Here is a 415972-nt window from a genome sequence, read left to right on the forward strand (position 1 = left end):
GATCCCTCTGTCCATGTGCACCTGTAGTCACAGTCTCATCTCTGCCTTTAACAGCTTTGACATTTTGACTTGTCAGTCATGGTATTTTAAAGCAACCATTAAATCTTGGCCCCTGGGGGTGCTTTAGAAAGTCTCTGACCCCCAAGCAGGGGCACTTCTGCTGAACTAACACTCCCATAAATGAGAGAAAATGCATCGCCTATTAAATAACGTGCCCAATCTCCAAATGTGCAACTCTGATAATAATAAAAATAACCCAGTTTTCTCGGGAGACCTTGCTAATGCAGCCTCACTTTTTGCACATTTTGCTGGAGATCTTTTGTTCTTATACATCTCTATTCGCCCCCCTTTTTAATTTGTTGCAGGTGCTGTTGCTAATGAGCTCTCTCTCCTCCCCTCTTGCAATGAAAGACAAGCCAGCCCCAGGTACCTGGATGGATTGAGAGCTGAAAGCTCAGAAACTTCATAATAAGTTGCCAATGGCTACCGGCCAGGGTCAGCTGGCCCCCATTAGTACCTGTCCCCACCAGAGCAGACCAAATAACCTTCTCCACAGTTAACACCTCAGTAGCTTTATTTTCCAGTCCAGTCGTACAATTGTTGTCACTTTAAGGCCGTATGAAAAGAAATCTCTTTTATTGGTCTGAGATGCCAAGTCCAGTCCCAGAGAGGAAACACATTTCCAGCTAACATGTCCACCTCCTGATGTTATTTTATCTTTACAACACAGGCTGGAGGGTTGTTTTCAGTCGTGTTGAGCGCACTACACATTAAGGGGCCTTTAAAGACCTGGATTGATTGGAAGGACAAAAATTAAAGGCAATCTGACCCAGCCTCATGCTGGGTCCCTGCGGATTTTCTCCTTATCCCATTTCCACCCACTGTCACAATTTGAGAATCTGCCTGATTTGATCAGGTTCACCTCCGGGGGAGGTGTGATGCCAAGGTTAGGAGGACGCAAAGTTATGGGCAACTTTTTGACCCGCCCATCAGCAGTCTGAGAAACGCTGGCTCTGAATTTTCTGTATCAGCCTTTTGGAAAAACAAGTTTCTTGCTGTTTGCAAACCTTCAGCGCTTGAGATCCTGGGACATCCCAGCCACCATCGTCTGGTAGATGTGGCATTTCCATGCTGAGGCCGAGAGTCCCTCCTGACCGGGTTGCTGCCTCTCCAGGGCCTCTCTGGGCTGCGCCCCCGCGGCCTGCGCAGCCATGCTGCACCTGCTGGCTCTCTTCCTGCACTGCCTCCCGCTGGCCTCTGGGGACTACGACATCTGCAAATCCTGGGTGACCACGGATGAGGGCCCCACCTGGGAGTTCTACGCCTGCCAGCCCAAGGTGATGCGCCTGAAGGACTACGTCAAGGTGAAGGTGGAGCCCTCAGGCATCACATGTGGAGACCCCCCAGAGAGGTTCTGCTCCCACGTAAGTCTGCCCACTGCTGTTCTGTCTGCTCAGGCCAGGCTGGGGCAGCGGAGGGGCAGGGTGGGCTGTGGTCTGCGATAGACCCTTGGGCTGGGCAAGCAGAGCGGGAGGACCAAGATGCAGGGCTGACCTCCCTGCATCTTGAATTGGGACCAGGTCTTGGAAATGTGTCAAGGCAAAGGCCACCCAGAGGACTCTGGGGTCATGTGACATGGTTCTCTGGGGTGGGGGCATCTTGGCCAGCTGACCACTAGATCGTTTCCTCTGAGGAAGGCCGTAGTATTCAGCTCCCCAGCCTTGAGGGTGAGCTCCGCCCCCTGGAGGAAGTCCGAATTCTGGGCGAGCGGGCGAGATGCTGTCTGCAAGAGGGCACTCTCACCTCCCTCTGCTCATTGCTTCTGCGACACAACCTGCTGCCCACCAGTCCAATCCAGCAGGCCATGTGGTGAGGCCAGAGTGTGCCAAGCCCTGAGCTGGCACTTTATAGAGGCAGGTTTAATGGCAGCTCAGAGGGGGTTCGTGAAAGAGGTAGGTGGGGGTCAGGCCGGGGTAGACCGTGCAGCGAGACCTCTCCAGTTCCATTGCTACATGCCAGGCCACACGCACAGGCTAAGGCGGGGAAAGGCCGACGTCAGGCATTGTCAGTTGAGTCCCTAGGTAGAGAAGGAGGGGTCCCAGAGCCACGGAGTACTTCAGTACTAGAGTAATGTTAACAACAACAAAACAATAGCCGCCATCACTGAATGCAAGCTGTTCGAGGGTGGGTGAGTGTGCTATGTGTCGTCCCGTGAGTCTGCGTTGTGTAAAGTAGGAGTGCTAGGATGTGGGCTCCGGACCAGCGACATCACTGAGTTTCTCTTGTCATCTGTAAAATGGGCACTCTGATAGCACACACTCGTTGGAAGGAGTTTGTGGTTTAGTTAATACAGGTAAAGTGTCCAAAATAGGATCTGCACAGAGCAAGTGCCCTGTCGATGTTAGCTGTTATCATTCTAGTCATATAGATGGGGAAACTGAGGCAGTGGGGTGAAGGCCTTTGGCCAAGGTCCATATACCAGGAAGTGGTGAAGCTGTGATTCAAGCTTAGAGTGTCTGGCTCCAAAGTCACTGCGCTACACTGACCTGCTGCAGCGCTTTGGAGGCCCGTCCCTGGCAGGGCCGGGCAGAGCAGGACAGCCGGGCTTCGGGAGTGGACAGGAGGAGTCAGGGTCATCCTTGGGGCAGCTGGTGCCTCTGAGTGTCCCTGGGGGAGCCTTCAGGTCCCTGGGTTTATGGTGGGGCTGGCTGGCGTCCGCTCCCCGGGCTCCTGAGGGCTCGATCCCATGGGGCGGCTTCGGTCACATCACAGAGCAGTCAGCCCTAGAGGGGAGGTTCCCACTGTCAGTGGTGACAGGGCCGTCGCTGAGGGTGGTGGCTGGGCTGGGTCCACTGGGGAGGGAAGGAGGGGGCAGCACGGAGCCAGGAGTCGGGGCTGTGTCGTCTCTGGGCCTCCCTGCGCTGGGGACCGCAGGGCCTCACTGGCTGGGGTGGGGGCCAGGGGGCTGGGCCCTGAAAGTCAGGGGTAAGGCCGGGGGCTGGGGGGCCCAGTGCTAAGTCCGCACCGCAGCTCTTGGGAGGGCTTTTCCATACACTCCCCTCGAGGAGTCAGCCTTGCCTCTCACGTTGTGGTCCCGACGGTATCTTTTTCCCTTAAATATTCATCATTGCCTTAATGTGCTGGGGGAGAGTTAAATCATAATTCACAGGACCAGCTTCAGGTCAAGGGCTTGAGGGATGGAGATGCCCATATATGTAAGTCCAAGGCCCTCTCTTGGCCAAAGCTGGCTCAGGATGTCCTTGGCCCTGGACCTCTGCCCTGCCCCCACCCTCAGACAGAGAGCCCAGTGCACCTGGCAGCCACTGGGGGATGTGGTCACCCCTTCCAGTCCTGATGCCAGTGAGCCTAAGCCCTGGTGGCTGTCCTTGAGCCCTGGGGTCTGGATGGAGCTCTGTTCCCCACCCCATCCCCTCTCCTCTTCACGCAGAAGGCAGAGGAGGGAGAACAGCATCTCCGAGATCTGCCACACGGGTGAGTCCTCAGCGTCTCGCCACCTGTTTGATGGACTTAAATATTTCATCATAGGCTGCCACCAGGCTCTGCCTTTGATTACAAATGTGCGGCCAGTGAGGGTGGGGACACTGCCTCGGCAGGCAGAGGGCAGCCTTTGGAGAGACTGGCTTTTGAGGGGGGATCACTTTCAGAAAGATCTGGATTCCAACCCTGCTGCCCCCGTTTATTGCCACTGCCCCTGGGCGTGTCCTGGGTGTGTCTAATTTGATCACCTCTAGGATGCTCTGAGGTGGGTCCTATTCTAATCCCATTTGAGGGATTAGAAAGGGCTGTCTAAATCCTGCCAAGGTCACCCTGTTAAAGGCAGGCAAGGAACTCAACTGTGGCCAGGGCCCGTGCTTTTCCACCGGGCGGCCCGGCCTCCCCCCTCCCAGCTGCGGACCTCCCCGAGCTTCAGTGTCTTCCTCTGTCAAGCAGAGAAAATACTGTGGGAGTGTCATGGTGCTGGCGGGACGATGCGGCCCAGCCGTGCGTGCCCTGGGTACACGCTGGCGCGTAGTAGGTGCTCAGCGTGCAGTGACTGGCTTGTGACTGTTGTTACTCCCTGGCTTCTCTTCTTCCCCGGAGTTCTTTGCCTCTCTCCAGCCTTGAGGAGCCACGCCCGGTGTTTCGAGTGTCCGGGCAGCAGGTGGAGGCTGCTCTGGGAGCTCCAATCCTCCTGCTGCAGCAGGTGGTGCTGACCGGCCACCAGGGGGCGCCAATGGCGGCCAGAAGGCCCGCTGCCCCTTTAGCCACGCAGAGCCCAGTGGGTCCCTGGTCCCTTGTGTCCCTCCTGCAGCAGATGCTGCGCCTGTCCCAACATCCCACCAGCCGCCAACCGGAACATGAGCCCTGCAGTACTCTTAGGGTACGAGAGGCGCTTTCCAGATTCAGGGGGCAGACCCTCTCCCAGGCTTCCTGTCCTTCGGCAAGGCCGCCTGAGAACTGAATTGTAAATTCCAGCCTGGCGAGGAAGGGGAGGAGGATGAAAGGCAAGATAAATGAATAAATAAAAACCTATTGGCTCTAAATGCACAATGAGAATTAATAGGGATGAGCTCTCAGCCGAGGATTCTTGGGCAAGGGCAAAATTTCAATGAGGGCTGCAGGAGGAGAGAGGCCGCCCCCGACTCCCAGCTCCCAGGACCGTCCCTGGAGGCCAGCCTGGGGAGGCTGCAGGGCAAGGACAGGAGGGAAGGGCAATGGGCAGAGGCTTCCCAGCTCCTCGCAGGGCAACTGCAGCCCCCAGGTCCCCTTCTGGATGGGGAGGAGTCCCACGGTGCTCTGCAAGACAGGGCTCCTGCCAGCTGCCTGTGCCACCTGTGAAAGAAAGGGGACTCCTTTCTTTGTGCCTTGGAGACAAAAGCTGACCAGCTGCGACTCCGGAGCGAGATGGGGAAGCAGCAGAACGGCTGAGAGAGCCGCCGCCCAGGCAGGGTGGTGTTTAGAGCAGTCCCCCTGCCTTGCTACCCGAATCGTGGTCCTTGGAGCGGCAGGTCGGCCCACTTTGTCAGGATGCACAATCCCAGGCCCGCCCCAGACCAGCTGGGCCAGAATCTGCGTTTGAACGAGAAACCCAGGTGACTGGGATGCACGCAGGTCTGGTCCCTGGTGGTAGATGAGGCCCGTTGATGGAGGGGCAGGAGGCCTGCGGTTCCCACGGGACCGTGCAGGTTAAGGGTGGGGGGAGAAAGAAGAAGAGAGCAGGAGGGGAACAGGGGGTCCTGGGAATGAGGGAATAGAGCTGGGAGCTGAGATTCCTAAATGCTGGCCTCCCTTGCTAAGGTGGAGGCCCGTACTCCACTCGCACGACCTGGCGGAAGGCTCCAGAGAGAGGCCGCACCACATCCTGGCAAGAGCTACAGGCCTGGGGTCTGAAGCCCTGGGCTCACATCCCAGCAGCATTGTTTCTCGTGGGCCTGGTGATCTGGGGCAAGTCATTCAAATTCTCTAAGCCTCAGTTTGTCCATCTGTAAAAAGGGACATGATCATGACTGCCTTGCCCACCTTGCCAACTTCCTGGGAAAAGGAAATGCCCCTCTCAAAATATCTGGGCATGCATAGCTAAGAGTGTAAATTCTGTTCTAGTGCAAGGCTTGAATATTAAAGTTTATCCAATCTTGATGGGCTTGTTCTTCCACCGAGAGTCTGTCCCTTCAGTCTTGTGATGTGTGTTTTAACAGCACGGAGTCTCTAACTTCAGACGTTTGCTTCCCCTTGGACTGTGAGCTCCTCTAAGACAGGGGGGTGGCACTCGTGTTTGCAGCCCCACACCTCACCCTTGGCTCAGTGGGTGCCCAGTGAGCAGTTACTGAACAAAGAGGTGGATGGGAGGAAGGATGGTGAGATCCTGGAAGGCTTCCTGGAGGAGAAGGGATTGGGGCCGAGTCTTGAAGGGAGAGCTGGTGTTTTGAGCACAGAGGGGGCACCGGAAGTCAGTGCTGCTCTCCCCTGCAGTCCCTGCTCTGTGGGATTTGCAATCACATCAAGGCCGGGAGGTTTGCACAGTGACTTTGGCACCTGAGCTGCACCCAGCCCTTGGTTAAAGCCGTTCAATCTCTTGAAACGCCCGAGGCAGGGCAGCCTAGGACGAGAATAGTTCCATGAGATGACATCTTGTTGCACAGTGAAGTCTCCTTCCTGGGGAGTAGACAGTGAGAAGATGGGACAGTGCTGCCGCCCAGGGCCAGGCCCGCGGGTGAGATCCTTCCTCTGACTGTCATTAAGGGGCTGGGGTTGGGTGCAGACCCCCCACCGAGGGCAGGAGGCAGTGCCATGGGACACAGCGGGGAGTGAAGGGGCCTGGAGGGGACGTCTTTCCAGGGAGTGTCAGAGACTTAGAGAGTCGAGACTTTTCTGGTTTACACATCCCCACCTTTTCCCGCGTCATCTTCCTCTCCATTTGCAGCCCAGATCTCTAGTACAGTTCCCCTTCTCTCCTTTAATGCGTGTCTCATCACAAGCCGCCGCGAGTCCCCTGTGCGATAAGGCAGGCAGTGCACGGACGGATGGACAGGCAGGCCGCACTGGCTGGGATGGGAACTTGGGCTCTGGGATGGGTCAGATGGGGACGGGGGCGCCGAGCTTATCTCCGCCTCTCTGGGCTGTGGGACTTCGGATAAGACCCTCCTAGCTCTGAGCCTTGGTCTTCTCATCTGAAAGCTAGGACGATGCTAGACACGCCTCAAAGGAAGTTTATACAAATAGGACGAGGCAGACACATAAAGCCCTCAGCTGGGTGCCTGGCACAAAGTGAATGCTCAAAAAATGGGTTTTTTGTTTTGTTTTGTTTTGTTTGTTTTCATTCTAGAATTTAGCTTGGGGGATGAAAGGAATGAAAATAAAAAATAACAGACAGAAGATGACCCTGTAGGCCACGTGTGCGGCCAGGGGTACGGGCAGGGCGCTCGGAGGTAGGGCCTTGAGGGATGGGAGGGTGCAGGAGGAATGGCACGTGCAGACACGGAGGAGGCTGCAGGTGACATGCGGGGAGAGTGTGTGGACAACAGGGAGGGGACGGGCCGCTCCACCTGCTCACCTCCTGGAAGCCCCTGTGGCCTGTGAGCAGGGTGGTTGGTCACTGCCTGTCACTGGGCCATTTGACAGGGGACTGTTCTGAAGCCTCCCAGGGTCTGCTGAATGGTGGGGCTGGGATCCGGCCTCCCTTTTGCTCCTGAGCACGCTCTAGGGCTAGAGGGGATCAGGCCTCGGGCTCTGGAGGAGGGAGAGGGGCAAGAGGGCAGATGAGGGGCACAGGTGGGAGCCCACGTGGAAGTCCTGGGCCGGGGGCTGTGCCAGAGCTCACCAGGCTGGGCACACCAGGCCGCACCTACCTCCCCCTGCACAGCCTGTGACCAAGGCCTGCCTGCCTTGGACCTGGCCGGGGCCCCGGGACCCACTCGGCTGCCACTCTCCTTCCTGGAGGCAGCAGGGTAAAGAGTGAGAAACGGCAGATGATGCAGAAACGGGTTCTGTTCGGCTTTGGTTTGCAGGATCTGATTTGTTTTTCATCAGCAGCAGATTTGCTTAAATATATGAAAATGTGTTTCTAATTCCCGGAGCACACACCAACTGCTGGAGCTGGCGGGGAGGGGCAGTATGTAAGAGCAGAATGAATGCTGGGGGCAGCCGGGGAGTGCTAGGCCCCTCGGCTGCTGGGAGACCAAGACATGCCTCTTGGCCTCAGTTTCCCCAACTGTATAACAGTGCGGTTTGGCTAGATTAACCAGTTCATTAGATGTTCCTGGGTGATTGCCAGGTACGTTCTGGGAGTCTGGGGGAAATCTAGATTGGTTACAGACAAAATGGGAGACTCCAGTGCAGACAGAGGGGTTCCAAATGTGTGTCCTGGGCCTGGCACAGCACTAAGCATTTTTAAAAAAGATTTTTAAAAATATTTTTAATTGAGGTGAAATTCACATAACATAAAATTAACCACTTAAGAAAATGTTTTAGGCCAGGTGCAGTGGCTCACACCTGTAATCCCAGCATTCTGGGAGGCTGGTGGGGAGAGGATTGCTTGAAGCCAAGAGTTTGAGATTAGTCTGGGCAATATAGCAAGACCCCTTCTCTACAAAAAATTTAAAAATTATCGGGGTGTGGTGTTGCATGCCTGTAGTCCCAGCTACTCGGGAGGCTGAGACAGGAGGCTCACTTGAGCCTAGGAGTTCGAGGCTGCAGTGAGCTATGATCATGCCACTGCACTCCAGGCTAAGTAACAAAGTGAGACCCGTCTCAAAAAAAAAAAAAAAAAAAAAGTTTTATTGTGGTAAAAGATATCTAACATAAAATTTGCCCTTTTAACTATGTTAAAGTGTACAATTTGGTGGCATTTAGTACATGCACAGTGTTGTGCAGCCACCACCTCCGTCTAGTTCCAAGACATTTTCAGCACCCCGTGAGGAAACCCCGTACCCATTAAGCAGTCACCTCCCCTCCCTGCCCCCCAGCCCCTGCCGACCACTGGTCTACTTTGTGTCTCTGTGCATTGACCTATTCTAGACGTTTCACACAAAGGGAGTCATAGAATTTGGGGGCTTTGCGACTGCCCCCTCTCATCAGCATCACGTTGTCAAGGTTGTCCGTGTGTGGCATGTGTCGGCACTTTGTGCCTTTCGTGGCTGAGTCGTGCTCCATCGCGTGGCTAGACCACGTTTTGTTATCCAGCCGTCAGTGGCTGAACCCTGGGCTGTTTTCACTGTCTGGCTACTAGGAGAGCTGCATGAACACCTGGGCGCCGGGTTTTGCATGGGCGCGTGCTCCCGTTTCTCTCGGTGTCGCCTAGGAGTGGGGCTTCCGGGTCGCACGGTAATTCTACGTTCAATTTTGGGGAACTGCCACTGTGTTCCGCAGAGGCTGCGCCGTGTCACGTTCCCACCAGCAACGGGCAGGTCCCAGCGTCTCCACGGCCTGCCCCACACTGGTGTTGTCCGTTTCTGGCTTTTGTGGTGGCCGACCTGGTGGTGTGAAGTGTATCTCACTGTGGTCTTGAGCTGCCTGGTGGCCAGGGACGCTGAGCGGCTCACCTGTGCCGGCTGGCCACCTGTGTGCTGTCTCTGGAGAGATGTAGGCTCACGTCCTTTGCCCGTTATTCAATTAGGTTGTCTTTTTGTCGTTGAGCTGTACGTGTTCTTCAGGTATTTTGGATACTAGACCCTTATCAGGTACATATTTGAAAATATTTCCCCCCATCCCGTGGGTTTCTTTTCACTCTCTTGATTATGTCCTTTGAAGCACAAGCCTTTTTAATTTTAATAAAGTCTAATTTATGTATTTTCCCTTTTGTTCCCTTGTGCTTTTGGTGTCATACCTAAGAAACTGCTGCAAAATCCAAGGTCATGAGTGTTTACCCCTATGTTTTCTTTTAAGACTTTTGTAGTTTTTGCTCTTATATTTAGGTCTTTGATCCACTTGAGTTGACTTTTGTACGCATGGTGTGAGGGAAGGGTCCACCTCGTTCTTCTGTGTGTGGGCATCCAGTTCGAGCATTATCTGTCCCCCACTAAGTGTTCTTAGCAAACTAGTCAAAAATCAGTTCACCACAGATATATGTGTTTATTTCTGGGCTTTAAAATCTACTCCTTTGAAGCACTGAGCACTCTATGTGCAGTAGTTCACCAAACCCTCCTAAATATCCTGCGTGGTAAAAACTACTATTATCCTTTTGTGCCCATTTTATAGATGAGGAAACTGAGACTCCAATAGTGAGTGGTGAAGTCCAGGCTCAAACTCAGATCCCAGTCATTTAATGACTATGCCACGGTGAGGCCTGAGGAGGGGGAAAGCCCCAACCCCTGTCATTTCCTCCTGGGGAAACTGAGGCCCAGACGGTGGAGTGACCCTGGAGCCTCCACTGTAGGCCATGGCTCTCCCAAAAGAGGGGACTGGAGGCCTGGGGCCAGGAGCCTTCCACACCAGGTCTCCATCTACCCACTCACACCCTGGATTTGACCTCACATGGTGGCATCTGGTGGGGGACGTAGGATGCCTGCCTGGAAGCCGCCTGCCGCCAGTGGGTGCTGGAGCTGCTCCTCCGGGGTCGCTGAGGTTACCGCATTCACTTTCCAGCCTGCTTGGGTGAGCTCTCACCTGTGTGTCACCATTGGTGACTTAGGCACAGCGGGCTTCCTGGGCCCTGAGGGGACCAGACCACGCCCCCCAGCCCACCTACAAGCCGTGGTCTCCCTGTGGTGGCAGCGCCACCCACAGAAGGTGGACAGAAAGGATGTCCTGCGAGAGCGGGGCAAGGCCCGGGTGAGGCGGGACGGGAGGGTGGCGGGAACGCTGGCGTGCACGGTTACCCAGTGGCATCAGGGGTCGTGCGCTGGTCGGCCAGGAGCTGCATGAGGTGAGGCCCGGGGAAAACACTCTGCCACGTGCTGGTGCTTCCACAGGCCCCATGTCGCGGGATTCGGCGCAAGGCCCTGTGCAAAGCACTCAATGTGCACAGCTTTTCACGTGCTCTCGGCAAGACGGAGCCACGTAACAGTGCGGATGAGGAAGGAGAGGCTCAGAGAGGTGGAGAGACTTACCCACGTTGGCACAGCCAAAGCCAGGGTCTGTCTCCAGGGCCCTTCCCGCTGTCCTGCCTCTCCTTGTTCTGTGACACTGGAGTCTGAGCGGCCATCCTGAAATGGGGAGCTCGAGGGGGCTGGAATCTCACTGAATCCCACTGGGTGGCCACAGAGGGGTCCCCTCACCTCTCCGGGTCTCGTCGCTAGGAGGGAATTGGAATTGAATAGCCCTGTGTATAGATCCCCAGATCTAAACAACCCGGGGGATTCTAGAACCGCCCCTGCTGTGTGAAGGGACTAGGGCCATCTCCAGGGATCTGGCATTCTTCTCCCCAGCAGTTTGTCTTGGGTCCCTCGGGGACCGTTTGGCCTCCTCGGCCCTTCATTCCACCTCCCTCCTGCTGCCCAAGTCGTTTGTCCACTTGACTCCAAGAGTCGGCCAGGGAAATAAAAGGAAATGAAGCATGGCTGGGCTGGTCCCCTCATAGCGGAAGTCTGCTGCGGGTAAAAGGCGAGAGGAGACCAGTGAGGGCCGAGCCGCGGGTGGTCCCAGCCCCTTCCCCCGCCATGCAGGGCCCCCTCTGCTGTCCCCTGCAGAGCCGGACAGCGTCCTTTAGGGGATGGCAGGTTCTTGGAGCATCCCCTCCCTCCGGGGGTCAAGAGAAGGCCGAAAGCAGGTGGCAGCAGGAGGAGAAGAGTGCTGTTCAGATGGCACCTTGTCTCTGCCCGTCTCCACCCCGGGCGCCCTCTGAAACCTACGCCAACAGTTTGGGGCTGGCACTGCCCTGGGGACTGGGCTCCCCGTGGTATTGGCTGCCAGGCGCTGGGTGACCTTGGGCAAGCCTCTTCCCGCTTTGGGGAGTAGATTTCCTGCCTGCACGAGGAGGGGGTCTGCACGCCAACCTCAGAGCCCCACTGCGTCCCCAGAGTCTGCCTCTGGAGAGGGACAGTGAGACAGCCAGAGAAGAGCAGTGACCAGTGACCTCCCTGGCACCCAGGAAGACTCGGAGGGGAGAGAGAAAGGCAGGAGACCAGCCCACAAGCCCCGAGCGGGAGCATCTAACTTTCCGGGCTCACAGCCCCCTTGGGAATCCACGGTGCTCCTCCGAGAACGATGCACATGCACATGCGTGTGCAAACGCTGGTGAACACGTGCACACACACACACACACACACACACACGGTTGCAAACACTTGCAGGGACCTCCTGGATCGCCCTGAGGCCACCCGTGGACCCCTTTGGTCAGCCTCCGGCCTGGGGGCTCCTAACTCTGGACAACCAGGGTTTGTTATCGCATAACTGACAGGTCCTGCTGAGGATTTTCTTGATTCTACATCCTCCCCCTGGTCAGAGCAGCAGCAGCGGGCATGTATTGAGTGTCTAATGTATACCAAGCACTTAACCTGAACCAGCTCACTGAAGCCTCACAGAAGATTTACGGGAGAGCTTATCTTTATACCTGTTTTGAATATGAGGAATCTGAGATTCAGAGAAGTTAAGGCACTTGCCCAAGGTCACACAGCTTCTAAGTAGAGGAGCCTGGCACCTCTGGCCTGGGCTGTGAAGACCCAGTCTAACCAGGCTGCTCGGCTGACAGGAGTCGCTCTGAGCGTCTCAGAGGCGCCTGATAGATGGAGGCGGCTGTCATCTGTGTGTGTGCATGCGTGCGGCCCTGTGTGCTGGGGAGCATACTGTCGCTGTCAGCCGCTCCTCCCCCAGCACCCTGGCAGCCTGGGGGGGGAGGGCTGGGGAGGCTGCCGCAGCGTTTCCCGCCCCCCTGCCCTTTGAGACATGGTGGAGTCTGCTAATCCACTTACTTGATAATTCACTTACCGCGTGTCTGTTTGGCAGCGTGAGCTCCCACGCACCAGCTCCGGGGAAGGCGGATGGCTCTGCCTGGGGGAACCCGATCTGTGTTTCTGGGGAAGGAGTGGGGAAAAAATACACCCAAGAATGGACAATAATGGACCTAAAAATAGAGGATGGAGGGCGCAGCGGGACGGGGGGAGCGTGGCATCTGCCCAGGGCTCCAGCCCTCCCTGCCCGCCTGGTTCCCCTGGGGCTGGCTGCCGCTCAGCCTGGGAGGGAGGGTGGGAATGGGAGCGGCGGGGGTGGGGGAGCCTGGAAGCCGGGTTGTCCTCTTGGCTGCTGCCCACTCCGAGAGGGCAGACTGTCGCATTGGGGGTCCCCAAGGCAGCAGCTCTTGGGGAGCCACTCTGGCCTGCCCGGTGCCTGGGACCTGCCCCAGTCTGCTGTGGCCATGTGGTGTGTCCCCAGGTGAGGCTACCGTGAGGACTGCCGCCTTGGTCAGGGGTGTCTCCACGGCGGGAAAGGGGGCTTCAGATTCTGTGGTTCTCTCCTCCACCTCCTGCCTCGCAGGGTGGTCTTCTCGAAGGCCCCAAGCCCAAGTGGGTGGCTTTGACCCCAGAAAGACCGGAGAAGGCTGGATGCGGCTGCCCCCCTGCACTTGAGCAGTTCTCAGCCAGGCCCCATCGGGCTCACCTGGGAGTGTTCCATGCCCCCCACCCAGGCTGCACCCCATGCCCGCCACCCAGGCTGCACCCCAGATGTGACAGCAGACTCTGGGGTGAGCCTGGCTTCAGGATTTATTAAAACTCCCCAGGTGGCCTCGGCGCCAAGCCAAGTTTGAGAACCGCTGATGGAAGTCTTTCCCGGGACGCCCTAGATCCCTTCCAGCCTTAAAGCATCTGGTTTTTGAACTCAAAGACCAGAGGGAAGAAGATTCCCTGGTCCGGCTTCGCTCTCAGAGGCCCCCCCTGTCCCTGAGCTGCGGGTGCTCCATCCTCGTGCTGGCTTCCTGGGTGCGAGGGGTGCCGGCTCCCCAGTCTTGGGGGAGGCCATCCAGAGTCGCTCACCCTTTGTCCCTGGTTCTCACCCTGTCTTCCTGCAAGGAGGCTGGCCAGCCAGAGCCGGCCTTCCCTGGAGCTGCTAAATGTCAAGCTGCCCATCTGGCTCCCCACCCCCAGCCTCCCCTCTGGCCTCTGTCCTGTGCTCCCCACCAAGCTCCTGGCTCAGCCACATGCATTAACCCCTCGCTCCCTGCAGCGGTCTGGCCTGGCCCTTTGCTCAGTGTGTCTACCTGGGGCACCGTCCTCCCAGCCTGGACGACTCCCCACCCGTCCTTACCCGCCTCCCCATCTTTCTGAGCCCAGCTGAAATCCCGCCTCCCCTGGGGAGCCTTCCCAGATCCTATCCAGGGCTCATTACCTGTGCCACTCATAGTGACCAAGCCACAGGTGACTTTTCCCATGGTCACAGCAGAGCCATCAATGTTCTGTAAGATTCCTGTAAGGGGTCGAAGTGCCTGGGTTCCCAGGAGTGTGACCTTGAGCAAGTGTCTGACCTCTGGGGGCCTCAGCCCTCTCACCTGTAGAGTGGGGACAACGGTAATAGCAGGACTGATGTCACTGTGTGGGTGCCCTTCTTGAATCACCATACCAGCCTCTCAAGCTGGCCACGCCTCTGAGTCGCCTGTAGGGGGTTTGCGACGGTTGGTTGGCTGGCTGGTTGATTTGCTTTCCATGTCTGGAGTAGCATTTCTGGCCTTGGAGCCCAGGATGGTCGTCACACCCCTCCCCGCCCCAAGTATTTGTATGGGTGGCCGAGCTGCTTCTCTGGGGTTACTTTGAACACAAAGGATATTCAGAAGCAGTTGATGCATAAGTGAATGAATGAGTCGGTGAAACCTGCCCAGCCCAGCCTCACCACCCCTACCCCACCCAGGGCTTCATCCGCAGAGCGGGGCACCCGTCAGGGGTGCCCAAGTGGGACCAGGGTGGGGCAGACTGGGCGCTTCTTTGCTCTTCCCTGTGCCCTGCTGCCTCTTGACTCCGCAGAGCCCAGCAAGGGGAAACCCTGGACGGTCTCGGCGTGGCCTGCGCATGGGCGGGCTCTGCCTGTCTGGGCACCACTCCGCAGACCTCCTTCTGGGGACCCAGAGAGGTGACCCGCTGAGGAGGGCAAGTCACTCTGCAAACCTTCATCAGGCACATTGCAGGTGCACCTGCCCCTGCCTTCCCGGAGCACACAGTGGGGAGGGGACACACAGGTAAATACCCAGAGGAGTCACTGAGGAAAATTGTGATTGAGTGCTCACCAGGGGTGTGCGTGCCGTGGCCAGAGACGTCTTCCCTGGGGAAGAGGTGTTGAAGCAGACACCCACGAAAGGCTGGAGGGGGAGCCTCCCGACAGGGTGCCCACCTGAAAGCTCAAGCTGGCGTGGGAGTGGGTGTGAGGAAGGAGGAGAGATCAGACGGTAGAAAACAAGGTGGGAGAGACACAGGAGGGGTGCAGGAGCCACACGGGAGGGCAGAGCCGGGGTTTGGGCTCGTCTGCAGAGGGGGACTGAGGCTGTGCTGTGGTTGGCAGAGGGCATCTGGCAGCAGGCGGGTGGGACTGCGGGGAGGGCAGCCAGAGGGGTGGGTGGGCCCCAACCCAGGACGGGCAGAGTGACCGTTAGGGGACAGCACTGCTGGGGAAGAAGCTTCCCCCTCACCCCCTTGAGACCCTCTCCTTGCAGCTGGCGTCTCCCCTGCCGGTCCCGGGGCCCCTGATAGGACCTGGCTGAGGCCCTGTTGATCTGCTCTTGAGCAAGAAAGCCCAGGGCAGCGCTCCGAGAGGGGGACAGGGACAGGAAGAGGCCCCAGGGAGCAGGAGCCGGCCCCTCACCCCACCCGGCCTGAATCCTCCCAGCCACTTTTTTCCTCTGTGATAAAATATTCATGTCAGCAGAGTGGGCCCTCTTTGGGAAGGCTGCCTGTGTCTAGCTTATGCTTTGCACAAGCTTTTAAAGAGCAGGACGCTTTTCCTACTCTCTAAGCATTTTCTAAGTCCTGAATCAATAATGCACTTTACCGGGCTGCGAGCAGCTTTCTGCCTCCATACCCTCCCCCTACCTGCCCCACTCTCCCAGCTCGCTTGTCCTCTCTCCCTCTCTCTCCTCTCTTTTGTCCTGCCATCCCTCCTTTCCTTTTATTTGCTTTTTTAAAAAGTATTAAATGAAAGTGTTGAGCTGTTTGGTCGAGGGTGGGCAGGAAGGGGAGGTCTGAGAGGCTGGGGCACCAGCGCCCGTGAACAGGTTGAGCCTGTGTGTGCGGGCAGGAGGGGGAGGGGGAGGAGGGAGGAGGGGGAGGGGAAGAGCTGGCTGAGCGCTCCAGCTGGCCCTGGTGCAAAGCGTTTGAGGTTCGCTGAGCTCCCGGGGTGGGGGAGGAGGACGGCTTGGCCTAACCCAGCCTCCCTCTCTCCTTTTTCTAATCAATTAGAAAATGTTTACCGGAGAAAACAGGGAAGGGGGCAGGGAACAAAGGAATGTGTGAGGCGAGCCCCCAAATACATCCCGAACTCTCTAAGGAGGGCGCAGTCCAGGTTGGCCCGTCTGCCCTGCGTGGTGATGACACCCGTCACCGCCACCGGGGTGCGCAGACAGGCGAGCGTCCGGGGGCTGTGTGGCCGGGAGGGCTGGGGCGCGCCAGTCAGCCGCGCCAGGCGCTCTTCGGCTGGGGTAGAATTCCCCGCTCCGAACATTCCTGGAAATCTGGCTGTGGGAAGAATCCACATATGTCCAGGACGAAGCAGAAGGTTTCTTCTCCTTCTTTTAAATAATACAATTTTAAGTTCCTGGCAAGATTAACCCGTGTGTAGCCAGAGCTGTGGCAGGCCCACCCCCACCCCTGCGGCTGCCGGCTGGAGGAGGACGGTCCCTGGCAAGCCGCGGGGCCCACGCAGCGCCTGGCGTTTCCTTCCTGTCCCTCTGGCCGCGGCTTCCCAGCAGACCCTCTCTGGGCAGCGCAGCCAGCGGGCAGCCGGATGCCACAGGTCCTTTGTGGGGCTTTCTGGCTGCTCTAGGGGGGAGTCCAAGTGGGGCCCAAGTGGGGACGAGGAAGACTGAGGAGCCAGAACAGCATCCCCAGGGCAGACCGAGACCACCGCTGCCCACCACCTCCACACCATCCTGCCTGGGCGGGACGACCCTCAGAGCCATCGCTGAGGTCCTCGCTCAGTTTGGAAATGTGTGTCAGATAGCGCCACGTCCAAACAACCGCCAGGGAGTGTAGTGCAAAGGTGGGCAGGACCCCTGCTCTCCCAGAGTCACAGAAGATTCTGGAGGGAGCAACACCGTGGGCAGGGTTGAAATGAAAGGCCCGAGTGCTCCCTTTCCTCCCAAACAATGTGGGGCACCGGGGCAGAGGGTGGGGCTGCTCTGTGTGACTCAGGAACTGAAAGGCCTGTTCTTGAGTTTCACTCCAGCCAGGTCAGGTTCCAGAGGTGGCCTGAGGCTCTGGGTCCAAGGTGGACCTTTGCCGGGGAGACGCCCGCTGTGGCTGGCCTGCAGGAGGAGTGGGGGGCAGTCTCACTGCTGGGACGAACGAGCCCTGAGTCCCCCGGTCCCCGGGAAGGCATGCTTGGGGCAGGAATGAAAATTGCTCCAACAAAACAGAAAAGCCTCCCTGGCCAGCTGCAGCTCCAGCCCTGAAGAGCCGGGTCAGTTTCCGCTGATTCATGAGCAGGGAGGGTGACCTTGCTGTCGTCCAGGCCTTTTGCTGGGACTGAAAAGAGAAGAAGCCTGTGGGTGGGGAAGGAGTTGATGTGGAGAGAGCCAGAGGGACAGGGATCAATGAAACCGCAGAAGGAGAGAGAGAGAGAGGGAGAGAGAAAGGGGTGGGGGGAGCAAGCGCGAGCACTAAAGGAGGGAGGAGAAGAGTTAGAGACTGTCAGGGCAGCTAGAATTAGAATCAGCTCCGAAGAGAATCTCCGTTTCCGCTTTGTTAATAATTTATCCCCACTGCAACTTTTCTTACCAATAAATAGGAAATAATTTGTTAGGGAGAATTCCCTGGGCACCCCGGCTTTCTCCCTGGAGTCGGGGGAGCAGGATGTGTCTCTGTGCCCTTCCTCCTGGGCAGCCTGGGGACTGAGGGACACACAGGACTCAAGACTTTATGACGTCAGGGTCAGGGTGGCCCACTCCCGCTGTCATTTCAAGAATGGGGAAACTGAGGCACATACAGAGCAAGGCCTGGACCGAGGTCACACGTGGTGTTAGAGGAAGTCCCTCAGTCCCAGTTCCGTGACCCCATGGGTCAGGGCACTTATTATTGATTCACCTGCCTACTCAGGCTAGAAGAGTCCCCCAAAGTTCCAGAAGCCACGTCCACGGTGGAGGGTGCGGCTGGCTCTCTGCCTCTCCCGGCCTCCCCACCTCTGCTCCTGTTCTGTGAGGACGGAGCCGGTGCTGCCCTGGCCCTGGCTCCCGCACCCCCAGCCTGGGCCCTCCTGGGCAGCCTCCCCCTCCCCCCTTGGACGGCAGCTGCCTCCAGCCCCAGTGAGGGTGACGGGCTGAGATGAGACAGGTTCAGTTGGCAACTCAGCAGACAGGTTCAAAAAAATCTGTCAGCTGCTAAACTGTGCCTGCCCACACACCCGGGTGGCAGAGAGATGTGCTGTCTGCCTCCCAGTGGAGCCCGAGTCTGCGGAGAGCCGCGCAGGCTGGGGGCGGCGGCGTCCTTTCCCGTTTGGGTGAAGGGCACAGTTTCCCGACTTGTCTCGGAGCCCGTGCTCAGGGGGCCGCCCCCCGGCGTCTTGTCCCACCTCGGCTATTGAGGACCCTGGTGACCTTGGGGAGCTGTAAATAAAAGGGTCTCATCCTCCAGGATCTCTGTGAGCATCCAATGGGATGGTGCCCGCGGGATGCCCTGCGCAGGCCTGGCGTGGAAGGCGTGCCCCACAAAGGGCGGGTCTTGCTGTTTGCTGAAGCCGCCACTCGGGTGACAGTCCTGGATGTTGTCCCTACACCCATCATCTGCCAGCCGGAGCTACCCAAGGTGCTTGCCAGGTGGCACCTGGTGTCATTCTTACAACCACCCTGTGAAGTCGCTGTTATCAAGCTCATTGAACTTTCTTTCATTCCACAAAGAGTTCTCGCATTCCCGGGCAGTGCTGGGGGCTGTGGGGACAGAGGAGGACGAGGTGGTGGCCCTCGTGAAGCCTCCCCTCCTTGAGACACCGAGGCTTGCAGGGGTGGGGGAGAAATAGCTTTTCCTCATCCATCCTATGTTCGTGGCTGAGACGCCTAAACGAAAGACAGATTAACAAGAGAAAAGCATACAGATGGATTTACTGTAAGTTTTCTGGGACACAGGAGCCTTCATGAGGAACGAAGACCCAAAGCAACGGGTAAACGTCCGTATTCTCTGTGCTGGCTGATGTGGAAGTAGACAGTCACGGGGAACATGAGTGGCTAAGAAAAGCGTGATCTCGCGGCAACGAACAGGGAACACACAAGGCCTGCCTGTCAGACTCCCCTCTGTGATCCTGCGTCCTCGGAGATGCGGGTCCTTTACCCCAGGCACAGGGAGGGCCCCTCTCAAATGAGGGTCTTCTGACTGCTTCGGAGAGAAGGGCACAGGGTGACCTTCCTGCTTCTGCAGTTTTCTCAAATTTCTTCAGCTTAAAATATTTTGGGGGTAGCTTGTCCTGAGCCCCGTCAGGCTGCAGAAGCTGAGTGACTCGCCCAAGCGCATGGGGCTAGCAGGTGGCTGAGCGAGGACTGCACCCCCTTATCTGGCTGAGAGCCGCAGAGCCCAGCCTGCCGCGCCCTGTGTGCTGCTGTGCAGGTCACCAAAGCCACCGACAGTGATGCGGCCACTGGGAGATTTTGTCCCAGCTGGGGTCTGGGATTCGAGGCCAGTCCGTAACTGTCCCCCATTGTCTCGTCCTCTTCCTCAGACTCCTTCAAGTCCAGTGATGGCCCCTCCACGGGCTCCCTGCTCAGGGGCCTGGAGGTTCACATGGCTGGGCTTCCCACGGGCACGGTCACCACTGTCCCCACTAGCAGTTCACTGTCCCATTCAATTATGTGTTCGCCTGCAGCTTGTCTACGGTGTTCACAACCTGGCCTCTGACTCCCACTGTACCCTTTGCACAGAAAATAACATAAAAGCAAAAGCATTTAAGAGCCCCTCACAAGGTTTGAAAAGCGTGGCATAAAACGGTTTTCTCCGCAGACCTTTTCGTGTCCGGCGTCTCCTGCTCCGTGTCCATGTAGGAGACTCGTGTCCTCCTGCTTCTCTGGTGCTGTTGGTCCAGGCTGGCTGCCTTCGCCCGCCCCACACCCCTGCCTTCGCCCTCCAGCCACACCCCCCTACCTTCAGACGACTTGCCTGTGTGTGTCTAGAGAGATAGGAGAGCCACAGACATCGTGGCCTCGGTTTCCCCAAGATTCCCCCCAGGTGGGGTCCCACAGAGGCCGGGGCAAGCGGTGTGGGGACAGTACACACTCTGCTTCTCACCTGTGAAATGGAGCCAGCGGCAGCCCCCACCGCCCTGGGGATGTGACGCGACCAGCCCGGCCTAGGCACGTGGCTGGTGCTCGGTGAGTGTCGTGATCGTTGCTCCCCTCTGAGTCAGCAGTCCCCAAGGGGGTCCGTGCCATGCACTTCCCGGCTTTCCCAAGAACCAGCCTGGTGGTCTCAGCCTCACTTCTTCCTCCCTCGGAAGGTCGCAGGGAGTGTCGCTGTGCAGCTGGTGCTTAATGATAAATAATCGCCACCGTTTGGAGACATTTTCTAGGCGTTCTAGGTACTGCGAGACGTACACTGTATCACATGACACTGGCTGAGAAAACAGAGGCTCAGAGAAGTAAGGTGACTTTGTCAATCAAGGTCACAAAGCCTCAGAGCATAGAGCCGAGATGGAACTCAGGGCTTTCAGACACAAGCCAGCTTCCTTCACTGCCCAGACTCATACGGGGTTTCTAACTAGGGATATGGGGCTCCATGAACCCCTTGAAATTGCACGGAAAATGTAATGTGTTACTGCACTTTTCTGGAGAAAATTCCAAGGCTTTTAATCAGGGGTATGATTTTTTTTTTTGTAATATTCATGAAATATTTAAAGAAACAATTCCTGCTCTCAGTAATATCAAAGGTGGGCTTTGGTGCCATCCTAAGAAGTCAGAAGTGTGCCTTAATTGTTCCCGACTGGGCGCGGGGGCTCACGACTCTAATCCTAGCACTCTGGGAGGCTGAGGCAGAAGGATCGCTTGAGCCCAGGAGTTTGAGGTTGCTGTGAGCTGTAACGACGCCACTGCACTCTAGCCTGGACAACAGAACGAGACTCTCTCTCAAAAAAAAAAAAAAAGAAAAGAAAAAATTCCCAACTTTTCTCCCTGTATTAGACCACTTTGCTTTGACTGTTGTTTTCATTACTAATCTGCTCTCCTGGAGGTGGGTAGGAATGTGCAGACCCTGAAAGTGGCAAACGCTCGCCCTCAGAGGAGCGAATCCGGCCTCTCCCCTCCTTCACACGGCTGTCATCAGCTGTCATCAGCTGTCGGAGCAGCGCTCGGGAGCGGGGAGTGGGGTGAACTGGGCCTCCAACCCCCAGCTCGCTCCTGGAACTCCCCCCAGTGCGAAGAGAAGGAAGGCAAGGCCGTGAGCAAGTGCTGCCTTTGGGAAGGAAACTGAGGGTCGGTTCCCCTCGGACGGCGCCTTCAGCAGGGCAGCGCTCTGCGTGTGACCCGTGAAACGCACCTCTGCGGTCTCGGGTGGGAGGGCAGTGGAAGGAGCAGAATGGGGTTGGGGGAGAGAGAGGGAGAGATTGCGCTGGCGACGGCTCGGGACTTATTTATTGTGCTCGCTGTTGATTAAGCCGCTCCGCAGCAGGCGCGGCTGGTAAATACACAGGCTGATTCATTAGTTTCTGACCATCTGCTTCCCGGGCCTGGGGCGGGGGGCGGCGGGCCCTGCGGGTCAGGGCAGCACGGCAGCGCCGTGGCAGCGTGGTGCCCCCGTCGCCTGGCAGAGCCGGCTGTGTCAGTCTTCCCCGTGACAGGCCGAGCGCAGCTGGGGGCTTTGGGGGATACTATGTGGCCCCCCTGCCCCGTGGAGACCACCAGGAGGCTGGGAAGGGTGGGGCACGAAAGGCGGGGGGACGGAGAGGGACCCGGGAAAGGGTGAGGTGTGGGTGATGTGCAGCAGTTGGGGGTGGACAGGAATAATATCAACACTCAGTATGAGATATATTATTGATATAATTGTCGTTATATTAATAGCTATTAATACTTAATATGATAATAACTGTAATTTAGTGAGCAGTTATCGAGGCCCGGGCCCTCTGTGGAGGCCTCACTGCGCTGTCCAGATAAGCTGGGCATTAGCTCTGCTGGGAGGCCGAGTCGGGGAAGGAGGGCTTCCTGGAGGGAGCCCAGGGAGGACTTCAAAAGCCAGGGGGAGGGAGAGTGGCTGAAGGAGCACAAGCTCCGAGCGATGGGGACGGCAGCCTGGGCAAGGTGGGTGGGAGCTTCCCAGGTGGGCCTTGCAGCCGATGCCACCTGCTGCCCTGTGCTGAGAGACTGGCTCCTGGGGGCAGGGAGGGTCCAGAGAGAGCCTCTGGGGAAGTCATCAAACACGCACAATTCGGTGCCTCCCCTCTGGGCTCTTCCTCCCACCCTGTCGCCCCCTGCTCCCCTGGGACGCCGTGTGTCTTAGTTGCTGCCGTGAAGATGCCACAGACGGGGCTGACGCGGCAGATGCTCATTTTCTTGCAGTCCCGGAGGCCGAGGTCCAGAGCATCTTGCTGGCAGGTTGGTTTCTCCTGAGGCCTCTCCCTGACTTGCAGACCTCGCCTGCCCGGTGCCTTCCAGCGGCCTGTTCTCCGTGCGCGCGTGCCCTGGCGTCCTCCACCTGTCCTGATCTCCTCTTCTCGGGACGCCAGGCAGATTGGCTCAGGGCCCACCCTGAGGGCCTCATTTAACCTTAATCACCTCTTTAAAGACCCTGTACCCAAATACCGTCACATTTTGAGGTACTGGGGTTAGGGCTTCAACATAGGAATTTGGGGGGGATGCAATTTAGCCCCTAACGAGGCCCAGGACTGAGGGGAGGGGGGATTGCTAGGCTGTGGGGGGCACAAGCTTGGATGCCGACGGTCCTCCTGCCCCGGTGCGAGCCCTTAGGGCATGTGCCCACCGCACTCCTCCCCGGGGGCACGGCTGAGCCCTGGACTCAGAGCGCCCTTCCCTGCAGCCTGCTACCCTCTCAAGCCGCTGAGCCACCCCCACAGGTCTCTCAGCCCCTGCCCGTTCAGGCGACAGCACAGGACAGGGTGTGACTTGCCCAGAGTCACCCAGCCAGAGCGTGAGAAAGCTCAGACCCCCACGAGGCGAACCAGGTCCCCCTACCTGCCATCACGCGTGTGAACTCACCAGCGGGCAGGAGCAGGCTTGTCCTCAGAAGTACCCCCGGAGCCAGCCCCGCCCTGCCCTGGGCCTCGGTTTCCCCCTCTGCTTAATAAGGCCTTGGGCTCTGTAGTGAGCTCCTTCCACCCTGGGTCCCGTGAAGCAGCAGGGCCAGGCCAGGTGGAGGGGACAGTGGCACCCCAGCAGACGGAGCTATTTTGGTCAGGGAGGGCTCTGTGAACCCCAGGGCCAGCCCTGCCCACTGAGGAGCCCTGGGCAGTCTGGGGACCTGTGCTCCACCACAGAGGATCAAAGCCCGGGGCCCAGGGCCAGCTGCAGTGACGCCTGGCGGGGGCAGCGCGCCCACTCCCCCGTGGGGGCCGAACAGCTCATTTGGGAGTGAGAGGTTTTAACTCAGATCCAAGCCATTTTGTCTCTGAGCAAACCAGACACCTGAAATATTCATCAAAAAGGGCTGTGAGTGGTCTGGGCTGCTGTGAGGTTGTTAGTGACAGTGGGTTTTGGTGTTTTTTTTTTTTTTAATTGATAGACTTTATATTTCAGAGCAGGTTTAGATTTACAGAAAATGGAGCAGATAGTGCTGAATGCCACCGCTCCCCGCCCCTTTGCAAGCCTCTGCTGTTATCAACATCTTGCATTAGTTGGGACATTTGTTACGTTTGATGAACCAATACTGCTGCGTTGTCATTAACTAAAGTCTGTAGTTTACGGGAGGGTTCCTTTGCTCTTGGGGTCGCGTGCGTCTGCGGGTTTTGGCGTGTGCGTGAAATCGTGCCTCCGCCATTGCGGTGTCACACAGAGTAGCTTCACTGTCCCCACAGGCTCTGCCCCGAGCAGCCACCATGTTAGTGACATTTCCAGGTCTCTGGGGTGAGTTCACACAGCGGACCAGACGGGGGTGGGGTAGGGGGGGAGGCATGTGATCTGCCACAGCGGGGAAGCCACAGCTGGAACCCGCCCAGTGGGGCCAGCTTCCCTGAGGACTCCGGACTAGTGAGGCCTCTGCAGCCAGACGCACCTGACAGGTGGGCTGGGTGGGGTTTGGGCCAGCGAGGGGCGGTGCCCTGCGGGTCCCAGCCAGCGCCCCTTTGGCCCGGTTCTGTGAACAATACTTCTCCCACCGATGTGTGGGCTTTCCCAGCCAGTTCTCCAACTCTCTGGACACCAACGCGGTGTCCAGCAATTCAGTCCGGTTCTGCCACTAACTGCCCAGAGGCGGCGTCAGACCTCTCAGGGGAAGGGCTCAGTCCTGGGGGGCTGCCCCCTCCTCCGACAGCACGTCCGGAGCCTCCCGTACTTCTGGCCAACGGGCTATAAATAGGGGGTTTCCTCAGCACCCCTCAGGTTTGAGAATTTGCTGGAACAGCTCACAGCACTCAGGAAGGCACTTGACTTAGGTTTACCAGCTCAGCTAACCAGAAGCGATGCACAGGGCAAGGTATGGGGGAGGGGCTCGGAGCTTCCAGCCGCCCTTTGAGCCCTCGATGTGTTCACCACGCCTAACGGTACTTTGTAAAGGGTCGGGAAGGCATCTTGGTGTAGGACACGTTTAAAGAGTCAAGAACATGAGTGGGAATTTTTGAGGCAGACAGAGAGTGGAAGGGCACATCCAGGAGAGGGAATGTCATCTGCAAAGGCTCAGAGGCACAGACAAGCGGGGCTTGAAGGACAGGAGTGCTTGGCCGGGAGGCCCAGGAATGGTGTTACCAGGTGTGGTGTCAGTGTTGATGTGTTAAAGGGTTAGGACTTCATCCTCCAGGCAGTGGGGAGCCATGGAGGACTCTGAGCAGGGGACTAACACCCACCCTTCTTGGTTGTCTGTATTTAGAGTAGGAACAAGTGTGTGTTTTCTTGGGGAGCCATGGAGTTGCATGGCTTTGTGCACTTTGGGGAAATGGGTACAAATGACCCACCTGGTGCCGGACACAGGAGCACAGGCTCCGTGACCACTGAGCAGATGTCTGGCGCTCGGGCAGGGGCCAGGCTGGGCGGAGGCTTCCCAGGCCGTCCCGAGCCGGCACCCACCCTTCCCTTCTCCCCTCCCTGCTGCAGGAAAATCCCTACCTGTGCAGCAACGAGTGCGACGCCTCCAACCCGGACCTGGCCCACCCGCCCCGGCTCATGTTTGACAAGGAGGACGAGGGACTGGCCACCTACTGGCAGAGCATCACGTGGAGCCGCTACCCCAGCCCGCTGGAAGCCAACATCACCCTGTCGTGGAACAAGAGCGTGGAGCTGACGGACGACGTGGTGATGACCTTCGAGTATGGCCGGCCCACGGTCATGGTCCTCGAGAAGTCCCTGGACAACGGGCGCACGTGGCAGCCCTACCAGTTCTACGCCGAGGACTGCATGGAGGCCTTCGGCATGTCCGCCCGCCGGGCCCGCGACATGTCATCCTCCAGCGCCCACCGGGTGCTCTGCACCGAGGAGTACTCGCGCTGGGCGGGCTCCAAGAAGGAGAAGCACGTGCGCTTCGAGGTGCGGGACCGCTTCGCCATCTTCGCCGGCCCGGATCTGCGCAACATGGACAACCTGTACACGCGGCTGGAGAGCGCCAAGGGCCTCAAGGAGTTCTTCACCCTCACCGACCTGCGCATGCGACTGCTGCGCCCGGCCCTGGGCGGCACCTACGTGCAGCGGGAGAACCTCTACAAGTACTTCTACGCCATTTCCAACATCGAGGTCATTGGCAGGTAAGGCCGGGTGAGGGCCCTGGGGATGTCACCTGGTGCCGGGAATGTCACCTAGTCCCTGGGACGTTACGTGGTACCTATCTGGGACGGTGCCCACTTCCTGGGATGTTACCTGGTGTTCCATCAGAGGGACTGTTACGATGTCTGGGGCTGCACAGACAGATGCTTGGGCTTTTCCATGGAGGGAGGTGCATGTGTGGATGACCAACGTCCTCCCTAGGGTCCGGGGGGTCTGGACGGCAGGAGTGGGGCCCCTCAGTGTGGGCAGGGCTGGGATAGCGCCTGGCACCGTCATGCGGGAGCTGCTGGAGCTGTTTACTGACTCGGTGGATGTCAGGGCTCCCAAGACCACCTCAGGCTCAATGATGGACCAGAAAAACTCGCAGACTGAGCAAAGCTGTTGCGCTCGTGGTTACAGTTTGTTACAATGAAAGGACACAGACTGAAGTCAGCAGCAGGAGGAGGTGCACGGGGCAGGCCCAGGAGAACCAGGTGCAGCCCTGGTTGTCCTCTCCCGGTGGGGCCACGCGAGCTGCATTTGGTTCTCCCAGCATCAGTGTCGACGGCACACGTGGAGAACCAGCAGCCGGGGCACTTGCCTGAGCCTTGGCATCCGGGTTTTTACAGGAGTTGACGGCTGGGCGTGGTGGCCCACTCTGGCCGGCCTCGTCTCCAGTCTCCAGAGGCTGAGCTGGTGCTGCGTGGCCAAGGCCCCCCACAAGTCACATCATTAGCATAGACTCTGGTGTGGCCCAAGACCCCCAGGCAAACAGGGACACTTATCAGATGGGACAGTCCCAGGGCTCATGGGGTTAGAGGTCACGTGCCGGGCGCTGGGTCAGGTCAGCCCTTCCTTTGGAGTGTGCAGGGTGCAGACAAGGTAACCTGTCCAGACTGCCAAGGTAACCCCCAGTTCTGGAGAAGGACAAGGTTAGAAGACATCAGAGGAGGTAAAAGCAGCCCTTGATTCCCAGGAGCTGTGTAGACTGGGGACGGTTAAGTGGTTCCGCGCGTCATTTGTCTGTCTGGCAGATAAGGTGCTGGTCTGTGGGGCGAGGCCTCTGTGGAGGGGGTTGATGACAGTCATGCCTCTCTCGTTCCATCGGGCTGAGGGTCGAATGAGTGAAGTTGACGAAGCCCTCAGAACAGTGCCCAGCACATAATATGTGCAAAACAACGGAGTGAGAGGGCTGGGGCTGGCTGAGGGAGGACGGAGTGGAGAGCGAGGGTGTGGGGCTTGATCGAGGCCGGGAGCACAGCTGAGGCAGGCGCAAGCAGGGGCCACACTGGGGGCCCCACTGGGACGACCCCCTGTGGGCATGTCCACTGCAGGCTCCAAGCACTGCCTGAGTGTGTAATTCTTGACATGTGGAAAAAGCAACGTGCTGCATGGTGTGTATGGCATCATCTTGTTTCTGTAAAGTACATGATACGCCTGTGTGTACAAGTTCTGTGTCTTAAAGAGACGTTGGAGAGAAGTTTGGGCAGGCACAGGAGAAATGTCACGGGTGCCTGCCAAGCGGCGTTGGGAGGGGCAGTGTGGTGCTTTGTTTTCAGCTTGTGTTTGCATTTTATTTTACTTTGACAATGTGCAAAGGCAAGGGGTTTGTGAAGTGGGAGTCAGGTTCAAGGCTGGCAGATGGGCGTGAAGCAGGTGCGTACACAGGGGCCTGTGGTTCTGACACCCGTGGTCGCCGGCCCTCCCCTAATTGAGACAGGATATTTAAACTCAGGAATGCTCTGGAAACCACCCCCTTTATGGGCACTGTTACGGAAGTTGAGAGTCCAGGCTTTTGTCCTCTGTTTGTCTCTCTGACCTCCGCCCTCTGGAGACAGTTGGTACAAGACACCCCCGAGCCCCACGGTTCCACCGGGCTTAGCAGCTCCTGGGTGGGAACCAGGTCCCCAGGCCTTCCCCTGGTCCCGGCCTGTGTTCTGACCTGCACTGGGCTGTGGCAGGGGGACCCCCATCTTCAGGAGTCTGGTCAAGGGCGGCCTTAGGCTTCATTAGGCGACCAGTGTGGGGTCCTGACGTCTGGGCTGGCTGCAGGGTGGAGGCCAGGATGGTGATAGTCGGGGCCTTGTGGTGCCCCTACAGCCCCGGCAAGGTGACCTGGCATTCAAGCCCCACCCCTCTGGACCCCTCTCCGGGCCTCAGTTTCTCATCTGTGACAAGAGGACTGGGACTGCCTGGAGCCCATGTCTCGCTGGCAAAGTGGCAGGGCAGACCCTGCCTGGTGGCTCACGGCTCCTGCTGGCACCCAGCCTCTGTGGGCAGCGGGGATTAGCCGTGGTGGTGGCAAAAGTGCAGCACTCAATTCATAGATGGAGTAAGTACTCGTCAGGCGGCTGGTTGGCAGGAAAGTGGCAGCTTGGCTCATCGATTACTTAGGTCTGGTTAGATGGTTCAGCAGAGGGCTGTAATTTCCTCCTCTTTCCCCTCTTAACTTCCCCTTGGGAAGGCCCAGCTGTGCCAAGAAGCCAGCGAGGCCCAAAGAGGCAGGACCAAGTGGCAAGGGGGCATGTGGGCCCCAAACAGAGGATGCCCCCAGAGTTCCTGAGTGGGCGCCTGGGGACCCCGAGGGTTCTGGGATTTCACGCTGAACCTGTTCTGCGGCTTCCCTCAGAACCTCACGATCCTGTTCCCCCGCCTCTCCCTGTGGCTGCCAGCGATAATCGCAAATATTTGTTGGGTGTTTGCTACGGGCCCCTTTGCTACTGAGTGCTGTATAAAGGGCTTCGTGTGCGATTTCTTGTTTAATCAACAGCCATCCGATTCCCCCGTGGTTACAAAGGTCTGAGCTGCCGCGCGCCGCGCACTGAGCCAGCCAGACCTGATCCCCGGCCTCTGAGCCTTCCCTGCGGGAACGGGGCTCCCCGCAGCCTGTGTCCTCAGATGAGGAGGCGGAGGCTTGTGGGGTCCGGAGTATAAGGAGATCACACAGCTCCGCTAAATGCTGGACAGCCAAGATCCAGCCCCGAGCGCGTCCAAGCTCAAGTCCGTCTCAACCGCTGAGCTGTGGGCGAGGTGCTGGCCCCACGGCTTCCCTGCCCCTGGTCCCAGCTCTGGCTCAGGCCTTCTTGAGCTCAGGTGGCCTGTGTTACGGGGCCTCCCAGCAGCCTCTGCTCCCAAAGCCCAGGTTCTTTGATTCAGTGGCTGTTCACTGTTTTATCCCTCAATCAGCTATTCACAGCTCCAAGGCCCCCCATGGGGGAGGCAGGAGTGGGAAATAGAGGTGCCTGGCTGGGGCAGGGCCACAGCAGCTGGGGAGAGCCCAGGGCCCTGGGGAATGAGAGTTTGGTACGAATCAGGGGTAAGAGGAGGCGGCAGACCGAGCTGCAGCCCCACGGGGTGGGAGGGGAGGCCAGGCGCTGGTGGCACAAAGAGGAACACAGCCACCTGCACCCCTGGGTGGCCCCTCCTGCCTCCCGCGGGCCCTGCCCCACGTGCTGGTTCCTGGAAGGCAGGAGGGGGGCGGGAGCTATTTTCTCCTTCCACACATGGGGGAACTCAGGTGAAGAGCTGAGAGCGGCTGGCTTAAACTGTGCAGGAAATCTGGGGCGAAATCTGGACTGACAAGGAATGAGATCATTGCTTTACGGGGCTTGGAGAGGGGCCGGAGCCCCCACCTCACCCCTAACACAAGGGGCCCAAACCTGACCCAGCACCTTCCAGGAGAGCTTTTAAGGACAAGAGTCCCAACCCTGCCACCAACAGCTTTGGGCCTAGGAGGTTTGGGGTGAGATCCAGAAAGCTGTCTCTGCGAAGCCCGCCAAGTGAGCTGGAGGGGGAGCTGCCAGGTGGATTAGCTGGATGACTCCAAACTGGCGGAACCTCGGTTTTCTCATTATCACAGTGTTGCGTTCCCTGGTTAGACGGCAGGAGAGATGAATCCCAGGTGTGGGGACCAGGCTGCCTGGATGTGAGGCCATCACTGCACCCACCCCAGGTGCTGGAGCTTACGAGCTTTTTGAGTTTGTAGGGATTACAAACCCAAATGTCCACAGGGACTGGGAAGACAGCGTATGTGGGTAACACAGACCAGCGGGAGCAATAGGGAGGGGTGTGGTCTGTGGAGAAACGGAGAGGGCAGGCCCCTCACAGTGGACGGCGTATTGCCAGATCGGATGCTGCAAGGGCAGGCACACAACACGTATCCATGTGAATTCTCTTGATCTTTAAAATATTAACACCTACTTCAAACATTTTTTAAAACTCTGAACAGGTTAAAAAAAATGCCCCTGCAGCCCAGGGTACCTCACGAGCTGCCAGTGTACCCCCTCGGCTCTGAGATTGTCAGTGTCTGCTTGTAGCTGTGATACAGCCGTGTTCAGCAGGCCCATGGCAGGGCTGTCATGCCAGGAGCTGAGTGTGGGCAAAACGGCCTGGCCAGCCCTGCCCACTCTGGGTCTGGGAGTTGGAGGGAAGAGGGGAGTCATCCTATCCTCACCCCCAGGCCAGGCCTGGGGACAAATTCCTCTGCCCAGAAAACTCTTGGAAGCTCCAGGAAAGCAGCCCAGCTGGTCCCTTGCCAGCTGGGAGCAGGAATGGAAGAGTGAGCTTCCTGTTCGTGGAGGCATTCAAGCTGGGTGGGATGGTGTTTGTGGGAGATGATGGAGAGAGGTCCTGTGCACCAGATTGAAGTCTTGTGCACCTGTTTTAGTCAACAATAATAAACGTGGATTTAGTGAACAGGGACAGTAGGTACCATTTACTCACAACGAGCCAAGTGTTGTGTCCTCACTCCATTTCTGCCTGGGAGAAAACCTGCTGGATCCCAGAGGCCGAGCTGGGCCTGGACGGGCCATGCGTGGGTCCCCTAGATTCAGCTGGGGTCCCTGGGCTGCCCCAGCTTGTTTTCTCTTCCCTGACCTTCTCATCTTCTTGCACAGCGTCCTGTCCTTATCGATGACGATGGCGATGGTGGGGTAACTGGAGAGGGACAAGAATAGCAGCGGCAGAGGGAGGAAAGCCTCTGAGGGGGGTGGGCGGTGGGGTGGGGAGGGGCGTGCAGAGAGAGGTCCTCCCGCACTCCCCATGCCTGTGCCCACCCCTCCCTTCCTCAGCTGTTCTACAGGAAAAACCGGGGCGGGAAGAGAATTCTGTGATATTATTCTGCCTGTGCCGACTCCTTACAATTCTGTGAGGGCAGAGCTTCCTCCTTCAGCAATGTCAGCTGTCACTCACTGAGAATTCTTACCATCCGGGTGGTGTCCTAAGTCCTGCATGTGCGTTTCCTGATTGAGTTCTACCCAGAGAGGATTATTGTCCCCATTGCACAGAGGTGGAAACTGAGGCCAGGAGGTTAAGGAATGGATGGAGGTGCCCATTTGGATGGCTATTATCAGAAAAACGGAAAATAGCAAATGCGAGAATGTGGAAGGTTAGAACCCGTGTGCGTGGCTGGTGGGAGTGCGAGACGGGGCAGTGCGTGGGGCGTAGTGCGGTGGCTCCCGAGGAGGTTAAACACAGGATCACCACACAGCCCAGCAGTTCCACGCCTGGGCGTAGACCCCGACGCAGTGAAAGCAGAGACTTGAACTGATATTTGTACATTCATTTTAATAAAAGCATTATTCCAAGTAGCCAAAAGGTGGAAACAACCCAAATGTCCACCAGCGAGTGGACGGAAAGACGAAACGTGGTGCACGCGTGCACAGAACATCGTTCGGTCTTACAAAGTGGGGAAGTCCTCACGCGTGCAACATGGATGAACCTTGAGGACTTTATGCTAAATGAAGCAGGGTAGTTACAAAAGGACAAAACCCGTAGGATTCCACACATGCGAGGTCCCCAGAGTAGTCAGATCCATGGAGACAGAAATAGCATGGCGGCTGCCGCGGCTGGGGGCGGGAGTGGGGAGTTAGTGTTTAACGGGGACAGAGTTTCCGTTTGGGAAGATGTAAAAGTTCTGGAAATGGATGGTGATGAGGTTTGCACCACATTGTGAATGTACTTGATGCCACCGAACTATAAATTTAAAAATAGTAAGTTGGTGAGTTTTTACTACCTAAAAAATAAAAGATGGGCGGATGGATGGATGGATGGATGGACGGCCTTCACGTCAGACTGTCCAGGTGCAAATCCTGGATGAGATGTGGCCCTGGGCAAGTCCCCTAACCTGTCTGTGCCTTCTTCCTGCCTCCGGAAGACAGAGACAGTAACCCCGAGGGTGAAATGAGGTCGTCAGTGTTACACAGCGAGAACTGCAGATCGAGGGGCTCCTGGGGCTTCTTCTCCCTGGGCCTGTGGGCTCTTAGAAGGGCAAAGCGTGGGCTTCAAGGGTCCACAGACTCACTGAAACATGTGCTAAGTGTCATGTGTCCTGTCAGTAGGAGAGCAGGCCCAGTTTTCATTCCATTCTCAAAGAGGGTCCGTGATCCCGAAACGTTTGGAGAGCCCCTGGAAAGGCAGTTTCGTGTTTTGCTTCCCATATTTTAAACCCAACATATATTTTCCCAGCTCTTTGGGGACAGAGGTTTTGTTAGGCGCAGCTCACCTTTAACTGCCACCACCAAGCCTCCTGAGCTATTGCTTCCCACCAGAGAGTGGGCACGCGCGATGAAAGATAAAGTTGGCCATCGCGGAGAGTTGGAGGCGCTGGCGGGGGGCAGATGTGTGGAGGAGCCAGGGGGCGGGGGGGTGCTGGCCTCTGGGCCCAAGAGGCTCCTCTGGCACCTGGGCTCTGCTCTCCTACCACTGTGGCCCCACCCTCAGCAGACGGGGCAGAAGAGGGGTCTCCAGGGTCACAGGAGGTGCAGGAAGCCCTGCAGGTGCTCAGGGGTGGAGTCACTCACAGTAACGCCCTCCCAAGGGTGCTGGGAAGATTCAACCCTTAACAGGCACCTACCACATGCTGGACACAGCCAAGTGCTTGGGATCCGCCGGCTGCGTGGGGCTGACACTCTAGTGGGGCGATGTGGGAGTAAACACACTAAGTACCCTCCAGTGACAACAGGTGCTCAGCAGGAAATAAACCAAGGTGAGCTGGGGACTCTAAGACCTAGAGCAGGGGGTCGGGGAGGGGCCCCTGGGGCTGCGGCTTTGAGGAAGAAACCTGGAGGGCATGTGGGGGCGGGAGACCAGGACGGTCCTTCCATGCTGACAACAGCATGGCCAGGTTCTGGTGGGGGCCGGGGGTGACATGGGCCGCCTGGAGGTGGCCTTTGGCGGCAGAGTTGGCAGAGTAGCTGGTGGTGGCAGGGCACAGGAGGCACCAAGGACACCCCCAGGTGCCTCACTCGAGACACTGGCTGGATGGAGACTTTACCTTGTCAAATGTGGACAACTGTCAAATGGGGAAGAGGTTTCTGGAGGAAATTTTTAAAAATATTTTTCATTTTATTTTTTTTATATTGTCCTACAGTAAAATTGGCCTTTTTGGGATACAGTTCTGTGAATTTTAACACGAGTGTAGATTCCTACAACTACCACCACCGTCAGGGCCAGAACTGTCCAGTCACCAAAGAACTCCCCGTGCCACCCTTAGTAGCCACACCCTGCCCCACCCTTGTCCCCTGGAAGTCACTGATCTGCTGCCTGTCACGACAGTTTTGTCTTTTCTGGAAAAGTCCTACAGATGGACAAGCTTACGCAGCATGTCACTTTTTAGACTGGCTTCTTTTGCTCAACGCCACGCCTGTGAGGCTGCTGCCCAGCGCCGCCCGCGGGCTCCCGCGCCGCTGCTGAGTAGGGTCCGCCGTGGGGACGGGCGCTTCCCGTCCCCGTGGTGGAAGGACATTTCGGTTGCTTCCAGTTTGGGGCGATTATGAATAGAGCTGCTATAAACATTCGTGTAAAGGTTTTTGGGTGAACATAAGTTTTGCTTTCCCTTGGGTAAACACCCAGGTGTGATGGCTGGGTCGTGTGCTACGTGTAGGTTTAACTTCAGGAGAAACTGCCAGACCGTCTCCGAGAGGCTGTGTGCGGGAGGAGGACCGAGTTCTATTTTGGCCCTGCTGGTTGTGAGACGCCTTTGAGGCATCCGGAGCGTGTGGACCTCGGAGTGTGAAGCGCAGGCGAGACGGCGCGGGGAGGCCTGGGCTCGGGATGACGCCTGGCGCCGCCATGGGGGCGTGCGAGACTTCCGAGGACGAGGGGGCCCAGGAGCACCCGCCTGCGACGTGGCTGGAGAAGGCAGATGGAGGGGCATCCGGAAGGGCAGAAGAAGGGTACCAGCAGGGCGGCCCCCGTGTCCCCCGCGCGGAGGGGTCCAGGAGCGTCCGTGGCCTCGGCAACGCGGAGGCCAAAGGAGACCTTGCGGGGACAGATGCAGAGGGGTCGTGGTGAAGGTTGCTTGGGGTGGGCTCAAGAGAGAATAGGGGTGACAGAGCGGGGCGTAGATGAGGCTTTTAACACATTTGGCTCTGCGGGGAGCGGGAGGTGGGGCGGAGAGGGGCTCCTTCCTGAGAAGGTGGAGGCAGCACAGCCTCCCCGACATCCAGGTGCGCTGGTGACAGGCAGGGCAGGAGCTGGGGAAGCCACTGGTGGCGAGAGCTGAGAGGACAGAGGGCCCTGTGGCACACGAGGAGAAAAGGCTGCCTGATTTTGTGTTTAGGTCAGAGACCCCGCTTCTAGCACCGTCTAGGACCCCGTGTCCGTCCCGGTGGCCGAGGGTGGCCCATCCCCCTTACCCGCAGAGGTCCCTCCGCCCCGAGTCAGGAGCGGCACATCGTGGTGCCACACAGCAGCCCGCACGGGAACTCAACACTCCTCCGGTTTGCTGTTTGGTGGCCCAGGGCAAGTGTCCCCACCTGTAATGTGGGACCCATCGTTGTGACGCTTGTCCGAGAACTTGCAGGTTCCATGAGGCCCGACACGCAGTCGGTGCTGGAGAAAGGGGAGCTGTCGTCACCTGTAGGAATCGGTGTTTAGTCACCTGAACACAAACCCCATTTCCCTGCGTCCCCCGCTTGGTGGCCGGATCCTGGATCTCATCTCCAGTCCGGCTCCGTCCCGCGCCCCCTTCGTTAGTCAGCCCGTGCGTAGGAAAGAGAAGCTGGCGTCCATATCACAGGGAGCCCGGCGGTCGGCGGGGAGGGCCAGCTGGCGCAGACTCATCCCCAGGCCCGGCTCTGCCCCCTGCCCGGGGCGGCTTCCCCCCAACCCCGGCAGGGGAGCCTGGGGTGTCGTTTGAAGCCTGGCTGGCACTTCATGCCCGCCGAGCATGTTTCAGATTCACAGATGCTCCTCCGCGTGGCCCGCGAGTCACACACGCACGGGCACGCATTCACTCATCTGTAACACGCCCCGCACGCACACCTGCCCCGCCCACACACGTGAACCCAGTCCCGTACACATGGCGCCCTCCACTGCCACCGGGCGCCTGCGCACAGGTGCTGACACACAGGGTGAGCAGGAGCCCGGGGCTCGCGGGGCCTTGGGGACTGTCCGCGCTTCTCCCCCATTGGCGCCGCCCATTTCGGGCTGCGTTCCGGAGGCCTCTTTCCACTCGGTGCGGAAACGCCCCCTTGCGCTGTCCTGCGTCCACACTCTCAGCCTTAACGGGTCCCAAGATGGATCCCCCATCGGCACCCCTGCCCCCAGAAGGAGGCCAGGCGGTGTCGGAATGCTGTCTGGGGAGACGACTGGCCTCCCCTTCCCTGCGGTCTTGCCCTCTCTGTGCAGTTTCTCCCCCAAACACGACCCCATCACTTCTCTGCACAAACCCTCGAGTGGCTCTGCGATGACCTGAGGATCACGGCCACCCTCTGTGACTGTGCTTATGTGCACCGTGGACTGACCCTCCCGCCTCCCTCTGCAGCCTGGGCTCTGAGTCCCCAGAGGTCAGCCACCCTGGATGCCCGGCAGGGACAGGACCTGGCTTGTCCACCAGCACCCAGGCCAGGGAGGCACGCTCTATGTGTGGAATTCATTCATTCATTCACGAACAAATGAACTTTCTTACATGAACAAATGGGTCTTACGATCTGTAACTCCTTCCAGAGAAGAAAGGGGCCGCGCATGGGAGCCGGGAGGCGGAGCGGCAGAGCCAGCTGGGCTTGCTCACACCCACCCCTGCCGCCACCCCCTTCCACCATCACACCCAGCTCCTTCTCGTGCTTCCCCTGTGTGAGAAACGGGCCTCTTTGGGCTTGCACCTGGGCCTGGGCCTTCCCTCGGGGGTGTTGGGAGTTTCCGCAGGAAGTGAAGCAATCCTGCCTCAGTCAGGCACCTGGGCAGGCCCTGGCCACACCCCCCGTGTCACCCCTAAGCCACACGCCCAAGCCCACCAGCACCCTCCCGTCAGCCTCTCTTGTGCCCGGGAAGCTGCCTGTGGCCTTGTGTTGGGTAATGGGGTTTATCAAGAGACCGGACGGGATGATGTGTGTTCAGGCACTTAATACCGAAGGACTTCGCACAGAAGCCCAGATTTGATTTAGCCGATGAACTCAATTGCCGGCCTGATTGTGTTCCAGGAGGAGCAGCCGCCAGCATCTATCCACATTACCCCGGGAAAGCCAGGCTGTGGCAGGCGAGGCCGCCCGGACCGCCCCTCCGTCCCTGAAGCTCTGCTCTGAGTCCCCCAACTTGGGGGTCGCAAGCCTTGATTGGCCGCGGCCTTTTGATGCGGACAGTCTCACGTTCCCTGACATCCGGTTGCCTTCCTCCCTCCCGTGCCTGAGGCTGGCCCGCCCCACTGATTAGCTGGAGATCCGGTTTGTTACCGGGCTCCTCTCACCACGACCCCCAAATACATTGTGTCCTCTGGTCACCTGTGACCTCTCGGTCCAGCCGGCCTCCGTGGGCTGCTCTCCCGGCCATTCCTTGCTTCTTCGGCTCCTGCCAGTCCCACCACTCTGCTTTGGATGCGGTCTCGCCCTCAGTCCCCCAGGGGACACCTAAGACCCCAGGAAATGGGCTTCTTTGGGCTTCCGCCTGGCCTGGGCTGTCCCCAGGGGTGTTGGGAGTTCACACAGGGAGAGGCCACGGTGTCTCATCACAGCGCAACGCGGGCTGGGGACAGGAGAAAGGGATTGCCACGAGGAACAGGAAGACATCCAAAGCCGGCCACTAGCATCACTGGCCTGGAGGCCCGTCCAATGGCCACGCCGCCCACTGGCCAGGGAGGGGAGCCCCTGGCCTCCACCCATGGCCATATCCTTCCTCACCACCTCCAGGTCCCCAACCCCAGATGTGTGGGCCCCTCAAGAAGGAAGTGCCCTTGGCGACGTCGGCCTCCCCCATCACCCTGCAGAGCGCGACACCCTCACGTGCTAACGTCTCCAGGCCAGTGTGAGATTTGGGATTTGCTTTGGGTTACTTTGCCCATAACTCAAAGGCCCATGAAAATGTTTTTCCCAAAAGAACAGTCTGTACCCAAAGCTAAATGCTCTTCTGGCAAGAGAAATAGGAAAACTGCCGGGTGCGTGCGAACAGTGGTCTGTGTCTAACTTCAGCCCCCAGGGATCAGGACGGTGCAGGCCCAGGCACCGGTGCCCCACGTGTAACAACACATGGACGCGTGTGGTTTGTCCCCGAGAACCCCCGTGGTCCCACAAGGAGGTACTTTGTGGCTCTCCCCGTGCCCCACCTGTGCACCCCATTTCAGGGGGATCACTGGGACTGCTCTGCGTCCCTGTGGGGCCTGGCCTTCGAGGGCAGCTGGCCCTGGGGCCCCTCCCTCCGCCCAGCTCCGCCACCATCTCCCGCTCACCCAAACTCACCGCTTCCTCAGCTTCCCCCAAGGAGAGGATGACATCACTCTTTCCGGCAGCCAGGCATTGACCTACATTCCACCCGCCCTCCTGTCTGGGAGACTCTCCAAACACCCCGCTCCTCTCCCCCTGGGAGGAGGGAAGGGCCCAGCTCACGATTTTTGTGGAGCGACGGTGCCAGGCCCGGGTCCAGATGGTGCCCCTGCTGGCAGCTCTTGGGCACTGCCTGCCCCTCCCTGCGGGGCAGGGCACGCTCCGGCCTGGCACTGGCTGGGGCCCTGCCATCCTACGTGCGGCTGTGGGTCCCCAGCTGGGCTGGCCACGTTTCCCCGAGAACTTGGGTTGTCTGGGACCAGCCTTCTCCTGGAGGCGAGGCCCAGCGCTGCCTCCTAACAGCTGTGGTCTCTGGGGTTCATTAGGGGTTCGCCAAGGTGAAGGGACAACTTGGCTGAGCAGGCGCTGCAGCCCTCCTCTGTCCTCCGTGTTCTCACAGGCAGCAGGGCCAGCCTCCAGCAGGGCAGTGAGTGTGCCCGACGCCAGGCCAGGGCGGGGCAGAGGGCTGGGGCTCGGCCACACGGGTGAGCAGGGTGGCAGGGGGGCTGCCAGATGAAATACAGGGGCCCTGTTAAATTTGAACTTCAGATAAACAAGGAATTTTTTTTAGTACAGGTATGTCCCATGAAATATTTGGGACCTACTTATACAACAGAAAAATTTGGTGTTTATCTAAAATTCACATTTACCAAGTGTCCTGTGTTTTTATTTGGTAAATCTGGCAACTGTAGTGGCAGGGGCCTCTGTGGGGATGCAACTGCAGGAGGCCACTGGGTATGTCCCCCCTTGTCGGGGACCTCAGGGCCCTGGAGAACAGTCATGTCTGCTTTGGGGAGCAGCCAGCTGCTGAGAAAGGCCCTGGGCAGGTGTGGCAGGACAGCCGGGCCTGCCCTCGGGGCTGGGCACCTGGGGGCTGCAGGCAAGGCCAGTATTTGCTCCTAGGAACCCCCTCACTCTCACCTCCGTCCCTCCTGTTGTCACTTCTTGGGCATTAACAGTGGCGACAGTGGTAATGGCCGGTGCTGGCAGAGGGCTTACTCTGCGCCAGACCCTGTGCTGAGCACGGGTGGTGCCAGCTCTCGACAGCCCTGTCGTGTGGCAACAGCCGCTTCCCGGCTTTACAGCCCACTGGCCGAGTCCCTGGGGCTGGTCACCTGCCCAGGTTGCCGGGCACCTGCACGGCATTAGGTGGCAGAGGTCTGAGCCCAACTGTCTGGCCACTGCATGACACGATGCTCCAGCCCCGCCCTGACGCTAACTGGCCTTTAATTGAGCAGGTGCATGATCCCCTCCCTTTCCTTCCGTAGGTGCTGAGAGCCTACTGTGTGCCAGGCGCTGTGTTAGGCATTTAGGAAAAGTTAAGAAGGCTGGAAATCTAAGTATAATTCAGCTTTGCCAACTGGTAACTAAGAGGTCTGAAACCCAGAGAAGTGACTTGCTCAAGGTCACCTTGCAAATCAGCAGCAGGGCCTGGGCCAGACGCTGGCTGCTGACTCAGCATCTCCCTCTCCCTCTCTCCCCGCTCAGTGTGTTTCCTACGGAGCCATCATTCCTGCCACCTCCTCCGTGGGGGTTGTGTGCAGGGTGGGGCTGGGGAGGGAGCAGCGGTCCTGGAGGATGAAGCTGTCCGCTGGCCGGCGGCAGGCCTTGGGGGCCGGCCAGCTTGGCCTTGTCGCTATGTTCATTATTAAATAACGCTTTCTGATGGCTGGGCTGGAGAGCGCTGTGTAGCGGGCTCAGGTGGCTCAGGTGATGGTTTCCCGGTGAGACTGATGGTTCTCGAAGGTCAAATTCAGAAAGTGATTCCTTGGGAAAATTGATCCCATGGATGAAGAGGGGCCGTGTGGGCTGGAGCCTGGACCACCCACCCAGGTGTGGACAGGAGGAACCGGTGTTGGGGGGCACAGTCGGGGCTCTTTCTCCTGTGGCTGCTTTCCCTGGCCGAGGCCTCAGCATTGGTTAGCACAGCTGTGGGCTGCAGGCAGAAGGATCCGGCTCCGTGGCCCTTTTCCTGGCCTTCCTCCTCCCGGGGTGGCTGGACACGAAGCCAGCACTGAGGGAGACCCCATCTCGTGCCAGACGGCCCTGGGTGTAAGCCCGCTTCCTCCACCCGGAGATCTGGGGCCGTCGCTGGCACTTGACCCCCCTGAGTCCTGCATTCTCCCACCCAAGTACAACCCAGGCCAGCCCCGAGTAGCCCCCCAGATCAGACGGGATCGGGCACATTCCGCGTGGTGCAGGGTGGTACAGCCAAGAACGAGTTCTGCAGTCTCACCTGTCCAGTGGGACGAGCGGTGGCTTGCGGGTTTTCACGAGGATTTGGTTAACAATGTGCACACATTTTTACACGCTTGCTTATTTATTTTATTTACTTCATCTGCCAAGGGCCTTCTAGAATAGGAAGGAGAAATCACAGGACAGAGGCCTGAGGGAGGGAGGGGAAGCCCGTGCCTGTGTTTGGGGGATCGTGGCTGGTTCCAGGAGCCTACGTCTATCTGACCACCAGCACACGGAGACTCCCGGGCCTCCGCCCAGCTGCCTGCTCGAGACCCTCCTAAAGTGGGGCTCACCAGCTGTGTGGCCTTGGGCAACTTGCTTAACTTCTCTGTGCCTCATTTCCTTGTCTGTGCAATGCAGGTGGTCGTAATATACTCTTCATAAGGTCCTGGTGAGGAGTCGATACCTTGATTCGGGAAAAGCTCTCAAGGTCCCTGGCTCTGGGAGCTCACAGGATGAGAAGGAAAATTAACTTTTATTGGGCACCGACACGCCTTAGGCGAGTGCTTTACAGACAGTCTCTCAGTCTTTCCAACAACTGTCTGCGGCAGGCGTTACTGCTGTGCCTGTCCTACAGATTGGGAAATTGAGGCCAAGGGATATTCAGCAACTTTCCTAAGGTCACGCAGTAAGTGACAGAACATCCCAGGCAAGTGGGATGAGGCGGACAGGGCTACCCCGCACAGTCACTGGGAAAGGCCAGGGGAGGGCGGCAGAGCCCGGGGCACCTGCTGTGGCAGAGGCTTCTGTTTCACCCCAACCCCGGATGAGCTGTGTGGGTGACGTGGCAGGGGCAGTCCCTGTGCCCATTCATTCCTGCTCTCCTTCACTCATTCACAAATGACCAGTGTCACTGGGTTCATGCCAGCCGCAGTGGATTGTTGCTGCCCTCTCTTCAGGGGAGAAAACCGACGCTCACAAGGGTTAAGAACCCAGGCAGGGCCACGCAGCCGTGCGCACCCTGCGCGGGGCAGAACCCCGCAGCCGCTGCTCAGCTCCCAGGCTCCTGCCGCCTGGACCCAGGGAGCCCAGACACTGAACGCAGCTCTGGCATCAGGCTGCCTGGATTTAAGTCCTGGCTCTGCCCCTGACCAGCTGCGGGACCTGGGGCAGCTCCCTTCACTGCCCCAGGCCTCAGTTTCCCCATCTGCAAACGGAGACAGTACGGATACATCACTGGCAGGACGGCTGTGCAGGGCCGGTCCGCTAACTTGCCAGGAGCTCTCAGAGCTGCACCTCGGGCAAAGCGAGTGCCCAGGTGTCGCTGGCTTCACCCAGCAGCCTTTCTCTGAGGTACAACGCGATAGGTTTATGCAAACGGTACAACAAAACTCCGAGGGTTTGTAGGAGAGATGTGACAATAAAACCCCGCTTCCTGGCCGCAGTCAGGCGGGTGAGCCCTTCACCGGTCCCCACCTCCCGCTCGTTCATCCACTCGCGGCTTCACCGAGCGCGACTCACGTCCGGCATCCTCCACCCATGTAACATGTGTAGCTCAGGGGCTCGTGGGACGTTCACAGAGTTGGGCAGCCGTCACCACAGTCAAGTTTAGGGCATTTTCATCACCCTAGAAAGACACCCTGTGCCCTTAGCCATCAGCCTCACTCCCCTCCCCGTCAGCCCCGCCTGGCAACCCCCTATCTGCTCTGTCTGTGGATCCACCTGTCCTGGACGTTTGGTACAAACGGGATATACGGTATGTGACTTTTTGTGACTGACTCCTTTCAGTTAGCATAATGTTTCCAAGATTCACCCACGTTGTAGCGTGTGTCGGTTTTTTCTTTCTTTTTATAGCTAAGTAGTATTCCATTGTCCGTATAGGCCACATTTTGTTTATCTGTTGATAGACATTTGGGTTGTTTCTTCCTTTTGACTAGTCATAGTGCTGCTATGAACATTTGTGTACCAGTTTTTGTGCAGATATGTGCTTTCGTTTCTCTTGGGGATAGACCCAGGGATAGAATTACTGGGTAACTCTACGTTTCACCCTTTGCAGGACTGCCAGACCACTCTCCAAAGCAGGTGGGCCATTTCCATTCCCATGCAGTGTACCAGGGCTCCAATTTCTCCACGTCCTCGCCAACACTCGCCATCATCTGTCTTTTTCACTGCAGCCGTCCCAGTGGGAGTGAAGTGGTGTCTCGCTGTGGTTTGATTTGCATTTCCCTGGTGGCTAATGAGGTCGCACATCTTTTCATGTGCTGGTTGGTCCTGTGCGTGTCTTCTTTGGAGAAATGTCTATGCAGGTCCTTTCCGCATCTTAAAACCTGGGTTGTCTTTTTATTATTGAGTTGTAAGAGCTTATTGCATATTCTAGATGAAAGTCCCCTCTCAGGCTGATGACGTGCAACATTTTCTCCCGTTCTGTGGGCTGTCTTTTCACTTTCTTGGTAAATGTCCTCTGAAGCACAAAAGTATTTCATTGTTATGAAGTCCACTTTATCTATTTTATTCTTCTGTTGCTTTTGCTTTTAGTGTCATGGTCTAAGAAATTCAAAGCCATAAGGATTCACCCGTGTGTTTCTTTCTAAGAGTTTTCTAGTTTTTAGCTCTTGCATTTAGGTCTTTGATCCACTTTGAGTTAATTTTTGTATACGGTGTGAGGTAAAGGTCTAACCTCATTGTTCGCCTAATAATTTATTGAAATGAATATACTTTTAGAACTTGGCCTCACCTAGGCAATACTATTTTTGAGATCCCAGGCCTTAGGAGTTTGTCATTTTTCTAAAAATGCTGGTATTCAAAAATAAACAATACCCTCTTAGGCTGTCTCACAGGTCACGTACCCATCTGCCCTGCCCCCGCATCTCATATCCCTCACTTTGGGGGATGTTGCAGGTTATGCTGAGTTTTATGGTGAGGGAGGTCCAGCAGGGGCCGACGGGAGGCAGGGGTCATGAAAGGTGTCCCCAAGGAAGCTACGTTCGGCCTGGCGTCCAACGCTGCCTCTCAGTGTCAGCTTTAGGAGAAGGGGCCGTCCTAAAGACGGGCCCTTGCAGCACCGTCCAAGCAGAGGGGACAGCATATGCAAAGGCCCAGAGGAGAGCGAGGACAGAGCACATGCTGGGCAGAGACACGGAGAGACAGAGAGACAGGGAAAGACACAGACATAAAGGAGGGGACACCAAGAGAAAGCCAGAGAGCTCGAGAGGTCACGTGTAAACACATGTGTGCAGGTACACGTGCACACACACACAAGCAACCTCAGCCATGCTCATCCCGGAGCTCAGCTGGGAGTTGGAGAGGCCAGAGCATCTTCTCCTGCTCCCGAGGAAGCCAGACTGGTGTGAGGGGCTGGCCAGGAGGGGGCCTGGCAGGGCCAGGGCCAGGGAAGGACGCCTGGAATTGGGCCGGGAGGAAGCGACTGCCCGACCTTGGGCAAGCTTCTCGCCACCTGCACCGCCCAGGCCTGTCCAGCTCTGACAGCCCGTGACTCTCTGTTATAGTCGTTACAATATGCTTCTCGGATTCCGCTAGTCTTTTATGCATTTTTAATAAGCTAAGGTCAGTGTTATCACCCAAAGTTGATGGCAATCTTTTCTTTATGTAGCTGATATCTAAAAATATCTCTTCCTCAGGCCAGCGGTGTGGAGTACATTCCTGGTTCCATACAGCTGGGGTGTTCCTCTCCAGCTAGCTCAGTGGGATGTCAAATTGGAATTCAGAAGAAGAAAATTAAAATCTTCCAAGGTCAAATACATTTTGCAGACAAACTTGTTAGACAAAGTCAAATAGGTTTCTTTCCTGCAGGACTTGTCAGAGCCTTTAATATGCTAATATGCACTGTGGCCCTGGGCGGGAGGGTCCAGGGAGCAGGCTGTGGGGGGATTTGGAGAGCATCATATGCTTGACCAAAAAGGTTTAAGCACCCAACAGGAACTTTTCTTGCCAAGGACCATCTCCGGTGTTAGTGTCCCCGGGAGGAAGAGCCCCCAGTGCCAGCAGGTGCCTGCCATCCCGCTCTGCCTTTCCCAGAGCCGAGCACACAGTAGGCCCACAGCACACATAGTGGAGGGTTAGAACTCTGGGGAAGGAGTGAGCAGGCTTTTTCACGCTCCGTTTATTTCAGCGCGGTGTGGCAGTAACCCTCGGTGGGGGCAGTGTCCGGCGGGGGGAGGTCCCCCGCTGTGCGTTGCAGTCACCGTCCAGGGATCCCAGAGGGTCCTTCGTCCTGGGAAATGAGCTTGCCCGGTGGGCGGTGTGGAGTGTGAGCGGCCCCCACCCCTGGCCCTTCGCCGTCCTCCTGCCTTCCCCGCCCTGGCCTGACTTCATGGTTTTAGATAACATTTTTGAAAAATAGACCTTAATGTTTTAGAGCTGTTTTAGGTTGACAGCAAAATAAAAGGAAGGCAGAGATTTCCCATGTGCTCCCTGTCCTCATACAGCACAGCCTGTCCCACTGTCACACCCCCCGGAGTGGCCCTTTTGCTACCGTGGACGAGCCCACGCTGACACGTCATCCTCACCCAAGTCCACAGTTGACAGTAGGGTTCGCTCCTGGTGCCGGACATTCTGGGGTCGGATGTGTGGCACGTATCCACCGTGACAGCGTCGTGCAGAGCAGTGTCGCCGCCCTGAAACGCCCCTGTGCTCTGCCAGACACTGATAACGTTGTTATCTGCTTATAAAACTAGTGCCTGCTCACTGCAGAGAATATAGAAAACATGGAAAGTAACAAGAAAATAAAAATCATTTCTGATCCCATCCCCTCCCCTAAGACGACCACCATGGATACCTGAATGCGTTTCTTTTGGTGCTTGTGGTACAGACATGTATATTTTAAACATAACACTTTGGTACCCTAAATTTTTGCAATCCAAGCTCTATCCCTGTTAACCTTTTGGACTCTGAGGTCAGATATCTCTGAGTTCCAGTCCCAATCATGTGTCGGGGCAGCCCTGTGACTCCGGGCAAGAGGCCCAACCTCTCTGAGCCTCCACTCCCTCGTCTGTAGCATGAAGGTGACGATGGCACTACCGCTTGTGGCGTTAGAGGACTGAACGAGATCCCTGCCCGGCGCACTGCGAGCCCTCAGTAACCGTGGTCTTTTTCGTTTCTGCTAGGAGCATCCGTGGCTTGCAACAGCCTCGGACAACATGGTACTTAGCAGCTCTGTGATATGCCGTCTCCGGACGCTGTTCTGCAGGGTAATCCCAGGGCAGGGAGGAGACCGCAGGGAGGAGGGCGGCCGGCCCGGGCGGCGGGAAGCTGGCAGGGGGAGGGGACTCGGTGGCTGGTGTGGGTGGTGTGGGGCTGGTGGACCCAAGGGCCACCGGTTTTCCTGCCAAGATCCTTGCTCTGGAAGGCGGCCCCTCACAGAGCCCGGTTCACAGTCTGGTGGAGACCGAGGCAGGGCAGGGGGAGGTGGTGAGGGCGCAGATGAAGGGCCCAGCAGCGCGTCTGTCCGTCTGTCCGGGAGGGTTTGAGGAGCGTGATGTGGGAGACAGAAAGCCTCACCTAGCCAGGTGGGGGGGCGGGAGGGGAGGGGAAGGAAGAGCCAGAGGGTGCCGGCGACTAAACGTCTGGAAAGCCAGGGAGGGAAGATGCTGCACACCCAGGCGTGACTGGTGGCCCGGGGGCCCCCACCGAGGTTTCCCTGGTCCCCCAGACAAGCCGTTCTCCGTGGAGTGGCCACAGCGGTGTAAAACAGGAACCAACGCAGGGCACGTCAAACCTGCCGAAGGCTGGCAGTGGCTCGGCCGGGCCTCATCCCACCCCTGCGCCTCTGCTCAGACCTCAGGAGTTGAGCTCTTCTCAAGGTCCCGTCAGCCCCAGGGTCTTCCCTCACCCCCTGGCCTCCTTCTAGAAGGTTCTCTCCGTCTGGCCTGGCAACTTCTGATTCTCTTTCAGGTCTTAGTTTAAAACTGTTCTTCCTAGAAACCTGTCCTGCTCCCCACAGGCCAGGTTAGGACCCCCGGCCCCAGTGCCTTCTCCTTTGTGCCACACTGGAGCACTTAGAACAAATGAAGCTTTGTGTGATGATTATTTTTTAATGAATAGATTTTATTTTCGGAAAAGTTTTGGGTTTACAGAAAATTGAGCAGATAGTCCAGAAAGTGAGCCCCTTCTCCCCTGCACAGGTTTCCTTGCGAACATCTTGCATGTGACATCCGTTCTAATTATGAGCCAACTTTGATACACTATTGTTAACCGAAGCCCATAGTTTACACCGAGGTTCACTCTGTGTCGCTCAGTCCTACGGGCTCTGACATACGCGTGGTGTTACTTTACGATGCAGACAGCAACATCAGTTCCACTGCCCTGGACACCCCTGTGCTCTGCCTGGCTGTCCTCCCTCCCTCTCCCTGAGGTCACTGACGTTTCCTCTGTCTCCCTGCGAGACCCTGTGCCCCGTCAGGGCAGGGACCCGCCTGCTTTGTTGACCGTTACACTCACTGTTCCCAGCTCAGAGCCTGCCACACAACAGGTGCCCTGTAAATATTTTTCTTTGCATATTTTAATAAAAAGAAGATTCTACTAAATCCGTTGTTCTGCAATTTGCTTTTTCCAAATAGTGACAATATACCTTGGAAATCTTCCGGTGTCAGAATATAGAGCACTCTCTCTCTCTTTAACCTTTTATTATGGGGAATTTCCAACACACAAAAGAAGAGAGAATCTGCTGTGATGAGCCGCCATGTACCTGTCATCCAACTTCAGTTGTCAACTGGTGGCCCTTCCTGTTTCATCTGTTCCTTTGGCCTATGTTCCCCCTCTCGGTGTTACTCTGAAGCAAATCCCAGTTATCAGATAATTTTTCATCTGTAAGTATTTCTGTGTATATCTCTAAATGAAAAGAACTTTCAAGCCCAGGTGCAGTGGCTCAGGCCTGTAATACCAGCACTTTGGGAGGCTGAGGCAGGAGGATCACTTGAGGCCAGGAGTTTAAGACCAACCTGGGCAACATAGCAAGACCCCCATCTCTAAAAAAAAAAAAAAGAAAAGAAAAGAGAATTAGCCAGGCACCGTGGTGGCACACACTGTAGTCCCAGCTACTCGGGAGGCCAAGACAGGAGGATCACTTGAGCCCAGAAGTTGGAGGTTGCAGTGAGCTGTGATGATTCCACTGCACTCTAGCCCAGGAGACAGAGCTAGACCCTGTCTCAGGAAAAATAAAAACAACAACAAAACTTACAAACATGACCACAATACCATCTTTACTTCTCATAAAGATTAATTTAATATCATCAAATATATGCAGTGTCCAAATTTCCAAGTGTCTCGTAAATGTACCTTCCGTTTGTTTATCTGATTTTGCAGGTTGTTTGAACCAAGACGCAGAGGCGGTCCACGCCCCACCGCCTGATGATAGGCCTTTGAGGTTTCTCTTAATCTAGGTCCCTTCTCCCTCCGTCTCAGTTTTTGTCCCGTGCAGTTCATCTGTTGACAAAACTGGGTCATCACTTCTGGAGTTTCCTCCAGCTGGATTGCGTCCCCTGGTGTTTGGTGTGTGGCTCTGTATTTCCTGCGAATTCGTGGCCGGGCCAGAGACTTGATCTGATTCAGGTGCGATTCATTTTGGCGAGACGGCTGCGGGTGGGGGTGTGGGGCGCTCTCTCTGCTCGTCTCGCTGTGATGTTCTGTCCTGTGGCTGCTCGGCGCCTGCAGCCAGGCCTTCGTTAGGGACCACTGATTCCATCATGAAATGCTTCTATAAAAAGAAACTTCCCCTCGTCAACTTCTGGTTACCCTGCGGTACCGTCTATGTAGGACAAGCGAGATAAATGCTTGCTGCTTTCCTTTATTTACCAGTTTTCAGAATAATGAGTTGCCTATAAATATTTGAATGAACGGATGAATAATGCATGTGTGGATGAACTGACAGGGGCTTGGGAGTTGGGGGTTCTTTCTGTCACCCTCAAGGGCACGGGCGTGGGCCACTGCTGACAGCAGAGGTGCAGCCTGTGGCCAGGTCCCTGTCTACACAGTGAGGGGCTGGTGGCAGCCCTCGCTACCTGTCCGCCCACCTCAGCAAGAGGTAGGGTGGTCAGAAGCTGCGTTGCTAAATGCTGCATCGGGGACAAAGGAGTCTCGTCACCCGCCCCGGCTGAGAAGCGGGAAATCCTTGGAACCCCCATCAAAGAGGGGAGTGAACCAGCGGCGGTGAGTCCAGGGGCAGGCTTCAGAAGACGGAGTTGATCCCTCCATGGGAGGGCGGATCTGGGCGTTTCTGTCCCGAAGGAGGAGTGCAGGTTGATCTGGTGGCCTCCAGGGTCCCTTCAGGCCAGCCCCTTCCTGGGCCCCTCCGGTGGGGCTCTCCTTGCCCACAGCAAGCCTGCCCGGGAGCTCTCTGACATCTCTGCCCGTCGGTGTCTCCCCAGGTGCAAGTGCAACCTGCACGCCAACCTGTGCTCCGTGCGCGAGGGCAGCCTGCAGTGCGAGTGTGAGCACAACACCACCGGCCCCGACTGCGGCAAGTGCAAGAAGAACTTCCGCACCCGCTCCTGGCGGGCCGGCTCCTACCTGCCGCTGCCCCACGGCTCTCCCAATGCCTGTATGTGCCACGCCCACCCTGGGGCTGCGAGACAGGGTGGCTGCGGTCTCCCCTGCCTGTCAACCCCAGGAGTTCTGGATCCCACACGCGACACACGCACACATACATGTGCGTGCACATGTGTGCACAGGCACACACAGGCACATGCATACAGAAATATACAAGCGTGCATGCACAAATGCACATGCACAGGCATGTGCGCACATATGCACGCACAAACACGTGCACACGCACAAACACACTTCCCAAGACCCTCTAGCACACCTGCCTCCTGCTGAACTCTAAGTCAGCCTTCTGGCCCTGGCCCACAGGAGGCCCCCTGGGGAGGGCAGGGGTGAGGGGTGGGGAGCCCTGCTGCAGCGATCAGGATAGCCAGCACCATCCCTGATAGCGAGCGTTGCTGGGCTGCTCACGGCCTGCTGCGTGTCGCACCCCCTCCATCCTCAGAGTGCCCGGGAAGCTGGCCACCTGTTGTCCCTTTTCACGGAGGGTCCTTGAGGCCCTCACGGGAGCCCCCAGGCCCGCGCTCTCTGCCCAGTCCTCTCCTCTCCTCGCTCAGCCGTGCCAGGGAAGCCACCTCAAGGTCTGCCCACACACCTGTGTGGCGAGCACCCCGTGGAGGACCCCCAGTCATCAGGGACCCCCAGCTTAGCCACGGGTGTCTCCGTGAAACCATGAATCCCAGCGGGCTCCTGGGCCGCAAGTGTTGGAGAGCCCAGACCCGCCCGCTCGGGGTTTCACTGTCTGACCCTCGTCAAGGACTTCGGGCCCAAGGCTGCACCAGGCACTTTAGACGCATCACCTCACTCCATCCTCACCACAACACCATGAGATGGGAGTGTCGCTGTCACCCACTCTCCAGGGGAGCAAACCGAGGCCCAGCAAGCCTCAGGGCCCTCCCCGGGTTCACCGTGAGCTACTGGATCTGGTGCCGATGCCAGGGCTGGGCAGCAGCCTGCTGCACCCTCCCCCGATGGGTGAAAGATTTATGTGACTTTAGGCTGATCAGAGCTGAAAGCTGCTCCCAGGCCGTGACAGGCATGTCGTGCATGTGGCAGGGCAGGCGGCACAACAGGCCTTTGAAGGGACGACTTGCCGGGCACCAAATGGCTCTCAGGCACTCTCAGGTCTTCAAAGGCACAGAGAGCCTCTGGGCGCCGCCCCAGCCTGGCTCCCTCCTCCCAGGTCCCTGTCTCTGTCTCTTTGAGGCCCAGACCCTTTCTTGAACCCTTCCTTTAGTGGCTGTCACTCCCTCTCTGCCTCACAGATTCACCTCCCCTTCATCTGTCCTGTGGGCCCCCCCCTCCTCCTCCCCCGCTTCTCTCTGGCACTTCTGGCTCTGGTCTTCCACTTGCCCCTTGCTCCTGGGAGGATTCTGCGAGGGCTTGTGTCTGTCACCTTCTGGGCACCCACAGACGGAGACTCTTACCTGCCGGACACATGGGAGGCCCACTGTCACTGCTCCCCCCCAGGCTGGACGTCACCTCCTGTCTAAGCAGGGCCATTGCCTTAGGAACCTCTCCTCCCCTCCCCCCTGCAGGGGCAAGGAGGGAGCTGGCCACCCCACCCCTGCCTCCCCAGGAAGGAGGGGTTTCTCCCGGAGCATTCGGGGCGGGGGTGAGGCTGGGGGCTCCATGGCCTCAGCCTGAAGCTCTCTCACCCGAGTCTCCCGCCTTCTCTTGGGCTACCAGGAGAAAAGAGCCCAAGTGGCACCCACACCCAGGGGGCCAAGCTTGGGGGTCACCTCGACTGGAGCCCTGTCCCACCCCCAACATCTCTCCACTTCCCTCCCGTCCCCTCTCACCTGCTCCCTGTCCCATCTTCCTGGGACCCACCCGCCCCCACCTGGCTGGCTCCTTCACCCTCCAGGGCCCAGCTCAGAGCTCCCCTGGTCTCTCGGTGTCCCACCCCCAGCACCCTGCGTGGCCCCCAGGGAGCTTCCCTTGGTAACTGCCTGTCCTTGCTTCGTTCCTGAGGCCACACCTCCCCAGGTGTCCCCAGGGTCTGATGTGGTGCCTCCCCAGACACGTGGGTGAAGGAAGGGGTGAGTGTGGCCGGGCTCCTCCTCCCAGGCCTCCCTGGACTGTCCTGCTGGCCACAGCCACGGTGTCTTCCTTTTGAGACTGTGGAGGCTCCGCCTGGGATGCTTCGTCCCTGAGGCACAGCCACACAGACAGGGGACCTGAGCCGTGTCTTGGCCACTCCCAGCTACTGTTGTCTGCAGGGGCAGGACCGTGAGAAAACTCCCTCATGGGTTGTTGTGAGGACCGGGTGGCTCACGCAGGGGCAGGCGTGCACCGCGCCGGGCGCAGCCACTGCGATGGCGTTTCAGGAGGTTATTCGGCCGTCCCTAGTTTCTCGGATGGGAACACGCAGCACATAATTCCTTATCCTGCACTGGAGGGCCAAAAAGTCCAAAATCTTAAAAGAGGGGTGTGTGTGAAGCTCCCAGTGGGGTGCTTGGTGCCTATCAGCATGTCCCCAAGGGTAAGTCAGGGCTCTGAGACTCAGTTTCTCCATCTGCAAAGGGGGCTAATAGCGGCTCTTCCCTCTCAGGGCTGTGGTGAGCATGAAATGGGGTAACCACCCAAGCCCAGGTTTCCTTCCCTTTTGCCCCCTGCCACCGCCCCCCCTCAGGAAGGACACAGCCAGGCCCCTTCCTCCTGGGCAGCCAGCTCTGTGACCCTCTCTCTCCCCGCAGGTGCCGCTGCAGGCTCCTTTGGCAGTAAGTACACGCCTGGGTCCCTGAGGGAGGGTGACTGGCCCCCACTGCACGAGACTCTTTGCATGTCCTGGAAAGAGCCGGAGAGAAAAGAAGGGACTTTGGTGTCCCTCTGCTCCCTCCTCTAATTCCGCCCCATCTGCTTCTCCGCCTCTCGCTCCTCCCTGAGTCCCACCACGTTGTCATTGTGCCGTGGCCTTGGGCCGCAACTCCCTTCCCCCCAGGAGCTTCATCGGTGCTGCTTTGGAAAGTGGGTCGGGGCTTTTTGCAGGTCCCCTCGAGCCCTGGGTGGACACCTGCTCCTCTGTCACCCAGAGCTGGGAGGGGAGTCTCCTGCCAGGCAAGAGTGGGGTGACCTTTGTCACCGACCAGGGCAGAATCCACCCCCAGCCTGAACGTGGGGCGCAGCCTCCCTCTGGCAGCCCCTGCAGTGGCTTGGCCCGTGGGGAGGCTGGGGAGGCTGCCAGCCCTGCCCTGGTCATCCGGGCCAGCTCAAGGCCCAGGGCATGGCAGACTGAGGAGGGGGCATCTGCAGGAGGCCCTGAGAGCTCTCGAGGAGGGGGAGGGCAGGCGTGGGTGCCCACGGTGGTCCGCAGGCATCATCCAGACAGCCCGTGGAGCACTCACGGAGCCCAGGCTCAGCTCTCAGCTGATCCCTGCAGGCCCCGCCACCCATCCACACTGAGTCGGCAGGAAACCACTGGCCGACCTCAAATCTCAGAAATGCTTCTGGGTGTGCCATCACCCTCCACCCTCTGTGGGGCTCCACGTCATGCAGGTGGTCCCTCCCGACCCGGACTGTCCCCGCTGGGGCGCAGAAGGAAGCTGGTCGTAAGTTACGTCTCTGTGGTGATCCCACCCCTGCTGACTTCCACACCCTCTCGCTTTTCCGATCTCTCACCAGGCATCGACAGGTCCCAGAAAGACCCTGTCCCCAAAGGCCCTGTGGCCACCATGGCCACCGTGGCCATGAGGGGGGGACCCACCACTCCTGCCCCCTCCACATCCACTGCCGGGGCCCCCACGGCCCCCAGCACCCCACAGCCCACAGGTGGGTGCCAGAGTACAGCCAGTGGCCCCTGCTGTCCTGCCTGCTCCTGCTTCTAGCCTGAGTCCCTGCCTCCCTTTGGGGGGGGGGTAGCCCTGGGGAGAGCAGGGCCTTGGGTCTTAGCAGATGCTAGAACCCTAGAGCCACAAGGGCAGGGACCAAAGGGGCCCCCAGGCCGTCTGGGCCAACCTGTCACCAGGCCCCAACCCGGGGATCCAGAGCCCAGTTCAAGCTCCAGAAAGCTTCCTCCTGCCTCCTCTCGCCCTGCTCGGAAGGGCCCCACACCAGTATGGTCAAATGGACAGGGGACTTGGCAGCGAGGCCACCCTGACATTCAGCCAAAGATGGGGTCTTGTCTCCTGATGGGGCTTCTGCCTTCGTGTTCCCTGGAGCTGGCCCAGGCCCTGCCCCCAGACCCCGCCCCCAGACCCCAGGGGCCTGTCTGTCCCCAGGCTCTCCGCAGCCCAGCCGACCATGGGGCTGGACGGAGCAGGGTTAGCCCAGAAGGCAAACCTGTCCACTCGCAAGGCAGAAGGAGCCTCTGGAGCTGGGTTGCACACCTGGACTGCTGGGCCCCGGGGGCTGTGCACAGGGCTGGGAAGGGGCTGCGGCTGCAGACAGGTGTGGCAACTGGGTGGTTCTTGAGGCTGGGGGTGGGCCCTGGGTGCATCTGGACAGTCTCGCCAGACTCTGCCCACAGCAGGTGCCCAGAATTGGAATGAACTTGTCCTTCCCAAGGTGCAAGGAAGATGGTGGCTGAGGGGACTTCCTCCTGGTCCCAGCCAGGGAGGGGGCGGGAGGGGCGCCCTGATGTTGTGCCCCCACCCTGCAGGGTGGACCGGAGGGGGCTTCTTACCCCTGGGGCAGTGTCCTTCCTCTCTGATTCGAGGAGACCTGCCTCGACACTCCCTCCCCGTGGAGGGGTGGCATTTCTCAAGGGCAGAGACCCCTCCCCCTCCATCAGCCGTGGGACCCAGCGCCGGTGGCCGCCTAGAGAGAGTGCTGTCCTCCCTGGCATCTCACGGCACACCACACCCGCTTTCCCCATCCCTCCTCCTCCTCCACGGGAGGCATCTGCAGGAAGCAGAGCCTGGCCAGGAGATTGGAGGATTCTGGGGAGCCTCCCGGCCCAGAAATCCTCCTTGGGGTGGAGGGCAAGGGTCACTCTGAGAGTTCTGGGCCTCTGACATAGGGTGGCCGAGCTGTGTGAGCCTGCGGTGGGCAGAGGGAGCAAAAATGGCCATGGCAGGCCCTGTGTCTGCCTCCACACGGTGTGTCCGGGTGGAGCCCAGGTACCATCGCACGTGTGTGAGCGCACACGCACGCATGCACGCACATACAGTTGGGGAAGCTCGCATCCATTTTCAGAGCTGCTTCCGGTTTGGTGCAAGGGCAGCCACAGGCAGACTGAGCGAAGTTGGGAGTGAAAGAGGAAAAGTCAGAGGCCAGAGTGGTGAATCCGGAAGAGGTGAAGCTTAAATTGCGAGGCTCCCCAGGACATGGTCATCTCCACCTGTGCCAGCAGAGGGGCACTAGGGAAGGAGGTGGCTCCAATGTGACAGTCTGTGGCCGGAGCAGCCACCGCCCGGAGCCCCCAGTAGTAGCCATGATCATTCCAGTTGCTCAGAGCCGACCTCAAATGGTTATATTCCTTGTGGCTCCGGGAGGTGGAGGCTGCTATTGTCCTGGTCCCAAAGGGAGGAAACTGAGGCTCAGGAAGCAGCAGCTGAATTTTATGGTATGTAAACTATACCTCAATAAAGCTGTTCTAACAGAAGAAAAGAGAAAGCAAAGCAGCAGCTGCCCAGGGTGCAGGACTGTGAAGGTGCTCGGGCAGGACTCGAGCTCAGCGGGCTGCCCCAGCCCTGCCACCCAGTGCCCCTGCCCCAAGGCCTGGGGCTGTGAGGTGGTGCCACCTTTAAGGCCTGGCTTGCACGGCTCCCAAATTCAGAAGGAACAGACGGGGCTGCCATCTGGTCTTGGCACAGGACACAGGACACTGCCAGAACTTGCTTCCCGAATGCCTGAGCGTGTCCCTGGGGGCCCAGCAGGCAGCCCCCAGTCCCCAAGCCCTCAAAGGTCCTGAGTTTCTCCTGGCACTTCCCAACCGTCCAGCAGGCCGGAGCCCATGGCCCACATGTTTCTCCCCCTGCCAGTGTCAAGCTGTCGGGAGAACAGCGGCTGCTGGGCAGAAAACGCCCCTCAACACCACTAATCCCACCCCAGGCCCGGCCGTGAGGGCGGGAGACAGACTCCAAAGCAAAACGCCTCAGGGCGGGTTCTGTGCGGCTCTAATTAAGCCCTTGCCAATTTGGGTCTGGCGGCCTCGTTCCTCGCTGAACAGCACATTAGTGTCAATTTGATGTCCAAAGGCTCCCAGCTCCGGGCTGGAAAGTCTCCTGAACTTCTTAGCCGGTAGATTTCCGTTTTCTTCCCCCACCAACCATCACCAGGTGTAATCCCTTTAAGAAGCAGGAAGCGGCAGACCTCTCCCCTGTCCCTCTGGGTTGGTCCTTTGAAATGCGGCCAGGCAGCTCCCAGCCTCCCTCCCTGGCTGTGTGTGCAGTTAGTCCAGGGCGGAGCACTGTGGCATCTGGGGGCTGCGATTCCTGGTGGAAATGGGCCCAAACCAGGGCTGGGGAGGTGGAAGGGCGGCGGCCAGGCAGGCGAGCGGGATAATGGAGGAAGCACCGTCCCTGGCCGGGGGCGGGAGGGGAGGCCTTCCAGGACCTCTGCACACGCCTGAGATCTTGGCCAGAACACACACTCTGCTCTGCAGCCGTTAGCCAGAGACGGGACCTGGTCTAATTCTGCCCCTCAGTTGGAACGGGGGCCACACAGGGAGGATAGAAGAGTCCCCCAAGCCAGGTGTCCCGCTGAACCGAAAACCGCCTAAAGTATGCAGATTCTCAGGCATGGCGGCCCCTCCCCTCTGCTTCAAGCCTGCGTGCGCCCTCCACGGGCTGCTGTAGTGTAGGTGCTGCCTGTACTGTAGATTTAGACTAGTTCTTTTGGCCAGTGTAGACAGAGCCTCTCCTACAGCTGCTTCTTATAAAGGGCCTGAGGGGGTGCCTGTGATGCCTCGGTGTGTCCCCAGGCCCCTCCGCCCATAACTTGGTTTCTTCTCTTCTCGCTGCAAGAGTGGACCAGGCCGTCCACGGCTGCCCCCCTCGGGGAGAGCAGCCCCCGGCCCCAGGTGTCCTCCAGCGCAGAAGGTATGGGGGGCAAGGCCTGCCATGGGCCTGAGACCCCAGGGAGCCCCTTCTTAGACCCTTAGCACTCCCCCCCCCCCCCGTAGTGGAAGTAGCAGGTGCGTGTGGTGGGGACCGGGGCGGGAGGGGACCGCAGGAACTGCGAGCAGACGGTGCCCGGTGCACGGGGAGCTCGGGGCACGGCGTTGCGGGGAGGGGCCTCTGCGCACCGCGAGGTCTCCCCTCCTTAGAGAGGTCCGGTGTGACATCCCCGAACTCCGGCTCTTCTCACCCCCCCCCCCCCAGGGCTTCAGAGTCCAGTGGAGACTCTGCCCCTCACCGCGGGACCCTCCCTCTCCGGCCACTCTTGCTCCCAGGGCGCCCGGGCGGCCGACGGAGCCCGGACAGAGTCGGGCGGACGTCCCGCGCGGTAGCCGGGGCAGCCGGGCCTGCGGGAGGGCGACGTGGTAGATGGAGGCGAGGCGGGGGCAGCGGTGGGCCCGACGGGGAAGCCGCGGTTGAACGAGGGCGGGGGGGGGGGGGTCGGCGGGAGGCACTGACCACCGAGCCGAGAGCCGCGCTGTCCCACTGCTTGGGCGGAGACACACACTGGGGCCTGCCTGACTCTCCAAGGAGGGCCGTTGTCCCAGCCCAGCTCACCTGCTGCCGGACATCAGGCCCTAAGTCCGCCCCCCCAGCACCCCACGTTCCCCTCCCTGCCCGACTACGAGCAGTGAGCGGGGCTTTGGGCGCCCTCTGCTGGCAGGCGGCTCTGGAGCGGGGACCACAATTGGTGAGGGCCCACGGTTCGGTGCCTAGCAACCTGGAGGACCCGGAGTCGGGCGTCCTCTGGTGATGGAGACAGGTAGAGCCGCTGGAGCCATCACTTCCTTGCCCTGGACCAACCGAGGCACCACAGACTCCTAAAGGGAAGCCAAGGCAGTGACACTCCGGGACAGTGGCATGCTTGCCCGCAATGTGGGGCTGGGGCCCCGGGGTCCCTGGGCAGGGGAAGACAGGCGTCATCTGTGTTCATGGCTTGACACCACTTGCCAGTGGGAATTCAGAGACGGCAAAGGGCTCACTCTGGCTGGAGCAGGGAGTTTGCTCCAGAAAGGAAGGGAGATGCCAAAGTCTTAAACGCCAGGTTTGGACTTTCCGGGGAGTTTGGAGGGGCGAGGGGGAGGGCAAGGGAAGGGCCTGCAGAGCGATGCTGTCAGTCTGTCAGAAAACTGCTCAACATCCGAGGAGGTCCTAGCACCGTGTGGGGTGTTGGAGGACACAGAAGTCATTGGCGGGTTACTCCAGGCGGATGTGCAGGTGGTCCTAGGGAGGGGACCCAGGGCAAGGCTGGTGCAGGCTCGTGGGTGTGCTGTGTCACATTCCAGCAAGTGGAAAACGTGTCCACCCCACTGGGCTCTAAGAGGGGCCTGGCTCCCAACCCGAGGGCTCTGTGCTTTGAGGCCAGAGTGGCCTCTCCCTGCTTCAAATCCGGGCAGGGGATGAGGCTGCCCCAGAGCTGGCCCGGGGTGCCTTGGAAGCCTTTTCCAGGCAGCTGGACCATGGCAGATGAAAGAGCCTGTTTCTCATCTCTCCAAGCCGTGGGCACGTCTGCCGCTGCCCCTGCCCCTGCTAAGGGCTCCAGACTTTTCCAGCTCAAGCCCAAATCTCCTCAAGTGATGCCTATTGAAGAATTCCAAGGTAAGAGGGCCCCGGAGCCAGAACAGCCCTCCCTGCCTCCTCTTCCCCCACCTCCACTGCGGATGAAGGGCTGGCGCCCAGCTCAGAAAACCCTCCCGGAGTAGCTAGGTCAAGGTCAGATGGAGTCTCTCCTCCCTCCCCAAGGGAGCTGGGAGCAGGTATGAGTCAGAAGCCAACTCGGGCACAGGGGGCAGGCACACAGCAGGCAGAGCAGCTGCCAGAAATAACCTGTCCTGGCTCCCCTGGGAGGTGGGCCCAGGGGCTCGTCTTGGTTGGAGCAGAATCTGGGCCACACGGGTCACCAGCACTGCTCTCTGGGACCCTTGGAGGGTGCCTGGCCTCCTCTTTGCCTCTGGAGGGGCAAGGCAAAGGGGCGGGGCCGGGGGGCCCACGAGTGGGAATGCCACTCCTCTCCTGGCACACCTCACAGGCCGTTTCTCCAGGACCTGAAATGCACCTGGCCACCGAGGCCTGGGTCAGCGCCCCCATCACAAGGGAGGTTGGGTGCTCTAGAGAGACATGGTGTTTCAGGAGGGTGGTGGGTGCCCTTCCTTGCATGGGGGCAGCCACATCAGCTCTCTTGCTTGGGGTCAGGAGGTGTTGAGTCCCTTAGGAGGGACACCAAAGGATGGCCTCCCTTCCGCGGCAGGGAAGGCAACCCTCCTCACCGAACCCCACCCCTCCATGATGTTGGGGGACCCACCTCCAAGCACTGAGAGCCCTGCCCAGGCGGTCACGGCGCTGGCCCTGGCCGGGTCCATGCAGCAGAGCCAGCTGTGCAGGGCTGGCCTGAGGACCGTGTGGGGAGGGGGAGGAGGCAGCGGGACAGTGGAGATGGACATGGAGACTGGTCCTGGGTGTGGAGCCGCGTGCCTCCAGGAGCAGCAAGTCAGAAGCCAGGCCAGGGCCCGGGGGAGGCAGGCAGATGCCCAGGTCCTGCAAAACAGACAAACTGTGGGCGGCTCAGGCTAATGAGAAAGGGCGGGCATTTTCCTCCCAACCGTCTTCCAAAGCAGCATGGGAGGAAGCTCCTGGCCCACTGCGCCTTGTGCAGCTTTCACGCACGCACTCGCTCGTCTGTGGGGTTGCTGAGGACACAATGGTGGTGCTGTGAACCCAGCCACCACCTGCCCCAAGCACACAGTCTGGCGGCATGGCCCCGTCCTTGCATAAACCGCTTTCTAATGACTTTGACACGTGGGCATCCTTCAGAGAGCGCTTGGCCCTGGCGCCTGGCCAGGCGTCAGCAGGTGCCCACTGGCCCCCGTCCCCTGCCCGCAGAGCCAGGCGGGAACTCCTGGGCCTACTCAGCCTCTCCTTCAGGCAGGCCTGTGTCTTCCCAAACGCCATGGAGGGGTCAGAGACCCAGGGCATCTTCCAGGTCCTTCTCCAAAACGCCTCCCTCCCGCCCTGCATGTCCTGGGGGAGTCCTTAATATGCCCGTGCCTCAGTTTCCCTGAATGCTCACTGACCATCAGTGTTTCTCCCATCTGGCTGGCCTAGACTGTGAGTGCTACGGCCACTCCAACCGCTGCAGCTACATCGACTTCCTGAACGTGGTGACCTGCGTCAGCTGCAAGCACAACACGAGAGGCCAGCACTGCCAGCACTGCCGTCTGGGCTACTACCGGAACGGCTCGGCCGAGCTGGACGACGAGAACGTCTGCATCGGTGAGAGGGCGCGGACGCGGAAAGCCCATGGGGCACATGGCACTGTTAGGTCTGGAGACCCCTGGGTCAGAACCAGCTGGGTAGGCTACAGGAATTCCAGTTCCAGGGCCCATGCCAGCTGGGCATCTCTAGGACAGAAGCCCCCAGAATCTGCTCTGTTAATGGCCTCCCCGTGCAGTTGTCCCCCAGGCACTGGGGTTGCAGAGCCACAAGTCGAAGTCAAAGGCTGGGTTCTAGAGATTGCCTTGCTGCGTGCCTTTGGGCACATCCCTTCCCTTCTCTGGGCCTCGGCTCTTCCACACATAAAGTCAGCAGGTGGATCAGATCAAAGGTTTTCCACCCTTTTTGCTGCTGAAACGTTTCCCCAAATGCTTTCCAGCTGCGCTTGGCCCTGGTCGGCATCGCCCAGGCTCTGCCCCAGAACTGGCTTTGAGCTAAGGAAGGAATCCATCAGGCCCTGTGCAGGGGACAGACCGTCCCAAAGGCCAAACACATGACCCCCCCACCACAGAGCCTGGAGGGGCTGCCCACCACTCCCTACCCCTGTCTCCAGTACAGCCCCCTGGGACCCTGGCGGCTACCACCACCAGGCCAGCTCCTGCAGCAGAGAAGAGGCTCTTGCAAGGCTGGAGCTGTCAGCCTGAATTATGGTGGTCGCCTCCAGATAATTCCATCAACTTTAAAGTGATCAAGATGAAATTGTGCTGCGACATTACGCGGGGCCAGCTGCAGGGACAGGGCAGGAGCTCTGGATCCAATTAGAGGTGCCCCCACCCAGGCTCCCTCCTCTCCCTCTCTCTGCCTCACCCCCAGGCCTAGCACTGGGCTTCAAGGACTTCCAGAGCAGGGGACATTAGCCCCTCCCACGGAGCAGAGGCCCAGGGAAACCAACTGGGGCCGGGTGGGAGGAGGGGTAGGCCTCGGGCTGCTCCTCCAGCGCCCTGGAAAGGAGCTACAGATGGGGGCCATCCACCCCCCACAGCCCCATGGACACATACGTGCCCCGTGGCCTCTGCTGAGGCGCCTGCCACCTGTCAGGGTCATAGCTCTTTGGGTCTGGGAAAGATCCAGCCCCTTCCGCTCCAGTTGCCCAGAGAGGGGAGGGGCTGGCCCAGGCCATACCGGCTCCAGGGCCAGGGGAGGGAGAGGGGTTGTTGGGTGCCAGGGAAGGAAGGCAGGACTCCTGGAGGTCTGGACACCCCAGGCAGACCCCGCCCGCCATCCAGCGGAAGCATCTCCCAGAGGATGCCAAGGAGACCTGGCTGCGAGGGACGCGGGGCCAGGCGAGGTGCGGGGACGGCGCTCAGAGGTTGCGTGACCGTAGTGCATGTGTCCTGCAGAATGTAACTGCAACCAGATCGGCTCTGTGCACGACCGGTGCAACGAGACCGGCTTCTGCGAGTGCCGCGAGGGCGCGGCGGGGCCCAAGTGCGACGACTGCCTCCCCACGCACTACTGGCGCCAAGGCTGCTACCGTGAGTGGGCTCTGCCGGGGGCGGCGGGGGTGGGGAGGGCGCCCCGGGGTGGTGGGCGGGGCCAGGCCCGGGCTTGGCGCTGCCGGGGGCGGGGGGTGCCCGGGGGCGGGGCCGGGGCGGGGCCAGGGCGGGGCCGGCGCGGGCGGGGCCCGGCGGGACCTGCGGGAAGGCCAGAGCCCTGGTCCGCTGGGGTTTGCGGGGAGCTTTGTCCGAGCGGGCGCTGGTCGCGGGCAGAGCGTGGAAGGGCGCTCCAGGCGCACGGAACAGCATGTGCAAAGCCCCGGAGACAGCGGATTAGTGCCAAGAAGCGCGTCGCGGCCGCGGGGCGGGAGCGGGCAGGGCGGGGCTCGCGCCCCTGGTACCATCCACGCGGGACGCTGCGCACCGTGTGCGCCCGAGCCTCCTATCCCCGCCGGGTCCGGCCGCGCCCCCGGGGGTTCCCTGTCCCGTCGCAGAAGCTCCAAGCCGGGGGACCAGGCCGCCGCCCGCGCTCACTGCCCGCTCTGCCCGCAGCCAACGTGTGCGACGACGACCAGCTGCTGTGCCAGAACGGCGGCACCTGCGTGCAGAACCAGCGCTGCGCCTGCCCGCGCGGCTACACCGGCGTGCGCTGCGAGCAGCCCCGCTGCGACCGCGACGACGACGGCGGCGGCGGCCCGGACTGCGACCGCGCGCCCGGGGCTGCCGCGCGCCCCGCCTCCCTGCTCGGCTGCCTGCTGCTGCTGGGGCTGGCCGCGCGCCTCGGCCGCTGAGCCCTGCGGGGCGGGGGTCCCGGGACCCGGCAAGCGTCCCAGGCCGGCGGCGAGAAGGGTGCGGCCCGGCTGCTCCCAGGTGCTACTCGGCAGTCCTCCCGCCACGCAGCGGCGGCGATCTCGGGTTTAGTTTTTCTTTTGTATTACCCGCCGCCCTTCCTTTTTTTTTTTTTTTTTTTTTTTTTTGCTGGCGGTGAGACGGGGTCGGGAGAAACGCTGCTCGCCCAGCACCCCCAAGTCCTGCCTCCCCACACTTGCGCACAGGACTGTTGCAGACACCCCTGCGCCTGTCCCGGGCTCGCCATCAGCTGCGGACCCGGAACCCCAGTTGCCTACAACTCTAGTCGCTGACTTGATTCTCTTTTATATTATTTTCCTTGCAACCCACCAGAACCCAGGCCCCACTGAGGCCTGGTGACCGAGGACCTCACCGTCTGGGGGAGGGGTGGAAACTTCGTTTTGTAGAGAACTATTTTTGTTTGTATTAACTGCCCCCTGTAAGGAGGGACATGGGTGGGAATGCCGGTCACCAGGGGGTTGATGGTGTATAATCCGACAGAGTAAAGAGTCGCTCACTGCTGCCTCCAGGGCCTGTTTTCTTTCTGTGTTGGTGGACCCTGGGCAGGTTTGGGGTTTAAAGAGGCACCCACAAAATAGCCTTGACACGGTTGTGCCCTCAGGGCCGCCACTTCCCCAGGCCTTTCTGAGAGCAGGTGGCCCTCCTCTTGCAGGTTCGGCTGGCAGAGCTCTCCCACCCCTCGGCCAGTCTGAGAAGTTATCTCCTTCCTTTCCCTAAAAAAACAAAACCAAAACCAGAGTTCATTGGCACTTTTCTGCAGGAGTCCAAGGGAGGTGACTCGGGGAGGGTCCCAGTACAGATGGAAGTCAGGGCTCTGCTGTGTAACGCCAGGGCTGCCCAGGACGGATGTGTCCTCTCAGCCCTGTTGGACCTGGAGCCTCACGTCCAGCATCAGGTTATGCATAACCCACAGCTGCAGTGGCGGCCACTGCCTCCTTCCTGAGGCCGTTGCTGGCCAGAGAGTCCCTGGTGGCCCAGACAGGCGGAGGAGGGCAGTGCAGAGATGCAAGGCAGGTCACCCTGTCTTTGCCTTCGGAAGATCTGGGCGGGTGGCAGAGGGGACCTGGGCAACCTGAGAGTCGTGAGAGGAAGCCCCTAAGAATCCAGGGCTCATCAGATCAGGCACTTGCTACTCGAGGACTGGGCGTGTTTCTCCAGCCCCACTCCATGTCTCCAGCCCTGGGGTCACATGTCCTCCTGAGAAGGTCCAGCTTCCCTCTGCACCAGTGACCACACGTACCTCTGAGCAGCCCTACAGAGCCTGTCCTGGCTCCTAAGTGCTCCCACTGCCCCCACCCACAGTTACCCTCTGGCACTGGCTTCACCAGCTGCAGCTGCTCTTTCCAAGCTGTGGGGTTTAGACCCGAGTCCTTCCTGCAAGTCCCCAAAGCAAAGCTAAAACCGAGTTGAACAAAACTTGGCCGTGGGGAGAACAAGAGATTACAGTGCAGAAAAGGAGGGGGAGTTACAACTGGATACTAAATGGGACTTACAGCACCCCAAGGCCAAATGCCACGCCCCCACCCTGCTGGGGAACTCCTGTCCCCAGCACCAGGTTGCAGGGGCAGCTCCCAGCCCCCAAAGGAAGTGCCTTGTTGTCCTTGGCTTCCCCTGCTCCATCCTCATCTTCCTCCTTATTAATAGAAGCCCACTTAGAGGGACCCAAAGTGCTGATAAAATGAAACACATCTCTGGGGCTGTTGTGGGTAGGAGCAGCCATGTGATGTAGCAGGAGTGATGGCCGGGCTTCCAGAAAGTTCCTTAAAAGCCACTTCTCCATCCCACTCTCCACAAAGCCTCAGTTGGCCAAGTTTGGGGCTCTGGCCTTTCTCCGGTGGCCCTCCCCCTGGTCTTGAGTCAGCGGGGTGGGGAAGGAGCCACCCTGTGACCCCCAGTAGGAGAGCAGTGGTCACCTCAGTGGCAGGGTCGGGGGCGGGACACGGCCAGGGGAGAACAAGCTGCCTTTCTAAGGACCCAGCAGAGCCTGGGGACACCAGCCCTGGTGCCGGCCTCTGCACTTCTTAATGTGTGAGAAAAAATAAACCTTAATGTGATTAAAACACTGGAATTTGGGTTTTCTGTTTCATGCAGACTTACCAGTTCCTACGTTCTTGGTCCCCCCATTTGGTGTCCAGGCGCCCTGAGTCTGCTGTGGCCAGAGAGAGGCTAACGCCTCCCGTTCCTTGCCACAGCCCCTGCTACGGCATTGGGGCCAAGGCAGGCACCTCTTTCCAGAAGAGGACCTGCCTCTGCCTGCAGGTGAGCAGAGGCCAGGCTGACCGAAACCCACCTCCAGAGCCACGCCAGTGCTGGCCGCAGTGTGGCAACAACAGACGCTTCCTTCTTGTCATCATTAAAATATCAGTTAGAGCCACACACAGTCGTAGAGACGGGGACAGGGAGGTCCCGGCACGATGGCCAGCACTGGCTTGACCCGCAGGGCTGAGGGGCTCTGGAGCGTCCATGACCTCACAGCATTGCTGGGTCTGGGGCAGGGTGTCCACCTCAAGTCAGTCAGTCGCAGGCTCCAGGCTGGCGTGGGGGCTGCGGGGGAAGCCCCTGTGCAGAAGGTGGGCAGCTGGGAGCGGAGAGCTGGCTGATTCGGTGGCAGGGGTGCTGGACCCTCCTGGGAAGGAGCTATGGGCCGGGCACCAACAGCTCCTACCACACACACACCCCTTACGTCACCCTGGGTGTGGCCCTGGAACACTCCTGAGGGGTCTGGGAGGAGGGGGTCTCGGTGGGTGCCCGCTCTGTGCTCCCTGACCTCCCTTGGCTGGGCCCGAGCTGTGTCAGCTTCCCTGGGACAATCTGTCCCAGCAGGCCGGGGAGAGGAGCTCATTATAAATCCGAGTGGCAGCCCCAGTCCCCGAGGACTCTTGAGGACGTGGCTAAGGCCCTGATCTCGCTGGAGGGTGGAGGGAGACTTGCCAGTGGCCATTTGGAAAACTCCGACATCTTCCAGGCAGTGGGGAGGAGAGCAAGGTCAGCAGAGCCAAAGTCAGAGACCAGCCCCCTTTCAGGGGTGCTCCTCGGCCCAGGGCTCCTGTTCTGACATCTGATTCCCAAAGGCAGAGAGAAGGCTCCCGCCTCACAGCTTGGATCATAATAGCTGCGTCCTCGCGCTATGCACGCAGCATTGCCTGAACCCTCACCTTCACCCTAGGACAAGGTTTTCACCCTGGGGACCATGCACACTGGGGATGGGATGATTCTTCCTGGCAGGGGGCCTAGGGGCTGTCCTGTGCCCTAGGATATTAGGGCATCTCCGGCTTCAATGTAGTACCCTCTTCCTAAAGGCTTTGCTGAACTGGGGGCAAAACTGCCCCAGGCTGAGCATCAGTGCCTTAGGAGGAAGGGGTTGTCCCACTCATTTTACAGAAGGGTGGGTGGAGTCTGGGAGAGGGAAAGTCACTTGCCTGAAGTCACAGCTGCTAAGAAGCAGGGGCAGGAGTTGAACCCAGGGCTGCCTGACTCCAGGGCCCAGAGTCTCACCCCCAGGCAGGCAGGCAGGCAGCCACCCAGGCGGACCTGCAACTGCAAACCCAACCCTGCTGCCCCCCACGCCCAGCCCCTGCCGCCTCCCTCCTTTAGCCCCCACAGACCGGGAAGGCTGAGCAAGGAGCCCTGGGGAGCCTGTCTTCATCCAAATGGCTCTGCTGTGAGATGGCTCCCCTGTGCACCAGCCTCGCCTCACGCCTGTCCCCCCCACCCCCCATCCCCTGAATAAGCAGGACTGCTGTGTCAGCGGTTCCTGCCTTGCTGTGCCCTACAGCTCCGAGGCATTCATGGGCGCCTGGGGAGCACCCCAGCATCTCCGGGCAGACCTGGGCGGAGGGAGCCCACCCTGGCGCCCGCACCCAAGCCTGGGCTGGCCTCCCCTCTCCCAGTGGGACCCCCAGCCCATCCCAGCTCTCCTCGAGCCAGAAAAGTTAAGGGAGAAGACCCCACAGAGGAAAAAAACCCCACACTTATCTTTTATCTTTTTAAAACACAAATCATGACTTGTAGGGAAATAAGTAGTGAAAAAAAATACAGAAAAGCAAAATCATAATAATTTTTCAATTAAAATCACCCACAACTCTCCATCTAGAGCTAATAACTATTAATATTTTCTGATAGATATTTCTAGTGTTTACCATGAAATAAAACCCACAGGCAGATATCACCCCCTAGCCGGCCATTTGCTAAGCTGGTGTGCCAAGGCATGACATTTCTTACCGCAAGGATGTTCCCCGAGATGCTGACAGTTATGTAGCCATTTTACAGCTGAGCACACTGAGGCCCCAGGAGGGGTCTGGCCAGGGGCCTTAGCTACAAGCACCAAAAAGGAAATCCATGTGAAGCAGCAAAGATTATTCAAAGGATCACGGGACCCATGGTCACATGGCAGGACAGCCAGGTATGAGGAGGGGGCCACCAAGCCAGGAACGCTGCCCAGCATCCCTCCCACGGGGGCACTGCCCTCGCCCCCAGGCCTGCCTCCTGCTGGCCTCGCCCCCGGCCCCCCACCGTGTGCCCACACCCTCACGTCCAGCAGTTGCCACTCCATGGAGGGCGGTGGGCTCTCTACCCCAACCAGAGGAAGAGGTCAAAGAAGAATGACTGTCCCCCACAGAGAAGGTGTGCAAAGTTGCCCAGGGTCACACACCAGGAAGAGGCAGAGTCCAGGACGCAAATGCCCTCTGGGCACAGAGCCCAGGCTTATCACACTGAGCTGCACAGCCGTCTGCCTTTTCTTTCTCTTTTCCCTTTACTTATTTTTTTAACAACAGCCGCATCTTATACACACCCTTCTTTAGCCTGCTCTGTGAAATTTAGCACTGTATCCAGAATATCAAAGGAGGCCTTTTAAAATAAAAGAGAAATGCAAACGTCCATCGTTTTATTTTTTGCCTGGCCTCTCGCCCTCTGCCCCACCCAGCCCAGGCTCTGCTGGCAGTAGGACTCCAACTCTGATGGGCCCCCTGACACGACAGGGTCTGGCCAGGCCCCCAGCCCCCAGTGGCTGTGTTCCTGGTGGCACAGGAGACCTTGCTGTCCTGCAAGGGCGGGCCCAAGGCTGGAAGCCTGCAGCTAGCCAGGTGGGTGCACCCGAGACGGGACTGCTCCAGCTGGCTTCTGGCCAGAGGACAGCTCCTTGCCTGACTGAGCAGGTGGCCTTCGGGACCAGCCGTGAGCAGCTGGAGTCCCAGCAGCTTGTACCTTTTATAGCTGACCCAGTGCTTGTATATCTGCCCCCAGAGGGGATGGCAGTTCCAAAGGCAGAAGGACAGTGGTTCAGGAGACAGGCTCTGGAATCTGACCACCTGGGTGTGAAGCCATCCTCCACCGTCTACCAGCTGTATAACCTTGGGCAGGTTACTCAGTCTTTCTGTGCCTCGGTCTCCTTTTCTGTGAAATGGGGTGTTAGAAATAGTCCCTGCATCATCGGGCTGCGGTGGAGTGAGTTAAGACTGTCGTGCTTAGAACAGGGCCTGGCACACAGCGATCGGTAGAGTGCTGGCAGTTATTATTCCGTTTCCTCCCTCTCCCCCATCCCCAAACCTGCCAAGCAGGTGCTCTACCACCCACACTCTCCTCCCTGCTTCCCTCATTCATCATACACTGGAGCACCTCCATGTGCCAGGCCTGGGCACAATGAACACAGGATGGACACAGGCCCTGCCCTCCCCAAGCTCCAGGCGGGCTGGGCAGGCCCGGCTCCCCACCCCCACCTGCCTTATACCCCAGGCAGGATTCAAATCTGCTGAGGAGCTGCTCATACTCGTGCCAACAAAGAAGGACCACGAAGACTCCTGCAGGCCCTGCCCACCCCGCCCACCTCACCTGGCCAAACCCCAGTCCCCTGACCCATCAGGCCATGGAAACCCTCTCTGCCTGCTCCTCCGGCAGCCTGGCTATGTCCTTTTCCCTCCTGCCCATAAGGGGTTTAGGTTGGGGAAGTGCGGCCCAGGGCAGAGGGAGACTCACAGGACTGGAGGGGTGGGTGTGATCAAGATAATTGGGGACCAGGGAATGGAGGTCCTGGGAAAGGAGGTCCTAATGCCCTTCTCACAGGCGCAGATGACTACAGAGGTGTCCCATTCCCAGCAAAGGCCCCCCAGGCCCGCTGTGATCTGGCCAGGCTTGTTGCTGGGGGGCACAGACCTGGGCAGCAAATACCCACCTGGCAGGAACTGGAGAAGCTGAAGAGGAAGGGAAGGAGACCTGGCTGCAGGTGGGGCTGCTGCCCCATACAACAGGCCAGTAGATAAGTGTCAAAAGGTGTGAGTTACAACAGCATCTGCCACCCCTGCGGCAGCCTGCTGAGACTAAGAACGATAGGGCTGCTGCTTCATGTCTGGCTCCAAATCTCACAGAGTTAAAGGGAAACACACAAGGGATCCTGGGAATTCAGCCTGCCCCGGTCGACAAATTTCAAACCCACCACTCGTCTCACCGCTTCCTCTCCAGAACTCAGAGATCCAGGCCTGGAATTTTAGAACTTACCGGTAAAAAGCATCAGAAGAGAACTCAAATCCCAACTATTGTCTTCAGGCAAAGTAAGTGAAACCCACGGAGGCTGCAAATCCCACACGGCGACACCAACGGCAGAGCAACGACAACCTCTGGATCCTTTCCAGGCGACGCAACTCCTTCCCCAGGCCTGTTTCTGCAGCGGTTTGGCCAGCGTGGCATTCAGTCCTGCTCGGGTGCCTACTGTAGTGGTTGTAAGCAAGGGTTTTGGGTCACAGGAACTGAGTTGGAACTGTAGACTTGCTACTTCTTAGCTCTATCACCCCAGGAAAGCCATTGCACCCATGTGACTGTTTTAAAATCTGTGCAATGAGAATAATGACAGTCTGTACACCATGAACTGGGGGGAGAACTCAGAGATAACGTACAGGAGTACAGATGCCCAGGGGACCCCAAGCACTCGGCACACGTACCCTGTATTCCTTAGAATAAACTCAGAGCCCTGGCACTGTATTCCCTGTGCTGGGGGCCACAGCACACCCCTCGGTCGGACCTGTTGCCTTTTGGAGGCCTTGGCCACACTGATTCATGCCAGATGTTCCTAGACTTGGGGAGCCTTCCATCTCCTCCCTTCTGATGGCATCAGGAGTCAACCAAGCTGTTTCCAGTTTTCCTTCTCCTGTCCACTGTGCTGAAGGCCTCGTCCACGGCACCAGAGAGGCGTACTGAGGAAGGTACACACGGCCCGTGGGCTCCCAGGGCTCCTCCTCTTTCCTCCTGAGCCCGCAGGAGCCAGGCCCCAGTGCTGCTGCTCAATGGAATCACCTGGGAGTATTTTTTTTTTTTTTTTTAAACTTAAGAGTTTTAGAAAGGGCAAAGATTGCACCCCAAAATGATTAAATCAGAAGTCACGGGGTGGAGCCCAGGTATCAGAATTTTTTAAAAGCTCTCTAGGTGATTCCAAAGTCCATCCCTAAAGCTGAAAGCTAACAACTCCACTTGCAGCAATGCTGCCGGAACACCCAGGCGACTGTCTACCCGCACAGCAGAGCTTGAGCTGTGAGGAACAGCAGCAGCACAAGGGAGGTCTCTGCCTGTGATTTCAGACATCCCGTCTATGGGTGCCATTTACACCATCTGACTAGGCAAATGCCTTCTGTACGGCAGGGTGGGGTGACAGTAACTCAGGTCTTTCGAGAGTTACGGAGGGATCCCTTGTGTATAGAAACTGCCTTTGTGGTGCCGCACAACACTATAAATTCTATTTAATCTGAAGCTAAATTTTAGTTTCCTCCCTGAATTATTTATTCCTCAAACAATGAATAGCGAAACCCAGGAGGTGGGGGTGATTGTGGGGGTGGATCGCTCAGGAGAGAGAGAGTCTGGTGACTTTAAAAATCATTTGCTACATCTGCTGCAGAAACAAATTCCACAAATGACCATCACACCACTCACCTCTCGTCAGGCCATTTGGCAAATTACTCCCCATGACTCCCAAACACGCCATTTTACCCTCCCTGGTAATCTGTGCACGCGTACCAAATGCGGAAAGCGGTCCAAGAGGGCTGTGTGCACACACACCGGGTGCAGAATTAGACACCGAGGCTGAGTGAGGTTCAAGTGCCTTTTAACAGGCACGAGTGTGGTAAAGTCTGACTACATCTCCTGAAATTACTGCTTTTATAAAACGTGTTCCACTTCTGTAACCATCAGCAATTACCCCTGACTTGAACATTTATACCCTGCCCCTCCACCAGTGCCTCCGGGAGCTCCTTTCATGGCTTACCGTCCGATTGCTCCTCCCATCTCTCCCGCTCCTCATGCCCAGCCTGATGGTGAGCGCGTCTTCCCGCAGGCCCACACTTCCGTACAGAACCGAATACCACCACGCACCTTGACACCTCATGGAGAAGATTCTAAAAGGAGCTGGGGAGCAAGGAGAGCCGGCTCGGGTGAGGGCTGGATAATCCACTTTTTTTTCTTTTAGAGATGGGGTCCCACTCTGTCACCCAGGCTGGAGTGCAGCAGCACGATCACAGCTCACTCAACCTCAAACTCCTGGGCTCAAGCTATCTTCCCACCTCAGCCTCCTGGGTAGCTGGGACTATAAACTTTTTACATCTGAATTACACAAATCCCTACCAAATAATTTCAGCATAATGCAAATCAATGGCAGACTAAATGGATTACCTGTTAGTGCCTTGTACCTTAATTCAATAATATGTAACTTCTAACCCATGTTGATTTTCTTGTTTCTGCTTTTAATTCTGCCATTTACTCTTAAAATTTAGGTTTTAACAAAAACAGGGCTATTGTTTGCCAAATCCCAGCTATGAATTCACAGCACAGAGTCAAAGCTACAGCAATAAATTGTTAATCTGTACAACTAATTTTAGAAAACAGTTTAGTACATTTTTGTTATAAAATTCTTTACAGGAGGTTATTCACATGTACTTATCAAATTTGCTCCTGATAACTCACGAAAACATATAACTAAACAAACTGTACAATAAATTCAAGGCAGGTTATACACAAAGAAGCAAAACAAGCTTTTAAGTAGTATATATTCATGTTGAAATAACTAATAGTGAAAGAAGAGAGGGCACACTTTCTTTTAATGCCATGGCAAGGACAAAGCAAGAGCCGTACTTTTCACCTTGCATAAAGATTAACCACCATTCAACAACGTGGCTATGACAGCCACATCAAGAAAGGCCACAGTATACACATGAAATGCTTCTTGCAAATACTTTTACCAACCACAGTAACAAAGTTTCAAAGTTTACATTCTGCTGGGAGACCGTCACAGGACACAGGCTGGTCTGTTGGGAAGGATGATGTGGTTCTCCTATCCTTGCGTATTCCCATCTAGTGAGTGGTGAGCCAACAGGTGGACACAATGTGCAACAGGCACCAGACTTAACCGGAAATAATACTGTTCAGTGTGTGTGGCAGCAAAATACGCATTTCTGGGAAAACTGATTTCTTAATTCATGTGTTAATATGAGCAGAGTGGGAGAAGTCCTGACCCCAGCTGTTTTTGTCATGCCTTCTTTAGAAGCTTAAGAGTTTTAGATTCCTTAAGTGGTCACCACAAGTCTCTACTAAACTGAGCACTTTACCAAGATAATAATAGGGAAGTAAACTTAAAGTAACAACAAGATTTTTTGCCAAAGGCACATGGAAGAGGCTTACAGAGCCCTTGACCCAGACAGAGTGGGGGTTCACCCTCGACCCCCACCCTGCACTTTCTTACACTGCATGGCCAAGGACAAACTCTCTCCACCCACAGTAGGAAGCAGAGTCTGACTCTGTGGGGACAAAGCACTCTAAGAAGGCACCTGCTCCCTGAGTTTCAGGAGTGTTCAGTCGACATTAGTCAGATGTCTGGACACCAGTGGGAGAGGCACAGGTAGGCAATGAATACAATGTTTAAACTTCTGGCAACCAAAAGTTGTTTTGTTAAAGCTCTTTATGACCTGCTTCAGTAGAATTTCTAACACAAAACTTTTTGCTTAAAAAGCAGAAGACACAGAACATACCAAAATAGTGCATATTAATCTTCAGGGATTTTCCTGCCCCAACTAGCTAATAGGCTGCACAGCATGCATTATAAACCACTAGTTACTATAGCTGTCAACTGTACATTCACATGTTTAGGATACTCCAAATCCACTCTGTGGATGTTTGGAAAACCAGACAAAATCAGGCAGCCCCTTCCTTGTCCCATGGCCACTTTTCTTGCACATAAGTATAATCACCTCTAACAGCAGCTGAAAACACCCACTGATATTCTACAACACCAGTGTATCTGCATCAGTCAGATGATTTCTGAAGATCACAGGAAATCTACCCACCACTCTACTCTGTTCTTAGTTCCAAACTCCTCTTCGCTACCAACCATTTTGAAAATGGGTGTTTCTTTCCTGCTTGAAATACTCTATTTGGCCTGCCCCAGTGGTTCCCAAGCTGCCTGGTGATCAGAATCCCTTAGGAAATAAGTGTTTAACATACAACTTCCCAAGCTCTCCTGAAAACTAGTTTTTCTGGCAATCTGTGAACTGAGGTGAGTCTTCTGAAGCCAACCTCGCACTCATCTAGCACCTGGCAACTACATGTCTGTAACTCACCAGTCACACGAAGCTCACAATATGCCGGGGACATCTGAATGATAGTTCAAGCATTACTCTTTCATTTCATATTCTTCTATTTCAAGAAGAGTAAGAATTTTAGCTAGGGAACCATGTGTATACTAAAATAGGTAAATATACTCATCACAAAAATATGATATTCTATGCCAAAGTGCATCATCTAAAAATGTACATCAGCAGAACTTCATTAACTGTTCTTCCCAAAGTTTCCCCCGGGTGACTGGCAACTCCAGTTTTTTTTTCTTTCTTAAGACATCTGACCCACTAGCACTAACTCAGCTAGGCTGTAAAAGAAATCTGTCTTGCCATACAATGGTTGAAAGGACCTCCCCTCCTCCTGCCTTTTTAAAATATGTTTTTTTTTCTGTTGAAAATGATTAACATTTTAAGCATGGGAAAGAAAAGTGGCCTACTAGATTAAATTTTAAAAGGATTTTGTTATTTGCTATACAAATATACATTTCAACTTTTACAACATTCACTCCAGTCTAACCTCCTTTTCTATAGAAGAACAAGAAATCAACATTTTGCCTCTCCAACTTCAAGGACGTTATTATTGATACACAAATGTTCTCTGAAAGCTTTTGCATCTGACAAAAAAGTACTGAAGGTGACCAGAGGCTCAGGTGTTAGGATGCATTTTCCATGTTTTCCAACAGCACACAAACTCCTTAAAGGAAAAAATAATCTTATCAGGATGGTCCTATTAGCAGGTCATTGTAAGTTTACAAAGATTTGGCTTTACTATGAAAGTTTTCTTTTCTTAGAACTGCCGTCCTCCTCCCTCTCTAGTCTCTTCTTGTCCCAGCCAGAGTTCCTGTCGGCGTGATGGGGCACAGAACCATGCTTCTCCTGCTCCCCTTCACTGAGAGTCCTGGTCTCTCTCCTGTGACTGAGCCCCTCTTCCAGGTCACTACACTTTCTCTTACTACTGGAAGCATCAACACTGGCAGCTGGAGGTTCACACGGCACGTGAGGCTTGTGGGTGCTCGGAGCAGTCACCGCGGACTGCTGCACAACACTACCCAGATCCTGCTGAGGGACAGGAAAGCTTGGCTCCCCCGCAGGAGGTGTTGCTCCAGAATGCTGGGGGCTCAAGGATTGTGGATCCCTTAGGAATTTTCCATTGGCATCAGCACCCATCCTCCTGAGCAGTCGTGGGTCCCGAAGTAAGTCCTGAACAGGCGACCTTTCAGGGTCCTTTGAAGTAACAGCAGCTTCACTGCAGTCAGGAGGTGTGTGGTATAGAGGAGAAACAAAAGATGTTTTTGCAAATCCACTGTCTAGCTTGTTGCTGGGCAAGCCACCCTGGGGTCTGGACACCTCTGGGGCTATGGTAGGGGGGTGAGTCAGACTTCTCTGTAGTACAGGCTTGAGTTTCAGAATTTTCATTGCATCATGTCTATAGTTTTTGTCGCAGGTCTTAATAATGGCACCACGCTTCTGAGCGTCCTGAATCAGGTGATTCCAATGCTGATTTTCCTTGAAACAATAAGGAAGAGAGAGTTATATCCCAAAAAACAATGCCTGGGAAGCACAGGGTTCCAACTTTCATTTCTGAACAAATAATATGTATACATGCATGGATAGATTCTCAAGAATCCATTACTCATCAGACAAGGCTGAAAGGAAAAAATAAGTTCGAATACAGAATGATAGAGCCACATTAATAAAAAATAGCACCGGTCATCACCTATAAGAAAGAACTTCAACCATTTTTATCATTGTTACTCATGCTACACGCTATTAAGCTGTCATACAGATATGTACCAGTTCCCAGAAGCTTCACGTAGCTATTTAAATTAATTAAAATGAAATAAAATCAACAATTCAGGTCCTCCACTGCATCAGCCCCATTGCAAGTGCACAATGGCCACACACGACTAATGGTTACTGTATTGAACAGGGCAGACACAGAACATTCCATCATCACAGAAAGTTCCTCTGGACAGTTCTCATCTAGAGTACTGCTTGCCTCTTGGCAGGGCTAACATTCTGACATAGGAAGGCCTGGTTTCAGAAAGCAAACTTTTGTGATTGTTCTAGAACAAGGCCTATGGCTTTCACTGTATTCCCACGGGCCTCCCAAACCCCAGAGGGGATAAATGTCTTAATCCACTGTGATTCCAAATGCATCATCCCACTTTCGGCCTCTTTTCTAGAGCTCTGAGTTTAGATACAAAAAGGACATCTAAGGGAGGAAAAAAATACCCAGCTGCATGCATCTCTCCTCTCTTCCCTCTAGAGTTTCTTCAGCAGTAATTTGCTGCTTTACAACCATGAGAACTTGGGTCTTTAGAAAGAAGAGTGAGCAAAAAAGAAAGAAAGAAAAAGATTGAAGGAAAAAGAAGAAAAAGGATAGCTACCCTCATGTAGGCTCCTGCACTATTCACAAAGGTGGGTTAGGGGAGCAGTGAGGCTGCACAGACAGTATTTACTTGTTGCATGACTTGGGTCAAGTTACTTGACCTCTCTGAGCCTGTCTCATCTGTAAAATAGGAATAATATTTTATTTACTTGATACTAAAATGCACATTGTTTTCACATTTTACCATTTCTGACTTTGGGATGCCTCTTGGCCAGGTAACAGTTTCCATGTTCTTATTCTGGGGTAATTCATGACTAGGCAACTATAACCCCTGACTCTGAATCAATAAACCATTTAAAGATCATGCCCGAAAACCTTCCACAGATACGTTCTGATAAGACAAGAAAGTATCAGCATTAAAACTTATGGAGATCAGGGGCTCTGAGAAAATCCTGGAGACAATGGTGGAGCACTCTTAGGAAATGCTGAATTGTCAACTTTTTGATTGTACTGGGGATGAATGAGGACTCTGATGACTGTAAATTCGGAAATGATTAATTAGTGCTATTTTCTGAAAGTGAAATACTTTTTGGACTATCTTAACCTATTCATTTTATTTGTATTTTCTCCTAGGTATGCAGAAGAATAGGATAAAAATCTATCTAGAGTCCTAAAATAGTCCTTTCTATTCATTTTATTTGTATTTTCTCTTATGTATGCAGAAGAATATGATAAAAATCTATCTAAAGTCCTAAAATAGTCCTTTCAACAAATATAAAATAAAATTCTAAGTGAAAATAAAGCACTATGGCATAGTTTAATAGTAATACAAAAAACAGTGATGCATATTACAATTAATGGCTTCTTGGGTTTGATAAACTATGGTAATAATGCTGATTTTACACGGTTTTTGCAAAGTTCAGAGGAAGTCATGTGAAAAGAATAAGATGCTAGGCACAGTAACTGGCATATTCCAGATAGGCCCACGTAGGCAGGATCAGGCTCTGTGTTCAGTTCTCTTTGTCACTCAGGAGACCTCTAAAGATTCTTTAGCCTGTGGCTGAAACATATATGTGAAGCAGATGGCCCTGCTATTTTTGCTAAGCTATTACACCTAAACTCAGCATTTAATACAATCCTAAGATCACAAAAACAGCCGAGAAGTGACTATTAGTTTTGGTTTCTCAGAAGAAACCAAGTGCTTTAATGATTGATTCCATTTCTATAAGAGAAAGTGGGCTAAAGAATTACAAGGAAAAAAAAAAAAAAGAAAAAGAAAAAGAAAAGCCCAAGGACAAAAAAAGTGAGTTCAGAAGCCCAGAAGATAAATTGGGAATTTTTATATTCTAGTCTGTCTCTTTTTGTAGCACGGCCTTTCTAGAGTGAAGACAATGTCTGTGCCTTCAGCTAGTGGTCAGTGGTCTGCAAGTGTGACCATGGTCCAAAGACTAAGGAGGATGTGAAAAAGTTTTATGGTAATCGATTTCCAAACCCCAGCTTCCCACGTCCTCCTTGGGCTGTCCTGCCTCCTTTACCCCTCCCCTTCAAATCATGGTAACCCTCAGCTACCCCAAATTACCATAGGGTGAACTGCCAGGACACATCAACACTCCCAGATGCCAAATTTTTAAGGGCGGAGGGGTGGGGGGGGGCCGGTTAAAAACAGAAGTGCCCATGAAGGCTCCTTTAATCAAGGCATCACTTGATTAGCAGTATCTCTAACAACATTTTATTTTTAAGGTTTAAACACTACCAAAATTTGTAACGTACTTGTTTTGCTCATCTGTACAAATAATTGTAATAGGTTATTCAATGGACAAGAAACCATTTCTTTCTGTTGAAACAGGGTCTTGCTCTGTTGCCCAGGCTGGAGTGCAGTGGTATCATCATAGCTCACTGCAACCTCAAACTCCTGGGCTCAAGAAGCGATCTTCCTGCCTCAGCTTCCTGAAGTAGCTGGGACTACAGGCACATGCCACGATGCCCAGCTAATACTTTCACTTTTATTTTCTTATAGAGAAAGGGTCCCAGGCTGGTCTTAAACTCCTGGCCTCAAGCGATCTTTCTGTCTTGGACTCCCAAAGTGCTGGATTCTGCATGAGCCACTATGCTCGGCTAAGGATTCATTTCTTAACAGTATTTCATTTCTCTAATAAAACAACAACAACAACAAAAAAAAACCTTTATTTTGAGATAACTATAGACTCACTGGAAGTTGCAAAAAAAGTACTGATGGGCTGCATGCACCCTTCAAAGAGTTATGAAAAACAACTTTTTAAACTTTCAATTTATATGTAAGTTTTTTTGTGGCAGAGAAGTATTAACAGTGAGATTAATAGAAAGGCCTTTAATTATAAAAATAGATTACTCCACTGAATTTTATCCTAAACCAAGTAGGACTGGAAATATAATCTCAAAGAGAGGAAGGAATAATATTGCTATCTTTCTACACCACTGGATACATTTAAGAGTGATGGAATGGTTTTGTTTTTAATCATTTTATTTTAAAATGTCAACATTTATAATACATTAAAAACACAATCTTTAGCAGTATTTATACTTAGGATAAAAATTTTTTAGTATCAACTTAAAAATAGAGGGTACATAAAATGAAAAATTTTTAAAAATCCTTCAAGGGGGTACACAAACAACAAAAGTTCAAGACCACAGATCTAGGTAAGAGAAGAGTTAAATGAGAAAGAATGTGTACCTGAATGCCCTCTGGTGGGACTAACCAAAATGAGGGGAAAAAATTCTACCAAGTTAGTGCCTCGAGAAATGAGAAAAACTGAAGTTATTACCCCTGCGACAAACAGCAAATATGTACTATATGTAGCTGTGATATCACTAAATTAAGTTGTACCATTTATCCACTCAAGATGTAAACCCACACACTTCTTCTAGAGGAGCACCTGTCCTGGCGGAGGAGCTCAGGAGGCGCTAACAACCAAAGTGAAACGGAGGAAGCAGTATTGCTCCTGGTGCCAACAGAAAAGCAGATCAGAGCAGATCAGTTTGCAGATTCCTGCAAACTCTCTCCGGCATTAAGCTGGGCCAGTAACAGCCACATCTACTGTTTACTAAGTGCCAAGCACTGTTCTAGCACCTTACATTTGTGGGTTTAATGTAAATTCTCAAGATCCTATGATGTAGTTAATTTTTTTTTTAAAGGTCACCTTGAGAGCCTATAGATGATTGGGCTGAAAAAGGGTGAATGGTTTATGGGTACACAAAAGCACTAAGGAAGAAGTTGCTGGAAGACATAATAACCATTACTTTGTAACCCAGAAATAATTTCCACTTTGATGGAAAATAAAAACAAAAACTCCATCTAATAATGGTAACAACGGGCAAACTTTTGAGCTGTCTGGTCCTTACAAGTGCTCTCTGGTACCTACCATCAGGGTCCTTAAATGTCCAAGGATGAAGAGGCTGTACTTGGCTCGAGTAATGGTGACATTCAACCTCTGCAAACTTGCCAGGAATCTAAGTAATAAAAAAAGTTACTTCTTTCTATAGAATAACGTAACATATCCGTGTGAGACACAGGCAGCAAGTACATCAGACAGCTTTTCTAGTGCTCCTTCCACTAGGAGTGTAAAAAGTCACAGTGCTTTCATACTCTGTCCCAACACAGAATACTGACTACAGATGCAATTTCCATTAAAGACAGTCAACAAGCCAGATCCCCATTGCTTTCCTTCAAAGTTTACCAATTTCCTATTTTGACTTGGATAAGATACTGGAAATTTTAACAGCATAATCTTTAAGCCTTAAAAATTTCCTAAAAACATACTAGCTCAATTACTTATTCTTAAATTGAAATTATTTAGATTGTTAAAATATTGTAGAACTAGTGCAGAAATATACAAACATCAGATAAATACTTCAATAAATCAGAAAAGGTGAAATTTCAGATTAGTCGGGAAAGAATGAACTATTTATAAAACGGCCCTGAGATAACTGCCTTCTATTTGTATATGTAGCTCATCCTAGGGAGGGGCAGAGATCACTTAAATTACTATTTTCTTTAAGAACAATTATATAAATTTACCCTTGTAAATATCATGGCAGGAACAAATAATCATATTAGAGTCCTGGGCCAGAGACTCAGGGGCGTATTCTGTCACAAAGTTTCATTAGCACCTTATGTAAGCAGACAGTAGTTATGGTTAACAAACTCAGAGCAGGAAAACGGAAGAGGAAAAACCACACTCTATGACACATACCATGTGACAGTAACATGCCCCTGAAAAGTATACTTAATCCATTTATTTCACTCTTATTAAATAAAAGAACAGTTTCACACTATGGAACAGGTTAATACACAAGACACCAAGAAAAGCAGACCTAACAGTGGATCTATTTCACAACTTAGAAAGAAACAATTACAGTTCCTCACCCAATTGAGCCTTGCATGGCATTTGCTCTAACGCAGGTAACAATAACACAATCCTTCTGACGACCCTGGAAAGCATCCACAGTATCTACTTCCGCTGGTCTATTTTAAAAAGAGAAACATGTTTACTGGAAAAAGGTAAATGCTAAATGTATATATTTATATAGTATCTTAAAGAGATTTTTAAAATGGTATCTTAGCAGTTAGCATCAATTTTCCCCTCTCCCCACGCCCTGGCAACCACTAATTTACTTCTTGTCTCTACAGACTTTCCTATACTACAAATTTCATATAAATGGAATCATAAAATACAGCTCTTCATGACTGGCTCCTTTCCCTTAGCATAACATTTCCAAGATTCATCTATGCTGTAGCATCTAACAGTATTTCATTCCTTTTTTGACTTAGTATTTCAATGTACAGACATACCATACTTTATCCATTCACAACTGATGAATATTCATTTGGATCACTTCCACTTTATGGCTCTTATGACTAATACTGCTATGACCACGTGTTTAAGTTTTTGTGTGGACATTCTTTTGGGTGTATATCTAGCAGTGGCACTGCTGGGTCATACGGTAATTCTATATTTAACTTTCTGAGGAATCATCAAACTGTCTTCTACAGTGATTCACCATTTTACATTTTTACCAGCATTGTGAGAAAATGGAAATTGTGTTTCAATTTCTCAACATTTTCCCCAACATTTGTTATTGTCTGTTCTTCTTAATAAAAGTTGAGCATCCCAAATGTGAAAACTGAAATCCAAAATGCTCCAAAATCCAAAGCTTTTTGAGTGCCAACATGATGCACAGAAGAAACAGAATGCTCAACTGGTTACATGTATAATGCAAATATTGCAAAATCTGAAAAAAATCCAAAATCCAAAACACTTCTGGTCCCAAGCATTTCAGATAAGGGATACTCAACCTATATAACCATCTTTTCTTTTCTCCACCTCACCCTCCACTCACACTGTGTAGCCATCTTTGTGGGTGTGAAGTGGAGTCCCATGGTTTTTATTTCCATTTTCCAAATGACAAATGAGGATGAACATTTTTTCATGTGCTTATCAGCACACCTGTATGAGGAACATTTATTAAGAGCCTTTGCTCATTTACAAAGTTATTTATCTTTTTATTATTGAGTTGTAAGAGTTCCTTGTATTTTCTGGATAGGAGACTCAGATAGTAATATATGATTTGCAGGTATTTTCTCCCATTCTGTGGGTGGTCTTTTCATTCTTTTGACAAACAAAAGCTTTTAATTTTTACGAAGTCCAATTTATCTATTTTTTCCTTTGGTTACCTGCACTTTGATGTTGTCTATGAAACTGCTGCCTAATCTGAGTCCAGGAAGATTTACATCTGTGCTTGACTATTTCTGTAAAAAAGGCAGCTGGAATTTTTGATAGAGACTGCACTGAATCTGCACATCAATTAGGGGAGTACTGCCACCTTAACAATACTGAGTCTTCCAATCCATGAACACAGGATTTCTTTCCATTTATTTAGGTGTTAATTTCTTTCAACAATGTTTTGCAGTTTTTAGTGTACAAGTCTTAAACTGCTTTGGTTATATTTATTTCCAAGCATTTGATTCTTTCTGATGCTATTGTAAATGGAATTGTTTTAACTTCCTCTTCAGATTATTCACTGCTAGTGTATAAAAATGTTAATAGATCTTTATACACTGATCTTGTATCATGCAACTTTGCTGTACCTGTTTATTAGCTCTAAGAGTTTCTTTGTATAAATTTGTTAGGGTTTCTATAAGATCATGTCATCTACGAAAACAGTTTTACTTCTTTCTTTTACAATGAGCATGCCTTTTATTTCTTTCTTTACTTTATGGCTTTGGCTAGAACCTCTAGGATCATGCTCAATAGAAGTAGCAAGAATTTCAAACATCTTTCCTGAAATTAGTGGTTTTTTTGTGATGTCTTTCTCTAGCTTTGGTATAATACTGGCCTCATAAAATCAGTTTGAAAGTATACTTCTATTTTTTGGAAGAGTGAAAGAAGGACTGGTGTTAATTCTTGTTTTAATATTTGGTAGAGTTCACCAATGAAGCCTAGTCCTAGGCTTTTCATTCTTGGGAGATGTTTCATCACTAATTATATCTCTTTACTTGTAATACAGGTCTGATTTTCAATTTTTTTTCTAGAGTGAATTTTGGTAGTCTGTGTGTTTCCAAATTAAGAAACTTTTGAAGTAATGGATTTCCAATATTTATTCATTAATTTTATTGTTAAGGAGACAAAAACATGATCTTCACTCTGTATAAAAAGGCAATAAAACGGTTAAATAATTTATTCAAAGTGAAATGTGACTTCTAGTCTGGCTAAAATTAGAATTTAGAAGGCTGGGCACAGTGTCTCGCGCCTGTAATCCTAGCACTCTGGGAGGCTGAGGCAGGAGGAACCCTTGAGCTCAGGAGTTTGAGACCAGCCTGAGCAAGAGCGAGACTCCATCTCTATCAAAAACAGAAAAATTTAGCCAGGCATTGTGGCGTGCGCCTATAATCCCAGGAGGCTGAGGCAGGAGAATTGTTGAGCCCGGGAGTTTGAGGTTGCCGTGAGCTAGGCTGAGGCCACTCCATTCTAGCCCAGGTGACAGAGTGAGACTCCGTCAACAAAAAAAAAAAAAAAAAAAAGAAAGAAAGAAAAAAAAAGAATTTAGAATAACAAGTCATAGAGCTACAGGGAAAAAGACCTGGAAAGTTTCTCAGTTAATTCCAATGTTGACAAATACAACGTTGACATTCCAACTGCCAGTAGGTACCCTGTCTACAGGGACCACAAGTGTACCTACACAGCACGAGTCTATGAAAGCCAGCATCCCTGTCTCCTTGTGGTCTATCACCACTTTCCATGGTGTGAGATCACTCCCTGGAGTTAAGTTTCCTTTTCTTTTTTTCCTTCTATCCCCTCTCTAATAATTTAATAGGAAAATTGGAAATATTTATAAAAATACCTCACCCTTTTCTATCAAACTCTTTGTCCAAATCCTTCTGAATCATTGTCTTCTGGGCCTTGTAATGGGTTATTATGCCAATGTTTCGAAAAGTAACATCCTTTCTTTTGTCTTTAATAAGCTTAATTATTTCCATCACCAGTTTTATTTCTTGAACATTTACATATGAGCTAAATAAGATGGAAAAAGAAAACACAACACATCAAAACTAACAGCAGTGCAAGTGCTAACTTAAGTTCTATTTCATTTGTTTCCCATTACAGTAAAGAGCAGGCAGAGAGCTTTCATCTTTTATTCAGCCAACAGTGACTCAAAGAGGCTGTTATGAACATTAATATTGTACATATGAATAACTATAAAAATAACTGCCCAGTGAAACATAAAGTTGTAGAGAAAGAAGAATTTTGAATCAACTGAAGTTTAGGAACCAATTTCTTCATCTGTTAAAACAGCGATAGATAGCCAACAGTAAGGAACACTTTAAGAATGAAGATTTGAACAATAAATAGATAACATGAATTAAAGATTTACTATCTTAGAAAATGCTTACTTAGATTTACTGAGAAAATGCTTTAGATATATTTCTTCCTTAATTCCCCACCACTGGCCATGCAGGCTGCACACCACACGGCGGAGATGTCATATCCACACAGACTGAGTGTGAATGATGTGGCCCCCAGCGTTGAACAACATGGGGCCCCGCAGCAGGCTCACGTTCTCACTGTTGTCCTCACTGGCCTCATATCCTGCACTCCCAACCTATCCCTGAACCATGTATTCCTTCATTTCCAAACCAGATCCAACATGTACCAACACCAGGGGACGGACTGCACCTACACCTTTATTCCTGAGGCTGCCTTGCCCATCTCACTTTAGGAGCCTTAAATACCCAGTATCCTAACTTGGAGACTTAGTATATAGACAGCGAGTTATCTCTTCATTTTCCTTGGTTGCTGCTCAGGTCAGCATTCGCCTCTGTGGTCAGCATTTCTCTCATGACTTTCCATCCTCGTAATGCTCTGGGGCTCAACTCTCAATGCTTTGCTCTCCTCCAATAGACCCCATTAAAACCTTTACACTGCAATCCTTTCAGCACTGCAATCCCATGGCCAACTCCGCCTCTGTATTTTTAACATCTGCAATGAATGTTACTTCCCCCAACCTGTATATCTTAAATAATATCTGATTCTCACCTGAGGACACCACTTGCTCTGCAACCCTCTCGTGACAAGGACATGGAATTTGTATGTCCTCACACTTTACGAGAGAGAGGCAGGGTTTGTACTGGTGCTAACAAATGCTGCCTCCAGACTATCACTCCTCTACTCTCACAAGAATCCCTGCTTCTTCTGACATTGCTGCTATCCAGCAACACAATTCCTTCTTGCTGTCATTTATAGACCACCTGAACACACTCCCTTATTCACAACTCTGATACTGTCCAACCTCTGTCTCTACTTCCTTACTCCCATTCACACCTTAATTCAACTGAATCCATACTTATCCTTAACCCAACTGGTGCAACTGCTTACCTAGGGAATTACCTAGTTAAGGTCTGCCTCCCCATTAGACCACAATAATCTTGCAATGGGGCCACATCTGTTGTTTCACTTGCTGCTGTGATCTCAACATGAACCTACTCAAGTGCTTATTTACCTCATGTTAAGTAATATTATCCCCAATATACAGAAAAAAGGAGAAGCTATCAACATAGCTGAGTGAAAATGACTGGACCCTGGCACTGGGCAGAGAGATGTGTGTGGAAAATGTTTTAATATAAATCTGGACAAAAATAATGCAACAAGTTGGGGATCATCAGTGGGGACCAAAGCAAGAAGAGAACATACTCATTATCCCGTCTTTCTGAACCATCTCCGACATCAAACACAAGGTAAGGTTGAAACGGCCAGTCTGATGAACATCGATAGGTTTCTGTCTGTCTATAAAAAAGCAGCCACCATTCAGAATGTAAGCTGTGTTATAAGAAAATCTTTTATTATTATTACTACCATTTTTCCATGTGAGGGAGGGAACTTCTTTTATAGATGTGTATCTGTGAGAGGTACAAGATGGATTTTATTTCTATTCTACTGCTAGGGAGAAATATGTCATTAAAATATAACAATTATGGCAGGGTGCGGTGGCTCATGCCTGTAATCCTAGCACTCTGGGAGGCCAAGGCTGGAGGATTGCTTGAGCTCAGGAGTTTGAGACAAGCCTGAGGAAGAGCGAGATCCTGTCTCACAAAAAAAAAAAAAACCAAAACAAACAGAAAAAACTTAGCCAGACATGGTGGCACGCGCCTGCAGTCCCAGCTAACTCGAGAGGCTGAGGCAGGATCATGTGAGCCCAGGAGTTGGAGGCTGCTGTGAGCTACGATGACACTACTGTACTCTAGCCAAGGCAACAAGATTAAAACTCAGTCTCAAAAAACAAAGCAATTATGATTGGAAAGTTACTCATAATAATTGAAAAAAAGCATACCATAAAACATTATTGTAGAATATGGTCCAACTTTTTTCCAAACATTTTACAAAGAAAAAAAGTAAAAAAAAAAAAAAGGGGTGGGGGATATGCATAATAAAAAGGACTGGAAGTAGATATACCAAAATGTTACCAGTGATTATTTCTGGGTAGTATAAATATGGGTGATTTTTTTCCCTTTTTTAATCTGTATTGGCTGTAATCAGCACGATGGCTTTCATTAAAAAAACTAAAGTATCTATTCTTCCTAAATAGCTACAAATAAAATAAGCTCACAAGCAATCGAAGGGAACCCACCTATTTGTTTTCAAGCTTCTGTTATAAATATAATTAGAAGGGAAGAGACATATGTCTGGATGCATCCTGTACTGAATAGTAAGCTGTACAATAGGTAGTCTGCCGATTGTGTTGTGTTCTACGTTCTCTTCCAGCAGTTTGTAGAAGCGAGCCATCATTGATTGGTCGTAGCCATATTCCTGTGCTTTCTGAGAGGGGAAAAATAAGACAATAATTTCCAAAAATTCATTTATACTTTTCCCATTGTTAGAAATACAATTACTGAGCTTAACATGTACATGGCCAAGGTTCAGGTGGCATAAGATTACCAACAACCACAGATTCAGAGAAAGGACAGGTTTGTGACCCTGATTCTCAAAAAGCCATGATTATTGAATATAGTAAGTTGAGGTATTTTCTTTTTATTTAGAATACCCACACACTGCTTATGAAAGATGTAATCTTTGGAATGGCTACAACCAATGCTATTCTGATGCTAACAGATGCCAACCAAAGGAATCACTAATATAGGAAGCAAAGAAACATAACAAAGATTTTAACAATTGTTTCTGGGGTATGCCCTCACAAAAAGAAGTATTGACTGCCATTGTAAACTGCCTTTTGAAGACCAAGTTCTTCATCCATTCATCTCGTAAGTACTGAGCACCTACAATGTGGAATGCTGAGATTGCTACAGTGAGTAAGATCAAATCTCACAGAACTCAGATTCCAGTGGAGGAGACACACTCCAGACTTAGAGTATGAGCATCCCTAATCTGAAAATCTGAAACCTGAAATGCTCCAATGAGCATTTCCTTTGAATATCACGTTGGCACTCAAGAAGTTTTGGATTTTGGAGTATTTCAAATTTTCAGATTAGGGATGCTCAAATCCATACTAAATTGAGTTCACAAACCAAGTAATAGGTTATAAGCTGCCATCTGAAAAACAGTGACCTTAATGAAGAATGAAAACTGTTTTAATGTTATCACAGTTGTGCCATAGGATATACTTTTGGATGATAGCATCATTCAAAGATTCAGAAAGGATTATGTCTTAAATAATCCAGAAGTAAAAATGTGCTCTGGAAAGTGTGCTAAGATGATGGAATCTTCCCGAGTGATGCTGAAGACACCGGCATTGAAGATGTATATGCAAAGCTTGAACATACCTGTTTTTATAAACTGTGAGAGTGGGAAAAAGGGCAATTTTCTTAATTAGCATATTATTTGTAAGTGTGATTTTAAATAGGTTTGTATAACTAAATAATTACTAATAGATATTTGACAATTTCATCCACTTCCCTAAAAGTTGATCTATTCGAGTTAGACCAAAACCTCATCTTGAATCTTCTGTTTCAGGAAATAGAAAAAGGGCTTATACAAAATAATACATCTACTTCCAGACAAAAACTTAGTCGATCCTACAAAATGATGTGGATTTATATCTTCTGACATGGAAGGATGGCCCTGATCTAAGAAAAGCCAATTCTGCACAGAACGATTCTGTCACCGTTCAACAAAACCAAATCCACATATATATACATGCATACAAACCTTATAATCACTACATAGCATATTTCACTAACTTATTTACTGTCTGCTATCCCCAAGAATGCAAGCTCCACTAAGGTAGTGATTTTGTTTATTTTCTTCACTGTCATAACTCCAAAACATGAAATAGTGCCTGAATTATGTTGGCACTCAATAAATATATACTGAAAAACCGGAATAAATATATACACATATGCCCAGTAAAATCTGTTAAAATACTCATCAAACTGTTCACAGTAATTATCCCTAGAAATAGGTGGTTAGAAAGGCGTGTTGTAGAAGTGACCTTTGTAATTATTTTCTGAATTTTCCTCAATAAGCCTGTTTTATTTGTATAATAAAAAAGCAAAAATGGATAGAGTTTTCTCATTTGCTGTTTTTATCAATCAGTAAAGTTGAGGCCCATTCACAATCCCTTTTCACTACATGCTGAGGCCCTTCAAGAAGTTAAATCAGTAGATTTTTGAAATATTGCATTATTTGAAGAAATATGGTATAGAGTTCGCTCTTCATTATTCTCCAAGAACAAAAGTCACCTGCAGCAGTTCTTCCCTACAGACACAGGTTTTCACTCAGCGATGAGTGTGCTTCTGGGCTATATCCTAGCATGATCAGGCACCTGTGCTCAGATGTCATACAAAGAACTGCACTATCATTTTGAATAATTCCCAAGTCAAAAACCACTAACAATAAAAATCACACGCATGCATTTCGCACTTCAACAGAAATATTTTGAAAACGATCTGTTCTCTGGAATTGTTTATGAGCCACTATTCTATATTTGTATAAATAATCTATGTGATTAGTAAAAAATTTTATTAAATTTCAAAACCATGGTCTACACCTATTCAGATTATCTCAAACATCTACTAAGTCCTGATTCTGATGTGCATTTCTAGGAGACATCTTTAGTGAGATTTAAAAAGAAAACAAAGTAGAGTGAACCACAATCTGGAGGTGCTTATCTTCCCACAGGCAGAGTTCACAATTAATCATTTTTTCCCGCCATCTTTGCTTTCAAATCATGCAAGAGGTACACACACTTTCTTGTAGGATAGAATGCTCTATTCTAAAATTGGAAATGTACTCCCAAAATAATTTCTTTTTATAGTGTTTTCCTCAAATTTGCACATATTTAAACAAAAATCAGGAGGTTGGGAGTCTTTTCCTTATTTTTAAAGTTCTTTTATTATTGTTTTGGTATTTGTGTTATTCAAATAAATCCAATTCAGCCTTTAAAATATCTGCACCCCCCTTTCCTGATGGGAAAGAGCCTGACCGTCCACAGGCTTCCGGTCCTGATGTTTACACGCTCCTGCCACACGCAGACACAGAAACACAACATTGAGCAAAGGGATATTTTTAGAGATTTTTTTTTTTTTAAAACATATTAAGACATAAAAAGTGGTTTTCTTTTCTGTCATTCCCTACCTTTCCCTCCAAATAAGAGATATCAATCCAAGAAAGACACCCGCCTCCTGAAAACAAACAAAAAAAGCCCCTTCCACCTTAAAGCAACCTGAACATGAAAAAACTTACCATAGAAATGACAGTGGGAGGGAGCTGTTTAGGATCTCCTACCAGAACAAGCTTGTTGCAGCGATGGATGAGTGGAGTAAGAGTCTCAACTTCACAAGACTGCCCAGCCTTGGTCAGAAAGTACAGAGGGACAAATTGTCTTGATTATCTTTGCTATTAATTTATCCATACATACTTTAATTAAAGTTCTAAGCATTCATAAAAGTACTACATTCTCCTTCTGTACCAAATATCAAAAATGAGCATTTTCTTTCATTAGGAAAAAAAAAAAACCCTTAAACACATACAAAAAAATCAAACATATTTGGAAGTCAACCACCATGGAAGCCACTACCACTTGGGAACCAGCCATAAGTTAGAAGGACAAGTAAGCTCTAGGTTTGCGTTCTCTGTTCCTGGGCATGAGCCTGAGAAAATTTTTTTCTCTTCTAACGTTCTTTTAGAATTTTCTGAAGTTCAAATATCTCATTAGGTGTGCCTGTCTGTTTTCCCCAATCTTTCTTCCTTGCTCCCCAGCAGGCCTCTTCAATCACAAGACTCAAGTTTCTTTTCAATTCAATGACATTTTCTTCAATTATCTAATCATTTCCACTTTGTTCTGTCCTTTCATTCTGGTAAATATTGGATCTTGGGTCTCCTGGATCAACTCTCTGTATCTCATGCTCCTTCTGTCTTCTGACTCTATATTCTAGCAAATGGTAGGTACCCAATAAATGTTTACTCAAAGAATAAGCTAGCAATAAAGGATGTAAATTGAAAACACTGTGGCTCAAAGCTGTATTAAACCACTTCAAAAGGCATTCCTACTTCAAGAGATATTCCAAGCAGGAGCTAGCACCCAGCACAGATTTTGTTACAAACAGTCATCCTTAAGACTATAATCCCAATACTGGAAAAGCAATTTTAACTATGGTGGGTAATTAACAGCATATTACACCATAAGGGAATACACATGTAATGGGAGGTAAAAATCAGATGCAAAAAAACCATTTTATCAACATCTTAGCTGCCACAATTCATGTAAGGCTTACTCCTCATGGTACTAGTCAAAAGTTGTATGGCCCCTTGCTCACTGACCTCATCAACAATGACACAACTGAAGGGAACACCCCCTTGCCCACGAAAAGCAGACTCTAATAGTAAACCACCACTTGTGCTCAATGTGCAGCAGATGACATGGGACTCTAAGATGATGATACTCTGTGTTTTCTGTGGGCGTCCTTGAACCTAAGAGAACAAATAAAGGTTAATCTATATGCAGTTGCACATAAACCCTTGATTATGACAGGCCTATTTTTACTACAAAACACCCACCATTTATTATGTGACAGAAAAATATTTAGTAAAAGTTAGGGGGAAACCTGAAATCTAGAAAATAACAGAAACATTCAAGATAATCAGAAACAAACCAGAAAAAATATTATGCTCTGCAGTCGAAGCACAGAAAATGATTTAAGCACCATTGGAAAAAAATTTATTCAAGGTTTGATTTGGTCAAAGCAGATTACAATCCTTCTTGTAGCCAGATGTATATAGCCAGGTTTCAGAATAAGTAGAGATTGAAGAATTCTACTGAGTTGTGAAACAATTATCTGAGTAAAACCAGAGTTAGAACTAAGGTTGAACATGTATTTTTCTGTTAGACAATGTAAATGGCCCCTCACAGCGTGTACCATGGAATGCTCACATTAGTACACCGGTACTCTTATCAGAGATTCAGGTGGCCTACTTCTGCTACTGAGAGGCAGCAGTGATTCATCTCTGCTATATATTGGACCATGGAGCTCAAGAGGGTGGCACTGCGGCCCTCCACAACTTACAGGGCAAAGCACTGTCAGCTCTCTCCTCGGCCATCTAGTGAGTAAAAATGCCAAGCATGACTGAGTCAATGGTCCACAGAACGCGTGTAATGAGCAGCAAAACCCACAACACCTGTGAACATGGACTTCATCATTCTATGTGGGAAGATTTTGCACTCAGTTTAAAATTTTAATAAAGAGCTTTCACATAATTTTTAGTTTAAATAAAAATAAACTGCTAATAGAAATATGCATTAAATTCAGTTGTATTTATTTAGCCACACAGAGAAGGCTAATAATACATTCAAGAGAAAAACCTCAGCTCAAAAATACTTGTAACATCTCTGGTTACAATTACCCTCCCTCTCCGACCTTGCTTGGTCTGATTAGGGCTGCATTCTGACGATCATGACATACATTTGACTCCGTCTAGCTTCACTTCATCTAAACCTTATCTGCTATTTTTACATACCAAGAATACTGGGGAAAACCTATACACGTTACAGGATTATGATGATCAAAGACAAATACAGAGTTAAGGCTCTAAGCCAAGAATTGCAAAAACAAACAAAAAAAGCGCTGTACTTTTTTATGCCACATCCTACCCATCATCACTCTATCCAGGCCGGAGCACTGGAAAGCCCACAGTGACCTCCTTCGTCCTAAAGCTCACACAGGTGATTTTCTTTCTTTTTTAATAGGGAAAATACCCATAAACCTACTTTCACTAACTATTTATCTGATTATTATAACTGGTTTCTGCAATGGGTGGAAAGCAGAAATAGAGCACTTTATAAGAGAGATTTTAAATATTTATCCTGACCTAAAACAGAAAAAAGGTAATTTATAATCACACTTCTTTTTTTGAAATCTCAGATGGTAGTAAGAATTCATTCTTAGGTTAAAGAAACAAAATGTGGCCGGGCGCGGTGGCTCACGCCTGTAATCCTAGCACTCTGGGAGGCCGAGGTGGGCGGATCGTTTGAGCTCAGCAGTTCGAGACCAGCCTGAGCAAGAGCGAGACCCCGTCTCTGCTAAAAATAGAAAGAAATTATATGGACAGCTAAAAATATATATAGAAAAAAATTAGCCGGGCATGGTGGTGCATGCCTGTAGTCCCAACTACTCGGGAGGCTGAGACAGGAGGATCCCTTGAGCTCAGGAGTTTGAGGTTGCTGTGAGCTAGGCTGACGCCATGGCACTCACTCTAGCCTGGGCAACAAAGTGAGACTCTGTCTCAAAAAAAAAAAAAGAAAGAAACTAATGTAATGTAAATAAATGTAATTACACCATTTTCTCCACTTCCATAGTTATTTGCAATTTTTCATAATAAACATTTTAAAGTGTAATTGAGAAAAGCCCATAGGTAGTCTGAACCATTTCATAATTAAATTAAAAAAGAGACATCAACACAATGCTACAGGTGAACTACTTACCTCCTTAATTTTAGAAGCAAGTTCCTGCCTTTCTTTAGAAACTTCGGCAATTTTTTCATCTAATTCTTGCCTCTAGAAAGAATTGGAATGCCATCGTTAAAACTAAACCAAGCCTTTTGTTTATTTTTAAGTTAAGCCTAGGGATACAAAACCAAGCCTTTTAAAAAGCTTTCCAACAGACTGCTTCATATTTTGAAAGAGTGAGCCTATATTTTACCAATGAAACACTTATTACCAGCTTGTCTTCTCTTTACCAGTAAAGTCCTGACATACTTTCTGTATTGCTGTGTAAGATTCAGTTATGTCGTATGTATTGCATGTATGCTATCTGTCTGCTTAGCATTCTAACCCTTAGAACATCATTCCTTCACTAACTTCTAGATGGTTCAAATAAGGTTGTCAATCATACCCCGACCATTCCTCTGGCCACAGTGATGGGCCTATAATACAGGTCTGGTAAATCATGACACCTACTCCCTTAAAAACAGGGATTAGAACCGCTTGTCCACCCAAGGACTAATCAAAGTCCTTCCTTGGAACTGACGCATGGATGCTGGGAGAGAGACCTTCTCTCCCTATGGGGTTTTTAAGCTGGGATGGTAGAGCCCAGAGATGTTGATACTTATTTTCTTCTGGAGAAGAAATGGCTAACACAGAGAAAAAACAATCAAGGAGTGGAGAAATGATATCATTTGAACCTCTGGATCCACCCATGCTGAAGCTAATATACTCTTGAATTTCTCAGGTATATGAGTCAGTAAATTCCCTTTTTGTCTAACCTAATTTGAACTGGGTTTCTTTAACTTACACCTTAAAGATACCTAATAAATTTAGTATAGCTTTAATATAGAACAGTCCAGCTTACAAGCCAAATGCAATGCAGCATCTGTTTGTTTAAATAAAGTTTTTTGGAACATAGCCACATCCAGTTTTTTATGTGTTATCTATGGCAGCTTTCATGCCACAAAAACAGAGTTCAGTAGCTACAACAGAGACCAACTACATAGCCCACAAAGCCTAGGATATTTATTAACTTGCCCTTTATAAAGAAGTTTGCTAACACTTGATATAAAGACATACCACTTTAGTACATAGTTTTATACATGAATTACACCATTCCCTAATAAAAGAAGGGCATCAAATACTCATCAGCTAGTTTTTATACCTATGAGTTATTATCTAAAGATATTAAGAAATGTTTAGATACCTGTATTTCCCGCCCAACTCTGCATAAAGCTCGCTGACGGGAAAGCTCATCTAGTTGATGATCTAGAGAATCCTTTTTTCTATGCATATCCTGAACATGAGAAGGTAAGTCTTTTTCTAATAAAAATAAAAATAAAAATTATATGTTAATTTGAACAAACTCACACACATACACAAACACAATGAGAAGGAAAACTAGTTTCCAAAGCTAGGATTATTTCTGGGGTCTCCAAATTACCTTTAGTACCCAAGTAATTTTCTATCATATGAAAGGAAATCTAGAAAACACTAGTTTGTACTTACTCATTCTGTGGTTAACTTGGCTGTCCAAACTGAATTTTAGAACCTCATTATTAATAGACTTTTCTGGACCCAGTCGTACTAAATTTATATCTCCACAGTTTCCTGTTGATAAAAAAATCACACTTAAAAATTAGTAAGGACACTGCCGATATATGCTGTCTCTATACATAGTATCTATTTCTAAGAAAATATGAAAACATTAGTATAACAGAATCTCAACTCTGCAATGTACTATTTATGTGACCTTGCTAGCTTTTATTAAGTAAAAGTGCTAAGTACTTGGCTTTCAGGGTTGTGAAGAATATCTGAAATAATGTATGAGAAGTCACCTGGGCAGTTGCTGGCATCTAATTGATTGACAGTTCATGTTAGCTCCCTTTCTCTGATTGTTAATAAAGTATGTTCTATAGAACATCCCATAGCAAAATAGATTTGGGAAATGGTGAATTTAAATAAATAAAGGAGTTCTCTTAACCACAGAATATTTCAAGGACTTATATATTAATGTGGTTTAATTTCCAAAACAGAATCTTATTTGACCATCAAATCCTTTTTTGCAGAATATTCAGTATAAAATCTTTGAAACTATGCTTCACATCACATTGCTACTCCAGAATCCGAGGGACACAGGTGACAGAAATGCTTGAATATAATAATTCCAGTGACTACAAACACCATTTAACCTGCCTATTAACCACATTTTTATTTCAGATCACGTTATTATTTAATCTAAAAATTTCCCACTGCCTCACTGTGCTAAATTATAGCAATCCTGCAGAGTTTATTAGTATTTATCCCAATCTGACACATCATACAGTAATTTGTTTACAATCTCCTTCCACTGTTAAGTCCCAAAAGAATAATTTTGTTTTGGTCCCTGCCTAGAACATGCCAGTGCACATAAGTACAATAAACATATGTTGAATGAATGGCTTATTTTTACAGTTATCTACCGCATATTTTTGATCCTGGTTCAGCTCATTCTCCTAAATTTGAGGCCAACCTCTCTGGTCATGATTTACTTGAGGGTTTTGAAAATTGCTTATCTTGGACAGATACGGTAGCTCACCCCAGTAATTCCAGCAACTTGGGAGACTGAGGTAGGAGGATCACTTGAGGCCAGGAGTTCAAGACTAGCCTGGGCAATATAGCCAGACCCTGTCTATATAAAAAAAAAATTAGCCAGCCGTGATGGCACACACCTGTATTCCTGTAGTCCCAGCTACTCAGGAGGCTGAGGTGGGAGGACTGACTGAGCCCAGGAGTTCCAGGCTGCAGTGAGCTTTGATCAAACCACTGCACTCCAGCCTCAGTGACAGAGCGAGACCCTATCTCTAAAAAAATAAAATAAACAAAAAACTGCTTAACTCACTGTGTTTCCGAAACCAGAAAGGTGGATGAGATTACCTGGAAACTCACTCACTATAAATATTAAGAAATGTTTCGTAAATTATAACAGACATCCTTTACATTGCAGGGTGAGCTCAGAAGAATGTAAGAAATTCCTTGAGGCCAAAGAGAGAGAGTGAGAGAGAGCGCGCGCGCATGTGCTAAAAACTGGACTTGAAGGCCCCTGAGCTGCTGTGGCAACTCTGAGGGAGCAGGGTGTGAGGTGAGGGTTGACCAGTGTCTATGTGCTAGGTGTACGGTTGACCAGTGTCTATGTGCTAGGTGTACGTTTTGCTCTTTAAACCAGCTTTACTGAGGTATAATTTACATCCAGTAAGATGAAGAGATTTAAAAATCTTTAATTCTATGAGTCTGACAAATGTCTACATTGCCAAAACTATTAATACCATTCCAATAAAAATACAGACATTTCTATAATGGGGGCTTGGATTTTAATGTCCACCAGAAAGTAAAGGTACCTGCAAGAGGCAGATGAGAAATAAGTGTATCTATCTTGGCCTGGACTCAGCCGAGTTAGAAATAAATTCTCTCCTCATATTTTCCAAACACAGGCCTGTGCCACATGTAAATTTAGGGAATAAATATATAACACAGAAAGTGACAAAGGGGATCCAACCACAAATACATTTGAAATTTTTTAAAAAATAAGGATGCAATGAACAATTTTATGCCTATATATACAAAAACCTTAGTCGAAGTAGAAATTTTTCTTAAAAAATTATTAGTGAAACTCATTCAAAACTAGAAAACTTGCATAGACAGATGTAACTACTAATGATGTTAAAACAGTAGATAAATATGTACCAATTCTGTCAAAAAACAGACAAAAAATATAAAACAATACTAGTAACAAATTAACCTTCAAGGAACAGATAATCTGTCTTACACAAAACATTCCAACAAATAAAAAAATTCTCAACTCATTTTTTAAAGTCTACGTAACTTCAATTCTAAAACTAGACAAAGCTATTAGGACAAAGGAAAATTATAGACTGGCCTCACTTATGAACACTAATTTCAAAGTCCTAAATAAAACATTAGCACTTTAGCAATGTGTTAAAAATAATATAAGATCAAGTTGACCTTATTCTAGGAATTAAAGCTATTTTAACATCAGAGAAATACTGTAATTTACCATAGTAACAGATTAAAGAAAAACTTCATTACTATTTCAATGGAAGAAAAAAAAGCATGCAATAAAATTCAACACCCATTTATGATAAGAACTCTTGGCCAGGCGCGGTGGCTCACGCCTGTAATCCTAGCACTCTGGGAAGCCGAGGGGGGTGGATCGCTCAAGGTCAGGAGTTCAAGACCAGCCTGAGCAAGAGTGAGACCCCGTCTCTACTAAAAATAGAAAGAAATTATCTGGCCAACTAAAATATATATAGAAAAAATTAGCCGGGCATGGTGGCGCGTGCATGTAGTCCCAGCTACTCGGGAGGCTGAGGCAGTAGGATCGCTTAAGCCCAGGAGTTTGAGGTTGCTGTGAGCTAGGCTGACGCCACGGCACTCACTCTAGCCCGGGCAACAAAGCGAGACTCTGTCTCAAAAAAAAAAAAAAAAAAAAAAAAAGAACTCTTAATGAGAAAGGAACTCTTCAACTTGATAAAGGAGATATACATATATATGTATACTTATATATAAAAATATATAAAAATACAAAACCCAGAAACATCATATATAATAATGGGGAGATGTCAGAGGCATTTCCTTAAGGACACTCAGGACCACTAGAAGTAGTAAAACGAAGTGAAAATGAAAGTGGTGAAGAAGAAGAAAAAGCTCTCTTCACTCACAGAAGGTATCACTGCTCTCTAATTTAAAAATCCAACCTAGACACTCACTTGCTTCATCCTAGTCCTGACCCTGCTGTGGAGTCAACACACCTACAAAGGTGGTTAACCTCATGCTGCCAGGGACAGGTAAGCAAAACCACACCAACGCATGAAAGGAACAAGGAGGAAGCAAAAACAAAACAAACAAACAAAAACAAAACTGCACCAGCTGCGCACCACACGGGGACTGCTCTTAGGAGTACAAAATGGTGCGACCACTTTCAAGAACAATTTGGCACTACCTAGAAAACTAAAGATGTACAAAACCTTCAACCCCACATTTTCACTTCTGGACATATGCTAGAAACCAGTGTTTTTACAAACACTTTCTAACTTTGACCTATATTATAAACTACACTTTACACTGAAACCCAGCACAAGTATGTGCGCGTACGCACGCACAACTGAAAGAAATTTCACAGAACAATAAAGGTTGAGTATCCCTAATCTCTGAAATGCTTGGGACCAGAAGTGTTTCCAACTTTGGATATTTTGGATTTTCTAATATTTGTATTATATCTGTCAGTTGATCATCCCTAATCCAAATATCTGAAATCTGAACTGTTCCAATAAACCAATGAGCACTTTCTTTAAGCATCATATTAGCACTCAAAAAGTTTTGGATTTTTGAACATTTCAGATTAAGAATACTCAACCTGTATTTACCCTCACTGCTCATACTCTGTTCTTTTCTATTTTCTTCTGTTGTATTTTAACTTTTTAAAGTATGCTGATCCTGGTATCCCTAAACTGATTTTACAATCCATTGGTACTGTGGTCCCCAACCCCCTGGCCATGGACCAGCACCAGTCTGGTCTGTGTCCTGTTAGGGACTGAGCCACAGACTATAGCCCCCCGCCCGATCCCCTGGAAAAACTGTCTTCTATGAAACTTAGGAAATGGGTGTGCGGGGGTGGGGGGGGCAGGGGGCGGGGCGCACAGCAGGAGATGAGCAGCAGGCAAGCCAGAAAGCTTCATCTGTTATTTACAGCCACTTCCCATTGCTTGCATCACCGCCTGAGCTCTGCACTGCCCCTCCCCCATCCATGGAAAAATTGTCTTCCATGAAACCGGTCCCTGGTGCAAAAAAGGATGGGACCACTGCATTAGTAGTCACAATCCACAATTTGAGAAGCATTGCCCTAGAAAGCTGCATGTATATGGAAGAGACATGACTAAGAACGTTGTGCTTTAGGGTATTCCTTTTAACTGTTACATAGTATTACACAGTTCAATTCACTTATCTATCACAGTAAACATTTTTATACCTGATTGGAGAAATATGCACAATTACAAGAATGTTCACTATAATAAAATCTGAAATAAAAAATTGAAAAGAATCTAAATCATGAATGGATCATGAATAAACTGCACACTCATACAATGAAACACCCTCTAGTAGTTAATAATACATAAAATCATCAATTTCTCAAACGTAACGAACAGTAAGTGGAAAGAGCTGCAGACAGACGATGTACTGTTGGCGTTAAAAAACAAATGGATTCTACAAGTAGGTAATGCATATGTAGTTAAAAGGAAAAATGTGTTGATCCCTCAGAATAAAGATAACATGTCTCAGCCTCTTTTGTAGCTGAGTGTCCGCCAAGAGGACGGACATAAGCAGAGGTGCTACTGGCAGCATCTAGGAATCTTCCTTAAAATATGGCTAGTATGCTCCCTTTGCCCCTCCTTCATCTTTTTCTCCCCCTTGCTGAAGCTGGAGGAGCTATCCCTGACCAGGAGGCACACTAAGAAATGGAGGCCACACATGGGGGAGCAATAGATAGGAGGGGCCTGGGTATCCAAAGACTCTGAAGCAGAGTCACCAAACCAGTAACTCTAGTCCTAGTCCCAAAATGTCCACCTCTGTGCTCTTGAATAAAAAAGAAGGAAACTTCTATCATTTAACCCGCTGTATTTGGAGTATCTATTATTTGCAACCAAATCTAATCCTAATTGATAAAAGGCACTGTCAGGTATCCTTACAGAAAATAAAATTTGGCAGGGAAGACAAGACACATGAGCTTTAGGAAAGCAGTCTAATACAAAGTCATAACCCAAAATGAGCTGTATGAAGTGTGTTAAGGTTAAGTAAATAGAAATAATTTTCCATCTTCCCTGAAGTGTCCTGAATCATCTCTGGTAATGCTCTTCACTAGTTCTACTGGAAAAAGTTATTCCTATAGTGCATTTAACATCTCTAAGCTTCAGTTTCCCCACCTATAAAACACAGATAGGAGGATCAATACCTCGTTCACAGGATTACTTCAAGGGTTGCTGACACATGGTAAGACGCACTCAGTGACTACAAACGATATAAGCTGATATAAGCCCGTGCTTACTGAGAGCCTCCACGTTCACCACCTCCTACTGTGCTAGGACTTTTCAGTCACCCAAGCTTTGCTGAGCCTCAACTAACTGCCAGGCATTGTTCTAGGCACTAGAGACACTTCAATGAACCAATCCAAACCCCTGCCTTTGTGGAGCTTACTATATTCTAGTTATACTGAACCACTCAATGTTCTCTGGCCCTGGTCCTTTTTACTTCTAGTAATCCCTGCTCAAGTCCCCCTCCCTCACCCCCCAACTTCCTGTGGCTAACTCCTACTTGCTCTTCAGGTTTCATCTTCAACATCATTTCCTCCACAAGCCTTCCCTAGTTCTCACAAGACTGAATCAAGAGCCCCCCTGAGGTATCTGAAAACACCTCCCATTTTAACCCTATTATGGAACTTACCACACTATGCTGTAATTGTCCCCCTGACCTGCCCTCTTCCTCATTAGATTGTATGTCTCCTTGAAGGCTGCACTGTTAAAAAATCAGTACTTGGTACAGTGCCTGGCATCAGGTAAATGCTCAATAAAATATGTCCTAAATGAATCAACAAGTACATATGGGCCACAGCCCCAAGTAGAAGTTATTACCAGGATTGGTTTGCTCTTTGTCATTTAAAGCTGCTCACACTAAACACGGAAAAGAAAAACAAATTAGAAACCCATGTAAGTATCATACCCAAAGGATTCTTCTTGTCTTTACACTTTTCTTTGAATCCGAGGATAATTTTTTTCATAAGTTCATCCACAGCTGCATTGGAAGGTGCACACACAAGGACACGGTTTTGTTTGATTTTGGCATTGAAGTTTTCATCTGAATGCCCCTTCCTCTGGTTCTACAATTTGCCAAACACATACCAAACAAATAAACACACAAAAAAAAACTGATGAACTCTATTACATAGTTTTACAGTTTTTCTTCACTTCCATGTATGTTTGAAAGTTCCCATAATGAAGTTAAGAATAAATAAAAGAATTTATATCTTACATTGATATTAAAATTACTCTGGCATAAAATTTTGTCATAACTGCTTTGAGTCTTACTTTACCAACCACTCACTTTAATCAATACTCAATCCAACCAAAACATAGCCCAGGAATACATTCAAGACAGTTTCCTGGCATTAGATGTGACCTATAATGAAGCCTAAAGACCACCATTCTCGTCCTTAGGATTTTTTTCACGCAAGATAGTATTTTCTACTCTTTGTACTTAGAACCTTCCGTCTCTCTGCTATTCTTCTCTCTCATACAGTTCTACAGGGTATCAAAAATATACACAAAAGGGGAAAAGGCACTTCAATACCTATTTATATGTCAGTTAACTCAAGTGAAGTACAATGACGTCCCCAGTCCACAGCACCAGTGCCTTGATCACTCACACCTACCTCTGTCAGCAAGCGGTACAGGAGGCCAACAATAGTTTTTGATTTTCCTGTTCCAGGTGGTCCATGAATTAGGCAGATTTTGGCAACTGCCGGTGACTGTTTCACCATGGCATATGCAGTTTCTATCGCTTTCTTTTGGTCTTCATTGAAATCTTTTAAGTAGGCAATCTATATAAAAAGACATTTATGAGAATGAGTTGTTCTTTCTGTAGTGGCACACGAGAGGAAGATAATGAAAAACATCCATTCAAATTTCTTCCAATCTGTGTCAGGCAAAAGCTTTGGTTATGGTCAGGTAAGACCTCAAAGTGACTTTTGATCTAAAAACCACTTTCACTGTTAGAAGGAATGCTAATTACTTACTAATTACTAATCAGTGCCTGTCGGCTTCAAATACTTACAAGTACCACATCTACATTTTTGTTTGTGAGTCTTACAAAGATGACCACAACAAACTGCATTTAATAATCTATATTTTTCTTCTATTTACTCTTTGTTTCTTTCCATTTCAGTTAATTCTCTTCTTGGACAGCAAAAACATTCCAAGACTATTTCTTTCCTAACACACTGTGATATAGTGGAAAAAGCACGGATTTCAAGGTCATATCTAAGCCTAAATAAACTTCAGTTTTTTTGTTTTTTGTTTTTTTTCCCCAGAGACAGGATCTGGCTCTGTCCCCTGGGCTGGAGAACAGAGGCCCAATCATAGCTCATCGTAACCTTGAACTCCTGGGCTCAAGTGATCCTCCTGCCTCAGCCTCCCAAAGTGTTAGGATTATAGGTGTGAGCCTGTAATCCCATGCCTAGCCTAAACTTCAGGTTAAATTACAAACTAGGTTAATAAACTCCTGACACCTCTCTAAGTCTTAGTCTCTGCTATTCATTAAATCTAGGATTCCTTTAAAAAGGTGAGAACTGACTGAGATAAAGCACAGGAATGCCTAGCACACCACAGGGGTTTGAAAAATATTAGTTTTCTTCTGCCTTTCTCTCTGTTCATTTCCTGGAATTTATACACTGCTCCTACAGTGAAAAAAACATGTTCACACAAGATAACAACTTCATCTTTGTCTTTGCAACAATACCAGTCAATTCTCCATCAATCATTCAAATACAAATTTAACATTACTAGCAAGATCCCTACTGCTGAACTTTATCACCTAATGAACATTTAAGTAGGGTGCTGATCTAACATTTTAACATTGCTCTTCCAGTATACCTTCAACTCTACTGTATTGTACCTTTTCCTGAGGTAAGCTGACCAACCTAATTACATACTCTGCAATATTAAAGAAAACCTAGCACTAAACTGTGCATTCACAGTGAATGTGTCCTTGTTGTATGCAGTAGCTAACAATATGATGCTTAAACATCCTGACATAAAATTTTCTTTTTATCACTCACAATTCGCTCTGACGTTGTAGTCAGTAAATCTTTTGTACAGAAGTCCATGGGGTTTGGATTTAGAACAGCTCTAGCCAGTTGGTTCCGACCATTCAAGAGAGACATGGCTTTCAACTTCCTTTGTGTAGTTACCAGAGAACTGATTACAATACACTTCACAAGCTCATTTAAATTGGCTGGCAAGTTATCTTGAGTTTGGATGGAAAGGGAACACTCAGACTTCCCATTACGCACTATTATCAAGAAGGAGAAAAAGCAATTTCAGTTACCAGTGAATAATGCTGTCCAGTTAAAAAGATAATTCAGAGCTAGGTATTTCATAACTTACATTTTTTTGTATGATATATTATTTTAAAAATTCATTCAAAAACTATTTACTGAATGCCTCCTAAGAACCAGGGAATGTTCTGTCCTCTAGAGGCTTATTTTCTAGAAGAGGGAGACAGCGAAATAAACATGTCAGATGGCACTAATGTTATGAGGAAGCAGAGAAAGTGGACAAGGAAGTAACTGAGGATGGAGGCAGACAGGCTGGTCAGGGAAGGGCAGCCTGACGACATGATACTGGAGCAGAGATTTGAAGTAAGGGAGTTCGTTATGTCCTCAGCAAGGGGGAAAGAGTGCCACAGGCAGAGAATTAGCAACCACAAAGATCCTAAGGCACAGATGTGTCAGAAGTACTTTATGAACAGGGAGAAGGTCAATATGGCTGGAAGGAAAAATAGGGAGAAGAATGCTAAGCAACACAGAGAGTTAAATTGGGCCTGTACTTTATAGGGCTCTGCAGACCACAGTAACGATTCTGGACACTGTTCGGAGGCAGGCAGAAAGCCATGGGGCAGCTGTGTGTAGGGAAGTAACAAGCTCCACGTTACATATTAAAAGAATCATTCTTACTGCAGAACAAAGAAAAAACTGCAATGGGAAAAGTACAGAAGCAAAAAGGCCACTTACAAGGCTACTGCAATAATCTAGGTAAAAGTGAATGGTAGTTTGGGCTAGGATACAGAGGTGGGGACTGGAGTTTGGATTTACTGCAAAGGATGAGTTAAGAGGATGTGCTCATCAATTAGATGTAGGGTGTGAGAGAAAGTAAGGAACACGGATGATCCCAAGGTTTTTGGCCTGAGCAACTGAAAAAATGGAGGCCCCACTTAACAAGATGGGAAAGACTAAAGAAAGAGCATATGTCAGGCACAAAATCAAGTGTTTACTTTTGGACTAGTAGGTTTGAGATATCCAACAGGTCTCCAAATGGAGATATCAGATAGACAGTTTTGATCCAGGAGTAGTTCAGGGAAGGAGACTGTCTCAGAACTATAAATTTGATAAATGTTATTGTTTGCAAGAGCCAAAAGCAAAGAATAATCCATATATCCCTGTTGGAACTCTTCTAAATGCATTCTACACAAAGAATTAAGCTGTTTATGCTAACAAACACAGCACACCTGTTATAATGCAGCATAATGTTGCCCTAAGGAGCTTTATTGCTATTTTTTTAAGGTCTCACTCTGTTGCTCAGGCTAGAGTGCAGTGGTGTCATCATAGCTCACTGCAACCTCAAAACTCCTGGGCTCAAGCAATCCTCCTGCCTCAGCCTCCCAAGGAGCTGGGACTACAGGCACACTAATTTTTCTTTTTTTTTTTTTTAGACAGAGTCTCACTCTGTTGCCCGGGCTAGAGTGAGTGCCGTGGCTTCAGCCTAGCTCACAGCAACCTCAAACTCCTGGGCTCAAGTGATCCTCCTGCCTCAGCCTCCCGAGTAGCTGGGACTACAGGCATGCACCACCATGCCCGGCTGATTTTTTGTATATATATATTTTAGTTGTCCATATAATTTCTTTCTATTTTTAGTAGAGACGGGGTCTCACTCTTGCTCAGGCTGGTCTCGAACTCCTGACCTCGAGCGATCCACCCGCCTCGGCCTCCCAGAGTGCTAGAATTACAGGCGTGAGCCACCGCGCCCGGCTAATTTTTCTATTTTTTTGTAGAGATGAGGTCTCACTATGTTGCTCAGGCTGGTCTCCAACTGCTGGCCTCAAGTGATCCTTGCACCATGGCCTCCCAAAGTGCTGGGATTACAGGCCTGAGCTACTACACCTATAACATTTTTGTTATTACATTACCTTAGGGAGAGAAGTCCCTACAATCTAGTGAATGGGAGTGATGTAAACAGCAGATTCCTTCCAGAGTTGTCCAAGTTAAAACAAACAAATAAATAAATAAAATAGTAGATTCCTTAAGCTAACTTACAATGAGTTTTATGTTTCATGTTCTCATTAGTAATTAGCCACAAAACCAAGGTTAGGATGTGATTTAAGATATCACAGATGGCTTGCAAGTTGTTAACAGATGGTTATAGCAAACACAATGACAGACGGAGGAATGTACCAGAAGAGGAGGACATTACAAAAGAAAGCTTTTAAATCATAAGGCTATAGCAATAAATACGAGGTCTTTTCCAGATGAGTCTAGAAAAACTAGGAAAGGGACTCTGAATGGCAAGTTGTCAACACACAGCAAAAACATGTTTCATAAATGTTTATCAAATACATGGCTGGTAAACCACAATTTTGAGGGAAATTAGAAGATGAGTTTGTATCTGATAGATTTCTTGTTAATGTCTCATTATTTACTTACTGACTGAAGTGCGGCGAAACTTGTGAACATAACCACAATGATATTCATGGAGATCTTGCATGCAATTTCTCTCTATATCTTTCTTCTCTCCATTCTGTCTCTCAGTAACCAAAAACACCAAATCATTTTCCTTTGGATGTAGCTGTTTAGCCAGTTCACATTCCTCCAAATAAACTATGAAACAACAAGAAGTCAAAATTTATACAACTCTAACAGAATTATTTTAAGTAAGAGTAACTCAAAAGAAATTAAATCCTTGCACTTAAGTTCAAAGGTATACAGCACTAGTAGACTTTGTATGTACTTTAAAACGGCAATATAATCCAATGAAAAATTTAAAATATCAATTACAGATTTATGAAACTTTTCTTAAAAACTGCTACAAAGGCAAAATAGAGAAAATCATAATATTGAAAACTAGCTAATGTACTTTCTTTCCTAGACATATATTCTGGTTTTCAATCAAGAGACTTTCTTGTCTGCTCCCTACTTGCAAAATCCCAGGAGAAAATACAAAAACAGATCCAAGTACAGTCATGCAATACATAATGACATTTCAGTCAATGATAGACCGCATATACAATGGTGGTCCCATGAGACTGTAATATTACATGTATTTTTATTGTACTTTTCTATGTTTAGATATCAAAATAGTTCCGATTGTGTTACAGCTGCCTATAGTATGCTGCACAGGTTTGTAGCCTGGGAACAACACCCCATACTGCATAGCCTAGGGGTATAGTAGGCTATAGCATCTAGGTTTGCATAAGTAAACTCTATGATATTCCCACAATGACAAAATCGTCTAACAACATATTTCTCAGAATGTAAGTAATGCATGACTGTACATATAAGAATTTTGAAACTTTGATGGCATTTCAAACAAGAGGGAAAAGATAGTCATAAACTAAATGGGACTGAGAAAATACAGCAAGCAATGGCATAAAACAAAGTTCAGTACCAATCACCAAATCCAGCACTATAGCCTGAAAAATACAAAACACTGATCAGAGAAATTAAAGACAGCCTAAATAAATGGAGAAATATACTAAGTTCAAGGACTAAGACTCAATACTGTTAAAATGTCAGCTTTCCCCAAATTAATCTTTAAATTCAAAGCAATGCTAGTTAAAATACTAGTAGCCATTTTTATAAATATTGACAAGTTGATCCTAAAATTTATATGACAATATGAAGAAACTTTTTTAAAAAGAACAGAACTAGAAGGCTTAAAACTACAGGATTTCAATGCTTCTTATAAAGTTACAATAATCAAGAGAGTGTGGTATTGGTGTAAAATAGATACACAGATAAAAAGAACAGAATGCAGAGTCCAAAATACACCGGCAATCAAGGTCAATTGATATTCTGACACAGGTGCTAAGGTTATTCAATGGGGAAAGGAAAGTTTTTTTTCAACAAATGTCACTAAAACTGGATATCTATTTTTTTAAAAAAGCAAAAAGCCCCTTAATTCTTACATTAAATCATACACAAAAATTAACTAAAAAATTGTCATCAAGGCCGGGCATGGTAGCTAACACCTGTAATCCTAGTGCTCTGGGAGGCCAAGGTGGGAGGATTGCTTGAGCTCAGGAGTTCGAGACCAGTCTGAGCAAGAATGAGACCCCTTCTCTACTAAAAAATAGACAGAAATTTGGCTGGCCAACTAAAAATATAAAAATGAAAAAATTAGCTGGGCGGAGTGGCACAAGGCCTATAGTCCCAGCTACTTGGGAGGCTGAGGCAGGAGGATTGCTTGAGCCCAGGAGTTTTGAGGCCAGCCTGGGCAATATGGTGAGATGCTGTCCCTGACATGAAAAAAAAAAAAGGAACAGCAAATAATGAAACTGAAAAAAGACTTCAAACTTGCAATAATGCATACAAATTAAGAAGAAAACAATATTCCTAATGGGGAAAAAAAAGAAGAAATAACATTAAGAGGCAATTAAAACCACATCCCCAAGAATACAAAGAACCAGTAAACATTGGGGGACAAAAACTACAACTTTAAATGAGATACATTTTTTCATACATAAAATTGGTCTCACTTAGCAAATGAGGGAAATGCACATCCTTACATGATGTTAGAAGTGAAAATGGTATTCCTTTTGGTAGTCACAGACAATATGAATCAGAAGTCTTAAGATGTACATATAGTTTGAGAGCAAAGGGACCTATTCAGAGTGTTTATAATAGTGAAAAACTATAAATAAAGTACATGTCTAACTAGAAATATTGGTTAAATGAACTACAGAATATGGTTACAATGGAATAATTACAACTGTTAAATATGATATACTGTTATTATTTAATAACACTGAAAACATTTACAATATATTAAATGATAGTAAGTCAAATGTATGCTTCATGAAGGCAGGAACTTTGTGTTTTCTTCACAGCTACACACTCTGCATTGGGAATCATATACTATCAAGTATAAAATAAATATACTCGATGACTGAATGAGAAATGTCACAAAATAACTAAAATGATCCCATCTCTCACACACACAGACACACATACTTCATACAGGTGAGTAGAAAGTCTGGCAGTAAGATACACACTAATATGTTAATGGAATTATCTCTAGATAATGGGAACTGTGAGTGATGTTTATTTTATTTCTGGCTGTTATTATCTAAATGACCTACAATGAACACGTAGTACATTTCCTAAAAACATACACACATGTTCATTTTTTTCTTAAGCGGATATACAGAGTAGGATGGATGGGGTGGGGGTAAAAGAGGACTTATGCATTTCATTTTTAAGAGTTCTGAATGTCTCGTGTATTTAACTAGTACATAATAGTGATACGTGGCTCAGACCAACCATGAAACAAGAAGACAGATGCCAAGACTATTACTGCGATACTCCTGCCAAGCCCCTCCACTCACCCTCTCTCTCATTCCTAGCTTCCACTGACACTTCAGCTTGTGGAATTCTAATTACAGAATGGGGGAAAAACCAGGAATTTTATTTTCATAATTATCCCGGTAATCATCCTCATTAAGATTTTAAACATATTCTTGTAAGAGGTTGCAAATTCAGCTTAGAAAACCTATGTCCCCCAAAATTTAAATAATGATCATCTCTTAACTGGAAATCTCCAATTATTGTATCATATATTCCAAGTTGCATAAGAAAGACCTTACCCACAAACTCGCAGTATTTTTTATAATCAGCAGGAAATTTTCGTAAATGCAACTGATAGAAATTCTCTTTATTTGGAGAGCTGAGCCATTCCTGAGCCACCTATATAAAGCAAAAACACAAATTAAGAAAGCAAAAACATTCTGGAAAGCCACAATAAATAGCAAAATTTTCCAAAGCAAGCAACTGTAAAACCAGAGAACTTAGAATCTGAGGTGACAGAAACTAAAATTTAATTTGTGGCGGTTTAATAAAACTGGCTAGAATTCTCCTACCAATTCAGTAGCCAATAACTACATTTGGTTACGTAAATTTAACTAAAATCTTAAAAATTAAAAATTCCTCAAACTGGCCACCCTTCCAGTGCTCAATAGCCACCTGTGGTTACTATACTCCTTGCTGCAGATGTAGAGCATTTCCAGCAGTGCATGAATACTGCTGGAATGTACTGGTAGAATGCTACTTCCCAACCGGACCATCTCACAAGTCCAAAAGGACCTAGATTTGTTGCAAACTTTGGGATTTTTCGCCAATATGTCATCCTGCCAGTTTTTAGAACACTCTGTACCCACCTTCCAATTTGCCAAAGCCTCAAATCAGAAATACCTGTGAGGATCTTCTGAGAAGTAAAGAGGACTACCCCCAACCCCAAATTTAGAAAGGAGACTACTAATGTAAACAAGTCATATTACGTTTCTATTTTTAAAAAAACTAACAAATTACTTTTTGGGCCCTAAAAAGGGTTTTATCTAAATGTAACAGTTTACTCATTTTTTTTTTTTTTTTTTTTTTTTTTTGAGAAAGAGTCTCACTCTGTTGCCCAGGCTAGAGTGAGTGCCGTGGCATCAGCCCAGCTCACAGCAACCTCAAACTCCTGAGCTCAAGGGATCCTCCTGTCTCAGCCTCCCGAGTAGCTGGGACTACAGGCATGAGCCACCATGCCCGGCTAATTTTTTCTATATATATTTTTAGCTGTCCATATAATTTCTTTCTATTTTTTAGTAGAGATGGGGTCTCGCTCTTGCTCAGGCTGGTCTCGAACTCCTGAGCTCAAACGATCCGCCCACCTCGGCCTTCCAGAGTGCTAGGATTACAGGCGTGAGCCACCACGCCCGGCCACTCATTAAGTATTTAAATCAACGATTGGCCTTCAGTTCCTCTGATGAAATTTATCATCAAAGACTACTGGTGCTGAGCTGCTTCCGCACTACAGTTAACCAATCAAGACTCCACAACGGTTATGCTATGGAAAAGGGGGGGAGGGGAAGAACACTGAATTTGTGTTATTTGCTAATGAGGTCAGATTCTGGTCCACAACAGTTATGATCAGTTTTTATTATCCAATTTTATGTCCAGAATATTCTACAATATGGCACGTCCCTAAAATTATCTTCAAAAATACATTCCCTATTCACAGCATTATTTACAATCACCCAAAACCTGGAAACAACCCCAAATGTCCATCAACTGATGAATGGATAAACAAATGTGGTACATCCATACAATGGAATCTCTCATTTAGCAATACTAATACATGGACAAACCTCTAAAATATTATTATGATGATGTGAAAGGAGGCAGATGCAAAAGACCACATATTGTGTAGTTCTGTATATATGACATTTCCAGAAAAGGCAAATTTATAGAGATAGAAGGTCAATTAGTGTTTGCCAAGGGCTGGTGGTAGGAATGGGGATTGGCTGCAAATGGGCACAAGGGATTGGTTTAGGTCTACAGAAATATTGTCAAACTGGGTTGTGGTGATGGCTGTACAACTCTGTAAATTTACTAAAATATCATTCATTTGTATACTTTAAAAGGGTAAGTTTTATGTTATGGTATATTATACCACAATAAAGCTCTTAAATGCATCCCAATGTATAAACAAAGAGCAAAAGAAAAAAGGATTACATTCTACCTGCAATAATACATATTAACAGAATAATCAAACATTACATTTCAGGTTCAAAACAGGATACCAACCAAAATTTTGTGAACAGAGTCTATACCCACTACAGCATTCCATTAACAAAGTGAAAGTTAAATTGCATCAAATTACAATAACCCTTGGTCCAGGGCTGTTGTTGATGCCACAGCACAGAGCTTATTAGAAAGACTAAAAATTAAAATTAAACAAGGTATCTTAATACCACTAATCATTACTGGCCTGTATAAACTAGAAATATTAAACCAATATTGTTTAAATTCTATGCTTAAAAAAAGAAAAAGGTAAAACATCAAGGCAACTTCAAGGTAGACTGATTTAACACATGCACTTCCTTTAACTCTTCCTGAAACCCCACTAAAACACCAAAGGGATCTTTAAAACCAGGATTAACTCATTAGGAAAAAGAGAACACAAGAGAGGGGAGTATCAAAATTTTGGAAGGCGGAAAGCAGATGAATGAATGGTAACTATCTTAGCAAGCCCAAGAAGTTGAACTTCAACTGGGAAACAATATATTTTTAGAAGGACGGCTGAAGGGACACTGATCTCAGCAAAAAACTATAGAGATTCAGTCTCTAGAGACAATACAGTCTCTGACCTTGGGGACAGCAGGAAAGATGGAGATACCAGACTGAAAAGAAAGGAATTACGTAAATGTTTATAAGTGGAGCACCAAGACACCACTCCTGTTTCATACCCTCATCCCAGTCCTCTCCCCACACTCAGCTCACAGCCAGGCCTATACTTTCTAGGGAAAATATTTGAAGATTCTTCTTTGGGAACTCTAACCTAAAAGGTAAAAAAAAAAAAAAAAAAAAGACTAAAGCTATTGACAAAAGGCTTCCTAATGAAGCCCCAATGGTCAACAAGCCTACCCTTTTTTCACTCAGAGTGTCTGGTGTTTTTTTAATCTTTTATATATAGCAAAATATAGACAACTGCACCTAAGCACAAAATATCAATAATAAGAGTAATGTTGGGTTTTACCACGCTATGGCACCTTCAGATCACATTTGACTTCCACAGTGCAATCATAAAGGGGAGCATTTTCGTAAAACTATTTGAAGGTTTCATCTGTTTTCCTAAGTATCTCTTTTAACCTGTTGCTATTCAAATTTATCCTTTTTATATAAAATTTTTAAAAACAGACATATTTTACACAACATAAAATTCACCATTTTAAAGTGTTCACTTCAGTGATTTCTAGTATTATGGTTTTATTCACTATGTTGTGTATGCATCACCACTAATTCCAAAACATTTCCATTATTCCAAAAGAAACCCTATATTTACTAGCAGTTAGTCCTAATTTTCCCCTCCACCCATCTCCTGACACCTATTAATCTGCTTCCTGTCGCTATACATTTGCCTATTCTGGACAATACATATGAATGGAATCATGTAATACATGACCTTCTGCACCTCACTTCTTTCACTTAGCATAGTTATCTTCCAAAATGTTTTCAAGGTTTATCAATGAACATGTATTAGAATGTCACTCCTTTTTATGGCTGAGTAGTAAGTATTCCATCATATGGATAGACCATATTTTGTTTATCCATTCATCAGCTGATGGACATTTGGGTCATTTTCACTTTTTGGCTACTAAGAATTATGCTCAAAATCTACTTTCTAATCTTCTTTTCTTAAATGTGAGTAGGCCACCAGAAATCAGCCATATGAAAAAGGAACTAACAAAAAGGACTACAGACACTAAAATTAACAGGGAACTTTTGGCTGACTTTAAAATTATCATTAATAAACTTCAGCTAATAAAAAATACCATGTCCATGAAATAAGAATAGGGCTCCATAAAAAGGAATATTCAGAACACAAGAGTTCTAGGAAACTAAAGATATACTAAACAAAATTAATTACATTTGGGAGAAAAGTTGAGAAGACCTCCAAGAAAATAGAGCAAAGTCTGGGCCTGGTGGCTCATGCCTATAACCCTAGCATTCCAGGAGGTGAGGTGGGAGGATCACTTGAGGTCAGGAGTTTAAGACCAGCCTGAGCAAGAGTGAGACCCTCTTTCTATTAAAGATAGAAAAAAATTAATCGGGCATGGTGGGGGGTGCACCTATAGTAACAGCTACTTGGCAGGCTGAGGCAAGATCGCTTGAGCCCAGGAGTTCAAGGTTGAGGTCAGCTATGATCACACCACTGCAGTGTAGCTGGGGTGACAGAGCAAGACCCTGTTTCAAAAAAAAAAAAAAAAAGACTAAAGCAAAAGGAAAATAAAAGATAGAAAAAATAAAAGAAAATAAGAAAACTCAAGAAATTTTTAAGACATATAAGGTTTCAAAAATTTAACTCTCACATACCCTTTTTCTCAGGAAGCTTGAAGGACGTACCTCACTAAAGTGAGTGACCAAGAAGATGACATGGAGTATAGGAGACAGAGACCCAACCCAGGGAAGAAGAAAATGCAAGCCTGAGAATAAGGATGGCAGCTATTTTCAGAAAATTGTCATATACCACACAAAGAAGAAATTTATAGAATAAATGATATGCCTGATCATGAAACATTTAAACATTCAAAATAGAGTCTGAATTTAGTGATAAGTGTATAGAAAATTAAGTAAATACACAAAATAACAAATCCAGGGAAAACAGAGTTGGGAAAGAAAGGAAAAGTAGTTATGGCACACTACATGACATAGCTGAGGATACCTTTCATGCAATCAAAACAATAGAAACTCCCACAGTGAGGATGGGGGAACAGGAATGGTGTGCGTGAAGGCTGGACTGGGAAGAGCAAGTACCTTCTAAAGCAGGAAGCTAATAGAAAATGCCTAAAACTGGAAAATCAAGAAGTCATAATACAGGCATGTTATTTGGAATATAAAGAAGGAAGGAAATTTCAAAAGAATCAATTAAGAACCAAATTAATGGTTACTGGGGAAGTGAGAGATGCATGATGTTTTTTATAATGGGTCTTGTAGAAGTATTTGACTATTTTTAAACTTAGTGTACATACATACAGAACTTGTGCTCATTCTGTTAAAAAAAAAAAAAGGCTGGGGCTATAAATATGTCCGGAAAATAAAAAATGTGAAAAATGAATATATAAATATTAATACCTTTTAATTCAAAGAAAAATAAAATCAGAAATGTGTCCCCCCTTAAAAGGGCTCTGAACTTCTAACGGATTTAAGTGCTTTCCAGGCAAGAAGGAAGCAACTCTAAAACACTGGCTAAAACTGGGGGCATAAGTTGATACAAAAGATTCAACATGAAGTACTTTTAAAGATGCACTGACTCAGGCTTTATAGAAGCCATTTCTCCCGCCAAGTGCGGTATTAGTAATTCACCTGCTTATCTTCTTTTACAGCAGACTTGTCCCTTTGTGCAATACACTTCCTTCTCTTCGACACATCAAGCTATGCTGTTATCATAGTGTCTATACACTCCACTCTGCCTGGAACATACTTCCCAAAGCTATTCTTTCTCTTCAGTTGCGTGTCAGCGTGAACACCATCTACTCACAGAAGCACTCTGATCTTTCCATCTAAAAGTGCCCTGTTGCCTTTGTTATAGGTCACACTTGGAGCCTTTATACCAATCTGAAATGGGCACTTCCAGAGGGCAGACACCTCATCTGTCTTGTTCACCACTTTACCTCCCAGGCCTGTAAGAGCACTGAGCACCCAAATATTTATTAAGTGAATTAATTTATGAATATTTACCTCAACACCATTGGTTTTAAGAGTCTTACTGCATGCGGGGAATTTTTAAGGAATTTGAAAAAGTAAAAATTTGTTCCTAATCCCTTACCTGCCTTGAAAACACCTTTCAAAATGCACTAAATACTTACACTAAAGAATTATTTGCTGTCTTATTTTTTTCTTTTTGAGACAGAGTCTCACTCTGTCACCCCAGGTAGAGTGCAGTGGCATCATCATAGCTCACTGCAACCTCAAACTCCTGGGCTCAAGTGATCCTCCCGCCTCAGCCTTTTGAGTAGCTGGGACTACAGGTGCTCACCACCACATCCGGCTAAATTTTCTGTGAATATTTTTAGTAGAGACAGGGTCTCACTCTTGCTCAGGCTGGTCTCCAACTCCTGAGCTCAAGCAATCTTCCCACCTCAGCCTCCCAGAGTGCTAGGATTGCACGCTATGAGCCACTGCGCCCAACCCTATTTGCTGTTTTTGACATTCAAATTCAACCAGGAATCCTGTATTATGTGTCAACCCTAGTCAAAGGGAGCAAGGAGAGAAAAACCAGACTAGGATGTACTGAGGCTGGGGAGGCAGTTACAGTAAGACGGCAACCGCTCTGATGAGTAGGAAACTGGGAAGTCAGATGTGTAAAGAGAAATTTAGGATTTATTAATTTGTGTTCAGTGTAACTTACCTTTGTCACCTCCTCAAGAAAACTACACTAAAGGTCTATTTTACTTAAAAACAAAGCAAATGTAGACGGGAGACTATCTCCTCTGAGAAGTCTTCCCTTACCTATGCATTGATAAACAATTCTTCCTGTGCTACCTCTGGACTTGGTACATTAGCACCCTGAGTTGTACCTATAAAGCTTCAGGGGACAGAAGTTCCAAGTGTTTCCTCTGTATCGCCAGCATCTAGAACAGTGGCTGGTACAAATGTCTGTTCAACGCTAAAAGCAGTATCTAAATCAAAAAGGTCAATTATTTTAACTGTACTCTATTACTTAGCATGGTAAAGAAAACCACCGTGAACAATGTGGAAAGGCATACAACTGAAACATATACTTACTGTTTCAAAAGTATTCAATATCATCAAAGGGAAAAAGACATTAAAATAATCTCCACAATCTTGAAATCTGACAGGCACAGGTCTTGAGATGGACTGACAAAGACTTGCAGGGGGCCCACACTGATCAAAGTTCAAAAACATTTCATACTTCCATTTTAAGACCTCTTTAACAAAGGTGTCAGAGATAGACTGAGATGATAACAGAATGTTTACTGGAGAGGAAGGTGAAAAGCATTTGTTCTCACCAAACAGAAGTTTGTAACCTTGCCTGTTAGAATTATTTGGAGTCTGAGGATGAAGAATATTGCACAAACTCTTCATTTCCTCCACTGGCTTCTGAGATACTATGGGAGCTGCCTGTGGTACTTTCAAAATAGATTGTATCCCATTTGGCTTATTTTTTAGAGCTGGTGAAAGTGCTGCAGCATTTTCCAAAGACTTGGAAAGATTAGCAATTCGTGAAGTACTTTTTGAGCTAAAAATCTTAGTAGTGAAAGGTCTTGAAGGTTTAGATGCAGAAAGAGGCAGGCCAGGTTTACGAAATACATCTTCATCTGCTGCTTTGGCTTCAGAATGCTTTGAGCAGTATTCACTCTGGTTTTTCATGGTTTCAACACAATCTTTGTACTTACACTTTGTGCCACCCAAAGATTCCAACTGAGGCCAACTTACAGAAACTTCTACCTGAACTGTATCTTTTCCATGAACTACTTCAATGAGTTTAACATTATTTTCCACTTGTGAACACAAATCCATATCTTCAGGATCATTTTGTGTTAAAAATAAATTATCATCCTCTATATCACTGTTGGATTCAGATTCTCCCTCTTTCAAAGTTGCCAGGTCTATAGGATGTACTATTGGATCCCCTCCAGCTAAAGGGTCCTCTGAAGTAGAGACTACTATTTCATTTGTTGGTGTTCCATTTAACACTACAGAATCACACTGGTTCAAAAGACAAGCATCATCAGTTGCCTGAGAAACATATTTTGCTTTTACGGTTTCTGGTTCAGCAGACATGCATTTTGTTAACTGTTTTCCATGACTGTTAGCAAGTGCCTTAGTTCTTCCTGTATAATTATAATCTGACCTATCAGATTCTGGCACAAATGTGTCAGAATTCTGTGCTGTACGTGGCCCTGCTCTTGTAGCATCTGTACTTCCATAATCAAAGAGCCCCTGTCTATTTTGTTGTGATTTGTGTCTTATCTGCCTTTGAAACTGAAGATCTTGACTGGTTAGGAGTTTCTTATTATTTTTGACAGAAAGAGCCTGAGGAGGAATTAATTTAGTCTTTTTTCCAGTATCAACTACTCCAACAGTTTTGCCATAATCACGCAATTGAACTAAAGACTCTAATGATCGCTGGGACAAGTCAAATGCCTTACGAGGAGCCTTTTTCAGACCAAGTTTCTCAGCTGTTGAGGTTGGCTCAGGACACTGGCGAAATTTCTTTGGTGGCACTATCGCAGGAGATGTCCTACAACGTATGTAATTTGAATTTTTAGTCTGCCCTTTTTTGGTATCTGAATGTGCTTTCTTAGGAGTTTTAGAAAGTGGGACTCTCCTAACGGGTTCTGGACAAGTACGAAGCTTTGGAGAAGATTTCCTTGGGGAAACCATAGTGGCTCTCTGAATACTTGAGTTGGGAGTTACAGTCTTTGTGTCTCTACTTTTTTTTAAATCATTTTCAGGAATCTCTCTCTTATTAAGAATATGAGACTGGTCCTCACTTCTGACAGATGAAGGGCTTACAGGATCTTCAATCGTTGGCTTTTTTGTAAATCGTTTTCTCTTAGGTTTTTTCCCTTCAGTTTCACGAAATTCCTCAACAGAAATACTACTACTCTGTGCTTCTGAGTGTCCTTCAATGCCTTCTGCTACTTTTTTAATAACCTCTTCAGATACATAATCTGTATCATCATCCCAAATATTTGTGGTATCTGTCATGTGAGTCAAACATGAATTTTTCTCATCCTGTTGAACTGAACTGTTTAGTTTATGATCTTGCCATACTGAAAATACTTCAGATGGACTTTCAAACTCAAAAAACTGAGAATCAGAATCCTCAAACTGCGGAGGAGACTTTGTTTGTTCTTTCTTTACTGGCTTCTTTTCCACATTACTAGTAACTGCTGAAACATGCTGCTCTGGACATTCTTTCTCCATGCATGCTTTGTCCTGTTTCGTGTTTTTTTTACCACCCAGAATTCCTTCATCTTCATCATCAGAATCTGAAATAATAATAACCTGTCCACAGCCAGTGTCTCCAACATTATTTTGGTTAGCTGTAAAACACCTTTTTCCATCTTTCACTTTTCTTTGGAGCTGGGATGAGCTTTTTTGAGTTGAATCTGATGGAAACTTAGTAACACTAGCTTGAGCCATTAATGATAACTTGTGGAGATCTCTGTCTATCTGAGAATCTGTTAAGGTTTCAGACTTAGGACTGATGCCAGGGGTCTGTTCTATTGTCAAGTTAGAAGAAATCAGGGTACTCTTACTCATTTCCTTTTCTCTCGATTGAACTACAGTCACCGGAGCTTTAAAGGGAGACATTTTCTTCACTAAAATATCAGTCATTTCTGTAAATGAGACCAAATCTTGATCAGGATGACGTTCTTGTATTTTATAATTGTTTTCATAGGAACAGAAAATATCTAACTCTTCATTTTTTACTTGTTTCTTTTTCAGTAATAAGCTATTTTGAGATTTTTGTTCTCCATTTTTATCACCTGGAATACCATCAGGATCTGAAGACAGATTGTGTATAAAGCCATCCCCTTTCTGAACTTCTGTATCTTTCCCTGAATAGAAACTCTCAGTGTCACATGCAGTCAGGTTTTCCTCTAAATTGATAGCATTATGGACCAAAGTTCTTTTCCTATGTTGCTTCTTTATTACATGTGATAACTTTGTACAGATGTCATCTTTCTTCTGTGTCTTGGTTTTCGGTTTTGAGGTTTTACCAAGAGCATCATCCTTGAAAGATAAATCTGCATTTGATGCAGACACTTTTTCCAGAGATTCAGTTGATATTATTTTTCTGTCACTTCCCCTTCCTGGACCATTTCTTGAAGTACAATTCTGTGGGGTATATGAGGAGTTCTCTTTTACAGACTTCTGCTTCCTTGTACTTATTTTAATTTGATCCTGAGCTTTTTCAATAAAAAGGCTTTTATTACCCTGCTTTAAGCATGACTCAACTGACCGATGGTCTTCTAATTTCAAATCCTTCATATAATTTTGCTCATTATCCTCTTCTTCTACAGTGTTACTTGCTTTGATCGATATACTTTCTGGTACTTGAAATATGTCACCTTTCATCAATTCTTTAGAAAATGTTGGGCTGGAGTTTTCTAGACAATGCATGTCTTTTATAGATTTCTTCCCTATTTGTTCACTTTCTTCTTTATTACAAGATGCAGGAGGGGTTTTACACGCAGGAGTCAGATCTGCTAAAGTGCTACATGGAGGTACTTTTGATTTTAAGTTTCTAATAATTTGCTTTAAACAAGTTTGTAACTCATGGGTTTCCTGACTAGTCAACTGCCAACCTAGAGATAAATTTCCCCGAAGGAATAAGTTAAGCTTATCCCAAAATCTCTTGCAAATAGTTTGCTGCCCAAGCTGATAACCTTCTTTAAGGAGACTTCTAATCAGCTGCACACAAGCAAGCTGTACAGAGTTAGATGGCATTGAATGCAATGACAGCGATGATATCATTGCTGTTCCTTTGGAGCAATTACCAGATGACTTCTCAGAACTCCGTGCAAATGCTGAGGTAGGAAGCTTGGCACATTTTACGACGACTTCCACCCATTGTTGGGAACTAATCCATAGCAAATGCAAACATTTTTTACTTCTATGAAGTTCAATCACTGATACCAAAATCAGAAGAAAAAATTCAGTGACTTTGTCACACACAGCATCTGTTTGGTTGAGGACATCTTTGACTTCGGAGTGCAGATGATGAATAACCTCTGCTATGTAAGCCACACCCAAATCCTTAAGATCCATGAGAGACTGAACAAAAGGTATGAACCATAAAAATGTGCTGTTGTGAACACGCATGTCTTGACCAATATCTGACTGAAGTACACTGGCTAATGTTTCCATTTCTTCATACATGTTAGGACAATAATCTGGGCAAATGGCTGATCTCCATCCAGAATCCTAAAATGAAAGAAATATTGACATTCAGATAAACAAGCACCATTCATGACAGCTTTAATATTTAAGTTGTAAAAAAGAAAATACATCTTCCCAACACACCTATTTTGGTTTACTACGTATTATTTTTAATATACATACCACCCAAGAAATTGAAAACATAAGTTGAATTCCGAGGTCAAAGTTTCATGAAAAGGCAAATTCATACCACCTTCATGTAATCTGGCCTTCCATTAGCTGGTTCTGATTTCTAGTCATGCCACTTATCTGCCCATTAACTTTTCGTCTTCCCTAAATACACTTAAAAATTAATTTTCCAAACTGTACACACTGTAGAGTCCATTTTTCCCCCGTGCCCAATATATCTGTGAAATCAGAAGTCCTTTATGTAGCAGGTGATTTAAGACAGCTACATACCATATTAATAAAATCAGCAATTCAACTAATCATGTAAACACTGTTTATACAATATACAGGCAATAAAATATCACCTGAATTTTCAAAGTGTTTTATACCTTTTTGGTCTTTTCAGGATTATAATTGTATACAATCTGGCTGCAAGTCACCATATCATCCAAATATGATTCTGGTTCTAACTTGGTCCTTAAATAGTAAGAATAAACAGAAGTTACCGAAATGAAGGAAAAGAAAGAAAAAAATCCCTCTTGTTAAGTCAGTTACAACACACTTCCTTACAGAGATTATTTTTAAATCCTGACATGAATTGAACTGACCTCACAGAACTGTTTCGTATGTGTTGGATCTCTCGATTGTAGCTCACATTGTTGATAATGGTTTGCAATGCCTCAATGGGGTCAATAAGTTGACCCCAGACCTTGGATCCCAGGCGATCCAGAATCACCATGAAACAATGTAATGCTGGCCAGAAAGGATCCACACTATCATCTGAAATACAACAGAGTAATGGCAGAATTATAAAACAATTAGAAAAATGCACTAACATATATTGAGAATTAAGCATTCTTTATCTGGTTAGCAACAAAATTAAAAGCAAAGCAGCAAGTCATTTAAAATAAAGCACTGCCAATCCTTAGAGACAAAGGTTTTTAAAAAGCTGGCAAATTCTCAAAATATTTTTCTGGTTTTTTTTGAGACAGATTGTTCTAGCTCTGTTGCCTGGGCTAGAGCCGCGTGGCGTCAGCCTAGCTCACAGGAACCTCAAACTCCTGGGCTCAAGGGATCCTACTGCCTCAGCCTCCTAAGTAACTGGGACTCCAGGTGCGCATCACCACGCCCGGCTAATTTTTTCTATTTTTAGTAGAGACAGGGTCTCGCTCTTGCTCAGGCTGGTCTCCAACTCCTGATCTCAAGCCATCCTCCCACCTCAGCCTCTTGGAGTGCTAGGATTACAGGCATGAGCCACTGCGCCCAGCCTCTCAAAATATTTTCAAGCAATACTTTGATGCCCCTGTAAAAAACTTTTTAAGAGGGAAAAACTGTTAAATGGGCAACAAAACAGTCTGGTAAACACAACCTCTTTGCACTGCTTGCCATACCTGAAACAATCTTTTTTACTCAGTTCCTCAACCCCTCCCAGAACTTTATACTCCTATCCTCCAATAAACAACAGAAAAGAAGTACAGAGGAAAACGAAAGAGAAAGAGACACTTGTTATTTACACATTTAAATGAGGCCCATAACACAACAAATTCTTCTTCAGCACAATTCTGAATTTTGTGTGTCATGCAGCTCGTGTAAAGGACTAAATCCCTTAGCTAACACATAAGCCAAGATACACACCCTTCGTCCAATCTATCTCAACATGGCTTTGTTATTATCAACTTTCATCCAATTTAACCTTCAAGAGAGCCTTAATGTTTTCCAAGAAAATCTAAAGTCTCAGTCAAAAGCTTAACAAAGGCTGGATGTGGTGGCTCATGCCTGTAATCCTAGCTCTGGGAGGCTAAGCCGGGAGTATACTTGAGGCCAGAAGTTCAAGACCAGCCTGAGCAAGAGCAAGACCCCATCTCTACTAAAAATAGAAAAAGTTAGCTAGGTGTGGTAGTGCATGCTGTAGTGCCAGTTACTCCAGAAGCCAAGGCAGGAGGATTGCTCGAGCCCAGGCGTTTGAGGTTACAGCAAGCTATCATGACGCCACTGTACTCTAGCCAGAAAAAAAGAGTGATACTCTGTCTCAAAAAAGGAAAAACAAAAAAAAAAATAAACTTAAATCTTGCTGTATTATTTCTTTCTGGCTTTATTTTTCATACTCCCATAATCATCCACTGTCTTTAGCAAAAACAGATCGCCAGCTTTTTCCCAAATAAGCAATAGGATGCCTTCGCGATTTGCACCACTTACCAAAATCCCATCCATCCTTAAAAGCTTAAATGCCTCCTCTGTTAAACAATCCCCATTTAATCACCTATGGTACTCGTCTGAGGCAAGTGCTCGAACTCTTCTTCCAGTTAATGATAATTTTGTTTAGTCACCCTAGAACCTGTGACTTGACTTCCCTCAGACCTCTCAGACTCTGCCTTCTAATCATGGTCATTTGTGCAGACTTTCTCACATATTTTTGTATCCTCCACTGCAGCTGATACAATGCCTTATGTCTAGTAAGCTCTCAAATAAGGAAGAAAGTAGTCAGGGGAAGATGATTATGAAAGGTTTCTTAAGAGGTGATTCACATTTTGAAAAAGGTAAGGGAGCTAGATTAACAGAAGGGATAGAATTATACATGATATGTACAGTTAGGCACAGGGAAAGAAATGAAAAATTTATGCATTAAATACTAGCGAATAAGTGAGTAATAATCTTAATCAGGAATAATCTAGCAAGGAAATACATGCCATCAAAAAAAGAATAACATTAATGTAAGTTTTTTAGAATCGCCCATAAATGAGTTTATATCCACAGTCAAGTTGCTTGAAGAAAAAAATGAATGAAGGGGAAAAAATATTCATTATGTTTTCACAGGATCTGACATTTTTGGTCTTTATTAACTCACTCCTTTATAAAGAAGGTAAGATTAGAAATACTTATTTTAAGTAAAGATCCTTCATGATTAGCTTGATACAACCATAAGCAAAAGGAGGTCAGGATCTAATAATAAACATGACTGTAAGATTTAGGTCTCATTTTCTAGACTATCTAGAACAGTACTGTCCAGGAGAATTTTCTATGATAATGAAAATATTCTGTATGTGCACTGTTTATATAGTAGCCACCAGGCACATGTGGCTACTGGGCCTTGAAATATGGCTAGTGGGACTAAAAAGTGATTTTTAAATTTTAGTTAATTTAAATTTAAATAATCACATGTGGCTGGCAGTTGCCGCACTGGACAATGAGAACCACAAAGAAATGAAGCAGCAGACAAAGGGAGACCGTGGGACAGAGGAGGTTTTCCTCACAATGTTAACCAACCATGTCATTACAAACAGGTCTCCCACAGGTTCTAGTTTTCATTCTACCACTAATTTTTTTCACTACGAAAAAGTAGGTTAACTTCCGTGGGCTTCATTTAGTCCCTTCCTCTATGAATGGAAGGTGTTGAATTAAACTCTGAAGGTTCTTTCTGATTTGAAAGTCTGAATTTCTTACCTAAACCGTAAAAGTTAGCTCTTCTTTACTTCATACCATACACCAATTCTTGCAGTGACACTAGCATTTTAAAAGAGCATCATGAACCCAGTACTCAAAAACATTTAGCAAGTAAAGTTTATTACCATCTGATTGCCTCTCCATGGTGTGAAGTATTGACTGCATAAAATCATTTTGCTTGTCTGAGCCCAACAACAGAGAATCCATGGCTTGCTCCTCAAGAATGGTCAGCAACATGCAAATACCTGTAAGATCATTTAAAATTTTCTTGAATTAATGAAATAACACCATTATAATGGCTTGTCTGGCTCAGCTGGCAAACGAAATATAAGGCAGGAAGATGAAGCAAAACAATATCCGGTTCCTCAAACATTTAAGTCTGAGATATTCATATACAACTGCTCCCATGTAACAGAATTTTAGACTGACTCAAGTGTAAAAGGGGAAAATGGTACTAGCTTGGTTAGAAAACAATTTCTAAGATAACTACCACATAACTTGTATTTGAACAATCTAAGATGCCTTCAATTTTAAGATTTATCGTACCTCATATACCACTAAAATAGGGGGGAAAAAACCACTGCCAATTATGACACATGACTTTAAGACTTGGAATCAATGAAATAGGGTATAACTATTTTGAGTCAGCACAGAATTTGTACACAGTTTTAGCAGGTCTTTCTCCACTCGTGGAGACTGACCTGTTCCTCTCTCTTTGGAATGTATTTTCACTTTGTATAGCTTCCTTCTTCACTTTCACTCTGTACAGTTTCTTCCTTTTCTGTAATAAAAGCTATTTGTGTGTGTGTTGGGGGTGGGGGGACCCCAAAACAATGCTAGCAACTCTACCAGGAAATATCTTACACAATGGAAAAGAAGTATTAACAATCAGACCCCTATTAAAGTCAACTACTATGCTAATATTTTGTTAATCTCATGTTGCTTTAAACAAAAGATTCATTTGCCAGTGCTTGAAAATGTACCTCTTATAGGAACAATACTCACCTAACCAATAGTTTTTGTAGTTGGTAGTATCATACATGTGTGAGGGCAGAAGAATCAGTTTACCCTTCTCAAGGACAGAAGACGTATAAATGTCTGGACTTTCCAAAAGCCCCAACTCGATGACTTTAAAAAGGCAAGTTAAAACATCTTGTAAGTCATAATAATCATCTCTGTCCACTTTTCCCAAGTTTCTTGCAGTCAGGATAGCCCAGCGTCGAACCTAAATGTGTAACACGTGATTACTTCATTCAATAACTAATGGTCTACATAAAAAACATAAATAAGAAAATAGAATTCTGTATAGATTTGAAAAAACATGTAAAGAATACATGAAAAAGATACTACTTAAGCAACGTATGGACCTCACTGGATCCTGATTTGAACAAACCAACCCAATAAACAATTTATGAGACAATCATTTTCATTCAAACACTGACCAGAAACATGATGCTAAGAAATTATTATTTTAGGTGGAATAATGGAATTTTTTAAAAAGTCCTTATCTTTTAGAAACACATACTGAAATATTTTATGGATGAAATACACCGATGTCTGAGATATGCTTTAAACTAATCCAAAGGGGAGTAGAAGGTGGACCATGTAATAATTGATAAAGCTAACTGATGGATTCGTGGGAAGGGGGGTTTCATTATACATTCTCTCTACTTTGATATATTTATAATTTTCCATAACAGAATGTTTAAAAAAGGAATGAAAATATGAAAGAAGAATCACAAAAGAAATGAAAGGTCATTCTAAATGGCAGAATAGCATAGGGAAGAGATTTTGAATTTCTTGTGGGCTATAAATTAAGTTTAGTGATCACAACCAGTCTTAATAAAACTAAATAAAATAGATCAGAAAAATATCAGAGTACATCCTTCATACTAAAAGTTAAGTTTTATGAAATGCTTTATATGTTATAAATACATATTTACATGTGTACTCAATGAAAACATTTTTTACTATAGGTTAATAGTTGGCTGCCTGTGTACAAAAATGCAACTGATTTTTATAAAAACATCTTACATCTAGTCATGTTAAGCTCCTACTTCTTATAACTTGGAGATGCTTCAAGGTTTTTTATGTAAATGACCTTAATACTGCAAATAATGGCCTTTCTTCATTTCAAATCCTTATGCCTCTAATCCTTATGCCTTATGCCTCATTTTCTAATTTCTTTACTGGATTGACCAGAACCCCCAATTCAAACTTTACAGAAGTGGTGATACTGAGCACCTTTGTCTTACTCTGAATTTTAAAGGGAACACTCCATTAAAAGTCATTTTAGATAATGTTTTCTCTAGGTTTTTTACAGATGCTATTCATTAGATTGTGGAATTGCCTTCTATTTCTAATTCACTAAGAATTTTTTAGTCATGAATATGGTTTGTTTTTTTTTTTTGCATCTATTCAATCATTGGTTTTTTGCTTCGATCTGTTAATGTGATGAAATCATATTTCTGAATTTTCTAATATTTTGTTTAGGATTTCTATGTTTACGATTTTCTATATTCGTGACTATAATTTACTTTTCTTTTAATGTGCTAGTCATTTTGTTACAGTGTAACACTGGCTTCACAGAATATATTTCTAAGTACTCTTTTTCTGGAAGGAGATGCATAAAATTAGGATAATATATTCCTGGAAAGTATAACTCCCATAAAACCATGTAAGCCTGATGTTTTTGTAGTGGGAAGACTTACCAATGGTTCCTCAATGTCCTTAATAGTTATAATATGCATGCAGTTATATTTTTCTAGGAATTTTTCTATTTAATCTAAATTTCCAAAACTCCTGGCATATACTTGTTTGTAACATTCTATTATCCAGATAATCTCCACTTAATTTATAGTATCTCCTCCTTTTCATTCATATACTTCTGCTTCCCTTGATCACTCTTATCTGAACTATACATTTTGTTCATTTTTTCCAAGAACCAACTTTTAGGTTTGTGTATTATCTCTGTTTTGTGCAAATTTTGCTCCAATGAGTTCCACTCACTTTTTATCTCCTTACTTCCACTTTCTTTGGTTTTACTCCATTGCTCTCTAGCTTCTTAAGAGGAATAATCAGCTCATTAATTTTCAGGCTTTCCTCTTTTCCAATAATCACTTAAAGACATAAATTTCCCTCAAAGCACCTCTTTTGCTATAGCCTACAAGTTTTTCTAAGTAGCATTTTCATTATAATTTCACTGTATTTTTTAATTTTATGATTTCTTTCTTTTTAAAGGATGTATTAATTTCCACATATGGAAACTTAACTTTTTATTATTAACGTCTATCTACATTGTGTTATGCTTAAAGATCATAGTATGTATGATACCAAGTCCTTGAAATGCACTGAAGCTTTTCATTTATGGTCTAGTATATTTTCATTTTTGTAATGTTTACTGTATATTTGAAAAACTGGTTAGATGCACAGCTCATACGTGATCCATCAGATTAAGCTTACAAACTGTCTCATACAGATAATCTGATATCCTTCCTGGATTTTGCCTACTGACTCATCAATAATGAAGACGGTATCTTGAGATTCCATAACTGCAACATCTTTTTTGAAGTGATTTTAACTAGCCTATTTCTAATCTTATCCATCCCTGTCCTAATGGCTATTTTACTTGATAATACTATAACTTCAACAATGCTTTGTTAGGTATTTGCCTATTAGTTCTTTTTCCATCCCTTACCTATCAACTATTACCGTGCCCTTATGTTTTAGATGTATCTCACAGAATCTATCTAGATTTTATTTCTTTTGTAATCTAATCTGATCTTTACCTGACAAATTCAGCCAATTTACATTAAATATTGATATCCTTAAGTCTCTTTATTATATATGAACCTTTTTATTTCTTTTAAAGCATTTCTTTTTTTTTTTTTTTTTGAGACAGAGTCTCACTCTGTTGCCCAGGCTAGAGTGAGTGCCGTGGCGTCAGCCTAGCTCACAGCAACCTCAAACTCCTGAGCTCAAGGGATCCTCCTGTCTCAGCCTCCCGAGTAGCTGGGACTACAGGCATGCGCCACCATGCCCGGCTAATTTTTTCTATATATATTTTTAGCTGTCCATATAATTTCTTTCTATTTTTTAGTAGAGATGGGGTCTCGCTCTTGCTCAGGCTGGTCTTGAACTCCTGAGCTCAAACGATCCGCCCACCTCGGCCTCCCAGAGTGCTAGGATTACAGGCGTGAGCCACCGCGCCCGGCCTAAAGCATTTCTTGCTTTTTAAAATAATTCATATCTATCTCTGTCCTTAATAGGATGAAAATTTAGCATGCATGCTCTCACATCTTTGGTCTCCTTGCCTGGCAACCCCACCATGTTGATACTGCCTATTCCAAGTTATTATTGATATTGGGACCAGAAGTGTTTCAAATTTTGAATTTTTCCAGATTTTTGAATATTTGCATTATACTTACTGGTTGAGCATCCCCTAATCCAAAAATCTGAAATCTGAAATCCTCCAATGAGCATATCCTTCAAGCATGACCTTTTGAGCATCACATCAGCATTTAAAAAGTTTCAGATTCTGGACCATTTAGGATTTTGAGATTAGGGATGCTCAAAGTATATTCACTTTCTTTGAACTTAGACTTTTTTAAAATAATAAACTTTACCACAGTATTCAGTCAACTTTATACATCACTTGCAACACCTTGTAGATTCTTCTAAGTACTTCATTCAGTGTGGGTCTTTGTGTGGCAAACCTTCTAAGACCTTATAGGAATAAGATATTTTTATTATGCTCTCAGATTCAAATGAGTTTGGTTGGAGATGTAATTTTAGGTTTTAAACTCTTTTCTTTCCACTCTACTGTCTTCTTGCATTCAATGTGACTGCTATAAATCTGGTGTCAATCTGATTATGTCTTTGCATGTGATCTTTTCTTTGGAGAACCTTTTGAATTTGTCTTTGATGTTCTCAAATATCACTAATTCTACCTAGGTGTTGGTTTTCCTTCTCTCCTCTTTGATACTCGATATAGGCCATTAGGCCATTACAATCAGCAGTCTGCTGGGTTTTTTTTTAATTTCAAAAAATTTACCTGCATTATTTCTCCAATATCTCCTCATCTTGATTTTTATTTTTCTCTTTCTGGGACTTCTTACATCTATGTTATCACTACTACTTCTATCCTCCATATCTCTAAGCTTTTTTTACATTTTCTACTTCTGTCTTTTTCTTCTTCCTTAGAGATTTGCTCAACCTGGCCTTCTAATTCAGTAATTTGTTTTCTCAGCTGTACTCATTACATTATTTATCCCATCTCCTGAAACCTTTATTTTAAATCATATTTTTCAAATCTTACAATTGTTCAGTTCTTGTTTTCTGTTCCCATTTCATATTAACATCTTCCCTTATTTCTTTTAGCATGTTTATTATAATAATTTAAAATTACTGAACAAATGTTCTAATATTTCTGATTCTACTGAAATCTTTATGTTTCTCCTATGTCTGTTATTTTTAGCTTGTGAATTCATTTTCACTCTGGGGTATTGGCTCCTATCAGGCAGTGCTTATAGAAGGTGGCCAGACCCCAGTCTGGCTTACTCCCAATGAATTCAGCGGTGAGAATGGTGGATAAAACCCAAGCCAGACAAACAGTAATCACTCATTGCCGCACATTTTAATTTTCAAGCTCAGGTAATCACCCTTACCCCCACGGTGAAGCAACATTAGAAGACACTACTGGGCTGTAACTCCCCAGTCCTGGGGGTTGAGAAGAGATGGTGCTGAAGTCTATCAGTGGTTAATTAATGGTCTCCAGCTGCTTGTCTCAGCATCTCAAAGACACTAGGGTTATGCACAATCCTGATTTATTCTTACCTTCACCTGGATCAGATTTTTGAGTTGCCACAGGTGTGAGTGCAAACACTGCTTATCCAAGGCAATGGTAAAGAGAACTGAAAGTAGAACCTTTCCTATTTTATCCTCCCACAGCCAGACAACAGGAATGTCTCCTCCCTGACTCCCACATTCACCATTCAAAACAGCCCTCGTCCAACCAGTTTCTCCCAGTTTTCTCCATTTTCTTTCAAGTTCTTCTTTAAAGAAACGACCAGTAGTGCTGGTCTTGACTATCTATCTTAGCAATTGTTTTCTTCATGTGTTTTTCAGGGATTTGGTCTGCCAGATCATCCTACAAGGAGGGATTCTGTGTCCCTCCCCAACTACGCCTCCTTCCACAACCCTTCCTAAACATAAATTTGGGATTATCTATATTCATCCCTCAGAATCTGACTCCAGAACTAGGTCTGATATCAGTAGCTCAGGATTCCCAACCTTTGGTCACATAAGGGATACTGTAGACTCAGTCATCAAGCCTGCAAATGCTTGGTCCAGGTCTTGGTTACAAGACTAAATCTGCTTCCTCTATATGTACACTGCTTTAAATAGCCAGTTAAGCTTTTCGTACTTTGTCAACCTTCTTTCATAGACAGAAGCCCCACCCTTGTTTAAAGCACAGAGCTTGGTTCTGATTCTTTGTCTTGCCTGGAGTATACTTCTAATTCCTATTAACCTGCACAAGCTGAATCCCCAGCTACCTACAGCGACTCAGGCCTACAGGTTTTCACCCATTTATTACTTTATGTTTCTGTTCATGGCCACTGGCTTAAGGAGGCAACTCAGTTCTAGGTACCCATGTGCATGAGACCCGCAGCAAAGACCGCCTCCCTACGTGGTGATGAGCCATAAGCACAACGTCAGGTTTCCATGCTCTGACGTGCTCTCTGCTTCTGTTCCTTACCACTGTTCTGACTTGTATGTCCCCCTTCATTTCTAACACCTAGGAATTTTCCAGGAACTTCTCCTTTCATCTTGTTTTAAATCCCATCTATTACTGAAATAATTTTTCAAATATTTTAACTGATATTTCCACACATTTAGAGTGAGGCAGGAAGGCAAGAAAAGCCAGAGAGAAGAGTCCCTCTTCATCAATTCAACATACTGAAAGAAAATCATATTATTCTTCTATTTGTATTTTAAGCTCAAGCATCACCCACTACGAATTATTCCCCTACCCCCTTGGGTCCCTTCTTCTTTGACCCTCTACTTAACTGTAGTAATTTTAAAATAAGAAAAATTTCAGCAAACATTTTAAGCAAAATTCACACCAAAAACAGAATCCTATTATACTACCTATAGGTACAAAAATAAAATATATCCTTCCATTGCCTAACACTCATACTCACCATTTCATTGGGATGGACCAAGAACAAATAGATCCCTGGATGTTTGTCAAACACCTGAAAGGAGCAATTGGCTTGTTCCATCCGACAAAGTGCTTCAACACATAATTCATCTAAACAGAAAAAATAAGGCAGTAAATAAAAGATATAAATCTTATCAACTTATCAAGATTTCCTAAATCTGGCTCCTTCAGTTGCTCTGTAAAGAAATGAAAATTTGTTCTTTTTTTTCATACTGAGGCATAAAAATGCTTATTATGTAAATGCAGGAACAATATTCACCTATCTGACAGACTTATCAGTTTATTACAGTGTATTCTTAGGAATTATTCTGACTTTACTAGAATATAGCTCTTTTTTTACACTTGGCAATTATCTTCATAGGTTATCTTCTTAGAAATATAGTCATAGTTCCAATTCCATTTGGATTTTACCTTTTGACCCACCTGGACTTTATTTGGTACAGGAGTGAAGAATGAAGTCAGCTTCCCCCCCGCCCCAATTGTCCCACTCCTATTTATTGAATAATCTACTTACCCTAACAGATCTATCAATTTTAATGTGTCAAGGTGCAAAAATATTACGCTAGTGATAGTGGCTGGCTTTGGGACTGACGGAGATAATGACGTGACAAACATGAGGGGAGCTTCTGGGATGCTGATGTTTCTTGATCTGGATATTGGCTATACACGTTGTGTTTAATTTGTAAAAATTCATCAAGTTTATATGCTTTTCTGGATATATTATTCTTTAATAAAATTTGAAAAATGCCTTCTTAGAATCTTAAAAATCTAACTACTTTTGATTTAGAGATATTTGCTTTATCTAATCAAATCTTTGGATCTACTTTTCAGTTCACTAAAAATACAGAAAATAGAGAAGTTAAATAACATCATAAGAAGGAAATCAGAAAAGTCCATAAAGAACATTACTCTGTAGGACAACTCTATGTTGTCCTACAGAGTAGGACAAGTCAAATTCATGACAAGGAAAAAAAACATCACATGTGCGTGTGTGTACAAATACAGTTGTCCCTTGGTACGTACACACAAGAGATTGGTTCCAGGACACCTCCCACATACCAAAATCCATATATATTCAAAACCTGCATCACCCTGAGGAACCTGCATATACAAAAAGTTGGCTCTTTGTATATGCAGGGTCTTGCATCCCACAAATACTACATTTTTGATCCAGATTTGGTTGAAAAAAAGATCCCAGTATAATTGGACCTACATAGTTTAAACCCATGTTGTTCAAGGGTCAACTGTAGATTGTTTTGAATTAAAAGAGATGAAAACTATGAACCAAATGCAATGTGTGATCCCTGACTAGACTCTAATTTAAACAAACCAGCCAAAAATACATTTTGCAACTACTAGGAAAATGTGAATAATTTCTAATTTCTTCTATGCCTTCCCTTCTGTGTTCTAGCCATAGGTCTTACCTCAGAACAGCAGCTTTAGCATAAAACCACTGGATAGCTTCATAATTAGAAAACTTTATAAAATGCAAGCTTCTCAACACAGATTCATAACTAATTTCTTCCTCCTCTACATGTCGTGCATGTCTCTATGGTCTGTGTTCTGTTTTTCATCAGATAAATGTAATAAACCAAATATTCCAAGACATATGTAGAATTATATCTTTCACTTTGGTTACCATGACTAGATTTTAGATGCCATAAAGGTACTGTTATTTTATTAGATTTGACAGAGTAGGAAAATCCCTTTACTTTTGAGAGATCCATACTATTAAGAAACAGTATCTTAATAATATGTGTAGCACACAAATTTTCAATATAAACCTAAATTCTTACAATCTTAAAATAACAAAACTGATATAACTTGAGGAACACCAAAGATACTCACTAACACGTTCATGTAGAAGCAGGTAAGGATATTTGAGTATTTCAAGAAGAGGAACTCGAAGCTTATTTTCAAAGTCTTGGCCAGTAAAGTCAAACAGTTGTGCCTCTCCATTGTTGTCCACTATATATAATTCATCGTCATCTCCAATTTCTGCCTTCATGGATTTTTCAAAGTGATTTATGAGACGTGAGGTTTCTAATTCCCATAAAACCTAAGAAGAAAAGAAAAATGGGCAGTATGCTTTATATCAACATAATACACTGGATGTGATGGTCATTCTAGAAAGCCTTTTCCTAAGTATAAAAATTCAGAAATTTAAACTACTGTACATCATATATTAGATTTATTTAAAGAAAAATTATCTAACCAGGGCCACTTTTACGAGATAAGAGTTTGAATACACAGAGTATGAGATGTTTAAACACTTTTCTTGCAGAGTTTTGCTATAACTATGTCAACATTCCTATCAACTATACTATTCAAAAGGAAATGAGAATCTGGACCTTTTTTGTCAAAGTCGTGAGGTAAGCCTTCTGTGCCTTCCCTTCTGTGTTCTAGCCATAGTTCTTACCTTAGAACAGCAGCTTTAGCATAAAGCCACTGGATAGCTTCATAATTAGAAAACTTTATAAAATGCAAGTTTCTCAACACAGATTCATAACTAATTTCCTCCTCCTCTACATATCGTACATGTCTCTATGGTTTGTGTTCTGTTTTTCATCAGATAAATGTAATAAACCAAATATTCCAAGCCCCATATTTAGAATTATACCTTTCACTTTGGTTACTATGACTAGAAAATGTGCATGCCCTTTGGTTTATACCATTTACCCATTAAAAAAAACAAAAAAGAAAGAAAGTTATTAACCAATTAAAAAAAACTCATGTCATTCAGATTCAAGAATGTAGCACTGACAAATACATTGTCATAAAAGAGTAAAATAACCACCCCATGACTCCATTTGATAAAATTATTTTATACCAAAATGACTAAATGTGACAGATCATAAAATTCTGCTTTAGGTTTTAATTCAATTCCATCAGTGATAAGCATTTACTCAGCACCTAGTATATACCAGGTAATGAGTTAGGTACTTGAGGTATATTAGCCTTCAAAGTTTAAATCATATCATCGTTTCTGTAAATGCTTCCACAGAGCTCAAACTTATTCTCTTCCTATTTATCAAGCTCTGAAAAATACTGCCCATCTACTATAAATTACCTCATGCAAGAATGGTAATTCATCTCTTGCTTTGTGGTACTCAGTCACACACTCTAAGCAGTAGCAGAGGTCTTCATCAGCTGTTTGAAATTCACTGGATTGGGTCTTAGACACATAGCACTTTAAGAAGTCAATGGTGGAACCACCACCTGGCGTACACCAACAACATGTGGTCATTCTGCACCTACAGCCAGAAAAGATGACACCTAAGGACTCAAGAAAAAATTAACATTTCAGGCCTATTCTGAGTGATGAAGAGGTATACTTCCTACTTCTGACCCTGGTCTTCAACTTAAAATGTTTCTTCACAGCCAGAACATTCTGCTGGCTAGCTTATCACTGACTAAACTCAAATCTGTGCCCACTCTTAAAAAACTTTTATCTTTGACACGTAAAAAATATTGAGAAATGAAAGCACTGTATTTGTAATAAACATCATAAGTGACAGGATGGCCTTGCTAATAAGCTAACAGGGAAAAATAAATTATCTAACCCACAGTCTCTAAGTAATGGCATGTACCTTAACTCCTGTCTTTAAGATTAATCACACGAGCTGTCTCACAAATTGATCACCTGTGGTGATCACTACACAGCATCTGAAAAGACCTGAGCAGACAAAAAGTGTAAATTCTCCAAAGAAATCCAGACCCAGTGGTGCAAATGGTGGTTGCTGGTTGTCTGACAACAGAAGAGGCTCTATTACCAGCCGAGCAGCAACCATCATTTTTTTCCTCTTTCTCTGTCTCCATTAAACCCTTCAGCTCCTTCTACTCCTGGCCAGCACTTCCCCTTCTTCCTTTCATGTGCCGCACCTCTTTCTCCTCCCTCTCAGAGAAAGTAAAATAAACTTTTTAACTTCTTTATATCCTAATCTTTTTGTTGAGAATTCTTTCGCAAGCCTGAGTACGAATTCCCACCCCACCCCTAACAATAAGGCAATATATAGCTGTGCGATAGAAAAGGCTCAAAACTATGTAGTACTTATGGAAAATACACAGAGAAATAGCCTTAATCAACATATTCAAAGTACAGATTTTGAAGTGTTGTGTTATAGTAATGTATTAGAGTCAAAGGAAAAAGCTCAGGAATCCTTTTGCATTCCCAGAAGCCACGTTCCAGAAATCTCTGGAAACATAAAAATCCATAAATAATAACTTGTGCAAATAACAAAAACACATATAAATGTGAAAGAAAAATGGATAGTCTATTGAGAGCTTCTGAAAGTTGTCAGTGGTTGGGCACAGTGGCTCACACTTAAGCTCAGGAGTTCAAAACCAGCCAACATAACAAGATCCCATCCCTACCAAAAAAAAAAAAAATTGCTGGGCATGGTGGCACATGCCTGTAGTCCCAGTTAGTCCCAGTGGCCGATGAAGGAGAATCACTTGACCCCAGCAGTTCAGGGTTACAATGAGCTACGATCAAGCCACTGTACTTCAGCCTGGGCAAAATAGGGCGAGACCCTGTCTCAAAATAAATAAATAAAAGTTGTTAGGTCCTAAGGAAGACTGACCTTTGGAGACAGTTATGGAGCTTGACCTCTTAATTACTGACCTTTTGCTATAGGTTAAATTCCTTATTTTCTTGTGACTGGTTCAGACCAGATGACACCTGAGATAAAAGACTCCATGACTGGGATAAAAGATCCAAGACTACTACGCACATAACGTGGAATGTTAAACATACCCTTCCCAAAAGGAACACTGCCTATAACCAAATTGCTGTAACTACACATTAACCTTGTACAGAAAATGCTGAAATCTTATTAAGCTTCCCCAGACACTGCCTACATAAATGGCCCTCAAACCTCTTTCCATTTTGGAGCACTAACTCCATCTTTTACAGTCTGTGTTCTCCCAAGTGGCCATCCTCAAATTTTGCACTCAAATAAACTCAGTATTTAATTATATTGCCTGAATCTGGTTATTAAGGTTGACACAAAGAAGGATTTTCTCTTGTTTATAAAGCACTTATATGAACTTGTATATACTTAAGTATGAACTGCTGCCCATAACTCACTGTTTTTCAATGCACTGTAAACTCTATATAGGTGCAAATGTTAACTTATTGCTACCAAGTTTAACACTTATAGTTCTGACCTTCTTCAACTTTGTTTTTTTTTTTTTTTTTTTTTTTTTTGAGACAGAGTCTCACTCTGTTGCCCAGGCTAGAGTGAGTGCTGTGGCGTCAGCCTAGCTCACAGCAACCTCAAACTCCTGAGCTCAAGCGATCCCCTATCTCAGCCTCCCGAGTAGCTGGGACTACAGGCATGCGCCACCATGCCCGGCTAATTTTTTCTATATATATTTTTAGCTGTCCATATAATTTCTTTCTATTTTTAGTAGAGGTGGGGTCTCGCTCTTGCTCAGGCTGGTCTCGAACTCCTGAGCTCAAACGATCCGCCCACCTCGGCCTCCCAGAGTGCTAGGATTACAGGCGTGAGCCACTGCGCCCGGCCCAACTTTGTTTTTATAACACCATCAGAACCTCTACAGTATAAACTCAAAAGTTAAAAGGGTTAAAATGAAATAATCTTCCAAATCCTAGCAATCTCAAAAACAGAGAGGTAGCAATACAGTAACAAGAAGAAAGAGGAAATCCCAAGAACGAAATTGTTCAAAAGTTTGAATGAAAACTTATAAGGCGGGTTTATTAGAAATGCAGATGACATGAAACTGAAAGGATTAGCAAATAGGATGGAAGCCAGAATCCAAAGACGTCTCCAGCTTTAAAAAGGTATAACAAAAATAAGCTAAAATCCTACATTCTTATTCCGATAACTAAATACATCTAAAAGCTAACAGACCCTGTTCTCTACAAAGAAATAGAAAAATTAGCTGGGTGTGGTGGTGCACACCTGTAGTCCCAGCTACTTGGAAGGCTGAGCCAGGAGGATCACTTGAGCCCAGGAGTTTGAGGTTGCAGTGAGCTGTGATGACACCACTGTACTCCAGCCAGGGCAACAGAGCAATATCCTGCCAAAAAAAAAAAGAAAAGAAAAGAAAAGAAAGAAAGGAAAGAAAGAAAAGAGAAGAAAGAAAGAAACAAAAAAGCTAACAGAAAGCTGTTAGCAAACAGTATATTGTGGCTAAATAAAAAGCAAATGTCTTCACTGATACTGCATCAAATAGATAAATAGGCTGGGGCAGGGAAAATGCAAAGTAGGTCTACAGGATCTTCTAGCGCCATAGAGTCAACTAGAATAGCTCCCTGTGGCTAAGGCTGAAACAATTTGAACAAAATAAATAATGTAATATTGGATTATAACCCAAAGTACAAAATAAACATATTAATCTATACTGATATAAATGACTGAAAGATGGGAGAGGAGGGACAAATCTTCCTTTAAAGTATTCATTTTATTTGCACTTCGGTCTCTTAAGTTTTTAAAGTTTAAATTGACTGCAATCTGTTACCTGCCAAAATCATGCTTAAAAGAACTGATGTTTGAGAAATCTCCGTGGAGTTTCACTTTCTATTCTTATAGCTTCTTAAGTTCACTTTCCACACTGAATCAGATCACCGGAAAAACAAACAGCTTCCTCAAATTGTTAACTTCCTAGTATTATGGTATTGGCTACATAGGGAATTCCAAATAATATATATAGATACTCTCTGTTTCAGGAGGTGAAGCTTAACCACAAACCCCAAGCCCAGTGCAGGCTGAACTTAGTGAAGCACCTCTGAAGAAGAGTTTGGAAAAGGAAGAAGCACGGAGATACTGGCAAACACATCCTTACCAGTGATAAGCCATGTTGACACACCCCTGACATAATGTGATAAGGAGGTAACCTGAACTCTGGTTTGAAAAAAACCCTTCCTAAAAACCCATGACCCCAGACCATTCATGGGGGGGGGGGGAACCAGACAAACCCACATTGTGTATTATCTAAATAATTATCTGCCAGTCTGCAACAAAAGAAAGAAAACCACACCCAAGGAGAATTTAGTGTTGTTTCATATGAAAATAATGGTTTACTGGGAATTGGCCAGAAAACTATCCAACAGACCTATCTTGAGAAACTTGACTTTAACTATCCAAGAGAGGTAAGTATCAACCTAAGGGGGGAGGAGATTACAAAACCAACTACAAACTTAACAAAGTTCATTTCATAAACTGAATGGATCTAACCCATGCATTCTCATCAGGGGTGATATTACCCTAAAGGGGATGAAAATTGGTTAGTGGGACATGAAAAATTCCTACTCTTTTCATGTGTAAAGCCCAGACACACAGTAAAGAGATACATAATATATTGGTGCTATTAAAATTCATGGGAGGGACAATTAGAAAAGCTGTCAAAAAAGTCTCCTTTCAAGGAAAAAAAGGGACAATAAAAGGTTAAGAAACCTAAGCAAAGTCACTGAATATCGGGGTATGGAAATTTGACAGTGTGAGATTTTTCAATGAGTCTCACCCTAAAATTCAGAGTACATAATCTTTGCTAATGTGAAATCAATAACATCTCAACAGAAATTATGCTTTACTGCTAAGGCTTTTGTGGCACAATATCAGTTTCTAAAATAAACTTTTTAAAAAATTCTCTAATTTCTTCTTATACCCATGATTAAGTAATTATATACATAAATGCCTAAGTATAATCACATACATGTATTTGTCTTGTGAATTAATTTTTTTAATTTAATATTATTTTTACTTATGCTTCTGAAGCATACTTTCTTCTTGTTGCGAAAAACAATTTGGGTAGCTTTCAACATTAAAATACACAAAAGGACATTTAAAAATGAGATTTCAAAAATTTTTGAGAAATCAAAACTTAAATTTAAAAGAAGTTTAATTTCACTAAGTTCTACACTAGGAGCTTCTTGCAAAGCAGAGTAAAAGACATTATGAGTTTACCAGTTCCCATCCAGACCAAAAAAAAAAAAAAGTGTGCAAGTTCAGCTGCAGAGTCCTGCCCTTTCCTGACTTCCTGACACTAACTCTAATTTAATTACATTTCATTAATGCCTACTTTGCACAAGGGCACTGCAGACGAAGGAATGCCAAATAACATAATGCATAAATTCTTTGCTATGTTTCTGCAGAATATAAAATTATTTTATTCACAGAAGAATTACTTATACCTAAATGGTCAATACCATAATACTAAGACGTTAACAATTTGAGGAAGCTGTTTTTTTTCCGGTGATCTGATTCAATGTGGAAAGTGAACTTAAGAATAGAAAGTGAAACTCCACGGAGATTTCTCAAACATCAATTTTTTTTTTTTTTTCCTGAGACAGAGTCTCACTCTGTTGCCCAGGCTAGAGTGCCGTGGCATCAGCCTAGCTCACAGCAACCTCGAACTCCTGAGCTCAAGCGATCTTCCTGCCCAGTCTTCCAAGTAGCTGGTACTACAGGCATAGGCCACCAAACCCAGATAATTTTTCTCTATTTTTAGTAGAGATGGGGTCTTGCTCTTGATCAGGCTAGTCTTGAACTCGTGAGCTCAAGCAATTGTCCAGCCAGGGCCTTCCTGAGTGCTAGGATTACAGGCGTGAGCCATCACACCTGGCCAACATCAATTGTTTTCAGCATGGATTTTGACAGGTAACAGACTGCAGTCAATTTAAACTTCAAAAACTTAAGGGACTGAAGTGCAAATAAAATGTTGTATACTTTAAAAGAATTAACAAAACAGGAAAAAAAAACCCTCTATTAAGAAAATTACACAGTTTGTTTTTTATTTGACTCAGAGAGCTAGCCTACTTCCACAGCCCAAAAAGCAAGAGTAATTTTCTCAAACTAGATGAGAGTTACTGCCACGAACAGCTAAGTGCCATGGAATCCAGAGTAAGTCAACGACAGAAACATATGCTTCCATGATCCTTTTTTTTTTTTTTTTTGAGACAGAGTCTCACTCTGTTGCCTGGGCTAGAGTGCCGTGGCGTCAGCCTAGCTCACAGCAACATCAAACCCCTGGGCTCAAGCAATCCTCCTGTCTCAGCCTCCCAAGTAGCTGGGACTACAGGCATGCGCCATCATGCCTGGCTAATTTTTTCTATATATTTTTAGTTAGCTAGGATTACAGGTGTGAGCCACCGCGCCTGGCCTCCATGATCCTTCTTCAAAAAGCTATGATGTGTGTGGTTATGTCCCCAAATTTAAAATCATCATTGGCCTGATGGCTAAGCACAGGAAATCTCAATAGGGTCTATTTAAATTTTTCTTTTAGGGAAAAATTATTACTTCTAAATGACTGTGAATCCTGTTAAGTTTTTGTACAACTGGGATCGTCCTGAGGTCTATTTTGTAAACTCCATTGGACTATAACTGCTTGGAATCATTACTGAACCACAAATGGGGGTGTCCAGACAATACCCAAGCTTCAGGACAGAAATAAGAACACTGCTCTGAGCACCAACCAAAAAGAGAGCTGATTTGTCAAAAATAGAGGATGCTTTACCCCAGGTATAGCTGTAACCTTCACACACTTATCTTCAGGATATCACTTCCCAATACTAGCTAGACAGAAACTTCAAATAGCAATCCCTTTCCTCTATGCTTCCCAGCAAAACATCTTAAAAAAGTGATTTAGATTTACTACCTCCCACTTCTTCAGCACCTTTGCACTTGGCTTCTACCCTTACAGTCCACTGAATGCTTTCACAAAAGTCCCTAATAATCTCTGTATTACCAAATCCAATAGGCTCTTCATTTGACTCCTCTAAGAGAAAATGTTGACAATGCTTCCCTTAGCTACAACACACCCTTTCCCTGACACTTCCTCTACCCAAGTCTCCTTCACAATCACCTCTTCCTTTGTTCCCCGTCTAAATATCAAAGTTTCCAAAGGCTTGTCTTGAGAATTCTAACCTCTTCATCAATACTCTCTTTCTGGGGGACCTAATTCAAACCACTGCTTCTACTACTGCCTATATTGAAGCTTCCCAAAGACCAAGACTATACATAAAACTCTTAATGCAATGCACCATGTTCCAACTACTCAAGAAATGGCAGCCTAGCCTAGAACCCCACATAGATACATTTAATATCCAACTGCATACAGCATATCTCTACTCACATGTCTGACAGGAACCTCAAAGTAAACATGACCAGAACAGAACAAAGTTCTTCCCTTAAATCTGTTACTCATCACCTATTCCCTTCTCTGATGGCATTGCTATCCATTCACTTTTCAAAACAATAACCTGGGAATTATCCCATAGACTCCTTCTCCTCCAGCCTCCATCTCTGAGTTAAACAGATTCTACCTCCTTAATTACACCTGTACTTCTTCTCAGTGCAACTGCCACTACCTTAGTTTAATACACTTTCATTATTTGCCCAGATTACTGAAGCAGCCTAAATGATCTCTCTGCCTCTTGTTTGATCACCACCAATTCTTCCTCCAAAATGCTGCCGGAAGCTAAAGCACAAACTGGACTTCACAAGCACAAATGATGACGCCTCCACAGTTTTGGGATAAAATTCAAATTGTTGAGTTCAATATACAAGCCCTCCATGATCTGGCTTCAGCATCATCTCTTGCTATTCCCCCACACTTACCTCCCTTCATCTGCTCTTCCTAAAATAACTCAAGATGTCTGGCATTCCCTGCCTCTATGAAAGTTCTTCCACCTACCTTGAACATCCACCTCTCTGCCTGGTTCTTAACTCTGAATACACATCAGACTCACCTCCGCCATTATTTAAAAAAATGTAGATGATTAGATCCTGTTGATAAAATTTAGTTTCACTTTTAAAGAACTCCACTAAGTGATTCTGACAGAAAGTTAGATTTGAGAACAACCAGTGTGCAACCCACCAGAGCGTCATCACGTCTGGGAGGCTCGTCTGACCCATCCTCTCTTCCAGCCTGTCTTTGATGATCTTCTCTATCCCCTTAGAACCGGTTACATGTTTCTATCATTGCACTTACCTTGGTGGTCTGAACTTCTGTTCACAAAAATAATTACCTGGGCAAATGGCCTACAGAAAAGTGATCCTCTCAGTCGAGACTGCTGGGCTTATTTGTGAATGAGTGAGGATTTGCATTCACATATACCCAGACCTTGGCCTCAAAAGAACATTTCTGAAATTAAAAAGAAACAAAAGTGGCTTTTATACTCTTTACCTCATCGGAGCCCTGTATCAATCCTATAAAGTATAGACAGATATTGCCACCTGATGAGGAAGCTCAGAAAAGTTAAGGTTACACAACTTGTCTGTGGACACACAAGTAACAAATGAAGGGCAGAAGTGCAATTCTGACTCCCAGTTCCACACGAGACTGTCTCCACTCAGGGCACTTAGTCAAAAGTTTCCCAAATTACCAAGCGCAAATAACGCCAGTCCTAGGATAATCAATAACAATTCTATCACTTATCAAATAGCAAACTCGTCCTCTTAGTAGGGGGATGCTCTTCCCCTACAGCAGTCGAGCCCGTTTCACTCGGGGTTGTGCGAATCTTGGGCACGTCCACCGCTCCCGAAGGGTGGGCAGGGCAGACAAAGCCCAAGCGGCCGGCTGGAAGCGCCCCAGTCCCTTCAGGCAGGGGAGGGAAGGCCCAGGCGGCCAATGGGAGAACCAGACTCATATGCTGGGGCCAGAGGTAGGAAGGGCGGGAGGTAGGAGCGTGCGTCAAGGGGACGGACACTTTCCACAGCTAGACCTCCCTCCCACTCATCCCCAAGGAAACTACGCAGTGCCCACGGCAAAAACAGCTCACACGAGACCGCAGCGTAGACAGCGGGACGGGAAGGGGGTCCCAGCGCCCAGGCCCCCAGCGTGCAGGAAGGACAACAGTGCGGCCCGCCAGCCGACGAAGGGTGCTCCTGCCCCCTGTGCCGCGACCTCAGCCCTCCCGAGAGAAGCGGCCCAGCACGCCGCCCCTCCCCCACCCGCCCGGCCTCTCGCGCAGCGACGGTTACTCGACGCGATCCCGCGCGCACAAGCTGCGCGCGCGCGCGCCCACGCCCGCCTGGCCTGCAGTCTCGAGCCCGCCGCTCTCCTTACCCCGCTCAGCCTCGCGACAGCCGCTAGCCCACCTCCATGCCTCGGCCCAACAGCCAGCAGCAGGCGGAAGCGCGAGCCAGCCGCCCGGTCGCCCAACCCACAGCCGCGGTGAGGGCAGGCCCCGCCCCCCGCGCGGCGTCCGCCGTCCGCAGGCCCCGCCCCGGCCGCTGCTTTCTTGTTTTGGTGCGCCGAGGGGCGGGGCGTGGGAAGAGGGGCCGCGGGGCGCCGCGGGCCAGCCCAGGCGCCGGACGCTGGCGTCACTTCCGGGCCTCCGGGGCCCGTCCAATCAGGAGTGCCCGTCAAGTGGCAGGGGAAAAGTTTGCCGCTGAGCTGTGACTTCCCCTGGGCCGGGGGGCCCGGGATGCGGTTAGGCTAGGGAGAGGTCCAGGGCTACCCTCCCTCCGTTTCCGTTCCGTCTTTTTTCTTCTCTTTTCAACGGCTCAGGTGTTTCAACGGTTGTGTTAAAGGAAATCTGATTTCCTTTAAAGACCACCTAAAATATACCGTAACTTACGTAAACACGGAATTTCAGGAGAATATATATATTACAGAAAAGGGATACATTAAGTATTGTAAAGAATACATGCGATACAGAATACTACGAGTAAAATCCACTGGAAAGCCTACCCACTTTTTTTAACGCCTACTACTGACCCAGATAATGAAGCATCACCACTGTCTTATATTCTAATAGCGGAGAAAGGAAAACAAAATAATTACTAGCAGTGATTCATGCTATAAAGAAAAGAAGAGACTTAGGTGGACCCGACTCAGGTTAGTCAGGGACAATATTACCCAGGAGAACCTCAACTCGAGAATGAGAGGGAGCAAGCCAAGGAAGGACGGGGGGAGACACCTCTGGGGAAGGAACATTCCAGTAAGGGGGCGTGGCTTGTTGGAAGGGCGTGTTGTCCGTTACGGGAATTTAACAATATGAGGATTCCTAGTGAAGGAAGGGAAGACCGTTATTTTCCTGTTTTGTTTTTCTCCATCCTGTCAACTATTTTGGCCACATTCAAAGAAAGCGTTTTTATACTTTTTTAAAAGGACGTGAGTGGCTATTAAAAATTTTGAAAAAACAGAGAAACAGGATGGTAAAAACCACCTGAATTGCTATGTCCCCAATAAACTGTGGTTAACATTGTGATGTATGTCCTTGGAGAATTTATGACATAGATTTAGCTGTATATTCCTTAAACTGGCTTTATTAAAGTATTAATATATATGAAAAAATATAAATGTCAGGCTACTGACCACAGTGTATAAAACAGAACATTACCCTGAATTCTGAACAGGGAGATTTAACTAGTAAACATGATAACTCAGGCCTAGGCACCCAGATACTTTTATGGGCACACAAAATGTTTTGACTGCTTATAAAATCAGGAAAAAAAGTGAAAGTTTACGTTGAAGAAAATGTATTACTATATAACATTAATATATTTGTCTTTATACCAACAATCATAAAATATCATTTTTATTTTTTATGGAGAAAAGTGTCATGAAGGTGTAAGTGCCTAGGGTAAACAAAAGTCATATAGTTTCATCTTGCCTCTGAAGTTCCCTATGGGCCTTACCTTATAATGTTCTCACATTTGTTTTTATCTGTAAACATATTAATAAGTTTTGCATACTTTTAAATTTTTGATATGGAATTATACTGAATGCATTTTTGTGCAAATTGCTTTTTACACTCAACATTATGTCCTGAGACTCATTGATCCAAGGTACATTCAGAGATTGTAAAGCCCAAGCTTACACAATTTGTAGGATGTTCTTAAACAGAAGCACTGCAATAAGATTTGTGAAGGCAAAATTAGAAATGAAAATTAATATTCATTTGGAATGAATAAGTACAAATCACAGATCTATAAAACTGACAAAACTGGCATGGTATCTCATGCCTGTAATCCCAGCACTTTGGGAGGCTGAGGCAGGAAGATTGCTTGAGGCAGGGAGTTCAGACCAGCCTGGGCAAAAGGGAGACACTGTCTTTAAAAAAATTTTTAAATTAGCAGGGCATGGTAGCACACCTGTGTAGTCCCAGCTACTTGGGAGGCTGAGGTGGGAGGATTGCTTGAGCCCAGGAGTTCCAGGCTGCAATGAGCTACAATAGCACCACTGCACTCCAGCTTGGGCAACAGAGCAAGACCCTGTCTCTATTAAAAAAAAAAAAAAAAAAAACCTGACAAAACCCACAAAGAAACAGAAAAAAAATAGCATAACATTTAAACTGCCAACACAATTTGATAAAAGTTAACATATTTTGGCTGCATACACTTTACCTCAATTGACAGTAAGACATAAGATAATTTTCTTAGAAAGATAATTGTCTTTTCTCTGGCAAGATTGAATATATTTTATTAAGAGTTTAGGAAAGTTTCCTTCAAATCCCTGTAATCCCAGCACTTTGGGAGGCTGAGGCAGGAGGACGACTTGGGGCCAGGGTTCAAGATCAGCCCGGGCAACACAGTGAGATCCCTGTCTCTACTTAGATAATAATAACAATAATTTAAAAATTAGGCGTGGTGGTGTGTGCCTGTAGCCCCAGGTACTCTGGAGGCTGAGACAAGAGGATTGCTCGAGCCCACGAGTTCAAGGCTATAGTGAGCTATGACCTTGCCACTGTACTCCAGCCTGAGTGATAGAGCAAGAGTCTCAAAAAACAAAACAAAAAAGAAAGAAAAAGAAATTTCCTCCAAATTAATGGTCTAGTTTGTTAATGCTGTGTAAGTTTTCTTTCGCACATGAGCTGTAAGATTCAGAGCACTTAAAGTTTCCTGGTGAAATAATTGAACCTGAGTACTCTGAATTAGTGACACTCAGTTACCAGGTCATTACAGAGGTTCTCATTTTCAGATACATCTTGTGATTTTATTTGTCAGTATTTTATGTAAAAAAAATGAAATTTCAGCAATTTCCCCAGTTTAGTCAAGTGACTCACTTCTCTATGTTATTTGGATTATCAGCAATTCAAGAGCTTATTGCTCATTATTTCTATTTGAAAGGATCATTTCTTGATGAATTAGTGAATTTTTTTTTTTTTTTTATGAGACAGAGTCTCACTCTGTTGCCCAGGCTAGAGTGAGTGCCATGGCGTCAGCCTAGCTCACAGCAACCTCAAACTCCTGAGCTCAAGCGATCCTCCTGTCTCAGCCTCCCAAGTAGCTGGGACTACAGGCATGCACCACCATGCCCGGCTAATTTTTTCTATATATATTTTTAGCTGTCCATATGATTTCTTTCTATTTTTAGTAGAGATGGGGTCTCGCTCTTGCTCAGGCTGGTCTTGAATTCCTGAGCTCAAACGATCCACCCACCTCGGCCTCCCAGAGTGCTAGGATTACAGGCGTGAGCCACCGCGCCCGGCCTGAATTAGTGAATTTTTGTTACAATAATTTTCATTGATTTTGTCATTCATCTTCACTCTTACCTCATCTTCCATTAATTGTCATCATGTTTATATAATTTATATACAGCTGGGCACGATGGTGGGTGTCTGTAGTCCCAGCTACTTGGGAGGCTGATGCAGGAGGATCACTTGAGCCCAGGCGTTCAATTCCAGCCTGGGCAATATAGCAAGATCTTATCTCAAATATATATATATATGTACACACATAAATATATTAATAATTTATATACATTTACATATAATTATACACAAAATACATGCATTTTATGGTTTGATGAGTTTTAATAACTTTACACTTTAGCATAGCCATCTCCAATCAAGATAGTTGGATAAACATGAAGCACTGAAACATAGTCCTAAACTGAATATTCATCAAAAAAAGCTAACGGTGTGTGTTTGGTGGTGCAGCGCTGGTATTATCCACTACAGCTTCATGGAATCTGGTCAGTTGATTACAGCAGATGTCTACTGCAACCAATTGGATGACATGATGAGGATGCTTGCGATTAAGCAGCCGAAATTGGCTACTAGAGACAGGCCAATCCTCTTACAAGACAAAACTTGACCACATGTCGCACAAACAACGCTGCTCCAACTACAGAGGCTGGACTTGGAAACTCTGTCACCCATTGTATTCACCAGACTTTGCACCAGCTGACTACCACTTCTTCCAGGCTTTGGACCACCTTTTACAAGGAAAAATATTTAATTCTCAACAAGCCATGGAAAACACCTTTCACGATTTCATGGCCACTCATTCTCCAGGCTTCCTCGTTGCTGACATAAACAAGCTACCGTTAAGATGGCCGAACTGTGTTCATAGTTTAGGTGCATACTTTGATTAATTGTACTGCTTCTTGTTTGAGATATAATAAACTACACTTTTAATTCAAAAGCAGACATTTCATATTTAATGACCTAATAATTTGCTGGCAATTGAGGAGGTTGGGAGACTCCTATCTCAAAGTACCAATGTCCTCGGGGGCCTTTGTTTATAAGGGCACTAGTCCCATTCCTGAGGACTCTGCCCTTATCACCTAATCACCCACCAAGTCCCCCCCTCCTAATACCATTATATTGGGAGTTAGGATTTCAACATATGAATTTTGTGGGGACACAGTTTATAGCAGTGCCTTTGCAAGTGATAGCCCCTCAAGTTTCAGTGGCAGTAGCTTTATGGTAAAGTCATCTCTCTGCACTCATCAATCCGTTCATTTTTTCAACAATTTTTTTTTTTTTTTTTTTGAGACAGGGTCTCAAGCCTGGGCTAGAGTGCAGTGGTGTCATCACAGTTCACTGCAACCTCCAACTCCTGGGCCCAAGCAATCCTCCTGACTCAACCTCCTAAATAGCTGGGACTTGGGCACATGCCACCACACCCAGCTAATTTTTCTATTTTGTGTAGAGATGGGGTCTCGCTCTTGCTTAGCTGGCCAACAAATATTTTTTGATCATCTGCTATTTGCTGCTTAGGGGATAGCAATGAAAATATCATTGTCTACAATTCTGATGTGCCATCATTGTTGTTAAGTGAAGAGTCTTTAATACATTTCTGTTTCATTTGTCTATCTTTGCACCAGTGCTACACTGTCGTAATCACTGTAGATTTATAATGACTCCTAGTGTTTTGCACATAGATATTTTCACCTTTTTTTTTTTTTTTTTTTTGAGGCAGAGTCCCACTCTGTCACCCTGGCTAGAGTACCATGGCATCAGCCTAGCTAACAGCAACCTCAAACTCCTGGGCTCAAGCGATCCTTCTGCCTCAGCCTCCCGAGTAGCTGGGACTACAGGCATGTGCCATCATTCCTGGCTAATTTTTTCTATATATTTTTAGTTGTCCAGCTAATTTCTTTCTATTTTTTAATAGAAACGGAGTCTCACTCTTGCTCAGGCTGGTTTCAAACTCCTGAGCTCAAATGATCTGCCCGCCTCGGCCTCCCAGAGTGCTAGGATTACAGGCATGAGCCACCACGCCCAGCCTCACCTTGTTTTTATTCAAGATTGTATTGGCTACTTTTGGCCGTTTGCTTTCCCATATAAATCCTAGAATTAATGTATTGGTTTTCCTAACAAATCCTATTGATACCTTAATTTTATTATATAGAGTCTATAGATCAATTTTTGAAGAATTAACATCTTTATAATTATCTTCCTATCTATGAATATAGTATATTCTCCCATTTATTTGTCTTTTAAAACTTCTGTCAATAATGATATCTTCTGTTTAGAAATATTTTATCATTGGGGTATTATACCTTTTTTATAGCAAGTATTATTTAAAGAAATTATACAAGGCAGCAGCAGCTTTTTTAAAAATCAAGTACTAATACTTACCCATGTTTTTGTGTACTTGAAATGTTATTTCAGTTATAAAACCATCTCCTGTTACCAAAAAAAAAAACCAGAAAACTGACTGAATTTAATACTTAAAAAAAGTCCCAAATCTTAAGGTAAATAATATTTTAAGTAGAAAATATACAAATTTTAAAATACTTTGGTATATTGTTTTTATGGTTTATGTACATATATTATCTGGACTCTTTTATAGGAAACCCACCTAGAAGTTTGTCACTTTCATTAAGCATTATAAAATAAAGGCAGGAGCAAAATGCCCTTAATAAAAATATTGTATGCAACAATTACAAATATCAGAGATATTTTTTGGTGATTGACAGTTATCTGCTACAAAATAGAAAACAAAATACATTTGTTGGGTCTTTCAGATTCCAGCTGCCCTCTGGCATCCAAAATACGATTTCTCATAAATATAAACTGCGGTAAAATCCGCTTAATAATTAGTTTACATCCATCCTTTTTTTCCCTTTTATTCCTTTTCTCTTCTGGCTCCATCTCACAGTGGCACTATGTTATTAAAAGCATTAAGTAGCAGGCATTTATGCCTCAAATGAAGACATCATTTGAGTACTTTAACATGCTGTATAGCTCTCATATTAAAATGATGCTTTGTGGTCACAATGACCTCAAACAGTAATTATATTCAAATGCTCTGACAGATCATGGTTTTTTAAGTTAGGCAAGTGTGAAATGCTCAAAGACAGGAACAGCCACTCCCCTGTGTTTAAGTTTACAGTACAGCAAAACTCAGATGATGGCTTTCCTTTTCCGTTAACATAGCCAGCGCACAGGATGCATGCTGAATCAAAGACCTTTGGGAATACAAATCCAAAGAAGGTAATACCTTTGCCAAATTACAAAAGTTTGCCAAATCAATATAGGGGTGGGTTCAACGGATTGTCTCAGTGAGGCCAAAGGTTGCCAGTGGCATGCATTGCAGAAAATAAACAGGAAACTGTTCGGATTGTGTAGCCTCCAGGAAAACAGGTCCCAAGTCAGCTCTCATATCTTTAGCTCCTAACAATACCTGGCTCACTGCAGGTGGCCAGCAGTGTCTGCTGAACTGAAGGTAATGCTGTGGGCTGAGTGGTTGTCTTGGTCTGGTTAAAACACTCATTTTCTACCTACTCTACATGCTGCAGTCTTGGGCATCTTTGTTGGGGAATGAAGTCAGTGAAGATGAATAGCTGAAATGCACTGTGACCAACAAGGACAAAATGACCAAGTACTGGGCCAAGAACACCAATAATGCGCAGTTAAGGGTGTTTAGACACAATTTTATTTGTTCCTCAGGCGTCTTTCTTGGAGGCAGGTATTGTTTCTCCTCTTTGCCTTTGTTCGCTCTCTGACTCACTTTGTGTCCTCCTCCACTTCCTGCCAAGTACAGACATTGCCCTTCTCTCACCATAAATTGGGGTGGCTCCTCCCTACAACCTACCCTGCTCCTGGGCCCGCACTTATCACATACTCAGTCTACTTGCATGTTTTTTCTTCCAAATTTCTGGATTCCTATGTGTAAAAAGGGTGGTTGGCAAAGGTAAGATTTGTATCCTATGCTGCCTTTTTCTTTATTTGAGGTGAGAGGCATGGGAGATATGAGTGAGAAAGTTATATAAATAAAACTTCTACGAACTACACAAGTTTATTGGGTAAAATTTATAGCACAGGTAACTACCCCCGGGCATGCACATTTGTGGGTTGCTTCCTCAGAGTCCATTCACCCCTTCTGCTAATGGGATCCTGATTTTCCACTGGAGTATTTTCCCTCTCAGCCCTTTGAGGAATGCTGAGCTAAATTCCAGCTCCAGAGCCGAAATCGTGGTCGAAGCCAATCCTACCCTCCTGGCTACAGTGATGATTGAGAGTTGGGTGTGAGCTCTCTTTTGGGTACTGGAAACAAAACCCGAGACTCAAGCAGGAACTATTGGAAGAGACCCTCTTTCTTCTTCTGAAAGGGCGACAAACTGCTGAGATGTGGCTATATGAAGACATGCCCTGGTGGCCAAGGGACCACCTTGTGTGGACTCAGGATAAAGTGGACTCTGCAAAGGGAGGGAAACCACATCTTTGGTGACTCCAAGTGGCTGGACCGACACTTAAAACTAGCAATACCTCTGGACTCTCAGTTTTGAGAGCTCACAGATTCCTTAGATGTATTTGAGTCTGCTTTTCTGATACTTGCAATCCAGAGTTCTAGCCCATAAACTCACAACCCCACTGCCCAGAAAGAACCAGTCGACATTTTTAGTTTATTTCTTCCCACACATTTTAATGCATCTATATACACAATAAACTTCCTTTAAATTTTTACTTCTATAAAATTGAGAAAATATATATTCTTGAAAAATATTTCAGTTATTAATATTGTTAACAATATTATCATCAAATCTATCATAATCATTTTTAATTACTGCCCACTATTCCATTCTAAGAATATACCATAATTTGACAAATTTCCTATTAAGGAACATTTACACGTTTTCTATTTTTCTATTATGAATATTAATTTTATATACTAGTTTTATTATTTCTTTAGGATAAATTCCTAGAAGTGAAATTGCTGGGTCACAGGATATAGACACTCTTCTGGCTTTGATGTATCTTACCAAATTGTCCTCTAAAGGAACATAAAATTTATATTAAGTTCTTCTCTGCTTGAAATACCTACAGTGGTTTTGCTCTCCTGATTGACAGAATAGCCAACCATTAAAATTATCCTTGAAAATCTGATAGGAGTGAGTTGCTCTTGAGGCTGACGCAGCACCTTTTAATAAGTCTAACGGAGCCAGTTTTTCTACAAGAAATGAAGAGACTGCTATCTTTTTGTTTTTCCAGTTGAACACCAGATAAATTCAGTAACTTGATTTGAGAGGACATCTTATATAAAAAATACCTATCTTTGAACACAAGAATCACACTCAGGAAGATGAAATGCACAAACTATAATAACTACAAGGGAACAGAGACCAGTTTGAGGGAAGAGCAGATCCAAACTTCCACAGAACACTTGTCTAACACTTACATACACTGGGGACACCCGAACGAGTGGAGCAACAGAATGGCATCCGGGATGAGAACTGTTAACTTTCTCATTTTTGCTCAGCATACATACAGTTGAACCCACAAAATGAAATGTTCATAGAATGTGACTGTACCCTCTGCAGCAATTAGAGGGACTCGGGATACTTTGTTTTCTAAAACCATTAGCTGTAATTATTTTCAATATAATGGTACAAAAATATCAAATCAATTCAGCTCCTCTTTCTTTTCACATTCAAACAAAATTTAACATAAATAAGTTCTTAATGCTCCACAATGGAAGTTATGATTTCATACTCCTTCCTCTGGCCACTGTGCATGCTTTATTAAACATCAATATTAAGAATAGCTTTACTGACACATGTATATAAGTACAACCAAACTGATATAAAAAGAACAAGAAATAGTAACCTCTGCTTAACGTTTTTCTGAGTCTTCTGCCTCTGTTATGTCTCCCTCACTGTCACTGTCACTATAAAAGATGTCTTTAAACAGGAAAACTTGCTTGGGTGCTGCAGGAGTCTGGATTTTGCTGCATGTTTTCTCCATCTTCTTTTTTAACTTTTCTTTAAATAAAGGTAGACTAATCTCATAAAGGTAGTCGATGATCTCTATAGAAAAGAAATGTAATTTTCAATTTACTTGTCTGTACAAAGCCTCTTAACAATGACAAAGGATACAGGATAATGACAATGCACCACTCTTGTTATTACTACGTGTGAGGTCCTGTTCCAGTTGGTTCGTTCATATTCACTTATTCCATCCTCACAAAAATCCTATGAGATAGGCACCATTTTTAACCCATTTTTTCAAATGAGGAAACAAAGGCATAAAGACATTAAGAAACTTGCCCAGGGTCGTAGAGTTAATAAGGATTCAAACCTAGGCAGTGACGCCTGGCTGAACGCAAAGAAGGAACGCAAACCGGTGGTGCTGGGCTGACCCCGAGAGACCTGTCGCCAATAAGCTTTTAGAGAAAGTCCAGGCTCTGGACTCAGTCCAGAGATTAGGATTCAGGAGGTCTAGGATGAGGCCCAGGAATCTGCATTTTTAACGAGTTGCTCACATGGCTATGAGGATCTGAGCTTGGGACTTACGTATCTAAACTACCCACAAATGGCTACAAAGAAGGAATCAGGCATCTTATACTCTTTCTGGAACAGTGTGTGTGTACCTTACATGGTGTGTGCATGTACCTTACATGGTATGTGTGTGCACCCATGTGTCACATGTGTGTGCATGCATGTGGTATGTGTCACGTGTGTGTGTGTGCTAGTATCCATGATGGCAATACCAGCAGCACTCAGTCATCTACTAAGTCACTAAGTGCCAAGCCCTGTGCTGAACATGTCTTATTTCATTTAGCACTTTTGAAAGTCCTGTCAGGTAGGGGTTATAATTTGCCAGTTGTCACCATTTTACAGTTGAGAAAGCTGAGACTCCAAGAAGTTAAAGTCACTTGCCCAGGTGACTCACACCACCCGCATATGGCACCAAAAGTCGTGTTAACTATACAAATCTTAAGAATACTGACCTGGAAAAGTCTTTTTCTGCCAAAAGGGAACACAGGTAGCTTTCAGCTTATAAAATTTAGTTTGAACATAAGATGGGGGAACATCACTTTAGAAAGGAAAAGATTAAAAAAAAGTTAGTTTAATCAGTAGTACAAGATGGATTCTGTTTAAATTTAAATTACTGGTTAAGAAGACAAAGTATAACACAAGCTGACGTGTGCTGACACTTGGCGCTACCCTCAGTGTTTTACAGAATTAATTGTCACGACACCTCCACGACGGAGCTGCTACTCTTCTCCCTCATTCTGGAGATGAGGAAACTGAGGCACAGAAGTTGCCCAAGACCACACAGCTATTAATATTAAGGGCTGGAGCTGGGACTTCAAGTGGGTCATCTGGCCCAGACCCTGCAGCTCCGCACTGTGGGTACACAGGACTTGTCAGAATTCAACGGCAGGTGCTCCCTGATTTTTTATTTTGCAAAGCTAAAACAAGCAGACGCTTAGGATGTTTTGCTACATTCTCAATTACATTTCAATTAATAGTAAGTGGGACAGAAACATTTTCAGTTTACAATTAGAGATGGAAACAACTAAATCTTGAATTATGTTTTAAAGTAAAAATCACTAACAACTTTCTGGACACATTTTCTTAATAAAAGCATGCCTTTTTTCAATAATTAATCTAGTTATTAAAATGATTAGCATGAATAATTTGTCTAGTAAGTATGCAGAGGAAAGATGATCAGATTCTTCCAACCTGATTCATTACGGCAACCCCTGACTCAGCACGCGTGACGTGCCGGGCACCAGGCGGAGACTGCCGTGCGTTATCTCCCTTAGTCCTCGTAATGGCCTCCTAAACCATTCTGCAGAGGAGGAAACCAAGGCTCAGAGACAAGTTAGGGATAACCTGTCTAAGGCAGGGTAACTAAGTGCAGGGTCCATCTGACTCTGCAGCCCAAGCTCTGAGGCGCCCCCCGCCTGTCCTCTCCCCATGCCACGCGTTCCACGTGGGGCTCCACAGACCCAGCCCCACGCTTTGAGAAATACTGATGATTGATTTGGACATTTTAAAACTAAGTAGGTGTTCAGCTCATCAGGTGGAGATGCTACCCTTAAATCCTGCCTATGTATGTCACAAAAGGGGCTCTAAGAATATGAACAGATTGAACCTTTGGTAATTAACTTTTACTGTTTTGTTATTAAAACTTTGAGAGTGTATAGTATTTCAAATAGTATTTGACTAGATGCCATAATCTCTACTATAGACCTTTGAGATTTATAAATCTTAAGTAGAATAATCAGTTTTTAAACATATAATTTTACCTAAAATCATTAAAAATCCATTTCAATAAAAAACTGTGATCTAAAGCAATGTTACAAGGTACACAAAAATACAGTAGAAAAGTCAAATTTTTAAAAAGTAGTTTGAGTTACAAAGGGAGGGCTTTGTTGGCGTGAGCACTTCTCAGGACGGGAGCTGGTGGGCGCACATCAGGGTCACCTCCTTCAAAGCACCTGACACTCTCACCCCTTGGGGACCCATGGTACTGAAGCGTGGGTGCCCCACCATTCAAGCAAGCTGAAAAGAAAAGGCTTTGGAACCATGGCATGTGTCTGCGATTCCTAGCAGAGCCTCTTAGAAGTCACTGAAAGATTCTGATTCTCTAAATTCAAGAAGGAAAATGATGAATTGTTCTTTGTTCTTTGGTCATAATCCCAAATTGTAACTAACCCCCAGAACGAGTCTAAACCCTTCCTGATGGGCCAACAGCAGTGTCACACCAGCAGCCACACTTCTGACAGCCAGGCTGCAGGAGCCTCACTCCACCATCCGCCTTTCAAAACTAAAGGCCAAACAATCCCTCCACATGCCCACTTCTGAGAGTCTACCAACCCCTGAACCTCACGATGCTCAACAATCTGCTTCGTGCAGAAGAGGGACTGTGTTTTGCAGTCTGGCTCTCCCTTGCTTAGCAAGCAATAAATTCCAATATTGAGAGTGCTGGCCTCTTTGTTCAATAGCCAAAACTGATTCAAAATGCAAGAACTATATGCAGCGAAGGCCAGCGAAGGTAAACAGCTTAGAAACATATGAAAGCCATGGTCAATCTGACTTCTCGGATGAGAAATGTGAATGGAAACCACTCTGAAACTACTGACAGAAGCTTGAAGAGGAAAAGGACCTTTATAGGGTCCCAAAATGTTTCCCTGCAGCCATTTCTTATCACCAAGGGAAAAGCTGGTACAGTGGGGAAATGAGGCAGATGCCACCTTAGCCGAAAGATCAAAATTAGAATCATGGGCCTTGTGATGTGACGCGGCGATGAAGCCGTAACATCCCGTGCTGTATTCCCGCCTATAACATACAACCCGAACCTAACCAAGAGGAAACATGAGACAAACTCCAACTGACGGTCTACAAAACAGCTAGCCTGCATTTTTCCAAACTGTCAACATCGTCAAAGGTGAAGGCAGAAGAACTTCACAGATTAGAAGACACTCAGGAGACATAACAATGAAATGCAACGTGTGATCCAGGGCTGGATCTTAAATCAGGAGGGAAACACTATAAAGGACATTCTTAGGACAACTGGTGAAATTTGAATGTGAACTATGTTTTAGAGTATTGTACTATATTAATGTTAAATTTCCCGATTCTTAATTGTGCTGTGGTTAGGTAAAATAACATTCTTGTTTAGGGAGTGTTGTCTGCTACTAACTCTCAAATCGTTATGGGAAAAAATTTTATTCCCTTGGAGGAGGGAAGGAGGAATGACACAGCCAATGTGGCAAAATGTTAAGAACAGGTGATTATGAAAGAAGGCTAGCTATACGGGGCTTCTTTCCACTATTCTTACAACTTGTTAGCTTTTTGAAGCTGTTAAGAGACTTTGCACACATTTCATTTACCCTTCTTGAGTGTCTTCAGCGGGGGGTGAGGTGGAGGGAGGGCTGGTCTGATTTACTTGGTCCACAGTACACGGCGTGGCGGTCCCAGATGCACACACACATATCAAATCCTTCTGTTTATGTGACACAGGTACACCACCCACTGTTCTGCACAGCGTTCTCCCACCTAAGAATGTATTTTGGAGCTCTCTGTGTGCCGTCACTTAAGGGCTTTCTCATTCTTTTTTGCAGCTATAAAGTATTTCGTCATTCAGGGAGACCATCTGCATACCCAGGCCTCTGTCAATGGGCATTTAGGCTGTTCTAGTAAACACACTACTGCAGTAAATTATTCTGGACACAAGTCATTTCATGTATGTGTGAATTTATTCTGTAGAAGGTACTTCTAGAAATGGAATCACTCAATTCCAAATGGATTTACCAAAAAGGAACATTTGAATTTTGAAATGTACCAAGGCTGTAAAATATGTAAAATTTACAAAAAAAATAACAATCATCGGAGGGGGTGGATGCAGAAGTTTGGTAAGGCTGGCGGATGCTGATGCTTGCTGGAGTAGGGTGATGGGTGCATGGGGTTCATTTATTCTGCCTTTAAAACTTTCCGAAAAAAATGGGTACTGCTGATAAAGCAGTCCTTAGAAGAAAACGTGTGGCCTTAACTGTATATTAGAAAGGAAGAAAACCTGAAAAGGAGCTGCGAGCCCATCTCGAGAAGTTGAAGAACAGCAGAATTAACTCGAGGTGAGCTGGAGAACACAACAAAGAGCACGGCAGACACAAGAACGGTCACACAAGAGGGGCAGTGCCATCGCCACCGGGGCTCTGAAAGGACAATCTCTGGTCACTCTTGTTCAAAAGAAGGTTTAAAGAACCAACGTTAGGGCCGGGCGCGGTGGCTCACGCCTGTAATCCTAGCACTCTGGGAGGCCGAGGCGGGTGGATCGCTCAAGGTCAGGAGTTCGAGACCAGACTGAGCAAGAGCGAGACCCCATCTCTACTAAAAATAGAAAGAAATTATATGGACAACTAAAATATATATAGAAAAAAATTAGCCAGGCATGGTGGCGCGTGCCTGTAGTCCCAGCTACTCGGGAGGCTGAGGCAGTAGGATCGCTTGAGCCCAGGAGTTTGAGGTTGCTGTGAGCTAGGCTGACGCCACGGCACTCACTCTAGCCCGGGCAACAGAGTGAGACTCTGTCTCAAAAAAAAAAAAAAAAAAAAAAGAACCAACGTTAGCCAAGAAAACCAGAACATCATTCGGATCCGGCAGAGGTTCAGCATAATATATCTCTGGAAGATACATGGCAGTGGTTTCCCGTGGGGCCAGGGAGCTGGCGGGCCGGTGGTGAGGGATGCTTTTCACCGTTTCCCTTCAGGTTTCGTTAATTCTAGACCAGATGATCTATCACCTACTCAAAAAACTAAATGATAAAATCAAACCTACAAAGTCCTTTTTCCTTCTGGATGAGGCATGGCATTCGATTCCGTATTTGCATTCTTACATACAATGCAAACATTCTAATCAGTAACTGACCAAGTCAGTTACCCATAGCCAGAGCACTGGGTCTCGCAATGGCGCATATCAGCATTGCCCGGGAGCTCTGGAGAATCCTAACACCCAGGCTCCACACCAGACCAATTCCATTATCCTCTCTGGGTGTGGCACTGGTATTTTTAAAAAGTTCCCCAGATGATATCAGTGTGCGGGCTGGGCTGAGAATCACTGAGCTAGAGAACTGGTAGAGTTTCAGAGCTCGAAATCGGGTACACAAAGATAAGTGCAAATCCTGCCATCTTTGGAGAATGTGCAATGTCGTCAACACGTCATGTGAACTACCTCGTATGTGCTGGTCTGGCCCTGCATGCCTGCTCCACCCATCTGCCACCATCACCTTCTTACTCACAGCCCTGCAGCCACCTGGACACTGTTTAGTCCCTCGGATGTGGCCAGCCGGTGCCTATCTCAAGGCTTTTGTGTTCACTACCCTCTGCCCAGAACACTCTTGGATCTTATCCAAGCATGGCTACCTTGTCCCCACTTAGGCAGTCCTCCCTTAAGCACCCTATCTGACTACCCCAACCCTCAGGCTCTTCTACCCTATTTTTATTTTCTTTTTAATAGCCATGTCGTCGGAAATTAGCTTATTTGTTTACAGTCTCTTCCCATCATGACAAAAGTGAGCTCCCAGAATTCTTCACCACTGTCTTTTGTGCCTGCTATACAGACGGTGGTCAAGAAGCAAACTGCTGCTAGTTTGCCATCGTTGTTGGCAATATAGTTTGTTGTGAGTTTTAGGCTAATTCTATAGTATACAAAAATCTGTATTTGTGTCAACAGAATGAAAGCTCCACTGGGCAGGGAATTTGTTTTTTCAATGTGGTACCCCTAGAGCCGAGAGAAACTCCTGGCACACAGGTACTTGTGTTTGGTAGATGAAGAATAGTTCTGGTCCTTTGATTTTCCGACGATGAGACTTAACAGAAAGCATGTGCTGGGATCCTGCATCCCTCGTCACTGAAGCGGAGCATCTACCACCGCACCTCGGTGGCCCGCCGATGCCAATTTGACTGTGTGGCAATACTTCCCTGTCACAGTTATTTTTCCACTAGAAAACCGACACAGGTGGGATAGGGGGGCGGGCCGCAGGTATCACGCTCTATCTAAAATGGGTGAGGTGAACGTGGTAACTGCTACACCACAGAAACCGCCTTTACCTAAGATTTGTAATCACAAAACACCTTAGGTGCAATGATCCACTTGACACACTCAAAAAAGAAGAAAAAGGGAAACCATATCCAATTAATGATCTATTTAATGCCATGAAAACCTTATCTATTTAGCAGCTCAAAACCTTTAAGCAGCTTGCTTCTTAATCTTGGTTTTTACTCTGCACTATATCAAATTGGTTTCCTAGCCAACAGGAGGAATCTTAACCACCACTTACACAAAATTCCATAGGCAGCATCAATTTCAGTCCTGTCTTTAAAATCTGATAAGCAATCATTTGTAAAAAGTCATCTTTAAAATAAAAAAAAAAAAAAAAAGAGTGAAGAAAAAAGATTAAAAGAAAATACCACAAAATGTCAACAGTGTTTCTCCCAAAAGAACTGCCAGTGATTTTTATTTTCTTTTTTATACTTCTCTCTGTATTTCACAATTTTAAGATGAGCATGTATTATTTTTTTTAAATCAACAAAAGCTATTTTTAAATAAATATTGTTTTATGAAAAAAAAAAGTCATCTTTATCTTTTAATTAGCTTAATATTAAACAAATGGTCTTACCCTATAGCCTTAGCAAGATCTTCCCAGTCTATTTCATTAGCATCTTCTATATTTACTTTATACAATCTACGAGAAAAAATAAAAATTAAATTTTCAAGCAAAAATCAGCACAATGAACATCTTCATGGACTCTTGGAATATCAAGAGCTGGAAGGTGCCAGCACTTTCACCCCTGTGCCAGCTCCCTCATTATACCCACACAGTGAGGTCACGCATCCTAGCCTAAGGGTATTCCAAGGTCACTGAGTTAATGAGCTACAGAGATAGGCTGAGAAGACATCGCTCCTCCTCCTGAGCCCTTTGTGTCTCCCATCAAATCACGCTGCTCTCTCACAGTAAAAACACAACTTTGCCCTTCAACACAGACACATAGTAATAGTGTATCTGTACCCATCACTTACTATGTGACAGACACTGTGTTAAGACCTTTATGTGCACAAATTCACTTACAGAAACCCTCACCACCAACTGATGAGGTCAGAGGGATTAGCCCCATTCTGTAGACAAAGATATGGTGCTGGCTGGGTGTGGTGGCTCACACCTGTAATCCTAACACTCTGGGAGGCTGAGGTGGGAGGATCACTTGAGGTCAGGAGTTCGAGACCAGCCTGAGCAAAAGTGAGACCTCATCTCTACTAAAAATAGAAAAATTAGCTGGGTGTTGTGGCGTGCGCCTATAGTCCCAGTTACTCAGGAGGCTGAGGCAGGAGGATCGCTTGAGCCCAGAAGTTTGAGGTTACAGTGAGCTACGATGATGCCGCTGACTATAGCTGGGGTGACAGAGCGAGACCCTGTCTTAAAAATATAAAAAACAAACAAATAAATAAATAGGCCTGTATCTCTCTTTCTCTTACAACACTCCAAACACTTCAGGGAGGACTCTGTATGGACTAGGTACTCAAAGACAAAACCAAAGACCAAGCAACAGTTGATACCAACAAACTTGTACTGGAGAGCAGGAGGGCTTTGTCTGAACTATTCACCTCTACTTTCCAACGGATATAAATAACTCTTATCCATATGGAAAGCTTGAAAGACTAAAATAACTACATTTATTGAGTACATAGTACGTTTTACACACATTATTTCATTTTATCCATCTGACAACACTAAGAGGTAGGCACCATTACGATCCTCATTTAAGATTAATAAAATAGGCCGGGCTCGGTGGCTCACGCCTGTAATCCTAGCACTCTGGGAGGCCGAGGTGGGCGGATCGTTTGAGCTCAGCAGTTCGAGACCAGCCTGAGCAAGAGCGAGACCCCATCTCTACTAAAAATAGAAAGAAATTATATAGACAGCTAAATATATATATAGAAAAAATTAGCCGGGCATGGTGGCACATGCCTGTAGTCCCAGCTACTCGGGAGGCTGAGGCAGGAGGATTGCTTGAGCCCAGGAGTTTGAGGTTGCTGTGAGCTAGGCTGACGCCACGGCACTCACTCTAGCCTGGGCAACAGAGTGAGACTCTGTCTCAAAAAAAAAAAAAAAAAAAAAAGATTAATAAACTAAGACGTACAAAGGTAGGTCGCATGCCCACAGTAATACACGTAGAAAGTGCTGGAATAGGGATTTGAACCTTGGCAATCTCACTGCAGACTCTGCAGCATTAGTAACTACTCTTTGGCCAGAGAGCAGAACAGTTAAAACAGCATCCATTTCTATTCCCGCACCTTTCAATAATGTTGATTTTGGCCTGCAGGGCATTAACTCCACGGTATATGTTCTCTTTGTTAGTCATCCTCTTGGTTAGAATTTCCATCCTACATTAAAAGAAAGAAAAATATAGTTTATGTTCGGGGGTATAGTTTCTGTTAAAATTTTGTATATTTTTATCATCTAAACTGCTCTCACCCAGAACTAATTTCTAACTTTTTAATTCATCATTGCTAACATTTAATGCTATCAAGAATATACCTATTTAAAAAAAAAAGTGCAGGCCGGGCGCGGTGGCTCACGCCTGTAATCCTAGCACTCTGGGAGGCCGAGGTGGGCGGATCGTTTGAGCTCAGGAGTTTGAGACCAGCCTGAGCAAGAGCGAGACCCCATCTCTACTAAAAATAGAAAGAAATTATATGGACAGCTAAAAATATATATATAAAAAAATTAGCCGGGCATGGTGGCGCATGCCTGTAGTCCCAGCTACTCGGGAGGCTGAGACAGGAGGATAACTTGAGTTCAGGAGTTTGAGGTTGCTGTGAGCTAGGCTGACGCCACGGCACTCACTCTAGCCTGGGCAACAGAGTGAGACTCTGTCTCAAAAAAAAAAAAAAAAAAAAAGTGCAAAGAGATAAACAGAATGACAGAAAATTGATGATGATTGAAACTGCATGATGAATACAAAGAGTTCTGTTTGTGTGTGTTATAAACTTTTCATAATAGAAAGTTTAAGAACGAGAGAAAAAAGAATCAGCCTATTGGCCGGTGCTAGAGGACACTATGAAAACTCCATTTATTCTGACTGTTTATATGACAGACAGATATTGTTCTTATTACCATCACTGGCTTTTGGAACACTAAATAAGCCAAAATTTAGCAAGCAAATCATTCGATGACTCCTGTCATGCCCAAGGCTAATGGCTGAAAATTGACTAGAGTTCCCAGTGACAGCATCAACCCAATGACAAATATTAAAAAAGCACTTATCTTGAATAGCAAAATTTGTCACAATCTGATTGACAGATCGTTAGCTGTTATATTTACATTCCTGATTATGGAGATACATGACGTGCACATAATCAACACTGTTGTTCTTACTAACAGCCACCCACGTTTACAGTTTTGAAATGTGTCATTTGAGGTCATTTTGATGTTATACAAGGTAAATATATGTTCAGGGTCAAGTTTCCTATTTTTCTCTTCAAAATTAAAATAGAAATCTTGCATGTTGTCTTAATTATGTTGATTCTGAAGCAGGCCCACCCTTAATCATAATCATTTCCCTTTTTTAACACTGATGTATCATCCTCCAGTTGAGGCTTATAACCCCCTCTCCCTTCTTTTAGCTTAAAATATAGGGGTAGAAAGAGCTCTGGTTGCTCCATATTAAACCCTCCTCAAATCTGTTCTTTGGGATTTATTTCTCTGAATGTAGTCTCACGTACCTACAACAGAACTGTAAGGCACATCCACAGTGTGGCCCAGGAGTCTGCTCTTAACATAAAACATGCCTACTCTGGATTGCATTTCTATTTGGTACTGAAAGAGCGCTGGGTGTGCTTTGTGCTCAAGGTATGGGTCGTGAGCCTGCAGAACCACCGGTTCAAGGGGTCACGCTGCAGCTGCACATCCGGCTCAGTGACCCTCCAGGGCTTGGAAAAGCTACATCTAGCAAAGAAAGTGCAGCAAGATCAGGGCTGAAACGATCACTTTGTGACAGATGCAGCTAGGAGCACGACAGCCTCATTTCAGATGAAGACAGAGGTACTGCTGAATTCCAATAAAAAGCAAAATAGAGAGGCAGAGCTGTTACTGATCACCATGCTCCTGAGCTGTCTTCTGAACATTTGTTTCACATTTTTTTTAACACTGCAAACAGATAACTATCTGCTTTCACTAAAAACTTAGAAAAAGACACAGTAAAGAAATCAGAAATCAATATTCAGTATTTAAAAAGTTCAAGTTCTTTACGAGGAAGCCATACTCTTCAATGAACCAGGGTTAGTTGTTAAATACTAATTTAGATCAGAGAGGGACACCAGAGCAGCTGGGGCAGGGGGCTCGAGATGATCACTCGTGATGTGCACACTGTTCACACTGCAGTTACACAGGTGTTCTCAGTAACTCATCCCTCCACCCATTCTACAGAAATTGGAGGGAGGGAGGGAGGGAGAGAGAGAGAATATAACTTACCACTTACTTTTACACTGCATCCAGTTTCTGGTTTCCACTTTAGCTTCTACTTCTATCCAAGATATACGCTTGTAAAGTTTTTCCCGAACAATTGACAGGTGACCTTCAGGAGTTTCTTGGAGTCTGGAATCCATCTCATTTAACTCCTCGAGAGACATATTCTTTAGAATCACTTCTTCAACAGCCTTGATTAGTTTCTGGGTTTCCGTCTTTCTCCAAACACCATGATTTCCTTCTATAGATATAAAAGGATGGTCTTGTAATTGCTAATCTATTTGCTTTCAAACACAATATTAAAAAAAAAAGCAAAATGCTAAATCAGGCACTTTCCCCAAGACAATGGCGGCATCTCAATTACACAAATGTAAAACAATCAAACACAAGTACATGCATATTAAAATGAAACTACTAAAATGGTCATGGATTCCTTTTAAGAACCAAAGCCAGAAATTATTAAATAATAAATTCTTTCTTTTTTTTTAATTTTTTTTTTTTTTTTTTTTGGTACAGACAAGGTCTGGCTATGTTGCCCAGGCTCGGTTTGAACTCCTGGCCTCAAGTGATCCTCCTGCCTTGGCTTCCCAAAGTGCTGGGATTACAGGCATGAGCTACTATGCCTGGCTAGTAAGTCCTTTCTTAAAGCAATGGTTTTCCTAGCACTCTGGGAGGCCAAGGCGGGCGGAATATTTGAGCTCAGGAGTTCAAGACCAGCCTGAGCAAGAGCGAGACCCCCATCTCTACTAACAATAGAAAGAAATTATGTATACAAAAATTAATCAGGCATGGTGGTGCATGCCTGTAGTCCCAGCTATTCGGGAGGCTGAGGCAGGAGGATTGCTTGAGTCCAGGAGTTTAAAGTTGCTGTGAGCGAGGCTGACGCCACAGCATGCTAGCCCAGGCAACAGAATGAGACTTTGTCTCAAAAAAAAAAAAAAAAAAAAAAAAAAAAAGCAGCAATTTTTTTTTAAACTTCAAAAATGTCATTCTTCCTGCTTTCGAGAGCAACATCTTCTGCATAAAATTGTGAGGTTTCCAAACACTTTTCCTAAATATTTAATGGGAAAAAAATAATGACATGGTTTTTATGTTATATACATGTCTTCCCACCAAGAGTTCCTAGTGTGAAATTCGCAGCTACAATGACACCAATGCAGTAGTGGATGATGTAAGACACCTGAGAATTTCTGAAGCCAATCATCTGCACAAGGTGTCAAAAGCACCTAAGTTCACCCTTCCTCACCAGACACATGCACAGCCATGCTAAGTAAGGAGAAGGCCTCAAATGTCTTTGGTTCGGCCCACAGAGTCTTATATTTTTCCCTCAATAACAATTTGGATGAATATTTAAAAATTAAGAGATTTCCAAGAAAGAAAAAGGTATTGAGAGTTCAAAAATTTAAAAACAAATTCCAGATTTTTTTTACTTTTGGAAACTTTGAAGAACTGGATGCAAGGCACTACCTGTGTGGCCGGAGTATGTGAGCCCCTGTGGTAAACAGTAACCCCAAGAACTGTCTTTTTTTTTTTTTTTTTTTTTTGAGATAGAGTCTCAGTCTGTCATCCAAGCTGGAGTGCAGTGGCATGATAAAAACTCACAGCAGCCTGGAACGCCTGGGCTCAAGCAGTCCTTCTGTTTCAGCCTCCCCAGGAGCTGGGACTACAGGTGCACACCACCACACCCAGCTCTTTTTCTATTTTTTGTAGAGATGAGGTCTTGCTATGTTGCTCAGGCTGGTCTTGAACTTCTGGCTTTAAGTGATCCTCCCACCTTGGCCTCCCAAAGTGCTAGAATTATAGGTGTGAGCCACCATGCCTGGCCAGGACTGTCATCCTAAAGTAATTTCAGATGCTCTGATGTGAAGAATAAAATCACAGAAATTTTTTGGGAAACAGGGACAGGAGGTCACCAACACAGGTTTTGGGTAAAGCTGCCACCTAACAGGCCAGCTGAGCTGCACGCCTCCCTCCCAGAGCCTCCCTTGCCCCTGTGGAAAAGTGATCACCCCCACCCAGGCTATACTACACCCAGCTTCCTGGGGCACTGGTCCACTTGGAGGTTACATTCACACTGCAAGTTACTGAAGTTTGCAAGTTACTGAACTGTGGTAAAAATCGGCCGGGTGGATAAAGGTTGCACAATTTCACTGAATACACGAGGAAACAAAATGGATTAGTATAGAGAATGGCTTCAAAAAATGATGATGTTCTCTGAAGACAGGCCTGCAGTGATTTCTAGCTCAGTCGTGGGCTAAACAAGGCCTGGCGGCTTGTCCTTCACTGAGGGGCACGCTTGGGACCACCACTTACCAGTACTGATCTGAGAGAACTTCACGGCCACAGAGATTCTACTTCGCGCCACCATCTCACCAATCTTTCTCCAGTCATTCCCGTGGAGGGAATGGTATCTCTTTAACTTCTCAGTATCTTCTTTGCTATACCTACGAGACAGGAAGAACGTTTTCCGAGTCTGAACTACGAGATTAGAAGCGACGTTCTATAGCAGTGCGGCAGTCGTGGGAAGAGCCGCCTGGGACAGGCCGTCAGGAACCCTGGTTCCAGCCACAGGCCTGCCAGTGCCTGGAGCTCTCGGCGCTTCCTGTCTGCATCTCAGCGGGGTCATCCTGTTAGCCAGTCACCTGAGTCCCAGGCCAGAGGTCTGGCTCATCACACGGCAGCCGGAGCAAACAATCCCTTAGCCTCTGCTCGCCCCAGAGCCTCTGTACCTGGGGGAAATGGCCTTCCTCCCCCCGCCCCCAGATGCAGTTTAAACAGCACAGCTTCAGGGAGCGCCTCCCTGACGGCCTGAGCCTACGGTCCCCGCTGTTCACTCCATGAGAATACTGTGCTTCTCCTTCATAGCACTGTCCCGACCTGCAGTGACACGCGCACGGACCCTTCCTCTAGACTAGCACTCTCAAAGAAACACCATGTGAGCCACACATGGATTTTAGATTTTCCAGTAGTCACAGGTAAATTCATTTTAATTTAGTTTTAATGAAAGTAATTTTAAGAATATATTTCATTTAGGCCGGGCGTGGTGGCTCACGCCTGTAATCCTAGCACTCTGGGAGGCCGAGGTGGGCGGATCGTTTGAGCTCAGGAGTTCGAGACCAGCCTGAGCAAGAGCGAGACCCCATCTCTACTAAGAATAGAAAGAAATTATATGGACAGCTAAAAATATATATAGAAAAAATTAGCCGGGCATGGTGGTGCATGCCTGTAGTCCCAGCTACTCGGGAGGCTGAGACAGGAGGATCCCTTGAGCTCAGGAGTTTGAGGTTGCTGTGAGCTAGGCTGACGCCACGGCACTCACTCTAGCCTGGGCAACAGAGTGAGACTCTGTCTCAAAAACAAAAAAAAAAAAAAAAAAAAAAGAATATATTTCATTTAATCCAATGTGTTAAAAAACGATCTCATTACAATACATCATTCACATCAAAAAGTATTAAAGATACTTTACATTCTGTTCTTCATACCCAGCCTTCAAAATCCAGTGTGTGTTTTACTTTCACAACACATCTCAGTTTGGACTAACCACATTTCAAGTGCACAACAGCCACTGGCGGCTCGTGGTCACCCTACCGGATGGCACAGCTCTAGAAGGGAAATCTGAGAAGGGCAGAGACCTAGTGGGCTCCGTACCCCATGGCGTCGATAATGCTCGGCAGGCAACAGGCATTCAATACATGTGCAACAAATGGCTTAATATAAATGTGTAACTATTTAAGGAATTGAAAGTGCATTAATCTCATATAAAAACAAATACATTACAGTACTATTTCCTGACAAATTAATAAACTTCTCTTTCCTTCTCAAGAAAAAAGGACTAAAAAAGTACTACTATATTTTAAATCAATTTTGAGATTAAACACCTTAAATATTTAAGTAAAGAAACACCAATCTTTATAACATCCTAAGATTCCTAAACCTTAATGCAGGGGTGGGGAATGGTGGTTCACCAAGGCAACAACAAAAAAACTTCTAGTAAAATACTAACAATTTTTGATGATAGCGATCTATAACTACTTCAGGACAATAACATCCTCTCTTTCTCAGAAATTTATCTGTAAACGCAGAGTGTGCTAAATGAAGACTTGTTATTCCTCACTAAGAATCATGAGGATCAAAAGGGAATACTTCCGAGTAGTTTTCCTCTCAAGGCAACCAGTCTTTCTGAGATTAAAAAAAAAAAAAACCCTAGACACCCTTGAAGCAACAGAAAAGAGGAAGTAAGAGAGAAATCAAGCATACCCCAATAGGGAAACAGGTGCGCTGAGTTCCAAAGCCTCTCAGAGCCTTAAAATTCTTTTATTTTTGACTTTCTACTTTTTTTCAGTCAAGAATTCCTAAGTTGGAAAAATATTCTAAGGGTAAATGATCACCACATAAGTAATGCAGCACAAATGAATGAACTTTTTATGAGCAGAATGACGTTTATTATTCTAAAAATGTCATGCCCCTATGTGTGTCACAGGTAGAAAAGTATGTTATCTCAGCTGCCACCCTTAATTTGCCAAAAGCAAATGTCATTTAAAATGTCACCTTTAGTGGATTTTCTTAAAGTTCTGTGCACAACAGTCTAACCGTGGGGTTTGGGAAAAAGGGATAGGGCAGGCCTCAGTCTGTGTGTGTGAACTTTCCTCATTTAGGGTTGATTTCTTTCTTTTAACTAATTGAATCTGCCTTGATCTTAGAAGTTGATTTCTTTCTATAAAATTTTAAAAAAGAAATAAGGTCGATTCAATGTCAGAAGTTTAGGTAACATGTATGTCTTGGTTTAAAATCATATAGCTAAGCAGAACTCAGCTGATGCTGCCAGAAGATTTACTAAACTTGCCTCCCAGAGTGAGATCAAGTTGTTGAGCTGATGAGCTGTTTATTAGGCAGGTAGAGATGACAACTTCCTGCCGACACTTCTGTCCCTGAGCAGGGTGCTAACCCACAGCCAACACTTCCTCTGTGTTTGGGTTGTTTTTTTTTTTTAACTTGCAATGTTGGAAACAAATTCTAATTGGGTATTTTATTTGGACAAAAGGGAGGAGAGAATGCCAACCACCACATGAGGCACTGTGGATGGACACTGCCGAACTGCACTTCCATGAGGGAACACTAGGGCTCACCTCCACCTGCAAACATTTACTGAAAACCCAAAGAATTGTGCTAAGTGCTGAAGGGAACATCATGTCCAGGAGAAATGCCTGGATTCACCAGGAGCTTACAACAGAGTAGGGAGCAGAGAAAACATGAGTAATAGCAAGAGAGCCAGAATGTGCGGGGTGCTAAAACAGAAGTAGAAAGAAAAAGCTGGGGATGTAGGGGAGAGAAGATCACAAAAGGTTTACGAAAGACATGCAAATTGAAATGCGCCTGGAAGACAGACATCTGACAACAAATACACAATCTAACTTTACACATAAAAATCTTCATTTTTACTTCCAATCCATTGCTGTGGATATTTTGATTTACAGTGTCAGCAAAGACAAGAGAAATGTTCTGTCCCAAGCTGCTAAGGCTTTTTTCTTACCTGCCTTTGTAATTATTGACATCGAACATCTTCTTTGCTCGACAGTATATTAGCTTCCAGGGTCGGGCAATGCCTTTACCTAAAGTCCGAAGAAAGGTAATCAGAGGGGCTCGCAGAGCCTGGCACGAAATGAAGTCACAATTGTAAAAGAACCCAGAACAGCCCTTCTAAGCAACACTAACTATCCTAAACCCCAGGCTGTGGTCGGGAGTTCACGTGTCCTGTAGAAAGCTGTCTTGGAGAGCAGAGGTCGACCATCACCAGCTTCCCTGGAATCTTCAAAAACTTGTGTTTACTACCTGAGGCTCCAGCTTCTGGACTACTCAATTCATGTGCAAGACCCTTAAGAGGCAAAGGAATTTTAACCTAATTTGAATTAAGAGGAAGGAAGTGCTAAGGTGGAGAACACACGCTAAGAGTTCTTCACATGATGAACAAAAATCTTTCCAAACAGCTTTTCTCACTTTCCCACTCTAAAGATGAGATAATCCCTCCACAGGGGCTCACTACCCTGTTTTTCTTTGTACGTTCCAGCGAACACCTAAGGAATGATCGATCCTCCTTAAATTCAAGAGATTTCCTTTCTCTCTGATCCCACATTACTTCACACCCTTCTGACTCCCAAGCAGGAGGGCTCCAGCTACAAAGCACACATATGGCTACACCTAAAAAATGTAGGAGACCATGGTGCGTATAAAGACGTGCTCTGTGTAGCATACACAAAAAATAAAGGAAGAGAGACCAAAACTGTAATCATTGCCAAGTAGGAAAGATAGAAGTTGATCACTTAATTTTTCACAAAGCCTGTGAAAGCACGGTACTTGGGAGACATGGGCCACATTCCAGATCCCCAAAAGCACAGCCTGGCAATCCGAGGCTGCGAGCACGCGATGCACGCACGGGACGGGACGGGCACTGTGCGGGACGCTGGCCACGGTTCTCGTGTTTAAGGCTGGAAGGCTCTGGATGGTCAAAGGGGGAGTATTTCTAAACTTACCAAGGTGCCATCTAAACGAGTATTTCCTTTTTAAGTTGGTGATGGTAGATCTTTCCTCCGGATATCTGTACGTGTTCAGCAGCTTGTCTGCAGTCTCAATCCCCGTCAGGGACAGGAATTCTTGCATGTTTTTCTCTAACTGCTTATTTTCCTTGACAGAAAACCTGCCAAATTTAATAGCGACACCTAGCATTGGGGGTGGGGAGAAAAAATATGTAACGTCAACGACAAATAAAAGCAAACACACTGCTTGATTTTCCACCAGTGACCGCAGCCCGAGGGCACAGTGCGCCTGTTCATGCACCTGCCGTCGTCACTCTCCTGGTCCCCACTGATGGACTCAGCCTTTCCTTCGGGGAAAGGGTTCAGCCCAAGCTCCACCTCTTCTCCCAATGTCTGCCCTGCTCACCCTATTCCAAAGTGACTCTTCCTGCTTCATCAGTCTCTTTTTAAAATAGTTCTTTAATATTAATAAGTAACATTTATTCATTAAAAATTCAAACAGCATTGAAATGACAGTTTAAAAGAAGCCCCTGCTTTACTCCCTTCTGCCACACGCCTCCCCCGAGGCAGGACTCTGACCGGGGTGGCAGGAACAGGGGTACGTTAAGTACATTTCCTGTGCATGTGTGTTGCGGGGAGGGTGACAAATGTCAGTGCAGGTTACATTCTCTTCCTCTTCATCACGTTTCATCGTGCAGTGACTGTGTCATGTGGTACATTTTTCTGCTCTTAGGCTTATTTTAAAACTATCTTTTATAAAACACACTCATAAAAATTTCAACACAATATACCAAAAAATAGGATCATTATATACTGCTCTATAATTGTGTGTGGGGTGTTTTTTTGCTCAATTTGTCTATTTTCTGAACTAATCTCTTCAACCTGATTAATTCCGTGAAGCTAAGACACCTCTTTTCACTTTTTTAAATGGCCGGCAGTACCGGGCCTCACGCAGGAGACAGGCGTAAACAGCGCTCACCGGCAGCACACAGCCTTAAATGTGTAGCTCATTCTTAAGTCCAGTGAGCTTTCTGGGAGGTTCTTGTAACACTGAAGCCAAGGCCACTACAACCAGCTCACCCTCAAACTAACGTGGTGGGGAAGGAAACTACACCTCATTAAAGATGATGATTTTGACAGCATTTTAATTTTATTTAACTTCTATATCTTTCTTGGTGTCTCAACCAACTAACCTCCTATTCCTTCTATTCTTCCAGGACTGATTTTCTAGTCTGGGGCTTCTCTGGTCCCTTCGGCCCCATTCCTCCTTGCTGCCTCTACTGGCAGTGGGCAAGAAGAGGAAAAATGGTGCACTTCATTTTGCTAATTTTACAACTTGTACAGCAATTCTGGTAAGAGAGGAAGCTGAAAGTAGCTGAAGGATGCTTCTTGTGAATCTATAAATCCCAATCATTCACAAAAGAAAGTCAGGTGCTTGCTCTGCATACAGGAAAGCTCAACAAATGTTAAGATTCCACAAGCTCACCTTGTGCTTTAAATTCTCTAAATCGCCCCAAGTCATCCCGATACATCCGTTTAATCGTAGTGGCAGCCCTTTTCTGGATGTTAGGAATGAATTCTTGGAGCTGCTTCACGGCAGAATCCAAATCCACATCTGAAGCACCTGAATTTCTCGAATCTTCACGTAAATAGTTTGTTTCCGAATCTTCAGCTGATTCTAAATTGCTTTCTTCTTCATTTGTAGGTTCTAACCTAAGGGGGGAAATTGGGTTGACTAACATTAACATATCATTTGATCTAATAATTTTTAAACTTTTAAAAAAATGACTCATTTAGCCTACTGGAGTGTTAAAGCTTGATGGGATCTTGGAGTTGATTCAGTCCCTGATTTTCAAACCCTTTATTAAATGTAACTTGATTTATTTGGATATCCTTCAGAGGCAGCCTAGAAGGTAAATGTGCAGCCCTAATTCCTATTTCTACCAGTTATTATTTGCTTATATTACTATTTCTCTATTTTTCTTGTTTTAGATATTGACTTCCTAATAAGCTAAGCCCTCTTTTATCACCACCAGGACTCAAACACTTCTCCCCCCAGCCCTTCGGACAAGTTAAGTTTTATTGTATAATGGCCACAATTAATTAAATCAACATTCAGAGTTTACGAAGTTACAGCTGTTTTGCTACAGCTAATGGTCTCATTTTCTCCTATGCTTAGTTTTCTATCTATCACTAATTCATCCCCAAACTCGAAATCTCCTTAGTGTGTTCAAACCTATCAGTTAACCTCTCAGACTGGCAACTGGAAAAATTGCATGCATTTTTCTAAGAAAAGGACCAACAGCTTTCAGAGGGGTTCAGAGGGCCCATAGCCCAATGGAAGTTAAGAACCACAGTCTTAGAATATTCCTGCCCCAGGATCAGTGTTCCAAAAATGTCCTCAGTAAGATGGCACAGAAGATGAGTGGGCCCACAGCTACTATCCGTACCACGTGACATGGGGCCTGCTCACATTTAACTTTCATATGAAACCATTTTAAGCAAAGACAACCTAACAAATGTATGAAAGCTACTGAGTAAAATCAGGGAGAAAATCCGTCCCAAGTCCCAGGAACTATGAGATAAAGTGATTAAAAAAAAAAAAAAAAAATCCAAGTTGGTCCGAGTGCAGTGGTGTTTACAACTAATTGATCCTTTTTTCCTTCTCCACTCCCACTGTTTCATTTGACCAGCCTTAAAAAAAAAATTAAAATAAAAAATAAAAATAAAATAAAATCTGGCCAGGCATGCCTGTAATCCCAGCACTTTGGGAGGCCGAGGCAGGAAGATCACCTGAAGCCAGGAGTTTGAGACCAGCCTGGACAATATCATGAGACCCTGTTTGTACAAAATAAATAAATAAACAAACAAACAAATTAGCCAAGTGTGGTGGCATGCACCTGTAATCCTAGCTATTCGAGAGGATCACTTGAGCCCAGCAGTTTGAGGTTACAGTGAGTTATGATCTTGCCACTACACTCCAGCCTGGGCAACAGAGCAAGACCCTGTCTCTTAAAAAAAAAACAAACCTGTGTTTATTCATCAGTTATACTTAAATGATATTTATACAAATAACGTTATCTAAATTTCTTATGTTGGTGAGAACCCTAACTCAAGTTTTTTGCTGTTCTGTGGAATTCCAAGTGTCATATATCTGATACTTCCTTCTATCTATATGCATACAGACCAACAAAGGCAATTTGGGGGGTCTTAAAATGGCTTTTAAACTCAGATAAATTTCAGGGCTAGGACAGTCTTAGTGAAAAGCTAATCGAACTGCCTTATTTTATATATGAAGAAATGAGGTCACTTGCCAAGTTTACTCAATTGAGTATGCACCTTATTCTGTATGCATCACAGCCTACCTCTTTATGACTTTTGCCATTTACTAAATAAAGAGTCCGTGCGCGGAACCCACAGAGAAAACACAGGCCACCGAGGGCACAGCGTCCCCGCCTTACCCGGACGCCCCTTCCCCAGGCTCGGACGCCCCTTCCCCGGGCTCGGCTCCGGAGCCGGCGCGGCTTTTCCGCTTTCGCCGCCGGGGTTTCACTGCTCCTCCGAGCAAGGGGCCACCACCGTCCGGGGACTCTAAGAGCGCGTCCTCAGGGTTCTGACTGAGCGCGGAAGACTCGTCAGCGGACGCCACACCGCTCGGGACAGAATCGCGCTTCCGTTTCCTCGCCTTTCTCCCGGTGTCGTCGGACGCCCCGGGCCCCGCAGGGGCCGCGCCCGCCTCGCCGCCCGCCTGCGGTCCTTCCCAGCGCGCGGGCACGCCCAGCGCCTCGAGGTCCTGGGTACTGGACTTCTTTTTCTTTTTCTTTTTCGACTTGTTTTTCTTAGCGGACACTGGTGGTTCTGGAATGTTGCCTTCTGGGCCCACGGAAGGCCAGGATTCCGGCTCGTGCGGTTCCGACTGGGGCGGGGGCGTGCTCGCGTGCGGGCTTTCCCGACGGTGTTTATTCTTTTTCTTCCTAACTTTATGGTGCAGTTCCTCTGATTCATTTTCATGTGACTTAGCAACGACGTGCAGTTTGTCCGCTTCAGGCTCTTCTGTTGTCTCTTGCTCTATGCTCGCATCAACATGAACGGCATCAACACCCTTTTCAGAATTCTTTAGCGTGTTCTCAATATTTTCATTATCCACGAAGACATATGCAACGCCTGTCTCGTTGTCTACCCCTAAAGCACTATGTCTTCTCTTTTTCTTCTTTCTGTGTGTACAAGTGGCCTTTTCAGTCTCATCACAAATTTCTGATTTTTTCAAAGGAGAAGAAGTGAGATGTTGGAAATCCTTTCTCTTCTTTTTACCCTTAGATATGTGAGGCTGTTCACTTTCCAGGGAGAAGTCTCTGAAACTTTCATGGGAATGTTTCTGATGTCTTTCCTTATGTACAGAATGCTTTTTCTTTTTCTTTTTCCTTTTCTTGTCAAAAATTGGAGTGTGGATTTCAAATCTGCTCGATTCTCCTTCCATTTTATTCCTGTAAGGAAAGGTGACAACAATGGTTTATTTTTACATTTTAAATATACCCTCAGGGGAAAAACATCACAGCAAAATGAAACTGTATGACAAATACAAGCCTGTGGTCATGATTATAAATTTTCTATTACATTATTTTAAATATACAGAAGGCTCACTGTAATTCTCTGGTCCCACTGCCTTTATGACACAGAAAAGAGTATGAACAGAGAACGCCAGTGTCCTATGCCATCAGGCCTCTGCCCCCTCACAGCCTCATCTGTGACCTCACCTTTCCAACTCTGCAGCTTAGTCACACACAGCTTGTTTTGGGTCCTCAAATATGCCACAGTCCCTCCCTTGGCTCTCCCTGCTTCCTGTCTCCTGCCTCCTGCCATCCTGCAGAGCTTGGCTTGAAGATCACTTCTTCAGGCAAACTTTCCATGATCCCTTGGGCTTAGCCCATTCCCCAAATGATATGCTTTCATATTTAAAAAATAAATAATTATTTAGTTAGTCATCTAATGTCTATCTCCTCGGCAAAAAAAAAAAAAGGAGGAGGAAGGTGGTTTGTCTGTCTTGTTCCCCTCCGTGTTTACACCATCTAGAAGCCACGTTCCAGGACACCATTTAAGTGCAGGCTCCACAAGTGGGCTTCACAGTGGGAACATCAGGTACCCACAGACCTCAAACCAGAAGACTGGCTCTTTGGTTGGATATGCCTTGTTAGTGTCCATTGAAGAGTGAAAATTCTGCAATACACTGGAATAAATTTTCATAAGGCTGCAATGTTAATACTTATACATAGGGCACACGCATTTGGGATTAAAACACAGTAACAGAGACGCACTTTACAAAAGAGATGGTTAAAAATATAATTTTGCAAACAAGTCCTGTTCCTCTCCTTGCTCTGTATTGCTGCTGGGTTTCAATTTTTTAGATTTTATTTATCTTTGACTAAGTAATACATTAATATGATAAAAAAGCAAAATAATCTATTCATATTTCCTCTTCTTTCTTACACAGAAGGTAGCATCTATATATTATGAATCTGCACTTGCAATTTGACAGTAGATCCTGGAGATCTCTCTGTATCAGTGGTCTTTCAAGCCTGAATGCTAAGCACATTTTCCATAGAAGGCACCTAATTTACCCTGGGTAGTAAACAGCAGCTGTAAGAATGGTGTTACCTCAACCACATACTCTCACACACATTAGATAAGAGATGTTAACTCCCAAAGCTAAGACACCTGCCTGCATCTGCCGTATCCTCTCTCTCCCTCTTGCTGCAACAAAGGAAGTGTCCCTCCTCCTGTCAAAAGCCATTTCCTTAAATGTGTGTGTTGGATCCCAACCCCCTCCTGCCTTCTCAGAGAGACCGCGATCAGGTACCCCATCTCTCTTCCAGCCTCTCCCTCTGTACTGGCTCCTTTCTAGCAACACTTCCAACAGCCTTTAATCTTTTCTTCTTCTGTTAAGAAACAGGGTCTTACCAGGCACGGTGGCTCGGTTTGAGCTCAGGAGTTTGAGATCAGCCTGAGCAAGAGCGAGACCCTGTCTCTACTAAAAATAGAAAGAAATTAGCTGGACAAATAAAAATATATAGAAAAGTGTAGCCAGGTATGGTGGCGCATGCCTGTAGTCCCAGCTACTCGGGACTGTGAGCTAGGCTGACTCCACAGCACTCTAGCTCGGGCAACAGAGTGAGACTCTGTCTCAGACAAAAAAAAAAAAAAAAAAATTAAAAAAAAAAAGAAAGAAAAAAGAAACAGGGTCTTGCTCTGTCATCCAGGCTGGAGTGCAGTGGCATGCACAGCTCACTGCAGCCTCAAACTCCTGGACTCAAGCAATCCTCCAGCCTCCTCCTTAGTAAGCTAGGACTACAGGTATGAGCCACGATGCCTAGCTAATTTTTTTTGGTAGAGACAAGATCTTGGGGTCTTGCTATGTTGTCCAGGCTGGCCTGGAACTCTAGCCTCAAGTAATCCCTTGGCCTCCCAAAGTGCTGGGGTTACAGGTGTGAGCCACTATGCCCACTCTTTAATCTCTTCTAATTAAAAAAAAAAAGCAAACACCCTCTAACCCCAACGTTGCATCCAGCTATTCTCTTTCCTCCCTTCACAGCAACGTTTCTTGGTAGAGAAATTGCTCTTTCCGTTTCTTCCCCTTCCATCTACTTCTTAACCCACATCCTTGTAGCTTCCACCCTACTATTCCACTGAGACTGCTCCAGTAAGAGTGTCTATGACCTTCAAGCCACTAAACTCAATATACTCTTGTCATGCCCACCTTTCAGGACCTGCTAATAACAAACAGAGCAGGCGATTCCTATAAACAATCTTTTACAATATATCAGTTCCTTCCTTTCTTTTCTGTAAATCACCTCTTTTTTTTTTTTTTTTTTGAGACAGAGCCTCGCTTTGTTGCCTGGGCTAGAGTGAGTGCCGTGGCGTTAGCCTAGCTCACAGCAACCTCAAACTCCTGGGCTTAAACGATCCTCCTGCCTCAGCCTCCCGAGTAGCTGGGACTACAGGCATGCGCCATCATGCCCGGCTAATTTTTCCTATATATATATTTTAGTTGGCCAGATAATTTCTTTCTATTTTTAGTAGAGACGGGGTCTCGCTCTTGCTCAGTCTGGTCTCGAACTCCTGAGCTCAAACAATCCACCCACCTCGGCCTCCCAGAGTGCTAGGATTACAGGTGTGAGCCACCACGCCCGGCCTGTAAATCACCTCTTAAGCTCCTCCGTCTGGTCTCCTACAACCTTCTAAAGATGTAGTCACACCGTGCTAAAAACTTTTTATGGTTTCCCCCTTATTCTTAAGATAAAGTCAAAATCCTTACAGACGTACAAGGCTGTTCATTTCTTCATAGTCTAGTCTGGTCCATGCCTACCTCTCATTTCTCTCTGGGGTTCAGACACCCTGCCTTCTTTCAGTTCCCAGAATACACTATGTTCCTTTTCATCCCAGGGACTTTGCAAAAGCAGCTCCTTGGGCCAAGAACACTCTTCCCCCGCATTAGCTTTCTGCCCTTTAGCTGATCTAAGTATGAAAGTCACTTTCTCAAGAGGGCCTCTCAAATTTCTTAACTGGGTCCCATCTTCCTGTTAAACAGTGTTTCCCAACAACCCAGCTACTTCCCTGTTGCACTTTTCGCTGTTGTGGTATCATAGTCCTCTTAGTTTGGATCTTACCCGCCTTGCTCCTAAATGGTTCCCCAACGAATGGACATGCATTCAACCACACTGACTGGGAACACACACTTCCCGCCTGCAGGGTACGTGCCCAACCCTGGTGCCGATTCTCTCGCTGCCTTCGGGGTGCGACAGAGACCCTGCTCTGCTCTGGGGTGGTTGCGCCGGAGCTGACGGGGAGAGGACTAACCAGATCCTCTTATTCCCAAAGACCTCAGGCTCAGTCCCCTGACATACGGCCTGGAGCGGCAGCGAAGACAGAAGCCAAAGGCAGAGCTCCCGGAAGAATATGACAACCATAACCCACCGCTCGATTTTTATATGCGGATTTAAAAAAAAAAAAAAAATCAGGAACAGCCAGCAAATGCGCTTTCAACCTACCTTCCGAAATCGCCGCCGCCTTTCTTTCAACCCGGAAGTGCTACCCTTATGGAAGCGGAAGTAGTCATGCGTCGCTTCCGGCCCCCTCGGCTTCACGCTGCCATAGCAACACGGCTGCCTCCCGACCTTATCGCAGGCATAATTGCCTGCGCATTTTGTTCCTGTGGTCTTTGGGGGTGGAGTAGGGTAGAACGTGTGACGTACTAATTCGTACATGCATTCAATTTATTCACGTTTTTCTGAGCTCCATCTATGGTCCAGGAGTGAACAACCTAGGAAGACAGAGAAACAAATAATCCAAGATAATTTAGACTATCCTATAAGGAAAATAAAATAGGGTAATGTGATGGAGAGTGACTGGGGACAGTGGGTGTTACTTTAGATGGAAGGGGAGGCTCTTTGAGGAGTGACCTTTGAGCTGAGGTCTAAATGAAAAGGGCAGGCAAAAATGTAGGCGCAAGAGTATTCCAGGCTGGAAGCAAGTGCAGGAGCCCTGAACTTGGTTGCTGGGGGAACTGAAAGAAGGCCAGACCTGGAGCACACTAAATGAAGGGAGAGTGGTGGGAGATGAAGACGGAGGTAGGCAGGGGCTAACTGGTGCAGAGTCTGATGGACATGAAGCTTGGATGAAGTCTTGAAAGGTTAGAGCTAGAAGGAGCCTCGGAGGTCTATCCCGATCCTCCCATTTCAACGGTCCTGAAGAGATTTAGCTTATGATTAAAAGTGAAGTTTTAACAAGATCATCAAGTTGAGGCCATTATATCTACTGCCCAGACTTTTAGACTTTTTGGATAATAAACATAATCATGCAGGCAACAAGTTTTCTCATTTAATACTATAATAACCCACCTTATATTTTAGGTATCTTTATGAGATATTATTAGCCCCACCTGTGGATTAAAAAACTGGGGTCTGTGGTAACTTGTCCAAGGTGTCTTAAATGGTCCAGTCAGAATTCAAACCTGTGCTCTTTCCACTACTCTGATATCCTGCCCCTCACTACACAACTCTGACTTCCTCTGTGTGAGCTGCCAAGTGGCTTTTATGTATTTGTTTGTTTGTTTATTTATTTATTTCCAGAGATAGGGTCTTGCTTTGTCACCCAGGCTGGAGTGCAGTGGCATGGTCATAGCTCACTGCAGCCTAAAACTCCTGGGCTCAAGTGATCCTCCTGCCTCAGCCTCCCAAGTAGCTGGGACTACAGGCACACGCTACCATGATGAGGTCTTACTATATTGCTCAGGCTGGTCTGGAACTCCTGGCCTCAAGCATCCTCTTGTCTTGGCCTCCCAAAGTGCTGGGATTACAAGCATGAGCCACCACACCCAGCCCTCAAGTGGCTTTGTTTTAAAAGTGTTCAACCTATACTTCTGTGAAAGTCTGGAAGGGAAATAGACTGGAGACAATGAGTGCACATATGCACAAGCTTTGCCATCCAAGGGCTGTTCTAGGCCTTGGATGAGCAGTTGGAACTCTGGTTTGCTCTGTAAAGGTGGTGTTGGTATTGTCCACTGTTGATATGTAAGGCCTTGAGGTCCAGGTTTGTCATCAGTATAACTTGTTCTATAGTGAACTCCCTTACCTAGAGCCTTGTGCAAGAGGATATTTTCATGTTTAATGAAGATGATAGGGATGCATGAATGAACCCACAGAAGGCCGGAACTAGATAAGAGATTAGAGATCATCATTTCGAAAACACTGCACCAGTCAGTCACCTGGGAAGATTTTTTTAAAATACAGATTTTCAACTTTGCATATGGATTGCATATTAGATATTATTGTTGTATCACATTAAAATCACCCAGCATGATAATGACATTGGAGTCATGCATGACAATGAGTTATGTGTGAGAATGTCCTTGATACATAATGAAGTACTAGGGTTAAATATGTTATGTTTACAGATATTTTCAAATGATTCTGTTGTGTGTGTGTGTGTCTGTGTGTATGCGCGCACGTACATGCTCATAAACTCACAGAAAGCAAATACAGCAAGTGCTAAGGACTGGTGAATCTAGGTGAATGAGTTTTCATGGTACCCTTCTTTCAACTTTTAACTTTTCTGTGGGTTTGAACTTTTTAAAAATAAAAAAAATTGGTGATGGAGAGGGTGGTAAGCAGACTGAAAAAAATGCAGAATCCCAGGTGCCATTTCCAGATATTCTGATTCAGTGAGTCTAGGTCCTGTGAATATGTGTTTTTCAATTTCCTTCCATTCCGTTGCACAAACTTGAGTACCATTGATCTAATCCAACTCTAGACTTTCCTCCCCACCCATCTCACAGAAAAATATACCGAGGATCCAGGAGGGTGACTAGCTCAGAGACCACCCAGTGGACTAGCAGCAATATCAGGCTTGGAATGCGGATTTCTATTTCACCGTGAAGAATTTAGCGCTATATCTCGGGAATGCATAGTAAGTGCAGGGAACAGAGGCGGGGAGGGGCTACGAGTGGAGTAGGGTGGGTGGAAGGATGGTATCTTTGACTTGGAAGTCAATTATCAATGGCCCTCTTAAAGCCCCGTCACTTTTAACACAACTCAGTGGCAATTCCCTACGTCGATTCAAGAAAACTCTAAACAGGTCCAACATTGGTGGCCACCAATAGCTTCCTGAAAGAAAAGGACAAGCATAGCCTGGCTCTGTTGGCGTCCCGTCGCCAAGGAGACGGACCGTTCCATTCTTCCTCAAGGGGTGGTCTTCATTTTTTCCTCTCCCAATCCGCAGCGCGGTGCCCAGAAGACGCTCTGAAGAACTAGCCGGGCTAATCTAGAATAGTCCGGGGCTCCTCGCAGCGAGAGAGCGTGGCGAGGCGATGCGCCCTGCTCCGGAGGGGGCCCGGCACCCGGGGCTCGCCCCTGGTTCCCGGTGGTGCGGCCCGGGGCGAGCGGCGGGTGCCTCGGAACTCCTCGCCTGCCGGACGCGGGGAGGCGCGGGCGCCGCAGTAGCCGTCAGGCTCCCCGGCCACCCCCAGGATGCCAGAGGCCAGGAGCTCCGGCCAGGACCTCATGCGATGGAAGAAGAAGCAGCCGGTGCGCCGCACGGTCAGCCAGATCTGCCCGCCCCCGCGGCGGCCCCTGACCCTGGCCGACATCCGTCCGGGCATGGAGAACGAGAGGCTGGGGGTCGTGCGGGACTCCATGTTTCAGAACCCGCTCATCGTCAAGGTGAGCGGCCCGCGCGCCCGCTGGGGCTCCCCCCGCCCCGCCCGGCCTCCCCGCCCAGCCGCCTTGGAAGCGCCGGACCCCGGTGCAGTCCGGGGCAGGTCGCGTCGCCTCTCTGAGCCTCAGTTTCCTCATACTCGAAGTGGATATGATAATGGCACCTATTAAAGGGACAGGTTGGGAGAATCGAATAGGCTTATTTCTGCGGGACCCTGGCCGCTGTGGGTTCCCACAGGGTGAACGCGCGGGGGTACAGGTCGCACGCACCCGCGTGTGTCCTTACTGCCAGCCCTCGCGGGGCGAAGGCCGCCGCTTCCCTTTCCCCTGCGCGCCCGAGCCACTTGTATGCAGCAAGTGCTCTGCGTCTCTCCTGGAAGTTTATTTCCGCCCGATCATACTCTATTTATGCTACTTATTCAAATCACAACCCTAAGACAAAAAAAAAGTGCATGTCTCTGACCTGGGAGGCCTCGCCCTTATGAGCGAGGGATCGGCGGTTTCTAGCTAGATCACCTTCCCTTTTACTGCACACGCGCTCCCTCACCTGGGTCTCGATCCCCGCGAGGTGGGAAACCCAAGGCTGGCTGGCACCGCCACACCTTGCCCGGGGCCGCAGGAGAGTCAAGCTGACGCTGGGCGGTCAGAGAGCGAGCCCTGCAGCAAGTTTACCTGGCGCCGCTGGAGGGCAGTGCGCTTCTAAAAATGCGCTCGTTCCCAGGTGCGGGAGGTGGGCGGCGCAGGTGGCCACCTGGGATTCAGCAACAGTTACTTCTTTGACCGCCAGCCGCTGGTTGGAGCCCAGAGCGGGGGATGGTGGTTTGTTTTTGTTTTTTGGTAAAGAGCACCTGGACTTTCTTAAGGCTGTGCTAGAATCAGCTCAGTTCAGTGGTTCCTGGACAAACATTGAGTCCCTCCTCTTGCCTTCCCCAAACTGTGTTCCTGTAGAGGAGGGAGGTACTGCCAGGCAGGGGGCTGCACCTGGGCGAAGTTGGCTGTTCACCGTTGGCACCGTCGACCTAATATGCCTCTTCTTGGGCCCCACAAAGTGGAACAAGGTCTTTGACTGACTTCTAGGTGAGAAGAGCCACTCTCAGCCGACAGAGGGGACAGACAGTTGGGGTTCGCTATTCTGGGATGGAGAAGAGAGTTACGTCCACCCCCTCTGACTAGCTGCATTAACGTTAGGTCATTGCTTTTGCTCAAGTAGTTACTAGTGGGCCAGCTTCTCCCTAGTTAAATGGAAAGTGAGGGCGTTGTGGAGTTATTCACTGTAGTAAATTAGCGTGTGATGCCCATCCTGAACGATATGTGTATATATGGAATATATATGGATATATACACACCTACATGTATGTGCATGTAGTGCATACATTATACATACACATAAATTTTACATCTCTCATGTGTATGTGTATATGCATAATATATGTACATACATGTGTCAAATGAAATACACGTACATATATATGTATATTTTCCCCCTTTTTCTTTTTCCTTTTGCTCCCCGCCCCATATCAAGAAGGACAAGATTTGGCCTCTGGGTGGCACTAGCTGAACAGCTTCCAGTATGAATTCAATCCCTGATTCCTGAACCCAAGTTTAGGGTTGGAAAACATACAGGAGATGACTGACACACGACCGGGGTTCTGTCTTCAGCCAGTGAGATGCAGAGCAGGCCTGCCCTGGCCCCAGGTGAGCACGCCGGAGCGTCAGGACCTGCCTCCGGGCATCGGAGGGAGCCCGGGGTTCTCTTCTGTCAGGGGCAGCCAGGGGGCAGCCTTTCCCTCTGACTTGCCTTCTTGGGTTCTTCAAGGGCCATAAGGTACTTTCTGTAGCAGTTAAGATTATGTCCACATTTCAATATTTACTACCTCCTACAAGATTAGAAAATCTTATAATTTTATAGGTCAAAACCTGACCTAAATAAAAGTTGGCAGAGAAATGGAGCATGGAAAGGAACTGTGGCTGGTCCCTTTTCCAGACCCCCCTTTGCAAATGAGTACACTGAGGCCGTTTTTGCTCAAGGTCCTGGCCGAGCCTGTGTTGGCAGCTACATTCACTGACTCCCAGCCCAGCATCATTTTCACCACTCCAAACAGCTTTCAATATTTTAAAGAAAATTTAAATTATGAAAAAACTTAGGGGGTTTTGGTTTTAAAGAAAAGGAGAAAATTGAAATTATTTAAAATTAGGGAGCCTTACAAATGTTTTTAATGTTACAGAAATTTCTATTGAGCTTGGTTTGTGGATTTCTTCCTTGCGGCATGTCAGATTTTCAGATCCTGGGTTAGTGTGTGCCTCCTCATTGTGTGTGGCAGGGGACTGCCCTCTGCCTGGGGTGTCTTTAGGAGGATGATTGGAACCGAAGCGTATTTTGGTTTTGTCTAAGCCTGAACTTAAAGGTGTGCCTCTATACTGGAAGAATATGGCACCTTAGAAATAGTTATTTATTCCACCCTGTTGGGGGTTTTTGCTCAGATTGTTTTCTCGAGTGAATATCATCAGCATTTTTTCATTTAAAATGCAGAGACACTGACTGAACAAACCCGACACTGGTATTTCACACCTATGGAATTTACCAGGACGTAGACACATCAGTTATTCAAGAACATGTCTGCAAGATGCCACAGTAACCGAGTGAAAAGGGAAAAACACAGACATCCAAGCAGGTATTTTATCTACAAATGCGCAACAACTATTTGCCTCATTTAAAACCAAACCAACTGCTTATTTAATGGGAATGATTGAATCAAGTTGGTGTTTCACGAGGCCACAAAAAGATGTAAATATTTTCCAATAGAAAGAGCTTCTACTCTTGTATAAAGTGATGTGTAGGTAGCCAGTTTTCCTTCAGATGTGACTCTCTGGAAGGAATAAAATTAAATAGAGAAGAACCAGGCTCCTTCCCCAGAATTCTGTGACTCAACACAGAATCCTGCTACAATAGCCTTCAAGGCTCCTTCACAAAACCTGTCAGGGGCGCACCTTCCTGCCATCGGAACTCAGCTGATAACCTGTCAATACAATTATAGGGAGAGACTGCTTGGCTTGCTCCTCTGACAGCCTGGAGTCTTCTGTCGCCCTGGAGAGGCAGCCTGTGTACAGGGGTGGAATTTATGCAATTGAGCACCCTTACAAAGTGCAAATGATCACGGCACCCGATTTTTTTCATAATTTATTACTGACTTTGTTTTTCTGTGGGGCTTTATGTCACAAATAAGAAATGCATGCCTTTGTAAAATAGAGTCATAGAATCACAGCATTTGGGACTGGAAGGAAGCTTACAGACATCTAGTCCAACTCCTTTTTTGAGGGTATTAAGGCCCAATGAGTGGAAGAGACCCGCCCGAGGTGCTACCCTGAGCTGGTGGCAGAAGAGGGATGAGACTCAGGTCTCCTGACTTCCAGCTCCATGCTCTTCTGGCCACAACACACAATTAATTAACCAATGATAGCCCAGACTGGTTATATCCTGTATAGCAGGCAGACAAAAAGGGTTCAAAAATGAATCTGATTCCAATATTATTTCACACAATGTTCTTTCCAAAATGAGCTCTATTGATTTCTCAGGTCTTGTCAATAGCCAAGACATATTTATTGAATGTTTACTAAATGCCTAACACCATCCTAAGCTTTCTCGGGGACATAGAAACAAGTTTAGAATGCAGCACTTTCTGAGTTTCCCAAGGAGTTAACTATTTAATATTTAGCTGTGGAGATGGGAGATATATACATAGCTAAGAACAGCTCCTCCTTAAAGAAAGCTCTCAGGGAATTAGCTCTTTTTTTTACACACACACATACACACACACACTCACAAATAATAAGGCAGGCATTGTCATGGGTCACCCCATAAGTTCTTAAGTGAGCTGCTCTGCCCAGAAGGGTTCAGATTTGCCCTCCCTGGGCAGGACTCAGGGAGACCTAGAACTGGACCTTGAAGGGTGTAAAAGCTGATTCAGATCAGGAGATCAGGGGTGAGGAGAATGGGGGGGGAAACCAGCTTTTTGGGGCTGCATGATTCCACCTTCCTCAGATCCTAAGTGTTTGTAGGTTTCCACTCCAACTTGAGTCCTAGTTTATGAGACTCAGTGCCACTGCTGGGATCATTATCATTATCATCACGAGGAAGCATTTATTTAGAGCCAGCGTGTTCGAACTGGATGCTCTACAAAATTTGGCAACCACACCATGCCCACTAATAGCTTAACATTGCTAATAAATACTGATGCCGTGAACATCAGTGCGCAGACAGAGACAAACGCAAGAAAGGCAGGCAGACAGAAACACAGTTGTACAAATATCCCCACGTGGGTCAGTATTTTTATTATGTTTGAGTACCGTGCGAAAATGGTACATGCAGCTTTATTGTTGAAAGGAATATACCCCTGATTGCTCAAATCCTTTTACATTCAATTACAACGTAATAGGAGAAAATAAAACATTAGGCTGGGATTAAAAAACGAGCCTCCCATCCTAATGGCCCAGTCTTGGCTGCCCAGTGGGTAGGTTTCATTTTTTCTAGGGAGCGCCCAGGGTTTATCTATCCTTGCAACTCTCTCTCGGTCCTTTTTTCTTTTCTCTTCTCTTTAAATCAAAGCTTCCCCCTTCCAGGCGCCCAGTCACATCCTTCAGTGATCTGGGCTGAAGCAGCGAACTAATCCCCTCCCAGCCCCGCGGCTATTCCTGCCACCGGCTTCTCGCCACCCTGGGACAGCCGCTTGCTCGCTGCTCCGGAGCAGCCCGCCTTCCTCTTTGTGCCCCTGAAGAAGGTGTGCTCAGGCTGTGAAGTATTAATGCAGATCAGATGTCAGAATTTGGGTTCCCTCTATTGAATTCAGCCACCGCAGATTACGTGGTTCTCAGGATACTGCGGTGGCGGTGGGTGGCGCGTTGGGAAGGCCATTCCTCCAGGAAGAATTCTAAGGCTGGGGGAGTCGAGTCAGTGTCCCTTCCGCACCTTCCAGAGCGTTCCAGGCTCAAGGGTTGCTCACTGTATAGTTCCAACTGCTTTTTCCTTATTTGCAAGACAAAGTTTTCTTGATTTGCAACTGGCCCTACAGACGAAATTTCAAAATCCTATTTTCTATTGCAGTTTTTGTGGTTTTCAAACTGTTCTGTGAAGCATTGGAGTCTGATTCAAAGGAGCTTTTAAGAAGACACATCTGCATTTAAAAAGTTTAATGAAAACATAAATACAGTTAAATGTATTTTGCGTGAAAAGCTAATATGAGAGCACCGACATGTTAGCTGTGCATTGAGTTTGCCAGTTTTGGAGTGTTAGTTCTCTGCTTGTGCTTGGAATGCTTATATGTGTGTCACAGTCAACAAAGATTGTAACCAGGCATAGGACCTTGGGGCTGTGCAAATCCATTTGAATAGGACAGTGTGGCGTGCTCTGCCAGTTCGCTGGGCACTGGGCTCTGTTAAACCTTAGACCCGTCTGCTGGGCTCTTGCTCCCGTGTCAGGGCTCACGGGTTGGCTGGGCGCAAAGAGGGGAAGGCACAACAGTCACGATCATCCTGTGTTTGGTTGGTTTTAGTGTTTATTATACCTGTTGAGTACTTCTCGTCTGATTTTTATATTTTTTAAAAAAAACAAAAAACAAAAAACTGAGCATTTGTAGGTCATTGGTAACAATTCAGTTTTAAAGGAAATTGTCCCTTGCCTCTTCCAAAGTCCTGGATCAGTGAAATGAGGACCCACAGTGTAAATGAGGAGGACAGTTAAAACAATTCCAGGCTAGGAAAAAAAAAAAAAATAAAGAAAGAAAAAAAACAGAACAAATAAAGGAAAGAAAAAGAAAAGGAAAACAAAACACCAAAACACGATTCCAGGCTGCAGATTTTGTTTTCATACAACCACAGGAAATACAGACATAAGTTGGTTGCTCCTGTAGATATAAAACTGCAGCTACCCGGCAGGAAGGAAAGGCCAGCGTGGTGGTTTGGATGTGAGACATTGGGCCAGGCGGGTCCCAGACCCAGTTCTGTCTCAGCAGCTTGCCTGCTGTGCCACCTATGAGGTGACTTACCCTTTGAGCCTCAGTTTCCCCCACTTTAAAATGGGACAGTAATAGTTAGCACTCGGCCCTGGGAGAGTTTTAAGATTCAGTGAGACGACACAGGCAGTGCCTGGCCCCAGAGGGCCCAGGAGGGCACTGGGTAAGCGAGCACTTTGTTACTTCCCGATATCCCGACTCCAGATATTTCTGTTCCTCAGAGGGACCTTACTGTTCTCACGAACTGATTTCAAGTATGCAAAGTCTGAACTTACAGAGAACGAGACAAATCCACCTCAGTGCTTACTTTTCCCCTTTGTGCTCTCTTTGGAAAACACTGTCACCCACATGCTGTCTCATGTTTCCTGCGACCTGTCTCTGGAGCCCCTGGGGGTGCCTTAGTCCAAGGTGAAGCCGTCCGGTTTCTGGCACTCGTGCCGGGCTTATCCTTAAGGGTTCTGGGGCAAGTAGCTCAGTGTCTGAGCCCGGGTTTCCCTGTCCGTAGAGCACGGGAACTAAGACCTCCTTGCCGACGTCTCAAGGTTGTCGTCCAGACTCATTCAAATGAGATACTGTATCATGGAAGAGATTATGACATTCTGAAATTAGACCAATTCTTCTTTTTTTTTTTTTAACATCCATCTTTTTATTTACTTTCTTCCTTTTTATTTATTCTTTGGTCGAGTGAGCTTGTGGTCAAAAGCAAGAGGGCCCCTTCCCTGAAGGCATATAGTGTCTAGTGCAGGTAAGACATTAAACCAATAACCACTAAAAATCTTATTCATCATAGCTCCCTTCATAATCAATTCATTCAACATCTAGTTATAAAATTAAACTTTTAGAGATTTCGGTCCTGGTTTCTCCAAGCCTGGAGACCAACGGTTGTTTTTTCTTAGGCAGGGTCTTACACTGTTGCCCAGCTGGGGTGCAGTAGCAAGTGCACTGCAGTCTTGAGCTCTGGGGCTCAAGCGATCCTCCTGCCTCAGCCTCTCAAGTAGCTGGGACTCCAAGTGTATGACACTATGCCTGGCTAATTTTTACATGTTTATTGTAGAGATAGGGTCTAGCTATGTTGTCCAGGCTGGTCTGGAACTCGTAGCCTTGAGCATTCCTCCTACCTTGGCCTCCCAAAGTGCTGGGATTGCAGGCGTAATCCACCGCACCTGGCGGAGACCAGTGGCTCTTAATCGAGGAAGGCGGTTTTGCTCTCCCAGAAACATTCGGCCATGTCTGGAGACATCTGTGGTTGTTGCAACTGGGGACAGGGCACTACTGGTGCGCAGAGGCCAGGGGTGCTGCTCAACACCTTCCCATGCACAGGACAGTGCCCCCCACCCCAAAACAAGAATCATCTGTCCCCAAATACCAGTAGTGCCGAGGCTGAGAAATCCTGAACTAGAAGACTTAAACCTGTGGGAAATTTATTATTACTCACGGACGGTCCATGGTCTTTTGAAAACCTAAGGCAAAGATTCTAGAAAGGAGATGGTTTTGTTTTAATTGCTATTCTAGCCTTTGTTTGCTGCTGAATCCTCCTCCCACACATTTAAGGGGCTATTTTAAATTCCCCCTTTGAATCCATTTCCTTTCCCTGGGTGATACAGCTTACGTAAGTTTGCAGCTTTTGTCTGTGGCTTGTCTATCTCCAGCCTCACCCACGATGTAGTTGCAAAAACTAAAAAGCATTCCCAGCAATCCACGCAGTGTGGCTCAATAACTCATTAGACGAACTACTTAGCAAGTGGGCTGATGTGTTGAGTAATCACTGACTGGTGTACAAACTCAGTTTCCTTGGTGCACCAACTTCCGAGGGTTTTGTTTGGTTTGGTTTGTTTTCCTCAGTGTGAACTAACCTAAGATTTAAACCAGAGTTGGCTTAGTACACCAGAAATTAAACTCACAGTGGGCCAGAGGCCCACGGCAGACTTTATGCTCATTGTGGCACTAACCACAGCGTTTCAGGGAAGCAGATAAATGCACTTTATAAAGAAAACAGTTGTATTTTTCCACCCAATAATTTAAAGGCACATCAGGGTTCAGTCAAGAAACCGACAGACATGGGTCAATGAACAGAAAGGTCAACACGAGTAGCGCACAGGAGGGAGACTGGCCCACCCAAAGGATTGTGGAAAACACATAATAAGCCCAAAAGAGGGATTTTTGATCTTTTATATGAACCAAACAATGCATATTTGGGAGACCAAATGCACTCAGAAGCGTACAAGATAAATTTCTTTGTGTGGATCAAAATCTTTTGTGTTTGTCCAGAAGAATGAATGTGGAGGCCCAGAAGCTCTTTGATTTCGAGGTATGTGTGGCATTAGTGAGAGGCCACACCGCTGCCAGGTGGCTGGCCATTTGTAACCAAGAGCACGGCGTCTAAGCCGTGTCACAGCGTCAGGGCCCCGTGAGCCAAAGCTCAAATGCCACAGCCCCCCACCAGGATGGGGCCCGCGGAAGGACATCGAGAGAGGTGATCTCTTGGCCACAGCATTTCTGTTGCGGGAATTAGAAAACTTGCTGGCAGCTTCGTTAGTCAGTTTTACCAGACGGTAGTGAATTTGGCCATGTCGCCACATTAAGATGCCACCATAATGTTCCCATCATGTAGAGCTGCATTCGTACTTTCCCTCTGCCTCCCAGAAGATCTTTGAGAACAGAGAAGTTAGCTTTTTTTTTTTTGGTATGCATTTGAGACTGCTAATGAACCCATCAGTCAATGAGCAAATATTTATTGAACACCTACAGTGTGCAAGGTACCGGTAGAAACACAAGAGGTTTAAGATTTCATTTCCAAGGAGTTGGTGGTCTGGTCAGGGGAGAACGAGACTTTGCGCATTAAATCCAATAACATAATTTATTAGAAGTGCAAGGAGAGGTGATGAGAGGCCAGAGTGCTGCATTCAGGAGTTGAGGCGGGAGAAGAGTCGGGCATTTCAGGCAGCGCAGAGGGCTTGTGGGGCTGGGCTGGGGCTGCAGCGTGGGTTGGATTCTAGTGGGGGGCGGGGGCAAGCAAGATAGGGGGCACCTGGAGAGGGGCTGACCTGAGCAAAGGCTCAGCATCTGGAATGTGCAAGGTGTTTTTGGCAAGAATGGACAGAACAGCAACTGTATGATTCTGTGAGTGTTGTGAAGAAAGGAGGAGGAGGTGCATTCATTCACTCTCTGCTTTAATTAGCAGACGCTTCTGAGCACACGCTGTGTACTGGGCACAGTGCCAGGTGCCAAGGATACAGACGTTAATCAGCATGGATTTAGGATTTGCCCTCAAAGAGCTTACAATCTAATAGGCAGAAAGAGACGTAGAAAAAATCAACAGCAAAGTGCTGCAGGTGCGGCTGCAGCCATCCAGATGGGAACCGTGCCCCGTGCTGGCGGCAGCTCCACCTGCGGGAAGGGCGCTGCGGGAAGGTCCCATAGGCTGGTGGCTCTGAGTCTCGACAGGAAGGTTAGTAAGCGTGTCGGGGGAGCTGGAGAGTGGGGGGGGGGGCGGGCAGAGGTGGATCCAGGTTTGTCAGGCTTGAAGCTTATGCAATTTTGGGACCGCCTTTTAAGAAACAGAATACAAAATTACAAATAATTTTGGAAATTAAGTCTAAGGCCTTGGAAGGGGCCCTGTGCTAGTGAGTGATCCTAAAGCTAAACTTCATCAGTTTTATGTAAGTCAGCTTTTGGCTGGGGAGGAAGAGCTTTCCAGGAAAGGGGGTAGTGTGCTCAGCGGGGCTGGTGGGGGGGACGCAGAGGATCGCTGCACTTGAGAGCCCTTGGTTCTTCTCCAGGCTACATGTCCTTCATTCGTTCACTAAGCATCGCACAGTTCCCCTGGACAGGCACGCCGGGCCCTAGGGTGCAGTGACGAGCTCACAGTCTGCTACGCACTCTCATTGGCTCTGAGACCTTGGGTGAGTCGGTAGATGTCTCTAAGCCTTGATGCCTCCACACCTGAATGGCTTCTTCCTGAGAACCACGCTCAGCCGATCCCTTCATTTGCTCATTTGGCCATGTGCACAATGTTTATTGAGGGGCTGTTATGTGCCAGGCTGTGTGCTGTGTCTTGGGGGCACCTCAGTGGACAAGATAGCCTTAGTCCCTATTAGCAGTGGCCTACAAGACCCTGGAGAAGACAGATAATAAGCCAACCGTTCCTCACTCAGGAGTCCAGGGTGCTCAGAGGAGGCACACAACCAGGAGGCTTGGCAAGTCCCACCCAGAGGATGGGACATTTTAGCCCAAGCCCCTGAGATGAGTGGCGTTGGTCCATGAAGAGGAGCGGGGAGGAGGGTGGGTGTGTGTCTATGCTTGGGTAGGCGGTGGCAAGAGATTGTTCCAGGCAAAATAAGAGGTTTTTCAAGAAGACCAAGGCAAGGAGGGACGTGGAGCTTTGGAGAAAGAGGGCTGGTGGCTGCAGTGGAGCATCAGGTGGGGCCCAGATGAGCCTGGGCAGGAAGTGACCTGCAGGGCCACAGCAAGGGCAATGATGTGACAGAGAACAGAGGGCTGAGAGGCAGGTCTTCTGCGACATGCTACAGTGGACAACTGCGGCTCCCTTGCTGCCCTGAGGGCAAGGACAGGCTGACAGAGGGACACATGCCTGACTGCAGGGGGCTGGGGTTTGACTGCTGGAGTGGACACGTTAGCTGCATCTTGGTCCCCTGCCAGGCGACTGGTGGCGGGACGCGCACCACGCTGGTTTAGGGTTAGCAACTGCAATTTGTTTACTTTTTACGAATTAAACAAACCCAAGTTGGCCACGCTCAGTCTATTCACCAAGTCATTTGAGGGAAACTGCTGGAGCGATTCCAAGGGGTCCCTTAGGGCTGAGTGCTGGGCTTCAACGCTGCCTCCAAAACCTTTATAAACTGTCACTGAAGATTTTGCTCTCTCTGTAGGCACCCAGTGGGCATAAATTCGCAGGTTTAAGCAAGTCCTTTATTTTTTTATTTTTTTTATTTTTTATTTTTTTTGAGACAGAGTCTCACTCTGTTGCCCAGGCTAGAGTGAGTGCCGTGGCGTCAGCCTAGCTCACAGCAACCTCAAACTCCTGAGCTCAAGGGATCCTCCTGTCTCAGCCTCCCGAGTAGCTGGGACTACAGGCATGCGCCACCATGCCCGGCTAATTTTTTATATATATATTTTTAGCTGTCCATATAATTTCTTTCTATTTTTTTTTTAGTAGAGGTGGGGTCCCGCTCTTGCTCAGGCTGGTCTCGAACTCCTGAGCTCAAACGATCCGCCCACCTCGGCCTCCCAGAGTGCTAGGATTACAGGCGTGAGCCACCGCGCCCGGCCTAAGCAAGTCCTTTAAACACTTCCCTTCTAAAGGAAAGCGCCTGCCTGGTGTACCGAGAGCTCCGTCTTCTCTCAGGCAGCAGCTGGCACCTCGTGGCGGATCCTCCCAGAATCGCCTCGCAGGGTGTTCACGGGCCTCACTTCTCCCCGAGAGGGTGCATGGGGAGGGGCTGAGCCCGGAGTCTGGTTTCCAGGAGGCTCCCGGCCGTGGACCACTTGAGCAGCCGACAGCCCCACTGTGCCAGCTAATGTGCCCACCTGTGCCAGGCACTGTGCCAGCCTTCTTAGGCTCCTTCTCCCTTACATCTCTGCACCTATCTTGAGAGGCGAGATGACTATCATTCCCATTTTACAGATGGGGAAGCTGAGGCTTACAGAGGTTACACGAATTGCCCACAGTCATCCAGCTAATGTGTGGAGGAGCCAGCCTGAGGTCGAAACACTGTGCAGATCCACCACGTGTTGGGTACCTCCTGCGTGCCAGATCCTTCATGTATGTTCTCTGCAAGGTTCGTGTCTTCACCTTGGAAAAACCCAGTAACATGCCTAGGGTCCCACAGAGGGTAAATGGCAGGGTTGGGGCTTGCACTGTGGCCTGAGTGAGTCCACAGCTTGTCATGCTCCTTACGTGTTGGGCCACACTGCCCGTTACGCCAGGGGCTTCTTTGTCCTGATGGGAGAGAAGAATCTAGCTAATCTACATCTTTGTCATCTACGTCTATATCCTCTGCATCTGTATCCCCTACATCCATGTCATCTCCATCTGTATCTGTCCAAAGGGTCATCTTCATCTGGACTGTACTTTCTGTTCTCAAAGGACCTTCCGGTCCAGTTGGGCAGATGAGTCACACTACACACATGCACGTACACCTAGAAGTTGACTGCACAAGGCTGAAACCAGTGGGGCCCAGGGTATGGCTCCCACGTCCAAGTCTGTTAAAAAGGAAGAAGAGGGAGTGGTGGGTGGGGTGGTCCAGAAAAGCCTGTGGAGTTGCTGGAAGGTGAAGAGGAGGGAGGAAGGTCTTTCAGATGCAGACAGTGGCCAAAGTGAGAAATCGGGTGCCAAGAGCGTGGGTGTGTTTGCAGGGGAAGTCTGGAGGGAGCATGCCCGGAAGAGGGCAGCGGAGGGAGGTGCCGGGAAAGGGACACTGGGATCAGGTGGGGACTGCATAAGGAGTCTGCACCTGTGGTGTCACCACTTGAAATTTTAAGAAGAGACACGGTATACGGAAGAAAGGAGCATGGAGCATGGATATGAGCTTTGCCGTGGAAACCTGGATTTCAGGTTATTCAAATGTGAGCGTCCCTCCCCGGGAGCTGGGGTGGCTGGGGCAAAGCCAACATCCAGGCCGAGGCCGAGCAGAGTGGCCTCACCCTTTCAAAGGGAGGGTGTCCCCTCCTCTCCCAGCCATCGCCCCTTTCTTCTCCCCACCTCCCTAATCAGAGAGAGCAAATTGTTATCAGATTAGCACCAGCAATGAAAAGCACAGTCCCCTCACCACGCAGTTAGTTAGCATTTAGATAGCCCAGGACCGCGGCCCACACAATAGGCATCAAAGCCCAGCTCAGGGCGCGGGAGGGATTAATTTCTTTAACTAACAGGACTGATCTGGCCTAACTCATTACCCTGCCTTGTCAGTGTGGATGTTAGATGCGATTGAAGATTATACCATTTAGGCCGTTCCCTTGTTTTCTGCCAAAACCGGGGCTATTGAATTGCACATTCTCGCGTAGCCCCGTCAATACTCAGCGGCCTGAGGTTCTAATTCTGCTTCATTTAAACTTCATCAACTTTTCCAATCAAGTGGAAGGATCCGAAATAGGCTCTGTGAGCAGAAAGGCCTGATTCCCTTTGTCAGATAATTTATTCTGCCCCCCCTTGCTCTCTTTCTCTCTCCAACCTCGTCCCCAATCCCCTCTCTCCAGGCTGCCCTCCCTTATCCCCCTGCTGAAAATGAGATTACAGTATTTAAATGACTATGATAATCAGTCTAGGGACCCCGAGCTGAGATTGAGGTTAATTTTTCTTAGCAGAACAAAGAAGCGTGATGCCTTTGGGGATATGAAGGTGCAATCTGGGTTTCTTGCTTGTGTTTTTCAACCCCCCCAAATTGCAGTTTTAGGAGTCTTTTCTTGTTACTAACTAGGCGCCGAGTGTGATTTTTAAAGGCGGCAGCCCCTAAGAGGGCAGAAATGTAATTTTGAGCTGATAAACAGCTAACGGCCTTCAATCAACAATTTTAATAGGAAAAAAAAGTCACTTACATGATATGAGTACAGATCTAATGAAAGGATGATCATTTACCTTATTTATTTTTAAACACACACGGAATAATTTCCCAGCGTTAGAACTAGTAATTACAGCCACACGGTGCGCCAGTAAACTTTTGAATGAAGAGCGTTGTCACTCAGACGGCCTTCTCCCTGGCAGCTTTTGCTGCTATAAAAGTTGAGATTTTGTCATGTTTTGGCTAATTGGAAACCGGGTCATTATACCATTGAAAAGCTACATGAAAGTGACTTGTTCAATTGTTACCTGAAGCATTCACAAGCTGGCCAGTCATTCTGCTGGGAACCCCCTCCCCCCTTCCCCAGCTTCTAAAACAGAATCAAAATATGTATATTTCTTTGTCTTCCTTTGCTATCTTGTCAGAGCTGTTTTACATGCTGCCACCCAATGTTATCTTTTATTTGTGTCAGGAGAAAGGATTTGACAAGTTCAGTATACAATGTTCATTTGGCAAGGCAAATTTTTCATACCAATTTTGAGTTGGGAAATGAAACTATCTTTCAACAGAATGAGCAACATCATTTTTGGACAGACTTATTATGAGAGGGAAGATTGCAGAACTTTATTTCCTTGCATGATCCTGAAAAGTCTTATACATTTTTTAGAAAGTAGGATCTGGTTTCCGCATGCAACCCTAGTTGGGGGAAATAAGAAACCACCGTAATGTCTTCAAACAGGGAGGCCTAATATCCTATTCCCCCTCCCTAAGCCCCGCAAGTTATTAAAAGGCTGGAATAAATTGTCCTTCTTCTATATTATAATGACTTTGTTTCAGACCCTTTAAACTGTGGGTGAGTTTCTGACAGTCATCCGCATTTGCAAAGCAAAATATTTAATAACCATCATCGTCTAAAGCAGCAGCAAAACCTTAGGCAACCCTGTTTGTGCAGAGTGAAATCCTCCCACCCCTGTATCCACTTTCCATCACTGTTTGCCTAAAAAAGACGACTATCTCACCCTCTGTGCTACCAAATTCATTTGGGGCAGTGGTTTATGGTGACATTTTTCTTTCTTAAAGCAAATATTGACTCACCATGGGGAAATTAAAACTCCATTAGGCATTGCTACATTGTAGAGCAGGCTGCATTTCAGCAGTCAAGCTACTATTAATTGGTTTCTTCCTCAGGAATAATGCAGGGAGGACAGAGGGAAAGGAGAAAGGGAAGATGGATCGAAACTGTAATTCCTTAAAATGACACCACCTAAATCAGCAAAGGTGATCATTACACGGTTATTAATCTAAATATACAGAAGACGCTGCCTAATAATAGGGTGAATTTATCAATATAAAAAGCCTGCAGTTGAGTTATTTCTAGGCTGGGGAGAGTATATTTTAAGACACAGGTAGACCAGCCTCTGCCAGGTTCGAGCAACTCAGAACTGGCTTCCCTGGAGCACAAGAAGCCCCGATTTCTCTATCTGGGTGGGGAAGTTTTTCTCTCCTGCGATAAGGTATTTCCCTGCGGCTGTTCTCGGCACCAGCTGGGCTCCTGCCCTGGCGGCTCTCTCCCTTGTGCCCAGCAGGTCCTGCCCCCACCCAGCCTGAGCCCCACTGGCCCCTGCAAGGCTTCTCAGACCATTCTCAGGTCTAGTGTGTTAGTCTCTGTATTAGTGTCACAGGGCTGCCCTCGCAAATGACCACAAACCGAGTGGCTTAAAAACAGATATTGACTTATTTTTATTTATTTTTCATTTTATTTTTGTAGAGACAGGGTCTCACTGTGTCGCTTAGGCTGGTTTTGAACTCCTGGCCTCAGGCGATCCTCCTGCCTTGGCCTCCCAAAGTTCTGGGATTACAGGTGTGAACCATCGTGCCTGGCCCAAACCAGATATTTATTGTCTCACAGTTCTGGAGGCCAGAAGTCCAAAATCGAGACATCGGCATGGCTGGTTCCTTCCAAGGGCTGTCATGAGAGGATCTGTGCCAGGCCTCCCTCCTTGGCTTGTAGGTGGCCGTCTTTACATTCACATGACATTCTCTCTGTCAGTGTGTCTATGTCCTGGTTTCCCCTTTTCATAAGGACACCCGTCATATTGGATTAGGGGCTCATGCTGCTCACTTATGACCTCATATTAATGACTTACCTTGGCAATGACCTTATTTCCAAATAAGGTCACATTCTGAGGCAGTGGAAGCGAGGACTTCAACATAAGAACTTTGAGGGGACAGAGTTCAACCCCTAACATTCCCCGTCAACCCCACAGCCCATATTTGTTGAGCATTAGATTCTTTATAACTGCAAGGAGAAGTCACCTGTGGATGCCCCGGCAATGGCTTTCTTCCCAACAGGGTCCTGAGGCCTTGAGGGCACAGCCAGGGCTCCAGGGCCTCCCCTCCTCTGTGCACGTTTGCATTTCCCGGTGAAGAGGCTGGGATGGCGTTGGTTTGTCAGCATCTAACACAGAACCCCTTCCGCACACACAAATCAGTCAGCGTCACGCCAGCGTCATTTCCTTCATGTCCCATTCCCATGTGACTGCTTTGAGCTTGGGTCCTGGTCCCTGGGCCATGCGTGGTGGTAGGAATAACAAGGTGATCGCTAGGGCGGCACCTTCCTGTTGAGCCTGGGCCTCTGTCTTTCACCATGGTCATTTGCCTCAAATGCGCGGCTACTCTTGGCGGTGCCTCTTAGTTTTCCTTGCCATTCCCTAAACATCTGACTGCGGGTGTCTTTTTCTTTCACTGTGGCTCACGGCTAGTGATTGCAGGGAGCTGTGGATTGACGGGAAAGTGGGATGAACTAGTGGTTTTACTTTGGGGTAAGGGCCTACTTCAGGCAATAAATAGCTACGCAAGGTTATTATTTCTGTCTCTCCTTTCCATGCTCCTTGCTTTAGTCTGGCTGCAGAAGCCACTGTTGCTCTCTGCTTAGTGGAACCTTGGAAGGGGGGAGGCTCAGTCAACTGACTGCCCCAAAAGCAGCTCGCAGACAGTCCGGCCCCATTGCCGAGAGCCCCTCTGTCCCCCCAAACGTGCTGAGCAGCCCTGGCTCCACGCGGTCACCTGCACAGACTCCTGGTGGTACTTTCCCTGCTTTGGCCTTTCTGTATGTCTGGTTCTGTCTGATTTCTGTCATTCAGAAATGTGTCAAAATTTTAGGTTCACTCTAATGGAGCCCGTTTTCTTGTTTTCGAACATGATTTCGGACTTTTTTTCCTTTTGAAAAATACTTTCTCTGTCCTTTCAAGGGAGGGGGAGAAAGTAGACATATGTACCCAGTCCTCTGTTTTGATCCAATCTCCTCATTCCTCCTTTCTAAGATCTTGCAAGCATCACCTCTCCTGATAAACTGGGTAAGGAACACTCCAAATCACAGCCTAGAGATAGTTATGTTTATCTCTTAAAAAAAAAAAAAAAGAGTTTTAAAAACCTTGGCATCTACTCATAAGTTAAAATGCAGCAAAGAACATTTCCATTTTTCCCATGACCGGAACTGGAGAGCCACTTCTTTCTTGTGAGCTGCAGAAAAGCCCTTCTTAGCAATCCTTCCTCCCAGACTGGCAGGTACTAGAACACCTCCACGGGTCTCTTATCTTATCTGAGGCATTCGAGGTCTCAGTCACTATGTCTGAAGGAAGAAGCGGCACATCAAACCGATTTTATTCAGTAACAGAAAACTTGTTTCTCTCTGGTCATGGCCAAGTAAGCTCCTATCAGACCAGCCCTCCCAGAGCTCGCATTTGCGCACTCTGGCTAAAACATTAAAAAAAAACCATGATACTGCAAAGTGGACCAATGCGGGCAGATGCAGCAGGCAGACGAGGGTCTCTTCACCCAGGAGAAGAGACAGCAGGCGTTGCTTGTCCTGTTTTAGAAATGACTTTTATCTGAAGGTCAGGCTACAGTCAGTGCTGCACAATATTTCTAGAATTTGGATAGAAACCTGCGATTCTATTCAACCTGTGGTTGAAGAACTGGAAGACAGAGTTTGGGGAACCACAGTCACTGGGAAATGAGGGAAGAATCCGGGAAGGGAGAGAGCCTGAGAAGGGAAGTCCAGATCCAGTGTTTCTGGATGATCCTGAACTGCATATGCGTGGGGCAGACTCCAAAAGGCCCAGCTAAGGCTAAAATACCAGCACTTGGATTTGAGCTGCTGTCCATTGCAGAGAAGACAAAGTTTGCAAATTGATTTCAACCAAGTTAACCTCTTACAAACAAAATGAAAGAAGTTTCATAAGGAATGTAACAGAATCCAGACTTTCTACAATGTATCAGTCACAAAATTGCTTGACACAAAAAGAAGTAGGAAAACCTGACTCATTGTCAAATGAAAAGACATTTGGGACTAACTTCATAGATTATCCAGATTTGGAATTAGCAATCAAGACTCTAAAGTGGCTATGATAACCGTGCTCAAGATGTAAGGGAAAATGTGTTCATAAGAAATGGAAAGATAGAAAACAGACTAATAAAAATCAAATGGAAATTCTATTAATAGAAGTGAAAATACAATATCAAATAAAAAATTCACTTAATGGGCTCAACAACAGAGTCTAGATAACAGAAGACTCAGTGAACTTGAAGATGTATCAATAGAAATTGTCCAGTTGAGGAACTGAGAAAAAAGATTGAAAAAAAGTGGGCAGATCCCAGATTCTCAGGGACCTGTGAGACAATTCCAAAAGGTCTAACATATGTGTACCTGAGGACATAGTAGCCAGCATTTCCTCAAAGACATACATTTCTGTGAATCCCAAGCAAGACTTCTGAAAAATAACAAAATCACACCCATGCACATCATAGTCAAATTGTTAACCACCAGAAATAAAGAGAAAACTCTTGAGAAAAACAAGACATTGCACACAAGGGAACAGCAATTCAGGCGATCACTGACTTCTTATCAGGAATGAGGAGCCCAGTCACAGAGACCTTGGCATTTCTAGAATTTCTAGTGCTTTAAAAAAAAAAATCAGGGAGCAGGACACAACACAAGTGAGTCTGCATTTGGGGTGGGGGGGAGGAAGGGTGGCATACAGAAGAAAAGTGTGGTTCGAGGGACAAAATTGGGTGTGACCCCCTAGCAGTAAGTGGATAGTCAGGGCTCTAGGTGTGAGGAGCGGGTGGCTGTGACCCCACATTCGAGACTGTCAGCTTCACAGTCTTGCTGGAGCCCAACCCACCTGGACCAGGCATCGGCTTTGGACTTGGACGGATCTGCACCCTCATCCGCCTTCTGCCACTTGCTGTCTGCGTAAACTTGGGCAACTTGCTTTAGCTCCTCAGCTGTTAGTCCCCTGTCTGCAAAAGGGGGGTGATGATAGTACCTTTCTCCTGGGGTTGTCGCAAGGATTACCGAGACAGGTGTGTGTGAACAGCTAAGCGCAGAGCTTGGTCGGTGCTAAGGACCTGAGCAATGGCCTTGGCCCTGCTGGTCACCAGGATTCTCTCTGTCTGCGGCCCCATTTGCGAGCTCTTCAAGCCCTCATAGCCTTTCTTTGCCCACCGCTCTCTGCAAGGTGCCACCCTGCTGTTCCGTACTCACCCTCCCACCGCTATGAGGAGGGACACCCAGATGGCCTGCAGTGGTCACCGCCTGTGGGCAGGCCGTGCCCCGGGCCTGAGATGCCTCGTCTCTGCCCTCCCCACTCTTCCCTGTCCTCACGTGGCCATTCCTCATTCATCTTTTAAATCCCAGCTGACAGTCCCCTCCTGCCCCCATCCCCACTCTAAGATGTTTGTGTGCCCCCCTCTTGGCTGCCACAACATGCTCCGTGTGTTTCTGTCATTGCTGTCACCATGGATATTAAGATGTCTGTTCTCGTGGGTTCCTTGTGGGCAGGAACTGGCCGTCTTTATTTTTCTATCCCCAGTGCCTGCAGTGCTTGGCATAAAGTAGGTGCTCAGTAAATGTTTGTCGAATGAGCAAATAAATAAACAGTTTAATGAGTACCTGGGAGACTGCTTCCTAGTAAACAGTCACCTTGGCATTTCTGTGAACATCTAGATTTATCTTCAATTCAAACTTAAGATACTTTCATTTTAAGATTCAAAGACAGGGTTTTCTTTCATGAAGGAAGGCACGGCTGTGTGCACAGGGGGTGGAAGCTATGAATTTGCAATTTGGCCTTCACTGAGAGGTAAAATATCTGTGCGTACAACTTTGTGTAACTGAAACACGACTCATATCAATAGCACAGAGGTTACCGAGTCCCCAGGTGCCTCCAGCGGTGAGAATGGCTAGAGGAACCTGTAGGGGGTTGGCGATCTTTCAGGTTGGCTTTTGATTTGCTCATTTAACCAGTAACTCTAAGCGGGGACTTTGAAACCGCGATCCCATCCATCTAGCGTGGCCATTCTTTTTTGTTTTTCACCCCAGAATTTGTAGAGGACAGAGTGAGACCATTCTGTCAGACGCACGCTCTGCTTGGGCAGCCTGGAGCACAAAAGGGAAAAAGAGGGAACACATGGCCGGTCCCAAACTAGAAAGGGCTTTTCTGTGACAGGATATTGAGCTGTTTGATAAAGCCAATATTACGCTCCAATTATACTTGAATGCTTAGAGAAACAACGTTGTTCAAAGACGCTTAACACGGATTCAAGTGGATCCCCTTTCTTCTGTCCCCTCGGAGGTGGTGTGGTGGCTGTAATGATTCGGTATTGTATTTATAAGCTGACAGGGTAATCCCAGGAACAGCGGGAGGGGAGGCAACCCAAGAAAGACTTTTCAACCCTGCTAATTAAAACAATCCTTCCTCTCCCCATGAAGGATAATGAGACAGAAAGAGAGTGGGCTAATGAAAACGTCACCGCAAGATTGCCCACTTATTTTATTTATTTACTGAATGCCGTAACTTCCATTTTGGGGTTCTGAAGGAGAGAGGGATTTTCAGCAACTCGCTAGACAACCCTTTCTTCGCCATCACCAAGCATGTTTTTAGTGATCTGAAATCTTATCTCCAGTTGTCAATAATAGCAATATTCTGGGACGAGCCTGTGTTCACTTTGTTTTTTTTTTTTTGTTTGTTTTGTTTTTGAGACAGAGTCTTACTTTGTTGCCTGGGCTAGAGTGCCGTGGCGTCAGCCTAGCTCACAGCAACCTCAAACTCCTGGGCTCAAGCGATCCTACTGCCTCAGCCTCCCGAGTAGCTGGGACTATAGGCATGTGCCACCGTGCCCAGCTAACTTTTCTATATATATTTTTAGTTGTCCATATAATTTCTTTCTATTTTTGATAGAGATGGGGTCTTGCTCTTGCTCAGGCTGGTCTTGAACTCCTGAGCTCAAACGATACACCCTTCTCAGCCTCCCAGAGTGCTAGGATTACAGGCGTGAGCCACTGTGCCCGGCCTGTGTTCACCTTGAACCAAATAAAAGTAAAAGGCATCTGAGTCCCTTTTCAGAGTGTTTCCCCCTGAATCCAAGAGGCTGGTTTGTTTGTGAAGGCCTTGGTCCCCAGGATGGGCGGCCCGTCGGGTTGGAGAAGCCTCACTGACACTGAACGCCGTGTGGTGGACGGCAGCGCTGTGCTCAGGTTTAGCGTCTATCTCGTCAGCATTTGGTTCCACCAAGATGGCAAGACTCTGATTAATATGGTATTTAATGGAGCCCAGTATGACCTCACCCCTCAGTGCCGTGAGGTCACCCCAGGGTCCTTTTCCTAGAGTGCTTGGGGATTTTAGCTAAAGACTTTATCAGCACCCACTGCACACCAGCCTGGGGAAAGAAACACAGGGTTCAACTTTGTGCAGATTGTGCTCAGTGGGATTTTTATGCTGGTGAGTCTGAGTCTTTGTTACCGGAAGGTTATTTGCTCAGCTGTGGTCTGGGACCGTCGGCAGGTGCTCAGTCCTGGGGGAGCCCTGGGAGTGCAGAGCGGATGGTCTGGCTATGGACTTGGTAGGTGTACTCATTTTCCGTGGCTGTCACAACAAATCACCACAAACTTGGCAGTGTGAAACAGCAGACACGTATTTCATCACAGTCTGGGAGGCCAGAAGTCTGAGATCAAGGTGTTGCCAGGTCTGAGCTCCCTTGAAGGCTTGAGGGGAGGATATTTCCTTGCCCCTTGCGGCTTCTGGCTCCAGGTGTTCCTTGGCTTGTGACCACATCACTCTAGTCTCTGGCTCTGTGGTCACATGGCCTTCTCCTCTGTGTCTGTCTTCTCCCACTCTCTCTCTCTCTTTTTCTCTTTTAAAGATGGGATCTTGCTCTGTCACCCAGGCTGGAGTACAGTGGCATGATCATAGCTCACTGCAGCCTTGAACTCCAGCAAGTAGCTGGGACTACAGGTGTGTGCCACGACAACCAGCTAATTTTTTTAAAAAGTTTTTTTGTAGAGACGGGGTATCACTGTGTTGCCCAGGCTGGTCTAAAACTCCTGGGTTCAAGCTATCCGCCTGCCTCAGCTTCCCAAAGTGCAGGGATTACACATGTGAGGCACCACACTCAGCGCTATTCCCTTATAAGGACCCTTCTCATTGAATTTAGGACCCATGTGGATAATCCAGAATGATTTCATCTCAGGATTCGTAGCTTAGTTACATTTCATCCACAGGTCCTGGGGACATATCTTTTAGGGGCCACTATTCAACCCACTGTAGCAGGGCTGGGCCAAATAAAGTTGAGTTGTTCACTGGATCCAAGTTGATTAAATGAGCATTTCCCACTCTTGCTTCATAAAAAGAATCCCCCCACCCTTTTTCATGGCATGAAGATATATGCAGAGTGATCTTTACAAAAAGAACATTCCAACTAGGCATAGTGGCTCACGCCTGTATTTCCAGCACTTTGGGAGGTCCAGGTAGGAGGATCACTTGAGGCCAGGAGTTCAAGAGCAGCCTGAGCAAGACCTTGTCTCTATAAAAAAATAGAAAAATTAGCCAGACATTGTGATGCATGCCTACAGTCTCAGCAACTTGGGAGGCTGAGGCAGGAGGATCGCTGGAGCCCAGGAGTTGGAGGTTGCAGTGAGCTGTAATGATACCATTGCACTCTAGCCAGGGTAACAGAGTAAGACCCTGTCTCAAAAAAAAAATAAATAAATAAATTCCGAGAAGAATACAATTTTTTAAAGATGTCATCTATGAACCATTCCATCCTTCCACATTTAAAGTTAGAGACCTTAATGCTATGGGAATTAAAAGTGATAATTATGACCACTTCTAGCAACGGGGGAGATGCTCATGACATGTTGACAAGTGGGGGAAGGGGAGGCAGAACAAAAAATTCTATTTCTACCACGGCTACAGTTTTGCAAAAATTATCTTTGTTCATGAACAGGGCCTGGAAGGGAACTCAGAAGAATGAAAAGTGCTAATGGTTCTATGTAGCGGGTGGATATTCCACATGGTTTCCCCTACTCCTATTTAAAAATTCCTGTTATGAGAATGATAAAAAAAGTTATGATAGGCCCTGCCTCTGTGGGGAGGGGGGACTCTTGGGAGACAGGAGCAAGAAGGAGACTTACTCTTCATTTTACGCCCTGTGTATCATCTGAATTTTGTACCATGTGCAGGTAATACCTACTGAAAAAACCAAATGCATAAAGAGAGATAAAAATGCCTGTTATCATGAAGCCTTCCCTGGTCACCCTGTCCCGAGAGCTGGGTCTGCTGTCCAGGGCTCCTTTAGCTGTTGATACCCTATTAGAGCGTTTGCCACGTTGCTCTCCAATCGTTGGTTCACTCCTCGCTTCCTGAGCGTAGGTGTCAGCGTGAGCTAAGGCCTGGAGGTGAGGTGTGCGCCCAGAACAGGACGGTCTGCATTTGCAGGTTCACACTCAAGGCAGGACGTGGCGAGAGATGGGGCTGAAGGAGGGAGTCTTGGGTGTCATGGTAGGAGTCAGGACTTTGTGCGAGGGCGGTGGGACGCCATGGAGAGGGGCACGATCACTTTTGCATCTTAAAGAGATCACTCTGAGTGTGGAAAATGGGTACATAGTATTTTCACCATGTAGATATAATAAATGTAAATGAATCTCGAGAGTACAGGTAATAGTAAAAGGTAGTAAAATAATTAGGAAGTGATGAGATTCGAGTATTTATTGTGTTGTTTTTAATATAACTTAGTTAATTGTAAGCTTATATAATTTAATTTTTAATAGTGTTTGTGTTTAACAATTGGTTGCAAAATTCCTGAGTGCTTAATGATTGGTTCTGGTAAGCTGATACTGACTTTGGTTTCTATTGAGTATATGTATAAATATATACATAGGAGAATGTAATCGCTACCACACATCACAGTCTCAGGGATAAGAGGATCCCCGGCTTCCCTTTATCCTGGGTGGGGACAGGGGGCAGATATGGCCAATATTCTTAAATAAAGGACACTTAGGAAGGAGTTGAACATGTACTTCATCTGCCCTGCACCCTGCCCCGGGGCGGGGCCCGCAGGCGGTCACCCGGGACAGCGCAGGCTCTCCAGTAGCAGCGCAGGGCCAGGGTTTGCTACTCCTTCACCTGCTTAAGTCGCTGGCGGTGGCTCCCTCTTCCTGGAAGCCCCAGGATTAAGCCAGTCCAGGAAGCTGAGGCATCTTCCTCCTCCCTCCACCTCTGAGCTCTGGGCCGAGAGACCAGCTCTTTGCGGTCTGATTAGTCTCCTTGACTCATCTTCAGGTAAATCAGCTACTGTTACAGTTTTGACTCTTACTCTGGGTAAGACGCTCAAACGCTCATGTCCAGAGCGTTATTCCTCTCTTATTCCTTGGTCCTGTGGTGCAGCGACCTAGATCACCACACAAGGAGGAAGGGGGATATCACTATCATTATCATCCTCCTCCTCCTCATCATCTTCATTATAAACTCCAGTATCATCAACATGCACACCCTAACATCATCATCAGTGTCAACATCATCATCATCATCATCAACATGTCATCATGTTCATTATCAACGTGGCTGTCATTGGCAGCATCCTCACCGGCATCCGCTTCATCCTGACGGCCGCAGCAACGGTAGCACTACTGCGGCTCACAGTGACCGAGCCCTTCCTCTGGGCCGGGCACTGGTTTTAAGGTGCGTTCTCTTGTCAAATCCTCCCAACAACCTGACAAGAATAGGGACTATTGTTATCTCCATTTTACAGATGAGGAAACTGAGGCTCAGAGAAGTGTAGAAACTTGCCTGAAGTCACACTGCTAGTGGGTGGTGGAGCCAAGATCTGAACCTCTGTGGGGCGGACTCCAAAGCCCATCCTCTTGTTAATAACCCTGCTACGATGCCATTGACTAGCTATCGACAAATAATGATGAACATCGAGATCAGCTTGAGGGTCCCCACGGTGCCCTTGTATCCATCATCTCGTTACTGCTGTCGTCCTTTGACAGTCCAGGAAGCCAAGGCTCAGAGAGGTGAAGGGATGTTAAGATCTAGGTCTTGAACCCGCAGGCTGTGGTGGCTGCCCTATTTTGTGTAAACACCTCCTGGGGTCTGGGCCATTCTTCAGTAAGTGTCTCCCATCCACAGCACTTTCTGATGCAACCTGTGTGTGTTCCCAGAATAGCTGCTGAGTGACAGACAGTCCAGCTTTCTTGATTTGAAGCTTGCAAAGACCACTGTTTTCAACCCCCTCACCCTTCTTTCCTCACCCCTCACCCCGTCCCTCCTCTCTGCATCCTAAATACAGTTTACCAGGGTAGGTGCGACTGCCTGCCTTTGTTTTCAAAGTGCAGCGTTGAGAAGCTCATCCCACAAATCTGTCATTTGCATAGTGTTTCTTCAGGAGTAGGGGGGAAAAGGAGGCTGTGGGCCAGATATTTTCATGCAATTCTACTCATTATTTACGCAGACAAGGAGATATTTCAGTAAAACTGCACTCAACTCTGAGTGACAAGGTATCTTTCTGCAGTGCAAGGTTCAGGGAAATTGTAGTGAAGTTGACAGCTTTTTAATGTACTGTTGCTATTCCACTGAAATACGGCATGTTTTTATTTTGAAAGTACAAGATGACCTATTTATTAGCTGTGATTCAAGCTGAGTTTACATGCTCGGAAACACAAAGGGAGAAGAACAGCATATTTCTTTTGGGGGCCACAGACTCCCTCTCCTCCTCCCCCCACCACACATAAGAAAACATCGAAAACCGAGTGTTCCGAATTGGAGTGGACGTATTTTCCTTGAAATGACAGCTTACCTTGGAATCACGGGAAAAAGTTGCCAATTACCTTAATCATCCTCCTCAGGGTAACAACAAGGAAGTGCTTAGGCTGCCTCAGCGCAAGGAGGCAGAGTGAGCAATGAGTTGCCGGGAGACAAACAACTGGGTTCAAGTGTTGGAAACCTCTTTTTCTTCCGTGGCAAGGCCGGGGTCTGGCATGCCTGGGCCCTCGCTCCTGCAAGTGTAGCTGGTGAGCCAGCTGCGTCCCTGGGTGCTTGTTGGAAATGCAAAACCTCAGCCCCCACCCCAGACCTGGCAAATCATCGTCATCTGCATTTCAGCAAGGTCCCAGGTAAACTGTGTGCACGGTCCAGTTTGAGACGTACAGGGTGGGCCGAAGTACCTTCACCCTCTGTTCGGTTGCTGGTAGTCACTCACCTATTTGGCACTTACTCTGTGCCAGGAGCCAATCTAGGTACAGGGAATACAGGGCATAAGATAGACAAAGCCCCCATGCCCATGTCCCCCTTGGGGAGTTTGCAAGCCAGCAGGGCAGCCAGAGGTGGAACAAGGAAGCACAAGGGGAGAGACCATTTTCACCTGGACAGAATGGCATTGGCATCGGATGGGAGTGTAACTGGCAAAATTATTCAATAAGAAAAAACATCTCTGTGTTATAATTCATGCTGCATCATTTTACACAATCTAATAAACCTTTTCTTATAGGTTGTTTTGCGCTTCAGAGAGAATCATGCCCTTTTCTTTTCACTGAGGCTAAATTCACATAATATTCAATTAACCATTTCTGAGTGTGCAGTTCAGTGGCATTTCCTGCATTCACAATGTCGTGCAACCAGCACCTCTATTATGAAGCAGTGTGCAAAGGACAGATTTGTGGGGTGAGCTTCTCAGCACTGCACTTTGGAAACAAAGGCAAGTGGTTGCACCAACCCTGGTGTCGTGTATTTAGGATGCAGAGAGGAGGGACAGGGGCGGGGGGTGAGGAGAGAAGGATGATGCGGATGGAAACAGCGGTTTTCGCAAGCTTCAAATCGAGGAGTCTGGGCTGTCCCTCAGCAGCTGTTTTGTGAACACAATTGCACTGTGTGTACAATTTAGTGGCATTTCATGCCTTCACCATGTTGTGTAACCAGCGCCTCTGTTTTGAGTCTTTTTCACGACCCCAGAGAATGCTCTCTACCCTTTAAGTAATCGCTTTCCCTTCCCCTCTCCCCCATCCCCTGGTAACCACTAATCTGCTTTTTCTCTCTGTGGATTTGCCTATTCTGGATATTTTATATAAAAGGAATCATATAATATGTGACCTTTTGTGTCGAGCTGCTTCTCCTAGCGTGTTTTCGAGGTTCATCCACATTGTAGCAAGTATCAATACTTCACTCCTTTTAATAGCTAAATAATATTCCATGGCATAGATGTACCACAATTTATCCATTCATTCATTGATGGACATTCATGCTCATTAAAAAAAAATTATTTTGATAGGCCTGTGTCTATCTTATGTGAAATAGACCATCTTGGTAAACTGGCCCTTTGTGAAGCAACAATGTTCAGTTTGGATTAGCACATTTTCAAAATGTCAGTTGTCGTCACATACACATATAGTAGAAGTTTTCCAGTAAGTTAACCCGAGACATAATAAGCATTCTTTCTGAGAAGGATAACAGTATGGTCTGTAATTTTCCCATCAGACCATGACCTTGAAAACAGGATCCCAGGCTACATGCACAGGGCTTCTAGACACACCTGAATAGTAGATACTGGCACGTGAAAATCACGTGTTTAGGTCTGCAAAGCACGCATTTTGTACCCACAACACCATGAAATCAGTGGCAGTTCTGGGCCATTTTCCCATTTTATTCAGTCGACCACTGAATTCATTCAATGCCATTTCTTGAGTGTCAACTCTGTGCTGGGCCCTGGGGCTATAGGTCAGGCATGTGGACACTCTCTGGGCAACCACCAGGGTGAAATGCTCCCCCTGGTCCCTTACGGGGTTGTGAAAGCACCCCTTCCTCGTCCCTTCCCATTTCCTGCAGAGGTGGCCTTGCAGCTCTGAGGGAATCAGCTTGCAAATGGAAGCCCTGGGCATTAGCAGAGGCAACGGAGGAAGGTGTTTGTGAGGATAAGGCACTCAGATAGAGCTTTCCAGCCAAGCAAACCTAGAGCCACCTGCAGCATTGCCAGGGAGACAAATGCCACATCTGGAAAGATATCTGCATAATCCACAGCTTGTCATTTGGGCAGGAAGTATTCTCTCTCCTTTGAGAATCTGCCTTATTATGGGTTGGATACATGCCAGGAAAGAGGAATGAGCAAGAAATGAAGCAGCGCCGCACACACTCAACACATCTAAGCCACGGTTTGTCTCTGGGATCGTTGTCCACCCGCAGGGTCCCACAGGTTTGGGAGGTGCCTGTGGTCAGATTCAAGAGAGATGGCCAAGGCAAGGCAGGAAGGCTGATCTGAGTCCTGCGTGCTGGCTGACAGGGTCTTGGCTACGGTCTCCCGAAATCCTGCAGTGTCTGGACCCATCGTGAGGTGTGTTGCAAATCATTTGTCACTACTGGTAAAATACCAACTTTTGCAGGTTACTGACCTTTTTTTTCTTCTTTTTAAATTTTAAAAAACTGCAGTGAAATACACACAACATAAAATTTACCATGGTAGCCATTTTTAGCGTACAGTTTAGTGGCATTAAATGCTAAAGCGCATTAGATACTGCATTGTTGTGCACCCACCACGACTCTCCACCTGAGAACCCTTCTCAACTTGCAAAACTGAAACTCTGTGCCCATTAAATAAAAACTCCCCATTCTCCCCTTCTCCAAGCCCCAGCCACCATTCTATTTTCTGTCTCTATGAATCTGATGACTCCAGGGGCCTCATATAAGTGGAATTCTACAGCACTTGTCTTCCTGTGTCTGGCTTATTTCACCTAGCATAATGTCCTCACAGTTCATTCACGCTGTAGCATGTGGCGCAACTGCATTCCTTTTTAAGGCTGAATAATATTCCATCGTATGGCTAGACCGTATGTTGTTTGTCCATTCCTCTGTCAGTGGACACTTGGGTTGCTTCCACCCTTTGGCTATTACAAATCATGCTGCTGTGAAGACGCACAGGTTATTGGCTTTTGAAAAACAAAGAAGAGCATTCCTCTAGTCTTGTTTCTCTCACGCTTATGTTTTCCGAAGTGCTCTTTTATGGGAGGAGGGGGTTCCAACCGGGCTGGGGGCGTCGGGCTCCGCTCTCTGCAAGTCGGATCACAGCCTGTGGGGAGTGTTTACTGTCAGCACTACATGCTTGTGCCGATTAGGAACGCCCACTCTAATTTGATTGTCCTGTATGTGATTGATCATGGTGGGGACTTTCCTCAGGATCTCATGCACTGTGAGCACGTGAGAACTTGACCTGTCAGATATTTCACCATGGGAGAAAGGTTGAGAAGAGCTTCCTTAAAATCTAGGCTCCAGCGGCCCCAGAGAGTAGGGCTAAACTCTGATCCTGGAGCCCAAGGCTGCACCCTCGGGCCTGGGTCTCTGAGCCCGCGGGGCATCAGTGGCCCTGGTTTCCCTCTTCACCATGTGACACCAGCTCTAATGAAGCCAGGACAGACAGCTTACAGTGTTTCTCGCTCTCAGAGCCTGTCAAAAACATGGCTCGCTGGGCCCCAAATCCAGACAGCCCGACTCATAAGGGGGCCCAGGTGGTTCCCATGCAGCTGCCTCTGGGCCACATGGATGGGAGCCAATCCGTGCAGCCGTGCAGTGGCGGGAAGGAGGAGCCCCCCATGCTGGCTCTCCTTCTCCCAGTTGTGGGACGACTCATGCCAGGGTGACGGCAAAAGACATGTCATGAGTGATCACTTCCTTATCGGCAAGTTTGGGGGTGGAGGAGGCACTCACCTTAATTTCAGAATTTTTTCCCCAGCTTTATTGAGGTATAATTGACAAATAAAAACTGTATATACAGGTTGGACATGGTGGCCCATGCCTGTAATCCTAGCACTCTGGGAGGCTGAGGGAGGAGGATCGCTGGAGGTCAGGAGTTCGAGACCAACCTCAGCAAGAGCAAGACCCCCGTCTGTACTAAAAACAGAAAGAAATCAGCCAGTCAATTAAAAACAGAAAAAATTAGCCGGGTGTGGTGGCACCCGCCTATAGTCCCAGATACTCAGGAGGCTGAGGCAGAAGGATCGCTTGAGCCCAGGAGTTTGAGGTTGCTGTGAGCTAGGCTGATGCCATGGCAACAGAGCAAGACTGTCTCAAAAAAAAAAAAAAAAAAAGAAACAAAAAAACCCCTGTATATACGTTTGGTGTACAATGTGATGTTTTGATATATGTATATGTTGTGAAATGATTTGCCACAATCAAGCTAATTAACATACCCATTACATCAGATAGTTTTTTAAATTGTGAGAACATTTAAGATCTACTCTTTTAGCAAATTTCGAGTATACAATACAGTATTATTAACTATAGTCACCATGCTGTGCATTAGGTCTCCAGAACGTATTCATCATGTCTAACTGAAACTTTGTCTCCTTTGACCAACATCTCCCATTTCCAGCCCCTGCAGCCCCTGCCAACCACTTTGACTTCTTTAGATTCCATATATGTGTGATATCATGTGGCATTTATCTTTCTGTGCCTGTTTTATTTCACTTAGCATAATGTCTCCTGGGTTCATCCATGTTGTTGCAAATGCCAGGATTTCCTTCTTTTTTTATGGCTGAATAGTATTGCACTGTGTGTGTGAGAATATATATATGTGTGTGTGTGTGTGTGTGTGTATGTACATACATATCATATCTTCTTTATCCATTCATTCATTGGTGGACATTCAGGTTGCTTCCATACTATGGCTATTGTGAATAATCTTGCAGTGAACATGAGAGTGCACATATCACTTCGAGATACTGATTTCGTTTCCCTTGGATATACACCCAGAAGTAGGATTGCTGGATCATATGGTACTTCTTTAATTTTTTGAGGAACCTCCATGTTCTTTTCCATAGTGGCTGAACCATGATTTCAGAATTAATAAACCTTTCCTTTCTATGGTACCATTTGCATCAGAGGCTTGAATTCTAAGTAGGAGATTTGGTCAGAAAAACCCACTAAGAATTGGGCCTCTTGTCCCCCACATTGTCACATATAGGCTCAGCCTCGTAGACTTGCTTGGCGGCGACTCCGTGTCAGTACAGATGCAGAAGCCATGTGAGCTCGGTGATTTATTTTCTTCTCAACTGCAGTGTGGCTGACGAGAGCTTTCCCGGGTCAGAGGCATGCTCAGGGGTTTATCAGCATCATCTCCTTCCAGTTAGTCCTCCCGGCAGCCCTGCGAGACGGGAGTTCATCCTCCCATTTTACAAAGGAGAAGACTAAGGCCAAGGAGGTCGGCTCGCTCGCCCCAAAGTCTCCGAGTTGGAGAAGCAGGGGGGCCAGGACCCCAGCTCCAGCCTGACTCTCTCAGATTCCCATCCACCACTGCTTCTGCATTTTGTGTGCCCCCCAATCAGCTAAGGAGTGAAACCTGGTTCGGCACGCAGCTGGAAGGGACACGCTTCCATCTGTCAGTTAGCACCTGCCTCTTTTTGGGGATGCAGAGAGTCAGTTAGGTCAAATTAATCGATCATTTTTTATTTTAGGGGGCCCCTCCCAAGAAAAGAAAAGCTATATTGTTCTAATTCCAGTTCCATTTCAAGCCCAGCAAATAAGGGAAAGCAGGCCCTGGAGAAGCGTAAAGTGGCCACCCTGGCAAGGCTGTGTGATCCTTTGCTCCTGCCACCCGGAGCGTGCGGCCTTTCCCTGGCCGTCCCTCCCACGGAGCAGAGTGCAGACATGGCTCTGGTCCTTGCAGACCAGCGCGCCGGTCACACCCAGGGTGCCCTGCATGTGTTCTGACCTGACACTCCTCTGCACACGAGCTGCCGGCAGCAGCGAGCACAGGGACTTCACCCAGCTCAACATGTATGTTGAGAGAGTGGGTTTCTAGAATGCTAAAAGGTAGAACACACTGGAAAACTGGGCTGATTAAAGAATCAACCTGCTCCTTCCTCTCTGTACCCAGCCCTACAGTATTTCTTAATGAAACCACCCAACGTTCAAAGGATACCCGCTGAAGGAAAAGACCTCCTTGGGAGTACAGTTTGCACGGCAGCAGGATTATTTGTTTTACAGCGAGCCACTGTGCTATGCAGTTCGGGGCTGCCAGGGGAGGTAGCCATTGTTAACGTGGTGACACTGTTATGTGCTTTGTTTGGGAGTGTGGTTTAATTAGATGGCAACTCGGAAGTGCGAGCTGTTCGCGAGGTAATACTGGTCTCCTGGGCTGAGGACTAATTTAGCTTTTTGGTTTAATTCAGAAATGGGGAGAGAGGAAAAGCGCTCAGGTTGTAGAGGATCACGCACACACACACACACACACACACACACACACATGGATGTTAGACGTACGTCACAAAACTTTGGCTGCGTGACCCTGGGAAGGATTGTGGGCTGCGGCAGAGTCGGCGGAGCAGGAGGCAATGGCTCCCGTGCCCAGTAAAATAAATGGGTGCGGAGGGCCTGTCCTCTCCCTCACGCACTGCGGTGGGCAGGACATTGTCGTGACAGCACCCAGGGCCTCCCCTAGAGGAAAGTCAAGCTTGCTCAGAAGAACAATCCTACAGCAGCCAAGTGGTGTCGGCTGGGCTCTGACGTTATGAATAGGCAACACCCGCTTCCCACGCCCCTGCTCTGCGAAGAGCGCCTGGGCTCAGTTCTGGCCTCCGGGGTACTGTGGGCCCGGAGGGGGGGGGCAGGTTGCGGAGCAGTCCGGAAACCACAGGAGGACTAGTCGAAGGACAAGAGGAGGGCAAGGTTGAATTTGATAATGGCTTTCAAGTCTCTGAAGACAATGGCTTTTCTGTTTTGCTCTAGAGAGAACTATTTAACTGACACCATCGGATCCCCACCAGGTGTCAGGCCCAGGCCAGGCAGCTAGGAGTTGGGACCGGGACCCTGGGGAAGCTCAGGGAGGAAGACACCGAGACTCCAGCTGGATAGAACGAAGAGGGGCCCAAGAGTGTGTCGTACCGTCAGTGGGGGCCAGCGCAGCAGGAGTGCTGGCCCAGAAGGAGCTACACGCCTGGAGAACCATTGACGTCTCCAGCAAAACCTACTGAACCTGAGCGGGGGGGTAGACCAGATGCCCTCACGGCCCTTGGCAGCTCTCCAGTTCTTTGACTCTAAGAAGCAGTTCTGTTTCTCATAAGAAAATGTCCGGAGGGCACTTTGTGGCTCTGTGTTAGATTCGTGCTGTGTGCTCCGTGGACATGAATCTCTTGGCTTTTCTTTGGCCAAATGTCACAGCGGTCAAGCTGGGTGAACTTGGGCGGCGGACCCGACACTCGGCCCAGACTCTCCTACACGCCCTCCATGAGCCTCAGTTTCCTCTTCTGTAAGAGGAAGGAAAATAACTGAGTGATTCCTAAAATCTTTCCCAAATTTAACATTCAGCTTCTAAAAAGCCAATACAATTCATATCTATTGTAGAAGGAAATGTATCTTATCTTGGTTAAAATTGAAGCTGAAAGATTCATTTAAAAAAATAACCCAGAAACATCTTGTCTCCGTAAAAAGGTCTTCAGTCTGGGAGCAGGAGCACCAGGTGATAGACCCCAATCCTGTATCTCTATGCCCACCATGGAGCAATTCCTGGATTCTTGGGTAGGATTTGGAAAGCCTGGATTATGCTGAATGTTTTCCCCTTAATTATCTTTTGGTCTCTCACTTCTGAGTAAGAGCTAGTTGCTTTTCTAATTTACAATACTTTCTTTTGGAATGTTGTCCCTTACTGATTCAGAGAAAGGAGGATGTTTATTTTAACAGATTTGAATTTTATCAGCCTGTGTATTTGCACCAAAGCATAATAATAATAAATTACAGTCCTAATAAGTAGGCTGCCCAGAAGGAGGGTGGTGGCACCCCCAATAATTGATGTATATTCTTTGGAATTTAGGGGCATCATAATTTATCGGGGTTCATTTTTTTCTATCCAATTTGAGGAAAGGCAGCTGTGTTTTGTAAGCAATAAACTCTGCCATTGTATTTCTTGACTAAGCAGAGAAAAGCATTTATTATTTTTTGCCTATTTCCTAGTTATTACTGCAGTATCTAGTAGCTTCTTTATGGGAAAGAGTTTATCAATATTTCAATTATAAACTCCAATTTTCAGGAGGTCTGTAACTCGTCTATTTAAAAATCAGATCAGGCTGAAAACACAGTGAGTATCTTGTCATCCCGGGAAGCTGAGTGCTTTCTAAAATATTAAATAACCAGTGTAAGGTGGTTCGATTTCTTTGAAGTTTTAGGGTGAAACTTTGGTTTTTCTTCCCCACACGACTAAAGTGGAACTAAGCTTTTTTTCCATAGAAAATGTTCAGATGTTCCTAGGGTTTCCGCCGGCAACTAGAGGGAACAGGTGCTGGAGCCCGCGTCTCCAGCCTTGTTCGTGGTAGGTGTGCTCTGGAGAAGCTGCGCACAGATCACGCTTTTTACCAATCGAACGACAGTTTGATCCGATACCCTTTGAGATGAAACCTGTGACGAATCCTTTTCTAGAAATAGAGACTCCTTCAGGAATGCAAATACGCAGTCTTAATTATGCAACTGTATGTTGGCCTTTGAGAAAGTAGACGTATCTACAGGTGTAGCCAGGGGCCAGCGCCACCCTGTCACTGAGAGGATGGGGGTGCACCAGCCGCCTGGTGGCCCAGCCCTCCAGCAGACGTGGGGACTTCAGGCACCACAGGCAACCTGTTCACTTCAGTCCCTCCGTGACTGAAGCAGAGCCTCCCCACCCAAAGCACACGTCAAAGTACTTCTTTCAAAGTCCCCTGGGTCAGTGTGAGCGATCACTTAGAGTATCCCAGGGCCACCTGTAGTGAGAACACCACAAAATGTCATGACACCATATGAAAATTATCCTCTGGTTACAGCCCAGTACAGATTGTGTTTTATTGGATTGGCCTTTAAAAGAGAAGCCAATAAATTAGCCTGACGAAGAAATCCTGTCTGTGGCAAGTCTCAGCAAGGCCTTGTGAAGGAGCAGGCAGCCTCTTGTTCTACTGCAGGTTCTGTCTGGACCTTTCTTCAGCCTGATGAGGGCAGGAATCTTGTTCCTGGCCATGCTGTTCGTCACTGCAGCAGAGCCCACGAGTGCTTTGCTATGTGGGGGGTTCTCACTTTAAAAAACAAAACAAAAAACCCCAAATCTCTCTCCACTCAGCTCCTAGCAGGATGTGACTGTTAATGAGGCCACAGAATGTGGTGGCCAGCATGTGGGCTTTGGGGTCCACAGGCCCAAGTTGTCACGCAGCCTCAGCCGCTTACTAATTGTGTAACCTAGAGCAAGTTATTTACCCGCTCTTAATTTTCCCATCTCTAGAATGGGGACAGTCACACACACCTTGGGGCGCTGCCGTGGGGAGTAAATGAGAAAGCGCGAGTGTTGTGCCCGGCGTTCATTCATTTATTCACTCACTCACCTTTTACAAAGCACCTACTGTGTGTCAGGCACCACCCCAGGCTCTGGGGAAACAGCGGTGTATGAGACAGACAGAGGAGGTGCCTCTCTCCTGCCTGCACTCCGGTGGGGACAGAGAGACAGTAAGGACCAACTGAAAGGCAGCATTTCTTAGAGAGAACGGCTGGGCAGGGGAGGCCGCTCGGGGACTGAGGGGGCTCTGTCGACAGGAGCTGCTGTGTGTCTTTCTTCCTCCAGGAAGGCCAGCCAGACCCCCCTCCTGACCTCTGCTTCTCCCCGCAAGCCTGGCTGCCTTGTTGTGTGGCTGTGCCCATTCCCCTCTGTGCCCCATCCTTGGCCGGCTCCCGTGCGTGAGGGCCGAGTCACTGGCTTGTGCTGGTGTTCCTTACGGCATGTCCTTGGTGCCTCCCCAGACGGAGCATCCAGTCAGGTCCCAGGATGTGTTTGACTGAACCTTCTAAAAAGTGAGGCTGGGTGCAGTGGCTCACACTTGTAATCCCAGCACTTGGGGAGGCTGAGGTGGGAGGATCGCATGAGCCCAGGAGTTCGAGGCCGCAGTGAGCTATGATGATGCCACTGACTCCAACCTGGGCAACAGAGCAAGACCCTTCTTAAAAAAAAAAAAAAAAATTAGGGCCCAATCTTATGTCCCTGTGGGTGCACAGAGACTTGAGCACCTGCGCAGGATGTTCACGGTGAGCCCACGCGGCTCCCCCTGCCCTAAGTCTGGTTCTTCTTCCTCTGGTCTCCAGGGAACAACAGCAGGCAAAGAAGCCATTCAGCTGGAGCGACTGGGGGACGGGAAGAGGCTGCTGACCCAGCTGGAGGTTTTAGAAAGGTCCTGGGCAGATTTTACAAAGCCCCATCACGGAAGCTACTGAGGCAGCCCCTCTGCACACTCAGGAGCCGACCGCGGCCCCAAGCGCCCCCCACCCCTTAAGATGAGGAAGATGAGGCTGAGGTTTGAGCGTCCTCTGGGCAAAGCCCCGTGGAGCTGTGCGATCCCCGCAGCCGGTTCCCACGCCTGCCCGCAAGATGACTCAAGCCCTGGTAGCTGACAGGCGGCCGCATCTGACGAAGGGGGAAGAAAAGGATTAAAATCGAGATTTTGCTATTATTTTTCTCTGATAAAAGTGCAGCGAGGAATAGCTCGATTGTGTCACTGCCTAGTTTTTCATTTGTGTTTTTGTTTCATGCTTCGATATCTTCCTCCAGCTGCTCGTGTCTCCTTTTCTTTTCTCTTCACTTTGATCTATTCGTTTTCCCCAGAAATGGGGTTTATAAATCATTGTAATGCAGCCTTGGGAGAGATGGTGCTTAGTGCAGGGAGAAATACATCGCTGCTAACAGCCCCGGCAGGGAGAAAAACTCTCGCCTTGTTGCTGGGTTCCGGCGACAGGTTACTGATGGTATTTGCTTTTTATGTCTGTGCGCGTGCCATCGGGGCAGGGCCGTGGGGAACGTTCCACACGCCACCGTGGTAATATTTCAAGTCTCCTCCGCCGTCGAAAACAAACTGCTCCTGCCTGCTCTCGAGGAGGCAGGGAGAGAGGGAAGGGACTGCAGAGACAGGAGAGAGCGCGAGGAAGCACGTGTGTTTCTCTGGATCCCACCTCGGCTAAAGCAGCTCCTAAAACATCCCTGTCCCTTCCTGAAACCCGACAGCACACTTGGATTTGACATAATTAATCTGGCGTCCCGACTGTGGGGTCTGACTCTCCCAGGCACAGTTAGGAGTCTAACAGCCCTGATCCCCTCTTTCCGGAGGCCCAGCGCCTCCACCCCGGCATGTTTTATGGTCCCATTTTCTCTGTGGCTCAGCGCAGGGAGCAGCACCGGGCTCGCGGTGTGGGCCTCCCTCTGACTCAGAGCGGCCTCGCTGCGCATGTGAGATCCGGGGCGAAGCAATGAAAATCCTGCCAGGCGTTAAATCAGGCCATAAAGACGGCTCCCGATCCACCGAGCCGGCACGTTTGTGCAGCCCCGGGCCCCTGGGCCGGCCCCGCGTCCTGCAGAAGTGCTGTTTAGACCAGCTTTTTGATTCCTTCCTTCCCAGCAGGCCTCCCCAGCCTTGTCTCCCGCAGAGGGCCGCGGAAGGCCCAGCTGATCCCACCTCACCCCCTTCCTGCCTTCTTCTCTCCATGGCAGAATTTTCCGTCATTGCTCCGTCTCCCCTGTGCAGGCAACGTGTTAATCCTAGCAGTGACCTTTACTCAGCTCAAGGACATGTTTGTGTCCCTGCATAGGTGAGGTCCACACAGGACGGGGTGCAATGGGGACAGTTGGGTGGGGAGTTAGCATTGTGTACATCAGCACTGTCCAGTGGAACTTTCTGGGTGGAAACATTCTTTGCTCTGTCCAGCAGGGTTCCCACAAGCCACCTGGGGATACCGAGCACTTGGAATCGGGCTAGTGTGACAGCAGGCTAAATTTCTGGTTTAATTTAATTTTAGTTCATTTAAGTCTAAATAGCACTTGTGGCTAGTGGCCGTTGTGTTAGGCAGCACCGGTGGAGCCAGACACGCTGGAAAATGCAGAGAGAAGCATTTTTTGGTTGTGTCTTTTGTCATCCCCGGCAGCTGCTCTGTCCCGCAGGCTGGCACTGGAAACCCGGGCTGCGTACAAGGAGATAAGAGTACGAAAAAAAGAAATCATGAAGTGATTGAACCCTTTTGGCGTCACCTGCTTTCCCCAAGTACAGCCAGGGGTGAGGACACTCACAGACTTGATAACCAGACCAGGTCACGGGAGGAAACTTCCCTTGGGGTAAAAATGAAAAGATCATCCAGGTACATTGTGACCTGCTTTCCTGGTGGCAACTCAGTCCACGACGCTGGAGTGGTCTAGTTTATCCCCATGGGTCTATCCCAGCCCAGATGGGGAGGGCGCGTGTGTGCGAGTGTGTGGGAATGTGTATGTGAGAGCGTGTGTATACATGTGAGTATGTGTGAGCATGTGAGTGAGTGTGTGTGTATGTGTGTGTGAGTATATTGTGTGTGTGTATGCATGTGTGTGTATGTGTGTGTGAGTATATTGTGTGTGTGTATGCATGTGTGTATGTGTATATATGTTCGCGTATGAGTGTGTGTGAGAGTGTGTGCTTGTTAAAGACCTTCCAGACACTTGTCCTCCTTGTCCAGGTCTTCACACACCATCCCACGCAGGGCATCACATGCTGTGGGACTTCATAAGCAATAGGTTCACTGACCAGCCCTGACAGAGTTAACTGAAGAGTTTTCTGGACGTGCCAGATGGGATGGTTCTGAAAAGTCACCGCATCCGTTTCTTGCTGTTGCTCCCTCTGCTTGTGCTCTTGCCCCAGCCCATCCCCCAGTTCCTGCCCAGCTCAGTGGTCAGACTGCCTGGCCACCCCCATCCTCCTCCACTCTCTGGGTCACGGGGCCTTAGGTGAGTGACTTAACTTCCCAAAGCCACCGGTCCCTGCACTGTGGAATGGAAACGGTCACGGAGAGCGCCCACCTTGGGAATGTGTGATCACCCGTCGGTGGACCAGTGGGTGGACAGAGCGTGGCGTCCCCACAGTGGAGCACGACTCCGCCACAGAAAGGAACGAAGGGCTGGTGCGCGCTCCAGTATGGATGGACGTTGCAAACACTCTGCTAAGGGAAAGAAGCCAGACACAGAAGAGCACATGTTAGATGACTCCATTTATAGGAAACATCTAGAATAGGTAAGTCCACAGAGACTGAAAACAGATTATGATTGCTAGGAGGAGCAGGTGGCCAGCTGCTCAGGGGGTGTGGGGTTTCTTTTGGGGTGATGAAAAAGCTTTGGCACTAGCTAGAGGTGAGGGTTGTGCAACATCATGAATGTACCAAATACCACTGAACTGTACACTTTAAAATGGTCAATTTTGTGTTATATGATCTTCACCCGAATAAAAAAATTAATTAAAAAAATATACACACATTCATTGACAAAGAGCTCTTGGCACAGTGGCTGGCACGTAGTAAGGGCTGAACGAAAGTTGTCTGTTACCAGCAACGATGACGACGCCACACCTGTTCCCATCTCTGCAGAAACCTTCCCTTCTGACCATCGGAATCTCTGGGGATGAAAAGCCACACACACTCGGGGCCGGTCTCTCCCTAGCAGCAGGAGGGGTCAGAGACCCCCATACAGGCCGGTGGTACCAACCACAGCTTGGCCAGTGCGTTCCTTGCATTGGCGTCAGTGGCCTTCCCTCCGGCCTGGGGACCACTGCTCTCTCTCTGCTCCCTCGTCCCCAGCAACCAACTGGGGCAGCCCCAGCAGCAGGAGTAGCTCGATTTCTGAAGCCCAAGGAAGCCATAAATCTAGAGCTTTAATCATGTCTTCATGATCATTCAGCAAAGAGCGACAGAGGATTTATTCTAGCGGGACGGCCACGGGAGGACTGCAGGGGGTTGTCGTGGGGGATATTGGTTTAGCAAAGGCAGAACTGCTCCCCTGGGCCCTTCCCGGGACCGGCCGATGAACGATGACACCGGTGGCCATAACAAGGCAATTACGGTGTGTGCAGGCAATGCTTTGTTACAGACAGACAGGCTTCCTGCGTGAGGCTCAGCAAAGGCCTTTGTTGTGCAACTCCATCTGCCTCGCAGAGCGCCTGCGATTTCTCCCCATTTCTGCTCTAGAGCCTGCGTCCTTGAGAATGCAGTAAGCATTTTTTAAAAGCCCCAAGGGTCCTTTCCAGTTTTCTCTGCAAATGTTAAGGAGGAGGAGAAATCAAGGCAACCCGAGAGGACTCTGCGGTTCCCAGCACACGGCAGGCACCTGGTGTCTATTTACCGAGCTTCTCCGCTCCTTCCTTCATGGGAGAGAAGAAAGAGGCCCAGAGACGTAGCGATTAGTAACCGTCACACAGCGTCCTCCAATTCCCAGCGTGGGCTGGCTGTGTCAGTTCTGGCCTCGTCTACAAACCTCACCATAGGAGCCGCAGAAAGGGAGCGGGTTCCCCTGGGACAGAGAGAAGAAACCCAGCCCCGGTCCCTGCAGGTGATCTCTGGGGGGCATTTCTGTGAGTCGCTCCAGACAATGTTTAAGTACTTGCAAGTGTTCCTGTCTTCTCTGCTCGTTTGTTTGCCTTGTTTTTTCACAGACGGGATTGTCCTTCACTTGTTTAACTTTACCAGTCAGGCCCTGATGGGGGCATCTTTTGGAAGCAAGGGGTGTGCACCTTCTTCCTTTTTAAATGGCGTCGATTCGTTCCATAAGACAGTTGTCCCATAAAATAGGGTCACCCTCCTCCATCTCCCCCTCCATGGCCATTTCTGTCCTCTCCAGGTTTTCAACACTATAAAACTACACCACAAGAACATCTTAACTATTTTAGGGTGTCCAGTTCAGTAGTGTTGCGTACATTCCCATTGTTTGAGCAGCCAATCTCCAGAATGCTTTTCATCTCGCAAAACTGAAACTCTGTCCGCATTAAACAAGCACCCCTCCCGCCCTCCCCCAGCCCCTGGCCGCCACCAGCCTCTCTATGCGTTTCACTGTTCTATACTGCGGATAAGTGGAATCCTACCGTGTTTGTCCTTCTGTGTCTGGCTCATTTCACTGAGCATAATGTCCTTAAGGTTCATCCGTGTTGTGGCATGTGTGAGAACTTCCTTCCTTTTTAAGGCTGAATAATATTCCATTATATGGGTGGACCCCATTTTGTTTGCCCATTTTTCTGTTGATGGACACTTGGGTTGTTTCCGCCTTTTAGCTATTGTGAATCACGCTGCTATGGACACAAGGATGCAAATATCTGTTTGAGTTCCTGCTTTCAGTTCTTTTGGGTATCTACCTAAAAGTGGAATTGCTGAATTGTGGTAATTCTGTATTTAATTTTCTGAGGAGCCACAATACTATTTCCCATAGCGGCTGCACCATTTTACATTCCCACCAGCGGCTCCTGAAAGTTCCAATTTCTCCACATCTTTGCCAGCACTTGTTATTTTCTGTTTATTTTAATTTATTTATTTAGTAGGGACGGGGTCTCGCTCTTGCTCAGGCTGGTCTCGAACTCCTGAGCTCAAGCGATCCTCTCACCTCGGCCTCCCAGAGTGCTAGGATTACAGGTGTGAGCCACCTGTGCTCAGCCTTTTTGTTTATTTATTTATTTATTTGTCATCATCCTAACGGCCATGACATGGGAGAACATTCTTTTAAAAGCCCCGTGCATGAAGTGTCCCGGGATGAGGGTCACACAAATGTGGGCCTGACCAGCTCCCTCTCCAGTCCTGCTACAACCCTTCAGAGGCCCCTGGCCTCAGGCTGCAGGTCAGAATCCTTCACAGGGGCCACAGCCTCACCTGTTTGGGGGGTGCCTTCCACTCCAGCCTCACTCCGGCCCCTCCCCGGCGCAGGAAACGTCCCACACCTCCCCCCGCCAGCTCCTGCCCTCACTGCCTCATCCTCTCCCAGCCAGTCCTTACTCACCCTTCAGGCCTCAACTCAAATGTTGCTCCCTCCAGGAAGCCTTCCCTGACCTTCCAAGGGCAGGCCACAGCCTTCGCTATGCACTCACACCTATCACAGGGTAATTAAATGCTGCATCCTGTGGTGTCCGTCTTTCTGGTCGGGGTGTGACCAGGGACTGTGACGTCTCTTTTGCTCCCTGCTTATCCGCAATGCCTTTCACATAGTAGATGCTCGCCCAGGATCTTCTGAAAAATAAGTGAACAAACACACAGCACTCATGTATTCAGGTTTGACTCTCAGCCTATGCACATGAACCGGGACAGCCCCCTTCAAATGGGAAGGACCAAAATGACCATAAAATGCATCATTTAAAAAAATTTTTCCAGCCCCTAGACCCCTCCTCCAAGTTTCCTGTCTTTCTCATTAGGCATAAATGCCTAAAAAGTACCAATCTTTGCAATTTGCATCTTTGTAATGGAGCTGAGGAACTTTCTAAGAAAAAAATGATGCTCCCTTGTTAGCAGAAAGAGGTGGGGGTGAGCCCACCCCCTGCCAGGGTGGAACGGGGTCTCTGTGAGAAGCCCGAGTTCGAGGGCAGGACACAGCTGCGCGGGGGGGCAGCTCGGGCCGTCCCAGATATTCCCCCCAAGCACTTACGAAAGAAGATAAAGGCAATATAAAAATATCTTCCATTTCCCCCTAATTTGTAGTTTTCTGGTGTTAGCAGGGCTTATAAGACACATGCTCCCAATTAGCTGCTCCTCTTAATTTAAATGCCTCATAAATTATCTCCTGCGCGTGTGGATTATCACTTCATAATGCGAGTTAGCATTTAAATAAATAGCTGCGGTGTAGGAAATTAGAGAGGTTTACTTCTGAGGCGCCGGCATAATGAAGGAAAATACCACGGCAGCTGAACAGGGCAGGGGGAGGCGGTGAGGGGACAGGCAGGCACGTCCCAGCTTCCCAGGAAGAGGGAGTTATTTGCAAAGTCCACTCCCCCTTTGCTGGCTTCAACCTTCTCTCATAAAGAGAGTTTCACTGGCCCATCTTTGTTCTAAAACATAATTATAGACTCGGAAAAGTCGCAAAAATAGTGGCGAGGCCCGAGCCCCCTTTCCCAGCTGCCCCTGGCGGTGACATCTTCAGTAACTCCCATGAAAGCAGAAACCCGGCAAGTGGACACCAGCCCAGCCACGGGCCTCACTGAGATGCCACCAGCTGCTGCATTGTTGTTTTAAGGAGGGGGCCTTTCAGAACCATCTCAGCGTGCAGTAATCGCAGGGACAACTGCTTGGTGAGCGCATTCTGTGCTTTCCGGTCGGTGTCTTGCTGGGTCACTACAGCCCTCCTAGCAGGGAGGTACTCTGGTTAGCCCCATTTCACAGATGGGGCAGCTGAGGCTCAGCGAGGCTGCCCCTTCTCCACGGTGCCAGCTGGTAAACGGCAGAGGTGAGCTGAGAACCCAGGTGGCAGTGACTGCGGAGCCCGAGCACTGGGCCCTCAGCGGCTCCTGCAGTGGTGGGGATGGTGGTGGAGGGTGGCGTCCCAGTGTCCTTGAGTCCCAGTGTCCTCCCTGCTGGCAAGTGTGGTCCTGCCTGGGCAATGGGGTCCTGAAATCTGGATGCTTATTGTTTTTTTGAGAAAGAAATGTGGGCTATTTCCCAAGTGAGTCTGATGCTTTGAGCATTTGCTAACTTGTGTTGGACACACAAGCAAGGCCACGGTCACTGGCTCTGGGCACTGCTGCCTTCATGAGCCCATTAAAAAAATTAAAAATGATATTCTACCAATGGATATGTTTATTTGTTTCCTTCTGCTTGGAAAAGAAATTCAAACATGTTTGTGGGCCCAGTAAGTACCGTGGGCCCAAGTGCTGCACCCCAGTGCCTGATGGATGAGCAGCTTTGCAGGGGTATGATTCCGAGGTCAGGAAAGCCACTACCTAAAAGGACTTGGCCCTGCTAGCTCCGACCCAAAACCCACCAGGAAATGATGCTGAACAGGAGGCAGAAGTTGGGAATGTCTCACAAAATGGTCTGCAGCAGGTAGCTACCCGTCCAGCTTCCCAGGACTCCATGGCAGGAGCCCCCAGTGGAAACCCCCAATGGAAGCCCCCGAGTGTCATCCCAGGGTGCCCAGCCTGCCCACCACTCTCCGTCCCGCAGTGGGGCCACCCACTTCTTCCTATTACTTTATGGACCTCCCGCTGCACCAAGCCCACAGCCACACCCCAGGCCCTGCACGGACTTTGAAAGCCACTTCTCAGGGTTTCATGTTTCTTCCACTGTGGGATATTTGTACGTTGTGCTCTAAACGTAATCAGGTACACTGGTGATGGGGAGACCTGGCCAGCCCCAGGGTATAGCTAACCCAGGTGTAACAGGCTTTTTTTCTTTTTACAAGAGCATTCTGTTTTAACTTGAAAGATACATGTATCTCAATCACTTGATACTGTGCCACAGTCATTGCTTGATTCCAAGTGATTTCTTGGTGACAAAGATGACACATCCTTCGGCCTCCCTCTGAGGATGGCCTGGGCTTTGCTTTGTGTCCTCGCTACTGAGCTAGGACTGCCAGATAAGATGCAGGACATCCAATTCAATTCAAAGTTCACAGAAACAATAAATGACAAATAATAAATATGTCCCATGCAATAATACATATGCCCTGTTCAATATTTGGGACATGTTTATACTAAGAATTATCCGTTGTTTATCTGAAACTTGAGTTTCATGGGGCGTCCTGAACTCTTGTTTGCTGAATCTGGCAGCGGAGCCCGGCACCCACGCAGACCTTTGCAGACACCCTGGCCACTCCCGCTACTCCGTCCGGTGACCACGTGTTTCCTTCTTTCTCTCCCTCAGAGAATTGCAGGTTTTCAGGGGCCCGGAATTGTGTCTCTCACTTCAATATTCCCAGCACTGAGTGGGCCGCACCCAACAGTAGACATTGTCTGACCTGCACATGTTGGGTCTGGCACCCAGGGAGGTGGTCGTCCAGGAAGCTATTTCCAAGGCTCTTTATTGTGGGGTATAAAGGCCAAGCTGCATCAGGGCTAATGACGTGACCGGCTCTATCGTGTCCTTAGACACAGCACGGTGGTAAGTGTGCTCACACTGCAGGCAGATGCAAACACAAACATAGCAATGGCTGTGCGCTAGGCCCTGGGAAGTATTGTATTGAATCACATGAAATTGCTGGTGTTTTTCCAGTTTGAACCTACGTCTTAAGCCGTTTTGCACTGCTGTAAAGGAATAGCCCAGGCTGGGTGATTTATTCGGAAAAGAGGTTGACTTGGCTCCCGGTTCTACAGGCCATACGAGAAGCATGGTGCCAGCATCTCCCAGGCTGGCAAGGCCTCGGGCGGCTTCCACTCACGGCAGAAGGTGCAGGGGAGCTGGTGGGAGAGGAAGCAAGAGGAGGCCTCCAGGGAACTGACTGAGAGCTCGCCCAGCCCTCACCTATTCCGGAGGGAATGACCCGACACCTCCAACATTCAGAATCAAATTTCAACATGGGGTTGGGGACAAACAGCCAAACTATAGCAGCCCATGCAATGAGCACTTTGGTAGGGTCGCACCTGATACTTGACAGGCAATTCTCTCATCTGAGATTCATACGAACCCTCTCAGGCAGTTGCTGTTTGGCGTCCCCGTTCTACAGCTGGGTAGACTGTGGCAAAGAAGGGCGAAGCGACCTGGTCCAGGTTGTCCTGACGACAAGTAACAGAGCTTGGATTTCAACCCAGGCAGTTGTAGTTCCCAAGCCCAGACTCCGATCCCCTTCACACTACATGCTCATCAGGGTGGCCTCCTGTGTCCGGAGAGAGCGAGTCCAGGCCAAACCGGACGATGTGTGGACGTGCCCCTGAGCCTCCCGGGCACAGGCGAAGGGCAGCTCTTGGTCTCGGGGAGGGGGGGGGCTGCTGCTGACCCTCTTGGGGCGCTGACCATGGTTCTCTCCTGACAAACCCGAGAGTCTGTTACCGGCCCTGGAGATGTAGCTGGGGTGCCCTGCACGTGTCAAAAGCTTTTTTATAGATTATGATTTGTCTCGTGTAGGGGTTTGCATTTATAAAACATCTTGCTTGGTTAAAAACGTAGGTCATCGTGCTTTTTAAGGTCTGTGTCTTTTTGGTTTAAATAGGGGATACATGTGGTCTGGTGGACGCCTTGCCCTGGAAGAGTGTGGTTTCCCAAGTCCCTGTTCTGCTGGGCTTTCCGTTGGACAGTCACACACTTGTGACAGCCTGGAGCGTTCATTCGGTCACTCATTCACTCCTTCACCCAACGTGCAATTATTGAACTGACTCTGCGTCCACTCGTCCCAGGAGGAAGCGTGACTCCAGTGAAATGGGGCAAACATGGCGGCTCACAGTGCCTCGGGCACTGCCAGCTCATGTCCCTCAAGTGTGCAGGGATCAAGGGACACCCTGGGATTGTTCTAGGCCCTTTGAAGCCTGTAACAAAAGAGTTTCTAAGAAAGTTCAGGACCAGAGGGGAGCTCCTGGATGGAAGTGCTGGGGGTGGGTTGCAGGGCACCCTCGAGTGGGGTTGGGCGTAGACTTTGCTGCACAGAGAACGGCTCAGGGACCACCCAGTTAGTGAGGAGTGGGCACACGGGGCCAAGCTTGGGACAAAGGTGGGCAAAATGGCGCGCGAGACTCAGGGCAGGTTGGTTGGCGGGGTCAGAAATGCCCGGGAAGTTTTCTCCGAAATAGTCAAAATTGGATCTGACTGCTTGTGTCTTTCCAACTGATCTACTAATCATATTTCTTCAAATTTTATATCCCTGACCCTTGTAAAAGGATTGCATGGAAGGCGTGCTTTAAGCTGCATTTTAATAAGTCAATAAGAAAGCTCAAAATTATTTAAAGCTTCTTAAAGAGGATTATATTTGATTTCTTGTGGGAATTCTGGGGTACAGAGTGGTAAAGATGCTCATTCCTTCTGAGGTTGTTTTACATGAAGGAAACGCATCATTTTAGACAAAAACTTTCAACTATTTTGTTGTGCGAGTGGAGATGATTCAGGACAGAGAACTTTGGTTATCTGCCTTTGGCATTCACCGAGCCCGAGGTCTTCCTGGGGGAAGGAACTGCATTTTAAACTTTCCAGCAAATGTGAGGCTCCCTTTTGCAGTTTATTCCCTAACCTTTAAAATGAGAGTTTTCTGATACTGTGGAAAGGGCAGTCGGATTCCCCAGGTGTCTGGAAGCGACCAGCCTGGGTATCGTGCATCTCGGGGAATAGACCAATGTGGGCCAGAGCATGTGTCTGACTCTTGTTTTCTGTGGCTGCATCCACCGCTGGGCCCTCGAGAGGCTGGTCTGCAGCTGGGAACATCAGGACCCAGGCCGCTCCCAGCCCACGAGCAGGCTGAGCAGATAATCCTCTCTGAACTGCCTTAGTTCCTGCCAGTCTTGAGTGCCAGGGTCAAGACAGAAATCCAGGGAGTTAGGGAGAAGCGGATAGTTTAGGGCCAGGAAGAACATGAAATTGGGCCAGCAGCTTTCTCTACACTGAATCATCTTTGAAGACACTCAAGCCTGAAGAACCCAAGCATTTGCAGTTGCCGCTGTACGGGGAAGGTCCTGAGCGTTGCTTTCCCAATTCAGACCCTTGTCACCTCCCTGCTTGGTTACCTCCACTTCCTGCTCTCTCTCTTCCAGTCCCTCCTGTGCCAACTACCAGTCCAACTGTCCTAACTGCAGTAGTGATCATACCAAGACCATTGACCCACAGCCATCCCTGGCTCCCTATTACCTGTTGAAGAAGATAGCCTGGCACAATCTGGCCCCATTACTCATCTCTCCCTGGTCAGCTGGGTCATTTGCTGCTGCCCGTGTTTCCTATCCAGGCTTTTCTGCTGTGGCCTGTGCTGTGAAATGCTGCCCTGTAGCTCTCTGTCTCCTTCCTAGTCTTTCTCAAATGCCGCCTCTTCTGGGAGGTCTGCCCACAGCCTGGCAGACAGATGAGTCTGCTCCCTCCTCGGAATCCCCGTGGCCTGTTAAATGTCCCTTGTGACGTTTAGACCCATCTCCTCTGTGCCCAGGTGTCCTGCATGTGTCTTTTTTTTTTCTTTATATATATTTTTATTTTTTTTCCCCTTCATTTTTTTTTTTTTTTCCCATCCTGATTTCTCCTACCTGCATGTGTCTTATCTTCCACCTGGTTCTGGGGATGGATGCTTCCAGGAAAGCCCCACAAGATTTAATACCAGAAAAGTCTAACTCACGCCATCACATACCGCACAGAGAAACCATCCCCACGCGATCCCCCGTCCCCCTGGGGGGCTGGAGGGTGAGCTGCTTTAGGCCTCTAGGTCCCTAGAACTTTGCTTCTCTCTGCAAGTTCTGCTCCCCAACTCCCGTGAGCTGTGCAGGGCCACACACGATGCCGGTCCCAGCAGACGGAGCTGGCCACGGCGTGTGGCACCGAGGCAGCTCCCGTGAGGTGCTGCTTGATCAGGGCTGTGCACTGACCGTCCCCTCTGGTGAAGTGCGAGGGGCTGCTGGCCCGAGGGCACCCTGGGGCGGGAGCAGCGCTCCCAAAGGAAGAGCCGCCCGACGGCCGAGCGGAGCACCTGCCAGAGCCACCTGCCACAGCCACCTGCGCTCTCCTTCCTTCCACTGGTTTTGTCTGGAGCATGAAAAAGCCCAAACTTTTTCAACTTCTTTGAAAACAAAGAGAGCACTAAGACGGGAGATTGTGGTGTCAGTGTGAGGGGGATTTTCTCCCTTCTCACCCGCCCACTCTAACCCAGTCTGACATCTCTGCCACTTCCACGGGGGGTGACCCAGAATGTCCTGCCTACTTAAAGGGTCTTTATTTATGGGGAATTTTGGGCCGTACCAGTTGGTCCACACTAGCAATGTGAGTTATGAGGGTGGAGGTTTGGGCCACACAGTGTCAGCTCAACCTTTAGGGAGGCTGGACATGAAGATGAGCCACATGGGCGGAGAGCCATGTTCGTGCGACCAAGCTCCAGTAAAAACCCTGGGCCCCAGGCGGGCGGAGTGGCTCACGCCTGTAATCCTCCACTCAGGGAGGCTGAGGAGGGAGGATCACTTGAGGTCAGGAGTTCAAGACCAGCCTGAGCAACAGTGAGACCCCATCTCTACTAAAAATAGAAAAATTAGCCAGGTGTGGTGGCACACACCTCTATCTCAGCCAGCTCCTGAGGCAGGAGCATCGCCTGAGCCCCGGAATTTGAGGCAGCAGTGAGCTGTGATCATGCCACTGCACTGTAGCCAGGGCGATAGAGTGAGACTCTGTCTCCACAAAAACAAACAAAAACCCCTGGGTCCTAAGGCTCAGGTCAGCTTCCCTGGTTGGCAGAGCCCTGTCGCTGGGAGAAGTAAGCACTGCCCGTGCGACCGGCTCCCCGGGGAGAGGCCGGCGGGAGCCCCGTGCCTGGTGTCTCCTGGACCCTGCCCCATGCGCCTCTTTCCTGTGCTGAGTTTGGTCTGTAGCTTTTGCTGTAACGAACCGTAACCACGAGTAGAGTGGCTACTCTGAGTTCTGAGGGTCCTGCTAGCAGATTATTGAAGTCCATGTGGTCTTGGGGACCCCAAAATGGCAGCCAAGCCCTGGGCCTCTGCTTGTCCTCAGGTAGCTGCATGAGGCTGCAGAGCCGGTGCCAGCACCTGGGCGTGGGGCGAGATGTGTGTGGTTGTCTCTGGCGGGACAAAGAGAATCCGCCGGGTCGGGTGACCACGCCTGAAGCGGTGGACACCGCAGGCCTTTGGACAGAAGCACCAGGGAGCCCCCAGTGGGCGGCTGGTCCCCCTCACAGGCCGAGACACAGGACTGGGTTTCCCTGGTTGCTCGGTCAGTGCCGAGACACTGTGTGTGCGTCGGACCTTCCCGACTTCAGAAGGTGCACCTCTGAGGACAGGTGCCAGTTCCCCTGATAAGCAAGACCCTTTGGCTTTTATCACTTTGTGCAAAATGAAATTTGCCCCTGAATAAGCAAAAGCTCCCTGACAGCTCTGTCCACACGAGGTGTCCTATTTGAAAAGATACGTGGGCCTCCCCAAGGCAGATGGGGCCCAGCGTGGGCTGGAGGTGACGGGGAGGGACACATCCGCTAATGAAGAGCAGAGGGTGGGGCGCGAGGACGTTGATCTCAGCCTGGCCCTTTAAAACCAAAATGCTGGAGTTCATTTGCATTTAGATCTCCTTGGCTCCCTCTTTTCATCTAAAGACAAATCCTCACAAAAGGCTGCTTAATTAGACCAAATTAGATTTCCGCTCAGCAGCTTGTCATTCATTACAAAATGCTGTTCTTTTTCTATTTTGGTAATTACAGGCTGGTCTATAACCAGTTTGTAAGCATTCGCTCCAGCCACTGAGTATGACTAGCATTCCTGATTTTGTGCAGAGAGGAGGAAAATTATTCAGTTGCACCAAATCTGTCTATTTTATAAGTTGGATCAAGACTATCACTGGAGTCTTTTACAATAATGGCTATTCGCACTCTTAATTCTTTGATGATTAATTGTAGGAGCAGCACAGAGCTTGGTAATTTCCAAGGCTAAAAGCTAAGTACAAACAGATTTCGCATGTAGCAATTATTCCCTGTATTTGAAATCTTTACCTTCGTGATGCAGCCCTGCTCCACCTGGAGGCCACCCATTACAGCATTGGCGGTACAGCCCCTTGTCCTCGGTTCCGCCATCTTTTGCCCTAACTGTCCTCAGGAAGCTAAGATCTTTTCTCCCGTATTTTATCCCCTCTTTCCACCCACGTAGCCTCGGCATTTCCAGTGTGCAGTTGTAGACACAGACGCAGTGGGTGGGCGCATGGGCTAGGGCCTTGGGGGACTGGGCATGGTTTGGTCCATCCAAGGCCTTCACTGTTGCATCTTAAATGCTTTCTGTTCATTGAACCTGGTGCCTCGCAGGGGACCTCCCCCACACCAAGGATGCTCCTCCTAGTGGCCGGGGGCTGTGCTGGAGAACCATGGCTGGAGTTCCATCCAAGGGTGGCCCAACTCTGGTTGAAGGCCTGTGGGCAGTGCCTGTGAGCTGGTGACCAGGGACAGGTGCTGCTGATGGAGGTGAGACAGGTGGCACCACCTCTCTCTAATAACAACGGCCACCCGTTCCTACTGCGGGGATTTAGTGTAGCCTGCTGTGCGAGGACCACTGCATGTGCTCACCTGACACCAAGCCTGTGAATTGCGTGGTGTCTAGAGACAGGCTCAGTGTGGGGAGGGCCTTGCCCAAAGTCACGCAGCTGGCAAGCGGGAGAGTTGTCACTGGAGCCCAGAGCAGGCTGCTTTCTCTCCCACCACGCTGCTCTGCCTTCCTGAACAGCAGGAGCAGACGAAGTGGATCTGGATGACGTGGATTGACACGTGCTCGGGAAGGGAAAGGGCAGCGCCCAGAAGGGGCCCCAGAGATCACCCAGCCCTCCCATTTTGCAGATGGGAACACTGAGGCCAGCGAAGTGAGGGAGCCTCCTCTCGGCTACCCTCCTGGACTGCCCTCCCCGTTAGGCACCAACCTCCCTCCCCTTCTGGATCCTGCCCACCTGTCATAGTCACAAGGTAGGAAACTGCCCGGTTCTGCTGCTCCCACTGGGGCCAGAAACTCCAACCTTGTGGGGCCCACACAGGGCAAGACAGAACTTTCACACTTTTTGCCCTCTTGGCCCAACTCCCTGGAGAATTTGGGAACAGATTCCAGACCCTATTCTAGAAGACCTGCCCCAGATGGCCCAGGTCTGGGAGGAGTGCTTCTTCCACGAGCTTCCAGAACATCAGCCCGGGTGCAGCACGCTCTGGCACTCAGTCATGTGAGCATTCCAGAAGTGGGTGTTGGAGACCTACTGTGTGCCAGGCCCTGGGGACGCCGCAGTGGATGAGAGACTGCCCTGTGCTCACGCAGCTGATGTGCTCTGAGCAAGACGGGGCAGAAACACCACCCGGCTGATGGATTCATCCAGTGACGCAGGTCCAGGGAGAAGAATGTGTGCGACCGTGTGGCTGGGGTTTCTGACTGGGGCAGAGTCTGGGGGCTCCCCAAGGAGGTGATGTTTAAGCTAGGAGTTAGGGGGGCCCAGGAGCCAATGAGGTGGGGCAGGGGACTGAACAAGACTTCTCGTGGGAAGTTCCAGGAGCTGAAAGAAGCCACTGGCTAGACGTGGAGATTGAACGAGAGGGCGTGAGACAAGGCCAGAGCTGTGGGCGGAGGTGCCTCCCCTTGTGGGGCCAGGGGCTCCCTGTTATGTAAATGAGCCAAAGACAGCCACGCACCTTGGCCCTAGGTTGTTTATATCTTCACGGCAGGCTGAGAACTGTTAGCTCAAAAGCCCACTGGCACCAAACTCACATCTAGTTGTTGTATAAATATCCCAGACAGGCAGAATTTTAGCCGTTTAGTACCTGCCTGGTTTGCATACCCCACAAAGCTGCGCCAGCGTCTGCTGGCCATGGATAGGACAGAGCCTTGTGATCCTGAGACCTCAAGCTGCTGCTGCGTTTGGGGGATCCCAGGCCCAGAGACTCTACCGTGCTGCCAGGCACGTAAGCCCCTCTCCTCCGAGCTCCCTTGCCCTCCTTTCTGGGGGGCAGTCCCCTCACTGTAACCTCTGGTCTGTCTCACGCCATGAGAGGCGTCCCTGTCCTGCAACCCTGTCTGAGCACCGCCCAGTAACGCTTGCTGTGTGTTCATGTGTTTTTCCTTGATTAGCCCTCAAATCCTTGAACTCACTCCCCTCACTGCCCCCTCCCCAACCAGATTATTATCCATCCTGCCAGAGGAGAAGCTTAGGTCCTCCTGTGACCTTCTCCAGGATGTCAACCCAGACCCGTCATAAAACAGCCCCAGACGCTGCCAAGAGGAGGGGGCAGGAGGACCCTGTGCTCCAGCCTCCCCGCTTAGCCCTGAAATTGGCAGCCACTGTCCCTCTCCCCGCGCGACCCCAGCCTCTTCCTCTTCCTCTGCCACCTGCTATGCTAACAGGTCAGCTGCCATTTTGTGTTAAACTCCTTCTCATTTATTACAATACCACTTTTTATTGACATGGAAATAAAACTTACAATCAATAAGATATTATGAAATATACATCAAAACAAAAGTCGCTGGAGCGGGCGTTTTCATCTGTTCTCAGGAAGGAACAAGGGTTTATGGGGGGTGGAACACTGAACATTTTTCTTCCCTATTACATGATGCGATTTTCAATGAATCCATAAAGAAAATGAAAACATAAATAGAGTAACCAAACAGAATGATCCCTGCAGCTGTCAAAACTTAAAACAGTTCAGTTTTCCTTTGATTTCTGTTTTAAGTTTTGAAAAGTACATAGATCATTCTCTGCTTTTTCCTTTTCTGCCCTTCTTTCTTTCTTTTTTTTCTTTTCCTAGGGAGCCTCTTTCTTAAATCTGCTCCCTCTGGGGTCAGCTGGCTTTGACCCTTGGCAGCTGAACTGACCACCTGAGCAGCGAACACAGCATTTGTTTCTTGTGCTGTCAGCCCCGCCTCGGAGGCAGGACCTCTTGTCCCGTTTAGGACTCCTCCGCGGCGCAGAAACTGACTCCGTTCCCAGTCGGATGCTGCATCAAAGTAGGCTCAAGGTGTTTCTTCCTTTCACTAGTGTAGTGTCACACCGGAGAGGACGGGGGAAGGCTGGGCCCCCCCACTTCTGCACACCTACTGCGTGCTGGGCACCCTCCGTGCCTCACCTGCACCGCTCGTCCGGATCTTGTCATCACAGCCATGTTGCCAAAGCACGCGGTCCTGCTGTGACACCGTGGTCCCTTTACTTGCACGCCTTTCCTCTCCCATCCTCCCGTCCTTCAGAGAGAAGAGTTTCCTAAAAGTCTCTTGGACAAGAAGCTTGGAAAATCTGTCTGGAAAATCTGTCCACAGAAAATCCATACTGTGGACATATTAATGTTTCTTTTCATTGAGATAAAATTCACATAAATCATCAACTATTTTTAAGTATGCAGTTTGTGGCATTTACTATATTCACAACCAGCACCTCTGTCTAGTTCCAAGACATTTTTAGCACCCCAAAAGGAAGCCCGTACCCATGAGCAGTCACTCCTCACGCCCCTCCCTCCAGACGTGGGCCACCACCAATCTGCTTCCCGTCTTTGTATTTACCTGTTCTGGACATTCTAAATAGATTCCTACAATATGTGGCCTTTTGTGTCTGTCTGGCTTCTTTCCCTTAGCATAATGCTTCCGGGGTCCATCCACGTTGTATGGTGTATCAGTACTGCGTTCTTTTTCGGGGCCAAATAATATTCTATTATATGGATGAACCACATTTTGTTTATTCATTCATCAGGGTATTTGGTGGTTTCCATCTTTTGGCTATGAACACGCATGTGCATGTATTAGTTTGAACACCTGTTTTCAATTCCTTTGAGCATATAACTAGGCCTGGAACTGCTGGGTTCACCACATGGTAATTTTATCTTTAACCATCAAACAGATGTATTAATTTTATAGCTAGTTCTCTATTCATACAAATGGAGACAGAATTGCTGCTAATGCAAAATAGTGGAGAGTCCAACAGTGACCACTAGCTAGTATGACTACCTTTTATTAAGAACCTTCCAGGCCTTCTGTTAAGAATATTACCCACATTTGAAATGCTCCTACAACCCTGGGAGCTAGGTGCTCTCGTTACACCTGTTCTGTATGTGAGGCGACTGAGAGGTGGAGGCTAAGTAACTTGCTCAAGGTCACGCAGAGCAGAGAAGCCAGAGCTCCAACTCAGGAGGTCTGGGCCCAAGCTCAGGTTCTTAATCACTAAACTGTCACGCCCCGATAAGGTGCCAAATGATTTCTGTTTGCATTGGAAGGGGACAGGGTATAGGCTGGCAGCAGCTCTCTGCTCCAAATGATGCCAGGCTCAGACTGCTATGAAAACGAGTCTGCCCTTCCTGAGGCTGCCCCAGCTGTGAACAACAGGGGCTGGCCTGGGTGGCTGGCATTCAACCCCGCTCAGTGGGTACCCACAATCAGCTAGGTGACACTGGACTGCACAGTTCTGCCCTGAGTGATTTCTCTCCGTGGGTGCGATTAGCTTCATCCCTCTGTCTCTTCAGAAAATGGCCTGTCGTCCCCACAACAGCCCGATCATTGAGCACTTACTCTGTGTCCACCCAGGCGCTGGCTCATCTTGGCCACAGACCTAAGAGGGGGTATTTCCCCCCATGTGACAGACCAGGAACCTGGGGTCCAGGTAGTTTGACCAGCCAGGTCAGAGCACACAGGCATAACGAGCAGGACCAGTGTTAATCCGGATCCCAGCGCGCCCGTAAGCAGGTGTCTGCACTCACCGTCTCTGATCAGATGCACCAGCCCCTTTAGGAGCTTCTGATTTCGCCCAGGAGGAAAAGTTTCTGGGAGTTCGTTCCCCAAGACAATGAGCTGCCTCTGAATGACTTGGGCCTGTTCATAATCTCAGACATCTAGCCAGTTTTTGTTGCTTTTTTCAGAAAATAATCCAGATCATGGTATTAGTTCTTTCCAACCTCTCACATTTGCCTTTTTTTTTTCAAAACGCTGCTCGTTTCCCCCTCATCCACCTAAACCTGCCGTTGAGTTACCGGCCCCCAGAGGCTGCGGGCTCAGGGCGGATGCACCCGCGCGCCGGGCCGCTCGCCGCGTCTCCGAGTGTAATCAAACATCAAGCTAAGTAGCAAATAAATCTCTCGATCTCATAAGCTGCACAGCGAGATCATGTAAATGCAAATGAAGGACCTGATTTCAAGCTGTCGAGGGGGAGGGGAGGGGACGCCGGGGCCCTGTCACCGTGACCGCCTCACGCGGCAAGGGCCATACATCAGCCGCGGGAACGGAACAGGCACAGGAAGGGAGGCCGGCTGCCCCAGGGAGTGGGGGAACCGGGCAGGCAGCAAAACGCAGGCAGTTCAGGGCCATGAGAGCCAGACAAGGCTGGATGGGGTGGCTGGGCAGGTGCAGGGTGCCTGGAGAGGTGTCCCCATGGCCCGGAGCTCCCCTTGGACCTGAGCTGGAGAGCTGTGTGCAATGCTGACGACAGGACAGCAGCCATGGGAGCCACTGTTTGCTGCGCATGCCTCCTGGGCCGGATACCATTAAACACTACACGCGGCCTCCTGAGGTTCTGCAGGTGAGGAAAGGGAAGACCAGACCACGTAGTGACTTGCCCAAGGTCACGCGGGAAGTGGCAGAGCTGGGACTCCAGCTCAATTCTGTGACATAATTCACATGTTGGCCACCAAATTCCCCTCCCTGAGTCCCCAACCCATTAGCAGTGACCTCAGTTCCATTATAAACTCTAGCAGAGTTGTTGCAATGGCATAGAAGAGCCTTTCTAATATGTAAAACAAAAACACATAAATTAGCTCTGCATTTTGGCTTTTTAAATTACAAAAGCAAAACCTCAATACCCCCCAAAAGAGCCCTGTCTCTACGCACTCGCCCACATTGAGGTTATGCTGCTGTTTCCTTCCAGTATTTTTTTCAATGCATTTTTTTTTACCATGGTCATAGAGTGGTATATGTAAAAATTTGAATCCTGCTGTGTTTTTTTTCACTTGGCATTATTTTATACGCCTTTGATCATATGTGGATGTGGCCTTCTCACGTGTGGCTTTTTAGCATCATTATGCAATGTTCAACTGCCACTCACACAATGCACATGGTTCAAAGAATCCGGGCTTCTGAGATGATGCCTGAGTCCTTTGATGCATAATGCACCTTATTTTACATGATTGTTTATCTGAGGTTCTCATTATGAAAATAAATAAATATCCTCTATGCTAATAATGATCACAATTTGCATTTATATTGTGCTTTTCATTCGAGGCTCTTAAGTTGTTTTACAATAATGAACTACCCCTCGTGAGCACAATGTATGTGTGTGCATCTGCATGCGGGCTGTAGCCATGTACAGATATTTATTTAATAACTGCCGGGCAATAACTGTGGGATCTCACATAACTACGCTTTAATAGAATGCAGGAAAGTGAGTGCAGGCTTTTCAACTGTCGAACAAACATCCATTTAGTTTAGAGGCAGGGCTAGAGGGTTAATGAGCTACGCTATATGTGGCTGCCAGGAAGTGGGGAGTGATTGATTCCTGCGAGGGCCCTGCTCGTGATGGAATGAGCGTCTACGGTAGGTCTAAAACCCGGGCATCGGGCTCCCTGGTAGAAAAGTTGCCATTTTGGAAATGATCACTGGCCCATTTGTCCAGAGTGAGATCCAGTTTGGGCCACCTGTGCAAAAAAGCCAGCTGATTTCACCCATTTTCACCTCTTCCGTGGGAAACGAGGGCCAGTTAAGAAGAAAAAGTATATTGGGCAGGCAGTGATTAGACTCGAGTTGCAAGGCTGGGTTACTTGTTTTGAAGAAGTTGTCCCATAACAATGGACTTCGGTGCAGCTCCAGGGCTGGGGACCTTCACTCATGGGCCCCAGGTAACTTGAGATCAAGGCAGCAGCCTGCGGGGAACACCACCTGTACCTGCCTCTGGCAAGCCTCACAGTTCGCACTGGTGACCAGCTGCTCCGAGGGGGCTTCAGGCCTGGGGCCGCCTGCCTGGCTGGTTCCCGGTGTGAGTTTCCAGAGCCTGGTCCCCTGCGCTGGGGAGTGGAGGGAGCTGATATTGCAGGAGTAGCTGGAGAATCCCAGGACCCCCGGGACAGGGAGAGAGATGGTTTTAATTAGAGCTCAGAGATGGGAAATAAGGCAGAGAGGGATGACATCTTAATGAGGTTTAATGAAGCTGTCTGCTGATGGGGACAGCTGTCACCCAGAGCTGCATTCCAGCCAAGCCACTTTGTGACGGAGGAAACTGGGAAAAAGGCACAGTCTGAAGGCGGCTGAGGAGGGCGGGGTGGCCAGACTCGGAGCTGGGATTTTTCTCCCACGTTTGCCTCTTGATTCTAACACCTTGTTGACAAGGGATTCCGGCTAGTGGGCCCTGTTTACGTAGCTTCCAATATTTCACAATTCCCTGTTGTGCAAAACTAAGGTGTGTCTCTTGAAAGGCTTTGAGGATTTTGCACGAGGTTGTCTGAAGAATTCAGCCATAAGAAATGAGAAATGCGAGGATTTTGAGGTCTGAAAGGATACAAGGGTCCCCTCCCCTTCTCAGCCTCGATTTTCCCAACCGTCCAGAGGGGATCACAAGGCCTCCCTTCCAGGGTTATGAGAGTTGAGGGGCTGCCGGGGGTTAAGCACAAAGGTGTGATGTCCAAGAGAGATGAGTACAACCCTAGCTCTTCCATTGACTACCTGGAGAGCTTTGGACAAGTGTGAACCTCTTTAAGCTTCAGTTTTCCCATCTATAAAGTGGGAGGGTCTCTCATTTGTGCGGGGAGGGTGCTCTCAGCCTCCACGGAACCCATCAGCCAGTCTGTGTCATCTGCCCCAGGACCTTTGCACATTCCAGCCTGAGACCTGGGAGACTCCTTTTGCCTCTGCTAGTGGCCATCTCTCCTCCTGTCCCGGGCTGGGGGGCAGGCTGCCTAGGGACCCGGGAAGCTGATCAAAGCTGAGTCTCTTCAGTCTCACAGACATCAGAGTGAGGCTGCCATGTGTCTTAGTCTGTTTGTGTTGCTATAACAAAACACCTGAGGCTGGGTAATTTATAAAGACCAGGTATTTATTTCTCATAGTTCTGGAGGCTGCCCAAGATCAAGGTGCCAGCAGGTTCAGTGCCTGGTGAGAGCCTAGTCTCCGTGTTGAAAATGGCTCCTTGTTGCTGTGTCCTCGAGAGGGTACACAGGCTATGTGGCAGAAGGGACGGAAGGGGCAGAAAGGAGTGAGCTCCCTCCACCTAGCCCTCTTGTAAGGGCAGAGCCCTCATGACTAAACACCCCTCAGAGGCCACACTGCTCAATACCGTTGCATCGGGATGCAGTTTCGACATGAACTCTGGATGGGACGAAAACATTGAAACCACAGCAGCGGGGGAAAGCGGGTGACCATCAGCCTCACGCTGCCTTGCGTTTCACTGGCAGCTGATCTCAGACGTCTGTCAAACCTGCAAGCGTCAGGAGCACCTCTGAGCACCTGTCAGGCCTTAGCCGGCTTCATGCAGCCCCCGCGACGTGCCCAGAGACCTGCGCCCCCTCTGTCAGGCAGCTTTTCTAGAAGGCCCCCTGCACAAGCTGGGGAAGGAGGCCAAGGGTCGGCGCTGAGCCCTCCCACCCCTGGCGCACTGGTGGGTGCCGCCCTCGCAGGCCGCCCCTGGAATCTCCTTCAGGTTGGCGCTCGCCAAAATGCCAATTCAAGATCTGTGTCTTCCTTTCCTGAACACCCTTCCCCCAGCCCAGTCAGACTCAGCTGTCCTGTGTCCATGGCACTTCAGTCCTGTGCAGCAGGTCCTCAGATGACGTCGTTTTGTTCAACACTGTTATAACATTGCTGAGAAGAAAAAATTGGCTCCCGGCTGGGGCCACCGTCTGAAGAGTTTGCGTGTTCTCGCCAGCCTGTGTGGGTTTTCTCCAGGTGCTCCAGTTCCTGCCGCGTCCCAGAGGTGTGCACAGGTGAACTGGTGTGTCCACCTGGTCCCAGTGTGAGTGTGGGGGTGTCAGTGCGCCCTGCGATGGGATGGTGTCCTGTCCGGGACCGGTCCCCGCCTGGCACCCTGCGCTGCCAGGAGGCTGTGGCCGCCCGAGACCCTGACCTGGAATGAGCAAGTTAGTAATTACCTCACTGGCTTTTATTCACCTTACTGACATTTATTTCAATGTTTAATACTAGGAGTGTTTTAGTCTTTTTAAAAATTAATCAGAATATTAAGGGGGTCCAAACGCTTTGGTCACATAAATTGCCTTTGCACCGCCTGAGTCAAAGCTGTAAGTGTGGCCATCCCCCACGTTTTGGTCTTTATTTAGGAATTCAGTGATGTTTTGTGGTCAGAGCTATGCCATAGGAACGTAACACTTTTTTATGTCAATTAACCTATGGTAAAACTGGTTTCTTATACATCGCTTTGCTTAAAGTTGCGGTTTCCAGGAACCTATCGATAATGTGAAGTGAGGACTCACTGTAATGTTTTCTGAAGCAACAGTTCTTCCCATAAGCCCCGGTGCACACATCAAATAGCGCTGCGGTCCCCAAGTCCCAGGACACAGACTGGTACTGGTCTGCAGCCTGTTTTTAGGGACCAGGCCACAGAGATCCACTGCCACCCACCACCCCCATCCGTGGAAAAATTGTCTTGCCTGAAACTTGGGGGGCAGGGAGTGCACACAGCAGGAGGTGAGTGGCGGCTGGGCCAGCAAAGCTGCCTCTGTACTTACAGCCGCTCCCCATCTCTCGCATCACCGCCTGAGCTCTGCCTCCCCATACCCCCCATCCCTCGTCCTTGGAAAAATTGTCTTCCATGAAACCGGTCCCTGGTGCCAAAAAGGTTAGGGACCGAGGAAATGGTGGACTTTACCTGGGGTTCCCCTGGGTACCATTGTGTGTGCAGCAGAGAATGAGAAGTTCTGTACGAGCAAAACCTCACCTGTATAAACAAGACCTGTGCACATGAAAGACAATGAATTGGCCGTCTATGCTAAGTGCTAAACCAGTAATTAAGAGGCAGCAAAGACCACGTGGAGTCAGATGTGGGTTCAAATCCCGCCCTGCCCACTCATTACCTGTGTGCAGCTTCGAGCGAACGAGGTGCTCAAGCCCTGTAGGCCTCTGTTTCCTCGCCTGGGACAGTAGTGGTGCCACTTTGTGGGATTGTTTGGGGCATTGGCAGTAACAAGGGAGCCGGGCCATGATTACTGGCCGTGGTCAGTGGTGCTGGCCAAGAGGTGTGTGGCAGGGGGGGCTGTCCTGTGAGCCTGTTTCACTGGGCAAATGAGCTGGTCATGGGTGGGTGTGCTGCTCCCCCAGAGACGCGCCACCCCCGAACCTAAACACTGAGTTGCAAGCAGTGGAATCTCAGGCCCAGAAGGTATTGGGGACAGGTGGAACAGAGGGAAGATGACGCAGAACTCCACAGCTTTGCTGTGCTTCGCTGTGCTGATTCACAGATAGTACTCTGCGCAAAGCTCTGTAGGTGGTCTCAAGCTATGGCTGAGACAGGCCCAGGGACCCCTCGGGTTTCCTACTGGCAGCCTTCTCTGACACTTTGGTGTAACCGGCCCCAGAAGGAAGGAAGCCCACTTGCCAGGGTGGAAGGCTATGGAGCAGGTGGTGCTTCTCTGAGCGGCTGAATCTGCTTCTCGGCTGAATTCTCGGGAAGTTCTACTTCATCCTGCCAGGCAACACTCCAGTCTGGAAAAGTCCAAGGAGAGGAGAAATCCAACACCACATTCTCAGGGGGCTCAGGATGGGACTGCCCAGTCTCAGACACGCAGTCCGGAGAACACTTTGGGAGGTAAGAAAATCATTTTTATTGTTGTTGCTGTGGTTCATCTGGTGCCTGTGCTTACATAGTTCTCGAATGAAACTGGGGCTCCCGCGTGGACACGGAGAGTGCCAGGCGGCCACAGTCCCACACGCATGGACCTGAAGGAGGGCGGCAGGCAGGATGGCCCAGTGCGTACGGCACCGTCAGGTCAGGCGCCGGAAGCCCCTTTGTGCTGCCCTCAGTCACTGCCCCTGCCCGGGGTCCTGTGCTCCTGACTTTTGAAATGACATTAGTTGTGCTCGTGTTTGATCTCATCCGTGTGGAGCCGTACGTAGCTCATGCGTCTGGCCTCTTTCCCTCCATACTTCACGTGAGGACCACGCGTGTGCTGCCCATAGTATCGTTCTTTCATTCTCAGGGCTTCTCAATCTCTGTAGGTGCTGTTGGCACTTGGGGACAGATTGCTCTGTCGAGTGTGTGGTGGGGCTGTCTTGTGCGCTGTAGGGTGTTTAGCAGCATTCTTGGTCTCTACTCACTGGGGAGAGGGTGGTACCCGCCTCCTAAGTTGTAACCAAAAATGTATCCAGACATGGCCAAAATGACCTCTAAGGGACAATACCACCCCTGATTGAGGACCACTGCTGTAGAATATTCTGTGGTATGAATATGTCACAACTTTCTTATCCACCTGATAGTCATTTGCATTGTTTCTGGTATTTGGCTACCATGAATTGAGCTGCTTTGCCCATTCTTTGGCAGGTTTCTGGGTTGGCATTCACATTCATTTCTGTTGGGTGTCCAGGAAGGAATTGTTGGGTTATAGAGTAGGCATGTGTTTAGCTCTAACAGATACTGCCAAACAGTTTTCCACAGTGGTTATACCAGTTTTCACTCCCAGCAAGTACATGAGTGTTCCAGTTGCTCCACATCCTCACCAATAACACTGAGCTTTTACTTTGCATTTCCTAGAGGTTGAACACCTTGACATGTGGGTCTTGGCCATTTGGACATCTTCTTAATGCAGTGCCTCTTTGAGTCTTTTCTCATTTTTTTCTATAGGATTGTCTGCCATTTTCTTATTGATTTGTAGCAGCTCTTTATATATGATGGATGAGTCCTTTGTCAGAAAAATGTATTGCAAATATCTTTTCTCTCTTTGTGGACTCACAGATTTTTAGAGCTAGGAGCACTCTATGCTTCCCTCTTCAAACCTCCTGGTATGCTTGACTGTTATTACTTAACTATCCTTTTTGCAAGAGAGTAAATTTCATATGATCAGGGGCTGTGTGTCTGATTTGTTCACCTTAGAACTCCCAGAAGAGTAGGTACAAAATAAATACTTGTGTAATGAAAGTAGGAGAAAAGCTCCCATTGGAATGATATTTTGCAGCCTAAGGCTTCCATGTGTTTCAGCAGTTGTTGACTCCCAGGCGACCATGCTAAAAGCACAGAGATTGAGGCACCTGCCTGCTCCCTCGCCCCCTGCCTAAGGGTGGCAGCCAGCTCCTGAGTCTGTCTGTCGTCCCCCAGCCAGCTGGAACTCTGCCCACCTGCACCTGCCCTGAGGGAGGCGGGGCTTCTCCCGGAGAAGTCAGATTTTAATTAACTTCCCCGGCAATCACTGGAGAGGTTGGATCATTTTCATAAACAAAAGAGAGGCTAGAGCTTTGCCTGCAACTCAGAGTGAATGGTGTGGAAGGAATTCAAAATAAACCACCCAATAGATTTGCCCACCTGGAACTCAAAACTCCATTGCTCTTGAGGGAGGGGGGTCTGGGACTTGAGATGTGAAAGAATAGGGAGGAAAAGGATCAGTTACCGTGTAGAAAACAACCAATAGTCTCAAAGTAGGCCGTATGGACTGCATGTTTGTGTTCCCCCAAAATTCATGTGTTAAAACCCTAACCCCCAATAAGATGATACCAGGAGTGGGACTTTGGGGAGATGATTAGGTCAGGAAGGTGGAGCCCTCAGGATGGAATGTGCGCCCTTGTAAGAAGAGGAAGAGAGCTGGCTCACTCATTCTCTGTTCTGCGCCATGCGAGAACACAATGAGAAGGCAGCTGTCTGCAAACTAGGCGGCCAGCCCTCACCAGACGCCGGATCTGTCGGTGCCCATATCTTGGACTTCCCAGCCTCCAGAACTGTGAGAAATAAACATTTACAGCCATCCAGTCTATGATAATTTGTTATGGCAGCCCAAGCTGACTAAGACGTAGGTATTTCATTCATTTATTCATTTTACCTGTTTACTAGCATCTATTCTATGCTGGACCCTGGGAAAGGAGGGATGAGAATAAAGACCGATTGGGTATATAGGAAACCTCCATACTTTCTGCTCAGTTTTGCTATGAACCTAAAACTGTTGTAAAATATAAGCTCTATTTTTAAAAAAACTAACCTTAAAAAGTAAAGATTGGATTCCTGTCTCTATGGCATACACAGTCTCCTGGGGGAAGACAGACATTAAACTGATCATCATGCAACTAATGACTTAATTACACCATGTTGTAACTTTCCGACAGCTTTATTTGAGATATAATTCATCTACCATACAATTCACCCATTGAAAGTATGCAATTCAATGGCTTTTACTATATTCACAGAATTGTACACACATCTCCACAACCAATTTTAGAACATTTTCGTGACACTCACGACACCCCTTAGCCAGGCTGTCACCCCCACAATCCCTCCATCTCTGCCCTCCACCCACCCCCAGCCCTCGCAACCATGGACCTCCTTCTGTCTATGGATTTGCCTATTCTGGATGTTTCACGAGAATGGAATGATGCAGTATGTGGCCCTTTGTGTCTGGCGTCTCAGCATCATGTTATCAAGGTCCATCTATGCTACAGAAGGCACAACTGTGTAACTTTGAAAGTGCCGTGATGGTGGGCTCGGGCCGCTATGGTGCCACCATATAACACGGAGGCCAGTCTGGACTGATGCCAATCTGGGAAGGATTCCCAGAGGAAGAGGTTTTTAATATCAGGCATTTGTGGCGCACCTGCTATGTGCCAACAGGAAAAAGGAGGTACTAGAAGCCAGGGGTCTGGCTGTCTCAGAATTTATGATCTAGGCAGGGTGGCCCAGCACCTGGCATTCACAGAAATCGAGAAGGTGACTTAAGTTTTAAGCCCCAGTGAACGGAACAGAGAGTGAGAGTTACTGGTGCTCAGAGGAGGGACAGGCACGGCAAGCCCAAGGGCTCCAGAGAGCCTCCCGCAGAGACAGGGCTTAAAAAATAAGGCCCAGCAGGGGCAGAGGGAGGCCCAGAGGAAAGGCCTGGATGAGGCTGGGCGCCTGCGATCCTCAGATCCGGACGTGGGCTGGTCTGGCTCAGCAGCGGGGCCACGTGGGGTGGGGTGGGGCAAAGCGGCAGGGCTGGGCGGAACGGAAGGGGCAGGGCCTGCACTTCCAGCCTGGGGGAGGGGTTTACCGCAAAGGCAGTGACGAGCTGTTGCGGGTGGTCCCTGACCACCTACCTGCCTCTACGCACCCAACCTGCAGGCACCAGAGAGGTGGGGACACAGAGGAGATAACGTGAGGCCAGAGCGTGGGGAGAGCTGGGAAGACAGAGCACCCTGCGACCTCGAGCCCTTGGCCTTGGCCCGTGGGCAGTGGAGGAGCAGCCGCACCACCCCCAGCACCGTCCACGGGCCTGTGGGCACCAGGGGGCCAGGGACTCTGGGGCTCGTTGGCATCCACTGAGCTCGCAGACCTGAGGGTGAGCTGGCAGCAGCCAGCCTGGGTTCCTCTGCAGGCCGGACACGAGCCGTGTGGCTCCTCCGCACCGCAGCTGCCCCGGAACAGCTGTGGGTGGAGGGGCCGCCTCACCTGGCGGCTGCGCAGACTGAATGAGAGAACTGAGAACTTAGCGAGCGCTCAGGGACGAGGAAGGTGATGATGGTGTCCTAAGCTCCACAAAGCCTCTGCCCCCGGGAGCTACTGTTCTAGAGAGACCCCAGCCCCGGCTCACGCATACCTGCCCACCCCCGCGTGAATGACAGCGCTGCCTCTCTAGGCCTCAGTTTCTACATCTATAAAATGGGGGGACTAATGTGGTTGATAATAGAGTCATTTTGTTCATACAAACCCCTTCTGGGCGGGTCAAGGAGTTCACTAGAGACCCAGAGAGTGAGAACAGCTGTCCAGGTGCTGAGGGGGTAACTGTGTCCCTGCCCTAAGGTGAGGATTTGAGGACACGACTTCCTCGTGAGAATGGTTTGATCCGTGCCTGGTGTGAGTGAAGCGTTAGGTAGGAAGGATGTCCCCCTCCCTCGACGCTGGCCTCCAGATGGGTGCTGGACTGGCCTGGTCATTTCCAGCTTGAGCGCGGCAGGGGTAGGCTCCGCCCCAGACACAGCTGCTCAGCTCAGGGCCTGCGGTGCCCACTCCCCGCCAGTGCACAGCTGTGGCCACGGAGGCCTCCGTGTCTGCTGTCCTCACTCGCCCCTGAGCGCGAGCCACCAGTCGGCTTCTGCTGTGTCCTCACCCCGGCCGCCGTCCGCACGCCTCGCTGGGAGGGCTCTGCTGTCCACACCCTCGCGGTCCTGAAGGCAAAGCCAGCGTCGGTGCCGCCCTGCCGCTGGACCATGTCATAGTACGTGGGCCTGGGACGCCACCCCTCACCTGTGCTCCCTCCCTGCCCCAACAGGCTGAGCTCGGCAAGCCCCGGGAAAGGAGCTGCAGTCTGCCTGGCATCGACTTCAACTACGGACTCTACGTCCGGGGACTGGACGGAGGGGTCCCCGAAGGTGAGCGGGTGTGCTGTGGGGCACAGGGGTAAGCAGTGGGCGGGAGGCGCACTCCTCTTCACAGAGCTCTTGACCTGCCAAGGGGGGCTTGGCAGCTGGCCAGGTGCCAGAGAAAGACCCCGGAGGCCCCAAGTCTGGGCAGCCGCGTGGTAAAGCCCAGGGCGTGGCCGAGATGGGGAGGACCACGCGGGGCAGGTCTTGGGTGTCAGACTATAAGCCCGGAACAGGCTCAGGAGCAACTGTGATGGCCAAAGGGGTCAAGGCCGGGCTGGCCCAGCTCCAGAAAGGTGTTTGGGCACCCTCTGCAGTCCCTGGGGGCCCTGACCCCTCCCTTTCTGGGAGCCAGGCAGGGCTGTCCCCCGTGGTCTCAGGTTAATGGGAAGGTAAAGTGCCCACGTCCCCCGGCCTCTTCTCGGTCAGACACACAGGGAGCTGTACTCCCAGACTGACAGCCGCCTCACGGCCCTGTCTCTCCCTGCCCGCAGCCATCGGACACTGGAACGTGTTTAAGCAGCAGCCCACCTGCCCCCATGAGCTGACCCGGAACTACATCGCGATGAACCGCGGGGCCGTGAAGGCTGGCCTGGTGACTGCCCGCGAGAACTTCCTCTACTGTCAGTTCAATGACATCCGCATCAGTGACCAGGATGACCGGCGCGTGAAGAAGGAACCACCCTCTCTCCCTCCAGACATGACATTTGGGATCCCGGCACGGTAAGGTGGCTCAAGGTGGGTGTGGGTGCTGGTTGAATCAGCGAACAATGTCCGAGAGTGTCAGGGAAGCAGACCATCCTCTGAGGCCTCCCGTCCTCACCCTCCAAAGACTCTCTCTTGTGGGACTTCTGTGGCCACACCCTGAATCCAGCCGAGCTGGGTTCTTGCCCGGCGTCAGGATATACTGTGAGGCTGGGCACAGGCCACCCACTTTCCCTCAATCAACAAACATTTATTAAGAGCTGTTTCTGCTCTCAGGGCGTTTGATAACCTGGGCGAGGAAGGGGAGAGCCTGCCAGGTCACCCCAGCATGGCACCATCCCTGTGAGGCTGCTAGAGAGGTTCTGGAGCCTGGGTTCAAACCTGGACTCTGGCTGTCACTAGCTGTGGGATCCTTGCCTCAGTTTCTGCATCTGTAGAATGGGGATAATAATAGTATCTGCTCCCTAGTATTGCTGAGAGGTTTCAGTGACAGAACGCATATGAAAACCTCAGCATAGGGCCTGGGACATAGCAAGCACTCAATAAATATTAGCTGCTATTATTGTTGAAATGATATAATGTGAACTGTAGGCCAAGAGCTATGAAATTTTTAAAAATTTATGTTGAGGTTTGACTTATACACAGCAAAAAGCACAAATCATGAAGTGTCCAACTTGATGAAATTTTACAACTGGAAATGCTCATGTCCTAACCACTCACGTAAAGATATGTACCTGGCCCCCCAGAAAGGCCCTGCGTTCCCCCGAGACGTTACTGCTCTGTGGCCCCACCAGCGCCACAGATGAGATGAGTTTGTACACACATCCCGCTGGGCCCACGTCCTCAGCACTATCAACACTATGGGCTTTACCGCAAGGACACAACCAGCCTGGGGCTTAGGTCAGCTCCCTAATGCCAATGAGGACCCACAGTCCAAACAGAAAGGCGGAGAGATGGGGGCATGGCCCACAGGAAAGGACTTGCAGCGCCAGGCGCCCCATCCAGTCAATGCCCATCGTCTTCTGCCTGCACCTCTGCAGGCACCTGCTAACTGCTCTCCCTGCTTCCAGAACTGGCCCTTCCCAAGCCGCCTGGCACATTGCTACGGAGTTCTGTCTCTGATGCACAGATTAAATTGTACTGTTCCCTACACAGACACCGGTAACAGCTCCACAGTCAGGGACTTTATCCTCTTGGCTGGTTTTGCCCACCCAGCATTGGATCCCCTCCTTTTGGAAACAGAGCCCTGATCAAACATCTTTTCCACCATCAGCCCACGCAGATCCTGGGACCGAATTCACCCCTGACTCCAGCGAGGGGAACATGATCAGGCCTGGCCCGCCCCAGGGTCCAGATTGCCTTGGCCTCAGCGATTGGCCCAGAGGCAGACATGTGGCCCAGGCCTGGCCCATCAGTGTATTTCATAAATGCTGGTCACAGTGGTTGGTTCAGGGTCAGACGTGTGACCCATGTCCCAACTCTGGCACGCTTGACATTCTATAAAAGGAGAATGCAGTTGCATGTAATCAATACTCAACTCAAACTGCATTGATTTTCTTTAAGGAGAATTTATTGGCGCCCAGCATTGAAGAGCCCAGGGGTGGAGCTTCAGGCATAGCTGGATCCAGGCAGCCAGGCAGCGTCCTCTGTCCTGGCTGTGCTTCCCGGTTTTGGCTCCATTTTCTGACAAGCTTCCTCCTCACCTGACAAAATGGCCAGTAGTGGTTCCATTCTTACCTCCTGTTCTCTTAGTGGGCCCAGTGCTGAGGGGCAGGGACAACAAAAGCCTTGAGATCAAGGTCTTTGGTCTAGCTTGGGTCATATGCCCACCCCTGTGACTAGGGCTTGTGGAGTACACTGATTGGCCAGATTGAGTCACATGTCTGCCTCTGAGCCAGTTGTCCAGGCCAGGAGAATCTGAAGCCCTCTGATTGGCCAGGCCCAGTCACATGCCCTTCCCTGGAGTAGAGGGTGAATTGGGTCCCCAGGATCTGCACAGGCCGGTGGTGGAAAAGATGTACAATCAGGGCTGTTTCCAGGAAGGGACAGATGCCCGGCAGGCAGAAACAGCGATGTCCCCTGCACGGGGCTCCCTAACCCTCTCTGCACCGGGCACAAGCTTATCCTTACTACAGCAGTTGCTGGCATTTGTCATTGCACTGAGCAGACAAATAGAAGCGGCTGCTCCCAGACGCCAGCCAGCGGCCTGGGCCTCCACGTCCCACCTGTGACTGACAGGGCCCATGTGTCAGCCCACCTGTGTGGCAGTGTCCTGCTCGGCCCTTAGTCAAGGCCACTGACGTTCCATCCCCAGCCTGTCCTTCCAACCTCCCTCCTGCCGTTCCTGGACCAGGTGCCTTCCTTGGGCTATGCCAACTTACTATTTCATTTGGGGGTGGTTCCTTCTTTATTCTTTATTTTTCTCATTTTTTTATTGTGTTAAAATACACATTTTTACTGTTTTACCACTTTCAAGTGTACAGTTCAGTGGGAATAATTACATTGACATTGTCGTGCAACCATCACCCCCATCCATGCATAGAGCTTTTCCATCGTCCCAAACTGAACCTCTGTCCCCGTTAAACACTAACTCCTCCTGCCCCTCCCCCCAGGTCTTGGTAAACATCATTCCACTTTCTGTTTCTATGAATTCGACTATTCTAGGTAGCTCATGTAAGTGGAATCATACACTATTTGCCCTTTTGTGTCTGGCTTATTTCATTTACCATAACGTCCTCAGGGTTCATCCATGTTGTGGCATGTATCAGAATTCCATTCCTTTTTAAGGCTCAGTAATATTCCCTTGTACGGATAAACCACATTCTCTTTGCCCACTCATCCGCGGATGGACATTGTGTGGTTTCCACCTTTTGGCTATTGTGAAAAGTGCTGCTGGGAACATGGGTGTACAAATGCCTGTCTGAGTCCCTGCTTTCAGTTCTTTGGGGTCTATAAACAGAAGTGGAATTGCTGGATCGCATGGTAATTCCATGTTTAACTTTCGAGGACCCGCCACACTATTCCCCATGGGGTGTGCGGCGTACTTTTGCACGGCCTGTCATGCGTGGGCCTCATGCTGCGAAGTTCAGCTCAGCACCCCCTCTGTCCCAGCTCCCATGGCCGCAAATACTAGGCCCATCTTTCACCAGAAATGCATTTCTATTCACCTTAAAACCTGGAAGGTGACACTGGAGACACACCGGAAAGTCACCACCGGCTGGATTAACTAATCACCTGTCCACCATACTTTCCCCGCCTCTGAAACCACCCTCACGTGGGTTCCTCCAAGGTGTCTCCATGATTTGCACCAGCTCATCGGGCTCTTCTCGTGCAGCTCCGCAGCACGTGGCCCCCCAGCCTTGCTCCTGCAGACTGTCGAGGGCAGAGAGGAACAGGGACTCCATACTGGGCACTAGATCACTAGATTAGTCCATGCTGGTGACCGAGTGTCTCAAAGACAGTGTGGTGTCAGGGAGGAGCACTGGGCCAGGAGTCGGCCTGGGTGCTAGTCCCAGTTTTGTCCCCAACTCTCCACATCGCATTCCCCAGGGTTGCCACTTCCTCGCTGTGAAAGGGGGTTCCACCAGTAACACACACTAATCCCAGCATTCTGTGAGCCTCAGCATGTGCTCTGTCTCCCGGCTTGCCTGCAAACCTTCACACCAATTTATTTTCATTGTCATTCAAACCCCGGGCGGGTGGGCAAGATTACTACCCAGTTGAGGCAGGGAGAGGTTAATTGACCTCCCTAAGTTCATACAATTTTATCATGGCAGGGCTTGGCCTGGATTCCCAACCTAGTATGCTTATATTTAAAAACAGAAAATAATAGACCATATAGGACATCAGCAATCACCTGGTTTGAAGTCCTTATTTAAAATAGAAGAAAGTAGAAAGAAGCTCAGAGAGGTGAAGAGAACTTCCCAAGGTCACACAGCAAGTTATTAACCGAGCCAGGTCTAGAGTCAGGCTGGCAGACTCCTTATCCAGTGCTCTGTGCTCTGTGTCCTGCCCCCTCGGGTCTGTGTCCTGCCCCCTTGAGTCTGAGGTGCTATGTGAACACCCACAGTCTCTGGTCCCCGGGGCTAAGGTTTTCCATTTATCGCTTGAGTCAGCTGGGCTCAGAAAAGACATCCATCACCATCCAGCTTTCAATACAGAATCTTAAATTGCTCTAAAACCGAGTGGCCGCAATTCAGGGGAAGGACATGATGAAGTGCCGGCTCTATCTTCTGTGATGGTAAATGGGCTTTGCATATGCAAATTGAATGGATTTTAAAATGGTATTTAATGACAATTTTCGTAGCAGACATTAACATTAATTGCACAAAAATGAAAATGCTGCATTAGGTTGCTGTTAGCAGCAAATATCGTGGCCATAAAGCTTTGTCTTTATCAGCAGCGGCCCTTTCCAACGTGACAGGGCAGCCCGGCAAACTGCAGGCAAAAGGGCTTTTATGGAACAGAAATATCCCCCAAAGCAGCCCAAATCAGCATCAATTTCGCTTTATTTCTTCGTAAATGGAGGTTAAATGGCTGCTGGAAAAGCTTTTACGGAGATGCCCAACCTGCCTGGAAAAACCCTCCCACCTTACGGCATAAATAAGGAGGAACGGTTAAAACACCATCGGCCTCCCTAATGGGGCTATTACTTTAAAGTTATGGGGCCAAGGCCCATTCTCTGCTGATCACCTTTTACAAGCCTCCGTTGTATTTATTTCTTTACTTTAAAAGCATGTTAAAAAACCAAATCCTGTTACGACTGAGGAGTTGTTGGGGCGATTTGGTCCAATAAACAAATAAAGAAGCAAACCAGTGCTGTTTACTCACAACTACAGATGTGAGTCTCAAAACCTGAAGTCCCGCCTCAGACTAACCCCTGAGCACTCACTCTGAGCTAGGACGGAACACAGGGGTCGTTACCGCCTTGAGGGTTAAAATTCCGACCACATCTAGCCCTCCGTCTCTAGCTTTGCAAGGGCTGCGCCCCCTCCTCTCCACGCACCTCTAGCCTCCTGCCCACTCGGTCTCTCAATACCAGATGGGATTCAAATCCGAATTTGGGATTTTTCAATTACTTCCTTTCCAGTTAGCCTATGTGGTTCCCAATCTACACCAGTTTGTCACGGACCATCACTAAATCGGAAAGGCGCGTTTCAATCCGCGAGCCTCTGTGGCTCAAAGGAAAGTGGAGACTCCACAGTTACCAGGAGAGCAGGGCCGTGTAGACGTGCGTTCCAGCAGGGCCGTGGCCAGGCCAATCCACAGAGGTGATCGGCCTGTGCAGTAATTTTACAAAAAGAAAAAAGGTTGAAGGAGTCACCATATTTTCTAAAAAGTCAGAAGATTTCATATAAACACCCAGATTTCCTGCTTCTCTTGCAAGATCAGAGCCTGGGCAGCTGGGTGTGCACTTGGCCTGGCTCCAAGGGCCAGGACTGACGGGCAGCGTCTCTTAGGGACAGAATCCATGCTCTTCTGTTGTCCCAACCCCACCAGCCTGGCTCCTCTCATCTTTGTTTCGGGCCTGGTCCAGGTGTCCCTGGATTTGGACCTGCTGCTGTGGACTGACGGCCTTGAGCCCTCCGCTAAAACCATGGCCTCCGCGTGTCCTCCGGCAACGGTAGGGGCTGCTACTAACAAAAGCTGCTGTGACTCGAGCTTAAATGCGGCCGGCATTTTGCACATGTGCCTGCTAATCTCTGCAGCCTTCCCGAGAGGCAGGTATCACCGCACGCTCCACAGGCGGGGAAAGGAAGGGTAGGGACCCTCCCCGAGGCAGCAGAGCCTGGGTGTCTACTCGGTCTGGCTGGCTTTGGAGACCACATCGCTAGGATCAGGCAGCTGGAAAGAGCCCGGGCATCCTCTCCCTGCCATTTCCCTGTCAAATCTCGGAATTCAAGTCAGGGAAGAATTTCAAATTTTCATTACCAGCATGTAAGGCCATAACACAGATCTCAAAGCATGCTGCGACCCAGGGTCCAGAAACAGATATGTCTGGAGGCCAGAAATGTAACTATTAAAGGAGCGCTTAATTATTGATGTATTTTAATCAGTGTTTGCAAATGTTCACATGCCCTCAGCACATCTTAATTGTTACTGCTCCTAATTGGTGCAGCCTTGTCGATGATGCTGAGTCAGGGGTGGCGGGGAGGGGAGGAGAGGCAGCAGCAGCTGGTGCTCCTGGGGGATGATGGGCGTCCTGGCTCTGCCACCACCCTGCTTGGGAGCCTTGTGCCACACTCAAGACAAGAATGCTAGTGGGAGGATCCATCACTCAGTCCATGAGCAAACAGCCCCTGCGCATCAGTGTCTGACCTGGGCCAGAGGAAAGGTGGGTCGACCCCACCTTGGACTAATAATGGCAATGATGTGTTACTGTTACTGTCACAGGTCAGACATTGTGCCAGCACCTCAGTTGCATCCTCATTAAATAGCTCTGAACGGCTTAGTGAGTATGAGGTTGAAACTCTTATATCCCCATGTTACAGAAGAGGAGACAGAGGGTCTGAGAGGTGAAGTCATTTACCCATGGCTGCCCTGCAGTGAGGGGAGGATCAGTGTGGCCTAAACACCTATGACAGTGACCACAGGTCTGATCTGCCACCCTAATCAACACAGGGGTGGAGGTGACACAGGTGGAGATGCTACTCCTGTTTTTCCTGCAAATGAGGTGGGTGAGACAGGATAGTATATAAGGCTGTCCTGTCTGGACTTTTCTCGAAGCTTTAAAACTTCATCTGAACACATCAAAAGAGCCCACTGAGCTTCCCTTCTCCTGTCACCTCCTTCACCTTCACCTTCAGTAGTGCCCACTTCCAGATAAACTCAAACTCCTCGACGGGGCAGCCAGGCCCTTCACCCAGGCCTGCTTTGGCTCACCTGGTATCTGTGGTGCCGGCCACAGTGCCTTTGCCCAAGAGGCCATCGCTAAATGTTTGCTGAATGAATGCGTGAACAAATGGCACATTGGGATCCATACATAAAGCCAGTAGCAACGTGCAACTTCGGTAGGACCCTTAGCTCATCCGCCAGTTAGTCTGGTGTGGCCCCCGGTCCTGGTCTGAAAGCGTTCAGACCGGGACAAATAAGAAACCTAAGTAGGAAGTGCGGCCGGCCCGCCCCTCTGATTGCAGCTGCTGGCGGTGCCATCAGATGCATCATCAGCCTGACGTTGACAAATGTGAAGGATGGAGAAAATTTTACAGGCTGTTAAAAAAATGTTTGCTGCCTGACAGGTTTTTTGAATCTCTCTGCCAAGCTGATTTATTTTACAAATTTACAATGGGCCCATCAATCACCCTGGGTTATTCTGCTTCTATGGCCAAAAAACCCGAGCCATCTACCCAAACTCCTATAAAATAATAATAAGCCCCTTCCTGGGCAGCTGCCCCGGGGATCCGAGATGGTTTCTGCAGGGCAAGACCAAGCACGGTGTGTCGGTGTCCTGACGTCGGGCTGAGTGAGGCCCGGCTGACCACAGGGGGGCGCGTGTGGACCTCGCAGAGCCCCGGCCTCGGAGCCAGCCTGGCCGTGCCTTCCAGAGCCAAGCCTTCCCCACCCCGGCGTGGTCTGCTCAGTGGCACCGACCGCAACTGTAGTTAATACCCTCTGCTTTATGCCAGTCTTCACTGGACACTCAGGTCCCCCAGCACAAGGACGATCCAGCTTTGTCCATCACCGTGTCATCAGAGTCTAATCCAATGCCTGGCCTGTCGTGGGCTGCGGAGAAACATGCTCTGGGGCCCTTTAAGACTTTGAGACTTTCATCCATAAGGTCTGAGCACAAATTAAAAAAAAAAAACAAAAAACCCACAACTTTGAAACAGAGTTAGTGGAGGTAAAGAGACATTGGCAAGTGATACTTGCACAAAAAAAAATTTTTTAAAAAGAGAAAGTAAAGAGTGCACTTGAGAGCCAGAGAGGAGATGGTAAAGCCAGACATTCCTGTGTCGTGTCACGGACTCCGCCGTTTCCCCGCCCCCCACCTGGCTGGTGTTACGAATCGCAGTGCAGTGATGAGGCCTCAAAGAGCCAATGTGCTCCTCAGCTGCATTAACAGAGGTAGCAAGTTCAGAACCCGGGAGTTGACTTCCCTGCTCTTTCCTGCTGCACAGGTCATATTGGAGCATCAAGTTAAAAAATTCAGGCATCATGTATTACAGGGAAGGTTCATAAACAGGAAAATGTCCAGAGCGGGGTGTGGGGTGGCCGGTGGAACAGGGGAGGGAGAGCACTGTGTACGAAGAACACGACAAGATGCGAGGTCTTCCTGGCTGGATGAGAAAAGACACAGAGGAGACACAGCAGCTGTCCTCAGTGACTGACGGGGACAACCTTGAGCACTTTACATGCATCATCTCATCAAATACAACTCTACCCAGTAGCGACCATCATCCCATTTTATAGGTGGGGAAACAGGCTCAGAGAGTCACTTGCCCCAGGCCACAGAGCCGGTGGGTGGCAGTGCCAGGATTTGAGCCCCATTTCCTTCCAGAGCCGCTGTCCATACCCACGGGTGACAGCTGCAGGAGGCAGAGCAAGGCCCTGGGTGAGGAAGTCCTTTCTCATCCCGAGCTCCGCCCAAAGTGGTGCAGGTGGCCAGAGGCAAGTCCTCCCCAGCGGGGTGGAGCCACCAGCAACAACTACAGCCATCAACAGCCAACGCTGAAGAGCACTCATTGGTATCTGGCTCTCCGCGTAGTGACTGGCACCCTCACTGTGGCCCCGTTACCTCCATTTACCCATGAGGAAACTGAGGCATGGAGAGAGTCTGTCCCTCAGCAAGAGGGTGAAGGTGATTAGCGGAAGGGGGCCTGGTTCCGCCCAGGCAGCTTCCTCTAGGACCTCGCACTCAGCGGCCAGAACAGATTCGCACGGGAGGCGGAGGCGTTGGCTGGCATCGCTGCCCAGCCTGGGCTGCCTCTGCTCGGGCTTGGGACTCCCCAGCTGGGTCCCTGCGGGTCCCTCCTCCTCAGGGCCAGCTGCTCCTGTGGACCTGGATCTCAAGGGAGTTCTGTGAATGGGGTCCAGGCAGGGAGACGTGGCTGGGAGGGGCAGTGGTCCGGGGCCCCCATCTTCTCCCCTTCCGGCCCTGCTGCTCCTGCCACATCTCTCCCACCTGCTCAGACGCCGCGGCCCTTCCTCCTCCATGGCAGCTTTGTCGCCAGAGCCAGGACAGAAGCATTTTTCATGCTTTGCCTTGTTTCCCTTTCGGCTCTCCCGTGGCCCAGACAGAGATTTATTCCCGGCCGACAGTCGTGGCACCCCGAGCAGGGAGTGCTCAGGGAGGCGCTGATGGGCCGTAATGGATAGGGCCGCCTCTCCCCCGGGGCCCGTCCGGCCCGAACCCCATCCATCAGGAGCAGCTCGGTGCCAAGGTCAGCACTAACGAGGCCGGCCCGGCTGCTCCCCCTCGGGGCTTCCCAGTCACGTCGCACATGCTCCCGCTCCGCTTTTGATTTTTTCCAGAGCTGGGCCTCGCCGTGTGCGTGGGGAAGGGCAGAGAGTGAGCCTGCATCAGAGTCGGGGAGATCCATAAATAATATGTATTTCTTAGTGTGGTTCCATACCCGAGAGTCACTCTGCATGGCAACCCGCTTTTCTCACTCAACGCCTTTGCAGTGTCACCCGGTCCCACTGTCTGAACTGCCCATCCCGGCTCATCTCCCCATCCCTCGACGTCCCAGGTGTTTCTCCTTCCCCCCACGACACGCCCCCGTAACACCTGTGCGAGCCTCCCCGGGGTTGAGTGCGGAGGCGCAGCTGCTGGCGGAAGTGGGGCCTCCTCAACCCGAGCTGGGCGCCCCCCGCTTGCTCCTCCGGGCGCTGGGCCCACCCGCACTCCCATCTCCTCCGTTTCCCACCTTGCCAGTGTCACGGGCCACAGGTAACCGAGAGGAGACGCTCCCCTCTCTGTCCTCCTGGGCAGGCCAACGATGGGCATTGCGATCACCTTGGGGAAGGGGAAACTGAGGCCCACAGGAGAGGCACCGCCCTGAGTTACCCTAACTCCCAGTCCACGGCTCTCTGTACCACCTGCACCAGCTCCCCGGCGGGGATGCCCCTCTGCTACTCACCTTGTCCCCAGGTGCCAGGACCCCCTGCGCGGGGGACTTCTGAGTGGTCCAGAGGATCTTCCATTCTCAACCTTTTGCATCTCAGCTTTGCTGAACCGCTGCTGCGTCCTTGTGGCTGGCGGCTGGGTGCCTGTGCAGGAACTGCTAATTGAATTCACCCTTGTGAAAAGTGTTAACAAATTGCAAATGACCTCTTAGACAGATTTAGAAGTCAGGAGTGTGCTGCTAACCAAGCCTCCACCTTCTGGTCATTAGCTTTTATGTTGGATCCACAAACAATTAAAAAGTAACCACAAGCCCAGAAGTTCTCTCCTCTAATTAGCTCCAGGAGTCCTGCCAGGGAGAGAGGCTGCGCCTGGACTACCACCCCTTCCTCCACCCCTGATCTCAGACAAGACAGGCCCTCGGGTCGCGGGGCACAATTAAGGAAAAGGCAGTGAAGGGTGAGGGTGGACGGAGGAGCCCCCAGGAGCCCGCCCGGCTTCCTGCTGGGAGTATGGAGGTGCTAGTGGCTGGCGGGTTGAGGGACCTCTGCCTTGGAAAGGCTCGCAGCTGCAACCTAAAAGGGTGCCAGGGACCAGGTATGCCAGAAACACCTGGTGGGGGAAACATACCTTGTTCAAATGCAGATTCCTCAGCCCCGCCCCAGGCCTGGTGAGCACCATCACTACTTGGAATAGCTCTCTGGGTGCTTCTTACCGCAGGACTGAGAATCCCAGGCCTCAACATTACAGGGGAGAAGAGACTGTGTTAAAATGCACCTTCTGATCCCGCTGAGGCCTGTGTCTTCCGGCTCCAGGGCAGCTGGATGCGAGGCCTGGCACCCTCCTCCCCGGGGCTGCGGGACTTCCGCGGGCCCTGGACACCCTTGCCTTTGTGGGCTCCTACTATTTTGTGGTTGTGCTGGTCTAAAGACAAATATAATCCAGGCTGGGTTATTTCCATATTTTTCTTCTGATTTTAAAAGAAATGTAAACATTTTTGTGGGTTCCTAAATGTGTCCTGGGGCCCAGGCACTGTGCCTCCTGCGCCTGATGGGCGCGTGGGCCCTAGCTCTTCCCTTTGGGCCTCACTGTTCCCTGCCTCCTTGAAGGGCGGTTCCCCACCTCTCCACCCCTCCCGCACCCCAGTTCCTGCACGGCAGAGATGAAGGCAGAGGGGCTGGAGAACTTGCCTTGAACCCTTGACTCCAGACACAGCGCAGCTCTCCCCCACTTCTGAGCTGAGGGACTTTGAACACCTCACTTAATCTCCACGGGCGCCATTTCTCCATCTACCAGTGGGGTGGGGACTACCTCCACCTTCATCAGGAAAAAACGGTGTGATTCATCAGCGAACAGTTCTTTGAGCTCTTGGGAAAAGAGAGACACCAAGTGTTTTTGTTGTTTAAGAGACACAGAGCCGGGATTACAAATTCCCAAGCCTGCGGAGGCCTGGCGGGTCCAAGGGGAAGCTGGCTCTGTGTGAGGTGAGGGGTCGTGGTGGGGATCGTGTCAAACTGGGGCACAGGCTTGATCTGAAGATGGAGGCTCCGGCCAATCGCTGACATGTGGCAATGTGTGCCAATGTCACTGGATAATTCAACCTCTCAGTAAGGAAAGCCAGGCACTTGGATTTGTATGTGAATTCTTCTGCTCTACAAACGTATATATTGGTTACATAAGATTTTAAAACGCTACAGGTCAAACTAAGCATGTCTGCAGGCCAGACCCGGCCCAGAGTCTGCTATTTGCAACCAATTCGTGCAGCAGTTGCCTGATATCCATCCTGAGCAAGATATTTAATGTTGCTGGACTCCAGTTTCTTTATAAATAAAATGGGGAGTGATATAATAATAATTCCTACCTAGTAGGTTTCTTGTAAGGAGGGAATGACACGGTCCCTGGCTGCGAGTGTGGCGTGGGAGGGAGGTGGGTGTTGCTACACAGGCCACCAGGGGGCCCCGGTGGGGATGGAAAGTTCTGTGTCTCCACTGTGTTGTTGGAGACACAAAACTACACGTGATGAAACTGCACAGAAATGGACACACGCACACATACAGAAATGAGCACAAGCAAAACTGGGGCAATCTGAGTAAGAGCAGTATCATTATCCGGTTTGTGATTTTGTTCTACAGTTTTGCAAGACATTACCACTGGGGAAACCGGGTAAGGGTGTATGGGGGACCTCTCTGTTGTTTTTCACAACTGCATGTGAATCTGCAATGATCTTGATAAATATTTCAATTTAAAAAATGCAAAAAAAAAAAAAGAAAAGGGTTTAGCAGCAGCTTTGGTACCACGTGGGCAATGTCAGAATTGCTTGTTAGAAAAAACAGCGGAGCAACTTTAGGCCCAAGCAAAGTGCTCAGTGAATAGTCACTGAAGTTACTTGATAGTCGGGCAGTCGACCCCATTCGGAAGCCTCGGGCCCTAAGGAAGAAGGATGGCGCCCCCAGCCCCAAAGCACACGGTGCTGACCAAGACCACGAGGGCAGTTTTCAGAAACCCCACCCGCTGTGGGGGGACGCCCGCAGGAGGTGGGAGAGAAGGTGGGTGTCCTTAGATGGCACCGCCACTGTGTGTCCCCGTGGGTTGGGTGTCCCCGTGGGTTGGGTGCTGATTTGGAACCTCAGAGAGGAGCCCGGCCCAGCAGCCCACCAGCCTGCTCCCTCCCCAAACCAGCCCAGCCAGGGTCCGAGCGAGCGTGTGCAGATTTCACACCCAGCCTGGAGGCCACTGTCCACTCCTCCGTCCCCTCGTGGGTGTGAGGGCGCCGGCTTCTCCTTTGCCCCCCGGGGCCTCGGACTACTGGCATATTACCGATGGATTTTAATTTCATTTTAACAAAATAGCTGTCTCCACTGGAAGAAGCATCAAGAGCCACATAAGGACCCGTCTTGAGTGGAATCGCGTTGAACAGACCTCCGTGCTGTCATTGATTTTCCAGGAAGAAAAAAATTGCCTCTGGCTACTAAACCGAATTAGTAGTCACTGATGACCAATTATTTTAGCCCGCTGTGAACGGAGAGCCGTACTAAAATCCAGTTTGTCAGACCCAAGTCTCCCTTCTGAAACACCTTTCAACAAATGTGTACCTAAAGTCCCTCAGAAGGTTCCTCCAGCTTCCTCTCTTCCGCCAAGTTCTCCAGCTCCACAAAGTTTTAATGAGCAGGGAAGATGAAGATGGGCTGCCATGAAAGGGCCCCTCTAATCCACAGAGCACTCCTGGCAGCGAGGAGCCGCGCCGGCAAATCAGAGCTGTCAGCCCTCATGCCCCGCACGCACAAAGTGTCAGCCTAATGTTTGCAAATGATAATTTCCATTTCCCTTGCACGTCCCCCGTGCCTGCACTGGAGATCAACCCCTGGTCTGGGGCATCAATCGCAAAGCAGCGAGGACGGATTGGATTGAACTAATTTGAAGTTTCCGGGAGGCTTACCCCAAGTAGGAGCTGATTTCATTTCATTTTATTCCCCATTTTCCACTTTATTAGACTTAGTTTTGACACGGTTTTGTTGTTGGTGGGAGCGTTGGGGTGGTGAGGAACTTTTCTGAGAGGTTTCTGCCAGGTTATCAGCAAGTAATTTGCCAAAGCTCTGAGCAGGGGCCCCACCACCAGGACGGGCGCCCAAAGCCCAGCTTTAGAGACAGCAGAGACGGCAAGTGGGAAGCCCTCGCAAGCCTGGGTGTGAGGGCCTGAGACCCCCGTCGTGGCCCAGCGGGGGGAAAGGACGAACCAGACTCCTCCGTGCAGAGGAAACACTGGCAGAAAGGTCCAGGGAAGCAAATTGCAGAAAAGCACAACTTAACTCAACACCTGGGCACAGAGCGGGTCTGTCGGTGGAGCCGGTGACTGCACCCGCAGAGAGATGATCGGCTCATTCTGATCCGACTTGGAGTCACGTTAGCCGTTAGCGCACAGCCTCGCGGGGAGGAGCAAACAGCTGCAGCAGCCGGGGACCCTGGATGCGGGTCCTGGCTCCGCAGCCTGGCTACTGTGTCCACGCACAAACCGTGGGCTGGTTGCTTGATTTCTCTGAGTTGTGGCTTCCTCTTCGGAGAGCTGGGAGTGCCCATCGCCACTGTCAGTGTGGTGAGGAGCCAGTGAGCTCCAGGTGGACGCTCAACGGCCATCCAGATGGGAGGTGTTTTTCAATCACTGTTATTCTTCAGTGCCCACCAGGCCGGTCCAGCGCTGCGAGTCCTGCCTTGCTCATGCCGTCCCCGTCTGGAGCTCCCTGGCTTCACTTCCTTGCCCGGCTGCCTTCTGCTCGTCCCAGAGCCCCATCGAAGGGCACAGAGTTGACGTTCCTCATCCTGTGCCCTTGCGGAATTAACCCTCGTCTCCTCTGGGCTCCAGCCACGCTGCACGGGCGGTTCACACCGGCACTTGGCCCTGGGCGCTGCCGGGCGCAGGGCTGCGGTGTGGATACCCCACAGGCTTCCCACTCCGGTGACTAGCTGCGTGGTCTCGAGCAAGACAGTGAACTTCTCTGGGCCTCCGATTTCTCATCTGTGAAACAGGGACATTAATATCAGTGTCTGGAGTTGTGCAAAGGATGGAGGAAGCGGGAGCCGCGATGGTGACTGTGATTTCTGCTGCGTGCTCTGTGACGCCAGAGTGCAGACAGCCGTCCGCACGACCCGGGGCATCGGGAAGGGGGCAGGAGAGGGACTGGCGTCGAGGCCTCTCGAATGTCACCTTCCATCTACAGGGCAGTGGGAAGCCACCTGTGGGTGTTGAGAAAGACAGGAAGAGATTTGCACTTTCTTAAAAAGCCTCGGCTCACTATGGAAAAAGTATGGAGATTTCTCAAAAAATTAACAATAGAACTACCATGCGATCCGGCCATCTCAGTATGGGCATTTATCCAAAGGGGGAAAAGTCCGTACGTCAAAGGGGCACCCGCACTCCATGTCGTCACCGCGCTATTCACTGTAGCAGAGCTACAGAATCAGCTTAAGTCCCCAGCGGCAGATGAATGGATAAAGGAAATGTGGTTTATATACACAATGGAATACTATTTGGCCATAAAAAAGAATGAAATCGTGTCATTTACGGCAACGCAGACGGAACTGGAGGTCATTATGTTAAGTGAAAAAACCCAGGCACAGAAAGACAAACACCGCATGTTCTCACTCATCTGTGGGAACCAAAACCCTCGATCTCGTGGGGACAGAGACAGAATGGTACATGCTGGGAGGGGTGGGGGGGGATGCAGAGAGGGTGGTTGGTGGGTACAAACTTCCAGTTGGAAGAAATAATTCTACCGTTGGATGGTGGACTAGGGTGACTACACTAAGCAATGATACACATTTCAGAGTAGCTGGAAGAGAGGATTTGAAATATTAACAACGCACAGAAATGATAAATACTCAAGGTGACGGACACCCCAAATACCCCAGATTATACATTCTGTGCATGTTAAAAATACATGTACCCCATAAATATGTAAGATATTATGTATCAATAAAAGAAAATAACACTTGAGCTCCTGTGTGTGGGGAAGAGCAGGGGACCAGGGGCTGGGGGGCTGTTGCAGGGTCCAGTGACAAGGGACAGTGTCTGGGAAAGTCTGGGGTCCTGCATGAAAACGGCCAGGCCCCTGGATTGGCTCTGTCTGCGGCTGGCTTGCTGGGCAGTCCCGTTCAGCCTCAACTGCCCTCCCCTTCTCAAAAGTGATTCAAATTCTCTCTGCTGGAGATGCCGTAGCCCGAGGGATGCGAGTCCAGGCTTTGCTGCTGGAGTGTACTGTGTGACCCTGGGCAAGCCCTCTGACCTCTCTGGGCCTCAGCTTCCCCACTCCTGCCTTTCCCAGGCTCATTTAGTGAGGATAAATAATTAATATCTTCAGTGTGAACCCCTCCAGATCCTCAAAAGAAAGCTGCAGAAAGGATGGCTGTAACGGTTAGCACCGGGATCTCAGCCCATGGCAAACATCATCCATTTTGGCGGTGGGAAAATGCCTTTTTATACTATAAAGAACTACGTTTGGTTTTTTTGGTTTGTCTTTGCTTTGTAAGGTAGCAGCAAAAAACAGTTGTCAAAGAAAACAGGAAAAATGACTCCTAAAGATGCATCCTAGAAAGGTCAAGAATGCAGGGAAAATACTAGAAATCCCCAGTGCCTGATAGCACAGGGCTGGGCGCTGGCCAAGACCTGTCCCCGGGCCCAGGAAGGCAGGACCACCCTTGGCTGCTTGTGGTGGAAAACGAACAGCCTGGAGAGTTCTGGTTGGATGTTCAGTGGGGTTTGCGCGTGGCAGGTGAAGGGTGGACACCATGTCCTGACACCAGGTCTGGGGGTCCAGATTCGTCACCCCCACCACGGACTCACATGGCCCCTGGGACTCGGAATCCCTTTTTTATTTCTTTATTCATTGCAAAGGGGTCACATAAAGTCACTAAGTAGACTGAAAGATGGGAATCCCCCATCCCCACCCTCCGGTTCTGCTCCCCTCCCCGAGCCTCACTGCAGCCATCCTTGGGGGGCTTCCTTCCAGGCTTTTCCCATCCACTCACCTTGCATCAAGGTACTTGTACCTGTGCATCTCTTTCCTCTTGACTTGTTTTTCACACTGGACGTGTCTCGGAGGTCTCGCTGGGTCATTACACACACAGCCACTTCGTTCTTTTTGGCAGCTATATAATATTTCATCACAAAGACATACCAGCACCCTTACAAATGTGACCAGCTCGGTGAACAACTGGGAAGTGCTGGGGGACCCAAAAGCACCTCAGCCCTTGACTGCGGGGCCTGTTCAAACCTGCTCTGAGGCGTGACTTCCTTCCTGGTCCCTTGGGCAAAATCTCAGGCATCCTGGGCTTTTCTGGTCACTTCTAATTACAAAAGGCAATCTCCGTGCACTAGTTAGTATGTCCAGACTAGCGTATCATCAAAACTCCCAGCTTCACTGGGAGGTAAGTTTCTTTCCTTCCCGGGCCAGCTGCTCAGGAGGAAGGGGCCAGGAGCGGGTGTGTCTGTGTGTCGGGTTTCTGACAGGGCTCCCCACTCCTAGGCTCCAGGGCAGATGGAGGGCATTGGATTGATAATAGAGTCTCGAGCTGTTCATACATTGTCCCATGTGATTTGGTACTATTTTATTTAGTCTCCTTGTCTTCATCTGTGATCATAAAATGATTTGGAAAGCTGTTTTAGAAAGAATTCTGGAAAGTTCTGGAATCCTTTCTGTAGCACAGTTGGGAGAGCTCATGTGTGAAAGTGCCTGGGCCTGGTTCCCATGGCCTATTAAAGTTCTGTATGTATACGTCGGTCAACTTTGATCTTTTATATTTTCCTAGAAAAATCACCCATTTTGTTTTGATTTTCACATTTATTGGCATAAAGTTGTGCACGATATTCTCTTATACTAATTAAAAACAAACCTTGCACTCAGGGTCGGCTCCAGATTTCGTGAGGTCTGGAGCTTACTCAAGCTTGGGGGCCCCCTGAGAAAACAAGTTCAAAATCTTAAATACAAATTGAAGCACAAAACCAAATACTTATTTAGAATGAGAAAGGAAATCAGAACAAATTACAAATTTATATAAGCTAACAAATACACAAATTCATAGACCACAAAAATCCAGAAAAATAACATACTTCAAAAAAAATGGACACATCTATATTGATTTTTCCCCTACATTTTTTGGCTCCATACTCTTTGATTACCTCTTCATATGACAGCAATTTTGTAACATTTTTCTGTAAAGCAGAAAGTGATTTCAGTCTTTTCTCTAGTATGCTTGATTGATAGATATATAAAAATATTTTATTTTGAAATATAGAGTCACAGAAAGTTGTACAAAGTAGTGCAAAGAGATATACTCTTTGTCCAGTTCCCCTCAATGAGAAAATTTCACATATAATTAGAGTGCAAAATGAAAACCAAAAATGGGCATTGGAACAGCACACAGACTTCGTTCAGACTTCACCGGTTTTACATGTCCTCGTTTGTGTGTGTGTGTGTGTGTGTGTGTGTGTGTGTGTTCTATTAATATATTAAGTTCTTTCAGTTTATCACATGTGTAGGTTTAACACAATCAAGAAACAAAACTGTTCTGTCATCCCAAAGGTCTTCCTCTCACTATCCCATGGTAACCCCTAATCCCTGGAAAATTTCAAGAATGTTATATATATGGAATCTTAATAGTGTGTAACCTTTTGAGATTGCCCTTTTTTGCTCAGCTTACAGGCCTTGAGGCCCATCCAAATTGTTGCATGTTTCAGTAGCTCATTCCTTTTCATTGCTGAGTAGTATTCCAGAGTACCAGTTTGTTTAACTATTCACTTGTTGAAAGACATTTTGGTTGTTCCAGTTTGGGGGCTCTTACAAAAAAAGCTGCTATTGATATTTTCGAGTAAGTTTTGTGTAGACCTAAGTTTTCATCTGTCTGGAATAAATGCCCAGGAGTGCAATTGCTGGCTGTATGTATGGTACGCATATGTTTAGTTTTTTAAGAAACTGCCAAACTGTTTTCGAGAGTAAGGGTGCCATTTTACACTCCCACCACCGCTGCACGAGAGGCTTAGTTGCTCGAGTTCTTGCCAGCGTTTGGCAGCGTCACTGTTAGTTTAGCTGTATGATAGGCGCATAGTGATATCATTGTCTTGATTTGCACATCCCTAATGGCCAGAGATGTTGCCTATTTTCTCATACGCTTGCCATCCATATATCCTCTTTGATGAAATATCTCTTCCTGTTTTTTGCCTATTTTCTAATTGGATTGTTGGGGTTTTCTCACCACTGAGTTTTGAGAGTTCTCTATTCCAGATTCCAGGCCTTTGCCAGCTCTATAGTTGCAGGCGTTTGCTTCCATTCTGTAGCTTCTTTTCATCGTCTTAACAGGGCCTGTTGGAGCCAACAGTTTACTTTTGAGTAAGGTCAGTTTACCCGTTTTTTTTTAATGGCTTATATTGTTGGTGTCAAGTCTAAAACACTCTTTACCAGGCCTTAGATCCCAAAGGTTTTCTCCTAAGTTTTCTTCTAAAAGTTGTAAGTTGAACATTTTATATTTAAATCCATGATCCATTTGAGTTAATTCTTATATAAGGTATGGGCCTTGGGTGAAGGTTTTGTTTTTTGTTTGTTCAATTTGTCTAAGATGTTCCAGCACCATTTGTTGAAGACTGTCCTTTCTCCACTGAATTGCAATTTCCATCATTTACTTCCTTTAATTTATCATAATGCATATATAGCCTAATTTATGATACCTGAATTATAAAAACTATGTCTTCTAAAATTTTGCCTAGTTTCTCTGTCTCCCTCCCTCCTACTCTCTCCTCCCATTATCCCCCACCCCCCATTCTTTTCAGCAGCAGGTAATCACTGAGAGCGCTACCACCCCAGCTCCTGCCAGACATAAACCATTCCAGCCCACCACACTGGCAGTCAGTGACAATCCAAGACCCAGCGTAAACCAGTAAACAAATGAGCGAGAGGCCCTGAATGGGAGGGCGTCCAGCACGGCTACCTCAGGGCGGGCCGGCTGGGGACAGGCCCTGAGGAGGTGACCCCACAACCGAGAGCTGAGGGCAAAGGGGAAGCGGAGCGTGTGCTGAGTGGGAGGGAGGCAGGAGCTCGTAGGATGGGCCCTGTGGCCTGAGCCAGACGTCTGGTCTTAGTCAAGGACAGGAGGCCACTGAGGGTGTTTCAAGCAAGGGTGCTATGACCTGATTTGCATCTTGAGTTTGCCGATGTCATGGCAGCCTCTCCACCTTCCTACCCAGGTCCCCGAGCCACAGAAGAGACGGCACAGCTGCTGGTCTCCTTCAGACAACCAGGCGGGGCCGCCGAGACCCACAGGGTGTGTCAGCTACTTTGGTGCCAGGAGCCCCTTCCTGCCTCTTTCCCAGTGGCAAGAACCGCTGGCCAGATTGGGGCACAGAGCGGACACAGCTGGCCAGCAGAGGCTGCGGGAGGGCTGGATGCGTGGGGGCCGCGGGGAAGAGGGCTTTTCTGTTGCGAACAGCCTCTTGGGGTAGATATTTCCAGATTACGGATCTAGTGTCATTAGAAAACACAGCTATAAATTAGGCTGCTCAGGAGCATGGGGTGTGTAATAATTAAGTAATAAAAGTCACCACAGGGGTAAAGGAGCTGGAAAACAAAGAGCCGCTGTTTGTCGGCGCAGCACAGGCTGCTCTGGGAAGAGACCTCTGAGCGGAGGTGGTGGCCCAAAGCCGCTGGACCTCCACTCAAACGCGGCTCCGCCCGGTCCCAAGGAGCGCCCTGTGCCGGGAGGCAGGCTGTGCCAGGACACCTGAGGTCCAGTCCAGCTCTGCATCTGTCTCTGGGGCCACCTCAGACACCTGGAGGGCCCGTCAGACAGAGACAGGGATGCAGACTCGGGTTGTCAAAACCTTTCAAGACAATTGAGAAAGTTATTGCAAGCCAGGCCCTCCCCGGCTTGCAGCAACGTGGTGGCTCACACTGTGTCACCTCCCGTTCACCTTGGGTTTTCCCAGATGTCTTTGGTAGCTGGTCCAGTGTCTCCTATCACGTCACTTCCAGCACAAGATCTGCTGTCACTGTCAGGGGTGTTAAGATTGATCAGTGGGGTAAATTTTATGTTATGCATGTTTTTACCACAATAATAAAATAATAACAATAATAAGGTTGGTCATTCGGTTCAGCTGCTGCAGCGCGACCGACCAGCTGTGAAGTTCCCCAGCAGCCTCCCACCTGATCATGTTAGTGGCCTTTGATGAGCATTACCTAGATCAGCTATTTCATTAGGAGTTGCGAATCGGCAATTTCCCCGCTCATTCTATCATTCTTCTTGCATTTATGAACTCTGGTTCTTCTATAAAGAATTTTCCCTCATCCCCTATTTGATTACCCTGAAATGCAGTTTGTGCAGGAAAGGCAGGGGATGCCTCTGTGTTTATGGTCAGAAGAATGATTTTGTGGCCTAGCAACCTCCACACTGATCAGAGAGGTTTTCCTTTTTTCCCCCATCAGTGGTACACATGCATATATGTGCACATATGCATACATCATATACACATGTATGTGATGTATTCCAACTCAGGACGGTCGTTAAAGCCCCAATTGTCCTGTCTTTGGCCCCTTCAGCCCGGCCCCTGTGTTCTATTGCCACATCCTCCAACAGTCCCGGCTGGCGGAGGGACCAGCCATCTCTCCAGTGAGCCCAGTCTTTTGAATGGAGTGTGGCACTTAGAGACCACAGTCTGGGCACAAGGGCGCTTACTGTTACTGAGTTATGGTCACTTCCAGACCTCTACAGTGGACAGAGCTAGGTAGGGAATGTGTTAATTTTTTGAAAGAGGAAAACGAATGAGTTCATAATGATATTTGCAGTTCACATTAAAAATTATAAGGGTTTTATTTCTACTTATTTGATTTTATATTTGTACCTTTTCTCTTACGCTGGAAATCTTGTTTCCTAATGCATTTATATAATCAATAATTTGCTTTATCCTACAGTGTATATGTAATAGCTTCAAAATAACAATATCGACATTATTATTAACAATAAGAACACAGCTTCAGATTTCCTCATGGTTTTTTTGTCCTCAGGGAATATTACACTAGAAGGATATGCTATCCAAATCTCTTTCAAAGTCACTTGGAATAATTCTCTGTGGTTGTGCCACAACCTGATATATGGTTAGGTTCATTTTCTTCCACCTATTTGGGGTAGGTGCTAATCTTTTCTCTTTGTTTAATTTTGTTATAATTACTTTTTTAAAAACCCCACCTTTTACATGGTTCCAAAATCAAAACTCTAATACAAAGTCTATTCAAAGAGTTCTAGCTTTCCTCTCTGTCACTTCCTTCCTGTTCTCTTCCTCGTCCTATAGGTATCTCTTCTTAGTTGAGTTTGGTTTATCTTTTCATTTACCTCCTTTTGAAAATACATATATGTATACATTATATATATGATATGCATGATACATTTAACATGTATCAGGTATATGACATGCATCATAAATTATACATATATATCAGTGGGGCATCCTATTTGGTTAGGATGAGTCATAAATTATATACTTAATATATATAAATGGGGCATCGTATTTGGGATGCATATTTAGCTTTCTGGTTGCTCCTAAGTTGCGACTGTGGGCAAAAATTAAGGAAGCTGGCAGTTATTAATCAAGTCCTGGCCATTTGGGGCTGATTGTTATAAGGGCTATTGTGTGGCGTCCCCGTTTGTTGGCCGAGATAGCAGTCTGACCGCCTACAAGTCTGACATCGCAGGCTGGCTTCCCAGGCTGCCACTCTACAAGATGGGCCGGTTTCCTGGGCCGCTTGCCGCAGACTGTGGTGCAGAGCTCTATTTTTATACGCGGTTTGGCCATTGTCCATTTGCATATTCAGTCTTTCAACCTGTTTAGAGATTAGGCCCCACCTGGAGCAGTTGGCCGTCCGCTGCGAGGACGTGAAAACTGTGTTGCCGCAGAGGCTTGCAGCTGGGCCGTCAGGCTCCCAGCGCTGCCCCCTGCTCTGGGACCTTACAGCCCCCACCCCGCCCCCATCTTTCAGGTGGGAATAATAATGGCACCCACTTTACAGTATTGCCAAGGGTGGGGCATACGAAATGCTCAGGATAAGCGCTCCTTGGCTGGAAGTCGTTGTCAAGAGAACCAGAGCTGGATGCTAATTAAGTGGTAAAGACAGATTTTGTTCAGGACTGTTGCAGAAGGGGAAAGAGACTTCTGGATAGAATTGAGCACCATTCTGAGATGACACAGTGGGGATGTGCAGCCAAGGAGCCGAGTGGGGGGTCATGGATGGAAATTACTGGGAGGAGACCCAGCAGGGCGAGTCTTGCTAACGGACTTAGCAGGATTCTTGCTGAAGGTGGGCCGGGGTAATCAGCTATCAAGGGTGGGGGTCAGGACCTCGATCGCTGTCGGGTGATCAGATACCGAGGGTGGTGCGCACACTCAGTGGTCAGTGGGATTCTTGGACCGGCTTTGGAAGCTCAGGGCCTGGGCCTGGGTGTGGGCCTGGCCAAAAAGAGGGCTCAGAGGAGCCTGTCTGAAGTTCCGTCAACTAGGAGTCTCTCTGTCACCATGTCGGGCCCAGCACGCACGGGCACACAGTCAGCATTTGCTCACTGGAGGGCCTTGTTTCTCCGAGGGCTTCTGAGGGCCGGGAGAGCCTTTCACAGCCTTGGGAAAGCGACTGGCTCTGCTCCCGGCATTTAGGGGGGCGTCCTGAGGGGCGAGGGGGCCGCTGGCCTTTCTGAGGCCTCAAGCTCTGTCTGGGCTTCTCCCCTCCAGGCCTTCGACACCTTTCTTTGATCTGCTGCAGCACCGGTACCAGCAGCTGTGGGTCCAGGAACAAAAGGCCACCCAGAAAGCCATTAAACTGGAGAAAAAGCAAAAGGTAAGCGCAGTCCTCACTCCTGAGTGGCCACCGCTGGGGCGGAGGACAGAGAAGGGGCTGGCCAGGCCAGGCTTCGAGACTGAGCCCTGGCTACGGTCGTCATCGGGTGCGTGTGGGGAATCAGGTGGTGCCTTGGGGGGCCGCCCAGCCTCAGAGGAATTCAGAGCTCCAGAAGATCGGGGCGAGTATCGGTCAGCCCCCCTGTAAGCCCAGAGACTGCAGGGGCCGGTCTGGGCCGCCAGTCAATTGGCACCATGTGCCTGGGAGCTGTCCTGGTTCCTGCTGGGGCCTCCTTCCACCAAAACTCTGCATGACTTCACACACCCCAAAATCGGATTTTAGACAAACCCGACCAGACCTGGATAGCAGTGTGCCCTGCACAGTCTATCAAGACAAGGCCAACCCGGCAAAGTTGAAAGAGAAAACTACTTGTAGAAGGGTGCTTTAAAGGACACATTTTATTGAACTTTGGGAACACCTGTTGTTACACATGAGTCAGTAGGCCCCAGCCAAACACTCCTGCGCACCGTATCCAAGGTCTTATCCATGCTCGCCCAAGGCCTGTGGGCGGTTATGGCTGCTGTCCCCACTTCCCAGGCATGGAATCGCGGTGGGGGCGGTGCTGGCTCGGGGGAGTTTGGACGTCCACGTGCTGCAGGTTGCTAATGACATGGGTGCCAGCAACTGGCAGGAAGTCGGGTCAGTGAGACTTTTACCAGGATAGACATCTTTAGCTGTTCATTTGTGTTGTCGTACACATTTGAAAATACTCAAATGGTACTTCCTTTCAAATATTCCCGAATGTGGACTTCCAGAGAGCTTGGATCAGCCTCCTCTGCAGTAGATCCAGACTGATGCCTGTAAAATCCAAATCATTCTATGTTCTCATAGTGCTTTGTAGATTTCATCAAGAGCATGGCTCTAGGGTTGCCGGTTGCTCAACCGGTGCCGGCAGTGTTGGTGCCGGCAACCAACACTGTCCCTGCGCCTGGCTGTGCTCTGGGCTTAGAGCTGGGCTGAGGACGCAGCCTGAGTTCCTGCATTTAGTCCTCCGAGAACACCATGAGGTCGGCATCTCATCATAGCATCATAGTTTGTTTCATTGTCATCGGGAAACTGAGGCTCAGAGTGCTTAAGTGACTTGCAGACCCGGGCGTGTCTGTCTTGAAGGAGAGGTCCCACGCAGGCTGCTTATGGGAGAGCTCAGGGCTCAGTGACAGCTCCTGTGACCTAGGGCCAAACTGGGGATCAGAAGTCTTCCTAGAGATCCTGGTACCTGGGGACAGGCCAGGAGAGGCACCTGGGGTGGGGAGCTGGGGATCCCTGGGCGTGGCCGGGTGCCAAGGCCTCTGCCGGCTGTTCTCAGCAGTCGGTGGAGTGCGAGACGCCAGCTCATGAACGAGCACAGCATTGTTATAACATTTAAGAGCAGCCCAGGACCAGTTTATTTGTTAATGGCTCAAGAATGCATCAACTTGCTATGGTAATGGCCAATTTCAGAGGGAACATTGCCGTTACGAAGTGCATTATAGCCCCACACGAGAGCTGCACATTTTAATTAGCAGCTATTTCATGGCAACTCAGAGTGTCAGCAAATCCACGGAAACTGGAACCTCCAGGGACCCATCTTCCAACTCTAGGAGAAGATGTCATGGGCAGTGCCCCTTGTTTCAAAGCACTGCGCCTCGTAAGCCCCTGATGTGGTTTGGAGCCAGCACCAGCGCCAGGTGTGTGATTGCGAGTGAGTCACCACTTAGCTGGGGGTCTCAGTGTCCTCACGGGGCAAATAAAGGGGTCAGATTAAATGAGAACCTGCTGCGTTGCACCTGTGTAGAGGAGGAGGAGAAATATCTTTCCTTCTCCCGTCCCAGGTTCATGGCTGAGGCCCCTATAACAAAAGACAGATTAACAAGAGGAAAACATACACATTTATTTGCGCTTTACATGACACGGAAGCCTCCATAAGCAAATGAAGACCCAGAGACGTGGTTAAACCCATGTACCTTGATGCCAGGTTTGATGCAGAGCGGACAGCAGTGCAGAAAGAGCACTGGACGGACAGTCTGATCTAATGGCAATAAACCGGGGCCCCAGCAACTGTTTGTGCAGGTTCTTCTTTGTGACTCTGTGTCCTCAGAGGTGAGGATGTTCCTTTTCTCTGAGAATAGGGAGGGCACCTCTTGAGTGAGGGTCTTATGACTTGCTTCAGGGGGAGGTCGATAATCCTTCCCAGGTTTTATGTCCTGCTTCAGGGAAGAAAGGTGGGAAGTCAAAGAGACTGTCCTGGCTCCGCCTTTTTTCAATATGCCGAGGTGGAACCCGTCACCTAGCGCATAGCAGGTACTCAGAAAACTCTGGCTGAACCAAGCTCCCGGGGCTCTTCCCACTCCAAGATCTGTGTGGCTGCTGCATTGTCTTACGAACCGGCCTGAACCCACCAACACCTGCCCCAGCTGACTCTGAGGCCGGAGGCCTTGGACCCTGCCTTAGTCTGCTTGGGCTGCTGTAACACACACCACGGATTATGGGGCTTACGCAACAGAAATTTATCGTCTCACAGGTTTGGAGGCTGGAAGTCCAAGATCAAGGTGACATCACGGTTGGTTCCTTCTGAGGCCTCTCTTCCTGGCTTGCAGATGGCCGCCTCCTCGCTGTGTCCTCACATGGTGGAGAGAGAGAGCGCTGATCTCTCTGCCTCTTCCTGTAAGGGCAACAGTCCGCTTGGACCAGGGCCCCTCCCTTATGACCTCATTTAAGCTTGATTACGTCCCTATAGGCCTTCTCTCCAAATATGGTCACACTGGTGGTTAGGGCTTCAACACATGATTTGGGGGGGACACAACTGAGTCCACAACCAACCCCACGAGCTACAGGACACTTGTATGAACCGACTGGCACCATTAGTGGGCACAAGCATGCAGCTCAGGACCAGAAGGGCTTCCTCTGTGCCTCCAAAGTCCCACCTGCAGAGACCGCATGGGCTCTGAACCTTGCCCCGAATCCCTCCCCGAAAGGAGCCCTTCTTCCTCCTCTGAGAGCAGGTATGGTGAGGACCTGCTCCAAGAGACAGTAACCCCTCAAATCACACGTTTCTTTGTTCAAACACCACCGAGTCCCTGCGAACCACCGGGGCTGTGTGAGCCACAGAGCGAAATTTCAAGGATGACTAGGACACTGTTCCTGACTTCAAAGTGGCCGCACGCCAGAACCCCACGTGTTCTAGAGCCAGACCAGGAACTGGGACACTCAGGGCAGCCTGCAATCCCGGCCCCTAGTCCACTGAGCTGTGGCCAGGGGCAAGACCAGGGCATCAGGGGCCGGGAAATAGCCTCCGAGAGGGCTGGGGCCAGAAGGAAAGTGACCCACGAGTCTCACACCGGGAAATCCGGTCCATATAGCCGGGTGACCGTCTCCGCCTTGCACTTCCCTGGCCTGCAGGTGATCCTGGGCAAGCTGTACGAGACTCGGAGCAGCCAGCTGCGCAAGTACAAGCCGCCCGTGAAGCTGGACGCCCTCTGGCACATGCCCCACTTCCAGAAGGTCAGTGCCGCCTGCGCCCGCCCCTCCTGCACCGGTGCCGGCACTGCTCACCCTGCCCGGCCTTTGCCTGCTGTCTAGGAGTTTTGTGGGCTTCTTACCTTCCCTTAGCACAACAAAAGCACAACCATAGCAGTCGCAATGACTGACACTGTTAGAGCACGTCCCCAGGGCCAGGGGCGAGCCCTCCCTGAGTCTCCTCAGTGACTCTTCACATTCACGGAAGGTGGGGAGCTGTCGGGCCGTGGTACTGACAGGGACTTGCTGAACGCTGCCAAGTGCCAGAGTCCTGGGCCGAGCCCAGACGTCTGCCGGCAGAGCCTGGGTGGCTGTCCCCCTGGGGCAGAGGCTGTCTGGCCAAACCCTCCTGTGACGGGGTCGTCAATGCGCCACGTCCTGCACCACACTGGGATGCAAGACAGCCACATGCCCACAGGGAGGTGTCCCTGGTGGTGGGGGGAGCAAATGTCCCCTGGGGACTAGCAAAAGCTCATGATGTGCACCCAGACTGACCTGGGTAAGGACCCAGGGAGCTGCCGTGTTGCAGCTTCAGCACTGAGCTGGTGCTCACGCAGCCACGACGCCCTGCGGCGCCCGGGTAGGGATTCATCTGCAGCAGCTTTCAGCAGGGCTGGAACAATGTCAGAGCCCAGGGCATGGTGCAGAGAAAGGGAACCGGGAGATTGGGGAAGAGTGGGCTAAGGATGGGCGGGGAGCCGTGTATGCCCGGCTTGGGCAGAGGGAGCCTTTCTAGGAGGCCCGCAAGGGACTCACCTGGCCCTGGGAAGACAACTGCACAAAGCAACGTTCCTGGCCGGCCCGGCCTGGCTGCTGTGTTGAGTTAAACTGCAATTTAGACAATGAAGGGGCCGGTGCCTTCCTGAGCCTAATGCACTTGAACAAGCTGCCGAGCTTCGCTGGAGAAACCTGCTTTGCTCCCCCGACACAGCCTCTCAGCTCCGGCCCAAGTGGCCTCCAGCAGCATATGTCAGTGACCATGCGCCCTGCCGCCCGTCAGCCTGCTGCCACCGCGCACGCAGCAAATGTCAAGGAAAGAACAGGGCCGAGCGCCGTTCAAGGGCTGGTGGGAGTCGGCCTTGGAGCCCCTCTCACCACCCGGGCCACCCTGACAGCGAGACGCATCTCTGGCTTCTCCGTCTCTCTCCGTTTCCTGCCCTTTCAAACCACAGCCCTCCTCTCTGCTCCTCCCTTGCACACGCAGCGCACTCCGTCCACGGCCTCCGTCCTGGCCCTGCGGTTGCCTTTCCTCCCTTGCTCTTCTGTGACAGCCCCTGCCATCACGGACACCCAGTGCTCCATGCGCACAAGCTGCCCCCACGGCCCCTGCCAGCCCCCTCGTCTCTGTTTGGAGTCCGCGGCTGTGGACACAGGAGGCTCAGGTGGTCTCCCGCCGGGCAGCGCTGACACTCCTGTGCTGGGGGCTCCTGCCATGTCCCCACAGCGCCTGGCCCAGCGCGGGAACCCAAACGCAGAAATAAACTAATGTGCTTCTATTTTCAAAACAGGGATCTGACTCAGTTGAGCACGAGTCCCTTCCAGCCCATAGATTGTTCTAAAACACTGTCACGAACAGCAGCAAACCGGTAATAATAACCTCTCGTTCGCGCCAGGCACCGTGCGAAGTCGTTTGTGCGTGTAACTGCATTTCGTCCTCAGAGCGAGCACCCGACCCCGCTGCAGGGCTGAGAGGCAGGGTTAGCGCCTTCCTCGCCGGCAGGTGGCGAGGCCGGGAACACGGGGGTGCCGGATGGCAGGGCCAGGCTGGGATGCACTCCCCGTCGTGCCACAGAAATGACAAGGAAGACAGTAAAAATGCAAGTCCGGTATTAACTGGGTGTTTGTCATCTTTCCCAAGGATGTTCACAGGATCCTGGCAGCTAAAGCTGCAGGCCGTCACCCCCGTCCTATGGCCAGGGACCTGAGGCCAAGGACTCCCAGAGCAGGATCCTCCCCAGGCGCTGCCCTGTACAACCCAGCAGGGACCCTCAGACCCAGAGTGCTGCCGTTGTGGATGTCACACTCAGGCCCTCCCTGCTCCACCAGGAAGTAACGCCAACAAAAGCTATTTACTGAGCCCTTACTGTGTGCCAGGCACTGAACAAGCATTATCTCAGCGATCGTGGCCCCATTGTGCTGATGTGGAAACTGAGGCTCAGAGGGGTCAGAAGTGGATCCCGGATCCATTCCAGCCCCAGGACGTGCTGCCCTCCCTCCCCTCCAGGCCCCACCTCCAGCCCCCTTCTCACCACCAAAGGGCTCCTTTCTTCCCCATCGAGGCACTTGTCAACTTTGCAATTAATTAATTAACCGGGCAATTTTTCACCTTGCCCAGAAAGTGTGAGCCCACAAGGACCATGTCCCCAGAGCCCAGCAGGGTGCCTGGCACAGAGTGGGGGGTTAGTCAACGTGTGTGGAATGGCCGAATGAGTGGACCAGAGAATAGACGACCAGTAGAGCCCAGAATGACAGAAATTTGCAAGCCTTTCGCAGACCCCGCGAAACCCCCTTCCGGACCCGCACACCCAAGACCCACCACCCCTCGAAGCTGCCAAGTGGGAGTGGGCTCAGAGGCCTGGCGGCTGCCCACAGGTCTGTCACGTGTGAAGCCCCGAGAGGGTCTTTGTCTGGGCCTCGTGTGCCACTGATCCGCCGCCCCCACCCCGGCCCCGTTATGAAAGGAAAAGCGCTTCCAAAAAAGTTGAACCTGTCACGGTGATGGATAACCTAAATGGACTCTCCCCGCTCATGAACAGATGTCGCCGCTGAACTCTGTCAGAAATAATTAAACACCTTTCACACGGGAAAGCAGCAGGCAGGGCGCGGCTTTCTGCACCACTCAGCCAGCCACGAGGGGGCTGCCCCTGCCAGAGGGGCCGCCGAGACCCCCACCCCGGCCTGCACGGACCACTTAAGGAGTCGAGGGCGGAGAGGGACCAAGGAAGGGAGAGGACACGTCCCCCAGAAGGCAGGGCCACTGGGCGGTGCCTGCGCCCCTGTCCAGTCTGTGCCACCAGCAACTGCCACGGGTGGCCAGTGTCCAGGATGGGGCTCTCCAGGCCTTAGTTTCCTCATCTGAAAATGAAGGGTTAGGACTAGTTCTCGAGGGTCCCTTCTCATCCAGGATTCTGTGATTCTGAGTGCACTGGCCAAGGAGCCATGTGGGAGGGATGGTGGCTCTTGGAGGTGTGGACCCCAAACCCAGGGTGACCTGGCAGGGGGAGCAGCTCAGACCATTCCTCAAGCTCCACGTGGCCATGGGACGTGGACTCGTTTCCCCTCCCTGGGCTCGGGCCCACGCTCTCGGTGCCCGGGGCAGGGCGACTCTCTCCCGCCCTTTGGCAAGGTGAGCTGGGGTCTGCAGGGCAGAGAGCTCGGCCGGCGGGAAGGGAGGAGGGAAGCTGCGGGGTATGTCTGTGTGTGCCCATGACTCCAGGGTCAGCCAGACGGGTCGAGTGGTGACCCTGCCACCCCCTACCTGTCAGGTGGCCCTACCTAAGACCCACTTCCTCTTCCATAACACGGCTAACGGTGCTCTCCTGGAAGGGCTGCTGGGAGGACTTGTCGAGAGTGTACAGCATTTAGCAACGTGCCTGGCCCACGTTGGCCACCCACAAATGGCAGCTGCCGAGAAGGTGGCCGTGGTGGTCGTCCATTCACTCGTTCACTCATTCATGAATCTTTCCCTCGAGCCCCGTCGTGCCAGCCCCTTGTTCTCGGCACCAGTGCTGTGGTGAACGAGCCAGACTAAGGTTTTACGGCGCCGTGGGGCTGCCGGCCACTGGCACGGAGTGAGAGGGGCAGGGACTACGCAGGTGGACGCCAGACGGGGCGGTCTGAAGAAGCCCCACCCGCCGTGTCCAGTGTTCACAGCCTGAATGGTGAGGAGACACCAGCCTTAGCTGGCAGCCCCGAGTTCAGGGGCTGGGACGATTCCCCAAGGAGACCCCGTTACACTCAGTCCTTGTGGACTGGCCCCTCACGTGCCTTCTGTGGAAACCTCAGGGCTCCTCCCGGGCGGGTCCAGACCCCCAGCCACCCAGGCCGCCCTCCCCTGGGGGACTCGGGTATTAACAGCAGCCCCTTTGCTCTCGGGAGTGACGCTGTCAGAGCCACCCGGTCTACAGCCGCCTGAGCGTGAGCCCTGAGAAGCCGATGGCTCCTCTTTCTGCCCAAAGACCTAGGGGCAAATGCTCCCCAGTGCTTACGGAGTTAGACAGCGAGATATCGTACAGCCGCGGAAAACCACGGCTTCCATCTCGCTCACTGACACTGCAATAACACGTTATTGGGCAAAAGATCTGTACGCGTGACCCCCCGGGTGGGTCTGCAGGATGGACACGCAGACACCAGAGGGAGGGCCGGGCAGTAACAGTAGCGCTCTTTGGGGGTTGAGGTCGAGTCTGAGTTTTACTCTCTCTGGTGCTCTTCTCTGCGTTGCTGGAACTTTTGCAATGAGTGCCTGCACCTTTTGCAAAGCCAGCAAGGCTATTTTAAAGAACGTTTCCGAAGGGTAGAGATTCCGCTTCTTCCCCAGCTGTTCTTCCCAGTGTTCACCCCCGTCGAGCCCGAGCCCATTCTTCCCGAGGCCTCACGAGACGCTCGCTCGCTGCCGGCCCGGCCTGGTTGCTCCACTCAGTTTCACGCCTGCCGGAGTCTGGGTCTGTACGGCCAAGTCCGTGTTGTTATTGGAGACCCAACATCCATGTCATTTCATTTATTTATTTATTTTTTGGAGACAGAGTCTCGCTCTCCAACATCCGTTTTAGAGGGGGGTTTGCCCTAACACCTCGGGGTCCCCGCCCCGACAGGAGACATCCCGTCTCTTCTCCACAGCCCCGGTGCCCACCAACATTACATAGTCATTCAGTCACTAAGTATGAGCAAATCGTCTACATTTTCATTTGGCTTTTGTTTTCAGCCCCACTGCTTTAGAATAATGGCCCAAGCTATTAAGCTAACCGTTTGATTTACAAGCTCTTGTGCTCCGGACGCCGGGATCAGACTCCTCTCTTTGTGGAAGACTAACCCTGCCTCGGGTCTCCTGGGCCCCCAGCTCCCTAATAGAACAGGAGACGGAGGGAAAAAATATATCAGCAGTCAGCCAAGCAGTGACACCCAGAGACGCAGCTGATTAGCAAAAGCTGCTGAATCTAAGAAAAGGGTTTTCTCTGCCACCTTTAAGCTCTCGTACAAATCATAGCTGGCTGCAAAGTGAACTCTCTGTTAAACCCCCGGAGCAGGCCCCTCGCCCGGCCACCCCGTTGCCTCTGCCTCTGCAAAAGGCTTGCCCGGCTGAAATGAAGGTGTGTCCGACCCCAAAGTCACATTTTCCAGACCCTAGAAGGACAATGCCAGATCTGCTGCCCCGCCCAAGGGTCTCTGCACAGGGATGTATTTTAAGAATCCTGTTGCTCTCTTGCATCAGAATAAGAATCGTCCTATGTCCCCGTGGAGGGCACCGAGTGCAGGAATGGAATCTGTCACACGCGGAAACAGGGCAACAGGAAGAATGATTCAGAGGCCCCGATGCAGTTGACATTCCTTCCCTAAATACGGATACCCCCGTTATAAATCGATCAGTATGCAGAAGAGCTGACTCGCCGAACGGATAAGAGCAGCAGCTTCATTGGTTTTACATAATCTGGCACCTTGGAGGTACAGAATTTTTAGGCACCTGCTCACGAGGTGACATTGCTGCTCAAATACTGGCAAGTCACAAATAGCCAGAGCCAGGAACAAGGGGAAAGGAGACGTGGGTCTGGGGGGGCGGGTAGCGGCAAGTTCCCAGAGCAGCACGAGAAGTCTGGGGCATCCTAAGGTGGGTCTGCAGAGGCCAACAGCGAAGGGAGGGCCAAGTGTGGCCCTTCTCGCAGGACCCCCTGAATCCCTCCAGTTCCAGGGGATTTTCAGTCTAATTCGGAAGGCTCTTCTCCCACACTGGGTATGAAAATATTTCAATTTTTGTATTGAACACCAACCAGAAAACAGAGTAAGATAGCTGGTTTGGGCATTGGTTATAGATTTCGAATCTCTAGAGACAGCAAGCATCTCGTGGAATTTGGGGAGTTGATGGATCTTTGGGGGCCCCCAGTTTCTTCTTTCTGCTTCCAGCTCATCCCCAAGAGAATGAATCCTTGATGAGCTAAGGAGAATCCCGCTGGCTCAGGGAGGGGTTTGGGCCACATCTTCCACCCCTGGAATGATTTCTTCAACGTCTCCTCGAATCCCTCTGGCCCCCTGGTTTCTGAGTGTCCCCACTGTCACCCTGTCACCGGCACCAAGGCGGACGGTGTGATGGGACGGAAAGCTGCAGGCCCTGGCAGATGAACAACATTAGACGATTTCCTCGGTAAACTCAGGGTCCATTCGAATGAAACACATCGAGACGACGTGAGCGACACAGGCAACCTCGCTGCTCCCCCTGGGACACGTGCACTGGAATCCGAGAACATGCTGGGAGGTCGTGCGAGAACAGGGAGGTTCTTCTGGCCTCTCCCCTTCCTCTCCTCGAAGAAGTCCTGGGAAACGATGCCTTAGAGTGGTGCAAAAGAAAAAAAACTGTGGGCAGTTTGACCAAAGGCTGGAAGAGTAGAGGGAAGAAGTTATTCTAAGGTGGAGCTCCCAGGTGGCAGCAGTGATGACTTCCACAGCCCACACACCTTGAGTCCTTCCTAGATGCCAGCCTGGGTGCTTTTGGGAATCATCCCATCTCGTGTCACTACCCTCGATGACCCCACGTGGTAGAGTTGAGTATCCCCGTCTCAGAGGCGAGGAGGCTAAGCTGGAAGGTTAAAGTCACGTGCCTGAGGTTAATAGCCAGCAAGTGGCCGAGCGGGGACCTGGCCCCCGCTGGCTGCCTCCAGGCCTCAGGCACTGGAATTGCCGATAAATACTAAGGACCTGCAACTGGGGCCAGGGTGCCCAAATGCAGGACCTGGGAAGGAAAGCAAAGGGCGGTCAGGAATGAGGCTTTTATGGGTGTCCAGAGGGTCGTGGCCAGCTCTGCTCTGGCTGATTTAAGTCCTCGCAGTAAACTAAACTTCCCACTGCCCTGAAAGCCTGTAGACCTTGGTAAAACCTGGAGCATCTTTTAAATTGTAGTTTGGCCCCAAGGCTAAAGAGGAAAGAGGCCACTGATGCTAGGTTCAGGCTGGCTGGACTGAGACGGGCAGGCGAGATGGAGCCCAGCAGGAGGGCTGAGGCTGTGGGCTCCGGGGCCCAGCCTGCATCTGTGAAGTGGGGACGGTGACAGAGAGGGCCCAGTGCTGCTGTGTGTGAGGCGCCTGGCACAGGCCTGGCTAGGGGAAGGTCTCGGAGCAGCAGGTCCCTGGGCCGGGCGAGGCCTGAGCGTCTGCTCCTGTAGGGGAGTTGTTGTAAGGCTGGGCTGTGTCTGGGGTCCTCTGCGGAATGGTTTAAATGCAGACTCTGGGCCTCCACCCAGGATCCGGATCCAGTGGGTCTGGGGTAGGCGCCAAACCTACATTTTTAGCAAGCAGCTCCCAGGGTCAATGTGAACTCCACTCTTCCACAGTCATGCTTAAAGTATATATTTAGATGCCAGGTGGGTGCACTTTCGTAGCTTCATAGGAAGCACGCTGGGGCCTCCAAAAGAAAACGTGCCTGTTGGAGACGCGTCCATCTGTTAAACAGCCCTAATGACTAGGAACTTCCGTCTCGGTCTGCTCAGGCTGCTCTGACAACACTCCACAGACCGAGCAGCTTAAACAACAGGCATTTGTTTCTCTCAGATTTGGAGGCTGCAAGTCCAAGATCAGGGTGCCACGCCCAATCCACAGCAAGCTCTTTCTCAAGTTCAGCGGGAACCTGCCCCTCCTACCTTCCACCTCCTGCTTCTGGAGCCCCGTGGAGGCCCCTGCTCTTCCTTCTATGGGACAGCTCTGCAAGTTCCCGAAGTCAGATCCTGTTTCCACATAGATGCCCGGGCTCCTGACTGTGCCTGAGACCAGAGTTCTGAAGGCCAGAAGCCAGAGCCCTGTGCTGCAGGGACAGCAGACGGCTCAGGTGCCAGGACCTCTGCCAGCCTCTCCCTTTGTCCACAGTTAGGGGACACCTGTCAGTCTGAACTGTATTTCTAAATATTTTCAGACAAACCTGTGGTTGAAGATGCCATCGTGCCACTTGAATCGCTTAGTGTAACAATCTGTGTAAAAAGCCCTTGCTGGAGGGCAATTTCAGGAGGAAGTTGCAGCCAGACTTGTGTGCCACTAATAGTAGTAACAACAGTACGAGCCCCACACCCCGAACACCTACCGCGTGTGCCAGGCACCGTGCCAGGGCCCTGGCGATGACCCCGTGGCATGGGTAGGGGGCCCTTGCTTCGCAGGTGAGCAGCTGAGGCCCCTGGTCACTCAGCTAGAGAGCGATAACCCTGCAGTGCCACTGGTGTCCCTTCCGCTGAGGAAAAGGCACCGCCGACATGATGGAACGTGCTCCTTTTTGCCTCGTGTGGCAGGAACTGAGCGAGAGTTAGAATCTGTTCCATGTAGGAGCCCAGGAGTCTCTACACTTTTCAGTCTCTGCTTTGCGCAACCCTTAAACGTCTCATTTCACGTCGTGTACCGTTCACTGGACACCTTCAAATCACTTGGAAGCAGACAGGGAACGAATGTTGAAGAAAATAAAACACCTCTTCCACTTAGAGTTTAAGCTGAGCAAAGCAGACGGACAGGGTCTTCAGGATGCTTGGATCTCAGGTGCATTTGCAAGGGCTCTGTCGTCTTGGCCCAGGCTGCTAACCCCTTCATCTGTCCACCTGCCCGTCCTCAGCCCTCTGTCCCTCTGTTTGCTCATCCAGCCACCAGCCAAGGCTTCACGATTTGTTGAGTGTCTACTGGGTGCCTCTTACACTAGAGTGACCCCGAGGCCTTTGGAGGTCTCCTGCCTGCTGACATTTCCCTAGAACAATGCCCAGAACATGGCGTTAACGTCCTTGCTGGCTGAGGACACTTCACTCTAACGGTCCTGCTTGTGACCTGACAGGCTCAGCCTCGTCAACCACAGAAAGGTTCTGTCCTTCTAAAAAGATACCAGAAAAAATTCTTCCTGCTTATTATTCCAATAAGATAAAAGGGGACGACAACTAAGCCCCGCCGGGCTGTGCTCTCCACCCCAGTGGGCTGAGGACACCAGACATCTGAGTGTGTTCCGGCTTTCCGGGCGGGAACCGGCGTGGCTCCGCAGCCTGTGTGGATAAGCGGTAAGGTGCTGCACCATGTGGACAGCCAGCAAAGGACTTAATTTGCAACTGATCACAAAATCAAAGACTCTGTCAACTGAGGAACCATGTGCCTGCATAACCACATTGCGCTACCTGAGAAAGCATCGTCAGGTAAATTTCCAGAGAAAGTAATTAAGGAAGCCCCATTATCTACATTCCGTAGCAAAATTTGGAGCTCTGGAATTTGACATTCACCGGGGCTCTGGTGTCTCCTCCCAGCCCGATCCTTCATCAAAACGAACAGTGCAGGCTGATGAGGGGATCAGCTGGCGTGTCCCCCGCCCCCGCCCTAACGTGCCCCTCCAGCACTGTGTCCTGGATGTGTTGTCTTGTCAAAGAAGCAGTAAGCAGCAAATAAGATCACTGCTTCTTGCGATGAGGGTGAGATTAATACACACGTACGCAGGCCTGAGATCTGGCAAGAGCCAATTAATATTTATCACGTACCCACGGCGCCCATGATACTAAGAATCAACATGCAAAACATACAGACCCTGGCATCAGGGAGTCTACACTCGGATTCACACACGGGTTCTACACGCACATAGATGCTCCGTGCGCTTGGAGGCACCTGCCCTGGTGGGAGCATCTACACGAGTAGCTTCTTCTTACTGAAGCAACGCCAAATTCTCACCCAGGCGCCATCAGCACCGTGGCCTGCGCGGGGTGGGGGTGGGAGGGACGCTGCTGAGACACCAGCCCAAACCACTAGGGGCTGTCCCATTCTTGAAGACTCCTCCAAAGGGTCCCATTAACATAATCCCTTCCCTAACTCCTTGGTTCTCACTCGAGCTGCAAATGAAAGAGAAAGCCCCGCTCTCCACTGAGTATCAGAGTCTGCTCCGACGTCCTGTCCCCTGATGTCCCTGAGAGGGGCGGCTGGAGCCGGGCGCCCGCTGGAGGAGCCCACAGCCCTTGTGCAGGCGGAGCCCCTCCAGCCAGACGCCGCGGGGCCCCTCCCAGAAGAACAGAGCGAGCAGACTCCCATCATCTGGGCTCTGAAAGGAGAAGGGGGAACCCCCCTTCCTGGCGGCTCAGCTTGTCACGGCATTTGTTGACAAGCCCATTGAAAACAGGCCTCACCGCCGCTGTGAAGTTCGCTCGTCTCCCATTCACTCCTCTCTCAGACAGTTTTTGAAAGGCGAAAAGTCTGGAAAACACACACGCTCTCCCACCCCACCCCCGGAGCCCCATCACACAGAGGGAGAGAGAGAGAGACGAGCCTCCTCACCTGGCCCCACAGTGCACCGCCTCCAATTAAATCAAAATGGTTTGTTTTTAATGGTCTTTTACACTGACAAGTGGGCGATCATTTTGGGCCCACCAGCTGTCAGGGAACTGAGGCAAATCCTCCGTTGATAATGCCCAATGCTTCCAATTAGGAGCCGCGGCCGCTCCTGGAGCGCTAACGATTCCCCAGCCGTCCCCCAGGCCCCTTTGGCGCTGGCTGTTTCTTCTCGCCTGCTCTGCCGCAAATTACTGACACAAAACGGAAGGCCCCGCGTCTCCTCCGCCACGCCAGGCCCGGGCCCTGTTGGGTTTAATGAGCCGATGGAAGTTTCGTGGCTCCGGCGCTAAATTCTTTTCTTGTTTGACAGCTGCTCGGCTAAGGCGAGTGTTGACCTTATAAAAGATTTAGTGTTTCTCATTATTTTCTGTCAAGCTTCACAAGTGATGGCTCGGCGGTTATCATTTGCATCCTGGGTGCGCGTGTGTGCAAGCGTGTACACGTGTGTGCTGACTCGGACGCGGCTCCAAGGTGGCGACGGGAACGGGAAGGGGCCTCTCCCCCTCTGGTGTCTGGCTTCCGCACCACAGCTTCCAGGGTGACATTCTCCTGGGCTGCGGTTTCAAAGAGAGGCCAAGATGCGCGGCCAAGACCATGGGTGGTTCGACGGCTTCCAGGCCTCCCGATGGAGCTGGAGCCATGGGGGGGCGCAGGAGAGAGCCCCGTGTGCCCTGAGTTTGGTCAACTCCCAGAGCCTTCCGGACCACCGCGCAGGCAAGAGGACAGTTTTAAGGCCACCCTCAAGATTTCATCGGGAGGAACCCACTCTGTCCTTACAGGGCCCGGCTAAGGCCGCCTCCCAAAAGCTTCCTCTTCCTGCTCTGCCCCCTCTATAAGGACATAATGGTTTTAAAAAGCAGAACTTTTTTTTTTTTAAGTGACATGCATTATCCTCCCCGAGGTGACGCTGGGAGCACGTGTTAGTCCTTATTTTGTTTGGCGCCCGTGCCAAATTGAGGCTGCTCTGTACCTAACAAGCTCCAGGGTGTCCACGCGGCACCTTTGCCGGCCCCCGCGGGCCTCCCCATCTCTTTTCTTTCCATCTCCGTGCTCTCCCCTTGTTCCTACCGACCCGCTGGCCATCCCAGGCACAGGTGACCCGCGGTTGCGTAAAGAAGAGGAGAGAGTTGAGGGCAGAGGGACGTGTGGATGTCTCTCCCTGGGGTCTGTGTGCATCATTGTTACCATGGGAGACTCTATTTTGATCCCTTAGAGCAAACTCATGGCACCGTCTCCCTCCTGTGCCCCTGGCAGACCTTGCCAATCAACCATTGTGTACTTTCTTCATGAGCCTAAATTCAGCCTTAGAATAGTTTGTAACAGAATTGCAGCCGTCAGCCGCATCAGTCTAGTGGAGCCGATAAGTGAAATGAAATGTCACCTCCTAGCCATCCCTGCCTTGGAGGGGCCACGTAAGTGACTTGCTAAGTATTCTTAAAATTCCTCTTCTTTTTATGCTACATTAAAATGACATTTATATAAAAGGAAATAAAACATAGCCCACTACAGAAAAATAGATAAATTGGGCTTTATCAAAATTAAAAAGTTTTATACTTCAAATGATACTTTCTTTTTTTTTTTTTTTTTTTGTTGAGACAGAGTCTCACTTTGTTGCCCAGGCTAGAGTGAGTGCCGTGGCGTCAGCTTAGCTCACAGCAACCTCAGACTCCTCGGCTTAAGCGATCCTACTGCCTCAGCCTCCCGAGTAGCTGGGACTACAGGCATGCGCCACTATGCCCGGCTAATTTTTTCTATATAGATTTTTAGTTGTCCATATAATGTCTTTCTATTTTTAGTAGAGACGGGGTCTCGCTCAGGCTGGTCTCGAACTCCTGACCTTGAGCAATCCACCCGCCTCGGCCTCCCAGAGTGCTAGGATTACAGGCGTGAGCCACCGCGCCCGGCCAATCAAATGATACTTTCAAGAAAGTGAAAAGACAACCCACAGAACGGGAGAAAATATTTTCAAATCATGTGTCAGATAAGGGACTTGTATCTATGAATATATATATTACTCTTACAACTCAGCAATAAAAAGATAAATAATTTAAAAATGGGCAAAGGCTATGAATAGACACTTCTCCAAAGCTGATATACAAATAAACACATGAAAAGATGTTCAACATCATTAGCCATCAAGGAAAGGAAAATCAAAATCACAATGAGATATGGCTTTGTACCCACTAGGATGGCCACAATAATAATGACAGACCATAACAAGTGTCGGCGAGGATTTGGACAAATTGGACACTTGTACATTGCTGGTGGGAATAAAGATTGGGGCAGCCACTTTGGAAAACACTCTGCAGTTCCCCAAAAGGCTAAACATACAGTTTCCATGTGACCCAGCAATTCTACTCTTAGGTATTATCGCCCCCAGAGAAATAAATCATACATCCACACAAAAACATGTACATGAATGTTCCTAGCCGCATTATTCATACTGGTCAAAAATCAGAAACAATATAAACGTCCATCAACTGATGAATGGGCAACAAAAGGTGGTCTCTCCATGCAGTGGAATATTATTTATCCATGGAAAGGAATTAAGTGCTGTTGTTACAGGCTACCACCTGGAGGAGCCTGGAAAACATTATGCTGAGTGAAAACAACCAGACACAAAAGACCATACGTCGTATGGTTCCATCACACGGAACGTCTGAAATAGGCAAATGCACACAAATAGGAAGCAGATTAGTGGTTGCCAGGCTGGGGGAGGAGGAGGAGGGGCTGACTGCTAATGGGTATGAGGTTTCTTTTTGGGGTGATGAAAATGTTTTAAACTTATATTGCGGCGGTGGTTGTACAATGCTATGGACACACTAAAATCGTTGATTTATACACTTTAAACAGGTGAATTTTATGGTATATGAATTATTTCTCAATAAAGTTGTTTTTTAAAAAAGCCAAGCCACTTGAAAAAGAACTAGCCCACTTGAGTTAGATGAGTGATCCCTGCCCGGATTCTGTCTTTGGAGGCTGGAACAGGGTGACAATTGGCCATGATGATACAGTCTCAGATGATGAGGGAGGGTCTGGTGTGTCCTCAATGCACCCCCCCACCCCCTATTATCCACTCTGACTCTCATTCCCCTGAAACCTCTTGAACTTAGAAGCTGAAGCAGCAGCGACGCCCTGACCTGGAAGTTTTGGGACGATCAGACACACACCCCAACTTGAGACTGGTGTGACCCTGTTATTTTTCTACTAGCATCTAGCAAACAGCTTCACTGTTCAACTTTGATTTCAACCGCTGCTGCCTGGCCTTAGCTAATCCTTGGGAATGGTCTGGAGATACTGGTTTGGCTTCTGGAGATAGCAGATTGATTTCTGTTTCCAAAGGCACAAATGCTGCCTACCTTTTCTTCTGCCCCAGCAAGTCCCACAGGCCCTACAGGGAGTGGAGCACAAACCTGGATTCCCGTTCTGGCTTGGTCACTTAGGAGCTTAGCCGCTGGGTCTCCTTGGGCCAGTGTCTTAACCTTCCTGAGCCTCTGTTCCTCTCCAGTGAGGAGGCCCCTCCGAAACCCTGGAAGGTCGCCGCTCTTCCCCATTCACCTGGTGCGGTTTGCCAAGGTTGGGCCAAGTGCCAGCTAAGAGCCCACGGTAGACCTTGTGGGGAGGCAGGAAGTTTGTTGTCTGAGCTGGAGTTTGGATGTTCTTTGAAATCGCAGCGTGTGTCAGCAGGGAGGGTCAGGCCCTGTGTCCTTGTTCCATCTATTTTTGGACCACAGAGGAATTAGAGCCAGCAGCAGAATAACAATTTAGGGAACCAGATGTCTCAGGAGAGATTGTTACCCTTGTTAATTACTTAAACTACAACCCGCTACATCAGAGCTTCGGGCCGGCCTGTGCACCGACGGTGTCTCGTGTCCCGCCAGGGCCCCTGACCTCCGGCTGCCCCGAACGTGACAGAAATTACTGACCTGGGACTGAGCCATAATTTTCAAGTGCCTCTCATTAGAGGAGACAGCCTCTCAATCTTTTACGTGAAATTTCTCCTTCCAGTCACCTGAGCAATTGTCATTTAAAAAAAAAACTAAACTAAAATCTCTATGACTGTCATTTTTTTCTTAGCTCTTCAGCAGATTTCTTTTTGTTCTTGTTTTTAATCTAGTAATTTTTTCTCAAATCATCCCTTTTGCCTTCTCAGTCCCCGGGAAGCTTGGTGTCCAGCTGGGGGACCAGAGTGTGGCTAAAGTGGCGACCAGCATCCACTGGCCCAGCTACGGTGCGGTGGGGCTGGGTCAGAAGCCTGGGCTCACACACATGCTTGAACAATCCAGGGAATCATCTATGTTTTAAGCTTTTCTTATAAATGGAATCATGCTTACGTACCATTCTGTAAGTTTTCTGTAACTTTTTTTCTCTCGAAACATTGGGTTTTGAGATCCATACGTGTTGGTTCAGAGCGATTCGGAGCAGTCCTGTCCTACAGAACTCTCTGACGAAAGGTTCTACAGCCACCCGTTCACTGCAGTGGCCACTGGCCACGAGGGTCTGTTGAGCACTTGGAATGTGGGTGGTGTGAGGGACTGAATTTTTAATTTGATTTAGTTTTAGTTCATTGAAATGGAAATGGCCACGTGTGGCTGGGGGCCGCCATGTTGGACAGTGCCTCCCGGAGCGATCATTCCAGCTGACGTCGAGCGTCCCCCGTGTGGGTTTGCCGCCCTCCATCCGTTCAGAGCCCGGTGACGGACACACAGTTATCTCCACGTTTGTCATCACGTTACTATCCTAGGCTTCCTTACACACATCTCTCAGTGGATGTTTCAGTGGCTGTACCAACTAACACTCTTGCAGTAGTGTCAGACTTATTACTGTTAGTACCAATCAGATGGGCATGAAGTGGTATTTTGCTTAATGTGCTATTCCCTGGTTACACATTGGGTTGAGCATCTTTTCCCCTTTGGTGGCCATTCAGATTTCCCCGCTGTGAACTGCCTGTTTGTGGCCCATTCTGTCGTTGTGGGACCCCTCGCCACTTCCCCTGCCCAGCTCCGCTTATCTTCCAGCTTCTGCTCATATGTCCTTTCTTCAGGGAGGCCTTGTCTGGCCGTCAGACAGAGTTTGAGTCTCTGTGTTACAAATTCTTATGGAACCTGGTATTCTCTTAATACTTAGCATTACTCTAATTGAATAATTAGTTGTGTCATTATATTTTTATTACTAGTCTCCTGGCCCCATGACAGCAGGAGCTTTCTAAATTCTCATTGTCTGGGTCCCAGCACCATGTCTGGCACCACAGTGGACGGCCCATAAATGTACACTGAGTGAAATAACGAACACATACAGCCTGAGCAAGAGCAAGACCCCGTCTCTACCAAAAACAGGAAAAATTAGCCAGGCGTGGTGGCCCGCACCGGTAGTCCCGCTGCTCGGGAGGCTGAGGCTGGTGGATCACTTGAGCCCAGGAGTTTGAGCTTGTAGTGAACAGTGATTGTGCCACTGCACTCCAGCCTGGGTGTCAGAGCAAGACTCTGCCTCAAAAATAAATAAGTAAATAAAATAAAAAGTAATGAACACATAAATAAAAGGACAAGGGCCACATCTTATCCTCTAGCCCAGGTCACATGAACACCTTCTCTATGATGGTGCCAGTTCACTCCTATGGGGATTTTCTGTTGAAAGTAGAAGAGACTTTTCATGCAAGAGTACAAAGCGAGATCTCAAGAAATGCCAGAGTCTGATTTGTGCAGATTACTTTGGCACCAAAGAAATTGAATTAGAAATCAGTACCAAACTTAACTGATAAAATTTCCTGGAAATGTAAAAGCATATTTATAAATTACTTAGAGATCAAAGGAGAGATCCAACCAGAAATTAGATTAAAAGAGATGGAGCAAAAATGTAGTCAAAACTCGTGAGATGAGCTGGAAGAGTTCAGAGGGAAACAGTTGCTCATACTAGCTTGTATAAATGCAAATATTAGGAGAGAAGAAGGATGAAGAGGTAATTAGCAAAGCCAACAACTCGAGATGCTCGAAAATGAACAGTAGAGTAAACTCAAAGAAAGCAGGAAAGGAAATAAAGAAGTTAAGAGCAAAATTAGGGAAATGTCAAAGGAACGATTAAGGGTATCAGTCAAATGAAAGATTAGTTCATTGAAAGCATTTTGGGAAAGTGCAGATGCTTTCAGAGGAACTAGGACACGGCGTGTGGGGCCCCGGGCGCAGGGCAAAGGGAGACCACCGGGGGGCGCGTTGCAGAGCTGAGCAAAGGCGTGAATGACTCGTGGGAGACCTAGGAGTGTCGCTTCCCACTTGGGCCTTGGATTTTCCATCTGCGGTGTGGGAGAGTTGGATTCGGGGATCCCTAAGATCCCTTCCAACCCTAACTCTTTGGGAATCTTTTATTCCAATCCAGTTGGGACAGGTAGAGGATGTGGCCCAGGAGGAGACCCTGACTCCCCAGGTGCATCGGGTACAAATCTCTCCTAAGACCTGGCGGCTGCTCACTCAGCGCCCTGCTGCGGTCCTGCGTCCCCAGCCCCCCCCAGCTCCGCATCTGCTCTCGTTCCCTAGATCTCGCCCAGTTCCTCCCACCTCGGGGCGCTGGCAGATCTCCAGCGCCCAGGACACTTCCCCTTCCTTTTCCCCTGGACAGACCTTCCCAGCCCCCGGGTGGAGTTAGATTTCCCCAGTCCACAACCTTATAAAATAGCTCTGGTTTACCTGTCATTAAACAGCTGCGTGTGTGGTGCATTGAGTGACTGTCTCCCTTGACATCCTGCTGGGTCCGTGTGAGCAAGGGCCTGGCCTGTGTTCCTCGCCAGTGTATTTCCAGGGCATTGCACAGCGGTGGTGCTCAGTCCTTATTTGTGCAATGCTATTTAGATTTTGCAGTGCTCCACATTCAAACAGGACCCACACCTTTGCCAACCAGGGTGCCCCGCCGCGCCCGCCCGGCTCCCAGGGCTGCTGGCAGGCTGTGGCACCCGCCTCTTATTTACCTGCATTGACCTTAGAGCGGCTCAGAGCTCCATTCAGCAAAGCTGTCTCCTGCCAAAGCTGTGACAATTTCTTAGCTCCGGGCGGAGACAGACCACAGATGGCTTAATTTAGAAGCATCTCAGAAGGAGTTTCTTGCTCCATAGCTCTTCAGCCTTTGACTCCGGGGGTCTGCGAGGTCGTGACCACACAGGGGCTTGAGGCCTGACTTGTAATGAGGCTCATCTGCGGCTGAGCTGCTCCTGTAGGAGGGGGAGCGAGCATGCGGGGGCGGGGACAACCTTGTAGACGCTGACTTCCTCTCCCTCACTCACCAGCATGTATCGGCAGACGATGGAGCTCGTCCGAAGAGCTTGGGGCCTCAAGTCCCGCAGCCCTGGGTTCAGTCCATGAAATCCTGGGCAAGTGACTTAACCTTCTGGGACCTCCAAGTTCCCATCTGTAAAATGGAGACAGTGACGGTGCCAACCTCACTGGGGCATTCCGAGGCTTATGTGAAGTCAATGCTGAACACCTGGCAAATAGCAAGTCTGTGCTTATTCCACCGCTGCCATTGATGAGAAGGGGCTGAACACACCAGTTCTGGGCCTTCAGGGCAAGTTTTGCAGAGAGGTGCCCAGCTACGTGGGCTTGGCGAGGACTGGAACTCCCCTCTCTGTTTTTTGGTTTGGGATTCAGGTGCAGAATAGGCCCAATCTCCCTTCTCTTTCTAAAGGCCCCCGCTCCGGGCGGAAGCTTTTGCCTGAGTTCACGTTCAGGACTCTGCAGGCCCAGGTGCTCCAGCGTCTCCACCAGCGCTCAGCTCCACACGCTGCGCCTTGCCAGGCCCAGGAGGCACTGCCCGCCCACCTCTGCTGACGACACTTCCCCTCGGCCCACCCCCCATCTCCATCCTTCCAAGGCAGTCCAAGTCCCACCTGGCCGAGGAGCGGGACCACCTGAGGCCACTGTTCATCATTCATTCACTCGTTCACTCGTTCACTCGTTTGCTCACCCAGCTGACCTTGATCAAATGCTTCTCAAATGCCAGGCGCTGTGGGTCCCTCTGGGAACCGGCCAGGAGCAGACCCTGCCTCACAGAGGCTGGGCGCTTGCTTGAGTGCCCCTCTTGGATGAGATAACTCCATGAGATTCCACTTGGAATGGGAATTCCTCAGTGGCAGAGACCGCAGGCGACAGGCCTTCTGTCTCCCCAGTGTCAGCCCATGGTGGGTGCCGGCGGTGTGTGGCCAGTCACTGGAGAGAGCCTCGCACGCCCAGCACACCCCTTAGAAAACCAACGGGGAAATGGAATTTGCAGTTCTGAAGTGCAAGGCATGTGTGCTCAGCAGTCATTAGCACATAGTAGGTGCTCAATCAGTATTTTTTTAGGTAGATGGGTGAATGAATGTTTCTGCCTTGGTGAAGTTTCTACGTAAATGGAGATTGCAAAAAAAGAAAATTTCTAATCAGGCTTCTCTTTTGTCCATGGGTGGTCAAGGGCTTCCATCCCCCGCCTCCTCCTTGCGAGATGAGATGAGTGAGCTCAGGACCCTCCCACGGCAGCGCTGCCCAGGGCACTGCCCACCGCCCTGCACGCCGATCCGTCCAGGGCATGGCTCGAGGGCTGCATTAGTGTCCTGGGCTGCCGTAACACATTGCCACAAACTCGGTGGCTTAAAGCAATATAAGTTTATTCCTTCACAATTCTGGAGGCCAGAAATCCGAAATGAAGGCGTGGGCAGGGCCATGCTCCCTCCGAGGGCTCATGGGAAGGGTCAATCCTCCCCTCTTCGAGCTTCTGCCGCCTCCCAGCGATCCTTGGGTGTGGCTGCATCACTCCAGGCTCTGCCTCCGGCTTCATGTGGCTGCCCCCTGTGTCTTCTATCCCTTATAAAGTGCTTGTGACTGGAGTCAGGGCCCAGGGGAATGAATCAGGATACTCTCCTCTCAAGATCCTTAATTGCATCTGCAGAGACCGTTTTCCCAAGTAAGGTCGTGTTCGCAGGTCTAAGGGTTAGGACACGGACATATATTTTGGGGGGTCATGGTTCAACCTACTATTAACACAATGGCCAAAGAGGGGTGTGTGGAGACGGCCGAGGTGTGGGCTGCAGAGCCGCCCTTCCCTGTGAAGAGCCTGGAGCTCGGAGAGGCAGAGACGAGAATGGTGGTGGCCGGGGCTTGAGGGAGGCGAAGGTGGGGAGCGGTTGTGCTGAGTGTGAAGTTTCAGTTATGCAAAATGAGTCAGTTCTCGAGACGTCTGGACAACACTGTGCCTATAGTTAACGGTAGTGCACATACCGTATCGCGCACTTAAACAATCTGCGAGGAGGGTAGATCTCATGTTACAGGTTCTTACCAAAAACAAAAACAAAAAAACTGACAGGGCAAGAGGAACCTTTTGAAGTGATGTATATTTTTATCACCTTGACTGTGGTGATGATGGTTTCATGAGTGTTTGCGTATTTCCAAACTCATCAAACTGTATCCATTAAAATGTGTGCAGGCTTTATCAGTTCTCTCTCAATAAGGCTGTTAAAAATATTTTTTTAAAAAGGAAAATTATAACGGCAGTGACATTGTAACGATATAGAAAGTTATTTTCACATAATGTTAAGCATTTTGCAAAACTGTCTAGAGTATTGTTATTACTATTGTAAAAAACATGCATATGAATAAAATGCCTGTGTTCTAAAACACAAACAAACAAACAAAAAGACACCATTGGTGACTGGCCACCAGAAATAGCACTATTGCCAATTAGACTGTCACTCAAGGCCACGGAGACCTGAGGCCCAGGCTGGCTGGGCGCTGGGACCCTGGTGCCCCAGGCTCCCTGAACATCTCCAGAGGCCCTGGGGGTGTAAAAGTGCCCCTGGAAGCCCTTTGTTTACTGGCTCTTTGCTACCTGCTCATTGTGCAGGGTCTTCTTCCTTCTCTACAACTTTAGCGAGGCCGCTTGGGGACTTTTCTGAAACGTGGAGATTGAGCCAAGAATAAGACCACGGTGTGACTGATCACAATGAGAAGAGCCCCCACATTTAGCCCTGGGTCCAGTGGGCATGAAGTGCCTGTTAAGGGTCTGCCCTGGTGGGCTCAGTGGCTTTGGGGTTAGGCTCTGGGGCCTCCCTGGGTGACCGGAGCCCCAAGGCAATTCTGGTGACCCAAAAAGTCCCACCCCCGAGGCTGGGGCTGAGGCTGGGTAATATCACAGAGGGTCCACAGGGGGACTCGCAAAGGGCCCGTGAACCTCCTGAAATGACCTGCACTGATTGTTATGTAAGAACATGGGGTGTTTTCCTCCCAGAGGAAGAGAGTCCAGGGCTGTCCCCAGAGTCCCCAGAGCCCACATCCCCTGGGAGTAAAGAACGTGGCCATGCTGGAATAACTGAATCTGCTCATCACATGTGATTGTTACGGGTTTCTAACAAGCTTCCACAGCCCCTGCCTCCTCTCACTTCAAGGAGTGAGGTGCAGGGAGCACCCCACACATAGCTGAGCGGGAGCCATGGTGGAATGTTCCAGAAAGAGTCCAGAACTTAGAGCTCAGAGGTTGGGGTCCTAAAGCACAGTGTCTGTGCCACCCGTCCCCTGTGGGGCCAACCCTGAACTAAACTCTACTCTGGGCCTCAGCTTCCTCATCTGTAAAAGGACAAACACAACCCAGGAAGCTCCACTGGGCCCCGAGCAGAGACTGTTCCCCACGAGTTCTCCTTGTCTTTCCTCGACTTGCTTTAGTATCTCATCCTTTCCCCAGCTTGATTTCTCACCTTTTGTCACCCTAAGCCTGCCTGCAGCACCGTGGACTCAGCTAACCATTCCCAGGTGGCCCGCCCTGGCCTGGATCCCAACAAGAACTCTGTGGCTCTCCCGGGGCGGGTCCTGCTCTATCCTGAAGCCACCGAGAGCCTCGGCTGCTCCTGCAAACGCAAACGGAACCCGCCCTGCCCTCCACCTCGCCCACCCTGTCCCCTCCTGAACCCCCAGGGAGCCCCAGGGCCAGTGTACACGCTGCACCCTGCTGGGGAAACCCCTGCTTGCCCTTGGAGACTCCCTGCACCCCGCTCTGCCCCTGTGCTCTCACCGCGCACTCCCTGGCCACCTGGCGATCGTCAGGAAATGGGATGAGAAGCTCCCCAAGGGCAGAGCCAAGTTCTCCAGTTCACTGCCGTCTCCCCCCCCCACCACCCCGTGCCTGACACAGGGTTGGGCTCAGTAAAGGTGTGGATGGATGGATGGATGGATGGAAAGATGCAGCGACGGACAGTGAGCCAAATGCCTCCACCCTGTGCCTCCCTTCAGTTCCCCTAAAGGAGAGAAGCCCGGTTAGGAGGATGTGGCTCTCAGGTACTGAGTTGGAGATGATGTAGCGGACACAGTGGTCACCAGGAGATAAGGGGAAGCTTCACACACCTCCATTTCTTGAGAAGGCAGGCAGGCTGAGACACTGACCACGTCGAATCTTAACTGAAGAGACTCCCACTCCTCGGATCTGTCTCCCTCAAATTTTTTTTGTTTTTGTTTTCTGGAAGGGCGAGGTGATGTGTTCTTGAGCTCTGGTTCTGTTACTGTTGAGGGCTGGCGCCTTGACCCCCCACAGTGCTGCCACTGGGCCGGCGGGCAGTGACAGACAGGGCCGGCAACTCCCCCAGGAGAAGGCGGCTTGTTAGGGTGTTTAAACGGTGGAAAATCAGCGTGTGAAAGATGGCGCTGGCTACCAGGTCTCATTGCATGGTGATCTGGTCATTGCTGGGTGATATCTGCTCTGCATACATCGTCCCCTGCCATGAGCTGGGCAGAAGGAAGGACAGGCCCCAGGCAGCCCGCCCCACGCAGCACCAGGAAGCTCGCGGCACTCACCGTTACTTCCTGCCCTCTTAACGCCATTTTTATTACGTCTCTAAGATTGAAATGGGGGCGGGTAAGGGGTGAGCGCCACAGAAGACCTGGCTCACCCTCCTGTTCTGCGCTCTGTCCACAGGTGGGCCGGCATCTCGATACCTTCCCCACCGAGGCAGATCGCCAGAGGGCGTTCAAAGCCCACCGGGAAGAGCACGCCGTGCGCCAGGGCACCCTGCGGATGGGCAACTACACCCACCCCTAGCCCCTCGCCCGCCACGAGAAGCCTGAAGGACTCACCTTTGCCCCAACTCCTACACCATGTTCGTGCAGGCGCTGCTGCTGCAAGGACCTCAGATTCAGGTCTTAGGTTAATTGTTTTTGGTTAAGAGTCTCACTTTTTAGGTTAGCCAACACTAGTCTTATCGTGGCCCTAGTGACCCTCCCTGGGGACGACTCCTCCTCCTCCTCGGGCAGGCTCACCTGCCTCTCTTCTTGAGCCCACAGCTGACAAGATAAACCCAAATTACAAGGCAGTTTTTCAGACTCCAGGCTCAGGGTCGATTCCATGGCTCTGCCCATTAAGTGTTAAGAACAACCCGTGTATTTCCTGCAGAAAGCGTGACAGTGACATGCTTTGAAAGCCCTCATTTTATATTCCAAACATGAGTTTTAATTGCTCTTTTTGGGAGGCCTGATGTCTGACCACGGCAGTATTATCTCTCTGGGACCCCTGACAGCAGGAAGAGCCACTGGTTCATTACTCAGGCCTGTCCCCTTTCTCGGCGCAGCGGCCCTGTCAATCTCCACCGAGGTAGACTCGGGACGGTCAGCACGTCCCCAGGGAGAGAGCCTTCGGGTGACGGGCAGACTAAGCTACGCAGGCCGCAGAACTTCCCGGCCAGACTCCTGGGCGCTTCCTCACTCCGTCTTCCTATGTGTTCTTTGGCTTCCCACAAATTATATGCTGGTCTATTTTAAATTTAAAATGCTATTTGTCTCCCTCCTTTTGTGTCTTTATTTGAAAACCAGTAAACCTATAACTGGTGAATAAACCAGCCTAAGATTCATCAGACGAGAGCACTACCCCACGGAAACTTTTCAAGGTAGACAGGAACCCCCAAGGCATCCTAACAATGCCTTTTCTGAGGGAGGCAAAACCTCAAGTTTTAAATTCCAGTTCTCGTCTGAGGATTGCCAAGAGTGGATCTTCAGCCTGGCGCTCTCCCCCGAGCTCCAGGTTGATTCATCCAACAACGGCTCTGGAGGATTCTCCACTCGGGTCCTGGTGTTTGTCTCTAACCAACACGGCCAAGACAAAACGCTGCTTTTTCCACCCAGCATGCTTCTCTCTCCATCTTTCCATTTCGTAAATGAGACCACCATCCACCCAGCCGCTGGGGCCCAAAACCCTCGCTACTCCCTTTCCTCCGTCTCTCACATCTAGTCCAGCAACAAGCCTGCCATCGTTGCTTCTGAAAACACGCCCCGGTCCATCCTCTCCCGCGCCCCAAGCCCGCACCCTCGCCCATGTCATCTCTAGGGAGAGCTGCCATAGGTTCCCGCCCCGCCCCAGTCCCTTTGCCACCCAGCGGCCCAGAGCACTGAAGTGCAGCGGCCTCTGGCACTCTGAAAGTCAAACCCACAGTCCTGCAGGGGAGGCCTCACCCTCCTGCCTTAGGCTTCAGGCTACTTTTTCCCTTTGCCTGGAGCCCTTGGGCCCCGGATTGTCACCTGCCTCCTCATTGTTATTTAGGTTTTAGCTCAGAAGACAAGCCCCTACTCAAAAGGCCTTCCTGGAAATCGCCCCAGTTCAATCCGAATTGATCCCATTGGGAGTTTGTTGAGGGCCCGTCTTCCCCTCTAAGGGGAAGCTGCCCGGGATCAGGGGTCTAAGACCCGGGGCCCGTATCCCAAGGGTCGCACATCCCGAGGGTGCTCAGCGATGTCTGTGCCACGGATCACACCCCTGCAGGCCGGGCAGGGAGCATCCCTCAGCCTCGGTGACTTTCCAGGGGCCCGAACCGTTGTGCCACAGACCTGAGCGACAGACCTGAGTGGGCTTCTTGATCAGCTGTCTCCCCTCCCCCCACTGCACCGCAGCTCATTGGAAGCAAATTCCATAAAAATGCCACATCGGCCCCCTTGGCAGACCTGCCCTGCCCCAAGGGCCCGAAATGCCCCTCCCACCACACAAACCAGAGGGAAACGAGCATCCTCACTCATCTAGACTAAAGCCGCCCTGAAGCCTCCTGACCGCTCAGAGTGGTGGCCTGGAGTGGGAGGGCAGGGTCCGAGGGCCTGGCCCCCGAGCTGGGCAGCCCGTGCAACACCGTCGGCCAGAAGGAAGCCCAGCTCTGCCCGTGACCTCTGTGTGATCTGGACAAGTGTCCTGGCCACTCACTCCGTGCCTCACCTGTGCCACAGGCTTCCCTGAGCTAAGGTAGATAACGGCCACATGAAGGGACTTGTGTAAGGTGCTGGCACAGGGAAGCGCTTGGAAGCGACAGATAAACATGGACTACCGTTTTCTCATTTTGCTAAATACACAGAAGAGGGGCAACCCCCAGAGCCCTGGGAGTGACTGAGGGACAAGGGCAGGTGCACAAAGGGTCACAAGGCTTTGTGTCCAGATATGTCAAGAAAGTAAGGAAGTTTTGAGTTGAGCCCACTGTTTTGCTCAGAAAGCCCCTGTGGGAAGGGGAGGGAGGCACACCTGGAGGCAGAAGAGTTTTCTGAAGGACCCCAAATTGGGCCCTCATCCCCAAGGGGTGGGGCAAGTCCTCTCTGGCAATGAGAGAGATGCCCCCTGTAAGTGGCCCTCCCAGGCCTGCTTGCCCGAGGCCCCAGTGGGGGCGGAGAGTATGGGCTCAGCCAGAAGCAGCTACGGGAACTCTCCGTCCAGTCACTCCTCCTCACCCCACGCACTGTGGGACTCGCTAGGGCTGTGACAGATGCCCTGGAAGCACCACCCTGGATGCTCTCCGGGGTCCTCCGGGTGCTCCCAGTCCAGGCTGGCAGCAGCTCTCAACGGAGAGAACCTCAGCTTCTTGTCCTACAGCGCCACCCGCTGGCGAGTCTGAGTCAGAGGCCACAGAGGTTCCCAGCCCTTCCCTCCCGGCGTCCTTCCCTCCCCTGGCTTCGTTCTTCCCTCATTAATTATTTGTGCCTGCACAAAGCCCCAGGTCCACTTCTGGTCTGATTGCACCTTCCTGGGCATCCTGTCATGGTTGGGCTGACCCTGCCTGGGGACCCTACCATGGCCTGCTCTTCGTGACCCGGACAGAGTCCCCAAAGGGCCCAGCCCGAGAGGCCTCGGGTATCATCTTGGTAGTCTCCCTCCCTTGCTGTCCCCCAGCTTCACAGGCAGACAAGAGCTGGCGTGGGAAGCCCGAGTCCATGCGACAAGCTAGGCCGGCACGCCATCCCAGGCCAGCTACGTGGTCCAGAGGCTGCCCCCAAACTACTTCTCAATTAAAGACGGACAGAAATGGGGTGAGCTCAGCTTTTCATCCCAAGTCCTCCTCATCACACACCAACAAATGCCACGTGAGGTGGGTGTCATTGGAGGCATGACCTTGTGCCCCTGTTTTGGCTAATTTCACGTAGGGACATTCTACCTCCTGGTTGGGCTTCTTAGCAGCTCCCCATCAGAGATTTAACCAAACAATGAGGCCCACGGGTGCTGTCTCCATGAGCCACAGGGAGGGGGCCGCCCTGGGCCTCACCTGGTCTACTTGAAATTCCTTGAAGTCCCCTCCAAGGTGAGGGGGACGCAATGCTGTGCTGATGTGCCCTTGGCGGGGGCAGGGGGCAAGTGCCCAGCTGGGGTGCAAGAGCAGCGCTGAGAGGGGGTCTTTGGGAAGGGGACTTATGAAAACAGAAGGGGCTTGAAGCCACCGGGAGCTGCCAGAGAAGGCAGAGGGGTGTAGAGCCACTTAGCAGCAAGACCAGGATGGGAACAGACATCCCAGATGGAAGCTCTCCCTTCACACCGACCCGCTGACTCCAGTCTGTGTCCAGATTTTTAAACTAGAGCCCAAACCTCATCCACTCTCTCCCTATTTCCCTCTCCCCCCACCATCGCTATCGCTACCTCTAGCTCTCAGATATAACCAGAAAATTAATAGTTTTCTTGGCCAGAAGAAAGGAGTCTGGCTGTCGCGCAGGGTGTGCATCGGGACGGTAGGCACGAGCCGACAGCCACGTCTGCTGCCTGCCCGGCGGGGCTCCTAGAAGCCTGAGGAGGAGGCACCTCTCACCGGCTACGGATCCAATTTCAGTTCCAGGGAGGTCCCTGGATCCAGAGAGCGATGGTTTGGCTGTTTTATTCACCCATCCCAGCGCCCCAATTAGTGCTGGTTTGGAACAACAGATGTCGGGGGCCAGAGAAGGCTCATCTCCACACAGCAGGCACCCAGCCCGGTGCCGTGGGAGCCAGACAGGTCTGTGTCTCCAGGGAAGCACCTTCTCTTGCATTTATCCTCATGGACCCAAACATCCTTTTTATTGCATTTCTTTTTACTTGGGAAATCCTTTGATGCTTGAAATCATTATTAAGGGAGCAGGGAAAACTAGGTTGTCTCTTTATACAGGTTCCTAGAACTGAATGCAGGAAACTTGTAGACTTGAATCCACGAAGGGGAAATTGTCTATGAAGGGGACTTAGAGCGAGGGCATCACTGCATTCTGTGAGCTCCACGAGGGTGGGGCGCCCTGTCTTGCTCTCCACGACTCATCAGCATCTAGCACGACGCACGGGACAGAGCATGTGCTTGGAAGGAAGGAGGGAAGGAAGGAGGGAGGACAAGAAAAAATATGTTCTCTTCCTGGTTTCAGGAGCTCCATGGAGTTTTTAGTTAAACAAACACAAATGGTTGAGAACAGTGTGACCTTGAAGCCCATAAATTGTCCAAGTTCTTGTCTAACCCATCTGTTTGCAGAACAGAGAAATATTAGCGCCCGGCCCTGGCCTATAGCATCCCAATCCTCTGCCCACTCCACCTTTAACACTGGTTTTGGTGGAAGGCCCTGGGCAAAGGTGGGAGCTGACTTTTCTAGAAAGGGCTGGGGAGATGAGCCTGGGGGCCCTAACTCACCAGAGGAAAAAAGCTCCAGCTATGAGCAGCAGTCGCTGTGCTGAGAACTGCGACTGCTGTTCACTCTGATCGCGTGACGTGGGCAGCATCATCTTCATCTTACAGCTGGGGAAAAAAAGCTCAGAAAGCAGCGATTTGCTTAAAATAAAAAAAAAAAAGAAAAGAATAGAAAAGGAAAGAAATGGGACTACAGGTGTGCACCACCACTCCTGGCTAATTTAAAATTAAAAAAAAAATGAGAAATGGTTCCATGGTGTAATGGTTAGCACTCTGGACTCTAAAAGAACAGAAAAGAAAGAGATTTGAAGGTCACAGAGCAGGGCCTGGACTAGGGGGAAGGGGTGAGGCACTTGCCCAAAGCACAAAATTAAAGGGGGTGCCAAAAAGCTTGGTAACCAAGACAAATGATATTTTAATATAATTTTTTTTTTTTTTTGAGACAGAGTTTCACTCTGTCACCCTGGGTAGAGTGCAGTGGCATCCTCATAGCTCACTGCAACCTCCAACTCCTGGGCTCAAGCAATCCTCCTGCCTCAGCCTCCTGAATAGCTGGGACTACAGACACATGCTATGACACCCAGCTAATTTTCTTCTATTTTTGTTAGAAATGAGATCTCGCTCTTGCTCAGGCTGGTCTTGAACCCCCGAGCTCAAGAGATCCTCCCACCTTGGCCTCCCAGAGTGCTAGGATTACAGGCATGAGCCACTGCACCCCACCTTTAATACAATATTTTTAAATCAAAATTTTAAAAATCCATGGTGGATAAAATGCCAACATTTAAAATAAAGACTTATGTGACTCACCTCATTTGCTTTACTGTAGTCCCAGCCCTGGATTCTAGAGCCAGGTTCTAACTCAAGTCTGGTGAGTTCCAGGTCTGTATCCGTAAAGGAGACCCAGCTACTCAGAAGCTTGAATGGTATCCTTTAAGCCACAATTCAAATGGCAGCAGAGACCACCTAGGATCACTCTCAAAAGGCTTTGAGCAGACTCTCTGTGAGGCTCTGCCTGCTGAGCAAGGTGAGCAAAACCAGCAAAAGCAGCCCTTTCTCTAGCTCCAGGGCTGAGGGGTATCAGTACAGGGAGAGGAGGGCCTGGGAGAAGGAGTGTTGGCAAAAGCCATGGCCCAACCAGAGGCACAGGCTCTCCCACGTTCATCCCTGACTCAAAGCCAAACCCAGGCCAAGATCCCCAAGTGGAGAAGAAGGGCATAGATTCTACACCATGGCCTCTCCCACCGTCGCCCCTCACCACCTCACCATGTTAACACCTTTGTACCAAAGGGAAGGCTGAGGTCACGACAGCAGAGACGAGCTGTCCAGAGTGGAAGCGGCCAGGGCCTTCTGAGGGCTTCTCCACGAACCTACCTGCCCCAGCCCTGGAGAGGAGCACCAGCTCCTTCTTTGTGGTCCTCTCTCTGTGGGCGAGTGGTCTTGGTCCTTCTAGGGCTCTGGGTCCATCAGGAGGCTAAAAGGTTTAAAAGAAAGCAATCTCAAAGGACCAGCAGGAATTTGAAGCAAGAGATTTCAAGAGAAAGTGGGCAGCTGGGGTGGGGGTTGGGGTCCTGAAAAGAGAGCCCAGAACAGGGCATTTGGATGCGGGAGGGGAGGGCAGTTCTGGGTCCTTGGTGAAGACTGAGGAGTCCTGGGAGCCTGGCCCTAGAAGCCCTGATAACAATAATTTCCTTTCCTTTCCTTGAGGCCCCCACACCCCTACCCCTCAGCCAGCCTCTGGGGAGGGGGCCAAGAACTGCTAAGGGCAGGGGGCTGGGGAGAGAGGTCTGTCTCCTGCTGTGTGAACAGGAGCGCAGGGAGGTTAGGCAATGTGCCAAGGCTCACATCCAGCTCCTCTGGACCTCAAAGCCCCAATACCCCACCATGTCCAACCAGGCTTCTTTGGTGTGTGTGTGGGGGGGGGGGTGGACCAAGGATCCCCTGGATGTTTAGGAAAATGCCAATTTCTGGGCTCCTTCGCAGCTAAACAAGAGCTCAGGTAAGCCTACACAAGCCTCTCAGGCTGTGGCCAAGCTGAGATGCAAGAACCACCCAGAGATGGAAAAGAGAGAGGAGGCGGCGCCTGGTGGAGCTGGAAGTCCCCAAACAGGAATAAAGTGATGTTAGTGAGAAAGGGCTAAATCCTAAGGTAAACTCCAAACGAGATAAATCACATAGCATGTTTCATATCATAATAGGTGGCAGTAATTCAATACTAATGATAGCATACTAACGACCCGTTGATATTCTTGGGCCCGAGAAGTGCAGCGAAGCCGGCCCGCCTGCAGGCGGTGGGGCCACGCTGGGGCTTGGCCCGCGGGAGGTTCCCAGCTGCCCCTACTCCCTGCTACGGCTCTGATCTGGCCGCAGCACCCAGCGCCTTCCCAGGCTTCGCTTTTGCTGGGTCCGGGATCCAAACCTCAGCACAGGACCCAGAGGCCAGAAAAGGTCCCAGCGCTGCCGGCTGCACGTCAGCCGAGCAGGGGCGCTCAGGACGCTCCCACGAGCGGAGGACGCTCTTGGGGCCCAAGGGCGAAACCACCGCTAACAGCCGGTGGGAAGGAGAGTCCTGTAGACCTAAGCGGGGACCGAGGGTGCTCCCAGGAAGATGAGATCCTCTGGGGGTGCGAGGCGCAGGCCGCCGGGAGGAGCAGGGGAGGAGCGGGCGCTTGGGAGGGAAGTGGGGTCTCCAGAGGCGCCGGGAGCAGAAGCAAGGGCCAAGCTGGGGGCTGGCCTGGAAGGGCCAGGGCAGCCCCCGCTCCTCTTGATTTATGGTCGCCTCCCGATCTACCAAACTGAAATGAACGACCGCCGGCTCTGCCCCACCGCGGGAGGCGCCCACGACAGCGCCGCCGAGCCCCGGCCTGGGGGCCCCGCCTTCCCGACAGCTTGCAGCCGAGCCGGCGGCGGTCCCCGGGGAGCCGCTGGTCCTCGCCTCCAGCCCGGCCGGCGGCGGGGCCGCTTCCAATCTGCCGGCGGGCGCAGGGGGAGAGCGCCCGGCCGGGCGTGAGGCCACCGCCGACCTCGCCGAGGGAGGAGAAAGTTTCTGCTCCACCTGGCCGCTCGGGGCTGCCCCAGGCCGGGCCCCGGGTTTGGGGGGATCCGGGTGCCTCAGGATTCCGCTGCGGCCTCAGACGCTGAGCCTGCCGCGGGGGCCCGAGTGGTTTTCTGGGGATCGGGGAGGGGGTTGGCAGGAACACGAGGGGCGCGCTGGGAAGGGCCCTGAGGCCCGCCACATCCCCGCTGCAGGCGCCTGGGCTCTGCTCCCTGCGTCCTTTGGCCACAGACCGGGTCACGATCTGGGCTGGGCGCAGAGGACGCGCTTCAGGTCTGCCCGCTGTCCCGGGCCACGGCTCGGCTGACCCCGGAAAGGAGCGGCGCTAGAGCTCCAGGGCGGAGTGGGGGGCGAGGGGGGCGTCATTCACAGCGAGGTTAGGGTTCCAGCGCTGCCTTGAAAATACAGCCCGGGGAGCTCCGGCTGCCCGCGAGTGAGAAGCCGTTCACAGACGTCTACACCCGCACTCCTACACTCGCACTCCGAAGCTCTTGCGCGTTCCCCTGCGGAGGCACGAAAGCCCGGTCCTCCCGGGAAGTGCATCTAGGAGATGCCATCGGCTGGGGAGGGGACTCACTGCTTCTTTGTCCGTCGCGCTGCCTCCCTCGGGCCGCGCGGATTTCTCAGGGTCTCCCTAACGCCCCAGACACGGTCTTCCCGCACTACCCACCCTCGCCCGAGAGCGAAGCCGTCGCTCTGGCCGCTTCCCGGGCGGACACCAGGCTTTCCCCACCCGCCAGGCCCGCCAGGCCCAGAGCGGCCGGAAAGGGAGGGCTGAAAATTGAGCTTCGCGGGAAACATCTAGAACCCAACGGAAACGCCCGGAAAACAACGTAACAAATTAAAATTTCTTCCCCACACTGGAAAGGGGTTCTCGGTACACAGGCACTTCTTTCTCCGCCGGGTTTAGTCCCTTTCTGGTGCTGGAGAAAGAAAAAGGGGAGAAAAAGGACCTACGACATACCTGCGGGCAAATAATTGAGTAATTGTGGGAAAGGGCCAGGGGACACTTGCAAAGGCAGCCCCGCGTCCCGGCCCACCGGTGGCGGCTCCGGCCCCTCCCCGCCAGCGTGCCCCCCGCTAATCACCCTCAGGAGCTGCATCCCCCGCCTAATGAAAGCAAACCGTGTGGAAATCGCCGGTAAACAGTTGGGTCTGTGCTGTAATTAATTCAGTGTCTCTTTTAATCAAACTGAAAGGGAACCGGGCAGCGGCTTGCGGAGCCGTGACATCACCCCCAAAATCGACGGAGCCAATCAGCGTCATCACTCCGGGGACACGTGGGCGAGTCCCCTTTAAAAAAAAAACACAACACAACGAAAAAAAAAAGAAACAACAAAAAAAACCCAGCCCCAAAGTAAAAGTGACACAAGTTCATTTTTTAAAGGAAGGGGGGGAGGAGAAGGCGCGCGCGGAGCGGCCGGGAGAGCAGCCGAGGAGCCGCCGGCGCTGTCCGCGGTGCTGACGGCCCCTGGCGCGCAGGGGCGCGAGCGAGGACCTCTCGGCCAGGTGCGGCGCGATGAGCCGCGGGCCGCCGCTGCCGCTATCCGCGGTGCTGATGCCACCAGGTGCGCCCCGTTCCGCCGGCTGGTAGAGCGGCCCGGCCCGCCGCTATCCGCGGTGCTGATCCCGCGCCCTCGGCCACCGCTTGCCTGGAGGAAGCGTGCGGTTTGGATTTTTAGAAAGCCATTCTTTCTTTAGATTACAACATCCTCGCGTTTCTTCTGTGCCAAAGGGGCCCTCAGGCCGCCCGTCTCCCCCTTTGCTCTCCCCAACTTGGCGCGCCCTCCCTCCCATTCCTCCCTGACACTCCCACCACCCCCCCTCGGCTCGGCGGCTCCGCGCGATGCTGCAGAAGACGCGCTGAGCCCTTTTGGATCTAATGCGCAGAGGAGGTTGGCCCAGAGCTCCTGGGCTCCCCCAAGGCTGAACTCCGTCCAAGGTGCCCTCAGGCTCCCTGCCCGCCTTCCCCATGCCAGCCCGCAGCTAGGGGCAGGGGCAGCGGCGGCTGGGGTTGGGGGTGGGTGGGGAGCTTTTGGGGAGGACAGGTCGCAGCTTGGCTATGGAAGGCTCCAATGGCTTTGGGATCGACTCCATTCTCTCCCACCGCGCGGGCAGCCCCGCCCTTCCCAAGGGGGACCCCTTGCTCGGGGACTGCCGTTCGCCCCTGGAGCTGAGTCCACGCTCAGAGAGCAGCAGCGACTGCTCTTCGCCAGCCTCTCCAGGAAGGGACTGTCTGGAGACAGGCACCCCACGGCCTGGTGGGGCATCCGGCCCAGGTTTGGACTCCCACCTGCAGCCCGGGCAGCTCTCAGCGCCGGCCCAGTCGCGCACCGTCACCTCCTCCTTTCTGATCAGGGACATCCTTGCCGACTGTAAACCACTCGCGGCCTGTGCACCCTACTCTAGCAGCGGGCAGCCGGCAGCCCCTGAGCCTGGGGGCCGTCTTGCGGCCAAGGCTGGGGAGGACTTTAGAGACAAGCTGGACAAAAGTGGCAGCAATGCCTCGTCAGACTCTGAGTATAAAGGTAAGAAAACGGGAGCTGAAAACTTAGGGGAATGTTATATATCTAAAAAGTGGTATTTAAAACTTGTGTGCACACACTCGGGGACATGCACATGCTCCCCTTGGAGCTCTCCCAGGGCTCGAGTTGAGCGGCTGGTCTGGTGCAAACATTTCAGCCAGTACTGTGGTCGTGCCTTTGGGCAACAGAGTGTGGTGGAGAGAGTGGGGGTGGAGGAGGGATACTGTGCCTAGGAGAGATCCCCCAGAATGTACAAAGCAAACTTTCTCAACTTCAACTGGGCCACCATCCTTCTGGCGGCAGTGCTGGTGGGCAGGAGCGGGTTCCTATCAGGACAGTGGTGCTCTGGGAAGAGCCGCCACAGAAACATGGAAGACCCAAAGAGTTCTGTCTATAAGAGTGAAAACCTAGCGGGAAAATTTCAGCTGGAGCTCTGAGAACAGTCAGAATTTTCCGCCCCTTAATCTAAATTTCCAGACAGGAAGAGAAACTAGGCTTTCCCTCCCACTGGGCCCAGCACGACCTGGGTCCTGTGAATCATGCAAAAGAAAACACTGGCTTCAGAGTAGCAACGGCAGCCAGGCAGGCAGGTTGGTTCAGAGGTCTGGGGGAGAGGGGAGCAGCCTGTGCCCACCCAGGAGTTCTCACTGAATTTGATTTTAAGTGCGTTGGGCAATAAACTCCAGGCAGAATTCAGGATCTAGAAATTCCTGAGTGACCAGTCCTCTTCCCCCTCTGTGGGCGCTGCTGCCCCTTCACTTGCCTTTTTTGTTTGTTTGTTCCTTTTTCATTCTGTCTTAACTAAGGAGCTGAGATCAGGATTAAGAGGAAAGAGGGAAGGAGGGAAAGGAGGAAAGAAGAAAAAAAGGAAAGAGGAAGGAAAGAAGGAAAGAGTTTCCTAATTTTGTTTCTGACCCCCAGCCACTACCTGGACTTCAGCTATTTGTTGGGGTCAGAGGCACAAACTTCTTTCCAAGGAGAAGTCAAGAGAGAGATGAGAGAAGTATCAGGGCTTCGGGGGAGAGAGCCCTGCGTCCCGATCCAGCAGAAAGCTAGAAGCTGGCAGAGGCTCTTCAGAGCTCTTTCATATACTTAATTCCCAGAACCTTTTTCAGGAGGCAAAATTTGCCTGTAGAGGCAACTTCGTTATTGTCCTGGGGTCCCCACACCTCCTGGACCCTATTTGTACCAAGCCTTCACAAAAAATTTGGGAAGGCTCATTTAACACTCTGTTCCCAACCCAGAATTCATTTGTGGACATGTCCTGACCCCAAACCAAAACCCATTTGGGATCCCACTCCACATCCCATTTCTGTCCACCTCCCCCACGTGAATGGCTGAACCTCCTTCAGCTGGGCTTGGCCAGCGTGTCTGGAAAATGGGCAGGTTGAACTGGTGCATCTGGGACGAGCCCCGCACCTCAGCCCAGCCAACTCTCGCTCCCCCACAAGGCCTGTTTAGAGAAGCAAAGAAAAAAATTGCCCAGGTGTGGACAGGAGGGATAGGAAGGTAATGTGAATATATATATTTGTAATACTATGTTTATTATTTACAATTTGCAATAACACCCCAGCTTTACGGTTAGAGCAAGGGGCAAGAATCTCCATCCTCGTATGCTAATGGTTGGTGGTGGCAGCGGTGAAATAATTTGGCTCTTGGCTCCTTTTATTTATTTGCTCCTAGGTAGGATTTTGAGGAGAGGTTTCGTTTATGGCAATTGGAATATCAATCTTCTCCTCCTGTCCCCAATGATATCTGATCAGGGAGGTGACAAAGGCCGGCAGGCACTATCCCCTAAATAGGTTTGGAGCAGAGGGGGTAGAAGGTCTCCCCCAACCCCCACCCCTCGACGATGCTGCCCTTGCACCTACAAAGCCCTGAGTGAAAAAAGATATAGGAACATTGAGCAAGGCTGCCTCTGGAGCGAACGTTTCTCAGAGCCCGAGTTAGGAAGCCTGGCTCAGAGAGACACACACTGAGCCCGTCCGTGGGGACATTTAAGCCTGTAAATTCCCCAGCCATCTCCCAAGATGAGTCATTTCCTCCAAGGAGGGTATGGGCGAAGGCCAGTTTCATCCCAAGTTTCTGGTGTCAAAGGCTCCTCAAACATAATATTTAAAGAAACTGAAACCGGGTTCAGAAAGTGAAACTCGGCAACAGAAAGGGCTGGAGCCAATGTCCACGGAGAAAGCAAACCAGTGCTCTGCTCCACGCAGGCAGGGGTGGTGGCCTCGAACTCTGGGACATTTAAATGTACCCTCCAGACCAGAGTCTGGAAAGCCACCGGGCTGAGCCTGTCCCGGAGGCTAAGGCAGAGCGGGCACGGACTGTGCACCCACAGGCTCCACGGAGTGACGGCAGAAAACCCCAGTAGCTGGCCCATTCCTCCTGAGCACACCAGCTCAGCACCCTCACCCCCACTTCAGACCTCGGCCCTGAGAAGTGGGGGGTTTTCATAAACAGTCCGGGTAATTAGGACAAAAAGTAAGATTTCTGCAATATCAAGTTTGAGGTTCGGATGATTGTTTCCTCCAACTTGTTTGAACTGCCTGCCTGTGTAGACAGAGTTCCCCCCATCCTAACACAGGCCCATCCCCGGACCGGTCCAAGCCCAGACGTGCGAGCCGGGAGCAGGGGGAGCCGCATTGGCTTGGAGGATGCGGGAGAAAAGCTGCGGCTGAGGTTTCTGGTGAGCGCTCTCCTCGCTCAGCCGCCTCCGTGCACCCAGTGTCGGCACCCTCCCTGCAGCGAAGCGCTGCCTTTCTGGTTGAAGTGTCACTCCCTAGTGGCTCAATTAACTGGATTATTGTTTCCTAGGGAGAGAAATCAACTTGCATTCAGCTAAAACCCTGTCACTGAAAAGCCACACACAATGAAACTCACCATAAAAGAAAATAGAGAAAAATGGGGGTAGCGTGTGGGGGAAAGCCCCGGCCCGGCCCACGAGGCCGGTTTTGGAGAATTGGTCTGTTTGGTTATATAATCGCGTTAGGGAGAAGGAGTGTGAGCATTAAGCTTGTTCGATTAAGTGCGAGTTTTCTGTGCAGTCAACCCTGAACGAAAAGGGTTTGGGAAAAAAGACATTACCCGTGTCCGGTCCATTCTTGGACCTCAGGAGCTGGGCCCCGGTGCTGTTCTGTCCCCACTATGGGGTGTAAACACGTGATTGGCACGAAGGTGCAGTGGGAGCCACAGTGGGCAGTGTAATGACATCGAAACACAGACCTCGGCAGTGCGCGAGGGGCAAACGCCCGCGGAGTCACAAAGTCGCTTATTTCTCCAAGTGTTTCTCGCTCTCAGATCCCAGCACCCAGCCTTCCACCTCGCACGGTTTGTAGGTGGCAAAAGTGACAAGGAAAACCATTGCCATAGATTCGCATCCATATAGGGGCAACGTGAGGTGTGGGTACAATTTTCTGCTCTTCAGGACAAGAACTGCTCCGGGGTGAGCAGGTTTCCGTCCTTCCACACGGGTTTTTCTCCCTCCCTCCCTGTCACAGCACAGCTGGGGAATGGGGACCAGGCACGGAGCCCACGTGCCCAGGAACCCTGAGCCCCTCGCCTGCTCCCGCAGGTTGGGTCTGGCTCCATCGCTGCGGTTCCGTTTCTCTCTCCAGAGAATATGGGTGCTGCGAAATTGGATAAAGTTCTCTGGGGCTTTGGGCTCTTTCTCCACGGAGCTGCCAGTGTGCCTCTGCCTCGGGCGCTCCTGCCACTGTGCCCCTCGGTCAGCACTCACACCCTGTTCCGAGGGCCTGGATGTCCACTTTGAGTGGCTTTGCTGCGGTCCACACACTCTTGAGTGCCAGGGGACCACGGCGATGGGGAGCTGCGCTCACACAAACACAACGGGCCAGCGGCGGCCGGGGTGAGAGGGCTCGGGTGGTGGTGGCTGGCAGCGAGGCTGGGCCCTGACACGCCATTGTGTGTTCGCAGTGAAGGAGGAGGGCGACCGTGAGATCTCCAGCTCCAGGGACAGTCCCCCAGTGCGCCTGAAAAAGCCACGCAAGGCGCGCACGGCCTTCACCGACCATCAGCTGGCGCAGCTGGAGCGCAGCTTTGAGCGGCAGAAGTACCTGAGTGTGCAGGACCGCATGGAGCTGGCCGCCTCGCTCAACCTCACCGACACGCAGGTCAAGACCTGGTACCAGAACCGCAGGTGAGGCCTGGTGGGGGGTCGGGGGCAGAGTAGGGGTGGAATGGCTTTTTTTCTCGTCCTCACAGCTCCTAGAGCCGGACCACGAGTCCACAGCCTGCTGCTAAGGGAGGGCCCTTGAACCTCCCCTATTCTGTAAAAGTGGGGAAACTGAGGCCCTAAGGGGAGACGGTCTTGCCCAAAGTCCCACAGTGCGGAACAGAGACAGGATTAGACTTGGTCTCCTGTGCCTACTCATCCCTCTCCAAGACAGGCGGGCAGACACAGGGGCCATCAGGGGTCAAGTCCTGCCCCACCCCTGCCAGGAGGTCCTTCAGGGAGCACACCCCACCGGAACCAGCCTAGCCTGGGTCTCGCTTGGGGCCTTTGAGCTCTTCCAGTGGAAGCCCCATGGGAGGAGAGATAGCTTTGGTGTCCAGAAAGCCTTGCGGAAAGGGACAGGCAGGCAGCAGCCCTTACAGTGATGTAGCCCGGCCCAGTCCAGGCAGCTGCTGCAGGTGACTTTAAGCTTTTGCTGGGCTCTTCTGGCCTCCCCAGCCTTTCCGGTCCCCACACCTGAGGTGGGAACTGGCCTAGCCTGAGCTCCTTGGGGACAGGGTGACTGGGAAGTTGGTGTTGGGGCACTGGTCTTGAACCTGTTTCCTGATTTCCCTCCTGAACACATTCACCAGACTTAGATACACATGCACAAAACACATCCACACACACCCACATAGCGACACACACTGACACACTCACATTGACACAACTTACCGTCACACACACAATCACCCCGTGCTTTTCATAAACAAGCCTCAGAACACATCGCCCCATTAATAATAGATACCGATTACTGCTCCGGGCATCAATAATTAAGGCCCGTTATAGTAATTACACAATTATGATGATGATGAATAATTCAGGGAGGGAAATGGGCCTGGTGTGGCTGAGCCCACCTCGGTGGGACCCTGGCTGGAGTGCCTCACCTCACCTGGCAGGTTAGCCCCCGGGGCCCAGGCCTGCCTTCCCCAAACTCCAGGTGGATGGCCAGCCTGAAGCCTCCTCACTTGGCGGCAGACAGGATGCAGGGCTTGCCCCAGGCCTGGGACCTGGGTGCTGAGGGCGGCAGGTTCCGCCCTGCTGTGGCACTGGGCCGGTGTGTGGCCCCAGCCATCGTCTCCAGTTGCAGGTGCTCAGCAGTACGTGCCCCCGCTGGCCCCTCAGTGGGAAAATCAGACGCTCCCCTTTCCAGGGCCGGCTGCCCGAGGGGACCGCCCTCCCTTCCCTTGCCCTCTTCAGGGCAATCCCACCTTCATAAAGTCCCCCAGGGGATGGATACGCAGGGGCAGCCCCAACTCCCAGCTCCAAGGGCCCGCTCAGCTCAGCGATCTTCCCAGCAGAGGGTGTCGAGGTTAGAGCCAGGCTTTGGGGTCACACAGCCCGGCTCAGAACACGGCCTCCACCGCTTTCCGGACGATCTCGAAAACTGGCCCATACCTCAGTTTTTTTACGTGTAAAATGGGGATAAGAGCCATGCAAGACCTCCGTAAGGTTAAAGGAGAGATGCGCGTCAGGCGCGCGAGCCGAGCAGTGCCTGGCGCTGCTACTTATTGTCAACAGCTCGATCCCTCCCGCCTTCCTGCAGGCGCTCTGGGCCCAGCTTCGGGAGGGATGGGGTCGCCGGATGCCCTAGCTCTGAACCCACCCTGCGTTTATTTCGGTCCCCAGGACTAAATGGAAGCGACAGACGGCCGTCGGGTTGGAGCTGCTGGCGGAGGCAGGCAATTACTCAGCGCTGCAGCGGATGTTCCCGTCGCCTTATTTCTACCCGCAGAGCCTGGTTTCCAACTTGGACCCGGGCGCCGCGCTCTACCTGTACCGCGGCCCCAGCGCGCCGCCGCCCGCGCTGCAGAGACCTCTGGTGCCCCGCATCCTCATCCACGGACTCCAGGGCGCCGGCGAGCCGCCCCCGCCGCTGCCCCCGCTGGCCGGCGTCCTCCCGCGCGCCGCGCAGCCTCGGTGAGGGCCCTGCCGCCTTTCGGAGGGCGCGGGGTTCAACTGCCCTTCCCGGGAGGGGGGCCCTGCCCAGTGCTCCTGACGGGCCAAATGCCAAGCCCTCCGAGGCCCGGACCCAGGACTTCGCCTCCCCAGCCCTCCTCGGGCGTCCTCTCTCCGGGCCGCTCGCTCCGGAAGCCCCTTCCACCGCCGGGTGTACATACGTCTCTGCCCCACCTGCCCCGGCCCCCTGTCTCTGCCGCCTCCCCAGGCGCCCCCTCTCCCCCCAGGAGCAGGTGGGGCTCGTGCTCAAGCTTCTGCTCCCTCCACTCCCCTTCCACGCTCCAGCAAGGGACCAACCCGGTCCCCTAACCCCTGCCAGGGAGAGGAGAAGGGCGTGCAGAGCCCCCACCCCGCTCCCTCCCTCCTCCCAGCGCCCGGGCCGGCGGCGGAGCTGTACATACCGTGTGCAAAGTGTATATGAAGTTATTTATTCGTGACCCATGAGCCCGTGACCGTGTCCGTGACTTAGTGAGTTCGTGGCCTGTGCCCTCCCCCCTCCCAGGCCGGGCAGGAAGGGGCCGAGGGGGCTCGACCACCCGCCTGACCCCAGTCCCCACCCCTATCCCCCGTCCCTGGGGCAGCCAGGCCTGTCGGGTTCTCTCTTTTTTAAATGTCACAATAAACTTCTTACAAATGACCAGGCGCATGTCCCCGCTCCCGTCGGTCTGTCCGGTCTGTCGGTCTGTCCGCACTCGAGCCGTTCTCCCGCCCTTCCTTAAGAACCACTTTCCTCTCCCTGGACTCGGTCTCCCTCCATCCTCACTAACAAGACGATTGTGTCCGCCTCCTCTTCCTTGGTGCTGTGGCCGTGTGCGGGGGCCCCGACTGGACTCGCTGGGGCCTTGGGCAGGGACCCCCTCCTGGCCTCAGTCTTCCCGTCTCTACCATGAGCGAGCCCCTTCTCCCCACCTCCCCTTCCTCTCCATCTGGTTCCTCGCTGCTCCCAGACGGTCCCGGGGGCCGGGGCGGGGGTCAGCGCCCGGCTTCACTCGGCTGCGGGCCGGGCCGCAGTGCCCTCGCTGAGCCGACTCATCTGGCCGCGACGCGGGCCCCGGCAGCTGGTGACCGGCCCGCGGGCGCGGGGCCGACAGATGGGCTCCGAGGCGGCTCCCCCCGTCACCCCCACCCCCGCCCCGCGCCCGGCCGCGCTCTGGCTCCGCTCGCGGGCGCCCCGGCGGCTCCGGCCTCCGGTGCGGTAGGACTCAGCGCGCCTTAGCCGAACCAGACGAACCTGACCCTGACGCCACATCGGGTAACCGCCCCTCACGCCCGCATCTTCTCACTTCCCCCTTTACCCCGCGAGTAGTTTGGAAATGAGACCCGGAGGGGAGCCGAATCCCAACGTCTGCCCCATCCTTTCTCGCCGCCCCAGCCTGTGGCTACAGAATCTCAGGGGAGGGGGTTTAATTCCCGAGTCAGACTCCGGGCCTCCAGTTCACGTTAAGGGCCAAGGTCACCTCCGAGGCTGTTCCCTCTGGGGAGGTGGGCGCAGGTGCTCCCCTCCTACACACCACCTGCAGCTCACTGGCCCTCAGGGCTAGGACGTTTTGGGGCCTAGCAAGCCGAGCCCCCTCTAGGCTTGCGGCAGGGTTGTTGCGGGGAGGACTGCCTGGTGGAGGGGTGGGGACGTGCAGACTACAACGCCTCTGGAAGAGCAGACCCGCGGCCAGGTCTGCTACTGTTTCCTCCCCGCCCCCCAACGCCCTCACACAGCAGCTTTTCTTTCCTGGGATACAGAGGGTATTATTCTAATTTTGCAAAATGCACAGCAGCTAATTAAGTCAAGGAGCTCCTGGCTTTTGAGTTCTTTTGCATGTGAATGGGGGTTGGTAAATCCCCAGCTCTGGCTGTGGTGGGGGGCGAGGAGGGACTGTCCCCAACTCAGGGTTAATGAAGTGGGAAAGGAGTCTCTCATAGCCTCCTGCAAACAAAACCCCCCATGCAACAAACCCTGCCCAAATCCTACATGGATTGACTTAAACCCAGGGGATAAGTGCTTTAAATTAATCTCATTGAATAAGAATGAGACCAAACAAAACTCTTTAAAATCATATTAAAAATCTATCAAAGGACAACTTGCACTGGTGTGCTTTTCATTTTGTGAAAGTGAAGGAGGTAGGCTAGAGCAACCACCCTTACATTTACACAGCGGCAGTGTAAATCACAGACACATTCTCAACTATGTAATTGTCCTTGTACCTCAGAGGCGATTTCATATCTTACATTAATGAAGAACAAGGCTTCCCTACAAGTTTATAATTACAATATTTTAAATTGTCCTGCACATCTCATCTGTAATAATAACTTCACAACCTTCACAGTGAGGTGGGCTTCTGCTTTCACCCACTTAGAAGGCTAAATTGGTTTCTCTGTTCCCAGCCCTGGGCCTGGGTGAGCTCTCATTTAAAATAGAAATGAATGTGATACCCCCACAGGCTGAACAATAGGAGAGGCACAGAGAAGGCATCCTCTGCTCCTCCAGCAACCCACCCCCTTATCAACCTAGACTCAAAAGGGCAGGGGCAACAAAGTTTAAAAGAACTTTAGATCGCCCTACTAGGCCTCAGTTGCAAGACTTCTGGAAATTAAGAATGTTAGCTGATTTTAAGGGTGTCCCACTGCCCCCACACTGACAGGCCTTGCTCTGAATTTTTCCTATGGCGGAGCAGATTAAGAGATAAAGTATAATGGTCATGGAGATGATTTAACAAGACCAGTTAACAACCCTTTAAGCAGGGCAACTAGTGCAAAAGCCTTACGTTTCCTGCCTCTAGAAAGTGATGGTTGGGTTTGAATGGCTTCCACTGACCATGTGTTGAAGGGCTCAAGTGCGAGAAACAGCAAGGCCACTGGCAGTTTGTCACATATTCGCCTTAAAAGGTCTCATTTACTTCCCTCTCTCCCCCAAATTTCACCTCCTTTCACTCCAGGGGGAAAAGAAAAAAAATCAAAGGAACCCACTAGGCTTTGTCAAAAAATATCCTTTGCTGAGATTTGGTTGGTTCTTTGCTGCTCTAAGAGTGGAAAATGCTGTTTGCATTGCATCAGCACCGGCTTAATCTCCCACCAAGGGCTCTGTGCCCTTCAGTACATGAGAATGGAACGGGGCCTTCTGAAGATGGGCAGCCCCTAAAGATTGCAAACATGAGGATGTTTTGGATCCTGAAAAAGTATTCTACAAGTCCACCCGAGAAAAAAGCTTTCAGCTGCAAAATTCCATTAAATGCCCAAATTCTTTATGACTTTAAATATGGGAACCAGGCTTGTGGCACAGAAACTTGGACAAGTTTGGGAAATTTAAAAAAGAGGCACGATTAAAAATACACATAAAAATTAGATTATGTACAGTGGAATTAGGCTAAAGCTTTGCCTAATTGATGCCTGAAATATATAATCTGTCAAGAGCCATAATAAGAGAAAGAGATTTATTTTAAGGTTATTTAAATTTAAATAATATTAACCCTAAATCTGCTAAATCCATGTTTCTTTATTAACTGGGGTAACATATTGATTCTACTTAGAAACAGGCCCACATAGCATCTATGGAGTTAGCGTATCAGGTGTGTAAGTTTTGATCTTGGAATTACAGTCGTTTACACTTTGCACCGTTCTAGCTCTTCTCTCTCCCCACAGGAATGCAGACCTCTGCCAAGTCACCCTTTTGTGGAATGAGTACTGTGGAAAAAAATGTAAGGAAGGTTTCTCTTTGATCAACTCCAATCACTGGCATTAATCCTGTTTTTCACACAGCTGGGTTTTGCCTATAAAGTTTGATCCCTCCTTTTCTCATCCAAATCATGCGAACCATTACACACTGAAGTAAAAGAAAGGCGGCAGATTTGCCCAAAGCCAGTCTGACGTGTTCTGTAGGTTTGTTTTTATTATCATTACAAGTTTCACCAACGGTCTCTATCAATTTGTATGTGACTGCCAACTCTGAGAAGGTCCAGTTTTGCCCCTGGCAGAGGATCAAGCCTCTTTAGGGTCACAGTCGCCCCACGCTGGAGCCCTTGCTGTGCGGTGTCAGCTGCACTCCTGGTGTCTGGAATGGAGGCAAGGATGCCGACCCCCGAGCTCTGCAGAAAGGCCCACCTTGCAACTCTCACCACCCTCCCCTGGCCACTTCGTTCCAGGGGGTCTGGGAGTTTACTGAAGTGGTGCCTCAACACACTCATCCTAGGAAAGCACGATGGCCACACAGTCACTGCAGAGCAGGAGGGAGAAAACTGAGAATGAGAGACACAGTGAGGAGGGCAGGAGCCATGCCCAGACAGAGGTGCTGAGGCTTTTTTTGTGCTGAGCCTTTTAACCCTTTCTCTTTTGGACCCCTCTGTAAGTGTCCAAATCTTACATTTATGGGGAAATCAATGCACTCCGGGGGGCCTCTTTCAAACCTCCCAGAAAACACAATGGGGGCAGGAGGGCAGCTGTGGCCTGGGTTACATTACAAAGACCCCCAGACTTTTCTTGAAGATGGAATTTGATGGGGGAAACCAGCTCAGGATGCTGGTGCCTTTTGACTTCAAAGGCAAATAATAAAAACGCAACAGTAAATCAATTAGCCCTGAGAGAGTGAGTTTTCTGTGGACATGAAAGAAGGGGCAGTGCATGGAAATAGCACATTGTGTTTACAGAAGCACGTTCCTAGAAGGAAACAGGGGGCTCCTAATGTGCCTGAAAACACATTAGTATTTTTGAACCAGACCAAAAACTTTTGGTCCTTCCCAACAAAGCATTTGTACATAAAGAAAATGAGTACTTGATAACTACCTTTTTCTGTTTTATAAATTTAAATCCAGTTTTTAACATCCTAGTTCAAGCCAATATATGCATTGATAGGGCTGAAGTTTCGAAACCTCCCCAGAACTATTACAGGGCAAGAACCAAACCCCGGCCAGGCTGATGCACAGGACATCATCACGCCAAGTGTTGGGGACAATCTCATCTAAGGGTGAAGGCAAAAGTCTGGCACTGACGGAATAAATAGGAGGTGTAGACACCGTCTGCAGTTATTTGGATAGTTTACACCGTGCTGACTCTCTGCTCTGACTTCTATCAGGGCTCCTCCACAAAAGACAACAGCTGGGGCTCCTATGCGTCTTAGGGACTCAGCATTCAGGAGAAGGCGGCAGTTATTTTTCACAGGGCTCCTCTGACAAGAAGAGGACATCAATCCAGTGCCACTGGGGCCTCCAGGACCCACTCTAAGATCCAGTGCTGTGGAGGGAGACTTTTAAAAAACTTTCCCGGAAGTCTTGATGTCTCCGTAAGCCTTTTTTGGTTTTTCTCTGTTTCTTAATTTTTTCCCACGGCCAAGACAGGGTGCTGGCTGTACACCGAGCCGCAGCGGTTGGCTGCCGGGCTCTTCGTGTTTGTTTTGCTTTTTGACCTTGGCAACGCTGGCCTCCATCCCACTTGAGTATTCGGAACGTAAGATTTCAGCAAGGTGGTGTTTACTCCGGGTCTTCTTATGAAGGTCAGGCCTGAAGAACAGTAACAGCAGAGGGAAAAGAAACTTTATTATTTTTTTCTTTCCCATTTGGAAAGAGCCGGATGGCAGCTGGTTCTAAGATTGTGAAGCTGACATTTTTGTATTAACAGAAGTACAATCCCTTCAATAGTGCTTGTTTTGATATTCTATGCACCAGAAGATTAGATACGGCGCTGACAGATTTTCATAACGGTGGCAAAATATCATGGCATTTTTAAAAGTGAGGCTTTGTTCTGTGTTGTTTTCATGGGGGAAAAAAGAGCTATACACCCTCATACTCTGATGGCAAATGAGGTGTATGATACAGCAGTTTGCCAAAGGACGGGGGGAAAACCCACCTTAAAACTCAACAACGTGAAGCAGTGAAAACATGCCAGCCACTTGGTAATCCTCAGAGTTCAAAGCCACTGGCCTCCTCCTGGGCAACCGGGAGCCTTAGGACTCAGCCCGCAGGAGCAGAGCCCAGCGAGACCCACGCAGCCCTACTGGGTCCAAACGGCGAGGGCAGGGCTATCAGTCAGATGCTCTTCATTGACTGAAAAGACTCTTAAAAATATTTCTGACCCTGCAAAACTCAAACACAGGATGCAGGCCAGTCAACTCCTCATGAAGGCTTAGACCAGCAACTTTCTACAGCCCACACAGACCTGCCCTAGTCCACTCGGAAAATGCCCAAGGTTGAAAATCAATCTCAGATGTTCAATCACAGAAACTGTTCTCAAAAGACAGCAGACCTACCATCTGATCAGTGGATCAGAGGAAGAAGTTGGTAAACGTCCAATCACACACAAGCATGATTATGAAAATTGAGCAAAATAATGCTTAAGACAGGATTTTAACCAAAACAACAATAAAGCAATTACTGATAAATCCACACTGCCTTGTTGGCAATTCCTTCACACTCAAAATGGCAGTGTCTTAGGATAACACAGTGTCACAGAATTCTTACAAAAAGCAGATGTTATGCTCTACTACTATATTTATAGCATCTTCTTTGCTGTAATAATCAGAGTTAACTGGGCCGAAATTGTGGTCAAAATGAATAAACATAACAGAATGTCTTTAAAACCCAAGAATTAGAAACAAAACTAATATTGTGCTATTAACCTGATTATGAAAGCTTGTAGAATCCCATCGTAACTGGGTTAAAGCAATAATACCGATTTATAATCACACTCCCGAGGACAGGGTTACAGTCACACGATGGTGTTTTCTATTTTAACGTATCGGAAGAAACACAAAGTCAACCTCTGTGGGGAAAAAAAGATTTGAAATAAGGGGATGATTAGGAGAAGATATTTAAGGGCCAGGAGTTTACAGGGTGCGTGCATGCGTCAGGGGCAGGATTTAGCAAGAAGTTTAGAATTACACAGGAAAGATATCCTAGATTCTGTGCGAAATGATTTACATACATTTTCTCCTATAATCCTTGCTGGAGGTAGGTAGATATAATTATTTTCCTCATTTTATAAATAAGGACACTAAGATTCAAGAAGTTTAAGTAACTTGCCCAAGACCATTTAGCTAGTCAGTGCACAAGCCAAGATGCAGCCCCCGGACAGGTGGACTCAAAGCCTACGCTCTTCCCACTAGGCTGCCTGTCCAGGAGGAGAGAACAAGTTGCAGGATCGGCTGTGGCAGGAAGGCCCGGCAGGACCAACGGTAGAAAATGGCCATGACGTGATGTGGAGCAGTCCTTGGTGGTCTCACGAGGACTGCTCCAGTAGGACGATGGGGCAGGAGCCAGATGACTAAGGAGTAAGGAGTGGTGAGGGGAGAGAGCAGGGCTGCAGGGTGGCTCTGTCACTCACTTGCTGAGGACATGGAATGAGTGACTCCAGCTCTGTGCCTCAGTTTCCTCACGTGGGAATGGGGATGACACTGAGAATGGAGCTCGTAAGCCTCTATAAGAATTAGATGAAGTAAAACATAAAAAGTGCTAGCTGGTGGCTGGAACCTGGATTTTAGCCACAGTTGCAAATGAGGAAATTGAGGTCTGGAGAAGCCATGCACCTCCCCCAGGGCCACCCAGTAGCCAGGATGGACTCAGTGGCTCTTGACAGCTGGGGGAGGGCTCTTCTGATGGCATTTGCCATTGCCCAAAGAGCAGTGATCCTAACCCTGGGACGCCTGCCCTGTGTGGACCACGGGCACTGCAGTCTCGGGTGGAGGTCCCGACTTCGGAGGACTGATGTGTGGTCGGGAAGCAGCAGAGACAAGGCCTACAGCCGAGAACACTCCACTTGTGCCAAGCTGAAGCCTGCCAGTTCTTGTGCTTGTAGTTTATTTTTAGTCAGGTTACATGACAGACAGAGTGAAAAGGTTCTGACAGGAAGGAATGCTTTTCTTCCCTCTTGTTTGAAGCCAGGTTCACAATGCTTATAATTTTAAATGTAACAACCTGAGTTTCAAAATATGCAAAATTTCAGTCAAAATATTCTTGCCAGCCTAAGCTTTAGCACGTCAATGATTGCTCCTACCACTGCTAAGCAAAATAAATAACCAGAATCTTATCTGAGCGATTGATACACTAATTGCTTCCAGAGTTACAGGGCAGGCTGCAGGGGCATCTTCCAGCAAAGGTGCTCGGGCAGCACACCTGTGCTCACCTGGCAGACCACCAGGCAAAGCCCAAGAGATGGGCTCCAAACCTACCCCACGTACGTAACCCACACAGTGGGCAGACGCACACCTCTGAAGCCCCCTACTGGGGCCACTTGCACAGCTCCTTGGAACCTGTCCCTTCACAGACAAACAGCTGGGTCTGAGGCAGAAGAAGGCAATTGCCAGTGCACATATCGAGCCACTGAACAGGAATGTTTATTAAGGACCTTCGAGGTCACGGTGCGTGGGAGAGGATGCCACTAGAAAGTACGTCATGGAGATGGGCCTGCTCACCTGCAGGTTATGATCACATTTCCTAGCTATTTCATCACTTTATTCTAGTCAATGTCCTTTCAGCTTGGAACACAAACCCAGCAGTCCACTAACGCAGAGGCCCTTGGTGGTCCAGCAGTTGAGCAGGGGCCCATGTTCCCAGACCCAGATCTCTTCCTTGGGTGGAAGAACCTGGGGGCCAACCCTGCAGGGGTTTCACCTACTGTCATGACAGCCCCCTCAACGGGATCCCGTTGTCCCTCAGCCAGCTCCCTGTCTCCTTTTCCTTTGTTCTGAGGCCCAATGCTAAAAAGGCAAAGTGCATATGGGAAGATGAACTGTTCTAAACCCAAGCATGCGACGGGCGCTCAATTCCTTCTTCTGCCAAGCTGCAGTGCTCCCAGGAACTTGCCAACTTTCTTGCCCTCCTTGCCCTCCAAATACCCGAACCCCTCTCAAACGGGCTTCTCCACCATAGTAATCCTTTAGTTACCAAGCAACAGATCAGTTTATCTAACCACAGGGAACTCCCTTATAGTGAAGGCTGAATAACCCCCCCTTGGTTACCAGGCTGGATTACTCAGCAGGACAGGCAGATGCCACTTGCACTGCCAATAAGGTGAAATCACAGCCTAATTAGTAAATCAATATATTCTCCTACAGTGACCACTAAAGAAGAGAGATCACAGGGCCATCTCTCAACTTCACCTACAAATTCACAGAATGATCTTCCTAGATAAAAAGTCATTTTAATGCAGGCTTTTGATAATGGCATTCTTTTATAGGACAGAATTTTAAAATTTTATTTATGTATTAAGTTTATCACTATTTTCTTTTATGTTTTATGGCTTTATGCTTAGAAAAGTCTTCATCCTAGGAATTCAAAAATATTCAAGTATATTTTCATCTAGTCTGCTACTGATTTAATTTCTTCTAGGTTTTATTATGATTTATGGGTATGATGTGGAAAATTTATTTCTTCCCAAGAGTTATCCAGTTGTCCATGACAGTCACTGAACAATAAATCCTTTCCCCAAGGTTTTGAAGTGCACCTCTAGAACGCTTCCTTCAGACTTTCAGAACTCATTTCCTGCAGGCAGTGTTTAAAGAGCATTCCATGACAATGATGCGGTTAATGGGTCCAACCAAATGGATTAAAACATGACCAGGGCCACGAGGCAAGGGCTGTAATGCAACAGCTGAGATTTGAGCCCAGGAAGTACGACTCCCCAGGTTCCATACTTAACCACCGTGCTATAGTTTTCTAAACAAGGAGCAAGTTCTTTGCATGAAATATTTTAATATAGAAACAATGTTCGCATTACCTCAAATCTCAAATACTTTTGGAACTCAAAAAAGGAAATCTCTTAAAAGTAACAGTTGAATAACTAAAGAAAAAAACCAAAAAATCCTATGATTTGTTCGATCTCATTTTAGACAAATGAAAATGTCATCATATACCAAAGAAAAGAAAGAAAAAGAGAAGAATCCATATCCCTGTATGTTTATATGCACAGAAGTCTGAAGGAGATACAAACTGTGAAGCAAGGTTGACTTAGGTCGTGGGCTTATGGGTAATCTTTAAGCTTTTCTCTACGACCTGGATTTTTATAATAAGCATGTATTATTTTTATAATTAGAAAGTAACTGTATATTCATTTTAGGGGGTAAAGAAGCAAATGGGCTTGGTACTAACTGAAATACTAAAAAAATGAAAAAGAAAAGAAAATGGTAGAATTTTGTCCTATGCCAAAATGCAAAACATTTTTTTTTTTAGACAGAGTCTCGCTCTGTTGCCTGGGCTAGAGTGAGTGCCGTGGTGTCAGCCTAGCTCACAGCAACCTCAAACTCCTGGGCTCAAGTGATCCTCTGGCCCCAGCCTCCCAGAGTGCTAGGACTATAGGCGTGAGCCACCTTGCCTGGCCCAAACTATTTTAATTTCTGCTTATCAAAACCCTCTTTGCCTTTTGGCTGTCAGTTTGTCTGATTTTGTGAGTGCTTTTTCTGAGTGAGAGGTATAAGTAAAACAGACAGACAGGCAGACTGAGACCTCTTCAGACAGACTGGGGACTGGTCAAGTGCACTCCTCTAATCGGAATGAGTCTGCTCGTAGCAAATGTTCCAGGGCCTCAGGCAGGCCCGAGGACTCTGCCGAGGAAGCATGTCCCCTCCTGCGAGAGAAGCCCGGGCTCTAAGTCACTGCAGAAGGAGACAGTGATGCGTCAGGTGGCTTGTGGCCGACTGGAAGTTTCTGCACTCGTGCCTAGCTCCACGACTGATGAAAAGGCTTAATGTCTGAGTGGGGTTTTGGTGGCTCTCAGAGCACGGTAAGGGTAACAAGCAACTCCAGAGGGAATCTGACACCCAGTCCCCCCAACGCTCAGAGTAGCAGAGGTGGGAATCAGCTGGTGTGGGGTGAAAGTTTAGCCTACTGAAAAGGGGACACACTACCCAACCTTTTACAGTCAGTGAAGGTAAAGGAATTGTATCGGGACTCCTAATCTTTGGGTTCTATTTTGGCAGAGATGCATGCTGGCAGGCCAATCATTTTAGCAATGCTTTCTCAGGATCAAAGCAAGTGTTCTGTAAAACTGCCAGGGCCCCAGAAGAGATACCCCTTCCAGGTGAGCCCTGCTGTGGCAGTAGATACCGCAGAGAAATTCCTGAGAGTGACTTTGTGGACGCAGACAGAGACTGAGCCAAAGATGAAGATCTAGTTAAGAGTAGAAAAGGAGAACTCTGAGCCCTGGGCCAAGGGCAGGCAGTGTAGAACATAGGCAATTAGGAAATGCCCGTTAACGCCATGATTGGTTTGCTGACAGGGTAAAAGAGCCGGCATGTATCGAACTCCCTCGCTCTAAGCTCGGCGCTGGGCCACGAGCTACATGTCCATTATCTTTCCCCACACCCGACACACCAATCCCATGGTACCCCATCTTACCAGTAAGCTGTTGCTGAGTGCTAGGGTTAGGATCAAACTCAGGAATGTCTGACTCCAATAAGAAAAAGGAAAGAGATAATATGAAGATATGAACCAGAATCCAAGAAATGGATGGGAACTTTGAGATTATTTAGCCCAAAACTCTTATACAAGTTCTGTCAGAACTTGAGCATGAACCTCAGAAGGCAGGTGGCAGTGCTGGGGACAGGGCAGAGGACCAGAATTCTGATGATCTTGGGTGGAATCCCAGTTCTGCCACTGTCCTAGCCGATGACCTTGTAGAGTCAGCAGCTTTCTCTAAGCTTAGCTTCCCACACATCAGAAAGGGCTCACGTGTAGGAACAGGGCTAGCACAAAAGGTAAAACGAACTACACAGCACGTTGAAGTGCTTTATAAATTTTAACTCTCTGTGAAAATATTATGAATTATTGTTAAGATGGAGAAATACAGGGAGAACATGAAAACAATTAGGTGTATTTGGGACAGGTATGACTAGATCCTCAAAATACCGACAAACTAGGGGCAGAATTCCAGCCCCAAATCCTAGGGCTCAGCCCTCTGGGCCTGTCCTGTTTGACATTATTATCAATGACTTGGATGATATTATGTGGCATATCTGTCACATGTGCAGATGGAAAGAAGTCTGCAGGGACAGTTAATACACTGGATGACAGAATACCCACACCACCAACAGACCAAAAGGATGAGCAGACGTAAGGTCTTGTTCTTGGGGGGGGGGAGGTTTATAAATTATCACGAGTGCAAACGGGCAGGAATTTAGTCTGCAAGTTTTGACCCGGAACCAGAAGGTCTGGGTTCAAATCCCAGCTCTGCCCTGTGGACAGCAGTTCCCTCCTCTATAAAATGGGGATGATGCGATGATCGCAGGGGGACCACAGCAGACCATCTGTGGTACATCATGGCACATCAGTGGTAGCCACCGTATCTGCTGTTATCATCACTTGCACTAACAGAAGTGACTGTCCTACACTACTTCTTGCTGGGCGGTCTCTATCGTACATTTGGATAATTTTGTGAACCAGACTTTGAAAAGAACTTGGACAAAATAGGATGGGCTGAGATAAGCCATCTAGATGGCAGGCAGCAACCATGTGGACCAAGGAGCAGCTGGAGGTGCTGGGGCTGTAGAGCCTGGGACAGGGTTCACCCTGGAGAAGCAAGGCCGCTGAGTAGGGGAATCCTGGCACTATTTCCTGTAGGCTGTGGAACTTACAAGCTGAGGTACCAAAGCATTCGTCACAGTGCCTGTGTGAAGGCACTCATGGAATGTTGACTGTTATTAATAGGACAGAAAAGAGAAAAGGGGAGGTAGCTAGGAGCCATCATCAGGTATCTGACACATTGTCATGTGGACCAGGGACTGGTTTGATCAATGATAACACCACCTTGTAGTTCTGTGTTTGCAAATCATGTACATATAGCATTTGAATCTCACAGAGACTGAACAGTAGAAATCAGACCAAAGGGTGGAAAATGAAAGTGATCAGCTCGGGCTCGTTTTCAGGAGCTCTACCAGAGAGCAGCGTGCACCATGCAACGGGCAGCCCTGGAGCAGTGAGCCGCTGGGACACCAGCAGTGTGAAGCAGAGGCCACACAGACCATGGGAGGAGTGATGGGACTCGTGGGACTAGGGCCAGGCCAGGCCAAGCTGGGCAGACTCAAGGAAGCCTCTATGAAGTTTTCACGTTTTCTTTAGAGATCAGAGAGAGGAAGTGGGGCAGCGTAGAGGAGCCAGCATTTACCCACTCCCACTCTAAGCTCAGCACTGGGCTATGAGCTATGCATTCATTATCTTTCCCATGCCCTACGTACCAACCCTGTGGTATCCCCATCTTACAGGTAAGCTGTTGCTGAGTGCTAGGTTGGGATCAAACTCACGAATGTCTGACTCCAAAGCCCACGCTCCTTCCAGACCTGGAGGAAACGGGAGGAGAAGTGGATCCAGATCTTGCCCACACTCCCTTCTTCTCAAAGATGTTCCAACAACTGCCTCAGTGAACAGAAAGCTTCTACAACCCACTCCAGTGTTTGTTTCTCTGATGGTTTCAAATTCTTCCATATACACAACCAACATATCTCCGGCTTTAAGTTCATTTCTTTGCTTACATGAAGAATTATCTGCTCACGGATGACAGGGTTCATGTACTTACTACCTCACCCAGTGCTGACTCTAGAGAACAGCAGTGTTCAAATGGGGCGCGTGAGAGGCACACAAGGGAGTGACTAAGAGCTTGGGCTCTGGGATCTCTCAGACTCAGAGCCACGTGAGTGGCTCCAGGTTTCTCACTGGTCACTGAGGATCTGTCCTTGGTCACAGGGACCTAGTAAGGTCTCGATGAGATAAGGTACATGAAGGACTCAGCTAGCAGGGTATATACGTACACCCTCAAGAGAGAGACTGCTGCTGCCACCACCAAAGAATTTAAAACCAACATGCAAAAAGTGTCACAGACTGGTGCTCTGGGATGCTGGTTCTCAAACTGCATCCCTCTTCTTGACTATTAAGTAGTCAACACATTTCTCTAAATTTCAGACCGTTGCTATAACATCAGGACCAGAATGAAGATTACATTTGAAAAGGACCCAAAGTCATCTGGTATAGGTTATAGATAACAAGATGAAAGGCTCTGGTATCATTAAAATAGAGACTGTGGAAGGGCTGGCACACACCTTCCAATCGCAGAAGGGAGCGCAATGACAGTGGAGCCAGATTAGAAGAGAAGAGAGAGTGGGCTCTAATACAGGATGGTTTGGGATGACTAAAACTAACCTGTGTGCAGCAAGGGGAGACCTGGGGGACAGTCACGTTTTCTCTTGATTTCTCAAATGGTATGAAATGGAAGAACTCTGAGCAAGGACAATCTGATGGGGAACTGGTACTCGCCTGTTGCTTGCAGCCTCATCTGGTCCTGCCAGTTCACGGTAGGCCAGCCGTATCCTCTAATTCCAGTGCTTGGACGGCTCCAGCAGTGAATGTGACGGTCTCCAGAATCCTCCCAGGAGAGGCTGGCTGGGTTCCTGTCCTTTGTTGTCAGCCCTGACTGCGTGACTGAAGGCACACCCTGTGCTTCCCGCTGTCTGCAGGTGACCCAGGTGTGGAGGAAGCTCAGGGTCACTGTGAAATCCCTCTAACCGCCTCATTAGCCGAATGGGGATGAGAGTACATTTGTTCCACAAGGAGGCAGAAGGCTGGTAATTGCATGGTATCAGATAGAAAAAAATAGTGGTAGAAGCAAAAGGCCAAATGCAAAAAGCTGTGTGTGCACAGCTGTAATTAAACCAGAGGCCTGAAAAGCAGGGCCACAAAACCTGACTGCAGAGAGAAGGGAAGGGAACGAAAACTGGACTGGCATTGGGTACGCTGAGAGGGGAAAGGGGCAAGTCCTCCAAAGGAGCATGTGCCCACACGGTACAACCCGTTTGGACCTGCCTGCGCAGACAACGTGAGTGAGCTCAGTAATCAACACATGAATTCATGTGACAAACAGTCCCCGAGTGACTTTGCACCTCTCCACCCAGGAGAAACCCAATCACCTTCCACTGCAGTTTTCCTGTCCCTTATTCCAGTGGGGACAAGAGTTTACTCTTCTCCTCCGTACAAACGCCCTAAAGAGATAATCCAGTATGGACTCCTAAGTCACCCATCCTACCTCCTTTGACAGAGAGACCACAAGAATATGCTCTTGTCTATAATCTGTGCAGCTCACCAAGGTTCTGTATTAAAATATTAACTAAACTTCATCCTTAAACCAATTACATTTAGCCAGCAACTCACTACCCTACCATGCTAAGGATGATACCCCATCACTTGTTCCAGGCAGGGACCACATTCTTCCAAGTTCCCAGGGGCTAAGCCTGGGTCAAGTTCATGATCATCTCTATCTTACTCTTAATCACTTTAGACTTTACTGAATCACGGTCTCCCGAGACAGGGCCTAGGCATCTGCGTTTTTATACACCTCCCCAGAAGACTCCGAGACCAGATTCTGCTTCCCCACACACAGCTACATCTGTCCTCATAGCTACTGCTGAGGTCCAGACTGTTTCTGGTCCTCAGGCACAGCTGAGTGATCTGACCCCACCTGGATACCTGCTCTGGCCTTATCTAGGGTAGGTGGAAACCCCCTCCTGAGCCCACCCATACTACATTCTGTGAGCTGATCCCCACGCCTCCTCCACCTGGCAAGTCAGGGAGAGAACCAGAGGCTGGGCCACGCTGTCCTTCCTGAGGACTGCTTTCATGCTGAGGAAGGAGACCCTGACCTCATGCTTGTTCTCTTAGACAGACTGACAGGTGGCATGTGGGCTCTGAAAGACAACCTCCCCGCCAGGTGGGGTTTGCTATTTTCCTGGTTCATTACCTAGGAAAGAAGGATTTATCTCTTTTTAATGTCAGAACAATTCCTTTTTTCTTTCCCTTTATGCATGTCCTCCCAGAATCACAGAATGCTTTCAGCTTCTACTCACCTACTCAAAAATATTTACTGAGCACCTATTGTGTGACAGGTACTATGGTAGGTGCTGGGGATAAAGGTTGAGCATCCCAAATCCAAAAATCAAAATGCTCCAAAATCTGAAACTTTTTGAGCACTGACATGACACTCAAGGGAAGCTTAACTGGTAAGTATAATGCAAATATTCCAAAATCCAAACTCTGAAATACTTCTGGTCCCAAGCATTTTGGATAAGGGATGCTCACTGGCCATGAGCAACAGCCAGACAAGGCTTCTGCTCTGAGTTACGCTTGAGAGGAGGGGCAACAGGAACACCACAAACAGATGTGAAAGTGCCACCACAAGGCAGGCAGGTCACGGAAGACTTCCTTGGGGAAGGGCTGGAGCACCAAGTGGAGGAGGAGGGGAGAGGTCCAGGCCCAGGCCCATTTAGGAAAAGGCCCCGAGGAGAGAGCGAGGGATAGGGGTGTCAGATGAGACTGAAAGGTCAGCAAAGGCCAGGCACGGGGGCCTGGTAAAGAGGGGGTTTGTCGTGGTCTGTTTTAATCACCAGAGTCATGGGTGTCACAGAAAGGCTCTAAGCCTGGGTGAGATTTCGGGGGGCGGGGAGGATGGAGGTTCTGGTTGCCTGTGGAGCAGTGGCTGCAGGAAGACTTGGTAGGAGACTGTTCCAGAAGTTCAGGTGAAGTTGAGGGGCTGAGAGCTGCTATTCACCGAGACAGTGTTTGGGAAGCTAAGGGAAGAGACTGATCCAAGGCCAGAGGGAGTGACAATGTGGGGCTGCTGAGGGATGGCGGAGATCAGCACTGACTCAGGTGTGGTGGATTTACAGGGAGAAATCCTCATGTTTCCAAGCGTGGCTGTGTCCAGCCTCTCATCTCATGTTTGGCCAGCCTGTCTTTTTACAGAATGCTAACTGGCTCAACGAAATCGAGAAAATTTTCACAGTGGGCAAGATGCCAGATTTGCCTTCAACTAATTAAGTGATATTAGGGAGGTTGTAAATGCCACGTAAAAATTGGCAGGCAAGCTGCTCTAATGATGAGAATATTGCTTTACAGGGAGATGCAGCTGCAGCTTCTTAATGCTCGTCTTTGAGAGACCTGGTTCCCTGTTTTCAAAGTTGTTCCTGATAAGAAAAGTTCAAGGGCACCACAAGGTTTCAGTTAACTACACTTCCCACTCTCTCAGTCCCAGGGATACGTGTCAGAACGGAGGCCAGGGGAGAGAAGCAACACAGTGAGGCGGTCACTGCAGCATCACAAGCGCTCCTGCTCACGTACGTGCCAGACACCGTGTGGATGTTTACACTCTTCATCTGGTTTAACCCCACGCTGGGAGGTAGCTTGAGGACCTTCCTTTGAGAGGCCAGGGAACTGAGGGATGGAGAGGCTGAGTGACCTGCCCAAAGGCACACAGATGACAAGTGGCCTAGCCAGGATTCAATCCAGATGTCGGTGTGAATCAAACCCACACTTAATCACTGTGTGACGCTCCCAGAGTTGGAATTTAAGGAATAAGGGAGGGGCAAAGGAGAGGGTTAGTGGGGGTACAGGCTTCTTGAGCTAGAGTACTATTCCACGTGGTAAGCTCTTACCAGTTACTTAACAATAACTGAACAAGCAAAGATAAGAATCATAGACAATGACATAGCCTAGACCTTCAAAGATGAAAAATACCAAAAATTGGGGCTTTGCAAAATCTCGAATTTGAACTTCAGTGTTGAAGCACTTGTGATAATTCAGATGGGAAAAATCTTATAACATGTGTCCTATCTACAAAGAAGGGGTGACTGGTATGTATGATTTCCACGAAGATGTTTACTTATCTTAGAAAATGAATGAATACTAGAAGTCCGGAAGTATGGAGGTTAAGGAAATGCTCTGCAGTGCTTGGCACACAAGCCACCAGGTGTGGGAGGTTCTGCCACGAGGCCAGAACCGGTGGAGCCAACCCCATGTAGCCTCTTCTTATGGAGCACACCTAGATCAATCACGTATTAAGGGATAAGAAACTTCCTAATGTTAGATCATTTACCTTATTGGATAAAACTGGGAAATATCAGGTAACATTTTAGCTAGGCTGGTTAGAGAAAATGTATACAGGTAAAACTATTTCTTTTAAGAACAGTCAACAATTCAGATTACTGTTCCCCTACTAACTTTAAAGAAAGGAGCTGAGAACAGGGGGACAAAATTATTGAATTACTGATAATGACAATGCCCCAGATGTTTCTGGGCTCTAAGAACATCAGAAAGACACAGATGGCAGAAGCCAAGGGTAAAACCAGTCTTAGATTGTCTGGGCAAAGACTAGTGTTTGGGTATAGCATATAATTCACACGAGACAGGATGGTTTAAAAGCAGCAGACTTGCTGTTTCCTATTGTCACAATAACACCCAGATCTTATGGCATAATAGTTTCTATATTTTTGAAGCATTTTCACAGAGGGTCAGAGATACAAGAGAATCGTGGCCCGACTGAGCATGCCTGCTTACCGTTCCTGGACACGTTCCGCGCATGCGCGGCTGCCTAGCAGACACCCTGGCACCCAACACAACTCTGCCTCTCCTAGCAGACAGTGTTGGTTTCAGCATCACCTCGAAAGGTGGAGCTTCTGGAAGGATATGTTACCTTTGCTTCTCAAGAACTGCGGAACCTACACAGCTTCCAAATAAGAACTGCATTTCATGGGAGGAAAATGCTGTTTCCGTGATGGATGTTGCTAAGGGGCCACTGAATATTTTAGCAATAGCACCAACTGCCTGTGTACATGTGTATGTCGGTGTTTGGGGTCGGGGTTGTTTTGACAGGCTTGTGCGCAGGTGTCAGAAGAGTTTTTGTGACTATGACTGTATTTCTATGTGTACAGGGAAGATATTTAGTGTTCCCTCTCAGAACTGAGAACTGAAAAAGTAAACCGAGACCTAGTTATTAAGATCTCATTTGGGGACATTATTTATTTTCTTTTTCTGAAAAGTGGTCGAGTAAAGAAATACAGGCAATAGAAGAGATAAAAATTCCCTTCACCACTGCATGGAAATGCCTAACAGTCTCCTAACCTGACCTGCCCTCGATGCACATTTTAGCGCCAGTCTGAACTCCTGCTTGGTGTGTGGCAGGTGAGGCGGGCTTCTGTGCACAGTCAGACGGATTTGATCTGCAGCCATCACAGGTTTGCACATAATATATAATTATTCTGGGCAGTAAACACCGTAAAATGGAATGCGGGGCAGTTTAGAGAACTCAGTACTATTATTTTATTCACCCATACAAAGCATAAGGAACCCATTCTCTTTCTTGACAGATGGATTTCAGAGGAAAGTCTCAGCTCAGAACAATAATTGTGGCCACAGCATAGCTCTCCGCACTTTGTGGGGTTTAATGGACTTTTCTTTCCAGTCCTCAAAAAGCAGCAACTGGCATTTGCTTGAGCCCTGACTGAGGTGTGGAAAATCTGTCAAGTTTTCTCTACTGCTTACCCTGACCACAATTATACGGTCCATGTGCAGATTAGCTGCAAAGTCATTCCTCCTCCAGGAGTGACAAGATTTCCCCAAATGAAAAATGGTACCTACTGTATCCTCTAGTGCCCGTCTGCCTTAGAAAGGCGGGGCGGGGGGAGGAGGATGTAGGGAGTTCGGGGAGAGATGCCTTCAAAAGAAAGCATAACAACGGGAAAAGTAGCTGTAACAGGGTGGTGACACGGCAGGAACAGAGAGCAGCATTGTCACGGGCAGAGTAATCCTGTGACACACTGCTGTCACTCACTGCCCGGCTCCCTGCCGCGCCAGCCAGACATCAAAGGCTGCCCCATACCATCTTACATGCTCTTTATCAGCTAATCAGTCCATTCTTCCCTACATAAAGCCCTGTTAAATCCCCTGCTCACAGGGGTATAGTGGTCTTGGTGCCCATCTGCTAGTGAGGGTCAGCTGAGGCAGGAGGCGGCGGGTTCTCTCTCCCTAGCGGCTTCTCAAGGTAAGGACAATGCTGTCTCCAACTCCCCCTCCCACATGCCTCACTGCTTCACTTTCCAGGATCTGGGTAGGCACTGAGGACGTTCTGGTCTGAAGAGCTGCTATCTGGATTAACACTTGCTAATGAAATTTCTAGCCATAAAGGTAGATCATCTGCTAACAATAAAACACTGGGGTTGCATTTATTTTCCGGGAGAGGAATAAACAGAGATATGTGTTTCTTAACAGTTCATCATTTGGCAGGTCTATTTCTACCTTCTCTAAGTGTCAACATTTCAGAGAAGGTGACACAGTGATCAGACTTCTGATTATGAGGCCACTTTCAGACGCTGACCAGGAAGCCTTGTGGTTCCATTACACACTTGAAATTGAAGATATCAGCGACAGCAAATCCAAAGACAGGAACCCAACTATCGGGCACTGCAGCCCCAAATCTTGACACAGCCATGTGTGTCTGGGGGTAGAGTTCAGGCATCTTTGCCCTCTGGGAGAAGGACCTGGCTCCAGCAGACGGGGGGCAGAGAAGGCTCTGGGCGCATGCAGCCCTGTTCTGCACTCCTGTACCTCGAAACTGCCCAGAAGAAACCAGAGCTGGATCCGCCTACTCTAACCTGGGCATTGTAGTACAGCGGCATCCAGAGAAATAGTTCATGTCTGCCTCACAGAATTACTAGAGCATTGTCCTATGTGAGAGTTATTCCTATCAGAAAAAAATCAACCATCTTAAAAATTCCAAAATTGGGATTCGAATTAAGCAACACTGTATCCATTACAGAGAGCCTTGCAGGTGCTGAATCCTCAGACAGGTCAAGCTGGATGTCCCTGAATCTTAACCCCTCTGCTTTCTAGCTCTCTGTCCCAGGGAGCTTCATCTGTAGGGCCCTGCATGGTTCGAAAGGCATGTTTACACATATTGCCTAATTTTGATTCTCAAAACCACCTCGTGAAGTAACTAAAAATATGGATTTTTTTTTCTTTTTTGCAGCTGAGGAGAGCGAGGAACTGAGACGTTAGGAAATGATAAGGTCTAAAATTCACATCAGAATGGAGTTGGGACTTAAATCCAAGTTCCCCAACTCTAAGACCACGGCCGTTTCCCCACACTGGGCAGCCCTCCTCCCTTTGCCATGGCCCTAGACAAACGGGGCCCTGACAAGGCTGATGGAGTAATCAACTTCTCAGCAAATGAGCAAGTCAGACGCTGTATGGGGATATGCAGCAAAGTGTGGTATTGCCCATGGATTCTCAGAGTCAGGGCAGGTGTATCGTGGCATTTGTGAAGAAAGAAGGATATACAACGCAAAGGGCGCCCAGGGCAAGTGAAATAAAATCTCTGTGCCCCCAAACATCTGTTCAACGCAGCCTTCCCGTTCACACCTGCATCAGCAATCCCGGCCATTCACCCCAAAGTTCCCTCCAAGAGCAGCTCATGGGGGTCTCACATGCTCTAGCTCCTGTGAGGGCTGAGTCTGGTACTAAAAACATGCCACAGCTTTGAGGAGAGGTAGACCTTTTACAAATGTAATGTGCTGAGGGAAAGCATTTCAGCGTTGTGAAGTTGGACTCAGAGCAGCCTCCCACCCACCGGGCAACACCCCTCCCTGAGCCTGCTCTCGCTGACATTCTGGACAGTTGTGGGAAAACTGCACTTTCTGGGAGAAGAGTGGAAGAGTTCATTGCTCCTGCCTCTGTGAGTGTCCCGCACTGGAAGTGCATCTCAGCACCATGGAGCCCAGCTAATCCCTGGGACCCAGTGTGCTGGGAGATCTGTGCTTCAACAGCGCCTGGAACCTGAGGCTCAGGCACTCGCCCCTCCATCTCAATGGGACAAGGTATGCCACCAGGGCGAGCTGCTCGGAATATACAACGAGTCTTCGTATGAATCTCAAGACGCTTTCCAGGGTGGACCACAGCACAACTGAAGCTCCAACTGGCCAGTTCCCCTGGTTACTCTACTGGTGGATGGTGAACATGACCCCGTCATTTTGTCTTGCTGCTCTTATGAATCCCACTACATTTGGGCCCAACAGGAGACACCACTGCATTTATGCAAGATTAGGTACTTTTCCTCTTGTTCCAAGTGCTTACTGTATTAGGAGAAGGGCAGATCCTAGTGGTACAAGTTTACATTGAGTGTTTCAGCCGGCCAATACCATCTCACTGTTGCTGTCTGAACAGAGCTCTCCACACTCATCCGGCTTGCACCCATTTGTCATAGGGCAAGTACAGTTCATCTTACCTTTTCAGGTTTGCTTTCCTCTTCTTTATAGCTGAGACACTAAGATTTTGGGGGGCATCTCTTAGCCCAAAGCTCTTAGCCACATGACCAAGGTGGAGGGATCGAACATGGAAGATGTGCTTCAGCTCTCTGGGGTAGGTTGCATAGGCTCGGATGAAGGACTGCAGAGCTGAAAGACAAATGATGGGAGAGGGAGGCTGTCGGACTGATGTCTCGAAGTTCCAAAGCTGCCCCAGCCTAATGGTTATCCTACATACTTCGTCTTGCCAGGCAATGGGAGCACAACCAGGATAGTTAGAACATACACTACCTACCTAAATCTATGCTTCTGTGTATTTGCTTAATTCCTAAAAACCACAACAAAATGAACAAAAGCAAAAACTATGTAGGTCTCAATTATCACTTGAATAAACCCAATAAAATTTCAGACTTTACGCAGAGCTCGTAACAATCCAACAGGGCAGGGCCCCATTTTCTTCTTTGTCATAGTCTCAGGGCCTAGCACAGCACCTGGTACACAGCAGGCACTTGATACATGTTTGTTGTATAAATGAATGAAAGAGAGACTGAGTGAAGAAACTAAGAAACGATCAAAATAAGACACCATTTTCTTATGACAATGAGGAAATCATTAATGAGATATTTATATTAGAAAAATGTTTTCCTAACTAAATTTTAGTTATTTTTTTGAATAGTTAATGCATGTGAGTGTTACAAAATTCAGAGAGTTCAAATGGCTTTAGTGTGAACGTCACGCTTACCATAAACGAACACCACCACCGTGAATGCCTCTCCACCACGAGTCCCACCTCCAGCTCCCACCCAGAGGCAATCACTGAAACCACTTCTTCGTGTGTTCATGGGACTTTAAAACCAAGTTCACTCTAAAAGTATCCAGGATTGAGTGCTTCCTGCTCATTCAAAGAATGTACAAAAAAGGAAATGAAAAAGATAAAAAGAATTTTTCAAAGGAGAAAGGAAATTATTAAATATCTAAAATGGCCCATGAAATGGTTTACCTCTTGAGGATTGCCAACAGTTTAGAGAAGTTCATCAAATATTCTGGCAGGAAACTTTCAGTCCCATTTTAAAGTTAAGAAAATGGGTCCTTGTTCTAAATCCTAGCTCTCACCAGAGAAGAGCCAGACTCAGTTCCTAGGCGGGTAGAGCTTTGGCTACACCTTAACTAGGCATTCCTTTGAGTAAGGTTGCCCTATCCCAGGTTCTCCCCTGAATATCTTGAAATAACAATGAGAATCGGGTGTCTGCCCTCTTCTCGCTCCAAAGGGGAAGGAGAGGATTGTCCCGAAAAGGGCTCCCCACCCCAGCCCTGCTCTCTTTCCTTCCAACCCTGCTCTTCTGTCAGCCAAGCCAGAGCCCAGCCCTGCCTCAGCTGATGAAAGGAGCCACTAAACCCCAGCCTCTCTCACCCTCACTTGTTGAGCCACTGGACTGGCAAGTTTGCCCACAGCTTAAACGTAATATCCCAGCAGCACCTGGAGATTGGCGTTTATGAACAGTAATAAAAAGTGTCATTTTAACAGATCAGCTCCTGGAAGGATCCTGGGGAATCCATCAAAGCTCTATTTACTGAGCAAAGTGAACTCCTTTTCCCAATCGATGAGAAATAATAACCAAGGCAACTCCTTTGCACCCCTCTCTTAAATCTGTGCTTACTCCCCTTTTTAATAATGGGGGACTTTTTCAAAGAAAATCTAACACTTCAAATGGTCTGTACTGTTTGGAGGGTTCTGACACCAGGCTCCTAGACACAGAGCTACATAGTCAAGTCCTCAGAGAGAAAAGCTCTACAACTACGGATGACCCAGGAGATTTAAGCCTCCCTTTCTTTCCTCAACCCCGAACGTTTCCTTGGGGTCTAAAAAAACCAGTCTGAAACCAAGCCAAACCAAACCAAACCAAGAGTCAGTGCTTTCCGGACCTCAGTTACCCAAACACTGCCCAGGTCTCTTCATTTTGTACTTCTCTTCTGCTTAAGTGGATTAGCCCCCAGGCTTCTGCCTTGCTCACCTCTCTCCTTCTCCTTCCTTCTACCAATCTTAGGAGCTGAGCACCGAGAGCATCTGTCCCAGGAGACGTAGGTGCCCAGCTAACAGCTTTACAGGGATAATGAGTTTGCCAAGAAATGGCAGGAAGTGTTTTCTCCCCAGACAACTGGTCAGGCAGCATTTCGCACTGCATATTTTTACTAAATCTCCTTGTCCTCAAGGCTCCTGTCCCACTGGGGACAGCGACAGTTGGTTGTCCTCACGTACTTGCATGGATTTCCATGTTTGGATAAGTCAAAAAAGCAGGAATTTCAGATGCAGCAGCAGCTGTTGGTAGGACCTTCCAAGGGGCAGGAAGTGGCTCGTGTCGGCCATGTCTAGGATGTACGGGAGGAATAGGGGCTGTGGGACCAACACAAGCAGAAAGTAGAGAAGTAACAAAAGCAGACATTTATTTGGGGTGACAGATAAAGCTACAGGCAATTAGCGTTCAGTGTATTACAGTTACTGATTCCTATTTCTTGCCAACTATTTAAGGTACATGAATTAGTGGAAATCTATTTTAAAATACCTGACATAGACATTTTGTCCTTTTTCATTCCTGGACATCTGGATCAGAAATAATAGTATTTTATGAATGATTCTTAAGATTAAGGAGGTAGAAAGGAATAAAACTCCAGCCTAAAAGGTGAGGATAATCCTCACTGCTCCCACCCCCACCCCTGCTCCCACAAGGCACCCGTCTATACAGAGTAAAGGCAATGCATCTTCCTACTGACACACCAATGGCAACAACTATTGAGAGAACGCCAGAAAGGAGATGTCTTGTTACAATTCTCTTAAAGACAAAGCATTTGGCAAAGTGCCCAGCCTACCTCTGCTCCCACTGAGGGGAGAAGGATGATTTGTCATCACTAGCATGGGTTTTCTGGACTTTGAGAAGCATCCCTTCCAAGCACAGGCATAAATCCTACACATGGAGTTCCTGCTCTTCAGGAAGACCTGAAGATGCAGATGATTAAACCACAGCAACAGTGGTCATCTGCAGGTAGAGGACTCCATTTTCTGAAATTTTTGTTCCTGAGCTTGGAATTTAAACTCATGTTACCACTATTTTTATAACTTGAATCCTTAGCTGAAAGAGGCAGGAAGTGAGAGAAAAAAGGGGTAACTGCTTTTGGAAACTGACAACAATTAAATGCTGGTTATTAACAAGGACTGGGTCAGAATATGCAAAAGGAAAACAAATGCACACTTGGCCCAGTTTCCAACTAGTTTTCTGCCATAAAGGCAAAAGCCAGCTGCTTTGTTAATTATTCATGAGGTGGGTTCTGCAATGGCATAAAAGGGAAGCAAGTCAGTAGTGGAGAATTTGCATATGCAGATCGAAATACAAAAGATAACACCAACTTATAGAGAGCAGTGGCTGTTCCTATGTTGTGAATTCAATACCTTCAGGGTGGCAAATATGTGTATATTCTCCCAAACCTCCAGAATGGACAATCCTAAGTAACAGAAGAGAAAAGAATATTGGAGAGCTTCACATCTGAAATGAGATGACTGAAGTCTGCCATAGACTGTGCTGTGGAAATCAATTAGCAAATAAGAGAAAGAATATATTTATTTCCTTTGTGGTATATATACATTGGGGAGTGACCCTGTTCCAGTATCCTTTAAACCTGCAGTCCCCAACTCCTGGACAGTCTGTGGCCTGTTAGGAACCGAGTCGCACAGGAGAAGGTGAGTGGAAGGCCAGCAAGCAAAGCTTCATCTGTATTTACAGCCGCTCCCCATCCCTGGCATCACTGCATAAGCTCCGCCTCCTGTCAGATCAGGGGCAGCATTAGATTCTCATAGGAGCAGGAATCCTACTGTAAACTTCGCATTGAAGGATTTAGGTTGCGAGCTACTTATGAGAATCTAATGCCTGATCTGAGGTGGAGCTGAGGCAGTGATGCTAGTGCAGGGGAGCAGCTGCAAATACAGATTATCATTAGCAGAGAAGTTTGACTACACAGAGACCATGATAAATCAATTGCTTGCAGACTCATATCAAAACCCTATCAGTGAGTGGCAAATGACAATGCAATAATAATAGAAATAAAGTGCACAATAAACATAATGTGCTTGAATTATCCCAAAACCATCCCCCGCAACCCCAGTCCGTGGAAAAATTGTTTTCCATGAAACCAGTCCCTGGTGCCAAAAAGCTTGGAGACTGCTGCTTTAAACAGAAGACAACTCTGCTTGTTTCTCAGTATTAACCAGTTCAATGATGAAAATGATGAGAGAAAACCCAAAACCAAATTCTCTAAGGACTGCTGACTAGAACTTCTACTCTGATGACCCAGACACCTTGAAATAGCTGTAGTCTTGCCAAAATACCCAAAACACCACTGATACCAAAATTGAAGATGATAGTGTGGGTCTGATTTATTTCTTTCCATTACAACTTTGTTATTAGCCCTGAAATTCAGCAGCACAATACCTAGTTATGTTCTGTACAGCCAGCTGAATTTGCCTAACTTTCATCAAAGGTCCAAAGTCTGTGAAGTTACACTGTGACAAATACCCTATTCCTCTTGAGAGACATATTCTAGTACTCCTCTAGAGATAGGAAGGTAGGAAAACCCTTAGGAATTGTTGAATTCACTTTAGGGAAATGCTAAGACAGGATACTATTAGTGAAAAGTCTATAAGGATATACAATATATACACAGGGTATACAGTAGCAATTAGTGGGACTTCATCTTTTACCTTGTGCAGTTCTGACTTGAGTTTTATGATAGCAACCAAGGATTGCTTTTTATAATGTGCTAAAGGCATATATAACAGGTACTTGAAACTATTTGCTGATTTTTTATCATCTATTTCCTGGTGACTACAGTGCCCCTAAAGCAGCCTCCCAGCTCTCACCCTTGCCCCCAGAGTCTACTCTCACACAGCGGCCAGGCGACCTTCTCAAACCTTTGTCAGATCACCATGTCTCTGCTCACAGCCCTCCAATGACTCCCACTTCACTCAGAGGAAAACCCAAATATCCCCTTCACAATGAAGCTCACTCTGACCACCCTATTTACAATGCACTCTACTCTGGCAGCCCCTTCATCTCCCTTATCCTGCTCTATTTTTTCACAGCTCTATCACCTTTAAATAGACTATCTACTTCACTATTATGTTTATTTGCTCACTGTTTGCTGTCCCCACGCTCCACTAATGTAAGCTGCACAGAGGTGAGGACTTTTGTCTGTTTTGATTTCCATATATTCCAAGCACTCAGAACAGTGCCTAATTCAATAAATATTTGCTAACTGAATGATTTTAAAGAAGATATTTCTATTTATAAAAAGGAAGGGTGCTACATTGTTCCTATATTGGTAAGCCAGCCTGGCATTTTTTTCAAAATAGCAGGTAACTAACAAAAAGAATTGGGGATCTTCCAATGTGGAGTAAATCTCACTAGCACACGAGTCAGTCACCAGCCAAGACGTTCCACTATAAAAAAGTGTCAGCTATCATAAGCCCCATTCCCCTCACACTGCTCACTGCTCAAAGTGAACTGCCAAGACCACACCTAATGTCTGGTGATCCCAGGAGCCAATTTATTCTACAAAGGGTCTGAATATGACATCAATACCTAACTCTTTTACAAATTTCCTAGGAATTGAGTTCATGGTGTATGGCTCTTCCTCACCACTGTTCTTTCTCATTTTTCTTTGTACCTTCAAATAGGAACTGCTTAGGTCTAGTATTTCCAGCCCTTACCTTCATCTCTAATTTTCATCTCTACAACTATTTCTACTGACGTGACACATCTCTTCTATCTGGTTTTCAAAGAAAGAGAAAAACGGATCCCTAAGATCCAAGTTGTTGGGTCAAAGCTCTAGTCCGGATATAAGCCAAGATAAAGCCTCATTTGTGCAAAACATGGAGGAGGATGAAATTAACATTTAATATCACTTTAAAGCCTTCCGTGCCTGCTTCCAAACCCTGCAGAATTATGGAGATTGAAGGCTTTGGCTTGTGAGCAGAGATCCCAAGTTGGACTTAACCTGTTTGTGGGTGTGCGGGTGAAGGTGGGGGATGGCGCACTGCTGGGCTATCCATTCCACAATCACCTAAGAAATCGACTGACCTTTCTTTGCCCAGGAGACCCTCTTCTCACTGGAGTGCACATAATCTTCAAATATCGTCTGCAAGATCGTGGCTCGCTCTCGGATTTCCTGGGGGCCAACAGCATGGGATTTCTGGGAGGGTGACGGAAGGATTAAAGGAGAGGCAGAGTCAGAGTCAGAAATAATGAAGCAGTTTATAATAGATTTAATAACAGTAAAATCACACAGTAACTACCTAGGGGCCAACAAGGGTAATCCTTTCAATATTACTAGGGAAAAAAATGGAGCTATAAAGATGTTAAAGTCAAGCAATGATGAGGGTGGCTTTGAGAGGGAGCAGATCAGGTCTATTCATTTATTTACTTATTTACTTACTTTTCTTCCTGACCTTCTCTTGCATGTTCAAAATGAAAGACCACTAGAGACACTTTGGAATTTTCCAAGTCCAAGTCAAACCTCATTGAACATAAACTATTTTCAAATGAATCTTTTATCTTCTATAAATCTTCTCCCTTCTCTTACAATCACCCATGGAACACTGACAATTCCTCTTTAAGAGCATTCCACAATGACTTGCCTAAAATTCTGCCTTTAAAAGTTACCCCTATTCTTGAATTTCAGAGCAGGCTTCCTCAATTCCTAGAGAGATTCAGACTTTGAGTGTTTTAGATTCATTCCTTCAGACCACAACCACTGTGCTGAGTTCCCGGAACCTATTAAAGAGTGGGCTATTCCAGCAAACTGCATTCAAAGACAGCCTGGATCTTTGCAGCAAACAGTTCCTCTGTAAGTACCATCTGTATGCACTGAAATACCCTACAGATGGAAAATGTTAATAAGATATACAATCATTTCCTTTTCATCCTTTAACAGTCCCAGAGAAAAGATTTCCTTTTTAAATATCCCCATTAAAACCCAGTGGTTTTTGTTTCCTATATCTTAAAACAAACTCGAATGCTTTCTACTTGACTGTGAAAATGAGATCTGAGGGAACACAGATTCTCCAACCCAATGAGGCCAATGTGCCAAATGATGCTGACCATTTGAAAGGGCTATTAAGCCTTGATCTCTACCACCCCCACATCGTGGGACCCTGGGGAAGAGCCAGTGTGAGGCCTGGGTCATGCTTCCTAACCTTGCAGTGGAGAGGGTACGGGTGCCTGCATCTGGCCTAACCTAGATTCTCCAAGCCCCTTTCACTTTTCAGACTGACAGAGAAAGAACAAAGGAGAGAGGAAAAAAGCCCCATTCTTTGGATCGACATTCATCTCTATATTAATAGAGATTTAACAACCTGAAAATGTTTTTAGTTTAGTCAAATCATTCCTGCTACCTGTTTGGTTGATGACAGTCTAGCTGATTTCACAGTACAAGGTCCCCCTCAGGGTTCTATCCGCTAAAGTGTCAGGAGAAAAGTCACTCAGGAGCTGTGTTACCAAAGTGGACATTTGCTATTGTCATTAATAAGGATTTTTTTTTTTACCCTCTTAACTGATGTGAAATGCAAACTTTTTTTGCTGCCCTCCTTTCGTTAAGCCACCTCAGCAGTGCAACTGTCACCTTCTCTGCGTTTTTTTTTTTTAATATGAATGTGAAATTAGCGAGGATGCCCTTTCCCCTGGCGGACAGAATCCTCTGTTATTAAAAAGTAAAGCACTTTAATAATGAAAACTTTTTCCTCTTTTTCCTGTGTTTTAACTGTTTAAAATTAATGAGAAGGGCAGAATGGTTGTCAAAGCGATATTGAAAGCCGGGCAGCCAGGACCGAATAAGCACAAAAATCCCTCTAGAGTGTTAAATAAACAGAGCTCCAGCCCTCTCCGAATCCCTCTGTTGGTTATTGTATACATTCTGTAACAGCTCTCAGAATAGATCTGAGAGCCAGAGAGGCAGAGAGGTTTCAGAATTCCAATAAAGGCCTCAAATTAAAGACAGCCTGGTGCGAATTCCAGGAGAAAATTAAAGAGACCTCAAGCTTAAGTGACAGGTGACTTGCTTCTGTGTCACAACTGTCAGGGGATTTAGTGATAATATGGCAATATATTACAAAGGGCTTTTCTTATTCCCCCCTTTAGGTTTCAAAATGAGGTATCTTTTCTTCCCAACCAACCAAAAAAAATTACATATATATAATGTGAGTGTGTATACAAGTGAAATAGGTGGAAAAAAACGATAAAACTAGTTCACACATTTGAAATGATGAGGTCAGTTTTAGTAAAATATAAGAAAAAGTTAATGACAGAAAATACGATATACAGTACTTAGAAAAAACACCTCTTACTCCTCCCTACACCCTATTTCCAGAAATACTTTACTTTAAAATTGCCCCTCTTGAGAATGAATGAGGTATTTTTCAGTTGTCTTCTGGGGAGGACAGTCTAAATTTAAACTGAAGACGAGGGGGGCAGAGTTAAGCAGCAGCGTCTCCACCCCAGACAGGGGACACGCTCCCTTAACGAGAGTGGGTCAAAGCCCGAGGGCACACGAGCACCTGGCAGGCCTGGCTCTCCCACCCTCAAAGACGTGGATCCAGCACTGGTTAATGAAGCTAACTTGCGACTGTTGGACCCTGGGCAGTTCAGGAAAACACATTTCCAACCATCTATCCAAACTCTGTGCACCTTTGTCTCTAATCGTCTACTGATCTTGGAAAGAACAGGCCATGAAAAAGGATGAGCAAGGGGCTCTGAACTTACTTAAAATCTCATAATGGCAGCAACAGTTCGTTAGGGTAAGTTTACTGGAATATTTCACAGGACAAGAAAACTTGTAAGAAAAATGTTTGGGTGTGTGTATACTTTGGTGATGAAAATTTCACACCTATCAAGGAGCAACAGATGAGTCTAAGATAACTAGGCTGGACTACTTCTGTTATAAAAAGTTTTAGATGGTAGCAACGGTAAGAGAAGGTTTTTGTATATGAAATGATTTTGTTTTAATCACATTATTGCCATGCTGAGTTTTACCCCCATGGTCCCTAGAACCTTCTGAGTGCTTCTCAGTAAAGTTGAAAGATCAAATTTATTCTCTTTGTAGGTGGGTGAACACTCACACACCCAGACATAGCTATATATATTTTATATGCCTAAATATGAAATATACATTTTACAGATGCTTCACTCGCTTTCTTTATTTTCACAGAAGCCCAAAAATGTATGTGCCAAAGGGACATTTACAATGGACTTCAATCAAGCTGGGTGAAGAGGGGCATTATAACGAGGCACCTGCTGTATGTACAAAAAGCCTATCCACTGCACCTACATTTATGTGCCTCGCATTAGTTCATATGCTCAAGACTTTCCCAAATTGAAAGCAGCAATTAAGACATACTATATTTCTTATGCAAAATATAATTAAAATTTGTATCCAGCATCTACTTTATTCTTTTTACTACTGACATAGATTGTGCACATAAAGTACTCTCTCAGGCTGTATATCTATGCAATAATTAGTAACATAATCAATTTAGCTTAGTTTTTCTTTTTCCTTTGAATTAAAGTTCAATTTGACCCAATCAGCCAGGTCTTTAGCAACTTGACACCTAGAACCTGCATGATTAATTTAGCTTTCTATGTTAAGCAGTTCTATCAGTGACAGTGAAAGCCCCAACCTTGCTTAGCATTTTTTCTTTCTAAAAACAAAGATCACCAAACCTTAAATACAGCAAAGTATCCAACTCATTCTTATCCATCATGGCAGGACCTTGGGCTGAGATAATAAGACAGAGTCTCTGGCCCTAGGAATTTACACGGTCTGGAATGGTGCAGAGTACGTTAGGCCTCATTTTATTTAAACCTCACAGCAATCTTAAGAGAGTGGTACTCTTGCTCTCATTTTACAGATGGGAAAACTGAGGCTGGGGAGAAGATTATCTGTCCAAGGTTGCAGAGCTACCAGCTGTGAGGCAAGGATTCAGATCCACGTCTGTCTGATTCTGGGATGTGGCTCCTACCCCGATGTTATAATGGTTCCTCAAGTCTCAGAAAAGCTTCGAGGCTGGCCTCAAGCCAGGGAAAAGGCTTAAGGAGAGAATTGATGCTGCAGGGCCACAGAAGGGCAGATGTTAAAAAAAAAAAAAATGACTGTAGCTTGTTGCTGAAAGAGCAGAGGGAAATGCAGCTGCTTTGCTCCTTCATTGGGGACATGTCCTTCAGGAGGGACTTAACGCCCTTCTACAGCTTCCCTGAGCTGCGCAGTCATACACAACGATCAACTCCCTGGAGAGAAATGATCTGTGCTCAGGGATACAGACTGACACCAAAGCCAGTCCCTGAAAGAGTATACCTAAGACTATGTTTGATCAAACTTTTACTGCCTCATTTTGTAATTTTACTGCTCTTATTTCTGGAGAGCAAGCAGATGCTAAAGTTCCACTTATTGTGATACAGCAAAAAAGGGGCAGTGGGGCTCACGTCACTGACTCTGGGCTTTAATTTCACATCTGCTACTGACTTAGGTGACTACAAATAATAATAATAATAGTAGTGATGATAAATACCATTTGGTACAACTCTCCAATCTCCTTTATGAGATGAACACTATTATCATCTCAATTTTACACATGAGAAAGGGTCCAATGCTTGCTCAAAGTCACACAGCTAGTAAGTGACAGATTAGGAATCTGATCCAAAGGCCATGCTCTTTAGCCACTCCGCTAAAATGCCTCCTCAAACTGTTCCCCGCATGCTCCCTGTTGATGTCAAAGAGCTGTCCTGGCGCCTTAATAAATTATCTGTGGGAACATTTAAAACAAACAAAAAGAAAAAAAATCTTAACTAGAATTTACAATAGTTCCAAAAAAACTGAAGTATGCCAAGACCAGTGAAGATCTCTGTAGTTACCAGTCAATTCCCTTGACAACAAACGAGCAATAAAGGATGGTTCAAAGTCTAGCATGGCTGGGACGTTTTAAATGAAATATTGTATCACTTAAAATTACTTGTTGATCAAGTGAGACTTTACTAGCTCTTTTGTTCACAGGGATCTCTGTTGTGGTACCATTTATTGGCTAAAGTTCACCTCTGTGAAAATCGCTAACATTGCCTTATTTAAAAAGCAATTCAGTTCCATGTTCTTGGTTTAGTTAATACTAATGGAGTCATATTGGTACATAGTTAAATACACATGCTTCAAAGTTAGACTGCCTTATTTCAAATCCTGGAAGGATTAATGATTATTAGTACACTCCTGAAGGTTCCTTAATCTCTCTGAGTCTCAGTTTTCCTGTCTATAAACTGGGGCAACATCTATCTTACAGGGTGGCTAAGAGGATTAAAAGGAATTGTGCATGTAAGGAGCTTAGCACAGTCCCAGGTACAGAATACACACTCAGGTAATTGATGTTATGATTATTTCCTCTCCTTTTATTAAATAAATTTCTTAGATACTCTCTGGAACAAGAGCACTTAAGTCAGGCTCAGTGAAATTTAGACTCTGCCTCAAGGAGAATATCTATCCACATAAAAGCACACACTAAAGCATAAAAGAAATTCTTAAGCTTGATCTATTTGGCTCTGATTTTCCAAGTCTGTCTTTAGGCATAAGAAAACAAATGTAAAATATTCAAATAATTAATATTTCATAGGTAAAATCACATACAGCAACACGACACACACAATATAGTGAGTAATGCAGTGGGGTGGAGCAGGAAAGTGATTGTCTAGCGGGGGTGAAGCCTTCGAAGAGAAGCAGGAAAGATGTTCAGGGTTGTCTGCACCTGCTCAGAATCTCCATATGGAACTGCACGGATAATAAAAATTTTTCTTCTTAATGATCTCAACTTTACTCTTCCTCTGTGGATAGCACATACACATTAAAAAATGGATGAACTGAGTGTATTTGAAAGGAGACACAGTGATATTTATTTTTTCCATGCTGTCTTGGGTGGACAGGTCTAGTCAGTCGTCCTTGCTCTTAATCTGGATAGGGCCCACCAGGGTTGAGCGTGTAATGCTGCCTCCAGACTCACTCTGGGCTAGACCTCCTTTCTGGGGAGCCTGCTGCTGTCTGGCCAACTTCCAGAATGGACTACAGCCCATTAACTGGATGAGACTAGCAAACACACCCAGAAGCAAAGAAAAGAAAAAAACACAATCAAGATTTGGCCTCATCTAATGTTCATGGTCCTTAAAATACACTTTTGCTTGACGGAGGAAATAAACCCCACACAAAATCTCTACTGTCCCAAATCAAGAAATGAGTCACATCTGTTAGCAGTATGCACACTAAATAATAAAACTCACCTGGTTTCTCCATTGTCGCCCTTTAAAACAATCACTCCTTGTCAGAACAGACAAAATATCCTCCATCTTAATCTCAGAAACACTGTAATAGAAAGGAATCATATCAAGGTAAACTTTTTGTTCTTTCGAAACACCCAAAATCCTGACACATAAAACTGGCCTATTCTCAAGCTAGTTAGACATGAAGTAGAAGCGACACCTTCCCAGGAAAGCGAATATTTTCCTAAACCCTTAGGAATTCAAAAGGAAGGGACAGATAGGATAATAATCCCAACAATTTCCTTCCTTCCTGATGAATTTAAAATAGGTTACATTTAGAATTTCCTTTATAGGGATTGTGTCATTATTTCTTAATAAATCTTGAATACTAAACAAGTATGCCTGCTCACTGACTTGAGCACATTAAAAAAAAAAAAAAACATTTCAGATAGTCTCTTTAGTTTTATACTTAAAAAAAGACAGAAGAAAGGTGGCTAAATATCCACAATTATCTGGTAAACACCCAGTGGAGGGTAACAAGTGAACAAAGCCCCTACCCATAGCAATACTACTCTCTTCTACCCTGGAGGATCTTCACTACTGTTGTCTCTTAATTATTAAGGGGTGAAGACCAAAGGATCTCCGATGAATCTAGAGCTACATGCAAATTGCTAAAACCTGAATTTGGGCTTCACTCATGAACAGAAGCCATCAGGAGCCAGAACAAAACAGCTGGACCTGCCACCGGTGGAGTCTGGAAAGCCCACACTCCGCCCCGTCGTCGGCAAGGCCACAGCGTTTGCATGTGGGAAGCAGATACAGGCTCCTGTGTTAGAGATGAAGGAAGAAACATGAGCTGCTGAAAAGATATTTCCCAGGGAGAAAGAGAAAGAGAAGGAGGAGTGCTGGGGGAGAAAAATAGATCATAAAAAGACAATGATTTTGTTGTTTTTTTTTTGTTGTTGTTGTTTTAAAAATGTAACAGCAAATTAAAACATGAATGGCAACCTCTTATGTGGGAGAAGACAATTCTCCCCCTTTCCCCCAAAGGTTACTCTGACAAGGCTATGAATGAAAATGTCACATCTCTGACAGCGATTTACCTGAGATGTGTCATCCTCTCCCTGAACACCCCCAGCCCCCATCCCTCAGCATCTTCTCTCTGCTGCCAACTCACAGCCCTATGGATATGTGAAGTCTTTTCACAGCAGCCAGAGTGAGTCGGAGAAGGCAGAGCATGTGCTGAGAGGATGGGAGTCAGAGGCAGAGTGGCCATGGGTTCATGGGAAATCCATTTTTCATATGAGAGAGGAATATATGGCTACTGAGCTTGCCTCTTACTTATGCCTGGAGATCTGGAGGAAAGTGAAAGCACAGCCCAGTCCTATCTTTTACTTTGTCTACCTGGATTTGCCGCTATTCGTCACTTCTTTCTTGAGGAAAAAAAAAGGGAAAATGCAAAAGTAAAAGAAACATAAAAACTTGGGAGTCAAATCTTGAAGCAGGAAGGAAAAAGAATAATGCTGTCCACAGTCAGGAATATAAAAACTATGCCACAGAAAGACACGGTCTTCTCAAATACACGGAAACACTGAGATTCCAGCCACAGCACAATACAAACCCCGTGTGTTCACGTGGCCATGCCGGTGGACTAGCTCCTGAGGAGAAGAGGAGCTAAGAATGAACCAGAGTGATTTACAGTTTAAAAGGGCCTTCTTCCTCTTTCTAAGAAATCATTGCTTCTGAGGAACAAAGAAAATCTATTATGATTATTTATGGGTCTATCAACAGATCTGAATTACCCCACCTTAGTATGAAATGAGATAGATAGATAAATAAATTCAGGGAACTGTCTTATGCCTGATCTAAGAAATACACGTTTTGATGAAGCATTTACATTTTAATAAACCAATGATGACTTTCATTAGAAACACATTTAAAGGGGAAGTAGAAAAAAGTTAAGTTGGCAAATAAAGAGAAGTCAAGGCCGGGCGTGGTGGCTCACGCCTGTAATCCTAGCACTCTGGGAGGCCGAGGCGGGCGGATCGCTCGAGGTCAGGAGTTCGAGACCAGCCTGAGCAAGAGCGAGACCCCCGTCTCTACTAAAAATAGAAAGAAATTATATGGACAAATAAAAACATATATAGAAAAAATTAGCCGGGCATGGTGGTGCATGCCTGTAGTCCCAGCTACTCGGGAGGCTGAGGCAGTAGGATCGCTTAAGCCCAGGAGTTTGAGGTTGCTGTGAGCTAGGCTGATGCCACGGCACTCACTCTAGCCCGGGCAACAGAGCGAGACTCTGACTAAAAAAAAAAAAAAAAAAAAAAGAGAAGTCAAAAGGATACAGAAGCAAAGTTCTGAGCTTTCAGACAGAAGCAGCCATGGCCCAGGGAACCTGTCTCTTGCCCAGTCTACTAAATTAAATTGTCAGGGTGAGTCCACAGCACTCGGTCTATGAAGGCAGGCGGCAATTTGCTGTGATGGCCCTTGCTGCCGAGAGCCTTGGCCTGCCTTCCTGAATCTTCCCTGTGATTTATCAGCCATCCCAGCATCCCCCTGCCTGGCTCTCATGTTCTTAGACACAAAACATACACGAACTTCCTCCCACTCCTCCTTTAAAAAGTATTTAGGAGTGTACCTTTTGGATTCCAAAAAAGTTCAAGTCTGCTTTTTCCCACTGCACACTTTGCAACCAGTTCTTAATAGATTTTTTTAAATTAAGTCAAAGAAACAGTTATCCATAGATATCCAATGTATAGCCTTCCCTCAAACAGAAGTCGCAAAGTACAATACACGGCTATAAAATAATAGCCCAGATTCTGCCCTCTGTCCAGGCTGATTACAGCTACCCCGAGGCAGGCAGCAGCCCAGGCCCAGGCCCTCAGCAGGTGAGTGTTCAGGGCAGACGTCAGCAGGTGGGACTCACGCAGAACTCTTCCCTCCTCACGTAAATGTTCTTACACCACCCTGCATAGTCTCTCCCCAAAAGACCTAAACCTTTTCCTTTCAGGACTTCTCTATCGTCACCCTTCTCAACTTCCTCTCCAAGGCACATCCCTGGCACCACTGAGTTGTCTCCTTTTTAATGTGAACATTATGTTTTATCTCATGTGAATGTTGGCATACTATTTTTCCAGACAAGATCATCACAGTGGATGACTGTACTTGCTATGTCTTTAAAATATACCTGGCACAATAATCCACATCTGTGTAATTATTGTTTTCCCTTTTCAATTTTAGGTTTATATTTGCATCCTTCACAGCAACAACTTGAATGAGTTTATGGAGCAGAGAGAAACAGAGGCACCTATGCTGTTTACTCTGGCCTTAGACAATTATCGTTTGACTTTGTAACTGTTATCACTCATTTTATGAGGAGATCATGTCAGAGTGAACTGGCATAGGAGAGCATCCAGAGAGCTGCTGAGGGAAAGCAATGGGAGGATGTGAATTTATTTTTTTTTGAGACGTAGTCTCACTCTGTCGCCCTGGCTAGAGTGCAGTGGCATCACCTCATAACTCACTGCAGCCTTACATGCCTTGGCTCAAGTGATCCTCCTGTCTCAGACTTCCGAGTAACTAGGACTACAGATGCACACTACCATGCCTGGCTAATTTTTCTATTTTTTTGTAGAGGTGGATTCTTGCACTTGCTCAGGCTGGTCTCAAACTCCTGACCTCAAGTGATCCTCCCACCTCAGCCTCCCAGAGTGCTAGGATCATAGGCGTGAGCCACCGCGCCCAGCCAAGAATGTGAATTTGTAGGTCTAGAATGGAAAGAAGAGGAAAAGAAGTGTGGAGCAATTGACAGGCTATTAAGGTGTGGTGACTAAATTTTCTATTGTGAGGCACAACACAACATTCTGAAAGTGCTTTCCACACGTATACAAATTCCCATGACAGAGAAAACAGCTGCAGCACTGTGACGGGCTCACAGTGCGAGATCAGGGCAAGTGAAGAAAGAGAACCAGCTCCGTCAATGGGCCTGCATTTCAACTCCCCCAGCGCTTCTGGGGTACACCTGCCTGGTACAGTGCTGGCCCAGGCGGTGAATAGGCCGCAAAGAGAAGTGCCAGCCACCGGCCTCAGGGAGCTCAGAGTCCAGCTGGAGAAACAGCGCTGGGTGGAAAGTGACTAATTGATCTACACGGGATTTCCTTCACAAATAAGATACAATATGCACATCTTCCTGAAACAAATAAAGACCACTTTTTCAACTAACAGATTATATTAAGATAAGGAACAAACTGAATAAAAGGAAAACCCAAACTATCTTTATTTTGGCCCACCTGCAATTCCTACCAGGAGCAGCTTCCTGCCTCCCTCCACACTGAAAGATTCATGGCACATTTTCTGAGTAAGCCTCAGTCCATAAATGTTCACACTAACCTTGAAAGGGTTTTGAAAAGTCTCACTAACATGAGAGGGAGAATTCTGGGCAAGGGAAAGAAAGAAAGAAAACCATCCCACTTAGCAGCACAGCTGAGCTGTGCATTCATGGCATAACACCGGGTCTGGAATCCAGGCCTTTACTCGGAGGAATGTGAGGTGCTGACACTGACTGTCCTACACACACATGGTAGCTGGAAAGCCCTGGTTGCCTCAAAATTATTCCCCTCTGGGTTTATTTTGTTGGGGGAGGGGAACTGTGTGATGAGTAAAAAGTATTTTTTTTTTTTAAAAGACAAATCAACTTCGAATATATAAGATGTTAATTGCAAGAAATAAAAGTTGTGAATAAAAAAGGTCTTCAAGAGGCTGGGAGGCCTTGCACATTATTTTACAGCAAGAGAAACGAAACACAGACTTCTAAAAGGAAACCGAGTGCAACAGATCGTCCTGTGACTTAGTCTGGCAAGACAATGAAAATTGTCATGTGCTGATGGTATTAAGGGTTTTAGTTTTTGCCACTGGCTATTCTGGGACTCATTTAGGGATCACAAGGGTTAATGGCTCTTCTTCAGCTTACAAGGCCCATCCACTGTAAAAAGCGACAGAAAGTTAATTAGGTGAGATCAGCTGAAACCACGTTCAGGTTTCTGACTCACTTGATTTTGTGAGAAGCCAACGAGTTGACATATTCTGCCTCCGAAGGAGCCAAAATGAGCAGGCTGCTCCCATGGCAGCCAATCCGGGCAGTTCTTCCAATCCGGTGGATGTATTCTGCAGGTGAACACGGAGCGTTGTACTAAAAAGGGTAACAAAAATGAAGGCATTCACAGATCAAGGGATTGCCATTAATTGGAAGTGCAATACCCCTCACCTGCCTCCAGGTATCCTAAGAATTAAATCCTGGTGCTATGGTTACCCTAAAACAATCACAAGGAGAAGTCACTCAGCCCTGAAACTCCTGGCTTCATTGGAAATAACAAGGCTCTGACATGCAAATGTGAACAGTGGCCAAGTTTCAGATAAACGAGACGTCTTCTCATCCCAATATCTCCTTTTTAATTTTACTTCTCCACAGGTCTCTTCATTTTCCTATTTGCATCTTTTCACTGAGGTGACTGTACAAGGTGAAAATGTAGGCAGGTGGGGGTAGATTTCTCCAGGATGACCACACGACCTTGGCCTACTTCCTTGGTAGACAGAGCAATGGGGATGAGGCAGCAGAGGACCCCGGGCGGTGCAGGGAGGAAAGGGGTGAGTGCTCTGCTGGCAGAGTCCAGCTCTGCTCCTGGCCACTGGGAGCAGGCCCTGGAGCCAGTCCCCACCACCTCACTGCAGTTCCACTCAGTCCCCATGGAGCGGAGTTGCAGGGCGGCTGAGAGGCAAGTTCCCTGCAAGTGGGAAGTGCTTCTGCTCCCATGGACAGATTTCTGACTCAGGGAAAAGGGCAGACTCTCTAACTTGGCAGAATGGATTATGCATAACATTTTATATTTTCTTTGGCAATAACTTTGTCATCATTAAAGTTAACTGACCATACATTCATTCTTCCTTTTTTTTTCTTTGCTGCTACATACACGTGGACACACACACACACACACACACACACAAAAGATCAGAGGATCACAGTGAACAGAATATATGGGAGGCTAGGCATATTAAACTAATCTATATTCACAATATAAGAAGCTCTGAATGATCAATTTTGTACGTCTGGCCTCCCACACATTGAAATTACCCTTATCTTCAATTCATTCTGTGGCCAGGATGAAAGAAGACACAGTGCCTGCAGTCTCAAAGTGATCATCTATGGTGAGCAGATCAGATTTCCTAGCCAGTGACAGGCATGCAATTCCATTAAAATGTGAATAAACCATGACTCATGTAAACAGGGCACATGTCCCTTGGCCTCCACACAGAAAGGCTTAAAAATACCATTCTGCAGACTAACGAAAAGAAAAAACAAAACTAAAACCACTAGACTCTAGTGCTAACACCTGTACCCTCTGGCAAAGCGTCTAGGGCCAGAGGTATGTCTAAGATGCTGTCAGGAACTTAATTGCTCCCTGCAGGTCAATGTAAATGGACACAGCTCTCGGGACGGCTGAGCCATCTCCTTCTGGACACAACGAGGCCTCCCAGGAGCCCAGGTAATTCCCGTTATTTTCAGATTGTTGAAATTTTGGTTTGTGACATGAATTAGTCTGGGAGCAGGAGAGCCGGCCACCTCCCTCCCCTGAATGCACATTCTGGCTGTTTTGCTGCAGCAGTTAGGTAGGCTGGGTTAAGGAAAGATGTCAGGAGAATCGTGTAGATAAGACTGGTTTGCTGCCTGGTTACCAGGGCAACACCCAAGAGGGTAATAATAATTATTCTACTTAAAGCCAATGTATCCACTCATGATCATATATCCTTGCCTAAAGCTTACATCTCAACAACTAAATAATTACCTGAACAATCCACGTGACTTGAGGGAGGTCTAAGCCCCGAGCTGCAACATCCTTAAAAATGGAAAAGAATGTGGTTTAGGACTGAACTGCTGAATCTTTTTCGGATCCTGGATATGTTTGATAATTTAATGTAAACCCAGAGAGTTCACCCACCCCCAGTGTACCCTCCACCCCATTGCAATCCTGCATATAATTGCAGGGGGCTCAGGGACCCACTGAAGTCCACTTATGGTTAAAAATTCTGGTCTAGGGGTAAGTTCTACAGAACCAGTTGGTGAGGAAGCCACAACCCATTTCACTAAAATAATATAATCTATAGGTTAGCCCAGAAATTTACACAGTGATTATCAGTTGTGTCAGGTAAGAATTCTGAAAACTTCTAATATGTTTTACTAATTCACATTTTATCTGAAAAGCCACTTTATGATGAAAGTATTCATGAAGATTATCCCCAAACCATACCCATGAGCAATGCCTAATGAAGATGTGGCTTTGAGGTGTGCTTCTGGAGCATCACCCCTCAAGGTATTCACTTGTGGAGGTGAGGTGCAAAATATTTACTAAGAACTTTGCTTATTAGCCTCAGAGAGCAGTGAGGATCAAGTAATCCCCCTGTCCCTTCTGATAGCTAAATTAGAAGTCAGGCCAGACCCATTAATCACTTCAAAGACTTAACTAGACAGCTGAAAAACTACAAAAGCAATGGAGATTTAAATTTTCTTTTCAACTGGTCACCACTCGAAGAGCAAAAATTCTCTGCTCTCTCTAGCCTCTCACCATTCTGGCAGAGACTAGAAAATGGAAATCTCCTAGTCTTTGTCAACAAATTCTCACTTAGCATTTATTTTTCAGCGTAAAAGTCCTAACAAGAACGTTCCCAGTTAACATTTACTGAGCACTTACCACAGAATGCACACCACATGCTTTGCTGAGCATTTTACCTATCTTGACAACTCCTGAAAAAACTATTACCCCCATTTAACTGATGAGGAAACTAAAGTTCAGGAAGGTTAAGTAATTTGTCCAGGGACACACAGCTAAGAAGTGGTCTGCTTTACTTTTCCAAGGCTATATCATGCTGCATCCCACCATCAAAAAAGATGTTCCGTCCCTCAGTCCCTCATATGCTGCCAGTGGGAATCCCTATGGCAAGGAATTTGGTAATATCTAGCAAAATAACATATGTATTTGCCCTTTGACCCAGAGCAGTATCACTTCTAGAAATTCACCCAAAGATACACTGGCAAAAAAAATGATATATGCATAAGGCTATTCATTTCAGCACTATATAAAACAGCAGATCTGGAAAAAACTGCAATGTCTGTCAGCAGAAGACAGGATGAAAAAATGTGGCAATACACCATATAATAGAGTATTATACAACTATAAAAGGAACAAAGATTTCTACATAATGATATGGAAAATCTCTAGGATACATTTTGAGTATGTATAGTATGCTTCTGTGTAAGAAATTGGGAAACTATAAACATATTTGCTCATATTTCAATAAGAAATAATGGAAAGAAAAACTCTAACGCTCATAAAATAGTCATCTATAGGGGAGGAAGAGAACAGGCAGAACAGGACAAGGATGGAAGCTAGACTTCCTTTAATGAACCTTTACACTTTTGACTGAGACCACGTAAATGTTGTGACATAATTAAAAAGATAATCAGCTGTCACACAATAGGAAATAGATACCATGGCCTTAATGCATGACATAGTCTTGCCAAAAATCCCGAAAACTGAAACCTAGAACCTAAATCTAATCAAGTGTCTAGATGCAACTAGTTCATAGGGAATATGGGAGAAAGAGGAACATGTTAAACAACACTGTGAGGGCACAATTGGCCAAATCCAGAATGTGGGGTATTCTGAAGGACAAAAGATCTGGTTTCTTCAACAAAAAAATTAAAGGGGGAAAAAAAAAAAAGGAGGGATAATAAAAACAAAACAAAAAACATAAAAAAGATGGATGGATAGATAGAGTGATAGACGGATAAATTGAGAACCAATACCTTGAAGGAGGCTTACAAATTGTCAGTTATTATCTCTGGACAGAGGGATTTGGGGTGATTTTTACTTTCTCTTTATGTTTTCTTATGCGGTTTGCTTTGTTTTTCTTTTAACCATGAATGCATATCATTTACTCTAAAATTTTTATTTAGAAAAATTTAAACCTACAGAAAAGTTTGAAGACTAATACAGTGAGCACCTGTAGCTCCTTCATCTGGATTCACAAATTACTCATCTTTGGCCCATCTGCTTTCTCTTTTTCTCTCTTTATGCTTTATGGACACACACGTGTCCTGTGTGGGTAACACTATGCTCCATCACTGGAGTAGGGCAGTGCCCACCAGCCCCCTGCATGTGAAGGGAGGTGATGAGTAAGTAACTGGGGAGTAAAACTCTGAGACCATGCAAACAACACGGTCCTGTTTCTGAAGCCTTCTGCATCTACTTGATGCTCCTTGTCTATATTAATTGTTACCTTGATGGCTGCAAAGGATGACTTTCTACCATCTCTTCCCTCCATTTCACAGCTGTGAGATTCTTCTGCAAAGAACAGCTCCCCCACTTACAGTATCACGAAGAACTCACATGTACATAGCCTTTTTGAAAAACAATACTGTTCAAAGTCTCTATAAGCAGCATACTCCCTGCATCCCCAAGGGTCAGAGGCAGGACTCAAAGAAGACACTGTCCCACCCTCACTCCTCTAAGGACCACTGAGGGTAACTCAGGATGTGTCTGCCTTCATTTATATCTGAGATTTGCTGGTTTCCTTTGAATGGTGGCTAGGCTGCATTTGTAAGTATGTAAGCAGAAGTTTAATATACTAAAGTGTGTCAACCACCCACGAAGTGTTTTCAGGCAGCTCCCACATGCTCAGAAAGCTGATGTTGCAGAGCTGATGCCTTTGAGAACACAGCTTAGAATGTTCTCTTTCTAAAGGGGAGCAGGAAATGCTTTCTACACTAACCACAGCTGATGTCTTCAGAAAAACTGATGGGTTCTTAAATCTGCTAAGCTCCTGTTAAGAAATGATTTATTTTATTTAAGTGCTCTGCAGTGGGAGATACATGGAGACATTAGGCTGCCTAAGCTTTGCAGACAGGCTTTGTAAAAAATTTAACGCTCATTGGTTTAGTAAATTCAACCAAGAGACACAGACACGACTCTAACATAGCACATCATGTCCGTGAAACTCACTCTGAGTGCAAACACACTGAAACAGTGACTTAAAAAGGATGCCAGCAGGCTCATTGTGATTCTTCAAGGTTCTATTTCGCACTTGGGTGACCTAGCTCTGGACAACTGGCTGAAATACAATCTTCCTGTCTCCCACTACTTCTTATGTTGGGGGAACCTCTCGTGACAGTCAACCACTTGTTTTGTCTCACCCAGATTTTAATTCAGCCATTTCTTTAGGCACTTCTTTCTATTCCCAGCCTAAGCTACCACAGAGACCGAGGGAAAGGACCAGCCTGGTCTGGGAGCAGAGGGAACTGGACTCCTTGCTTCAGCCTCCCTTCAGGAGCGATCCAGTCTGGGCAAGTCACCTCAGCTCTCTGAGCCTCACTTGACCCACCTATGAAATGGCTGCAAGAACCATCCTATTTATCTCGAGAGGTTGTTGTGAAGATCAAAAGATACGATGTATGTGACAAATGTCTTGAGAACTGTAAATTTGAGCATCCCATCCATTTCATGGTGAACTCAGCATTGGTATGGCGGCACTTGGGTGGAGAGGTGATTTAAACGTCTCTTCACTCTTCTCCCCCATCACACCTCATTCGCTCCCCACCCCCACACTCCAGGAAGAGGACCCAAACAAGCAGAAGACTGCCCCCTCTTCCTGGAGTGCTGTCGGCCAGCTGCCCAGATCACCAGGAAACTACGACCTGCCTGGCACCCGGCAAAAGCTTCTGTTCTTTGCCCACTCTTAGAACCTAAATGCAGCCCAATTTTATTCCTTTAACCTAATTAAGGCAAAAGAATTGCTAAAGTCAGTTCTGAAAGACACTCAATGGTGAGGCCTTGAAGGCCCTGGGCTTGACAATTGGCTGCCTCCATGAGACCTAGGAGTACAGATGGAAGGCAGCTTGCTCAGGTGCCAGCCTGTCAGTTGGATTAAAATGACTCATTTATTTACCCAAGAACCTCACAAAGTGCTTTTACTAACAGGGAGAGGGGGCCTGCCGTCTCTCTGAGAAGGGACGCAGCAAACTCGCCTCTGACGCCTTCCCGGCCTGCCAAAAGTCATTATTGCCGTGTGTGGAAAGCCATCAGCAGGGTACAGGCCCCCGTTGTCCTGGTGACAGATTGGGCTGCGTAATCAGAGGAGGAAGGAGAGAGTGCAGAAGCTGTCAGAGGCGAGAGATCTTGGCTGAAGCCGCCAAAAAACTGGCAACATGAGTTAGCGTAACTGAGTAAACAGCAAACAATCTCCAAATGATCTTTCCATTAACACAAATGAAATAAAATGAAAAAGATAACTTTACCTAAAAAGCAAACCCCAGAGAAATGCAAGCAAGTCTAGATTTATTCGGGGCACTGAACTGACATTCTTGTGACTGTAAGAGCCTTATTTCCTTTGTCTCCTAGCCTCCTGGCATGGTGGAAATTTCCCAGGAGGAGAGGAAATTAAGAACTGCATAGACATAAGTGTGCTTGAAGCAAAAAAAATAAAAACAAAAAACCAAAAAACCCAAAAACCAACCAACCAACCAAACAAACAAAAAAACCCCCAAAACTGAGATGGTGGAAGGAAGAAGCATAGGTGATTTAGGTGTATCTTCTGAAAAAGAAAAGCATGTGCAGGACAACCAACATATATTCCAATGAATAATCAGCCGGCAGACCTGGGTAGAGCCAGATTCCTTTCCCAGGAAAAGGTTACCTACTCCATTTATCCAGGGACAACCAAGGAGAGCCATCCAGCCCAACAAGAAGTCTAGCTAGGGGCAGCCTTAAAATCAGAAGTGGCTTGGAATCTCCATTTTCTAGTAGCGAAATTGTATCTCTATCAATTCATCAACATAACAATGGCTTTAAAAACCATGTTCCTTGCCTTTTACCTTAAGCTGAGTTCTTCCCTGTAAGCAGGCGGAAATAATATTTTATAGATAATCCAGTGTCTTATATCCGATGACTTTGGTTTCTTAATTTCATTTTCCAGTTTGTCTTTGAATTTTCAAATGACTCCTTTCTGCTCACCCCTATTCCCTACTTAACTTGGCTTTTTCTTAGATCTAATTTTCAGAGGACACAAAATTACAATGCACCTCTTGTATTTTCCTGGATAGAGCTGGAACCCATTCTACTAAGTGAAGTATCCCAAGAATGGAAAAATAAGCACCACGTGTACTTACCATCAAATTGGTTTCACTGATCATCACCTAAGAGCACATTTAGTAATAACATTAATCGGGTGTCGGGCAGATGTGGGGGGGAGGGGATGGGTGTATACATACATAATGAGTGCGATGCGCACCGTCTAGGGGATGGACACGCTTGAAGCTCTGATTCGGGGGTCGGGGGACAAGGGCAATATACATAACCTAAACTTTTGTACCCCCATAATATGCTGAAATAAAAAAAAATTACACTGCAAATGTGTGAAGACTTCTTCTCTTTCACAAATTGGTCCTTTTTGCCTCAATTACTCTTCTACTCTTGCCCAGACTCCACCTCCCCATGGTCATTTATTGTACAGCCAAAGTACACAAAGCTGTGTATCAGGTTCTGAGTGAGTTGCATGAAATTAAAAAGGCCCTTGCTTTTAAGATGTTTAAAATTAAGATGAAATAAAACATACATACACATACACCCCCCCCCCACCTTTAACTGTTCCTAGCAGGAAGGAAAATGGGGTGGGGGAAGGGAACTTTATAATAGTAAAGGAAATAGCATAATTGCAAACTTTTGTGTGGTTACACCACAAATTCCAAATTTTCATAAAGACATTCAGTTTTCTGGCCTTGTTAAAAGGATCTTGGGATGATAAATTAAAATGGCAAAAGGTACGGTATAAAGGGGGAAGAATCCCCGTGTGACAATTAACAACATGAGTCCTCTTCATCAAAAGGAGCCAGTGCTCCATCTGTCTCGTCCTGACGTGGCCCTCGTTCCTCATTAACACCAAGGAGGCTCCTGGAGAGCACTCAGATAGCCTGGCAAGCAACAGGCTGCTCAGAAGGACGCAGAGTGACAGTATCTCCCCCGACCCAAGCATGATCTATTACAGCATGTGTGTCCCACGCGCCCCACGGTTCTAAGACGAGCCAGAAGCGTCAGGCTAAAGCAAACAAACATGGCAGAAGTGTCAGGAATACTGAGAGAGTAAGCAAAGATTTTCTCATCACCAGGGAGCCTGTGCTCCTCGTCTGACCTAGAAACCGAGAGAAATGAGCCCCACCCAGCTCTTCTCCAGTCATCTTCACTGCAGAGTAAAGAAGAGATGAGATGCTGGCAGATCAGCATACTGGAAGTGACCCGGACCAGCAAACGAACAAGGACCAAGAGGCTTTAGAGAAATCGGACATGGGCAAGGGAGAGTTTGCTCTCCATGTGGCACCCAGGACTGGCAGGGCACAGGGGGTTGGGGGATGCTGTGCTTTGCCAAGACAACGGCGTTCTTTGTCTATCTGACATCTTTGCCTGCGGTATCATCAGCCAGACAGAGCAAGGAAAGTGATGTTTTTGACCCCATTGAGAATTGTACTACAGAAAGAATGATCTTTTCTTCCATGTAGAGCTACTAAGAAAAACCAAAAAACTAAACTTCAGGTACCTGAGTTTTCTTTAAGACTTATAGTTCACCTATGTCTATAAAGCACAGTAGTGCTTGCATATCAGGAGATAATTTCCCAGGGATAAATCTAACACCTCATGGGTCAAAGATAAAACAGTTTGTTCCTATTCTAACCCAAACTCCAACACAAAGGTTCCTACTACTTTCTATTCCAACATAGACAATCTGTAACATTCACTCCTCACATCACACGGAGGTATGAAAAAATGCACTCATCTCAATGAGCAAGTATTACTACGGCAATCTCCACCTCTCAGTTTTTAGAAGAAGGCATATATTGGTGGCTCCTAACATTGAGTTTGTTGGGCCCTATCTATCCCACCCAATTCAACCCACAAATACCAAGTGCCTACTGTGTGCCTACTCTGTGCTAGATACTGGGATGGAAGTGCAAACAAATCACCACCCTTATCTTCATGGAACTTATGATCTGGAAGGAAGAACCTAGACCAGGTATAATGAACACTCCAAAGAATGAGCAGCTACAGGGTACACTGGGTGTGCCTAATGGGGAAAAACTTGGGCCCCTGGGGTTCAATTCTCTAAAGAAGTGAAATTTAAGCTGAGACCTAAGTATGGGTTAGTCAAAGTCAGGGTGGGGTGTTCCAGGGCAAGGGACTAGCATGTACCAAGGCCCTAAGACCAAAAAAAGCCAGAATGACATATTCATGGAACTGAAGGAAGGGCCTGTTTGGCTGAAGGGCAGGAGTAAGGGGAATGTGGGGTGAAAGGAGACAGACTGGGGTCAGGTGCTAGAAAGTATTATTACACATGACAAGGATTTTTGACAAATTTCTTTATCAAGTAGATTATCTGGACTTAATCTTTACTTTAGACCAGGTATTTAAAGATGGTTTTAGAATAAACAGAGGCATTTAATTTGTGGATTGGCTTCATAAAGGGAAGGGCTACTTGGTCAGACACAGATCTCCTTAGGGGTCAACTATTCCATTAGTAACCGTTCTCAGATCAGAATGAGCTTGGTAGGGCTGTTTGCTACACACATGTAAGAATCAGCACTGTGATATGCAGATTACCAGGCAAGCCTTCTTGTGGATGAGCTGTACTCACCCCCAAACTCTACATTTAGAAAGAAAACAGTGACTATTACCTTTAAAACTGAATATGGAGCACAAAGTCCTTAAAAAGTAATTGCATTAAATGAGGCCTAGACAGGCATTCGAACAGCTGATGTCTTTGTTCCTACCCAGCACTTCCTCGCCAGACTCACTAAACTTACAGTACAATTTCATACTGTACACACAGGGACTTCAGTAACTAGGTGGACATTAGGTTACATCACCCAAGATGGCACAAGCAGAGAAGGTATTTCAATCTTGGGAGACAGTAACAACTACGGTACAGTGAATCCCCAGAGAGGGAAGGTGTGACCTTTCAATCTCGAAGGAGCCTGAGATGCACATGGAAAAGGTCAGTGCCGTGCTGGAGGAGGCAGCCAACCTGTACAGACCAGCCTTGGAAATCACGGGGCAAATAAGTGTTTGAGATAATAGCAAATATGAATAAAATCTGCCCAAGTGCACTTATTTTCCTTGAAGAAAAAGGTGAGCAGAGGCAAGTAGAGTCATTTTGTCATGGAAAGACTTTCTCAGCTCTAATTACTCCCGATAGCTATAATTTACAAGTTTTTGGTAGACAGAAATCATCAAGATTCACACATTTTCAGACCAACAGCTGCCACTATTAGTAAGCAAATTGCCAAGTCCTCTGCACGGTGGTGGCCGGCTATCTGTGGCACAGTCAGGTGACAAGCCACAAGCACAAAGAGGCCAGCCACATCAAGAGGGCCCTGGTGCTCCCACTCCCCATGGGGCTGGCACAGGACAACTGTCAAGAGACGAAAAATTACAACTGCCATTACGGAAATATTTCAGCCTTCACAGTGAGCAAGGAATGATACATACCGTGCAAAGAAGGACGCCTCTTTTGGAATGTGAGAATTCCTGAAACACTGCTGTTCTTTCCTACAAAAACAAGGAAAAATAGGACCTTACAACTCTGAGATAAATTCCAGCAAGATAGGCTTAGATTTCCCTAACTCTCTGCTATAGCTATTTTTAGGCAGAGAGGTTTGCCAGGAAAAAGGAATAAGTGGATTCTTCACATCTTTGATGACGACCCTGTACTTACAGGACCAGACTTCTGAGACTATGGTAAAGTAGCAGAGTTTTGAGGTCAGCACATTTCAGTAAGACAAGACCATGGTGAGCACACCCTTCAGTAACAGCCAGTAAAGCCAAAGGTCACAAGTTGCCATACGCAGGGTTTCAAACTCAGAATTTATTCTAAACATGTTCATCTACAAGTGCTCTACAGATGCGGTCCCCAACCCAGGTACTGGTCCCCAGGCTGTTGGGGCCCAGCTGCAGAGCTCCACCTCCTCCCCCAACCCCTGCCTGTGGAAAAACTGTCTTCCATGAAACCAGTCCCTGGTGTCAAAAAGGCTGGAGACCACTGCTCTAGAGGAATAAACAATTACCAGCCTTCCTCCCTATAGGACAATTTTTTTAAAACTAATTTTTACAAAGATTAAAAACTTAGAAAACTATGTATTTTAATTATAGAAAAATTATATTTAAGTTAAAGGAAGAAAACAAAAAATCATCCTACCACTAAAGGCAAACCACCACCACCACCAGTAACACCTTGATGTTTCCTGAGTCTCTTTTTCATGCATAACTAAATATGCAGCTTTTTAAAAAAATGGCATCCTACTATAGATACCATTAACACAGTCTTATGTATGAATAGAATGGGAACATCTTTCATGCCAATAAATATCCAAAGACCCCACCATCTCCCGTGGTGAAATAGTATTCAGCTGAATAGATACACCATCATTTATGTGTCCAACACACTATTACTGGAAATTGAGGCTGTCTCCAATTTCTTATTACAATCAATGCTATAATAAACAACTTTGTAGATAAGTCATTGTGTACTTTCTTAATTACTCCCTTGGGTTAAATTTCTAAAAACAAACTTGTCGGACCACAAAGTAAGCATACTTATAAGGCTTTTGGTACTAACTTGCAAGGACACACTCTGAATGTGTTTAAGTCATGGAACTCCAAGCACTTGACACTTGGCCACATCCATCTGTCAGCAACAAATAAAAAGAAATATAACCAAGTTACTAAAAAATTAGAAAAAGGAAAAAAGTAAAGTCTTTCCTTCCACTTTGGCACAGCTACTATGTGCTGGTCTTTCATGTGCATGTATTTTGTCACACAGCTGGAAGCACAGAGCACACTTCACTTAGTACACGGGATAAAGACATACTAACAACCAACATTCATCAAGCGCTCACCACGCCTAAGCACCTTACACAGCTGAATTTATCTAATCCTCACAAGAACCCTATGAATAGGTACTATTATCATCCCCATTTTCCAGAAGAAAAAAACTGAGGCACAAAGAGGTTAAAGAACTTGCCCAAGGGACATGCGCACAGTTAGTAAAGGGCTGAACTGATGTTCGAACCCAGGGAGTTGTGTTCCAAAGTCAGTGCTATGACCCCCAAAGGGCAGATGCATTTGTCCAGTTTGCTACACGGTCTTTATGAGGATCGTTTTTAGCGGTTGCATTGTAGAATCATAATCAGAAAAGTTCTTGGACTTTCATCACAACTATCATGAAACATCTTCTTCAAATAATAACTTCCCTCTTATGCTGATAAACTTATTTAGAATCATGACAATCATCTAAGGAGATCACACTGAAGTCTTGTGGGGCAGTGGCCAAGATAACAAGCCAGGAAGATATAACTGGGACTGTTTTAGCTTAGTGTGGAACAAGACACTCAACAAAAGCAGGGATACTACCTCCTACCTTCCACTGCGAAGGCTACTTAATAGACAACAGAAGTAAAATATTAATAATTATTAAACTATGAAAAAAACTGGATTATTCCTGAAAGACAGATAACAACAACAATAATAATGGTACCTAACATTTATTGAGTGCCTACTGTGGGCCAGGCCCTGTACTAAAAACTTTATCTGAATTAACTCAATGAATCACCACAACCATCCTATAAAGTAAGTACTATTAATACCTCCATTCTAGAAACTGTGAAACTGAGACACAGAGAGGTTAAATATTTACCTGAGGGCACACAGCCAGTAAATGACAGAGCCAGGACAAGAACCCAGTTTGCCCCAAGAGGGCACAGCTATAAACACCATGCTAGACTACCCTGTTATAATGTGAAATAAACAGTCTCTATATAATTTAATTATAGAATCTTTTGTATGATCCAGTAAAATTCCTAGATTCTTCTGAGTCCGTATACAGCTCCTCTATCATCCTCAGACTTATGCTGCAGAATGCCTCTGGTAAAACCAGACTCAGAGGATTAGTAAACTAAGTTTAACACAAACAACCCAGAGAAGACTCCATATAGCAAAAGCAATCTTAAACAAACAAAAAAAAATTGGGAGGCATCAGACTTCAAGCTATACTACAAGGCTATAGTAACTAAAACAGCATGGTACTGGCATAAGAACAGAGACATAGACAATGGAACAGAACTGAGAACCTAAATATAAAACCATCCTCATATAGCCATCTAATCTTTGACAAAGCAGACAAAAACATACACTGGGGAAAAGAATTCTTATTCAATACATGGTGCTGGGAAAACTGGATAGCCACATGTGGAAGACTGAAACAGGATCTGCACCTTTCACCTCTCACAAAAATCAAATCATGGTGGATAATGGACTTAAATCTAAGGCATGAAACTATAAGAATTCTAGAAGAAAATGTTGGAAAAACTCTTATAGACATTGGCCTAGGAAAGAATTTATGGAGAAGACTCCAAAGGTAATCACAGCAACCACAAAAATAAATAAATGGGACCTGGTCAAATTAAAAAGCTTTTGCACAGCCAAGGAAACTACCATGAGAGCAAACAGACAACCTACAGAATGAGAGAAAATATTCGCATGCTACACATCCGATAAAGGGCTGATAACTGGAATCTAGAGAGAACTTAAGAAAATTAACAAGGAAAAAATCAAACAACCCCATCAAAAACTGGGCAAAGGACATGAACAGAAACTTTTCAAAAGAAGACAGACTAATGGCCAACAAACACATGAAAAAATGCTCAACATCTCTAATCATCAGGGAAATGCAAATCAAAACCACAATGAGATATCACTTAACTCCAGTGAGAATGGCTTTTATCAAAAAGTCCCAAAACATTAAATGCTGGCATGGATGTGGAGAGATAGAACACTTATACACTGCTGGTGGGACTGCAAACTAGTACAATCTCTGTGGAAAGTAATATGGAGATACCTCAAAGAGCTACAAGTAGAACTACCATTTGATCCAGCAATCCCATTACTGGGCATCTACCCAAAAGAAAAAAAGACAGTCTATAAAAAAGACACCTGCACTAGAATGTTTATAGCAGCTCAATTCACAATTGCAAAAATGTGGAAACAACCCAAGTGCCCATCAATACATGAGTGGATTAATAAAATGTGGTATATGTATACCATGGAGTTCTACTCAGCTACAAAAAACAATGGTGATCTAGCACCTCTTGGATTATCCTGTATAGTAGAATGGGCACTTAGTAGAGCCCATTCTACTAAGTGAAGTATCACAAGAATGGAAAAACAAGCACCACATGTACTCACCATCAAATTGGTATTAACTGATCAACACTTATGTACACATACAGTAGTAGCCTGTTGGGCAGGTGGGAGTGGGGAGGAGGGGATGGGTATATTCATACTTAATGTGTGCGGTGTGTATCATCTGGGGATGGACACACTTGAAGCTCTGACTTGGGTGAGGCAAAAGCAATTATGTAATCTAAATATTTGTAACTCCGTAATATGGTGAAATTTAAAAAAACCCAAAACCATAAATGGTATTAAAGAATGAAATCAGGCCGGGCGCGGTGGCTCACGCCTGTAATCCTAGCACTCTGGGAGGCCGAGGTGGGCGGATCGTTTGAGCTCAGGAGTTCGAGACCAGCCTGAGCAATGAGCGAGACCCCACCTCTACTAAAAATAGAAAGAAATTATATGGACAGCTAAAAATATATATAGAAAAAAAATTAGCCGGGCATGGTGGCACATGCCTGTAGTCCCAGCTACTCGGGAGGCTGAGACAGGAGGATTGCTTGAGCTCAGGAGTTTGAGGTTGCTGTGAGCTAGGCTGACGCCACGGCACTCACTCTAGCCTGGGCAACAGAGTGAGACTCTGTCTCAAAAAAAAAAAAAAAAAAAAAAAAAAAAAGAATGAAATCAGCAAACCTGATTGAATCAGAGATCCTAAAGGTAAAAACCAAGAGTTTATAAAATTCACAAAGGCATGACTATTCAAGGACTTTTATATAATCTTGTGAAAAATAACCTGTGTCCTTGAGTGACCTTGAGCATGTTCACTTTTCTGAGCCTCCATTTCCTTAATTATTAAAACAAAAAAAGGAGCTGGATTTGTTTGGGATGTCAGACCTCTAATGTCCCTTTTGGCTCTAAAAATGGTATAATTTTTAAAGCTGGTTCTAGTCAAATCTTGTTCTGATTCCTAGTTTTCTTTCACTCTTTCTAATTTTCTCAGCTGCCTGGTAACCTCTGCTAGGATGAAATGGCTCTTATTTCCAACCTGTTTGTCCTTTCTTTCCCAATTCTGGCGAGTACATCTCACTCCCACACTCCACCCCGACTCTCTAAATGAATGGCCTAGTTAAGAGTAGTGGAATGAGACTTACATAGCTTCGTACCTAAAATAAGGGAAATGTGATACTCTTCTTTCTGAACACAAATCTTACTCTGTGCCAAGAAAGAACTGGAAACCCGAAGCCCCTCTGGTACACAGTACCCTCTCCCAACCAAAAGTGTTCAGAGTGCAGCGCTGTGTCTTGTTGACAATGACAGCAGCCGTGCTCAGCAGTACCATATGGGATCCACAATTTAGCTCCATTAATGCTCTTAATTTGAAGACATCAAGCCCTAATTACACACTGGGTACTAAAAAGGCAAAACCCTTCCCTGGTGCCAGCTACTTAGTGGTACTCTGTTGCCTTAACAGCTGGTTGAGGTAGATTCAGGCCAAGCCGGGGCCTGTGAGCTCTCTCAGGTGGAAGAGACCAGCTCTTGGAGCAAAAGCAAAGGGGAACAATAGACTCCCTTTGCCCACATCAACCCAGCAGTGTGAGCCACTTCTAGTTCCAGTGGGTCGCCCATTTTTGGCTAATTCTTGCCTTGCCCAGTGGAGTCTACAAGAGACATAACCCAGCACTGAGCCTAAAGGACGAGTTTCCTGGGACTCAGGTTTGTTCCCGTGTCCACTCAGGGCCACACTGCCGCACAGGGAGAGATCAGTGCTCACCTCCTGCTCCATGTTGCCATGCAGCCGTAGGAATTTTAATCGTGTGGAGGCAGATGGTAACTGCCCTAATGCCGGGGTGCCTGAGCTGCTCAGCAGGGTCTGTAGAAAGAGGTTGTAGTGGAACTCCACCAGCTCACAACTTGAGAAAAAGACAATCATCTTCTGGTCTTTTTCAAACTACATCGAGAGAAGGGGGCGAGGGAGAAATCATACTTTTTAAAATTAGGTAACACTAAAATGAGTGTTTTTCTAAAATACATAGTCATCAGTCATGCTGGCCCCAATGTGGAAACACAGGTGACATACAGCTTTACATTATTAAAAAACAAAAACAGTGATACTCCACTCTACGAAGAATGGAGAAAAGGAAAACGACATAGCTATAATCTCAAACAGGTTTCCCATATCTGAGAAAAACAAATACAATTTAGAGTGCAGCCATGCATTGGCTCTGTTTGCTTCATTTGCCCAGGGCTTGCCACACACAATACTAGCCAGCTAGGGAAGCAGAAAATGTTGAAGTTTTATCCTCAAGCCTTTCCACTTGCTATTTTCCCCCATCCCAGAGAAAGTTATCAGGAGTCCAGTAAATAAACACCAGATCATTAAGGAACATGAGCACAGTCCCTATATTTGCCTCACATCCAGCACGTTTCTGCCACCTGTGAAGTTCCTAATATTGGTCCCAGGAAAGGTATTTAAGGCAGATTTTAAGTGGAACATCATGGCGATAACTGACCTCTGATTCTTTCCCGCAATGCTAGAACCACTGACAGAAAGGTCTGTATCCACGGACTCAGAGATAAGTTGGAAAACTTTTTCTTTGTGTGTGTGTATGTGAACTCATTGTTACGAATGTTTGACACAAACAAAATAGGTCTTTCTTCCCTGGATCAAGACAGGTCAGTGTCCAGTCTTACCTTGCATTTCTGAAGGATGAAGGCCGCTAGGCAAACAAGCCTCAGTTTGCTGGGAACCAACGTCACATGCTGGTCCAAACGCTCTGGTATTGCAAAGCTGTCCAGCTCATCACCAGTTCGTGGACGAGAGACTTCCTGGGCCACTTTGCCCTTTGGGTTAAACTGGCCATGGCTTTCGTCCAGGACTGAAATAGTGACTGGACTGTGCAAACTGATATCAGCTAGCCGCGTTACACCTTGGATAAAATGCAGACGACAAAAACACACTGTGAAACTGGTCACAGATGCATATCCCACACAGCACCATCCAGGTTTAAGAAGAGAGTCCTGTGGTTATCACTGTGTCCCAGCACTAATCTGACTGCCCTATGGCCAATGTGGTGGGGCAGACTCACCCAAGAGAAAGTTACCAGGAGTCTAGTAAATAAATACCAGATCGTTAAGGAACATGAGCACAGTCCCTATATTTGCCTCGCATCCAGCATGTTTCTGCCACCTATGATGTTCCTAATACTGGTCCCAGGAAAGATACTTAAGGTAGATTTTAAGTGGAACATCGTGGCTGTAACTGACCTCTGATTCTTTTCCACAATGCTAGAACCACTGACGGAAAGGTCTGCGTCCATGGATTCTTTCCACAGCCTAACAGCCAATCCATACCAGTGTCTTACAAACTCACATCTATGGAAGACCACACAAAAGGATATTAACAGATGTCTGCCAATAACCCCCACCTCCCAAAAGGGTTCTGTGGTCAAGTAAGTTACAGAAAACCTCCAATTGAAAAGGTTTCAGGAAAGCTTTTTTGCTACAAGCCCTCTCAGGACCTTTATTGTGTTAATGTGCACCGTGTATAACCAAGGGGGGGGAGCTGAGGGGACATTTCTTAACCTTTTTCTACCACAGAATCCCTTTTCCATGAATTATCTGTCAAAATTAATGTTACTTAGAATATACATTCAGCACTGTCAGGGGGCACACGAATGGCATCTGGTCTGTGCACGTGTAATGTGGCCCACTAAATCAAGTAAACCAGACATGAGAACATGAAAGCTGTATTGTTGTTCAGACAATGACTCATTATGTGGGGCGATGCTGGTGGAGTGACGCAACTTTTCCAAGCCTTAATGTTCCCAACTGTCAAAGAGAGCTAAGAATTTCCACCTCCTGAGGATAGAAAACAGAAAGGAGCTGAAAGAATATATTTGTTGGCCGGGTACAGTGGCTCCCGCCCGTAACCTTAGCACTCTGGGAAGCCAAGGTAGAAGGACTGCTTGAGGCCAGGAGTTTGAGACCAGCCCGAGCAAGAGCAAGACCCTGTTGCTACAAAAAAAAAAAAACAAAAACACCATTGGCCAGGTGTAATGGCACTCTCCCATAGTCCCAGCTACTCAGGAGGCTGAGGCAGGAGAATCACTTGAGCCCAGGAGTTCAGGGTTGCACTGAGCTGTGATAACGCCCCTGCACTCTAGCCAGGGCAACGCAGCAAGACTGTCTCAAAAAAAAAAAAAGGAATATATTTTCCTAAATTTTTAAAGTTCATTATCTTTTTAGAAGAAAAGTAGAATGATTATACTAAAACACGTACTTGGATAAGAGGTCATTATCTTCAGTGCAAGGGCCCTGCTCTCTGTGGGTCGCAATTGCAATAAAAATCTCACGAAGCTACTAGGTCAATAGCAGTAAGCCTTTCCTCTGTACCCTAGCACGAGCACCACCAGTGTTCTCCTTACCTGAGATGACTCTGCATCTGGGACCTGCCCTTTCTTCCTTTCCCCATTCCCTGGGAACATAACAGTCCTGGACGACTGGAAGAGGGAGGCTGGGAATGTGGGGCATGTAATTTGAAAAAGCAATTCTCCAGGGACACTTGCCCTGCTCCTCCAAGGTTGAGAATCATCGCTGGCAAACAGCTAGGATTATGCCTACGTCTCTCTTCTTCATTAAGAACACAGAGGGTCCTATCACTTCTTTTCAACTCACCTTCTGTGAGTGTCGCCGACAGCAAGACATTCTGTCGTTCCTGGCATTCGGCATTGATAGCATTGAGTATTACTGTGATATCCTTTTCAAAACCCAAATCCAAGATTCTGTGGTTATAAGAGAAGAAATTTTAATCTACATGAAGAGTAAATGTGGGCCAAGGGGCTACAGCAGTTGCAACGAAGACAGAAGAAACAGCTTTTTTCTTCTACCTTTCATGATTCCTAGATGAGGCTCACCTGTCTGCTTCATCAAAAACCAACCACCGTATCCGACTAAAATGAATGTTCTTTGTGGATTTTATATGATCCACCAGACGTCCAGGAGTTGAGATAAGAATATTTATTCCTTTGCGGAGTCTGTTTAAAATTATATATCATAAAAGAAAGCAAATCAAACAGAGCTGTATCAATAGAAAATACAGGAAAAAGACAAAGAAGATATTCATTTCATGTGTAGCATAAATGTGCCATAGCCTAATATCATAACAAAACATGATAACTTGGTAAAAAAGATATAATTGAGTATTTCCCTCTCCTGTAGAATGCAATTGTTAAGATCTGAAATTACATTTAAAATCATAAAACCTTAACTTTGAAAGGACTCTTAACTATATAATCCAATGCTCTTTATCTGATTCATAAATCTTTTCTAGAACATTCCAGATAGATGGTCATCTGGCCTGTTCTTGAAGGTCTCTGTGCCGGGGAACCTATTACCTGAGCAAGTTAGCCCACAGCAGTGTGCTCTAATTGCTAGAACATTTTTTTCTTACACTAAACCCTTTTTGTAACTTCTACACAATGGGCATCAGCTTTGCCCTATGGGTGATATAGAATAAATCGAATTTCTTACTCCCCAAACAACTGTTTCCCATTATTCCAAAGTAATAAAGCCTCCACATGTTAGCTGAATGTATTTTCCAATTTTCTTTGCAGTTCAGTACGGTCGTCTGCCTATGTTCTAGCAACGGGATAAAAGGATAAAGGGAGTATGCAAATTGCACAAGCACCTTCAGAGACTATGAGGTAACCTCGAAAATGGACACCTCCCATAGTGGCACAAAAAGATAAAAGGAGCCCGGGTCCTGACACTGGACTGGTTCCATCAGACTTCATCTCCTGTTTTTTATGACTTCCCATCAGACTTCTTAAACGTCAAAGAAAAATAAAACTTCTATATTGTTTGTGCCACTGCTGTTATAATTATTATCATTTACAGGTGAATGATCCTAACCAATACTTTTAGGTTCCAAGTTTAATATTTACTCCTTAGTTACAGACTACAAGCATGGTTGGGGGTTACTACTAATTATTAATATTAAGCTATAATACAATAAAAACATTTTTAAAAGAATGTAGACAAGTTGAGATTTATTTGTTGCAACAATTTTCAACTGACACCTATTATAAGTTCTAATACAGAATTAGGAATCAATGTATTGGGGTATAAAGAGCAAGTTGCAAAGCATTATATAAGTTTATGATCTTATTTTTGTAAAACCAAACAACAAAACCCCAAATATCCAATGTACACAAAAGGGAGTCAACCTAGGGGATGTATACTAAACAAGAGGGACTGTGGGGAACCGCAGGGGTGGGAGTTAGGAAGGTGATGAGCACTGTTACTAACCACATCAGAAGGAAACCTGGCTGTAGGTTCATCAGTACTGTAAAAAATAGCACCGTCTAGAGGTGACCGCTCCCCACTGACTCAATCTGTCCCTGTGTACAGGGACTAGGAAGCTCAGTCTGAGACAAGGCTCTCTGCAGGTTTAGAAGGACCAAGTCTTACTGAGGAAGGCAAGAAAGACAGATTCAAAAAGGAATTAACAACCAACAAACCTCTTCCTACCTGGCTTTTTCTGATTTTCTCTTCTCTCCTCCCATTAACACTCCAGGCACAATCCAGGTAAATGGCTACAGAAAGACAACAGAACAAAACCAACACGAAGTCCCTTTTACTGAATATACAGAGACTGATTCTAAATTCCTTTTCCTTAAATAAGTTGGGAGGGAGAATTCAGGCTTCTCATTGTATGAAGTGTTATTGGGCAGATATTATTCCTAGACATTGCCCGCCCATGGTTACTATCAGCAGTCACTTGAATTATAGCTGTACAAGTAGCTTCTAACGCTGTGAGCAAGAAATGTAAGCTTTTTAAATGATTCAAGTAGCTTTCTTATCTTCCCCCTGGAGCCTGAACTGAAATCACATTTCAGTAAACCTATTGCCTTTTCTTTCCCAGTTAAGATAAAACCAAAGCAACACCTTTCCCTACTTCCCACCCATGCTAAAAGAAAGGACAGATCAATTCATGACCTAATTCGGTGGGTTGGCAGGCTTTGGCTCTAAAGTCTTCTCTCTTCTTTCTTAAACAAACCCTACTTGCAGCTTTTTAAGTTGCTTTCCACTGGATCACTGTTAAGGTTGTACCTGTAAATTTCTGTATGTAGCTTGCCAGTAACTATTAATATGATGAACAAATTATAGGACTTTAAGCATCAGGAAAAACTGATAATCCAGCCAAGCTAGAAATTGATAGTTTGGTTTAGGTCAGTAAAAATCTATAAACTACCTAGAGAAAGCAAAGACATCCAGGCAAGAGGGAAATAAAAGTAATTCTTCTCTCTCTGAAAATAAAGAAAAGACTACAGTATATTAAATCTTTCCTCAAAAAGTCAGAAAAAAAGGTAAAACTGAACTCATGGTTTTCCTTACCTTAAGCAGTTTCTGGACCGTGTCAAAGCTTTGTAGAGCCAGCTGTAAATATTAAAAAGTTATAGATAATGAGCAGGATTCCTTCTTCCCTTTTTAAAAAAAGATAATGTAAAGTGATTAAGATTCAAACTTGGACCTCAAGTTAAGAGTTAAGAAGAAAAAAATCTTACACCCAGAATCTACCTGAAAATATACCTTGTTAGATTGGTTCTACAACCTGTCAGTTTGGAGAATGAAGGTAAAGATATCACATCTATTTTTCTTGGACATATGCAAAAGTAGTGTTTTGTGCTCCCTCTGCTGGCTCAAATTCCCAGAGTGCCACACAGAGAGGTTCAAATCTATGGTGCACAAAGATGTAAGAGAATGAAACAAAGTCAACCAGAATTTGGCCCTCCTTAGAAAGAGAAAGAATATGTCTGAAGGGGTAAAGTAGAATAGTGATGCAGGTTAGCTTTTGGGATCTTCACTTTAAAGGTGATTATGACTGTATCCTACAACTATGCCAGGGTATCTAAAGACTGGGAGATGGTCATTCCCTAAGTTTATAAAAACAAAACAAAACCAACAAGTCCAGTGGAAAACAGGGAAAATGAAAATTAATGTAGGTTATAACCATTAACAACCTTCAAAAAAGCCTCTTACAGAATCCCATTATCCAAGGATATATATATACAGTTTTTACATGTTCAGTATTCATGAAGCATCCTAGGGAAGTAGCAAGTTTGCTGTTGTAAAAATTTAAATAGCTTTTGCCTGATACTTCACTGGACTGAGCTGAGATAGGGCACTGTGTAAAAGGCTGACTTGAAACCTCCATCTCCATGATCAATATTCTGCAAGGAGGTGATCAGCATTTGATATAGAAAACAGACCCTCTAATCTGAAATTGCCTCTGTAGGCAAATAAAATAGACCAGACAGAAGAGATGTCCACCAAGAAAGAAAAAAATATTGAGAAGCTTAACTTTCAGAAACAAGTAAAATTTTTTTTGTAGCAGTAGCTTATTAAAAAAATAAAGGTTCATTTTCAGAGCCAACTGCTATTGTTTTTAAGTATTTTTAAAAAAAATAACTACAAAAATGCAATTCTTTTAATTCCTTTTAAAGAAACATAAATTTAAGAATGTCATTAGGTTTTAGACAACAGGAAAATGCTTTTCTATATTTAACTTATGATTTTCAAAGAGTATTTGAATTTTTCTCCTTGACAGTAACCAGAAAAATGGGCAAATAAAAAAAAGAGCATGCAGTGGTTTGTGCAGTAGGGAGAAAGATGGTAAAACAACTTTTAAATTCAACTGTATTGTACATCCTTAAAACTCACCCAAAAGTGAGCCCACTCACCTCTCTCGTTGGCACTAGTACCAGAGCATAGGGGCCATCACTGCGCTGTTGACACAGAGAAAATACATCCCATTAGTGGAACGAACCAGGATCAGACTCCAAATGTGCAGAGGGTGGCCAGTTAGAACATCACAGGCACTCTTAGTGAAGAAAGGGCAAAACAAGGATGCCCACTAACCCTGTTATTCTGGAACATTGTTCTAGAGGTCTTGGCCCAAGCAATCAGACAAAACAAGGAAATATGATGTATAAAATTGGAAAGTAGAAGCCAAAATTAGCATTATTAGCAGATGAAGTTACTTTATCCTAGGAAAAAAACTTTAAGAGAATTAATTAAAAATCTATTACAAATAAGGTAATTTAGCCAAGTAGCTAAATGGAAAATTAATGTATAAAAATCAATAGCCTTCCAATATAAAAAGTGAGAAAATACAATGGAAGGAAAAAAAGAAAATCACACTTATAGTAGCAACAAAAAAGATAAAAAGAATAAGCTTAACAAAAAATGTGTAAAATCCATATAAAAAAAATTTTAGATACCCCTGAGGGGCATAAAATAAAAATTGAATAAGTAGAAATATATATCCTATTCCTGGATAAGACTCAGTATTATAAATAAGCTAAATCTCCTTAAATCAACCCATAAGTATAATTCTAATAAGAATGCCACAAATACATATATATGCATACATATAAAACAATACATATAACCAGACAAGCTGATTTCAAAGTTCATATGGACAAATAAATGTAAAAAAATAACCAAGGCATTTACGAAAAACATATCAGATGTTAAAAGATTTTGAAGCTACAGCAATTTAAAAAAAATGATGCAGACACATAAATAGAGATTACAATAGCACAAAGAATCTAGAATAGAATCAAATACATACAGAAATTTAGGAAATAATATAAGGGTCATTTTACATTAGTAAGGAAAAGATGGTTTATTCAAAAGTCTTTTGAGAAAAAATAAAGTTAGAAAAATAAAACTGGAATTAAGTTGGCCTTTTTACGGATGACACAAAACTCAGAAACCCTAGAAGAAAACACTAATAAATTTTATTACATAAAAATAAAAAATTGCAGAGTGAGAAAATAATACCTTAACAAAATCAAGAGTCAAATGACAACCTGGGGAAAAATATGCCTCACCTAAGATATGAAGGGCTAATTTCCTTAGCTTATAAAGAAGTCCTATAATTCAATTAAAAAAAAAAACTGCCACAGGATTAGAGTTAAAAAAAAAAAAAAAAAAGAGCAACAACTCAAATAGACAAATGGAGAAAGGACATACAGCTAAATTATGGAGATAAGAATTCAAAATATGGCTGTTACACATATGAAAAGATGTTCAACTTTTCTCCTAAGAAAAATTAAAATGGAAACTACAGTATAGCATTTTTCCTATCAAATGAGCAAATTAAACAGCTGATAATGTTGATGAGGGCATGGGCAAACAGGAATTCTCACACTGTTGGTAAGAACACACATTATCTACCAAAATAATAATGCAAATTCCACTTACGAGAATTTCTCAGGCAGATACATAGGTGTACATAAAGAAGTTGTAGAATATTTTATAAGCTGTAGAGTATTTATAACAACCTTGTTTATTGCAAAATACTGAATATGATACAGATTCCACTAACCGATAAGGGAATGATTCCATAAATTATGCTACATACATACAATGGAATACTAGGCAGCCATTAAAAAGAACAAGACAGCACAATATGGTGCTGATAAGAAACCACCCCCAAAACATAAAACAGGAACAAAGCAAGGCACAGAATATCATGCATAACAAGCAACCATTTGTGTATCAAACCAAGCAAAACAGAAAAACAAAGACTTCACATAAAAGGAGGAAGAGGAATTATGCATGCTCATATTTGTTTGATATGCAAAGAATTTCCCTGGGAGGATATGTTAATACAAGAAACTGTTAATAACAACTACTGCATCTTGAAAAGCAAACCACCACACAACCAGGGGAAAGTAGAAGGGCTTACTTTTCACTGTATGTATCTTTGGTACTCTGAATTTTTTAAACATATACAGTACATTATATCTAAAAAATATTAATGAAAAAAATAGAAGACACTAAAGTAATCTGATAAAGGCCCCCAAGCCAATGGTGCCTTGCACATCAAAAGTGCTCAAAGACATTGAATGAATGAATTAAAACAACAAGCTAAGTGTAGATTTGGTAGCAAATTCAATTACAAGTATGGTTTTCATGTTTTGCATAGTAAACATTTACCCATAATGAGAAAAGGATTTGGTATTCAAACCAGAGTCGTCTGTACTCAACAACTTTGTGAGACTAGGCTGAACCCACGCTACGAATGGTAAATATGTTAGTACAACAGTATCAATGTGACACTGTGTGATGTTAAGAGGTTCTGACATTTCAAAAGGTGTTACTACATAGAGAAGAAGAAAGAAAAAATCAATTTCCTCGCAGAGCACAAGTAAATGAGGAAGGATGGATGTGACGTTAAAAAAAATCAGGGCAAAATAACGACGAGTGTGAACACAGAAAAAGCAGCCCATTCTCACGCCATTACCAAAGTAATTTGTGAGAATTAAGAATCTGTTGGGTGCCTTGAATTTGCTGCTCCCTCCGGATAAGTTTTTTACAGGTCAAATCATTTTACAACGAACTCCAAGGGACTACATTGAATATTACTTGAAATAAATGAATTAAATTGGGGCTTGGAAAACTGTGTTTCTACAGAATATTTCAGACTTAATAGAATGACCTGTTAGTGATACTAAAAAATATTTGAGCAAAAAAACCTACATGGCTTGTTAATGGTTCTGAATATAAGCAAATCAAATCATTTCCCTTTAATGCAGCACATCACCACATTGACGATGACAGCTGAAACATAATGAGCACACACTATGAGACACTGAGGCACAGAAGATAAAGTTATGTGCCTAGTACACCCAGACCCAGGATCTGAGCACAGCTGCCCGCCCACCCCACACATTGTTGTGTATGTCATCTAATCTCTCTCATTCTCAGTTCACAGATCTATGAAGTGAGAGAGATGGGCTAGAACAGTAGGAGCCATTCCAGCCCAAATATCCCCAAACTCTCCAAGCTGGTATAAAGAAAAAGCCCTCTACAGGTAAGAAGTTCTGCTGGAGTATATAAGTGGATGATACTTTACAACATGATTGTAATAACTTACACTTACTCTCCTCTATGTACCATGGACAAATTATCTCACTGTAAAGCACTTAATGGGGAACAAAATCAGTTACCTTTAGGAAGTAAAATTCTCACCATCTCAGAGAAAATCAATGTTAATAGTTTGCTAAGGACCCTTCGAACCTTTTCATGCATGTATACACACAATTATTCTTTATGAAACTGGAGTCATACTATACATACTGTTTTGTAACCTGTTCTTTGTCAATTTAGAGCATTTACTCAAGTTCACACATAGTAATTGGAAAAAATATTGCTTTTAATGGCTACATTATGTTCTATCATTTGGATGATTTCATTGGGTTTCTTTTTTACCTGACCCCCTAATTTTTAATCCCTAATAATCATTCATCAAAGCCATAATATAATTATCAAAACTGGGAAATTAACAGATTCAATACTATTAACGAAGCTACAGACCTTATTCAAATTTCATCAATTGACCTGTTTATGTCCTATTTCCAGGCTAGTATCCAATCCAGGACTGCATGTTATATTTTGTTGTCACATCTCCTCCAACCTGGGGTGGTATTTGTTAGTATTCGTTAGTATTTGTCTTTTATGATCTTAACCCTTTTGAAGAATACTGGCCAGTTATTTTGTAGAATGTCCCTCAGTTTAGATTTATCTGGTGTTTCCTTAAGATTAAATTCAGGTTATGCATTGTTGGCAAGAAAACCACAGAAGTGATGTGTCCTTCTCAGTGCACCGTATCAGGAGGCACATGAGGACAACATATCTCATTGCTGGTGATACACTGTTTCCCTGGTTAAGGTGGTGATAGCTGGGCTTCCCCACTGTCAGGTTACTGCTTTTCCCTTTGCAATTAAGAAGTATCTTGTGTGGCGATACTTTGAGACTATGTATCCCATTTCTCATACTTTCATCCATTCATTTTATTTAGCACCCACGATAATTCATGCCTAAATCAACATTACCCTGGCATGTGCCAAAAGGTGATTTTCTATTTCTGTCACTTCTACATTTATGTATTGGAATTCTACCATAAGGAAGGGCTTTTCCTTCTCCCCCATTTATTTATTTATTCAATAATTTATTTTTATCAGTTTGGACTCATGGACATTTGTTTTAGTCTATGGACTATAATGCATTAATACCATTAGTCTCTCAGATATCAGTTAGGCTTGATACACTCCTAATTCTGCATATCCAAACCAAGAAGAACAGCAATTAACCAGCTCTTCTCATCTGTTTTGTGCACTCACTTTAATTCCTTACTTCTGGCCTCACCACTTCCTCTCAAATGAAAATAACAAAGGCAGTGTTGGTGGGATTCTGGACTGGGTTTGAGATCAACTGGCCTCCTAGGGAACCCTCTGGCCCAGGCACTAACAAAACATGTTTCACAACTAAAGACAAATTCTTAAAAACAAGGCAGTCCAATTGTCAAGGTCACTAATTGGGTGCTTATTTTCACGTCTATTAATGACAAACCACTGTTTTAAATATAAAGTTCAGCCTTCCTAGTACAAAGTGAATAATACGTTGGAACTTAGAACAGAAGGTTTAAATTTAATTCTGTACAAGACTTACAACAGACTCAAGAGTGTAAATGGACAGCTGCAAAATCAAATATTTACCGAGCAATAATTTTGTAGGAGGTCTCATGCTAGGTGCTGCAAGACACAGAGACACAGTCCCCATATAGCACAGAAGCCAGTAATTAAACTTCACCATAAAATCACAGTGCAGAGTTAGGAGTTCAGTCTCTGTAGCCAAACAGAACTAAGGTCACTGCATGTTTATTTAACTTTCCTAAGCCTGTGTTTCTCTTTGTTAAGGCTGGGATAACAGTAACACCTACAACTTGGTGGGGCAGAGGGCAGTTAAAGATGGATGAAGGTAACACATGCAAAGTATTGGGCACGATGTCTAACACATGGGGAGCATTTTACAAATGCTCCCTATTATATCTACTATGACAACTATGAAGTGTATTTATTCTATTTCACTCCAGGCACAGTATTTAGATGCAACATGTTTATGTAATAATTGAATTAAAAGGAAATAAGAAAATAATGCTAAGTGAAAACAGACTGCGTCAGCCCTGATACTGCTACCATGGCTCAGTCTGATGGTTCCTTATGTACTATGAACAGTAACAGAAAAACATATTTTACACTCACCTGTATTTTTGACTGCATTGCCTGAAGGGACTGGACCACAGGGATGCAATAGGCTAGAGTTTTACCTTTTAAAAAAGTGCAAAAGTAGTTAAAATCACAGACCCTGCAGATGTAAGAAAAGCAAAGGACATACAGGAAACAGGCTCTTACTTTTGGGTAATACTAAATTCTGGGGAGAGTAAACTACCCATCATACATTCAAGAGTGGTAAAAAGGGACTTCTGTCTGCCACAATTACTAATTTTAATTTGTAAATTCAGTACTTCTAAAAAATCTGAAGCTTCAGCTCCTTTATCCATCTACTAAGAGAGAGATTAATATGTTTCCGAAATTGTACAAAAGCTCAACTTGATGGTTGTCTGTAGGAGCTAAAAATTCCTCCTCTGAAGTCCTCCCTACCCTTTCAGATGAGTTTCAGTGGTTGATTAAATGTCCTCTGTAGTGCTGATATGATTAGGAGCCAGTCTGAACCCCAGACCAAGAAACCAAAGGATGGCAAAACCTTTGAGTCTCCAGCTACCTGAATGGTGGCCAGGCTGGTGGGAGTGGAGAAGCGCTGGCCTGCCACCAAGGGCACATGAGGGTCAGAAGAACAAGTCCAGACTGGCCTGGAACACGGCAAAAACAGTGTTCCATCCTCAAGCATAATGACTGCCACACAATCAGCATGTGCTCAGGCCAGAATTCACTGTGCTTAATACCAGGAAAAAATATTCATCCTCCAATAGAGTGAGAATGGGCAGCTCTGGCCAGAGATAGTGGGACTTGGCAAAGCACTGAAATAGGCTCTAAGGAAATGACAGAACTTGATGACTTCCCAATCACTCCTGATCATGGTGCCATCAACTGCCCCCTTCCTTTCATTATATGAACAAAGTCAGGACTCTAATCAAAAGAAAGCATGGCCTCCTTCCCCCAAACAAAACAAAACAGCCACCACCACCAATATAGGCACCTTATACAAAACCTACTACATGACCAGGGGTCTGGGTACCACAGGAAGGGCAGAGATGAAATGACGACTGACCTGAGCCCGTCTGGGATCTCACAAGAGCATCTCTGCCTTCCAGCAATGCAGGAATAGTTTGCTTCTGAACACTAGGGCCACCCAAAAGAAAGAACACATCTTATCTATATTACCCAGTTATGTTTACAGGCAGAGACAATGGCTACCTAAAATGCAATCACCCCATACTTTTATTTGTCTATCACAACTGCCACCTTTGAAGTTACCTAAACATTCAAGTGAAGGTGCCAAGAAACTTTTGATGATTAAAAGGATAAAACCCTAGTTAAATTTCTGGAACTTAGCTGAAAATGATGAGGCAAGTCAGAGACTGGCCATTCTATTGAACCAATTTTTTGAAACACTGCAAAGGCATGACAGCAAATTAGAGTTGCCACACAAGCGTATCATATACTCTCTTGCCTTCTGTAACAGGAATATGGAACACAATGAAACATAATGGAAAGATTTCCATGCAGATTAGCAAAAGGAAGTTTGCAAACGACCCAGATAGCCAGCAGCAGCTGTCCGTTCTCCGAGAATAGGTTATGGACACACCGAGATATATGTCTACATGTGTATTTAAAGTCAACAAAAAAAGGATACAGAAATCATCTAAATTTGGTTCTTAAAACAAACAAACAAACAAAAACTGGTGGGGGGTTCCTTAACTTATTCTTCAATATTCTTATTAATTTTTACTAATAAGTAAAAAGTGATCATTATTAAAACATACAGAAACATACAACCTCAAAACAAGGAAGTTCACCTCCCCCCACACCTTTTACTTCTTTATTTCTATTTTCCAGGAGTCATCACTATAACAAACATTTAAAATATTTTTTTCAGTATCCCATTATATCCAACCAAACATTTACTCCTGTCTTTTTGGTTGACCCTAATTCTTATGACTAAATAACACGATCACGTTCTATATTTTGGTCAGATTATTTTCAGGGAAGCAGACAACAGTGGATCTCATGCAGAACACTTTCTGGACCAGACATCTTGTGACTTTTAGAGCTGAGGGCAGAAAGGGATGGAAACGCAGTCCCTCCATTTAACAGGTGGACAAACTGAGTGGCTAAGCGACATGACGAGCCCTCTGTGGTCAATAAGCTAGCATTCTTTTCTAATGCCAGATACGAATTTGCTCTGCCCTCCACAGACAATTCAGATTTCATCTGGTTATACTCACTTAAGCCCTAAGAAAATCAAGATTAGCTTGGAACTCTTACCGGGTCATACTAGACATTTTTAAGACCGTATTTATTGTGGATATCTAAAAGAGAAGACAAAAAATAGATATTTTTCTTTAACAATTTTTTGATACAAATATATTTGATGGAAATGACACAGAAAAGGAGAAAATATTGGGATGACACTGACAGCCAAGATCAAATTAAGTTCCTCCACCCGGTGGTTCTCTGCTGGGGGTGATTCTGCATTCCTCCCAACCCACTGAGACATGCGGCAATGTCTGGAGAAATTTTTGGTTGTTACAACTGGGGGAGAGGATGCTAATGGCACCTAGTGGGTAGAGCCCTGGGATGCTGCTAAACATCCTATGATGCACAGGACAGTTCCCAAAACAGAGTTATCCAGCCCAAAATGTCTATAGTATCAAGGTTGAGAAACTCTGCTTTAACCTGTATCCTAAAGAAGGGGTAGGTAAGCTATGACCACATGAGCAAAGGAAATCAAGACTGCCTAAAAGTTTTTTCCTCCTTACTCATAATCCTGAAAAAATCATTCACAGTTTAAAAAAAAAAAAGCATCCATTTGTTTGTAGAAAATGCATTTTAAAATAGGCTCGTCTTCCTTGAAATCTCTAAAATTGTAGACGTCCCTAACAGCAAGATGCCAACACAGTGCCCTCTCCTATGGTCACTGTGACATCTGCCACTGTGAATGGCTTCAATACCACATGTACCTAGAAATTAGGAAGCTGTTAAGTCCAATAAACGAAGTCCCAGTCCTAAATTGCATTAGGTGAGGAAAGTCTTCAGTTCTTTAAAAAAAAAAAAAAAAAAAAGGAGGGGAGGAAAAGTAAGGGTCAGGAAACAGTGAACAGTAACCTAAGCACACTTCAATTGTCCTAAAAGAGTTAGCATAGCAATCTGAGTTCATTCAAATAACTTGGAGCAGAAATGAACATTCTTTAATTTCTCTTCCTAGAACTGACACTTCACAGACATTCCAAATGAACAAACACACCAAAAACATTGACCCATAAAACACTAAGAGATACTTACTAAATGTGGGTGAAGGCCCAATTCATGAAAAGCAGCTGAAGCAAACACTTTTTCTTGCACCTGTTTTACTACAGGTCTGCAAACGATGAACAAAAACCCAGGCATCAGTTCCCACACTAACAAAGAAAAATGCAAAACACAATTCGTTTTATTCCTGAAGTGCATCTGCACCTGGACATACCTGTGGAGTTCTGGAATTTCAGGGTTGTTTTTAAACAACGATGAAGTCTTAATGCACCGTTTCTCCTCTTGGTTTCTATCATTTGTGCTAACTGAATACTTCTTTGGAGAAAAGGTTTTTCGTGTATTCTCCTTAAAAGTCCTTTGAGTTTCTTTAACGCTAGTTTTCTTGGCTGGGAGAAATGATGTTTCATTCCTCCGTTTTGCTGGGGGAGCCTCACTGGATGCTCGGTACTTTCTTTTGGTAGCCTTTGCTTGCTGCGTTGTTCCCAAAAGGAAAGATCAACAAGAGATGCATTAGTCCATGAAGACAGACCTCAGAGTGAAGCCTGACTGCCCACAGAATTGCATCTCTCCCCGCAGAGATCATTATGCCCCATATGTCAAGCAACAGTTTAGGGTTTGCAATCAGAATCTTTGACTCAGCTTTTTCCAAAAGAAAAAAAAAAAAAGACAAAATCTAACCTCATTCATCCACTAGACATCACCATTCATCTTAACTATTAAATCAACCAGAACGAGGGTGAGGATGAAGAAGAGAGAAACATTTTTTGAGATGAATGTAAACCAACGGAGTCTGTTATAAGGGAAGCAAGAACCCATCTTGTGAAGTGTGTGTACTAAGTCAATCCATATGCCTAGAAATCCATTTATCCAAGGAAAAAAGGGTAGGGGGAAAATGAAATCTTTTCTCTCCACGAGCAAAGCACATTGGAGACTAGGCAGGGGAGAGGGATGAGTGGGATGCCACGTCCTAGCTCATGCCCAGGAAGCAGAAGCCTTCATTACCTTTCTACCCTAGTGCTTGGATCTGTCATCCTCTCCCCTCAAGCTGCTCCTCCAGATTCAGGCGGTCTGGAGACAATTCCTACTCGCCGTTCCCATTCCAAATGAGAAATGCTGCTCCATCCATCACTTCTATTATAATTACTTCCAACCCTCCTTGCCTTTCGAATCCTCACCTGATCACCGATTACAGGGTACACACCACTAGCTATCCCCTGACTGCTGCTTCTTATTTCCATAACATGAACGTGGTTAAATGCATGATGTCCAAACTTCCCCTAGGAGAAGAAACATCCAATTCCTCTATTTTCTTTGGCCTTCTCTTCTGCTTTACAAATGAATATAAGAGCATCCCTTAAGCAGCCAGTGCTTGTTATTCTGGAGTTTTAGTTTCTCTTAGAATATGTTATTTTCTTCTTTGCTTGAAATAATGACTTGGGTTTACACACTGGCTTTCTTTACCATGCATGTCAGCTGCAGACTAACCTACTAATAACAACAGTTCTTTGTTCCTGGCAACCAAAGGATTCCTTTATATAAGTAATTCAATAAATATAACTTCAAATACTGAATATTAATAAAATACCAACCTCATTTTACAAAGCCCCAAGTTTATGAATTTTCAGATTAAAGAAAGAGATGAAGTTTCACATCTGTTGACTCATTTGCAAGACAGTAAGAAATTTGCAAATGTCACCTGGTTCACAGACCCACAGACTCTTGGGCCACAAAAACTCCTAAAGGCCACTCCCACCACGCCTGGAATTTCTGTTATACACTCCTTAGCAGGTGGCCTTGCAGCCTCCGCCTGCACACCTCTTGCATCCCATGAGGCAGCCCATTCTGTTCATGACCAATTCTAGGGATTAGGAAGCTGTTTATGACATTGAGGCAATATCTGCCTCCCTGAACGTCATAGCTATTTGTCTGAAGTACGATTTCTGCAGCAATACAGAACAAGCTTACTTCCTCTTGTGCATAACATTCCTTCATATACCATATAACTCCCTTTTCTTTCTTCTTTGGACTGTATTCCAAACAGGATACAGATTTTAGATCCCTTATCATCCCTTTACTCCTATATCAACCTCTCTCTACAAGGAAGTACTCAGAGTTAAGCACAATATTAGATAGGCTTTCCATTGCTCTTAGGCTAAAATTAAAAATCTGTAAAATAATCTATACAGCCCTCGGAATCTGACCTCTGCCCATCTCACCAATCTCCAGCTTTACCCTCTGCCACCCTGGTCTTCCTTAAATTCCTAGAATATACCATGCTCCTTCTGTCATCTGAGTCTTTGCACATGCTACTCCCACACCTAGGACTCCAACCCTCCCATTGGCTGGCTAACTTATACTCCAGCCTCACGAGAGCCTTTTCTGACCTCTCTCTATCCAGCCAAGCCAAGGTTCCACATTTTTGGCTCTCCTGGGACCTTTAAGTATAAAACCATAAATCCAAACCTGTATCAGTACTGTAGAGGAGGCATATGCAAAGGGCTACTACAGGAGTATAAAAAGATATTAGGTCAGTAAATATGAAATGTCCAATTTCGAATCAAAAGTGTAGTTTATTATATCTCAAACAAGACGCAGTACAATTAATCAAAGTATGTGCCTAAACTATGACACAGCTTTGCCATCTTATCGGTAGCTTGTTTTTGCCAGCAGCAAAGAAGCCTGGAGAATGGCAATCAAATCATGAAAGGCGTTTTCCACAGCTTGTTGATAAATGAATATTTTTCCTTCCAAGAAGTGGTCCAAAGCCTGGAAGAAGTGGTAGTCAGTTGCTGAAAGGTCTGGTGAATATGGTGGATGACAGAGAGTTTCCAAGTCCAGTCTCTGTAGTTTGAGCTGCATTGTTGGTGCGACATGTGGTTGAGTGTTGTCTTGCAAGAGGATAGGCCTGTCTCTATTGACCAATCTCCCGCTTAATTGCCATCATTCTCATCATTTTGTCCAACTGGGTGCACTAGACATCCGCTGTAATTGACTAGCCAGGTTTCATGAAGCTGTAGTGGATAATACCAGTGCTGGACCACCAAACATACACCATTAACTTTTTTTGATTAATATTTGGTTTTGGACTGTGCTTCGGTACTTCATTTTTGTGCCAAACACTTGCTATTGTTAAAAAGAATCCATCTTTCATCACATGTAATACGGTGTAGAAATGGTTCACCTTTCTGTCATGACAGCAAAGAAAGGCAAGCTTCAAGATGATTTCTCTTCTGATGGTGGTTTAATTCATGTGGAATTCATCTACCCAGCTTCTTTACCTTGCCAATTTGTTTCAAATGGCCCAATACTGTTGGAATAGTAATGTCAAACCTTGCTGCTAATTTACGCATAGGTTGAGATGGATTTGCTTCCACTACAGCTTTCAGCTCATCATTACCCACCCACCTTGGTCTCAGGTCACCCATGTGGCTCATTTTCAAGATTAAAATCACCAGAATGGAACTTCTCAAACCATTGATGTGCTGTGCGTTCATTAGCCACATCCCTCCCAAACACTTCGTTGATATTTCGAGCTGTCTGCACTGCATTGGTTCCACAATGGAACTCACATTCGAAAATAACACGAATTTTTGACTTATCCATGGTTTCACAAAAATTGCTCTAAAAAAAGTGAAAGATAATCATAAGCCGAACTGTGCTTTTGAAAGACTGAGGATGTACCTTCACAATAAAAATAAAACAAGAAATGTCAAAGTGAAATGTCAGAGACACCAACTGTTAACTTAGTACTTAAGGAAATGGGACATTCCATACTTAATAACCTAGTATGTAGACTAACATGGCCCATGGCAAGGGAAAGCAGGCAAGGATGCAAAGCTTCATGAGGGGCATTTAAGCAGAGGGAAATAGGACATATTCAGATCCATTAAAAATTAGCTGTGCAACATTAAGCAAGTCACTTCCCTCTGAGTCTCTATTCCCTCACCTGTAAAATCAGAGGATTATGGCAGATGATCTCTAGGGCCCATCCCACTCTAAAAGTCTAAGATGCCATGCCTTCGATACTAATAAACATTTGAGTAGTTACAATACGCCAGGCAAAATGCTAAGTACTTACATGAATTATCTCATTTATCAATACAGGTAGTGGTATCATCCCATTTTAAGATGAGAACATTGAGGCAGAGATGTGAGGTAATCTGTCCCAGGATCACTAAGGGAACCAGGCTTTGCCTAGGCATCATGAGTCTACATTTCAGGGTCCTGATGGGAAAGTACGCCATTTATTAATTGTATCCTGTTTGGTTAGGAAACATCATGTGTAGTTTGATTCCTATTTTGAGTTGTTTTCTAGAAGAATATACACCAAAATGTTAACAAGAGTATCTCTAAGTATGGGAATTGTACATGGGGTTCTTTTATCTTCTTTCCAAATTTTCTATATATTAGCTAGCCATCCCAAGTTCAGGCTACTGGCAGATGTGGTCAGCATATCCATCGTTCTCATTCATGACATCAACAAAAATGTAGACAAGGCCACTGCAGACACCTGTCATTTCCTCATTAATCCCATTTTGATACAGTGGTTCAAGCAATCACAAAAACAGATACCCTACATTTATTGATTCAATTCATTCAGTAAAGTTTTATTAAATGCTGCCTATGTGTTAGTTACTGGGCTCTGAACATGACACAAGCACCTCACTGACCAACCTACCTGATGTAACAATCTATTACCCAAGATGAAGCCAATACTATTTTATTTTTTATTATTGGCAATTATTAAGTGACTTTATGGGCCAGATAATGTATAGTGAGTCTTTATGTACATATCTCTTTGAATCCTCTCAATAACTCCTCTGTGAAGTAGAAATGATTGTTCCCATTTTATGAATAAGAAAAGTGAAGATCAGCTAGGTTAAGTAACTTCCCCAAGGTCACAGAAGTAGTGTGTTGTAAGGCTGGCATCTAATTCCAGGTCTATCCTACTTCAAATCCCATGCTCCCAACGGCTCTTCTATACTTCTCCCTCTCTCCTCCCATGTAGATGCTGTTATACCATTGGCTAGCTGAAGACTCTTTACTTCCAAACATCTAAGTCCTAAAGCTTGATTTTCCCTAAAAAAAATCACCAAAGATAATCTAGACAGTGGATGTTAACTGGTGTGAGTGTACACGTGAACTCAAGGAATTTCAGCTTCAACATACTGGTTAAACTGAACTTACTTTGGCAATTGATTTTTCTATGGAATTATGTGTTGCTTTTTCAGGAAAGAAAAAAAAAAGACACCCCCCCACCCCCAACTTCCTTGGCACTAGACTGTATCCTTCCTGGTCTTTGCGGTAATTTATGCGTTTTACAACAGCCTTTCTGTCCTGCGGTCTTTCTCTTTTCTTATAAACAAATCAACCATCCCAGAAACCAGTTTTCAGTTCTTGCTTAAGTTAATTTGAAGGCACCTTTCTTCCCTCTAGTAAAGGGATTACACTGGTGAATCAAATTCTCTTTTCTCCCTCCATTGCACGTGGATGAAAATTTATCCCATTTTTGAAAGCTCTTCAAAGAAACTTCTGGTCTCCAGACCTCATCACTGAGAGAAACGACCCTTTCTTGGAGTTGAAGTAAATGGCTTACAGAAGTGAAGTCTTGGCCTGGGACTCACGCCGGAGCATCAGTTCCTACCATCTGCGGGAAACAGCCTCCAATCCCTTCCTTACACTGCCTTCCCCTCTCCCCCCAGCAGCGCTGGTCGCAGGAGCCAGCTCCCCTCCCAGGAACATTCCCGCGGGTGGCGTTTCGGTGGGAGACAAGTGTTTCTGAGCAACTCCTGCAGAAGTTGCCAGGTGTCTAACTTTGCTCCCTTAACTCCGTAAATGATTCGCAACCCAACCCCGAGGCACGGCGGCAGCACGCGGCGCGCCGAGAGCCCGGCTGCGGGTGGGACGGAGCTGAAGCCGGGTCACAACTCACCTGCCCCGCCTGGGCCCGGGGTCGTCTGGAGAACGTCCTGGAGGCGGCGGCCACATCGAGGAGCGAGCCGTCGGCGGCTGCCATGACCGGCCGGGGAGTCGCCGGGGGTCCGGCGTGCAGACAGCTCACGAAGCAGAACACCACGTGGGACGCGCGCGAGGACCCCGCGCAGCTGCCCCGCCGGGTCCGGAAAGGCTCCAAACCACGCGAACCCACCCCAGTGCGTGCCCGAGGCGGCGGCGCCGGGGCGGGGTGACAAGGCCGTCCTGCGTCCCTCGAGGCGTGGCTTTGGGGATGCCAAATTACCGTCGGCCCGAGAGTTCACGCTTGTAAAGCTCTCTGATTGCCCCTGAGAAACAAGAGGCCGAGCGCCACCAAACCGACGTGTCCTTCCTTTGCCGCCGCGTTGCTGTTTCCTCAGCACTTTAGTACCTAGTGCATAGCTGGTTGTCCCGGTAGGTCCCTAAAAGGGCAGGGGGCTCAGCCACCGGGAGACGGCGGTGTCCTCAAGGTTCCCTTCTCCTCACCCGCTCGCGGGCCAGCCCTGGCGCTTCGATTCGGCCTGCTAGACAAGCGCGTTTTCTAGTCAGGCAGCTCCTTGGCCACCTGGCAGGGCTGCGTCGCCTGGCAACGGCGGGGTCCTTCCTGGCTCGGCGGCGCTCCGGCCCTGAGGGGAGAAAGCCGCCGCGGAGGGCGCTGGGGGTGGCGGCGGCTGTACGGGAGGTGGCCGCAGAACGGTGGCGGGGGCTTGGCGCGCCTGGGGATCCGACCTCTGCACCTGGGGGAAGATGAACACGGCCGGCAAGGCCCGGGTAGGGCCCGCGCCCGACGGGCCTGCGCTGCCCGGGGAGGAAGAGGGCGAGGGGGGCGGCGAGGCGGGCGGGAAGGAGCGGGCGGCAGACGCGGCCCCCGGGCCCAGCGCCGCGTTCCGTCTCATGGTGACTCGGCGGGAGCCGGCCGTGAAGCTGCAATACGCGGTGAGCGGTCTGGAGCCGCTGGCCTGGTCTGAGGACCACCGCGTGTCTGTGTCCACCGCCCGCAGCATCGCTGTGCTGGAGCTCATCTGCGACGTGCACAACCCAGGCCAGGACCTGGTTATCCACCGCACCTCGGTGCCCGCCCCTCTCAACAGCTGCCTCCTCAAAGTGAGTCTTCCCTTGGCCCCAGCTCTGGGATCTCCTGCCTGCTTCCCGCGGCCGCGTCACCTGTCCCAGGAGAATCCCGGCCCGCACCTGGTTTGGGGATTTCCCTCACACCCAGCGCTTCGGGGTCATTGAGCGGCCAGGGTTACCGCAGCTTGAAAAGTCTCACAGCTGTTTGCGCCCTGTTTCTGTGGATCACATCCCCTCCCCGCAACACACATACACACCCAAGGGTACCCCCAGAGCCGAGTCCCGGCGACCCTTCCTTTGCCCCTGCGTCTGGCGGGCAGCTAGAGCAGATTACTCTGTGTGGTGCTGAGACTCCACCCCCTGTTGACCCAACCCCAGACCTGCTCCTACCGTTGCTCCTATTGTCTGGGGCCGACTTTCTGAGGCCCTTGGCTGGCTTTGTTTACTGTGTTGTGCCCTCCTCTCGGGCCTCTTTTGCCTTGGAGAAGAAAAATTGGCCCCCTTCATTGTCTTAACTATTTCAGCGACTATATTATGAATGGTCCTTGCTTCTCACCTTGGGCAGATGGGTAAATACTGGATCTTGGGGTTTGTACTTGGGGTTTTCTTTACTAGCTAAACATCTTTGGGACGTAGAATGAAAATAAAGCCTCTGGAAACAAGTGCAGTTTTTAAACTTCGAGTCCAAGGTCTCTGTAAATTTAGTGCTTTCAGTTTCACATGACCTAAGTTTGCCTTCAGAACTTTAGGATTTCTAAAGTTTTACTGTTTTGATATCACCATTTTCAAATCTGGTTTTTTAAAGTAGGAAGCCATGGCGTTCATTTTAGTCGCTTGTAAGTATAAAAACTTTCCATGTGTCCTTTACGGGTCTCTGTGCTTATATGGGATCTGTCAGAAGAGTATATTCATTCATTCAACAGATATTTGAACACCGTTATGTATTAGGTGCTGACCTACGTTCCATAAATAAAGTGGTGTACAAAATAAAGTCTCTGCCCTCATGAAGCTTACGTTGTTTGGCAAGTTATGAACAAATGATAATGTAATATCAGATGGTGATAAGCACTATGAAGATAAATGTCAGTATACAGAGGACATGGTTGTGTGATAGTAAAGTTTTTCTAAACTCTTACTCATTTAAAATATGACTCATTTTAAACGTGAGTCATCTGTAGCTAGGGTGCAGCTAACCCTCATCTCTTTTAAGCATACTTTAAGTTTCAAACAGACAACTTGATGTTGCATTGGATCATTGGTAAATGTTGATGACTAAGCCCTCTGAGATCATCTTGAAGATGATATGAACAGGGTTGTTCAAATATAAACAAATCAGGTAGGCAGACCCACAGATGCTGGCAATCCTATGAAATTGAGGTATGCAGGAGGGAGACAAAAGAAAGGTGTTTTAAAAGGTGTATCCTCTGCTGAAAAGGAATTAACTGTTTCTAAAGATATTCGTAGGTATATCAACTAGAAAAAAGTGTGTGTGTCTGTATGGCAGAGATTAAATACTTTAGCAGAGAGGAGTTAAAGGGAGAATAGTGAGGGGAGGCACTTTTATCAGAGAAGGTCATTTGGTGTTAAATCTGCAGCAGTCCTAAAAGAAGGTAGTGTTTGGTTTGTAAGAGGGAGGGAGGGAGGAAAGGGCATTCTAGGTGGCAGGAATGAGACATCCATCTCATGTGTGTACCTGTTTAAGACATGAACATAATTTACTATTGTTTGTGAAGTGGCGGATCAATAGATGACCTCAAGTAGCTCTTCTAGGAGTCAGAGAAGGTAATGTGAGGCCAATTTGGGAACTTTAAAGGTCAGTCTGAGGAAGTTGGTTTCAATCTAGGAAGCCCTAAGGTGCTGTTACAGTGTCATGAGCATAGAGGGACCTGCTTTGGTTCAAGAATGTGAATCTGACTAGACTAAAGGCAAGAAGATGATTATTGGGATCAGTATAAAATAGGGTTTAAGAGATTGGGCTTTGGCATAAGATGGCAAAATAGGCCTGTCTATTAAGAGGGAAGGTAATAAAACCTTGTTTAGGCTTTTTGGAAGGCTATATTAAAAATACACAATCACTAAGCACAGTGCCTGGCACATTGTAAATACTCAAGGTAAAAAGATAATGTAGTCATACAGGTATGAAGGGTTTGGATTAATGTGGGTGTGGACATAAAGATTACACCTAGCATTCTGATAAAAATTTGTCATTTTGCCACATTTGATGTTTGCCACAACTGCTTAACAAGTAACAGGAAATCCTTATATAACCTTATATAACCCTCTTACAGTTGACAGATAGCTTGCATGAAATTAATTAGTGATATTTTCCCTTCTGTACCATTTTTCGATATGCAGATCACATAAAACATCAATCAATCAGACTAGGACTGCCTAGTGAATGAGTGCTACAATTCTAAAAGAGACCTCTGTGGGCTAAAACTGTTGCAACAGTAGCAATGTAAAGAAGTCTGTATCAGTACTTTGATGGCTCTACCCATTGACAGTCCCTGGGGATTTAAATCTGCTCAGTGCTGTCCAATTTGCCTTTGCTCTCACCTAAACAAACGGTGGGCAATCTGCAATGTAGATCACAGCTTTAGTGTGATCACAGCTTTAGTGTGTAAGCACTACTAGAAAGCTAGTTGCTCAACCCCTTTGAAACTTCTGTTCTATGATTCTGTTAGATTATGAGTTTCCTACAGTTTATAATAGTTCAAGCATTAATTATCAGCTATTTGAAAGTTACTGTCCTGGGCACTAAGGTTATATGATATAAATGTGAATATACATCTGAAAAGCAATAAAATACTGATTTAAGAATAAGTCACAATTTTTCTTCCCATTGGACTACTGATTTAGCGAGTCATCTAATTGTGTATAGTTCTAAATTCTGATAATATTTGTGTACCTAATATTATATATTGTGCATCAATTGTTAGGAGCCTTAGAAAAGTATTAACTTCATCATGTGCATTACGTTAAATTAACTATTGCTTGTCTTGAGAATCACATTCCCTGCCCTCAAGAAGTTTATTGTCTAAAAGCTTCAAGTGAGTGTTTATCAGGTGCTTACAAAGTACCTCATTATTATTAATAGTAGTATAAGTGGTCATCTGGAAACTGTGTAGTGTACAATTAAATGATTGGCTACAGGTAGGCCTCTGGGAGCTGGTCTTTTAAGTGATACGCTCCTTGGGCATCTGTGTGCTTGTTTTAATTTGTTAATGAGGTTTGTAATAGGAAGAGATGGAGTGAGGTGCAGTATAGTAGGCTAACTCTAATATGTTAGACATTTCTACACAAAGCCATAAGGCCTTTCCCTACCAGTCAAGATCTGTGCTGCTCTCCGGCCTATCAGGAATACTTCCTGCAATGAATGGGACCAAGGGTTGCTTGAGCTTCCTTTATTTCACCCTGTGCTGCTGCTTTGGGTTACCAGTCTTGTAAGTTGACTTCTGGTTCTGCAGTAGCTTTTATTTGCAGTAAATTTAACCTATTCTAAGGATTGTTACTCAGTTTATAGTATTAAAGGATTTGAGGAATAATTTTATATCTACCCTTCATTTGGTGGACAACTTTATGTCTACCTTGCATTTTACATACTTTTATTAGGTCTCATTAACATTTATGTAATTATCAGAGAATATTAATAATGCTCATGATAGCTAACATTTATTGAGCACTTAATATAAGCTTTGCATATATTGACTTATTTAACTTTCCTAATTCTACAGGACATGTGTTATTTTCTTTTGTAAATGAGGAAAGTAAGGCCAGAAGGTTTAAGCAATTTACACATAGTCGCAGAGCTAGTATGTAATAGAGCCAGCGCTTGAACCCAGGTAGTCTGGCATCATAGCACAGATTTTCCATTATGATGCTTTGTTTCATTATGTCATATTTCAAATTTTTCTATCCATAGAAAACTCTGGAATTTGGTTAGCATTATTTTATTTCCAAGTTAGCAACCTACACCTCATTTAATTGGAATTTCCAGTCTGTGTTTCTCCAGCAGGTCCATAATGTATCTAAGAGACACTTTTTTTTGTTTGTTTAAATAGAAATGGGGTCTCTTTTGCCCATGCTGGAGTACAGTGGCACAATCATATAGCTCACTGTAGCCTTGAACTCCTGGGCTCAAGTGATCCTTCTGCCTCAGCCCCCCGAGTAACTAGAACTACAGGCACAAGCCACTGCACCCAGCTTATCCAAAAGACTGTCTTAACTGTCTTTCTAAAATCAAGATATACTGCCTAAAACACCATTCTCAGAGTATTCTTTAGTATGCTACAGGGCAACAACTCTCTAAAAAAGTTCACTGTTTAAAAAAAAAAAGTTAGGCTAACTCTGGTTAAACACATCTCTACAGTAGTTTCCTGGCCAAGGCATTTAGTGTGCTCTTGTGGCTTCGCAAGGGGGAATGATGTATGATTTACAGTATTTCTAAAATGTGTTTGGTATATAACTCTTTTTTCAAGGGACAAATTAAGGGAATAGTGTTATATGAAATACACTTTAGGAAAAATTAGTACTTTTATTCATTTTGTGTACAATGTTGTATCTACCTTTCATTTTATATGTTTGTTTATAATGTCATTTAGCAGTTTTAACAGAAAAGAGAATAAGATTAGGTTATTCCAGTTATCCTTCACTAGTTTCTAATGATTACTGCTGTCCGTACAAACCATTCATTTGTAAATACAATGAGGAATTTTATTCTCTGTTAGGCTTAATGGTCTGTAGTTTTTGTTTGCTATTTACTATTTGGGGAATATTTTTAAATTATTTGTTGCACTCTGATTCTCTAACACATCCCCAGTTGTCTAAGCTTTATCTAGGATGTAGTTAGTGGTTCTGAGTTAATATCTTCCAAGTTCTTTCTGTGTAATTCCTCTGGGCTTAGAAACTTAAACTCATTTAAAGTAGCTTTTATTATATCCATGTATGTCTTAGGCTCGAATTCCCTTTTAATCACATTCTACCCTTTTCAGTTTGAAGATCAGCCTCTATGAAAAAGGAGATTGAGACTAAAAAGGAATTGAGAGATTCTGCTTTCTGTTTCTTTTATCTGTTTCTCTAAAGACAGTGGATCAAGTCTTACTGCTTTCAATGTAACAGAAAACATCTTTTGGTTGACCTCTGCTCTTTTTTGTCTTTAGCCTTCCTGGCTATTTTTTTTTTTTTATGACTCTGGACTACTTTCTTTTGGTCATTTAGCTCTTCCTCCATCTTTAAGGTCCCATTAAAATCTTTCTGAAGATCCACAATCATACAGCTAGGCACTGTTGATATTATGTTTTGAACTTGGAGGAAAGATGAATAAAAGCTAGAATGACCTCAAAAGGCTTCATAGAGAGAATTTGACCTGGTAGGATGGACAGGATTTAGATAGGAAGGATTAGGCAAGGGAACCAGGGAAGGCGGAAGTGGGAATGCTCAGGACTAGCAAATACAGTAGTCTAATTAGAGCAGACATTATTCTATAGAAACAGTAGGCAAAGCAGTTGGAGTTGGCTCTCAGCATAATTTATGAATGAAATTTCAGATAAAAAAACCTAAAGCTGGCATTTATATTACAAAAGTATTATAAAAGTCCAAATATCAATTGTATCAAAGATGTATATAATACATATTTTTCATAAATTTTTAATACCTTTATTGTTTTGTGACTAGCTCAGCTAAGTGCTCTGCCGACTTTTAAGAATCAAGTACATCTCTATAGCTTGTGTTAATTCTAAGATTATGGGAACTGGGCTATTAATAATGACAACATGTATTCTGACCCTTAAAAGAATGCTGTCTCCTTGAGTAAGTGCTCAATTTGTCTTTAGGCATGTACTCGATCTTTGAAATACATGTTATGCCAGAATTAACAGAATTGATACAAAATTATTATATGTATCAATGTGAATCAGTTAATACAGATAAATACTTATCTGATAGTTTTTATATCTCTTATTTTCAGGTTGGCTCAAAAACAGAAGTTGCTGAGTGTAAGGAGAAATTTGCCACCTCTAAGGACCCCACAATCAGTCAGACTTTCATGCTGGATAGGGTCTTCAACCCTGAGGGGAAGGCTTTGCCACCAATGAGAGGATTCAAATACACTAGCTGGTCCCCCATGGGTTGTGATGCTAATGGCAGGTGCCTCTTGGCAGCACTGACCATGGACAATCGCTTGACCATCCAGGCCAACCTCAATAGACTACAGTGGGTCCAGCTGGTTGATCTGACGGAGATTTATGGAGAACGTCTTTATGAGACCAATTACAGGCTCTCTAAAAATGAAGCCCCAGAAGGAAATCTTGGGGATTTTGCCGAGTTTCAGAGGAGACACAGCATGCAGACCCCAGTCAGAATGGAGTGGTCGGGCATCTGTACTACTCAGCAGGTCAAGCATAACAACGAATGTCGGGACGTTGGCAGTGTGCTCCTGGCTGTCCTCTTTGAAAATGGTAATATTGCCGTGTGGCAGTTTCAGCTACCGTTTGTAGGAAAGGAATCCATCTCTTCATGCAACACAATTGAGTCAGGAATCAGCTCTCCTAGTGTTTTGTTTTGGTGGGAATATGAGCACAATAATCGGAAAATGAGTGGCCTTATTGTGGGGAGTGCTTTTGGACCCGTAAAAATTCTTCCTGTCAATCTCAAAGCAGTCAAAGGCTATTTCACTTTAAGGCAGCCTGTTGTCTTGTGGAAAGAGATGGACCAGTTGCCTGTGCACAGCATCAAATGTGTGCCACTTTATCACCCTTACCAGAAGTGTAGTTGTAGCTTAGTGGTGGCTGCAAGAGGCTCCTATGTGTTTTGGTGTCTTCTTCTGATCTCCAAAGCAGGGCTGAATGTTCACAATTCCCACGTCACAGGTCTTCACTCCCTGCCGATTGTCTCCATGACTGCAGACAAACAGAACGGAACGGTCTATACTTGTTCCAGCGATGGCAAAGTGAGGCAGCTGATTCCCATTTTCACAGATGTTGCATTAAAGTTTGAACACCAGTTGATTAAACTCTCAGATGTATTTGGCTCAGTGAGGACTCACGGGATAGCCGTGAGCCCCTGTGGTGCGTACCTGGCCATCATTACCACGGAGGGCATGGTCAATGGTCTGCATCCTGTTAACAAAAACTACCAGGTCCAGTTTGTTACTCTCAAAACCTTTGAAGAGGCAGCCGCTCAGCTCCTGGAATCTTCAGTTCAGAATCTTTTTAAGCAGGTAGATTTAATAGACCTAGTACGCTGGAAGATTCTAAGAGATAAACATATCCCTCAATTTTTACAAGAAGCTTTGGAAAAAAAGATTGAAAGCAGTGGAGTCACCTACTTTTGGCGTTTTAAGCTTTTCCTCTTGAGGATTTTGTATCAGTCAATGCAGAAGACCCCTTCAGAAGCCTTGTGGAAACCTGCTCATGAGGATGCAAAGATCTTACTAGTTGACTCACCTGGGATGGGCAATGCTGAGGATGAGCAGCAAGAAGAAGGCACTTCTTCCAAACAGGTGACTAAGCAGGGCCTGCAGGAGAGGAGCAAAGACGGCGATGCTGAGGAGCCCGCCGATGACTCACTCCCCCAGACCGGAGATGTCGGGGGCCGTGAGCCAATGGAGGAGAAACTTCTAGAAATCCAGGGAAAGATTGAAGCTGTGGAGATGCACTTGACCAGGGAACACATGAAGCGTGTCTTAGGAGAAGTGTATCTGCACACCTGGATCACAGAAAACACTAGCATTCCCACCAGAGGACTCTGTAACTTTTTAATGTCTGATGAAGAGTATGATGACAGAACAGCACGGGTAGGTGTTTATTAAGTGAAACTGTGAAAAGTCTGCTTTCTTTGTGAGAAAGAAATGACCTAAATGGAATTTCTAAAGCTCAACTTTTGATTTGACCTCTTTTTAGGTAAGCGATTAGCATGAGGTACAGGGGAATAATGGGAAACGTGGATTAATGCGGAGGACACAGTTATAGTGTATGAAGAATATTTTGATTCTTCCTCACCCTGTGGCCTTGATTGATATGCAGGATTTGCCAGATGAGATTTGGCTGTGCATTAGCTCCGGGAGGCTGCATTTAGCAGAGCAGTATGTGATGGGGAGTCACGGAAATAGGTACCTGTGTTCCCTACCCTTCCTGTTTTACAAAAGTTTTGGAGGGGAAACGGGGATGGGAGTGTATGTTTTCCATTTAGAAGGACTTAAGGAGATCTTCTGGTTTAGCCATGAGGGCATATAAATAAATTATTACTCATGTCTCATTTTTACAAAAACTGGGCATAATCTTTATTTTAGTGTTAGAACAATCTTACAGTGTTGTCCAAAATATATTCCATAGAATTTAAGCTTCCTAACAGAACACCAGAGTTCTGTGCGTGGGGCAGTACACATAGTCTGTACTCCTCCTAAAGGTTCCCAGGGGATGTTTTCATCTAAGAGTTCTGGGAATTCCTACAGAAAAGAAACCATAACCTTTGTGTAGCTCAGACTTATTGATCAGGGGATGGATCTTTCTTGCAGCTAACAGCTGTTAAAATCCTGAAGAACTTAAGTTCCAAAAAATATACTGTATATTAAAATATTCAAAACCAGAAAAGTCTATGTTCCTTCTTACTTTGAAGATTGATGCTTATTCTCATTGCCTAAAGTCTTATTTAAAATATTAATTGAAGGCAATAAATTCAAATATCTTCATTCCTAATGTTGCATTTTCTTATTGGAAAGAGCGTGTGTGTGTGTGTGTGTGTGTGTGTATCCCTGAAATTATTGCTCATAGGATGTTTACAGTGATCTTAAGAGTAGTTAAGAGGTAATGTTCATGTAACTGACTTCTTTAAAAGTCAACTTCTAAGCATCATTTCCTTGTGTTCTAAATTGTCTAGGAGAGTGTTCTGGTTATCACTGTGTGCCATGGGACCTAGTTAGGGTAGATGAAAAATTGGCAAGAACATTTTAGAAAATAAGTAATGGAAGTTGGTTCGTAATGGTTTTGTCCTAATGCTGCTTAAGCTTGGGAAGCTACATTCAGCTTAGTTATGTGGTTCCAATAGAACCAGTTTAAGAAAAAGAAGATTGTATCCTTACCCATCTATAGCAACTGAGTTTTGATTGAAGACCATGCATTTCATGTCTTAATAATACAACTACATTCACAAAATGAAGACCTTTTTAACCTAGGATATTGATTCACTTGTAGTTATTAATTACTTCCAAGATTCTCAGCTTCTCAACCTTTTTTTCATTATCACTTCCCCCTGGAGCATTTTCAGACATTTTATCTAATTCCCCTGCCCGTGGAGTTTTAATGCTGCAGATATATTTTGTTTATTGTATGTATATCTGTGTTTTATACATAAAAAAGTAGGAATGTTTTGGCCCTGAAGAACCAATATTTCCTGCCTTGGGAGGACTGTCCCTCCCACTAAGAATGCATGAGTCAGACTAACACAGTTGGACTTGCATGATCCAGGCTATTAAGAGGAAATGGGAGCAGTCCTTCCTTGTGTAAAATTTAGGTACATCTACTGGAGGAATTCTGAGTAGCTTTTGTGACTGTACCGCCTATCAGGATGTTTGGACTGTCTGGAAAGAGGGATGAGGGGGCTTATCTTTGCTGTAAGGGACTAAAAATTAGAAATCTTAAGGCTGAAAAATAAAAAAGCCAAAAAGTAATGGGCTTTAAATTTGTAAACTATACACAGAAGAGGTAAGGTAGCTGGCTCACCAACTCGTGAGCCATTAGGACACCCTTTGAAACTTAAGTGAACTAATTTTAGTGAATTAATCCAATATCTTGTGGATTCTTCTGCAAGAGGTTAAGCAGGAATGGAGTCAAACTTTGAAGGACGCTATCTGCTAGTAAAAGATGGTTCTTGAGGGTTTGGTATCCCATACCTCCCAGTGATACAGCTATCGAGGGACGTTTTTTTACCAACAAAATAATGAAGTAGACCCATGCTTTTCAGACTTTTATTTTTAAAGAGTATGATTTTAATAAACAGAGAATAGCAAAACTGAAGCAGGGGCGAGGCCGGGAGCCTGTGCTGTCACCTCTCTCTCACTGCCATCTGCCTGCTCCTGCAGTGGCTCTTGCTGTGCCTCTGCCCTGGGGACAGTGATCTCGGCTTGCAGGCTCCTGGATTAGATTGGTCATGGGTCTTTGGGCCATCAGAAGGGGAAATTATTTTTTAATCCTGATTATATTTTTACTTTGTAAGCCTTTTTTAGAAAGAGACATTTGTACAGTTCTACCAAGTTAGCAGTATTTCACATAATATTTTGCCTATAGAGATTGTGCCTTTCCTTCTTAAAGTCAAAGCATTATAAATAATAGCTAAATACTTTGTCTTCTAATAGAACTCTGAAGTCCTTGTTTCAGAAGCAACTAAAACACAGCAAGTAGTAGGATTTTGGTTTCCAGAACCGTTTTCCCTTAGTGGTTGTAGTTCACCCTACTGTCACAGGGCCCCTGAATGAGTCTATTTTATTCAAGTTGACACAGGTTGAAGGTATAGCTCTTTTACTTTTCAAACAGTACGATTAGCCTATGTGGAAATGCAAATCTCCTGCCTCTTCTATGATACAGCATATCTGTGTTAGTAGGCTTTTTCTTCAGGAAGTCTGCATTCACCACTAAACTTTGCTGATTGCTTTGTCTTACTAGGTGCTGATTGGACATATCTCAAAGAAGATGAACAAACAAACTTTCCCTGAGCACTGTAGTTTGTGTAAAGAGATCTTGCCATTCACAGATCGCAAACAGGCAGTCTGTTCCAATGGCCACATTTGGCTCCGGTAAGCCATTTTAAAAGCTCCTGCTTTTGCTCATTTTGCAGTTTTGTGTAGCACAGACCTTTGTATTTATCCCAGTTATGTTTCACCCAGGCCATTACGTTGGAGAAAAGCTGCTATTCTAAAGCCTGACGTGGACTTTTTTTATTAATATGACTAAAGCTAGGTGGCCTTTAAAGACAGTTTTTTACTGCTTAATTCCTTATTGATTTGGGTAATACTCTTTTCCTTTGAAGTAGTGTTAAATTTTTTAAAAGTATTATTGCAAAGTAATACCTGTTAAAATTAATGAGTCCACATGTGTGCTTATGTGTTTCTTTTTAATTTCATAATAAAACAGAGAGATCTCCTCTCCCCATAGTCTCACTCTAAGAGGTAACCTTGATGTGTCTTTATTTCACTGGACCTGTGAGCCGCATTTGACACGGTCCTTCCCTCTTCCTGGAAGCATTTTCATCACACATTTTCTGGAACACAGCACTCCCTGGTTTTCTTCCTGCCTTTGACTCTTCGTTCACAGTTGCCTGCTGATTCTGCCTCATCTCTTTGATGTCTGTCTTTGGACCTGTTTTTCTTCTCTCTACAACCTCCGAGTGGTCACATATCATCTGTACACTGATGACTTAAACACAGAGCTTTGGCATGTATCTCTCCCCTTGAGTCCAGACTTACACATCTGACTGCCTGCCCACTATTTCTATTTGGATGTTTAATAGACATTTCAAATTGGAATCCAATCTTTTCTTACTACCTCTTCCCCTAGAGCCCTGGTCCAAGACACCATCATTTCTTGCCCAGAGCATTATAAGTGTAGTTATCTTCTAACTGTTCTTCCTGCTTCCATCCTTGCCCTTCCAGCCTGTTCTCAGCATGGTCATGATTGTGATCCTGTTAAGACTTTTTCAGTTCATGTCACCCCTTTGCTTAAGATTCTCCAGTGGCCACCCATTTCTAATGAGTAAAGGCTAAAATCCTTTCAGTGACCTACCAGACTGTGCACAGCCTGGGCCCCTGTCTTCTGCTCATCCTCCCCAACCTCATCTCCTCTGTTTCTCCATCTTGCTCGCTTCACTGCAAGCATGCTGGCCTCATTGTTCCTCAGGTACATGAGGTACCGCTCCCACCTCAGGACATCCACACTGGCCAGTCCCTCTCCCTGGAGTGCTCTTCCAGCAGGTATCCACGTGCTTTCCCCAAATGTCACTTTATCACTTAGGCCTTGCTGGCCATGCTACCCAAAATTGTAACGCCCTGCTGACATCCCTCTCCCTTCCTGATGGTTTGCTTCCCTATTTCTTACTTTGCTTTCCTCCTTAAGGATTGTCACTATTTGATATATTTTTTACTTTCTCTGTTCTCCTTCCTCTCCAAAAAGACAGGAACTTTTGTGTTTTGTTCACAGCTATTTCTAGAATAATGCCTGGTACATTGGAGGCACTCAGTAAAGTTTTTAAATTTATTTTTAACAGAAACAGGATTGTGCTACACATACCATCTTAACTTGCCAGTTCTCTTATCAAAATATGGACATTTTTCTACATCAGTACAGATATCATTCTTAACGGCTATAGAGTTTTACATTGTATGGATGTTTCATTTATTGATGGGTATTTGGATTTTTTCCAATTTTTATTGCTTTCCTACACTTTTTTCTTTTCTTTTTTATCTTGAGGTGGGGTCTCCCTATGTTGCCCAGGCTGGACTTGAACTCCTGGCTTAAGCGATCCTCCTGCATCAGCCTCCTGAGTAGCTGGGACTATAGGCCTGTGCCACAGTGCCCAGCTCCTATACTTTTCCTAATTTGACTGTTCAGACTTTTTTTTTAAAGGGGAAGAATAGGAAACTACACATTAATGTCTCCCAGATGAGTTCGTTCAGAAAAGTTATTTTCATTTTTGCTGATTAAAGTAGTGCCAAAATATCTCAGTGTAATTTCTCTATGTGATAATGGGTGCTTGCTGTCATGCACATGTAGCCTTTCTGCCTGTATACCCAAGTCTTAGTACTTACTCAAGGTAAACCTTGTGTCCCTTCCCCTGACCTCCTTTCTGTTTGTATTTTCTACCCCTTGGTTGTTCAACTTAAAACTGTTACCTTTCTGAGAAACTTTCCTGCATAACCCGGATGCAGTCTCTCCCATCTCATTGCATTCCACCTATCCTTATTTGCCTGGTCCTGGTAGGTGCTTAGTGAATAATCGTTTGATGGAATTGAACCTGTGAATATTTGTTAGTGTCACTTCTTTTTTTGCACTCTTAATTTCATCTTTGATATCTATCAGTTTTTTTCCCGATGTACTGTCAGATTCTAAAAGATAGTGCTTATACCTAATCTTAAAATAACTAGCAAGAACAATTTTTAGTATTATATATGATCAATGTTTTTTGAACATCAAGAATTCAAAGTACAGTCCAGGTGTGGACAGACTAAATTCTTTCCCAATGCTGCAGACACAAAAAATGAAACTGCAGTCTGTCTGGACTAAAAGTTTTGTATCTCTTTGCTTAGTAACATGACACAGCCACCAACCCTTTACTAAGTATGGGGTGGTGTAGGTTTGGCCAGCTTTGCACAGAGGGATATGTTGTTGCCATGAATTTGTGGAGTATCTTTATCTTCTAACCAAGTATCTTCACTCTGTTAATGTGTGGTTTAGAATAACTCTGTGTTGGAGCTCTGTGCTGGTGGAACTGAGCAAGCCCTTTCCCTTGACAATACGGTATGTCTTCTTTCAGGTGCTTTTTAACCTACCAGTCCTGCCAGAGTTTGATATACAGAAGGTGTTTGCTCCATGACAGCATTGCCCGGCATCCAGCTCCAGAAGGTGAATGCTTTCCCTGCCATAGGAGGGTGGACGGAGCCTGCTGGCAGAGTGCCAGCGCCCTAGACTAATGGCTGGAGTCACACTCCACACTGCTCAGTACTGTGCCATCGGGGATGGGCAGCAGGCCCGTGCTGCTGTTTACAGTGTTATCCTGAAGCCACAAGTACAATAAGTAAAACATGGTCATTAGAATATGTCGTGGTAAAGTACATATGTGAGTTAAAAGAGCACTCGCAGCTTGCCACTGCAAACAAATTATTCATTCCAAAAAAATATGTCAGAGCTCGTTTTGGATGGCACATGTAGATTATGTTTGAGTAAAACTCTGCAAATGATTCTGTATATACAAAGACAACATTGCTGAACCAGAGTCATTTACTCAGAGTCTAGTAGCCTTGATGGGTTTTTTCTTGGTTGACCTATATTCTCTTTTCCTGATAGCCCTGGTGACAAAGTACACATTTCTATTTCTGAGATAACTAGCTAGAAATAAGATCATAGACACAGGCAAAGAATTAGTGATTTTAATAGCCACACAAATATCAGATTTTGTCTTTAGGTTCATTAACAGCACACTGTAACCAAATTAGCTAACTAGACACAGCATATATAATTATATATACATCTTTTGGGGGAAATTTGTGGTCTTAACTGAAACAAAAATGTTCTATATAAAACTTCATCTTTATTTTTGATTTTTGCTCTAAACTGGCTGAAACTCTCTAATTCTCTGATATGTTGGCAGTTTGTGTTCTGTTTTGGCTTATTATTGTGAAAACTATAATCATACACAAGAATAAAGAAAAGGCCAGGTGTGGTAGCTCACACCTATAATCCTAGCACTTTCGGAGGTCGAGGTGGGAGGATCACTTAAGGCCAGGAGTTCGAGACCAGCCTGAGCAAGAGCAACACCCCATGTCTACACAAAATAGAAAACTTAGCAGGGAGTGGTGGCATGAAGCTGTAGTCCCAGCTACCCAGGAGGCTGAGGCAGGAGTATCGCTTGAGCCCAGGAGGTTGTAGTGAGCTATGATGAGGCCACTGTACTCCAGCCTGGGCTACAGAGCAAGGCTCTGTCTCAAAAAAAAAAAAAAAAAAAAAAAAAAAAGCATAGAGAAAAATATAATAAACCCCTGTGTACTTATCACTCAGATTCAAAAATTATCAACTCATTACCCTTTCTGTTTCATCTGAACTCCCCCACCTACCTCCTTCCTCCTACTGGATTACTTTGAAATATATTTTTGAGAACTTTTCAACATTAACTACAATTGAGAATTGACATACCATTTAGGCAGGAAAGGTGGAGAAGATGGAAACTTAGAAACAAACCTGCCCATTGACTTTTAGTTGAGCCATTTAGAGCTTTTGGGAAGAATGAGAAGCTACTGGGTGTAAAGAGTGTTAGAGTAGAGCAGAGCATTTCACAGGCTCAAGGGGAGGAAGTACTGACCCAGTATTGCCGCATTTTCATTTCTCTTAAGTAATGGTATTTTTAAAAAAATCACTATTACCATAATTTTATGAGATCATATTTTAACATTAACAATGTATGAAGGGTACACTCTCAGAATAAAGTGTAGTCCTTTCTTTCAATTGAATAAATTTAGCTTTATGAAACATTCATTACCCTTATTTTCCTGTTTCATCACACAGCTTTGGGAACCACAAATTTAGTCCCGCCTCATTTGGGATGTTAGAACCCTGAGGGAGTGAAGTCGTTGTCGGGGGCTGCAGAGCTGGGACCAGAATGCCCAGCTGCAGTCCGGTGCTCATCCCTGACTGCCTTTCCTGGAGCTCATGGTTGATGGCACTTGTCTTCCTTTTACAGATCCTGACTGGATTAAGAGGTTACTGCAGAGCCCCTGCCCTTTCTGTGATTCTCCTGTCTTCTAAGTGTCAGTGTTGGGAGGATGGAAGGGCATGAACTCTGCTGTGGAAAACACCCCCTGGCCCGAAGAGAGGACGCGCTGCGGCAAGCCTGGCCCCCGCAAGTGCAGAGGCAGCCTTCGTGCTTGTAAAGAGGGGCCTGGGCACTCATTTCTGAAGGGCACTCTCCATCGCTAGGCACTAAAGGATGTCGTCTGAAATGACTGAATGCAGAGAGTTTGAGTCGTTTTGAGATGAACGTTACCCTGGCTTCTTACCCGATGAGGAGCACTTATTTTTCAAGTGTCTTGACTGAAGCAATTTGAACAAAAAGAATGTCCTGTCATTTCTAGAAACAGAATGGTGTCTTCTAGAGAGTCTGGATAAGGGCCCCGCTGGGCCAAATTAGGTTTTAATCCTTGCTTTGGTTTGGAACTGCTTTGTGGCTCCAGAGAGCTTAAATTACCTGGTACGTGGCTTTCGATGTACCAACAGATACTAAAAGTGTCTAAAACAACATGTGGGCTGATGTTTTGTTCTCAGTAAACACCTGTAGATCTGTATCCTGTCAATTCCTGTTTTCCATGTATATTGAAAACATTTTCCTAAAACTCTATATTTTTAAGAAGTTGAAGCCAAGACTAAAGTTGGTTTTAATGTGTCAAATGATCAGCTGACTATTGTAAGTTAATAACTGTAAGTAACTTACTTTTCATTTTCTCTTGTGTCATTCGATTTCCCGACCCACCTCCTTAATTTGTATAAAGATGTCGAATACTCCAGGTCACCCATGACACAGCCCTGCTTCAGACTTACCTGTGACAACCTAGATGAGATATTTGTACATAGAAGAAAAAAGTTATTTTCTTCCTTTAGTATTAAATCAAAATGTTCTGTATTTTAAATGTTGACATTTCCAGGTGTTTCATTTAATATCGAGGATAGGAGTCTGTCTAGAGACTTTTCAAGAGAGATGAGCAGCTCAGAAGTGGAGACCCTTGAGCTCCGGTGCTAAAAGCGTGTGCAGCTCAGTCAAAAAGAGCCTGGGACTTTCTTCTCTCTACGAAGGTCCTTGATATTTGGAATACAGGTATTTTTTTTTTTTTCCTGTGGCATACTAAGAGGCAATGTCAGACATCAATTTTGTCAATTTGATTAATTGCTCTTAGAACCAAAAAGATATTCTGGAATTACAGTGTTCTTGGATTCTTAAAATAAGTGTCCTGACATTTAGGATCATGTTAGGGGATTATGCTAATCAATGGGACTGTAACACATCCATCTTGGAATGGTGCATATTTCTGAGAAGTTGGATAAGAAATAGAAAATATGAAATGTTAAGTCATGTTTCATGCTTTTTCCTTTATTCTCATATAATATCTTGCTCTTATTATGTATCCTCAATGAAAGACGTTTGTCCTCACTTTAGAAACAGCATTTTAATGTTTGGAAAACCCTGAAATGGTGACCCTCTACCCTTGTGGGTAGGTAATGGAGACAAGAGCCCTCGAGAGACACTTCCAAACAGTCTGCTCTGAAATGTCTCATTTCCTATTCAAATTGCTGTTTTGTCCTGTGTTTAATTATATATTTGCTGTAGTCTTCTGCTTATTTTTGTTGTTTCGGTGGTAATTTCAAGAATAGTGTTTCTCCAGACTTTAGGGTCTAGCATGTTAAATTGATTTTCAAGAAAGAAAACCAGGCATCATTGAAATCATGAGTAACAGTTCTGAACATTATATATTTGAAGTCTTTTTTGTGCCTGCAGCTGTTTCTTTCACTTTACAATAAATATAACAGTAAAAACTGAGATCATGTCAAAAAAATTATTGCAGTTTTAATAATCATGGCTTGCTTAGTTTCACTTACTTTTTTGTTCCCAATCAGAGTCAGTGGGGATTTGTTCTTACTGGGGATTTTGTGCTGCTGCCATTTAAAACTTACATTAAGTTTTTACATAAGCAGTTGTACATTTTTGAGAAAATATAACTGTTAGCAACTAGAAAGGGGCCTCCCAACTCATTTTTTATGTCTCTGTAGGAGTGTACACGGCCACAGTTTTACTAGAACATTGGTTCTCTGCAAGGTCCTGGCTCAGTGGCATTCTTAAGACCCCGAAATCCAGCCGGCACCTGCCGTGGCCAGGTTTCTCCACACAGTTGAGAGGCCTTTCCCCACTGCGCTCCCCCATCCGTGGAGTTAAACCATTGAGCGGGGAAATAAGAAGCACTTCTGAGTTAATGGTAGCCTCATAAACAGCACACTTCTGGATTTCTCGAAGTGTCAGCCTGCCTAATGATAGTGCTGGTCAGTGAAACCTTAGGAAAGAGGAAGTGGCACCAGAAATCTTTATTTTATTTCATTTCATTTAGAGACACTGGTCTTACTTTGTTGCCCAACCCCTGTCGGCTGAGTGCAGTGGTGCAGTCGTGGCCCACTGCAACCTCGAACTCGGCACCAGGAATCTTCGAATTGCCTCTTCTAGTTTACACTTACAGCCTCTCTACCTTCCTAAAGTTTGCCTGATCTGTTTGGTAGAATTCAAGTTGATTTTAGCTGTAACTGTAATAACTACTTCAGGAATGGGAAAAATAGTAGAAGTGATACTGCTGAACTGCATTTAAAGATTCTATACAATTAGACCCTTTAAGCTACAATATTGTTGCATTTTGAGAGTCTGATACGCACATATGTATCACATTTTCTCTGCCTGGGGTTAATTTGTTCCTATTATTTTAGATAAGAAATTGATAGCTTGTTATGCTTGATATTCATTCTGAAATCCTTATGTGTCCAGCACCCAGACTTCAAGCAATCTCTACCTATTGTTATATCTGCCAAAACTACCAATTATTTTTCAATGTCAGAAGGCATTAGAACCACTGGCAAAGCTCATGGTTGAGTGTGACATTTTTCTGCTTTTCCCTCTAAGAAGTTTTTGAGAATGTTAATATTGAAGCGTATAGGTTGGACCTATTAGCAAGTTTAACAGGTTAATTAGGTTAGAAGAATGATTAAAAGATGATTAAATATTAAAATATATTCTGTTATAATGGTATCGGATAAGACACAAAAGAAATGCATGCTTATTGGTGCTCGTTAAGAGGATTATAATGCCTGTTCCGTGAGCACCTGCTCCCCTTGCCGCAGCTAACTGCCTCGAGTTTGGTGAGTTGCTGCGGTTCCTGGAATGGAATCGGGAATTAGTGTCACGGGTTGATCTCCACGGGGTCTGTCCATCTTTTCTGCTCCCGGCTGCTCCCTCTCTTGCTTTTGCTTCCCAAAGAGACCCTCTTGGTTCCCATTCCTTTAGTTTTCTCATCTTTAGGACACATTCAGAGCTAACAGATTTCATGTTTGAAAGAAAAATGGATCAATGGTAAAATTTCTAAAAACTAAATCATGTAGTAAATTTCCCTTCCAAGAAGAAACTATTAAACAGTAGTATTTCTTTCTAAAGGTAATAGTATTAATTGTTAACAACTTGGGAAATTGTATCTGGTTTTCTTTAAAACTTATAATTTCCCAGGGTGCTTGTTAACTCTCGGTTGGACTTTGGGCTTAAGGGAGGCAAAATTTTAGCTTGTTGCCACCACCCATCCCCACCCCCAGTATTCTTCACGAGCAGAAATTCTAGTTAAAGCAGGGCTGAATGGGTTATATTCAAAGTCAGTCCAAACAGCAAGTAGGCAGACAAATAAGTGAATCTCTTTACGCTTAGCCCACCAGGGACTGTGTTGAGTCTCTGCTTGGCCTCCATGTATCTTTATGCGCCTACACTGCTCTCCTGTGTGTTGGTGAGTTGAGCAGTTCAGTGAGACTGGGGGAGGGGGTGGGTCTCAAGAACCTTTCCCCTCAAGGTGGTTGGATTTTTTTTTTTTTAATGACTCTAAAGGATCTAACTGAAATGAATTGTTTTCGTCTTAGTTGTTAGTGAAAGTATCCACTGGCAGCCTCAAACAGTTTGAGACTGTGTCTCTCAAGGCTCTCGTAGTTATTAGATTTTGAACTGCTCTTTCTTGAATCTAAAAGAGGATTTTTGAAGTGAAGATGCTTCATTATCTTTTAACATGGTATCTGCTATTTAGCCTAAAGATGGAGCATGTGAAATTTGGCTGTCCTAAAATGGAATTAAGCCAAACTCAAAGAATACAGAGTTGCTTATAATTATCTAAAGTACTACAGTATCACTACCCTGGTGAAGCGGCAGGTTTTTCAGAACAGTGTGTGAAATGGCTCAGTTATAAATCTGTATCAGGACTCGTTAGCTAGGATGTGTCTCATAGATAGGATGCAGCCTGCATAGCTGGTTTAAGACAGTGCTATTTCTGAAAAGCTGCTGTGGAAATCATTAACAGAGGAATGAGTATTTGTAAAGTCCTATAGGGAGGTTGATTTTTTGGTATATGACTATTTCTTTTCCAACTCTTATCTGATTAGGTGGTTCAGCTTTTCTTATCGTGCATTTTCTTTGAGTCATAACTATATTCTGGAGGAGAACTAGAATAAAATCTGGGATCCTAGTCAATGGAACAATGTATTTGTTCTTTCTGGTCTTGAGAAGAGTTGAAAAAAGGGAAACATGATACACTCGTACTGAGATAATCAAGGTACAGGCTATCTGGTTGAAATACTGTAAATAGGTTAGTAGAATTAAATTTCAGAACTCTAAATCTTATGTTTATTTTTAAGCTAGAAAGCTGCTTACCTCACCATTGTGAAATCCTGTTACTTTCATAAAGAAAAAGGTCCTATAAAATGGTCAGGTTGGACAGTGTAAGAGGTAGTGAGGGCTTTGAGGCGTTTCATACTTTATCAGTTTATATCTGGCTAACAGACTGGTAGGGCTTGGGGTCTCCCCTTCCCCCACTTCTGCAAAATGGCCTAAGAATTATGTTTTCAAGGCTTTGACTCCGATCTGTACTTTGATATATGAAAGGAAAGTGAATATCAAACTTGTTTATATAGAAGTAAGACTGTATAGAAAAATAAGTCTGTATTGAGTATAGTGATATATATTTTATGTTTACCCGATGCCTGTGCTAATGTTTGTGCTTGGCTTTCAATTATATATATGTTTACATATGAAATTTTTAAAATAAAAAGAACAGTCATCTAAAAAGGTTATGGAAAGGAGATTTTTTTAAAAAATTCTGAGTAGATGGTATGTTTTAGATATTTGGTGTTTAAATAAAAAATCTTTAATAACACATTTTGCTGGGAATACCCCCAATCCAGAAAAATTGGCGGCTTCTCTCGATTGTGTACGTGTACATAGTGGTCATTATTAGATTGTAAGCTCCTCCAGGGCAGGAAGTGTTTCGTCTTTGTCGTTCCTGCAGCACCTGATGCAGAGAGTGCCTTGCACAGGGCAGGTGCTCATGGCAGGAACGAGTGAGCAACTTCCTGCCTCCTTCAGATTGAAACATGGTTCGCTTTGCCAGTGTGTTCAACACTACAAAGCCACTAATGCCAGAAGAGGGCAGAGTTCTTCCTTGGGTTTGAACCAGGTTTCTTGGGTTGAATCAGACCAGACCACATCCTATTTAACCTTCTTTTCCTGAAGATAATCTGTCAGCGTCCTGAGCGTTTATCTAATAAGACAGCTCAGGTTTCTGGGAAAACTTTTAAGTGGGTGAGATTATACAGAAAAGGAAATAGAAATTTTGAGAGGATTGTTTGTCAGTATACAGCTCTGTGGGGCAATCATATTTTAGTTCTTACTAACGAAAAGGGTGACAGATCCTTGGTTTCTTTACCAATTAGCTGGTTGACCATTCACCCAGTTGACAAAAATCATTGGTTTTTAGCTTTTTCTCATTTTGGATTCCCCTCAATTGCTTATATGATTCTAGTATTTAGAGTCTAATAAAGTTGCTGTGAATATCTAGTGCTGTACATAATGGCAGTTTTGTAAATGTGAAATAACCTTGAGTTGTTGTGTTTTTGTATGCAGAGCCATTAGTATTGTTATTTTGGCCACTTTTTTATTCAAAATAAATAAATAACAGAATTATTTGTATACTGTGTGTCTATTTTATGGGGCTCACATGGTTTGTAGCAAGGCTTAGAAATCTCTTTATGCCTGAGCACCCCAACAAGGTTAAGTGATGCCCAGGCATGGGCAGAGAAGGAAAGAGAAATGTTAGGGAAATGACCACTAGCAACTGCCTCAATCAATTCATTATGTCAATTTGATTGTTTATTTCTGAAAAAGTATGAGAAATTTAAGGGGAAATAATAGAAATCCAGTAGTATGTTAAACTACATATTCTTAGCAATGTCAGTTAAATAGTATTTGGTGAGGAAAGTGACTCAACAAGTGTTATGTACTATTTGTAAAAAGACTGGAGAATATGCTCTACCACACATGGCTTATTTAAAAAAAAAAAAAATGTTTTGTAGAGACGGGGGTCTCACTCTGCCACCTGGGCTGGTCTCGAACTCCTGGCATCAAGCAACCCTCCCACCTTGACCTCCCAAAGCACTGGGATTACAGGTGTGAGCCAGTGCGCCCAGCCTGAGAGTTGCTGTTTCTAATGCATTCCTGGTTGGTGTTCATACTGCTGAGCTGGGATCTATATTTTGGAAACTGTTGGTCCACAGATGAACTCAAACACTGCTCCCTGCCTCTCCTGTGGTGCCTGCCAGTGGCCTGTATGGATTATTTGTCTATAGATTCTTGGGTACCAGTCTTACTTGAGAGTCTCAACATCACTTCACCAGTTACTTTTAACTTTATTAAGATAGTATTTTTAACTTTAAATTCATCATTTCCTAAGGGAAGACAAGTAGGGTGGACCACTGTAATGGTCCTTCTCCTTTCATAAGTCTGGCTTGTTTCCTTCTTCCACTAAAATTCACCTTCAGGTGAAATGAAGCTAGTCGTTCCATCTGTTGGGGAACTTGATCTTAATTCAGCCCATTATTGAGGTTCATTGAATAAGAAGCTTCAAAAAAGGCCAAAGTATCTGTGCTATTCCATTTTGAGACAATTTAAATGAAATACCAATTGCAGGGATTTCAGCAGTGTTAGTTGTATAATTCAGACAAATACTCCTGCAGAGAATAACCGAAAATACTAGACACAATTTTAAAAGTATACATCTGAAAATATTGGAGACTGAACAAGGCAGTGAAAAATTAGGGGGCCAATTTCTGGGAGAAGGAGGAGTCTCAGAGAGGTGAACCCAGCATTTGGGATTGATTTATTTCCCTAGACACATCCACCAATTCCAGAAGAGGCAGGTGGGAGGCTAAAAAGCTGAGCAGAACTTTTGACATTGTTTCACAACAGGAGCAAAAACTGGATACTATTGCCTACTAAGAAAGGAGGTACCCTGGCAACCCCCGCCACCCCCCCTCCCCATTTTAGATTAGGAATCCAAAGGACTATACCTTGAGAGGAAAAGTAAACTGAAAATAGACTGATTTCCCCAGGAACTGTAGCCCAGCTTCAGATCATTTCAATCCTTGAAGTTGGGTTAAGGTGATCCAAGTTGGTCAGTACTTCTCACTGTCTTCTTTTGAAGAAAGAGGCTGTCCTAGGCCTCAAATTACAATTTTTGGCATTCAATAAAAAATAGGCCAAAACCGTAATAACTAGGCACACAAAAAGGCAACATGATTTTTTTTAAAAACAAAAGAAGTAGACTGACAGGTGATCCAAATTATATTATCATACATGGACTTTAATGATGTTTAATGTCTTCAAGAGAACAAAAGACAAGTTTGAGATTTTTACACTTGTTGCGGGTTACAAAAGTAGTAGCAGCAGCAGCAGCAACAGAAGCCCTACATGGCTCCCAAAGCCGACAATAGTTACTATTAAACATCTGGCCTCTTACGGAAAAAGAATATCCAAAATGCTGTGTGGGGAGAGAAAAAAACAAAAGTGAAGGAAAGAGCATAAGAGATATAAAGAATGCAGTGGGAAGATATAAATAAAATAAATATAATAGGAACCACAGAAGGAAAGGAGAGAGAGAAAGGGGCAAAAGAAATATTTGAATAAATAATAGCTCAGAATTTCCCAAAACTTAACTAGAAATTCCCCGAAGCCTTATGAACACCAAACAGGATAAAGAAAATGAAAACACACAATCATATAGTTAAGCTGCTGAAAATCAAAGACGGGAAAAAACTAAGTAACTGAGAGGAAAAGGCAAGTTACCTTAAAAGGAACAGCAGTAAGACTTGACAGCTGACTTCTCAGTAGAAATGGAAGTGCGAAGACAATGGAACTGGCTTTGAAACGCTGATGGAAATACGAACCTGGAATTCCGAACTCTGCAAAAGTGCCCTTTAACAATAAAAATAAAGACATTTTCAGACAAATAAAAATTAAAAATAATTCATTACCAACAGACCAGCACCAAAGGAAATTCTAAGGGGTATTTTAAGGTAGAAGGAAGCCCAGAAAAGCAGCAAAGAAGAGCATGAAAGAACGAAAATAGGTGGAGAAAAACTATGACTACATAAAGCAAATATGATATAAAAGTTGTCAGAATTAGCCGGGTGCGGTGGCTCACACCTGTAATCCTAGCACTCTGGGAGGCTGAGGCAGGAGGATCACTTGAGCCCAGGAGTTTGAGGTTGCTGTGAGCTAGGCTGACGCCACGGCACTCTGGCCCAGGCAACAGAGTGAGACTCTGTCTCAAGAAAAAAAAAAAAACAGACAAATGGAGCCGAGGAAGGCCATGAAGAGAGTGTTCTCATACTTGTATGCCTGATAACAAAAACTAAAATCTATCACAAAAGACTCTGCAGAAACCACGACCTTGAACAAAAATACTTCTGCAAGCACATTTGCCCAGCAACTGCCTGCCAACCTTGGACTGACATCACCCTTGTTATAAATCTTCGTAGCCAAGAATAATTATCTCAAAACAATTATGGAATGCTTCTCATTTTTTTTCCTTTAAAAACCTTTGTCTTCTTTTACCTCCCTGAATATGCACAAAGTTTACTACATCACACGTATTCCCATGGCAATGCTCTACTCCCAAATAAATGTCTTTTTTCTGTTAGAGAGCCTGTCTGTGTTTTTGATTTAGGTTGGCATAGGTGGTGTCAGAAACAGGACCTGAAAAAGATCACTAGCAAGGGATCAGCGATTCGGAACCTCAGGTGCGGTGCTCCCTTGATCCCTGCGAGCTCTCTGCGTCCGCAGTGTGCCTCTTCTGTCCTGGTGCGTCTTCTCAGGCTGAGCTGCCGCCTCTTGGCAGAGCCTTTTTGATATTTGGGATCTGGTTAGGATACGGCCACTTTAGTAAAGAACTATGCAGTCCCTCCTGCGATGATTAGAGACATTGGTTAGTCTTTTCTGGTAAGTCCTTTCTGGTGTAAAGACAAGTGTCTTTCTGGGCTGAGCCCTCTCGATCTCTACTTGAATTTACATTCTGTCCGGGAGGCGTGACTTTTCTGGTGCATTTACTTTCAGTTTGGTATGCATGCCTAGTTTAATATTTCACTTGATCTGCTAACATTTTTGTGAACACTCTTATTTTTATTTTGGTTTCTTTTGATTTGATTTGACTCTTTTGCTTGTTTCTGAAAGATAAACTTATACGTGGTGGGCGCAGGATGGCAAATTGAAAGCCACTAGGGCAGTTGCCACCATCTAAAACGCTGGCGTGAACTCCTGACATTCCCCGACAGGGTTCACAGGACGTTCTTTGCTCTGAAGAGACTGAGAAATGGAGTGGGATTCTCAAACATTAAAGCATGCCAGGGTTTCTGGGACTCCAGCTGGCTACATGCTAGGGTCCATTCTTGTGCACAGGTTTAAACTGATGAGCAAAATTACATCAAGGGAAAGCTGGAGCTCAGATGGTCATTACTCAAAAAACCTGCAGCATAAAGTTAACGTGGGGAGTCTTCTAAGTTCTCTGTCTCTCTTTTTTTTTTTTTTTTACTTTAAATCTGACTTTTCTACTGGTATTGAGATAGAACTCATTATTTATGACATTCCAGCCAAGATTTTTAAAAATAAGAAGTCTTAAAGTGCTTTCAAATTAATGGCTTTACAAATTACAACAGTTCTGTGGTACCCAACAACCTAGACACTATTTATGTATGTACGTATGCACGTATGTACGAATGAATGAATGAGACAGGCAGGTCTTGCTCTGTCGCCCAGACTGGGGTGCAGTGGCCTGATCATAGCTCACTGGAGCCTCGTACTCCTGGGCTCAAGTGATCCTCCCTTCTCAGCCTCCCTAGTAGCTGGGGTGACACACATCTGCCGTCATGCCTGGCTAATTTTTTGAAAATATTTTTTTTTTTAGAGATAGGGTCTCACTACATCACCTAGGTTGGTCTCTAACTCCTGGCCTCAGGTGATCCTCCCACCTTAGACACCTTTTAGAAATAAAAATTTAGGTTTGCCTAACAATTGCATGCAATGATGGAATAGAGAGAGAGAGAGAGAGAGACAATTGAAAAAACAATCATCTAAAGGATAAAGAACTAGATAAATGTTTGTAAAATTCAGGCTCTCAGATCAAACAGGTCAAAATCATGAGCTCAGAGCTATAATATAAGGTATCTCTATCCAGCATAAACATTTTGCTTTTTTCTCCATGATAAAGCCAAAAAGAAAAAGCAGGGGGAAAAAAAAAAAAACACTAAAATTCCTCCCCACTTGCATTTGATAATCAAACAAACCAGACAAGCAAACAAAAGATAGATTTGTTACTACTTCAAGGTTACTTGGAGATTTTGTTTTTCTTATACAATTCAGCCAGTCAAATGTAAATTGAAAATTTAACCCTAAACTCATTTAAAACTGAAAAAAGCAGGGGGGGGGGGGCGGGAGGGGGCAGGTGAAAGAGGGTTTTAAAAATCAAACTACCATAGAAACTGCTTTGCTCAAAATTTTGGTGCACAGCCTTTATTAGATTACCTGTCAGGACAAATCAAGTTTAGCCGTGTAAACAAGTCCTAATTTTGTTAGCAGTATAACTTAGATTCAAATATTTTTTTATAAACCAGTGAGTTTGTATTACTATCTCATGACTAAAATTCTAAAATGAAAGTTATAAGATCTTCACTGTGTATGTGTGTATGTGTTTAGGTGTGTGTACGCACACGTGCATGTATTGTATGTTGTGTCTACACGGTACACTCTGGCATAGTCAGCATCTCTTCAGGAATTCTATTTAGAGAAATGAGCGCCCATATAAAAAGAATCCATTTTTCATCACTCATAATAATACAGTGCAGAAATGGCTCACCTTTATGTCATGACAGCAAAGAAAGGCAAGCTTCAAGATGATTTCTCTTCTGATGCTCGTTTAATTCATGTGGAATTCATCTATCCAGCTTCTTTACTTTGCCCATTTGTTTCCAATGGTCCAATACTGTTGGAATAGTAACGTCAAACCTTGCTGCTAATTCACACATAGGTTGAGACGGATTCGCTTCTCTATAGCTTTCAGCTCATCATTACCCACCTTGGTCTCAGGTCACCCTGGCTCATTTTCAAGATTAAAATCACCAGAATGGAACTTCTCAAACCATCAATGTGCTGTGCGTTCATTAGCCACATCCTTCCCAAACACTTCATCGATATTTCGAGCTGTCTATGCTGCATTGGTTCCACGATGGAACTCACATCCGAAAATGACATGAATTTTTGACTTATCCATGGTTTCAAAAAAATTACTATAAAAATTTTTTTGAAAGATAATTACAAGCCAAACAATGAGGATGTACCTTCACAATAAACAAAACAAAACAAGAAGGGTCAAAGTAAAATGTCAGAGATACCAACTGTCAAACTTTGTACTTAAGGAAATCACACATTCCATACTTAATAACCTAATATAACGCAAACTGAAATTGTCATATTAGTATTAATGTTACTTTGTATTTTCCCTTTTCAAACTTTGTATCTATTACTTGCTAAATTTTTTGCAGAAATATAACTCCTAACAAGATAATGCTGGCCTGGCACTTTGAGACGATAACAAAAGACTATGGGACGGACAAAATGGAACTTAATAATGGACTCCAGGTAGACTTGGCCTGAGAGCCACTCCTTCAAACCCGCCTTGTTCAAATGTGGCAAGAGGGTTTTGACACCAACTTCCATCACCCATCATTCCCCACAATGTGAGACAAGACCAGCAATTGGGACAGGTCTGTCCCAGCACCAAGGAACATCAAAACCTAACCACAAGATGATTGATCAATGGCACTTTAAGAGAAACATCTTGATCAAAAGGGGGAAATGTAAAAGCTGTCAGGCCCAGACTCCCTGAGCTTCCCAGAGCCCCAGAGGGAAGAACTCCAGGCCGCCCGGCCTGCTGCAGCCCCGTGGGTAGACACTGGTGGTGCCCAGAGCACTGGGTTTAGGTCTAGCCATGAATCCAGGTGACCTTAGGCAAGTCACTTCCCCTCTGCAGCTTCAGCGTCCTCCTGAGTTGCTGAGGGGACAGCCAACCTACCTAATGAAGATAGTTACGAAGGTAAAAAGGAAAAATGGAAGGGCAGGGTCAGGGCACACAGAAGAGGGTCAAATGCTCCCTCGGTCTAACAGATGGCTGTCCCTCTGGGGTCTGCTCCTGGGCCCTGAGGGCTTTGCA

The 415972-nt window shown here is 47.4% G+C and overlaps 7 protein-coding genes across 7 annotated transcripts; 4 read left to right on the top strand and 3 right to left on the bottom strand.

Moving 5' to 3' along the window:
- The first annotated feature begins 1211 nt into the window (after nucleotides 1–1211).
- Nucleotides 1212–60483, top strand: NTNG2 (netrin G2). Its single transcript, XM_069474773.1, has 7 exons — nucleotides 1212–1424; nucleotides 24797–25440; nucleotides 47751–47923; nucleotides 50625–50648; nucleotides 58089–58256; nucleotides 59597–59731; nucleotides 60245–60483. The coding sequence occupies exons 1-7, from the start codon at nucleotides 1212–1214 to the stop codon at nucleotides 60481–60483; spliced, it is 1596 nt and encodes a 531-aa protein (XP_069330874.1).
- An 8817-nt stretch (nucleotides 60484–69300) lies between these two features.
- SETX (senataxin) lies at nucleotides 69301–139325 on the bottom strand. Its single transcript, XM_069476998.1, has 26 exons — nucleotides 139303–139325; nucleotides 138263–138378; nucleotides 130340–130523; nucleotides 129118–129328; nucleotides 127250–127359; nucleotides 121053–121272; nucleotides 120173–120292; nucleotides 117215–117386; nucleotides 116996–117083; nucleotides 112308–116483; nucleotides 105626–105725; nucleotides 102468–102641; nucleotides 99828–100060; nucleotides 98424–98591; nucleotides 97715–97871; nucleotides 91454–91555; nucleotides 91152–91267; nucleotides 89945–90016; nucleotides 87787–87936; nucleotides 86710–86817; nucleotides 83639–83826; nucleotides 82705–82797; nucleotides 80863–81027; nucleotides 77883–77981; nucleotides 76879–76966; nucleotides 69301–72654 (listed from the first exon to the last, which is right to left on the bottom strand). Exons 3-26 carry the CDS (start codon nucleotides 130514–130516, stop codon nucleotides 71917–71919), a joined length of 8025 nt encoding a protein of 2674 aa, XP_069333099.1. The 5' UTR covers nucleotides 130517–130523; nucleotides 138263–138378; nucleotides 139303–139325; the 3' UTR covers nucleotides 69301–71916.
- Nucleotides 139326–148508: 9183 nt separating this feature from the next.
- TTF1 (transcription termination factor 1) lies at nucleotides 148509–174251 on the bottom strand. The gene is made up of 11 exons (XM_069472172.1): nucleotides 174243–174251; nucleotides 169662–170684; nucleotides 167687–167913; nucleotides 166198–166383; nucleotides 165201–165279; nucleotides 161984–162114; nucleotides 159677–159911; nucleotides 157498–157587; nucleotides 155825–155890; nucleotides 149646–149731; nucleotides 148509–148722 (listed from the first exon to the last, which is right to left on the bottom strand). Exons 2-11 carry the CDS (start codon nucleotides 170675–170677, stop codon nucleotides 148529–148531), a joined length of 2310 nt encoding a protein of 769 aa, XP_069328273.1. The 5' UTR covers nucleotides 170678–170684; nucleotides 174243–174251; the 3' UTR covers nucleotides 148509–148528.
- A 2967-nt stretch (nucleotides 174252–177218) lies between these two features.
- CFAP77 (cilia and flagella associated protein 77) lies at nucleotides 177219–293307 on the top strand. The gene is made up of 6 exons (XM_069474774.1): nucleotides 177219–177410; nucleotides 242968–243067; nucleotides 243553–243781; nucleotides 267079–267184; nucleotides 270623–270724; nucleotides 293185–293307. Exons 1-6 carry the CDS (start codon nucleotides 177219–177221, stop codon nucleotides 293305–293307), a joined length of 852 nt encoding a protein of 283 aa, XP_069330875.1.
- A 9945-nt stretch (nucleotides 293308–303252) lies between these two features.
- BARHL1 (BarH like homeobox 1) lies at nucleotides 303253–309873 on the top strand. Its single transcript, XM_069474775.1, has 3 exons — nucleotides 303253–303718; nucleotides 307652–307874; nucleotides 309579–309873. Exons 1-3 carry the CDS (start codon nucleotides 303253–303255, stop codon nucleotides 309871–309873), a joined length of 984 nt encoding a protein of 327 aa, XP_069330876.1.
- Nucleotides 309874–313784: 3911 nt separating this feature from the next.
- DDX31 (DEAD-box helicase 31) lies at nucleotides 313785–387323 on the bottom strand. The gene is made up of 20 exons (XM_069474776.1): nucleotides 386795–387323; nucleotides 381077–381333; nucleotides 380896–380971; nucleotides 379879–379922; nucleotides 378662–378732; nucleotides 377635–377699; nucleotides 372262–372306; nucleotides 370916–370957; nucleotides 370049–370113; nucleotides 368434–368553; nucleotides 368195–368301; nucleotides 366212–366447; nucleotides 365292–365468; nucleotides 359840–359899; nucleotides 351098–351148; nucleotides 349307–349446; nucleotides 344280–344361; nucleotides 338058–338169; nucleotides 331914–332082; nucleotides 313785–315391 (listed from the first exon to the last, which is right to left on the bottom strand). Exons 1-20 carry the CDS (start codon nucleotides 386876–386878, stop codon nucleotides 315142–315144), a joined length of 2253 nt encoding a protein of 750 aa, XP_069330877.1. The 5' UTR covers nucleotides 386879–387323; the 3' UTR covers nucleotides 313785–315141.
- Nucleotides 387324–387507: 184 nt separating this feature from the next.
- Nucleotides 387508–403929, top strand: GTF3C4 (general transcription factor IIIC subunit 4). Its single transcript, XM_069474777.1, has 5 exons — nucleotides 387508–387939; nucleotides 393872–395698; nucleotides 398562–398692; nucleotides 401425–401513; nucleotides 403345–403929. Exons 1-5 carry the CDS (start codon nucleotides 387583–387585, stop codon nucleotides 403407–403409), a joined length of 2469 nt encoding a protein of 822 aa, XP_069330878.1. The 5' UTR covers nucleotides 387508–387582; the 3' UTR covers nucleotides 403410–403929.
- The last annotated feature ends 12043 nt before the right edge of the window (nucleotides 403930–415972 follow it).

This window comes from Eulemur rufifrons, chromosome 7 (genome assembly GCF_041146395.1).
Source record: "Eulemur rufifrons isolate Redbay chromosome 7, OSU_ERuf_1, whole genome shotgun sequence".
Taxonomy (NCBI): domain Eukaryota; kingdom Metazoa; phylum Chordata; class Mammalia; order Primates; family Lemuridae; genus Eulemur; species Eulemur rufifrons.

Bases quoted from the DNA above. Each gene is read 5' to 3' on its own strand.
- GTF3C4 (XM_069474777.1), top strand. From the start codon at position 387,583: ATGAACACGGCCGGCAAGGCCCGGGTAGGGCCCGCGCCCGACGGGCCT. The intron at 387,940-393,871 runs GTGAGTCTTCCC...TCTTATTTTCAG, and splicing joins TCAACAGCTGCCTCCTCAAA to GTTGGCTCAAAAACAGAAGT. The intron at 395,699-398,561 runs GTAGGTGTTTAT...TTGTCTTACTAG, and splicing joins ATGATGACAGAACAGCACGG to GTGCTGATTGGACATATCTC.
- NTNG2 (XM_069474773.1), top strand. From the start codon at position 1,212: ATGCTGCACCTGCTGGCTCTCTTCCTGCACTGCCTCCCGCTGGCCTCT. The intron at 25,441-47,750 runs GTAAGGCCGGGT...GTGTCTCCCCAG, and splicing joins AACATCGAGGTCATTGGCAG to GTGCAAGTGCAACCTGCACG. The intron at 50,649-58,088 runs GTAAGTACACGC...TGGCTGGCCTAG, and splicing joins CGCTGCAGGCTCCTTTGGCA to ACTGTGAGTGCTACGGCCAC.
- DDX31 (XM_069474776.1), bottom strand. From the start codon at position 386,878: ATGGCAGCCGCCGACGGCTCGCTCCTCGATGTGGCCGCCGCCTCCAGG. The intron at 372,307-377,634 runs GTGAGTGTAAAA...CTGTGTCAACAG, and splicing joins CAATGCAGTCAAAAATACAG to CGCAGTGATGGCCCCTATGC. The intron at 315,392-331,913 runs GTAAGATGAACT...ACTGTTCTTCAG, and splicing joins AGGAAAGCAAACCTGAAAAG to GCCTGACCTTCATAAGAAGA.
- CFAP77 (XM_069474774.1), top strand. From the start codon at position 177,219: ATGCCAGAGGCCAGGAGCTCCGGCCAGGACCTCATGCGATGGAAGAAG. The intron at 177,411-242,967 runs GTGAGCGGCCCG...CTGCCCCAACAG, and splicing joins AGAACCCGCTCATCGTCAAG to GCTGAGCTCGGCAAGCCCCG. The intron at 270,725-293,184 runs GTCAGTGCCGCC...CTCTGTCCACAG, and splicing joins ACATGCCCCACTTCCAGAAG to GTGGGCCGGCATCTCGATAC.
- SETX (XM_069476998.1), bottom strand. From the start codon at position 130,516: ATGACCACATGTTGTTGGTGTACGCCAGGTGGTGGTTCCACCATTGAC. The intron at 127,360-129,117 runs GTGAGTATCTTT...TTTTCTGTTTAG, and splicing joins GCTTCTACATGAACGTGTTA to ATGAATTATGTGTTGAAGCA. The intron at 86,818-87,786 runs GTCAGTGAGCAA...TTTCTGACCAAG, and splicing joins GTTGTGTCATTGTTGATGAG to GCTGGGCAGTCTTGTGAAGT.
- BARHL1 (XM_069474775.1), top strand. From the start codon at position 303,253: ATGGAAGGCTCCAATGGCTTTGGGATCGACTCCATTCTCTCCCACCGC. The intron at 303,719-307,651 runs GTAAGAAAACGG...GTGTGTTCGCAG, and splicing joins GTCAGACTCTGAGTATAAAG to TGAAGGAGGAGGGCGACCGT. The intron at 307,875-309,578 runs GTGAGGCCTGGT...TTCGGTCCCCAG, and splicing joins ACCTGGTACCAGAACCGCAG to GACTAAATGGAAGCGACAGA.
- TTF1 (XM_069472172.1), bottom strand. From the start codon at position 170,677: ATGGAAGGAGAATCGAGCAGATTTGAAATCCACACTCCAATTTTTGAC. The intron at 149,732-155,824 runs GTAAGACCATTT...TCCTTTCTAAAG, and splicing joins GATCTTGCTAAGGCTATAGG to TGATGTTCCCCCATCTTATG. The intron at 148,723-149,645 runs GTCAGTATTCTT...TCTTTTCTATAG, and splicing joins GCAGAAAAAGACTTTTCCAG to AGATCATCGACTACCTTTAT.